The 576,716-nt window shown below is 45.8% G+C and overlaps 1 protein-coding gene across 1 annotated transcript; it reads right to left on the bottom strand.

Annotated features, from left to right (window-relative positions):
• Window positions 1–123,058: 123,058 nt before the first annotated feature.
• Window positions 123,059–451,134, bottom strand: DIPK2B (divergent protein kinase domain 2B). Its single transcript, XM_086934102.1, has 6 exons — window positions 450,790–451,134; window positions 367,003–367,267; window positions 241,249–241,422; window positions 194,009–194,297; window positions 130,502–133,738; window positions 123,059–124,799 (listed from the first exon to the last, which is right to left on the bottom strand). Exons 1-5 carry the CDS (start codon window positions 451,092–451,094, stop codon window positions 133,398–133,400), a joined length of 1,374 nt encoding a protein of 457 aa, XP_086790228.1. The 5' UTR covers window positions 451,095–451,134; the 3' UTR covers window positions 123,059–124,799; window positions 130,502–133,397.
• Between the last annotated feature and the right edge of the window lie 125,582 nt (window positions 451,135–576,716).

Raw genomic sequence — 576,716 nt, 5'->3', positions numbered from 1 at the left:
GTTGGTATTGCTGGGGTATCTATTCTAAGGTAAGGAATCTAACACTAACCTGTTTCTTTCAGATGCACAAGTTACTTACCTTCGGTAATGATGAACAGTAAGTAAGAAACAGTAGTTGGTGTTAGATACCTTACCGCCCCACCCATCCTCCCCGTTCTGCGAACCGATATCTAGGGTTAAGGTTCTTCCCTTTGAGGGCCCTAGTTTCATGGCACCAGTGTCTGTTTTTAACATGGCTCTGCGTTTCTGGCGCGGAAAAGCTGTGTATAAGAACTGACGTCAGTGCGGGGGGCGGCATCTAAGTACTCCGACGTCATCCCGGCGCCAACGACGACTGACGCAGAGCTGCAGACGGCGCCTACCGATGCGCAGGGGTACTGCTACGCAAAACTTTCCGGATCCAGTCTGACGCCTAGGGTTATTCTAAGGTAAGGAATCGAACACTAACTACTGTTTCTTACAGATATATCGTTACCGAAGGTAAGTAACTTGTGCTTCAGGTAGTTTTTCTCGGCACATCTAGATACCCACTTCAAAAGATAGTCTTCCGTTCACAAAGAAACTAATACAGCCAACACGTTTTTCGTCATGCAGCGTAATGCACTAATGACTTCTTCAGGGCTGCAAACCCAAAAGGAACTTAATTACTCATTACATCCTATACAAAGACATATCATCCAAGACTAAAGTCCAAATGTTTAAGTAAAGCCCAAGGTTATAAAAAAAAACGCGAAAGTTATCAAGGCACACTACCACCAAAATAATAGAATAATCCTTTAAAAGAAATGTTGAATCATAGAGATTAGTATTTCATCATAGGTCACGAAAAATGTGTTGCACCCAAGAGCAAAGGAAACAAAGGATAACTGAAATTTCAAATCACCTGATTGAAACAATGTAAAGTCAGTGCCGCAAAATGGAAGATCTGATAGTAGACTCCCTTAAAGACAAGCAAGAGGTAGTACCTGCATGGTTAAAAAGAACACTCAACATAAGCATCATTATGGACCTAGTAAAAATCCAAATAATTCGACCTACAACAAAGAATCCTATTCACCTCACTAATTCCATTTCTCTATTATTCGTTCTTTGTCATGTGATCAATTGATAAATCATGTAGATATTAACTAACTTCAATAGAGCAAAAGGACAAAGTGTTCATAACCCTGGACTTTACTTAAACAATTGGACTTTATTCTTGGATGATATGTCTTTGTATAGGATGTAATGAGTAATTATGTTCCTTTTGGGTTTGCAGCCCTGAAGAAGTCATAAGTGCATTCTGCTGCGCAGCGAAACACGGGTTGGCTGTATTTTGTCTTTGTGAACGGAAGAATGTATCTTTTGATGTGGATATATAGCTGTGCCTAGAAAAACTACCTGAATTCTAAATTTTATTTGAAAAGACTGAATAAATTCATGGACATTGAATATGAAACTATTGGGCTTTTTCAATAATTCAAGAACTGTTTATATAACATAAGCTGTTGATACTACCTACAGTGTGCTCGGGTCGACTTGAAAAAAATAGACTAATTTCTGTGCTAAAACAGGCACCAATAGGAGCAGAAAGGGTTGGTTAATGAACTAAACCATAAACACTATTCACACTCCGTTATGCATGAACCACCTGCAGAGGGTAATCCCACTGTTATCTGGTCACCCAGACCACAGATCAGATTGTAAGCAACAGTCACAGTGCCTGGCAAACGGAAAAGCCTTTAAGAATGTTCATCACCGATGTTCTGGCAGGGAGACCACAGATCTACCATGACTGTTCATCGTACAAAGAACGGTCCGATCAGCAAAGGAGGCAGAAAAGGGAAAAGGCCAGCTGAGACACAAAAGGGACCAAGAACCGCAGACCTATTACTGTCCTAGATGAAATGAGAAGTGGTCTTGACAAGGACACATCCTGCAGAGATCAGAATCAAATGCAGTGTCCCAACGTATCAAGTTATGGTGACCAGTAGGGCATCAGCTAGAAAAACAACAAGGTGGATATGCCACCGAAAGCCGCCATCGCCAAAAGAGTAAAAGGGCACAACAGCCATGCACTTGAAAGCAGAAATGGTAACGGCTTGCAGGATTAGAAAGATGCCCAAGAAAAAGGACTGCCAGCCATCCTTCCAATATCAAGGGTGTAACGAAACCTGGTGTACCACTGGAAAACATCTGGTTAACAACAAAACAAGACACGCAGATGACATGAACCATCACCAGAGCAACAGGGTAGAAAATCCCCATATGGAACTGAAATTAGATGTGTCAACAGCATGTAACTAGAAATACCAAGAGTGGCTGCCAGGCAATGGGAGGAAGGAGATTAACCACACAAACAACCCTGTCAACTAAAGGGTGCAGGAAGACAAACTAAATATGCACCACATTTCACGACCTGTACACCTTGGCACACAGTGACTGAAGACAAAAGAGAGTAGAAATAATAAGGTGGGAGGGGAAGATCTGAACTAGAGAATCTGTACCACACACAGGTTCCCCCTGTAGGCCCTAACCTTGGAAAAATTATCAGAAAACCTGGAATGCCCTTAGATTCATTACAGGGAAAGCTTGCTCCCTCAGAATGTCAGACAGCACCTTCTGAAAAGAACATCTCCAGTGATGAAGCAGCCCTTGAACCAAAGAGGTGAGAACCATTGAAGGGTGAGTCCAGAAGGGAAGTGAGAATCTCCCTAACAATCTTAAGTGTCACAAATAGGTAAACGAAGCATGGACACAGCTGAACCCCTTGACCTGATGACAGTCTGCCAGGCCAAGACCTGATCCAAGAAACTATTTTGCCAGCCAAACCCATCCACGCTCCTCCACTAGAAGGGGCTGTTTATATAATCTGGAAGTAGTAGACCAAAAATCTCCTAAAGAGTCTCTGAATAAAGAGGCCACGAAACACATGGGGTTAGAACGGAGTGTGAGGCCCTCCAGCATACACCTTCCTCCATACACTGCCACTGCTCAGGCAGAGAAGGGAAGTAAGGTGGAAAGAAAGTGCTGCAAGACGTGGGAACCAAAGAGAGATGCCACACTAAGTCATCTATTGGGGCTGCAGAAGACAAAATTGCCGAAGGTAGGCTTACCCCAGACTGCCCAAATAGTGACCCGGAGTACCTCCAGGAACGGGCAACAAGGTTTCAGATGAAAAAGAACCAGACTAGGATTTCTGACAACAAGTTAGTCTCTACCATAAGTAGAGGGAGGTAGAACTGAAGAATAGGATGTCCTCAGAAGAGAGATTTGAAGACCAGTGTAAGTTGAACTCCGACTCTGAGACCAAATCACTTTCACACCAGCACCTTGGACAGGGGAGCAGGAAGTGAAGTTGAGGACATCATCCCTGGCTTAGAAGCTAAAAAGAATAAAAAAGTGACCCAGCCTAAGGCAGCTGAACCACATCAACAAGTTCAACCCACTGTTAAGACTATTGACGCCAACTGACACCAGGGTAAGAATCACTAGTGAAAAAAGGGCCGAAACTCCTTTAGGCACCTTGGTCTTCAGAGTGCACCACAGAAGGGTTAAGAAGGGTGGAACATGTTCAGTAAAGTACGGATAAATACTGCCACCTGAGTGGTGTCAGAGCAGGGAAAGCTGGAAGAGCATGCAGCAGTAGTGGGTACAGTGCCAGAACTGAGCTGAGTATTTTAAGTGCCAGATCTAAGAAAGACTGTGGGGGTGTTGGAAGCGCAGTACCTCACATCCTAGCACAGCTCGCCCCTTTTCATTATTGCGAATGCAGTACACAATTAGCACATAATTCAAATTTAACTAGTTTTTCACCCAAGTTGGTGCATATAGTGCTGTAGTGAGGTACATCTCTAGACGCAAGTGTTTGTGGATTTTGTCCATCAGTAGAGAGCTGTAAGAAAGTGGCTCTGTATATACTGCACCAATGTAAGGTACATTGTGCAGTCCAGCAGTCCCAAGAGGTTTGGCAGAGGTTAAAGTTAGATAGAACCTTACTCTCTAAAGTGGTAGCTTGGTCGAGCAGTAAGGCAGTATCAGAGGACAGTGTAAAGCATTTGATGTACACACTCAGTCAGCAAATTGTCTCACACACCCAAGAACTGAACTCTAGGCCAATTGTTTTGTATAAAAAATATACTTATTTATTTTAGAACCACAGGTTGGTATAAAAATACTTTCTCAGAATGAGATACCACAGTTGAATACTTTCAATGAGCAGTAGACTTTTAGATGCTATAGATACAGTTGCTGCAATATGAAACCCAAACTTAACTCAATAACAACATTGAGCTCAGTGGGAATTTTAAGCAAACTGTAATATTTACTTTACGTACGTTTTTCTTACTCAGGGCTGGATCCAGGGCTCAGCCCTGGTGCATCTCCTGTTAAACAGGTGATTTTTAAGGAATATTTGTATGTTTCAAAAATACACTTAAAAGAATTTCTGGTAAAAACCAGCCAATGTCATCCTATGGAGGAAAATCAGGTTATGGGAAAATCAGTTATCACTTTTTATTGTCCGTGCCGGGTGCTAAGATCCGGCACTGGGATCTCTCCTGGTAACAGGTGAGTAATTGAGTTTTTTTTGTTTGGACGATTTTTAGTGAATATTCCAAAGTTTCAAAACTTGATACTTCGAAGAATTTCCAAGTGAAAACCAGTCCAAGTTACCCTATGGAGAAAATGTAAGTTATCGCCTTTCAGGTAAGTACTCGACTGGCAGAGTTGAGGTTCTGGGGTTAGACTCGGAGGTCTCCCAGGTTCAGGTAGGTACTGTAGTTACACCCTCAGCGGCACAGGGGCAGCCGGGTGCAGAGTGTAGGCCCAATGTTAGCCTATGGCGGGTAGGGGGCCTTCGTTGGTGGCTGCTAGCAGGCAGGCCACACTGCTGTGGGAGCAGAGCTCCTGGTCACTTGCTCAGGGCAAGTGGGGAAGTCGAACAGAACAGATGGTGCACTCCCAGCGACACTGGGTCGGCTGGGTGCAGCGTGTTTTTGGGCTGTTGGGCGCCCAATGGATTTCAATTGTATTGTAATTGCATTTATCACCTTAGCTGCTTTGGAACGTCCAGCTCCAGTGCTGAACGTTCCATTGCGCAGGTGCAGCTGGAACGTCCAACGGCCGACGGCAGCACTCCCGAGGTAGTGGTGCCGTTGGTATAGGCGCAGCACTTAAGAGGTTAAATAGCGATTACTACCCCTGACGAGGCGTCAAAGCGTTTTTTCGGCGAGTAGCACTCTACTCAGGTACCCATAGAGGATTAGTGTTGAATTAGTATAGTGAAACATGCAAGTACATTTTAAGTGGTGTATAGGTTAGTCCGTTAATTGGATTTGGAATGATAGCAGAAGAATAGAGGACAACAACGGTTTGTATTTATATAGCCCTTGTTGACATACGCTATTCAGGAATCCTACAAAGGATTAGTGGTGAATTAATATGGTGAAATATGAAGTAATTTCAGTGGTGAATTTTAGTCAGTTACTTGGAGTGAGAAGGATAGCGGAGGGATAAAAGGGGAAGAAAAATTTGCATTCATATAGCACTTGTTACCCCTGATGGGTGTTGAAGCTCTTTTCTGGCGAGTAGCACGCCACTTCGAAACCATAAAGGATTACTGTTTAATATTAGTATAGTAAAAAAAATGAAGTAATTTGAGTAGTGGATATGTTATTCAGTTATTTGGGTAGTATATTAGTATAGTTTAATATGGAATTTGAGAAGTGAACATGTTAGTCTGTTAATTTCGATTGAAAAGGATAGTGGAGGGATAAAAGAGTGAAGGATTGTTTTTTTTTTTTTAGGTCTTAGCAGTAGGAGGAGGCTTTTAGATGAGTAAAAGAGTTTTGGTGGGGAGGACTCGGAGGGAAGAGTTTAGAAAGGTTTGTTTTAGGGGATCGGTATAGTAAAAGAGGTGTCATGATGCAAGGAGGGGTAGAGTAGGAGAGAGTCTAGAAAGGGTTATTTTGGCAATCATAGGAGTGGTATGGGGTTTGGGATAAATGAAAGAGTGGATGTAGAGGATATATTGATAGATGTATAGGATGAGATATCGGGTAGTGCATTGGAAGGAATAGTAGAGGAAGTTTGAGATGAGTCAGAAGGTTGGGCTAGAAGATATATTGAGCGAAGTATAGGCTGAGAAATAGGGTAGTGCATTGAAAATGCTAAATTAGAAGAAAATCATAAATATATAGATCATTAATTACATTGAAAGTATATAGATACATCAAGGAGGTAAGTATATGTAGATTAAAGATATTGATAGAGGCACAGGATGAGAAATAGGGTAGTGCATTGGATATGCTTTTTCAGGAGAAAAGTAACAGACACACATATCCAAGTACATGGAAGGTACATAGATGCACAATGGAAAAAGCATTGGATATGCTTTTTCAGGAGAAAAGTAACAGACACACATATCCAAGTACATGGAAGGTACATAGATGCACCAAAGATGATTTTTATTTATTATTTTTTTTCTCAACAACATAATTATTTTACATGTTTATACAAAGTAATACACAAAGATAGGTACATATCCATAGTGAGAAAACAAATGCTTGTATACAGAGAGATATGCTGTACATTTCTGTTTGTGTATGGTGCTTATGTTGGGAAGAGCCAAATCTTGAGTAGTTTTCTGAAGATAAGGTGGTTGTCGGTGGACCTTATGTTGGGGGGTAAAGAGTTCCATAGTTTGGCTGCTTGAACAGAGAAGGATGTCCCACCCATGTTGTTTTTCTTGTATGGTGGGATTTTGAGGTGAGATGCTCCTTTAGAGCAGGGGTTCCTTTGTTGAATGTGTTTGGTGATTTTATTCCTGATGAAGAGTGGTCCCATTCCATCTATTGCTTTGTGGGTGATACAAAGCAGCTTGAACGTGAATCTTCTGGCAACCGGTAACCAATGCAGAGCTTTCAAGGCAGGGGAGATGTGGTCTTGCGGTTTGATATGCAAGAGTAGTCTGGCAGCCGAGTTCTGAATCCGTTGTAGTCTTTTCATGGTCGTTAAAGGTGATCTGTGGTAGAGGCTATTGGTGTAATGGAGGTTGAACAGATCAAGGGAGATGGCAGCTTGGACCTTGTGTGGAAATCCCAAATGAGGGGAAATTTGTCGCAGCATTTTTATAGTAGCAAAGCTTGATCTTGCTAGTTTATCCACTTGGGCATTCATCGACCGCTTGGAGTCCATGGTCATTCCAAGATTTCTTACTTCCTTCGATACTTTAGGCAGTGATCCCAGTACATCAGGCCATGCGGCAAGCGGGTTGTAATGTTTCCAATCGCCACACGTGAGTATTTCAGTTTTTGAAGCATTCAATTTGAGATGGCTCCAGGTCATCCACTGATCCGAGACAGCTGAAAATTGGTGATTTTCCGATGTCTTTGGGACATTCCAGTTGAAGGAGTGTTTGCGTGTCATTTGCATAGTTATAGCACGTAAGGTGAAATTTATTAATCAGTACTGGTAAGGTCTTCATGTAGATGTTGAAAAGCATGGGCGAAATGATAGAACCTTGAGGTACCCCTGCTTTTGTGGAGTACGGTTTGGACGAGAAAGGTGGGGTATGGATGACATTAGTTCTGTTTCGAAGGTAGGACGCAATCCAGTCCAGAGCAGTTCCCTCTATGCTGGCTTCATAGAGATTTTGTTTCAGAGTGTCATGATCAACTGTGTCAAAGGCAGCTGAGAGGTCCAAGAGGAGTAGCGCAGCAACCCCGTTGCAGTCAACTGTATTCTTTATGTCGTCCCAGATGGCAAGGAGGGCAGATTCAGTGCCTTTTCCCGGACGGAATCCTGTTTGGAAGTCTGAAAGTATGTAATTTTCTTCAATGAATTGTGACATCTGGGCGAGCACTGCTCTTTCTATCAGTTTGCCCAGGAACGGTCCATTTGCTTTCTATCAGTTTACCCAGGAACGGTCCATTTGTAATGGGTCTGTAGTTGTCAGGGTTCAGCGGGTCCAAGTTTGGTTTCTTCGGTAAAGGGCATATGTATGACTTTTTGAGTTCTTCTGGAAATATTCCAGTAGTTAAGGAATCATTGATGATTCTTCTTACTTACTGGAGTGGCAGCAGAGGTTTTTAAAAGAATTGTCTTGAAAGTTTGTGGCGGACATGGGTCAGAAGGGCTGCTGGCAGGCCTGCTTGCTTTGACTAGGTCCATAAATTCATCGTGTTCGATGTGTTGGAAGGAACGGAGAGGCTTGATTAAGCATTCTTGGATTGTTGTTTTGTCCAAGGGTTAGTGCTGGTGCTTTGTTTCTGTTTTAAATAAGATTCCAACGTGTCTGCTTTGTCCGTGTAATGATTTGCCACTTTCTCTGTGAAATCTTGAGTAACAAGATGAGTTCCTTCAAGGCAATTTGGTTTGCGAAATTCATTGAGTATTTTATAGAATTATTTATTTGCACATTTAGCGTTTTGAATTCTGTCTGAATAGTACCTTTTCTTAGCTTTTTTGATAGCAGACTTGTATAATCTGTTAATTTTCTGTAGGTGACGTTTGTCTTGTTTGGCGTTTGTTTTGAGCCAGGTACGTTGCAGCTTTCTAATTTGTTGTTTTATGACTTTTATTTCTATGTTTCTCCAAGGCGCTTTTTTTCTTTTGTTCTGTTGTGTGGCTTTGAGTGGTATCAGGATGTCAAAAACTTCCTGTAGCCACTCATAGATTTTGAACAGAATTTATGGTTTCCAGATTTGTAGTGGATGTTGTGTTTCCAAGTGTTCCAAATTGAGTTTGTTCCACGGCCGATAGGTGGATGGATGTAAGGTAGTTTTAGGTGAGTCGCTTAGCGTTGTTTTATGTTGGAAGGCAAGCAAATGGTGGTCTGACCATGTGACTGTAGTTATAGTTTGAAAGGTAACTAGTTAAGTATCAGCAAAAATGACATCTAGGATATGTCCAGCGGTGTGTGTCCGATTGTGGACAATCTGATGCCGGATCAATGCATCTAGGCTGGTGATTATAGTTTTTGGATGGTTCATATTGGGTTTATCAAACCAAATGTTAAGGTCACCCAGAACGCTTAGGTTGGAGTGTATTGTTATCAGGTTTGAAACTGTCTAGAAGTGCGTCTGAGAATGTTGCCTTGCTAGGTGGAGGTGTGTAAAGGCGCAGGAAGTTACAGATGGAAGACGGTGTAGGATTGCATCTTGTTAGAAGAGCCTCACAATTCTTTATGGAGATGTTGGCAATTTTAGTGATGTGTTGTTTGCCTGAATACAACAGCTAGACCACCTCCTTTTTCGGCTATACGATTTTGGGTGATTATTTGATAGCCTAGAGGAATGGCTTCATGCGGGACTGGAGCCATATCTTCTCAAAACCATGATTCGGTTATGAATAGTACGTCTGGTTTTTCATCGGGGAGAAGGTCGTAGATGTGATGCTTGTTTTTAGAGAAGGATCAAGCATTTATTAGTAGACAGTTTAGTGAGTGGCCTTTGGTGATAGTGGGACTTTGTTTGGTAGAAGTGATCAGTATTGTGTGGGTTTGTAGCAGGTGTGTTGTTAGTGCTGGTATTAGCATTATTAGGATAGCAATCGTGTAGCTGTTCTGTATCGTGTTCCTCATCCAGCATGCTAAGAAGGCATTTTGATGGGTCTTCATGTGTATGTGTTGGAGATGGTGTTTGAGAGTGAGTTGGGGTACTGTGTTGCTTTTGTGGTGTAACATTCTTGTGAAGTAGACATGGGGAAGCAAGGTTATGACGTGTGGCATGTTGCTTATATTTTTTGCATGTGTTTAAGGCGGAAGGTGTATGAGTCAGGGGAGGTGGTGCAGCATGTGGGTCATGTAGTAATGGTCTAAATTGTCCAATGGATGAGAGGCGGTTAGAAGAGAGGTGGTGTTTTGCTGTATCTGTGTTAGGTGTGGTGTGAGAGTGAAAGCTTGGCATTGGAGTTTGTTCCTTTGTGTGGTTTGAAAGGTGGGTATATGTTTGTATTTTGTGATGGTAAGTATTATGAGGTGTTGCGCTTTGAAGATCTTGTTGTGCTGGTGTGTGAGAAATGTTTTGCTTTTGAGGAGTAGTGAAAAAGGGTGCTGATGTATATGTTTCATGCAATGGATTTGGTTGAGAAGTATTGTTTGTGAAAGGAGGTTGTGACATAGAAGGGTGGTGATGGGTTTGAGTAGAGTGTATGTTATGTGTTGGAGGGAATGAAGTAGAGGTGAGAGTGTTTATCTTAGACTGGTTTGTTGCAAGAGTTACAAAGTGTGGTGGTGTGCAGTGTGTGTGTGTTGTGAGTTAGTGTTATTATGGTAGAAGGGAGAGAAGGGTGTTTGTTGGACAACTGATGGAAGGATGATTATATGCTGGTTAGTGATAAAAGGTGGTCTGTTAGGTGTAATTATAGCAGGGAGAGTGTGTCTGAATGGGATGTAGTTATGTATGGTGTTGATTGGAGTTGTGTTACTGATGAGTGTATTGGTTAGTGGTATAGGATAGAGTTCAGTACTTTTTGTAGGTGATGGTGGATATGTGTGGTAGTTGGGATAGTAGGGTGTGTAGATGTGGTTTGGTTGGGTTTGTAGTGCATGCTGGTACATTAATCTGTGCATAGTGTTGTTTGTGGTGTACATTTGGTGTGAGTGTGTTGCTCTGTTTGTTGATGTGGATGGTGTGGGCTGGGTATTGCTAAATGAGAAAAACGGCAGCATTTCTGGCACTAGTCCCGACCAGTCTCGAACAGGCTCAAACAGGCAGCCAGTCTTAGCCCTAGTCCAAGCACTCAATCAGTTCAAAAACCCTGATCTCGAAGTCCAATAATGGCACTAGCCTTACCAGTAGTCCCGAAACAAGTCCAGGCAACCAATGGCACAGGTAGCCCTAGTCCCTGCTTCCGATAGAAAGCCTAACCCTACTCTAAGTCCCACACCTAGTCCAGCAACCAATCACACCAGAAGCCCTAATCGCTACTTCCAACTAAAGGTCTAACCCTAGCCCCACCCTACTCCTAACAGCCAATAACATAGGAAGCCCTAGTCCCTACTTCCAATAGAAATCCTAACCCTAGTCCCAACCCTACAATGATTGAATCACAGACCCAGAAACCAATAAGAACCCTCAAATACCCAACCAATGAGGACATTAACCCTAATCCAATAGAAACATCAGATACAACCACTAATCAGTGTAGACATGTACCAACCACTAGCAGACCATATAAGGTCCCAGCGACCTTAGACAAGGTTTCCTGGCCAGGGAGTTGGAAGCTGCTTCAACTGTTCAGAACCTCCTAGGAGACACAGGCTCGATCCACACTTTGGACTTCAGCAGGCAAGGGCCTCACTAACTTGAAATTTAACAATACTGTTTGAATACAACTTTACTACCTCTGCTGGCCAAAAAACAAAGTGAACAGGCCCTAGTAAACCCAGTTTAAACAGCTCACAGAAGCACCCTCTGATGTAGAAAATCCCTGATGCTTGGCGGGGGGGGGGGGGGGGGGTGCAGGGGGGCTGGTCTCACTGGCTTGTGAACACAAAATGGTGTCTGGGAGTGCACTGTTTTAACATACAGGTCTTAGCACAGAGCAAAGGAGAAATTTGGAGGGAAAACAGAATTGTCACCAAGGAATGAGAGGGACAAACTACAGAGGTTGGACTGCAAATCTCGCAATTCAACACGCTAATTGGAGGCAATCATGAGCAGGGAAAACCACAAGTTTAAAACACAACACAGATGATCAAATATGCAATTACAGGCAGGCTACAACTACAAAGACAGTAAAAATAAAGTGAAAATCGTTTTTTAAACAACTTTCTGTCTTGGGAAGAGACAGCACTAGTCTGTCATCTTACCACTTCCTGGACTCTGCTCACTGCAATCTGGGGCACAGGTAGACTGCAACTCACAAGATGGAGGAGAATGATTTGGGGTGCACCCAGCAAGGCTTTAAGGGGCCTGGGCAGGTATGAGAGGAGGGCTCAGACTTGCCTGGTAGCTGAATAGCCAATGGTCTGCTGGCCTGGGGGTGAGGGCTGGGCAGCTGCTTCTCCTGCTCAGAATCTCCTAGGAGACAGACAGGCTCAATCCACACTTTAGACTTCAGCAGGTAAGGGCCTCACTAACTTGAAATCTAACAATACTGTTTGAATAAAACTTCACTCCTGCTGGCCAAAAAACGAAGTGCACAGGCCCTAGTAAACACAGTTTAAACAGCTCACAGAAGCACCCTCTGATGCAGAAAATCCCTGTGTCTTTGGGGGGGGGGGGGGTTATGGGGCTGGTCTCACTGGCTTGTGAACACAAAATGGTGGCTGGGGGGGGGGACGTCCTTGTGGTCTTTGTTCACTTTGGCACAGGCTGAGCTCAGCGGGTGCAGAGTGTGCTGGATTTGCGGTTCCTGGCTGGTACCAGGAGTAGTAGAAGTTTGAGCTGAACCACTGCTCGTAGGAGTCAGAGTCTTTGGTTGAGCAATGTAGTCCGGTCCTCCGGGGTTTTTGAGGTTGCTGACCACAGGAGACGCCGGGGTTTAGCACGAGCAGGTTCAATGGTCGACGGTTGGTGTTGTCCTCTTGTTGGCAGCTGCATGGCAGGTCTTCTTTCTTCTTGTAGTTTGGGAATCGGGATCTGAGGAAGGAAGGTTCAGGGTGCCAATAAATATATAATTAAGGGGTTTTACAGGTAGGTAAGGGCAGGGACCAATGGGTCCCTTCCCTGGGGTGGGTACACCCCCTATTCTGCCACTCTCCAGTGGAAGGGGGCAGGAGCCTGTCCCTTGTTGGCTGGGTTCACCCCCTTCTCAAGATGGTGGGGACTCGAGGTTGTTCTTCACCTCGCCACCCCACCCTAAGGGAGTTGGCAGAGGCACCTCTCTTCCTCACTTTCTTTTTCCCACCGGGTCTCTCGCCCAAAGTGGGGGGTAGAACCAGTGGGGACCAGTTGCTGAGTACAGCAAGTGGTCTGAAGAGGTTCACAAAAGCCGGTATGCCTTTGAAGGTTCTCCTTCGTGAACCCTGCCCATCCTGGGGGAGGAGGGTTGGCACCTCGTCCCAGGATGTGCATTGTTTCAGGACCCCAAGAGCGGCAATTTCTCGACCCAGGGGTCCAGAAACATGTCTGGGGGTGGCAGCCTCGGCAGCCACTCAGTCAGGTCACTGGGAGTTGGTTGAGGTTCAGGGGGCATCTCTAAGATGCCCTCTGTCATGCATTTTACATTAAATCCCACACTGGCATCAGTGTGGGTTTAATGTGCTGAGAAGTTTGATACCAATGTTCTTAGTCTTCAGTGTAGCCAATATAGTGCTCTGGAGTTCGTAATGACAACCTCCCAGCACCATATACTCTTAATGGCAGCACTGCACTTACAGTGCCCAGGAATGGACCCTGGGTACTGTAGGGCTGCAGGGCACATGCACCCTCACCACTGGCATAGGTCACCCAGCTATAGGGGTGACTGATGTATGCCAGGGCAGTGTGGTGTGGGCATGGCACAAATGTCGACTCTTTGATTAGTTTTGCACCAAGACACGCAGCCTGCCAAGGTAGTGTGTGTGTGTGGGTGTGTGTGTGTCAGGGCACAGGGCATCTAAGGCTGGCACAGTAAGTCCTGCAGCCCTTTGGGCCTTCTCTGGTCACAGTGCCCTGCGTACCTAGGGTACCATTTACCAGGGGCTGACATGTGGCCAGAGATGCCAATTGGGTTTAGGCTTCAATGCAGTTGTTAGGGAAGGAACACAGGCCCTGGGTACCTGATTGGCAGGAGACCAGGGCACACTCAGTCAAAGCACATCAGCAATTCAGCAAAAAGTGGGGACATACCATGCAAGAAAGAGGGCACTTTCTCACAAGAGCAGCAAAACTTTGGTGAAAAACTACAGCAACTTTGAAGTAAAGGTACTGATTTTACCAGAATGCAATGGGGTGAAATGTGCTGGGATGAGAGGCAGTGTACTTCCTCCCACTTTGTGTTTAAAAGGCTCTCTTGAGCCAACAAGTTGACTAGCTCACCTGGGATAAACCTGTCTGTCTATGGAGTGGTACTGTGACCTGTGACGACTTGGGCAGCATTTCAGCAACCCCGGATGATATCCCGGATGATTTTATCTGCTCTTTACTTCTTCAGCTCTCTACTGATAAAGGGCTAGACCCAGAAACCCATGCCTAGAGATAACAGCACTACCTGCACCAACTTTGGTGAAAAACTATACCAATTCTGAATGAAGCATACTGCATTTACCAGAATTTAATGGGGTGAACTGTGCTGGGATGAGAGGAAGTGTGCTCCCTCCCTCCTGGTGTCTAAGAAAGACACATTCAACATCTGAGAATGCAAGGACCGACTAGCCCTTTGAGCAGGCACCATGCCAGATAAAGAGGATAATAAAGCGATTTATAAAGCACATGACTGCTTCAGCAGAAGCTTCCCAGCACTTACAAAGTCGAAGCTACCAGAGTGAACAGGGCTAACTGAGGCAGAACTTCCTAAAAAAAACAAATTTAAAGATTTTTGCTAAAGGAGAGCTCTGTCTTAGACTGTCGAAGATCCAAAGGGAGGGAGTTCCATAGCTTGGCGGCAGGAACTGCCCCCATTGCAGGCCTTCTTGAAAACGGGTACCTCTGCCAAGGAGGATGCTGCAGATCTCAGACACCTAGATGAAAGATAAGCTTTCTTTAAGGCCCTGTAGAAATAAAACAGGTCCCTGCCGGATACACGCATCTCCACAGAAGCCAAAGCAATTTGTGCAGGGCTACGGTCATCGAGGCTTATCTAGGGAGACTCAACTACAGACGAGGCACAGAGTTTTAAACACGTTGGTGTCTCCTCAGTTGTGTCTGGGAGACTTCTAGGTACTTCTGCACCTACAATGTATGGACTGGTACTAGGAACTGGGTGAATCCAGTGTTCTGATGGATACATCTGCCAGTCAATTCCTCACCTTGTGAATATTCCCCTGCATCAGCAACATTTGCAAATTATTTTGTAGCTCTTCACGCCGATGTGGACGACGTCACAGAACGCACGGCTTCGCGCACGCGGCTCGGCATACGTCACTGACTCCATAATAGGACTCTGTCGGCGTGATGACATCAGTTCCCTTTTTTCCGCGTCGTCAACGCCAACGGTTTTCAAGGGATCCTTTGTAGCTATTGAGTAACTCTGTTACTGTTTTTTACTTTCAGTGTTTTCTTGTTTCTTTGTCTCCTGTTGAGATGTCCTCGAAGAAGACGGGATTCAAGCCATGCCGAGAATGTGGGAGAATGATGTCGATCACAGACCCGCATGAAGATTGCGTATGGTGCCTGTCCTCAGACCATGATGTCCAAGGGTGTCCATGCTGCAAGCAGATGAACCCCAAGGCCCTTTGTGAAAGAGAGGTGAAGCTTCTGGTTGCCAAGATGAAGGGTAAAAAGGACAGGAAGAGCTCGAAGTCACGGTCGAGGTCCAGTTTGAGGTCGCCTTCGAGGTCTTCATCGGGGCATGCTTCCAGGTCGACAAAAAAAGCATAAGAAGAGGAATCACAGATCTCGACACCATTCTGGGAAGGATTCGGATTCGAGGCCAAAGTCGCCAGTTAGAAGACATCGTAAGGATGATGTATCTCCTTCTCCGGTTGTTCTGGATCCGGAAGGTGAGGCTTCGCCCATGGAGTCGCCGGAGCAATCACCGGCTCCGGAGTCGAATCCCTCTCTGGCGCCGTCTCGAACTCCAACTCGAGAGGAGGAAGAGGCTCCCTTGCCTGAGGTTTCGACGACTCCGGCTCACCAACCCGAGGAACAAGTCGGCACGAATCCGGTGCCTCCTCTGGAGCAGCCTGTGGGTTCATACCCTCCATTTCTGGGCCCGGGACAAGACCCTACACAGTATTTAAATGCTATGTATGGTGTCTTCACGAGAGCAATGTACCCCTCTGGAGCATTGGTTGGTCCCATGGGTCCGATGGCCTTTAATCTGGGAGTTCCCCAGACGTATGCTCCAGCGCCGTTCATGCCATTTTTCTGCCGGCTCCAGCACCGCCTTGGCATCTCGGTGCCGCTGAGGTCTTCGCCGATTCCTTCATCACCGGCGCCGGTTTCTGTTCGACCTCAGCGGCCTGGTCCTTCGGCTCCGAGCTCGACGCCGGCTCCGGCTCCATCGAAGTCGATTGCGGATCCTCCGGCACCGTTCCCGAAGGAGAGGTCTAGACGCGAGGCTCAGCGACTTCTAGAGGATCAGAGATACAGAGAAGTGGAGATGGAAGAAGGTGAGCTGCAGGATCTGAAGATTTCTTTGATGACCTAAGGGAGTGGATTGGCCTGTCTCCGGATTGGGAGCTATCCTCTGTCCCAGATGCCCCTTCAAAAGATTTAAATCTGCCTACTGCGGAGTACAAGTCAAATATATTAACAGAAGTCCTCCACTCTCCCTCTTCAGTGGTAGAGCCTATGCTTCCTTTTAATGAAGCATTGACAGAGCCAATCTTGGAGGTGTGGTGTAGGCCTCTTACGGCTTCAGCAGTTTCGAAAGCTGTCGCAAGAAGATATAGGGTGGCTCCTGGAGACCCAGACTTTTTATCTTCTCATCCTTTGCCAGAGAGCTTGATGGTACAGGCAGCCTGCTTTCCCTCAGGTGCCTGGGGACAAAGAATCTAAAAAACTAGACCAAGAAGAAAGTTTTTTCTTCAGCGGGCATGGCTCTCAAAGCAACGAACGCCACATGCCTCTTAGGGCGTTACATCCATGCTCTGATGGATTCTGTTAAACAGTTGGCCCCTAACATTCCATAGGAGGACAGGCAGAACTTTAATGAGGTGCTTGTTGATACACAAGCTGCTGCTCGACAAGTCATCCAGAGTGGTTTGGACACAGCTGACTCTGTGGCGAGAGTTATGGGGTCTTCTATTGCCACCAGAAGACTTCCCAATTCTCTGCTGATGTCCAGGTGCCTTAGTGGATCTGCCTTTTGATGGCTTGGCCTTTTTGGGAAAAAGGCTGATGCTGCGTTGGAAAGATTCAAAGGTAGCAGAGAAACAGCCAGGTCTTTGGGTCTACAGTCCAGAGGAACTGTGAGTAAAAGGTATAGGGGATTTGGAAGGTCCTCCTTTCGAGCCTACAAGCAGCCGCAACAGCAGCAGCATCAGCATCAGCACCAGCAAAATCCGCTGTACAAATCGTACAGGGGCAGACAAAGAGCTCGTCCTCAAGGACGTCAAGCTTCCTTCTCCTTCTCCTCCTCCTCCTCCTCCTCCTCCTCCTCCTCCTCCTCCTCCTCCTCCTCCTCTTCCTCTTCCTCTTCCCACCCCCCTCCAACCTCAGCAAAGCAGCCCTAGATCGGCCATTCTGGATCATGCGGGTCCTGTGGGGGGTCGGCTTACCTATTTTCTCAGGAGATTGGGAATCGGTCACATCGGACCTTTGGGTTCTCAATCTTGTAAAGAATGGGTTTTGCTCTTCCCTTTCGGGAATTTCCTCCGAATTACCCTCCTTGCCAAGGGTTTTACTCAGAGGACCACCTGCTACTTCTGCAGGAGGAAGTCCTGGCATTACTAAGAAAAGGTGCGATAGAGGTGGTCCCGGAGCAGGAAAGGGGTGAGGGATGCTACTCCAATCCTGGACCTCGGGATCTTGAACCTCTCTCTGAAGCAGGAGAAGTTCAAGATGCTCACCTGTGCGCAGGTTCTTCAAGCGCTGCTGGAAGAAGACTGGGTGGTGTTGCCCGACTTGCAGGATGCATATTTTCATAGCCCCATCCTGAAGTCACAACGGAAGTATCTCCGTTTCACGGTGGGTTTGCAGCATTAACAGTTTGCGGTCCTTCTGTTTGGTCTTACTACTGCACTACGAGTCTTCACCAAGGTGATGGCTGTGGTGGCAGCACATCTCAGAAGGTCAGGGATACCAGTATTCCCTTATCTGGACGATTGGCTGATCAAAGAAGAATCGCCAGAGAAAGTGCTCCATCATCTGCAAGTCACAACTCAGTTGTTGTACAGATTGGGCTTTTCGATAAATGTACCCAAATCTCACCTGGTGCCCTCCCAGCGCAACCTGTTCATAGGTGCTGTACTGGATACAACTATGTGTCTGGCATTCCCTCTTCCTCAAAGGATTCGCGACATACAGGAAATGATTCCTTTATTTTACAATGGAGGGGTCGTTCCAGTCCTGAAGGTTCTTAGTCTGCTCGGTCTGATGGCTTCCTGCATTCTGCTGGTCAACCATGCACGCTGGCACATGAGGGCACTCTAGTGGTGCCTCCGCAGGCAGTGGTATCAACACAACGGAGATCTCAAGAGAAGCTGCAACGGATCTGACTTGGTGGGGCGTGGAAGGCAATCTGTGTCAAGGGAAGCCTTTTCAACTGCCTCCGTTGGTGGCCACAGTGATAACTGATGCATCCACACTAGGGTGAAGTGGTCATCTGGGGGATCTGGAGATCAAGGGTCTCTGTTCGCCAGAGGAAAGGTTACTCCACATCAACCTTCTGGAATTGTGGGCGATTCGTTTGGCGCTCAAGGCCTTCCTCCCTTCCCTTCGCGGTCAGTCGGTTCAGGTCCTGACGGACAACACGACCGCAATGTGGTATGTCAACAAGCAGGGAGGAGTGGGATCGCAGTGTCTCTGCAGAGAGGTTCTGCGTCTTTGGTCCTGGGTTCAGGATCATCAGATTTGTCTGATGGCAAATCATCTGGCCGGAGTTCTGAACGTACGTGCAGACAGTCTCGGCCGATAATGAGTGGAGGCTTCATCCGGTGGTGGTTCGTCATGTGTTTCGGACGTGGGGAACTCTTTGGGTGGACCTGTTTGCCACTCACGAGGATGCTCACTGCCCGTCATTCTGCAGTCTCCAGTATCCGATGCAGGGAGCTTTGGGGGACGCGTTTCAGTTGAGTTGGGACTCAAGACTCGTTTACGCGTTTCCTCCCATACCCTTGATTCCTCAGGTTCTGAGGAAGATATGTCAAGACCGGGCCCAAGTCATATCGATCGCCCCGCATTGGCCAAGAAGAGTGTGGTACAGAGATCTTCTCCACCTCTCCTCGTGCCGGCCGCTCCGTCTCCCTCTCAGGGCAGATCTCCTCTCTCAGATGGAGGGGCAGGTTCTACACCCCCACCTCCAGACCTTACACCTTCATGCCTGGAGTTTGAACGGGGCAACCTGAATTCTTTTTCTCTCTCACATGACGTGGTGGATGTCATTTTATCGGCCAGGCATCATTCCACCAAGTCTATCTACTCTTCTAGATGGTCTAAGTTTGTCTCTTGGTGTGGGGAGAAGTCCATTGACCCTTTAAAGGCTCGATTGTCTTTCGCTCAGCAAGGGTTTGCTGTAGCTAAGGTCAAAGGTTATCTTTCGGCCTTGTCTGCATTTCTCGGTCTGCCGGATCAGCCGTCCTTATTTAAATCTCCTATTGTTTTAAGGTTTTTAAAGGGCCTTACAAATAAATTTTTTCCTACTCCCTTTATTGTGCCTCAATGGGACTTGAATCTTGTGCTCACTTTCTTGATAGGTTCACCTTTTGAACCTTTGCACAAGTGTCCTTTGAGACTGTTCTTTTTTAAAACGGTCTTCCTGATTGCAATTACCTCGGCAAGGAGGGTAAGTGAGCTTCAAGCTCTTAGTTCAAAGCCCCCATTCTTGACCATTCATGCTGAACGAATGGTACTCAGGACCAGGGCTGCTTTTCTGCCTAAGGTGGTAACTCCCTTCCATCTAGGGCAGTCCGTTACCCTTCCTACCTTCTATCCTCCCCCTCCCCCTTCCAAGGAGGAGAAGAGACTTCACCGCTTGGATCCCAAGAGGGCGGTGAGCTTCTACCTGGACAGAACCAGAGAGTTCAGAGTGGATGATCAGCTCTTTGTGGGTTTTGTTGGAGCCAGAAGAGGCAAGGCTTTGTTAAGGGCACGTTGTCAAAATGGATTGTCTTGTGCATCAGTGAGGAGGGACGGCCACTTTGAGCGTTCTGTCCTCCAGGATTTTCTGGTATAGGAGAGTGGACACCCTCCTCCAGGAGTGGGGACTGCTGTGGGACTCTATTCACAAGGTGAGGAATCCACTGGCAGATATATCCATCAGAAGAACAAGTTACTTACCTTCGGTAACGCTTTTTCTGGTGGATACAGTATCTGCCTGTGAATTCCTCACTGGCCCACCCGCCTCCTCGTTGTCTACTCTTCTATACCTGTATTAGTGTCATTGTTTTTATGTAAATACTAGCTTACCCGTCGCGCGTTGCTGCGATCTCAGAAGAAAGGAAATTTAAGGAAACTTGTTATTATAACATTCAATTTACATTGTGTCATTTTTATTGAAACGTATTCATTTTAATATGGAAAACATTTTAAAGTGTTTTAATTCTGTTTATTTATTTGAGTGCTTGTGGATACACAGTATTTTTTGTTTTTCTGTCTGGTGCGTACACGAATAAATCAGAAGGTTTTCGGACGCGTGAGCTGGCCACATACAGTTGTCCATGTGAGAAGCACGGATTCTCCAGATGTAGTCTACACTTCCAGCGATTGTCCTTGTGCTTTGTTGATGGTCATTGCAAAAGCGAGTCGCACCGTAAACTGTAAATGTTCAGTATTGGAAAGATTATGAGGGCCCTGGGGCTGATTTTTAACTTTGTTTTCTTGCCTGAAACCTTCGCAGGAGTGTACTCAACAACTTCCCAAAGTTTCATGGTGATTGGATGAATGGTGTAGTAATGCATAAAGGACAAACAAACATACTTTCGTTTTTATATAAATAGATTTTTTTTTTTGATAATCAATTTTTATTAAAGTTTTGAACACAAAGAAATACATTTGTAACAATTCACATATTCCATTAAAACACCCCTGGTTCCGTCTCATGACATCACAAAGCATAGATAGAATAAGTCGTTGGTACCCATCGAGCACATGGAAGGAGCAAAGTCATCACGGTGGTAGCACACCAAACCATTTGCCCCATATTTTATGAAAGAGCTCCGGGCAGCCCCGGGCCTCAAACGGATTCTTCTTGTGTCCCACACCAATCAACCCCCCTCCTCCATTTCGACAAGGTTGGTGCCACCCTCTGAGAACATTTGGCTGCAATGTTTCATTTCGCCACGGCCAACGCCGTTCCCAAGAGGCGCTTATCGGCTCGAGAGCCATCTAGACCATCAAACACTCCAAGAAGCAAATGTCTCGGGTCATGAAGAACCACCCAACCCAACACATCAGTCAGCTCTCTCCCCACCCCCCTCCAGAAAGACTCCAAGTCCAGGCACTACCACACCATATGGAAGAAGTCAGCCGGAGTACCGGCGCATCGGGCACAAGCCGGGGAGGGTGGTGCACCCGCTCGGAAGAGACGGACCGGAGTCAAATAGGCTGTGTGGAGGAAATAGAGCTGGACTAGGCGTAATTTGGAGGATGTGGTTAGGGTTCTGGGTGCCATAAGGGCGTTACGCCAGTCAACATCGTCCAAGGGGCCCACCCATTGCTCCCTAAGGCGGTCCAAGGATGCAGGGGAATTATTAACCCCTTCGCTGCGGATGACAAAGCCAGCTCGTCATGGGCGTTACCTGCGCTGCGCGGATGACGAGCTGGCTTTGTCACGAACCGCGCGATTTTCAAAAGTCAGCGCACAGCGGGAAAACCCGTAGCGCGCATGCGGTTAATTAGGGCACGGTATATCCGGGAAACCCCTCCCCAGATCCCCCATCATGACCTGGGCCTCCAGGGGACTAAACTCTGGAAGGGAAGTGGGTATGGGGAGGTGAATGTGGAGGGCGTGGCGGAGTTGTAGGTATTTGGAAAACTGGGAGTGTAGGAGTGAGTGTCGCTGCTGTAGGTCAGAGAAGGAGCGTATGTGGTCCCCCACCCACACGTCCCCAAGCAGGGTTATCCCCACCAGATCCCACCGACGGAACCCTTCCAGGGCCACGGTCTCGCCCAACCAGGTGCCGCACCAAAGGGGCGTTTGCCTTGTCAGTTTCCGGTCCCAGCGCACCAGGCGAAGTGCGGCACGCCAAGTCATAAGGACCGACCTGGTGATGGAGGGTATGTCTCGGGGCACAGGGGAGCCGTACAGGAAACCTTGCAAGTGTGTGAACTCAAGAACAGTGAGTTCTACCCGGTAGGTGGGGGTCATACCACCCACCTGCAAACCAGTCATGGATCATGATGAGTTTGGAGGCCAGGTAGTAGGCGTAGAGGTTGGTAACTCCCATACCACCATCAAAGGGGGGAATGCGGGAGTGGGAGAGGGACAAGCGGGAACGTCCCCTTCCCCATAAGAATCGAATCAGCACGCTATCCAATTCCCGGAACCAGCTGCGTGTGAGGGGGATCGAGGTGTTTTGTAGGATATAGAGGAAGCGTGGGAGGATCATAATTTTAAAAAGGGCGCTTCGTCCCAGTGGGTTAAGGGGAAGGAACTGCCAATTTCGGAGGTCAGTTTTCATCCGGGTGACTGGGGGGGCGATGTTGAGGGTCCACTCCAGCTCAGGCAGGAGGGTAATCCACACACCCAGGTACTTGAATGACAGTTTCCGAAGGGGGATCACCGCCTGCCAGTCAAAGCAGGCCTGTGAGGAGTGGAGGGGGACCAAGGTGGACTTTGTCGGATTGAGGCGGAGTCCAGAGACTCGCTCAAAGGCTGTAAGGGCTCTCAGGGACCTGGGGCCGGAGCGTTCCGGGTCAGCCAAGTAGAGCAGCACGTTGTCCGCATATAAAGCGATTTTGTCCACCTGGGTCTGGTCCCATTGCCATCCCCAAATCAGGGGGTCTTGTCGTATGAGCGTCGCCAGGGGCTCCATCGCTAACGCGAATAGGAGTGGGGAAAGAGGAAATCCCTGGCGGGTGCGCCTTCGGATTGGGAACGGGTCGGAGAGCCTGCTGTTAACAAGCAACCGGGCTCTGGGGCCACTGTAGAAGACCTGGATCAGGTGGCGGAAGGGAAGGCCAAAGCCCAGCCTCTCCAAAACATCTCCCAGGTACCCCCAGTCCACCGTGTCAAATGCCTTCTCGAAATCAAGAATAAGATGGGCCAGATAGGGGGAGAGCCGACGGCGATGGGCCAGGGCAAGGTGAAGACGGTGGATGCAGTGTTGGGTACCCCTGGCCGGCATAAAGCCGCACTGATCAGGGTGGACCAGGTCAGGCAGGAGAGGGCGGAGCCTCTGGGCGATGGCGGTGGCGAATATCTTAATTTCTGTATTAATCAAGGAAATGGGCCTAAAGGCGGAGCAGTCCAGGGAGGGTGGGTGAGTCTTTGGGATGACCACGATAGTCGCCACGTCATATTTGGCTGGAAAGGACCCGTCCTCCACCACCTGTCAAAAGAGCGCCGTCAGGTGGGGCACCAGATCATCCCGGAACGTAGAATAGTATTCCTGGGGGAATCCATCCGGCCCAGGCGTTTTGCCGGAGTGTAGCAGGGTGATGGCCCCGTGGATTTCTTCCGAGGTAAGCGGGCCGTCAAGGGTATCCGCCACCTCCTTAGGAAGACAGGGCAAAGACATTCCGGATTCTGCCATCAGGTCTGTGAGGGAGGCACTGGGGGGTGCGAGGCATAAAGGGCCTCGTAGTAATGCGCAAAGGTTTGCGCAATGGCCTGAGACGCCACATGGCAAGTCCCGTCAGCCACGCGGATCTCAAGGATAATACGGTGGGCGCTGGGATAAGAGATCAAATTATGGAGCAGTTTCCCGTTTTGTCACCCCACCCATATATGCGGTCAACCGAGGATCGCCAGAGCATTTGGGCAGACTCCAACGAGACCCTCCCAATCTCGTCTCGAACCAGGCCAGTTGTTTGGAAGAATCTGTGGCGTCAGCCTCCAGCTGGTCTCGCTCCAGGCGGACGGCCTTGGACTCCAGCTGTGCCAGGTGGGCGGACTGAGCTGCGCGTTTGGCATGTACGAGTCCTCTAGCGACTCCTCGGAGCACTGCTTACCCGCGTCACCTGTGAAGGGACTGACCCTACATTGGCAGAGAAGTAGTGTCGGAGCTCTTGGCCGAGGGAGTCTACTAGGTCGGGGTCCTGCAGGTACCACGCATTGAGGCACCAAGTAGTCCTAGGGCAGGTAGACGGGGACCCGATGCGAATGGCGACAGGGGAGTGATCAGAGATCCCGCGAGCGAGGATCTCCGCTCCAGACACCAGTTGACAGTCAGTAGCGGGCATCAGAATCAGGTCTATCCGCAAGTGGTTATGATGGGCAGCAGACGTATGGGTATAGCGTTATTTTTGAGGTTACACACCCTCCATACATCACAAAGTCCCAGCGCCGAGGCCCAGCCCACAAGACACTTCGCAGATGTGCGCCATTGTGCCGAGGGAGGGCCCGACACATCTCTGGAGGGCTGGAGGACCGCATTAAAGTCGCCTCCGACAACTGTGAGGCCCTGGGGGAGGGAAGAGACCACCCGTGCGAGGTGTTGAATGGTGGAGGACAGGAGTGCCGGGGGCACGTAGACGGAGAGGAGGTTCAGGGGGCTGCCCTCAACCAAGCCCGATACCGCCACATATGTATCTTGAGTATCGGTGACGACATGGGATACGGTAAATGGAAGCCCTCGCCTTAGAAGAACAGCCACCCCCCTTGAGCCCCTGGCGAAGCCGGAATGCCAAACTCTGTCGAACCCGTAACGCGCCAGAAATTGGCACTGGGAGCCCAGGAGATGGGTCTCCTGGAGGAGCACGGCATCAGGCATGTGGCGCGCAGCACCGCAGTTCGTTTGATACGGTCAAGAAGGCCGTTCACATTCCAGGAGAGGATGTGAAGTGACATATCAGAGATGAGCTAGATATCCTATTTATTACAGAGACCTGGGGTGATGCTTCCTCAGGCCCTGATTTCTGTTCAACCACACCGGAGGGCTGTCGGGTGATTAGACAAGATAGACCCACAGGAAGGGGCGGGGGGCTTGTTGTCATCCACAGAGCCCTATATGGTATAAAAATTGAACCACTCCAACCCCCAGACTGCGAGGCCTTCAGCTACTCTCTCTCACTCAACAACAATCAAGTGTTCAGAGGGACTCTCCTCTATCGTCCCCCTGGTTCACTGAATCGTTTTCTTGCAGCTCTAGAAGACTTGTTGAACCTCTTGTTGAAACCTCGCATTACACTATACTGGGAGATTTTAACTTCTATCTTGAATCTCCCAGCGTCACAGATACCATCAAAATTATATCGGACCTTCAAGCCATAGGTCTTCACCAGATAGTGTCCGCCCCTACCCATCAAGCAGGCCACACGCTAGACGGGGTATTCACTAACGACCCAGACATCACACTATTAGCGGTTCTCCCAGTAACTTGGTCCGATCACGCAATAGTAATATTCTCTATTAAGGCCCATAAGCCTAATCCACCACAGTCCAAGGCCCTTATCCCCAAGATTACTCGATCATGGAATAACGCGGATATACCGCTACTCTCTCAGACCCTCTAAAAATTCCCGCTTCAACGCCACCCCGAACCCAGACATTGCATCTAACCTATACCAGGACTGGATCCTAGATGCCTGTAATCCAGTAGTACTGACCAAAAAAACGTTCCCCATCCGAGCCATCCCCTCTGCACCCTGGTTTACTGAGGAACTTAGACTCCATAGACAGTATTGTAGAAACCTAGAAAGACACTGGCGGAAGCAATACAAGCCTCATGACAAGCAAAATTACAAGGATGCTCTGTCCATATGTAAGCGGGCAATTATCAAACAAAAAAGGATCTTCTACTCCGTCCAAATCGATTCTGCCCAGAACTCAGCAAAAAAACGATTTCAGGTTGTTAATACCCACTCCATCCCAAAAACATGTGAACCTACAGAGGTAAATCAAGATCTGTGCAACTCATTAGCGGATTTCTTTGCCACCAAGGTCACGAAGATCTACTCAGCATTTCCCACACATCCCCATCCTACCGATCTCACTTCCTCCCCCTCCTTAATACCCCCTTCTTTCTCGTTTCCTAATTTTGACCTGGTCACTGCGGACCAGATTAGCAATCTCATTACATCTACCAGATCAGGGTCTCCACTAGACTCTTGTCCACCGTCCATACTCAAACAGATGCCAGAGGTGATTACCACCCCTCTTCTGGATATCTGTAATTCAACATTCCTTACAGGGATATTTTCCCCTGCCTGGAAAAAAGCAGTGATTAAACCTTTCCTAAAGAAACCGTCCTTAGACCCCACTGCTTCAGTCAACTACCGTCCTATAGCGTGTCTCCCGTTCCCTGCCAAGATTCTGGAAAAACTCATGAATAAGCAGCTGTCTGATTACATCGATCGTAATCATCTACTAGACGACACCCAGTTCGGCTTTAGGCAAGGTCATGGGACAGAAACTGCCTTAATAAAAGCAACGGACGAAATCAGGGCAATCATGGACCAAGGTGGAGCAGCCGTGCTCATACTATTGGACCTGTCCGCAGCCTTTGACACGGTCGATCACTCCATCTTGATCGACCGTGTCGCAACCTTAGGCATTAACCACCTGGCAAAGGACCTCCTGGCCTCATTTCTATCGGATCGCATTCAAACCGTAAAGATGGGTACATTCTACTCTCCCACCTTTGCTCTTCCATGCGGGTTGCCGCAGGGATCCTCGCTAAGTCCCACGTTATTTAACATCTACGTCTCGGACTTGGCGAGGATAATTAAATCTAACGGCTTGAGTTTAACCACTTATGCTGACGACACCCAGCTGGTTCTAGCGGTACACAGAGATGGGGCAGCAGTCACTTCCATATTTCAGGAGGGTATGCTAGCCACTAGCTCCTGGATGACCAAAAATTGTTTAAAATTAAACTCGGACAAGACAGAGGTCATGATCTTTGGCAACCCATCCCCCGGCTGGTCTTCCATCTGGTGGCCCAAAGAAATGGGCACCCCACCACAACATGTTACCAAGGTCAGAAACCTAGGAGTAATGGTTGATGATAAACTGATTTTCAACCACCACGTAAACGATGTGGTATCCTCATCCTTCTACCTCCTAAGGATAATCAAGAAGCTTATGCCCTATCTTCCGGCTTCGGCGGGAAAGACCCTTGTTACCACCCTGATCTTCTCTAAGATCGACTACTGTAATGCCCTCCTCCTTAATGCCCAAGAGAAGGTCCTGAACAAGCTTCAGTCTGTTCAGAATGCTGTAGCTAGGGTCTTACTCGGCATTCCTAAATTTAAATCCATCACCAATGCCATCCGGCATCTTCATTGGCTTCGGGTCAGAAATTGGATTAAGTTCAATGCCCTTTGCATCGCCTATAAGGCCATCCACAACATAGGGCCTCAGTTCCTTAAGAAGGCATTTCATATATACGCCCCCTCAAGAACGCTCCGTTCCTCCACGGCCCTTTGTTTTCCAGTTCCTCAAACAAAAACCTCCTCTTGGGGAGATAGACGCTTTCTTGTTGCCACCGTCAGTCTCTGGAATACCCTTCCCCTCTCCATTAAAAGCAGCCCCACTCTCATAATCTTTAGGAAACATTTAAAGACCTGGCTATTCAATCAGTGAGTCTCACTAGCACTTCTTGTCTGGATTACAGTCCTCATGCGCCGAGACACCCCAGGGTATTTGTGCGCAATACACATTTCCTAAACATAAACATGTAGGGCATGTGGAGGGGTGTGTTCTGCCGTGAAACAGATGGGATTCAGGGGTCTCCCTTCAGCCGGGGGAGAGGTCCAGAGATGTCCGGGATTCTGGTGCCCAGGTAGGGGCATACGTAACCAAAGCTGGGGACATTGGAACTCGTGACCACACACATAGGTATAACAAGACTCTGGAGTCAGCCAGCAAGAACCAAACCGTGAGAGCCAGGCTCCCCCCGTGAGCAGGGGGCGGGTCGGGCCCAGCTCGGGGCACCAGGGTGTGCCATGTGGAGGCAGGGGTGCATGCAGTTGCCAGGGAAGACAAAAGAGTATGTGACTATCATTGGGAAACACCAAAGGCGGCCCGTAGGCGGCCAAAAACAACAACTCTTGAGGGACCACGATCCCTCACCCCTCCCCGTCCCCCCAACTCCCCCACCTCATACTTTGAAACGGGAAGCATCTGTCTCCCTTAACTAGCTACAACCTTGTAGGACAAGTGCTAATCGGAAACGGTTAGCTAGGGGTAGGGATTATGGCTAGGATACCAATAGGGAGGACCCCCCTCCATGACGTAGGATATAAACCAGCAGTGCCAAACGAAAAACATCACAATTCAGGTCCAGTAGTAAGATGGATGACCACCTGTGAACAGGCCACCGCCTCCGTGGCTGTGCAGGAAGGACCCCATGCCCCCGGATGCCAGGCTCTGGGAGCCCCAGTATATCTGAGCCACGGGCTCAGTCGCATCCCACCCCGGCCCCTCGGATTCGGGCACGGGTTTCGGGCTCCGGGCAAAACAGTTCAAGACCGAGTTACTTTCAATCAGGAGTCAGTCACCTTCGGAGCCACGAAGCATCGGGCTTCCGGAGAGGTCAGTGTCGGAGAATGCGCGTTGCGGGGTGTCATCGGGTCCAGGGGCCGTGCGCAGGTCAACCAGGGGTGGGGTCAGTGAAGTTGGGTCGGGGTCGCGCTGTTGCGCTTCAGGGGAAGTCTGCTGGGCTCCAGAGCCCGGCGAGCGGAAACTCCTCACCCCGCGCGCCCCCCTCCTGCGGGACCCGGTCCTGCTTCGCCTGGGCTTGGGTGCAGTACTGCCCTGGCGGTCTGGAGCTACACGAGGCGGGGAACGGGTCACCTGCAGTTGGAGGGGTCTCTCCTCCGTGACCCAGGTCCACGCCGCCTGTGGGGAGTCAAAGAAGAAAGTCCAACCCTGGAAGAATACCTTGAGCCGGGCTGGGAAGAGGAGCCCATATCGGAGGTTCATCGCTCTAAGCTTCCGCTTCACCTCCTCGTAGGAACGGCGTTGGGACTGGACCTCTCTTGAGTTGCCTGGAAAAATCATTATTTTGGAGTCCCGGTGGTGTATCTGCCCCAACTCCCGAGCAGCTCTCAGGGTGGCATCACGGTCTCGGAAGTTGAGCACACGGAGGATGAAAGGTCGAGCAGGGGCTCCCGGTGGTGGTTTGGGGGCCAAAGAGCGATGGGCGCGTTCAATTGCGAACCATGGGGAGAGCTTCTCCTTTGGCATCCAGGTGCGGATCCATTCTTCTAGGAAGGTAGCCGCGTCTGCCCATTCGACTCCCTCCGGGAACCCTAGGAGGCGTAGGTTGTTCCGGCGTGCTCTGTTTTCAGCCTCCTCAGCCCGGCGGTGAAGCTCAGCGCTCTGCGACTGGAGGCAAGCCATTTGGGTCTTGATGGTGGAGACATCATCCTCCACCGTGGAGATCTGGGATTCAGCCTCCGTAAGGCACTCCGTGGCCTTATGGAGGTCCTGGCAGATGAGAGATACGTCTATTTTCACCTCTCCTATTTTGGCCTCGACCAACGTCTGTGAGGTCGAAATTGCATGAAGGATGGTGTCTAAGTCTCCTCCAGCTGGGCCAGAGCCAAGCAATTTGTCCACGCCAGTCCCGCGGTTTACCTTGGCAAATTTGTCCAGGGTTGTCTGACTAAGGTACGGACAGTGCGGGCGCCCGAGGTTTCCCCATGGTGCGGCGAGTCGCCGATCTCGGGGCCAGCAAGCTGATACGGAGACAAACGCCTCGTTCACCCTGTATTGTAGGTGGGAAACCCGCAGGTCACCGCCACACACAGTCCGTCACGCCGCAGACGCGGGATAATAGAGCAGAAGACAGCCGCAGTCTCCGATGGGCGAAGTCCGGCACAGCGGCGTCCCCCAGGTCGGTCCAGTTCCTAGAGGTCGTCCGCACGGGTTAGATAGCAAGGCCGGCAGTGCTCCTCAGATCCCGGCCAAATTGGGCACCGCTCCTATCACACTGCACCGCCACTCGACTAGGCGGCCGGGCTCCCCGTCGGAACGCAGCCCTCCCGGCCTCAAACGCCGCCACACCAGGCCCTCTTCAATGGGGAAGTCTCAAAGGTGGTGTCCCACCAACCCTCAGCCAGGAGTCGGGCTGAGCAGAGTTCGTGGCAGGGGCACCGCGCGGCGCAACTCCCGCACCCCCAGGAAGCAGCAGATGCAGGCAGGACTCCCCGTGGATGGGAGCCGGTCGGGAGGGTCACTCCTCAAAGACGGTGTGGCAAAGGCGGAGCGGAGAGCGTCCGGGCGCCCCAGCACCCACTGTCAAACTGGCAGCAGGCCGGTGCAGCGGCTGGACGGGGTCCAGGTGCAGCGTCTATCGGGGCCCACTCAGGATCGCAGTCACATGGGGAAGCAGGGCAGCGTCACTCACCAGGGGGAGGCCCACGGTCAGCAGAGCAGGCAAGACGCGGCCTCCAGGGCAGTTATCTCTCCTTCCCGGGACCTCCCGCGGTTGAGGGCCAGCCAGCCACAGAGAGGACTTAGTCCTCTTCGGATGTTGGCCTCAGCACGGCGGCGCCTCTCACCCTCTCCAGGCTAGATCACTCCTGTGGGCATCAAGTCAGGCAACGGCCGGTCCCAACCCAGAGCCGGGCCAGGGGGCTACCACTACAGCACCGCTCCCGGCAGCAGAGCAGGCAGGGTCTCAAGGTCTCCCGTCGGTGTCACCGCTTCAGGTGTGCGCTGAGGGAGGCAGGCGGCAGGGCAGCGCGCCTGTCAGGCCGGGGTACACCAGGGGGCTGCCATCTTGGTGCAGTACTAAGGCAGGACACTCCCGCGGCGGGGGCATCAAGGGCAGCGCCGGCCCGGCACTCCTCTCCGCCTCCACCCTCTCGGTCTCCAGCCGGCACCTCCTCTATGGTGTGGAGTCGGGGAAGTCGTCACAGGGCTCCCGTGAAGGGGGCACCGTCTACTCGTGGGCAACACAGGGGGCCGCCATCTTGCCCCCATGCCGATCCTCCGGGCCGGTGGGATCCCTGCAAGCCTCGAGGACGATCAGCAGCACCCAGCGATAAAAGCAGCAGACAGTTCTGGGGAAGGTGGACACAGGCGGCCCGGTTAGAGGGAAGGATGGGCACTGCATCAGGTAGGATTAAGGCGGATGACGGATGGGGGGTCCGGAGCACTCTTAAAGTGCGACCGCCATCTTGACGCCTTGGCCACGCCCCCCCATATAGAGATTTTATTGTCAAAGAAAATGTGTTATTATAATTGCTTTCCTGCATTGACTACACACTGTGTGTTATTTTGATTATTTGGTACTGTGTACATTGTGTGTATATCTACTGTTGTCGGTCCATCTGTGTGCCTCGAAGGCACGGAAAAAAGGGCGGAACTGATGTCATCACGTCGACGGAGTCCTATTATGGAGTCGGTGACGTCAGCGGAGCCGCGCGCACGAAGCTATGCGTTCTGTGACGTCGTCCACATCAACGTGAAGAGCTACAAAAAAATTCCGAATGTTGCTGACGCAGGGGGATATTCACAAGGTGAGGAATCCACAGGAAGACACTGTATCCACCATAAAAAGTGTTACCAAAGGTAAGTAACTTGTTCGTTTGGACACCTCTTCGGACTCCGGCATGCTGTCTCCACCTACACTGACTATGGAGGAGGGACCTCATTTGCTATGGTGGTGCATATGGCTGCTGAGGTCATGCACCTGCAGCTCTCTACTGTGGAAGTCAAGACTAACGTCTTGACAAATGTCCTACAGCCAGGGGTCTCCAGCTCGGAATCCTTACTGCCTTTTAATGAGACCTTAACAGACGTACTTCTGCGCACCTGGGCACCTGGTCCAAACCCAGCACAGGGGCTCCTGTAAATAGGACGATTGCCCGCAGCCATTGCCCTGCACTGAGCGACCAGTTTCCCTCACTTCTCACCCCACAAAGCTTGGTAGTCCAGGCTTCCACTTACCATGGCGTGTTCCCTTCCGCACCTCATGACATTGAATCTTAGGGACTGGAGAGTTTTGGAAAGAAAAGATTTTCTTCCGCCAGTCTGGCATTGCGTTCGGTGAACACTGCATGCCTTTTCGGCCTTTATTCCCATTCGATATGGGACAGGTTGCGCAGGTGCTGCCCAGAGTCTCGGAGGAGGAATGGATGCTACTCGCACAAGCTATTTCAGATGGGAGAGATTCAGCAAAGTTTGCTATCAGATGTGGTTTGGAAAGACAGACTCACTGGGCAGAGCGATTTGCACAATGGTGGCTGTACGTCACCATGCCTAACTGAGAACACCTGGTTTTTCGGGGATGTGCAAGGTGACCTCATGGATATGCCCTATGATGGCTCCTGTGTCTTTGGAGACAAGGCAGATGCTGCCCTTGAGCTTTTCAAGGACTCGTGGAACACGTCCAAGTCTTTGGGCCTCACTACGGCCCCCGGGGCTTCATACACCTTTCGCTCCTCTGCGGGGCCGTGGACGCAGCTCACCCTGGACTTGTGGGTCAGGGACCCAGAAGCCAAGCCACCATTCCCTCCTCCGCCTCAAAACCTTCCTAGTCCAATCATCCAGGATCACTCTTGGCCAGTTGGTGGCACAATATGCCTTCACCTCCACCACTGGCAAAACATCACATCAGACAGGCGGGTGCTGCAAATAGTCCGAAGAGGCTAATCCCTCCCCTTTGAGGCTACCCCTCCTTCTATGCCTCCAGCATACGATCGGCTGACGGAGGATCACCTTGCCTTGCTCCTTGAGGACGTCCATGCTCTCTTGGCCAAGGGAGCTATTGAGAGGGTTCCCCGGCCCAAAGTAGGCAGTGGTTGTTAATCCCGCTACTTCCTGGTCCCCAAGAAGGACAGAGGCTTTCGTCATATCCTAGACCTCAGAACCCTCAATTTCTTCCTTAAAAAGAAAAACTTCATGATCCTCACCCTCGCTTAGGTCCTGTCTGCCTTGGACCCAGGAGACTGGATGGTAGCGCTGGACTTGCAGGCTCCCTACTTCCATATCCCCATCCTGCCTGCCTTTGTCTCTACGGTGGGCTTCAAGCACTTTCAGTTTAAGGTGCTCCCCAGTGCCCCTCGGGTATTCACGAAGATGATGACGGTGGTCGCAGCTCATCTGTGGAGATCTGGGGTCTCAGTTTTCCCCTATCTCGAAGACTGGTTGTTGAAGGCAGGCTCATCCCAAACAGCTGTCTTCCACCTCCAAACGACGGTGAACCTCTTGCATTCGCTCGGGTTCACTATCAACGTGCCAAAGTTGCACCGGACTCCCTATCATTCTCATCCTTTCATTGGGGCGGTTCTGGACACGGTGCAGTTTCTGGCCTATCCTCCCAAATGATGAGTATAGGATATTCAGGCTATGATACTGATGTTTCAGCCTCTATCCTGGATTTCGGTGAGACTGACTCTGAGACTGTTGGTCCTCAAGGCCTCCTGCTAGTGGATCATGCACGGTGTTACAAGCGGGATCTGCAGTGGACACAGCATTGAGGAAATTTCACCGACCTGTTTCAGATTTCAGAGTGAACGTCGAAAGATCTGCAGTGGTGGCTGATGGACTGCGAGTGGTTCACAGCAGACACCTCTCCCTTCCCCACCCAGATCTCACAGTAGTGATGGACACGTCCCTTCTGGGCTAGGTTTGCCTTCTGAGAGAGGTGGAGATCAGATGATTCTGGTCTCCGGCAGAAGCCAAGCTCCATATCAACCTCCTGGAGCTTCAGGAAATCCGACTGGCACTAAAAGTCTTTTTGTGGTCAATAAAGGGAGGGCTTGTTCAAGTGTTCACAGACAACACTACCGCCATGTGGTACTGCAACAAACAGGAAGGAGTAGGGTTGTGGACTCTTTGTCAAGAGGCCCTGCATCTCTGGACATGGCTAGAACATCAGGGCATAGCTCTGGTGGTTCAACACTTAGCAGGTTCCCTGAACGTCAGGGCAGACGAACTCAGCTGCAAGTGCATGATGGATCACGAATGGCGTCTTCACTCGGAAATGGTGCAAGGTCTCTTTCGGCAGTGGGGAAAGCCTTGGTTATATCTGTTCGCCACCGAGGAGAACGCGCAATGTCAGCAATTCTGTGCTTTGGAGATACCAAGGCAGCACTCGCTCAATGGCGCTTTTTGTCGCAAGTGGAATTGCAGCCGCCTGTACCACTTCTGCCCAGAGAACTGAATAAGATCAAGCACAACCGTGCCCAAGTTATTCTTGAGGCTCCGGACTGGGCACAAAGAGTCTGGTACCCCGAGCTCTTGGGAACGGCCACCGTTCTTCCGATCAGATTTCCTCTTCGGGAGTATCTTCTATCGCAGCAGCAGGGGAGGGTCCTCCATCCGTACCTGTCCAGCCTCCACCTCCTTGCGTGGAGATTGAGCGGCGACATTTGATAGCTTTCGACCTTCCTCCCAAAGTCTGTAATGTCATCTTGGCAGCCAGGCGTCCCTCCACTAAAACGGTATACCCCTATAGATGAAACACATTTGTGGCATAGTGCACAGCAAAGGCAGTGGATTCCCTTATTGTCCCTCTTTGAGGTTCTCCTCGTCATTCTAACTTTGGCCCAGCAGGGCTCTGTTCTGAGCACTCTTAAGGGCTACCTTCCTGATCAGCCTTCTCTTTTCAAGTCTCCGATTCCAAATAAATTTTTAAAGGGCATTACTCATCTCTTTCTCCCACATTTTGTAATGTCCCAGAGGGACTTGAATCTCGTTCTTACTTACCTTACGTGTGCTCCTTTCAGCCACTACATAATTTTCCTCTTTGTCTTCTTACCATGAAAACTGCTTTCCTGCTTGCCATCACATCTGCTCGCGGGGTGAGTGAGCTTCAGTCTCTTTCCTCTAAGCCTCCTTTTCTTGCAGGTCATCCGGACAAAGTGGTCCTTCGCACTAGGCACTCTTTTCTGCCCAAAGTGGTTACCTCTTTCCACATAGATCAGACCATCATATTGCCCACCTTCTTCATGCCTCTGCACCCTTCCAAAGAGGATGAGAGACTCCAACGTCTGGACCCAAAACTTGTGCTGTCCTTCTACCTTGACCGTAGTAAAGACTTCCGGGTGGATGATCAACGCTTCGTGGGTTATGTGGGTGCTAAGAAAGGTCTGGCCATGCACAAACATACCATCTCTCGATGCGTTGTCCTATGCATTAAAATCTACTATTTTGTGGTGAAAAGGAAACCTCCAGTAGGACTGCGCACCCATTCTCTGAGGGTGACAGCAGCCACTACTGCCTTGGGACGTAGAGTCACGCTCATTATCATCTGCCAGGCAGCCATGTGGGCATCCTTGCACACATTCCCCAAACATTATTGACTGGATAGCCAAGTCCAGAGAGATGGCTATTTTGGCTGTTCTATTCTCCAGGACTTTCTGGTGTGGACTTGGTTCACAGACCCATCTCCGAGGTTGGCATTGCTAGGGTATCTATTCTAAGGTAAGGAGTCTATAATTAATTGTCTCTTTCAGAGGAACAAGTTGCCTATCTTGGCTAACGATATATCTGTTAGAAACATTTATTAGTTGATTCCTTACGCCCCACCCATCCTCCTCGCTCTGCGAACTGACTTCTAGTGTAAGGGACTCCCTTTCAGGGCCCAAGTTTTGTGCACCAGTGATCATTGTCTTGCATGGCTCTGCGCGTCTGTCATGGAAAGTCGTGTCAGAACTGACGTCAGCGCGCAGGGGTGGCATCTAAGTAGACACCACAACGACATCCCGGCGACCACAATGCCAACGCCAGAGATGGAGTCGACCAACGCGCAGAGGTACGGCTAGAGAAAAAATTCTCAGATCCAGTCTGACACCTGGGGTTAATTCTAAGGTAAGGAATCTATAACTAATATATGTCTCTTACAGATATATTGTTACCGAAGTTAAGTTACTTGTTCTTTGAAGCGTGGAGCATAAGGGTGTTCTCAATTAGTACAGAGTGCTCTCCTATCTGTGTAAGTACACTTCACAGTTGAGTGGGTTAGACGGTTCAGTTGCTGGGTGAGAGCTGGCATTATGATGTGGGAGTTCACAGTGGCTGGTAGAGACACGTATGAATGGTACCTTTTCAGAGATTAATGCGTAGAACAGAGAGGATTTGGAGTATAGGTAACAGCTGGGGAAGAGGGGTGCAAGTGCTTTTGTTTGTCACAACACAGCTGAACACTTATACTGGAATGTGGTGTAAGAATATTTTTCTTCCAGGAGATCCTCATCAATAGTCCTAGGCACTGAAAGTCCCACCGACGCGCAGAGACCCTGGAGCTCTTCTTAAATATTATATGTATGTAGCAACAACGTACTTTACATATACATATATGCAGCCTATAGAGAGGGTAGAAATGGCCAGTTTAAGTTTACTTTTCATTTTAAAAGTAACACATACGAGCAATTCATGTCATTATTAAAGAATGACTATAGAAATGTTTTTAACAAACCTTTATTTTAAAGAAAATGTTAAGGGAGTTTGAGACCTTATTAACCAATAGGCTGCAATTCAATGCATAACAGAAAATTGGAACTGTGCCTTTAAGAACCTCAGAGCACTCCCTGTATCCCATCATGCTTCATAGGCGACTGTTCGGTCATTTTTACGCCTCCTACTGTTAGGATCCTGGAGAACTGAGCACTGTCTTCGTTTTACAAGAATTGTCAGAAAAATCTTTATTTAAAATAAAAAAAATCTCTTTATACTACTCAGTACCAGCGCGCTGACAACCTTTTTTCTGACCGAAAGGTTTATATTTTCTGTCAAAATATGCATTCTCTCTTTGTGAAGTGTCCTTCCTGAGTTAAAAATAAGGCTCAGACTGATCCTTCGTCTGTATTTTCTGCCTGCCAGAGTTCCTTCATCTTGACACCTGTCCTCATTGACAAAAGTTATCCAGGTGCACCCCCAAGGACAGAGGGAAGATCAGACTTCATGGATTTCAATAGAGGAAAGAAATATCCTCCAGAGGCCTTGGAGAACACCAGTCTTCCTCCAAAGAGCCCTCCTCTCCGCCCAAAGATCCCCACAAGGGACGATCGCATCAGAGACCTTAAAATACGTGTTCCTGATCGACTTCGAGAGCTACGGTGTTGAGAAAAATACCAGTATGTTCGACATCTGAACACACCTGATGTTCATTAAGAGTCTCATTGTTGACAAGGAGGCACAATTTTTTGACGTTGAGACACACGACACTGAGACAACCATTGGCGTTGATGGCCAAGAGACTTTCATTGCCATCGAAGTCTCATTGAATGCCATCAAAGCCGCAGTCGTCTGCCATGAGACATCCATTGAAGTCGCAATTGACGTAGAGACCTGCGCAGAAAGTTTGCATGATGTCTGGGCCGTATCCCACCGAAGTCAAGAGAGACAAAAACACTTTCTCACGCTGCAGAAAGGCTGTAATCAAGAACAACAGAGGTCCAGTATGAATCAGCAGATTTGGATGAATCTAGACCTCTTTCCTGCTAGATCCAAGTCACTGTGTTCGGAAAAGGCCTCTACCTCATCCTTCTGACTCAGAGTATGCACAAACATACTCTCCTTCAATAGTTAAACCACATACGCCGTCCCCTAAACAGAAACCTTCTCACCAAAAAAAGTTCAGGCACACCATTGGTACCTCCTACGATCACTTCGCAAGCCACACCACATGGGAGTCCACATATGGCCAAGAAGTTCTATACGTCATTGGTGTAGATCTAAGACAACATCTAGAACTAGATCAAGATCCAGAAGATCTGCATCATCTAGGCATAGGAGAAGATCATCTTCCTGGTACAACTTCTCGCTCCTCAGTGCAAGATTATTTGCCTACAGTATCCGATACACCTCCAACATGAATGTCACCAGTGGAATATCTCTTGACTTTCAATGGTATACTGATTAGAGGTGGGACCAAATTAAACCTCAACATTCCTACCACTGCAACCATTTCATCTGTGATCTTTGAGAATGCATCATAAAACAGTCTCGAAACCTCTTCTTCCACGTGTGGGTGAGCTGGCATTATGATGTGGGAGTTCACAGTGGCTGGTAGAGACACGTATGAATGGTACCTTTTCAGAGATTGTTAATGCGTAGAACAGAGAGGATTTGGAGAATAGTTAACAGTTGAGGAAGAGGGGTGCAAGTGCTTTTGTTTGTCGCAACACGTGGAAGAAGAGGTTTCGAGACTGTTTTATAATGCATTCTCAAAGATCTCAGATGAAATGGTTGCAGTGGTAGGAATGTTGAGAGAAAGAGGGTCACAACAACAACCTGCTGCCACAGGAAAACCTCCTGTTAAACAAAGAATCCCCACTTCCCCCTTCTCTGTTACCCTCTCCAGTGAGAGAAAGTATCATCAATCACTTGTATGAGTGGCAATCAATAACAAAAGACGGATGGGTCTTTTGAATATTGTTCAGAAAGGCTGCTCTCTTTACTTCAAATCCATTCATCCTACAGTCCATCCAGTGAAAACATCACGGTACTAGCTAGACTTCTTACAGTTGGAGGTAAATTTTCTAATTCAGAAAGAGGCCATAGAGGAGGTTGAATGTCATCAAAGGGAATTGAGAATCTATTCCAGTTACTTTCTAGTTTGAAAGAAGGGAACAACACCTGTTCAGACCTATATAAATTCTGAGAGTACTAAACCAATAAATATGCAGAGAAAGTTTCAGAATGCTGGCCCTTTACAAAATCTATCAACAACTACATCAAGGAGGCTGTATGTGCACGATAAGCCTTCAAGATGCATATTTCACATTCCAATTTCCATAAAACTTTGTACATTTCTCATCTTCAAAGTGGGATCTCGACACTATCAGTACAAAGTTCTACCATTCTGCCTAAAATCACCCCACAAGCCTTTTCAAAATTCAAATTCAAGCCTGTGGTCGCAACATAAAATCTTTGTTTATCCTTACCTGAACGATTGCCTGGTAAAGAGTTCCTCACCATCGCAGACAGAGGAGCATTTTCAAATTTGTGTTGAGACACTCACCAATCTGGGCCTTCCGATCAACCTCAAAATGTCTACAACATGCCCAGTACAAAGATTGCACAGCCTAAAAGCCACACTGGACACACAGTCTGCAAAAGTGTGTTCTTCGTAAGAGAGACTATCAGTTGCTGAAATGTCGTAATTGTCCACAGACTCACCATCCATCTGCAAAGCCGATTATGTCTCTACTTGGGTGGATGGCCTCATTCATCTTCATAGTTCCTCATGCAAGGTTACACACGAGACGTCTGCAGCAAAATATGGAAGACCAGTGGAATCAACTTTCAAACTGCTGAGAAGACAAGCTGAACCAGTCACGGGCTGCAAGTCAGTCTCTCTCATAGTCTCAGTGAAAGAACCTGATGGTGGTGGTGCCATTCCATCAGGACCCACCAACTCGGACTCTAATCACAAACGCTTTTCTTCAAGGATGGGGTGCTTACATGGGCTCCCTTCAGATTCGGGAGTTTGGTCGCACAAGGAAATGACTTACCACATCAATATGCTGAAACTAAGAGCAGTTCACTTTGCTCTAATAGCAACAAACTCCTTGTTCAAACCAACAGTACGGCAACTATGCATTACTTGAACAAGCAGGGATGGGCTCATTCTCATCCTCTGTCTCTCGATGCTCGAGCCAATTGGAAATGGTTAATAGCCAGGAACTTAACGATAACAGTCATTCATCTCCCAGGTGTTCAGAATATGCAAGCAAATTCTCAGTCGACACTTCCAAGAAAAGCACAATTGGATTCTAAATTACCAGGTTTTGCAAGGCCTTTTTAACAAATAGGGGTATCGTCAAATAAACCTGTTCGCATAGACAAACAGAGAATGCCTTGACTAGCCATCCAGGTTCGGCCAACCAGGGTCGAAGGGAAATACCTTTATGATCGGTTTGTCAGGGGAATTTCTCTATGCATTTCCACCAACTCCACTCATTACAACAGTGCTTGCCAAACTATGCAAATCCAAGACTAGAGTGATAATAATAGCACAAGAATGGCCTCACCAGTGGTTGTTCACAGACCTTCTACATCTGTCAGAGAGCCCTCACAAGAGGCTGCCATGCAGACAGAATCTTCTGTTCAAGTTCAAAGGTCAGATACTACATCCCAACCTTCCATCACTGAACTTGACTGCATGCCTCATGAAGTCCTCCAATATGGACATTTGGGCCTGTGTGGACATTCTAATAGAGCTAAAAGACCTTCCACCAGAAGATCTTACGCTTTCAAATAGTAAAGGTTTGATTTATGGTGTACACAAAATGATCACAATCCAATCGTCTGCTAATAAGATGTAGTCATTCCGAATCCTCTCCATTTGGCTAAATCAGGGATACAATTTTCTCCTGAGGTACACTTTGTATCTCCTTCACATACATCTTTCTTGAGAATTCCAGTGGTGAAAGATTTTTTTAAGTACTTAGAAAGGTGTTCACTCCAGTTAGGACGTTCTCTCCTCCATGGGAATCTAAGAGTGTCCTTTCCAAATTGGTGGACCCTCCCATTTGAACCTATACTTAAATCTATTTGCAACATCTCACATGGAAAGCGGCTTTTGTCCTTGTTGCCATCACTTCAGCCCATAGGATAAGTGAAATTCAAGTTCTATGTTCTGAAGAAACTTATACTGTTTTTCATTCCAAAAGAGTGGTGATGAGAACTCATCCAAATGTTATTCCAAAAGTAGTTTCAGACTTCCCCGTTAATCAGAATATTTCACTACATACCCTTTTTTCAATCCTTCCAATCCAACCAAAAGGTTGTTTCACTTACTTGATATTTAGAGTGCTTAAGTTCTACTTGGATAAAATCAAAATGATAAGGAAATCGGATCACCTTTTTGTTAATTAGGTTTTGGTTAAGAACAGGTTTCACATCCTCTAAACAAACTCTTTCTAGATTGATAGTTTTGTGTATGCTCCTTTCTTACCAGCCAGCTGGAAAACCTCTTGCCGGCTAGACCTAGGGTACACTCCACTAGAGGAAAAGCTGTGACTGCAGCTCTATTAAGGAATCTACCTGTTTCTGAAATTTGTAAAGCTGCTGCATGAATGTCTGCTCATACCTTTACAAGGCATTATTGTCTGGATTCAGACGCTAAAGCAGATATACAGTTAGAACAAGTTTCTTTAAGGAATCTTTTTTTTTTATTGTTAGAGCTGCTCTTGTTTTCGTGTCCGCGCTTTATGCGATGGCCTTGATATTCTACAATACATATATATATACAATAAATATTCATACAGACATAAAGGATTCCCTGAGCACAAAAATACACATATCTGTGAGTATTACAGATAATATCTATTCAAAAAATAATTGTCCATATCTGCGCATCCAAAGTCCTTATTTTTATTTTCTTAGTCCATAGATGTTCATGAAGACTTGTGGATACACGCCGTATTGGAAATAGGATCGGACACACGGTTTGCTCGGAGAACCCGAGGTACTAATGATGGTTCCATAGAGCGAAGGCTGATATTGCCTGGTGTTACTTACCAAGAAAATTATATTAAGGAAGACAGTGACTATTGGGATAGTTGAAATACCAATTAAAGGAGAATTATATAACAAAGGTCCTTGATATGAGACTGATTGTATGACACTAAGAGTGAGAACAGTTTAGGCCCTGAAGAAGTCATTGGGTAATGTCCCTTGACGAAACACGTGTTGGCGTTTGGCTGTTGTGTACTGTATCAAGACTGTACTGCTGTATCCACAAGTCTTTATGAACATCTATGCACTAAGAAAATAAAAATAAGGACTTTTCATACTTTGGATGCGCAGATATGGACAATTATTTTTTGAATAGATATTATCTGTAATACTCACAGATACTTGTATTTTTGTGCTCCGGGAATCCTTTGTCTGTTCTATTGTGAGAACAATTACTTTGCAATTGCTGTCTTTTGACAGCGATGGGTGGTAGCTGTCTTTGGTTCCCTTGATGCCACTTTAAAATAACTCTTCTTATACTTTATGCTGCATGGGCTATGCGCTGGTAACCTCACCACATGCAATAAATATTCATACATAACACAAACAACCATAAAAAAATATCTATACAACATGGATAATTACTCCTAAAACAGAGTCTGTGCCAGTTGTGTTGTTGTTAGCATGTCTATTATGACGAATTAACCATGTTGTGTGTATATATTTTTTACGGTTGTTTGTGTTAAGTATGAGTATTTATATGTATATATATGTATTGTTTACAGCCCTGATAAAGTTCAAGTTATTTATTTGAAAAAACGCGTTGGCTGTATGTTTTTTATATGGAATTAAAAGATCAGAAAATAAAAAGGAACACCTATTACTTCGACTGTTTGAACTATTCTGAATAAGATTATTACTGGTGCACCATCACAAATCAAGTACAATGTTCTATTCGGCAAAGCAGTTGTACTAAACGTTGGCAGGTACAGAAATTGTGCATGGACGAGTTGATTACGGGGAAACAGAGAGTGAAGTGCTGCATTTATAGTCCGCTGTTGTGTTTGCTTTATTTTTTTATTTTTAAACAAGACTTCCTGTAGTAGTTTTAATTAATTACATATATTTCTTGTTTGTGTAACTTTTAAAATGAAAAGTAAATGTAATCTGGCCATTTTTACCCTCTCTATAGGCTGTTTATATGTGTGTGTGTGTGTGTGTGTGTGTATATATAAATATATATATATATATATATATATATATATATATATATATATATATATATATTGTACTACGTACAAGGTTGCTACATATATAATATTTAAGAAGTGCTCCGGGGTCCCTGCGTGTGGATGTGATTATTCAGTGCTTATGACATTGATGAGGATTCCCCTGGAAGAGAACTAGGATTGTAGGTCAGCAATGTATCCATATTTGTTGGTAATTCATGATATAATAGGTGTAGAACCTTTATGCTCCGAGTAGTAGTGTTACCTGGCAACTTTTTCGAAAACATTGATGTGAAGTTGCATACACAGAATGGTTTTATGAGCACAGTACTAACATGTCTACACAGAAGAAATAGGTGATGTCCATTTTAGAAAGATTAAGTGATTTTGCTGTGTAGTGAAATCTGGATAAGCAGCCAAACACAAATGTAATGATTTCATAGTCCGCTAACCAACACATGGATTGATGTCTAGGTTTTATACTAATTAAGGTAAAAGAAAATCACAACGTGGACATTAATGAACCAATTAATATCTCATTCTCATAGAATGTTCCCCTGAAGAAACGCAAGAACATGAAATGCATTGGGACAGTCTAGCAGATGACACGTTGTAGGAGGAATGATAAACGCATAGTTGAAACGAGTGGAATGTTGAATACATTGAAAAGAAAAGTGTTAAATTCTTCATATTAGAAGCTGAATTTTTGCAAATAGAAGGATTGTAATTACACTAACAACACTAAGTCTTCCTGCATGAGAGAGCAGTAGAGTTCTCTAGGCTTTAATCTACCTCATATCTCAGAATATGATTTAGTGCCATGTACCAGAGGCGATACCTCTTTGCACCCAGAAGAGTAACTAAAACAGCAATTCAAAGTATTAGTTATTGATAGAACAAAAGGAATAACTATGAGGGACCTCTGGTGCACGTACATAATTAAGAGAAGTCTTGTAATTTAAAAGAGATATCTGAGCTACTGGATTTGCCAGTGCTTATTTCCATTGGCAAGAAAAAGAAATCCAAAATGGTCGCTAGTGCATCACACCACATGGACATGCGTGTGGTAATCTTCCAATGTTTTTCTTTCTTGAGAAAAATGTATTCCATGATAGATAGTCCCTGGTGCTTTATGGCACATACCTGGATGTGCATCTTGGAATATTTAATAAAGAAAAAGCAGTTGGCCATTGTTGTGCATATACTTTTTCAAAAGGGTCATCAGCCATTGTTAATATGTGTGTGACTCGTAAAGAATAAAGTGAGCAGATCGATAGCAGTGTGCAGCTGCTGGAATCTCACGAAAGTAATTTAATTAAAACAAGTAAAGTTTATTGAATGGGTTGCAGCGGACAAGCGGAATGTGGGATTCCTTAAGTGAGGGGTAGGGATATGTGAGAAAGCAATAGCAGAGAGCAAGGAAAAACAGGTGCTCCCATGGAGTGATAAAAAACAAAATAATGAACAAATCTCTTTCATGTTAGCGGTGAAAGGGTTCAACTTACCTAATCAAACTGGTGATAAAGTTTTCAATTCTTTAGCAGTTAGACAAAGACAAGCAGTTGAATCTTCCACAGTAACTGAGCTGAACATTCATGAGTGAGGGACTGGCCAAAAGCCCATCAAAGTATTGTATTGTTCAGAATAGGTCTTTGGCAGCAGAAAGCTAAAGCGGTCTGTAAGCAAGACCTGAAAAGATGCGTCATGGACTCATGATTTTGGTTTAATTTCTGTGTGCAGCTGATGCTAAAATCTGAGGGGTGTCCCCCTTGTGCGCTGGTAGTTGGGGTCATCAGGCGCAGATGTGACTTGCAAAGTGCCTATATTGGTGTGACCCCCAGCACTCTGTTCCTCCTTTTCCACGTCATCAACTTGGATCCAGATCGAGCTCCCCTCAGTCATTTGTTGACTGGATTATCTGATAGATACTACTAGCAGCAGATTCCTTAACTTAGAATTATCTCCAGGTATGACACTGGGTCCGGAAAACTTTTTGCCACAGCGTCCCTGCGCGCCTGGGGGACGGCATCATGTGATTCCGACCTGACGTCGTCCGCGACGTCAGTGAGGATACATAAGTCCCACCGCAGAAGGCTACGTCTGTTTTTTCTCTTTCTGCGTGCAATGCGGATCTGGATTGTATCCTGGCCTGTTTTCAGGCCTTTCATTCCTTTTCATGCTTCGGCTTAGGGGAACAGTGTGCAATTGCCTTCGGGCTTCCAAGACGTGTACCTCATGTGCACATCCCATGTCTGCGACGGACCCTCACCCGATCTGTGTGTGGTGCCTGGGCGAGCACCACGACTCGACGGATTGCGACGCCAGTCAGCACCTTAAGCCTAAATCATGGCGGGATCGCCGTATGAAATTGCTGTAGGCGCGCTTGTCTAGGTCGGTGTCATCCCAGCGTCCGTCTCCTACCTCGGAAGCAAGGAGCCGCCGGTTGCGCCTGCGACATCGTCCTTCGCTACGGCCCCAGGGGTGGGGTTCACCGGCTGGTAGGTCCTTCAGCTTGTCTCTGAGGCCCTGTCCTCCTTCTGCGGTGGGCGCTGGCTCCCCTCTGGACATGCGCCCCATCCTGTCCCCTTGTTACCCACCGTTTCCCGGCGTCGGGGTGAGTAGGACCCAAAGGACAGCCTACACTGCGGCTCTGCAGGCTTCTTTGGCACCTCCTGAGATGTCCGCAGATTCCTTGCCTCGTGCAGAGACTTTCGCGGAATCACTGGTAGCTCAGGCCCCTGCGCCGATGGTTTCGGCTTCAGGTCATAAGAGGGTGGTGTCGTTGAGGAGTGGTCCTTCGGGCCCCCTTCTTCGGCACTTGGCATCCCTGCCGTGCCACAAATCCCTACGAGGCTCCCTGTGGCATCGCTGGCGATCACCTGGACTCCAGGCTTGCCCCCCCGAGTCAACTCGATCCTCTATGTGGGCGCCTGCCTCACCACAGACCGAGCCAGCGCCGTCTCGGCACCGGGAGCCTTCCTCCCCGGCTCTGGTGGAGTCGCGGATGAAGGCTGAGCCCTGGGGTGCTTTCCAGAGTCCCTCTCGGTCCTCGACGCGGGCGACTGTCCCGTCTGTGGCAGAGCCGGCGCCTTTTTGGCGCCGCTCCTTTACCGTACCAGCGTTGTCCCCGCCCGTCTCCTGGGGAGCATGTGGTGGCAGAGGTTGACACGGTGCCACAATTGCCTACTCCGGCGCCGACTGACGTCGGTCAGGTGTTGTGGCGGACTCCGGAGGTATGTCATCTGTTGATGTATTCCTCCCCGGAGACGGGGCACCGTATTGTTGCTTTTTCACCGGCATCTTCCAGGTAGGGCTCTTCGCCGTCCCCACGGCCTAAATCCTCGAACCCTTCTTTCCGTGGCTCACGGCTGGCCTTTCGACCGGCCTCTCCACCTTCCCCTGGTGCCCCTCAGGTTCCCCACTCTTCTATGGATCCCTCACTATTCCGGCGCTGGACGCTTCCTCCTGCAGCTGGAATTGGGGACGGACGGCTCAGTCTGCAGCCGTCGCCCACGGAGGAATTGCTTTCTCCTCCGCAGAGCCCAACTGAGGCCAGTGTGGCCTTTGTTCGGGTTATTTCCACAGCTGCTGGTATTCTGAGGATGGGTGAACCTGTCACTCCATTTCCTACAGACATCCTCTTGGAAGTTCTCCACCAGGGCTCTGGTGGACGGGAGTTGTTTCTTCCTTTTGAAGTGTCACTCCATAATTCTCTTATGGGGGCGCCTTGCGACAGGCGATCAGGTGCCTCAGGCACTCCTGCATCGCCACCGTCCTGCTCCGCATAACCTGGTCTGTCTTTTCTTCCATCCTTCTACTCAAGGCGCTCTTCTACTGAATGCCTTTCCGTTCTCGCCTGTTGTGTTGTTTCCTCCTTCTCGGGAGGCCAGGTGGTTAGATTCATGGGGGTGTGATGTCTTCGCTTCTTCCAGTGCCGCCTTAGGGGCGCTTAACACTTTGTGTGTGTTGACCAGGGCTACTTCCAGCCTGTGGGACTCTGTGGAGTCTCTTCTTTTTCATGTTTCTCATGAGGGTGCCCGTGCTGATCTGCGGGGCCATGTATTGGATGGTAGGGAGCTGGCTGCGTTTATTCTTCATGCGGCCTTAGATTTTGCTGATTCTCTCGGCCGTGCTATCGCCTCTGCTGTGGCTCTCCATCGCCATGCTTTGCTACGTGATGCTGTTTTTCTGAAAATATTAGGGAATGTCTGGTTGACCTGCCCTTTGACGAGGTCCTTCTGTTTAACACTCATGAGGACTCCGCCATTCAGCCTCTCCCTCAATAGGCTGGTTTGTTGATTCTCCCGGACTTGGTGGGAGATGTTATTCCTTTGCTCCTGGAATCTGGTGTTTGGAGTGAGCGTTACACTTTCTGTGTGGTTTGCTGTGCCCTGTGGGTCCCTTGGTTGGACCCTCTCTTCAGCTGGCTGCTGGTTCAGCCCCCTTTTTTTGGCTGATTACTAAGCCTTCTGTGGTCTCTGCCGCAGGTTTTATGGTTTTGTTCTCTGATGCGGGATTTTCTTCCCTAAGAGTGGTTCCCATAATTTTCTTTGGGACGTGTCATACCCTAAGTGGGGTACTTGTAGCTATTGTATAGCTCTGTCTTTTGCTGGGAGGATGTGGACTCCCCTTTGCGGGTTCCTCGCCCTTCCTGGTGGTGCTGTATACCTTGTTGTGGCGTGGAAAAGTTCTCAGAAGAAAAGTGACGTAGGCGCACCGGGGTGGGACTTATGTATCCTCGCTGACTTCATAGACGCAGACGACGTCAGGGCGGAGTCACGTGGTGCAGTTTCCCCGGCGTGCAGGCATGCTGTGGCAAAAAGTTTTCTGGATCCAGTCTCACGCCTGGGGATAATTCTATGTTAAGGAATCTGCGGCTAAAATCGTCTCAACCAGATACATCGTTACCGAAGGTAAGTAACTCGTACTTTGCTGCTTTTTGTTGAAAGTTACACAACTGTATTAATTTATTCTTCATCCGCTTGGACTATGTCTCCTAAAAACATCTAGTTTTAAGCCTTGTGGTGCATTTCACAGGCAGATGTCTGTGAGAGACCCCACTTGGTGTGCCTTTGGTGCTGCAATCAGTTTTCCATAGGTACAGTAGGGGCGGTCAGCCGTGTCTTTTTAACTCTAGCCACCATGGCCAGCAGGCGCCTCAGTCCTTTTATAGTCACCGATGCAACTCTCAGAAACCTTATTGGAAGCATGGTCCAAGGTCTACCCAATGCGCGCTACTACAAATTTTGTAGGAACAAAAGCTGGAGGATTACCCAGTATGCTACCGCCTAATACTCCCCCCCCCCCCCCCCCCCCCCACGGCAGCTACAGCCTTAAAGTCCTTTTAATATGCCCTTACAATATCATGGACAACAGGTTGGGGGCAGGATAAGGCACCAGCTTCCTCAATGGTGAACGATAATGTCAGACAAATGGTTGCTTCAGATTTTTCAGCTGGGTTATGCCCTTCCTTTCCAACACACCCTGCCACCTATTTCACCATCCTCCAATTGGCTGAGAGAAGACCACCTCTTGCTCGTGCATCAGGCAGTATAGGCTGTTTTGGCCAAAGGAGTTATCGAAAGGGTGCCTCAATCAGAAGTATGTCATAGTTGCTATTCCCGCAGTTTTTTGGTGCTGATAAGGATGGAGGCCTCCGGCCTATTCTAGACCTCAGCCTCTCAACTACTTCCTGAACAAGTAAAATTTTAAACCCTCACATGCTGATCTCAGTTCGTTCTTTTCCACGCCATCAAAACGGATACGGATTGAGCTCCCATCGGAAATTTTTAATTGGATCAGTGTGCCTTTTTTCTTATCCTTTTGGACTATGTCACCTAAAAAAAAGATTTTAAGCCTTTACTCCATTTCCCAGGGCATCCTCTGGGCACATAGACTCCCTTTTCCCTATACATACTCCAGTCTAGATTTTCCTCCCATTTCCTTAGGTGGGGCGGTTGTAGCGCCCCCCACAACTGCGCAATATTCCTTTTCATGATCATGTATGCCAGGGTTACCCATTGCGTGGCATTGGTATTCAGATCTGTGGATTCCCAAACATTGAGAATACACCTTTGCGCCTCTGGGTGCAAGTGTACCCCCAACACTTACCCGCAGGGTGTCATGTATGTGCTTCCAATATGTTTGTATGTAATGACATTCCCAAAGTATATAGAGGAACGTCTCTGGTTCTCCACACCCTCTTTTACACTCTGCACTCCCCGTCTTCCTCATCTGGACCAGTCGGGGACCTGTCACATATGTTCTGTGGAGTATTTTAAGCTGTATTAACCGCAATCTGCTGGAATTGCGACCTCCCGTGGGGATGATAGCGCCACCTGCCAGTCCTCCTCATCAAGTTCCAACCCATCACTATTCCATTTTCCATTGAGGGCCTCTAACGGATCCGCCATATTATTAATTTGTTTCTTGTAGATGAGGTAGATGGTCTTTTCGGGAAGGTGTCCATCCAATATTCTATCCTCCAGAGGGGAAACTTCTGAGAGCGTGACATTCCTCGTTATCTGGGAAAGTAAAGCATGCCGGACCTGAGATATCTGTAATGCTCGGTATCAGCCAAACCATACTGTTTTTTTAGTGAGGCAAAGGAAAGGACTGTACCCTCCCTCCAGACGTCTTTTATCCGAGCTATCCCAATGGTGTCCCACTTATCAAACCCCTTAGTACGCCAAAGGCTCCCAAGTTTCTCCGATCTCAACAGTGGTGTAGCCAGAGAGAGTTTATTTTCTTATTGCATGTTCCTATTAACTGCATGCCATACATGGGTGGAATGAGCCGTGGGTCCAGTCAGGGGAAATCTACGAGACCTGGCATACAAAACCCTATTATAGTCACCTCCAGGGAGCAGCCACCTGTCCATAGCATATCCTGGATCATCTGGACGGCCATATATCCCATGATTGATAGCCGCAAGCTGGGATGCCCAATTATATTTCCTACGGTCTGGAAGGCTGATCCCCCGTCGTACCAATTGAGAGTTAGTTTAGAAAGCGCTATACGAGGTCTACCTTCGCAAAGGAGTTGCCTTTGGAGGCTCTCCACGTTCCTGAAGTAAGACGCTGGGACCAGGTCCATCGCATTTTGGAGCACATATAGGAAGCGAGGCAAGGCCATCATTTTAAACAGGACCGCTCTTCCTAACAAAGAGAGGGGAAGGGATCTCAAGTGCGCTACATCTCTTTTAAGGCACTGCCCCATGTTCATATATCCTACTTTTGACCTCTCTGCTCTGCGCCCTAGCCCTATCTCTGGCAATGCTGTTAAACTCATCTCGTCTTTCAGGGGTTACTGTGTTGGCTATCTCTTCTTCCAACTTCACCACCTTCTCCTTTGCCTTCTCAAGATCTGCCTGTCTGTCCTTTCCCCGCAACCAGGGAGAGAGTTTCTCCCCGGATGACTATTTTGAAGGCCTCCCACAGGGTTTGAGCAGAATTCACTGTGCCCACATTGTCCCGAAAGTAATTGTCTGCGGCCTTGACTACGTTCACACGAGTGGGCGGGTCCTTAAAGTACCAGGGGTTGAGAGGAGTCACCCTACTAATGCTCATCTGCTCTAACCCAATTCTTAGCCACACTGGAGAGTGGTCTGATATGCCCCGACCTAGGTGCCTTACTTCCCGGATAGTCTGCGCCTGCATCGCCGGGACGAGGACATAGTCTATGCAAGAAAGACTATTGTGCATGCTTGACACATGGCTATATTGCACCTAACTGGGTTGTGTGTCCTCCACGCATCTACTAGCTCCATTGTCTCTGTGAAGTTTTTTAACCAACTCAGAGCGGACCTAAGTGCACGCGGTGGGTGGCGATCAAGCTTTCCTGACATTAGTGCATTGAAATCCCCCCCTAGCATCAGAAGACCCATTGGGAGTGAGAGGAAAGTTGTACTTATGTCTTTGAAAGTGTCTGTCTGCAAGCCTAGTGGGACGTAGACCAACATAAATGTGGCCGTCTTCCCTTCCCATTGGCCCGACACCCCAATATATGTGCCTCTCTTATCTGCCCACGTTGCCTGGATAGTGAAGGGGAATACATTTTTAACCAGTATGCCAACACCCCGCGACCCTGAGGTGAATTCCGCGTGCGCTAATAACTTATACCCTCCTCTATGTAAAGCCATACATTTATTCCCAACTAGGTTTGTTTCCTGTAAAAGGACTACATCTGGAGTGTGCCATCTAATAAATCGGCTAACCATGCCCCGCTTAATCTTGTCCCCCAGGCCATTCACGTTCCAAGTAAGCACTCTGATCCCTAATTCTTGTTTAGTGCACATCAGTGTATCTGTTGCGAAGTCGCAACCAAGCGACCCAACGCCTCTGTAAATGAGAGTCTAGCCTTGCACTGCTGTTCATTAGTGTCGAAAAAACCCAAGAGTCAAACATGACTAACATCAACACAAAAAGCAATACAACCCCTACCCTCCACCAGCCCTCCCTGCACCCCTGCACATCCCCAACTAGCAGAGTGCCTGTCGCCCTACACACAAAAACTACTAAGCTACTAAAGGTAGTAAAGAGGGAGGGTGCCGGCAACCCGTTCCCACCCCACACTCAAGAAACACAATTGCCAATCTGAGCTTGCATGTCTGGAAACAGTTCCAAGCTCCCCGGGAGGGTCTTACCAGGCCAGCGATCGTGCACCCATCCAATACCTGACAGAGTACAGACAGTCCATACAATCATATTCAGACTTAATCCTGTTCTTCTCTGGCTTCCTCCCCATCACGGGCTTGAGACTCAGGGCCATCGGGGGGGACGGCTGTCAACCCTGTCTGATATCATGTCTGGATTATCAAAAAACCATGCCCTGCCCCCGGCCTCCACCCTTAGACATGCTGGGAAAATCATGGCGTATTTGTACCCCCTCTTCCACAGTTTTTTCTTGACTGCCAGAAAGTTCCGGCGCTGCTTCTGTACTAGTTGAGTAAAGTCCGAAAAGAAGGAGAGTGTGGCATTCTCGTACCGTAGGGGTCCTCCCAAATGGGCAGCCTGCAGGATAGGGTCTCTGTCTCTTAAATTCAGGACCCTGGCGATCATGGGACGCGGGGTCGCTCCGGGCCTCGGTCTTCCCCCTGGAACCCTATGCGCCCACTCGATTGTAAAGAATTTTCCAATCCGTTTGGGCTTGAGATGCAGAAGAAACAATTCTTCCACAAACAGGTCGGGCCTTTGTATTTTTCGGGCACTCCTAGGATGTGGATATTATTGTGCCGAGTCCTCCCTTCATATTCATCCAGCTTACGCTCCGCCTGGTCGTGAGACAGTTTAAGATCACGCACTTCCTGCTGCCACTGCGCCACGTCCTTCACCAAACTAGCGGTTTTGATGTCCAGAGATTTGACCTTTTCATTTACTTTGGTACAGTCTGCATGTATTAGGTTTACCTCTATCGATACCGTGTCCAGCTTAGTGTCCAGCGCTTGCATCTGTTGCCCCAGGGAAGACTTAGTCCCCTCTATTGCCCCCATGACATCAAGCAGCGTCCATTCCGCCACCGGGCCCGATGAATCTCCTCTGCCCGCTGCGCTGTGTCTCGAGTCAGATGGGGAACCCTTAGGCATAGTGTAGCGGTCCAACTAATTAATCTGCACCTGCTTAAACCCTTTCGATACCCTGGATGAGTGCCTCTCGCTATCCAGTTTAGTCGCCATAACTTGATCTGCTCGCACCGCTCACGAGCCTCGGTCCGAGGATTGGTTGCAGGATATATCTTTTCAATTCCACCCAGGGCTTGTGCAAATGTCCACCAGCCCTCTTAGGATCAATAGCGTGAGACTCGCCGGCGGTGCCAGGTGCAGACAACCAAAGCGATATGGGACTCCCGTCCCCCCAAATCCCCACTAGGATGGCTCTGTATGTAAATCACCTCCCCACTCCTAGCACTGGCACTGCCAATCGCACCACTTCCTCCACCATCAGAGGGGGGCCCAATCCCTAGGGTCTCTTCACACTGGCCTATGTGCAGGCAGGAGGCACTTCACATCATCTAAAGGCCCATTCACGGAACCCCCTCACACAGAGAGCAAGACCTGATTAATGGCCTCTTCACCCTCTCCACTTCGGCAACGGGGGGGAAGAGGGGCCAAAGGACATGAGCCCAGCTCACCCCCAGTCCCCTCTCAGGGTGCAGCCTGCCGCCACTCCAGTCTCTCCTCAGCCTCCCCCACTTTCGCAGTGACTCCAAAGGGCTCCACTTTATGCCCGGTTGCCTTCAGATGGCAGCGCGAGGGGGGGGGGCTTTCTCTCCGGCACCGCTCACCCCCTGCGCTCACCCCTGCCACGACCCGCAGTTGCTGCTTCCCACGGGTGGACCTGACCGGCGACTTCCGGTCCGGCCCCCACTGTTTTCACTCTTCGCGGCTGCCGCTCCTCCAAACCAGGCCCCTGCCTCATTCCGGAGCAGGCCCACAACCGTGCCGACTATATCTCAGGCTTCCATCGTACCCGGGGATGCAAAAAATGTTCTTTTTTTCTTCAGTCCTCATTGTGCAACATTTATAGTAAGGAGATCTCAGGGTCCCTTTTTTTCCCCGTATACGATCTGTACCGTCCCTGCCGTCAAGGATGGAGTATGGGCAGGAACCATCAGGGAAAACAAGGGACCCCTTACTTCCAATTACTATTATAGAAGGTTACTCTTCGAAGTGGGATGAGCTAGCCACATTGGCTACTCTTATTTGGCCTTCATCTTTTATGTGTTGCTCGCACTTAATCATAGGACGTGGCAGCAAAGAAAAAAAAGAAATCAAGAATACAAGTGGATAAATTAATAGACATCCAATCTTTCTAAAAACCCATATGATGATTTTCCCATAACTCCCAGAAGCTGTATTTTTTAGAAAATGGCTTCTTTTTTTATATAAGTTGTAAGTTTTAAGCACTGAAGATAGCCACTCACTATGAAGTGGGGGTATTGGGGTGATCCATTTTACGCATATCTCTCTTCTAGCCAAAAGTATCAAAAGAAACACCAAATTTTCCTCCTGTTTTGTTAACTTCTCTACTGTAGATGAAACCTTCACCCCGAAAATAACTAAGTCAATAGTCACGGTTAGCTGTTTTCCCACTACCTCTTCTAAGGACTTACCCACTTCCTTCCAGAAACCATTGAGATAGGGGCACTGCCAGAACATATGCAAGTCGTTGGCCCTCGGTAATTCGCATTTCGTGCAGGACTTCACTGTGGACCCGCTAAATTTTGTTAACTTTTCCGGTGTCCAGTAGGCTCTATGAGTGGTATATAAATGGTTTCTTTTTAATGCAGCCGAGGTTAAAATGGACCACCATTTGCTCATTGATACTTGCCATAAGTTATTTGTATCCATCGTTGGCAGTTCTTTCCCCATATTCTCTCCGGTAAACGAAATGTTTCCTCCCCTGATGCAATAAGGGCCCAATACCAGAATGATATCTCTTTTTTGAAGGGTTTTTCCAGCATCTTTCCTTCTAGAGGTACGTTGCCTTTTCTAGTTTCCTTAAGTGTCTTTGCCCAGCTCAGAAGTTGATAATATTTAAACTTGGATAATGACGAGTTTGTGATTTCATTTAGAATCTCCCATTCCATAATTTTGTTCTGGCACAGCAATTGTCCCCATGCTACTATTCCTGCTGTTTTTAAGGGAATTGCAAGACAGTCTTTAAGACACTCTGGTGTGCACGGTGAGTCCCAAATTGGGGCTTTATCACTGTAGAGGGGGATATTCAATGTAGATATTATGCAGTACCACAATTTAGAGGCTGCCTTTAGAGTCTTCAGCTTAACTTTTTTTTTTAATTTCGGATGACCGAATTTGAAAAGGAAGTGGCTGGTGTTATTTGTCATTTTCTGTATATACATCGGGTAGTCTTCATATGGGCCTAGTATTATTCTACTGGTTTTAAATTGGAACGCTCTACAGTATTCTAAAATATCTGGGGTGGCTAGCCCTCCCTGGTTTTTTCTTCTCCTTAGCTTGCTCCAAGCAATTCTAGGTTTTTTCGAGGACCAAATAAAGCTTGATATCTTTCCCTGGATTTTTTTTATGATCTCCCTATTAAACTCCAACGGGATGGCACCGAAAATAAAAGTGAATTTCGGCAGGACTGACATTTTGAGAATGTTTGATTTGCCCAAAATCGATAGGGGTAGGCCACTCCAGACTTTCAGCAATTTCTTAATTTCCACCTGTACTCTGTCGATGTTAATCTGGACCACTTTATCTAGCTCTTTAATCAGGTCAATACCCAAATATCTTATTTTTTCTTTATTATAGGGGCTCAAAAAGTCCTCATTCCAAGTCATGGTTTCTGTCTTAGACTTATTTATTTGGTAGCCAGAGATTTTTCCAAATTTAATTAGCGTCTCTTCAGTTGCCTTGAGGGCCTCCTCTTGATCACCGGTAAAGATCATGAGATCGTCAGCTTAGAGGGCCACTTTTTTGTGCCAGCCTTGGTACGAGAAAGGAATTATAGAAAGGTGGTTTCTAAGACATTCAGCTGCTGGTTCAATTTAAAGGTTGAATAATAGTGGGGATAGGGGGCACCCCTGACGTGTTCCTCTCTTTATCAGAATGTGTTCAGTTAGGTCTCCGTTGATTAGTATTTTTGCTTTAGGAGGATGCAAACTTGGCTCTAGGTGCACCGCTCACCTTCCGACGATGGCCACCACGCTCAGGTGACAGGATAATGCTCAGGATGATGAGGCTGGGGGACGGTCCCAGAGGAGCCGAGAGCTCACGCAGCCATCTTAGTCAGGCGCGTAGCTCCTCCCCCTGTAAAACCATTTTTAAGAGTAGGCAGTGGTCCCACAGACCATTGCCTGGTCTTAAAAATTAAAAGAAATCTTTTCATTTTACTTTTTGTAAAGCATCTAGTTTTCCTTTAAGGAAAACGGGCAGCTTTAAAAAAAAAGATTGCTTTTTTTAAAAGCAATCAGGGACATGGTGGTCTGCTGACCTCAGCAGGCTACCATCCCTGTGATGGCGTAGATTCCTAATGGCTCGCAAATTGAGACCTACCTCATTACTATGCATGAGGTAGGTCAATTTGCAACCCATTAAGAATCGCTAATAAAACTGAAAGAGTTTCAATCATTAGGATTAGTGATTACCTAATTACAATTCGGAGAAAATCGCAATTAGGTCATCGCTACTTGTAATAATACTTGTGGCTTAAAGTCCCTTGCAAAGGGAACCTTTCCCAATACTTCCTTGACTGTCCTTGTTGTAACGTATCTAGGGCTCTAGTGTAATTTTCCCGATTCATGCCCTTATATAAGTATAACTTATCATATCCTTATATAGGCATACGAATCATTACCATATTTAGACACAGCCAATGCAGTCCAAATACGACATGGCTACTTCCACTAAGCTAATAATCAGTTATCTCCGTGCACACATGTTGAAGTGTAGTTAAGATCAATTAGTTGTGGCGCTGTCCTTGTCGCACTGTGTCTCTCAGTGCCTTCATGAACTATTGAATGGTGTGATAATGTTATCACTAAAGGGCGCCCTCCTTTAACTTGAAACAAAATGTTTCTTAAATTTACTTAAAAATTTATTTATAAATTCCACTCAAACTGTTGATGGCGTTCTTTCTTTATTCAAATATTTGATATTCATCAAATTCATTAGTTTTCAAATATTATTTCAACAATCCGTTTTAGTCATGAATTATATATTTGCGTTTCATTTTGCCCAATGCATTTCGGGTTATAGAGCTAACCCTTCATCAGGGGTTCGTAAAAAAGCACACATACAGACCTTAGTACTCTGCATATAACATAACAACTCACAAGTATTTTAATTCAAAACCTATACGTTCCCTATGTTTACTGTATTTCATTAATTTAGTCATTTGATGCAACATGATACCCACATGTAGTCTTAAGCAAAAATATAAAGTATTATACAATGCAAGCTCAGGATGTCTTGCAAGTAAGCTGTGTGTTCGTTCTTAAAGTAAAATTTAATTTGTGTGTGCATATGGAGCAAAGTAAATGGAACAATCTGAGTATTTGTGAAGAGGTCGTGAAAAAATCGAAATCACGGAAAATCAAAAATCGCTATATACAGTCAAGTAACTATTGGGTTTGCGTAGTACGGTTAATCCATGTGGGTATAAACCGCTGAATTCGAGGTTTGTTTGGTTAGTTCGATTATCGCAACAAGAACCATACTATCGTGCTCAAAATCAAAGGGAAACTCCTAGGATAAATATAGACGAGTTTTACAGTCAGGAGGTGTTTAAAAATGCAAAATAATGGCTTGAGGGGCCGCTGAAACGCAGAGAAACTTACCTTGAGAAACGCGTAGTGGTTTCAGAATCAGTATCGGCTGGTTCCACCAGAAGTCAATCACTGGGCTTCTTTAAGAATGGTATAGCGTGTCACGTGTTGTCAGGCTTAGTGTGTCGATACATTAGAATTCATAGTGAGTTAAAAATAAGTATATGTAAACTAATTTCACTACGCGTTTCTCAAAGTAAGTTTCTCCGCGTTTCAGCGGCCCCTCAAGCCATTATTTTGCATTTTTAAACACCTACTGACTGTTAAACTCGTCTTGATTTATCCTAGGAGTTTCCCTTTGATTTTGAGCACGATAGTATGGTTCTCGTTGCGATAATCGAACTAACCAAACAAACCTCGAATTCAGAGGTTTATACCCACATGGATTAACCGTACTACGCAAACCCAATAGTTACTTGACTGTATATAGCGATTTTTGATTTTCCGTGATTTCGATTTTTTCACGACCTCTTCACAAATACTCAGATTGTTCCATTTACTTTGCTCCATATGCACACACAAATTATTTTTTACTTTAAGAACAAACACACAGCTTACTTGCTAGACATCCTGAGCTTGCATTGTATATACTTTATCTTTTTGCTTAAGACTACATGTGGGTATCATGTTGCATCAAATGACTAAATTAATGAAATACAGTAAACATAGGGAAAGTATAGGTTTTGAATGAAAATACTTGTGAGTTGTTATGTTATATGCTGAGTACTAAGGTCCTGTATGTATGCTTTTTTACAGACCCCTGATGATGGGTTAGCTCTATAACCCGAAATGCATTGGGCAAAATGAATCGCAAATATATAATTCATGACTAAAATGGATTGTTGAAATAATATTTGAAAACTTATGAATTTGATGAATATCAAATATTTGAATAAAGAATGAACGCCATCAACATCAACAGTTTGAGTGGAATTTATAAATAAATTTTTAAGTAAATTTAAGAAACATTTTGTTTCACGTTAAAGGAGCGCGCCCTTTAGTGATAACACCATTCAATACTTCCACTAAGCTCCCAGAGTACAACAAGTTCTTGAAGACAACCAGCCTTCAGCAGCCCGGGAAATCCCCCTGCTTCAGTATTGATTTGTCCCAGAACTCCTGGAGTGTGTAAAGAACTTCGAGTTCTTAGTGACGTTATTATGTCCACCCTTACGTCAAACGCGGCACCTTCCAGGTATAAATATGCCCACATCTGCCCTAACAAACACACAGTGGTTTTGGAGCAGATCGACTAACTACTTGCCCGACGCCCTGCTGTATGCGAGTGCCGAAGCAAGCTGACCCTCCCTGCTGACGCACTGAGAGAGACGCTGTCTTTTCTCCTGCCGAGAAATCCAGCTCCAGTGTTTCCCTGCTACCCTTGCGGGTTACTGGGAGATCGAGTCCTGAGAGAGAGATACAAGACCTCCTTCATTCTATAACTAAGGTACGGAGCTGATTAGACCCTTAGAGAATTCTTGGATAGTTTCTTGGCAAAAACTATTTAACTTAAGCTACATCTCACTTACTTCTTCCCTCGTACTAGACTTAGGTTAGGTACACCGGGGTAGGCGTATTTTAGATGCACCAGTTAAGTACTTTTAGTCATTATTTATCATTGTATGTATTTTATCTTTTTTATGTATCTTATGGCTTAGAAACCATATTATGCTTTTACAGTATTATTTCATAATACTCATTTTACTGTACGCACTTTACTTCATAGCAAGTATCACGATTGTAGCAATTCACTTCTCTTGCATGAGAAAGAAGACTGCTCAATAAATAACCTTTTCATTGAAAACGCCTGTCTCTCTATTTCTCTGCACTTCTGGTGAAACGAAGCATGCACGATTGACTGAGTGAAATAGCTATCTATTGTTTCTGCGACTCTGATGATATATTTCTTATTCTTGGAGAACAAAGTTGTCATGTTATATGGTTGTCAGAAACTAATCCCTTCTTGTGTATTCGAGAAAGTTTCTAGTGACCTCTGAGCTAGCTGGCACACACAATTAGGTCTAACATATTCAATAGAGACCTAGTCGACTTCAGTCCTACGTCTAAACTATCGTTTATGTTATTCCAATGCGCAGAGCCCATTGGGAATATAGGAACTACACTACATGGCGCCCAACGTTTGGTAAGGTGATAATTTAACGCTAGATGCTAGAGTAACTCAGTCGTGCTTCTTTTGCCGTAAAAACTCCAATAGACGTCTGGAGTGGGTAACAGGTTAGTATCCGCCAGAACTAAATAGGACGAGAATCCTATGTATTAGTTTTTGGTCTGTTCAACGTTGAAGGATACAGTGTTCCAAAATATTGTGCACCTAATCTTTGTTTCCTTGAAACTTGCTCTGCAAACTTTCATTAAACAATGTCAACTAACGGCGACATCAACGCAACCGGTGGAGCTGCAGTAGATGCGAATCAACCAGGTTTTGACGTTACATGGTTTAATGAAAATGACCTGGATGCGATAATCATCCCGGTAAATGTAAGAAAGAGTGTAACTTACAAACTAATAAATAATGGTGTATCATCGAGAGGTGGTACAGTCATATTTGTGGTAGAGGCACATGAATATCCGCAGACAGAGGTATACTATTCATGGATAACGTTTCCATCAGCAAATGCTGCGACACTCTAGTTCCACTACTACAAAGCGGGGGAAACTCCAGCGGAATACGTTCCTTTCGAGGACGTTAAAATTCCACTAACATACCAGGAGCATCAGCTCTGGTTTAATGGCGCCCTAAAACATTACATTACCAGGCTCGGTCCACTAGGTAGACCAGGAGCCACATGGCCAGTTCTAGCCAGCTATACACCACATCCTGACATTGAAGAAATGTCAGACTGAGAACTTTTATTTCAACTAAAACAATTAACAAAAGCATATAGGCAATTAGTTCAATTGATAATTGACGGAACAACCTGCCACCAGAAATTAAAAGAAACAGAAATAGCAGACCAACCTTTTGAACTTGCCAGAATAATTGAAAAATCCTATGAAGAATTAGGTAGAGACAGTTTGGGTGGGAAACCACTAAAACCTCAACTAACAGAAAATCCTGAAAAGACTTTCATTAAAAATAATTTAATAACTCAAAAGAAGAAGTGGGAAGGTAATAAACCGACCTCTCCCAGAGAAAAACAGTTTCAGACCAGAGGAAGGTCTCCCCAACGGAGAGATAGATCTCCAGAACGGGGGGTAGGTCTCCCCAACGGGAGTCCTCTGAGAAAAGATATAACCTTAGAAATAGGGAAATTTTGAAAAAAACTGATAGATATCAAGATATTGATACACGTCCCTCCCGATCTTTTCAGACTTCCTCGCAGAAATCGGAAAGAAGAGGACGGTCAGAAAGTAAAAAGAGCGCGTCAAGTCCAAAGACAAGGAACCCGCTCACCAAAGTAAATAATCTCAATTTCCCAAAAAGAAGGTAGCAAGCATAAAGATAAAACTTGCCGAGGATCCTGAGGACACAACTCAAGAACGGGGAGTGGGCCCAAACAGTGCTAGACAGCGCAGCAGAAGTAACCATAGCTCGCAAGATCCTGATGAATCTTCTGGAGACAGTGGACACAAATGAGTACATTCAAGTGGAAACTGCAGACACCAGAGTTAGTGTACCCCATAAATGATATGAAATAACATTGCGTATAGAAGGGGACATAACTAGGAAAATAAGAACTCTATTTTGGGAGAAGCTATCTAAAGGCTATGATATTCTTCTATCTGAGAAAGACTGGCCACCAGAATTTGTTAGGGAGTGCCCACATGGCGAAGAAATTATTATGCCTGCCTTCTCAAATCATATTCCAATTCATAAAAAATACACATATGCAAGAAAATGGACAGTGGCCCAAGCCCCTGCCTCTAGCCCTGGCTCTTCCCCCAGGCTACCTTATATGTGTTCAGAATAGACCCACTGGTAGGGGAGGCGGAATAGCGGTGATCTACAAGTCCAAATACACCTGCACCCTTAAGGCCACAAGCATAGTTAGCAGTGAATGCGCACTATTCAAGATAAGGGTTTCTGACACCTTCACTCTCACAGGGCTTCTCGTATACCATCCCCCAGGGCCAGCGAGTGCATTCCAAGAGTCGCTGGTATCAACTATTTCGTTATTAGTGCTTCAATCAGCTAATTTCAGTGTTCTCGGTGACCTCAACCTCCACCTTGAGCGTCAAGATTCTCCCACTATATCGAAGTTTATTGGCGACTTGGGAGGCGTGCCAGCTCCATCAGCTGATCGTGGGGCCCTCTCATCAGGCAGGCCACCTCCTGGACCTGGTTTTTACAAATATAGAGGAAGTCACAGCTAAACCCCCTAGTCCTCTCAGCTGGACTGATCACTTCCTGGTCTCTGTTTCAGTCAAGATTCCAGCTAGTGGCAGGGAGAATCCCCCCCCCCCCTTTCTATGGCGGCGCCCCTGGAATAATTTAGACAATGCCCTGTTTGAAGCCAGGCTTAACCACTCTCGCCCTGTTTGGTCGAACAACATGGAGGAGGCGGATTCTGCCTATAGGGAGTGGATAAATAATTCATTGGATCACTTTTATCCCCATGGAACGCTCGAGGCCTAAGCGAGATCAGTCCCACCCTTGGTACTCGGAGACTCTCACTGACACTAAAAAACAATGCAAGCTGTTAGAGCGTATCTGGAGACGATCGTATGACCCCCTGGCCAAAGCTAAGTTTAGATTGGCCACTAAAGCGTACCACAAACTTATAAAAAAAAATAAAGCCACCTACTACACAGACCGGATTACCTCAAGCACCAACCGTTCTAAAACGATCTTCTCCTTGGTGAAAGATATGACCAAGGCTCCGGAAGGCACAGCAACCCGATAGTGTCAGATGCACAGTGTGAAGAACTATCCTGTTTCTTTATTATTGAAGTCAAAGGGATATATGACCTATTACAACCGGATGGCCCCTTGGGGTTCCCCAATCCTGCTAGAGACAAATCTGATCCTCCCTACTCTCTCTTAACTCTTCCACCTATAGAGCAGACAGGGATGGAACACCTGGCTCTAAGAATAAAGTCAGGATCCCCGGATGATCCCATCAAACCGGAATTGTTCAGATCACTTCGTGACTCTGTCCTGCAGGAAGGCCGAGAGCTGATTAATCGATCTTTACAGCAAGCCTCCATTCCTAAATCTTGGAAACATGCCAAAGTAGTGCCCCTCTTGAAGAAACCATCACTGGATCCCTCTAGGCCAGATAGTTTCCGACCTATTTCGCTGCTTCCTTATCTCGCGAAAGTGGCGGAAGCACATGTCAATTCCACTCTGACTGCCTACTTGGAGTCCAATGGGATTCTAGATGAGTCCCAGAATGGCTTCCGTGCTAACCATAGTATGGAGTCTGCTCTGCTAACAGTCACAGAACATCTAAGGGCTTCTTTGACCATGGGCGCAACCTCTATTTTGATTCTGCTGGATTTGAGTGCGGCTTTTGACACGGTCTCCCACAAGATACTACTTGAGAGACTGTGGGAGATCGGAGTCAGGGAAACAGCCCTGGATTGGTTTGTGTCATTTCTATCTGACCGTTCCTTCCAGGTGCACGCCCCGCCGTACTCATCCAGCAGGCTCCCTCTTGAATGTGGGGTGCCTCAGGGGTCTGCGCTCAGTCCCACATTGTTTAATGTGTACGTCCGCCCGCTGGCCTTGATGGCCCGGGAACGTAAGATCCAGCTAATATCATATGTGGACTACACGCAACTTATTTTCAACTTTTCAAACAACAATGCGGTGGACCAAATTAAATTCCAAGAAGATATCCTGGCTATATCAAGGTGGCTATCTAACAATTGTCTTCAGTTAAACTTCTCTAAAACAGAGGTACTTCTGATCGGCAATGGCACGCAGATATGGGACGAGCACTGGTGGCCTCCTGCGCTGGGACCAGCTCCCATACCCAAGGAGTCAGTAAAAAATCTGGGGGTGATGCTTGACAACTCACTCAACCTGGAGTCCCATGCCAAAAAAGTGGCAGGCACTTGCTACGGGCGTTTTCGCTCTCTTAAACCCATCTTGGGTTTCTTTGAGCCTCCTACCCGCCAGATTATAGCCCAGGCATTAGTTTTATCCCACCTGGATTATTGCAATGCCCTCATGTTGGGCTCCAACATGACTGTGATAAATAGGATGCAAAGAGCACAGAACGCTGCTGCTCGGGTTCTGTTTGCCCTTCCCAAAACTTGTCACATGTCCTTTCTCCGACAACTACATTGGTTGCCGATACAGCAACGCATTCAATTCAAGACCCTCTGCCTCACCCACAAAATCTTGTATAGCGCTGGCCCCCAAACTCTGCAGAGACTTTGTTCCTTTTATACTCCCACGCGCGCACTCCGCTCAGCGGACCTTTTTGTAGCTCGTACTGTCAGGATTCGGAGGAGTAGAGCCGGTGGCCGCTCCTTCAGGTATCTGGCCCCTAAACTTTAGAATTCTATCCCCCCAAAAGCTCGGGCCACTTCAAATCACCTGCAATTCCGAAAACTTATAAAAACTTGGCTGTTTGCGTCCATCTAGCACATTCTCTGTCGTACTAGCTTCGGGTATGTCCGCAAGCGCTGGGACGCCCCGTTGCTGGGGTAGCCATGCGCTATACAAGATTCTATAACATAACATAACATTATATAAAAATCATGTAGGATGGGATGAGGAATCAAGTCACCATAAAATCCAGTTACCAAATATACCTACTGCACAAAGGCAGTATCCTGTTAAGCAAGAAGCTAAAAAACAAGTCAGGGAGATCTTAGATCAACTTGAGTACCAGGGGGTGATTAAAACATGCACCTCACAAATGAACAATCCTTTGTTTTCTGTCTCCAACCCAGACAATTCATATCGTCTAGTATTGGACTACAGACACTTAAACTCTTGTTGCAAAACATTTGCAGTACAAAATTCACACAGTGCAGCACTGATGAATAACATCGTGCACAAAAAATATAAAACAACATTAGATATTTCAAATGGTTTCTTCTGTCAAAACATTGCACCAGAAAGCAGGTATTTGACCGCTTTCTCAAGTATGGGGGCCCAGAGGCAATTTTGCTGTCTCCCCCAGGGATTCAAGAATAGCCCAGGATTATTTTCAGCCAGAGTAACAGAGTTACTACAAATGTATGATGATGAGGCATTATCTTATCTCGATGACATCTATCTAACAGATGATGATTTGGACAGGCACTTGAAAAGAGAGAACACCAATATACTTGGGTTCGCATCTGAAGGGTACAAATTCAACTTCAAAAAATCACTGATTGCCCACCTCACTGTCCTATTTCTAGGATATGAGTTATCAAGTGAAGGGAAAAGCCTCGAGCCAATTTCTTAGAGAAATGTGTGCTGCTCCAAGCACCAAAAACGCTGAAAAACTTACAATCAATTCTAGGTTTCCTGATACTGAGGTTGCCTGTAGAGGTCAGCGGAGAGCAGTGACGAGCAGCAGTGGAGCAGCGGAGCAAACGGTCCGAGAAACAGAGATCGCCAGACCGCCAGACCGCGCCGAGAGGAATCTTGGTGTGCTCCCTCCTGCGCTCTCCTCTTGCGAAATACGAGCGAGAGCAGAGTGTGAGTAGAGGTGTGAGCAGCGGTGCACTGAGAGCAGGGGCGAGGAGCGGGGGTGAGGAGAGAAGGGCGGCCGCTGATCATCACTGTACGGCTGACTCACGCTCCCGCTCCTGCGCGCTGCCTGACCGCCTGACTGCCCGACTGCTCCAAGGGCAGAGTGGAGAGCAGAGCGGAGCAGGGCTGCAGGGCCGGGCTGGGCTGGGCGGCAGCGCGGACACCTCAGCCACTAATGGAGTTAGAAGGGGCAAACCGGTAAAATCAGCAACTGGCAACCAGCAAACAAATGGAGCAAATGGACAAACGAGCAATGTAACTTACCCGAAGTGACAATTGAAAAGACCCGCAACTGTTTTTTCCAGCGACAGTTCAGCGCGGGGCGCGGGGGCACGGAGCAGCTATCATCACATTCATGGCTGGGCTGAACTGAGAACGCGGCGAGGTGTGGTGATTTTAGCCAACAAAAAAATGTATCAAAGAAAGCTATCAGCGACAGCCTCAGCCACAGCCACAGTACACCATAGCCACAGTACAGCACAGACTGCGTGGTAGGGGATAGCCAGCTAAGCAGAGGAGAGCAAGGACATCGGACAATCGGTTAACTAACCTTCCTCCTGTAACTCTAAAACTCGCACGAACGAGCCCGTGAAGCCCCTGATTGTGCCAGTAGAACTTGACCATCCCGGGTGCTGGATACATATCAGGACAAAAACCGGTGAGTGGCGGGCTTGGTGTGCTGCGTGCTAGTGCGGGGGTGCAGGGTGGGTGCTAAAGGACAAAAAGGACTAGTGTTTTTTTTTGCCACTGGGACAGCAATATCAATATCACGGTCAGTGAGCATCCTAAGCTTCCCTAAGCTTCCCCTAGCTTTTCCCAGCCCTCCAACTTCCACCCTCCACTGTCTGTTGGTGGGCTGCATCTAAATACCAATAGATTAACATGAGATTTGGCAAGATTCGGGGGAGCCAAACGAACAAAGGAGGGCAAAACAAGCGAAAACAAAGGTCTAAGCTATCTAAGGGGAAGATGGAGGCTCAGATGGACGTTTCCACACCTATAGCTAGGGAGAAGAGCCCCCTACCAGAAACAATTGACCTAACGGTAGCAAGTGAGATAACGGAACAAATACAGGCCCAAATTGCCACGACCAAACAAACAAGAAAAACAACGAAAAAAGAAGGGGGAAATAAAATGAACATAACTCTGGTTCAGCCTAAAATTTATACAAAATTTTGTTTTCTAAAGAGTCCAGGGGGCGTTTTATTTTCAAAGATTAACAAAGCATCAGGCCTTCAATCGCCTTTTGAACCATTCCAATCAGCCTCTAACCATCACCCCAGAGATAAGCGGCCCCGATTGGACGATAGCTACAGCAATAGCATCAGTAATATCAGAGGAGACAAAAGTATAACATCTATAACACCACCCCAAAAAACTTCGACACCTCAGCGCAATAACATCAAAACGGGGGAAAAGTTTGGGCAAAAGTTCGAGATGACAGGTATCCCGGTAGGACAGAAATTGATCATAGATGCTAATCTAATACAAATACATCGGCCAAAGGAAACGATGGATTTGCTGCCATCAATAATGGAGAAGAAGAATTCAAACATCAACGGTAATACCGAGAATGTCAGCATGACTAATGAATTAGGCCATGTGGGCAACGCGGGCATAACTAACAATGAGCAGGGCACTAGAAAAGAGAAAACTGCAACTCCACCAGCACGGTTAACAAAGATGAAACCCTCATTAGTAGTCCTCGATATAACAAATAACGAATCCATACAAGTATCCAAGGCATCAGAAGGGATGCGAAATAAAGATATAAGTCAGAAGAATTGCACACCAGAGGTGATCGAAATCTCTTCTTATTTAAGGAAAGAGGAGTGGGAGGAACTCATGGCAGGCAAGAAAGCGCATGGCCCAGTCTTCTTGACACAGTACAATTCCTGGTGGACCCAGCACACTACCAATCGGAGAAAATGGACACCCAACTAACATTGTTAGACACGTTGGCAGTATTTGTAGTTGCAATAGATGGGAAGCTGGGCACATTAAACTCGCTTCTTTAGAGCAAATTAAATCAACTTGAGGATACCAAAAGGAGAAACGGCATTGAGTGTGAATGTGGCCCAATCATTGATAAACTGGCCACCCTGCCAACACTAATGTCAGACTTATGTGGACACCTCAAAAGATCTGCCGGACATAGTCAGAGGATCGACAGTGGGACACTGGGTTGCCCAAAATTAAATGGTCCCGGCAAAGTGCCTACAGCACAAACAAAGGAGGCTGAGACTGACGCCACCTGTAGCAAGGATACCGATGCCAAACGGCACGATCACCCAAGGACGGTAGAGAAAACTCAGGATACAGGGGAGAACAGGACGGAGCCATCAATGCCTCTATTGGCAAGTGTCGAAGACGACACAGACACAAACTATAAATGAAATGCCAAACAGAGGAGAGCGAAAAAACGTAAAGGAAGAAAACAAAAGCTCTGCTCTAAACGTGAAGGCTTTAGGCAACTTTTTGGGCAAACAAAGATTGCAGAACAAAGTATGAGCAACTTGGTGGAAGAATTATCACTAGATCGTGAACACGACGAAAGAGGTGGCCCTTCTGAAGACATTCCACAACCAACAAATAAAAGCTCAGAGGAAATAGCAGCTGTTCCATCAAGCAATCAAGCTGTAGTGCCCCAACTTTCTGGGTCCATCACTTCACTGGCCAACCCTGGTTTATGGAGCGGGCTAACGCACAATATGAAGCCTCGCACAAAACCCATGGGAAGCCCGAAAGCTTTAACAAGCCCAAGGGGAGAAAAAAAAGGAAGACAAGATCTAGGACCCCCTGAAAACCAAATATCAGCCATCACGAAAGAAACTGTGCCAACTTATCAACAAGCGGACCAGCCAAAGTCAAAAATTGCACATGTAGCCCTGACCTTAAACAAGCAGCTTCCATGTCGTGAAACCTCTGATCCAACTGAATGTGCAAGTGATCAAATCTCAGCATGGGAGCACCATCGAGAGCGCTCTGGGGCATCAGCAAACATAAGTAATATGAAGCTGATAGCAAGACTAAACACGGACAATGTGGTTGGAGGTGCTATCAACCAAGGGGAAGCTTCGGATGCCATATGGTTTACCCCCGACTATACCTCCAAAGGGAGACACGATACCCTTATCAGAGGCAACATCTTGCGATTATTGGCCCATATCCCTTCACTAACAACTGTGGCAAATTCTGACCTGAAGTCCATTGAATTCATAGCTGTGGAAGGCACAGGGAAAGAAGCGACGAAGACGATTTGGGCTTCGGCAGATCTGGCACAAAAGATCCTTATGGAATCTGAGACTTTTAAAAACTGGGGCATCATGTTGAGGCCCTTTTCAAAGCCTCGATACCCAGATGTACTGTGCTCTGAGAGAAGCCTGAACCTGAGGGAGCACGCAGAAGGAAGAATAATCTCGGTTCTCAGGGGTGCTGTCGGGCCTAGTTGTACAGATAGAAATGGGTTCCTTGAACTCACTCTAGGGGAGCGGTATGGAAGACAAGCCCCTAACGGGTGCCAGGAACAAAGACGGTTCGTGAGAACCATAACAAACAGCAATTGACAAATGCAGCGGACAACAATGGAGCACCTACAGGATCAATTGTGTCTATGTTCGTGGAATATAAATGGCCAAGCATCCAAAATGCTTGACTTGGACTTCATAGCTTATATACGATCTTTTGACTTAATCGCGCTACAAGAAACTTGGCTTGCTGAGCCTCCGCACCTTCAGGGATAACTACGTTTTTTCTCCGGTGCAAAGAGTTTAGCCAAGTATGGTCATTTAAGAGGAGGCTTTGTAACATATGTAGCTACAACTAGCTTTGTGATGGCCAAAGAAATCGGGCCCTCGGCGACAGCTGCACTTGCAATTAACCTGACTCTGACTACAGGACAAGGCAAAACAATTAACACCTGCACCCTGGTCAATGCTTATATACACCCCAAAGAAAAGAATAAAGCAGCGGAGGAGTTATATGCATACATAGAAGAGTGTATCACGGGTGAAAAAACAGCGAATCTAGTACTCACTGGGGACTTTAACCTCAATCTCATGGGAAAAACACAAGAGGAGGGTATCATGGCACAAAATACATTTTGGGCCCTACCACAACAAGGAAAGCCACAAAGAGCCGATCAATCAAAACTGGGAAAGAAGGTACTTGAGGCATTAGAAAACTTTAACATCAGGGCACTCAACGGCAGGTTTCCAGGGGATAACCCGCCAGCCTCAACTTTTCACTCAGGAACAGCGAATAGCACGCTAGATTATACCTTCGTGTCACTCCCACTCTTTCAATTTATAACATCTTATCGGATTGGGAATCAAACAGACAGTGATCATTGTCCTCAGGAAATTACTATGGATCTTGCCAAACCAAATTACGAGCGTTCAACGGCTCCTAAGGAGTCCATCTACACCGTAAACTTCAAAAAGATCAAGTATTCGGTCGCAATGGGCGAACTTTTGATTGGACAGGCAAAAAAACACTATATGGAGCGCACAGGCATCAATGAAGTAGCGAAATGGGTGCAGTTTACTACTATCCTGGGGCAATATGCAACAAAGCCAAAAGCGCGCACAAGGACGAATAACCTGGGCACCCTTCCCCAAGCATATAGAGGGAAAGTAAAAGAAATGAAATATTCAATCTCAAAGTTAATGAGAGCAGTACAACAGGATCAGAACAACAAAGGGATGCTGCATCAACTCTCTAAATTAAAAGCTTCACTAAAAAAACTAAAATGGGAAGCAAATAGAACTAAAGAGGAACAACTTTGGGCAACACTCCATGAGGACATAAAAAAGAATGACGGTGCAAATTTTTGGAAGAAAATAAATTCATTAACGCACCCTGCAAAAATGGAGGTTACATCTAACATTGCAGAGGAAACTTGGGCAGCATATCTTGAAAACCACTTTAACCGAGATCTATCGGCCAATCAGATTATGAGAAAATCTCTCCTTGTACGAGGCCATGATGTCGGCGATAGGCTACAAATGTGCCCAATCAATCAGGACATGGCAGGAGACGCAGATTAGCGTGTATTTAACAAGGACCCCCTGAAAGTACGGATACAGTAGTTCCTAGGTCAGGGAAAATGAAGCTTATGACAAAAAACAACCTAGGCAACTAATATTTCACAGTGTAATATACATAAGGACAATTGGCTACAAAATATTAGAAAAATATATGTTTTATTGTCGATTTTTTGAGCATTTAAAAAGACATATGGCATAAAACAAGAAATTAAGGACAATGAACACACATAGAATCATATGTCATACAATATCAATAAAAAGTTCATACATTTATAGCATTAAATGTTAACACATATTAGATAAGTTAAAAAATTGAGAGTGGCAAATTGGGACCCAATTTGCCACTCTCAATTTTTTAACTTATCTAATATGTGTTAACATTTAATGCTATAAATGTATGAACTTTTTATTGATATTGTATGACATATGATTCTATGTGTGTTCATTGTCCTTAATTTCTTGTTTTATGCCATATGTCTTTTTAAATGCTCAAAAAATCGACAATAAAACATATATTTTTCTAATATTTTGTAGCCAATTGTCCTTATGTATATTACACTGTGAAATATTAGTTGCCTAGGTTGTCTTTTGTCATAAGGAGACGCAGATTATACATCTTTGGAACCCATAATAAAGCGGCAAATAAAGAAAGGAAGAAGGGAAGGTGCGCCGGGTCCAAACGGGATTCTGCCCGTCCTTTTTAAAAAAGACATGGACTATTGGGCAGCGGCACTGGAACCCCTCTTTCGGGCGATCAGGTATACTAACATCCTACCAGACACTTGGAAGGGCTCCGTTATTGCCCCCATATACAAAGCAGGGGATAGAGGTATTCCTCAAAATTATCGGTTAGTTGCTCTAATCGATAATGATGCGAAGTATTTTGCAGGTCTAATACTGGAAGATCTAAAGGCATGGGCCACGAGGAAGTCTCTAATACCTGTCAATCAAACAGGTTTCGTTAAAGCCGTGGGGACAACAACAAACATACTGTCTATGAGCATGCTTACAGACAAGGCAGAGATGAAAAAAATGCCCCTGCACCTCTGCTTTATAGACTACAAGGCGGCATTTGACAACATCAACAGCAATTTATTATGGACAAAACTCAAGGATTGGGGCATCCCAAAAGGTTTGCTGGAGCCGTTAATCAACCTACATACAGACACTTGGATTCAGATTAAGGTGGGGGACGGCTCAATGCTGTGAAGGCGGATACAAACTAACAACGGCCTTAAGCAGGGTTGCGTGTTGGTACCCACACTGTTCAATCTGTTCCTTGCGGATCTGGTGCCCCTATTAAATAACTGCAACTCACACTCGCCAAAATTAAGAGGCCGAAATCTACCATGCCTCCTATATGCAGACGACCTGGTGTTAATAAGCCATACCAAAGTAGGGCTTCAAAATCTCTTAAATACAACCCAGAGATATTCTGAGCTAAATGATTTAACAGCGAACCTCGAGAAGACGCAAACAATGACAATCAGTAAGAACAAACATAAGAAAAGCTTCTTGTGGTTCTGGAATAACATCCACATCAAAGACACCTCGTCGTATAAATATCTAGGTGTGAAGATTGACAGGGTTGGCCAATTCAGTGAACAAAGGGCCAGCATAAGAGGTAAAGGCCTCGCTCTGGCAATCGCCTTAAAAACACTAAATAACAACCTCTCTGGCCCTTCTCTGACCCCTTTACTACATGTCATACGTGCAAAACTATTACCAACACTAACTTATGGGAGTGAGGCCCACTGAGGCAGAGATGCCGTAACACTTGACAGTACAATCGTGTCGGCATACAGAATCATCTTCGGCCTTCCAAAGCGATCCTCCCCAGCACAGATCAGATTGGAGTTTGGTATTCGGTCACAGCTTTTTGCACGACAAGGGGCATATATCTGCTCATGGGACAAAGTAAGAAAAACGACTGAAGGAACGTTGAACGCATACTTATGGAAAGAACTAGAGCAGACCCAAAATTCACCAGCAGCAAAATATTTGGCAAAGAGTATAGTGAACACCGGGCTGGCAGAACTCTGGGCGTCCCCGGCAGATCACAAATCATTCAACAAACTGGTGAAGAAATCGATCAAGCTTCAGTCATGGGTCCTGGACAAAGCCACTCTATCAAAAAGATCTCACGCATTGATGGTATTAAATACATACCTGATACAAGCCTCCCAGCCTTATCTTGGTCTAGGTTATACAAAAAAAAGCAAATTGTCCTTTTTAAGATATAGACTGGGCCTGCTACCATGTATCCTATACCTCCCTCACTGGCTGAGATCGAAAGCAGGAACATTATGCAGGCTATGTGGCATTGGGGCTGAAGACATGATGCACCTGCTATGCACGTGTGAAGAATTGCAAGAAGAAAGAAAGCTCCTGCTGAAACGCCATTTTATTTTACAGGGGGTACGCACACGAAGGAGTGCAGTGCTAACCTGCTTCTCAGCACAGGATCCTCAGCTCAGCTGTAGTTTCGTGAAATTTTTAAAAGTAGTGGAAAAAAAACTACCAAAAACTGACCCATGAATTATCTACAAACAGGACATATGATTTAATTTACGAATTGCCTGAAAACTTTAATGAAATTTGTGGAAAAACATGAATAGACTAACAGGCTACAAAGTGGATGAGAAGTACAGAAGGCCTAACGTGGGCGGCCAGGAAACAAAATCATTTTGTATGCTGAACTGTTTATGTTTTCTGCAATATAGAATCGAATCGATCTTAAACGCATGTTTTTATGAGTATTTTAATTTTGCTATTGTGTACTGTATCGCATTGGTTTTAATGAACTGTGCAATAAACTTCTAAACTTCAAACTTCAAACTTCAATTCTAGGTTTCCTGAATTTTGGAAGAACTTACGTTCTGAATTACGCAGAGAGGGTTAAACCTCTCTACGAATTAATAAAACCTGATTTCAAACAAACTAATTGGACTCAGAAACACACAGAAATTTTACGTTCAATACAAACAGACATGTTAGCTAAAACAAAGCTGCAAACGTACGCAACCTTGCAATCCGAGTCATTCCAGGAAGATGCGGATTCACGTACCTGACCTATAATGAAGGTGAAACGGTACCAATAGCTTACAAATCACACTTGTACACACAAGCTGAAATAAAATTCACTTCAACTGAGAAAATTCTGACAGCGTTTCAAACTGCTATCGCAAAAGAAAGAGCCCTTGCACAGGGAAAACGCATATCGATCGTTACACCTGTACCTGCCTTAGAGGCAGTGACAAGAGCGAGCATTCCAAATGCTAAAGCTTTACATCCAAGATGGATACAATGGGTTAATTCTCTTGCTGCAACAGACGTTGAACATGCTTTTGATCTCAATATGAAAAAACTAGAATATGAACACGAATTTCCTCTGACGACCGAAATTCTGCCTCTCTAACAGTACGTCTGCGTAATTTACACAGACGGACTTGCGCAACATTGGATTGTAGAAATGCGGCATGTGTGATTGTAAAAGGTTGTTGGCGCATAGGTAAATTCAGACCTATTGTCACAAAAACTCAATCACTCGGAGACTGTAGAGCTCAGCGAGCTGAACTACAGGCTTTCAAGATGGCGCTTGAGAATAGCGATCACGAATTCCCCACACTAATAGTGTGCGATTCGTATTACTGCGTCCAGTCTTACAATGAATACTTACAAAACTGGGTTCAAAACGGTTTCAAAGATGCAAAAGGTGGCTCAATAAAGCATAAAATGCTTTGGGAATAAGTAGTTCTTTTACAGAAAGAACTACAAAAGACTCACGTGATTCATACACTGAGTCATCAACGTGATGGCGTTCACGTTGCAGGGAATTCATTGGTTGACGAAGCCGCAAAGGCAGCCGTACACACGGCTTCCGTAGCTGCAATCACTCGTTCAAAAACGAAAATAGACAGCGACATAATGCAAGCTGTCACTGCTTCAGTAAAAACAGTGGTAAAACACTCCCAAAAGGCTTTCCAGTAAAGTACTCATATAAAACTGATGCAAACAATGTTCCTTTTGCTCAAATCTTCTGAGTGGGGGATAGTGCAATTTCAAACATGGAACATAGGTTGGGACTAATCTTAGCAGCGCACGAAGGGCTCGCCTCTGCACATGCAGGTGTTTCCACCACAGTATCTTTATTAAAACAGAGATATTGGTGGCAGCGCATGAGGAAACAGGCTAGAAACTATGTTCTAGACTGTGAAATATGCCAAAAAATGAAAGTATCAACAGTGAAACGTCCTGCACAGACGCCCCGTCTGATCTCAGATAAACCATTAGCGTGTGTTTACCTGGACCACTGCGGTCCCTTACAAAGGGACGGTAACTATAAATATATCATGGTCGCAGTAGATTCCTGCATAAGATTCATTTGGATGTGGCCCCAGCGCTCGGCTGCTGCCAGAACTGTTATAAAAGATTGGCGAGTCTTTATCGGCACATACGCAATTGGCACTCTACAGTCTGACCAGGGTTCGGCGTTTAGCTCTCTGGCTTACAAGGAGGCCATGGCCAGCTTGGGCGTTGCATTGCGGTACTCTAGTTCCTTCCATCCTGAGGGAAATGCGGTAGTGGAAAGAAAAAACCGTGACATAAAGCAATCTATAACAGCGAGGGTATTAGGTTCGGGTGATGGGTGGGTCAAACATCTAATAAGTGTCCAACGTAGTCTAAATAATCTGCCAATAAATTCTCTGGGTGGAATCACTCCGTATGAACTTTTGTTTTGTACTAGAATGATAATCGAAGACCTTGATAGTCAGACTTCAGTGGTGGAACAAAAAACCTTTGATATCAAAGATCGTTTGGCTGTTTTACAGGAATTAAATGAAACAAGAAGAAGTCTGAGTAACATAAAGCAAAAGCCAACAGCCACTGAAGAAAAACCACCTGTCCCAGCAAGACCTGTCTGGATTCCAAAGATTGGGGATCTGGTCAGAGAGAAGATTGCGGTGAAAAAGGATTTTTTTGCCTTCTTACAGAAAAGCAGTACCTGTCTTAGCAATCAACGGAACAAGATCAGAGAACAGAGTTGTATCAATCGACCTGGTAAAACCACAATCTTGTGGCCAATAATAAATAGTAGGCCCAGTGGACTCCCAAGATGTAGCAGAAGACCAAACCTTGCTACAATTCAAGAGGTTCAAACTGAGAGACTAATCACATTTGATAAACCTGCAGTAAATAAAGAAGGACTATGCAACAAAGCCATAGAACTTGTGCCTCTTGAAACCCAAATTGCAACAGTTCGTCAAGAAATACCTGTCTACAATGATGTAGCCTCGGACTATACTAATATGAAAAAGGAAGACGCAACTACAAAGATTAATAACAATCCTGATGCAATTCCAATAATTGACAGAACTGCCTCTGGCTATTTCATCAATTTCGATGACTTTTCTGAAGATCCTAGTGAACATGAAGAAAAGCCAGCAAACAATCTTTCATCAGCTTGGAGAAATATATCTGATTTCACCATGGATTGAATTGTGGATTGTGTTAGGTGTACTTTTCCTCCTGCTTTGGCTCGTGTTAGTTTTAAGCTTGGGAAGAATGATTGATGGAAAATACAGTACAATGGACACAGCAAGTCAGAACATCAACTTGGTTCTGAAACCTCACAAGTCATCTCATGTTGAAAAAAAAGAGACCTGTCATCAGTAAACATCACAGCCATTCCTATACCTGGTGGTGTAGCGTGGGACGCTACTGATTACGACATGTATGGCCCGGTTGAACTCTTGAAGTATCTACATCAGTTCAAGGTTTCATTAAGTGACTTTGTCTCACCGAGCAGTTTCTCTGATGATTGGGACTTTGAGACTATTAATACTATGATGTCTGAACTAGAAATGTCAGCAAAATTTACAGATCATGATTATTTAGAAGGTTCATCTGATTATGAAGAAATGTATTCCTTTAATCATTTTGGGCACCACTATTTGCATAAATCTGCAAAACCTATAAATGTTTTAAATTATAATCAATGGGAACATTGTCCAACACCGCCAAAAGGCAGCTCGAAAACATTTTATGAGAAATTTCCATACTTCTCAGGGTTCAATGTCACAGATCCAGAAACGTTTTATTTAAAAAATGTGAATAAGACAGGAATGAAAAATATGTTAACCAATACAAACTGATTTATTCTGCTAAATTTTATGAACAATTGTCTATATTTGGTTTTGAATTCTGGAAAGATAACATTGAAACAAAAACAATCTGGGGTTCAAAAGATTGGCAAGTACAGGGATTAGAATCATTATTCAGAGCCTGCATGATCCCAGAACAAATAATGTTCCTGAATGACACCATTCAACAAACAACCTGTCTTTGGCTAGCTAAGATAAAAGATTTAAACAACCCGTCTATACCAAAGCCTATGCCTGATAGAAATAACACTACAGATGAGGGGTTAGATGTGTCCCATATTTTACAACAAAACAGAACTAATCCTGATTAGAAAAAATGGTTGATCTGGCCCACAGACACTAATAACTGTCAAGATAGATTCCTGGACAAAACACAGGGGTTCAAACAGAACAGGCCAGACCCAAGATATTCCCAGAGACAACATCCAGGGATAATAACAACAGACAGTGTAGGAATACTATGCCTCGAATGGCTATAGAACGCCACACTACCGGAAATTAAGCAACACTTGACTAGGATTTCTTATTGGGACCTCGCAAACAGCGCCAAAAACGTTTCATATACGCCGGTATATATGCTGCTTACAACGAAGCTTGAAAAGTGACGCATATTGAAACGGCTGAAAAAATACAAGAAATTGATCGTATTAATTTGGAAAAATCACTGTCTGTAGTGGACAATGGGTTACCGACTCTGTTCTCGAGAATTTATTCTTTGGACAGCATTGTATCATCTGCTATTGATATAATAGAACAGAATATGCTAATGTTACAACATGGCCAGTCCCAATTATGTTCTATTGTACAGTTAGGCTGGACGTTGCAAAACCTGCATTCAGGCTATGTGCCATGGCGTTTAATCAACACAACGTCATTGTTCTCTATCTTTAACCTTACTGATAAAACAAATCAGTTTGGCACAGAAAGGAGCAGACTATACGATTCTGAGCATTGAAAAACTAGAAAGATTACCATTAACAGTTTCCGAGAAACCTGTCATTGAATGGATAATACATGGTACCATAACAATACCAATAACGAGATTCCAGTTTCAATACTGCCTACAGCATATACCAGCGGGCCTGTATGAAAGGTTGGGTAAAGGATACATCAAGTCGACCTGGAATTTACCTCACACACATAGATGTTGGAGGGGGGGTAACAAAGAGGTATTTCTTAGTGGAAAAAATTGTGAAAAATCATTAAGTGGTACACTTCTGTGTCAAGAAATTAATTTACATGGAGCCTGTGAGGGTTCATCTAATGATCTTTCTTGCCACTTGCACGGCACTCCAGCAACACAAATAGGCCCTGTTTTCAGGCAGCTTTCCAATGATAGCTACGTTATATTAAGTGACCACAGCTGTTGTGGCATGTTGCCAAGAACGCCCTATCTCGTCAGAGTTACATCCAGGGTCACTTGTTGTATGCAAGTATTGTATCTAAACAGCAAGCCAGACAAGGAGGCAACAATTTGGCCTTCTTTGAATATCTCTTCTATTCGAATTGATACATTAAGCAGAATGAAAGCCATTATTTTCCAAAAAACTGTGCCTTTTGAACTCGTCTAGAGAAACGTATGATCTGCAAGTTGCAAGGACCTTGGCAGAGATACATACATTTTTATCAACAAATTGTCCGATACTTTTCGTAGAAATGTTAGGTCAAATTTTAAACATGTCAGATACCAGTGGCATCGCACATGTATTTAAGACACTTTTTTCAGGACTGTTAGTACCCTTTGAAGCAGTTTTGAGCATCTTCCCGAATTTCGTGCACTCTGTGTTCGTCGGCCTGCCTCTCATTTTGGGACTCGTAGCAGGAATTCTATTTTTGTTCCTTCGATATGGCAAGTGCAGTCACCAGGGATACCCAGGTTACCATTGAACAAGCGATCTAGGCACTGCGGTACCGAAATAGGATAACACAGGTTCTCGGCTTGGCTCGTCTAAGAGATCTGAATACCACATGGTTCAATCAATCATGCCACTTGTATAGCGAGCTACTCACCCGGAGGGGTCTCAAGGCGCTTGGGGGAGGGGGTCCGCTATTGCTCGAACAGTCAGGTCTTGAGTTTTCTCCTGAAGGCGAGATGGTCCTGGGTCAGCCGAAGGTGGATGGGGAGGGAGTTCCATGTCTTGGCCGCCAGGTAGGAGAAGGATCTGCCTCCGGCCGTTGCTCTTCGGACGCGTGGTACGGCGGCGAGGGCGAGGCTAGTAGACCGTAGCTGGCGGGTGGGCGTGTAGAAGGTCAGGCGGTCGTTGAGGTATTTCAGGCCCAGGTCGGGGAGAGACTTGTGTGCGTGGGTGAGGAGCCTGAACGTGATCCTCTTGTTGACGGGGAGCCAGTGCAGGTCCCTCAGGTGGCCGGAGATGTGGCTCCGTCGGGGGATGTCCAGGATGAGTCGGGCGGAGGCTTTCTGGATTTGTTGGAGTCTTTTCTGTAGCTTGGCTGTGGTTCAGGCGTAGAGGGTGTTTCCGTAGTCCAATCGCTGGTGACGAGGGCCTGCGTGACCGTCTTCCTGGTTTCGGTTGGGATCCATCGGAAGATCTTGCGAAGCATGCGTAGGGTGTGAAAGCATGATGAGGAGACGGCGTTGACTTGTCTGGTCATTGAGAGGGAGGAGTCCAGGATGAAGCCCAGGTTGCGTGCGTGGTCTGTTGGCTTGGGAGCGGTGCCCAGGGCTGGGGGCCACCAGGAGTCGTCCCAGGCGGAGGGCGATGGTCCCAGGATGAGGACTTCCGTCTTGTCTGAGTTCAGTTTCAGGCGGCTGTTCTTCATCCACTCGGTGACGTCTTTCATCCCTTCGTGTAGGCTGGTTCTGGCGATGTCGGGGTCTCTGGTGAGGGAGAGGATCAGCTGGGTGTCGTCGGAGTAGGAGATGATGTTGAGGTTGTGTTGGCGGGCGATGGCGGCAAGAGGTCTCATGTAGACGTTGAAGAGGGTGGGGCTGAGTGATGATCCTTGCGGAACGCCGCAGATGACTTCGGTGGCCTCGGAGCGAAACGGGGGGAGGCGGACTCTCTGGGTTCTTCCGGCGAGGAACGAGACGATCCACTCCAATGCCTTCTCTTGGATGCCGATGTTGCTGAGGCACTGTATTAGGGTGCGGTGGCAGACAGTGTCGAGCGCTGCGGAGAGGTCCAGATGGTTTCTATCATTCAGACCAATCTGGCAAGATTGCATCTTACCTGTTCTACGATGCCTGCTCTGTGGAGAAGAATGTGTGTTAGACATCTGTCTCTCACTTCCATCAGCAGTACCTATGGATGTCGAGACTTTGCTTGGTTCTGTAACGGCTCATGCAACGTGTTGTCCCCAGTGGCTACCAATTCTGATGACAGCATTCGTTGAGACCTCACCATTACGACTAGGTGGCGGTGAGGTACGAGATGAAAGCGGCACACAGGTACAACCTTCTGTGAACATCGCTGATCCAGATAACGCTGACGGTAATGCCTCTCACATATGCACTATTTCTACTTTTTTGGAAATGGCCCAACTTTCACCTACTGTGGTAGACGAATTCTTTGCCAGCCTATCTGAGTTAATGTTTTCCCCTAACAACGAAAATAACTCTTGAGAAACAAGCACACAGCGTTCCCTGAACTTTGATTTCGGCCTTCAGTTTTGATAAACAGAACTTCTAAAATTTGGAACTATTTTTTACTACAACGAAATTATTTTTCTCAATACCAAAATATTTATCTTTTTTGGCACAGAGTAATCTGCTTATTGTAGAACCATTCTTAGAGAGCAAGATTTCTATTTTCTGATACCTAGAGACAATATTTAAACTCAGCCTCTAGCACATGTACAGTATTATCTAAAAAATGTGATGAAATGGTCTCGACCTTCTCTTCTGTATTAAGAGCCATTTCATAAATGTAAATTTCGTGAATCATTCAGCCAGCATTTCACATGTAAAGACTATATGCATTATTTGAATGATACCACTGCTTTGAAAACATACAGTACAATACTCATTTTTCGTGTACAAACCATTTCAAATGCATTTTATGTATTTTTGGGGTGGGATTGTAAACACATGCTTAGAAATGTTATAACTGCTTAGTATTTAGTAAAGATGGACATTCTAAGTCGAGTGGGTGTTGTAACGTATCTAGGGCTCTAGTGTAATTTTCCCGATTCATGCCCTTATATAAGTATAACTTATCATATCTTTATATAGGCATACAAATCATAACCAGATTTAGACATAACCAATGCAGTCCAAATACGACATGGCTACTTCCACTAAGCTCCCAGAGTACAACGAGTTCTTGAAGACAACCAGCCTTCAGCAACCCGGGAAATCCCCCGGCTTCAGTATTGATTTGTCCCAGAACTCCTGGAGTGTGTAAAGAACTTCGAGTTCTTAGTGACGTTATTATGTCCACCCTTACGTCAAATGTGGCACCTTCCAGGTATAAATATGCCCACATCTGCCCTAACAAACACACGGTGGTTTTGGAGCAGATCGACTAACTACTTGCCCGACGCCCTGCTGTATGCGAGTGCCGAAGGAAGCCGACCCTCCCTGCTGACGCAATGAAAGAGACGCTGTCTTTTCTCCTGCCAAGAAATCCAGCTCCAGTGTTTCCCTGCTACCCTTGCGGGTTACTGGGAGATCGAGTCCTGAGAGAGAGAGAGAGATGCAAGACCTCCTTCATTCTATAACCAAGGTACGGAGCTGATTAGACCCTTAGAGAATTCTTGGATAGATTCTTGGCAGAAACTATTTAACTTAAGCTACACCTCACTTACTTCTTCCCTCGTACTAGACTTAGATTAGGTACACTGGGGTAGGCGTATTTTAGATGCACCAGTTGAGTACTTTTAGTCATTATTTATCATTGTATGTATTATATCTATTTTATGTATCTTATAGCTTAGAAACCATATTATGCTTTTACAGTATTATTTCATAATACTCATTGTACTGTACGCACTTTACTTCATAGCAAGTATTACGATTGTAGCAATTCACTTCTCTTGCATGAGAAAGAAGACTGCTCAATAAATAACCTTTTTATTGAAAACGCCCGTCTCTCTATTTCTCTGCACTTCTGGTGAAACGAAGCATGCACGATTGACTGAGTGAAATAGCCATCTATTGTTTCCGCGACTCTGATGATATATTTCTTATTCTTGGGGAACAAAGTTGTCAAATTCAAATTCAAAAACTTTATTCGATCATTAGTTGATAATAATCATAAAAGTACATACATACAGCATAAAATACACAAAAATACAGCTTATTTAGGACATATTCATGGGTCAAAGGACATATTATTTCTCAGGTGTACCGATTTTAAAATATATACAGCAGTAAAAAAGCAGATATCATGCGAATCAAGACCAAATAAAAGCCTCATGGCAGATTCAATAGTGGATACATTATATTTTTTTAAAAGTGGTTTCAAATAGGTTTTACGCAGATGAAGATAAAAGGGGCATAACAATAAAAAGTGCTCCGAGCTTTGCTTTGTGATCCCATCACATGGACAGGGGGCAATAGTGTGAGTCTTAATATATGGATACGCAACAAGCAAATGAACGGTCCCCATCCGCAATCTTGTCAATACATATTGATGAGAACGAATGGTAACCAATTTAAGGTATCCTGCGAATCCCGGACCTACCATATTATATCTATCATAAAAAACATGTGTAGAATACTGGGAAGTAGCAGCCTTACGCTTCACAGCACTGGCCCTTAAAAATACATATTTAAGCTCTTTCTTGGGGATGTCTATAACACAGGATGGGTTTTCACGCACACTTAAGTTAAAAACATCTTTAAATACATGAATGATATAATTGAGCCAGGGGATACGGGAACATTTGTCCAAGTGGAGACAGTCTAAAATGATCTTTTTTGTGAACCCCGTCTGCTCCTTGATCCAGATAGATCTCCACACTAGAAGAGGTCTTAGACTGATTAGGTCGGAAAGATGGTCCAGACCAACCTCCCGATGGATCAGATTTGTTGATGCAGAGGATGGTAGACACAAAAGCTTTTTAAGAAATTTATTTTCCTCCACCTGGAGCACATTATGATTACAATGGCCCCAAACACCTGAACCATAAAGGGCCAGGGCAACACATTTATGGCGATATAGATACAACATATCGGGTATCCGCCTGGAGCCTAACTTTGATGCAAACTTGAATATACCAAAAGAACACTTGCCCATTTTAGCTCTTACATTGATCATTTCAGAGGCCCACATCCCTCCGCTATTAAAAGTGATACCTAAGTAGCAAAATTTTTCAACCACTTGTATTGTATGATCCGTAACTGTAAAAGGTCTTAGATTTTTAACTTTCTTGCCGCAGGCCAAAATAAAAGTTTTTGAATTATTAATTTTTAATTTCCTCCCTTTGATAAAATCCACAAATTTGTCCATGAGTTTCTGCAGCCCAAGGGGGGTTCTCGAAAGTAGGACCGCGTCATCCGCGTAAAGCAGTATTGGAATGGGCATACCATCTGCGGTTGGTGCGTCGGCATTGACTGCACGTAATTCAGACTCAATGGCGTTAATAAAAAGGGAGAAAAGGAGGGGGGCAAGGACACATCCCTGCCTAATACCGCAGCCTAATGGGATATTCGGGGAACACTCACCTAATTGCCCATAGCGTATCTTTGCCGATAGGTTCCTATACAATTCGGCCAGGAAGTAAATGATTTCCCGTGGGGCTCCCATATCCAGTAAAGTTGACCACAACAGACCATGGTTTACCAGGTCAAAGGCACTGGAAAGGTCGGCAAAGCAAAGAAACAGTGAGCCTTGCTTGGCACGAGTATATTTGCCTATGATAAGGTCCAAATTTATACACTGTTCTATCGTGCCTAACCCCTTACGGAATCCGAACTGGGAGTCCGCAAGGACACCTTTTTCTTCGGCCCAGTCCTCCAGGCGACTCAATAGAACCCTGCTCATAATTTTTAGGGAGGCGGTAAGTAATGAGATCGGGCGATAATTTTTTGCCTCTTCTCTCGCACCTTTTTCGTAAATAGGGATAATAATAGACTCCCCCCAGACCTGTGGAGCCATAGTCATTGCTGCTGCATTAAAAACCTTGGTTAACAGTGGGCTCCAAAGGGCTACCTCTGCTTTATAAAGATCGACGGGTACCCCATCGGACCAGGTGCCTTCCCCCCCTTGCTACACTGGATAGCAGTATCCACCTCGGTCACTGTAATGTTAAGGGGTAGGGGGGTGACCACAGCCTCCTTATCAGCCTCCGCCTCTAAACCATCAGGGTTAAAAATGCTAGAAAAATGGGCAACCCACTGTTCTTCGCTCACCTGAGCGGACAATACCGGGGCTTCATCCTTTTGTAGGAAAGGGCTATTGACCGTTGACCAAAATAACTTAGTATCCTTAAGGTCAACGGCCAAAGTCAGATTGTTCCATGCTTCTTCCCTCAATTCCTGTTTTCTCGCCTTTAGATGAGTTGTATATTCCCTCCTCAGGGCCCTTACGGCTTCCCTGTCCCTCGGTTTGTAGTTAAGAGCTGCTTTCAATTTACGTAGGGATTTGGTGCATTCCTTATTGAACCATCCACTGGTGGTCCTAGTGCCTCTAGGTTTTGTACCGGTTAGAATTTTAGCAATGTTTTTATTGATGGTGTCAAAACTGGCTAATATATCGGCACTTCCTTGGTCGGGTTCAAGACAACATTCTACCTCAGCTAAACAGGCAGACACTATGGTGTTTAATAGGCGTTCCTCATTATGCCTGCCCCATTTAATTCTCGGGCCATTTGGTCTGTGTGGGACTACGTCTGTCACTATACCATGTGACACCTTAGGCGTAACCCCCCACAAAGAGAGATACATGGTTAGGCAATTATGATCACTGAGGGATAAGTCTACAATTACAGGGGTGGTACACAAAGCCAGAATACTGGAGGAGACAATGAGGTAATCAATAACTGTCGCGTGGTTCCTGCCTATAAAGGTAGGTATCGGGTTACCCTCACTGTCTACACCAGTTGACATGTTATATGGTTTTCAGAAGCTAATCCCTTCTTGTGTATTCAAGAAAGTTTCTAGTGACCTCTGAATAGCTGGCACACACAATTAAGTCTAACATATTCAATAGAGACCTAGTCGACTTCAGTCCTACGTCTAAACTATCGTTTATGTTATTCCAATGCGCAGAGCCTATTGGGAATATAGGAACTACACTACATCCTTTCCCACAAAGAGGCCGTGTGTCAAATAAGATATGACACCAGTGTCACATTCTGACTCCTCGCCATCAGGAGCTGTGGGAAAGAGTGCCCCCCCCCCTCGTTTTGGAAGAGTGATTTATTACAGATACACCCCTCATTCTGCAAGAGTGATTTATTACAGCTACCTCCCTCTGCAAGCCAATGCGTAGTGTGCTGAATCTGGGAGGCCAAGTAATATAGCTTCAGATTGGGAACTGCTAGTCCCCCCTCCTCCAAGAGTTGGAACAAGACATCCCTCTCCACTCTGCTAATACCCCTAACCCATATCATTATGTTATGTTAAAAATATTTGTCAAGCGCACGTTCACCGGATGGTTTCTTGGCGCTGGAGTGGAAGTTAGGCAGCAGCAGAGGAAAGAGCCTAGTTGTCATACGCCTGGGAAAACAACCAGGTCTTCAGCTGTTTTCTGAATAGTGCACAGGAGGTGACCGACCTCAGCTCCACCGGAAGCGAGTTCCAGAACCGAGGGCCTAAGATTGCAAATCGAGAGCCACCATGTTTCTTGCGTATAAAAGTGGGAGTGACTAACAGATTCATATAGGAAGATCGTAGGTTACGAGTGGGAACATAGCGTAGAATCTTGGAAGAGATGAAGGCTAAACTGTTAAAGTGAAGAGCTTTGAAAATAGTACATCCCAACTTACTTACACAACGCATAGCCCCTGGGAGCCAATGGAGGCTTTTCATCAGTGGTCTGACGTGATGACAATTAGGTATAGAAATAATCAGTCTAGCAACCTGATTCTGTACTAGCTGGAGTTGTCTGCGTTGGTAAGCCGGGTTGATCCCTACATAGTGTGAGTTGGCATAGTCCAGTCGGGAGATGACCTCGACTAAGCTCAGGCTTCCCAAGACAGAAATCTGCTGATCTACTTAATTCTGCGCAGTTGAAAACATCCAGCAGAGACCACCGAGCTGATCTGAGCCTTCAAAGACAGGTCATTGCTGATCACTATACCCAAACTTTTGGCAGAGCTAACTGGAAGGGGAGGGTTGCTCAGGATAGCAGGCCAAAAGTTAGAGTTCCATGGATTAGCAAGCCCGTCAGTGAGGATCAGCTCAGTTTTATCAGGGTTGAGTTTTAATTGATTTTCGTTCATCCATTCACTTATGAAAATTATAGTGTCTTGAAAATGAGACACAGAGGATGGAGAGAGATTGATGTCGAAGTCTAGTTGAAGATCATCAGCATAATTATATGTCCCAACTTTTCTTTCTCGCAAGGAGGAGATTAAAGGAAGGAGGTACAAATTAAAAAGAAGCGGGGAAAGAGAGGAGCCCTGGGGAACCTTGCAAGTCAATTCCATTTTCTTAGAGGAGAAGTTGGCAAGACGTACCGATTGAAACCGGTCACTGAGGAAGGAGGAGAGCCACTTCAGAGCCAGACCCTGGATCCTGGCATTGCTGACACGGTCAATCAGGATGTTATGATCGAACGTGTCAAACGCTGCTGACAAATCTAGGAGAACCAGGGCCTGGGTAAGGCCTCTATCCGCCCCACCCCTCTAAGATCATCCATAACTGTCAAGATGACTGACTCTGTAGAGTGGGCGGGTCGAAACCCAGCCTGGTGAGAGTCCAAAACATGGGACTGTTCGACAAAAGAACAGAGTTGAGTCAAAACGTATGCCTCTAGGACCTCACCAAGGTAAGGTAATAGAGAGATCGGATGGTAGTTACTAAGAATAGAAGGATCAGCACCTGGCTACTTTAAAAAGGGAATAATTTCCGCACTTTTAAAAAGATCAGGAACAATGACAGACTTGAGTGAATTGTTAAGAAGAGAAAGTGGGGATCCGGGCATTTAGTAAAAACTTCCTGAAGTTCGTGAGGAGGACAGCAGTCAGTTGGGGAACCAGAGCCAACTTTTTTAAGTAAAACTAGAAAGGTCTCCTGAGCGATGGAGGGAATCAAGATCAACTGAGACGAAGATCTACGAATATTGGGAACGTCTGTGAAGGAGGCGGAGGTCGGAATGCTAGCCTTAATGGCAGAGATTTTCTCCATAAAAACTGAGTTGAGGGGGTCAGTTTCAAGGTAGTTCTGTCTGGTTTAGAGAGCTCATTTACCATAGAAAAAATATCTTTAGACTTGTTAGCTGAGTTTAGAACCTTCTTAGAGAAATAGTCTTCCTTGGTTTGGAGAATGGAATTTTTTTATTCTTTCATCGTTAGTATAAGTGGTCCTATCTTCTACAAGATAATGAAGTCTCCATCTGCATTCTGCTTGTCTCATCACCAACTTCTTAGTCTTTAGATCGTCAGAGAACCACCGCTGTGCGTCGTGGGGTCTCAGAATCTTAGTTAGCTTAAGAGGGGCGACATAGTCACATGTGGACTCAAGCCATAACTTGAGGTTCGCTGCCTGTGTTTGAACCGATTCCGGTCCGGACGGGGCCTTAGTGGTTAAAAGTGAGCAGAGGTAATCAGTATTAGCACTTCTCCAATTTCTAGACGTGCAGTTCTTTATCAGTTGGGTTTTAGTGGGCCGAACATCAAAAAGAGTAAAAGAAATAAAATGATGATCTGACCAAGTACAAGGGAAAATCCGGAGGGTTCGAGATCGTCAGGTTAGCTCTCCAGACTTGGTCCAGCGGGTGCCCCTTTATGTGAGTAGCTTCGCGCACATGTTGGGTGCAATACATTCCGGACAAAAGATCTGTCGGCTATATTGAGCTGGCACTCTCCTGGTCGTCATGGGGCCAATAATTAAAGTCCCCAATATTGAGAAGTCGGGCGTGGTTGATGGCTAAATGAGAAATCATTTCCCCCAGTGCTTGGGGAAAAGTAGGCATATAATAAGGAGGTCTGTAAAAAAGAGCGCAAGTGAAAGATGACTGGGGGGATTCAAATTTAAGAACTAAATTGTCAACAGAGGGAAAACCGGTAACCCCTAATGACTTCAACTGGTGATCCTTATGGATGATAGCTGCAACCCTACCCCCCATTTTCCCTGGGGGACGATTACTTTGCAGGATGTAGTAATTATCTGGTACTGCCACTAAGATGTCAGGGGCAGACTCTTCAGTAAGCCATGTTTCAGTGAGAAGAAGTATATCTGGCTTTTCAGACTGTAGAAGTTGATAAATTTCGAGTTGGTGTTTCACCATAGACCGTGTATTCAGATACATGACTAAAAAACCCATTATTTCTTTGCTCTGGGAAGTATCGAGGGCCTGCAATATTAAGGGGGAGGGGGAAGCAGAACTGTGCCAGATTTCAGGGTGAGTGAGTCTCTGCTTGAAAATACCCGACTCATTTAAACTGAGGCGGATATTATCAGCTAATGCATACTTTCCATACATCTCTTTCAGCTCCGTGGCCAAGTAACTCACAAAATGGGCATAGTGGCTGTCCCCTAGACCGGTATGGGAGCAGACGGGCTTGCCTTTGGCGCGCCTTCAGCACTCCAGCGGCAAGCCCGCTGCGCGCATCCACTGCACGGCCGAGCCATCATCTGCCTAAATACACGTCTGAGCCGGCAGGCAGGAAGTGAGGGAATACAGCGGAGGAGTCGTGTCCCCTCCATTCAACCGGCACTAATGAGCCATGATGGACTGGGGGATAGTGAACATAAGGTGCCAAGAGTAAGTAAATAGCAGCAAATCACAATTTTAAAAACGATAAGGAGTAGAAAACAGTTAAAAAATGGCAATTATGTTCAGCCTCACGCACCAGCTTCTCACAACTGCACGGCCGAGCCCCTATCTGCCCTAAATACACGTCTGAGCCGGCAGGCAGAAAGTGAGGGAATACAGGGGAGGAGTCACGTCCCCTCCGTTCAACTGGCACTATTGAGCCATGACGGACTGGGGGATAGCTAACCAAAAAGGGTTTCCCAGCGCAAACCTAGAAAGAGACTCTGAAAAGGTAAAAATCATTGATTAAAAAGCATTGATTGAACAGCCAGGTTTTTAGTTATTTACGAAAATTAGAATACAATGTTTCTTCGTGCATCAAAGAGGGGAGAGAGTTTCACAAAATTTGACCAAGGTAGGAGAAGGAGCGACCACCCATTCTCACAAGTTTGATCCTAGGAATCGTACATTTTTCTTCAGTAGAAGAACGTAGCAAACGAGAAGGTTGGTAGGGGCGAACCAAGTTTTGCAGGTATTTAGGTGCAATGCCATTCTGGTTTTTAAACATATAGCTCAGGGCTTTGTATTTTGTTCGATTTTCCACCCTGAGCCAATCCAAATCTCCCAAGGCATTAGAGGCAGAAGACATTCTTGGAATTCTACAAAGCAATCTTGCTGCAGAATTCTGCTCCACCTGGAGCTTACACAGCACATCCCTGTTAGCACCCAAAAAGAGGATGTTTCCATAATCCAGGCGAGATGTTACAAGTCCCTGGACTACAGTCTTTTGGGTAGTAGCAGGGAGCATCCAAATGATTTTCTTTAACCATTTGAGAATGGTAAAACAGGTGGCTGCAGTTTTTACTGCATGTTGTTTCGTTGACAATTTATTATCAAGGATAAAACCCAGATTGCGGACCTGAGTAGAGGGCAAAGGTAAAGGCCCCATTTCATTGGGCCAATGTTGTGGGTCCCAAAGATCTGTATTTTTCCCAAGAATGAGAACTTCAGTTTTTCCCCCATTGAGCTTGAGCAAGTTAGATTGCATCCAAGATGCAATATTACGCAAGCCCAATTGCAGGGTAGAAGGACCAGATATCTTGTCCGCCGATAAAATGATCTGAGTATCATCGGCATAAGAACGGAGCGACAGCCCCGCTTCTTCTGCAATCACTGCCAAAGGTTGTACATAGATGTTGAAGAGAAGAGGACTTAAAATTGATCTTTGTGGCACCCCATACTGAAAGGAATAGACCTTTGAGGAGTCCCTAGAAGAAAAAACCTGGAATGTCCACTTAGATAAAAAAGAGGACAACCAACCAAGTGCCGATCCAGAAATGCCCAGAGAACGGAAAGACTTAATTAATACGGTATGAGAAACCGTGTCAAATGCAGCACTTAGGTCTAGCAATATACGGGCCACTGTGTTGCCTGCATCCAAGCGCCGGCGTAAAATTTCGGTAATGCCAAGCAGGGTTATCTCAGTTGAAAACCCTGCTCTAAAGCCCAAATGAGAAGAATGCAAAAAATTAGAGGATTCAACAAGCATAAACAATTGTAAGTTTACATGTTTTTCCAAAACTTTAGAAAACACAGAAGTAAAGAAATAGGCCTAAAATTTGTTGGCTGGGTAGGATCTGCATTTGCCTTTTTTAGCAAAGGCAGTACCACCATAGCATGTTTCCAAACAGGCGGCATCAGCGCTTCGCTAAGCGAGGCATTAAATAGTTCCATAACAACTCTCAAAGATGGCTGTTCAAATTGCAGGAGCACAAAAGCCGGAAGAGGGTCACAAGGAGAGCCTGATTTAATACGAGCTAGAATTGTTTTCAAAGAGCTAATATTAAGAGGCACCCACTTCTCTAGATTTGTAGGAGGTTCAATAACCACAGTGTGTTTTAAAAAGGGGATGCACTGAGTAGGGGTCACTGCACTGGTTCCCTCTAATGTCAGATATATTTGCTTTACCTTGTTTATAAAGAAGTTAGCAAGAGTATTGCATTGCAATTCGTCTAAAACAGGAGAGCTAGGCTGCGTGCCCGAACATGCTAACTTCTTAACCATAGAGAACAGAGTACGAGAGCAATTCTGGGCCCCCAAAATAGTAGAAGAAACATACTCAGCTCGAGCTATTTTACATAAGGCTTGATATTTTTTTAGCGCAGTTTTATATATGCATTTGGATTCAGAGGAGTAATTCTTTCTCCAACATCTTTCCATGACCTTACACTTACTTTTCTCAATTTTTAGTTGCTCTGTAAACCAGGGAGCAGGGCGACGATGAGTATTACATTTCTTTGCAGAGTGGAAGACCATCATTAGTTGCAGCAGAAATCCAATTGTAAATAATATCCAAAGATGAAAGAGATATAGGGTCAAAACTGGGGGCAATGCTTAACAATGTTTGGTTAAATTTTTCTATGTCCAATTTTCCCCAGTTCCTAGACTGAGCATGTATACCAGGTAACGGTAGGACCGGGTAAAATGAAATTGTGTATTGAAACTTGACAGCGAAATGATCTGACCAGCATAAAGGGACTGCAGGTGGACAGTTGATATGAGGCACATTAGAGAAGATCGGGTCCAATAAGTGACCAGCTATATGCGTTGGGCCACTATTGCAGAGAAGTAAATTCATTGCAGAGAAGTAAATTCATTGCAGAGAAATCTGCAATCAGTGCCCTGCTTGCAGTACATTCATTATTTTCTAAATGAAGATTAAAATCACCCAAAATTGTAAAATTAGCTATTTTAAGTAGACAAGGAGCTATCAAATCTGGGATTAAAGATACCCAAGAACCAGCCGGTCTTGGGGGTCAGTAGATCAGTATCTCAGATAGGGTAAACTGAGGAGTAAGGGTGAGTTTAAAAAGAGCAGCCTCATAGTCTACAAAATGAAAATCCTCAAATGTACATGAATAACCTCTTTTAAAAATTATCGCAATTCCTCCTCCTTTCCTAGAGATTCTATCTTTTCTATGGTATAATTATCAGGTAGGGCAGTCGCCACATCCGGTCCTGAACTAGCATTTAGCCATGTTTCAGTTAAAAAAATAGCAACAGGTTCTTCGCTGTTCAACAAATTAAAAATATCCTCCTTATGTTTAGGGAGGGAACGACAATTAATATTCCGAAAATTATACATTTTATTTTTACTTGAGGGGTATCCAAGATTTCGCTGATCACTAGAACCATCAATAATGGAACTATTACACATATTCGAAATATGAGTGCTAAAACGACAATTGCAACATATGTAGGAGGTGTTAACCTCTAAGGGGTAGAGTAAATTACAATCAATGCCAGTCTTACCGCGCAAACTTAGCAGTTGTTCTGAAGAGTATTGTATTACATGCGTGAGGGGGGTAGCAGTTTGGGCATAATTTATGGCCCCTGGTCCCGGTCGGTGGGGCGCCCGCTGCGCGTGTCCGCTGCACGTTCGTACCATGGCTTTTAAATGCAGGTAGTGAATGGGCGGCGTGCAACGAGTGGAGCACTGACCTCCGTCAGCGCGTGGAAAGTTCAAAATGGCCACCAGGAACGGATTGCATCCCGACCAAAAGTTATGATAAAGTGAGTTGACACCCCCCAAACACAGTAAAAACTAAAATTAGCAGCAAGAAAATCTCCCCCATATGATTAAAAGGTATTGATTTAAAAAAAAATCCAAACACAATTCAAGATAAAAAATTCTCCTAAAACAAATATGACAGCGGAGTGGATGAGATTCCCCCAAATAATTCAATATTTTCCCAGTTTCCCTTCAATTAGAAGCAGTTTTACACACATAAATCAGAGCCTCTTACTTTATCTAATCAGTGTTGCACAGAATACAGACAACAATGTTAGAAACTGCCACTCCGCCCATGAGGGACAATGGAAGGGAGTTCCAGAGTTGGACAGAGGATGGAGGCCCTCAGTGACCCTCCCAATATTATACGGCATGTGTTTCTGGGGCGTGTGTGCCATCATGACCCCTAGGTTTTGGAACTGATCCATCTCTCAACGTGGTGGCATATCAGGCAATGTATTTGGCACACAGTAAAACAGTGCTACTAAAGGAAACACCAATGATTTCCTATGAATAATCCTAAGTCTGGATAGCTCCCCAAAGGCACCAAGTTAGCGTAATAGGATTGGAAGGAACCTCTGAGGGGACAAAAGATAGAAAAGGATGTCATCTACATATAGGGACACCAAATGATTTACTGCCCCCACTCTGATCCCCATCCAGCCATGACCTGTTGGATTTGGATGGTCAACGGCTCCAATGCTAAAGCAAAACAGGAGAGGCAACAACAGACATTTCTGCTGAGTGCCTATACCAACCATCCATGGATCTGATCATCACCTACCGACTTGAACCCTAACCGTGGGACCGGTATAGAAAAGGCACCCCAAGCAAGAAAATGCACACCAAACCCCATCTCCTCCCGCACTCTCATAAGGTAACATCTGTCAAGCACGCCAAATCTTTGGCAATATCAATGAAGGCAACTACCAGTTCTTCATCTCTACCTTTAACCTCATGGATCACATGAATTAGCCTCCGTACATTCATAGTGGTAGTACTCCAGGGTATGAATCCACATTGGTCATCATGAATTAATGGTGAAATCACTGGGCGCAACCTGAGGGCCAGTACTTCACAAAGCACCTTTGTATCCATGTTGATTATTCAAGGTGGTTGATAGGACAGATATGACACATCAGAGCCAGGTTTTAAGATTATAGAGATGCAGCCTTCCCACATAGTATTCCTCTCACAGTCTCCGTCTAAGCATGGGTGCAAAAGCCAGATAAAATCCGGAGGGGAAACTATCACTGCCTGGGGCCTTCCCTCTGGACAGGTGGGAAAGATCCATTCAGAATTCTTCTAAAGTGAAATCTATATCTTGGAGCTGAAGCCTCCCCCAGGTGGGGAAGGGGAACGGCGGTCAAGAAAGCAGCAATGCACTCTGTGTCGGGGGGGGGGTTGTGGACTATGGCATACCTGTTCCAGATGAGACCTCCACTATGCCCTTTATCCAGTAAACTTCTTGGCACTGAGACGACCCAAGGTGAAGAATGGAGAGGCGTGATATCTCCCGCTGAAGCATCCAGGCCAACAGCTAACCAGAGTTGTCCCCCCTCCCTATGAAGAAGTTGATGATAAGATTTCAGGGTGTATTTCTCCAGCCTATTCAGCACAGCCATAACATGCCGCTGAGCAGGTACTTCCCTTTGCCGCCCCTCCACGTCATCCAGGGGAAGCCGCTGAATATGTACCAGTTCCTCCTAACGCTGTATGAGCTCAGCCTGCAAAGATCACTGCACCCTGCAAGAGAGACCAATACACTGCCCCTGAATCACACTCTTCATTGTCTCCCATTCAGTCGACCGACTATGCATAGAGGACCAGCAATCTACAAAAATTCGTCCAGGGCACCCACTAATGTCTCTCCCCCCATAGGATCCTGCAACACCTTAGCAAAGAATATCCAAGTTAATGGCGACCGAGCACCACCACCCAACTCAATCTCACAGCAGACAGGAGCATGAACAGATAAATAGCGGGACAAATGCCTTCCCACAAGGACTTTGGAGCCTAGGGGGGCAGAAAACAATATGTGATCAAGTCTCCTGATGGTACGGTGAGTCGGGGAATAACATGTATTCTCCATCGAGGCTGGGTGGGAAGCTCTCCAAATATCGCAAAGGCCCAATTGAGCCATACCTTTCTGCAGTGAAGAGGTCATCCTTGGCTTAGTGTTATGATGTGAGGGGGTAGTGATCAAAAACACCATCCAGTATGCAGTTAAAGTACTCCACCCACAGCATCCGGGAGTCCAATACAGGTAGGAGGACATCCCACACCTTCAAATAAAAGATCTTATCATCAATGTTGGGCCCATAGGTGTTGATAAAGGCTAACCTTAGCCTCATCAAGGTTGCCCTGCAGCAACAGATAATGCCCCTCCATATACGCCTCTATGAAGACTGGCCAAAGGGAAACCAAGGAGCGAACGATATAAGTACACCACGTGAGAAGGTCGAATAATTGGCTGAATAAACTTGACCCTTCCATTTCCTGGCCAGTTTCGCAGCCTCCACATCCAAGAGATGGATTTACTGAAACACACAACATCCACACTGCTGCTTAAGGTGGGAGATCACCCTGTAATGTTTTTTATAAGCACCCAACCCCCACACATTTCAAGAGAGAGGTTTACATGATACGGGTAGGCTCATTACTTTTATATGTGTAGGTAGACCAGCGCTCACACCCCCTTGTGATATGATGGCAACAATCCTGCAAGGCAACAAAACAAGCAAGGAAATAAAACCCAGCTAAATCTCCTCCCCACCATGGACAAGTAAGACTAAACCACAGCATCATACATGCCCAAAGAGATCGGTGTGTCATGAATTACACCATTGCTACTCAACCTCCCAGGAATAACTCAACTTGGAGGAGAACCACCCCTCCCTGCCACTTGCAACAGGCACAGAACTGTCTATATATACACCAAACTAAATATCATCTCTGATGATGGACTGGTGACACAAGCAATCAGTCACACCCATAGAGCACTCACCTTTGCGAGGAAAGGCTGACAGTGTTCATACATACAATCATCCGCTACATTAACATCCTGAAAACTGCTTCTAGTCCCCTTCACTAATACTGGAAGGTTACTCCCCCCCTCCCCCCCGCAGTTGCCCCATCAAGAAAAGCGAGACATGGACCCAGTCCAGTACAAGGACAACCAGGCAACGTGGAGTGCCCCCAGAAATCAGACACACAATGCAACATGTATCAAAGTGGCACAGTATCTGTCACAACATCACTGTTCCCAGAAAGAGAATCTGAGTCCTCGCCTTCCTGAAAGGGCCCACTCAGCATTGTCAATGGCACACGCAGAGGTGTATCCACTGCGATGTTCATGGTGCCATCGCCCCGGATCACAAAGCGGCCGCTGCCCCTGCAGCAGTCATGCTGTCACCCATGGGGTGAGGCCACCTGCACCCACTCCGCCCAATGTGGGTATGGAAGGGCTCTGCCTCACTCAGATGGAGCACCGAGTAATCAGCCAACATGTTGAACCAGGATCACATACCGTAAGGGCGTACTAAGAAATGGGATTTTCCCGCTGTAATGACAAGGAGTTTAGCTGAGTATATATATTTGACGTCCATAGCTCACAACCTCTTTCTGACCACTAGGAATGATTTGCGCATCTCCTGCACCCTCTGTGTTTAGTCAGATTAAATTGCAATGTTTAGCTTCTCGAATTGAGGAACAGGAGCCTCTCTGGCAATTCTCAGAATCTTGTCTCTATCTCTGTAATTCGGTATTACAGCAATGAGGACCCGGGTAAGGAACCGGCGCCAATGCCCTGTGTGTCCTCTACACAACAGAAAAGTCTAGAAAGCCCCTCGGTCGAAGAGTGTGCCGCACCCAGTGTTCCAGGAAGCGCTCAGAGGACTGGCCCACCACTCTTTCCGTGTAGCCCAGTAGGCGCACCTTGTACCTACGAGAATGACCTCAGCATCCTCAATGCTACCCTCCAGGGTACTGGTGACCTCCGCCAATCAGGAGACCTGTTTTTTTTTAGCTGCAATATCTCCATCTGCAGGGAAGCAATGTTGGAATCTCCACCTTGTCCGCCACTTTGCAGAGGTCCACTCTAAGATTCATTTAAATGGACACTTCCGTAATTTGACCTTCAAGAGCTGTTCTGGAGTCCTGTATTGCCTCTAAGAGGGCAGCCCGCAAGGGCTCAGACTGGCACTCTGCTGATTGCTCCAGAGCACCCGGGCACTGCTGCTGTCTGATTCTGTGAGTGTTCTGAAGAGGAGTGGTATATTCGGTAATTGCCCTCCCCTGCTGCTGTCTCGGAGGCCTGTCCGTCACCATACTGCATTTGTGGCAGTGCTAATAGTAAGCATCAAGCACCCAACCCAGTCCAGGATGCAAGGTATCTAGTCCTAGTGCCCACCTGGCCAGTCAGCGGTAACCACCAGGAAGAGGGCAATCACAGGCACTCAAATATACCACAACTTCTCCAATGAGCCCAGTCAAAGCAGCATGTGGGCAAAAACTAAGCACAAGTCTATAGCAGGCAAGATGCAGTGACCCCGAGGGTCAGGCGAGGGATCCTGCGAGTTCTCACGCTCCAGTTCAAGGAGTTCAGTTTCCACTTTAGTCAGGAGTTCTTGTTTTTTGGCGATGTAGCCCGTCTTTAACAACCGGGCTAAGCCCTTGATTACCACTTTGAAGGCCTCCGAGACTGTTTGCGTGGAGTCAACAGAACCCACGTTTTCCGTAAAATAGTTCCCCATTTGTGTACGGAGTTCATCTCTAATGTCTGGGACGTGTAGGAGCCATGGGTTAATCACTATCGTGGCAGGTGGTTGACGTTCCCACTGCACATATTCCGTCCAAACCGGGGAGTGATCCGAGATCCCTCTAGGCAGGACTCTATATTGGGCAAAGTTACCCACTGAGGACAGATGTGTAAGGAAGCAGTCAAAACGTGTCAGACTACGGTGGGCGTTGGAGAAAAAGGTAAACAGTTTGTCGGTGGGATGAAGTACTTGACCTATGTCTGCGAGACCCAGTGACTGTACGAAGCTGGGCAATAGGTTGTTCGCCTTTTCATGCGGCTTAGGAGGGTGGCGGTAAACAGTGTCATCTAAAGTCATATTATAGTCTCCTCCCATGATCAGCACACCCTCCCGAAGTCCCATCAATTTGTTGCCTAGGTCCTCCAACACCGCCCTCTCTAGAGCAGGCGGCAGGTAGATTGAGAGTAGATAGATATCCTTGCCATCTCACTGGGCCTCCACCCCCGCAAAGCGGCCTGCCGTGTCTGTCCATGTCTTGTGTAGAATAAGGGGCGTGGACTTTTCCACTAATACAGCTGTACCCCTGGAGCCCGTAGTATAGTCTGCATGTGCGAAAAGTTTGTACCCCCACCTAGTGAGGGCCTTGGATTTCTGACCCACCAGATGGGTTTCTTGCAGCAAGACCACATCCGGTGTATGCCTCTTAAGGTATTGTTGCACTATGCCCCTCTTAATCTTGACTCCCATCCCATTCACGTTCCAGGGCAGTACAGCCAAAGATCTTTACTATCCTGCCCCATGTCTGCGTATCACCCCTCGTTTCCGCCTTCGGATCATGACTCTGTAGGAGAATACATAAATCTGTACATTTAGAAATTGTCGTCCAACAGTCAATACAGCCCTTTTACACTTTGAATGCGTGAAAACTAGTAGCAGAATAATCAGTTCCTCTTCCTCTAATTCACTCAAACTTCCCAGCAAGTCATCAATAAATCTAGCAACCTTGAAACAACCCCCCCTCCCCCTCCTCAACCTCTTCCTCCCTCTCTGCCCCCTGCCCGTGGATTCAAAACTACCCATGCCCAAACTTGGCAGAGTGCTTCTCTCCCTCCCTAGGATGCTAAAGATACACGGGGTAAAGCAGCCCCCCTTCCTGTTGAGTCAGATAATAGGAACTGGAAGTATAGCCATCCACTTTTTGACCAATGGAGTCCCTCTCAAAACACATCTAGACGATAAATCGGTATGTATCATAACTTTGGGAACCCCTTGTTAACAAATCACACAATAATGAGTATTACCCCCATCCCCCCGGCCCCACTACTTGCGCTTTCTTATTCATCCCAGCGTGGGCTGACCATTTCCTATCGCCCATGACCAATAGTCCTATTTTCAAGTTGGCTAGAATTTTCAACTGGGCCACTGCCGTCCGCCTCTACTTGGACTTCTCTGCGTTGGCCTGGTTTTCCCTGCCGATCTCTCCTCTGGTTCCCCACCGTGGTCCAGCTGTTCATCCACTCCCATAGTGCCTCCAGGGAGTCAAAAAAACAGGACTTGCCATCAGATTCAACTCTCAGACGTGTAGGAAATAGCATCGCGTATTTTATCTCCCTGTCTCTCAGTTCCTTATTCACCGCTTGGTAGCTGCGCCTTTGAGCTTGAACCTTGGCCGTGAAATCGGGATAAAGGGATACCTCATAGTTCACCATTTTCAAAGGGGGGTTCGAGCATGCCGTCTGCAGGATGATGTCTTTATCGCGGTAGTTAAACACCCGTGCAATAATGGGTCTTGGGGGCGCTCCGGGTCTTGGTCTACCCCCCGGTACCCTATAGGCACTCTTGATCGAAAAGTAGCTGGATAGAGTCTTGGGCTTGAGGTGCTTTGTAATGAGGTCCTCCATGTACAGGTCCGTTGCCGGCCCCTCTGCTCTCTCTGGAACTCCTAATATGCGAATGTTATTGCAGCGGGCGCGGCCTTCGTAGTCATCGAGTTGTTGCGACATTCATTCTTGCCTCTTCTGTAGTTCAAGCATCTGTGCTTGTAGTTCTGAGGTGTCTGTCTGCAGGGCACTGGTGACTATTTTAGGTTCTTTGACCTTCTCATCCATCTTGCGGATGTCGGAACGGAGGAGCGAGACCTCCACAGTAAACGAGTCCACTAACGTTCGCACTCCACTTATAGCTGCCATGACATCATGGAGGGTGGGCTCTAGGGCCTGCGTAGAGGCTGCTGCGTCACCTTATTCCTCCGATCTCGGGGAGTCGACTTTGTCTCTGGATTTTGACCACGCAAATTTTGCTAGTTGTTTTTGGGGGTTTCCCCTAAGGCCTCTTCCTCCCGTTGCCATGTCAGTACGTCACCAGCAATTTCATCCGGAGGGGCAAGTATGGCTGTCATGGGCGGTCAAGGTTGAGTATGGTTGTCATGGCGTGGTCTCCTCAGTGCCCCTCAGGCTGCAGGATGGGCGCGATTCCATTTGTCCGACACAGATATCAGGATTATGGTCAGTTTGTCTGGCCACTTCAAGCAGCCCCAGCTCTAGGACCCCTTCTTAGACACAACCGCAGTCACATACGAGAGCTGTGTGTTCAGTGTCAACCCCAGCCAACACCCAGGGGAGCACACTGGTTTTCCTCTCGTCGTCAACTCCTTCCCCGTCACTTGCATTCCCCACTCATCACCTCAATTTTCAACAGGAGGGTCTTCGTTTACAGTCGTAGCCACCGCACCGTGGGTCAGATAGCGTCTTTCGTAACTTGTGGCCGTAGGTACTTCAAGCCGGGCTAGGGATAGCGATATTTTCAAGGGCCCGGGGGGGGGGGGGGGGCGCTATCACCTGTACACAGGACCGTGGAACCGCCGCAGCAATGAGTTATCCTCACCCTTAATAATCGTCAAAAAGAAGGGAGAATGATCAATTGATCCATCGGACACTATTTACCACTCAGAAGGGTGGAAGGTCCAGTATCAGCCTGTGCCCGCGTCAAGCATAGGTAAACCAAGTGGGTTGCTGAACTGTTCCTTAGGAAAAGAGGAACTAAGTGTATCTGGCGTGACCGGAGGTGTAGATGCAACACCTTTGGGCATCCATTTTGTTGGATGTATTTGCCTCACACACCCATAAGGGTGTCATGCTTCATCATAGGCGTTGCTCCTCGTCGGGGAGGCGGTGCAATCCCCGACGGGCTCACCTCTGAGAGGGGCTCTTTGGCGGAGATCTTTTATATCCAACTGCCTTATGGTGAAGTGCGGGTGTGTGGGTGGAGTAGCAAGTTGCCTAGGGGAGTGATTTAAAATGTAGCACGGGGTGCCGGAAACCACTTTATTCTGGGGGTCCCCCTACTGCAATTAAAAACGTGAATCTAGCTCGCTAGGTGCCAAACGGTTAGGTATAGTGGCCCTAGATGAGACTAGAGGAGGAATTGGTCGACATGTTTCTCGCGTGTGGCAGTTTGCCCGCGATTCATCAGGACCTATACGTGATAAGAACTACATTCAAGCAACAACATGCTGGTGTCATGTGTGTAGTGTGGGTGTAGTTTACCTCTGTGGATTTATCCTATGCCTAAACGGGGAAAAAAAATACAGAATTAATAGCATTTCGTTTCCACCAGAAAGCATACATGGTCAGGGCCAGGGCAAAAACACAGTGTATCATGCTAGTGGTGGTGAATTACAAATAGCATCAGAATGGCGTGACTGTGTTGTTGCAGCGTGCAGTGTAATAATCACACACACACTGTGTAAGTGAAAAGGGTGCTTGATATTAAAGCCACCACCCAAGGGCCTTACGCTCCAACTAACCATTCGGACAGTTTCTCCGTATCCGGCGAAATTGCAGCAATCTTGCCGACTACAAGAAAGAATCAGTAATCCTATCCAGGAATCTACTGGATAGGGGTTACCCGAAGAGAGAGGTCTCAAGAGCACAAAAACGAGCTAGAAACAACCATCGAGAAGCTTTACTAGAACAACGGGAGGGAACACCGGTCGAGAATCAGCCTATTACCTGTGTTACAACCTTCACCCCTGTGTCAAATAAAATCAAAAATACAATCAAACGTCACTGGGGCATCTTAAATACAGGAAACCTGAGTCTAGAACAACCGAGGTTTGCGTTCAAAAGATCGCAGAATGTAAAAGATATCTTGATCAATACCAGACCAAAAATAACTAAGAAAGGTACTCAACAAACTTTGTGGCATCTGCCGCCCATCAGGGGCCATTATCCATGTGGTTCCTGTGGGGTGTGCAGATACACAACGATACACAAAACGATACACCTCTCTGACACTTTCAACTGGGAACTCAGGGGCCACACTAACTGTAACACCTCCCACTGTATTTACATGTTGACATGCCCCTGCGGATTGCAGTATATTGGGATGACGACACGCCCAATCAAAACCCGCATTATCGAACACCGCAGCAATTTCCGCTGTAAAAAAACTCATACTAAAATGTGTAAACACTATGTGGAGTCCAACCACAATGCAGACTCATTGAAATGGGTTGTGTTAGAGTCCAGCCCGAACTGCCCCAAACAAGCCTTGTTTCGGAAAGAACAAAGGTGGGTCCACCGCCTATCTTCCGACAGTCCAGGTCTCAATGAGGATATTCCTTGGCACTCTCTTTAGACCAGCCACCTCTTGCCTTACATATTCCACAGTGGAATTCTAGATTAGTAACTGAATCCTGCTCTCTGTTGTTGCCAACTTTTCCCTGTTCTGCTTACTCCACACAATACAATAAATGTACCTTCTACTGGCCAACTGTTAGTTTCTGTTTTTTTTAGTACTGTAGATCAGTATCTAATACCTAGCATCCGAAATGTCCACACGTGAGGCTTAATGAACCCATTCTACAATGGCCGCCCCGTTTACCAGGCGTACCACCTGACCTAATACAGTGGGCGGGGACGGGCGCAGTTCCCTGACGCTCCAAACTATAAATAGTGAGCGCCACCAAGCCCCATCATCTATCCGAGCTCGGCGGTGATGGGTAGGTGAACCCGCGAGGACACTGGAAGTTTGAGGTAAGGTGCATCCCTGTAACAGAATGCTGGGGGTCCTAAATAACTCCGTCCAACCATAGCTGATCCCGGTCTTCTTGAGGGCTCTGATTACTTCAATTGTAGCCTCGTTTGTGACATTCTATACGTCTCCCCTCTAGCCAAATCCAAAGATTCAACCCCGATGTACCAACCCGCCGAACGTTCATGTGGCATTTAATCCCTGACCATTAGGTGAGTCAGGCGCTAGTCTGTAATGTCAATATACACACCAAATAAGCACATTGGTTTGGCCACACACTAAGAAATGTATGGTGTCTCCTGCGAGACTGCCGCTGTTTTTAAACCATTGTTTTTAATATCAAGCACCCTTTTCACTTACACAGTGTGTGTGTGATTATTACACTGCACGCTGCAACAACACAGTCACGCCATTCTGATGCTAGTTGTAATTCACCACCACTAGCATGATACACTGTGTTTTTGCCCTGGCCCTGACCATGTATGCTTTCTGGTGGAAACGAAATGCTATTAATTCTGTATTTTTTTCCCCGTTTAGGCATAGGATAAATCCACAGAGGTAAACTACACCCACACTACACACATGACACCAGCATGTTGTTGATTGAATGTAGTTCTTATCACGTATAGGTCCTGATGAATCGCGGGCAAACTGCCACACGCGAGAAACATGTCGACCAATTCCTCCTCTAGTCTCATCTAGGGCCACTATACCTAACCGTTTGGCACCTAGCGAGCTAGATTCACGTTTTTAATTGCAGTAGGGGGACCCCCAGAATAAAGTGGTTTCCGGCACCCCCTGCTACATTTTAAATCACTCCCCTAGGCAACTTGCTACTCCACCCACACACCCGCACTTCACCATAAGGCAGTCGGATATAAAAGATCTCCGCCAAAGAGCCCCTCTCAGAGGTGAGCCCGTCGGGGATTGCACCGCCTCCCCGACGAGGAGCAAAGCCTATGATGAAGCATGACACCCTTATGGGTGTGTGAGGCAAATACATCCAACAAAATGGATGCCCAAAGGTGTTGCATCTACACCTCCGGCCACGCCAGATACACTTAATTCCTCTTTTCCTAAGGAACAGTTCAGCAACCCACTTGGTTATCCTCACCCTTCTCATGGACAGCGCGCACCAATGCAGTGGTAGTACAGTTGCCAGTCGCCCCCGGTGCAGGCCTCCAGCAAGGGTCTCTTCATTCACAGTTGATTAATGCACATTTTACAAGGTATTTCAATGTTGCAGCCGTTGGTATACTACTTAGATTGTTGGCTATGGAGGAGAGTAGTTAGTGACCCTTTGTTGAATTGACAGTAGGAGTGTATTTTAATCAGGGGTAGTCTGAACTCGCATATATTCTGTGTGACAAACCATGAAAATAAGAAAAAGGAGTACGAGATGTTAAAGTATCCTCATGAGTAATGCAAATGACATGCGTACCTTAGAAATGTAATTGATGAAACAGTGCATTTTAGTAGTGTGAATAACAATTAAACCTGTTTTGCTAATTTTGTTTAATATTACACTAATTAAACCAATATTTTACAGTTTGCCATTCATAACTGTTGAAGTATATACTGAAAGTATGGCATATTTGCTTGTAGAAAGGTGCACATAATGTAACCTCTGCATAGGTCTAAAAGACATTTCTAATGTATTTTCCAGCTCAACGTTTGAATTCGCATTTCGGCTATTCCTGTGGAATGTTATATGTATCTTGTGTTCCCACCGCAGGTGGATAAGGCTACATTAGTTGAGAGTAAGAGTTACTGTTCCTAGTAGATAGAAATGTGATGACGGATGAGGGCGAGTTCTCGTGGGAGAAGGAGATGGTACCAAGGATGTATAAAATATTTTAACGTGTGAACATGAGGAAAGAGAGAGGATGCTGGAATAATGGAAAAATACTAGTACAATTGTGTGAGGTGCCTTAATTCAGTGATTGCTTATGTTGTAGAATAGTCAGGGACTGCTGATACTTTGCTTTAGTACGCCTTGAGTTACAGACCTCATCTTTACTTTCTGTGGCTTTATGCTACATGACCCAGTTGGAGTTACTTCTTTCGAAGGCTTTGACGGCTGAAACCTTTTCTGTTCCATCTTTACTGAACTTTCCTTAGGTTAGGGTTTCCGCTTTAGGGTAGTGTAGGGATAGTTAGGGACTTGTAGGGGTCTCTAAATGGAATTTTGATGTAATACAACATGCATTTTCTTTTTTTTACATAGGGTGAATCAGATCCGGAGATTTGGCTTCCTCCAATTTACTTTGTATTTCTATACTATAATGCCTAGATTGGTGTACATTAAACTGTTTCAGAGTTTTCAATAAACAAACTACCTGAATTTAGTGGTTGATCTGTGTTTTTACATAGCAGCTTGGATACTTTGAATTTTAGATATTGTGAAAGGAGTTTTCTCTTTACCTCTCATGCTGCACAACAAAAACCATTGACAAGGTTTTAAGGAGGACGGGTCCCAGCGTTCTCAGCTAATATGTGTATTTTACTATTTAAGAGATATTTATAACATATAAACCTTATTTTGCTTTGTTCATACACGGGAATGAGACTTTGACTGTATTATCATTATAGGGTTAGGTTGAATCATGCAATATTGTTGATGTTAGTTGTGAGTAGTGTTTGTTAAAAATGGACTGGATTTTATGGCCTAGTTAGATCATTTTTTACGTAGACTAGCAGCATCCCATACAGTGCATTTTTAAGCAACATATTTGAAGGTGAAATAACTGTAGTTTAATGTCCCTGTGTGATTCTTTATTTTATTTTCATTTATTCATACAAGATCATTCCAGTCAGAAACAATCAGTATAGGTGCAAGCGCCATTTTTCCTGGGTATTGCCAAGGCATACTTTAGTAAAGTGAAATTGATGCATTCATCGAGAACAGCTGAAAAGAATGAAGAGAGAGGGGTTTAGTCGGGGAATCCTGGCTCTGTATACTTATTTTTAAAAACAGGTAGTGGCCCTGATGCAGATGGATAGTGTCAAAAGCGGCCAATAAAACAGTTCTTCTCTAGCCATGGGGAGATCTCCTTTTGACGTGTTTGTCCATGTGTGACCAGCATTGTTGTTGTAAAGTTGGTCTATTTTTTTATAGGTGAATGGGATCTAGTCTCCTTGGAGGTAGGAGGGCCAGTTTGTCAACATCTCGAAGATAATGATTAGGATCTTTAGGCAAATTCTCCCCTGAAAAACAACCCAGCCAAGACTATGAGGAACAAGTGGTTGCAGTCCATTCCCGGGAACCTGTGTGGGTTCTCCTGTAGCCAACTCATGAGTTCCTTTTTATGAAACTCTGCTATAGGGAGCCGATGCAGTCCGGTTGTGTGGGCAAAGATCGTGGTTTAATATTCTTTGAATGACAAGAGATTTTGCCTATACGTGTTCACCTTGCTGTCAAACAACTGATCTTTTAGGCTATGGAAAAGGAAAGGAGGAGTTAGGACAGTGATCCATCTCATTGACTTGTTTGGCAAAAATGAGGGCATCCAGCGTAGAGTATAGCAGCTCAGTATTTCATCTTTTTGGCAGTGAAGAATGCAATTATTGTTGCTATTTTGCTGGTGATTGTTTTCTGGTTACACCTCACAAATTAAGTTGGGCAAGTCTATTTGTCCAACCGACTTAACTGTCCTAGTTAGAATCGGCTTTATAGAGCCACGCTAATAGAAGTTACCTTGAGGGTTAAAATTAGAGTTTTAAACTCACTTCAGAAAGGGGTACTCCGTGCAAAACACCTGGGAGCATTTGTCACTGTCTACAGCAGCTTACCTAATAGTGACTATATGTACCAAATTTTACAGCAATTCCATTACGTCTTTTTAGACATACCCGAATCATTGCAATGTGTAAGTTACATGAATGCATGTCTCATGATCCATTAGAACTCCATGTAGCGCATACTGGCCATAAAACTGGGTAGTGTGATTACCTTTCATAGTAATTTCTCAGAAGTTCTCTATCCCACTTGTGTTTGTGATGTCAGGATGAGTATGTGGTTTACGCCCGCAGTTAAGTGGGTAGTCCCATAGCGAAGTTTACTCATGAACAACCTTTTGTAAATAAATATTTTTGTATATATGGTTCAAGTAACACACATGTCCCTATGACCCTCACCCTAGAAAATTATTTATTGTCTCACCCACAGGTCCAATTTTGACCTTCTTCTAAGAGTAGACATTAGTCACTCTTTACACAGAACTCACCTGGTCCTGAAGAAAGCCCTACCGACCTTTACAGGCGACCCGTGGCTGAAACATGTCGACCATTGTTTAAACACCAGAGGATGGAATATGTATGAGTCCTAATTACTTCTATAAACATATTCTGCCATACCCTCAACCTACAATCCAATCCCGGACAATAAAGTGCATTTTTCCTGGCATGATTGGATTATTTTTATAGATTCACTCACACGTCACCCACTATCACTAATCACTACTGTTTTTAACCTAGGGTGTTTTCCTCCAGGTGGAGGGTGCATACCAACTGACCCCATGATTCTGCACAAACGTGTAAATGAAGGCGGAGAACCAACATATACCGCCCATACCACCATTACTACACGTGTATGAGGGTCTTTTACCAAGGGTCATCCCAGTTATTAGAACTGTACCCAGGTTATACAGGACAAGTGATCCTCCCTCCCCCCTCTTGATTAGAAATATTTGAAGCCAAGGAACTTGGTGGGATCACAAGCTTTCCTTCTCCCCAATCTTGATTGATATACAAGTCTATTTGTTGGCATAGACTGGCACGTTGATACTTCCCTGTTAAACAGCATATTTGTGGAATCAGTACGTCTAGAACAGAATATGTTATCAAGGAAGATTTTGAATACTGCTAAGGTTGGTATTTAACTCTAAACTGTGTAACAGACAAAGCAAATCCAGTGTGTAGTCTTGAATTATGTGACTGTAGTTTTCTGTCACCTTTAAAAGGAGGATTAATGAACCAAACCTTTGCTGAAGTCAGATGTTTTGGTCTAGGTTTGTAAATTTGACCAGAAATGCTGTGCTTTCATCGCTTCACCATCCCTAGCAGTACATTTCTCATAAAAGGTTATGGATGAAGCCCAACTGTAGAGTGTCAAGTGGGTGTGTAAACCTCTGTTTGTTATGTTATGTGAATTTGTAGAGTGCCCTGTTTGTATGCTAGGATTTGATGACATCTGTATGTGATTTTCAGTGTCTATCTTGAGTTTGGAAAGGTTTTAGATAACTGGGGAAACTACATATGTCAAGGTGTTGGATATCATAATTTGAGGATAAATGCATTCACAGTCCAGCAGGTCCACTTTGAGACACGTTGGGGTCTTGGTGGCGTCAATAACAAAAGGCATTTTTCCTTTCTCATAGAGCTGTAACATAAAGGGAAAGAGTGGCAGTGGGAAGGAGATAGGGAACATATGACTGGTTTAGGTGGGCCTATCCATGAATCCCTAACAGGATTGCCATGCCCAATCTGATTGATTTCCATGGTCCTGGAAGATGAGTGAGTTCATCTCAGATGAATGCAGTAGTGTTACTGTAGAATATTTCTTTACCCTGTTAGGTGACGCAATAGTTACAACAATAATTTATCCAAATCAGGGAAATATATGAGAATAATTTTTCAGTTCTGTGAATACTCCTTCTGTAAACAAAATTTCTTATAAGTGAAACATTTATTTTTGAAGATTAAACCTAGCCCCGGGCTAGATAGTTCTGTTTTTATAATCAAGAAACTAAGCACAGGCATTCTCCAGATTTTCTAGTGCATGAATGCTTTGCAAAATAAATGAAAAGACACAAATTAGTGAGTTTTTGAGTATTCCTAAACATTTGCAAGGTACCTTACAACTCTGAATATTATCTGAGATTTACTCCGGTCAAGAGCAGGAATAAATCCGTATACATACTGGGGACGCGAGAGGGAAAACCCCAAAATTGCTAGGACAGTAGAAGTTTGTCAATGTAAGTTATTAAGTTTATATGTTCTTGGGCAGGGATAAACGCAAGAGCAAGTATACAGTTGTATAGCTGGTCATACGAAAACGGAGTTCAGAAAAGAATTCCAGGAGAAGCCTGGAAAAATTGCAACAGTTGCAGCTCCCAGGAGTACTTTGGTAAACTTTCTGAATTCTGATATAATCAAAATAGACACTTGATGTAGGAGCACACTAACTGAAGAAAAAATATGACAGATTTTTCTGAATGGGGCCCTTTTAAAGAAAAGGGCCCAGTTCACAAACTGCACTTTGAAGTACTTAAAGTAGTCCTATGTTAGTACTACTTTCTACAAAATGGAATTCACAAACCCGCAAGTGAAAATCCCAACATCTTCTTTCATTTGTAAAGGGAGATATCCACACATGTAAGTTTACTATTTAGGGCTTGATTACGATGTTGGTCGGAGTTGTCTACGACTGACACCGCCGCGGTCTCAGGATCTACCGACCTCCGGTCGGTGGTCCCGACACCACGATCACAATGAGACCGCACCATACTCCCATTACTCAATGGAAGCTTGTGCTGCAGTCATAAACCAGCAGTAGCACAAGCTCCTATTGAGAAATGGGAGATTCTGTTAGTCCCTGCACCACATGGCAGGCACCTCAAGGCGCCTGCCACACGGTGCAGGTATTAAAAGGGGGCACGATAGGTGCCCACTCGACCCCCAGCCGGAGGCCGCAGGGAGAAGGGGCACTGCTAGGGGCCCTCAAACTCGCTTTCCATGTCAGAAAGCCCGGCATGGAAAGCCAGTCGGAAACCCAGCATCCTAATCTCAACGGAAACGCCATCCACTGGCATTACGTGCCCGTCGGAAGCCAGCCAGAATGACCGGCTTGTTTCAGTTTCGACCAGACACATTGTGGTGAACAAACATCGAATAACACTAAATTCAAGGGATCATGGGGTAAAAACCTTGATTTCTACAAATAACAATCCTAAGTCTATCAGATGCATCTTACTTAACACCAGATCCATGGTGAAACACAAATTCTATCTAGAATGTCTTATTCAAGTTGAGGATCCGGATATTGTTTTCTTAACTGAAACTTGGACAAATGAAAATAGCGATCCTGATTGGCACTTAGTAATACCTAATGGATTTGTAGTTGCCAATGTGGATAGAACAGGGGCAAAGGGTGGAGGAATTGCGATAATCTATCGATCGCCATATACGCTTATGAGCTCTCCAGAACTTATAGCCGGCGCAGAAGCTATGTCGTTTGTGTTTAAACTCAATAATAGAGAAATGTTTTCAGGCCTACTAATATACAGACCCCCTGGCCCCAGATCCCCTTTCTCTGTCTCCCTTCAGACATATTTGCAGTCCTGCTTAGACTCTGAATTTTTCACCATATTGGGAGACTTTAAATTTTATCTGGAAGACAATAACAATCCTGACACTTCCTGTTTACTAGACAAACTTGCTAGTTTTGATTTAAATCAAATCATTTGTGAACCTACGCATATAGCAGGACACACACTTTATGGTATTTGCACTAATAATCCAGGGATAGAGGTTACAAAAGTCTGTCCTCTTCCCTTGTCAGACCACTCGGCGGTTCATTTTATAGTTGCTGCAGCAACGGCAGCCAATGGACGGAGAATTAGACTCTCACTGGCAAACATCGTGCGTGGAAGTCAGTAAACAAAAATGAGCTTGTGTCTGCACTTAAAGACAGGCCTGTGATTCCAATTGATGCAAATCAAGCTGCGTTGGAATTTAATAACTGGGTGAACAGAGACGCTAATATGGTAGCACCAGAAAGAATTTTACAATCACGACAGAAAAGGGAGTCGTCCCCATGGTATTCGACTGATCTTAAACTAGCAAAAATTAAATGCAGACAAAAAGAGCGTGCCTGGAGATTACAATATGATGTTGTACAAAAGAAAGTTTACTGTGCGGTGCCTGAAGACTATAAGAACGCAATTATTCAGGCTAAAACGGCCTATTTGACTAGCAAAATCCAAGAGGCCAGGAACTCTCCACAAGAGTTGTTACAAACAGTCTCTGCATTACTCAAGTGCCCACGAGATGCAACCCTTATACCTGATCAAAAGTTCACAGATAAATTGGCTAGCTTCTTTCAAAGTAAGGTGCAGTCGTGTATAACAACCTTTCTAGAGCAGCAAAGGAGACAGGGGAAAATGCCTTAGCGCAGTCTGATCTCAGGGTTACGCACTGCAGATTATCGCAATTTTCACTACTGCCAGAGGATAAAGTGGCAGATTTGCTGTTAAAAATTCAATCGGGATCTCCCATGGACCCTTGTCCGCCGCATGTACTACATCTGGCTCCAGAGGAAATAAGCTTTTCCTTATTTCCGGTCTTAAATCAAGCTTTGACTTCAGGAGTCTATCCTAGATTGTGGAAAAAAGTTTGTATCCGTCCCCTTCTAAAAAAAACCTAAGCTGGATCCGCAAGACGAGAAAAACTATCGCCCTATTTCCTGTTTACCTCTGCCTGCCAAAGTCCTGGAGAAGGCCATGAACTCTGAATTAACATCTTACTTGGAGATCAATGACATTCTCAACAATACACAACATGGCCTCTGTTCAAAGCACTCTACGGAGACAGCACTGATTATGGCAGCAGAGGAAGTACGTAGGGTAATGGATGAGGGAGGAAGGGCTATACTAGTCCTGCTTGATCTAACAGCAGCCTTTGATACCGTTAACCATGCAGTACTAATACAAAGGCTACAGGACATGGGTATTAGTGGCACAGCACTTGCCCTCCTCACCTCATTCCTTTCGTCTAGGAAACAAGTCATTTTCTGGGACAGATATCAATCGGAGGAATTTTTGCTCCCTGGTGGAGTCCCTCAGGGCTCCGCCCTCTCCCCTACACTATTCAATATTTATTCAAATAATTTTTTTTAATTGTTTTTATTATTTCAATTTCTATATCCAACAATGACACAGCACTTCGTCCCAAATGTAGTCCAGTATAACAGTTTGGATGCAATACACACAATTATCAGGTTTAAACATCCTTTTAGCCAACAACCCTACTTGGGCAGGCGGCAACTTTCAGCTAATCAGGGGAATAGGGGCCAGGGAACTACTCATATGAGCAGGCAATCAGCCGAACCCAGTGCCGCGCGGGGAGTGGAAACCTTTAAGCTTAGCTTGCAGGACTTCCTGTCAGCCCCAAGACCTTAGCTATCACCTTCCCCTCACACTCCAGAGTCAGAACCACCCACCCCCATGGATCTCACAGACTACCAACACCCACCCATCACTGCTGTTGGACCTGGCCTCGTGGCGTGGCCCCACTCCTCCCGCATGGCGGGTCCCGGACTACCTCGACCCCTGTTCCCCGGCCCAGAGCGGCACCTTCCACCTTCCACGAGTGCCGCCCCTCCGGGCCGCCCCCAGCTCTCCCCCGACGGAACTCGACCTCATCTCCTCAACCCACTCGGCTGGCCCGGACCCTTTCCCGGCCCCTCATCCCCGGCCCAGCCGCCATCTTGGACCCTCCACGACCAGGCCTCGTGGCCTCGGGTCGACCTCAGCCTCAGGCCCAGCCAAGCCCCGACATCAAGGCACCACCATCCACCCAGCGGATAAAGAGACCACTTGGCGAGTCAATGGGAGAAGGAGTTTCGATGGTCCCCCATCCGCCTGGTTTCGATCGCCCCCGGCCTCCCTGGGCGCTGTCTCCACCCCCCTGCTGGGTGTCTGGACTCACTCATCCAGGACCCCACGACCTCCAAGTACGAGGGTCCGGACTTCAAAGGGCACCAGACCTATAACTGGGGCAGCTCCAGAGCAGGAAGGCAGTTGTATCCTGGAGTCGAGAGACCCCGAGACGAACTCATCCGTGGAGTCCTGCTGGCGCTGCCGTGGCTCATCTTCGTGAACCATCCTTGGAGTCCTGCTGGCGTTGCCGCGGCTCATCGTCGTGAACCATCCTTGGAGTCCTGCTGGCGCTGCCGCAGTTCACCTTCGTGAACCATCCTTGGAGTCCTGCTGGCGCTGCAGCGGCTCATCTTCGTGAACCATCCTTGGAGTCCTGCTGGCGCTGCCGCGGCTCATCTTCTTGAAACATCCTTGGGGTCCTGCTGGCACTGCCGCGGCCCACCTTCATGAACCATCCTTGAAGGCCTGCTGGCGCTGCCGCGGCCCATCTTCGTGAACCATCCTTGGAGTCCTGCTGGCGCTGCCGCGGCTCATCTTCTTGAACTATCCTTGAAGGCCTGCTGGCGCTGCTGCGGCTCCTACCAGAGAACCCTCCAGCTCGAGGATTGAGAGCTGTGCGTCAGGCATCCCTGTACCAGACCGGTACCAAGACTGTCCCGCTACCCCCTTCCCCCAGAGACTAGAATTGAAGGGATCCCAGTATCCTGTTCCTTCTGTATCGTGAAGATAATCTGCCTAAAGAATACCGATAAAAGTGTTGCGAACCTATCTTTGTGTGGTGTCCATCTGTGGGGGGGTGGTTGCCCGTCCGTACGACCTGAGGAGAGGACCCTCGCCAGGAGGCCTCTCCCCCTTGCTCGGCCGTCCCTCAGGTTTCCCGTCTAACAACTGCACTATCACCCCCCCTAACATCACCCAACAAAATCATCAAGGCCTCAGCCATTCCCCGCTGGCTCATGCACATTCTCCGGCCTTTCACCGGTAAAGCCTTCCATCTCGACATCTGCATTCCGTTCCTCTCGCTGCATGTAATTAACATACAGACCCCAAAAGTTTCTGGGTCTGCTTCTGGGGTGCAAAAGCTCACTATATACCTCCGACTGTGTGGAGCATTAAATCATATCACGGGACCATTGCCGCAGCATCGGGGGAGGCCCCCGCATCCAACACAACGCCACACGCCGTTTGGCCACCAGGAGCCCCATATCCACCAATCGGCGCACCGTCTTGGGCAGCGCCTTGGTGCATCCCAAGAGTGCCATCAATGGATTCAGTGTTCGACCACTCTACTCAATTCCTCAAACACAATTCCCAGTATGCACTCCCGGGCACTTCCATGCCAAGTGCATAAAATCTGCTACTGGTGCATCACACCTCTGACACCTGGCATTATCACGCAAGCCATATCTGCACAACCGTTCAGGCGTATAGTATATTCTGTTCAAAAACTTAAAATGCACTAATCTATGCCGTCCATGTAGTGACACTTTCCTGGTGTTAGTGCAGCAGTAAAACCACTTGTCGTCTTCCAATTGTACGTCCAAGTCACGTTGCCTTGCAAGTCTAGCTGCAGTGTTTTTGTGTGATCTATGTGAAATCGCTATTTTATAGATAGACGTAATAAGCTTGCGGGGTAAAAAGTTTTTAATAACATGCGTCAGCTCGAGAACCTCCGCTGGCTCTTCCATGCTGTCACCCAATTGTGCTCTAAGCGCCCCACGGACTCTATGGAATTGTAATCTAGTCAACAGTGAGGGTTCTTCCATGTTGCCCCCCACCTGTTCCAACATGCAGGCTACTCCATCACGGAACAGATCTCCAGCCACCCCAATTTGGAGGTCACGTAGTGCGTGTATGACCCCCGTTCAGTGCAGGGTCCTATCCATCTCATCCACTCTAACGGCACGACCAGTGAATATAGCAATGCCCCCTCCTGATTCTGTACAAGGCAATTCCACATGTGCTGGGTAGCATTCAATGTGTCTAAAATGCCCGTTCTTCGATCCGCAGGCTCCATAATAGTAGCCGGAAGCGGGATCGGGTCAGCAAAGAGCCTCTCTAGCCTCAAACGCGGGACATCCGCATCGCCGTGAATCCAACTATGCAGCTGCGCTCCGTGGGCAGCTCTGTAATATAATTCAAAATCGGGCACACCCAGACCACCTAGGTTATATGGCAGCACCAGCACCTCCCACTTCACCCTAGCCTGCCTGCCTCCGCATGCCAACTTCAACATCAATTGCCTTAGTTTGTGGAAGAATACACGCGGTAATACCAGTGGGATATTCGTGAAGAAAAACAAGAGGCGGGCAGCACCACCATCTTCATAATGGAGATACGCCCCATCAGAGACAAAGGCAGACGGCACCACAAATCAACCTCGTCTTTTAGCCAAGAAATGGCTGTGCCATAATTTTCTCTAAATACTATATCCGCATCTGTGTGCAGTCTCACGCCTAATATCTCACAGAGTCCGTAGTCCACAATAATGGGTATTCCATGTCAAATTTTGTAGTGGTAGATGTCAATGGGAATACCAGAGACTTCCCCCAGTTCACCCGAATGTCCAGACAGCGCACCAAATCTGACTACCTCCCTAATGATCGGAGCTAAGTTATTTTCCATGTCTCTCACGTACAACAGCGTATGTGGATACTACTATTCTGTACGTCTGGAATCCGATTCCTTCATTACCATGATATTCCCTAAACGCGCAAGCCAATGGTTGCGCCACTAGAGCGTACAGTAGCGGCAACAGCGGACAGCCCTGTCTGGCACCTCTGGCGATATTAAAAGGGGCGTGACCAAATCTGCAATCCGCATCCTGGCAGTTGGCTTGTGGTAGAGTGTCCCCAGCATTTGTAAAAAGGACCGCCCCAGCCCCATTCTTTGCAACACTTGCGTCAAAAAGGACCATTCCACAGAGTCGAATGATTTTCCATATCCAGGAAAACTGCTACCGCCTTCATTTCCTGTCGGGTGTGCTGCATTACTCCAAAGATTGTACGGAGATTATATGTTAAATTCCTAGATGGGATAAATCCCGCCTGTTCGGGAGCAACCAAAAGATGCACCATCAGGGCAAGCCTAGTAGCCATGATCTTGGCGAATATTTTAACATCTACGTTAAGTAGAGACAGCGGACGGAATGAACCGCACTCGTCCAGCGGTTTACCCGGCTTCGGAATAGCCACCAGCACAGCACATAGTCGGCTGCAGTGTGCCATTTTTGCACATATCATCAAATAGGGCTGCTAGGTGTGGGAGCAATTGTTCCAGAAATGCCTTATAAAAGGCAACTATTAAACCATCCGACCCCGGGGCACTACCCGCCTTCATACTGCCCACTGCTTCAATTATCTTGTCCCTTTCTATTGGGTGCATTAAAAGCTCCCTGTGCACATTTGGAAGAAAAGGAAGCTGGATATGCTCCAGATACTTCATAATTTACTCATCGGTGTCCGTCAATTGTGAACTATACAACTCCGAGTAATATTGACGAAAACGTTCTGCTACCTCCGCTTCGTCTGTCAAAAGCACCCCACTATCCGACCTAATCTCAGTGACTAGTGTTTTGCCTCTTCTCGCCTTCATCAATGGGGCCAAGATAGTTCCCGGGTGCTCCCCTGATGTCTAGTAACCCGATTCAATATTGTCACTTTATGCCCCTATACGGCTATAATCAATAATATCCCTACAATGGCATAATAATCAGATCCATATTTCAGTAAATCGCCCTTGCAGTCCAAGGCATGGCAAAAGCTACTTCCTTGGATTCCTAGAGAGCACACCGAGTTCTTTCGACACACCAAACCTCCAGCAACCTGGGAAAGCCCCGCTTGCTTTGTTTTGATTTGTAATAGAACTCCTGCGAGCACTGTAAGAACGGCCAGTTCTTAGTGAAATCTTTATTGACGTCTTATGTCCAAACCTTACGTCAAACTTGGCACCTTTCAGGTATAAATATACCAACGTTGCCTTAAGCAAACACACAGTGGTGGTTCTGGAGCAGAGCAGCTAATCTACTTTCCGAGAGCCCAGCAGAAGCGAGAAGCCCACGGACGCTGCCCCTCCTCTTTGACGCGCTGAGAAAGACACTGTCTTTTCTCCTGCCGAGAAAATCCAGCTCCGGCGTTTCCAGCCTACCCTTGCGGGTGACTGGGATATAGAGTCCTGAGAGAGAGATACCAGACCTCCTACATTCTATTCCCAAGGTACAGTGCTGACTAAACCCTTAGAGAGAATTCTTGAACAGATCCTTGGCAACAAACCTACTTAACTTAAACTGCTACTTACTTACTCCTTCCCACGTATTAGGCTTAGGTCAGGTACACCGGGGTAGGCTTAGTTTAGAAGCACCAGTTGAGCACGTTAGCCTTTGTATATATGTATATATATTTTATCCATTTTAAAGTGTCTTATGGCTAAGAAACCATATCAATGCTTTTACAGTATTATTTCATAATACTCCTTTTACTGTACGTACTTTACTTTACATTAAGTATTGCAATTGTGGCAATTCATTTCTCTTGCATTAGAAGGAAGACTGCTCAATAAATAATACCTTTTATTGAAAACGCCTGTCTCTCTATTCTCTGCACACTGGTGAAATAAAATATGCACCTCTGAGTGAAATAGCTGTCTATTGTTTCACACGACTCTAGAGATTGACTCTTATTCTGAGGGAGCAAAGTTGTCATGTTTATGCGGTTGTCGGAAGCTGAATCCCTTCTTTACTGAGCCAGGGAAGCTGATCACTTCCTATTCATTCAAGAAAGTTTGCAGTGACCTCTGAGCTAGGTGGCGCAAACCTAAATTAAGTCTAACATAGTCAGTAGAGACCTAGAAGACCTCAGTCCTATGTCTAAACTGCTGTTTATGTTATTCCAATGTGCAGAGCCTATTGGGAAAATAGGAACTACACTACACCCCTTCTCCGTACACACGCACAGTAGCGTACTTGCCTAGATGTTTCACCTCGCTATCCGCTGCCTCATGGTATTGCGTTAGCACCACTTTAACTTCCTCATCAAGTAGCTCACCGCCCCCTACCACTCGTCGCTGCTCTAGATCAGCTAGTTTCGCCTCTAAACTCGACAGCGTCTTACGTAATGCTTGGAGGACCCCCAAATGTTTAGCCATGGCAACCCCTCTGATGTAAACTTTAAATGTCTCCCATAGTGTATGGAAATCGTCTACAGAACCAGTGTTCATGTCAAAGAAAGTGTCAATGACTTCAGCCATCTCTTCCCTGAACACCGGGTCTAGTAGGGAGTAAGGTGGAAACCTCCTCGTAAATGGCGGCGGTCGCCTACCCGGAATCTCTAACACCAACAATAACTGGGAATGATCCGAGAGCGTACGCGGCAGCACCGTACAGTGCCGCACCTTATGTAGCAGTGCAGTGGTAACCATCCAATAGTCTATTCGAGTATGTATGTTATGGTATGCCGAGTAATGCGTGTAAACCCCTTCTCTGCATTCCTTTCACACCATACGTCGCACACATCCGAACGTACCAATACCTCATCAAGCTTTTTAGCAGCAGCCAACTGGTTCCTAGGAGGTCCGGCAGATCTGTCCCTGTCCGGGTCTCTGACCAAGTTAAAGTCTCCTCCCCAAAGGATCTTAGCATCTCCCCACTGGGCAACCATCGCAGCTATATCCCTAAAGAATTCAGGGCAGTCATAGTTCAGGCCATAAACATTAACTATGAGCAAGTTCAACCCCCTGCCCGCACACCTGGAGACAACGTATCTACCTTCCGGGTCCCCTTTAAGTTGCGTGAGTGTGAGCGAAGATCTGGGGTTAACCCAGTTCAGGACGCCCCTAGCATGTGTGGTAAAACAGGCCGAGTTGACATTACCCACCAGCCCCCTATAGTTTAACATAGAACTAGATTGAGGAAGATGAGTCTCCTGCAGCAGTGCTAAGTCTACATCATGCCTATTAAGGTAGCTCAAAACTTTCCTGAGTTTCCGGTGGTCATTGAGTCCCCTAACGTTCCAGGACAAGGACCTTATTTCCCCGCCCCGTCCCCGAGTGTCACGTTGTGTATCTGCCATTTGTAGTGTTTTGTGTGTAAAAAGCAAATCTTGGACTATAGGGCACAGACATACCGTGCTGCATTGAACCACCCCACAACGAACATCCACGCCATACCCTCCCCGGTGGCACAACCTACCCCCCTAACCACACCCACAGCAGACCGCCCCCACCATGGCCGCATGCATTATGGTTCTCCATCCCCCCACTCCCAAACCCCCCCTGGCACTACCCATGAACCCTACGGTAAAAAACGAAAACAACAACAGTGCAAGGCATGCGTGGGCGGAGGTAGCTCCCCGCTTCCAACTGAAATAGGTAATAACAATCAGCATAATTTGTCCCCAGCTCCTCCCTGCCACAAAATAACTTCTACAGCTGAGGCTACAAAGCTTCCCGCCCCCATGAACAAGCCAACTGGCGTCCCCAACTTATCTCAGTCTTCGAGTCCTGATCCGCTCTTCTAGGATCTCCTCCGAGCAGTCCGATCACCTGACGTCTCATGCGACCAATCAGTATGCAGTAGGCCCTCCTGCTACCTTGCTATGTAGTCGTAATGACCAGTTCAAGACAACTTCACCTTCAGAGGGACCCTCCCCCCCTGTTTTCAGTGGGCCTATATTAGTACAGGAAACTACTTATCCAGATATACTGAGCATCTCACTTGGTGTTCACTTGAACATATTAACATTGTAAATTCCGCCAACATGCAATTCAGTCTTGTTCATCCAGCCTGGCTCCCTCCAGTCCATCGCGCTGTGAATGCGTTGGGCTGGTCCTCCGGTCCTTGGTCCAAGTTTTGATAGCCTGCTGCAAAACCTTGGGGTCAGTGAATATGTGTGACTTCCCCTGTCTGTTAACTCGAAGCCTTGAGGGGTACAGCATAGCGTAATTCACACCCAGTTCGCGTAGTTGCTTCTTGAGGGGCACAAAATGTCTGCGGGCCTCCTGTACCCGAGCTGTAAAGTCAGGGAATAAAGAGAGTTCTGAGCCCTCGTATTTCAAGGTCTTCTTTTCCCTAGCCACCCACAGAACAGCCTCTCTATCCCAATAATTGAGTAGTTTCGCAATAATTGGACGCGGAGGAGCGCCCTGCGGAGGACGAGGTCCCAGGGCCCTGTGCGCCCTCTCCACAACAAACAAGACCCCCTCTCCCAGTAAAGAAACAAGTAATTTCTCCATGAATAGTTCCATATTGCCTGTAGCAGTCGTTTCCAGAAGGTCTACCAGACGGAGGTTACAGCGCCGGGAACGCGCTTCTATGTCGTCTGTCTTATCCTGCAGAACACGTATTACTTTCCCCAGTTGTTTGTGATCCACGTCTAGCGTGGTGTGGGCCTCCTCCACCTCTGTGAGGCGCCGCTTGGAAATGTCTAGACGTCCGGCGTGCTTGTCCAGGCGCTCCACCATTCTATCCATCCTATACGACATAGCGTCCATTTTAGCGCCTAACGCAGTGATGCCGCTCTGCAGGGTTTGTTCCATCGATTTTAGAATAACGCGAATGTCTTCCTCTGTATCCTCTTGCACTGGCGCCATCACTTCCGCGCCCCTGCCGGGCCCAGGGTCCTGTGACTTGGACCGTCGTTGTTCAAAGGTCAATTTAGATTGGGTCTTATCACCCTTACCCATTCTTGATGGGGGCGTACACTCCAGGCAATCCAAACCGTTACCCATGCAATACTAAGTGTGACTACAGGTAGGACAGGAATCCCCTGGCTGGGCCAGGACTGCACACCATATCAACCTCCTGCGTTACTTAGTCACCATTGGCCCACGTGGCCCCCACACATTCCAGGCACCCCGCTGCAGTCTTTACTCTTGAGCTCGGCGTGGCTGACCCCCTTCAAGCCCAGTTGTCCAACTAGGTAGGTGATCCGACCTGCTTGTCGGCGTTTCAGGAGTGAGGGTCACAACCCCAGGCCAAGCTTGGCTCACCCCGCCTGCACTCAGTATTCCCCCCCTGTCCAATGATGCCAATTTCTCAGTGTGTTTATGATGTTCCCCAGGTGTAGTACTAGCCCACTCTCAGCTCTGGTCTTCTGGGGTAGCCGTGGGTGCAATGGTCAGGACCGAGGTCACAGCACTTTTATGTGCCCAAGGGGTCTCCCGCAGTGTCCCATCCGCAATCTGCCACATTCGCGCCTGCAGGCACCGGATCCCTACCAGCCAGACACCTCTGATGCCGCGCTCCTTCCTTGCGCCCACTTCAAGGACGTCCAGGGCGTCACTGCAGACTGGGTCCAGGTCAACACTGGGCAGCAGTCGCCGCCCTCACCTACATAAAACTCCCGGAACACTCGACACAGCCTCTGGGCTCCATCCCCTCGTGCAGGTCACTTGGTTCTTTCTCCGCTGTGTCTGCTCTCATTAGCAGATGCCACCCTGAGGCCCGTTCCCCACCGAGGCGGGTACAGCACTTCCAACCTCAGTTTTCCACCGCTCGGAGACACCGGCTCCTGTCTCCCCCTCTTGGCCGCACATCGCGTGACGTAGCTCGGCCACACGAGCTGCTGTGGGCCGGGGGTTTGTGGCCCAGCCGCGATGAAGCTCCTCAATGCCTTATGCCTCCGAGGGGGCACCGCGATCAAAAGACCGGCACAACTCGGCGTCTCCGGGTCCCTTCCGGCACCTCAGGAGCAGTATTGCAGCAACAAAGTAGCCTCCGCTGCAGGATATTTTAACGGATTGTGTGGTGGCTTAAAGGAGCTCCGGGTCTAAGCGTCCATCGCGCTCCTGAGCTTGCTCCACCCCCCACTATTCAATATTGATGTTTCCCCTTTGGCTAAATTAATAAAAGATCATGGTTTTTCGCTGGTGTCATATGCTGATGACACTCAGCTTATAGTGTCTGTAATTCGTCCGGTAGAGGTTATGGCAGCGGAATTCTCCAAGTGCACATCTGCCCTGATGACTTGGATGAACTCTAACTTTTTAAAGTTAAACACCAACAAAAATGAAGTCTTGGAGTTTGGCCAGAAAGCTTCGATCTGGAATCAGCTTTGGTGGCCAACCACAGCCGGTGTTTGTCCCGTGCCAGTGAACAAAGTTAGGAACCTCGGCTTCATGTTTGATAAAGATCTGACCTGGGCTGCTCATATTAACCAAGTGTCATCTGCCTGTTTTTTTATATTAAAAGGCCTGAGAAAGATCCTTCCGTTCATTCCCTTTTCCCGTAGGAAAACAGTCATAATTGCTACGATTCTATCTAGAATTGATTACTGGAATGCTCTCTATCTAGGAGCTGGTGCTACCCAATTCTCTACACTCCAATCAATTCAGAACGTGGCTGCTAGAGTGCTGCTCACCACCCCACATCAATCAGTATTAAACAACTTCTTTGCCTTCCTCTCCGCCAACGCGTCGATTTTAAGATACTTTGTCTGGTACATTTATTTATTATTATTAGGGAGTTTTATAAAGCGCCTGGTTTACGCCCAATAGGCGTTTCCCCGCGCTATGGTAAGTAGGGTAACAGTCTAAACAGCCATCACAGTTACCTAGCATCTGAAGAGATGAGTCTTAAGTTTCCGCCTAAACAAGGATTCTGAATGCCCCAAACGTAGTTCTGGCGGCAGGTCATTCCACCGCTTCGCGGCCAGATATCTGAATGATCTGCCCCCCATACGCGCTTTCTTTATTTTGGGGATTTTCAGAAGTCCTGTGCAGGAGGAGCGCAAACTCCTTTTAGGCTTGTACCAAGTAACCAGACTCTGTAAGGGGCAGGGGCTTTGCCTCTCAGAATGCGGTGACTTGTGGCAAGAGCCTTGAATTCCACCCTGCTCCTAACCGGAAGCCAGTGCAAAGCCTGGAGCGCTGCCCTGGAGGAAGATCTTCTAAACAAGGCGAGCGGCAGCATTTTGCAGCACCTGGAGGCAGTTGAGAACCTTTCCCGTGGCCCCCAGATACAACAAATTGCTGTAATCCAGGCGCGAGGTGACCAGAGCATGCACCAGCGTCCGGCGAGCTGTAATAGGCAAGAGATCCAAGACCTTTCTCAGAGTTTTTAAAACTCCGAAGCATGTCCCCACCACTCGGCTGACCTGGGAGCCAAAGGCGAGATCAACATCCAGCCATACCCCCAGGTTCCTTACCTCCTGGCAGGGAACAGGTACCTCTCCTAGGCAGGATGGCCACCACGCCGACGACCAAGCAGATGGGCTTCCCCCCACCACGAGCACCTCGGTCTTATTGCCATTAAGTTTCAGGCAATTGACGGACATCCAGGCTGCCAGTTCTTGCATGCAGACTCTGAACTTGTCCGCCACTAGACCAGGTGCACGCGAGAGGGATATTACCAGCTGCGTGTCGTCGGCATAGGACACAAGACGTAATCCATAGCTTTCAACAATGGCCGCCAACGGGGAGACATATAGGTTGAACATGGTCGGACTCAGGGACTCAGCCTTGTTTGGTGGTGGGGCGAAGGATGTACAATCTAGGTTCTCCCACTACATGCCAACGCGCTCCCTAAGGTCAGCTACTCTGGGTTTGGTCAAACTCCCCAAGATAAAAAGAGCAAGGTGTGGAGGAAAACGTTTTTCCTTCCTGGCATCTAAGCTTTGGAACTCAATTCCCGTACGTTTGAGAATGATATCTAATCGACTGGTTTTCAGGAAGGAAATCAAAACATGGCTCTTTTCTCAGCATTAATTAGTTAGTGTCATGTTCAGTTACTTCACTTAGCGCCAAGACGCCTCGGCAGTAGCGTGCTCTACAAATACCCTCAGTCAGTCAGTCAGTCAGTCGGTCAGAACTGAAACCGTGATGAGGCTCGGAAAGCATCTGAGCCTCATCGTAATAATGCTCTTCGAAAATTTGGAAGGGGCCAAAGGCGAGGATTGAAAATGGATAATATTTACTACAAAATAGAATATGTTTAGAGAGGGGTAAGTAGGTTTTTAGAGAGAGGCATGCTAATGCAGGCACTCACACATAAAAGAGTAATATTGTGGTTCAAAAAGAACAGTTCTTAAGTTAGAACAGCCCAGAAGGCTACAATACAGTCATAAAAGTACTCCAGCCAGCCTTGCAGTAAATCTAGCACAACAAACGGCCCTCACAGGTACTGCAACTAATCCCCATAGAAGTTAATGGGGGTAGGGACTCAAAACTTTAAAATCCCATGGGAAATATTAAATTATTTCAACTTGTAAAATCAATAGATATATACATAGTACATTACTTTTCAGTATATTACATTTACATTTAAATATTTTATACGTTTAAAAACTGATAGTTAATTATTTAAAAATACTTTTAAAAAATGTACAATTATTTTAAATTAATTAAAAACATAACTTTTACTTAAATTTACTAAATAGTCATTGTATATTAAAATGCTAATCAGGGCAAGGACCGTTAACAACTATTATAGGGCCTATTGCTATGTACCAAACACAAATTGCAATTCTGTAACATGTTACTGAATTGCAATTCGAGTTTACAACTAGATACTGAATCCATATGATATTTGGTGGGGTATTGTTCAGGGCATCCCTTCCAAATAGCAATTTCGAATGAGATGCATTACTGTTTTGTGTCAGGAACCGGTCACTAAACATTAATATTTTAACAACTACACAAAAGTAGTGGTGACCCACTTTGAAATATGGAGGGGTCCACAAAGAATCCCTGCCCCTTTCTAAATAATGGCTAAAAGAATTTTAAGAATTAATTCAACTCATTCTGTTTTACTTTAAGGAAAACGGGCTGCATTTTTTTAAAAAGACTGCTTTATTTAAAAGCAATTGCAGACATGGTGGTCTGCAACCCAGCAGGCCACCACCACTTTGATGACAGCTAATCAAAGTGGGTCACAATCTGCAACATGCATAGTTAATATTCATGAGATAGGTCGAATTGCGACCCACCATGATTCGAAATTTTGTGCATGGACCTATAAGTAGATAGGACTGTTTGTAGAACACCAAACTGGTTGCAAAGATATTGTTTGCAGATTGCGACAAGTATTTTGCATCTAGTGTTTAGCACATCTGACTCAATATTTCTTAAATAAATTAGTATATTTTAATTAAACAATTTAATGAACATTTAATTTGATGAATAAATGTGCTGTAACAGTTTATTGTAATAGTTCAAGATTAATAATTATTTTAATTTAATTTACATTATAATTTTATGTTAAATTATAAGTATGTTTTACACAAAACGTTTTTTATTTTGTTCCCTGTACTTTACCCCCGGGAGATATCTGCTATGGAGGTTGAGATCTCTACCTATAAGCCTAAAGTTACTTATAATAACTTTGCACTTGTAAATTCAGTTTCAGACATCTCTACCCACTTGTTTCAGTGGGTAAAGACATTAAAGTCGGTACTTATATGTAAATCTTAAAACAAATTACGAGTAAAGCCCGCAGATATATTTTCTCCCTGCCCAATTCTACTCCAGCGGTACAACTCTGTTTAGAATTTATCCTCTCCAAAATGGCTAACAAGATTAATGCCCAAATTTATCAATACAGCCACAGATAAAGGAAAGCAAAAGCATATAATTTGAAATCTATTAACAGGGAAGAGATCAATGCCACCCATTCTGATAAGAAAACAACATAGTTACAAAATCTGGAAAACATTTTACAAACAACTTAACAACTTAAACAATACAGATTTTAAAGCGAAAATGAAATAGCAGGTCAAACGAACATAATTTTTTAATATTCTGAAAACATTTTAAATTACTATTATTGCTTCATGTAGACTCATGGAGCCTCAATAATATCTCTGTGCTCAGGAAACAGGTGCATGCACAAGATATCTAACATTTAGCTTTCCATAGCTATCAATGTTGAAAATAAGGAAAGCCTGGCATTCCAACACCAGCATTGTTATTAAACATTGCAGACAATGTAGCTATAAATATAAATTGTTAAGTAACTCAATCTGTAGTTACACTAATTTAAATTGTGAAAACGATATCGAGTCTTTATCTTGTCACATTGACAGTCTTGCAAACGATCAAGCAAATTACAACTTGTTTTCAAGGTGTAGGTGACTTTTTGATTTTTCACATGATAAAAGTCTTAGAAATGGCTTAGAAATGGCTATCCAGCAGCTGTGATATTTATGAATGTATTTTGGACTTGGTAGATTTTATTCAGATGAATAATTATTTGATTTTGCCAGCTTTTTAGATAAACTATTCTTTTGACATGCCTGTTGTGATATCTTTTATGCTGAGACAATCTTAACTGATTTACAATAAATTAATATTACAATCGGAAATGGTTAATAGCAAAAAAGTATAGATGTACATTTAGTGCAAGCGTATAGTTACACATCAATAAATTTACACATGTAAATTTACCTTTGTGAAGTGGGCCTAATGTGTTCAACTAAGGTCTAATGATGCAGGTATGTGGGCTCTTTCATGAGGAACTCCTCTGGTGCAGTGCAGAGCCAAGCGCCTGTTTTATGTGCCAGCAGGGAGTAAAGTGAATTTATTGAATCCGTTATTTCTCCCAGACATCACAGTTTAGAAACCGAAAAGGGCAACCTTAAAAACTGTTTTCAAGCTGTACTATCTGAAAATAAAGCACTAACTTATAACCTATGCTAAACTCTATATATGAAACTTTGATAAGAGGCAGTGGAGCTGCTTGAAGTTTAAATAGGTGATTCATAATTATAATGGTAAAGATGAATCAAATCCTAAAGGTTTGGAAATCAAGATTTCTAATGATTGAAGATTATTTAGTAGACTTGTTCCTATAATATAATTTAATGTAAAGCCAGAGTAGGAAGCAATCAGCAATATATATATTTTTTAAACGTGTTTATTGAGATCAAAGCGATAAACAATGCATAGTAGTAAAGTACAATTAAAGTCTGCGTAGTAGCAGAGCAAAGCAGAGCCACCGGGGGGTTGCATATAAACCCCAATGGAAACCAGGATAGTGGGGGAAGGACGACTCCACACCACAACACATTCCACCGCTCAACATCTGGCAGAACATCTGGCAGTTGCTGTAACTATAGAGTATCGGACCCACATGCCAGCCACAGGGGGTGCCAGAATACTCTTCCACCATGGGGGACACCAGACCCTGGCTCTGAGGCAATCAGCAATATATGATGACATATTGTCTATTTCTATTAATTTTGAATGATTACATTGAATTTCATATCTCTCCTGTCCACCCTATTGTGTCTGTGTAGCCATAATGTGATTTGTGTGACATGATTTGAAAAAAATAATGTTTTCATATTTTAATAACGTGCTTTAAAAACAAAATAAAAAAACCTGCACTTTCATTGCACAGAATAGATTTTGGTACTAGTCTTGCACATCTCAAACCTCTTATTTCTCATCAGTTTGGGAAAGGATCACTTGTCCTGCGAAACCAAGGTCTGCAGGTTGGTAACTGGGTGTCTCCCAAATAAAATGACCCTCATACACGTGTTTTGTAGTTATTTCTTTCTTTCGCTAGCGGTATATGATGTGTCCCCGCTTCTTTTAACACGTGCGTGCGTAATCCTTGGGTCAATTCTTTTGTGTGCACCCTCCACCAGGAGGTTTTACCTTTAGTTTAAGGCAATAGTGATCGTGGAAAAGTGGTCAAAATGTGGTAAGTGGTTTAAAAATAGTCCGGACAGCCAGTGAATGAAATTTTATTAAATCTGGATTCGGGCTATTCTAAAATAGTAATTCGTGCTGCTGTGGAATCAGTTATGGATTCTAGCGCACTTTAATGGTCTAATAAAATGGTCGACATGTTTCAGCTCTGGTTGACAACTTGTCCGGCAGCTTTCTTTAGGACCAGGGGGTGAAATAGTGAACAGTCCCCCCGACCGGGACCCGGGCCCACCCCCCCTGGCCATTCTCTGAGGTATTCCCCTTCCGATCTACTGTCATTGCAACCAAGCTTCCCCTCTGGAACTGCCCTCCCTACACTACCCTTGCACACCTGCTCACGTATTCAAAGTCTGGGGCTTTCTCGCCTTCCCCTACCGGCCGACGACATTCAGTCTACTCCATCATTGACTGAACCTCGACCGGCTTCTTCATCAATACATAACCTGCAATGCTACTACCTCAACACTAGGTCCCTAATAAAGAACCAAGTCAACATCTTTCTTTTCCTGACGGAGGAAAAACCAGATCTTCTGCTGTTGACCGAAACTTGGACCAATCTCCATTCCCTGCCGGACATTCTTGCATCACTTCCCTCAGACTATTATATTCTGACTGCCAATCGTGCACATGGGAAGGCCGGAGGGGGGGTAGCAGCAATCATTTTGAAATCTCTTCATTTCCGGGAATTACCTTCTCTCACTCTCCCCAACACCGAAAACTTGGTAATCACATTAGACTCAGTGAGTGGGGCTCTCACTCTAATTCTGCTATACCGCCCTCCTCAATACATGGCCAATTATCCAGTACTCTTGGCAGAACAACTGGCCTCTCACGTAATAAAGTACTCTAAAACTGTCCTAGTAGGGGACTTAAATTACTGGTTCGACAGAATAGACACAGACACTCAAGCTGGAGAACTGAAGGATCTGCTTACAGATCTAAACTTGGTCCAACACATCCACTCACCCACTCACCAGAAGGGCCACAGCCTGGACCAAATTTGGACACATAATCTACCTCCATTCTCTCCCATTATAAGTCCTTGTATTTGGTCAGACCATTATTTCATCCAGTTCCCGCTAGTAATTCAAGGACAGGTTAAGGCCAAACCTTCTTTGGGAAAAGATTTCCGTAAATGGAAATCCATGGACCGTTCTGGGTTCATGGACATGTTGAACAATACCCTTCCCCTATTAGGCGAAGACTTGGAGGTTGACGAGAGGGCACTGTCCTCCTGGCTCCTCCATGCAGCAGATCTGTTCGCCCCCTCCGTACACTTGTCTAACATTAGAGGTAATGATGCCCACAAATGGTTCACCCAGGAACTTAGAGCACTTAAACTAGGGGTTCGACAGAAAGAAAGACAGTGGAGAGCCACTTATTCCCCACAGGATAGGGAAATTTTCTGCGCTACTAGGAAAAAATATCAAAAAATTTTAAGCCAACACAAACTTAACTACTTTTCTACAAAAATTTTATCTTCATCTAACAAGTCCAAAGACATTTTTAATATAGTCAATGAACTCTGTGACAACGACAGGACAGCCCCCTCAATAGCGCCCACGCAGAAGCTATGTGACTCCCTGAATAATTTTTTCAGAGAAAAAATTGTCATCATTAAGTCGAGCATTGCTAGCTCCCCAACGTTACTTCCTTTGGATGACGTCTTTTATAATCCCTTTGTACTAGATGCCTTCCCGGCCATCGATGGTAAAACTTTTTCTTCACTGTTGGCGAGGGTTAAGTCTGGATCCCCAAATGACATCTGCCCCCCCCACATCTTCTCTGAAATCGGTCAGACTATTCCTCAGGGTATCCTACCTCTATTAAATAAATCATTGGCCCAGGGCAGGGTACCTACTGGTTTCAAACACGCCCTGTTAATCCCTTTGATAAAAAAACCGGGTCTGGACCCACGGGACTCATCAAATTACCGTCCCATTTCCCTGTTGCCGTTTTTATCTAAGATATTGGAGGCTCACGTCTCCAACTGTCTTTCCAACTTTGTGGAAACCACTGGGTTTCTGGAGCCCAATCAAGCTGGGTTCCGTCCAGGCCATTCGACCGAGACGGTAACCCTGGCAGTCCAGAACACACTTCGGTGTAATGCAGACAGGAATGTCCACCAGGCACTGGTACTCCTTGACCTGTCTGCTGCATTCGACACGGTCGACCACACCATTTTGGTCGGCCGTGTCGGACAGGCAGGCCTCAGAGGTGCTGCCCTGAGCTGGGTGGAATCATTTTTGTCTGACCGGACTCAAGCAGTGAGACTGGGCACCTTCACAGCCCCTAGAATTAAGAACGACTGCGGTGTCCCTCAGGGCTCTTCCCTGTCCCCCCTTCTATTTAATATATACCTGCGTCCCCTCTTGTACTCCTTGAGGAAATTCAAAGTGTGGATCTTTAACTATGCAGATGATCTGCAATTGATTTTCCCCTTAGGCTCGCCTGACGCTGTTACTGAGTTTAGGGAGGTCATGGCTCACATCCAGAGGTGGATGGGCCTTAACCACCTAAAACTCAACCCAGGCAAGACTGAACTGATCTTGCCTGGGAAGAGTGAACTCAGTTGGGGACCTCAATTTTGGCCTCCGGAGATGGGGAATCCCCCTTCCAAATCCCGTACGGTCAAGAGCCTTGGAGTCACCTTTAGTGAAGACCTCTCCTTGAAAAGTCAGGTAGGGACAGTTGTCTCCGCCTGCTTTTTTCAGCTGCGCAAGATTAGAAAGATTGCCCATCTCCTAACCCACTCTGCCCTGATACAGGTGACCATCGCCCTTGTGCTGTCTAGGCTGGACTACTCAAATAGTTTATATTTGGGTCTTCCAGCCGGGCAGCTCAAGAGGCTGCAGCTAGTTCAAAACCAGGCGGCCAGGCTGGTCTGCGGGCTTCCTAAATGGCAGTCCATCAGGCCAGGCCTGGCAGATCTGCATTGGCTGCCGATAGCCCAGAGGGCGGCCTTTAAAACCGGCTGCATTATCTTCAGGGCACTACAAGGAAAGGGCCCCAAATTTATCATCAACTTGCTTGCTAGATATGTCCCCTCTCGCAACCTTCGGTCCAGTCATAAAAGCCTGCTCACGGTGCCTGTTGTTAGGAAACAACGTCAGGGCGGCAGCTCCTTTCACTTTCTTGCTGCCTCCCTCTGGAATTCCCTGCCAGCTTCTTTAAGGTCACACGAGGATATTCTGGCCTTCAGACAAGCCTTTAAGACCTGGCTCTTTAGAGAAGCCTATCCTTAGATGTCTCAGGCTGTCCTTCTGTTGTTGTGTTGTGTTTCTGGAAAACTTCCTACAGCGCCATGAAGCCTACGGGCGTACGCGCGCTTTACAAATCAAATTTAACATAACATAACATAACATAACAAAAGTGAAAGAATAGGTGAATTGTAACCTGATTCTTCAAGTGTTGAGAGGTCGCAATGTACCTGTATAGGAAAAAGCACACAACAACAGGTAAGGAGATGGCGGGAGGGAAAAATGGGGAAATCAAACTTAATAATGTACGAATATGTACACTTTCAAAATCATTTGATTTTGAAGAAAGAAACTGTAAAATGGCAATACTTAGCGCAGAATCACGTTCATTTCAGGCGTCAACCCATCCATTCTCATGCTACAGTAGCGTAGGGTGATTGTGCTATACTGTAGTATTGTGCTCTTAGTTGTAAATGATAATAGTGGTCTTCACATTCCTCTTACATGTTGTTGTGACATGCTTGTTTTACAAAGAATGTGAGCTTGGTGTGCTCATTGTGTGATTTTGTGATAAAAGGTGGTATTCTCATTATTACACAAAGTCTCGTTTTTTAGCCATATTCGTCAGAATGACGAGAATTCGTTTTAACGCACATTATCCCATCATGTTTCAAAAAAGGACCTCTTTTATTCCCTCCGAAATGGTGTTTCGAAAAAGGTGGTTTTGGTACTAAGAAAACTGGACCCGTGTCGGGTTTGTAATGTTATGCGTGAACCCGTGTCGGGTTTTTAAAATTGTGCCTACCTCTTTATTTGTAGCTTATAGCTTCATCGGGGAAGAGGGGTTTTGAAGAGGGAGGTAACACTGAGGAAGGTAAGGTATAGTAATGGTTAGTTTGGGCGGATTGTACTTGCGCTTTTTGTTGATCGAATACGCGGCGCCTCCGTCTTGTACCTTCAGCCTTCGCCTCCTCGTCTGCAGCATGTGCTGTCTCTGCCTCCGTTCACCCGGAAATGGTGACGGCAGCTAGACCGGATGTTTTTAAACTACTGCATCGTAGAGATAGAAGAAATCTTTGCGTGTTAACTAGTATTCAGAAGAAATACTTTTCTTTATATTTATGATATTCAAGCAAGATTGCGGGAATTGAATATAATGAAACCTTGTGGTTTTTGAGAAGATTTTGTGTATTTTTATGTAATGCCAAATGTTTATTGGAAAATGACAAAGGGTCATAAGGCCCTAGAAAACGGGGATATTCTTTGTGTCACAAGTTTGAGCAAAATTGTTTGAGGGCTATTATGATTTTATCTGTAGTTTCGAAAGATGGTTTTCAGACTGGGGAGTTTAGTGTCAAATTTGTCAAGTTGTTTTAGTACCTCAATTGATCTTGTTAAGTTCAATTATCTATTGAGGGAAAGCCAAGGGATAGAGTCATTGAGGCCAATAGTGTCTGTTTTAAGTCTATGCACCCAACGCTGTTCTTTCTCAAACAGGATTTTAGCAGCATTTCTGTCTATGGTTTCTAGGGTCTCCAGAATGACCCACTGCAGGTCATTGGCCGTGTGTCCCAATTCCTTGAAATGTGTGGACATCTTAGTTGTTGTTCTTTTACAGTTAACATTTCTGCGGTGTTCATACAGTCGTTGTTTTGCCTTGCGGCAAGTCATGCCGATATATCTCATCTGACATGGACAGGTTATCATATACACAACATGGCTGGTGTTGCAGTTGGTATGTCTCTTTAATTTCCAAGTCAGATCAGGGACTCTTTAGTGGGTTTTGTAGTTCCACATGCTGAGCAAGTTCCGCAAGGGTAGTGTCCTGTTACTGGGACAGTGTTCCATATTCCTGGTTGTTCTTTTTTCTTCTTTGGTGGCGGTCTGGTGTGTACTAGCAGATCTTTTAAGTTCCTTCTTCTTTTGTTTGCAAAACGAGGTTTTGGCCAATCCAGGTTATTTGATGTAATTATTTTCCAGTTTTTATTGATTATTTTCTTGACCTTATTTGTGACTGGACTGTAAGTAGTGACGCAACGACTGTATGAACACCGCAGCAATGTTAACTGTAAAAGAACAACAACTAAGATGTCCACACATTTCAAGGAATTGGGACACACGGCCAATGACTGATGAGAAATAATTCAACAGGAGACTGAAAGGATCTAATCTCTTTCTCCCCCCCCCCCCGCCCCCCCCCAATTGATTATCCACATCTCAAACCTCAACATAAGTCAGATTTCATGCTTTGTAAAAGGAAGGAGAATCTAGGATAGTAGAAATGAAGGGCCTTCTTGAACACTATTTTGTGCTGAATGAATTCACTCTTACCACGCTGAGGCACCATAAGAGCTTTCAAAGGGACATTGAAATAAAAAAGAAAAATAAGCGGCTCAATTCACAATATTAGTTTTCACACATTAGTACAAATGATGTGCATAGAAAATGGCAACAACAAGCATAATCCTCATGAGCAAGTAAGATTTGGACTCACATAATGAGGTTACTGCCACAGAATGTCTACACAGTGTAGAAGATTTTCTGAAGTTGTAAGTTGGACTAGGGGTGTTCCCAGAGATGAGGACAAGAAGTAACCATTGGGAAGCCAGTAAACAACCTCTAACCGTCTTTATTTACCCACATGTAATCCTACACAGCAGATGGAATTCTTGGCTCGGACCCACAAGTTCAAATAGTAATTTCTTTATGTGAGAAACCAATAGCTAGATGGGTCTAGATTCCTGAAGGCAGCCATTTTAAATCCTATCATTTTCTCTTGACCCTGCTCAAGGTTGCTTATATCTCGCTCTGTAGTTCGGGACATAACATCAACACTAACTTTTACTAAGCCAGAATGAAGCCTGTGTGGTAATCACTAGAGTGCACTGTATTTCTTCCATAAAGAAATTATATTAGTGTGCACCCTGATTTTTTCACTTGTAGGTCAAGAAGTGTATTTGTATATAATTTCAATTGGATTTGTGACTGCATAAATATCTGTTTGAATGGCAATTGCAATTATGAATCACAAAGTGGTGAAGAGGTATGGTGCAGCGGCCTGGGTGCCTGACTCTGGACCACAGGGTTCACGGTTCGATCCCCAGCTCCGGTGGCCGGTTAGCCCAGCACCATAGGACTCTAGTCTAGGCAATAGCTTGCTTAATCTTCCCGATGGCCCCCAGCGCCCGGACACCTCTCTGGAGGTAGCTGTGCGCTTTACAAATGCTGGCATTTGGCAAAGCACACATTGCATCGACTCGCAAATAGAGTCACAGTCCTTATGATTCACAAAGCCATTCACAAGTGCTCATTGACTAGGTTTGCACTTGCAAAACATGAAATAGCTAAAACCAGTTGAGTGTAGGCATTAAGCTTTCAAAAAGTGTAAGTTGCCCCAAGTTGATGGCTCACACTTTGCTTGAGCACTCCGGGGACATCAAGAGGTGCAGACTGCGGTCATACAGACAGCGCATGCCATTCCCGATGTTTAGATAGAGGATGGTGTAGCTGTTTGTTGACACATTATGATTTTGAATGCTGGGTTAGACGTCTGCTCTGCTCACCCATTGACCTCATCCCAGCATTGGCAATATGTTTCTAGGAGCTGCAAGCCAATTCCCGTCCATTAATATCAATGAGATATGTGATTTACACATTTGCGACCTGTCCCTTTGTAGCACAAAGGATTTGAGCGTCCTTTACAACATAAATAGAGAGACTAGTTGCAACAAAACGCAAAAATTGTGATATAATGGATTCTTTCTCCATTTCAAAGATACAGTTGATCTGCTCCTCCAGCATTCTTTATATATAACCCTTTATAACTGGTAAAAAATAGATTACTAGTCATCAAGCCATTTGTTCATGCAGTAGTTATTTGCATGTTGCCTAAATCATAATGGATTTAAAGTATAAAATGTAAGTAAATGAATTCAGAAATGCCCGCCCATTGGATTACTCCTCCTAATAGAACAAATATTTTGATATTTGTGGAATTCTCAAACAATTGCAGAAGAACTCTTGGAAAACTATAACAGCCCTAGCTTTCCACCAGTAGTCACTCACCTGTGTAGAATGTAACCATTGGTAACATAGGAGTTTGATGAAATTGTTTTTTTTTAATGTGTTCCTTCAAAATCCACCCTGAAAATTCAATGAGTCCTCTCCTTGACAAGAATAAATGTTTGTGCATTTTCTGAATGGGAAACTGCCTGTTAATTTGTGATAAATACCTTACAACTTTTACGGTTGGGCCTATATGAATGCTGAAAACCTGCCTCTAATGCTGCATTTAAAAATTCTGCAGAATTCCATTAGAGTGGTGGAATTTCTGTATTTGCAAATACACTATGAACTTGAAGAATTACACAAGTTTTAAATAGATAAATTAGAATTGAGAATTTCCGTGTATGAAGTAAACACTGAATATTATATGTGCTACCCATTTGTGAATTCACCACATGATGATAATGGAGGGCAAGAGGACCAATTGTGGGAATTCCTGATCCAAAGATCTGTAATATACCCGTTTCTCCTAACGAAAATCTACCCAACATGCTTCCTTATCAACTTACCATGGACTTTCTACTTCATATTATAGTATCACTCAATTGTCAACAGACTGAACATCAACAACTACATTTTTGTAAATCAATAGACTTGATTGGTTGCTGAGCAAGCGCAACACTAGAACCAAGCATGTATGGTTTGCGCTACTGAAGTTATCTCACCTACTCCATACTAAACTACTCTTACAGATCTGCATTCCTTCAGTGTATGGTACACATTCAAACACATTCTAGTCCTGAAAACGATTGCGGCTAATCCGCAAAGCTTCAAAGCACAACGCAAGTAATCAATAGTATAATCAAAGGTAAAAAATAAATATTGGTGAGAAAATGCGGACGACCCTGATAAAATTGCAACTGGCCCTTGACAGGGACCCAAATCCCTGAGACAAAAGTCCAAACCCTGAGGGTTTCTAGGAAAGTTTATAATGTTTCAGTCTTGGTTGCATTGCCCTTAGAGGGAGATTTGTTTTGAAGGGTAGCTCTTAAACAGGTCTTCAGACATGGGTGTAACAATGCAGCGGCTCTCTTTGAATTTTCTGAGAGAGACTCTAGTACTGGTCGTTGTATTTGCAATCGGGAAAACGATACGCAAATTGAGGCTCACACGTTCTGAGTGGCTGTAGCAGATCCATAAGTGCTTCTCCTGCACTCATGGTCTCATGATCAGGGAGTGCATCGTCCACGCACAGTTTAAGTACTTGGCTTATCTTCTGTTGAGTGGATTTGGAGAATTTGTCCCTTAAGAGCTCAGGTAATACATCCTTACACACCATGATGAGGTTTTGCTTCTCATTCACTGAATCACAAGATGGAAATTTTGTATCGCCATTTGCAGCCAAACAGCTGAATATATCCCTGTGCTCTACTTCTGGGGTGTTCTTTGTGTAACCTGTTGAGACAACAAATATTGACATTCGTTAGTGTTTGCAATTTTTCACTAAGATCAGGATCATTATTCATATTGCCACTTGTGGATTGGACACGTGAATGATTTATTTCCACAGACCTTTTAAACCCACATTTTGGACCAATTTGCCATTGTTTCTAAACAGTGGTTAAAAAAATCATACCTGATCGCTGTCAGAAGGTATATTGAAAATTCCTGTCACAAAAGCCAAGCAACCGACTGAGATAAAAAAAACCCTATTTCGTTTTCAGTCCATAAAACAGTCTGTTTAGCAAAATTTTAGTCTGTCGCACATTGGTTAAATGTTTTTCTTTGTTGAATTTTGTGGTTCTATGGGACTCAGTGTAACAGGTATCCTAAGATTCTGAGGGGGGCATTTTCAGTTTGGAGGTGCTCCCTTGCCACCAGGCTTGTGCTTCTGTGGCCCCATTAGAGGTAGGGGAACTACTGGGTCTCGGCAGGAGGAGGCTTAGACAGTGGATACTTTTTTTTTTTATTGGCATTTCAAAACTTTATAACGACATCCTGTGTCAAACATACAGTACATAACACTTTACATATCCACTGCATTACAACACTCCTCCTCCAATAGCGCCCGTTTTTGCACAGTAATAAAAGACATATAGCGCTGAATACATTTTTTTTTTTTTTTTAATTTTTGAAAACCTTTATTTGAGAAAATGGGTGCATACAAATACGGGCCTACAACCCGGGGGCCGGCCACGGAACAAAACTGGAAAGCACCATCGTCAGTTAAAGGCACAGAGTGGTGAAACGGTATTACCCAGCGCTGCAAGTCAGTATTATCAGCTAACTAGAGCCACTCGACACAGGATTAGAGGAGGTTAATTTTATATATTTAAAGAATAAAGGATCGGTCGTATAGATAGCAACCTGGAGTACATGGCGGGGAATAATCCAACTGTTTCGTTGCAGTACGACAGAGGAGCAGTAGTCAGAAAGGTCCATAGCATGCAAAACATAGGTCCGTTTATAATTCCTCAATGGTAGTGTCCACGCCCAACCACATGTACCCAGAGACTAACTGAACAGCAATTCTGCAGTAATAAAACCCATCAGAGAAACAGATAGGCTGCAGTCACTGTACATCCCAACCCCAGAAATAAGAAAGCGAGAAATCCGAAGAAGAAAAGAGGTAGGGGGACTCCACGTTATTGTACCCGCCCCTCAATGATAATGGCGAGCAATAATACAAATAGCGAACGTGCTTGGGGGCGGAGCGACAAATCAGGAGAAACAGTGCCATGAGTATCATGTGTCGTAAAATACATATTCCTCCCCTTACTGTAACTCACCCCACGGGGTTACAAACAGTCGTGGAGACCCAAGAAAAGGATACAAAAGAGCCATAGAAACAAAGAACTACCTAATAGACCCTACTCCACCCACCCCACCCTGCACCCCTGCAGAAGGCTACGGCCTACCCCCCCCCAGCAGCGTGCCTGTCGCCCTAATAATGAACCCGAAATATAGAAAAAGAGAATATAGGGAAACGGAAAAGGAAAGGGAGAAAGAAAAAAGAGCCTGGGGAGAGGAACCAGTAACAAATGGTACGGCCCCCGCCCCCCGCCCACTGACGCTGTGAATAATACCCAAAACGAAACTAGCAAGTGGTCAGCCACACGCGAATACAAAGGAATCAACAAAGTATCACAATGTAAGGCAGTCCATAATTCCATATACCAATCAGCAGTCCTCCGAAATGAACCGGGTTCATCCTAGTCCCTTCTTGGCCATCGTCGCTATGTACGTAGATCCAGCGGGCACAGGACATGACGATGAAGAAAGGCCATGGAAAAATTGCTGGAGTATCAACGGAAACAGCCAATAGGACCCCCTCTCACACGGGAAATGCAGAAACTGTCCACAGCAGCCGTACATATCAATGTCAATGGACTCCAGCGGTTCCACCCGTTCATGAGTAGGACCATCGCCACCCCAGCCAGGAAGCGGGGAGCAATCAACGACCGCACCGGGCCCATCCACGTCCTCAAGAGCCGGCCCAGGAGGAATGGCGGCCATTACCTCCCCCTGCACGCAGGAATCCCGGACCATGGTCGACCTCCAGGACCTCAAAGCTTGCAAGACGTCGCCCACCGTGGGTTCGAGCTCACCAGTACAGGCCCAGGAGGAGTGCAAGGGCAAGAAATCGGCGTCCCGGGACCCCACACGGAAGATGGCAGCAGCCGCCATGTTGCGACAATTACGCCGTCTCTCCGGATTCGTCTCCAAGGGTGAGCTCAACAGCAGAACCCCGGCGGGACCCCCCTCAAGCTCTCGAGCAGCACCCACAGCGCTGAAATTGTGGTTACAAGGGAGGGGGACCCGCCGGCGACACCGCTCCACCAAAGTCTTTCTTCGCCACCAAGTGAAGGAGCCCGGTACGGCCAGACGGCAACAAAGGGGGGAGCCACCAGACACGGCGTCCCCACCCCACGACTCGCCGCACACCACCTCTGGAGCACCGGACGAGTGTCCCAGGCGCGTTCATGTGCCTCCGGGCCCTTCGCACATCGGCATCTTCCGGCCGGCCCCAGACCTCCACCCGAGGCCGTCGCCGACACCGTCTCGCCGGCAACTCGCTAAGGGTGAGGCCCCGGTCTCAGCCCCGGGAAGGCCGCACTTTCCGGGAGGGCACCGCTGTGGATCCACCGAACACCGGACCCACCGGGATGGATGGTAAGTTACAGCAAAGCTCTGCATATACGTTGTTGTCCGTTTTGGGCAGAATAATCGGCAGGATATTAGAGTTCAGGCAGGTAGGGCAGCGGAGCCGAGCTAACGTGCGGCCATCTCGTTGTCGAGCTTGGCTCCTCCCCCGCTGAATACATTTTTATTCCTCCTATGATACAGCTTGTTCGGTTCACGGTTGTACATCGGGTACCTTGAGATAGGAAATGAGGTATGTCCAGTACTCCCTGGGGCGTGATCCTAAGGGTAGTTCTTCCTTGTACGTCTTCAGAGTGTCCCTGCAATAGACTAGGTCTTGTATCCAGTGTTTGTATTGAGGTGCATTTTTACTGTCCCATGTGATTGATACTCTGTGTTTAGCCACGAGTAGAGCTACCGCGCAGAACTTACGTTTTAATGCTCGAACCCCTGGAATCAATCCCAACAAACACGTCTTAATATTGCATTCTATCAACATTTCCACCATTTCTCCCAGTGCTCGCACCACCTTCACCCAGTATTCTGTGACGCTCGGACAGTACCAGGCAAGGTGTATAAAATCTGCCGCCTCAGCACCGCATCGTTGACACTTGGAGTCAGTCCGAAGGCCAAATTTATGTAATATTACCGGGGTGTGGTAAGTCTGATGCAAGTATTTAAGGTGTATCATGCGTAGATTACCATTTGGTGTCAATAACTCTGTAAGCGTGCCCGTAGTCGCCCATTCATCCTCAGTCAGCGGAGTATCTAGACAACTATTCCATTTCCGCAATGCCTTGTGAGCCGTGTCCCCTATTTCTGATTGCAGCTCCACATACAATCTGGACACTAAGTGTGTAGGAGTGTGAGATGTGAGCAGTAGTTGGAGTGTTTTCGACTGTTGTGGTTCTGCTGGGTACGTAGGGTATAGGACCTTCACTGCCCTCTGCAGGCGATAATATGTGAATTTGAAAAGCATCGTTTGATTCTGCACATAGGACAGATCTTCTAGCTTTCTAAATACCCCATCTTGAAATAGGTCACCCTTCAAGTCTATTCCCACCTGTTTGAGTATCTCCATCCCCACTTTCTCCTGCGTTACTGATATATTTGGGTGGTAGTAAAGCGGCAATTGTGGGGCATACAACAGAAGGCTGTTCGTTTTTTGTCCTATGAGTCTCCAAGCCTCACTCGTTGCGTACACAGTGTTAATGTCCAATTTGTGTAATGGGGCCTCTTGTGTGTCAATATGCCATCCAGCGGAACCGGGGAGGCATCCCCTTCTTCAATTGCGTGAGAAAAGGTATTTTATGGTACCAATAATGGGCATATTGAGCTGGGCACATAAGTAATACAAAAGGGAGTCAGGAGCCTTAAACCCGCCTCGTGAGAATGGTAATGTCAACGAGTGTAAATCAATTTGAGCCGCCTTCCCAGCCCAGATCAGCCTGAGTGTCATTGAAGTCAGCCTACGAAATACCGTCATTGGGGGTTTGATGGGGATGTTATTGAATAAATATAATAGTTTAGGGAGGAGCACCATTTTCACTATCCCCAACCGGTCCGCCAGTGAAAGAGGCAGCTGGATCCATCTCTCTATTTTCTCCTCAATGGCTGTGATCACCCTCCCATAGTTCGTGCGAATTACCACTTCGGGGTCCCTGTGGAACCACACCCCCAAGTAGCATACTGGGTCAGTTTGCCATTCTAATGGGTAGTCTGTATTAAAGCGTTGTGTGGTACCAGTCAGTGGTATGATGGTCGATTTGGCCCAGTTTATTCTAAGTCCTGACTGTCTCCCAAATTTAACGTATTCCCGTAACAAGGGGTTCAGATTAGTCGCCGGGTCTCGCACGTACAGTAGCATGTCGTCAGGGTACAATGATATGTGAAGCGGCCTCTGTGGGAATTGTAACGCTGAATAATGGTGTCTCTGACGTAATTTACACGCTAAAGGTTCCAGTGTGATGGCAAACCGTAGTGGGGATAGAGGGCATCCCTGTCTAGTGCCTCTTTCTATAGGTATTGCATCAGAAATGTATTTGTTGATCCATATACGAGCAGTGGGTGCAGTGTATAGCAGTTTTACCCATTGGAGGAATATTTTAGGAAACCCCATCCTTTGTAGGATCGTGTGCAAGTAGGTCCACGCTATGGTGTTGAATGCTTTAGCCGCATCTAACAGAATCGCAGCTGCCTTAGTAGTGGGAATGAGGTAATGCGCTAAAGCAAACAGCGTTCTAGTGTTGTGGGATGTGGAACGTGTGGGGATAAAACCGGATTGTTCCGGGAGCACTAGTCTTGTCATTAGGTGCTGTAGTCTGTTGGCTAGTAATTTGGATAGTATTTTAGTGTCCACATTCATGAGGGACAGGGGCCGATATGAGTCACAGTATTTGGGATCTTTGTCTGGCTTAAGTAGGGCTAAAACCACTGCTTCTCTTAGTGTTTGCAGCAGTATCATCTTCTCATGGACATCTCCCAGCATTGCTACTATATGAGGAGCTAGTTGGTCTACGTAGCCTTACAGAACTCCCCCGTGAACCCGTCCGGGCCGGGCGCTTTTCCGTTGGGCAGCGATCGGATTACCTCTGTGATCTCCTCCACCGTGACGGGCATGGAGAGGTATGAGCGATGTGCATCGGAGAGCCAAGCAAGTGCTATATCGTCACAGTACTGTGCAATTTCCGCACTTGTCGCCGTGTTTTCCCTGGTATAAAGTTTCCCATAAGTATGCATGAACGCCCTCAGTATTCCCTGCGTGTCGTGTATCAGTGTCCCCTCCACGTCTCTAACTGCCTGTACTACAGGAGGGGGTTTCTTGGCGCATATTTTGTCTGCCAAGATTGCTCCTGGTCTGCCCCCCTCACCATAACGTCTGGCCACACGGCGTTTGGATATGTATCGTAGCTCCTCTTCCGCACTTGCCTGATACTCCGATATTGCCGTTCTTATGTCCCCCAATAGGGCAGAATTCTGCGTTTGATTATATTCTACTTCTAAGGCTTTTACCCGAACTTCCCGCTGAACCAGCTGCTGACGCAGATCTTTTAAAATTCCCGCAGTTGTGCTGATGCAAATTCCCCTAATAGAGGCTTTGAAAGCCTCCCACATTATCCCAGGATCGTCTGTGAATGGCGCATTCAGTTCAAAGTATTCATTGATTGCTTTCCTAATCGTTTCGGTGTATAAGGGGTCTAGGAGTGCTTTCCCATTAAATCTCCAGCTGAACGGTGGTGGTAGATAGTGTGGGATTTTTAGGGTGAGCACCACCGGGTTGTGGTCGGACAATGTGCGGGGCAGATGAGAGACATCCTCCGCCTATAATGATATATCTAGTGAGCCCAACCAGTAATCTATCCTAGACCAACTGTTATGTCCTGCCGTTGTGTGCGTGGCCTCTAATTCGGTCGGATGTTTCATTCTCCACAGGTCTGTTAGGTGGTTATTCAACATGATATCTCGCAATTTTTGTAAGGCGCGTTGGTGTGTTTCTGCCGAGGTGGGTGATCTGTCTACAACGTCATTTAAGGCGAGGTTGAAATCCCCCCCCCCCACCACAACAATGGGACCTCTGGAAGTTCATGAATTTTTTGCCATAGCGTGAGGTAAAAGTCAGGATCGTCTATGTTTGGCGCATAGATGTTGAGGAGGGTGACCCTTTGCCCTCTAAGTATGCCCGTCACCACAATGTACCTCCTGTTGCTATCTGGGTGAACCTGTTTAACTTTAAAATTCACCCCTTTACGAATTAAAATAAGGACCCCTCTTGAGTACGAGGAATATGCCGCCCTGTGCACTGATTCTGCCCATTTCTGGCCTATGCGAGTGGAAGTGTTTGGATCTATGTGCGTTTCCTGGAGGAAAGCAATATCAATATGTAATCTCGTGAAGTACGCCAATATCTGTTGTATCTTTTTCGGATTTTTGAGACCCCGCACATTCCAGGTGATAAGCCGTAATTTGTCCGACACGAGTGTCTCACTCATCTCCTAGCCCATTCACAATCCTAGTCACATATATGTGTACTGTACCCTCTACCTGTGTCCAGAACGACTTCCCTATAGGAACAAGGACGTGCTTGCATGCACTTTTGATTATGGCAGTGTTTCTCAAATGCAGTAGAACAAAACAAATACCCGCAATCCCCCATTCCCGCCCCCCACCCACTTTAGCATCCCAATTATGCCAAAGACGTTCCCCAGTGCAAACAGTAAACTTGCCAAAACAGTGGTAGGGGAACACCCACTTGGGGGGTCCACCAGGGTCACAAGACTGCATCCAACATGGTGGATGTGGCCAGGTTCACAATCATAACGCAAGTAACAGTTATTTTCCCCGCTCTTCCCGCTATCGAGCAGTTGTGACAGTTAAGGGCTGAAACGCCCGGCTTTATGGCCTACACCTTGCTATCGTCCCATTGGTGCTACCCTCCTCTCCCCATTTCCGTGAGCTACAATCCACATATAGTTCTCCAGAGGAAAGGCAGAGAATGTTCGGCATCGCTGGAAGGCTATACAAGTTCCCTGAATCAGTCAGCGGGCAAAGGCCTACTTATATCCTAGCAGCTGTCTGATGTAAAGTACGTACCCACTTCCATAGCACCACCTCTGAACAGATCATTCCCAGCACGCCCATTACTCACTCAGCGGTCAGGTACTCTCCGTCCGAGGTAGTCCACCGACCCCCCTACCAACTCCTCGGGAGGGCCACACCCGCGGGATTCAACAGTTCAGTGCGGAGCCCGGTGCGATAATGGGTCATCTGTTGTAGCTTATCAGAGCCTAGCGACTGAGGGTCTGGAGGCAGCTCGTGTGCTTACATCAGGGTCCGATAGGGTGATCTAGTGGTACTTCCATTGCGACTCTTAATCAGTCCGAATCTTGGTGTTGTTCGGTTCTTCGTAGGTCTCAATGCTTTCTCGCGTGTTTCTTGATGTATTCCTGTGCTTCTTTCGGCATCTGGCATATCACGTTCCCGCTTTTGCTTCAGGCAATTGTCTCCCTGAGCGCGCTCTCAAGCGTGTCACTCATGTACGGTAGATAGGCAGCCGTGGTACGTAACCAGCTTCTAGCCTCGATCTGCTGTCCAGAGTCACGCTGCAGGCGGGGGCGCCACCACATCAGTCGCCTTTCGCATCCACACACCACTCGTCTCATCGGGCGGCAGACACAAGAACCTCCATTGTCAGCTCTACTTCTCACTTCAGCAGTCCACATTGTATTCCATGGGCGCCGCCATCTTGTGACCCGTTTTCGCACCATTTCAGTTTTGCGCCATCATTCAAAGTGTGCGGTTCTGTGGCATGTAATCTGCAAAGCATGTTGGTATCGGGCTTACGTTCTGGTCAGGAGTCCGTTCATTAATCCCATCAGCACAGGAGTCATCTCCGCCGGCTGCTTTAATTCCCCCTCCGTTATGCGATCAGGGCGCCGCCATCTTAAAGTGCATCAGTGCTCAGACCTGCAGTATAATCTTACAGTTTGTTGTAGCGGCTGCGTCCTTCACCCAGTCCATCCGTTGCGCCCCTCAGGTGCGTGAGATGTTCCAACAGCGGGTGCTAACTTTTGTTTCTGGTTAGGCACTTGCTTTCCGCTCCATTTTGGCGTTTACACAACCTGGCCTGCGGAGCTGTCTTACAAGGCAGCCATTCCGCTGAGTGCCCTCTAGCGCCCCCCCCCCCCCTAGACAGTGGATACTTTTGACCTGATAGCGCATCCACCCTGGGCATAAGATGACAGTGATTGTTGTCTCACCCTACTTAGAGCGGGATGGCAGTCACGGTTTTTCTCATTTCTGGACCGCCAACAGGTCCCTGGAAGGAAAAGTCTCAAATGCCCCTGACATACAAAGAATGTTCATTTGTATTTTTATTTGCAGCAACAAATTCCCTGTTTTGGGATTTGTTGCTGCAGATGAAAATACTGAATATGCTGCTTCAACAGGATGACTCACTTTGCATTCTTCAGTAATGCAAGTGTATTAACCCTACTGGCGGATGGGACCCCAAAACAGAGATCCCAGCCAGGCAGAGGGAGATCTCTAAATCTGGTCTGCGGTTTTCCATCAGCAAAAAAAATCCACTGAACAGCCAGTTCACTATTCAGGGTCTAAATGATGCTCTAAGTCCCATGTCTGCCCCTTTATTGCAGTAAACGGTGAGAGGTGCAGGAGTCATGAGGGAGTGGGTTTTGAGGGCCACTGTGTTCAGAGTTCTTAGCTACTAAGCTTACCTGTTTATGTCTCCCAGAAGTAGCCATGTTTTTATGCTTCCCAAAAAATCAAATGGAAGGCATAATCCTTACACTCAAATATTAGGGGGCAAGATACTTACAAATTCTAACACCAGTGTTGGAATACTTGCCATAGTTTCAGCGTTATTATGGATATATCTTCCAACATATTCCTCACCTTTTGAAGGATCCTTCTGGCTTCAGCCTGGTCTGGAAAAGATTTTGCTCATCAGTATCTCTCCAATGCTGCCAGGTTTGTGAAATGCAGCTACAACTGAGACCTGGCATCTGGACATAATGCTCCTGGAGTTTGCACCAAGCTACACAATGATGCAGTGACGGCCGACACCATTAAGAAGTGGTAGGCGGGTGTAGGGGGTGTGGAGGAATGCGTGGGGGGGGGGGGGGGGGGTAATAATTAAAAAAGAAAAAAAAACACCTACCTTAACCTGCCGACCGCCTCCCGCATCGGGCTGCGGCCTTAGTGAACTTCCTTGTCCCAGCAGGCACTGGGGCAGCGTCACAGACTCCCATCCAAACCCTCGCGCTGCTCTCATGCTTGACAACAATGCATAGATTGGCCTGAGTGGGCTGAAAAGGTGCTCCGCTCAGGTCAGGGAGTGTGTGGGGTTTCTTCCCCGAAGCTGCTCAATGCAGCTGGGTGGAGAAACCGAAGTGCGTATGTGTGTTTGGCTGGCCTGACACGGCCGGCCAAACACACATGTGCACTTAGAAGTGCACATAGTGCTCCTTCTCTCTCCACCCATACCCAGCCCCACCCCTCCCTGCACAAGCTGGCTCAGAGCCTGCAAGTGAAAAAGTAAACAATAGTAAAATATTGTTTTCTTTTTCACTTGCTGGCTCTGAGTCAGTGGGGCGACGCTCCTCCGCCATTGCGGAAGAGTCAACTCTGAAATGATGTTAGGTCCTGTTTCTCGTCACCTCATCGACTGGAGTTTGGAACTTTCTCCTGGTGTCCCACCTGCAAACTTCCTCAGTAAATAAATAATGACTGGTTCAAAAGTCTCATCCAAAATGTTCAGGTTTCAGTCTTGTTAAAGATGACGCAAGATGTTTCCCTATTTGATCCACATTCTGGTATTCTTGTTAATCCATGCACCGGAAAGCCATCAGGGAATGGGACGTTGCTTCTGGCAAAGGCTTTTAGTGAGTCATCAAAGCAATCTCCTTCACCCCATCGGGTAAGTTACCTTACCTGTAAGGGAACGATCACCCCAAAAATATTTCCATAAAAACACAAAAAGCATCACAGGAAAGAGAAGTTCTCTTCTTTCATGAGGAAATCATTCAACTTCTGGGAAAGTTTAGAATCTTAAAAAAACAAAAAACTTTTTATTAAACCAGCTCAATGGATACAGCAAGACTGAGAGCGTTTACATGTACTTTCCAGTTATGTGCCAAAAGATTTTATATTTCATCACAATAGAATAGACCCACAGTCACCATGATTTATATAAGGCCGTTTCTTTCATAATTCGACATTGCGTATCTAGTCTGACTTCTCTCACTCTTTGAGAGGGTGGAAGTGCGCATCGGACGACTCTCAGCCCCTCTCACGTGCCTCTATATTCCCGCCACGGAGACCATTTCTTTTCCCACCGACTGTATCTTGCCCCATTTGTGTAGCAGTGTATGGGGGTAATATGAGAGGTGCAGGACCCTGAGTTGTACCAGCCTGAATCTTGCCCTGATCGATATGTCTCTAGGGCTCTGCAGTGCCTCTATCCAATCTTCATCTTCAATACTGCCCAGGTCGTCTGTCCAGGCACTTCTAAGGGGCTAATGGTTCTGGTGCATTGTTCATTATTTTCCTATATACTATGGACGTCTCTTTTTCAAGAATGGGGTCTACTAATAGTATGTCTTCCAGAGGTAAATGGTCTGGAATGATCGTTCCTTGTTGTATGTATATTTTTAGGGCATGCATGAGTCTTGTGTAGGGGAAGCTCTGGGAGAGTGCCAGGTCTTATTCTTGTTTTAAGTCTTTGATAGAGAGGGGCGTCCGTCTCTCCACACATCTTACAGGTGCTTAATACCTATAGTCCGCCATCTCGAGAAGCCCTCTAAATTAGCCGCCTCCCTCAGTTGGTGCCCTGTCCATAGTGGTGTCATGCCTGTCAACTGATCATGCCATCCCAGATATCTATTGGCCTCTTTCCAACATTTGACCACTGCTGCAGTATGTGCTGGCCTGTCTTGGTGTGGCTTATGAGCGTATAGGAGAAGTTAGCAGTTCCTGCTTGGCATCGCTTCTCTATCCAATCTATAGGCCAGTTTATTTCTATCTGTGTAGACCCAATCGTTTATTACTATTGTGAAGCCCAGTAGTAAAATCTAATATCTGGGACTGCCAAGCCGGCTTCATAAACCCTCATCTGCAGTTTATTGAAGTCAATACAGAGCACACCCCTTGCCATAGCAGAGTGTGGAGTTCCTGGGCTATCTGTTTGAAGAATGTTATTGGGAATGAGTAGGGAGTGTTTTGTAGAACATGCAGGAGGTGCAGCAGGGTCATCATTTTATATAAGGCTGCTCTGCCCATTAAGGACAGTGGCAGGGTGCGCCAATGTAGTAAATCGGTGCGGAATTTGTGCCATTGGGGGAAGAGATTATTCTGCAGGAATATCTGGTGGCTGCGCGTTACATGGATGCCCAAGTATTTAAAGACTTCCTCCACGATCGGAGCCGCACATTTTGCTGGTAGTCTCTGGGGAGGGCCCAACAAGGGGAACACAACCGATTTGATCCAATTTATGGTAAAGCTGGAGTAGCTCCCAAAGAGCTCGAAAATGTGACGGACATTTGCTAAAGAGTTGTAGGGCCTTGATAGATATACAAGTATATCATCAGCAAATAAGGAGATGCGTTCCTCCCATTCGATCAGCGCTTGGATACCCCAAATCATCGGGTCAATTCTAATCCAATGTGACCAGAGCTCCAGTGCCAGGGCAAATAGCAACAATGACAGGGGGCAAATCTGTTTTGTTCCCCTGCCCAGCGCAAAGCGTCTCAACACTGCCCCGTTGACTCTCACTTTTGAAAGTGGGCCCTGCTACAGCAATTTTCCCCAGCTGCAGAAATTCAGGCCAAAGCCCAGTCCGGTCAATATGGTGAATACATAGGGTGGACTGTTTGGAATCTTGACACTTTCGCAAACTCGTCCTCGCTAAAATGCTGATGTTGAATAAGATGAGACAAGAGTTTTCGAGTCCATCGTCTGACTCCGTACAGGTAGATACCTTTCAATGTGCTATACTGGATCTTTTCAGGCTTGCTCCTGACCCTCTAGGAGAGCATGTTCTTGTGGTCTTGGTGACTTGATGCCTCCCAACACATCGTCTCCACAGGATCTGGCCCTGGTGTCTAAGGAAAAATAAAAGCCTCCTAAAGGATTGTTGCCTGTCCCTCCTTTGGCATGGACACATACCAGAGAACTGACTGTGGCACTGCTCTTGGTGCGGTTAATACCAGAGGAAACTGTTTATGTTAGGAAGGAGAAAGTTAAGGTGAAGATTAACAATGTTCCTTTGGCAGAGCACCTCCCTGGGGTTCAGATTTTTGCCCACATCGGGGGAACATGTTTGGCTTTTCTCCTGAGCCCTCCAATTTCCGACAAGGTCCACAACCAAGGATTGATTCAGAGCCTGATAATCCCTTTCCCTGTTATAATATTAATGCAGGATTATTTGAATTTACAAAGTGCAAGTGGGCTGGAAGTACTGCTAGAAATGGACACAACTATCCCTTTGGGCCCTGCTATTTTTTAGGTTTTGCCTTAGCCATGCGTACGAAGTACGCATGCGCTAGCAAAGCCTCTTGATTTCTATCTGGGGTGATGACCCGCCTCTGCCTATCATTGGCTAGCTCCATAAATGGAGGCTAACCATTGGGAGGCAGAGGCTGTCAATCGCGCTTTCTCTCGAAAACGCGATTCGGGGGCGTTTCTGGTGCTTTTTTTAAGCCCCGCCCCTTTGTCCCGGGCCGCGCTGCCATTGGCTGCCGGCCCGGGACACCCCCGTGACGTCATTCCCGGGCCGCGCTGTGATTGGCTGCCGGCCCGGGACACCCCGTGACGTCAGCCAATCACAGCGCGGCCCGGGACCTGACTTGTTTAGTCTGCCCGAGAGGCTTTCCCGCCTCTGCCCACAGCGGATTGTCGGGTCTCGTGTGCCCACGCCAGTCATTAGCAGTGATATCACTTTCTTGGCACACTTAATCTCGATCCCCGGTGGTCCTGTACACCTCTCCCTGCCCACCGGTGCCTAGCAGCTGTGTACTGCTGCGATCAAGCAGAGCGATGTACAGAACGCCCGGCTCTCTGCATTTTCCGCTTGAAGCACTTCTGGCAGAGAGGCAGCCAGCCCCACCCCTCACCTTTATCCAAGCAACCTGTCCAGTTTGTTCTACTGGTTTGACTCGTTTTCCACCTTCCCTCCCCAAATACCGGGCACTTGGTCTCCTCCTCTGAGTAATTTTACTCACCCCCAGCTCTTCCTAAGAGCTAAGACTCCAGAGGGTGGAGCAGCTGAGCAGCTCATCCTTGGCATGCTGAGCTGGGAGCCTCGACCCTATCAACAGATTAAACTTCTCGTGGTGATAACTGGCGCGCCGGGCCCCTGAACTCCTATGGGTGGTGCGTGTGGTGTTAGCAGTGTTTTCAGTGAGAGTGAAACGTGCACATCACCCAGCGATACTGGAGTTGAAATGTTACATGTTCCTGTTTCCGCTGCACATCAGGTTGGGCAGCATGGACGTTTAAGGAACGCACGACAGCTGTCAATTGAGTCACGTCACGGGGACTGCTTTCTGTGGATTTTGTTTTATTACGGCAGCTGTAAGCTTCCTGTGGACTTGTACCCACTACCTGGAAACAATAAACTACAAGTCCCAACATGCTTCTTCTTGTCGGCTAAAACTGGAAGCCAACAAAAGACACGGGACCATTTAACAGTTAGGTGAAATCTGCAGCTGACTATTCGACAGCTCTCAATAAGGACTCAAGTACCCAATCGCGCATGCCTTTAATGCTCCTGTTAAAACGCGACAGGCACATTCATTGTGGGTTGTTAGATGAAGCGCTGAGAAGGTGGCGGAAGAGGCTGCCCGTGACGCCGGTGTGTGCCCCGCAGTACGTCGAACACGAGCTGAGCGGAGGCAGACGGCTCCGCCTCACGAGTACCACACCTCGCGCCAGGGCTCGCAGCCCTTCCCGAACACCTGTTGCTGTGAGCCCAGCAGCGCCACACGTGAGGTAAAACCATCCAGGCGCGCGCACAACATCCATCAGTCGCAGCTGCTTTTGCGCGCGCACTGCCCTCGGTGGGCAGCGGACGGCTGCTAAGAGATCTAGTGAAAGCGTAACTTTTGTATCTTGGATGCAAGCTGTTTTTTGTATTAAACACAAAGCGACTCACCTTCTTTGCGGCACCGGGGACGGACAGGGATCCGGGCGAACTCTAAGCTCGGGTAGGTGTCTGCAGCAGGAGCACTCCCCGGCTCCACCTGCTTCGCACACAGGCAATTAGCCGACGTGTCACCTGTTTGCACTGTGCTGTGTGACTGAGAGCAGATAAAGGTGTGCCTGTCTGGTGTGAGAGCAGAGGAGGGGTGGTGGGGCCGGCGGCAGAGGAGCGCTGCGACTCGGACATCTCCCGAACGTGGCCCCTTCCAGGGACAATCGGAGCCGCAGGCCATCGCAGTTATCACTCCAGACCCTGTTATTTTACTCTCTGCAGCTGGCACGGGCACAAGGAAAGCATCATGGAACAAACGACTCCCTTCCAGGCATCAAGTTCTGCCAAACAAGGCATTAATGCCCAAACCTGCGACGCATTAAAAGGCCACGTGAAACAACATGTGTACAAATGTGGTGGATGCTAGTTTATTTCCATCTAGCTAAAAGCAGCGTTAATTTTATTTACGTATATACCGAGCATTTATTTTTTACATCTACTTGGAAGCACCACTTGCTCGGTCAGTCTGTAAGACATAATATCACCAGTTCTTTAAAATTTACATTGAGTGGGCTTCGGACCCAGCTAGAAGAGTCAACTCTCGCGCCTATTGCTATTGGCTGTTTGGTGTATCATTCTGCCTCCACGGAGTGCTTGCATTGCAGTGTGTAAGGAACTATTCTACATCTCAGAAGTACACAAACAGGACACAACACATTCTTTATCTCATAAGTGTCCGTTATGCAGAAAGTTATGCCTTTGCTTTTCTGTTTTTATTGCAACAGGCATACATGTATTAGTCCGGACTCAAAATATAAACCTGTCCTGTTGGCGTTGCCAATAACTGTTTTAAGAATGGATAGAAGGCCGCTTGGTTTTTAGTTCTGGCTAGAAAGAGCCTTCATTTATTTTGTTACGTTATACATTGAAATCAAAAATACAAACACACATACATAGAGTCAGTCCTTTTCACCCACAGGCCTGTCCACAATGGCATGCAGTCTCAGGCAGTGGGCCAGCCTACTTAAGCCACAGGGTTGCCTGCATTCCAGGGCACTTTCAGTCATCACGTGCACATCCATTTAATGGATAAAAACATACACTTCAGCCCCTTGCTGGTAACCAATTCTTTATTTTCCCGAGGCCCCTTCTTTCCAATTGTTAACCTTTTTTTAATCTTTCCGGAGTATTTATGTAGGTCTTGAGGTTACATTAATTTAAAGCTAATAGTACATCTTCATTGTGCAAATAAGGATGCTGTTTTCCTCTGCGCACCATTCCATGGTCTTTGGGCCAACATTCTACGAATTACATCTACAATTATGTGAAGACGCATTGACCGAGATGCAATGGTTGCTGTCTTGGGTTATGTTAAAAGGCTTTCCAACAGCTTTAAAAGATTTGCTGCAATTGCACTGCCCTTGCCCAGGAGCAGAGTTGCAACCCACTGCTGCAGGGTCCCTGTGCCAGCTGAGGAAGACAGGGCTAAAGATAGGATTACAAGCAATGATGCAGCCACAGCATTGTTACAGCCGTGGGCTTCGCGGCTCACAAAGACACAGGGCCCAGTGAGGGCGTATCTGTTCAATATAATGATGCTGAGATGCCTGGGCAAGATGGTACATCAACAGATCATAGCAAGACATCTCCAAAAGCGAACCAGCAGACTGTCCGCTCTCCCTACATGAGGAGAGACAGGGCAGATGTAAATTCATGGTCTATACAGACGGAAAAGTGGATAGAAATGCAAATATTGGAGGAGCTGTGTGTTTTGGCAGGAACTTAAGCGGAAATATGAGTTTGATACGACTGAATACTAGTTAATTCATACCTTGTTCCCATATATCACCATCCCCGGCCATGGTGGATTGGACAGACTGCCAGTATATTGCGGACATGATCCCTGATGGCTTGCCATAACTGTATATGTACCTATTGGAAATTGTGTATTGCCAGTAACACTTGTACTCGCCTTTTTTTAGGTTTCGCCTGGGCCGGAGCTCCTAGCTCCGCCCAGGAGAAATCTCATGTTCTTACAGTGTGGGGCTTAGTCCCGCCTTGTCTTTCATTGGCTAGCTCCATAAATGGAGGCTAGCCATTGGAAGGATTGGCCGTCAATCACGTTTTCCAGAGAAAACGCGATTCGGGGGCGTTTCTGGGTCTTTTTTTAAGCCCCGTCCCTTGTTGACGTGTGTCCCGGGCCGCGCTGTGATTGGCTGCAGGCCCGGGACACCCCAGTGACGTCATTTCCCGGGCCGCGCTGTGATTGGCTGCCGGCCCGGGACACCCCGTGACGTCAGCCAATCACAGCACGGCCCGGGACCTGACTTGTTTAGTCTGCCCGAGAGGCTTTCCCGCCTCTGCCCACAGCGGATTGTCGGGTCTCGTGTGTCCGTGTGCCCACGCCAGTCATTAGCAGTGATATCACTTTCTTGGCACACTTAATCTCGTTCTGACTTCCCATAGTGTTCACAAACGCTGATTTATATGGTTGACTTCCACAAACGTATAATGTAAAAAAAATCTGTTTAAGATCGCGCACTTTCGCCCACCACTTAAGTGCAAATCAATATGGTAATTAAATTCCGTCATTTTTATCAAAATCTGTTCAGATTTTGACAGTTGCGAAAATAGTATTTCATCACACGAAAAATATAAAGCAGTGTTTTAAATCCTTAAAGTTTATTTTAACATGCATGGCCTCGCGTTTTCCCATCTCTTTATACCTACGCCAAAGATCTTTCAAGATATGGCACCCTGCAATCTTTTCACTCCAATGTGAGATTCTCAGCATGTAAAGGGTTCTCTAAAACGGCAGTTTAAACAAATGCCTGCAGCTCTACCCCTTTTCTCTTCTGACCGAGACCTGTTTGCTAGTGGAACGAGTTATCACGCGCTGCAGGCTGCGTGAAAACACCAGAGTGGGAATGGTCTTTTGGCCCTTAGGTTCGTCTCTGTTAATGGGAACCATGCTGGCCTTTTTAGAAGGTTAAGTGAACGTTTAGGCTAGGTTTATTTGCAGATTGACAATTTGGTCTGACAGCCGGGTGTAGGAGAGTGGGGCGGTAGTATTACTTTTGTAGCTATGCTCAACCGGCTACTTTGCATTCTTCGGCATTTTACTAGTTTGGAGGCCTGTCGTCTTTCGTCATGGCGTGTCTGAAATATGACAGTTACTGCAGAGCTCGTGGAGCAGTGGGCGCAGTTGTATGGATTTCACGTTAAAAACGGATGTATTACGAGCCTGCTTTAATTGGGGATTGCAATTCAACAACTGGTGCAGCTGCCTGGTTCCATAGGCTGGTCCATATTTCTGACAAAATCAAATACTTGTTCTAGACGCACAGTTTTACTCGCGGAGTTACTTTAAGCTCCTTTATAGGTGCATGCGAGTGTCGTGGAATCAAAGGAGATGGATAAAAAAAATCCTTTTCTAAACCTCAGTAGGCCTTGGTTACCGTTGGTCACTGGAACATGTTTCACGTATGGGTTGTTTAGACTTTAAAACATTTGCCTTCTGAGCTGCAGTCAAGCCGAGGAGAAGATGCCTTTCTTGCCTATGTTATCAGAGAATGGAAGGCAAGTGTTTTGAAACGCTGATGGCGCTAAAGCTAAACTGCTGTTCCTCGGTGTCGGTGCTGAAAGTAGTGACCCATCGGCAACGCTAAACCACGTTTAGTTCAGTGGGCCACCCCCATTCTTTAAACAAGCATTTACAATGCAACGGTTTCGCCTTTGGAAAAGTTTGAGCTATTGGCATTGTAAATGACAACATTTGTATTTGTGTTGGTTTTGAAAACAGATAAATAAATGGCATTGTCATTTACATTGCAAATAGCTTTAACATTTCCAAAGGCGAAACCGTTGCATTGTAAATGCTTGTTTAAATAGTGTTTATCGGGTTGTTCTCTGAATCAGTGAGCTTTGGGTCTCATTCATCAGGTGAGTAAAATGCAGAAAGATGTTTTCATCAAATGAAAAAGTTACAGGCCTTTGTTAGTGGCCTTTTTGGTGCAGACATAATCTTTCTGCAGATTCCTCACCACCCTCCATCGTCCCCTACTGAGTTCGTGAAATAACTAATAAGATCCCAAGGAATGCAAACATGCTATTTGCTGTGTTTGCCACTGTTGATGGTCTCTCAGTTCCTCTCTTTCTTGCTTCGATGCATAAAGCTTATCATGAACTGACTTCAGTGTGGAGATACAGATGAATTTACATGGTGCCACCTGTGGCTCTGGGGAAATATTGCAAGAGAAAATCTTTTCCAGGCAAGTCTAATGCTGTCTGAAAAGATAATCACAAGGTGAGGAATCTGCTGGGAGATTTAAAAAAATGAGTAACTTCAAGAGACATAACAGTGCAGGCTCGTAAAGACTCGGTCGAAAGAAGGCTGCTTCTGATGGCTAGTTAGAGATTAGCATTTATATGCTCTGTAAGCTTCCTCTGAGGTTCTGGGTGGGAAGGATTTTCTAGTTCTTGATCGCAGTCAGCTTTTTATGGGCTGGTGGAGCCACATTCCAACCACCAGACAGAAGAGGAGGCTTGGGCCTGCAGTAAGGGCAATACAAGATGCCTTGGCCATAGGAACCCAATAGTGAATCCCTGAAATAGGTCAAGGTTAAAAGCCTGAGACATGTGACAATGGGTTGGAAGACTAGAGATGATTGGTAATCCACTGGAACACAGAAGGATCATTTGGAAAGGTTGTAATGAGGGAAGGCTCTAACAGGTGGAAGCAGGCCAATCGGTAAAGGAGGCATCACATGGAAAAGCAGTGGGGCTCACAGGGTCCAAAGATAGAGACATTCCTGAGGACCATCACTGGGGCAAGTTGGGTGAGGGGCATCCCCTGGACCCCAGAGAGGCTACGGAGGAAACAGAGGGCAAGAAAGCTATTAGGCAAGAATAACAGGAGCAGACAGTTGGTGGTCCACTGGGAATGCCCTCCTACCAATGGAGGAAGAGCAAAAGGCACAGGGAATGCATCATATACATTGAAAGGTGCCCTAAGGAAGATTACACAGTACAGGCCAAGTACTGGATGAGGAAGGTCAGGGGAGGCACTAGGGCACACTTAATTCACAACAATGGAAGAACATTATCATAACACCCATTAGACACCTTCCATCCCTACGCTACATTGTACCTTGTGCTCCCTCTCTTCTGTTCAGCCCTCCACTGCTTGAAGTGGTAGGGTTGGAGGCATTAGCGGGATTATTAAATATTCTATTTATCAAAAGAGGGGGACTCTAGGAGCTATTCAAAAGGCCCAGTGATTTGTTCTCCCATAGTTAAACTCATACCAAAAGGGAGTCACCGTTCCTAAGTAGGGAAAGAAAAAGAAGGGAAGTAAGTGGTATTCTTGTTGTGTGCTCCTGTAATTGTAGGGGGCAGTGTGTCCTCATCTTGATGCCCTCACACACCCCGAAGGATGTCATGCTTCATACTTGGGCTTTCGCTCCTCGTCGGGCCGGCGCTGCAATGCCCTACGGGTCCCCCGTAGGGTCTCTTTTTCAGAGATCTTTTGATGAAGCTGTGTGGGTATAAATGGCAGTGAAGCTCTAGAAGGTGTATTAAAAAATGGCTGGAGGGAGAATGATTAATTTTTTATTAAGTTGATACCTTTGTCATGTTTCTTTAGTGTAGCCCCAAACACCAGTACATCATCACTGTAATTAAAAGCATGTGTGACAGACTGAATTACTCGACGATTAACATCTTGAAAAATTTCGGCAGCTGATGAAACCCCAAAACTAAGGGGCCAATTACGATGGTGGGAATTCTGCCACCGCTGGACTGGCGGTGAGGACCGCCGGCCCGGCGGTGGGGGAATTCCCACCATCACTCTCAGAATTCCCACCACCAAATTAGGATGGGGTGGGAAGGGGAAAGGTACCTCGGCGGACGGAAAGACTGTCCGCCATGGTCCTGCAAGGCGGGCCTTTACCGCCCGCCTTGCAGGACCAGATACAATGGGTCTATGGAGATGGTGCTGTGCAGGCACCGCCGTGGGCATTATGATGCCTGTCTTGTGCAGCGGAGTTCCTGCCTCAAAAAGACAGATGGAAAATGCCTTTGGGGGCCTGTTGCGGGCCCCCAGGGGGTTGGGGTAGTGGGGTGCTGCACATGGGGGTACCTATGGTACACCAAAGTGTATGGTGATGCTTTAAGGGGTATTATGTCCCTTGGTAGCAAGGTAACTATATGTCCCTAATAGGCATTTGTTCTGGTCAACATGTTTCGCGCTTTAATGGTCTCTCGGGGAGAGCCAGGGCACTTCGTCAGGACCGAGTGAGAAAGTTGTATCTACAGTGACCCGAAAATGTCAGTGCCCCCGAATAAATGAATGGAGTAGAACTTCTGAAACGACAAGAGTCAAGAAACAAAGATACAGTTTACTACTAGGATATCTATTCCAATGGAAGTTTTGCTAAGGTCTGGGTTCTCCATTGGAGGGCCAGGTGCTTGATCTTAATTGAAAGGTGCCCTAAGGAAGATTGCACAGTACAGGCCAAGTACTGGGTGGGGAAGGTCAGGGTAGGCACCAGGGAACATTTAATGCACAACAATGGCAGAACATTATCTTCACACCCATTAGACACCTTCCATCCCTACGCTACATTGTACCTTGTGCTCCCTCTCTTCTGCTCAGACCTCCACTGCTTGGAGAGGTAGGGTTGGAGGCCTTGGCAGGATTATTACATAGACAAAAAAGAAGGGGACTGGGGCTTGAGACCGGTCCAGCATACGTGCCCCTTGGTCAGACTGGTAGAAACAAGAATATGCAGTTCCTAAAAGGGGGGATTCCAGATGAAAGAAGGGAGTCCAAGTGTCCACAGAAGAGAAGTGAGGGTCTGGTTCTTTAGGAGCAAGGGCCCTCACACAGCCCAGGAAGTGTCATGCTTCATCATTGGGCAGCTCCCTGTTGGGCCGGCGCTGCAATGTCCAAAGGGCCCGCCAGGGGGCTGTTTGCTGGAGGTCATTGCTTTTAGCCGATGTGACTTGAATGGGGTGGGGGTGTGGGTGTTTGAAGAAGGTATGAGTAGTGGGTGAAAAGTGCGTGAGAAAATAAAAATATCTAGAGGGATCTCAAAGGATTCTTTAATGGCTGAGTACCTAAGTTATGGTCAAAAGACTGGAAAGTCAAGGCAAGAGTAGGTGATAATGGACTTCTCCAGTTTTAATTAGTGTTGTGAAAATAACGGGTCAACATGTATCATGCCTTTTGTAGCCCGGAGGATCTTGGCATTTCATCAGGACCATGAATTCCTTGTCTACTCATTAGGGCTGGTGAAGATGTGTGTTTACATGATTCCATGTCCAAAGATACTGGGTTTAAAGTGTTGTACAACTTTATACTGACATGCAGTATACCTTCTGGATGGACATAATGGGTGGAGCTACTGGCCCTGGTCATGATGGCTCAGACGGTTGCACACTGGCAAACCTGGGAGTAATAGGTGCAGCTCTTGTTGCTGGGTGTCCTGCCTTCACAGAAAGTCATTATTACATGGCACAATAACAGCATGGGAAGGTGAAGAGGTTAGACAAACTAAATAATTTGGAAAAGGGAAAGACGGATGGAGAAAGGAGAAGAGGGTGGGGTGAAGGATTTGAGGATCAGGAGAAGCCAGGGACCATCAAGCATGCCTGGGAGAAAGAACTATGCATTGGAGACAGAACTTTCCTGGCGGCCTTAGAGGGGGAGAGGAAATTAAGATTGTTTCTGATTCAGACCCATTGAGTGGTAGAGATGAGAGGGAACGGGGGAAAGGCAAGAATGGGAGTGGTACAGATGAAGGATACAGGTACAGCGAAGCAAAAGGCCAAGACTGAGGTATTCTGAACTAAAGAAAGAGGCTACAGTAATAGAAAGCTGTGGGTTGGAGGCCTTGGCAGGATTATTACATAGACAAAAAAGAAGGGGACTGGGGCTTGAGACCGGTCCAGCATACGTGCCCCTTGGTCAGACTGGTAGAAACAAGAATATGCAGTTCCTAAAAGGGGGGATTCCAGATGAAAGAAGGGAGTCCAAGTGTCCACAGAAGAGAAGTGAGGGTCTGGTTCTTTAGGAGCAAGGGCCCTCACACAGCCCAGGAAGTGTCATGCTTCATCATTGGGCAGCTCCCTGTTGGGCCGGCGCTGCAATGTCCAAAGGGCCCGCCAGGGGGCTGTTTGCTGGAGGTCATTGCTTTTAGCCGATGTGACTTGAATGGGGTGGGGGTGTGGGTGTTTGAAGAAGGTATGAGTAGTGGGTGAAAAGTGCGTGAGAAAATAAAGATATCTAGAGGGATCTCAAAGGATTCTTTAATGGCTGAGTACCTAAGTTATGGTCAAAAGACTGGAAAGTCAAGGCAAGAGTAGGTGATAATGGACTTCTCCAGTTTTAATTAGTGTTGTGAAAATAACGGGTCAACATGTATCATGCCTTTTGTAGCCCGGAGGATCTTGGCATTTCATCAGGACCATGAATTCCTTGTCTACTCATTAGGGCTGGTGAAGATGTGTGTTTACATGATTCCATGTCCAAAGATACTGGGTTTAAAGTGTTGTACAACTTTATACTGACATGCAGTATACCTTCTGGATGGACATAATGGGTGGAGCTACTGGCCCTGGTCATGATGGCTCAGACGGTTGCACACTGGCAAACCTGGGAGTAATAGGTGCAGCTCTTGTTGCTGGGTGTCCTGCCTTCACAGAAAGTCATTATTACATGGCACAATAACAGCATGGGAAGGTGAAGAGGTTAGACAAACTAAATAATTTGGAAAAGGGAAAGACGGATGGAGAAAGGAGAAGAGGGTGGGGTGAAGGATTTGAGGATCAGGAGAAGCCAGGGACCATCAAGCATGCCTGGGAGAAAGAACTATGCATTGGAGACAGAACTTTCCTGGCGGCCTTTGACAGGGAAGAGGAAATTAAGATTGTTTCTGATTCAGACCCATTGAGTGGTAGAGATGAGAGGGAACGGGGGAAAGGCAAGAATGGGAGTGGTACAGATGAAGGATACAGGTACAGCGAAGCAAAAGGCCAAGACTGAGGTATTCTGAACTAAAGAAAGAGGCTACAGTAATAGAAAGCTGTGGGTTGGAGGCCTTGGCAGGATTATTACATAGACAAAAAAGAAGGGGACTGGGGCTTGAGACCGGTCCAGCATACGTGCCCCTTGGTCAGACTGGTAGAAACAAGAATATGCAGTTCCTAAAAGGGGGGATTCCAGATGAAAGAAGGGAGTCCAAGTGTCCACAGAAGAGAAGTGAGGGTCTGGTTCTTTAGGAGCAAGGGCCCTCACACAGCCCAGGAAGTGTCATGCTTCATCATTGGGCAGCTCCCTGTTGGGCCGGCGCTGCAATGTTCAAAGGGCCCGCCAGGGGGCTGTTTGCTGGAGGTCATTGCTTTTAGCCGATGTGACTTGAATGGGGTGGGGGTGTGGGTGTTTGAAGAAGGTATGAGTAGTGGGTGAAAAGTGCGTGAGAAAATAAAGATATCTAGAGGGATCTCAAAGGATTCTTTAATGGCTGAGTACCTAAGTTATGGTCAAAAGACTGGAAAGTCAAGGCAAGAGTAGGTGATAATGGACTTCTCCAGTTTTAATTAGTGTTGTGAAAATAACGGGTCAACATGTATCATGCCTTTTGTAGCCCGGAGGATCTTGGCATTTCATCAGGACCATGAATTCCTTGTCTACTCATTAGGGCTGGTGAAGATGTGTGTTTACATGATTCCATGTCCAAAGATACTGGGTTTAAAGTGTTGTACAACTTTATACTGACATGCAGTATACCTTCTGGATGGACATAATGGGTGGAGCTACTGGCCCTGGTCATGATGGCTCAGACGGTTGCACACTGGCAAACCTGGGAGTAATAGGTGCAGCTCTTGTTGCTGGGTGTCCTGCCTTCACAGAAAGTCATTATTACATGGCACAATAACAGCATGGGAAGGTGAAGAGGTTAGACAAACTAAATAATTTGGAAAAGGGAAAGACGGATGGAGAAAGGAGAAGAGGGTGGGGTGAAGGATTTGAGGATCAGGAGAAGCCAGGGACCATCAAGCATGCCTGGGAGAAAGAACTATGCATTGGAGACAGAACTTTCCTGGCGGCCTTTGACAGGGAAGAGGAAATTAAGATTGTTTCTGATTCAGACCCATTGAGTGGTAGAGATGAGAGGGAACGGGGGAAAGGCAAGAATGGGAGTGGTACAGATGAAGGATACAGGTACAGCGAAGCAAAAGGCCAAGACTGAGGTATTCTGAACTAAAGAAAGAGGCTACAGTAATAGAAAGCTGTGGGTTGGAGGCCTTGGCAGGATTATTACATAGACAAAAAAGAAGGGGACTGGGGCTTGAGACCGGTCCAGCATACGTGCCCCTTGGTCAGACTGGTAGAAACAAGAATATGCAGTTCCTAAAAGGGGGGATTCCAGATGAAAGAAGGGAGTCCAAGTGTCCACAGAAGAGAAGTGAGGGTCTGGTTCTTTAGGAGCAAGGGCCCTCACACAGCCCAGGAAGTGTCATGCTTCATCATTGGGCAGCTCCCTGTTGGGCCGGCGCTGCAATGTCCAAAGGGCCCGCCAGGGGGCTGTTTGCTGGAGGTCATTGCTTTTAGCCGATGTGACTTGAATGGGGTGGGGGTGTGGGTTTTTGAAGAAGGTATGAGTAGTGGGTGAAAAGTGCGTGAGAAAATAAAGATATCTAGAGGGATCTCAAAGGATTCTTTAATGGCTGAGTACCTAAGTTATGGTCAAAAGACTGGAAAGTCAAGGCAAGAGTAGGTGATAATGGACTTCTCCAGTTTTAATTAGTGTTGTGAAAATAACGGGTCGACATGTATCATGCCTTTTGTAGCCCGGAGGATCTTGGCATTTCATCAGGACCATGAATTCCTTGTCTACTCATTAGGGCTGGTGAAGATGTGTGTTTACATGATTCCATGTCCAAAGATACTGGGTTTAAAGTGTTGTACAACTTTATACTGACATGCAGTATACCTTCTGGATGGACATAATGGGTGGAGCTACTGGCCCTGGTCATGATGGCTCAGACGGTTGCACACTGGCAAACCTGGGAGTAATAGGTGCAGCTCTTGTTGCTGGGTGTCCTGCCTTCACAGAAAGTCATTATTACATGGCACAATAACAGCATGGGAAGGTGAAGAGGTTAGACAAACTAAATAATTTGGAAAAAGGAAAGACGGATGGGGAAAGGAGAAGAGGGTGGGGTGAAGGATTTGAGGATCAGGAGAAGCCAGGGACCATCAAGCATGCCTGGGAGAAAGAACTATGAATTGGAGACAGAACTTTCCTGGCGGCCTTTGACAGGGAAGAGGAAATTGAGATTGTTTCTGATTCAGACCCATTGAGTGGTAGAGATGAGAGGGAACGGGGGAAAGGCAAGAATGGGAGTGGTACAGATGAAGGATACAGGTACAGCGAAGCAAAAGGCCAAGACTGAGGTATTCTGAACTAAAGAAAGAGGCTACAGTAATAGAAAGCTGTGAGGAAAATATTGACAGCTAAAAGCTTGGATTGGAGCCCAGCAGGGACTCAGGAAAACGTTTTTCTCTGGCACTCTGGGACCTGTCAAAAGCCTTGAAAGGAGGGAGGAAGGAGGTTAGTTTCCAGCCCAGAGGAGGGGAATAGAAATGTGTCAGTACACATGGAGATTCTCTAGGATTCTATATGTAATTCTGAGACATAGAATTAGGTTGAATTCAAAAGAAGGGTCAATAAAATCTTGTTGATGATGCATATGAAGAGAAGGGAAAAGAGCAACAAGGGTAGGCAAGAGGAAAGGTATAGGGGCGCAAGAGTAATGGAACGGGGGCAGGAATAGATGTGGAAAGATGAAGAGAGAAAAGCATCAGAGAGAGAAGGATGAGGGGCAGGAGAGGAGTCGAAGTGGTGGCATGAGAGTGGAGGAGGAGGCTCTGAGGAAAACACCTTTGAAGCTTTGATGAAAGATAGACAGATGAGAGGATGGAAAGATGACCATCCACTGGCTGGAGCACGGTTAATGAGGAAGCATCAGTGAAGCGCAAAGTCCCAAGACCAGGGAAGTTAAATGTCCATGCAGTATGGGATTTTCGATTGTCAGCAAGCGAATGATAAAGACCACCTGAGTGGTCCAGGACTGGTTACAAGGGGAAGGACTGTGCACTCAAGTATTTACTAGACCTTTTCAGGTATTGTTACTTTGAATACTATTACTGGATGGATATCCTCAGTCTCATGACTTGGAAGCCTCTCCACCAGTCGACCACATTTAACTCAGCAGTCTTTGCCTGGCCTTTGACCCCTGCCTGTTATAAGAAGATGCCAGTGGTAAATGCACTCGGGCCTTTATGAGTGGGCCATGTTTTGTTCCAGCATTCTACAGTTCCCCCCAAAACTACCATTGTGGCATTGGCAATTTCGGGAAGGGTGGAATTAATTCAACGTAAGGGTAAATCCAGATTAATATGCAGGAATTGGTATTTCTGTGCCAATTCCTGAATACTTTTCCGCATTTCAATGTGGATTTTCACTGGGACATTCTGCCTGTCAGCAGACTAAATGGCCGGGTGGTTAAATCAGGGACGTGAGGTGTTCCTGGGTTACTTATAAACCTGATGGGACCAGTAGCTCCCAAAACCTGCCTGAACACGATGAGACGGGAACTCATAGTGAGGTTACATGTGTCTTTCTGTATTCTTCCTTCTTCGAACTATATTCTACACCAAACTCTGGCATGGTCCTGAGGGAACCCATACCTTTGTTTGTTCAGGGCTCTTTAAAACGGGAATGAGACAATCATGAGAGTCAAGAGGTCATGCCATTTCAACTATAAGTACTTTCTCAACTTGCTTCCTGAACTCTTCAGGTGTGTGTTGCCTCATTCTCAAAGCTGCTGTAACTTACAACTCTTCTCAGAGATAGTGTATGTCTAAGTCACCAACCCATTCTAGCCCACAGTAATCTTTTCAATAGAGCACTGCTGTTCTGTTACCTGGTATATTAATGCACTGAATATGCACAGTACAAATACTGCTCTGGTGTTGTTAACGAGATTTCTGGCATCTTCTGACTGGGTACTTATCTATTAGGTTTGATTTTGCTTCTATTAAAAAAGCAACATAAAATATAACACTTGCAGGTGAGACCAGGCAACTGAACCAGGACCCGCCGCCAACCTTCCTAGATAATGTAGCTTCACTTAAACTCTCTGCTCCATCTTAGGCTTCTGCTACTTGCTAATAACTTGTTTTCTTCTCATCGGACATCAGAGCTGGATCAAAATAATCCCAACAACCCAAGGGGCTCTGGAAGATGGAGGGCTTACCTGCACAAGAAGACCTTTCTCTCCTAGACAAAGCTTGTTGGTGATTCCATACCTCTCGGCTTGAGGTTGGGAGAATTCATAATGTAGAATTGAGGGCACATTTTGGGGAATGCTTTAGAGGGTATGTCCTTGTGAGACCTAGTTCTAGTGCATTCAAGGATTGACTGTGACAATTTGATTCATACACGTACTTATTCCATGTTTTCATGGTGCACCCTTTTCATCCCCACTCATGGGCCAATTTTTAAACCTAGTCCATTCTCGGCCATATGCCTTTGAGGTTCTCCTGTCTTTTGTTCAATTGGTCACCTATTGCCTTCTGTTTCTAGCATTCTGTTTGGGACTCATGTATTGACCACAGCTAATAATAAGTTCAAGTTCAAGTTTGGAGAATTGTATAGCGCACTACTCAACCAGAGGGTCTCAAGGCGCTTGGGGGAAGGGGTGTGTTTTATTTATCAAATATCCAAGTTTTAAGTTGCTTTCTGAAGGCGAGGTGGTTCTGTACAAGGTATACTGGGTTTCTGTTTCTTAGCTCTATAACAGATTGTAAGAAATCGGCTATTTGTTGAGTCCCATTCACTTGGCCACTGGATTCAAGATAGCCTGGCTGATGAGGATTATGAATCCGAAACCGGTCCTAGGATGCTTGTTTCCGGTCCAGGGAAGACATGGCTTGGCAGTTCGGGCTGGACTGTTCCCATGAGGCACAGGGTCAGACTGATTTGCATATGGCCATGTCTGAACTGGGGTGGCTGAGTGAGCTAAAGAATGATGATGGATTAAACCCAGATCAGTTGACTGGGGGTGAGTGTTTGATTTGCTCAAACGCTCCGTTCATCATCCCCTTTTGTATCGCTGAGTCCCACTCAGGCCAGATCCACAATTGTTGTCAGAGTGAATAACAAAAGGCACTAAATTAACCTGTGCTTAACCCTTTGGTAGCTTGTCATATATAGTCAGGCTTATCTTAAAGGCACTATCATATCAGATAATCTTAAAATATAGCACCAGCGCAAGATCGGAGATGGTGTTAAACTCAAGGACATATGAGGTAATGTGTTCCTAAAGATAACAGATTAACAGTAAGTAACTAAACATAGTCAAATAAACAAGCCTTAAGTCAAGAAGGCTCAAGTCCAGTAAAGTTTTGAACACATTAAGGTGTATTACATTATTAAAGTGCAATACAGAAGGCAAAAATATAGAAGATAGTTAAAATGCATGATAAATCAATATAGGAGCAATCAGTCAAATGCAGCAAGAGTATGACCTGAAATCTAAGCAAGAGACAGACTGATAAGGGTCAGCTCTCTAAAGTAGAGGCACACCAGACTTGTCTCATCTTCCAATTGAAGACCTTTTATGACAAAATACACAGAGAAAATCACATTGTCAGCATAAGCAGATTGTGTTGCTGACAGACTGACAAATCAGAATACAAAATATAATGCAGAATCATCTAGGTCCATCCCAACACAATTCCACGAATGAATAATAATATAACCCCTTTTGCCCTAATGTGATTGGATGTGTCAGTGAAAGCCTAGTTACACTCAAAACAATGAAAGTCTCATATTATGAATAGGCCTACCCTGGCACAGACAGGAGGAGCCTTGAAAGCAGCAAAAGGCTTCCAATGGAGTTGTTTGAGAACAGCATGTCAACACAAAAGCGCACATTTTACTATGTGCAATGAGCGAAGAAATGTAAACACACATCATGGCTGCATTTGGATTCAAGAAGGAGTTTCGGCCAAGTTTTGCTAAGTGCAGTGTTTTCTTTTTAGCCCAAAAAATGTTCATCACGTTAGGCACACAATTCTAAAAAATCAAAACCAACCCTCTGACCAATCAACACAATGATGCATGCTGTGAACCTTCTTATCTGGCAGTCAAAACGATGTCTCAGGTATCTGTCCGTATCATATGATTGCAAATAAGAGAGGGGCATATTACCAAGCAATAGCGATAATTATCGCTATTGCTTGGTTAGAGACAAAAATGTACCGCAGCGCTGCGGCGATTTTTACCGCAAATAAACCTTGGTATTACCAAGGTTTAACGCAAATGCGGTAAAAATCGCCGCAAAGCATGAATATCGCTGAAAAGTCAGCGATATTCATGCATTAGCGAGCTAATGCTCTTAGCCATGTTATCCACCTCCCATTGGATAACATGGCTAAGAACTGCTCAGGGCAGGTGTTAGCTTTTGGAGATATTCCCACTTAGCGCGAATATCTCCAAAAGTTGGTAATAGGAGATAGCGATGTTAGCGCCTGTTTTCAGTCTCTAACATCTTGGCACGCCCACTTTGCATCTCATTAGTGATAAATATCACTGACATGCAAAGTGGGGCCCAAGATGGTCGCTATCGCCTACTAGCTGTCGCTAACTGGTGTTAGCGACAGCTAGGTAATAGGGAGATAATTTTATCTCCGCTTTCTTGGCTTTTAAAGCCAAAAAAGCGGAGATAAACCCCCTTGATAATATGCCCCAGAGTTCCTTTGTTGGTATCTATGTGTGATAAGCAATCAAAGCCAGTATCATTGTGGGACCTATAACAACTCAACACGTGTTACCCATGTTCTGCTAATGTAAGCCTATGTGATGTGTACACATATTGAGTTATAAGTTAAACTTTCAGAAATGCTAAAGCAGTCAAGCGTCCACTTGCCAAATGGCACCAAAAGAAAGCTTGAACAAGAATTGATAAGCCTTGTTTCCTGTGCTGGGATCTAGATGTTTTTGTCTTGCAGCAATAATATGCATCAAACTCAGTATCCAGCCAGCCTGTTCCACCCACTGTAGGAAAGACACTGTAAGGGTGACTTGGTGGATGTTAGTGATCTAATGAACATTATACATTTCATTGATGGAAATAATCATACGCCGAAAAATCACATTTGACAGCTGGTGTTTTCACTGTAACACTTAAAGTTAAATCACTACTCTAAGGATTTTCACCGATCATGGGGTCAACATTTTCTGCTTAATTCTCTTCCCCTGCCTTGTCCCTCCTCTCCTCGTTTTATGTGAATACTTCTTTGGCTGCACAGGGAATGTGGTATGAGGTAGGAGAAGAACGCTGAGGTAAGGAGAATGTTGCAGCGAAAATGGTGACGAGAAGGTAGAATGGGGACAGAGATAAGGTAAAGGAAAATGTGACATATGGGAGAGGTAAAGCAAAGAAGGAAAGATGGGGTAGCCAGTAAACATATAGTGGGAGCTGGAAAGAGGAAGCGATAGGTAGGGAAAAAAGGTAAAGCAATAGGTAAGGTTTGCTTGGAAGAGATAGTGAGAAGGGAATATAGAGAGAGGGGTCAGGTACACAGAAGAGAGACAGTTAAGGCGGAAGGAATGGTCGAGGCACAGAAACGTAGCATTACACAAGTAGAGAGGCGAAGTAGTGAGGGAAGTGTAGAGACATGTGTGAGAAGAAAAGAGTGGTGAGGTAGAGAAAGGCGTGAAATGAGGAGTGAGATTTGGAAGGACATGTCAGACAGGGGCGGTTAATGCATAAGGGCACTGGGATCCCTCTCCAGCCATTTGTGGCCTTGGCTACTCAAAGACAGTTAAACATAACACAGAATAATTCATGACTTATGCCTGACTGTCTCACAAGGTGAAGACCATGCACTTTAAGAATAGTCACTGCGCCTGTGTAAGCGTGTGACTGATGCTGCACTGCGGCATTTAAAAGGCTTACCATTGCTCAGTGTCTGTATTTAAAAAGTGATGTCCCTACCCTGTCTCCCCTTCCTTCTAGAGAGTTGATAGTAAACAGGCCCAGGCAGTTCATTTTTTTAGCCCAGGTTGTAGAAATCTGCATGTCACTCCCTAATTAACCCCACCTTTTTCCAACTTTTTACAGATTGTGGTGAGATTGGCAAATTTACATTAATCACATCTCACTGTTTGAAGAGATGTAGAAGGGTTGAATTAAAGAGAACAGGTCCCAAAGTCATAATGATTTCTCATAATTCCTCAATGGCATTTCACGGTTCATTTAGTGTTAGTGACCTGATATACCTCCAAGTCTCTGGCCTCAGGAGGCAGAAGAGTACACCATTCAGAGCTGGGAATGAAGCAGGTTTCCGAGATCACTTTTGATTAAGGTTGTCCATCACAGCTTCAGAGATCTTTTTTTGTTGGCTTCTGCTCCCCAAGTAGTGGCTAGTATTGTGGAAGAGAAGCAGGGAGGGAACAAAATCAACTATTTTAAAAATTAAAACGTACTTGCAGCTGCCTGCGTCGAGCTCTTCTGCTACTCTTCTCGCAGGCACAGGCTCCCAGACTCCACTGCAGCCAATCCTGATGCTGCACTCATGTCATGAGAGCAGCAGCAGGATTGGCCTGAGTGCTTTGAATTTGCACTCCCAGGAAGACTGGGAGCCTGCTCTCTCGCCTGAGACGGCCGGCCAAACCATCATGCGCACTGATCACAGTGCTCTACCACTCCTCCTGTAATCCCACATGGCCCCACCCCCGAAGACTCGGCAAGAAAGAAAAAAATAAACGATAATAAAACATGTTATTTTTGTTTTATTTTTCCTTTCCTGACATTTTGAGGCATCTGGCAGGGGGAGGGGAGTGACGCTCCTCTGCCCTAGCTGTGCTCTCTTAGTGATATGGTGGGACATCTGCCAAACTTCAGACCACACCCATGGTCATGTGGGTTGCTCATTTGTGAACAGTTTGCTACACTAAGAATGGACAGGAATATACATTTAAATGTTTTACTTTATTTTTTCAACATCAAAAGTATTTTTCCAGTGTACATTTCCATAATATTTCGAGGTATTCCTTCCCACCTTTGTAACACAGCCACAGCAACGTTTTTTGGGAGCAACTCTACAACTGCTTCCATGCTGGGTTTGCCATACGAAATGTAATTAGCCATAAACCATGTAAGTATAAGCGTGTTCCATGCATTTTTCATGGCTACCTACCCTGCCACTTCCCATTATCCACCCAACTCTAGACTATCAATGTTGTCAAACCCACCACTCTGGCAGATTTTTCACCATTGTTTGCCTCAATTATGAACTTAATTTCCAATTTTCTTGATTGTGTGACTGAAAATGTGGAATCTAGAACTGTGATTGCTCTTGTGAGCACACTTGATTTACAAGGAGATGTGCACAAAAGGATCACGAATCGCACACCGTCACCCGGTATAGTCCATAAGCATGCTTATGGAGCTTGCCAAAGCAGGGCGAGAACAATTTGACAATATATGCAGTGAGAAGGAAGAGAGTCAATGATGACTCCTCCCCAATTCTAGTGAGGGTTGACATGAGGCGGCACTGCTGGAGTTTTTTCAGCCTTCTTCTTGTTTGAGATAAATACTTGAGGTCCGGTTGTTGCACGAATTTGTGGCTTTGATATCTTATGCAAGGTAACACTATGCATACGACTATTTACTGGTGGTAGAGGCAATCTGGCGCGCCTGCTGGGAAGTTGCCTATCTCAGGCCTGCATCTGCCACTGCCTGCACTCTGTGATGCCGCGGTTTTCTGTAATTCGTACAACAAGGTTGGTAACTTTTGCTGTTCTAGCAACTTACAAAACATGCTTTCCTGCCCACAGGGCTGAGAGCAACGTTCTTAAACTTTTTAGAACACGCACCACGTATTTCTAATTTATGTGCCTTATCAGACTATCGACATTACATTTCCTGCAAACACTCCAAGCTTTTCCTGGAACGGAATTGTAAGTCAGCAGAATAACTGCGCTGCATTTTAAGCTCTGTCGGAAACAAGCCTCGAAATCTGATAACTAATTCACACCACATTGACATTCGTTGTTAAAATATGTTTAACAAATTCTATTCCAGCGCTGTCTTCGATTCAACGTGGTCGCGCAAGCATACTTCTCTTTTGAAGTATGAATTTATTGACGTATTAAATTGATGTTTATAAAATGTATTCCACTGAGCAGCAGACAGTAAATGTGTTGAAGTGTTTAAATTAACTGCATAAAGACAAGGCGCAACAATTAAGCTTCATATCACGGCACAGAGGCTTGAAAAACAACAGGCTCCGAATTGAAAGAGATAGATGTTCATTTCTTAGTGAAACAGGGACAACGAGAATAAGCATTGGCATAGCCAATAGGTCTTGCCTTTGGGACCTTATAAGTGTTTAGCCATGCAACAGTTGATGTTGTTGCACCAAGGATATTGTGCTGGATAACTAAACACTTATAAGATCCCAAAGGCGAGGCCTATTTGCTATGCCTATGCTTGTTTAAATCTTGCACTAGTCTGCTCTAAAATGTTGGAGTGTATGTTTCTGGTTATATAGTTTCACCATATGAAATTCAGCCACTGGATTGCACAGAGATGTGTGTCTCTTTTGTTTTACATCAAAGGTCACTGTTTTGTCTTTTATTCTTGGTGCACTTCAAGAAAAATCAACACGGACATGGCAGGCCAGACCAACCTACCACCAAGCGATGAATCCATTTATTTTGCGGGTGCCACTGTCACACCCCAAATACCTCCTCCCTTACCACCCCGTCCCCCTCGCCCCTAACCCTAAAGCTACGCCTCTGTAGCCCTTTAAATGACAGAATCTGGGCCGGTGTTCACTGGCAGGCAGCCACCGATCCTCTTTTTTGCTGCAATTAAGAAAGGAACAAAATGTATCTTCCTGCCCAGATACATGACCAGAACAGTCCCAGTTTCAATTATTTGTAATTTTGTTTTAGGAAAAACGTACTAGACGACAATGCCAAGTCTCTCTAAGCCATCCAAGACCAAGAGAATGTCACACAGTCTTTCTAATGAGAGTTGGAACCCAGCAGACTCCCCACTGACTTGTGACATCAGCACTGCATTGTCTACGCGTTTCTGAACGGGGTCCTGCAGCGGAGAGCAGGAAACCACCTAAGGTAAGGCGCAGATTTCAGAGGGTCCTTGGCAGCTCTCACTCATGAGTTTTGCTTTATGCCAGGTTTCAATTCCCGACGCGGTAGGGTCCTGAGCCCAATGTCCACGGACTCGATAATTCTCGCCTCGGTGCCTATTCTAATCATGGGGTCCCACGCTGCAACTCTGGGCAATAGCTTGCTTAATCTCCACTACGGTGGCCCACCCACTGCGGGATGCCTGGCTTTCACCTTGGGGATGCCCAGTAGGGGTTATCTCACAGGGAAAAGCCAGGACGGGTTCCCAAGGCAAGCGCCTTGATGCCTTCGGGTGATACGTGCGCTATATAAGTCGCAATACATTTACATTTACACGTTTACAGTCATCATCGGTCATAGGTACCACACAGAATGACCCTCCTCGCTGCCCTTATATGTAGGCAGCCCCTGTTGCTACAGTCACTGTTTTTGACTAAAATACAGGCAGTCTATTTACCATGCACAGCTGAAGAAATCAGGGTGGGGAGGGGCGACCAGATATAATGTACAATCATAGATATCCCTGGGGGAGGAAAACCCATTCCCCGACATCAGGCGCAGCAACGGATATCACAGAGGTCGTGGATTCCTGCCCTGACCTAATGTACAGCCTGCTTCAAGTTTCCTCAACCTGACTACTGTGGACTATTGCTAATGCTGTTGCACTGTACAGTTCTAACATAAATGTACTTTTTTTTTTAAACAGATTTTATTGATTGCATAGTAAGCATATATCTTGCAATGCTCTGTCACCCAGAGACAATCACCATCATCAACGTACAAATCACAAATGCAATCATTTCTTATAGGAAGATAGACTGTACAAACAAAGGGTGTAGCTAACTAGTCCCCCCCACCACCCACAACTCCCACCCCCCCCCCACGCGCTGCTGCCTGCTCCACCTGTATAATACACATCCAGTATGTAGTGCGCAACATGCACCAGTATGTCAACAGTTTTGCCATGACTGTCCGGCTATAAGGGAGGCTGGTCTGTATTGTCATCAGGTGGCGGATCCAGCTCCAGTCCACGACAGTCCGCCCACCTCTTCCAGATCTTAAAGTGTTTCCGCGGGCAGCCCCTAGCCACAAAGATAGGTTGCTCCAGCCCCATATTTAAGTCCATCCCGTTTTTCCATGCTGTGAGTGATGCAACCTGGGGCGCCTTTCATGAGCGTGTGATATCTCTCTTTGCTAATGTTAAACCCAGTAGGAGTAAGTGGCGCTTGTACCTGTTGCCCCCTACTCCGGCCATGATGTGTAGCAGTGTCAGCTTAGGGTCCTTCTGTAGTACCCAGGCTAGGACCTCATCCAGGCACTGGAGCACCCCGTCCAGAATCTCTGCAACGCCCTGCATTCCCACACTGTATGCATCAATGTTCCAACCTCCGAGCCACACCTTAGACAATCTGGGGACGCAATCAAACCCGCCCTCCACAAGCAGCACTGTCTAGTTTAATATGTTTGGTGTAGATATCTAAATTGAACGAGTCGCAGGCGCGTGGAAATTGCAGCTCCCCTAGGGCCCTCCAGTGCCTCCACCTAATCCTCCTCATCCAATTCCCCAACATCCTGCTCCCATGTGGTTTTAAGGCGTTGCAGATTAGTGGAGCAGTGTCGTACACGGTTTGGTAGATTCGGGACAATTTCTTGTCGGGTAGCTCCCCCATAAAACCTTTTGCTTCTAGCGGACTAAACTCAGGAGGTCTTCCAGCCCAGCTATATATGGTGTCAGGGCATGGCGGAACTGGAGATATTTATAGAATTGGGTTTTCGGCATCTCAAATTCATCCCGCAGATCATCGAAGGACTTAAACACACACCCAGACATAATGTCCCCTAATGTAGAAATGCCGATCGCGTCCCATCCCCGGAAGCCTATTAGTGTGTCCATCTGAGGTAATCAGCCATTGCGCCACAACGGGGTTTCTTGGGTAAGCACATTCCACCAGCCCCTCCTACGCAGTGCCTGTCTCCATATTTGAAAGACCACCTGCGTAATAGATGGTAGAGACTTCCTGAGAGACGCTGAGTATAGCAGTGTGTGGACGGACGCAGTGCCCATCAAGGCTCTCTCCACTGCATATGCGGGGTCGCTCCTATCTGCATACCACCAGTCATTTAATACCGAGAGGTGGGATGCCTGGTAATATGACACCACGTGATCGGCAGGGCGGACTCGGACGGATAGACTCACACAGGACGCCGTTGCAGGAGGTGGTAGGTGAGTACTCTAACACTAAAACAACAGTTACTTTTGGGTAGGACGGCAGTCCACTAGATTCAAACTCATCATGAGTTTCTCTTAAACATACAGATTGCGGCTGGGCGACCTTGTTGAGCTGCGCGTTTACTTGTCTCCACGTTGGCGGTAAGACTTGTTTTCAGTTAGACCCTAGCTGGTATTTTTTGCACCTCACTTCGTAACTGTAAGTGGTTCTTATCATCTTGTCATTTAGGTTTTGGCAAAAAAAGGGTTTTCACGTTGGATAAGTTACTGGATGAACGTGAGGAAGTTCGGAGGATGGTATTTACTCTTTTACATTGTAGTGGAGTTTTTCTGTTCTAGGGCAGACATTAGAATACAAGAAGTTAACCGGTGAACTTGTCACTAGCATGAGTTTTTGATGTCACCTTTTGGGTTCCGTTTTACTCTTTCGATAGTGAAGCATGTCTGATTTTATTTTTATTTTTTCTTATGAACAAGTCGGCACGCTATTTTTGTACCTCACACTTTTTAATTGCCTTTGAATTGCTTTGTAAGACACGGGTGTCAACTCTTGGTGGCGCGTACTTTGGCCTTTTTCCCTCAGTGTTCACTCCAGAATCCTCTTTTTGAAATATAATTGTACATATGAAATAACTCAATAAAGTTTGGTATGCTGTTGTCTTTTAGATCCTGTTGAATTTGCACTATGAGAGACCACTCATTGAAAGAAGATTGAACTTTTGATCGCATATAATTTATCCCCTGAAGAAGGGTTCTGCTTGTAACCCGAAATGCATTGGGATGTTGGCTATTATTATTTTAAGAATATGAAGCATTGATGAACTGTTTACATTTTTTTAGATGTATTGAAAATATGTCTTGTTAATATTTTCAGATGTTCATTGTTTGACATTGATTATGAATGCTCTTTGAAACCTATGTATACGTTTTTTCTATGACCAATGTTTACGAGTAAGATATTTTCAAGAATTAAAAGATAAATTTTGAAATTCGAATAAATGTGCTAAAACTCCATTTAATTTAAAGAGGCTGAATGCCCAGTAGCTGTGCTTCTAGCAGCCCGGGGTTTCCCTGGGCTAATATTTGAATGTTTGTTATTTAGGAGGGAGTCAGGCACACAACCCTCACACTAGTTAGCACGCTAAGATTTCTTAAAAATCCACACAATCCATCTTCATAATTGATTACAGGTGTGCAGATCCACCCCACAAAAGAGATTTTTTACCCACAGTGCCAACCTGTGGATCAGCACCCAAGAGCAATCATGTCCTGGCAGGACATTTCAAATCTGACCACGAATCAGGCAGAAACAAAAGTTTACTCATCAGAAGAAGCGGAAACTATTTACGCCTTAGTGAAGGAAGTGAGGGAATTTGGAACATCAACAGGAACTACGACGCAGCAACTAAAACAACTTGAATACTTAATGAGAAAAGAAGTGAACCAAAGATTACACGCAACCACGTTGATAGAATATCATAAAGTCAAGCGTATACCTCGAGGCTTAAGGGTCGCCCTACGCCCAATGCTCTTCAAATATAACAAATCTTTTATGGCCCGCTGGAATGCAATTCTGAACAAATGTTCGCTCGATTTGATTCTGCTCATAATAGAAGAGATATCATCACTATTAGGAGAATTACTGTTTGACATCAACAAATTAAAAAATGAAATAAGTAACAGGATGGAGAAAGAGAACTGGAATCAAGTACTTGAGAAGATAAACAAGAACCTTGATACGCATGCAAAGGAAGTACATGAAAGGAAGATACGCAAGTTCCGCAGGGACACTATCGATTATAAACTGGACGAAGTTTATACCTGGGCCGAGAAATATGCACAGAAGAGGGCCTTTAAAAAACCAGATGCAGCATCGTCTGAAGAGAGCATAGTACAAGATGAGGACTTAACGATGCAGAGGCCTCCCGCGATTGTGACACATCTCACAGCACCAAGTTTGGAAACAACAGCTACCACCTCAATTAGTAGTGGACCTTTTTTAGGGGAGGGCCCCTTGACCAAAATTCCACCAGACAAAACGTTGACACCACAAGACGAAACACAAGGCGCGGAAAAACCAAAGGTGCAAAAAGAGCAAGGAAGGCCACAGAGAACAGTGAAGAAATGAATTCCTTGGTGATCAACATCTCATCAAGACAGTTAACTACGGAAGAGATCAAGGTACTCAATAAAGGAACCTCTTTTGTTCCATCCTACACGTCCAACGCATTAGAGACGGAGGTAGCCCTTTTCAAATTCATGCGTAAACTCAGATTAAGGTGGTTCTTCTCCATCAACCCTAGTCAACACGAACTTACGATGGAACAGAAAAAATTCAGACCTAAAAGTAAATTTTTATCACCAATTTCACACAAGACTCTTGACACCTTTGAGTCTTTGGTCAAAAAGGATTTGGAAACAATCAAATATGGCTCAACACAACATCAAAATTTGAATCCCAAAGAACGACGCATTCTTAATAAGTTGAGACAAGATTCCTCAGTAACATTTCATCCAGCAGATAAAGGAGGAGCTTTAGTGGTGCTTGACACCGATTTCTACAATCAGAGTGTAATGGAACACATTCAAGATAGAGACACCTACCTTCCTTTGGAACAAGATCCAACTAACGAACTGCTGAGACTATTGGAGGATTTCCTGTCTAGAGCTCTAGACTCTGGTATCATAGATGAGAACACTAAGAAATTTCTTTTTAACTCCGCACCTAAGATTCCGACCTTATATATGCTACCAAAGGTGCACAAACACAAAACCAAACCACCTTTTCGGCCTATAGTAGCAGGGTGCGGCTCGATCCACGAGTCTCTAGGATACTATCTTGACTTTTATCTACAACCGTTGGTCCAATCCTGGAAGACATACGTTAAAGACACCACCGACTGTTTACTGAAACTGGAATCACAAAAACATCTCTTTTTGAACGACATCTGGCTTTGTACAATTGATGTAGTCGCACTATATACCTCAATAGCACACAAAGAAGGACTGGAGGCAATAGAATGGCGACTGTTACAGTCAGAAATTGATCACAACAAAGCAGTTTTTCTTCTAGAACTACTACATTTTGCTCTTTACAACAATTACTTTGTGTGGAAGGACAATTTTTTTATACAGCGTACAGGGACAGCTATGGGTTTTCCCGGAGCACCATCATACGCTAATACCTACATGGCTCGTTTTGAGGACCAACACATACTGTCAGATATGATGTGGAAAAGACATGCAGCAGTCTTCTTGAGGTACATTGATGACATTCTAGTCATCTGGACTGGCACCAGAGATGAACTGGAAGAGAGTATTTGTAAACTGAATGAACAGAACCCTCGCATCCAGTTTACACACAGTATTGAAAAACAGAAGATTCATTTCCTAGACATTGAAATAAGTAACACAGCAACAGGGTTATCCACATCGGTGTATAGGAAGCCTACAGATGTTAACAATGCGTTGCTGTTCACAAGTGCGCATCCGTACAGTTTGAAAAAGCATCTTCCGATCTCGCAGATGATGCGAATCAAGAGGATAACATCAGATGATGTGCGAAGCAAAGAAGAGATTACCAAACAGATGCAACAATACAAAGAGCGAGGTTATCCAGACCGAATACTCAGTGAAGCTGCTCTTATCACGTCGAAAAAAACTCGTGATGAACTTTTGACACCGAAAGAGAAAATACCCACGCACCGTGAGGTATTTGTTCTCAAGAACTCTACGCAAGCCACACAGATCAAGACGATAATCAGGAAGCGTTGGGAACTTATTGAAAGTGAACCTGATTTTACAGCAGTATTTCAAGGCAGTCCCCTTTTCGCACATACTAGAACCAAGAATTTAAGGGAATTTTTGAAACCTCAAAAACGAACAGCTAGACAAAGAGAGAGGGGCATGATGAAATGCTATAACTGCGGACAATGTGGCAATGTTATCACAGGTGATCAATTTACTCACCCACACTCAGGAGTGAGCATTAAACTAAGACATAATGCAGACTGCAACACGGAAGGAGTTGTATACGCGATTAAGTGTCCCTGTGGACTAGTCTACGTGGGACGTACAAGTCGAAAAATAAAGACTCGAATAGTAGAGCACAAAAGTCGAATTAGGAATCACACTACAACCTCACCATTGGCCAGACACTGGGTAGAAGCCAATCACACAATTCCCCAACTCAGGTACACAGTCTTAGAACGCATAGAACGCTCCCCAGGATTGGATTTGCACACACTTCTAGCGAGAAGGGAAACACACTGGATAAAATTCTTAGGAACCATTAATCCAAATGGTTTAAATGATCACTATGAACTTTTGTGCTTTCTCTAAACCTCACATGTTGACGTATTTCAGATTGTAAGGGGGAACACTGAGTCGTGACATTCAATTTCTTTTTTCTTTTCTCAGCTGACCCTGTATTTTAACCTTCTTATATATGATCTTATTGTGTTATTTATTTATTAGTTTGCGTTCTTTTTCACCTCAGATAGCTTTTCTTCCAGTGTAGGAACACAGTTTGAGTCCACGACATCATGACTAGGTGACCTTTGAGACTATCTCATAATATATACATGCATAATATCACATACGAGCGTACTTCACCTCTATTCCGTCTATTTTATATTGGGATACTAAACTAAGCACCAGAGATTAAAAGCAGAACTACCCGTTCTTTTGCTTACTCTACACAAACTTATTCGTAATAACGTGAAGGGTGCCGGCGCACTATAACCGCCATGATTAGTGAGGACTAACAAAGTCGAGTGACTACAGTCTCTCCTTTGTGTCGACTAAGGTAGTAACCACCGGACGAGTTCCGCACCACGTGATCGGCAGGGCGGACTCGGACGGATAGACTCACACAGGACGCCGTTGCAGGAGGTGGTAGGTGAGTACTCTAACACTAAAACAACAGTTACTTTTGGGTAGGACGGCAGTCCACTAGATTCAAACTCATCATGAGTTTCTCTTAAACATACAGATTGCGGCTGGGCGACCTTGTTGAGCTGCGCGTTTACTTGTCTCCACGTTGGCGGTAAGACTTGTTTTCAGTTAGACCCTAGCTGGTATTTTTTGCACCTCACTTCGTAACTGTAAGTGGTTCTTATCATCTTGTCATTTAGGTTTTGGCAAAAAAAGGGTTTTCACGTTGGATAAGTTACTGGATGAACGTGAGGAAGTTCGGAGGATGGTATTTACTCTTTTACATTGTAGTGGAGTTTTTCTGTTCTAGGGCAGACATTAGAATACAAGAAGTTAACCGGTGAACTTGTCACTAGCATGAGTTTTTGATGTCACCTTTTGGGTTCCGTTTTACTCTTTCGATAGTGAAGCATGTCTGATTTTATTTTTATTTTTTCTTATGAACAAGTCGGCACGCTATTTTTGTACCTCACACTTTTTAATTGCCTTTGAATTGCTTTGTAAGACACGGGTGTCAACTCTTGGTGGCGCGTACTTTGGCCTTTTTCCCTCAGTGTTCACTCCAGAATCCTCTTTTTGAAATATAATTGTACATAAGAAATAACTCAATAAAGTTTGGTATGCTGTTGTCTTTTAGATCCTGTTGAATTTGCACTATGAGAGACCACTCATTGAAAGAAGATTGAACTTTTGATCGCATATAATTTATCCCCTGAAGAAGGGTTCTGCTTGTAACCCGAAATGCATTGGGATGTTGGCTATTATTATTTTTTGAATATGAAGCATTGATGAACTGTTTACATTTTTTTAGATGTATTGAAAATATGTCTTGTTAATATTTTCAGATGTTCATTGTTTGACATTGATTATGAATGCTCTTTGAAACCTATGTATACGTTTTTTCTATGACCAATGTTTACGAGTAAGATATTTTCAAGAATTAAAAGATAAATTTTGAAATTCGAATAAATGTGCTAAAACTCCATTTAATTTAAAGAGGCTGAATGCCCAGTAGCTGTGCTTCTAGCAGCCCGGGGTTTCCCTGGGCTAATATTTGAATGGTAATATGACAGGACATCCGATGTGGCCAAGCCCCCGGTATATGTTGATCGAAAGCAAGTCCGCAGGGCAACCCGTGCAGCGCCCCCCTCCCACAGGAACCGGCTTAGCGCCGAGTTAAGGCGCCGAAACCAGCCCAGCATAACCAGGACTGGGTGGTTTTGAAGTTGGTATATCAGGCGCGGGAGGGCCACCATCTTAAAGATGGGCGATCTACCATGTATGGAGAGCGGCATCTTAGACCGCACCTTAAGGTCTTCCCGAGTGCGCTCCCAGACCGGGGCAATGTTACGCTCCATAGCAGCGGTCGTGTCCTCGGATAAGAACACTCCCAGGTACTTTACTCCGTCCGTGGCCAACTGGAGCTCACTCGCCCAGTCCTCCACTGGCTGCGGGCCTCCCAAAATCCAGAGTGTAGATTTCTCGGGATTCATGTATAATCCAGAGGTTTCGCCAAAGATTTGTAGGATTCGCAGGAGACGGGGCCCGATCGCCCAGGTCAGTGAGGAAAAACAACACGTCGTCGGCGTATAATGCTATTCTATCGGTTAAGTCAGCTGTCCACTGAAATCCCCTGAGCTGAGCGTCTATTCGTACCCAAGCTGCAAGGGGCTCCATAGCTAGTGCAAAAAGATATGGAGAAAGGGGGCAGCCCTGCCTCGTCCCGCGCCCGATCCGAATGGAGCAGGATACCTCTCCCCCCACTCGCACCGCGGCTGTGAGATCCGTGTACAGGAGCCGTACATATGTCAAAAACCGAGGGTCCAGGTTCAGGCGCCCCAGCAAAGCGAACAAGTATGTCCAGCTCAGGGAGTCAAATGCCCTATCCATGTCCGCTAAAAACAGCGCCGCCTGTTCCCCCAATCTTCGCCACGCCGACACAGCGACCTGAGCACGTCTGATATTATGGCGAGTGGCCCGCTGTGGCATAAAGATGGCCTGATCCGGATGTTCCAGGTCTGTAATGTAAGGTTTAAGTCTATTGGCAAGGGCCTTAGCCATTATCTTGGCCTCAGTATTTAGCAAGGAGATTGGGCGGTAGGACGCGTGGCTCTCCGGGGGTCGCCCTGGCTTCAAGAAAACCACCACCTCCGCATGTCGCCAATTCAGTGGCAGCGTACCACTCTCCCGCGCTTCTTCTATGACCGGGCGAAAATGTGGGCTCAGTTGCGTCGCAGAGCTCCGAAAAAATTAGCTAGGGAACCCATTCGGTCCGGGCGCTTTCCCCGGATTTAATTCGCCCAGTGCCGTGGCCAGCTCAGCATCTGTCAGGGGGCGGTCCAATATCTCGCAAGCCTCGTCTGAGACGGCCCTCGGTGGGAGGTCATCAATAAATCGTTGTACGACCCCTGCTTCCAGGCACTTCTGGGGCGCGTATAGAGACACATAATATGTAGCAAAGCTTCCGGCCAGCGCCGCCGGCTCCAAGATAGGCTCCCCATCTAGGCCCACTATCGGGGGTAGGGGTTGGGCATGCATGATGCCCTGACACAGGCGATGCAACATCTTGCAGGACTTATCGCCCCATTGGTATATACGACTGCGCGTAGCCAGCCAAGCCTGTCTGGCTTCGTCTAGCAGCACCGCAGCATATTGTTGTTGCGCCAAGGCCAGCTGCCGCCTAGCCGCCCCCCCATCTTTCTCTCGGCCCCTACGCTCGAGAGCCTCTAGGTCAGCCTCGCGCCGCACTAGGTCTCTATGCCTCTCCTTACGTGCTGCAGCGCACCATGAGATATCAACGCCTTGCAGCGTGGGCTTCATCGCCTCCCAGAGCGTCGCCGGGGAGTCCACCGTGCCTACGTTAGCGGATAGGAAATGATCAAGTTCACAGGTCATGTGGGCACGGTAGGCATCTTGCATCAGCTGCCATGGTGACATACGCCACCGAAACGGCTGCCGAGCGCGACCAGTATCTAGTATAACGTAGACCGGCGAATGGTCAGACAGCGCCCGTGGCAGGATCTCCGCGGACAAAACTCTATTCGCCATCCCTCTCGGAACAAATATGTAGTCGAGTCTAGAGAAGGAGTCCCGCGCTGTGGAAAAATATGTGTGGTCTCTACGCGAACCATGCTTGTATCTCCATGTGTCCACCCAATCAAGACCTGTGACCAGGGCCCGCAACCTAGCTGCCGGACCTTCCCTCCCCGCCGCATCCTGAACGCCGGCAGCTCTGCGCCATCTATCACATGTGACATCCACAACATCATTCCAATCCCCTGCCACTATGGACATAGCAGTGGGCATGTCCACCCAAAGGGATAGCAGCCTCTCAACCAGGGGCCACTGCAACGATGGCGGGGCATATACACTACCAATGAGTACTGGGTCTCCTCCAATCTCTCCCTGCACAAATACAAATCTGCCCTGCGCATCAGTCCACGTGCGTTTATGAGAAAAGGGAACCCTATGATGTATAAGGACTGCCACCCCTCGTGATCCTCTTGTGAACCCCGAATGGTATGTGTGTGTGAACCCATTTCTCTGAAGGCACAGCGCTTTGGTACCAAGTAGGTGTGTTTCTTGCAACAGGAGTATGTCTGTTCCCCTCCTCTTAGCCCACGTAAACACCGCCCCCCTCTTCACCTTATCCAGCATCCCCCGCACATTCCAGCTCATGATCCGTGTCCCACCCAGGCCTAGCCGCACTCCCTCACCATCAAGAGACATTTGTGCTGTATAACGTGTCGCGGCCCAGCCCTACGCAGGCAGCCTTGGCAATTCTTGAAACAGTCAGCAAGCAGCAATTTCAGCACAGACCCTCCCCCCCTCCCCCGAAACCAACCCCCAACTTCTCCCCAACCTCCCCCCACCCCGCACCTCCCAAACATGGAAGCACCTGTCGTGGTCAGAGCATGGTCCTGGCCCCAACAGGGAGCCAAGCACCACCCCCTCCAATGAAACCCCTCACAGCAGCCCATATAGAACTAGGCTGTTGCTCCCTCCCCAAACCTAATCGAGTGCGGCCACCAGCCTCGGAAGCATTGTACCTGGTCATCTAATTCAGGCATATAAGCGAATCATGAGTCAGTACCCTCATTAGTCAAGGCACATCCTCCTGGACCTCCAGCACCTCCTCATCTCGGCGGGTGGTCGACCCAGATTGCGAGCCACGGCTCGAGCGCGATCTGCCCCGGCGCTTACGCCGACCCTCCGGGCCCCTCCTGGCCGAATTACTCACGGAGGAGTCAGACTCCCCGCCCTTCGCCGTGTTGGTTCGATTCTTAACCGTTTCATCTGTCCACTGAAAGACCTCTTCTGGAGTGTCAAAGAAGAAGGTGCGGGACTGGAAGATGACCCGCAGCCTCGCAGGGTAGAGCAATGCGTATTGCAGCTGCAGGCCCCCGAAGACGAGCTTTGGCTGCAGTGAAGGATTGGCGTTGTTGTTGCACCTGTTTAGTGTAGTCCGTAAAAATCTGAATATTTGCATTTTTGTACGTGAGCTTGCCCTTCAATCTTGCCTGTTTCAGAACCGTGTCTCTATCAGCATAGTTCAGGAGTTTGGCGATCATGGGGCGTGGGCGCGCGCCAGCTGGGGGCTTCTGCGTCAGCACCCGGTGAGCCCTCTCGATCACAAAACAGCAGGAGAGGACGTCCGGTGGAATCCAGCTCTCTAGCCATTGTGTCAAGAAACGCTCTGCATTGTCCTTTTCGCAATCCTCTGGAAAACCTATAAAACGTAGATTACTACGCCGTGCACGTCCCTCCACCTCCTCCGCTCTCAGGGCAAGGTCCTTCTGAGTTCTTTCCAAGGCCAAGACTCTCTTCTTCAGGGTGGAGACGTCATCCTCCACCTCCGATATGCGTGTCTCTGTACTTGTAATTCGTTCCACCGCGTTCCGCAGATCCTGTCGAAGAAGCATGACATCAGAGCCCACTGCTCCAATCTTGGCGTCCAGCGCATCCCTGGACTGCGTGATCGCCGCCAAGAGTGCCGCGTTGTCCGGCACCTGTGCCTGTGCTCCCTTTGCACTGGCCACCTCCTTAAATTTGTCGATCGTCCCTTGTTTGCCCTGGCCTCCGCCACCTCTCATCATGCTGCTCTCGATGTGTGGCCCACTCCCGCCCGGGCCAAGAATTCAAATATGGCCGCCAACTGCCGGTCTCCCGTCCAGGAAAAGCAGGGGGGGGCAAAAGGGTTGTCTCCAATGGTGTTAAGTGGTCCGCTATGGCGCCGACCTCCTCCGGCCGCCGCGCGGCCCCCGGCCAGTGCGCACCACTCTGTAGCTCAGGCCCCGGCGTCCACCCAGGCTCAGTGTTCAGGAGGGCCTCCTCGGCGCGGCCAGCGCCACCGACATAATTACGCCGGGGCCCGATGCAACCCCCGAGTTCCGGCCCCCCAGCCGCAGTACCCCCACACCCTGTGGCCAGGCCATCCGCTGGACTGCTCACCGGGCACCCAAGTCTCTGCACTGACCTGGCAGAGTGGCAGCGCCGCTCGTCTGTCCAGGCGCGCCCCTCTGCAAGTCAGCGCTGTTACCACGATCCCACAGGATGGCCCCTCTCTCCGGGCGTCTCCGGTGGTCTCTGGCCCGGACTCTCACTGGGCTCGCCTCTTCCCCACTCCTCTCGCTGCCGTCTCGCAGGAGACACTGTCCGCGGGCCTCCCGGCCTCCAGGAAGCGATGGACCCACGCCGCCTCTGCTCCCGGCGCGGCCGTTTCAACTTATCGGGCTGCGCCAAAATTGAGGCCCCGGCTTTGTAGGCCGCACCGGACTGCTCCAACCGTGGGATATTCTCGGGCCGCGGGAGCCGATCCCCGCGCCTCCTCTTGCCGTCTGGGGATGCCCACTGGACCGGGCACCGAGCGGGATCGTCAGGAACTGTTTATAATGACCAGGGCCAGGATATTCGAGCAGGATATTCGCAGGCTGGTCAGAGCTTACGCTCTACAAGACCGCCATGCTCGCCGGCTAAGCCACGCCTCCATAAATTTACTTTTTTGAACAGTTTATTTCCTAAATGATCCACAAACAACAAAAATGTTCCAAAATAATGGTTATGAATGCTCACAAACCATTCAAGTTTCGAAATTCACATTTCTAATGTACAAAAACAATAAACATTTATTTTTACAATTCCATTGAATTCTTTGTTGCCCAATGCATTTCGGGCTGGTGGCCCTTCTTCAGTGGCTTCAATCTGAAACTTGCCAAAAAAATAAATAATCTGTCATTACAACACACTTTAAATACAAGGAAGTTGTTTATCATCTTGGTGTTCAGAAGGAACAATCATAAACAGATTGCTAAGGATTCAGATATAATTAAAAGTTTTTCCCATACTGAAACTCCTCCGTACAAAAAATACCCAAATTCTCTCTTTTGGCATGTTTCAGATTGAATCCCCTGTAGAAGTGCCACCGGCCCAAAATGCATTGGCCAACAAAGAATTCAATGGAATTGTAAAAATGAATGTTTCTTGTTTTGTATATTTGCAAAGAAAATTTCGAAAATTAAATGGTTTGTGACCATTCACAACCATTATTTTGGAACATTTTTGTTGATTGTGGATCAGTTAGGAAATAAACTGTTCAAAAAAGTACATTTATGTTATAACTGTACAGTGCAACAGCATTAGCAATAGTGCACAGTGGTCAGGTATACATATATACATATAAACAAAACAAAAAAGGCTTTTCCTATGGAAATGCTGACTTAACTCTAACTACCCAATGGCGACTGGGTTTTTTATATATCTGGAGATTTATGAACAAAAGATCAAACAACAAAAACAACAGAAGTTCGACCACGACACGAGAGACTACGAACAATGCAGGATCTTCACGTTTGCCAGGAAGTACGACGCACCGAGACGAGACCTGAGGAACAAGAGAAATTATAAGGGGGTGGAGCAAATAGACTCATCAGAGTCAGAGGTGATGGATGCCGGGCAATCTGAGGAGGAATTAAGTGGTGAAGGAGCTAGTGGCCCAGCACCCCACCATTTTCAGGAAGAATTCAGCCTCATCTGCCAAACGTGGCTTCGTGGAGGCAAAGGAAGACCATCGGAACAACAAACTGCAGATCTTTGAGAAGGGGAGGGTGGCAACCGAGGAAGCGTCAACACAGGCAGGACCACCCACACCAAACGGAACACAAAATTCAGGCAATGAGCGTCGCAGTCAAGAAGGAAAACCTTAATATCATCAATCTGACACCCAAAGAGCTGAAGCCAGTGGAGGAAACAGTCCTGAAACTAGGACTTTCGTTCTGCCCTACCAGCACTTTTGAATATGCACAAACAAGGTTTGACGTTTTCAAATTTGTTAGGAAGATCAAATTATTCAAATTCTTCAAACTGAAAGGTTTAGACTCTAGATCTGGGACCGCGGAAGCACTACCAACAGAATCAGATATCCTGAGTAGGAACGATTTAGATATGTTAGCTGTCTTGGAGGAACTTGGCAACAGTGGGTCCCAGCCTGATGATACACGTCTGGATGACATGGATCGCGTTGTCCATTTAGGGATCACACAATCTAGAACATCAAGTCTTTTTCTACCAACTTCTAAATTTGATCCCCAATCCCCAGTTGATCCAATTGATATTTTTTCGGATAGAGTCAATCAGAATCCTCTGAAGCTGCGGGAGGACATAGACAAATCTAAAAATTCATTGGAATATCACATATGTGCAAAGAAGGGCATTGAAGAATCTAGAGGCAGATGAAGCAATTGTGATCAAGCCCTCAGATAAGGGCGGTAATGTGGTGTTGCAGACCCGAGAGAACTACTGTAAGGAGGCATTCAACTAACGTAATAACCCAGAGAACTACTCACCGATTATGACTACCGAATACATGAACAGCATAAGAGATTATGAACAGTTGATCTCGAAATGGCAAATAAGAGGGATGCTCTCAGCAGAGGAATTCACTTTCCTATTGATGCCGCATCCTCGCCTACCGACATTTTATCACCTACCAAAGGTTCATAAAAATAAGTTGAACCCTTCGGGACGACCGATAATATCTTCAATTGGTGGCATGCTGGAGAAAATGTCCAGATTTATTGACTATTTTTTATTTTCATTTGTGTCTGAATTATCTTCGTATACAAGGAACAGAAAAGTCTTCTTGAAACACAGTGAGGGAATTGTGTGGGAACCTGATTTCCTAATGATAATGCTAGATGTAGCTAGCCTTTATACGAGTATAGCACACAAGGATGGAATTAAGGCCATTAGATATTTTCTTAAGAATCGTCCATTGAAACATTTGGAACACAGACTTTTTGCATTTTGACTTACATAATAATATATCTATCTTTCAGGATCAGGTATACAAGCAGTTGAAAGGGACGTCCATGGGAGCCTGCTTCGACCCCAGCTATATAAACCTGTTCGTAGGCTGGTGGGAGAAGTAGGTGGCATGGTCTGACACCTGAGACAGATGTGTAGAGAGGACAATCAGTTGGAGATGCTACATCGATGATCTCTTTCTGATCTGGCATGGCGCAAAAGAGCCAGCCAGACAATACATCAACTCCTTTAACTCCAATTAACTTAACCTCAAATTCATGAGTGAGATAAGCTCGACTGAGGTTACTTTTATGGACCTAAGGGAATTTGTAGCAGAGGATAAAATTCAGACAGCACTGTTTAGAAAATCCACGGGAGGGAACTCGGTGTTGCATGCCAGAAGCAGTCATCCTCTTAATTAAAAAAAATAGCATCCTGTACGGGGAACTATTATGAATTAAAAGGAATAGTACAAGGGATGATGATTTCAAGAGAGATGCATCTGAGAGCATTGGACGATTTGAAGTGAGAGGGTACCGTAAGGGCATCCTGAAAGAAGCTATCAAGAGAGTTACAGGCGAGAACAGGACTGATTTTTTTAAGGAGGAACCCAATAAGGTGAAATCTGATGTGAATAACAGTTTCAGGCTGATAACGAACTTCTCCCATGCGCCAGCAGCATGAGGAGAATAATGCAGGCCAACTGACGTATATTGAAGTCTGATATAGTAATAGGGCAGGACTTACCAACTGACCCCTCACTTACATTCAGAAGAACATGCTCCATTAGAGACCAGCTGGTAGAGAGCCACCTGCCACCACCCAGAGTGCAGAGAGGCAAACAAGGCATAACAGACTTTTTCCCTCGTGGCAGGTGCAAGGCCTTTGCCAACAGCAATAAGATAACCATATACACAGTTGTAGGTCTTAAAGTTGTGGTCCGTATTACAAAATGTATGAATTGTAATACATCCTTCGTGGTATATTGCCTAACTTGCCCGTGCGGCCTTAAGTATGTAGGCCGCACAATCCACCCAGCAAAAGTCTGCTTTCTAGAGCACCATCGGGTGATCCAGAACAGGAATCCTAGTTTCCCTTCGCAAGGCACTTTCAGGCACACCACAACAGTAACAGGCATCTAATGAAATATTTTTGCATTGATCATGTATTGCGTGACATACGAGGGGGTGATAGAGAGAAGTGATTGCGAAGACTGGAATTGCGGTACATTTTAGATATGGTGACTATGTCACCGACAGGCCTGAATATGGGAGAAGAACGTGGGGTACACTTGTAAATATGGTATTTGGAAGCAGGCAGAGTTTTGAGCCGTTGTATGTGTTCCTGTAATAGATAAGGATTGATTCTAAACAGCACGTACGGGCTATTACAGAATATACCTTACAATTTCTCATAACATACACATTTCTTTACTGCCTCTTAATCTCCTCTAACTTCCTCTGGAATGCAGAACATTAATCACTCAGAAATGATCCCTTCAAAAACACACCACCATCTTGTCGACACTACAACCAGGGTTGGACTGGCCTATAGGGCAATCAGGCAGTGCCTGTTAGGCTGGTCTGATAGATCAGTTTGTGGGCCGATTTTGTATCTGTATGTGGGCCTGCTTTGTAGCAAGGTGGCAGTTTTTTATGGTTGATTTGCCTGATATTACCACAAACATTGCCTGCAGCAAACACAAATTCATACAGCCTCACACACTTTGCAAAATACTAATACAGCATAGCTTTAAAAATAAGCCTGGCGTAGTTTGTGAAGTAGCGCTACGCGTAGGTACGCGAAGTGCACTTCGCGAGATACGCGAATTGCGTAGTGCACTGTGCAAAATGCTGTTCGCACTGATTGCACAGTGCCGTATGCTTGCCGCACTGTGCAATCAGTGCAAACTGCATCTTGCACAGTGCAAGCGGTAGTTTTCTGCCGCTCGAGTAGATTTCTACTCGAGCTGCAGCTTTCTCAATGCGGACTGGTAGTTTCTCATTGCGAGCGGTCGCGAGCATACGTGACCACTCGCAATGAGAAAACTGACCTCCCCGCGTTGAGATTCTCGCTGGGAGTTTTATTTTCCACGCTCGCGATCGGCAACTTGATGTTTCTGATCGCGAACGACTAAAAAGTCTCGCCAGGATGTCATTATGCTTGCTTGTGGGCGCAAACTTGACGTTGAGGACCGCGAGCAAGCAAAAAATGACCGCTGCACTACACTACGCGTGTTTGCACTGTGCTACGTGCAATTCGCTTAGTGCGAAGTAGCGCAAACTATGCGAGCGTAGCGTAGTGCTTTGCCCAGGGTAATTTAAAAGTTATAAATTGGCCTGATGTGCAAATATGGACCACTTTATCAGCTATCTGGTTAGCCAATGAGAGACACTTTTATTTACTGCCTTTTTTGGTCCCGGTTTGACCATGACTACACCCCACTGAACCTGCCTCAGAAAATCTATGCACCCCACCCACCTCACCCCGCACTAAATTAAAAACAGCATGCATGTAAGATGTACCACATACTCCACCACTCTCCATACCCACCTGAACAGGTTGCTATGTGCCCCCTCTCAGCATCTGCTCAACCTAAACACTGACATTCTCTGACATTGAACGTACAGCACTTCTCAACAAGCTGTGTTTAATAAATACCCACGTAAACCGAAATAAAACTAACCGGCTGGGTGGTGGGATAATATACAAATTGAAGAAAGCGACCAGAGCAAGGTACTGAGGAGGAACTCAATCACAAGAAATAATAACAAGCAGGAGCAGTCGTGGCCCTGCCTTTTAACCATCGAAAATCATTCTTTAAAATCTATTTTAAGCAAAGGAAGTGCTTTCAGTTTAAAAAAGAAGCTTTTAATGGAGGGCATAAACTAAGGACAATAAATTACTTCTTGACTCAATTTCCTGCATGTCAGCTTTTGACTGTAAATAAATGTCTAATCATTTGGGTACAAATATAAACAGATGACCAGCAGGAGCAACGTTTTTTTGCTACTATAACAGAATCGCACCTCCATCCACCCCTTTGAAGAACAAAGGTAAAGTAGCTTTCGGTATTTCTCTGGCTAACAGATTAAAATCTTTTGCAGACAAGCCGCCTAGGGTTAATTAAAATGGCAGATGGCGTCTGGGTATAATGGAGTTAGGGACAATTAAAAGGTGACTATCATGTACTGCTGGAGTTGTTGCTTGCTGTTACTGAAAGACATATTTATAAAAACGTTTATTTGTATGTAGCATTAGGCTCCGTGTGTGAATGGAAGAAGTGTATTTTGAGATAGGAATTTCTAAAGCAATGTGGTACTGTCTGTTTATGACAAGCTCTACATTAAAGTAACAGTTTACTATATCGCCTGATTCACAGTTTGTGTTATGTACTGTAAATTGTATTTATATAGCGTTTACTGGCGTTGAAGCTTTGTGGCGTATTGTAGGCTACGAACCCAAGTTTAGAGTAAATAGATAGTAGATTCATTACATGTGCTTCCTTTTTTCTTTGTGCATTATGAGGTAGGTTTGCCGCATTTGTGCTCTTGAGGTCTCATGCATTTAGCAGTGTTTTGGGTAGGGATAGAATAAAGGAAGTGGATTACAAAAGGGAAGTTATGAATTGTTATTGGGAGTATTGGGCATGTATGTATCGATATGTATGTTACACTTGTCAGTGTGTTAAATTGTTGTTTCTGTTCTAGTTGTTATTACTCGTAGCAGATGGTAGGCGCCCATCACTTCTACTTAAGAAAAAAACATGTATTGCTATGACACTGTTACTGTCAACATCTATGCTTGGCATCCCTGGCTGACCTTTCTTTGGGGGCCAGTGATCCCCAGGCAGGATGCGATCTGTGACTGCACCTCTCAGTAGGGGCTGGCTGTCGCTGAAGAGTCTGTAGGGCCCTCTGTGCTCCGTGCTAAGGGGCCACTGTGTGTGTGCACGGTAAATTCATGGAGTGGCATCATATAAAATGATGAGGTGCCCTTGCAAAATGTGATGAGGGGCCCCTGAGTCTCTCATATCTCACTGATATTCATTGGCCTGGGACAGAATGGGTCCCCCGAAGGAATGAAGGGCCCCTGAAGGGTTGGGTGTCTCCTCTACGCCTCAGGGGCTGCAGGGGTCTGTGTTATGCCCCTGAATTCATGCTATGAGACCTTTTCTTGGGGCCCTAAATCAGAGGTTAATGGGCCTCATTTGCAATGCATGTTGCCGTTTACCACTGGTGTCCTGGAGCCACAATACTGCTGTACTCCAATTGATTGACCAAGTTACATCCCTTTAGTACTCAACTTTCTCAATGTAATGAGGCTGAGCAATCCAAAGCTTACTCATGGAAGATCGTGTAGGTTTAGACACTCAGAACACCGTTAAAACATTAATACCAAACAATATGAATACCAATCTAAAAAAGTTGCCACTCCAGTCAGTTCTTTGCTATTGAAAAGGCAAAAAACGTCAATACACATAAGCATATAATAATACACACAAGATTAGTATAAGCAGTCAAAAACAGAAGTCTCTACCATCTTCATAGCCAAATATAGGACCTCAAGTACTGTTACATTGACTACATGCTAAGCAATAGAATTTCTGTTAATAAGTGGACTAGGGACAAAGTTATCCAATTGAAGGTGTTTGCGAAAACTTCTGAGATACTTTTTGATACAATGGAGTTGAAACGTAGGCCCTTTGCAAAGGGATTGTATGAAGTGCACATTACTGCTTTAAGGTAACTAACTGCTGCAACCATGTTTTCATGCTCTTAAAATTACCTACAGGAAGGAACCATCTCAGATGTTTTGAGCCTCTCTTTCACATCTTGACGCAAGAGACAAGAAAGTGTTCATTAGGTTTCTCAGCCGAAAATGTTAACATTCTTGTTACATCTGAAGATCATATTCTTCCTTTCTCATGTTCGAAGACCCAGGCACCTGCTAACTCCATTTATTTTCAAAGCAACGCAATCCTCAGGAAGGCTGTCTGAAAGTTGCTACATATTTATTCCATGCCTTTGCTTACTACATTTGCTACAATAACATTTGCTGGGCGTTTTGGTAATAAAGCCTTTTAGACTTCAATTGGTCTTCATACAGATTTTCTTTGACAACATAAAGTGTCTGAAATCACAGTTCTGCGAAGATAGACTTTAAATAGTAGAAGTGGACAATTCTACACTTCAAAGGAAAGTAACAATGTTGCTTCAGGTTTTGAAGTGATTTACTTTCAGGTACTGGTGGAAGAATGCTGATAGGGTTTCAAAGCACCTTCCCCAAATCTTGTCCAGATCCTCCAGACTAGCCATGGGTCTACTGACCAAAGAACAAAGTGCCCTCACCCCTAAGCTTAACCAACTTTGGTGCTATTCTTTGAAATGGATGTTGTCCAATATCTGAAGCACCCACTCAGAGAATCATGCGCCCACTCACAGACCCACTCAGACACTCACACACCGACTCACAGACCCACTCTGACACTCACGAAACAACTCTCAGACCCACTCATAGACTCATGCATCCATTGACAGACCCACTCAGACACTCACACACCCACTCACAGACCCACTCTGACACTCACGAAACAACTCTCAGACCCACTCATAGACTCATGCATCCATTGACAGACCCATTCAGAAACTCATGTGCCCACTCACAGACCCAATCAGAGGCTCATGCACCCACTCACAAACCCACTCAGAGACTCACACACCACTCACAGACCCACCCACTTAAAGACCAAGTCAGACACTAACACACCCACACTCACAGACCCACTCAGACACTGTCACACCCACTCAGACACTCATGCACCCACTCACAGACCCATACAGACACTAATGCACCCACTCACAGACCCACTCAAGGCCTCTTGTACTCACTCACACCCTCACTCATGAAACCACTAACATACCCAATCACACTCACATACCCACCCACAGACCCACTCAGACGTTCTCATACCCACTCACAGACCCATTCAGAAACTCATATGCCCACTCACACACCCAATCAGAGGCTCATGCACCCACTCACAAACCCACTCAGAGACTCACACACCACTCACAGACCCACCCACTTAAAGACCTAGTCAGACACTAACACACCCACACTCACAGGCCCACTCAGACACTGTCACACCCACTCAGACACTCATGCACCCACTCTGAGACCCACACAGACACTAATGCACCCACTCACAGATCCACTCAAGGCCTCATGTACTCACTCACACCCTCACTCATGAAACCACTAACATACCCAATCACACTCACATACCCACCCACAGACCCACTCAGACGTTCACATACCCACTCACAGACCCATTTAGACACACATGCACTCACTCTCAGGCCCACTCAGAGACTCATGCATCCACTCAGATACCCACTCAGACGCTTACACAACTATTCAAAGACCCACTCAGACATTAATGCACCCACTCACGCGCCCTTTCAAAGACATATGCACCCATTCACAGACCCACTCAGACACTCACGCATCCACTGACAGATTCACTCAGACACCCACTCACAGACCCACTCAGACACTCATGCACCCACTCACAGACCCACTCAAAGACCCACACACCCACTCACAGACCCACTGAGAGACTCATACACCCACTCACAAACCCACACAGACACTTACATATCCACTGACAGATCCACTCAGATACTCATGCACCCACTAACAGACCCACTCAGACACTCATTACCCACTCACAGATCCACTCAGACACTTGCACACCAATTCACAGAGCCACTCAGACACTCTTACACCCACTCACAGACCCATTCACATACTAACACATCCAGTCAGATGCACAGAGCCACTTATATAACCGTGAATTTTAAATGTGCTGGTGTCTATTGAATGTCTACTTTTGTTTCGCGTATTGGCAACATATTCGCACATTTGAAAATAATTGTGTTTATTGTGTGTAGATGATGAATATACATAAAAGAGGATGCTGTGTTTCAAATTGTTGAGGAACATTCTGTTGCCTTTCTCTGTGAAGTGAACCCCATATCTTCTATATATACCCTCAATGTCAAAGCACAAGTTGTTGTTGTAGATAGAGCCCATGTTATGGTCTCTGAGGAATGCAGAGATAGTTTTATTAACATGTTTCCTGGCTTTGTCTATCTGTGGACAGAACTAATTTGACCTCTTCAATTTCTTCATTTGGGATATGCTGGAGAATACTAAGGCAGTCTGAGGGAAAAGTACCATTAATTGAGCAAAGGTATCCTTCATTAGGATTTCCAGTCCTACCCCAGTAAGTGTGCCTAGGTCGTTGCCACCACAGTGCACTATCAGGAGGTCAGGGTGTTGGCAATCCGCAATGCTTTTAACCGAAGGCAGCAATTGATGATACTTTAATCCTCTCTGGCCAATCCAAGTAATGTCCACATCAGGCAAACACAAATACCTGTCAATGGCAGTCTTTCTATCATACTCTTTAGCCCAAAACAAGAATGAATTATATACTCACAGTGCAATCTGTGACTGGTTGAGGCCTATTAGTACTAAAGATATATAAGCTACTATTTTCCACTGCTCCATCCAGGATTCAATTATGTGCCTCTCTTATAAATACAAACCTCTGGGGTGCATTCACAAATACAGTGACGTTATAGTTAGCATATAGAATTTAAAAAACCTCACAGAAATTCACTTAAAAAACTAAGGTTTCAGGAACGTTATAGTTAGGAAATAAACAATTTAAAACGTAGAAATACACTGACAAAAACCAAAAGTTAAAGGGATGTTACAGTTAGGAAATAATGTTATAAAAACGCAGAAATTTACTGAAAAAAACAAAGGTTACAGCGAGGTTATAGTTAGGAAATAGAATTTAAAAAACCTTAGAAATTCACTGAAAAAAACAACGATTACAGGGAAGTTATAGTTAGGCTCAGGTTCCACTCAGACAAAACTAATGAAATTCAGCAGTTATAGTTACCTGGGCTCACTGTAACATACGCCCTCACACTGGTTATGACCTCAAGCACTACATCACTCATGACATGGTCAGTGATATCACTGATGACATCTCAAATGATATCACTGATTAAATCACTGACACCATCATCCAGAAACCACTGATGTACCCACTCACACCCCCATACAGCCTCTCATACACCCACACAACCACTCACATACCCATACAAGTAATCACACACCCACTGACTCATCTATAGAGTCACTCACACACCCACTGACTCGCTCATACAGCCTAGTGTTCTTCAATATGGTTTTTATTCACTCTTTTATTATTGCCATATGATCATTCTATGGGCCATTAACAAATAGACTGTCAAATGACCAGCAGGGAAGAATCATAAAATGAACAAGGCAGGCTAATGTCTAGAGTTTGGAACAGCAAACAGAAGGACATAGGCAAATTACTACCTGCAGTGAAAGCACATGGAGAAGACAAGCCTTCTGGGGTGAGCGAACAGTTTGATCTCTTTGGCAAAGAAAAGGAACCCATAGCGCAGCAAAATGCAGCTGGGGACATTTTCACCAAAGTCTGTGGGGACATGACAGCACAGGGTTACTTGAGTTAGGAATGGATACCAGGCAGCAGATACTTTCAACAAAAGAGTAGAGTTGATGGTTCCAATGATCTCTAATTAATGGACCCTAATTACAAGTGGCCTTTTAATGGGTTAGATATTACCAGCCCCCGTAGAGACCAGTATGTGCCAGAATGATGTCTTTGGAAGTCAGAAAAACTGGCTCATTTGAGGTAGACTCTGAGGGTTCACTTAGAAATGGGGCATAACTGGGAAGACTCTGATTTACTGTAGCCCTTTTTATGTGTTATTCCTCCTTCTTGAACGGTTTTTAAAACTCTGGTGGTTTGCTGGGTTTCTGAGTTACTCGGGTGACCCAAGGACCAAAGAAGTGTTCGTCTCCAGGTCACCCACCCTGTCCACCAGCAACAGCCATCTTTCTCCTTTATTGATTTTGCCTCAGCCCGCTCTTGGAGCCTTTTTTTGCAGGATACCCCCCAACTTGCTTTTGATGAGGCTTCAACCCTTGCTTTGAGGAGTAGAGGGTAATGCAAGTCAAGTACTTCTCATCTGCCTTGAGTGGTATTAATGGTGACCGCCAGTTAGGGTGAAGGAGCAACAGAATTTCAAATCACACAACATTTTTGAAAAAAAGGAACGATTGAAAAAACAGATTTGATGGCCAGGCCAGGAGAAATGAAACATCAGACATAGGACGTTGCATAGGTATGTGGGAGAAACCAGAGTACATGTCTGGGTAAAGAGAGAGATCCACAAAAGAGGGCATTGAAAATGGAAATATCGGAGTAGAAGAAAGGTCAAAACGAGTCCACAAAGAAGAAAAAATCAGAAGTCAAAGAGAGTGACCAGTGAAAAGGGACATACACTAGAGGCTTGATAGTAAAGTACAGGGAAAGACAGAGGCTCAGACTGGAATACCAGTGAAGGATATACATCATAGCTAGGACCTGCAAAAGAATTTCCTAACGACCGGGCGGAGAAAAGAGGAGATCGTTTCCTGCGTTAAGGATCATGACCTGAGAAAGACCAGAATGGAGGACATTAGTTAGAAAATTATTTTATACCCTTAAAGACAGCTGGTTTTGTGGAGTCAAACAAGTTGGGGACCCAGAGTGACATTGTTACAGGTACACCAGACCCAAAAGTACTGTCATTGTTCTATTGATACCTAATGTAGGGGGATATTTATGAAGATTGTGTAGCAGGGCAGCGCAACAAGTTACCTTGCTACGCTGCCCTGCATCACAGGAACAGGGCAAGAGTGTGCTGTATTTAAGGCATATGGAGCATTGTTGCCCTTCCCCCCCTGCACTGGCACCCTTTTGGGAGCCCAGTGTGAATGCAGGCACCATTGCACCATGGTGCAAGGGCACCTACATTACATGCAGGATTGTCTTTGAGCTGGATGGGTCACCTTCCTGCACAAAAACAATTCACGGAGGCATATTGCTCTAGCTATCTGTGCCGTAGAATGCATAGTTTCTAAAAAGACCCGTGTTTATAATGCATGTTATTTTACCACAATAACAGCTATGCAATAGGAATCAAGGGCAAATAAAGACTTTAGAAATACATGTACCACATTGTAGGTTGCCGGAGATTAAAGTTGTCACATACCATCCTGCTTGTCAATAATTCCCACTGTGCTAGAGTCCTTAATAAACAGACGGCCATCGCTGAATACACCAAAGGTGTCTTTCTCAATGCGGGTGAAGTAGAAGAGATAGTTCATGTCATTGCTCCTCATGGACTTGATAATGCGAAGGAGCTGGTACCCCAGATCAGCTGCAACCTCGGTAGTGGTGTTGTAGAACTCTTTTAGTGGACTGGTACTTGCACTTACAACTAGACGGCCACAAGCGCCTAGGTACTTTGGAAACGGCCAGCCTTCTGATCCTGGGAATATCTGCCAGAGAGAGAAAGTACACAAATGACGTCTTGCTACCTAAATCTTTACTTTGAAAAGCCTTAGTGTGTATATAGCTATTTGTTGATATACATAAAATGTTGTCACTTATGCCCCAGTGATTAGCAACCACACAACACATCAGTTCACATCAAATTAACCTTTGATTAACCATCAAACGTTTTTTAAATAAGACCACTTACTTGAATATTTTAGAGTTTCTATAGGCGCCCTCTGATGTCTGCTCTGATAGACAAGCACTTTGTCATATCACGATAGTCAACTGCAATAACAACGCTTGTGTTCATCTCATACCCTAGCAATTGCTTGGGGACGAATCCCACACTATGTCACTGGAACCAAGCATTACATCCATCACTTTTTTGTATACTTTGATTTTTCGCCCTAAGTGGACAGGTAGGCCCAGATTGGGTTGTGTGCACACTGTGTCACTGGAACCAAGCGGTATCTGGCAAAAGAGTGCATAACTAGGGCGAAACTGTTCCTGGGTTGCTTGTGTTCCATTTCAGGGAGGACCTGGCTGGACAGTTCAGGCTTGATTGTTCCTACTGGAGTAGGGTCAAGACTGATTTTCATATAGCTGCTTCCAAACTGAGGTGGCATGGTGTGCAAAATAATTTTGGATTGGGATGCGGCCCGAGTTATTACCAGTGGCTGAGATTAATTCAAGCATTCCATCCATCACTGTTTTGTATACTTCTTGTGTCCCCTAAGTGGGATGGGTATGCCCAGACGTGGGTCTCGTGCACACTGTGTTACTGGAACCAAGCTGTACCCGGCTGATGAGCTCTCGGCTAGAGAGAAACCAGTCCTGGGTTGCTTGTGTTCCAGTTCAGGGAGGATATGGCTTGGCAGTTCGGGTGGACTGTTCCTATTAGAGCATGGTAAAGAGTGATTTGTCTATAGCTGGGTCCAAACTGAGGTGGCAGGGTGTTCAAAATAAGAATGGATTGTGATTGCGACATTAAGTGATTACAAGTGACTGAAGTTAATTCAAGCTTTCCGTCCATCACTGCTTTGTATGCTTCTTATACACCACTGTAGTGAGCAGCAAGTATGTGCCATAATTATTGACGGAAAATAAAGATTATGAAATGTGGGATGTTGAGGTGTTCCTTTTGGTGTCTGACACTGAGGGACTTAGTTAGAAATTGGCATACAGGATACTCCATCAAAACGAGATGCATATCCTGTCTGCTGTATTACAAGTGCCATAGGCTATAATGCACTTGTATTATGCTGGACAGGACATCCACCATGTTTATAACAGAGGACCCCATCCTTCAAACTCTAAATAAGGCCCTAGGTAAATGTAATGAGTATGAATTGTAATCACTACCCATACAACGTTGCTTCATAACAAGTCAGATGAAGACAAAAATGCATCATTTTTGTACATCAACTGGAAGCACTCCATACTGAAAACTCTTTTAATACCATACTAAGGGAATCTAAATTGAGCTTCTTGTTTCACACAGCCGGCAGCCAAGCATGGAAGAAAACTATTGGAAAATGGCTCTCTCTGAAGGGTTACCCCCAAACGTTTTGACTTCTTCCTCCTCTTTTTCTGACCTTCTTTTTGTTGGCTTTAAGAGTCTGTGCACTTTACCTCTACTGACCAGTGCTAAAGTGCATGTGCTCTTTCCTCTAAACATAGTATAATTGGTTTCCAACTGTTTGGCATATTTGATTTACTTGTAAGTCCCTTGTAAAGAAGTATACCATTTACCCAGCACTAGTGGGCCTGCAGCACTGATTGTGCCACCCTCAGAGGTTGCCTTTCAAACCTGTCTCAGGCCTGCCACTATAGGGCCTGTGTGTGCAGTGTACTGCCACTATGACTTGGCATTGAAAACTACTTGCAAAGCTTGAAACTACCCTTTTATTATACATATGTCACCCCTAAGGTAGGCCCTAGGTAGCCCGTAGGGCCGGGTGGTGTGTAAGTGACAGGTAGCGTATATTGGGTTGGAAGGGTAGGCACAGGCGCACAGCGGAAGGTTAACAGGGAGGTTGGAGAAGATTTGATGAGCGGATTAAGGTAGGTTGAAGGTGCTCTAACAGGCGACGCAACTGTCCAGGTGCGTTGAACTACTATCTTAAGGTGAGTGCGCTACGTGGGTACGTGGGCGCATCCCTGTATACTAGGCACACTTGTTGAGGTTCAGGTAAACTGACTCAAATGAAGGTTCAGTCGAGAATAGTTGAAATAAATGAGTTCAATGGTAAAGTTTCATCATTAGTTGTATTTGGTGATTTCACAAAAATGTATAATAAAGCGTTACATCACGCTATATTCAATATAATTCAACGATGGTTCAACGAATGCTCCAATGCATTTCGGACTGGAGTAGTCCTTTATCAAGGAGCGCTGCGGAGGGATACAAAAAATGCAACTTAGATCAACGGTAACTAATGTGATAACGTGAAGTAAAGATATGCTGAATGGCGTGTAGTCATGCGGGTAGAGGGTGGTGGGGGTTTTAAAGTGCACTACGAAGTATAAGTATTGTATGTAGCAGAACCATCGCATTGACCTGGTTGCCGTAGTAAAATTGGAGCTTCGCCTCAGAACCAGAACTTTGTCTCCAGAGACCAATTAACCAGACAGCGTTTCACTGCTGCTGCAATATGGTGGTATCCACGCACACCATCAATTGCATGGCAGAATCCGGCGCATCACTCTACGTCTCTTGACTCTGGCACCTGTCTTCGGAACTAACGCATCGCCTTCACTGTGTGGAGAAGATCGACGTATGATGCACCTGTGGAACTCGACATTGACGCATCTCATTGTTTGCGACCAGGAAAGGTACTTTGTTCACATGGGCCTGCGTGGGTCATGTCACCATCTAGCGCTTAATCGCAGTTTGCCTTAACTTTGACTTTGCCCGGTCGAGCGCGACCTAAAGTAACCTTTTTTTGTGCTACTTGCTTCTAAGAGCTTAACCGCATTTATTCCTTCAAAATTCAGTATCTCAACTTCTATACCTTTTTGTCGTTGTGGGCTTGCTTTGTTTATAAAATAATAATCTATTTTTATAAGCCTGTGTGGAGTCTTTTTGAGGTGTATTCATTGTGTGATTGTGTGTTGCACATAATACTTTACACATTGCCTTTTTAGATAAACCTTACTGCTCTGTGCCAAGCTACCAGAGGGTGAACACAGGTTATCTTTTAGTGTGTATCTGGCTTACCCTGACTAGAGTGGTGGTTCCTGCCTGGCCTGGGTGTATACCTCAGCCAACCAGGAATCCCATTTCTAATAAAATCCTATCAGGATTTCCGGTCAGTCGAGCTCAATAAATTCTTCAGATGCGAAAGAGTTTTGGTGTTGTTGCCAGGTGTTTTCTAGGTACTGGGGTAGTCAGTGGTAACTAAGCAGTTCTCTAGTAAGTAACTTTTTAATACTGGTGTCGCTGGGTTTTGGTTTCCTCTGCTCATGGAATTCCAAGCATTCATGTCGCTCATGACTGTTTGAAGGGTTGTATGGTCCATCTTCAAGGCTTCATCTAGAGAGCATAATGAAGGTTGTAACTCTGAAAATGTATAACTCAATACTCAGGAAATGTTGCTGTCTACTCAGAGCTATATCTTTAAAAGATTATAGGTATTTATTTACAACAGACTAAAGCTAGAACAGTCAAAATGTGAATAGGCTAAAAATACAAGTTCTTAAGAATGTTCTGGGGCTGTGATATAACCAACTGCAGTTAAGTGCATGGGACAATGTAACATCTAAGGGGCTTATTTACAAGCCCCTTGCACTGCCAGTACGTCAATTTTTCCTATTTTAAAAGTGATGCACCGTAGGCGCAAGAGGCTTGAAAATAAGCCCCTAAGTTTGGTATAATTATAATTCTCATCATGTAATAAATAATATTCAGAAGTTCTTCTATTTTAATACCTTTTCTCTCTATAGTGCTTAGACTCTCTTTCGTATGGGCTCTGCGCAAAGGTCACTTACAATAAATATATAATTAATTCATATTACACTATGTGGAAATATTTTGAGGTCTCAACTGATTTTTCTAGGACTTGATTCTCTCTGTAGTTTTTTTAAAACAGTTAGCTAGGTAGTTCCACAGCTTGGATCGCTAGGGGCGCTATGGAGGCAGCTCCCAGGAGGAAATGCATCTATGGTGGTGCCCCCACATCTCACTGGTCCACCTCTGAACGCTGGTGAGCATGGCTCAAGAAACTAACGGAGAGGGCTGTGAAATAGGCGGCGATGTACGCTTAAATTCTTCATCCAATCCCCTTTATTGCAACACTCCGACAAGAATGATGCTGCTGGCTTTAGCAGATAGCATTAACAGCACATAAAATGGCCTTTCATAATGCTGTATGCAATTATTTGTTACTAATACCAGTGCTTTAAATGGGCTGGTACTGTCCCGTACTGAGTACCTGCACTTTTTTATTTTGATCGGGAGAATACCGGCTCTTCTCAAGAAAAACGTAGGGGCATATTACCAAGCAATAGCAATAATTATCGCTATTGCTTGGTTAGAGACAAAAATTTACCACTGAGCTGCGGCAGTTTTTATCGCAGATAAACCTTGGTATTACCAAGGTTTATCGCAAATTCGATAAAAATCGCTGCGATGCATGAATATCGCTGAAAAGTCAGCGATATTCATGCATTACCGAGCTAATGCTCTTAGCCATGTTATCCACCTCCCATTGGATAACATGGCTAAGAACTGCTCAGGGCAGGTGTTAGCTTTTGGAGATATTCGCGCTTAGCGCGAATATCTCCAAAAGTTAGTAATAGGAGATAGCGATGTTAGCGACTGTTTCCAGTCGCTAACATCTTGGCATGCCCACTTTGCATGTCATTAGTGATAAATATCACTGACATGCAAAGTGGGGCCCAAGATGGTCGCTATCTCCCACTAGCTGCCGCTAACTGGTGTTAGCGACAGCTAGGTAAAAGGGAGATAATTTTATCTCCGCTTTCTTGGCTTTTAAAGCCAAAAAAGCGGAGATAAACCCCCTTGATAATATGCCCCGTAATCCTTTTAATTGGAGGGTACCAGCACTTCTCAGCACCAAGCAGGTACTCTGTTTCAGAGTACCTGCACTTCTATTTTGCATTATTTCAAGCACTGACTAATACCTACTGAATGCTACAATTTTTTAATCAGGTCAGGATGAAACACTGAGTAAACCCTGTCAAGAATCCGCACTCCATCCTTCTGGTTACTCAGCCAGATCTTAACTCACTGAGCCATTTCGGCGGTTTAGAGCGTGTTGGCTACATTTTCTCTCCCATCAGCCAGCAATTACGGGTACATTTTGACGATAATCAATATTTTAGTTGTACACACGTTTCCTGTGAATAGTTTTCGTGTTCTTAGCCAAATGACAATTTTCGCAGTGATATGCAGCTAGTGAGAGAAGCCATTTCAATTCCAGAAGCACGTTTCCTTTAATATTCAGCTGTGTGACAAGCTGTGAACATGAAATAAGAAAGCTGTAAAACGTTCTCACTTCAAACAAAATAGAGTTAAGCCACAAGCCGAAATAAACGCTGAGATCCTGCAGCACAGCACTGCGGTGCATATTATCAAGGGATTTATCTCCGCTTTTTTGGCTTTAAAAGCCAAGAAAGCGGAGATAAAATGATCTCCCTATCAGCAACAGGGTGCTAACACGCAGATTCGCATGTTAGCACCCTTTTTCGCTACGCTTCCCCTTGCATCTCTAATGAGATGCAAAGGGGGCGTTCCAGAGAAAAATAATAGGAGAAATGTTCTTAAGAGACATTTCTCCTATTATCAAGGATTTGGAAATATTCGCGCTAAGCGCGAATATCTCCAAAAGCTAACACCTGCCCTGAGCTGTTCTTAGCCATGTTATCCAATGGTAGGTGGATAACATGGCTAAGAGCATTAGCTCGGTAATGCATGAATATCGCAGATTTTTCAGCGATATTCATGCATTGCGGGCGATTTTTATCGCTTTTGCGATAAACCTTGATAATAGCAAGGTTTATCTGCGATAATTTCTGGCGATGCTTAGCGTTAAAAAATTCGTTGCTAAGCATCGTTAGCGACAAATATCGCTTAGCGTTGGTAATATGCCCCTTCGTTCCTCAAAAGTTCTATTTACTGACGACAAACAATAAATTCGCTTCAAAATATTTGGCCGTATGTAACGGGAAAGGTGTTACAGCGTGATTAGGAGATCGTGTTTTTTTTTTTATAAGATGTTGCCGACAAACCTTGACACTCGCTGCCAGCGTAACGGAATTCAGCAGAAGGGATGCGGTGCTAATTCATATGCAAATTGATGCACGAGTTAATTGCTTTTGGGTTGTCACTGGTGTTTTATGTTTGACTTGTAAAGATCACGCCTGGCATATCTATTATGTTGGGCTGAGTGAACTCTAGTTCTTGCTAGCGGCGTGATGCAAGGGAGGCGATGGGTTCATTCTTATGCAAAGAGCAGAACAGAAAGCTATTCTGAAGTTTGGAGTCGTGGGCCAGAGATGTCCAGTCTGAGCCCAGCGCACTGTGGTCTTGAAACATTTCACATTGGACGAGGCCAGTTTATGTCTTAGGCAAAAACATGTTAATAATAATCCACATTTGTAAAGCGCACAATCACCTGTAAGGGTCTCTAGGCGCTGGGGGCCGTCGAGAAGATTAAGCAAGCTATTGCCCAGAGTCACATGGTGCTGGGCTAATCTGCCGATGGTGCTGGGTATCGAAAATAATAATCCACATACACGTAATGTCCCTGTATACAAACAGGGACATTACACACTCACCTCCTCCCATTCCATGTGGATTCAATATGCAGATAAATAGAACCAAGAATGACCAATTTCACAAAACTGCAACATGCCCCCATAACAGTATTGTAAAAACAGCTAGCTATATATAGTTGATATGCATAACAGAGCAAGTCAAAATATCTGTAACACAACAAATTAAAACAATAAACGTAGTCACCGTCGTCCAATCATTGGGGTGACTATTCATTTAAGATGATGACCTTTCCTTATGTGAGTGATCTTTCACCCGAAGAAAGTTGATCTGGCTAGAGCTTGGTTATGCCAGAAAGTTAGATACTCCCACTCGTTTTGAGATTGAAGATGATGAGAAGATAAAATCATTTCCACTTCGATAGGGCCTGAAAAACAGTTCCTCTTGTATCGCCGCTGTTAATGAATGTCACAAACAATTCTATTACGGGACCGGAGGCTTCAGATTATGCTTCTCAATCTTTACTGCAAACATCACAGCAGCCAATGAAAATGCGTATTTTCATTAAATAACAATAAACAAATTACATTTCCCATGATGACATGTACATTGGCACGCCCCCATAGTCCATAAGAACCCCTTGCGTGCCGCCATCTTCCTCTTTCTTTGCTGCTCACAGCAAGAGATAAGTGCACTTTGTTCCTTCCTCTGCTGTATTGCATTGGTTCTATATTACAATTGATGGTTATTACTGTTGCTTATTTCAGTATTCACATGGATTAGATGTTCTTTGAACTTGTCTTAATGTAGATTGATTGCATGTATTCTGTGGTTTGAGGAATTGGTGCACCAGCGGGTGAGCGCGGTGTTAGGAGCGCTTTGTCACCCGCCTTTTTCTTTTCATTCCTCTGTGGCTCATCGTATAGTTTGCGCCGTTCGGCGTGTGGATTTCACGGTCGTTGACCGGGGGCAGACCGACACCTACTCCGTGTTATTGAGCCTCGTTTGTTCCCCGGAGCATTTTTCCCCTTCAGTAGTTACGCGCGCCTCTCGCGCATGCGCAAGGGCTCCCCTAATTACCCGATGACGCTGTAGAGACCGGGTGGCTCTCGGCCGCGACGCGCTCTCCAACGTGCTGAAATTGGGCTTTCCTCTAGTAGGATTTCAGTCGCGTTTGGGCCGCGCGTTTGCGGCGCGAATTTTCCATTCATTTCACACGCTGATTTAGACGCTTTGCAATACGGTGATCGCTCTGCTATCAAAATCGCCTGGTAAAGGTTTTAAAAGACTGGCCTGTCGACAGAGTGGGCACACGCTCTTGGAATACATTTATTGGCCTGGGTCTCTGACCCTTTTTGGTTACAGAATTGCTGAGGGGGTCTATACTGAATCCATTGGTGTGCTAAGTGGGCTGACCCCCCCCCCCCCACTACCCTCCTTGTGGCTTGAGAAGGTCAACCATAAAATATTGAGCTCTAGAATGTCCTTACAGTGGAAATAGAAAAGCCACCACTGACAATGGCTGAGTGGGAGCATTACCAGGAAGGGTGTGCTGAGGAGGAGGCTTATGACGGGCAGCAGGAGGCTGTCTTGGAGGACAACCTAGTAAATGCTTTGAACGCTTCGGTCCAGTCCTCAGTGAACAGGGCTATGGAGACCACAATCCCACAAACTGTACAGCAGGCTCTGGCTGCAGCTTTACGCCCTATCAGGAAACAACTCGAGGGCTTCGCAAAGAGACACGGCTATGATAAAAAGCCGCAAAAGAAGAAGGGAGAAGCTTCTACAACGGATCAGGGCTCTTCCAGCCCTGCACTGTGGCCACATGCGCAGGCGCTATCTGCGTTGCCCGCCAGTGGGGCGGAGGAGCATTCCTACTCGAGTGGCAAGGCTAAGGCTAAGCTCAGGGCCCACCCAGATACGGACACTGACACTGATACTACGCACACAGACACCAACACTGATACCTCGGAGGAGCCTCCTCCGCCGAAGAAGCAAAAGCATCTCAGTCTTCTGCGGTGGTTCCTACAAATACCCCTTTCACCTTTGATCCTTCGGATATCATGCACCCTAGGTCCTCGGACTGGGTGCCTCACCCTGCAGTTTCCTCCTATCTGCACGATAACCTTAGGAAGAGTTTCCCATGAGAGGTGCGTAATCGCCTAAAGTCAGTGTCCACGTCCTGACCTCCCGGACAAGGTGGCGGAGACTCCAGAAATCGATGCTAGCCTCCTGACCTTCCTGCGTAAGTTTTCAAAAGACCCCAAACGTGGCCTGGATCGTGCCTGGAGAGGCTGCCAGGACAAAATGCTGGACGTGGTAGGCCCCTTGGCCAAGATTCTAGAAATGGCTCTAGCAGCGAAAGAATCCTCTACGCCGGTAGATCCGGATATATTGGCAGGATGGACCCAGCGGGCCATATGCCTTATCGGCAACGCCAACTGCGCTATATCATCCGAGAGGCACAAATCTCTCTTGATCAAGATGGATAGCAACCTGACTGAATTGGCAGATGCGGAACCGGGACCCCTAGCAGCGGGTCAGCTTTTCAGCGACAAGTTCGTAAAAGACGTATCTAAGTACGTCGGGACCTTCACGGCTTTGGATAAAGCACAGCCAGGGATCAAGAGAGCACTTAGCCAGGGTGTTTTTAACCAGGCCGGACGAGGCGGGGGTCGCTCGTCAGGCCGTGGAGGTCCCCAAGGTTCCAAGAGAGGTGATTTTGGTCATGGAAGAAACAACTACGACTCCACCAGAGGCCGGACCTTCTATCCATCCCGCAGGCGGTTCAACAGGGGATGCTTCCAGTCGAACAACAACAGAGCGAACTTCAAGGCTCAGCAAAACACAAGTGAGCGTTTCAGGCCTTTCTCTTCTTCCTTTAGGGGGTCGTACTCAGCACTCCCTTCGGCAGTGGCAGGACCTTACAAAAGATGCCTGGGTGTTGCAGACAGTGCAGGGCTTTCACTTAGAGTTTTATTCTCGTCCTGTTCAGTCAGGTACTCCTGCAGATCTCCATTTTTCCCAACAAGATCACAGTTTTATAGAGGAGGAGATTGTTGGGTTGCTGCAAAAGCGCGCGATAGCACCAGTCATCCACGGGCCTCTCGGCATCTGCAGCAACATATTTATTGTACAGAAGAAGGGAGATGGAAACAGATTAGTTCTGAATCTCAAGGATTTCAATCAGTTTCTAACGTACAATCACTTCAAGATGGAAGGCATCCATCTCCTAACGGATTTGCTACACGAAGGGGACTGGATGGTCAGGTTGGACCTCAAAGATGCTTACCTCTCCGTCCCAATTTTCCCTCCGCATTGCAGGTATCTCCAGTTCAGGTGGAACGGCCAATGGTACGAATATTTGGCTCTGCCTTTCGGGCTCTCCTCCGCTCCTTGGTGTTTCACCAAGATAATGAAGCCAGTTGTGACTCATCTAAGGGAGATGGGGATACGTCTCATAATTTACTTGGACGACATCCTGATAATGGCACAGAGTCAGCAGGTTCTTCTGCAGCACCTCGCCCTTACAACAACGTTGCTTCAAAGCTTAGGTTTTGTGATTAATCCAAAGAATTCGGTGATAGTTCCCTCTCAAGTAATAGACTTCCTGGGATTCACAATAGACTCGTTGGCAGCCCAGTTGTGCCTCCCAAAGGTGAAACTGAAGGATCTAAAAAAGGAGATCCGGAAGCTGTTGAGCAATCAGACAGTCACCCTCAGGGCGATCGCCAGAGTGGTAGGGATACTGGCCTTGTCAGTCCAAGCGATCTTCCCGGGCCCTCTTCATTACAGGGCCCTGCAACAACTAAAGATCAGACATCTCCAGAGGGGACTGTCCTATTCGGACATCATCCCTCTGTCACAGGAAGTACGGACAGAGTTACAATGGTGGCTAGGCCATGTAGACGCCTAGAATGGCAGAGCGATATTCGGCTCCCAACCGGAAGTCATAATCGAGTCCGACGCCAGCTGTTGGGGCTGGGGGGCGCGCTGCAGGGACATTTCCACAGGCGGCAGATGGTTTCCACAGGAGCTTTCCTTGCATATAAATTGCTTAGAACTGTTCGCAGGGTCGTTCGCTGTTCGGACGTTATCCCAGAGGCAGACCTCTTGTTGTATCCTCCTTCACATGGACAATGAGTCAGCGGTGAGGTACATCAACAAGTTGGCCGGCACGAGGTCGTCGCTTCTTGTGCAGATAGCCAAGGATTTTTGGCATTATTGCCTGACGAATCAAATATCGGTAATGGCGGAATACCTCAGGTGGCAGATTGGAATTTGAGATACCTCAGGGATTATAGCGACTGGAAGTTGATTCCAGAGGTCTTTCAGTGGATACAGAGTATTTGGGGTCCATTCCAGACGGACCTCTTTGCCTCCAGACTAACATACCAACTCCCGCAATTCTTCAGTTGGAGGCCGGATCCACTAGCGAAGGCGACCAATGCCTTTCTCCAGGATTGGTCGAGGGCTTTCCAATATGCCTTTCCCCCCTTCATGTTGATCCCCAGAGTAATGTCACAGGTGATCAGACAACGGGCGGAGATAGTCATGGTGACGCTGTGGTGGACGTCCTAGTCGTGGTTTCCCAAGTTGTTGCAGTGGAGTTGCGATCTCCCCAGACTCCTTCCGGAGTCGGAATTTTCTATTGCTGGGTCCTCATCAGGAGCGACACCCATTGATTGTGGAAGGCAGGCTCCTACTGATGGCTTGGAGGCTTTCAGGGAACAGTGGCAACTGCCAGGCGTTTCGAGCAGGACCTCCGACTTTATCAGGCAGGCATGGGCACCATCCACACGAAAGCGGTATTCCTTAGCCTGGAAGAACTGGGTGGATTGGTGCGTGGAACGACACTTGGATCCCGTGGAGGCAGAGTTACCCAACGTGTTAAATTTTTTGTCGGATAAGGCAGCAGACGGATTGGCTTATAGATCAGTAAACAATTTCCGGTCAGCCATTTCAGCGGGGCATGCCCAGATAGACGGGTAACCGATAGGCATGCACCTAGTGGTGTGCAAGTTGCTTAAGGGTATTAGGGTTGCTAACCCACCTAAACCCAAGTATACAGGTTTGTGGGATGTTTCTTCTCGCGTTGTTTAACAGATGGCCTGTAAATGCGCTCTTATTCAGGAAACAGTTATCGGCCAAGTTGGCCATGTTACTTTGCCTTTCAGCATGCAGACGTTCATCGGACGTGCGGGCTCTCGACGTTACAGGTAGAGTATTTACTCCGGAAGGAGTTTCCTTTACCATTACAAGACGCACCAAAACATTGTCACGTCATATTAGTTATAATGCATTTCATGATGAGAAATTATGTGTGGTACAATGTTTGAAGATGTACGAGGAATGCACAAAGGCCATCAGGCCTCAGGGCTGTTCACAATTGTTAATTGCATTGCAAAAACCCTTTAAAGCTGTGGCTGCCGCCACCATTGCCATATGGCTTCGTTTTATTATGCAAGAAGCTGGCATTGACATCACCATATTCGGTGCTCACTCTGTAAGAGGCCCGATGGAGTCAAAATCAGTCATGTTGGGTTCCAGCATCCAGGACATTATGCGTAGCTCAGATTGGTCCTCAGAGTCCACTTTTAAGACATATTATTATAAGCCGGTGGGGGATATTACCTCTGTTGTTTTCAATGAGCGTTAAACTAGCATAATCTGAAGCCTCCGGTCCTGTAATAGAATAAAAAATTTGCTAGCATTCGCGCCAAGAATTTTCAATTCTATTAAGGACACAGAGGCGAGGATTATCCCACCCGGCTTGGTTATGTGTAACAGCTTGCCCACCCAGATGTTTTCGGTGGTTACGGTTTCATCTCCTTTGTTTCAGGATCAGACAAGAAATCTGACTAAACGCAGATGACTGCCAGGATATTCAACCTGAGGAGCATGTTCTTTCTTCCATGTTGGAGGAGTTATGATGTTATTCAAGTTATTTTGCGCTTGTTCGCTACAAAGAAAGAGGAAGATGGCGGCACGCAAGGGGTTCTTATGGACTATGGGGGCGTGCCAATGTACATGTCATCATGGGAAATGCAGTTTGTTTATTGGTATTTAATGAAAATACGCATTTTCATTGGCTGCTGTGATGTTTGCAGTAAAGATTGAGAAGCATAATCCTCGCCTCCGTGTCCTTAATAGAATTGAAAATTCTTGGCGCGAATGCTAGCAAATTTTTGATTCCTCCCCACGTTGAGCTTGAAGGGGCGTGGTTGGCAAAACCAAGTAATCCTGAAATGTCAAACCAAAAATGGCTGCACGTACCGACGACGCAGCGCCCGGATGTCTCCCAGCCGCACAGTGCACCAAAACGTCCTCAACAGCCAATATTCTTGAGGACAGACGTCATAGAGAACGGAAAGGAAGCTTCGCGCAATAGCTGAATAATGGTAAGTTTGCGCAAGCTATAAGTGTGCTCGTGGCACCTTTTGAATGCGTGTGAGCAGTTGTGTGCTCGTGGCACCATTTGAATGCTTGTGAGTAGTTCACCTGTCAAAAGGGGAACTACGGATAAAGTACATGTAAATTCCCAAAATAAAGATGTCCTGACTCGCAGGACAAGACACGGCCAGTACCTTCAAAATGCCGCTCCGTAAACAACAAGCTTCCCCGTCGGCTCCTCTAGTGACAGACAGGGCTGCCCACAGACAAAACCAGTCATCCTTTCAAGCTTGTGTAGGTTCAAACTCCTTGGTATACACCGAGACCTCCACAAAACTGCACACAAAAGAACGATCCTGACGTTCCTCGGCGGAGAAATGGCACCGGTTCCCTATAAAAAAAAATGACGCTGCCAACTTTCTCTTGTTAATATTGTGATTAGAAATCATGCCGCCCGTTTTCTCCTCTAAATGCGACGAAAACCGGGATACCTTAATAAATGACAGTCATTTAATTATGCTTCATTTTGTGTCGCTCTGGGTACTAACAAACAACCACGAATTCAATGGCCTGTACTGCGCTGCTCTCTCGCCATGTCATCAAACAACACAGCAGGCACCGATCTCCTAACAGGCAAAACAAAAACTGCTCTCCTTTCACATGCCAAAGTGCGACACAGCGGGGTGATCAGGCCAGCAGTGTCTCAGTGAAGCTTGTGGTTCGAAGATGAAATAACCAGATGAGATGAGATAAAACCACAACAAAACAGTGCAGGCAGAGCAGACACTTTAGTTCACAGGTCACAGGAAAATCAAAAGAAAGTCAAACGCTCTGGCCTGCAGGCTGTCCTGTTGGTAAAGGACACTGGTGGGGCTTACCAGAGCGTAATTGTTGTAATCCTTTTACATGGGAATTCTTTCCTTGGGTTCCATATCATAAGTTTCATTCCCTATGTTAGTCAAGTCCTTAGTTCCAAGTTAGTCAAGTCCTTAGTTTCAGTAGCAGGGTATTCCTTCAGCAACACGCAGGTTCTTTTAAATCAATGCCAGTGTTGTAAATAAAGAATCTTCTGTAGCCAAGTGATGTATAAGTAGGGCTCCTGGTTTTATGGTATTTATTTTTTTAACATTTCCGTCTGTATTTATCCACATTTATTTTTGTAGCAAGAAATAAAAGATACTACAGCTAGTATTTTCCCTCATTAATTTAAATTGACGTGCACACATGCACTAGGTTGTTTAGCTATTGTTTTCAATTGGAGCCTATGCTAAGCGCACTTTACATATTGGGAGCGACCCTGCCTTCCTTTGAGAGTTCAGGCCAGTTTTTTCCTACCCTGAGAAGGCATGTAGATCGTTCCACCCCTATGCCCCTACTGAGGGAAAGATAGAATGTTCTCCTGCCTGGTGGCTGATCGGCGAGGGGAGTCCTTCCTCATCACTACCCAGAGAAGTGAAACCTCTATAGCGCCTAGGGCCTATGGAGACAAGAGCAAGTGGTAGTATGAGGCCGAACAAGATCCGGAGATCATATGCAACAACCTACTATTACCACAAAGAAGCATGGAAAACATTTCCCTGCTGTGTATTACATGTATGGAACACGTTTCCGGGTTAATAAGGATGCGTTACTGATCATTGGTTTTAGGAAGCCCGTATAGGATATGTCATTTTAGGAGTTCTTTCCCTGAACTCTGATGCCATAGTTTTTGTCTTAAATATTATGTAAGGTCCACGATTGGGGCTGGTAATAGTGCTATCTCTTTTCTCCAGGCTGCAGTGTCTCCTTGCACTGTTGCACTCCAGGAAAGAGGGCTATGTGATGTGAAGGCCAGGGCACTGCTTCGGTCCTCAATGGGATAATATCAGCATGCAGCCAGAGTGCGTCAGTCAAGGCTGTGTACACATCTCCGAGCTGCAACCAAGCAGCTCACACACCACCACCCCCATTACCACACGGCGTAAGCACCAATCTCTCCACACTCTTGTGCCTCCGCCTGAAAACCCCATCCCAACTACATAAAAAAAAGACTACTGTTAATTTTAACTATATTTTTGCACCCGATGTGGATCTAGCTCTTGGCACAGAAAGTTAGCCCTCTGTTCTGAACGCCGCAGTTCACTCACTGTCAATAGTGACAACATGTTCCCAATTCGGCTGTTGGGTCCACTCCTCCCCCTTCCCCCGAGCCCTGCCACATCAACCACCTTCTCCCTCCCAAAACAAAACAAAAGGTTGCTGGGCCTGCAGCCAATGTCCTGGGGTGTTTTCACACCTCTTAATGGACATCACTGCTTGCACTGCACGAACAATTTAAACCTTGAGTGACAACCGCTGTGAGGGGTGCTGGAGGGTCTCTGCAGACACGGCGCTCTCAGCTGCACTTATTAAGCAGTTTCCAATCTCTTTTGGCAGCGCCTGTGCACCTCTGCATCAGATTTCATAGTGGCGCACAGAGGCGGCAGAATTTTTTTGTAAGTATTTTCCCGTTTCTATATATAAATACAGACAAAAACCAAAAAGGTTTCCGTCTGTATTTTTATGCAAAAATCCGTTTAAACGGAAAACCTGGAGCCTTATGTATAAGTATGTTGTAGATTTATTCATAAGATAACAGCTTCTGATAAGTACTGGAAGATGTAAAGTCCAGATGATGCCCCACCAGGAGCAGCCTCTCTCCTGCTTAGCCTGCACACTCCAACTGACACTCACAACCTCACCAGGCACCCATGCATTCCATAACATCATCAATCCTCCAACATTCCAGACATCTCCAAGCATACCAACACTCATTCCGGCTGAGCAGTAGGGAAGAGATACATAGGCAAAGGGAAAGGCAACAGTAGATCATAACAAAGTCCTCAACCTCTGAGCGTGGCAGCGCCTCTGCATTGGTTTGTATACCTGGAGGGACCCTGGGGCTTTGGATGCTATGTACTGCCTAGTTTGGAGTGTAAGAAGGGCATCATAAATGAGTATGAAATTCCCTCACAAGGCCCCTTCAGTCCCTTTGTTTGCTTATTTGTTCGCCTTGGCCCCCACCACCTTCTTGCTCCCTCTCCACCTACTTGTTTTGATGATGCAGAGTGCTCGGTTCCTTAAGGCTTCCCCCATACATTCAGCAGTCACCACACAAGGCAAGAAGGCTTCCTGCACATGCATAGGATAGATGTAGCAGGCAAAACTGCAAGTTTCCCTAACTGTCACAGGACAGGTACATCACTTGCAACACCATGGGAGGAGTTCTACACATACACTTGAGGTATTTATTTATGCGTTTTTATATAGCGCAGACTTTACCCGAAGGTGTCCGAGCGCTTTACAAAAGAACCAGTTACATTACATAAGGACTTCAGAGTACATGAATAAGAAAATATACAAACCGATAACCTCTAAATTCACATAAGAATGTTAGTAAGTACATACGTCTACTACAGATACTAGTGGTTAGAGTTACATATATACAACACGCAAATTCAGGCAAAATTACATTTTAAGAAGCGATTAGGGTTGGACAATTCTATATTACATATTTACAGAGCATGATCTTCTTGCGTTGTTCATCCAGGTCTTCAGGGTGCTGTTGCACTCACGGGCGGTGGTCTTGGGACTGGGGGGATCCCCAAGGTGGTGATGGCCGTAGGGGTAGAAGGCCGGGTGGTGGTGGGTGGAGGCAGAATGCTGGATCCCTGGGATGATCTTGAGCTTGTGCTGGGTTCCATGGGGTCGGCTACTTGCTGAGCGGCTTCGGTGCCTGTGGCCTGAATTTAAAGTTATCCTGTTTTTCCCCCAACATGGTCTTGGTCGGGGTCCGGAGGATTAAGGGTTGGAGGGTCTGTACACTAAACCGCTCATCAGCGGTCCAGGGTAGGTCCATAGCTCCGATGAGATACTGACCTATGGTGACCAAGATGGCGCATTACCAAGGCAAGCAAAAATCCAGCGCTATCCTCAATAATACACAACACCAATTGTAGCAATACACTGCCTTGTCTGCCACAAAGCACTGTACGTTTTGGTGAGGCCTGCAGATGTGCAGCCCTATAACATTGTCGAGGCTCAGATGGGTAAGATAGAGAAAAGGCTGCTGAGTGGAGGTGAAAATTTTAAATACACACTAAGAATCGCTGATCCGAGAGAGAGCACCGGGGTTTGTGGGGTGGGGGTGGGTTAGTTGGGGAGCGAGAGGGAGGGTTTAGGAATGCATCCTGATCGAAACAGAGACATTTCCTGATGTAAGCCAACCCGGATGGGACCGAACCGGGGGACGGGGCTCCGCCGCCCCTATCTGTAACGTGGGAGAAAAATGAAAAGCGTGATGTATTACATATCTGATGTGAAATCTGTACACCATTGTGTTGAGTATACATTCACAAATAAAGTTCTTTAAAAAAAAAAAAGAATCACTGATCCGACAATGCCGTTGTGATTGATGAGTGATGGTGCATTTGTGAACATGCAATAAGGTTTAGAGAGTGGGTCGCATTTGAATATGCATAATAGTAATGGTCCAGCGCCAATCAGGGATCGATAATCGATATCAACACGACAGGCCCATAAGTCACTTACCCAATACAAACATCCGCTAGGTGAGTTTAAAACCAATGAACACTCAATTCAGTTGTTCATTTTAAAGACTCGTATTTTATACTCTAAATACAAAACCGACTCTGCATATCAACTTCTTTCCTCTGGTCGATGGACCTAAAGTTGAGAAGTTGATGGTAATAATGATAACTATCTATCTATCTATCTTATCGATAAATATCACCAAATAATGCAGTAAATATGAGCTCAACATGTACAGTTTCATAAAGCAAACAATGCATTAATCACAGAGAGAAAGAAACAACAAACATCAAATGCAAACAGTGTCAAACTCATATTTAATGAAAAGAATGCATTTGAAGGAGTGGATAGGCGTAGAGATAAAAGTTTCAGAGATAAAATACATTTGCAAATAGTTATGCAAAGTTCAGAATCATTAGCTAATACTAACCTAAGGAAATAGTGAAATACCACCCCCTGGCCACGGGATAGTGGGAGGTCCCTGAGATAGATTTAGGGAACAAAGATTAACAGGATACTAATAGTAGAACAGGAACATGAAACATGCAGGCCTCAGCAAACCGACGGACAGCGATGATCTCCTCTAAGCTCTCGCTCAACGCTTCCTAACCACACCCCCTAAGGCACCTCAAATGTACCCTAAAACCTACACATCCAACCCACAATAGTTGAAACGATGACTTAACGTTTCCTCTAGTACGCTACATGTTGCTAAACACTACACCTTCTTTGTTCTCCACTGTCGTTTCTTGCAGAAGAAGTTTGGATATTTCTCCTGCTTCTCATGACCATCCTTCCGTGACTTGGCAGACAGACAAAAGCATTGCGAAGGTTATTAGCTTCAGTCACCGCCACTTCTCTCTCAGAGCTCGATTTTCATTTATTTAATGGATTTCTCTCTATTACCCGTTACAGACATGCAGAAATGTAGGCCCATGCGTTTCTCTATAATTATTGGAACACAGACATTATTGATTTCACGAAATTTATTTTCTCACTGTTTACCACCCACCATTACACTATCCCACGTTAAGTCCCTAGCAAAAGCATTAATGTGCAAAAGCAGCATTATTCTCATTTTATTTTGAAAGCAGAACGCAAACGCGGCCTAGTCTAGCATGCATTAGTCTAATTTTTGCACGCATGCACAAAGCAATTTCCAGTGTATTTGTGCTTGTGCATGTTAGTTTTCACATCACATTATTGATAAAGGTTACTGAGGAATCAATCCGAGCAGGTTTTATATTCTCAAAACCCTGCTCCATCAGTAATAATTATTGACATATTTTGTAGGCATTTTTAGCAGAGTGGTGCCCACTCACACATAATGATTGCGCTGGCAGTATTATGATAATTCCTCACATTCTAGGCATTGCTGGCACAATGTTGCGCACTCCAGGAGTAATGCTTGCACAGACACAATCAAGGTAAATATTTAAATGCTATGGACATTTTTGGCAGGACAGTGCCCACCCCAAGGTAATATCTTAACTGGCATAATGGTGGCAATTCTTGGTATTTTTATAACATTATCACTGCTGATGTCTGAGGCATCAGTCTTTCGAACTGGTGTAACCTGTCTACATCCATGCAGGCACTCACCGATTCATCCATTCAAGCAGTCACTCATCCATCCATGCACTCTTTGATCCATCCATTCGTTGATGTTTTCTCCCATCCATTGGTTCACTCATCCATTCACACAGTCTTGTAATCAATGAAGAATCAATTTCACTTATATAACAGCCATATTCAATGGTTTTTCAATGCTTATTCCTAAAGCTTTAGGGTACTTACTAATTCCCATTAACTCACTGTGATAAATAATCTTAGGGGCTTATTTAGAAGCCCATTGAGCCGTCAGTGCGTCACTTTTTTTGATTCACCAGCGGCGGAATGGACTTGCCCATATTTACAAGGCCACGTAAAGTCAGCCTTGTAAATATGGCCCCCTTTCACGCGTTACTCTACTTAATAAGGGGAGCCATATGGAAATTTCTGTGGTTGTTCCCATGCAACATCCATGGAACTTGAGGCATTCCAAGATTTACAACATATTGTAAAACTGGGAATGCGTCAGAATCCAGCTCCTCCCCAGGGGCGGGGGGGCGCGTCAGAATGACGCAACGAGAAATACTTTTATTTCTTCTCATTGTTTCCTCTTTCTATGTGTGCTGCATTATGCAGAATGTATGAAAAGAGTAAAATGCCATTAATGATTGTTTTTGTGCAGGAAGGTTTCCCTTCCTGCATAAAAACAATCATCCCTGCAGTAGAGGCAGCTTTGCAAAATGACGCAAGGGTGTCTGCGCTGGCGCATGGCAGCCAATTGTGCACCAGCGCAGGGGAAGGCACCGGGATGTGTTATATTGATGTTAATACGACACATCCCTGTCCTTTAAAAATTACGCAACTCAGCACAGCTAAATGGCATGCGGCACCGCGCTGCATAATTTTCTGGTAGATAAGGCCCTTAGTGTGGGTTTTTAGTTTATTGTTTCTGTTAGACATTAGAAAAAATTGTTAATACTTGTGGCCGAGACATATATTCCCACTACCAATTTAACTCTGCCACTCACTAACCACCTGATGAGAAATGTAACATCTTAAATATCTTTTTCAGGCACTTAGTAAGACAGCACAAACTACAGAACACCTTAAACGATGCAACAGTGTTATTATTTCAATGCAAACACACAGACCACCTTTAATCCCTTCACTGCGGCTGCTATTCCGCCGCAGTGCTAAAGGGGCGGGGCGGAAGAGCGGCGGGCGCATGCTGGTGACGGAACCGCTCCGTCACCAGCGTCGGTTGCGCTGTGCTTATGACGGAGCGGTTGCGTCATGGTCCGCCCGCTCAATAGAACGCCCAGCGCAGGTGCGGAATTCGCGCCGCGCAGGCGCGTCGGGCGGGCCATGACGGAACCGCTCCGTCATCAGCACAGCGCCACCGCGGCTGATGACGGAGCGGTTCCATCATCAGCAGGGGAGGAGTTAAAACAAGCATTAGGGAAGCCAATATGTCAGGCCGTCTCAGAGCGCTGAGCATGTTTCAGTGAAGTATTTTTCATTTTTTGCAAAATGGAGATACTTTGTGTTTTTTTTTTTAAAGTTGTTTATTTTGGAAAGCACAATATATATGTATATAGTTTAGTTGTAATACATTTCAGTGAGAAATTGAGTTATTGGTTGGGGAGGGGGAGGGGGCAGAGCCCTTTTCAATCAACCACCAACATCTCTTTCTGGGTGAAACATAAACAGTCACTGAATTAACCTGTGCTTAACTCTCTGGTAGCTTGGCTCAAAGCAGTCAGGCTTAACTTAGACGCAATGTGTAGAGTATTTATGCTGCACTTAAACAGTGGTAAAGTGGAAAGACAACACAAGAAAAATTCCACTCCAATTTAGAAAAATAGTGTAAAATGTACTATATAATCCGACTCAAAAATCCAATATGGAGAATTGGATATGTGTAATTTTAGAGATTGAGAGAAAAAGAATGCCTAGAAGCACAAAGCGCCAACTGTGGTTATCTTGTCAAGCTGGACCGGAACAAAGTCACAAGTTCAGGCGGACCACATGGAGTGAGAGCCCGATACAGGAATCAGGTTATGCCCTCTCTACTTAATGTCCTGGATGCTGGGCAGTGCTCCATGCAGCGGCGGTTCCGAGGAGTGATGTGGGGTCCTGTGTCATATCGTCGTATCATGCTGCCTTAGTTGAACTGAGGAGCTGTATGGGCTGCAAGGCGAGGTCCACCTCGAGTTGCGTCGCACTGCATTGGTTCCCCTGGGGAGCTGCGAGGGCTGCAATGCGAGATCCTGTGCAGGGGCGTAACACAGGCCCCCGCATCCCCCGCGGTGCGGGGGGGCGAACTGCAGGGGGCCAACTCAGCACAGCACTCAGGCCTGAGACCCTCGGATTAAATCCAGAGCAGAGGCCCCTCAGTGTACATTGCAGGGGGGGCCTTAAACTTTCTTTACGCCACTGATCCTGTGTCCAGTTTCATCATTCTGCGTTGTTTACGATGACGATGAGGAGCTGCATCGGTTCAGCTGGGGACCACAGCTGGGCTGGTAGAGCACTTTCATCCCCATTTGCAAGGGTCCAGGACTGGGGAGGTACCACAAGGGGACTCAAGCAGGCAGAGTCCAGGTGCAGGGTTCAAGGGTGTTGAAGCCCTTGGATTCACACTGGTGGTCCTGGGTTCAAAGTGCAGATCTAATACTTGTTCCTCAGGCAGCTGGGCAGAAGAGTAGTCCTTCTTGTAGGCAGAGCAACAGGGCAGCAGAGCAGCAGAACATCTATGCAGTACTTCTTGCAGTAGAACAGTAGGGCAGCAGAGCAGCAGGCAGTCCTTGCAGCAGAGCAGCCAGGCAGCAGAACAGCCCTTTATCTGAGTCTTCCTCAGATCCAGAAGTGATCTAAAGAGTGAGTCTGAGGGTTCAATATTTATAGCTGTGGCCCACTTTGAAGTAGGAGAGGCTTCTGGAGTATCCCACTACAGAGGTGCATGGAATTTCCATACTCCCTGCCCTGGCCCCAGTCTGTCTGGGGGCATAATAGGCTAATGTGAAGTCCTTTGTGTGTGTGCTGAGCCAAATCCTTTGAAGTGCAAGTGTTATAAGCGAGAGCTCCACCCCATAGCAAGTCAAAGATGGCCCATCGTGCCAACACCCAGACCCTCTATCGTCATGCTGTCTGGGAGGAATACACAAAGGCCAACTGCCAACTACACCTAGTCATTTAACCGAGGAACATGGTACAGGCACCAAATGTTTAGGAGAAGAAAATTCCAACTTTCTAAAAGTGACATTTTCATAATTGTGACTTAAAATCTGACTTTACCGCTATGGAGGATTCAAAATTACAATTCTTCAAACACCAAACCTGACTTTTCTACCTCCTTCCTATTAAAAGTTAACACTTATTAAATGTAATAAGGTAAGCCAATGTTGTCCTATGGGAGTGGTAGTCCTCACAGTAGTGAAAACCAACTTTGTAAATTGTTCACTACCAAGACATGTAAAGTGTAAAAGTACATGTCCAACTTTTTAATTTGAATGCGATCTGCCTTATGGGCTGTCTAGGGCCTATCTTATGACTTATATGTAATAAAAAAGAAGCCTTAGGGTTGTTATAGGGTTATTTTGCCAAGTCAAATCAACAGCTTAAAACTGCTGGCACACTGCAATGGCAGGCCTGAGACCTGTTTTAAAGGGCTAATTAAATTGGGTGACACAATAAATACTGCAGGCCCACTAGTAGTATTTCATTTACAGGCCCTGGGTATATGATATACCACTAAACTAGGGACTTATAAGCAAATTAAATGTGACAATTAGGTGTAAGCCAGTTTCACCATGTTCTAGGGAATGAGCACAAGCACATTAGTACTGGTCAGCAGTGGTAAAGTGCACAGAGTCCTAACGCCAACAAAACTGAATTCAGTAAAATAGGAAGGATGAAGGCAAAAGGTTTGGGGAAGACCCTGCAGAGAGGTCCTGGTCCAACATGACCCCCCCTTCAGCCAAAAGCCAGGAGAGACCAATCAATACCTTGATGAGATTTCCTGCTTAGGAGAAAGAACATGGACAATTGCCCTCCACTGTAGAGGTCCTTGCCAGCTCTATGCCCTTCTGAACTTAGTTGGATCGTTCTATAAACACTATCCTGAGCCACTGGACTGAGCCATGGGGACCCCTTATCCTTATCTGTGGACCCCATCTGTGCAGCTCCTAACCATAACTTATTCACAGATGCATGCCAGTAGGCAGACAGAACCACCATGTCCAATAAAGTGATGTGGCCCATTCCGTCCCTTGGATTCCTAACCCAAGGAAAACTCTGCCCATAAGAAAAGCAACCAACAGAGGCCACTGAAAGCTGTCCCAGGCCATCCAGGTTTCTCTGACTGCTGAGGTTTGTCAGAGTGGGGGCCAACAGCCCCGGGTGTTAGGTACCCTCTTCCACTTTACTTCCCACTGGTCCAGAAGTCTTAGCCTGGCACTGGTTCTCCAGCACAAGGTATGTATCCTGAGGCTAAACAGGAGTCAGGGGTGAGCCTTTCCTCCCCTGCCCCTCCATCTGAAGCCCTGTACCCTCCACCTGGGAGTGATACCCCCTGAAAACTGAGATTTCAGGGTACTCTGGCGGCCGCCCCTACCAGCTCTACTGATACCAGAGTCAACTCATTTCCTAGAATGCTGTCAGTGGGCATCTGGGGGCTAACTATGCCCCTTCTCTGGGATACCTCCACATCCCACTCCATGGTTAGTAGAGCCATGAGGCAAGTAAAGTCCTGCCCATGCACTGCTTTGGGGAATTCAGACTTTCCACTACCGGCTGAAATGCCAGAAACCGGTCCCCGGAAGCTTGTTTCCTTCCCAGTATAAGAATTGGCTTGGTAGTTTGGTCTGCCCTGTTCCCATGATGCACTGGGCCAGTGTCAGACTAATTTGCATATAGCCAAGTTCTGAGCTGGGATGGTGCAGTGAGCTAAAAAACGGTGATGGATCAAGCCCTGATCTTTGGACTGGGTAAGAGTGGTCTGCCTAATTCAGACACTCTGTTCATCACCACCCCCTTTTCTGAATCATTTTTGTCCACCATAAGCGTGGAAGGGTATACTCAGATGTGAGTCTCTTGCTCATTGCACCATCAGGATTCAAGCAAGCCGGGCCGAAGACGGCTGAAATGCCAGAAACCGGTCCCCGGAAGCTTGTTTCCTTCCCAGTATAAGAATTGGCTTGGTAGTTTGGTCTGCCCTGTTCCCATGATGCACTGGGCCAGGGTCAGACTAATTTGCATATAGCCAAGTTCTGAGCTGGGATGGTGCAGTGAGCTAAAAAACGGTGATGGATCAAGCCCTGATCTTTGGACTGGGTAAGATTGGTCTGCTTAATTCAGACACTCTGTTCATCACCACCCCCTTTTCTGAATCCTTTTTGTCCACCATAAGCGTGGAAGGGTATACTCAGATGTGAGTCCCTTGCTCATTGCACCATCAGGATTCAAGCGAGCCGGGCCGAAGACGGCTGAAATGCCAGAAACCGGTCCCCGGAAGCTTGTTTCCTTCCCAGTATAAGCTTGTTTCCTTCCCAGTATAAGAATTGGCTTGGTAGTTTGGTCTGCCCTGTTCCCATGATGCACTGGGCCAGGGTCAGACTAATTTGCATATAGCCAAGTTCTGAGCTGGGATGGTGCAGTGAGCTAAAAAAAGGTGATGGATCAAGCCCTGATCTTTGGACTGGGTAAGAGTGGTCTGCTTAATTCAGACACTCTGTTCATCACCACCCTCTTTTCTGAATCATTTCCACTACCATGGTCTGGCTGGCCCCAGTGTCCCTTAGAGCAGTGACAGGGATCCCATTCACTTCAACCTGGTGGAAGTGACAACTGCCACCCCCAGAGGTTACCAACTCACCCTCTGAACCAACCTTCCTTGCCCATGGGGACTACTTAGCCCTAATGCCATATTGGCAAATTGAAATGGGTGGCACAATAAGTGTTCCATGCCCAGTGGTAGCATTTACTTTATAGGACCTGGGTATATGGTGTACCACACTACAAGGGACTCATACAAATATGCCAATAAGGTTCAAGCCAATTGTATTTTAGGAAGTGAGCACAAGTACTTTAGTACTGGTCAGCAGTGGTAAAGTGCACAGCATCCTGAGGCCAATAAAAGCAGATTCAGAAAAATTGGAGGGGTGAAAGCAAAAAATGTGGGTGTGACCTTTCAGAAAGGACCAAATCCAACAGTTTCTAATATTTGTCAAAGCAAACAGATGTGTAAATGAATAAGTGAGCTAAAATGTATATTGTGCAAAAAGCTCAAATGTGTGTGTCTGTTATTCTAATTTTATGTGTAAACATTTTGGGCCCGATTCACAGAATGAACTTAAGACTCAATCCTAAACTTACTACTATTTTGGTATTCAGAGAATGCACTTACTCATTTCAGTATTCACAGAAGGCACTTACTCATTTCAGTATTCACAGAAGTTAGTAGTCCTAACTTTAGGACTCCTAAATGCCTTCTGTGAATACCGAAAGTCTTAAAATTAGGATTTTTCTCAGTTTAGAAGTAGTAAAGTTAGGACTCCTAACTTTAGAAATCATAAATGCCTTCTGTGAATACCGAAAGTCTTAAAATTAGGATTTTTCTCAATTTAGTAGTAGTAAAGTTAAGACTCCTAACTTTAGGACTCCTAAATGCCTTCTGTGAATACCGAAAGTCTTAAAATTAGGATTTTTCTCAATTTAGTAGTAGTAAAGATTGGACTCCTAACTTTAGGACTCCTAAGCTGAGAAAAATCCTAATTTTAAGACTTTCGGTATTCACAGAAGGCATTTAGGAGTCCTAAAGTTAGGACTACTAACTTCTGTGAATACCGAAATGAGTAAGTGCCTTCTGTGAATACCGAAATGAGTAAGTGCATTCTGTGAATACCAAAATAGTAGTAAGTTTAGGATTGAGTCTTAAATTCATTCTGTGAACCGGGCCCATAATCTTGTTAGTAAGTGAAAGGTTACAGTCGATATATATGAAAGGTGTTTTTGTCTCATAGTCAGCTATTGTTTTCTAAGTGTCTTTCTTTACTTCTCTGCCAGAGCTACTGCAGATTAACCCCTTCGCCGCGGGGCTAATTACCCCACGGTGCGGGGGGGGGGGGGCGGGGGGAGAGGTCGCGCACAGCGCCGCAGTGCTCGTGACGAGCTGTGCTCGTCACATTGCACGGTGACGCTGTGCTCATGACGAGCTGAGTTCTTCATGACCATGCCCATTTTCTTAGAAAGCTCAGCACAGCAGGGGAATTATCCCCGCGTGGGAGGGATGTATGACGGTACAACGCGTACCGTTACAAAGCGTCCCTTTACGACGCAGTTTTAACAACGCAAGTCATTACAACGACTTGCATTGGGGGGGCGCTGATAGTGAATAGTTTAATTTACTATTCCAACACCAGTCCCCGTGGATAGTAGGGAAGGTGTTGAATAGTAAATTAAATTATCCCCTATCCTAGAGCGCCCTCCAGCGAAAGTCGTTGTAACGAATTTCGTTGTTAAAGCTGCGTCATAACGGTACCGCGTTGTACCAGTTACGTTGTAGAGGATGTTTCCCGCGTGGGAGAGATGCGGCGGTCATTACGAGCTCAGCTTGTCATGAGCACAGCGCCACTGTGCCTCATGATAAGCTGAGCTCGTCATGAGCACCAAAGGGGCTAAGCGATGTCAAAACAATGACATGGTTGGTTTAAAAACAGGCAGAGGTCAATCAGATGCATTGCAAGGGCCTGCAGAAGGTGGAAAGGAGAACATACACATCTAAAAACAGCAACACAAACCCAGCAAAAAAAAATACTTATTAACATAGGGTTAAAGTAGTAACTTTACAAATGCAGCGTATGGACACTGCACACACAGTGTAAAAATAAATACTGTAAGGGAAACTATTATGTACTCGTCTACCTTCTTGTCACAGTCCTCACTGAGTGTGCCTAATTCCCATACAACTCAATATAACTACCACATTCCTTCTGACATAAAATCCAACATACTCAACAACATAGACGGTACACAGCCTACATTAATTTGTTTGGCTCAGTCTACCCTTTTATGGCTTAAATGATCCCTCCAAGCACAAGACCTGCAATTCATTGGATCGCATTTCAGAAGGGAGGTATGCCAAGTACTACTACAGTAGACATGGATCTGCGCCTTTCATCGCTCATGGACAGATCATGCACTCAGTGGAAGTGTCAGCACATCCAAGGTTTGTCTCCAGGGCCATGGACAGCAAAAACAGCTCTGATACAATAAGTGGGTGTTTATCTGAGATCTCTAATGAAACATTTGATGGTCCATTGGTCTCCAAAGAGTGAAGACTTTGGATGTCTGATTCCTGTATTAAATAAGAACTATGGGCCATATTATCAAGAACGGCGTTAAATTATTGCCGCTTTAGCGGCAGGAAACTGCAGCTAAAGCGGCGATAATGGGCTTGATAATATGCCCTTGTAAATTCCCATAGAAGCCCAGGTTCTGGTGTGAACCTGGGCTTCTATATGAATTCACAAGGGCTTATTATCAAGCTCATTATCGCCGCTTTAGCAGAAGTTTTCTGCCGCTAAAGCGGCGATAATTTTGTTTCAAATCTTTTTTTATTTTCATCAAAGGAAAAAAAAAAGCCACACCCCACAGGGGTATCAGGTACACAGCGATAAGCCTACAACCCTATTCAGGGCCGGCCGCGTTGTAGGAAGGAATATTAGGTGACAATGAATTCCAGGGGGAAGATAAATCATACACAGCGTTGCGCCTACAACCCCAGAGGGGCCGGACGCGATCAAGTTGCAGGGTACCGCATCAGCTAGGCCTGTGAAGTGGCAAGACCCAGAGGGCCTGTCTATGCGATAGACGGGCAACAGGCCCGCATGTAACAATCAATCCAACGGGGCACCAGGGCCCGAAAAGAAGACCGTGATAGCAGGATGGCGAGCAGACAAAGGGAACTAAGTAAAAAAAGGAGGAAGGATAGGAGAGCAAGAACAGAAACAGCGCGTACGGGAAAGGAAGGCCGAGATTCTAGTCTATTGGTAGCAGCATTGGGGCGCAGCGTAGGGGGGCAGTCATGAAAGCAATCTGCTCGGGTCAGGGGGGACAATAGCGTCCTCAAACAATCTCAGCGTCCTAAGTTTGGTGGACATGTAGCGTGCCCGTTCAACTGCACAAAGGTATTTGACTAGGGGCTGCCATACAGCTCTGAAGCGGGTATCGCGTGCCTGAAGCCGGGCTGTGAAAAGCTCCATTGTAAGGACATGCCAGAGGCACACGAACCAGGCCGCGATTGGAGGAGCTTCTGGTTTTTTACAGTACAAGGCTATAAGCTGTCTGGCAGCCCCCAGCATTTGTGGCGTCAGGATCCAATCACTCCTGGTCAGGGCCTTTAGAGTAGCAGGCTTGACACCCAGCAGGATGGTGCTTGTGAGTTCAGGCAGAGGGAATCCCAGTACCCCCCTGATATGGCTAAGGACCTCCTTCCAGAATAAAGTCAGCGCCGGGCACGCCCACCAGATATGAATGAGATCTCCCGTTGCAGATCGGCACAGCCAGCACAGGGGCGAGGAGTTAGGAAACATCAAAGGCGCTGGGGAGTGAAATACCATTGGGTCATTAATCTATAGGCATTTTCCCGATGCGGGATGCTACGGTATACTTTGGGGATGTCCAGCCAAAGCCTATGCAATTGCGCAGGAGTGATGTCTGCGTCCGACAGTGCCTGCCATCTGTCCTGGTAAGGGTGGGAAGCCGGCATTTGCAGGTGTTGGAGGAGCTCGTCGATTCGAGAAACCAGCCCTTTTGATTCCATGGGGTGACGGGCCAGCCGCTCGAAGGGGGTGAAGGCTCGCGTGGCCGCCTGGTACATTGCACATGCGGTCACCCAGTGTCGTAGCTGGGTATACTGTAGCTGCGCCGTTGATGGGACACGGAACTCGTCTCCACACTGAGTGAAGGACTTAAGTTTGCCCTCCTCGAATAAATCTGTAACCACCCTGCAGTCCCCCTGCGTCCACTTGGCAAAGGCTCGTGACTGGTGCGCCGGTGGAAAAGACGGGTTCCCCTCTATTGGGGTGTGCAGCGAGGGAAAGGTCGTGAGGCCTCTGCGCACAGCTACCTTGTCCCAGATGTCAAGCACCGTCCTCGTAGGGACCACCAGGTAGGCACTCTTGGAGCGTGCCGCCCGCTGATGCCAGACCAGGTCCCAAATGGTTCGCCCCGTCACGACCCGGTCCATGTGGAGCCATCCCTTTTCACTCTCCGTCACTCCCCACTCCACCACAAAGCGGAGATGCGAGGCGCAGTAGTAGTCCAATAAATCGGGACATGCTAGTCCTCCCCTGTCCCGCGGTGTCATTAACAGTTTCTGGGAGAATCGGGGTCTCTTTCCACCCCAGATAAAGGTTGTGAGGGCACACTGGAGGTCGCAAATGTAACGGAGTGGGACGGGCGTGGGAAGACACTGAAATTGGTACAGGTTTTTAGGGAGGATTGACATTTTGACAGTGTTGAGCCTGCCCAACCATGTCAGCACTAGGGGCCTCCACTGCAGCAGATCCTCCAGGATCGACCGCCGACATTCCCGCCAGTTGACTTGCGTCCACGTGTCCAGGGAAGGGGTTATCTGCAATCCGAGTGTAGGAGAGTAGGGTCTGCTATCCTATGGTCACCCCAATTTTTGCTTTTTGCTTCACTGGTTTTCGACTTACTGAGGCTGTGGGCCTGCTAATCAGACCCCCAGCCTGCTGTTCTCTCTCTAAATTTATAATACATGTGCTATAGGTACATACCACAATTGGAAATGGACTCCTTGTCAGCCCCTGTACCATGCACTATAGGTGCTCAGGGCATATGTGCCACCAAGGCCTACCAGGGGCTGAAGCATAGCTTTTGCCACCCCTGGCTGGTTCTTAAATTGACACAACTGGCTGATCACTCAGCTGGGGCAAGTGGGTGTAATCACCCCTTGCTTAGATATAGTATACCTATATCTAAACCTATATCTGGACACATATATAGCCTGTAAGCCACTCCTATGGAAGGCCTCATCAATCCTGGAGGCAGAGTGCGTGGTTTTATGTGAGATGGAGCTCTGGCATGAGCTGAGCCTGTCTGCAGCTGTCGGGAACAACTCCCTGAGCTGATCCGGGATAATGCCATACCATATACTCTTAAGCGCCTTATAATCCTCGCGGTTATATAGCAACTTTCGTTTGGCTGTATCAAAACATGTCGTGTAAGGTGTCATACGAATTGGAATACTACCCCCTCGCTAGTTCTGGCGACGGGGGTAGCATTCCACCCTTCTAGAGGGAGAAGACATGTTACTTTACTGAAACGCGGTTGATTTAAAATGAGCCTCAGATCCACAAAATGGATGCCCCTGCCACAGACACGGGTCTGGCCTCCTGCTGCTGACCGAAACTCGGCAGAGGAGGCCTGGACAAAGAGTTTCCTGTCACAGGGCGGTGTCAAACCACCCCAGACAGGAGATAGTGGATTGGAGTAGGGAGGTTTCAAAGAAACCAGACACTGCCTCGGGAGCACAAGGCTGCCCCTTGCATAATCCGGCCAAACCGGTTCTGGGGCCTCCCAGCCCCTGTCCCAGCGCGGCCAGGATCAAAGGAGAGGGGTGTAACCACCCCCTTCCTGGGTCCCACCCATAGGAGGGGACCTAGCAGGATGTCCAACCCCCCAGATTCGAATAAGAGGGGGAGCAGTGCCAATGCAACTCAGATCATCCTGAAGAAACATAAGAAACGAATTCTGGACCCTTCGACTTTCTACACGACGTTAGAAGACTGAAGAATCTCCCTTGTGGTCAAGGAGTGACCACCCTGTGCAAACAGGTACCATCCAGCCCTCGACCCTTGCTTTGTTGCAGTTCCCGCCGGAACTCGAGCAACAGAGATCGACGAGATCAAGCTTGCCTGCCTTCTACCTGCCCGATCCACAGTCCCTGCAGAGCTGAGACCAGTGGAGGCGACCGGAAGCGTGGGGCACGCCATCTTGAAAAGGCCACGAGACGCTGACCGTGCAGCCCACGAGTGATCCTCGAAGCTGTGCACCGGGGTTTGAGAAGCCCCAGCCCCGAGCTCCACTTGCACCAAAGCTCACCCCTCCACACTCGACGAGTGCTGCGTGGGGCCCTTCTGCTTGTGTGGGCTCGATGCGTTGGGCCGGTCACTTGCCAGCAGGCTTGTGGCCCCTGTGCCGACGAAACTTGAAATACGACTCGCTTTTCTGGTTGCTCCAGATCTGCACCAGCTCCTGTGAAAAGGAGCCCCCACTCTGACCCTCCTGGTCCGAGTGATAAGCGATCTCCCGGTTCCGCGTGGATTGCTTTTGCCAAGTGCTGTTTGCTGCAATCTTGAAGCCGACAGTGCTGACGGCGAGAGCCTACGTGGGACAGATCGTGACCCGCTCCTGGACGTCGCAGATGCCCCAGAGCCCACGTGACAGCGGAGAGAAGCCTATCGACAACCACCTGATTGCGCCCGACATTGCCTGGTTCCGTCCTGGTTCCACCCTGGTCACTGCTGAGTGACCCAGACTCTGTCCCCTCTGCTTTCAGGTACTTTCCTACTTCGATCCACCCTTGGATCGCACCGGACACTTCTGCTTCACATCGCCTGCAGCTGCAACAGCTTCAAGCACCAAGAACCTGCGTGTCAGAACCCGACGCCACTTCGACCCTGTGCACCCACGGCCTGTGGGTGAGGTAACATTGCAACGCCGGTGTTCCCACACTGGTACACACCTCTAGGGTCTGTGTCTAAAGTTTTGTGTTTCTAGGTTCAGCGGAAGTATCTTTTAATTCACTTTAACTAACTTTTACGCACCATTGACAGTGCATTGGTGCGCGCCGCACTTTCCGTGCTGCACCCGTCTCCTGTGGGCTACTCCCGACTTCATCATTGCTAGTCCTGACTGCTCCCAGCGAATCTCTAGGCCCTAGGCCGAACCATTGTTCGAGAAGTGTTACTTATACCACTTTTTTAGTATATGGTCTGAGTGGCCACCCGCCCTCATCCATAATTGTGCAACTTTATATGTTTTACTGTGCTTTTGATTTAACGCTTGTGCCCCTTTCCTCATAAAGAGTACTGGGGAGTAATTTAGAAATAAATACATATATTTTTATAATATATACTTGTGTGGTGTCCTTTCATTTGATTACAGGATTGTATGTGGTAAAACAGCTCGCTTAACACGACCTCTTAAGTTAAGCCTTTAAGGCTGCTTAGTCCATGCTACCACTAGGATAGCTTGTCTAACAAGGTTGACTTACAACCTGACATCTTTGGGGTTTGTTTGGACTGATACCCAGTGGTTCCAGAATTGGAAACACTACATATCAGGCCAACTTCTCACATTGGTGTGCAGCGGTGCGGATTTGAGCTTGCTGTTTGTTTTACCATTGCAATCTTTATCAAATTGAAAGATCACATCAAGTACCTCTAGGTACATATAAATCAAAAGCTTAGCATATTAAGTTCTACTGAACTTAGTAGTTGTAGATTAAAGGGATTAGCACACCCTGACTACAACTCACTAGCAAGGTACAGTAGGAAACCACTTAGTGTAGGTAAGTGCATCACTTACACCTCACTAGCAGTCATGTCTGATACAGGTAGAGCCTCAGGCTCTGCTCCTGTAATAGTTGATCCTATAGGGACAACATCCAGATATGACAACCTTAGCCACAAAGACCTGAGTGCCTTGTGCACAGCCAGGGGGCTAAAAAGGGGCAGAGGCCCTACCATTCCTTCCCTAATAGCTATCCTAGAAAAGGATGACTTAGATAAGGTGAGTCAGGCTCCCTTAGATTCAGGTGAAGGGATACACTCCCCTGAGAATGAGAATCTTCCAGAAGAAGAAGAGGAGGAGCAAGAGGAAGAGGAAGGCTCTGATGTAGAAGAGCCTGAAGATCAGGATCAGAGGGGAAACCAGGTACAGGTTGCCAGGCTTAACCAGGCCAACCTGGAACTACATGAGAATGGAGAGGGCCAGCACCACTCTAGATCTCATAACCAAATTCTCCCAGGCAACAGGAGGGTGAGATCTCCATCAGGGGACTCTCATCTTTCTAGTGCCTCAAGAGAATCTCAAAGAGGGATGACTTCCTCCCAGAGAAAAGAGCATAGGGCCAGGATGAGGGCTGTCCAACTCCAAATAGAAAGGGAAGAGGTAGCCTTGGCTCAAGCTAAACTTGCTTTAGCAAGAGAAAGAAAATTGTGTGGCTTAGATGCCACTGGTGGCAGCAAAGTTCCTAAAGAAAAAGACAGGGCCTATGACAATAGAAACCTGACAAAAATTGTGCCCCCCTACAAGGAAGGGGATGATATCCACAAATGGATGACTGCTCTTGAGAGGGCCTGCATGGTACAGCAGGTCCCTGAGGATCAGTGGGCAGCAATTTTATGGTACTCCTTTTCTGAGAAAGGGAGGGACAGGCTCCTCACTGTTAGACCTGAGGATGCCAAAAACTACTCTGTTCTGAAGAGTGCTCTTATTGAAGGGTTTGGCTTAACCACTGAGCAATACAGGTTGTTGTTCAGAGACACCCAAAAAGCACAGACTCAGGACTGGACTGATTTTGTAGATTGTGCCACTAAGGCTCTGGAGGGTTGGCTGCAGGGAAGTAAAGTTTCAGACTATACAGGATTGTACAATCTTATGATGAGAGAGCAGATCCTTAATAACTGTCAGAACCAGCTGTTGCATCAATACCTTGTTGACTCTGATTTGACCTCTCCCCAAGAATTGGGAAAGAAGGCAGACAAATGGGTCAGAACAAGGATTAAGCAGAAAAACCAGAACCAAGGTGACCAGAAGAAAACAGACCAGAAGGGTGGGAATCAGAAAGATAAAGAAAAGGACCAGAAGTCTTCAGGCCCCCAAACTAGCAATAAGGAGGGGGGTTCCCAAAATGGAAACAAGAAAAAGAAGAATGATGGCCCAAAGAAACCTTGGTGTAATACCTGCAAATCAGTTTCACACTGGGGCAGTGAATGCACTAAGAAAAATCCAGTCCCCACCACTGCAGCTCCTAAAGCACCTGCACCCCCTAGTACAGTTAACAGTGGTGGTACACAGCCAAAGGGTTTAGTAGGGTTGACCCTGGGTACTGAGGTGGAATCTGGCCTAGTCAGAATCCCCACACAGGCAGTTCTCCTATATGATGTGGACTTATCTTTGCCCACTGCAGTAAGCCCCAGTAATCTGGGCAAATATAGGCAGACTCCCTTAATCAATGAGAAACTGGCTCAGGCCTACAGGGACACTTGTGCCAGTGTCACAATGGTGACACCTGACTTTGTGGACCCTGGACAGATTGTACTAGGTGAAAGTTACCTAGTGACCAATGCAAGCAACTCCACTACTTCACATAGTGTGGCTGTTGTGAACTTCTCCTGGGGAGGGGTAGATGGCCTAAAGAAAGTTGTTGTGAGTGCAGACCTCCCAGTAGACTGTCTGTTAGGCAATGATCTTGAAAGCTCAGTTTGGTCAGAAGTGGAGTACAGGACTCATGCAGAAATGCTAGGGATTTCAGCTCATGTCCTTGCAGTGACAAGGTCTCAGGCTAAGAAGTGCCTTCCTGAACCAGTGGTGGATCTTGAAACAATAGACCAACCACAACCCAAGAGAAGGAGCAAGAGGGTTAAGGCTGTGCCTTCCCACTTGCCCCAGGTTGAGGATCAAGTTTCACAGGAAACTGATTCTGCAGTTCAAGAGGAGACTGTCTCAGAGGAGCTTGAACCTGATCAGGTTGAGTTTCTGGGGACAGGGGGACCCTCAAGGGCAGACCTGGGGCAGGCCCAATTAGATTGCCCTTCACTTGAACCCCTCAGACAGCAAGCTGCTGCTGAGGCTGCAGGGAATGCTCAAGATACCCATAAAGTGTATTGGGATGAAGGACTCCTTTATTCAGAGGCTAGAGACCCCAAGCCTGGCACAACCAGGAGGTTGGTTATACCTTTGAAGTTTAGGGGCTTCCTTCTTACCTTGGCCCATGATATTCCCCTTGCAGGACACTTAGGCCAGAATAAGACTTGGGACAGGCTTGTTCCACACTTTCACTGGCCTCACATGTCAGAAAATGTCAAGGAGTTTTGTCGCTCCTGTGTCACTTGCCAAGCCAGTGGTAAGTCAGGTGGCACAACAAAGGCCCCCCTGATACCACTACCTGTGGTGGGGGTACCCTTTGAAAGAGTTGGAATAGACATTGTGGGTCCCATGGATCCTCCAACAGCATCTGGGCACAGATTTATACTGGTGGTAGTGGATCATGCCACCAGGTATCCAGAGGCAATTCCCCTGAGGACCACCACAGCTCCTGTGGTGGCAAAAGCCCTCATTGCAGTTTTCTCAAGAGTGGGCTTTCCAAAGGAGGTTCTTTCAGACAGAGGTACTAACTTTATGTCTGGATACTTGAAAGCAATGTGGAAAGAGTGTGGAGTAAACTATAAGTTTACCACACCCTACCATCCACAGTGCAATGGGCTTGTTGAAAGGTTCAACAAGACCCTAAAGGGAATGATAAAAGGTTTACCAGAGAAGCTTAGGCGGAAATGGGACATCCTTTTACCCTGCTTGCTCTTTGCTTACAGAGAGGTCCCACAGAAGGGGGTTGGCTACAGCCCTTTTGAACTTTTGTTTGGCCACCCTTTAAGGGGTCCATTGAGTTTGGTGAAGGAAGGATGGGAGTTACCTCTCAAAAAGCCTAAACTAGACATTGTGGACTATGTACTTGGTCTCCGCTCCAGGATGGCTGAATACATGGAGAGAGCATCCAAAAACCTTGAGGCAAGTCAAGAATTACAGAAAGCTTGGCATGACCAAAAGGCTGTTCTGGTTGAGTACCAGCCAGGACAGAAGGTGTGGGTGTTGGACCCAGTGGGGCCAGCAGCTCTCCATGACCAATGGACTGGACCCTACCCTATCATTGAAAAGAAGGGAGAAGTCACCTACTTGGTTGACTTTGGTACCCCTAGGAGCCCCCACAGGGTGCTCCATGTAAATCGTTTGAAAGCATTTGTTGACAGGGAGGACATGAGTCTCCTCATGGCCACAGATGGGGAACAGGAGGAAGAGAGTGACCCTCTCCCAGACCTGCTTTCCCAGAACCCTGATGATGGTTCAGTTGATGGAGTAGCCTTGGCAGGCAGCCTCACTGAGCAGCAACAGGTGGACTGCAGACAGGTGTTGCAGGCCCACAGACATTTGTTTTCACTCACACCCAGTCAGACTAACTGGTGCACCCATGAGGTGGACACTGGTGACAATCTGCCTGTGAAGAATAAGATCTACAGGCAACCTGACCATGTCAGGGATTGTATAAAGGCTGAGGTGCAAAAGATGTTGGAGCTTGGAGTGATTGAGCCATCAGAGAGCCCATGGGCTAGCCCAGTGGTCCTTGTGCCAAAACCTCATACCAAGATGGGAAGAGAGAAATGAGGTTTTGTGTGGACTACAGAGGTCTCAATGCTGTCACTAGGACAGATGCTCATCCCATTCCAAGAGCAGATGAGCTCATTGATAAATTGGCTTCTGCCAAGTTTCTGAGCACATTTGATTTGACAGCTGGCTACTGGCAAATCAGACTAGCTGAAGAGTCAAAAGCCAAAACAGCATTCTCTACCCCTAGTGGGCATTATCAGTTTGTGGTAATGCCCTTTGGTTTGAAGAATGCACCTGCCACCTTCCAAAGGTTGGTGAATCAAGTCCTTGCTGGGTTGGATGACTTTTGTGCAGCATATCTAGATGATATTGCTGTCTTTAGCTCCACCTGGGAGGATCACCTGATCCACCTGAAGAAGGTTCTGAAGGCCCTGCAAAAGGCAGGCCTGACTATCAAGGCTACTAAGTGCCAGATAAGGCAGAGCAAGGTTGTGTACTTGGGCCACCTAGTAGGTGGGGGTCAAGTTCAACCACTGGAGAGCAAGATCCAGACCATACAGGACTGGGCTCCTCCAACTACCCAGACACAAGTCAGAGCCTTCTTGGGCCTGACCGGGTATTAAAGAAAATTTGTAAAGAACTATGGGTCCATTGTGACACCATTGAATGACTTGACATCCAAGAAGATGCCCAAAAAGGTTCAGTGGACAGTTAGCTGTCAAAAGGCATTTGATGACCTGAAGAAGGCCATGTGCTCTGCATCTATCCTGAAGAGTCCTGACTACTCCAAACAGTTCATTGTACAGACAGATGCTTCTGAGTTGGGGGTGGGAGCTGTGCTTTCACAACTTAATCAAGATGGTCAAGACCAGCCCATTGCTTTTATTAGCAGAAGGCTGACCCCCAGGGAGAAACGTTGGTCAGCTATTGAGAGGGAGGCCTTTGCTGTGGTTTGGGCCCTGAAGAAGTTGAGGCCATACTTGTTTGGTACTCACTTCCTAATTCAGACAGACCATAAGCCCCTCTTGTGGCTAAATCAGATGAAGGGTGAAAATCCCAAACTGCTCAGGAGGTCCATTTCCCTACAGGGGATGGACTTTACAGTGGAGCACCGCCCAGGGACTGACCATGGTAATGCAGATGGTCTCTCCAGGTACTTCCACTTAGAACATGAAGACTTATCTGGTCAAGGTTAAGTTTAATGTCCCTGCGTTTGGGGGGGGGTTGTGTAGGAGAGTAGGGTCTGCTATCCTATGGTCACCCCAATTTTTGCTTTTTGCTTCACTGGTTTTCGACTTACTGAGGCTGTGGGCCTGCTAATCAGACCCCCAGCCTGCTGTTCTCTCTCTAAATTTATAATACATGTGCTATAGGTACATACCACAATTGGAAATGGACTCCTTGTCAGCCCCTGTACCATGCACTATAGGTGCTCAGGGCATAGGTGCCACCAAGGCCTACCAGGGGCTGAAGCATAGCTTTTGCCACCCCTGGCTGGTTCTTAAATTGACACAACTGGCTGATCACTCAGCTGGGGCAAGTGGGTGTAATCACCCCTTGCTTAGATATAGTATACCTATATCTAAACCTATATCTGGACACATATATAGCCTGTAAGCCACTCCTATGGAAGGCCTCATCAATCCTGGAGGCAGAGTGCGTGGTTTTATGTGAGATGGAGCTCTGGCATGAGCTGAGCCTGTCTGCAGCTGTCGGGAACAACTCCCTGAGCTGATCCGGGATAATGCCATACCATATACTCTTAAGCGCCTTATAATCCTCGCGGTTATATAGCAACTTTGGTTTGGCTTTATCAAAACATGTCGTGTAAGGTGTCTTACGAATTGGAATACTACCCCCTCGCCAGTTCTGGCGACGGGGGTAGCATTCCACCCTTCTAGAGGGAGAAGACATGTTACTTTACTGAAACGCGGTTGATTTAAAATGAGCCTCAGATCCACAAAATGGATGCCCCTGCCACAGACACGGGTCTGGCCTCCTGCTGCTGACCGAAACTCGGCAGAGGAGGCCTGGACAAAGAGTTTCCTGTCACAGGGCGGTGTCAAACCACCCCAGACAGGAGATAGTGGATTGGAGTAGGGAGGTTTCAAAGAAACCAGACACTGCCTGGGGAGCACAAGGCTGACCCTTGCATAATCCGGCCAAACCGGTTCTGGGGCCTCCCAGCCCCTGTCCCAGAGCGGCCAGGATCAAAGGAGAGGGGTGTAACCACCCCCTTCCTGGGTCCCACCCATAGGAGGGGACCTAGCAGGATGTCCAACCCCCCAGATTCGAATAAGAGGGGGAGCAGTGCCAATGCAACTCAGATCATCCTGAAGAAACATAAGAAACGAATTCTGGACCCTTCGACTTTCTACACGACGTTAGAAGACTGAAGAATCTCCCTTGTGGTCAAGGAGTGACCACCCTGTGCAAACAGGTACCATCCAGCCCTCGACCCTTGCTTTGTTGCAGTTCCCGCCGGAACTCGAGCGACAGAGATCGACGAGATTAAGCTTGCCTGCCTTCTACCTGCCCGATCCACAGTCCCTGCAGAGCTGAGACCAGTGGAGGCGACCGGAAGCGTGGGGCACGCCATCTTGAAAAGGCCACGAGACGCTGACCGTGCAGCCCACGAGTGATCCTCGAAGCTGTGCACCGGGGTTTGAGAAGCCCCAGCCCCGAGCTCCACTTGCACCAAAGCTCACCCCTCCACACTCGACGAGTGCTGCGTGGGGCCCTTCTGCTTGTGTGGGCTCGACGCGTTGGCCCGGTCACTTGCCAGCTGGCTTGTGGCCCCTGTGCCGACGAAACTTGAAATACGACTCGCTTTTCTGGTTGCTCCAGATCTGCACCAGCTCCTGTGAAAAGGAGCCCCCACTCTGACCCTCCTGGTCCGAGTGATAAGCGATCTCCCGGTTCCGCGTGGATTGCTTTTGCCAAGTGCTGTTTGCTGCAATCTTGAAGCCGACGGTGCTGACGGCGAGAGCCTACGTGGGACAGATCGTGACCCGCTCCTGGACGTCGCAGATGCCCCAGAGCCCACGTGACAGCGGAGAGAAGCCTATCAACAACCACCTGATTGCGCCCGACATTGCCTGGTTCCGTCCTGGTTCCACCCTGGTCACTGCTGAGTGACCCAGACTCTGTCCCCTCTGCTTTCAGGTACTTTCCTACTTCGATCCACCCTTGGATCGCACCGGACACTTCTGCTTCACATCGCCTGCAGCTGCAACAGCTTCAAGCACCAAGAACCTGCGTGTCAGAACCCGACGCCACTTCGACCCTGTGCACCCACGGCCTGTGGGTGAGGTAACATTGCAACGCCGGTGTTCCCACACTGGTACACACCTCTAGGGTCTGTGTCTAAAGTTTTGTGTTTCTAGGTTCAGCGGAAGTATCTTTTAATTCACTTTAACTAACTTTTACGCACCATTGACAGTGCATTGGTGCGCGCCGCACTTTCCGTGCTGCACCCGTCTCCTGTGGGCTACTCCTGACTTCATCATTGCTAGTCCTGACTGCTCCCAGCGAATCTCTAGGCCCTAGGCCTAACCATTGTTCGAGAAGTGTTACTTATACCACTTTTTTAGTATATAGTCTGAGTGGCCACCCGCCCTCATCCATAATTGTGCAACTTTATATGTTTTACTGTGCTTTTGATTTAACGCTTGTGCCCCTTTCCTCATAAAGAGTACTGGGGAGTAATTTAGAAATAAATACATATATTTTTATAATATATACTTGTGTGGTGTCCTTTCATTTGATTACAGGATTGTATGTGGTAAAACAGCTCGCTTAACACGACCTCTTAAGTTAAGCCTTTAAGGCTGCTTAGTCCATGCTACCACTAGGATAGCTTGTCTAACAAGGTTGACTTACAACCTGACATCTTTGGGGTTTGTTTGGACTGATACCCAGTGGTTCCAGAATTGGAAACACTACATATCAGGCCAACTTCTCACACCGAGGTAACGGATGCCATGGGTGGCCCACTGGTATGGCACCAACTGCTTAAGGTGGGGGAGTTCTGCTTCCGGAATGGTAAGGTTGAGGGCCCAAGATTTGCTGTGATTAATCTTAAGGCCGGAGGCCCGCTCGAAAAGGGTCAGCGCAGAGTGGAGTACCGGCAGAGACTCACCGGGACGGGTAAGGGTGAGGAGAAGATCATCAGCGAACAGCGCAACCTTGTTCTCGCGACCCCCCATGCAGATACCATGTACGTCGGGTGCCCGACGGATCATTGCAGCCAGCGGTTCCACCACCAGGGCGAAGAGCAAGGGCGATAAGGGGCACCTCTGCCGGGTGTCCCTGCGGATGGGGAATGGCACAGAGAGCTGCCCATTGACCCGAATCTGGGCCTGCGGGCGAGATATGGTGCCATGATCCTAGTAATCATGCCCGGGCCCAGTCCAAGCTTACCAAGGACCGCCCGCAAGAAGGTCCAGCCCACCCGGTCAAATGCCTTCTCCGCGTCCAGCGAGAGAGGGCAAGCCGGAATATTCCAATGACGCGCCTTCCCCACCAGGTGAGCTATTTTGCGCACGTTGTCCGCTCCCTGCCGATTACGGATGAAGTCGACTTGATCCGGGTCCACAAGACCCGGCATGTGGGGATCCAGACGCTTCGCCAGGATCTTGGTGTAGATCTTAAAATCGGTGTTCAGCAAAGCAATGGGGCGATACGAGGCTCACTTCGCAGGGTCCTTCCCCGGTTTCAGAATCAGCGCTATCTCTGCCATTTCCATGCCACGAGACGGTCCCTCTGAATCGGTAAACGAGTTGAACAGCCGCAAGAGATGGGGTCCGAGCTGCGACTGGAACATAAGGTAAAAAGATAGAGGTAGACCATCCGGCCCTGGGGATTTCCCGAGGGGGAGATACAGTATGGAGGCCGCTATCTCCTCCTGGGCGATTGGCCTGTCCAAGGCCGTCGCATGGCATTGGTGTAGTGGTGTCCCCGTGTAGGCATTCAGGACGTCCGCCACGGCACCTGGGTCTGGCCGTTCCTCCTGATAAAGTGCGGTGTAGTAGGCTCGGAACACCTCGCATTTATCCGGCTCGGAGAAGGCTCTCGTCCCATAAGGGAGCTGGACATTGGCTATATGGGCCTTGGCAGCCCGCGCCCTCGGCGCCTCCCCAATAAGCTGCCCACCTTGTCTCCACCTCTTTCTACTTCACGGCCAATAGGGAGGACTCCGCCTTGTTGGTACGCAAGAGCCAGAGCTGCCCTCTGAGATTGGCGAGCCGCTGTCTAGACGCAGCAGAGGTGCTATTATGATTCTGCTGTTCCTCCCGTTTTATGTCCTGCTCAAGACTATCCTCTAGGGCTCTGGCCGCGCGCGTCCGTGCAATCGAGAGGGTGGTGATATGTCCCCGGATTGTCGCCTTGAAGGCGTACCATACGACAGGGAAGGGTGTCTCCGGCAGGTCATTACTAGCAAAGTAGGAGTCTATGGCCTCTTTGATGCTATCGACGTCGGCCGCATCCCGAAGGATGCCCGGCGGCAGACGCCACTGCGCCTCTCGAGCGGGGTAGACGCGGCCGGGTCCTGTAATAGCAATTCAACGTGCGCATGGTCCGATAGCGAGATGGCAGATATGGAAGCTCCCAACATGTCCCTCAGCAGAGCATGGGTAATAAAGAAATAGTCGATGCGGGAGTACGAGCGGTGGGCATGGGAATAGAACGAGTAGTCCGCAAGTCCCGGGGAGCGGTAGCGCCATACATCAAAGAGCCCCAGTTCCGTGATCTGTGCACGCAGATGACATGGCCCCAGAACCGCAGGCCGAGGTATCGCTACGATCTACATCCGGATCCAAAACTAAGTTAAATTCCCCCCCCAGGATCAAGGAAGGGTCTCCCCGCGGGACATGCGTTTTTAAAAGCGTGTGCAGGTACCGATCCTGCATCTGATTGGGGGCCTACACATTACATAAAGTGAAGGTGCGCCGGCCAATGTTCACACTCACCCTGAGGAAGCGCTCATCCTCACTCCTGAAGGGCTTGGGGTCCCCCCGCCTGATGCCAGTTCTGCACAGTATTGCCACACCTGCTGTCTTAGTGCTTGCCGCAGCCCAAAATTGAAGCGGGTATCTGGGGTGCGCCATGCACCCAGCATCTGCCTGCAGAAGATGGGTCTCTTGGAGAAATATGATGTCAGGGTTCTGCTGCAGGAGGTATCGCCAGGTTTGTCGCCTCTTATTGGGGGAGTTCAGGCCTTTGACGTTAAGCGTCAGGACCTTTAGTGGACTAGGTAGGGGAGCAGTCATAGTGGAGTCCTAGCGGTAGCCGCCTGCGCTCCTCCACCCCCGCCTCGCAGCCGCTTACCATCACAAACACTGTTCGCCAGCGCACCCCGGGCCAAGCGCCACCGCTGCACAGCCCCCCACCCCACACAGGTGAAGAAGAGAGGATAGAAAAGGAAGGGAAACAATGAGAGGCAGAAAGGAGAGAGAGACAAGAGGAAAGATTTATGATCCAACAGTGGCCAACAGGGCCAAGTCCAGCTGATCCCGCCATCGGGCTTCCTACACCCGAGGGTTTGGATATGCCCAGGGATGTCACTCCCATAGGGATCACTAGGGGTAGGGGCGTAGTCGGCCTCAAGGTCATCATGGGGAGGAGCCCCAGCGTCGCCCACCCGAAAGAAAGGAGCCGGGGTGCAAAACCGGGTAGGGCAGTCAACCGCAGTTACACCTTGAGGCCAAGTGGGGAGAGCGCCTGCTCCATGGATATGTGGGCCATGAGTTATCATGAACGCCCTACTGCAAGGTCATGGGGTTGGCGGGCGGAATGTAGCCTCCTCTCGGTCCCCCTCTAGGGACTTGATGTGAGCAATATTGTCCTGCTTAGACTGGGAGGCAGACTGCTCATCTATACGAGGCGAGCGGCGATGCCGGTGGACCGTGGTCCAGGTTGGTTTGGCTGGGATACGCTCCTGCCTCCATGGGCGGACCGGACTCGCCAGCGGCGATGTCGGTAGTTGCAGGAGCTGCGCCGCCTCAGCGAATTTCGTCACGACTTTCCGCTTGGCCTCCCACTGGAAGATAAGGGCAAAGGGGTGGCCCCATTGGTAGGCGATGCCCATTTCCGGCAACTTTTCTGTCACCGGCTTGAAGGCTCGCCGCCGCTGGAGGGTGTTGGGTGCCAGGTCTTGGAAAATTTGAATTTTATGGACCCTATAAGTAAGGTCCGGCATGCTCCGTGCTGCCCGCAAGATGGCCTCCTTCTCCGTAAAAAAATGGACCCTCATCAGGATATCCGGAAGGAGTCCCGGGCGCCCCGGCGGCCCGGAGACCCGATGGGCGTGATCCAGGGCCGGCGGTGAGGCATCGTCGTCTCCCCAGACTTCATGGAGGAGCTGCGCAACGTAGGTCAGGATATCCTACTCTTCTTCTCCGAGAAGCACTCCGCGGATGCAGAGGTTGTTCCGGCGGTTTCTATTCTCTAGATCTTCCTGCTTGACCTGCAGCTCTATGTTTTGCTCCTCCAGAGCCACAAGGCGTTGCCACAGGTGCGCTTGGTCCTCCGTGCGGGCATCAACTGTCTTCTCCAGGCCGTCCTCATGGTCTGCCAAGTCAGTGACCTCCCGGCGCAGCTCCCGCACACATGTGTGGACCTCAGAACATAGGGAGCCAATCTCCATTTTAAGCTCCGACATAAAGGATGTCATAAATGCCTGCGTCACCGGGGCCGCATCCCCAGAGGTCTGCGGCGTCTTCGCCACCGGTACCACTGCCCCCGCTTTGCCCCACATTGCCACCAAAGAGTTGTCCCTGGGGGGAGCTGTTGCTTCAGTCTTGCCCCCTTTGGAGCACGTCATGGCCAGGGTCGACGTGACCCGCCTGGCCTACCAGCGCCTCGAGGGCCGGAGTCGGGGCTGCTGACGCCGATATCCAAGTCGTGGTAAAGAGTTCTCTCGACCCCCTCCCTAGAGCGCCGTGTTCCAGGACTCCTGTCAACCCAATCACGAGTCGCCAGGGGGTCCCGCAGCGAAATCGCAGTAGCAGGTTCCTCCCGAGGGTGCATACAAGATGGGGGCCCCACCGCAGGTAGATCGTTCCCGGTACTGCAGAGACGGGCTTCAAGATCCCCAGGCTATAGGGGAACGGGGCACATGTCTCCCAGTCCCGTTGCAGGGAGGAGGGGGGTGCGAGGCACACAAGAGTCAAAGGTGGTAGGTCCCCGGGCAGGAGTGGACTGAGTGCGCGGGGGAAGCGGTCACTGCGTCGCCACCCACCTGGGCCTCTCTGTCATGGGCACCTCTATTCGTTCCCCTGGGGTGGTGCAGCGCCGCCGTCCCTCCGGCAGTACCAGGGGCCCCCGGACCACCATTCACAGGCGCCAATGTAGGCCCTCACCTCCACCAACGCAGCTCGCCTAAGGGACTCTCAGGCAGGGCAGAGGGGGGTCGTCCGCCTCTCACAGGGCCGTTCCAGAGGCCAGGGGGGCCCGCCAACACCAGAGGTCCCGCCCAGGGCCAAGCAGCAGCAGGCCCGTTACCGCCGCCGGGCCCGTCGAACGCCGCCAGGAGGGGGGCCCACACCGCAGGAATCTGCCACTCACCGAAAGTCAGCAGGCAGCGACTGTACAAAATAGCGGCTTGCAGGTTCGTAAGCGCCGGAGGTCACCTAGTGCAGGCACCAGCGTGGGTTCCCACCTCCACCTGCTCTCCTCACCTCGGATTCCCCCAGGCAGGGCGGGGGGGCCGCCTGTCCCTCACCGGGCCATCAGGCGTGGGGCAGGTCCATCGGCCAGGGGGGCCTCGCCAGCACCAGGGGTCACACCAGGGCCCCAGCAGCAGTAGTCCCGCCACCGCCGTCACCTCGGGGTCACTCCAGTCTCCAGGCTCACCGCTATCGCCAACGGGGGGAGCCCACGCCGCAGGAATCAGGAACCCCCAGAAGGCCAGCAGTAAGCGGGCAGCAGGACGAGCCCCCACGTGGGGCACGCAAGATGGCGGCTCACAGGCTCTTCAGCTTCGAGGGTCGCAGGGGTCCGATGACCAGGAGCAGAAAGCCCACCGGTCGGTCTCGCCACAGGAACACCCCAGCCCGTACACCGCGAGCGGGGGAGCGCGCCTCCGGAGTCAGCTACCCCTCCGGGGACAGCGGGCAGCCGGACGGGTCTCCGGGCAGGCTCTGTAAGATGGTGGCTCCCGCCTGAGGGCCTTCGTCGTCCCCGCGCCGCCGGTCCCTGCCTTCGCTACAGACCGTGAATAAAAATCACCCAAGGCTCCCCGGGACGCACAGGTCTGTGGCTACCATTGGGAAGGTAGCGATCGCCCCAGGCTCCGCTGGAAATAGCTTAAAGTGGTGGTGGACGCCGGGAGCTCACAGGAGACACATCCTACCACATTGCGGGTTAGACCACGCCCCCAGAGCGGCGATATTTTAAGGCCGTTCTTGATAATATGCCCCTGAGTTGGTGGATCGACAGAAAACATTTAGGCCCAGATTTACTACGTTTTTGTGTCGGATTTGCTTCACTTTTATGGCATAGCCCTGAAACAAAATCCTTTTTGGCATTTTCTGTGTCACGCTAAGTCACTTTGCGGTGCCTTTGATTACTTTGCACTGGGGATGCTTTCCATGGGTGGAACATGGGCATTCCCATAGATCCATCCATGCATTTTGATGCATTGCCCCGATTTACAAAGGTTTGTAAACTTTGGGTTGTGCCAAAAAGCTAAGCCTCCGTGAAACAGATGTAACGAGCAGAAATATCCTTATTTCTCCACCTTGTGTCTTCGTTCTATGTGTAGGAAAGAGCCCCCTTTTGCATTGTTACCCACCACTTTTTGCCTGACATCTGATGCAACCTGATTTGATGTGCCCTGGGTCCCTGACAATTAGGTTCCTATGGCCCATCAATTCTCATATCAGCCCATCAATTCTCCTTAAAATTGAGTGACTATCATAAGATAACAATGCAATGATACATTGTAGTATCTTCTTAGATTTAGAGTGGGTAATGACATTGCAAGACAACGCCTAAGGGCTCAGATGTGATACATGTCTATTTGTCACAGTCTTCCGTATATATTATATTATATTATATTATATTATATTATATTATATTATATTATATTATATTATATTAAATTATGATACAATAATGTATTAATCATGCACATTGCCTTTTCAGAGTAGAGACATCATGTTGAAAGAAACAAAGTAATTTATTTCAGATCATTATTGAGATCACACATAGCCCAAACTCAATGTTGTCAGCTATCCACCACAGTAGTTTTAAGTGACTGTTTCCTATGACTGAAAAAGTACCTGTAAGACAATAGGATGTGCATTGATAGACAAAGTGTACAGCAGGCGCATTTTGTCCCGGTCTGTGAAGTGATCCATGAAAACACTACCGGCGTCGCGCACTTCTGCATAGCGTCGGACAATGCGGTCCAGGAGCCTCTGCGAGGGACAGCGTAGTACCGGACTGGCCAACCCCTACAAACACAGGAAAAGAGAGGTTTTTGAAGAATTTCATGCAGTTTCAATACAATATGCAGAAGAGCACATAAAAGCCATTCCATTATTGGAAGATTGGTTACTAAACGAATAACTGACAATATACAGCTCCTGAAACTGCATCTAGATGTATGCATGCACTATGTTTTTTATTGTTGATTGATTAAAATCACACAATACACAATAGCATATCAAATTACAAAAATAATTAAAACAAACAGTAGAGGTAAAATGTAGGGCCCAATCCACAAAGGCAAATCTATGTGCGTAGATCTTTGCTCACATAGGAGCCCATTAGGATGGCGGGTGGATCGCCCCCGCCAGGCTGGCGATCCGCCCGCCATATTAACATGGCTGGGGGGTCCGCGGCAGATGGAAAGACTGTCCGCCGCTTTTCCGCCCTGGTCACAAAAGGGTTCTATATGGTGGCGGTGTCTATCAGACACGGCTAGCCATATTACAATGGGCATTTTCCATGGGCAATGCCGCCACGGAAAGGCATGTAGAATCTACCTGCGGGGGCCCGTTTCAGGCCCCTAGGGACTCCAAGTGGGTGGGAGGTGCAGATGGTACCCCCCTGCATTTCAAAGAACAATATGGCAGGCACCGCGTGGTGCACAACATGTATTTTTACCACTGCGGCAGGCGGTGCTTTCAGCACCGCCCGCCGCAATGTTAAAAAAAACGGATGCGCCCGCCACTGTGGCGGTCGCATCCTAATTTCCCCCACGGGACCTCCGCACTTATGGCGGACGGTCCCTTGTACCCTAAAGATGGCGGGCGGGCAAAATCCACCCGCCATCCTAATGGGGGCCATAGTGTTTCTCCTAGGACTGGATGGAGATCTCTGTCCGGATGGCATACACTAATTTTAGCTGGAAACAGAGATCCAATAGTGGGTTTTATAAGTCTCCACCACCCTACTCATGAGGAAGGACGTTCTTAAGACAGATAGTATGACCAAGCAAACCTACTAGTAATTTTACAATCAAAGTTTTTTGATTTGTGATTCTGAGGGAAATTTGGGCATCGGAGCGGTGGAAACAAAGGCAGCATTCATCTGACCTTTTTTCACACAAACATATGACTCACAAAAATCCAGCCAGTACACCAATTACCACACCCTAAGCTCTGTCTCCTTCCCCTTCCAATGCTTGAATTTCAGAATGCCATATTACAGCTCCAACCTCAGATTGCTGCCAGCCCCACTCGAGAGGCAGACAAACTAGTTCAAGTTCGAGCATTTATATAGCGCGCTACTCACCCAGAGGGTCTCAAGGCGTTTGGGGAGGGGGTTCATTATTTGTCGAATAGCCAGGTTTTGAGTTCTTTTCTGAAGGAGATGTGGTTTTGTGTAAGGCGGAGGTGAGTGGGGAGTGAGTTCCAGGTCTTGGCAGCAAGGAAGGAGAAGGATCTGCCACCCGTGGTGGATTTTCGGATGCGCGGGACTGTGGCGAGGGCTTGATTGGACGATCTTAGTTGGCGGGTGGGTTTGTAGAAGGACAGTCGAGTGTTGAGGCATTCGGGTCCTAGATTGTAGAGGGCCTTGTGTGCGTGGGTGAGAAGGCGGAATGTAATTCTTTTGTTGACGGGAAGCCAGTGGAGGTCTTTTAGGTGTCTGGTGATGTGATCTTGGCGAGGGATGTCTAACATGAGTCTCGCTGATGCGTTTTGGATGCGTTGGAGTTTTTTCTGTAATTTTGCTGTGATTCCAGCGTAAAGCGTGTTACCATAATCCAGTCGACTCGTGACCAGTGCGTGGGTGACAGTCTTTCTTGTCTCGAGGGGGATGCAGCGGAAGATCTTTTTGAGAATGCGAAGTACATTGAAGCAGGAGGATGGGACTGCGTTGACTTGTCTGGACATCGAGAGAGAGGAGTCTAGGATGAAGCCAAGGTTACGAGCATGGTCTGTGGGTGTGGGTGCTGTGCCCAGAGCGGAAGGCCACCAAGAGTCGTCCCAAGCAGAGGGGGAAGATTCTAGGATGAGCACCTCCGTTTTGTCTGAGTTGAGTTTTAGACGGCTATGTTTCATCCATTCGGCTACTTCTTTCATGCCTTTGTGAAGGTTGGTTTTGGTGGTGTTAGGGTCTTTGGTGAGGGAAAGGATTAACTGGGTGTCGTCGGCGTAAGAGATGATGTTAAGGTTGTGTTGACGCGCGATGGAGGCGAGTGGACTCATGTAAACATTGAAGAGGGTGGGACTGAGTGAAGATCCTTGTGGTACGCCACAGATGACTTCAGTGGCCTCTGAGTTGAATGGGGGAAGTCGGACTCTTTGAGTTCTCCCAGCGAGGAATGAGGTGATCCAGTCCAAGGCTTTTCCATGTAAGGAGGAGACAGACCTTGTCTTCACATCTTTTATTGATCATTAAAGGGAGCTGCACGGTCTGCATCCATGCACCCTCAGTGGAGCGGAGAAGTCTTGCATTCGGCAGGAAGTGACAGACTCTGTCAGTGCGTTAAGGGTGAAAGTACGAATTGCGGATATTTGATGAAGAGATGACAAGATGAGAGGAATTTTGTGATAGAGAAGTTTGACAGTATACAGGTGGTAAAAGCTATTCTTGGAGGCAGGCCCGTCCCTGTATACAGGAAGAACCTTTGCTACCTGTATCGTGGAAAATGGCTCCTTTCCCTATATCCCATCTTCCTCTCACCGTCCTTGAAAAATGCACCTTCTCCACCCTGGACCCTGATCTGCTACATTGTCTGTTTGAGGGAATCCCAATATAAGACCACTGAAGAAACTGAACTTCTCTATTTTACCACTTCATTTCAATTCCACACGCATGCCATACTTCCTCCCCTACAGATAGGCCCACATCACACATCCCCACTCCCTTTTTAAGGTTTATAATGATCAAAGCCAGGCTCTAGGCAGGGAAAGGAGTATGCACTGTCACAGTAAGGTACAGAAGAAGAACATGCACCTGAGAATCCTCTGACTTTTTTAGCTTTGAAGAAAACATCCATGGTCACAAAGAAACAGATATTTCAGCAGGTAAACCAGGAATAAGAGTGCCTAAGTCATGAACAATGATTGTTAGAGAATAGCCAAATCTGAAAGAAAAGTCATTAACTTTTATTTCATGGAGAAAGCCTTTTTTCCTGGCGATCAACTACAAACCCAGAGTATCAGTTTGTGCCATGACATCCTTTGGGTAGTTCATCCTGGAACAAAAAAGATGCAAGACATAGTTTCATGGAAGTTTTTGTGACCTACTCTGAAAAACACTTGGGAGGCTTATGTAAAACAATGTATAATCTGTGCACTAAATAAAGTAGCCTCAAGACAAGCTATCAGGGGTCGCCAACCAGTAGCTCATGAGCTACTGTAGCTCTCCAGCTACCTCTGAGTAGCTCACCTGTGTGCAGCTCAGCTTAATAAATTAGAAGGTTTTGCTTGGTTGAATTAACATACATATAAACAATTGAGATTATACAACACTAATAATATTAGTAGCTCTAATTGAGTTTCATTGAATTGAACATAAGTAGCTCTCAGTAAAGAAAAGGTTGGAGACCCCTTCTATTTCAAGTGCTGCCCAAACCTCAGAAACCTTAGTCTTTGTGGTAGAAATTCCTACATCTCAAGAGTATATAGTACTTTGGGTAGTGGCTGAATATTTACTGAAATTTGCACATTAAACCATACTGTACAAATTATCCAAAGCAGTTGATTTGGCAAGACATTGTTTTAGGGAACTAGTTAGGCTCAATGCTTACCTGTGGTGATTAGAACAGACAGGAAACCCAGTTTATGTCTCTCTGTTGGAACACTTTAATACAACAGTTTAATACAATTAACTTTAAATAAGCTAGGTATCATCCTCAAAGTGATGGATAGACCGAGAGACTCAGACCAAAGAGCATGTGTTGCATTGTTTTATAGCAGACCATCAGGAAAATTGGGTCTTTTGGATACCTCTAGTGGAAAATCGAGTCCAACAACTTTCGTGCCTATGGTTATAACTATCAAATGTGGCTGCCTGCCTTTTCCTCCCTTAATCTCTTTCAGTACAGTTGCTGGTACAATTCCTCTATACAGTAAGGCAATCAGTTATCCACTATCTATTAAAGGCCAAAGCATCATATAAAAGATTTGCAGATCAAAAACTAATTCTAGTACAAAACTCTTGGTAAGGGCAGCAGAATATGTAGTGATTCCAAGGTCACAACAAAATGTTTCTCTCGCTTTGTGGGTTACTTTCCATCCCTGGAGCAGGTGGATCCTGCTGCAGTCCAACTTAACCTGCCATAAAGTTGGAAGACTTACCACGTGGTTCATGTTTCTAGGGTTCAATCAGCCAATGGCAATCAACAAATCAGACCTCCTTCACAACAAGCCAAAAGTCCCACTTTGTGTCATCTGGTCGCATTTGACCGGGACAAAGTCAACGTTTCATGCTGGCTGTGATGGAGCGCGGGTCGGATATAGTGAGAGGTAGGGCCCGGTCAAGTTTTTACCTTCTGACTTAGTCGCACTTTTTGAGCTTCTTCCTCTCAATGTCGATCGAGTCTCCTCATCAGGCCAGCTTTGGGTTTGATGATAGTGGCTTGGTCCAGCGGGAGGCCTCGATGAACTGCTGGTAGTTAGGTCAGTTACGAAAAGCTCCAGAGCTGCAGCGGGATGAACCTGGATTTCAGGCCAGTTGGCGGTTCGCTATCGCCATCTTGACTCTTGATGACAGGTCGGTCAACTTATGGAGCTTTTTGGTCAAAATGCTCGAAACGTTCTCAAACTTCTCTAAAGGGCAGTTGAAGGTGGTCAGCTGGTTTCATCTTGCTGGAGATAATGCAGGTGGAGCTCTTTTACCCTGTTGCTTTCAGGGAGTCCCCCTTTAAATTTCCAGAGTAAGGCAAAGCCCTCATCAGCTGTGGTTCCAAAGTTTGTAGCAGGTGCAGCCATTCAGAGTACAGTCCTCTTAACCCCTTCTGTGCTGATGACGAGCCCAGGCTCGTCATGCAGCACGGTGCTCGTGTGCTGGTGACGAGCCTGGGCTCGTCATGAGCCGTGGAACGCTCACACGCGGGGCTAATTTCCCCGCTGTGCTGAGCGTTCCATTGCGCGGGCGTGGTCATGACGAGCCTAGGCTCGTCACCAGCACACGAGCACCGTGCTGCATGACGAGCCTGGGCTCGTCATGAGCACAGCGGCGCCGTGCGCGGCCCCCCTCCCCCCCGCGCTGTGGGGAAATTAGCCCCGCAGCGAAGGGGTTAATGCAGCCCATGATTCCAGCAGGGCAGTTTTTCTTCTTCTTGTCTCTTCAGGCAGGGTTCTGGTTTACTCAGGTGCAGTCATTCAGAGTGCAGTCCTCTTGGTCCTCCTGTATAAAAAACATCCTCCAAAGTGTTGCCTAGTATTGTCCCAGAAAGCACTGTTCTTTAATATCCAAAATTGAGAAAATCTCTCCTGGAGCTTAAGGTCTGGCTAACTCAACCTACTGGCGTGGCTAACTTTCCCTAACACTACGCTTCCAGCCAGTCTGCTAATTCAATTACTGGGGCTCACATCTGGCTGGAGGTGCAGGAAGTGGGGGTGGGTCTGTCTGCTGTCTTAAGTCTGTCTCCCTCTTTGAAGACGAGTTTGGCTACCCAGCCCCCTTCCTTGCTTTTGTTCTGCCACTGCAGATCTCCTCCTACCAGATTTCTCTTAGTTTCCTTTTTTGGCCACCTCACACCTCATCAGAGCAGCTTGGCTCAGCCGTTTAAAGGCTGGCCAATGAGGAGAGGCTACTCCAGAGCTGGATTTATGCATATCAGAAAAGCATTTTCTTTTCTGTCATAGTTAAAATAAATCAAACCATGGCAAGCTATTGGATATCTTGAGAAAGTTGCCACTGTGTTGCACAAGTTTTAGAGTGGCCATTTACATTTGCTGGTCTCGAGCCAGTCTTCTTCCCTCCTCAGTAGAATTGTGAATGACTCCCAGGACAAGACACACTAGCGGACTACCATTAGAAGATTGTTACCTCTTCCTGTCTGGAAGCCAAAGAGGGTGTGAGCCTAAAAGGCGAGCTTCAAACGGGAAGCCAACTTTCAAGGGCAAAGGTTGGACACACATGGGACGGGTTGCTCTTTGTATCTGATAAACAGGTTGACGTTGGGGACAGTTGCCAAACCAGTTTTCTGGTGGGCATGTAGCCCTCTGGCAGCCCCAACTCTAGGGTGGACTGCCAAGCTCCACACACACAGAGACGGGTTCTGCCTTCTTGGGAGTGGGCAGAATATTGCCCTCTGGTAAAGCCAGATGCCACACTTTGCAGGAAGTCGTCATCAGCCAGGAGAGAACCTGGTAGCCCATTTGTCACAGCATCCCTAGAGGACAAGTTGTGGGCATAAAAGTGGCATCCCTTCATCCAGACCTCAGAACATGTCTGCACTGGAAAGAAGACCAAAAAGGACTTCCCTGCTGTTCCCTGGACCTGGCAAATACAGTCTGCACAAAAGACTGGACTGCACCTGCTGATCCCTGGGCTAGTAAAGAGAGTACTATGCCTGTGGTGCCCTGCTCAATAAAAGTTGTCCCAGAGCCCCAGACAGAAGAGATGACATCCAAGAGTCAGTTGGCTGACTAGTTCTAGGGCCCCAAAAGCTGAAGAAGCCTGCCTTTGCGAGTTGGTAGCTGCAGTTACTTAATTGCTAGTGACTGCTAAAGTGAAGCCTGGGAGATCGCGTCTTGATGCTCAAAAGTTACACCTGAGTTTGCTGGACCCTGTAGAGTTGTCAGAATGTAGTTTGGTCATCCATGATGAGCACTAGCTTCAGTTAAAGGGAACCACTGCTTTCACTGTTATCGGGGACCAGTAGAACATTGGCGACTGGTTTTTGCCTGGACTTCACCTGGACATCATAGGACAAAGACTTCTGCAGCCAAATTTGCCCCACAGTGTTCGTGGACCGAGTAGTGACCACATGAAGACCACTGTCAACCAGATCAGTATCCACAGCATCCTCCAGCATCTCCAGCATCCTGTATCCCACTCCATTTATGTTTATGGCAGGTTGCCCATTGAGCCGGGAACTGGACTGGAGACTGCATTGACTGAAAGGTAACTGTTCTGGCAAGTCCGAACACACCTTTACAAATGTTTTTCAAAGTTTTCAAAGTAACTGCTGACTGGTGTAGTTGCCAATGCTTGTTTGTAATTTTAGTGAAAAGCAGTGATTTATTAATTACTTAACAATGTATATCTCTGGAACCCTTTGGTGTATTTTGCCCACTTTCGAATTTTATAAATTTGTGTTGATTTCATTTGTGTTGTGTTTCTTTCTTATTCAATTGTTTTGGTACTTCTAAATGCTTTGCACTAGTTCCTTTGTTAAAGCTTGACTGCTTAAAGCCACAGCTACCTAGGGTTGAGCTATCCTTTTACAAATAAGCCTGACTGTACCTAAGACAGATTTGCGACTTTATGACCTGGTGAATTTGCCAACCACGTCGTATAATAAGCTTCTTTTCTCACAATATTATGTACCATCTAGAAAGAATTAAGTTATAATTTTGGGAAGAAATGGGTCAGTCTCAAAGTTTAGTTTCATTGATGTAACTTTATAGAGCTCTGATTGTTCTATTGTGAATTTCTGTTGAAGGTGGTGAAAGAGTATGGATGAATCCTGGAGCGTAAGTCATTTAGTTGTAATAGTCCCGTAAGAAATTGGGTTATTAGTTGAGAGGCATGAAAGCCCATTCAAATAATAAGCATAATACTTGTCTGTTTGAACCACAAAAAGTAACTAAAAGTAATCTAGCCATTTTAAGCCACATCAAGGGTCCAGGACCTCGAGGGCACCACTTGTGAGCTAGGCCTCACTCCAGCAGGGACCAGCAGGAACATGTGGGTAAGTTCAAGGGTCTGTGGAGCTTGTTGTGTCCCTGTAGCTCACACAGGAGGCAATTCCAGCTAGCTGTTGGATTTGCTCTGGTGGTCCTGGGTTCAAGAAGGAGGCCCAGTCTTCCTTCCTCAGGTGCAGCAGGACAGCAGACTGCAGTGCAGTCCTTCCAGCACAAGGGCAGCAGGGCAGTCCTTCCAGCAGAAGGTTAGCAGAACAGTCTTTCTTCTGAGCCTTCAACAAGTATATAAGTGGTCTGAAGAGTACTGGGAGTCCAATATGTATCCCTTAGGGGTGACTAATAGGAATTTAAATGGAAAGTTTAGGCCTGGCAAACGGTTGATTTTGCCAGGTCGAAATGGTAAGTTAAAATAGCACTATAGGATGCAGTGGCAGGCCTGAGAAATGTTTTAAAGCGCTACTTTAGTGAGTGGCAAAATGAGTACTGCATGCTAACTAGTAGCATTTAATTTACAGGCCACTGAAAGCCCATCCATTCTGGGAATCTCCTGAACAACAAAAAAATCTTGCATAAGGCCTGAAATTCCAAGACAACTACTAGTGGCCACATTTGGAGAAGGCAAGAACCCACTTGACACTTGGGCTTTCATTTTTGTGATCTGTATTAGCTGCTCTGCTTTTCTATTGTAAATTGAGAGAAGATTTTTTAACAGACAAACTTCTCGAGCCACACATTTGTCTTTATGATATGTGATAAATATAGGGGCATATTTACTAGTAAAGTGGCGAAGCGTGTCGTTAAGTCAAGAAGGCTAATGACACACTTCGTCACTTTAGAAACGCAGGTATGCACCATATTCATAAGTATATGGTGTAGCACCATATTTACAAGGATATGGGGCAGCCCTGTGTTTCCCCCTCCACTGGCGCTAAATTTAGCTGCCTAGATCCAACGCAGGCACCCTTGCACCATAGTGCAAGGGTGTCTCTGTTGCAGGGGAAGATTATTTAAGTGCAGGAAGGTGTCCCTTCCTGCATATAAACAATCTTTAAATGGCTTTTTGCAACTTCTATGTGTGATGCTCAATGCAAAGTTGTGAATGTCATGTTTTTAAAATGATTGTTTATGTGCAGAAGGGGGACCTTCCTGCACATAAACAATCATTGGCGTTTTTCTCTCTCCATGTCTGCTGCACAATGCTGCACACATGGAAACAGCAAAAATGAGGAGTTATTAAACATTTCTCCTCATTTCACCAGGGTAAGACCAGGTTTTCCTTGGCCTTAAATTTAATACTGCCCCATATTTATGTCAACCTTGTAAATATGGGGTAGTGTCCAAATCAATGAGTGTTGCAGTGGAATACCCAGAGCAACACCCATTGCTCTCCCCTTTCACGCTAAGTATAGTGTGAAAGGGGGCCTTTTAAACAAGGCAGCATTAAGCCATGTTAAGTGGCTTAAAGCTGCCCTGTAAATAAGGTGAAGCCCCTATCACCACCACAATGTCAGAAAAAGTGATGTTATGGTGGAGATAGGGGCTTGTAAATATGCCCCAGAGTGTTACAAATTGTCAGAGCCCAAGCAACCTACCCTGCCCTTAAAGTAATCCTAACTGATCAACAATGCTACCACTGGAAGGTCAAGATAAATAGGCTTTAGGTATCTACACTACCATTGAAAGCAACATAATCCAGGGCCAGAGGAAAACCAATCCGAAACACTGAAGCTACCATGTACACCTGGACCATGAGCTGGAGAAGAGACCTGCATCCTGGGGCTGTATTACGAAAATGGGGGACTTTCCTTGTTTGTGCCACGGCGCACCTTTGAAAAGGTGCACCCTGCACAAACAAGGAAAGTGTGCCATTTTAGAATGAATGTGTCGCTCCCAGGGCAGCCACAAACGTATGTTGCCTTTCAAGTGAAATACGGAGCGGCTTTGAAGAAGCCTCTCCGTGTTTAGGTGTGTAGGTGGCAAGCCACCTGCACTTTCAAGATGTGAGAGAGATCTCCTTGCAGGCGGCTGCAGTGAGTGACTGCAACCTCCTTCCAGGGGAGGTCTGGCTGGTCCAGAGGGCTGCCATCGGGGGCGCACTGAGAGTGCACCATCTTTTTGTGGCGCTCTGTCATTACGCCTCCTGACAGATTCTGTGCCTTTGCACTAGTGTCTATAATACGACGGGCGCAGAGGTAAAGAGATTCCCTCATTTGCATAGAGCCATGCCCCCATGCAGATGTGGGAACACCCTCTTGAGATAGCGCAGGTGCTACATGTGTGCTAGCACTATCTGTTTTACAGAAGGGTCTGCACAAGCGTCTGTGGCCACTTCTGTACTACCCAAGTGCCCCGGGGGTGCACAAAGCTGTCCCATATGGCGGTTGTGCCCCCAGGGCAATTCTGTAACACGGCCCATGGTGTCCTATAGATATATCGGGCTCCCTCTGGATATCACTGGGATGCTTCAGTCTCACTGCCTAAAGATGCATACGGACGAATGGCACAGTTACCGGCAGGATGTACAGCAGCTACTCTGTGCTATGGATTGCAATGCTCTATGCAGGCTAGGTGGGGTGTCTTCCTCCTGGCTGGTGACTTCTTCAAGTGCTATTGTCTCTGCCCTCAGACTCTAAGGAGTATTTCTCTTTTGTTATGACATCACTATCTCTTTTTCCTGTGGGTCTCACAGACACATTTGTGTACATAAAAGTAATTCCTCAGTTCAGAAAAGATAAATCATTATGGCAGCAGAAGAACACAAATATGCAGAATAAAGTGGCTACAAAATTGCTAAATGCCCAACAGCTAGGGCCATATTCTGCCCTGCTTCCTTGAACACATAACATTTTAATTTGTTTTGGATTCTTTTTGCATCTTTATGTTGTTGTTTAAAACACTAATGATTTAGTGACTTGTAATTTTCCCAAGTAATTTGAAGAAGCAATGCTGTTGTTGATACCATCAATTTACTGGGATGCTCTTGTATAACTTTAATATATATTCCTCCAGAGAAATTCACAATGTAAAACATGTTTTCAATGCTAATTACTGAGTCATTTCACTGCTTAGCAAATTGAACCTGAACGGCTAATTGTTCCTTTTTTCTGTTTTTCGAAGTTATGCTAATTAAATGCTGCATGTATGATTGCTAGTTAGCACAATAATTAACAACATATAAATGTAAATGTAAATATAAAGAGCAATCACAATATTTGCATACACTAATTTGACCAAATTGCACAAAAAGCGAGGATGGAAAATAATATGCAAATGCCATAAAGCACCAGGAGAAACAGCTTGCTGTATAAAACGAGCCCCGAAGAAAACAGGGAACGGAAAACAGATGGCTGTACATGTGCCAACCATAGCTCAGATTTATGCAGAGGCCGTGTAAAGAGAAATTCATGTCAGCTTCACTCAGCAACTATTCCTTCTGATAGGTCTGCAAATAAACACTTCCAATACATATCCAAGTGTGTAGTTCTCCCTCCCCCCTTCTTTGGGGTAAGTGTGGGCCAATTGAGCAAGCACAATTCTAATTTATTCAGTTTCATAGAAGCAAATGTGCAACCTAGCCTTGTTTATCATAGATATATGTCTATCTCCTACACACCGTACACAGATGCACTCTTCAGCAAAGTGAAAGGTTGCATTGCCAAGGTTGATGTATGGGTGTGGTACTAGGTCATCCCAATCCACATCACTATGCCTCGCCATCACAATTTATGAACCGCTCATAGCACTTTTGTCGGCTCAGCTTGGCATACTCTGTGTAATGTGCATAATACACTGCAGCGTACATGCGGAACGGATGCATAATGAGACGCAAACATACTGGTCCTGATTTACAAAGATTTTGCTGTGACTTACTCTTGTGTAGTTCTCTTTAATTTCAGAAATAGGTAAGGAGTAAACCAGGAATACTCATGGTTTACTCCTGAAATTCAGAAGTAAGCCAGGAGTACTACAAAAGTAAGTCTCACCTACTCATACACTAGCCTTTCTGAATCGGGCCCACGGTTATGACTTTTCTCTATGTCAGGAATTGAACCTACTAGCAGGCCGACAGAGCCTTCCTTTGAATCAATTATGTGATAAATGATATCATTATAGACACTGTCCATGCAATCAGTGCCACATACCAGCAACACTACATTTACCGCAATTTTCAATATTGGCCATGATATTTTGTGCTCTGATTAAAAGGGCCAGGCAATTCCCAATCTTGGATGTAGCAGGCATACAACCGAAATATTTTCTTCAGATGTAAAGTGTGTGAGGTAGTGTGTGTGTGTGTATGTGTGTGGGTGTGCATGTGTGTGTGCGTGTGTGTGTGTTCTTTATCAATTATAGAAGATGTAATCTGTGTAATATAGGCTGGAACTGCCAAACACAAGAGCTGGCAATTTGTGCTTTTTGTGTAAGACACTTCTGACCAGCTTGTGTAAAAGTTCTTGTAAAGTGTAGAGAAGCATTGTCACACTCTATTTCAAGGTAAAGCTTCCCAAGTAATTTTTTGATTTGTTGTATCTTTCATTGTAATGTTATCAATGCACATTGATAGTTCTAATTTCACTTTGCACGTCTGAATTTAGGTGAGCTTCTTCGAAGTATTTCTGAGTATTTAGACTAGTGCTACACGTTTTGTTATGTGCGGCGGATTCCACAGTCCCTGTCAAATTGATGTTACATTCGGTGGATGGGTGATTAAACCTCTGCAGCTAATATCCCTGTCAGATCTTAGCTCATGTAACAGAACTTGTGAAGCTAGCTTGTGACGCCAGATGTAATGACTTCACATCCTTTATAAATTCCACTGCTGTGGCTACCGACTGATGTATCATCATATAGTTGTTTTGCATAAGCTTTCGAAGAGTAAGCAACTGTACCAATACTGTTGCTATTTGCTCTCTCATAAGTTGCACACATTTACCCAGACCCAACCAGTATGAAATTGATCCCTAGCTAACTCAATCTGAATGAGAATTTTAGACTTTTAGGGCCTGATTCACAAAGGTAGACTTACACTTTGGTGTGAGTTACCTCTTTTTCATTATTCAAAAAGATTTAATAGTAACTTTACGACTGCGGAGAGTCTGCAGTGGAGGCGTAGAACTCTGCACATAAAAAGATAGGACAGGCCTATATTTTGGTGTAATACAAAAGTGTAAGTTTACCTTTGTGAATCAGGCCCCTTAATTATTGGTTCAGAAAAGGGGGTGGTGATGAACAGAGTGTCTGAATTAAGCAGATCACTCTTACCCAGTCCAAAGATCAGGGCTTGATCCATCACCGTTATTTATCTCACTGCACCATCCCAGCTCAGAACCGGACTATATGCAAATCAGTCTGTCCCTGGCCCAGTGCATCATAGGAACAGGGCAGACTAAACTACCAAGCCAATTCTTCACCAGAAAGGAGACAAACTACCGGGGACCGGTTTGTGGCATTTCGGCCGTGTTCGGCCCGGCTTGCTTGAATCCTGATGGTGCAGTGAGAAAGGGACTCATCTCTGAGTATACCCTGCCACACCTATAGTGGCCAAAAACGATTCAGAAAAGGTGGTGGTGATGAACAGAGTGTCTGAATTAAGCAGACCACTCTTACCCAGTCCAAAGATCAGGGCTTGATCCATCACCGTTATTTATCTCACTGCACCATCCCAGCTCAGAACCTGGCTATATGCAAATCAGTCTGTCCCTGGCCCAGTGCATCATGGGAACAGGGCAGACTAAACTACCAATCCAATTCTTCACCAGAAAGGAGACAAGCTACCTGGGACCGATTTCTGGCATTTCAGCTGTCTTCGGCCCGGCTTGCTTGAATCCTGATGGTGCAGTGAGAAAGGGACTCATGTCTGAGTATACCCTGCCACACCTATAGTGGCCAAAAACGATTCAGAAAAGGGGGTGGTGATGAACAGAGTGTCTGAATTAAGCAGACCACTCTTACCCAGTCCAAAGATCAGGGCTTTATCCATCACCGTTATTTATCTCACTGCACCATCCCAGCTCAGAACCTGGCTATATGCAAATCAGTCTGTCCCTGGCCCAGTGCATCATGGGAACAGGGCAGACTAAACTACCAAGCCAATTCTTCACCAGCAAGGAGACAAGCTACTGGGGACCGGTTTCTGGCATTTCAGCCGTCTTCGGCCCAGCTTGCTTGAATCCGGATGGTGCAGTGAGAAAGGGACTCATGTCTGAGTATACCCTGCCACACCTATAGTGGCCAAAAACGATTCAGAAAAGGAGGTGGTGATGAACAGAGTGTCTGAATTAAGCAGACCACTCTTACCCAGTCCAAAGATCAGGGCTTGATCCATCACCGTTATTTATCTCACTGCACCATCCCAGCTCAGAACCTGGCTATATGCAAATCAGTCTGTCCCTGGCCCAGTGCATCATGGGAACAGGGCAGACTAAACTACCAAGCCAATTCTTCACCAGCAAGGAGACAAGCTACATGGGACCGGTTTCTGGCATTTCAGCCGTCTTCGGCCCGGCTTGCTTGAATCCGGATGGTGCAGTGAGAAAGGGACTCATGTCTGAGTATACCCTGCCACACCTATAGTGGCCAAAAACGATTCAGAAAAGGGGGTGGTGATGAACAGAGTGTCTGAATTAAGCAGACCACTCTTACCCAGTCCAAAGTTCAGGGCTTGATCCATCACCGTTATTTATCTCACTGCACCATCCCAGCTCAGAACCTGGCTATATGCAAATCAGTCTGTCCCTGGCCCAGTGCATCATGGGAACAGGGCAGACTAAACTACCAAGCCAATTCTTCACCAGAAAGGAGACAAGCTACCGGGGACCGGTTTCTGGCATTCCAGCCGTCTTCGGCCCGGCTTGCTTGAATCCTGATGGTGCAGTGAGAAAGGGACTCATGTCTGAGTATACCCTGCCACACCTATAGTGGCCAAAAACGATTCAGAAAAGGGGGTGGTGATGAACAGAGGGTCTGAATTAAGGAGACCACTCTTACCCAGTCCAAAGATCAGGGCTTGATCCAGCACCGTTATTTATCTCACTGCACCATCCCAGCTCAGAACCTGGCTATATGCAAATCAGTCTGTCCCTGGCCCAGTGCATCATGGGAACAGGGCAGACTAAACTACCAAGCCAATTCTTCACCAGAAAGGAGACAAGCTACCGGGGACCGGTTTCTGGCATTTCAGCCGTCTTCGGCCCGGCTTGCTTGAATCCTGATGGTGCAGTGAGAAAGGGACTCATGTCTGAGTATACCCTGCCACACCTATAGTGGCCAAAAACGATTCAGAAAAGGGGTTGGTGATGAACAGAGTGTCTGAATTAAACAGTAGCTTGTTTCCTTCCCAGTATAAGAATTGGCTTGGTAGTTTGGTCTGCCCTGTTCCCATGATGCACTGGGCCAGGGTCAGACTAATTTGCATATAGCCAAGTTCTGAGCTGGGATGGTGCAGTGAGCTGAAAAACGGTGATGGATCAAGCCCTGATCTTTGGACTGGGTAAGAGTGATCTGCTTAATTCAGACACTCTGTTCATCACCACCCCCTTTTCTGAATCACCCTTAATTATTGGCCAGTTTCTGAAACCTTGCATGCTGTTATGATCTGCCTCATTCAAAAATAGATGGCACATCCGACATGTGAGCCAGGACAATCGATCACAGGGATATACAAGTTGAAAATAATATATGGCGTTTGGATCTAGAGCATTTCAGTGGTTCACTGCACAAAGTAAACATTTATTAACTTGGTCATGAGTGAAAAATATACAACATAAATCATATTAGGATTCTTACATGATTCAGAATGGATTCCTTTTGTTGGTTTCTGACAGAAGGACTGGGAGACCTCCAGGTTGAGCATTAGGAAAATACTGTGCTACGATTATTATAGGACTGTTTTTACGATGTGTATATGACTTTCTATCAGAAAGTGAAATGACATACGCGGAATGATGGAAATCACTTGGTAAACATTAAATGAACCTGTCATTTACATTGGTACGTTGGTTTGAATTGGCATATAAATATCATATAAGAATGATTTTGCTTTGATATTGGGAACCTACAGGATAATTTCTAATAAGATTGTTTCCAATCACGTTCTCACATAACACTGAACTGCCAATCTGGTTGGAAATGCAAATGCTACTTACCAGTATGCATCTGTTCTTGGCATGTAGGGCTGCTGACATTCATATCTGTGCATAGATCGCCACCTAGTGTTGGGTCCGGATGATTGCACATTGTTGTCCTGGAAGAGTCTTCGAAGTATCACGAGATAGGTGGCTCCTCCCCTGGACTACAGTGCGCATGGGCATCGCCTCCATCCCCAGATTGTTTTTAGCCATTGGCAGAGATGGAGTGAAGAATGTGAGTGATGACCATGCTATGAGCATATGTATATATATGAATGAATACTGCAGCTGCTACAGGCGCCGGGGAGGAGGGTGGGCGATATGAATGTCAGCAGCCCTACATGCCAAGAACAGATGCATACTGGTAAGTAGCATTTGCAGTTCGAGGCATGTGGGCTGCTGAATTCATATCTGTGCATAGAATACATAGCAGTCCCTCCATTAGTGGCGGCCGCCCGTGCCAGCTGCAGCAGTCTGAAAAAGTGTTTTTAGAACAGCCTGACCAACAGCTGCCTGCTGTTTGGAATGCACGTCTACACAGTAGTGCTTAGTGAAAGTATGTGTGGTAGACCATGTGGCTGCTCTACAGATATCTTCTAAGGGAATGTTACCTAGGAAAGCCATAGAGGCCCCCAACTTCCTGGTGGAGTGGGCCCTCGGTGGGATAGTGAGGGTGCGCTTAGCTTTAGCGTAACAGATCTGAATGCACTTTACTATCCACCTAGCAATCCCTGCTTTGGAGATAGCGTTTCCCTTGTGGTGTGTGGCAAAAGCAACAAAAAGCTGCTTGGTTTTGCGAAAATCTTTTGTCCTGTCTACATAATACATCAAGGCCCTCTTAACATCAAGGGTGTGGAGCATGCGCTCCGCCAGCGTCTCTGGGTTTTGGAAAAACACCGGCAATTCAATTGTCTGGTTTAAGTGGAATTGGGATACCACTTTGGGTAGGAATTTAGGGTTAGTGCGGAGCACCACCCTGTTAGCATGTACCTGGAAGAAAGGTTCTTGGATGGTGAGCGCCTGCAGCTCGCTAACCCTCCGTAGCGATGTAATTGCTACTAAGAACGCAACCTTCCAAGTCAGAAACTGAAGCTCACAAGAGTGCAGTGGCTCAAAGGGAGGACCCATCAGCCTCGTAAGAACCACATTGAGGTTCCATTCTGGAGCTGGTGGGGTCCTTGGTGGAATGACCCTTTTGAGTCCTTCCAGAAAGGCCTTGATAGCAGGGACCTTAAAGAGTGACAGGTGTTGCCTATTCTGGAGGTATGCTGCCATAGCAGACAGGTGAATGCGGATGGAAGAGTATGCCAGATTGCATTGATACAGGTGGAAAAGATAGCAAATGATGTTTTGAATGGAAGCATCTAGCGGGTCAATATTGTGGTTAGCACAGTAGATGACAAACCTCTTCCATTTAGCCGCATAACAAGCTCTGGTAGTGGGCTTCCTTGCCTCCCGAATGATGTTCATGCAATCAGGAGGAAGATTGAGGTAGCCAAACTCTAGGACTTCAGGAGCCAGATCGCCAGGTTGAGCTGTTGCGGATCTGGGTGCTGAATGTCGCCATGGCTCTGCGTCAGAAGGCTGGGAGTGAGATGAAGCCTTTGATGCGGCACCACGGACAGTTCTAGAAACGTGGTGTACCATGGTTGGCGAGCCCACGTTGGAGCAACCAGGATGAGAGTCATCGAGTGCTGCCTGAGCTTGCGTGCCACCAGCGGTATCAGAGGTGCTGGGGGAAAAGCGTACGCAAATCTGCCTGACCAGTTCATCCACATCGCATTGCCCTGTGATTGGGGGTGTGGGAATCTGGCGGCGAAGCTTTGGCATTTTGCGTTCTCCTTTGTGGCGAACAGGTCTATCTCTGGATGACCCCACCTTTGGAAGTACGGTTGGAGTACTGATGGATGTATCTCCCACTCGTGCATCTGATGGCTGTGCCTGCTGAGCAGATCCGCCATTTGATTGTCCTTGCCCGGGAGATGCTCTGCCATGAGGAAGATGTTCCTCTGAATGGCCCACTTCCACATGCTCTGAGCCAGATGAGACAGCTGTGGAGAGTGTGTGCCTCCCTGTTTCTGAATGTAGTACATGGCCGTCATGTTGTCCGTCCGGATCAACACGACTTTGTTGCACAGATGTACTTTGAACGCCTTCAAGGCCATGAAGATTGCCATCAGTTCCAACACATTGATGTGCATCTTCCTTTGCTGTAGTGTCCATAGTCCCTGCACAGTGTAATGGAGTACATGCGCTCCCCATCCCTGGAGAGAGGCGTCCGTCGTCAGGATAATCTGTGGGACAGGCTCTTGGAATGGTCGGCCCTTGCAAAGGTTGTGTGGATTCCACCAATGCAGAGAGTTGTATGCCCGACCGCTCACCAACACTAGGTCTGTCAGTTGCCCATGAGCCTGAGTCCACTGACGTGCAAGGCACTCCTGAAGCGGACGCATATGTAGTCTCGCGTGCGGGACAATGGAGATGCAGGAGGCCATCATGCCTATCAACTGCATGAACACCTTCGCTGGAAGCGAGTGTTGGGGTCTGAATCGTTGGATCAGCGCCTGGATACTGGCGATTCTCACTGAATTTGGCTGCGCGGTGGCTGCCAGAGTGTTGATTGTCGCGCCCAGGTACTGTCGCACGTGGGCGGGCTGGAGACGGGACTTTGGGTAGTTCAGAGAGAATCCCAGATCGTGCAGGAGATGAATGGTGCGTGACACATGGTCGACGCACTGTCGTTCTGTCCTTGCCTGAATGAGCCAGTCGTCCAGGTAGGGAAAGACGTGGACGTGTTGGCGACGGAGATGCGCCGCCACAGTCGCTAGGCACTTTGTAAATACCCTTGGTGCCGTGGTGACCCCGAACGGCAGAACCCTGAACTGGTAATGCTGGTCTAAAATCGTGAATCTGAGATACTTCCTGTGGGAAGGATGCAGGGGGATATGAAAATAGGCATCTTTCAGATCCAGCGTAGCCAGGAAGTCCCCCTGCTGAAGCAGGGGAAGCACCTGCTGCAACGTGAGCATATGGAAGTGCTCCGAGAGGATGTACCAGTTTAGGGGCCTGAGGTCCAGGATTGGCCTGAGGGATCCGTCCTTCTTGGGAATCAGGAAATACAGGGAGTAAACCCCTGTTTCCCGCTCTTGCAATGGAACGAGCTCTATCGCCCCTTTTTGCAGCATGACTAGAACTTCTTGCTGCAACAAGGTCAAGTGCTCGCCTGACATAGGACGGCTCCTTGGGGGTATGTCCGGTGGAATGGAAGTAAGCTCTAGACAGTACCCGTACTGGATAAGAGACCTCACCCACCTGTCCGTGGTGATGGACTTCCACGCCGGCAGGAACTGCTGGAGTCTCCCCCCGACCGGTGTTGCGTGGTCGGGGGGCAGTGACAAGACGTCACTGTTTGTTGGTGGTGGTGGACCTGGAGCTATTGTTTCCACGTCCCCTGCCCTTGACGTTATTGCCTCTGTAACCACCTCTACCCTTGTTGTTGTACGAGGTTTGGGTGTTAGTCTTGTAATATTGTGTGGACTGGGATGCCTGTCCCCTTGAGGTGCCTCTGGAATTTGAGCGGCGAAAGGAACCACTCGGAAACTGCTGACTTTGTAAAGCCCCCATAGACTTTGCAGTTTCCGTATCTTTTTTCATTTTCTCCAGGGTGGCATCCACCTCAGGGCCAAACAGATGGTCAGGATTCACTGTTTGATTCAGTATTGTAGTTTGGATGTCAGGTTTGAACCCTGAAATTCTAAGCCAGGCATGGCGTCTAAGCAACACACTGGTATTGATAGCCCTGGAGGCTGTTTCTGCCACATCCAGTGCGCATTTGATGGATGCATTCGTAATGAGTTTTCCTTCCTGAATCAGCATCTCTCCTGCCTCCTTGTATTGGTCAGGCAAGTGTTGCAGTATGGCCTCTAAAGTGTCATAATGGGCCCTATCATAACGTGCAAGCAGGGCTTGTGTGTTTGATATTCTCCAGATATTAGCTGCCTGTGCAGCAATCCGTTTGCCTGAGGCCTCAAAGATCTTGGACTCTTTGTCTGGGGGAGGAGCGTCACCAGTAGTTTGAGAGTTCGCCCTCTTCCGAGCGTTGGAAACAACCAAGGAGTCCAAAGGCAAGTGTCCCTTGATATATGTAGGATCCGTGGGCGCTGCCTTATATTTCCTGTCGATGCGAGGGTTGACCACACGCGCCCGGGTGGGCTCCTTGAACACTTCCGTTGCATGTTTAAGCACCCCTTTAAGCATCGGCAGCGTCTTGACTGACTTTTCAGCTACAGAGAAAGTGTCGAAAAGGAAGTCCACATCCACGGGGTCCGAGTGTAGCTCGACGTCATGGTTAGCCGCAGCTCTCTCGATCAGAGCGTTAAAGGCCGCTGAGTCCTCAGTCGGGGACGTTTTCGCCGCAAAAAGTTGCGCGTCCTGGCCCGACTGCGGGTCCTCTGGGTCGCCTCCGGCTGACCAAGGTTCGTGCTCCTCCTCCGGATCCGAGTACGCCGGATAGTTGTACTCGGCGTCTTCCTCGTCCGCATCGGCGGCGGCGGAATGCGTTGGCGAGTGTCCTAGGGTTTGTGGGGACACCGGTTCCACCAGCGCCGAAGAGTCCGCAGAGTCTCTTTTGTTTTTGAGAGGGATCTTAAAATGTTCCAACGCCGGCTCCGTCGTGAACTTCCTCTTGAGGAGCGACAGTTTCCCGGTGTTGGCGTCGATGATTACCTCACGACGTTCCTCTTCAGCAAGCGGTTGGAGTCGAAGCTTCGACACCACCAAGGCAGCTTTCGGTGCCAATACCTCCTTCGAGGGTCCACCCTGTTTCGGCGCGAAGGCCTTCGGCGCCGACTTGGGAGGAAAGGTGAAACGGATAGGCGTTTGCTCCTTCGCAGGCTTAGGCGTGAGCTTTGGCGCCACAGTGCCCGAAGCGGGAACCACACTGTCCTTACGAATCCGCTGCAGGGATTCCGCCACCTTCTTCGTCAAGGCCGGAGAGGGCTTGACCGGCTCGAGCGACTTCTCAGCATCGAGAGCCTGATCACCCGCGGGCGCCTTCTTCGGGGCCGACGCCCCATGGCTATGCGCGTCGTCGCCCTGACGCTTCTTCGGAGCCGTCTTTGGGTCCACAACCCCTTTCGGAGCCGATGCAGCCGCGTCGGACGATCTCGCCTTCGGCACCAACCCCGAGGGCTTCGGGTCGGCCATCTTGGCGTGGCCCTTCGAGTCGGCCATTTTGGTTTTCTTGGAAGTTGACGCCTCCAGAACCGTCTTCACCAGCGCCACTTTCACTTTCGGTTTCGCATCCGAGGGTGCGTGACCAGTTGGCTTCACTTTCGTTTTCTTCAACGTAAGTGGTGTCTCATAAATGTCCGTGACCGGGCCCGGAGGCGGGGACGTAGGACTCATAGTTAGATCTTGGGTAAGGCCCGAAGGCGATCCCTCGACCTGGGCCGTATGAAGGGTAATAACCCCTGAGTCTGGTTGGGGATGCTCCTCCTCCGAGCTATCTCCCATAGTGGCAAATGCCTGATCGTCGTCCCCTACCTCGTCGGTGACTTCGTCAAAGTTCTCCTCACCCGCGTCGTAGGTCTCCCCCTCGGACGCGGGACTAGAGCCCGAACCTTGCCCGTCGTCTTCTACCTCGACAGATTCCTGGAATATGTCGTCTGGTGGGGGCGCCGCAGTCGATAACTTAGCCTGGAGCCTATGGGCCCGACGAATCTTCAAAGTCTTCTTGCACCGGAATTTCGAACACGCCATGCAGCTGTCCTCATGGTGATCCGGTGACAAGCATGTATTGCACACAGGGTGCACGTCGAGGTGTGAATATTTGGAGTTACACACCGGGCACTTCTTAAACGGAGTTCGCTCCATAGCAAAAAGTGTAGTGTAGGCCCGTCCGCGCCGAAAGCACGTGGAAGGGCAGCAAGAGATCGGAGCTGAGAGTCAGAAAAGAAACTTGTACGCAACTATACCGACGCCCAGCCTAGAGACCTTTTGGTCTCGATTAGAAGTTGAACAACTATCGGTTCCGACAGAGGGAACCGAAACACATCCGAACCCAATGGCGGAAAAAAACAATCTGGGGATGGAGGCGATGCCCATGCGCACTGTAGTCCAGGGGAGGAGCCACCTATCTCGTGATACTTCGAAGACTCTTCCAGGACAACAATGTGCAATCATCCGGACCCAACACTAGGTGGCGATCTATGCACAGATATGAATTCAGCAGCCCACATGCCTCGAACTGGCTTTTTTGTATTGCAAATTCAATGTAATTGATGTTCGCATAAATAGCAAATTCTCTCTCCCTTTCTTTGAATTCCTGAGCACATCCGCTGGCCTGCCTATCAAGCAGCATATGTACTTTTCTCTTTCAATTGATCATTTTTCCAAACATATTTCTCTATGGGCTTCCATCTGTCTGAGACTGAATGGTTTCTGTCTCAAATGCAATTTATTCACTGTCCAGAAAAAAATGCCTATTTCTGGAGTCATGTGCTCCCACACAAGACTGCCCTGTGTATTTGGAGGCAGGTCAAATGCACCAATATTGTGACGCCAACCTATCTAAGGAGGAACATAATTTATTCCAAAGTATTCCTCAGTCAGAAATTAAATATTTAAGCACTGCACTCAGTTATTTAACTTCCAGCATTCATATGCTACAGGAAGAGGTGAACCAAATAATACATGTGCCCTTTTGTGTAGCACCTGCTACTATAAACAGTTGCTGTTTTTTAGCTCTGAAAATAACACGTGGTTCTAAAATTCCATTTTTATGAACTCCGTTTTTATAGACAATTAATTATGATAACTCAGAAGAAATAAGGACCGAGTTGGTGCTTTCAGTATTCAAAACATTGATCCGTGGATGGAACATATATGGCAAAGGGGAGTGCTTTTCTCACTTATCAGTCTTTCAAAACATATAGACCTTACAGAAAACTAAGCATTACTCCTTATGAGTAAAAAGGTGTTAGTTATCTAAAGGTTGCATAGCTACCCTCCAGCAAGCTACTTGTGTTCTGGTTCAGGGAGTATCTGGCCTGCCAGTTCAGGCTGAACTGTTTCTATTGGAAGAGGGTCAAGACTGATTTACGTATGTCCAAACTGATGCGGCATAGTGTGTAAAATAATGATGGACTGGGATGTCGCTCGAATAATTTTACCAGTGGCTGAGATTAATTCAAGCATTCCTTCTATATCTTTTTTGTATAGTTCAGCAAGGTTCTGCAAAAGCAACAGCACTGAATTATCAGGAAAATACCATAATCACCAATAATGCTTGCAAATATTTGCTCATAATTATGTTATTGCAGCCACATAATAATCATTAAGTACTAATATGAAGTTTTTATTCACAACTATATCAATTACAATATTAATCTATTTTGGGTAATTGTAATATTCATTGCTATAATGCAAAGGTAAGATGATGTGGCCTAATGGCTAGGGCGGTTGACCTCAAATCTTTAGAACCGGGTTTGAGTATCGGCAAAGACGTGATTCTGGGTAAAATCACTTAATCTCCCCATGCCTACCAAAAATGAATGTGTCCTTGTGTAACGCAACTTGTGCTCATGTAAAGCATTCTGATACCAGATACCTTCGGGTCAAGTTGACGCTATATAAAACTCTGAGAGAAGTGACTTAGGGCCTGATTACGAGATAAGGCATTGCTTATCACTGCAGTTAAATAAAAATACCACAGGTAAGTTATTTATCACATGCAATAAATAACACCTATTACGAGTTCATTGGAAATAACATGCACACCAAAATCTGCATGATACAGTAAATGTTGTATATTTTCCCTATTAAATTTCAGCAAGTTTAATCTGCCAAAATGTAACAAATTTTGTTATTTAATGCATCCAATAATCATCGAATGAATTAAATACCTTAATACTCGTAATTTGATCCATGCGTAAACAGGAGTTTATGCATGTGTCGGAATATTACGTGCAACTTGTAATTGGGCCCTACATGTTTACTTCCTTTAAAGATCATCTTTCTCATTTGGACTAAACTCAGCACATTCTCTGGCCGGCCCAGACCTATGGCAATAGCCTAGATTTAAAGATGTCTTTTTTTTTGGACTTGTATCTATTTCCGTGTCCATTCTATTGGATTGGTCCACATATCCATTTCAATCCGTTTAAGAGATCTTTTAAGACTAACGCCTGGGAACCTCTTTTAAACATAACTGGCAGTCCTCCTGTGTCTCCTTTAACGTACTTTAAATACAATATGTTTTCCTTTTCAGTATAACGAAGATGCTTACCCTATTACCAACAGTTTAGCCCTACTCTGCCAAATTCCAGAGCAAGTCAGGCTTTTCTACAAGGATCCCCAATGGAAAACATGGCAGAAAAGAATTTATATAAAACATTAAGGTTTATTGCATTTCTGGATTAGTTCTGCCCAGACATCCATAAAAACAGTTTTGCAAAAACTCCTTAATATCAGAGCCAAGACTCTGAACTGACCTCCCTTTTCACCTTAGACTTGCTCCTTCTGTGGTGCAATTCAAGAAAGGTCTGAAACTCTACCTCTTCACAATCTTCCTATTATTGCAGACTGTATTCTTTCCTTCCGCCATGTCTCATTCCATCGTGGTACTATGCTTGAAATGACCCTTTTCAGTTGATTCACTTAACAATTGCAAATCAATATTGTCTGAAATAACTACTAAGGGATTAAAATATTTTATAAAAATATAACTTTACTGGGTGTAGATATTGTAGTATTAACCAATTCGGTGATATGTTGAAAACCAATATTTTGAATGAGATATTTTTGTCAGACAATACTTATCGATATTCTAGTACCAGGTCTCCCTGAACATACCTGAATATCAATATATCCTCACAAGGGTTTAATTTCACGCTTTGTACAATATATGGCCCAACAGCAGATGACCCAGAAATGCTTAACCATGTAAATATGCAATTAGCTAATTGGCCTCTTCCTATCATTATGTGTGGGGATTTTAATATCAATGGGTTAAATGGGTTATGGAGAGGGGATCCAACCAAATTTGTATGCCGGAAAAAGAAAAGCCATAGTGCTTTAGTTCAAATGATGGACAATAATGGGCTTATTGATGTCTGGGACCAACAAAATTCCCCGGCCGCATAGGGCCATAGCACTGTTAGATTATTTTTTTATTTCTCCATCTCTTCTCTCTATTTGTTAAATCAGAACGCCCCCATGCGTGGTATCTGATCCTAACCCCCTGGTGCTAGAGGTCCTAAACCCAGTTGGGAAATCTCAGGTAACAAGTTGGTCATTTGAACGGGCTTTACTGCAGGATGTAAATTATGTTGCACACATGGAGAAATGGCTCAAAGATTTTCTTGAGGTTAACAGGGGGAGCGCTCAGTTTGGAATAGTATGGGATGCCCTGAAGGCCGGTATTAGGGGAGAAACCATGAGCTACTCCATGAGACGGAACTAGCTGGAAAAAAATTGAGATGGAGATAAGACAAAGATTAATTATAGATCTAGAGGAAGAACTGGTTTGAGCAATTGGCTCCAATCTTAATATAGATGAGATTGCCCAGAGACTTACATTAGACAAAGCTGCGGCCGGAGATATCATGGCAGCCAAAACAGCGGGTAAATTCTTGGCCTGGAAACAAATTCATCATGAGTTCAGTGAACAGGTGGTTCGTAGTCTAGCTGTAAGGACCAGACAGGCAGCAACTAGGGGGGATATCTCTGAGATTGTACCAGAAGCTGGGGTAGTTGCTACCACTACAAAAGATATCTGCAAGATTTTTCAAGACTTTTATCAAAACTTGTACAGCGAGGATATTGTGGTGAACAGCAAAGACATTGAGGACTATTTAGAGCTGGTTCTAGTTGAGAGATTCTCTTTAGATGACTCCACAGCCATGGAGGGTAGCTTCTTGGATGATGAGATTCAGGGGGCAATTAATGATCTGCCTGCCGGTAAGGCAGTCGGGCCAGACCTAATTCCCTTAGAATTTTAAGAAATTTTTCCCACTCTTGAGAGAAGATATGTGCTATGTAATGCACCAAGTTCAGAGCGGACAAATTCCCCTACAGTCTTGGGAAGAAGCCACTATGGTCATTTTTTTAAAGAAAGGGAAACCACCTAAAGACCCAGGCTCATATAGGCCAAATTAGCCTTATGAACAGTGACACGAAGATTTATTTCAAGATCCCAACTAACCGCCTTGGCTCCATTATAGGGAAGGTGATCTCGCCCAGACAACATTGGCTCATCCCAGGCAGGGGTACGGCGGAACATATTAGGAGAGTTTGTACCTTGTTTGATGGTACCGCAGCCACACAGGACCCTATGGCGCTTATACTGCTTGACGCGGAGAAAGCGTTTGATAGAATCTCGTGGGGCTTTCGTTGGTTTGTGTTGGAGAATTTTAATATTGGCAAAGGGTGCATAAGGCAATACAGGTGCTGTATAGGAACCCGAAGATCCGACTTCGAGCAATGGGAGTACAAAGTGATCCAATTAATATCAGGTTTGGAACTAGGCTCGGGTGCCCCTGTTCTCCACTTCTTTTTGCATTTTATATTGACCCTTTTATTAGGAGAATCGAATTGAATAGAGGTATCTTACCAATACAATTGAATGGCTTAGAGACAAAGATCTTAGGATATGCAGACGATCTGGCAATCACGTCCGCATATCCTTCTATAGCTTTAGATGAAATAGAACGAGAGGCAGAATGTTTCAGGGCAGTGTCCGGCTATAGGTTGAATTGTGGGAAGACACAAATTGTGGTTAATGATAATATTGGTCTGGCAGACCCAAGAGTGACAGAATCAGACTTGTATTTAGGGGTTACCATTATGACAGACCTTACTAAAATAGTTGAAAAGAACTTAGCTCCTGTAATTCAAAAGTCGAAGAGAGATCTTGACAGGATGAATAACCTACATTTGACAATTGTTGACAATTGTTGGGCGCTGTAACATTATAAAAATGTTATTCCTCCCAAAAGTTTTATATTTATTCAGGACTATCCCCTTGAAGTTTGGTAATAATTGGTTTAAGGAAATGGAGAGTGTTGTTTACCGATTCATCTGGGCTCATGGCAAGACGAGAAGGGCACTGAAATTTATGTCCCTCCCTAAGGACAGAGGGGGTTGGGCAGTACCAGCTTTAAGGGTATATTATTGAGCCTCAGTTCTGCAATATATTCGTGGACATTTGGGTGGCACGATCACGGACCGGTGTAGGGGGTATAATGGTATACCAGATGTATATGAGTTATTGTTAAACAGCAAGGCCAATAATTGGCTTCTAAGTTTAGCGAGGCAAGTTACTATAAAAAAGTCAAATTCAAGACTCTGGGAGCTGAAATTACGGTCTGGACTTCTATCCAGAAGAAACTGGGATTGGGTAGAATAAATTACTACACCCCTTTATTTAGGAATCCATCTCTACTGGATGTTTTCCATTATGGTGTAATGACACGATGGAACGAGTTGGGAGTAAAAACAATTGGGGATATTATGGATCCTGATGGCATAATTACTTTTAAAAGAGCACAAAATCTGTATAATTTGGAGTATAGAGAATTTTTTAATTCTTGCAGATCAGGTCGGTCTTCGTAAGGAAACAAGGGGGGGAATAGAGCATTCGGTAGGGATACTGTTATGGAACGATTGCAAGATCCGTAGGGGTGCTCAATCACGCAGATCTATGGCAAACTTAATCAATCAATCACAAAATGATGATCTGGAAAAAACTTCAGAAAAGTGGCGGGGGAAGTTGAACATTGAAGGGAATGAGTTTAAAGCTCCACTTAAGCTGGGGTGAATGGTTCTAAAGGTGGCCAACCTTCAAGCCCAACATTTTAAAACTATTTTTAAACTATATTTCACTCCAGCAAGAATAGCTCAATGGGGTGGGACTAGTGGTATTTCTTGCCCACGCTGTCATAGTATAGAAGCTGACACGATCCATATGTTCACCTCATGACCTATGTTGGCCTGCCTGAAAACAGCGATAGAGCTTTTTATTAGCGCAGACTCTGGGCATCCAGATTAAGTTAACTAACGAACTAGTGGTTTTGGGGGTCACCAAAGACTATGCCCAAGTAGCTCATCATGAATTTGTATTTCTTGCAATATCTATTGTTAGGATCTGTGTGGCATCTGCATGGAAAGATCCTAACCCCCCCATGTTTCAACATTTGGGGGTCGATTCCGATTCTAGGAAAACCGCTCTGAATAGCCGTTCGGAGTGTTTTTCCCGTACGAATCGTACCCTGCAACGTCCCCCGTACGTACGATGAAGTACGATTCGTACCAGGAGCCGTACTCCGTACGAGTCGTACAAGACACCGTACGACTCTAATCTCCGTACGATTCTCCCTCGGAACCCGCTGTAGGCGACATCAGTATGGTTCGCGGCTGGTTTTTACGACCCAGAAAGTACGATACGTCTCGGGTACGCACCGTACGACCCTTTTTCTACGGGAGCTGAAAACAGCCGTGAAAGCCGAGTTCGCGCCGAAACAGGTACGGAACGGCCCCCCGGGTACGGTGCGTACCCCCCATGATCGCAGGGATACGCATCGTACCCCTGCGATCATGGGGTGTACGAGCTGTACCCCCATTGTACGATAGGTGTACGAGCCGTACGCCATGTACGATCGGTGTACAAACCATACCCCATGTACGATCGTTGTATGAGCCGTACCCCATGTACGATCGGTGTACGAGCCGTACCCCATGTACGATGGGGGTACGGCTCGTACACCCCATGATCGCAGGGGTACGGTGCGTACCCCTGCGATCATGGGGTGTACGGACCGTACGGTGTGTATGTGTTTGTGTGCTTTTCCGTACGACTCGCCCTTACCTGACGTGGACCGTACGAATCGCGTCCTCATACCCCGGTCCGGTTCGTACTTGTCAGGTCGTACGGCATGTGTACGAGTCGTACGGTATGTGTACGAGTCGTACGGTATGTGTACGAGTCGTACGGTTCACGTTTTCAGCCTTGCAATACGTACGGATCACGACGATTTGGACAGATTCACGGAATACGGATCGTACTTTGCGACTCGGACGGACGGGTACGATTCGTACGGAGAGGGCTCCGGATACAAATCGTACGGACGTTTTTTTTCCCGAATCGGAATCGACCCCTTGGTGTCACAGCTTCTAGCCATATACAGCTTGGAAAAAGGGCCATATGAAAAAAAAGGCTAGAAAGCAAGACAGTTAGGGTTACGGATCTGGGCTCCTGTAATAGATTGGAAAATCAGATTGGAGGGACCCTAGTTATAATCATCGGTCTTGAGGCTAGTAGCCGTTTTAAACTGTTGCAGTATATATGCTATTCTTATTATTTTGAAGGGTGAGAACAGGGTACAACTTAATATAATTGCAGTGGATTGTTGTTTATTGTTTTATCCTTTTCTCTCCAATCAATGTTTGAAATGAATTTAGTATCTATTATCAGTTATATATGATTAAGGAACATTTGTACGGAACTGTATTTTATTTCTTTCTTGTTTTTTCTCCTATTATATTCATTTTTTTTCTGTGTGTAACAGCAAATTAATTAACTGATGGTGATTAATAATTTTTTTTTTTTAAAAAGAATATCAATATATTCTCATATGTTGGCTGACTATTATGTTTCCATTGCCTGCCCTCCACTGGGGCTAGGTTTGGCCGCCATAGATACCCCCTATGAAATAAAATAAAATAAATGATAAGGACCTACAATGTTCCCCATAACCAACAAAAAGAACTTTTGAGTGGGCAAAATAGTTTAGATTTGTCTTCTCCGCTCATTCCTATTTATGTACAATTGTCAGTTGTTTCAATTGAAATTGCTGGAAGATAAGTCACAGAGTCAAGTAGCTTTATTCGGCCAGTACAAATTGCCATAAAAGCACATTAAATAGTACAAACAAATTAACAAGACAATAAGCATTCCATGCAGGTAAAAATACATTGCAACACTACATATAAAAATATCTGTAAATTACCATACAATCCAGGGGCAGTCAGACATGTAAAAAGAAATAACAGAGAGTGAGCATGGTATCAAAACATCATTCTTTTTTCAGCGGCATAGGGCTGTTTTTATAAAACTAAGGTGCGGCAAACTGTTACAGTCGAGAGTGGCTGCAAAAAGTAAAGAACTGGCATACATTGATTACAACCTTGCTGCTTCAAAGTTGACCTTAATTATTGCTTGACAAACTGCCCACAGAAGAAAACAAAGTGCATCAAAGTCTCATCGCATATACAAGCTAAAATAGAAGTGGAGTCATATTGACCCAAAGGGAAAGAGAAAAGCAACTGAATGTGACTGGTCCGAAACCTCTTCAATAAAGTTCTCTCCGATTCTTTATTAACCCAGTGGAGGTACGATATATATGAGGGGTGAGAGGAAATCATGACAAAATCCCAAACCAAAGGTTTCTGTAATTTGGTATGTTCCGTATCACTCTTCCTCTTCTACCAATGGTTTTCCTTCATCCAATTTTTATCCCTGTAGGAGCTCTTTCCTGGTGTAAGGAACAAAACTGACTTCCCGAACTTATCAGTCAGTTTTTTAACATAATTTGGCCAGGGGATTTAATGGCCCAGAGAACTCAAACAATCTTCTATGATATCCCTGTTGAGGCTAGATTCATCATTGGTGCAGACCGATAGCCAGCGACCTTAATGGGGCTTGCCTAATTTCATCCATGACATAGTAATGCCCCAACTCTTTGTGTATAATAAAATGAGAACTACAAGGCAGTAGTCCAAAGAGTTTCTTACAGAACCTAGGGGCATATTACCAAGCATGAGCGAAAAATATCGCTCAGCTTCGTTAGCGGCCGAAATTATATCGCCGAGCATCGCCGATTTTTATCACTTAGGAGCCTTGATATTATCAAGGTTTATCTCCTAAGCGATAAAAATCGGCCGAAATGCATGAATATCGCTGTAAAGTCAGCGACATTCATGCATTATTGAGCAAATGCTCTTAGCCATGTTATACACCAACCATTGGATAACATGGCTAAGAACTGCTCAGGGGCAGGTGTTAGCTTTTGGAGATATTCGCGCTTAGCGCGAATATCTCCAAAAGTTGGTAATAGGAGATAGCAATGTTAGCGACTGTTTTCAGTCACTAACATCTTGGCACACCCACTTTGCATGTCATTAGTGATAAATATCACTGACATGCAAAGTGGGGCCCAAGATGATCGCTATCTCCTACTAGCTGTCGCTAACTGGTGTTAGCGACAGCTAGGTAATAAGGAGATAAAATTATCTCCGCTTTCTTGGCTTTTAAGCCAAAAAGCGGAGATAAACCCCCTTGATAATATGCCCCTTAATGTCTTTAACCTGTAGGCAATCAATTGATCAGTAGCCCAAGATGGGTTACCCATAAGTCAAAAAATGGAAATATTTGCATTCATGTTTCCAAAATCGCTGGAATAGACTTGATGCCTATGCTATTAGAAAATCAGAAGAGAGCCCCCACTGCTTGTGAGAATCTATTGATCCTGTTTGTCAAGCAAGGTCCCTGATTGCATTGAGAGTCAAATGTAATGCCCAAATAAGGGAAGCAATAGAACCTTTCCCACTGTCTACTCTTAACAACAATTGGTCTAATCCTGGATGGCCGCTTTTCCACTGTCATCTATTGTGTTTTGGTAAAGCTGGTTTCCAACTCAAGGCTGTTCATAAAAATCAAAAAAGTTTTAATCTGTTTTTTAACACCATCGGTGCGGCGCATTTTCCCGCTGTGCGCTAAAGATTCAAAAATCCCGCGGTTCATGACGAGCTCAGCTCGTCATGATATTACGAGAGGTGTACTTCATGACGAGCTGAGCTCGTCATCAGCGTCGAAGGGGTTAAGACCAGCAGTGGTCAGTGCAATAAGGACAGTGTCTTATTCATATAAATGCCGCCAAAGGGAAATTCTTAATTTTTGGGACATCACAACCATGAATGAAAAAATAATCAGGCAACTGATTAATATATAGAAGAAATAAATTTGGTGAGAACACACGATCCTGCCTCACACCTCGGCCCAGTCGGAAGAAATCAGTACACTCTCCCCCAGGACCATAACGGACAGAGGTAGTAAGGTTTTGATGGAGAGCTCCAAGAAACTCAATTAGTTCAGGATCCAAGCTTGGGGCCCAGATTCTCAAAGGTCTAGGGTTACTTTTTAACACAAACCAAAGCTAAACCTATTTTAGGAGTAACAAACCATAACAAATTGGTACTTGCGTTGTTTTGTAAGGAAAAGTAACACAAATCAGCACGAAATACTGCTTTGCATTACTTTGTGTTACTGGAAAGATACATGTCTGGGACGTGGGCGTATCCATGCAACCAGTCATGTTTTTTGATGCTACAGCCTATCTTCTAACATTGGCAGACAGGGTTTAGTGCCAACAATTAATGCTGCTGGAAATCAGGCGTTAAAAGTATAAACGTAATTTCTCCTTTTCCACTTTGAATTCGTGCTGCACTGAGCAGCACAAATACAAAGTAGGAAAAGCCTTGAAGTGTGTCTATTGCAAACAAAACAGGTGATGGACCGAATGTGGATCAATGTCACACATTCAACCCAGTCAAAAGATCTGGGCCATAATCCATCGTTTTTTTGCACTCCACACCACCCTGGGTTAGACAATGGCGATATGCAATCAGCTCTGACCCTGTGCCCCATGGGAACAGTCCAGTCCGAACTACAAAAGCCATGTCCTTCCCAGAACGGAATCAAGCATCCGAGGACCGGACCGGTTTCGAGGTAACACCTCTCATCAGCCCAGCTAGCTTGACTCCAGTGGTGTGGAGTGCCTGGGACCCACGTCTGAGCATCCCCAGCACACTTATGGCGCCAATTGCAAACAAAACAGGTGATGAACCGAATGTGGATCAATGTCACACATTCAACCCAGTCAAAAGATCTGGGCCATAATCCATCATTTTTTTGCACTCCACACCACCCTGGGTTAGACAATGGCGATATGCAAATCAGCTCTGACCCTGTGCCCCATGGGAATAGTCCAGTCCGAACTACAACAACCCAGTCAAAAGATCTGGGCCATAATCCATCATTTTTTTGCACTCCACACCACCCTGGGTTAGACAATGGCGATATGCAAATCAGCTCTTACCCTGTGCCCCATGGGAATAGTCCAGTCCGAACTACAAAAGCCATGTCCTTCCCAGAACGGAATCAAGCATCCGAGGACCGGACCGGTTTCGAGGTAACACCTCTCATCAGCCCGGCTAGCTTGACTCCAGTGGTGTGGAGTGCCTGGGACCCACCTCTGAGCATCCCCAGCACACTTATGGCGGCTATTGCAAACAAAACAGGTGATGGACCGAATGTGGATCAATGTCACACATTCAACCCAGTCAAAAGATCTGGGCCATAATCCATCGTTTTTTTGCACTCCACACCACCCTGGGTTAGACAATGGCGATATGCAAATCAGCTCTGACCCTGTGCCCCATGGGAACAGTCCAGTCCGAACTACAAAAGCCATGTCCTTCCCAGAACGGAATCAAGCATCCGAGGACCGGACCGGTTTTGAGGTAACACCTCTCATCAGCCCGGCTAGCTTGACTCCAGTGGTGTGGAGTGCCTTGGACCCACGTCTGAGCATCCCCAGCACACTTATGGCGGCAATTGCAAACAAAACAGGTGATGGACCGAATGTGGATCAATGTCACACATTCAACCCAGTCAAAAGATCTGGGCCATAATCCATCGTTTTTTTGCACTCCACACCACCCTGGGTTAGACAATGGCGATATGCAAATCAGCTCTGACCCTGTGCCCCATGGGAACAGTCCAGTCCGAACTACAAAAGCCATGTCCTTCCCAGAACGGAATCAAGCATCCGAGGACCGGACCGGTTTCGAGGTAACACCTCTCATCAGCCCGGCTAGCTTGACTCCAGTGGTGTGGAGTGCCTGGGACCCACGTCTGAGCATCCCCAGCACACTTATGGCGGCAATTGCAAACAAAACAGGTGATGGACCGAATGTGGATCAATGTCACACATTCAACCCAGTCAAAAGATCTGGGCCATAATCCATCGTTTTTTTGCACTCCACACCACCCTGGGTTAGACAATGGCGATATGCAAATCAGCTATGACCCTGTGCCCCATGGGAACAGTCCAGTCCGAACTACAAAAGCCATGTCCTTCCCAGAACGGAATCAAGCATCCGAGGACCGGACCGGTTTCGAGGTAACACCTCTCATCAGCCCGGCTAGCTTGACTCCAGTGGTGTGGAGTGCCTGGGACCCACGTCTGAGCATCCCCAGCACACTTATGGCGGCAATTCCAAACAAAACAGGTGATGGACCGAATGTGGATCAATGTCACACATTCAACCCAGTCAAAAGATCTGGGCCATAATCCATCGTTTTTTTTGCACTCCACACCACCCTGGGTTAGACAATGGCGATATGCAAATCAGCTCTGACCCTGTGCCCCATGGGAACAGTCCAGTCCGAACTACAAAAGCCATGTCCTTCCCAGAACGGAATCAAGCATCCGAGGACCGGACCGGTTTCGAGGTAACACCTCTCATCAGCCCGGCTAGCTTGACTCCAGTGGTGTGGAGTGCCTGGGACCCACGCCTGAGCATCCCCAGCACACTTATGGCGGCAATTGCAAACAAAAGAGGTGATGGACTGAATGTGGATCAATGTCACACATTCAACCCAGTCAAAAGATCTGGGCCATAATCCATCGTTTTTTTGCACTCCACACCACCCTGGGTTAGACAATGGCGATATGCAAATCAGCTCTGACCCTGTGCCCCATGGGAACAGTCCAGTCCGAACTACAAAAGCCATGTCCTTCCCAGAACGGAATCAAGCATCCGAGGACCGGACCGGTTTCGAGGTAACACCTTTCATCAGCCCGGCTAGCTTGACTCCAGTGGTGTGGAGTGCCTGGGACCCACGTCTGAGCATCCCCAGCACACTTATGGCGGCAATTGCAAACAAAACAGGTGATGGACCGAATGTGGATCAATGTCACACATTCAACCCAGTCAAAAGATCTGGCCATAATCCATCGTTTTTTTGCACTCCACATCACCCTGGAATAGACAATGGCGATATGCAAATCAGCTCTGACCCTGTGCCCCATGGGAACAGTCCAGTCCGAACTACAAAAGCCATGTCCTTCCCAGAACGGAATCAAGCATCCGAGGACCGGACCGGTTTCGAGGTAACACCTCTCATCAGCCCGGCTAGCTTGACTCCAGTGGTGTGGAGTGCCTGGGACCCACATCTGAGCATCCCCAGCACACTTGTGGCGGCAATTGCAAACACAACAGGTGATGGACTGAATGTGGATCAATGTCACACATTCAACCCAGTCAAAAGATCTGGGCCATAATCCATCATTTTTTTGCACTCCACACCACCCTGGGTTAGACAATGGCGATATGCAAATCAGCTCTGACCCTGTGCCCCATGGGAACATTCCAGTCCGAACTACAAAAGCCATGTCCTTCCCAGAACGGAATCAAGCATCCAAGGACCGGACCGGTTTCGAGGTTTCACCTCTCATCAGCCCGGCTAGCTTGACTCCAGTGGTGTGGAGTGCCTGGGACCCACGTCTGAGCATCCCCAGCACACTTATGGCGGCAATTGCAAACAAAACAGGTGATGGACCGAATGTGGATCAATGTCACACATTCAACCCAGTCAAAAGACCTGGGCCATAATCCATCGTTTTTTTGCACTCCACACCACCCTGGGTTAGACAATGGCGATATGCAAATCAGCTCTGACCCTGTGCCCCATGGGAACAGTCCAGTCCGAACTACAAAAGCCATGTCCTTCCCAGAACGGAATCAAGCATCCGAGGACCGGACCGGTTTCGAGGTAACACCTCTCATCAGCCCGGCTAGCTTGACTCCAGTGGTGTGTAGTTCGGACTGGACTGTTCCCATGGGGCACAGGGGGCACAGGGTCAGCGCTGATTTGCATATCGCCATTGTCTAACCCAGGGTGGTGTGGAGTGCAAAAAAAACGATGGATTTGGACCCAGATCTTTTGACTGGGTTGAATGTGTGACATTGATCCACATTCGGTCCATCACCTGTTTTGTTTGCAATTGCCGCCATAAGTGCGCTGGGGATGCTCAAACGTGGGTCCCAGGCACTCCACACCACTGGAGTCAAGCTAGCCGGGCTGATGAGAGGTGTTACCTCGAAACCGGTCCGGTCCTCGGATGCTTGATTCCGTTCTGGGAAGGACATGGCTTTTATAGTTCGGACTGGACTGTTCCCATGGGGCACAGGGTCAGAGCTGATTTGCATATCGCCATTGTCTAACCCAGGGTGGTGTGGAGTGCAAAAAAAAACGATGGATTTGGACCCAGATCTTTTGACTGGGTTGAATGTGTGACATTGATCCACATTCGGTCCATCACCTGTTTTGTTTGCAAATGCCGCCATAAGTGTGCTGGGGATGCTCAGACGTGGGTCCCAGGCACTCCACACCACTGGAGTCAAGCTAGCCGGGCTGATGAGAGGTGTTACCTCGAAACCGGTCCGGTCCTCAGATGCTTGATTCCGTTCTGGGAAGGACATGGCTTTTGTAGTTCGGACTGGACTGTTCCCATGGGGCACAGGGTCAGAGCTGATTTGCATATCGCCATTGTCTAACCCAGGGTGGTGTGGAGTGCAAAAAAAACGATGGATTTGGACCCAGATCTTTTGACTGGGTTGAATGTGTGACATTGATCCACATTCGGTCCATCACCTGTTTTGTTTGCAATTGCCGCCATAAGTGCGCTGGGGATGCTCAGACGTGGGTCCCAGGCACTCCACACCACTGGAGTCAAGCTAGCCGGGCTGATGAGAGGTGTTACCTCGAAACCGGTCCGGTCCTCGGATGCTTGATTCCGTTCTGGGAAGGACATGGCTTTTGTAGTTCGGACTGGACTGTTCCCATGGGGCACAGGGTCAGAGCTGATTTGCATATCGCCATTGTCTAACCCAGGGTGGTGTGGAGTGCAAAAAAAACGATGGATTTGGACCCAGATCTTTTGACTGGGTTGAATGTGTGACATTGATCCACATTCGGTCCATCACCTGTTTTGTTTGCAATTGCCGCCATAAGTGCGCTGGGGATGCTCAGAGGTGGGTCCCAGGCACTCCACACCACTGGAGTCAAGCTAGCCGGGCTGATGAGAGGTGTTACCTCGAAACCGGTCCGGTCCTCGGATGCTTGATTCCGTTCTGGGAAGGACATGGCTTTTGTAGTTCGGACTGGACTGTTCCCATGGGGCACAGGGTCAGAGCTAATTTGCATATCGCCATTGTCTAACCCAGGGTGGTGTGGAGTGCAAACAAAACGATGGATTTGGACCCAGATCTTTTGACTGGGTTGAATGTGTGACATTGATCCACATTCGGTCCATCACCTGTTTTGTTTGCAATTGCCGCCATAAGTGCGCTGGGGATGCTCAGACGTGGGTCCAAGGGCACTCCACACCACTGGAGTCAAGCTAGCCGGGCTGATGAGAGGTGTTACCTCGAAACCGGTCCGGTCCTCGGATGCTTGATTCCGTTCTGGGAAGGACATGGCTTTTGTAGTTCGGACTGGACTGTTCCCATGGGGCACAGGGTCAGAGCTGATTTGCATATCGCCATTGTCTAACCCAGGGTGGTGTGGAGAGCAAAAAAAACGATGGATTTGGACCCAGATCTTTTGACTGGGTTGAATGTGTGACATTGATCCACATTCGGTCCATCACCTGTTTTGTTTGCAATCGCCGCCATAAGTGCGCTGGGGATGCTCAGACGTGGGTCCCAGGCACTCCACACCATTGGAGTCAAGCTAGCCGGGCTGATGAGAGGTGTTACCTCGAAACCGGTCCGGTCCTCGGATGCTTGATTCCGTTCTGGGAAGGACATGGCTTTTGTAGTTCGGACTGGACTGTTCCCATGGGGCACAGGGTCAGAGCTGATTTGCATATCGCCATTGTCTAACCCAGGGTGGTGTGGAGTGCAAAAAAACCGATGGATTTGGACCCAGATCTTTTGACTGGGTTGAATGTGTGACATTGATCCACATTCGGTCCATCACCTGTTTTGTTTGCAATTGAAATGTGTCTAAGCATAGTATTTTGTACTGGAAGGATATTCTTTCAGTACAAACACTATAGTAGACTCAGGAATGCACCCCAGCACTTTGGCGCGAAGGTGTATGCCTGGCGCACAGCAGCTGAAATCCGCACTGGTGCTATGGAGAGTGGAGGACAGTGCCATATCTCTGTGGTTCTTCTGCTCTCTCTCTGTCACGCAACGGAGCACAGCCTCTTTGGGTGCTATGCAGCTTTGTCTGACAGCGACGAAAATCATGGGCCTAAGTATCTTAAAATAGCTAATAGCAATGATCGATTAATCCGATCAAAAGCTGAGCTAAGGTCCATAAATGCCAAATATAGAACCCCATCCTTGTTTCGGAATTCATAACTTAAGGTTCATGCTTTACTCGATGGTGCCTAAGCCTTCTCTCAACTCATACTGGATGGGTGTGATAATATCATGGGACTCAGACCAGCTCATAATTCTCTTCAAGACTAAACGACCCACTATTTTTCCGGTAAAGTCCAACAAAGAAATGGGTCGAAGCACAGGTTTGCATACTGCCCTTCTTGAAAACTGGTACAATAATAGCAGAGTGCCAAGAGACAGATAGCTTAGAGTGAACAGCACAATTAAGGGCATTTGTTCTAATCCGAGCTCAAAATTCTAATTGCACTTTATAAACATTTATCGGGACTCCATCTGGGCCCGGAGCCTTATTGCCAGGACTTGAAAGAATAGCTAAATTGACGTCTTCTAAAGTAAACAAAATGGCTACTAAATTGCTATTTCAAACAACCATCAGTGGTCAAGGATTTACGTGAAGAATGCCCATAGATAGATTTAAATGCGACACCCACCAGCAGGGATAATTGTACCTAGATCCTCCATCTGTCTAGTGAGAGGGTCATCCGAGTTGACAGTCTTCCAGAAACCCCCAGTATCTTTTATTGAACCAGCAGTAATAAGTCTATCCCAAGTATCTCCTTTAATCTCCTGCTTCTTTTCCTTCAGTGCAAATTTGTATGTGGCCCACAATAAGGAAACAGCGACGCTGTCACTGGGAGTTTTGTTGAGAGCAACCCTTGGGTGCTTATTTACACATCAACAGTTGCTGTTGAACCAACTTGGTTTGGATTTGAAGCTAGTGACATCAGGTATCAACAAAAGTTTATTGATAATTGCTCCCAGCTTTATAAGTGCATCAGCAAAATCCTCGTGTACCACTAGTTCAATCAATAATACATTCAGAGACAACTTAAAATGGGTACTGATCAGTCTTACAAACAAAATGGTAAATTTAGCAGCACACCATTTAAGACGGAGTCCCTTATCTGGTGACGTAACACCTGTAGGGCCTATGAATTTAGGAGAAAAATTAGGTACCTTATACGTCAAAGTGATAGGGTTGTGGTCGCTAAAGCAATTCTCCATCGTACCCCCTCTCACAATACTAGGAATCTTGGCGGAATAGATAAAAAATAAAGTCAATCGTACTTCCCCTACCCCTTCCAAAAAACATAGAAATGGCACCTGTGTGATTAACTGACTCATGGTTAAGTAACATCCTCTAGATAATATTCCCCTTGGCATCCATAGTCCACTGATACTTATACTCATCCTTAAGAATTATAGGGTTATGCCAAGTAAGACACCCACCAATTTTAGAATTAAAATCACCACCTAAAATGATTCTAAAACAGTTATTTACAATGGAACATCTGTGGCTGAGAATGTCAGTAACTTTAAACAGATTGACAACACCACTAGTCTTCTCCACTTGATTAACAGCATTGTTGAAAATAATTAAACAGTTAAAGGGGTCATGATGTACAGCAGGAGTGCAATAGAAGGGTCTGTCCTCCCTTAGGTCTTCCAGATTAGGAGGGATCCACTGTCATACAAGAAAGCCCTCACACACAGTTTCAATCAGAGCCCAGCTTTCTTGGAGCATTATATCGTCAAACTGGTCAATATAGTCTATCAATTTCCTGTTAGGGGCTTTATTGATAATACAGTAATATTCTAGCATACTCAAGTCTATGGTATCTAGCTCTAGGGCCATTCCCTGCGTGAATTCTTGTTTAGTTTTGACAGGTCTTGGGGCCTCCTTATGCAAAACCACTGATGGAAAAGAATTGGGTAGTTAGTCCATTTCAGACAGACCTGATAGTGGTGCGAAGCGATTACTTACCCTTATACAGGTTCCAAAGACGGTCTCCCTCTATGTTAGGAGCCTGTAACTGATGACTATGGTCAATAAGCGGGGTGGTAAAAAAAGCCTAACCGTAGAATACCAATTTCCGACCACTGATTCAGGCTCAGCCTGCCTTTGCATACGATGCTGTGCACCAGGTTTGGATATATGCAGTTAATAATCACACATTCCCCAGGGAAACTCTTCTTAACCGGACCAATCCATCCCACTCTCCTTACCAACTTGATGTTTCCCCAATACCTTATATCGCAATCAGTGTGCTTTGCAAGCCAATGGCACACTTTGTTTTTTAACTAGGTAGCTGTCTCCGATGTGTCAGGGCTGAAAGGTGGAACATTGATAAGTATTGCTACATAGGGGTAGGCATTGGGCTGCAAATCAGTGGTGACACCTGACTTCCTAATTATGGGAGGAACCTCAGATGCTTTTGCTCCCAAAACTCCCTTTGGTGCATTTTCTTGCTGACTACTAGGGTAGTTGCCAAGTTGGTTCCCACCATATCTGGGAAGTTGGTGCCATAGCATTTTTCCGACAGGTATGCAACACAGTGATGACAGTATCATCAGTGCACCTACAATAGGCGTCACATAATGGGTTGGGCAACAAGGATTGGCGAGACTACTCTCTACACATCTATGGCCTCCTCCCACAGTAGTTATTTTGGCCACCTCTTTTTCTAATGTATCTCTGCCTTTTATTAGTAGGCTGATACATGACTCAATCATTGATCTCAAAGTTGTAAGTAGCATACCCCAGCTCAGATACCTAGTAAGTTTGTCTATGGAACTGAAGGCAGAACTTGTCAGTAACTGATATGGCTTCCAAGCGTTCAGGGACTGGAAGCTGGAAGGCTGAAAATGGGACTGGGATTCCTCATGTCTCATTTTCCTCTTCCTCTTGGCCGGTGGCTTGCTGTCGAGCCTATAGTCTGTGGTTAAAATTCTGTCTCCAAAATTACATGCTACTTATAAAGCACCATATGAACAAGAATTCACAACAGATACAATGGGATGATTGCCAATTTGATCCAGGACATCACTTGAGCAAGTAGGGAGGAACTTGGTTATGGGTGAATCTACTAAGTCCAGAGACAGATGTCTCTTGGCCAGGTCAATCAATATCTTTTGTAATTCCTCCTAGAGCTCGAGCAAGAAAAGTGTCCAGCGTGTTATAATGGTAGTCTGAAAGTTTGGTGAACTGTTTGGTGCAGGCGACTGTCTTTTTGCCCATATTAAAGTAAAATAGCCTCCGATTCCCCTATATAAGCAGCTGGTCATAAAAAGATAAAAAGTCTATGAATCCTGGGTTTGGAAGCCAAATATTCAGCCGGTGTCCATGCAGGTAACAGCGGTGGGGTGGTGGGGTCAGGTAAGGGGTAATTTCGAGGGACGATGCAGAGGGAAAATCAAATAAATATTTAATTTTCCCTCAGCACCGTCCCTCAAAACCCCCGCTTACCTGGCCCCACTGCCCCCGCTGTTACCTGCACGGAACGCAGCAGCAAATATTGGGATCAGCATGAATCAAGTCCGGAACACGGCTGCAAATATTGGGATCACCATGAAGCAAGTCCGGAACAACAAGTGGGTTAAAAAGATGGCGCCCTGAGCAGAGCCACACATTTCGCCCTACAGTTTAGCTGGCAGTTGATAAGATAGCCAATCCAGTTACCACACAAGTTAAAAGTCAAATACCTGGAGGGGTGACCCAGTCCAGCCTCATCCAGTCACGGATGGGTGCATATGGGCACACTCTTGGCCCGGTCTTCACCCAGGCATCCGCCCAGATGTGTCCCATGCACTTCCCATGTGGTGGGTATCCTCCGTGCTTCAAAAGAGCACTGTAATGTTGGAGCCCCTCCTCTTGTGCTCTGTGGTCTTTCCTGGGGAATGGAGTCCACCCTTCACAGCAGCGATAAGTGTGTCGCGCGCTGTAGGTCTCCTCTGCACTTCAAAAGAGTGCTGCAGTGTTGGAACCCTTCCCCCGGGCTCTGTGGTGGTTGTTGGGTAATTGAGTCCCCTCTCTCAGCAGCAGTGGTAAGCAGTGTCAATTTCCCTTCATACTTCGGCAAAATCTCCACATTGTCCTCCTTTTTTGTTTTATCTATGTTTGGAAAGTTTTTTGACAGAGTTTTCCTCTCTCATTCTCCTATATTTCCAGGAAGTTATGCCGTTATGAAGTAACACGTAAAACTCTGAAAATCATATTTTTGCAACACTGCTGAATGTATTACCTAATTTTAGCTTGCGATAGATTACTTGTAGACTAGCCATGTGATGGCTAGGCGTTTTCACCCAAATTGCCTAAAAGAGAGTTCACTATTATCTGGCTGAGGAGAGGGCGCTCTCCTAAATAACTACCTACCTGAGCTCTTGGGTATGATTGGTAAGAGGTGTCAGTGTGAGTGATCTGTGCTAATTCCTTTCATCTATCACATACTGATTTCTCTGTAGTCATATCACTCAACGTGCCCGCTTTCATTTGTAGGTTAATGTAGAAATCATTATACAAACAGAAATTACCTGTAAATTAAATACCAGTAAATTAACATACAATCTGCTCTCATTCAAATATTAGAGGAGAAGGGGTTAGTTGATTTGCTCTCAATCCGCCTGTTGAAATCGGGGTGTATGATGCGGCCAGCATTACAACTCAAATACCCTCACTTCCAAAAACTTTTAGATCAATCTGGGCCTTACAATTATTGCAGCTCAGAGGTGATGACTCCACACATGGTAAATGATGCTCAGTGATTCCTTTTTTGTTTGTATTTCATGATCTCTTAGCAGTGGCATAACAAAACGTGACTCAATCAGGCAGTGGCAGCTGGTGGACTTAGAAAGTGGCGGTTGGTGGACTTAGAAAGTGGTGAGGCCTAAACAACGTTTTTGATTTTGACTATGCGACACAGCAAAGCGAATGAGATAAATTACTAGGCCTTATATAGGGTGGGCATTACAACAGACTTCCCTTTAAGTTCGCTAATCGCATTGACGTCTGATAGGGAGGGTGAATGTTGAAGGCAATGTTACCTAGTGGGTATAGCAGCTATTCATGGACTCTTGGTGACATTTAATTCTACTAACCACATGACTTTAATTTTAATCGTAGCCACATTTCCTAGAACTTTTCCCTCTTTCATATCAAGGTGGATTGAGCTTGCTCTGTGTCTCTAGGTTTGACCCACTGCTCACATTTTGTTGATATGTTGAGGGTCTAGTAAGTTGCTCATATGATGCAGCACAAATAGGAACTGGAAAATCCATCAAGAAATAGCATATTTAACTGACTAATATTAATATGGCAAGTGTTATAAATGACAGAGATTCAGTCAGAAGAACTACTTGTGTGCCTGATACACGCATTACTCTGGGTATATTGAGCCTTGCTTATGAAATGATCAGAAAAATAAGAACGACTAGAACAATCACAAGTGTATGTAAAAACAAAAATTAAAGTTTATTAGCAGGAAGATAGGAAGCAAAACTTTAGCAACAAAAACACATAACCATATCAGAAAGCACAGACAGGGAAGGAATATCAAAGGCAATGGGACTTGAAGATGGGGACAAGGGAGCATAGACAGGGAGACACACCGAGGGATACATGGATATGTAGACAAAGACATCAGGGCATCAAAGAGTAGTATGGAAGAGAGGAAAGGGGGTCAGAGAGGCTGGGTGAGGAATATGCACCTGCAGTCGGGAAGACTTGGAGGTGGTTCATGGTGGCACTGAAGTTGCCAGTAGAGCACAAGGACACAGACACTTGGAAATACAAATACACACGTGAGGAGGACTCTTTGGGAAAGACACACTGGCGGAGAGTGAACCCTGGATTATGGACCCTATATGTCTGGGGGTCCAAACATTTTAATAGAGGAATTTGATAGTTACCTCTATCTTAATAATGTTGGATTTTCTTTATTATATTACAACCGCTCAGAATAGAGACAAACACTATGATATGGGAGTGTGAGTATAGCAGGCTTCCATGCACTGGGACTTGAATGGTACCACAGCTCTGTTTTTAGATATGCCACGCACTGGACATCACAGAGGAGCGCATACTAGCTGCCCGGCCAATGTTGTGTGGCAGTTTGAAGAAGGCATTCAATGTCCTTTCTGCACTCATGGTGCCAGTGAATGAACCAGGGTGTAGCAGAAATTGACCTTTTCATCTGTGAATCCTAGGCTAATGGGCACTGCTGTCTCATTGCCAGGTTTTATATGAAGATGTGCATTCTTACACACACACTACACAACATCAGAGAGAGTACTATTAAGACATGTAAAGATATTGACATGCACAGATAAAACCGATGGCATAAAAAGACATCCCTCATTGCTGCATACTAACACGGCTTGGTGGAAAGCAGCAAGACCAGACCACCCGTGGAGATATGTGTTGAGGTAACCCATTACCAGAAGATAACAGCCAAGGAACAAAGAGTACAGGTTGAAGGAGAACATGAATAAATGTCCTCCTATGAAGACACAAATAGGGGTAGGGGAAAGACACACCTGGCTTACAGGGAAAAAAGCTCTCAGGATCAGACAGAACTTTTAACTTTTGCCTATGAAAACACATACATAGTATGATGTTAAAGTTCAGAAGCCTTTATTCTCAGACAGAAGCCCCTACAGCTGAGGCAGAATAACAGAAGGCACAAGACACCGTGCAGCAATAAGGGACTACTCCTTATCAGACATTACACTGTATGAGGACAGCATTGCATAACTGAAATTATCATAATTTTGGACAATGAGGGTTGATGGGGTGGGTGCAGCATGCCTACTAAACTAATGATGACAGCACTATCTCCCATCCTTCAGATCTCATCGACTTTACAGCAGGGGCCGCCCTGTTACACGTTTTACAACACATACAGGGGGCTTCTGCAAGATCTGTTACCATGCCTGGTCATTCTCACCCAACATTATTTCAGCAACTCACAACAGAACCTGAGGATATAGTCACTGGCAGCTCGGGGACGATCACTGTCTATCATCTCCTGATCATGAATTCAGTCCTTTCAAAACAGAGTTTGAGTTTGAGTTTGAGTTTCAATCATTTCTAAAGCGCGCGTACACCTGACGGTTTCATGGCGCTGTAGTTCACTAAACCTCAGTTAGCGGAGGAGACCGGGGGGCATAAGGAGGAATTATTGAGGAAAATCCTGTAGGAAAAGAAAGGTTTTTAATGCCTTTCGGAAAAGAGGGTATTGGGTGGAGGATCTGAGGTGGAGCGGGAGAGAATTCCAGAAGGTGGGGGCGAGTGTGGAGAATTTAGAGCCTCCCCATTTTTTTCGCCGAAAACGGGGAACAGTCAGCAGGTGTTGAGAAGATGATCAAAGTTCCCTTGCAGGGGCATAGACTTTAATCTCGGATGAGATAAAGGCAGGGGCGGATCCCGACTGAGCCTGAAAAGTGATGCAGCCCATTTTGAACTGGGAGCGTTCGCGAATTGGGAGCCAGTGCAAGGATTTCAGAAGCGGGGTGACATGGTGGGATTAGGCCAAGTTGTAGACTAGGCGAGCGGCCTGGTTCTGAACCAGCTGTAGCCGTCGAACATTATATGCGGGCATACCGCAGTATAGAGCGTTGCCGTAGTCTAATCGAGAAATGACCATAGCCAGTATGATAAGTTTTAGGGCAGAGAAAGAGAAGAAACGGGAGACCTTGCGAATAGTGCGGAGTGAGAGGAAGGAAGAGGACACCACTGAGCTCACCTGGGAGTGCAGAGTGAGTTGATCATTAATCTTAAAACCAAGCGTTTTGACGGAGGGAGCGGGGGATGGCGGGGGTCCAAGGGAGGGGGGCCAAAAGAGGGGAGACCAGGGACTGGCACAACCACCTGTCAAAACCAGTTCGGTTTTGTCTGGGTTTAATTTCAGGTGGTTGTGGTTCATCCAGTCCCGGATGAAGATCATAGTGGTTTGAAAGTTAGACATAGAGTCAGGGGATGAAGATAAGGAAAATATGAGATGGAGGTCATCCGCATAGTTATATACGGAGACCTCCATTTGTTGAAGAGCAGAGATGAGGGGGGCTATGTACAGATTAAAGAGTAGTGGGGAAAGGGAGGAACCCTGGGGGACCCCGCATGGAACCTTACATGGTTCAGCCGAGAAGTCGCCCAAACGCACCGCTTGGGTGCGGTCCCTTAGGAAGGGGGACAACCAGACCAGGGCCGCACCGCCGACCCCGGCCGCCCCGACACGGGAGAGTAAGGTGGAGTGGTCCACCGTGTCGAAGGCGGCGGAGAGGTCAAGGAGGACCAGGGCCTGGGGAAGGTTGGTGTCCATGCTTTCTCTAAGGTTGTCGAGGACAGATAACGCCACAGACTTGGTGGAGTGAGCGGGGCGAAATCCGGCCTGACGGGGGGCTAATACTTGGTTTTCTTCCAAGTAGGCGGTGAGGGCTCTGGTCACATGTCGTTCCAGTACTTTCCCTAAAAAGGGTAGTAAAGAGATGGGACGATAGTTGACAGGAGCTGAGGGGTCAGCACCAGGTTTTTTGAGAATGGGAAGAATTATGGCTGTTTTTAGAGTTGGAGGAACAATGCCCTGAGATAGGGAGCCGTTGAGAAAAGAGAGTGGGGGTAGCACACAGGTCGTGAAGATGTGCCTGAGGATGTGAGCGGGGCACGGGTCTAGAGAGGAACCTGATTTGACCAAGGGTAGAAGGGAAAGAAAGGATTCTTCCATTAAGGGGGGGAACGAGTCAAAACGAGCCTTTGCAGGGGGACAAGGGGGATTGCAAAAGGAGGAAGAAGGGGGAGGGATATTGGCTTTGATTTTTGCGATCTTGTCCAAGAAATAAGTGTTCAGGGAGTCGCATAAAGACTGTGACGGAGGGGGTTTGAGGGTGGTTCTGTCAGAATAAGCAAGGTTGTGGACTATAGAGAAGATTTCTCTGGGCTGGTTCTCGGCGGCTAAGATTTTCGTAGAGAAGTAGTCCGTTTTGGTGGTTAAGATCGTTTTTTTGTATTGCGACAGGAGGGAGGCGTACTGGGCTTTGAGAATGGGGCAATAATGTCATCTCCAGGCTCGTTCAGCGTGGCGGACTGAAAGTTTTAGGGCCTTCAGTTCCTTGTTGAACCAGCGGTTGGAGTCATTAGGCCGTTTGGAGGAAACTCGTCTGAGAGGGGCGACCGAGTCGCAGCCTGACAGAAGTCAAGAGTTGATGGAGTCTGCTTGTGCTGAAAGAGGTAAACCAAGTAAATCTGGGCAGAAAAGAGAGAGTGTGGAGGCCAATAGGGACGCATCCACCCGGCTCCAAGAACGTGCCCAGATATTTTTGGAAAGTAGGGGCTTGGTGGCTAAATCAAGATGTAAGGAAAAAGAAATCAGAAAGTGGTCGGACCAAGGACAGGGGGAGGTAGAGAGGGACGTTATAGGGCAGTTGAGGGACCAGATCTGGTCAAGGATGTGGCCCTGAGTGTGAGTGGGGGTGTGAACATAAGAGTTAAAGTTGAGGGAACGAAGGGTATCTGAAAATTCTTTGGAGATGGAACATTCTGCTGGGTCAGAGGGCCAAAAGTTAAAGTCACCTAGCACCATGATGGAGGAGTTGTTGACCGCTAGGGTGGCCACCAGCTCTTGAAACCCAGGAAGGAAGGCTTGAGAGGGTTGGGGGGACGCTACATGAGTAGGCAGGTAAGAGGGACTTTGAGGGAGAGAGAACGGACAACTAGGAAATCAGAGGTACCGATAGGGGGGAAAGTAAGAGGCTGAAAGAGGAGTTATTTGCGGACGATCAAGGCAACACCCCCGCCCGCTTTGCCAGAGGGTCGGTCGGTGCGAAGCGCGTAGTAGGTGGCAGGGAGAGCTGCAAATAAAGAAGGGAGGGAGGTATCACGAAACCAGGTCTCTGTGAGGAATAAGAGATTTGGTTTATGCAGGTCAAGTAGAACAGAGAGTTCATGATATTGCTTGACAGCAGAGCGCGTGTTGAGATAGCAAATGGAGAGGAAAGTGGGTTTGGGTGCAGCAGGGTGGTCGGAGCAGGAAGCAAGGGGGAGAGAGGGGGTGAGACGGGGAGGGGAAAGAAGGAGGGGGACTAGAGGCTGTAAGTCCCAAACTGTCGATGTAGTTGGTTACAGAATCATCGATCGGCCACGGGCCTTGAAGTCCGTATAGTTGAGCAGATGAGTATTGTCTCGTTAGGGCATGGTGGGGTGGCCCTAGGCCCGGTCGGTCGCGGACGGGCGCAGACGGGCTTGCCTTAGGCGCGCCTTCGGCACGCAAACATCGCTCCCGCTGCGCTCGTCCGCTGCGCTTCCGGTAGGGACACATACTTTATAGTAGTGGGGAGGGTGTTGGAAGGGGGCGTGGCCAGCGCAAGTGGGCGTGTCTTGCAGCTCGCGGAAATGGCGGCAAGAAGGTCAAAACAACTCACCCGCGGCAGCGATAAATCCGCTGTTACGGGGGTGTCTGTGCCTGAAGAGATTAGGTGCCCAGAGGATCGGTAAGTAAGTTTTTTTTAAATCACGGTATAACACAGTAAAATAAATCACAAGAAGTCACTACTCCCGGCTGCGCCTCAGGAGGTTTCAATTTACAGAGCGGCACTTGTACTCAGCGCTTGTTATATACCTGGTGGAGGGGGCGTGGCCAGCGCAAGTGGGCGTGTCTTGCAGCTCGCGGAAATGGCGGCAAGAAGGTAAAAAACAACTCACCCGCGGCAGCGATAAATCCGCTGTTACGGGGGTGTCTGTGCCTGAAGAGATTTGGTGCCCAGAGGATCGGTAAGTACGTTTTTTTAAAATCACGGTATAACACAGTAAAATAAATCACAAGAAGTCACTACTCCCGGCTGCGCCTCAGGAGGTTTCAATTTACAGAGCGGCGCTTGTACTCAGCGCTTGTTATATACCTGGTGGAGGGGGCGTGGCCAGTGCAAGTGGGCGTGCCTTGCAGCTCGCGGAAATGGCGGCAAGAAGGTCAAAACAACTCACCCGCGGCAGCGATAAATCCGCTGTTACGGGGTTGTCTGTGCCTGAAGAGATTAGGTGCCCAGAGGATCGGTAAGTACGTTTTGTTTAAATCACAGTATAACACAGTAAAATAAATCACAAGAAGTCACTACTCCCGGCTGCGCCTCAGGAGGTTTCAATTTACAGAGCGGCGCTTGTACTCAGCGCTTGTTATATACCTGGTGGAGGGGGCGTGGCCAGCGCAAGTAGGCGTGTCTTGCAGCTCGCGGAAATGGCGGCAAGAAGGTCAAAACAACTCACCCGCGGCAGCGATAAATCCTCTGTTACGGGGGTGTCTGTGCCTGAAGAGATTAGGTGCCCAGAGGATCGGTAAGTACGTTTTTTTTAAATCACGGTATAACCCAGTAAAATAAATCACAAGAAGTCACTACTCCGGGCTGCGCCTCAGGAGGTTTCAATTTACAGAGCGGCGCTTGTACTCAGCGCTTGTTATATACCTGGTGGAGGGGGCGTGGCCAGCGCAAGTGGGCGTGTCTTGCAGCTCGCGGAAATGGGGCAAGAAGGTCAAAACAACTTACCCGCGGCAGCTATAAATCCGCTGTTACGGGGGTGTCTGTGCCTGAAGAGATTAGGTGCCCAGAGGCTCGGTAAGTAAGTTTTTTTTAAATCGCGGTATAACTCAGTAAAATAAATCACAAGAAGTCACTACTCCTGGCTGCACCTCAGGAAGTTTCAATTTACAGAGCTCCTTGCATCACTTTTTGGTAGACATATTAAGTTTTCCTGACAGTGATGTGCCCAGAACTTAGTCCTGAACTTGATGAGTCTATGGACTCAGATTGCACCTCACTCATGGGGCCCTATATGGCTTAACCCCGGCTGCGGTTCCATGTGTTCCCGTGTGAACAGGGCATGATCCAGGGGATCCTAGGGGCTTTGAATGTGTGTGGACTAAGACTGATTTGCTTATGGTTGGTAATCTTTTGTAATGATATGAACAACCTAAAAAAAGATGATATGCAATGCCACCCAGAGTAATTCTCAGTGGTTATCAATTAAGTTAACATTTCCATCCATCATCTATTTATTGTCTCAGTGGGCCTTCCTATGCAGATTGGGTATTCTCTGTCATGGTTCCTGGGCTCAATAGGCCCAGGACTATCCTTCAACTCTCTGATGATGCCAGCAGGTGCCTGGGCGTCCTGCCTGATATTTTAAGGTAAGACAATTCACAACTTTTATTCTTTCATTCATCCCCACCTGTAGCGGATTTTTAACATAATATTCACCAGAAAATTAAGGAGATGTCCCTCACTATTATGATTATGTATTGAGAATTTCTGTATTTCTAATGTTTTCTTTGCATGATGTTGGAACCCCTAAAGATCGATGTTAGTGCTCCTACTTCTTCTTATTTTGTGGTTAATATTTACGATGTTGTGGGTACAGCACAGAGCTGTGGTGTTAGGTCTTGATGCTGGCAAAACAATCACATTTAAGGGTCCGATTAACATACTGTATTTTGTAGTGCATAAAGTCATGCCATAGTAGTACTACTTGCTTACTACAAAATGCAATTCACAAACCTATAACTGTAAATCTCTACTTCCACTTCTCCTCTCTTTTATATGGGGAAAGTTTACTACTTAGGGTCTGAGTACAATCTCGCTAGGAAGCCTCCAGACAGGTTCGAGAATGAGCAAATCTGTTTCAGAGCATATGTTTCTGACCGAATCGTCCCCCGTTTCCGAACGACCAAGTACGATGTGAAGATCTTGTCTGCCTAAACTGAATCATTTCTGAACCCGATCCTTTCAGACGGTTTCCGAACAAGTGAGTACGATGCATGATTCGGACAGCTGTATCAACTCGGTCTCAGCGAGATAAAACGGCTGTGGAAATCGGACTTCGGGGGGCTGTAGCGGGCCCCCCTTCACCAGGGGCCATCCAAATCTGTCCCTTTGGGGTACCCATGGGTCCCCCCTTCCCATGTATGTACCGTGTGGCAGGCACCATGGGGTGCCCGCCACAGGGTGTACGCCTTTCCCCACCCACCCCCTTTTTGCTATGGGAGCCTTTGTATGCGTTCAGTATACAGGCTCCCATAGAGCTCAATGGAGTCCGAGCGAACCGAGTCCGTCACCATACGGGTACATCATACTTGGACTCGCAAGGCAGCCCTCCGGATCTGAGTCGTACGGAGGGCTTTCCTAGCGGGATCGTCCTCAGGCCCATAGTAGTAAATATAGGAGGGAGCAGGAGAGTGGCTGGAAAGGGAGAATACTTACTACTAAATGGGAGGGGTTTAGGGAGGAGTAAAGAGGTGTTCAGGGAAGGGGCAAGAAGAGGTTCGTAAAGGACATACACCCACTAACAATAGATTAAACTGATTGCTATTCACAATCTGCACTTCTAAAGTTACTGTCAGAAAAAAGGACTCACAAGGGTAGTGTTAGAGATGGGTGTCTCTAGTTGCCAGAGGTAGGTACCTTTGTCCAAGTAGGTACCCTTCTTCCTAGTCAGGATTAGGGAGTTAGACTCCTAAAAAAAACCTGTTCACCCCCTTGGTAGCTTGGCACGAGCAGTCAGGCTTGTCTCAGAGGCAGTGTGCAAAGCATTTGCACATAACCAACAGTAAAACAGTGAAAACACTACAAAAGGACACCACACCAGTTTAGAAAAATATCCAATATTTTTATATTTCCAATACAAGACCAAAACAATAAGAATCCAACATACAGTACTTAAAAATATATACTTTGCAAGATTTCCTTAAAATTGCAGAAATCTCTCAAAAACACAGGAGAATATATACAAACAAGTGGCGGAGTGAGGAGTTAGCAGTCATGGCTTAACGCCTCACTTCGCCACTTCAGAAACACAAGACTGCACCATATTTAGAAGGATATGGTGCAGCCTTGTGTTTCCCCCTGCGCTATATTTAGCAGTATGGTGCCAACGCAGGCACCCTTGCACCACAGTGTAAGGGTGTCTGCGTGCAGGGGAGGATTGTTTATGTGTAGGAAAGTGTCCCTTCCTGCACATAAACAATCCTGAAATGCCATTTTGTCACTTCTGTGTGTGCTGCTTAAAGCATCAAACATGGAAGTTACAATATGTCTTTTTTTATGGATTTATGTGCAGGAAGGGTCACCCTCCTACACATAAACAATCCAAGGCATTTTGCTTTTCCCATGTGTGCTGTGCAAGTGAGCACACATGGAAAAAGCAAAAACGAGGAGAAATAAAAATCAAATTGTGTTTTGGTGGAACGTCCACCGCAACAGCAACTGCCCACCCCTTTCACGCTAAGCATAGCATTAAAGGGGGCGTGATTTACAAGGCAGCAGGCCACGTTAAGTTGGAAAGTGTGCTTGGGGGCCCCTAGCAGAGCCCCCTTTCCCTTGCGTCTCACGGTTGCACGCCGAGGGGGCCCTTATGGTGCACCCCTGTTAATCCCTGCACCCCTGACAGGCACCTAGAGTTGCCTACCACAGGGTGCAGGGATTAACACCACCTCCCATTTCCGTATGGAGGCTTGTGTTATGGCTGGTTTACGGCAGTAACACATGCTCCCATAGGGGAATGTGGGAGTACGACGGCAACATGTGCGGTAGCACCATAATTACAGTCAGGACTGCCGACCAGAGGTCGGTCGGTCCCATTTCCGCCACAGTGTTGGTCAGAGGACACTCCGACCTACATTGTAATAGGCCACTTAAGCATAATCAAAATAAAGATGTAATATTTGACTAGTATTATATAGAATGACATTGATACAGGCGTGCCAGGTGTGACTGACACCATCTCAACGCAGTGATTAAATGGACCTGATATGAACACATAATAGATGCAGACTGCTGTGCCAGACCCACAAATAGCAACATTTCCTGTTAAGTGTGGCAGAGGTGGCACTTCCAACACAGTCGTGGGTGCAGCAGCCAGCAACTATTTTTTAAATGAAGCTGCAACTGTTTTATGTAAGTATTCTTTTCTACTTTTTGTTTTACGTGCTGTTTACGTGCTGGTGTACTGCTTTGCCAGGTTTACATAAAGCTTTGTAAGTCGTTTTCAAGTTTCATGCCTTTCTTGGGACTGTTGTTCTATTTGGGGCATTTCTGTAAAGGTTTTTGTGGCAGAATTCTGAGTGGTAACCAGTTCAGTATTTAATAGTTAGATGCTGCAGTCTCCTTTTCCTAGGTGCAGAATTTTCCCCTCCCTTTTGTCCTTTGGGAGTCATGATTATTTTCTGTAGTGTGATGTTTATGTTTTCCAATGCCACATTGCTGTAGCCATTATTTTCAGCAGTGAAAGGTGGCATTAATGAGTTATAGGTCTATTTGTGACAGCAAGGGTTTTTATTGTTTTGTACCAAAAGTAATATTCCGAACTGAATGTTTTTACATTGTTGATGTGGAGCTCCATTGTGGGCTGTTTCCTATTCTATTCACCTAATCTTTTTTGCTTTTGTTTGGAATTTGATTTTGATGCACAGTGCTTTTGGTGTCAGCTTCCATACATTCTCAGCATGAGGATGCAAATGTGAAATCCATTGATGTAATTTAATTGAAAGAGATTCTGAATTTTTTCTCAGGTGTTTTTGATTTCGTATTTAGCTAGATTCCAGTGGCAGCTCCTCTGCTAAGGCGGAGGAGCATTGCTCCACTGTTATTTGTTCCTGCTGCGGCGTCTCGGTGGGGTGGGCGGATCTGCTCTGCTATCAGAGCAGGGCAAGGAGTGGTTGGCACTATGTAAGTGTGCATGAATCTTTTACCGGCATTTTCGGGCCAGCCAACCATTCATGTGTACTTTGTATGTTCTCCATGCAGGCTGCATTACAGCCTGTGTGGAGAACATGCCCAGGCTCCCGTTCCCAGGCTGAGCGCCGAACCACGGCAATCAGACCAATCACAACGCTGCATTGCAGCATTGTGATTGGCTATGGGGAGCACGGGAGACCGGTGCTTCCTGTTTCAACAGAAGAAGCCAGGAACAGGACGGAAGAGAAGTGGCGGCAGCCGGCAGGTAACTGATTTAAAAAATAAAATGTAACCCTCCTCCCCCTCTTCCCTCCTACCTGTCCCCCTGCTGCTTCTCATGGAGGCGTAAGCCTCTCAATCATATCTATGAGGCCATGGCCTCATAGATACAGAGTAAGACACAGCAGCAATTGTCACTGTGTTGCCCTACTCTGAGCCAAGGAGGCGTTCCATGGGCGTTGCAGTGGATTTTCCCATGCAACACCCATAGATTTTGATGCTGCACCAGATTTACTTTATCACATAAACCTGGAGCAGCACCAAAACCTTACGTCTCCACACAGAAGGCATGATGTGGAGGAATATATGTATTTCTCTTTGATTTTTCCTATTTTCATGTGCATAGAAAGAGTAAAACACCTTTCAGGATTGTTTGTGTGCAGAAAAGTACCCCTGCATGCAATGCAGACACCCTTGCTCTATGGTGCAAGGGTACCTGTGTTTGTGCTAAGCAGTAAACTGTGCACCTGAGCAGAGGGAAAGGACATTCCTGCCTTTTTGACATAGGCGCTGAGCAGTGCAGCTTAAGTCTTGCGGTGCTGCCCAATGCCAATCAGTGGCGGCTGGCATCTACGGGGGCGGGGCACGCACAGATAGTATTATAAAAAATAAAAAATAAATAAAACTTACCTGATGCAACGTCCTCACCCTGGACCTCTTCTCAGACTGGAACCGGATGCTGGAAGTCCCTTGCCCATTTCTGGTGCTGCTCACATGCAGTATGTGAGCAGAGCCACGATTGGTGGGAGCAGCCTCATTCAGCGCTCTACAGCGCCCTGGAGGCCTGCACTTACTTTCAACCCAGGTGTGTGGATGGCCGTTACAAGACTGCCGGCCAAAAAGACATGCACACTTTAAACAGTGCATTAGTCAGCCCACCCTCCTCCCTGCTGAGTGACAAGCTGCTGTCACTCAGCAGCAGCCCCACCCCCGTCCTGACTCTATGTTCTGGACCGGCATGAAAAATAAAATGGTAATAAGTTACCTTTTCATTTTTCATCTCTGGGGCTCTGGGGTGGGGGAGGGAGTTTTAAGTGAGGCGATGCTCCAAAACAGGAGCCGCCCCTGCGCAATTCTCTGTAAATAAGAGCCCAAGTATCCTAACTTATCTGAGTTGCAAATGGAAAATAAAAACAAAAAACACAGGCTGCCTTGTTGTGCCCCACAAAATATGCTTACTTATGTGTGCCCAGAGGCTGCGTAAACTAGGCCCAAACACCATTATTCTTTACCATAGGAGAGAGACTTCAACCCAGCCCTTTAAACCGATTGTATTACTACCTATTTAGGATGTGTGCTTGTATTAATGTGTATACATCTTTTGTGTGTGCGTGTGTGTGTGTGTGTGTGTTTATTTTTACTTTTACATTTAACATTACTAAAACCTCGATAAAGTTTTGAAATAAAATATTATATTGTGATGGACATTATTGTCGGGGGAGCGATACCTCACATCTTAAGTTTTACTCTGGCAGGCTTTTTAAAAAAAATATGTATTGATCCACGAAAAATCATTTGAACGTCTGGTATTTAAAACCTAAATTAGAGGTGACACGGTGCGCCGTTTGCTAGACGCTACAAGCATCCTCTTTACGTGTGACGTGCTTGGACACAGGTCTCAGTGAGGAGGCCTGATCTGCTGCAACGAGACGTAGAATGAAACGCAACGGCCGCCGTCCGCCGTCATGACGCGCGATTTAATCGTTGTGGCATGCCAATCACTGGTGGTCTGCTCCAGGGGGCAGAATGCGTGAAGTGAAAGAAAGCATTTCATGCCTGTCATTCTGATTACATTTTGTTAAACTCTACAATAATAGTTCTATGTAATATACAAGTCCTTGTCTCCGTGTCTTTACTGCACTGTGCATGCTTTGTACTATATTCAGAATTTGGCGGTCGCTTTTATTATTTATATATCTTTCCTGGTGTCTTGCCCTCAGTCTGTACATAGCTCCCCTTATTTAACTCCATGTCGGTAATACATCCCTTGTATGTAACCACTCTTCACTCTCTTTGACCTGCCCTAGGCCTTCCTTGTCCCTCGAAATACACTGGTTTTCTCTACCCACTTTTCTCCCTATCTTGCTCTCAGGCCGTTGTTCATTTTCAGTCGTTTCTGCCCAATTCCCACTTTTATTTCCTTCTATCATTCCCCTTTTTCCGTGGCTATCTTTTCCTATTTCCAGGCATTCCTTCAATCTTTTACCCCTTTTCTCTTTCTGACATTCTGTTCATGGCCCTGTCTCTCCTACTCTATTTTTTTCCTTCATGTCTCAGGTCAGTTTGCAAGGTCTGGTTTGACTCGAGGACAGTTAGGTAATCCTTGTGACAGGTACTGCCAGCGTCCTGGGGAAAGTCTTTCTGCAGGTTCTATTGCGAGCTTGCTGTAACTCCTCCTTAGGCTTTGACTTTCAGGTGGTAGCAAGTTTGGACACTCAAGGCGTAATCTTAGGTGAATGCAGATGCGTCTGCCGATTTTGCTGGGCCCAAGTAAAAAAACAAATACCATCCTTAATAGACAGTTATTGTGTCAAACTGTCTCACACTCATTTTAATCTTGACACCATGATTGTCCCTAATAAAGTTTTCCTTAAATCATGGTAGCCAATTTTACATCTCACTTTTTGATTCTTTTTGATTCTTTTTGCACACTTTTTTCTCACTGCAATTTAACATCCCACACCATTCCAAACTGATTTGAATTTTGGTACGATCCATCACTGGTGGTTCCTTGGGTTTGGAGAAGCACATAATTCCAACAGGAGTGTGGCTCCTTAACCGGACCATCTTTGGTTCTATCCCAGATGATGAAGCTCTGCCATATGGGTGGGCTGATGGGATTCATTTCCTTTTTGTTGTACACACTTTATAGGTAGACACAGAGTCCGTCACATTTTTCTTTGCCCCCATTTATTGTACAGACTTTGACAGTCCTTTTGTATTGTTATACTGTGAATAAGGGGTTTGTCTGTCCTTTGGTCTTTAAATAATTTTCCCCTTAGACCCTCCACCAACCTTGTTTTTTGACCCAAGTAAAAAACGTCATCGAGAGCCCTACTCCCCATTCTAAGAAAAAAGGTTCCCCCCCCCCCCCCCCCCCCAAAAAAAGTTGCCTTTACAGGGCAGTTTCAGCATCAGACACCACTCAGACCTGTGGCTGCCGTTAGCTCTCTCATTAAAACGTACCCACTGGTCCTGCTTTTTCTTTAGATACATACCTTTTGTGTGATGAGGGCAAGGCCCTGAATAGTATGGGCTTCAGGGAAAAATGACCCCAAAAGTCAATTTTTGTGATTGATTTGGTGGTGTGGGGTTAGAGCTCTAATTCAGCTACTACATACAGCACTCATAATAAAAGCAGTACCATTCTTTTGAGAAAAAATATAGGAATTTATTTTAAGATTAAATATTATTTTAAGATGTTGTATGGCATTAGCAACTCTTCTCAAATTCAAATTATATCTAGTTATCCTGTAACTTCTGTGGTCTTTACGGGAAGGTGCACGTAATCTACAACGGATACCGTTGCATTTAGTATGAGGCTAGGGCCAAGATCAGAGTCTGTTTTCAGTGTTGCCAATGTGCCACATTCGATATCAGTTCTCTGGCACTAACAGTTTCTCTTCGGGCCTCGTGCAGTGAATATGCTGCTTGACAGTGCCTACTGGTCAACAGACACAACATTTTTCGGACCACCATTTCTAGGGGCAAGAACGGCAGTCACATTTCGGGGATCAGTAGTTTGGTAGCAGAGGTGAGGTACACTGGGCCCCTCATGTTGACAGACACTTCCAAGGAGGTTCACATCTTCAGTGCCAGTGGAGACTCACTTTTACCTCAAATGGACTTCAAAGCCAGTGAAGAAAATGTTTGCTCACCATGCAGGGATGCAGACACGCGGGCCTCAAATGGACAGTAGTGTAGCATCGATAGGGTTTGTAACGCAGGGGAGCGTAGCATGCACATGGGGGTCACACTGATGTAACAGCAGACAGGGAGCGAGGCAATTCAAGAGTGCAGGCACACAGGACAAACATGGGCATAGCAATGCTTGAAGTGCTGGCCAAAGTGACATCAGATTTCATAGTGGCAGTGATGGGGCCGAGGAACACATCCTTTTGCTTTCTCATTGGGCGGCTTGAAATTGAGTATCTTGGATCGGGCTGGCCCGGGGATGCATAAACCTCACTTCAGGAAAGCTCTGCATAGCCTGGCTTAGAAATTTGACGAACCAGTCAGGAGGTCTACTCGCAGACAGTCTCCTCTTCTCCATCTGATGTGGCAGCAGCAACGTATTTTGCTCAGTAGCTAAAAAGTCTTTTGCTCAGTAGTTCTTGCCCCTGAAATGGAGACAAGCAAAGGTTCTGCCTTAGGTCTTAGCCTTCTTGTACACAAGCAGGCAGAGCTCCTGAAGAGAAAGGTAAACAGAGAACAAACTAAGGGGCATACTTACATGAAAGTGGCGAAGCGTGTCGTTAAGCCAAGAAGGCTAACAACACGCTTCGTCACTTTAGAAATACAGGGCTGCACCATATTTACAACACTATGGTGCAGCACTGCATTTCCCCCTGAGCTGCCGCTAAATTTAGCTGCCTATCGCCAATGTGCAAGGGTGTCTGCGTTGAGGGGCAGATTGTTTCTGTGCAGGAAGGCCCACCTTCCTGCACAGACACAATCTTTCCTGCACAGACACTATCTTTTAATGCTGTTTTGTAACATCTATGTGTGCTGCTTAACGCAGTACACATAGAAGTTACAAAATGGCATGTATTTAAAATGATTGTCTATGTGCAGGAAGGGGGACCTCCCTGCACATAAGCAATCATTGGCGTTTTGCTGTTTCTATGTGTGCTGCCCAAGGCAGCATACATGGAAACAGTAAAAACGAGGAGAAATAAAGCATTTCCCATCGTTTCGCCTGTTTAAGACCAGGTTTTCCCTGGTGTATAGTCAAAATCAATGGGTGTTGCGGTGGAACGCCCACCAAAACACCCATTTCCCACCCATTTCACGCTAAGTGTAGCGTGAAAGAGTGCCTTATTTACAAGGCAGAGTTAAGCCATGTTAAGAGGCTTTACGCTGCCCTGAAAATAAGGTCAAGCTCCTATCACCATCATGTCACTAAAAGTGACGTTGTGGTGGCAATAGGGGCTTGTAAATATGCCCCATAAAGGCTTATTTATGAGCCGGTTGGCATCGTTCTGGCATCATGCAAAATTCCCCAAGAAGGCGTTCCATGTGGTTGCGTGGGTGTTCCCATGCAACTACAAAAACAACAATTGATGGACAGAATGCAGAACAATGTCATACATTCACCCCAGTATAGAGATCTGGGCCTAAATCCATCGTTTTTTTGCACTCAACACCACCCCAGTTCAGACATGGCCATATGCAAATCAGCCTTGACCCTGTGCCTCATGGGAACAGTCCAGCTCGAACTGTTCCCATGCAACCCATATGGTTTTTTATGCATTTCCAGATTTACTAGGACTGGTGCATCTGGGAATGCACCAAACAGATATGCCTTCCCAGGAGAGGCATAACCAGGAGAAATATCTTTATTTCTCTTTGTTACTTCCTCTTTCTGTGTGCGCTGCATACCAGCACCCTCTAAGATAATGTTCTCCAGAAATACTAGAACAAAACTAGATACATGAACGAGAAAGTGTTATATGAATGAATAGCCTCAGTGAACAAATGGAAGGACCTTTGGAAATGTTTTGAATTGTGACTGAAAGTTCATGGAGAGCAGAATAATAATAACAGTGGAAATAAACCAATATATCTCAGCTTGACTGTGTGCTGCAGAGTTTGAGATGGGAGAAGTGGAGAAACATGAGTGTCAGAGGTAACTTCTATCTTGGACAAGATGATGTTTATGTCAAATCTGTTGGCTAGTTAGCATATAGCACAAAAACACACTTTTACACATTCATTTTAAAAGCAACAGTACCATATCAGTGTACACATATTAAACCAAGTTTGGAAATGCACAAAAATCTTCCACACAACTGAACTGCATCCTAGTGATATTTGTCATGAACTGACATGGCACAAAATGGGCACAGGGCAGAGGAGCATGCAATGCCTTCTCTGTGTGGGGATATTGGTAGGAGAAAAAGAGAAACATAATGACGTGGACAGCCGGGAGGCCGCCGGGAGCATCATCAAGTAGGCAGGTGAGAAAAATCACTTTTCTTAGACTTGCCAAATGGAAATCTCAACATCCTCCCTGGTATAGGAGGCATTGGGAGTGGGTGGGGTGTTGTGATGGCGGTTACATTAAGAGAAATGTTTGTCATTTTGAGGGAAATCAGTTAAAGGGGACACAAGCTGAAGAAATGGTAAAGGGGTGAGAAGGAGAAAAGACAAATGGTAGGAGGGGAAGGAAGAAAGAAGAATTTAAGGAGGTGGGGCCTGGTCCAAGGGCTGGGAGGCAAAGATGATTAAAAAAGGCTCTGTTAGGAAACAGAACATGTGAAGTTAAGTGAGGATTAAAGTTAACATTTGAATTGTGATGTTGAGTAGATTGGGGGAGGGGAACATTTTGAGGTGGGTTAGATTAGGGGTGGGGGATGTGTCAGTACTAAATTGTTAGGAAAGTTGAGTAGGATGTTATTTTGTGCAGCTGTGCTGAAAGAGATAGTAGTAAGCTTGATCCAAACAAAAAGCATTTTGCACATGAGTAGGATGGAGTGATGTATTTCCCTCCCAAAAGGTTTTAAGAGGGGCAGATGTAATAAAATAATAGACTGGTGGCATACAGTCGATAAAAAACTCAATAAATACCAGCATACTGCATACTTGCGAATTAGCAGATAATGCTATATAAATGGATGCCCTTGATATGTAAAATAATGTATACATGTGTATTTATAACACAACCCTTGCTAAGAAACATGAACGCTGGATGGTAAGGCTAAGTCGTGGTTCCTGTTATGCAACACACAGAGAGACTGAAATGAGATGGGTACATGACAGTGTGCTGCCCCTTGAGTGATGCAAAGGTCTGCACTAGAATCTGAGTGATACATACCCTTTTCTAGAAATGTAATGGCAGAAGGCGTCATCCTTTGGTCATACCTTAGGCAAAGAGATGGCTACTTGTCTATTCCCAAGATGCTCTGTCCTGTTTGGCTGAAAAGAGAAGACCTGAGCAATAGCACCAGGTAAGATTAGGGAGAAATCACCTATACTTTTACCTTTCAAGTGGTGGACCTGAGGAAAATGTACTTGTCACGATTAGTTCCCACTGAAAGCTTGGGCCTCACTTTGGATCTGATGGCGAGTTGTTGGAGGCCATCTATCCCTATACTGGACTTAAACTAACTAATTTAGGGGCCCATTTAGGAACTTGTCATGCAGTGAAGCCCAGCAAGACACCTGCTGCTCTGCACTGCAGGACAGGGAAAGGGAAGTAATGCACCATATTTAAGGTAATATGGCACACTCCTGCCTTTTCCCCTGCGCTGGCACCCTTTTGGCAGTCTAGCGCCTGTGCAGGCCCCCTTCATCATGGTGCAAGGATGCATGTGTTGCATGCAGGATTGTTTTTGTGCCGGAAGGGACACATTCCTGCACAACAGAATCGGGAGAGCCCTATTCCTCTTTTTATGTGTACTGCAGAATGCACAGTAATAGAACTTTGAAATCAAATGTTTTCTTTAGCAGCAGCCCATGGATGGTTTTCAGAGGTGGCTTACATTTTCCATTGTAACAAAGGTCCAGTGTAACAAAGTCTGAGTCGCAGTTTTTCTTCTTTAGGTCTATATAAGGGGACAGTACTGCTCATAGACAATTAACGACCATGCTGTGGTCTTTCAGTGGTACCGTTGCCTCCCACCTACAATTCGTTACAGTCAACAGTTAATCTTTAAAGAACAGCGACATTTATATTTGAACCTTAGCCGGAGCATATCCTTGTGACATACAATTAAAGATTTGGAATCATCAGCTGATGTAGCATGGGTCAAATTACACAGTGTGTGACATTGGGAAAATAACTGTTGTTCTTTGTTCGTCAGTAAAGCAAATGAATCCCACGCTATATATTAAATCAACTTTTTAAATTAATGAAAAGTTAACCCAACCCCACCAACAAATTTCGTTTGGTTTTTAGGTTTAGCTTGTGGCACGTTTCATTTATTTAATTGAAAATGTATATAGCACATTTTAAATAGCTCAAACTAGACCCAAAAGGGGTTCAGACAAACTCATGAGGTTTAGCATTTTCGTGTACTGCTATTTTTCTGCAAAATTACCTAGAGTGTACGATCCCCACATCTTTGTCTTTTTTTTAACCCTGCCCGGCGGATGTATGATGTTACAATGCATACTTTTACAACGCATTTTTTACAACGCAACATCCATTACAACGCATTCCATTACAACACATTTTTAAAAACGACCTTTACAATGCATTCCATTACAATGCATACTACCTTTGCAACACATACCATTACAACGCATACCATTACCATTACCATTACATTGCATGTATGGTAAGTATTGGATAGTGTAGGGGTAAAAATTACTATTCTAACTCCAGGGGGTGCAACAGTAGGGTAAGTGTTCGATAGTGTAGGGGTAAAAATTAATATTCTAACTCCAGGGGGTGCAACAGTAGGGTAAGTTTTGGATAGTGTAAGGGTACTATGCGTTGTGATGGTATGCGTTGTAATGGTATGCTTTGTAATGGTATGCGTTGTAATGGCATGCGTTGTAATGGATCTTGCGTTGTAAAAGTTTTGTTGTAATGGTAGTGCGTTGTAAAAGTTGTGTTGTAAAGGTTGTTTCCCCTGCCTGGATATTGGCTCACTGGCAGAACTTCACAACATACAGTGTGTGCTGCCGATATAACATTGTTGAGGCAAGAAAGCAGCCTCTTTTTCCATGCTGACTCTTTATCAGAATGTTTTGCTGCCTATTTTCTGAGGACATTCTCCTTTCACTGTGCAGGTGCTTCGCTTGGCCGGGCTGACAGGTCTTCCCCAGCCTCTACCTTCTCCAGTTAAGTGGGAAGTGTGCACAGACCATCTTCTTCCTTATCCATGCACTATTCCTCGGTGACAAGTCTGGATAAGCCGCAAAGATGAAATAAGTGTTGTCTTTTTTTATCAGGTCACCATGGGGCATATTATCAAGGGGGTTTATCTCTGCTTTTTTGGCTTTAAAAGCCAAGAAAGCGGAGATAAAATTATCTCCCTATTACCTAGCTGTCGCTAACACCAGTTAGCGACAGCTAGTAGGAGATAGTGACCATCTTGGGCCCCGCTTTGCATGTCAGTGATATTTATCACTAATGACATGCAAAATGCGCGTGCCAAGATGTTAGCGACTGGAAACAGTCGCTAACATCGCTATCTCCTATTACCAACTTTTGGAGATATTCGCGCTTAGCAGTTCTTATCCATGTTATCCAATGGTAGGTGGATAACATGGCTAAGAGCATTAGCTTGGTAATGCATGAATTTCGCTGACTTTTTAGCGATATTCATGCATTTCGACCGATTTTTATCGCTTAGGAGATAAACCTTGATAATAGCAAGGTTCCTAAGCGATAAAAATCGTCGCAGCTCGGCGATAAAAATATCCCGCTAAACCAACATAGCGATAATTATCGCTAGTTGTTGGTAATATGCCCCCATATTATTTGTACAGATGTTGAACATTCTTCCTGATAGGTGTTTGGGATACAAGCCTCAGACAAAACTCAAAGGGCCAGATGTATCAACATTGTATTTTGAGAGTCCTTAATAGTGAATTTACTGATTTGCTATTATGGTCTTGCAGAATGCAATGTATGTAGGTTTCTCAAATAAAATAGCGATTCCTATGCATTCCTTAATTGCGCCTCGCAAATTGGCTCATAGAAATGAATGGGAATTGCATGCGCAATTTGCGAGTACCCAATAGGTACTCGCAAATTGCACATGCAATTTTAAGAGTGCAAGGGTGCCAAAAGGATACCCTGTTGCACCCCTGAAATATGCATGTGTGCACATGTGGCGCACATATATGCCCTAAGGGCATGTTTGTGTGCCACATGGCTGTAGAAAATGCAAAAAAACGTGCATTTTTCTAAGGATTTGCAATTTACCACCAACTTAAAGTTGGTGGTAAAATGCGATTCCTTAAAGCAGTGTCGCAAATTTAAAAAGTGCATCCTGCATTGCATTTAGGGAATCGCAAATTGCGATTCTCTAAATGCATTCGCAAAATAGGTAACCGCAAAAATTGTGATTCCCTATTTTGCGATTGCCTTTTGGGATTATACATCTCAAAAGGCTTTTTTCCCATTCGCAAACGGGCCGATTCTGTGAATTGGCCTGTTTGCGAATGTGAAAACGCTTGATACATCTGGCCCAAAGATCGTAGAACACTGTAGGCTTTTTTGTTGCAACAATCCCACAAGCAACATAGTTCACTGGAGGAAAAAAGTGGGGCCAGACAGCACTGCTTTTCCTAACAATAAATGACTTTTGGTTGATATTTATTAAAGTGTTGTGCCACTGTTGCACCACGTAATGGGAGAAAAGGATGATGTAATCAGGGGAGGGGTGTCTGGGGGTGTGTGCTGGCAAGAAGCACCGCTCCTGCTTTTGTTACAGGGGGTAATATTGCAGCTTTTATGCAAAACCGGCCCCCACGGCCAGAAAACCAGCCCCACCCCTCCGGCTCACCGGGGAAACACCTGGTGCCTGTAGTGTCCTGGGGCGCCGGGTAGCGGTTCAGTCTACCCGCACCGCCCGGGGCACATCAGCGCTGGCGTATGATGTCACGCGCAGTAACTATAAATAAAGGAGGCGTGGCTGACAACGGCAGTCAGAAGCACGCGGAATAGCAGAGAAGTGTCCCGTGTGTTATTTATGTGGCGCCGAGTTAAATAGAGCGAGCGCAATTAGGCCGATTACACTGGCGACGAGGGCAACAAAGAGCCCATGCTGTGCATTGAAGGTCTCCCTCGACTGCTGACACGCTCCCAGTGTCCCGACCCTCGCTAGGCCCACGCTGCCACCACATGCTTGGCCTCTGCACAGGAGAATATCCCCAGATCCACAAGGCTGGACAGAGGTACCTCCCCAAAACCCCTTCAAGAGAGGTGAAAGGGTGAAATCAAGCTCAAGCTCCCTGCTACACAGAGCAGTGCCTCCACGTACTGAGGCCCCGTGGACCTGCGCCACCAACTGGTCGGAGAGGCCGGACCGACCTCCTGCAAGGAGGAGGGTGAGTGAGCCCACGCCCAGGTGCCACGTGGCTCTGCAACTGAGCACAAATCTGTGCAGCCAGATAAGCAAACGGGGAGGAAAAAGGGGAAGAAAGCCAGCCAGAGGGGAGCCCCCATGTCATTCTGACGCCTGAAACAGCATACAATAGCACATCAGAGAGGCAGCAGCGCACGCGCTGCTATAAAGAGTTTTCCGCACACCCCAAAATGGTGTCAATTCCCGCCATTGAGCCATTTATAGTAGACGGGTCCCCGTCATCGCTAGCCCCACGATGGAAAGACTTGACAGATCGTCTCCAAATCTACTTCGAAGGGGCGGGCACCGCCAGAGAAAGACGCAGGGCCCTGCTTCTCCGCCTGGGAGGTAAAGATATCCACAGAATCTACAAAACCCTAGTGGAAGCCACGCCAAAAACGTATGTCACACTCCTCAATGCTCTGAATGCGCACTTTGAGCCTATGGCGAGCAAAGACTATGAGAGATTCATATTCTGCCAAGCTAAGCAGGATGCGGAGGAGTCACTAGATGCATTCCACAGGAGGTTGAAAGAGCTAGCCAGCACGTGTGGATTCGCGACGAACAAGAAGAAATCAGAGGCCAAATCATTCAAGGGTGCTACTCTTCCAAATTCAGGGGCGTCATACTCCAAGAAGACGGCAAGCCACTGGCAGACATCCTCAAGCTTGGGCGCTCAAAAGAACTGTCGCAAGCCAGAGCCTCCCACATGGAAGCAGCCCTTAACCAGCCCATCAAGACGGAACAGGTCAACGTGGCAGAAAAGGCGAACGTCGTAAGGCCAAAAACGCGCCAATACGCAAACAAGAAACTGCAGGACAAGCGAAAAGAGTGCGGGTACTGCGGAGGCCAGCCACACCGCATGCAAGACTGCCCAGCGAAAGGAAAAAAGTGCAGCGCATGTGGGTAGATGAACCATTTCGCGGCGGTCTGCAGGTCCACGAAGATCAAGAGGGAAGCGGCACATGTGGTGCAGGTAGACCGAGACAGCGAAGATATGGATGACGACACGGGTGATTACCCGGTTCATTACTTGTTCTCAATCGACCAACCACAAAGAAAGAAGCAACGTCTCCCGAAGTGCCGCATCAAGATCCATCAACAAGAAGTGAGAGCCACTATAGACACAGGCGCATCCATTGAGTTGATGGCCGCCAATGTATACAACCAGCTAAGTATCCGGCCTCCCCTACGTGAAGCCCGCATCAGAGTGTTCACGTACGGACAGAAAACACCTATCCCCCTCACCTATCCCCCTAATAGGTTGTTTCAAGACAGAACTACAACACCAAGATCTGAAAGTGCCCACCATAGTATATGTCACCAAGGAGGGCAGTGGTATGCTAATCAGCGGGCAATCTGCAGAGGAGCTGAGGCTGATATCATTTGCCATGGCCGTGCTAGAAGAGGAATTGGACTCAATAATGGAAGAATTGGGGGAAGTCTTCAAAGGCATCGGATGCCTGAAAGGGAAAGAAGTCTCCCTCCACATCAGCCCATCGGTCCAACCAGTGGCACTGAGACACAGGCGCATAGCATTCCATCTACGTAAAAAAGTCGAAGAAGAGTTGGAGGCATTGGAGAGACAAGGCATCATTGAAAAGGTCAGAGGGCCCACCCCATGGGTGTCTCCAATCGTGGTAGCTCGCAAGCCTAAGCAGCCTGGGCAAGTCCGCATCTGTGTGGATATGCGCCTCCCGTATGCAGCGGTGAAGAGAGAACGACATCGAACTCCCACCATAGATGACATCCTGGGGGAGCTGAACGGGGCCCGATGGTTCTCGAAGGTAGACCTCCGCTCCGGATATCATCAACTACCGCTCCACCCGGATTCCCGCTACATAACCACTTTCTCCACGTACGTAGCCCTCCGGCGATACCGACGCCTAAACTTCAGAATCTCGAGTGCCGTGGAGGTATTCCAAAATACCATTCGAGAGGTGCTCAGCGGACTACCAGGAGTCCTAAATGTGAGCGATGATCTGTTAATTTATTCATCTTCAGTAGAAGAACACCACCAGAGACTGAGGGGAGTCCTTCATACACTCAAGGACTTGGGTCTGACCCTACACCGCAAAAAGTGCCAGTTCTTGCAAAACAAGATCAGCTTCTTTGGATACACCTTCTCTGACCAAGGAATAGCACCAGATCCCAATAAGGTGAAGGACGTCCAAGAAGCCCCAGCCCCCTCTAACATCTCGGAGGTGAGAAGCTTCCTGGGCATGGTGAACTTTTGTGGCCGTTTCATACCCGATTTATCTAACATTACCAAGCCCCTTAGAGAACTGACAAAATCCACCACCAAGTGGCAAAGGGGCCAGGAGCAGGAGCAGGCGTTCAAAGCCACGAAAGCCGCCCTGTCAGCAGACACAACACTGTCATATTTTGACCCCAGCAAGCCCACTAACGTCGCTGTGGATGCTAGCCCCTACGGGCTGGGTGCCGTACTTACCCAACTTCAAGGAAACTGAGAATTTGTACCCATCGCCTATGCAGGCCGCTCCCTAACGGACACAGAGCAGGGGTATTCTCAAATAGAGCGGGAGGCAATCGCAATTCACTGGGATTGCCGGCACTTTCATGTCTATGTGTACGGCCATGCCTTCATGGTATCTACAGACCAGGATCAGTATCAAAACCGCCACCTAGGATTGAGAAGTGGATCCTTCAACTGCAAGGGTATGACTACAGGGTGGAGAACAAATCTGGATCGACGAATCCAGCAGACTACCTTTCAAGGCACCCCCGAGCGGCAACCAGGGCAGAGAAAGAAGATGCGGAGGATACCGAGGAATATGTTCGGATGGTACTGGAAAGGTTGAGACCCTTACCGATAAGTCTGAAGACGATCATAGAAGCCACCCACAATGACGAGTGCATCCAGCTGGCGGCCGACGCCGTCAGATCGAACAACTGGCGCCCCATTCAAGTCACTTTGGGCAGGAGGACGCAACAAGCCAGACTAACACTCGAGTACCTCATGAGAGTGAAAGAGGAACTGTCCGTGGACAGCCAAGGATGCCTACTACGGGGACCAAGACTAGTCATGCCAGCCAGCCTAACACAACGGGCAGTGGAACTGGCTCACAGAGGACACCAGGGGATGGTGAAGACCAAGAGCCGGTTAAGAGCCAAGGTATGGTTTCCTGGAATGGACACAATGGTAGAGCAGACAGTCAGGACGTGCTGCTGGTGCCAAGCTGCAGGACCGCCAGATTGGCCTCACCTGGTCATTACGGAAGACAACCCTCAGAGGCTGTGGGAGTGCGTGAGCGCAGACTTTGGGCACCTTCCTGATGGAAGCTACGCGTTGGTGAAAATAGATGACTTCACGAAATATCCTGGAGTAGAGATCGTTGAAATCAGACGGCTATGGAGGTGATCACCAAATTTGAGAAGACAATAGCCACACATTGTATCTTTGAGGTCGTCACGACGGATAATGGCCCCCCTTTTCAAGGATAGGAATTTGCAGACTACATGAAGAGCTGGGGGATCCATCACCGAAAGGTGACCCCGCGCTGGCCCCAAGCCAATGGGGAAGTAGAGAGATTTATGCGCATGCTAAACAAAGCAATACGCATTGCACATGCGGACGGATCGCCGCTTGAGAAGGCCATTTATGGTTTTCTGCGAGAATACTGGTTGACCCCGCACCTCACTACGGAAGCAGCGCCAGGACCGGCGACAATGGGCCGAGTGATCAGCGACACCATCCCGAGTCACCCCACCTGAACCCCAGCCCTAATCGATGCCGAGAAGACACTGGCCAATCAGACTCACTCCAATGACCAACCCAGTCGCAAGCGGGGAGCCAAAGAATCTGAAATACAAGCAAGAGACCAAGTCTATGTTAAGGATCGACATCCCGGGAGTATGTTCCGGCTTCCATTCGAACACAAGTCGTGGACTGTCCTCCGCTGAACCGGCACTTTGGTGACAGCTCAAAGAGGCACCAAAACTGTCACTCGCAATATCTCCTTCTTCAAAAAGGTACACCCAGGGACGCCACCTCCCCAAGGATCTGACCCCATCGGAGCAACCGACAGTCCCCACAGGAGTGACGATAGACTGGAGTCACCCGAACCGTACATCCACGAAGAAGAGGACCTGATGTACCAAAACCATCCATTGCCACCCTTGACTCCAGAGAGGAGCCTCCCAGGCTCTCCGGCCGTGGGCCGGGAGAGTGGTCCATTTCAGGGGGCCACTCCGCCAATGCCTCTGTTCCGCAGGGAGCAGTCCAGGTACAGTTTGCAGAAAAATCCTGCCCCATCCTCCCAGCTGGCGGACTTCCTGGTATGATGATCCAGGGGCACTGAATGAGAGACTGGTAATAGATCCACAGTTTTCCATTATGTTTAAATGAAGTTTTGTTTAATAAAGGTTAGAAGAAATGTAGTGTCCTGGGGTGCCGGGTAGCTGTTCAGTCTACCCGCGCCGCCCGGGGCACGTCAGCGCTGGCGTATGACGTCACGCGCAGTAACTATAAATAAAGGAGGCGTGGCTGACAACGGCAGTCAGAAGCACGCGGAATAGCAGAGAAGTGTCCCGTGTGTTATTTATGCGGCGGCGCCACGTTAATTAGCGCAAGCGCAATTAGGCCCATTACAGTGCCCACTACGGCCAGTCCGGCCCTGATAGCAAGTATCAGGGTCTTTTGAGAAGGTTTGAGACAGCAGCATGCCAGGAAAATGTCTTTTAGTCTGAGTAAGACATTCAGCTGTCATCAGAGGGTGCAAATAATGAAAATACTTATAGATTGCATTCACTAAATTGTCTGCAAAATGCCACTATAATTGCAATTGTACGCTACAAAATTTCTTTTTTGATTTTGAGGCTGCAAAACTTATTTTGATGCAGCAAAATATCAATTTAAAGCAACAAAATATCAATTTTGATACCACAGTATCCTGGGTTTCTGATCAAAGCATTTTGCATTAGAGCAATTACTGATGCATAGAAGTATTTTGCAAAAGAACAGGTCTATAGTTAAAATAAATGCGTAACATATTAATTTTCTCGAGTCCCTTTTTCTCATTTCACTATTCCTGATTTCCAGCCCGCCCTCAATCCAGGCGTCTTGACTCCACAAGCACAGGGGTTCAAGCAATGCCCCCTGCAGTAACCAGAAACCCAATTTCCAACCAGGACACACAGGAAGTTGGGCTCCAGCGTTCATCTCCAACACATGCTCAAACCGGTACCTGCCCCCCCGAGTGTTATTTATTAAATAAGTTCTCTTTAAATTTGTCACTGGCCATTGATACCTGTGGGGAGAGGGAATGTTCACTCATCTCTCCTACTCAGCACCACATGGTACCTATGTGGAAGGTTCTGATGCAGAGCTTAATTTGTAAAAGAAAGAGTGGTGGTACTCAGAAGCCAATAGCCGGTGCAATTCGGTGTTGGTGCTCCGAATACCGATGTCAGTAGTTTTTAATCCATTACCAGACACTTCCTGACCTTTGCAGGTTCCTGCTTTCAGTTTGTGATGGTTTTTCCGTCTTTTTGGTCCTCTGTCTTTCCGATCTGTGTTTTTTCCCTATTTTGTACTCAGCAAATATCTAATACAGGTAAAATAAGTGCTGGTTCCCAAAAATAAGTGTCTGCTCCCCCACCAGCAACCACCGGCTCAAATTATGCAGTGTCCTGATAGTCCCTCTCTGTGGTTCTGGTTCCCACACTCTGAAGCCATCTCTCCGTTGTTGGTCCACTTCCACAATACTCGACATAGCGGTCCAAAACCTGGTGACTAGAGGCTCTCTCCTCTTCCGACTATATGACTCCTGCTGCACGATTCTGGCAGACCTTCCCCATAACCATGACTGGAACCTTTCTCACTCGTAGACCTCCTCAGTGAGGAAGGAGATGTGGCCCAACAGCCAGACCTGCCAACTTTGGAACAGGCGAATAGTTCTGAGTCCTGGCATCGGCTGTACATCCTGTGATTCTGGGAAAATCACATAATGATAACTACGGAAAAAAAAATCTGATCATGTGTAATGTAATCTCGTGCTCATGTAAAGTGCTCAAATGCCCTTGAGGAAGTTTGCTCTGCAAAAATAATTTTTTAAAAAGACAATAATTGAGAATTCTTGGTGCCATCACCTCTCTGCGTCCCAGCACAGAGTCTTTGACCTGCAGTCACACTGTTTCTCGCTATCACAACTCTAAATACCATTGGACGGCTGGTCAGAATTTTCATTGATCACTGCTGCTTTTATATCAGAACCAAACATCCAGTACACACGTATTCCTACTCCTCAAGAAAGAGTGAAACATTCACATACTTGCTTTCTTGTGGCAAGCAAAAGCTGACAAGCTTTCCATTGTGTAGCAGAAAACAAAATTCTATTTTTATTTATTTCTTTATATGAGAGTTTTATTAAGCGCGTACATGACCTGGGGGTATCAGAGCGCTGTGAAAAATCAAGCAAACTGGCCATCCATCCAACGGATTACAGAGAGTGTGGAGTTACATTAGATTGCATTATGTATAAGGGAGAAAACATTGTTCTATGGCCGAAAAGAGAGTACATCAAAGAAGCTAGGAAACAGCTAGAGAATGTTGAATGCTATAAGAGATCCAATGGGACTGAATACAAGAAAGCAAAGGAAAATTTAAAAAAACAACAGTTTAAATGCAAGACAGAAGGTTTAATATCATCTACAGAATTCACCTTCCTACACTCAGAAAACCCAGTTATTCCAATCCTGTATTTAATCCCGAAAGTCCACAAGATGATCTCTACAACACCTGGCAGACCAATCATTTCGGCGATCAACAGCGTGAGTGAACATATCTCCCAATACATTGATTATTATCTGCAAGATTTTGTTGAGAATCTTCCCAGTTATATAAAAGATACTGGTGATTTTTTGAACAAATTGAATTCTGTGAGGTGGCAGGAGGGCCTGTGTTTGATAACATTGGACATTGAGTCACTGTACACCAGCATCAACCATGGGACAGGAATGAGAGCCATCCAGTCTTTTTTAGGAAAGAGATCTTGTGAATATTACAGCCATAACAGAATGTTATGTGAATTGGTTAGTTGGTGTTTTGAAATAACAACTTCTTCATGTTCGGTAAAGAAATTTGGAGACAAATGAGGGGTGTAGCTCTGGGATCCTGGTTCTCCCCCAGCTATGCATGCTTGTATGTTTGCTGGTGGGAGGAACAGGTCCTGAAGGCCATTCCGAATTTTAATCATGTACGTCATTGGTTAAGCTTTATTGATGATGTTTTTTGTGTGTGGGAAGGGGATGAGACTAGTGCACATGAATTTGTTGTGGGCACTAAACACCAACCGTTGCAACCTCTCTTTTACATAAGTAATGTGAAAATAAAAATAGAATTTTTGGATGTACAATTCTCAGTGATAAACCACACATTGGAAACATCTCTGTTCAGAAAAGCCACTGCTGGCAACAGTATTTTACACGCCAGCATTCGGCACCCAAGACACCTCATTGAAAGTATCCCGTACCGGGAGCTTTTGAGATTAAAACAAATATGCAGTTCACCTAAAGAATTAGAAAAATGCGCCAAAGAGATGGTAGGGCGACTTAAAGAAAGAGGCTATAGCAAATCAATTCTTTCCAGGTCACTCACTAAAGCACAAGAAAGACCCAGAGAGTCTTTACTAATGGCCAGAAACCCAGTTGAGATAGATGAGGAAGGCACCCCCGCCTCATCACAACATTCAGTAAACAGGAAAGAAAGATGAAGTCAATCATTAAGAAGAATTGGACAATTGTGCTTACTGATGGGGTATTGGGCAACAAACTGCCTGAAATGCCCACTATTACATATAGGAAAGCCAGATCCATGCGAAGCCAACTAGTGAAAGCTAGTCCAGAAATAGGCATAAGCAGTACATGGCTCAAACCAAAAGAGGGTTTTTACAAATGCTCATCTTGCAGAGAGTGCAGGTTTGGCACAAACACAACCCATTACAGCATTCCATTTTCTGACAGTCAAGTAGTCATTAAGGGCAACTATGGCAGCAGAACTGAGTTTGCTGTATATGTTCTGGCGTGCACCTGAGGCTTGCGTTACGTGGGTAGCACTAAGTTGCAGGTGCACGTCAAAATTTTGCAGCATCTCAGGGCGATCGTCAACAACGATAATACATATCCGGTCCCCAGGCATTTCAGAACTACACATGGCAATGAACTTGGATGCCTTTCATATTTTGTGATTGATGCGGTGGCACCCCTTAGAAGGGGTGGCAACAGAAAAAAACTTTTAAGAAAATTGGAGACCCGCTTTATTTTAGAACTTGACAGTAAGATCCCCAATGGGTTGAATACAACAGAAGATTTACATAATTTCTTTTAAATATTAAACTATGAAAGGAGTCCCTCGAATAGTAAAGGTCTACCATAAATTAGAAACTGATTACTATTCTACTGGTCTCTTTCTCTCCTCCTGTTGATGTCTTTTCTTTTTCCAGTGGGCAAATGTATCTGATTAAATTAGGTGATTTTATTTATATTAGCTGCTTTCTTTTGATCGACCTAAATAGATTATTAACCCGTTGGCTGCGCCGCCGATTTTGCGGAAGTGCGGCACTTCCGCAAAACGGGCTGGGCCGCGTCGGCCATTGGCCGACGGCAGCACCAGCGAGGTAGGGCTTCCGTCGACCAATGGCCGACGGCAGCATTGAAGGGGTTAACATTAGTTTCCCGTTTGTACATATTTTTTTAAAACAATTTTTACATTTTGTGCACGGCTTGGGTTTTAGAAAAGTTTAGGCTTTAGGGTTTTTTATATTGTCTGTATATAGGTTTTACAACAGTTTGTGATATATTTCGCACTGTTAAGCACTTAAAGCACTTTCTTTATACTGATCGCATTGTTTGTACATAGAGGCTTCATGCAGAAAGAGCAGATACTCATGGACTAAGGTTGGAAATAACAGCAAATGGATATTTGCCAGTTTTGCATTTATGCAGCTCAAAAAAAAAGATTGTTCAGGAGATATTTTAACTGATGTGGCAACCAAGACATGTTCTTAGGTGGATGGATAAAATATTTCGATGACCCTTATTTGCAGAAATTTGCACATGTAGCTAAAATTTGCACATATGACAGTATTTTGCACAATTTATCTGTTTACATAATTTATTCAAAAAAGTATTTATTTATGTAGTAGGGCTTATTATGTTATCCACAAAACACATTGGATACTTGAGTCACGAAATGTTTTATACATTTTATAAAAGTATGCATATTGTATTTATATTTAATCATTTATTTATCCAATAATAATTTATTGCATTAGCCACTTTTTCCAACTTGAAGCATTTATGCTGTATAACAATATGAACAATGCTGTTGGAATCATCTCTTCAATTTTATAAAGGCCGAGACAAAATGCAATGCCCTTAAAGAGTATTTTCTCTATGTCTATGAATGTGATCAGGTGACTCACAGGGGGGTTGTACACCAAGCAAATTTAAAAACAATGGCAGACGCGGTACTCGTTGTGTGAGCAAGCGCACTTGGTGCTTGAAACCCATCAACAAGATGAAAAGTCCAAGAAAATAAAAACATCTACCTGCCTGAGCCGCTGGGTCCACTTTCTCATTTCGCCTGCGTGGAAGTGGTGAGAATTTGCTTGTCTGATATATACATATAATGGTAATGGCGGCGGCTGGCTGGCTGAAAATAAAGCACTTTAATTAAGCACTGAATCCTGGATCTGCTCTTTGTCATTTCTAAAGGCAGGAGCCTCTTTCTGGTGACGATTTACATATATATATATATATATATATATATATATATATATATATATATATATATATATACATAATATGCAAAAAGGACCCGTCATTTCTAAAGGTATGTTGGCTCATCTACTATGCCTGAATATGACACTTTACAACGTGTTACAAAGCGTGTCATTACAACACATTTTTTACATCGCAAAATCCATTACACTGCATGTCGTTACAACGCATGTTGTTACAACGCATGATCCATTAAAACGCAATTACTATTCTAACTCCACCGGGGGGTTACTTTGGGGGATGCGTTGTAATGGATAATGCGATGTAATGACATGTTTTAATGGTTTTCACGTTGTAAAACATTTTCTGTAATGACACGCGTTGTAACGCGTGCGTTGTAAACAATGTTTCCCATTAGGCCTCTACCTTTTCTACAGTGCTCAGTGTTGGATTGTGACAGTATGGGCCAGAGTTATTGAAGAAGTTACATCGTCCTTACATCACACAAGGTGACGCAGGGCAGCACAATGACTTAATTCTGATTTATAAAACCATGCAAGGAGTGATTTGTACCTCCTTGCGTGGCTTTGTAACGAGATATAGCCCAACGCAGCAGCGTGTGCTGCCTTACGATACATTTTGAGCTGGTAGGCGTTTCATGGGTGAAACATGGACATTCCCATGCATCCACCAATGGATCTGACAGAATTCCATAGTTACAAAGGCTTGTAAACCTAGGTTTGTGTCTAATCGGTACGCCTCCCGAAGGATGGCGTAACAAGGAGAAAACCCTATTTTTTTCCTCGTTCTATCCTCTTGCTATGTGTAAAGCATTCTTTTTTTTTATCTATTTCTTTTTTTTTAGGTCCCCCTTCCCCCTCCCACTCCGGCGTCCCCAACTTGCCAAGCATATGTGCCCTCCCCCCAACAAGATGCAAATTCAATATGCTACCAACCCTCACTAGAGGAAAATAAGAGGCTCGCCCTCGTGTGAGAATCACTGGGGGCCCACAACATGCCCACTCTCCTCCTCTATTTCACCCATCCGCTGCCTTACCCAAGCGGGCAGACAGCTTTAGTGAGACGGAGACAAGTGTCCGGGCGGAACTGATTACACAACCATTATCAATTATAATACGTCACCAACTTGGAGTAGTTCACAGTTAGTAGACCGGTCATATCAGTCAATTGAACAGCCACTAGGTTCAGTCTGTTCACTCTGGGTTTGACATCGGAGATTGGGATCTGGAGCGTCTTCGTGTTTTTGCTTCAATGGACGCCGCTCGGCGGGACTGGCGGAGATAGTCTTCTGCCTGTTTTGGATTTGTGAAAAATTGTTGTTTCCCGTGATGGGTTATCCTCAATTTGTCAGGATACATCATGGCATACGTTATGTCCTGTGTCTGGAGCTTTTTCTTCACAGCTGCGAATTTGCGTCGTGCCACCTGAACGGCCTGTGTAAAATCGGTGAAGAACACCAGGGTAGTATTCTCATAACGTATTTGTTTCTTCTCCCGGGCCAGGCGCAGTACTTTGTCCCTATCATGGTAGTTCAAGAAGCGCATTATTACTGGTTGCGGCGGTGCTCCTGGTGGTGGATGTGTAGCTAGCGATCTGTGGGCCTGTTCCACCGTCAAATGCACCGAAAAGGAGTCCCTCCCAAATAGTTCTATAACCAGCTTCTCCATAAAGTCCTCCATACGGCCTGTGTTGAGGATTCCGCTAGGCCAAGAACACAGATGTTATTCCTTCTGGAGCGGGCCTCCAAATCCACGTTCTTATCCGTAATTATTTTAAGCAATTTGTCCCTATTTGCCACCGCTCCATCTTCCAGCTCCGATACCATAGTTTCCTCCTCATTGATCCTCTGATCATGCTGTTCCAATTTATTTACCACAAGTCCATCCTGGCATTCATGGTATGCATTTTCGCATCAATGGAAGTTAGGCTCGGTTTCATGACCAGTACCAGCGCTTTTCAGTCCTCCTCTTGGCAGACTGTTACGGTCAAGTCTGTTTGCTCCGCTGAATGGGAACGGGGTGGCCTGCGGGAGTCAAATGATAATTTCCCTTGCTTTGCATCGGTGCCCCCCATTCTGACTGATCTTTATTGCCTTTGGGCAGGATGCAGGGTTATATGCGGCCTCAGGCCACTATCATGTAGCTGCCCACCTCTAGCCTTTTTCAGTGCCCGTCAAGTATGGGCCCTGTACCTGATGAGGAGTTCCAATCGGGTGTGCTATTGTGGTGTGCAGGCTTGAGCTCTGTGGTGATGCAAATTGGGTCTCTAGTAGCACGCTCATTGCAGCTGGCAGTATCAGTCTTCAGTCTAATGGTTTCCTTGAGTTCTACTGGGCGCGTCTTTGTAGTTCAGACTCCAATGCAGAGTATTCCTTGCCAAAGTATTCTCCCTCTCGTAGACCTACAGGTGCCGCTTTATGTATGGGGGTCAATGATCCGGGGCACTACTGTCGCCGTGGGCACAGATGATTTGCAGGCCACTTAGCTGTCTCCCTCCTAGGCCTTGTGCACCGCTGTCTAGTCCGGGTGGCCCGCTCTATCAAAATGGCTGCCCAATGCCGAAGGTGATGGCGATTCCGCCACCTGTCTAGTGCTGCTTTTCCCCCGTCAGGTTTCTCAGGGGCAGTATCCACAGCCAGGCCCACCTGGCCTGGAACTCAAAATCAGGAATATTCCGCAGCAGGGGGGGCGTCTCAGCAGTGATCCTCCACGCCCCTGCAGCTACGCATTGTGGCTATAATGGCGGCCCTTCTTGTTCATCTCAAGGGCAGTGACGGGACTTGCAGCAGTGACCACGCTTATAGGTGCTCACGTTTCTCTCCCTGTCAGTTTTCCCTAATGATTCTTCCTGCTCCCCCCTGCAGTCTTCCGTGTGCACTCCTTACCGGCGCTTCACCTCTCGTCTGCGCAGCGAGTGCGGGGAGCTACGCATCTCGGACAGCGGGCCTCGGCTCCTCTCCCCCTCCTGCCAGGTGCCATGGACTGGTGCTTTGACTCAGTCTCCTTGGCTTCCCGCCGTTACCTCCTCGGCCTGCTGTATTAGTCCAGACTTCTCTCCGGCAGCCACTTCGCTCTCCTCCTCTCTTCTCCGCCAGCTTATGTGAGGCCCAATCGTCACCGGTCTTTCCTATCTCTAGCAGCCAACCCTTCTCTCCAGACCTCCGTCACCGCTCCCCGCTCCGGAGTGCACCAGCCTTCTTCTCCGGTACCGCTTGGTCTCACAGCAGGATATTGGGGTCTCTGGTGTCAGCCTTCGTTCCGCTCCTCGTTGGGACGTGTGTAGGGCTAGTAAATCAATGCAGAATGAGGGTTAAGGATTTTTTTTCGCCCGGTCTGGCAGGAGCCTTACTGGTGCACGGCCATCTTGATTGTGCGCCACCTAGCGCCCCATGTGTGATGCATTCTTGCATTATGGTGTGAGGGGACCTGCGTTGCCGCCAAGGAACACACAGTGCACCAGCACAAGGAAAGAGCAGAAACATGCTCTATGTCTTTGCAAATATGAAGCGCTTCTGCTCTTTTCCTTTCATGCAAAGCAGCTGCGCTGCGTGAAATAATAGATTAGCTGAACATGGAGTAACGTTGCACAAGGACAAATGCAAATTTTTCCAAAAGTCAATAGAATTCCTTGGATATGTGTTCAATGCAGACGGAGTTCAAGTAGACCCCAGAAAGTACCAGGCAATCAAACATGCCCCTGCCCCGACAACAGCATCGGAGGTGAGAAGCTTCCTGGGTATGGCCCAGTACTGTGCCAGGTTCATCCCCAATCTGCCCACCATCGCAGAACCCCTAAGGAACCTGACAAAACAGGAAAGCCCTTGGAAATGGGCGGACGCTGAAGAGGAAGCTTTCACCAAAGTCAAGACAGCCCTACTAGATGGAACCACCATGGCCTATTTTGATACTTCGCGACACACTGAAATATTAGTAGATGTCAGCCCTGTCGGACTGGGAGTCCTACTCACACAGGAAACCGAACCGGGTGTGTGGGCCCCACTGGCTTTGGCCGTAAAATGGGCCTGTAATCACTTTCACCTCTATATAACTGGACACCCATTTCGCATGGTAACAGACCTCCAGCCACTAATACCTTTGTTCAAAGGCACTGCACCCCATCCGCCGCCGAGAATCGAAAGATGGGCCATTCAAATACAGCAATACCAAATGGACCTTGTATACCGGCCCGGCTCAAAAAACCCCGCGGATTTCCTATCTCGGCACCCAGCAGTGGACCCAGCACTTGAAAACGATCAGGACAGGCAGACGGAAGAGTTTGTGAACATTGTATCACTATGGGCTTGTCCACAAGCTATGTCAGCAGAAACCATCGTGGCCCAATACGATGGTGACGTAGTTCTGAGAAGAGTCAGAGATGCACTACAGACAGGATCCTGGGAATGCTTCCTAAGAAACGTCCAAGGGTGGAGTGAAGATGACCGACTGCGTCTGGGTCAACTCTGGAAAGTACACAACGAACTGAGCCTTGCAGAGAATGGGCTCCTTCTGAGAGGGCATCGAGTGGTAATTCCCCTTGCACTACAGGTCCAAGCAACAATGCTAGCCCATGAAGGACATCAAGGCACAAGAAGGATGAAAGCCAGAATGCGGGAAAAAGTATGGTTTCCCAACCTTGAAAGCAGCATCGACACAGTTGTACAGAACTGCCGAGTGTGCCAACAAACCAGCACGGTGGAAGCTCCAGCTCCCGTCATCACTGAAGACCCTGCCCCATCGCCATGGTCATGGGTCAGCCTGGACTTTGGCAGTTTCCCGGATGGGAGAGTGACCGTTGTTTTAATGGACAGTTACACAAAATATCCCTTAGTAGAGCTGGTGCAATCTACCAGTTTCACCAACGTCCAACCAATTTTGAGCAAAGCTTTTGCCATGTTCGGGATTCCACAAAGACTCAAAACAGATAATGGTCCTCCTTTCAAGGAAGCGAATTTAAAGTATTTCTGCAAAAGTTAGGAGTAAACAAAATAGGTTGTCTGGGAGCTACCCTTTCTATCAGGAAAAGGATTGGGTCAACAATAGCAAAAATTCAGAGTTCCTTCTCCTGGATTCACTATTTATCAAATCTTTAATTAGTCATGGGGTCTTCCCTAGAGAAGCAAGGGGGTTTGTAGTGTTACAGTAGTTACCAAATTTACACTTCAATGAAAATGGTGCCCACGGGTATCAGCAAAAACATGAAACAATAGTGTTGTTGTATAAAAATATTGATCAATTATTTATTTAAAAACATAATGCAAACAATTTATAATAAGTCACAACATGTACAAAATTACAAATTTATTCTAGGTTTTTACAAACGCAAAAAACATTCAGCATTTTAAAAAGATTATTATTAAAACATCATACTGTCAATTATACAATGGTTTTTGTTAAAAATTACTGGTACATAGGAACGAAAAAGTGTCGACGCAGCGTTTCGGTGCCTCTTTATTTTGCACCTTCTTCAAGGACTTGTTCACGATTCAGTTATTCTACTCTGAAAACATACAGTGATACATAATGTTAGGCCCATATTTTCGTACATTTGCACATAGATATTTAATAACATTTCTAGACTTAGCTAGTATTTGGTAACTATGAACATCAATACAAGCGCCCTGCGGTTTCTTAGCATTCATTTTGTTAACAGAATGCCAAGGATGGAATACATCCCTTGTGTTATGGGGGGTCTAATTGTTGTTATTTAGACACCTAGTGTTCTACTCCTTACAGGTTCTCACTTTCAGGGTAGATATATCGCCTTGGTGGGTTCTTTGATTTTTTTAAAATTTCAAACTGAACCCTTTAACTTACCCAGGTGCGAACATCCTGGTGATCTTTCTTGTATTTCAGATTGAACACGTTTCTTCTTGTGCTCACTGTCTTTCCTTATCACTTATTTCTAAGGAAAATTGTATCGTAAGTCATGATCGATAACTGTGCTTGTTTTTTACTTTAACTGTTGTTTTTGCACTATAATGAACTTATTCCAAAAATTTTTTACCTTGTGCAAGTGTCTTTGGTTGAGCGTCACTTGTTTTGGTAAAGATTGGGGACACGCTTCAGTCCTGTTAAGAGGATGTGTTCTAGTTATACCACTGGTTATCTAGTGTATTTGCTCCAACATTCAACATATTTTTGCCACTAAAACAGCATGTTACTGGCTGTCTAGAGGCTCTATTTAGTCTAAATTTAACGTGACATTTCTTACCGGTCCGCTTTACTCTTGGTCTTTTGAGAGTGATGGAGGACGCCTCTGGGAGCTACCTTCTGATAATTTCATCCACCATTAACTCTGTGAAATACATTTTGTTATATTTATTACTCTAATGCCCTAACTTTTGTCACTCAATTCTACTTTACAGGGGAAATTTATTACCTGTATGGTTAGAATGAATACATCTTAAGTATATTTCTTTCTCCTTATAGCTTCTTCTTTGTGGGGCTTTTTTATCACATTAGCGGTCCACTCTATCAGGGAGAATCAGAAAATACTCACATTTAGTCAAGCATTGCCTTGCTATACTCTACTCTTAAGTTAACTTTAACTGTTATAAATTATTTTAGCTTAGTTTAACTCTTAGGGAGTACCTAAGTATAGCCATTTTGTTAGTAGTCAGAGGGGTCCTTTCTCACTTGCTCACCTGTCAAGGATAGCTGAACTGCACGGCGTCCTCCACCTTCCTGGGCTCGTTTGGAATGAATGATTGCTGTTCTAAACCCTCATTTTTATACTACATCTTATTGGGTAATTACTTGCACCTGTGGTTAATCATTCCATCTGTTGCGTTCGATGGATGTTTTTGGTTGGGCATACCGTTCGCCATCTTGTAGTGCCTTTTTTTAATTAATATACTTGTTACTGTTCCTTGTGATTGTGGGTCTCTCTATTTTTTTAAGTATCTATGAATGGGTTTCTTCTTGTCTTATATCAATTCCGTGTATTTACGGCATTAGACCATTTAAAACGGAGCGTTCTTGCGGACTTTTTTGAATTGTCTCTATTCGGTGTTAATTTTTATAATACTCGCGTATTTTTGCTTTTTATAGTACCAGCGTATTTTTGTTTTTTTGTTGTACCAGTTCTCACTTTTTTACTCAAACCACCTCTAATGCGCTCACGTTTTTCGCCGGTGCCAGGATGTACAACCGGGCTCGGTTTCTTTGTATGGTGATCTCGGTCACATAACGTGGCCGCCATCTTGTAATGTGCAATGTATTACCCTTATCATATCTCTTATTCCCTATGCTTTGAAGGAAAAAGTTGTTCTGGGTGTTTTTATTTTAGTCTTTTTGTTGGCATACTATTATCCCAGCTTCTCATTGTTTAACCCTTGCGTGACCCTGTGCTTTTGGCATTTATTTAAAACTAATTTAGTTGGTGTGTTTTGCATGGAGTTTAAAAGGGCGAGCAAAAATAGATGCAACCGCTAAATAACATCGTGAAAATCCCTTAGACACAGGGCTCAGAAATAAACTCCATGCAAAACACACCAACTAAATTAGTTTTAAATAAATGCATAGGGAATAAGAGATATGATAAGGGTAATACATTGCACATTACAAGATGGCGGCCACGTTATGTGACCGAGATCACCATACAAAGAAACCGAGCCCGGTTGTACATCCTGGCACCAGCGAAAAACGTGAGCGCATTAGAGTTGGTTTGAGTAAAAAAGTGAGCACTGGTACAACAAAAAAACAAAAATACGCTGGTACTATAAAAAGCAAAAATACGCGAGTATTATAAAAATTAACACCGAATAGAGACAATTCAAAAAAGTCCGCAAGAACGCTCTGTTTTAAATGGTCTAATGCCGTAAATACACGGAATTGATATAAGACAAGAAGAAACCCATTCATAGATACTTAAAAAAATAGAGAGACCCACAATCACAAGGAACAGTAACAAGTATATTAATTAAAAAAGGCACTACAAGATGGCGACCGGTATGCCCAACCAAAAACATCCATCGAACGCAACAGATGGAATGATTAACCACAGGTGCAAGTAATTACCCAATAAGATGTAGTATAAAAATGAGGGTTTAGAACAGCAATCATTCATTCCAAACGAGCCCAGGAAGGTGGAGGACGCCGTGCAGTTCAGCTATCCTTGACAGGTGAGCAAGTGAGAAAGGACCCCTCTGACTACTAACAACATGGCTATACTTAGGTACTCCCTAAGAGTTAAACTAAGCTAAAATAATTTATAACAGTTAAAGTTAACTTAAGAGTAGAGTATAGCAAGGCAATGCTTGACTAAATGTGAGTATTTTCTGATTCTCCCTGATAGAGTGGACCGCTAATGTGATAAAAAAGCCCCACAAAGAAGAAGCTATAAGGAGAAAGAAATATACTTAAGATGTATTCATTCTAACCATACAGGTAATAAATTTCCCCTGTAAAGTAGAATTGAGTGACAAAAGTTAGGGCATTAGAGTAATAAATATAACAAAATGTATTTCACAGAGTTAATGGTGGATGAAATTATCAGAAGGTAGCTCCCAGAGGCGTCCTCCATCACTCTCAAAAGACCAAGAGTAAAGCGGACCGGTAAGAAATGTCACGTTAAATTTAGACTAAATAGAGCCTCTAGACAGCCAGTAACATGCTGTTTTAGTGGCAAAAATATGTTGAATGTTGGAGCAAATACACTAGATAACCAGTGGTATAACTAGAACACATCCTCTTAACAGGACTGAAGCGTGTCCCCAATCTTTACCAAAACAAGTGACGCTCAACCAAAGACACTTGCACAAGGTAAAAAAATTTTGGAATAAGTTCATTATAGTGCAAAAACAACAGTTAAAGTAAAAAACAAGCACAGTTATCGATCATGACTTACGATACAATTTTCCTTAGAAATAAGTGATAAGGAAAGACAGTGAGCACAAGAAGAAACGTGTTCAATCTGAAATACAAGAAAGATCACCAGGATGTTCGCACCTGGGTAAGTTAAAGGGTTCAGTTTGAAATTTAAAAAAAATCAAAGAACCCACCAAGGCGATATATCTACCCTGAAAGTGAGAACCTGTAAGGAGTAGAACACTAGGTGTCTAAATAACAACAATTAGACCCCCCATAACACAAGGGATGTATTCCATCCTTGGCATTCTGTTAACAAAATGAATGCTAAGAAACCGCAGGGCGCTTGTATTGATGTTCATAGTTACCAAATACTAGCTAAGTCTAGAAATGTTATTAAATATCTATGTGCAAATGTACGAAAATATGGGCCTAACATTATGTATCACTGTATGTTTTCAGAGTAGAATAACTGAATCGTGAACGAGTCCTTGAAGAAGGTGCAAAATAAAGAGGCACCGAAACGCCGCGTCGACACTTTTTCGTTCCTATGTCCCAGTAATTTTTAACAAAAACCATTGTATAATTGACAGTATGATGTTTTAATAATAATCTTTTTAAAATGATGAATGTTTTTTGCGTTTGTAAACACCTAGAATAAATTTGTAATTTTGTACATGTTGTGACTTATTATAAATTGTTTGCATTATGTTTTTAAATAAATAATTGATCAATATTTTTATACAACAACACTATTGTTTCATGTTTTTGCTGATACCCATGGGCACCATTTTCATTGAAGTGTAAATTTGGTAACTACTGTAACACTACAAACCCCCTTGCTTCTCTAGGGAAGACCCCATGACTAATTAAAGATTTGATAAATAGTGAATCCAGGAGAAGGAACTCTGAATTTTTGCTAAAGTTAGGAGTAATACATGATCGCATCACACCGCAATGGCCTTAGGCTAACGGAGAAGTAGAGCGGTTCATGAGAACTATCAACAAAATCTTGAGGATAGCTACAGTGGAAGGCGCAAACCCTGAAGAGGCACTCCAACATTTCCTCTGTGAGTACAGAAGCACACCCCACAGTACGACCCAGAGGTCCCCCTAGCCGCTCATGCTGTCGGGCCTAAGGCGTGATCTGCTCCCTATGGCGGAAAGCTGGGTACCGCATCCGTATATCCCTGAAGGCACTCAAGCCCGACGGACAAAGACTAACAACAGGGCGAGCAGGAAGAGGAGAGCTCACCAAAGAACGCTAGCTCCAGGAGATTCAGTACTCATCTGAGAAAGAAGGCCAGGTTGAAAGTTCAGAACCCCATATGAGCCCATACCGTGGACCATTCGAACAACCAAGGGTACCGCCATAACAGTGCAGCGAGGTGGAGAAGAAGTGACAAGGAACGTCTCGTGGTTCAAACGTATACCATCAACGCCCATCAGTGCAGAACAGTCGAGTGAGCTACCGGCGGAGAGCGGTACTGCCGGTGATCTCTCAGAACTCCATCACTTGGAGTCACCCACAACTTCTCCAGCCGCAGCACCCGAGTCACCAAGAACACCACGGCGACCCAACACAGAGTGCGCACCGATGAGGGGACAGAGACATTACAACCTCAGACCTAATCCCAGGCCCAGTCAAAAACTGGCAGACTTTGCATGTTGAACACATTGCTTTGATTTGTTTAAAAGTCCAACTTGGGAAGGAATGTAGCGCTCTAGTGTTTTATGCCCACGCCCTGGCGGCAGCCGGAAACACGTTTACAATTGTATCACGCTATAAATAAATGGACCGGAGTCGCTCGTGACGTCCGGTCCGACTAGCCTACCAGTGTGTGTAGTGCATTATACCCCCAAAAGCATATGTACAAATATTACTTGCCCTGAGCGCTTGGTCCCTTACACCAGTGACACGGACAGGAACAGCTGATTCATCTTACCAATAGGGTTATGTTCTGGAAGCAACAGAGCTTTGACTCTTCTCTCGAAGGCAGCTGTGGAAGGCTTTGTGAATTTCTGGTGAAAGGGAGTTCCAGATTCTGTGAGCATTTCCGGCGAAGGAAACTGAATTTTAATTGAATTTATACAAATACAGAATCAGTGCCAGGGAATGTTAGAAAAAAAACAAACGAATCGACCCACAAATGGGAGTATTTAAATGTATGACGGCAGCAATGCCGCTGTGGTAAGCGTCCCCATACAGATACTCCATGATTTAAAATGATTAACAAATATAAACAAGATGCTCTGACGAGAAATGTTTTCTGTGCAGAAGTAGGAGAAAAATAACCCAAGACTGCCATCTAGTGGTGACAAATTGCGATTTTCAAGGTATCTGAAGCCATACGTGCTTATTTTAATTGTATTCGTTCCCTAGTATCGTAGGAATATTGAGGTTTTTTCTTGTGCCCTCTTGATTCAGAACACACACACATATATATATATATATATTCTTCAGTTTAAATCTCCTTGTTAAAAAAATGAAAATAACAAAGGAGTCGACAAGAAATGGCTAAATGATAACAGTACGGAGAACGAACGTGTGATGAGATTTTTTTATAGCTTACTAGCATTAATCTTTGCGGAAGTAAATCGACTGAATATACATACCCTTGTCATAATCAATTTAAATAAAATTGAAGTATGGAAAATGAGATGATGAGCATTGGACGCTGCTGTGCGCTTATCATTCAAGGGAAATACTGACGAAGCAGTTTGTGATGCAAAATCAAAAACAAAGGTGTGTAGTACTGTCTCAATTAATCTCCTCACACCCCACCAGCATGTTAGCTCTGCAATTTGCTTTTAACTAGACACCGTTCAGCAATGCAGCTCTAAGAACAGCAGCATCTCAGGTTGGGGAGTTGCGGCTGCTGAAAAGGTAGTTTCCCCTGGGTATGCTGTTGTAGGGGAAGGATACAACGTTCACCAAGAGGTTATACAACAGATAAAGAGTATTTATTGATAAGCCACAGAGATAAGCTGGTGTCCCTCTCCAGCTAGCAGGCAACTGCCCCACCAAGCAAAGAGAAAGAACACATCTACAATGAAGAATCTAAAAGGAATGCACAAGTTAAAGAGACAGTGCAATGAATATAAAATGAATAAAAAAACAAGATACAACATATGCCTGCCACCTTTAAAAATACAATTAAATGTATAAATAATTCGAAAAATCAATGGCCCAAATCTACCGTTTTACACCGTTCATTTTTTTTAATTCTCTCCAAGTAATCAAATGTTCCCCACTTACTGCTGTAAAAGTAGCAACTGAAAAGGGGTGTACTGTATTCATAGCCTCGATGGAAGTGTGATACATTGTGAACCCCTAATAACTACTCCATTCGTTTCTTGCTCTCAGTGCCATTCAAGAAGGCCCTTTATCGTATGCAAATCATCCATGGTTCCTCCCTTAAAGGGACAGTGCAGCCCGAACTGCTGGGCCACGTGTCCTCTAAATGGGAACATGTTTTATCATGTTATTGTACTGCGCTGACCAGCTACAGAATATAGTATTGATGATGAGTGGCCTCAATCGGTTTTAGAGAAGTTCTAAACTTCTCAACAAAAGCCACATTTAGTTTTTTATATTTGTTTGTGAATTAAATAAAATAGTTCATCATTTTAGTTTTTAGTTTGTATTTGATGAATGCTTGTTTCTGTTTTTTTGTGTGAATTGTTTTGTGGTTCAAATCATTGAAAATGTTTAGCCAGGATCTCCACCTTCCAATAATGATTCTGTCGGGGGCCCTAGATTCAAACATGATTCAGTGGGGGTCCATGGGTTCCAATAATTATTTAGTGGTGGTCCACAGATGTCAAAAGGTTAAGAGCCGCTGCTCCAGAGGATCCTTTACACAATGCGTTCTGGTTCTGGAACAGGTAAACAAAGATACTCGTATGGACTAACCATGTTCTGTTAGGTTCATAAGTGGTGATTTTACTAACAGACAGGCGGGGGAGACATTTTGTGATCTTCTGGTGGGATTGAAAATTCCTGATTTCATTTTTGACAACTCTAGGATTAATGTTAATTGCATGGTTTTGTGTCATTTACTAGTCCATTCCTTGTTAAAGGTGTTAAACTGGATCTTAATATGGGATGTGGGTGGATTGGGTTACTGGTTGAGGGGGCAGCAACCACAATCCTTGTCAGGTGTAGTCACAAGCAAACCCCTTATTAACCTGTGCTCAGCCCTCTGGAAGCTTTGCACAGAGTAGTCATGATTAATTTAGAGGCAATCTGTAAAGTATGTATGCAGTATTTTAAGAAGTAATGTTGTAAAAAAAAAATGACAATTCCATACCAGAGTAGAAAATGAAGCCAATTTTAATAAATAACTCTAGACCAAAATGCCAAAATTCAATCAGTAAAACTGGAGATATGCACTTTTAAAGATTTCAGTGAATATAGTGCCAAGAAGAAAAAAGCTCAAGCTGTTGTTATCTGGTCCATTAGACCAGGAAAAAGTCACAAGTTCAGGCAGACTACGATGGAGTGATGCCCAGATACGGGGGCCCAGTTTGGCCCGCTGAACAAAAGTACCTTAAATCCTGGTTGTGGGGCATTGCAAGGTCCCGCGATACACAGCCCTCAAGGAGATGTGAGGCTGCGATAATGGTCCTGCATCATCGTTGAGGAGGCCATCGATGAGGGTGTTTGCGATGCAACTTCCTGCTTTGAGGATGAGCCGCGCAGCACTGGTTCCGAAGAAGTTGCGGGGATTGCGATGTGGAGTCCTTCATCATCGTTGAGGCTGCCATTGACAAGTTACTTACAATGTGAGAACCTGCATGGAGGATGCTTTGAGCAGCTGAGGTTCCGATGAGGCTGAGAGGGTGATGCAAAGTACTTGCAATGGGAAAGTCCATACAGCAGAGGCAATGTGTCGGTTCTGCTTGGATTGCGCCATGCAGCAGATGAGATGCACCAGTTCTGCTGGATCCACAGATGGGCTGGCAGAGCACCTTCAGGCCGACTTTCAAATGTCCAGGGCTGGGGTGGCACCACTTGGCAATGTAGGACTCACATCTGCATAGTCCAGGTGTTGGCTACAAGAGACTAGTCCTTGGTGTCACTCTGGTGGTGCTGGGTACAGGTTGCAGGTCTAGTCCTTGCCATTCAGGCAAGAGGGCAACTGGCCAGCACAACAGGGCAACAGTCTTTCAGGCAGAAGTCCAGCAAAGTAACAGTCCTTTCAACAGCACCGCAGTCTTTCTTCCTGGCAGAGTGTTTCACAGGTCTAGAAGTGTGCTGACGAGTTGGTGCCTGAGGTCCAATATTTATACTTGGTGCCTTCTTTGAAGTGGGAGAAGTTTCTAGAGCATTCCCTTTGAAGTGCTCAGGTTTCCTGCCTCTCGTGTCTTGTTTCCAGACTAGCTATAGGAGTTATGTAATCCTTTGTGTGAAGATAGGGCACAGCCTATTTATGTGTAAGTGGGGCTGTGCCCAGCCCCGCCCTCCCTTCCTGCCAGTGATGGCCCATCCAGGCACACCTAAGTTCTCTATTGCATGAGGCTGTCTAGGAGGAGTACACAAAGACCAACTACACCTAGTCATATGACCCAGAGACAGACTGCAAGCACTAAATGGTTAAGGCAGGAAAACGCCAACTTTCTTAAAGAATCATTTTCAAAATTGTAATTTAAAATCCGACTTTACCATTAAGGAGGATTTTTCATTATGATTCATAAGACAGCAAACCTAAACTGTTTACCTGTTCTCATTTGGAAAATATCCTTATTAAATGTAATAATGTAACTCCAAAGATATCCTATGGGAGAGGTAGGCCTTTTAATAGTGAAACCAGAACATAGGAGTTTTTCACTATCAGGACTTGTAAAACCTAAAAGTACATGTCCGATTTTTAAATGCATTGCACCCTGTCCCATGGAATGTTTGGGACCTGCCCTAAGGGGTCACTAATATGATTTAAACGGAAGGGTTGTGTGGAAAGGTCACGGTCCCTACCTTAACGGGGAAGCATCCTCGCGCGGGGGCGGGCTCGTCTAACCCAGATTGCACCTTGTTCCCTCTCCCTAGGAGTTCTTCTCTCTCTCATCCTCTGCAGGTACGCCAGGGTCAGAACGCGGAAGACGGAATACCGGAAGCAGTTCTCCATGACCCCGGAAGTCCCGCCCCCAACTACGGCCCGGAAGGTAGAAAAGCCAACGAACCACAAGGAAGGGGGTTCCAACCCGCGGATTCGTGGCAGGAGGCAGCAAGGAAGGAACCGGAGCTGAGAGCGAGGAGTAAGGAGTCGGAGAGTCGAGCTGAAGAAGCAGAGGAGGACGCCGACGGCGACGTGTGGTCTGAGGACTGGTGGAGTCCTCAGGAGGTGGCTGGAGAGCGGCCGCAACTCACCAGGGAGTTGCGGCGGGCCACGTGAGTAACCATCATCCGTCTCCGTGTGCCAATTGTAGATAGTTGTAAATAGTGTAAAGCTGCACCACTCTGAGCACGAAAGCACTGTAGATATATACATAGGTCCCTCCTACACAGTGAGCACCCTATCACCCCTTTTTCCCCTCCTTTTGTCGGTTTCTCCCACCTCCCCGTTTACCCTTCCCTCACCCTCATTTCTTCCGTATTCTCACACCCCGGTGTCGGTGGCAGTTACGTTACTTGCGAAGAGCGAACAACTAACGGCTCTGTCTTTTCTCTCGCCCCAACCCTCCGAGGCCCACCGGTGGAAGCCCAAGACCCGGAGAAGCAGACGAGAGCGAAGGCACACCCTAGCCCTGACGACATCAGCCCAGCAGCAGGACATCTTCCACAACCCTTCCCGATCCGACGCCTTGTCTCCTCCTGTTATCACCAAGGACCCCAGCAACTCCTTCCCAGAGACTTCATACCACCCCCTGACTGTGTCAACAATAAAACCCGTCAATCATAGCTCACTATATCTGGCCTCCCCGCTTGTTATTCCGGCCCGCCGAATCCCACACCCCACAAGTGGTGTCAGAAGTGGGATCTCCCGGAGGCATGGAGGCCGCAGTCAAGAAACTGGCTGAAAGCCAAGAACAGCTCGGACAAATGATGGAAAGGTTTCTGAAAACCGCTGAGGATGACCGTGGCCAACTACACGATGTCCTGAAGGGTCAGGGCACTGCGCAGGATCAGGCACTCGGGAAACTCACGGAGGCAATGGGACAACAGAGGCCCTTGGCACCCTTACCTTCTGTGGTACTACAAAAGTATGTAGCGGGAGAAGACCCCGACTTCTTCTTCACGAACTTTGAGAGACTGGCACAGGCGGTGAATTGGCCTGAAAATCGCTGGGGGCATTATTTGGGGCCGTTGTTGACTGGAGAGTTGCAGTCTGCCTACCAACAGGCCAACCTGCAAGGGCAGACCCCGTATGCCGACATCAAGACCTGCATCCTCAAACGCTTGGGGATAGACGAAGATTCCTATAGAATGCGCCTGAGACAAGTCCGAGAGGGGCCCCAAGAAACACCGCGGGCCCTCTCCTATCGTATCCAGGACCTAACAACCCGGTGGTTGAAACCCGCTACGTCCACTAAAGAAGAGATAGTGGCTAAGATCAATCTAGAACAATTCCTTGCTTCTCTTCACCCGGCCACCCAAAAATGGGTGCGACAGCATGCACACCTGACCCTCGACAGGGCGGTTGAGATAGCCAGTGCCTACAGCAAAGCCCAAGAAGTACAGAAAATCAAAGAAGAACACCTCCCTCGCGGTCCACATAGTAGTCATATCCGCCCGCCTCGACCACCTATCCCCAGAAAACCGGACCCTGTCCCTTTCGTGCCCTATCCAGTGATGCCTCGTACAACCCCACCCGGACCTCAATGCTATCACTGTGGTGGTTTCGGACACATCGCTCGTCATTGTCCGCAGAAGGAGGAACCCATGGAAGTAGGGGTGTCCCGGAATTATGTCTGCCTCACGGCAGGAGCCTCCCCTCCCCCGTTTAGGTGCCCAGTGAAGATCAACGACCACCCCCTGATGGCACTAGCCGACACCGGGTGCCGTCACAGTGTGTTACGACCTCAGGATATGCCGAATCCAGATGGTCCTGTCACCGGGTCCGTGGCCATCAAATGTGTACATGGAGACACCAAGTGCTACCCCACAGCACGAGTTACTGTTCAGACCAGCACCGACCATGGAAGAACCCTGAATGTAGGACTGATACCGAACCTACCGGAACAAGCCATCTTAGGAAGAGATTATAGCGGTCTCCCTCATCTCCTCAGAGACACTACCTGTTCCCTTGAGAAGTGGTGGAAGGAAGCCCCGTTTGCACAAAATCAAACACCGATACACACTTCAGTGAAACCAAACAAAACCAAGAGTCAAAAGAAAAAAGAAAAAAGAGGGTACGTTGGAGTGTATCCGGTACAAGAGGCGCTGCATCCCTGGGAGACAGACCGGGAATTCCGAGCAGCCCAGCAGGAAGATCCTGTACTACAGAATGCATGGGGACAGGCCCAAGACAACGAGGACCCACTACATGTAGGTCCCTACTTCTTCCGGTCTAAAGGCTTGCTATACCGGAAAGCGGGACCACAGCAACAACCTCAATTGGTTATCCCTGGTCCGTTCTGGGACAAGGTATTGTTCCTCGCCCATAGCCATCTCCTGGGCGGACATTTCGGGGAAGAAAAGACAGGACAAGCAATCCTCGAAAAATTCTACTGGCCCGGAGTGTATGGCCAAATCAAACAATACTGTAGGGAATGTGCCATATGTCAAAAAAACAGCCGCTACCGACCCCCTAAGGCCCCCCTCCGTCCTCTACCTCTCATAGATATACCCTTCAGTCGGATCGGGATGGACCTTATAGGCCCGATGTTGCCTTCTAGGAGCGGCTGTAGATATGCATTGGTGGTGGTGGACTATGCTACGCGCTTCCCGGAAGCCGTCGCCCTGAAACAACCCACTACCCAAAATATAGCAAAAGCGCTTGTGTCTATCTTTGCCCGGGTTGGGTTTCCACGAGAGATCTTAACTGATCAAGGGACCCCATTTGTATCTGCCTTAATGCGCCAGGTATGCTCACAGTTAGGCATTAAGCAATTAAGAACTTCGGCATACCACCCCCCAGACCGATGGATTAGTGGAACGCTACAATGCCACCTTAAAGGCTACTCTTAAAAAACTGTTGGGTTTGGAAAGCAAGAGGTGGGAAGAGATGCTACCTCTGGCTCTGTTCGCCATCCGGTGCAAAACCCAATGTAGCACCGGGTATTCCCCATACGAGCTGTTGTATGGGAGGCCTCCCAGAACACTGTTAGATATGGCTCGAGAGGCCTGGGAAGCGGAACCCGACCGTACCCGACCCTTGCCCGAGTATGTTGACAACCTGAAAACTCACCTAACCCAAATCCGAGACATTGTAAGGCAGAACCTCGAAAATGCACAAGCAACCCAAAAACAGCAGTATGACAAGGGAGCGAAGAAGAGGTCTTTTGCTAACGGTGATCTGGTGTTATTACTCCTACCATCCTCCGACCACAAGCTTTTGGGGCAATGGCAGGGTCCGTTCTCCGTTATCAGACAAGTAACCCCCGTTACATATGAGATAGAGACCGAACCTACTCGAGGGGTCCGCCAAATATATCATATCAACCTCCTGAAGAAATGGGAGGGCCCCCGCCCCGTCATGTCCGGTGAACCGACGGATGCCCCTAGGCCCTTTGAAGGATGCATAGACCCGGATCTACCCCCTTCGTTGAAAGAAGAACTAAGACATATGTTGTCCCCGGTACAGAGCGTCTTCTCCTCTCTACCTGGACGCGCAAAACATGTAGAACACGCTATCCAGACTGACCCCGGGGTGACTGTGAGGCAACGGCCATATCGCGTCCCGGAAGCCCGCCGAAACATAATAAGGAAAGAGACGGAACAAATGTTGCAGATGGGCATCATCGAGCCGTCGGTTAGTAGTTGGAATTCCCCGATAGTCCTGGTCCCCAAACCCGACAGCTCGGTGCGGTTCTGTATAGACTTTCGAGAAGTAAATAAAGTCTCACGATTTGATTCTTATCCCCTTCCTCGGGTAGATGAGATGGTGGAAAGGATAGGCACAGCAAAGTACATCAGCACCCTCGATTTATGCAAGGGGTACTGGCAGATACCCCTGAAGGAAGACGATAAGAGGAAGACCGCCTTCTCAACCCCTGACGGTCTGTTTCAGTTCCGAGTGATGCCTTTTGGGTTACACGGAGCCCCTGCCACCTTTCAAAGGGCCATGAATAGGGTCCTACAGCCACACTCCAACTATGCGGGGGCCTATCTGGACGATATAGTGATACACAGCAACACTTGGGAACAACATCTGGGACATTTCCGAGCGGTGGTGTCCGCTCTGGGCAACAGTGGGTTTACCATAAACCCGGCCAAAACGACATTAGCCGCTCAAAGTGTCAAATACCTAGGCTATCTTTTGGGCGAAGGCCTCATCCGTCCCCAAGACAACAAAATAGAAGCCATTCGATCTATACCATTCCCAAAGACCAAGAAAGAACTTAGGGCCTTCCTGGGACTACTGGGCTATTATAGTCGCTTTATACCGAACTTTTCACAAACCGCTGTTCCCCTGACGGATTTATTAAAGAAAAGTAACAAAACAGAAGAGGCCCTAAGACATCCCACCGTTCCTTTGCTACATGCTTTTGAGACACTAAAACAGGCCCTGTTGTCAAGACCCGTCCTTGTTAGCCCAGACTATAGCCAACCGTTCATCCTACAAACGGATGCATCAGATCAAGGGTTGGGGGCCGTCTTATCCCAGAGAGACCCCTGTGGGAATGAAAGACCCATATTGTATATAAGCAGAAAACTCTACCCCAGGGAAATGAACTATGCCTGTGTTGAGAAAGAGGCTTTAGCAATAAAATGGGCAGTGGACAGTCTACGCTACTACCGCGAGGGACGGGAATTTGGGGTGTATACAGACCATGCCCCCTTGGCATGGATGGCGCGTAACCGAGGCCACAATGACCGTGTCCTCAGGTGGTTCCTTTCCCTCCAGCCCTATAGGTTTACAACCGAACATAGGAAAGGGGCCGAACAGGGTAATGCGGATTACCTCTTACGATTTCCTTGTTCTCCCACCCCCACAAGAAAGACAGCTAGGGAAAGGGGATGTGGAAAGGTCACGGTCCCTACCTTAACGGGGAAGCATCCTCGCGCGGGGGCGGGCTCGTCTAACCCAGATTGCACCTTGTTCCCTCTCCCTAGGAGTTCTTCTCTCTCTCATCCTCTGCAGGTACGCCAGGGTCAGAACGCGGAAGACGGAATACCGGAAGCAGTTCTCCATGACCCCGGAAGTCCCGCCCCCAACTACGGCCCGGAAGGTAGAAAAGCCAACGAACCACAAGGAAGGGGGTTCCAACCCGCGGACTCGTGGCAGGAGGCAGCAAGGAAGGAACCGGAGCTGAGAGCGAGGAGTAAGAAGTCGGAGAGTCGAGCTGAAGAAGCAGAGGAGGACGCCGACGGCGACGTGTGGTCTGAGGACTGGTGGAGTCCTCAGGAGGTGGCTGGAGAGCGGCCGCAACTCACCAGGGAGTTGCGGCGGGCCACGTGAGTAACCATCATCCGTCTCCGTGTGCCAATTGTAGATAGTTGTAAATAGTGTAAAGCTGCACCACTCTGAGCACGAAAGCACTGTAGATATATACATAGGTCCCTCCTACACAGTGAGCACCCTATCACCCCTTTTTCCCCTCCTTTTGTCGGTTTCTCCCACCTCCCCGTTTAGCCTTCCCTCACCCTCATTTCTTCCGTATTCTCACATCCCGGTGTCGGTGGCAGTTACGTTACTTGCGAAGAGCGAACAACTAACGGCTCTGTCTTTTCTCTCGCCCCAACCCTCCGAGGCCCACCGGTGGAAGCCCAAGACCCGGAGAAGCAGACGAGAGCGAAGGCACACCCTAGCCCTGACGACATCAGCCCAGCAGCAGGACATCTTCCACAACCCTTCCCGATCCGACGCCTTGTCTCCTCCTGTTATCACCAAGGACCCCAGCAACTCCTTCCCAGAGACTTCATACCACCCCTGACTGTGTCAACAATAAAACCCGTCAATCATAGCTCACTATATCTGGCCTCCCCGCTTGTTATTCCGGCCCGCCGAATCCCACACCCCACAGGTTGTGATTTGCAAAAGGTTTATTTTGCCAAGTCGAAATGATAGCTTACAACTGCACACAGAGGCTCTGCATTGGCAGGCCTGAGCTACGTTTAAAGGGCTACTTCGGTGGATGTCACAATTAGTGCTGCAGGCCAACTAGAAGTATATCATGTAAAGGCCCTGGGTATATGTAGTACCACTTTAATAGGAACTTATTAGTAAATTAATGGTGCCAATTGGGGAAAAGCCAATGTTATCATGTTTTAAGGAATGAGCACATGCACTTTAGCACTTGCTAGCCGTTGCAAAGTGCACAGAGTCCTAAGGCCAACAACAGTGAGCTCTGACAAATATGGAGCAGTTATGCAAAATGTTTGAGGGTAGACCACCCTAAGGCTGACAGGTCTAATGACAAGTTACTCTGTTATTGATTATACATTCATAAAGGTGAAGATTGTGTTTTCTTTACTCTTTTGTGATCCAGAAGCCCCTGCAGGGCAGCCACATTCCTCAACTTAGAAAAAAGATAAATAGGTGGATTTCGTAATTTCCAATATTTTTGGTGTAGAGCCCTGCAAAATTAAATGTTGAAGTAGTTGGGCCCATTCGTCAATTATTAACATTCATTGAATTGCGATTTACGTTTATCGATTCTGTTACTCCTGAGGCACTGATATGAAAGCCCTTTTGTGGTTGATTCTGGAGGGTTCCTCTCAGGGAGACAGGAAGGAATTTGGTATTCATACAGTAGAACATAAATGGGATGAACATCTCCCAAGCATATTAAACAGAAGCTCAAGCCCATGCTGTAATTAGAAACTTTTGTGGCGTATCCTCTATGTTGTTCGATGAGCTGAGGGAAATGATGGCTGTGACAGGGAATATAGACGCCAGAATATCGACGGGTCACAATATCGTGGCCAGAATATCGGGGTACAAAAATATAGAAGAGGTAAGTGCACAAAGGGAGGTATGGATTTACTATTCTTAACTCCACTCCTGCATACCTTTTGGATATATACCACCAAGGTATGTATATATGGAGTTAAGTATAGAAAATCAATACAAACTTACCTTTCGATATTTTGTCCATCGATATTCTGGTCAGGATATTGTGACCGATCAATATTCCAGCTTCGATATACCTTTCCCACACTATTAAGGTGATGGGTCTTAATCCTTTGTCCTGTTTAAAACTCAGCACTCTCTAAAGCAGAGTTTCCTTAAGCCTTCTAAGTTTCTCTTTTAATCCCTTCATTTAAAAAATCATCGCTAAAGCCTGTAGATCTGGCTTTGTGAAGCTTGTGGGATGGTCACGTTTTTATTGCAAGCATACGCCACAAAAATTAAAAGATTAAAAAAAAGAAAACATGTTACTGCCTAAATGTGATGGCCATCTGCTTTCAATAAAACCTTTAAATGTAAAAAATAACAATAACATACAAACTAATAGAACAGTACAGGTGTTTTCTAGCAGGCAGGTATTCTTAGAACAGGTATAGAAACCCATTTTCTGCTTTTAATTTTAATACAAATCACAGAAAAATATGATTCTTACTGGCACAAAGGGAAATTACTAATAGCTTTGAATAACTGTAACCTGAAGACATGACGGCATATTAGCAAGAACCTTGTTAAAATTATCGCTGTTTTAGCGCTAAAACGGCGATAACGGGCTTGCTAATATGTGTTATAGAATTCCAATAAAAGCCCAGGTTAGATGTGCAAGACATCTAACCTGGGCTTCTATTGGAATTCTATAACGCATATTAGCAAGCCCATTATCACAGTTTTAGCAGTAGTTTCCTGTCGCTAAAACGGCGATAATTTTAACGAGGTTCTTGCTAATATGCCCCATAGTTTAAACACACAAGGGTGACTAAAACTATTAAAAGGTATGGAATGGAAAGAAAAGAAAACATTGCAAAGTAAAGTATTGGCTCATTAGTGCTCAGTGTGAGTCATGCTGGGGTCTAGCAAATGGAATAAAATTGTAGAGTGGTGTTTCCTTTACTTTCAGTACCTTGATCACTAGATTAAAATAGAGGGGGTTATTAGAACCGTATCTAAATTCTACCCTGCTCTGACTCTGAAAACAAAATACCCCTCACTACTGAAAAGCTCAAAGTGAGCCCACCTGCAAAACATAATCAACTGGCGAAGGAGCAGCCAGATGATAAAGTGTGCCCCCAAAGGCGGCTGAGGAATCCACCTCCTTTTTCCTTGTAAAGTTGACACAAGTGCGATACAAGAGACACGAAAGGAAGACAATATCCAAATGGATGAGGATTCTGTATTGCTTGCTGTACAGCATGCTCCTTGTGTGGTGGTTGGGGGGGTTGGGGGTTGCTGTGCTCTTCTTTATGCAGTGTTTCAAGGCATTTACAAGTGCATAAACACTAAATAATCCATAAAGTGCTTGCTTTGGCTGCTACTTACCACCTACTTTTCCGCTCCCATAAAGTGCACATGTTACCCTGCACACCAGTTATCTCACCAATGAAGGTATATTATGCTGCCTAATGAAGCAGACAACAAAAATCAAACTCACTTCTAAAAGAAGCAATCTCGCTTGCCCTGTTGGCTTTGCCAATATTTGTAGAATAGCAACACAACAAAGATGGCTGCCCAATGCCCATCACCTACCGCTATCCACATGAAACAGGCATCACCACTGAAAATAAGCTGTGATTATAGGCGTGTAGGCGAACTCTTCGGGCTGGTGGTAAAAAGGTCACCCACTACAAGAACCTACACCAAAGAAATTCTACGAAATTATCAACACCGCGGCACGAGCCTCTTTTAACATGACCTCGTTCTTAGAAATAAGATTTATAAAACCCCACACTGATCGTAAACAGTGTGACTTACAAAAAATTACATAATACCCGGACTTGAGTTTTTCATACTCCACCCAATGATCCATTTTTATCTTATGCTACAGTAAAGATGTACTCACAGATTTGTTTATGGGCAGTTCATATGGCTGAGAAGGCAAATAACTGTAATTGCACTCATATAGCACTTACTAGCCCTAGCGAGGCGCTGAAGTGTTAAAAAAATAGCCACTTGACTTACCATGCCTAGCCAAGAGGAAGGAGGGCTTTTTTTATTTTAGCAGTACAGTGTCTTGAGGAAGTGTCTGCTCAGCAAACCACCTTCCTTTCCCACAAGAGAACATTTTTTGTTAAAAAAAGCTCCTGGACATCAGTGAACCTTATAATAAATGATTTGATTAATAACAAATTGATGGTTGAAAATGCAACACTTAATGTTATTATGTTGATCTGGTGTTTAGAGGATTTTGATAAAATGAAACTGCGAAATGTGTCTTTGTCTTGGGTATCATGAGCTTGGCAGGTGTTTACTGTCTAATGCTAAAATATTTCCCAGGTTGATAACACCAGCATTCATGGTATTGGACAGGAAAATCTGTTAAGATGATTTATAGTACAAAGGAAGCTTTGAGTCGTGTGTTTGGTTTATTTAAGATATTGATTTCTTTCCTTCTTCCTTTCTCTGGTGATGTTCTTTTTAGCCGTAGCCTTCCGCGATTGAGCCTGTTTTGGGAATAGCACCAGGATGCTCTGTCTGAGTAGTAGTGAGCTTTACAAATAACCTCATTCACTAATTCCTTTGATGGAAGCATGCTTTATGTTCTGTTATCATTTGTAACCATGAATAAATAGCAATTGTATTTTTTAGAAATGGGGGTCTCTAGTTGGCAATGGTTTGCACCTTTGTCTAAATAGGGGCCTTTGCTTCTAGTCAGGGTAAGGGGCTACACTCTTAGATAACCCTCACTCACCCTCTTGTTAGCTTGGCAGAAGCAGACAGACTTATCTCAGAGGCAGCGTGTAAAGCATTTGTGAACACATACAGTAATACAGTGAAAACACTAAAAATGGACATCACACCAGTTCAGAAAAATAAGTGATCTTTACTAGACTTATCACACGACCAAACGACAAAACTCCACAATACTGTATCAAGAATATGACTTTAAAATAGTAGAAATAGCTTAGTTCAATGTAGATGGTAAATGCAACACTTTACTCTCAAAGTACCTTGGATGCGTCATGCAAAACAAACAAAAGGGTCGCAGGGAAGGTGATGCGTTGGTTCCTTACTGCAGCGCAGGGGAGGTGATGTGTCAGTTCTTTACCGGAGAGAAGGTAATGCGTCAGTTTCTTACTGCGTTCCGGTAATGATGCGACAATATGGTGCCTCTGGCGTCTTTGATGCGATGCAACAATGTGGATGCGATGTGTGCATAACCGGCGGCCATGCGGCTAAATCGATGAAATTTGGAGCAGCGACAGGCCCTGCGAAGCATTTCTCCGGTGATGCGACGGCGACGTCTGCGGCTGCCGCACGCTTCTTCGTTGATGCGACACGCTTTGCTGCGATGCGACGGCGAACAACTGTGGCGGCGGCATGCTTCTTCGGCATGCTTCTTCGGCGATGTGACAGCAACTGCTGCGTCAGCGACACGCTTCTCCTTGTTGCGTCGTGCTTCCAGCTCCCAGCAACACGCAGTCTCTCAGAGGGCCCAAACAACAGCAGGCACCTCACTGCAGGTAGAATTCCCATCAAGGGAATTTGGGAGTAGCTGGTGGTGAAGTCTTTGAGTCCCTGAGACTTTAGAACCGGAGGCAAGCTCAGTCACACGCCCTTGGAGATCTTCCTCAAGATGATAAAGTAAACACAACAAAGTCGTTTTCTTCTTTCCTTGGCAATAAAGTAACCACTGCAGGCCAACCCCAACAGCAGAGGGGCAGTAATCTTCCTTCAACTTCTCCGGTTCTTCTCCTTGGCAAAGGTTTGTCTTGATTCCCAGAAGTAATCTAAAATTCTGGGGTCTGGGCCCCAATATATATACCTCAAAATCCTTTGTTTTCCGAAGGCAGAGAGTGTCTGTACCTAGTCAAAATCAGTTCTGTCCTCCTGGGTGCAGCTTCCTGGCAGAAGGTGGAGACAGCATTGTTTGAGGGCTGTGAGAAGTTGGCCTGATATGTAGTGTTTCCAATTCTGGAACCACTTGGTATCAGTCCAAACAAACCCCAAAGATGTCTGGTTGTAAGTCAACCTTGTTAGACAAGCTATCCTAGTGGTAGCATGGACTAAGCAGCCTTAAAGGCTTAACTTAAGAGGTCGTGTTAAGCGAGCTGTTTTACCACATACAATCCTGTAATCAAATGAAAGGACACCACACAAGTATATATTATAAAAATATATGTATTTATTACTAAATTACTCCCCAGTACTCTTTATGAGGAAAGGGGCACAAGCGTTAAATCAAAAGCACAGTAAAACATATAAAGTTGCACAATTTTGGATAAGGGCCGGTGGCCACTTAAACCATATACTAAAAAAGTGGTATAAGAGATACCAATCGAACAGTGGTTAGGCCTAGGGCCTAGAGATTCGCTGGGAGCAGTCAGGACTAGCAATGCTGAAGTCGGGAGTAGCCCACAGGAGACAGGTGCAGCACGGAAAGTGCGGCTCGCCCCAATGCAATGTCAATGGTGCGTAAAAGTTACATAAAGTGAGTTAAAAGATACTTCCGCTGAACCTAGAGGAACAAAACTTTAGACACAGACCCTAGAGGTGTGTACCAGCGTGGGAACACCGGCGTTGCAATGTTACCTCACCCACAGGCCGTGGGTGCACAGGGTCGAAGTGGCGTCGGGTTTTGACACGCAGGCTCTTGGTGCTTGAAGCTGTTGCAGCTGCAGGCGATGTGAAGCAGAAGTGTCCGGTGCGATCCAAGGGTGGATCGGAGTAGAAAAGTACCTGAAAGCAGAGGGGACAGAGTCTGGGTCACTCAGCAGTGACCAGGGTGGAACCAGGACGGAACCAGGCAATGTCGGGCGCAATCAGGTGGCTGTTGATAGGCTTCTCTCCGCTGTCACGTGGGCTCTGGGGCATCTGCGACGTCCAGGAGCGGGTCACGATCTGTCCCACGTAGGCTCTCGCCGTCAGCACCGTCGGCTTCAAGATTGCAGCAAACAGCACTTGGCAAAAGCAATCCACGCGGAACCGGGAGATTGCTTATCACTCGAACCAGGAGGTTCAGAGTGGGCGCTCCTTTTCACAGGAGCTGGTGCAGATCTGGAGCAACCAGAAAAGCAAGTCGTATTTCGGTTTTCGTTGGCACAGGGGCCACAAGCCAGCTGGCAAGTGACCGGGCCAACGCGTCGAGCCGCCACAAGCAGAAGAGCCCCACGCAGCACTCGTCAAGTGTGGAGGGGGTAGCTTTGGTGCAAGTGTAGCTCGGGGTGGGGGCTTCTCAAACCCCGGTGTACAGCTTCGAGGGTCACTCGTGGGCTGCACGGTCAGCGTCTCGTGGCCTTTTCAAGATGGCGTGCCCCACGCTTCCGGTCGCCTCCACTGGTCTCAGCTCTGCAGGGACTGTGGATCGGGCTGGGAGAAGGCAGGCAAGCTTGATCTCGTCGATCTCTGTCGCTCGAGTTCCGGCGGGAACTGCAACAAAGCAAGGGTCGAGGGCTGGATGGTGCCTGTTTGCACAGGGTGGTCACTCCTTGACCACAAGGGAGATTCTTCAGTCTTCTGTGTTGAGTAGAAAGTCGAAGGGTCCAGAAGTCGTTTCTTATGTTTCTTCAGGATGATCTGAGTTGCATTGGCACTGCTCCCACTCTTATTCGAATCTGGTGGGCTGGACATCCTGCTAGGTCCCCTCCTATGGGTGGGACCCAGGAAGGGGGTGGTTACACCCCTTTCCTTTGATCCAGGCCGTGCTGGGACAGGGGCTGGGAGGCCCCAGAACCGGTTTGGCCGGATTATGCAAGGGGCAGCCTTGTGCTCCCCAGGCAGTGTCTGGTTTCTTTGAAACCTCCCTACTACAATCCACTATCTCCTGTCTGGGGTGGTTTAACACCGCCCTGCGACAGGAAACCCTTTGTCCAGGCCACCATTTGCTGAGTTTCGGTCAGCAGCAGGAGGCCAGACCCGTGTCTGTGGCAGGGGCATCCATTTTGTGGATCTGAGGCTCATTTTAAATCAACCGCGTTTCAGTAAAGTAACATGTCTTTTCCCTCTAGAAGGGTGGAATGCTACCCCCGTCGCCAGAACTGGCGAGGGGGTAGTATTCCAATTCGTATGACACCTTACACGACATGTTTTGATAAAGCTAAACCAAAGTTGCTATATAACCGCGAGGATTATAAGGCGCTTAAGAGTATATGGTATGGCCTTATCCCGGATCAGCTTAGGGAGTTGTTCCCGACAGCTGCAGACAGGCTCACCTCATGCCAGAGCTCCATCTCACATAAAACCACGCACTCTGCCTCCAGGATTGATGAGGCCTTCCATAGGAGTGGCTTACAGGCTATATATGTGTCCAGATATAGGTTTAGATATAGGTATACTATATCTAAGCAAGGGGTGATTACACCCACTTGCCCCAGCTGAGTGATCAGCCAGTTGTGTCACTTTAAGAACCAGCCAGGGGTGGCAAAAGCTATGCTTCAGCCCCTGGTAGGCCTTGGTGGCACCTATGCCCTGAGCACCTATAGTGCATAGTACAGGGGCTGACAAGGAGTCCATTTCCAATTGTGGTATGTACCTATAGCACATGTATTATAAATTTAGAGAGAGAACAGCAGGCTGGGGGTCTGATTAGCAGGCCCACAGCCTCAGTAAGTCGAAAACCAGTGAAGCAAAAAGCAAAAATTGGGGTGACCATAGGATAGCAGACCCTACTCTCCTACACAACCCCCCCCCCCCCCAAACGCAGGGACATTAAACTTAACCTTGACCAGATAAGTCTTCATGTTCTAAGTGGAAGTACCTGGAGAGACCATCTGCATTACCATGGTCAGTCCCTGGGCGGTGCTCCACTGTAAAGTCCATCCCCTGTAGGGAAATGGACCACCTGAGCAGTTTGGGATTTTCACCCTTCATCTGATTTAGCCACAAGAGGGGCTTATGGTCTGTCTGAATTAGGAAGTGAGTACCAAACAAGTATGGCCTCAGCTTCTTGAGGGCCCAAACCACAGCAAAGGCCTCCCTCTCAATAGCTGACCAACGTTTCTCCCTGGGGGTCAGCCTTCTGCTAATAAAAGCAATGGGCTGGTCTTGACCATCTTGATTAAGTTGTGAAAGCACAGCTCCCACCCCCAACTCAGAAGCATCTGTCTGTACAATGAACTGTTTGGAGTAGTCAGGACTCTTCAGGATAGGTGCAGAGCACATGGCCTTCTTCAGGTCATCAAATGCCTTTTGACAGCTAACTGTCCACTGAACCTTTTTGGGCATCTTCTTGGATGTCAAGTCATTCAATGGTGTCACAATGGACCCATAGTTCTTTACACATTTTCTGTAATACCCAGTCAGGCCCAAGAAGGCTCTGACTTGTGTCTGGGTAGTTGGAGGAGCCCAGTCCTGTATGGTCTGGATCTTGCTCTCCAGTGGTTGAACTTGACCCCCACCTACTAGGTGGCCCAAGTACACAACCTTGCTCTGCCCTATCTGGCACTTAGTAGCCTTGCTAGTCAGGCCTGCCTTTTGCAGGGCCTCCAGAACCTTCTTCAGGTGGATCAGGTGATCCTCCCAGGTGGAGCTAAAGACAGCAATATCATCTAGATATGCTGCACAAAAGTCATCCAACCCAGCAAGGACTTGATTCACCAACCTTTGGAAGGTGGCAGGTGCATTCTTCAAACCAAAGGGCATTACTAGGGGTGGGCGGCCAGCTACGCTCCGTCTGCGGAGTGTGCGTAGTGCCGCCTACTCCGCATTTTGCGGAGCCGGCGGAGCCAGGCGGCACTACGCACGCTCCGCAGACGGAGCGTAGCTGGCCGCCACCCGCCTCCCTCCCGCCCTCCCTAAATACATTAAATTAAAGGAATAAATTAATTTAAAACACACTTACCTTGCCGGCCGCTGCCCGCCGCGTCCCCGGGGCTCGCTATCTTCCGTCTTCCGTCTTCTTTCGTAATGCGCATGCGCGGGCGGCCGCGCATGCGCATTTTCTCGTGAGAAATGCGCATGCGCGGCCGCCCGCGCATGCGCATTACGAAAGAAGACGGAAGATAGCGAGCCTTGGGGACGCGGATGCAGCGGCCGGCAAGGTAAGTGCGTTTTAAATTAATTTATTCCCTTAATTTAAAGTATTTAGGGAGGGCGGGAGGGAGGCGGGAGGCGGGTGGCGGGGCTGGCGGCCGGGTGGTGTTTGCGGAGTGGGGCTACGCGGAGTGCGGAGGTGGGCGTAGTTTCTCGCCCACTTCGCGTAGCTCCGCGAAGCCCCACTCCGCCAACTCCGCCCAGGGTTAGGCATTACCACAAATTGATAATGTCCACTAGGGGTAGAGAATGCTGTTTTGGCTTTTGACTCTTCAGCTAGTCTGATTTGCCAGTAGCCAGCTGTCAAATCAAATGTGCTCAGAAACTTGGCAGAAGCCAATTTATCAATGAGCTCATCTGCTCTTGGAATGGGATGAGCATCTGTCCTAGTGACAGCATTGAGACCTCTGTAGTCCACACAAAACCTCATTTCTCTCTTCCGAACTTTGGTATGAGGTTTTGGCACAAGGACCACTGGGCTAGCCCATGGGCTCTCTGATGGCTCAATCACTCCAAGCTCCAACATCTTTTGTACCTCAGCCTTTATACAATCCCTGACATGGTCAGGTTGCCTGTAGATCTTATTCTTCACAGGCAGACTGTCACCAGTGTCCACCTCATGGGTGCACCAGTTAGTCTGGCTGGGTGTGAGTGAAAACATATGTCTGTGGGCCTGCAACACCTGTCTGCAGTCCACCTGTTGCTGCTCAGTGAGGCTGCCTGCCAAGGCTACTCCATCAACTGAACCATCATCAGGGTTCTGGGAAAGCAGGTCTGGGAGAGGGTCACTCTCTTCCTCCTGTTCCCCATCTGTGGCCATGAGGAGACTCATGTCCTCCCTGTCAACAAATGCTTTCAAACGGTTTACATGGAGCACCCTGTGGGGGCTCCTAGGGGTACCAAAGTCAACCACATAGGTGACTTCTCCCTTTCTCTCAATGATAGGGTGGGGTCCAGTCCATTGGTCCTGGAGAGCTGCTGGGCCCACTGGGTCCAACACCCACACCTTCTGCCCTGGCTGGAACTCAACCAGAACAGCCTTTTGGTCATGCCAAGCTTTCTGTAATTCTTGACTGGCCTCAAGGTTTTTGGATGCTCTCTCCATGTATTCAGCCATCCTGGAGCGGAGACCAAGTACATAGTCCACAATGTCTAGTTTAGGCTTTTTGAGAGGTAACTCCCATCCTTCCTTCACCAAACTCAATGGACCCCTCACAGGGTGGCCAAACAAAAGTTCAAAAGGGCTGTAGCCAACCCCCTTCTGTGGGACCTCTCTGTAAGCAAAGAGCAAGCAGGGTAAAAGGATGTCCCATTTCCGCCTGAGCTTCTCTGGTAAACCTTTTATCATTCCCTTCAGGGTCTTGTTGAACCTTTCAACAAGCCCATTGCACTGTGGATGGTAGGGTGTGGTAAACTTATAGTTTACTCCACACTCTTTCCACATTGCTTTTAAGTATCCAGACATAAAGTTGGTACCTCTGTCTGAAAGAACCTCCTTTGGAAAGCCCACTCTTGAGAAAACTGCAATGAGGGCTTTTGCCACCACAGGAGCTGTGGTGGTCCTCAGGGGAATTGCCTCTGGGTACCTGGTGGCATGATCCACTACCACCAGTATAAATCTGTGCCCAGATGCTGTTGGAGGATCCATGGGACCCACAATGTCTATTCCAACTCTTTCAAAGGGTACCCCCACCACAGGTAGTGGTATCAGGGGGGCCTTTGTTGTGCCACCTGACTTACCACTGGCTTGGCAAGTGACACAGGAGCGACAAAACTCCTTGACATTTTCTGACATGTGAGGCCAGTGAAAGTGTGGAACAAGCCTGTCCCAAGTCTTATTCTGGCCTAGGTGTCCTGCAAGGGGAATATCATGGGCCAAGGTAAGAAGGAAACCCCTAAACTTCAAAGGTATTACCAACCTCCTGGTTGTGCCAGGCTTGGGGTCTCTAGCCTCTGAATAAAGGAGTCCTTCATCCCAATACACTCTATGGGTACCTTGAGCATTCCCTGCAGCCTCAGCAGCAGCTTGCTGTCTGAGGGGTTCAAGTGAAGGGCAATCTAATTGGGCCTGCCCCAGGTCTGCCCTTGAGGGGCCCCCTGTCCCCAGAAACTCAACCTGGTCAGGTTCAAGCTCCTCTGAGACAGTCTCCTCTTGGACTGCAGAATCAGTTTCCTGTGAAACTTGATCCTCAACCTGGGGCAAGTGGGAAGGCACAGCCTTAACCCTCTTGCTCCTTCTCTTGGGTTGTGGTTGGTCTATTGTTTCAAGATCCACCACTGGTTCAGGAAGGCACTTCTTAGCCTGAGACCTTGTCACTGCAAGGACATGAGCTGAAATCCCTAGCATTTCTGCATGAGTCCTGTACTCCACTTCTGACCAAACTGAGCTTTCAAGATCATTGCCTAACAGACAGTCTACTGGGAGGTCTGCACTCACAACAACTTTCTTTAGGCCATCTACCCCTCCCCAGGAGAAGTTCACAACAGCCACACTATGGGAAGTAGTGGAGTTGCTTGCATTGGTCACTAGGTAACTTTCACCTAGTACAATCTGACCAGGGTCCACAAAGTCAGGTGTCACCATAGTGACACTGGCACAAGTGTCCCTGTAGGCCTGAGCCAGTTTCTCATTGATTAAGGGAGTATGCCTATATTTGCCCAGGTTACTGGGGCTTACTGCAGTGGTCAAAGATAAGTCCACATCATATAGGAGAACTGCCTGTGTGGGGATTCTGACTAGGCCAGATTCCACCTCAGTACCCAGGGTCAACCCTACTAAACCCTTTGGCTGTGTACCACCACTGCTAACTGTACTAGGGGGTGCAGGTGCTTTAGGAGCTGCAGTGGTGGGGACTGGATTTTTCTTAGTGCATTCACTGCCCCAGTGTGAAACTGATTTGCAGGTATTACACCAAGGTTTCTTTGGGCCATCATTCTTCTTTTTCTTGTTTCCATTTTGGGAACCCCCCTCCTTATTGCTAGTTTGGGGGCCTGAAGACTTCTGGTCCTTTTCTTTATCGTTCTGATTCCCACCCTTCTGGTCTGTTTTCTTCTGGTCACCTTGGTTCTGGTTTTTCGGCTTAATCCTTGTTCTGACCCATTTGTCTGCCTTCTTTCCCAATTCTTGGGGAGAGGTCAAATCAGAGTCTACAAGGTATTGATGCAACAGCTGGTTCTGACAGTTATTAAGGATCTGCTCTCTCATCATAAGATTGTACAATCCTGTATAGTCTGAAACTTTACTTCCCTGCAGCCAACCCTCCAGAGCCTTAGTGGCACAATCAACAAAATCAGTCCAGTCCTGAGTCTGTGCTTTTTGGGTGTCTCTGAACAACAACCTGTATTGCTCAGTGGTTAGGCCAAACCCTTCAATAAGAGCACTCTTCAGGACAGAGTAGTTTTTGGCATCCTCAGGTCTAACAGTGAGGAGCCTGTCCCTCCCTTTCTCAGAAAAGGAGTACCATAAAATTGCTGCCCACTGATCCTTAGGGACCTGCTGTACCATGCAGGCCCTCTCAAGAGCAGTCATCCATTTGTGGATGTCATCCCCTTCCTTGTAGGGGGGCACAATTTTTGTCAGGTTTCTATTGTCATAGGCCCTGTCTTTTTCTTTAGGAACTTTGCTGCCACCAGTGGCATCTAAGCCACACAATTTTCTTTCTCTTGCTAAAGCAAGTTTAGCTTGAGCCAAGGCTACCTCTTCCCTTTCTATTTGGAGTTGGACAGCCCTCATCCTGGCCCTATGCTCTTTTCTCTGGGAGGGAGTCATCCCTCTTTGAGATTCTCTTGAGGCACTAGAAAGATGAGAGTCCCCTAATTGAGATCTCACCCTCCTGTTATCTGGGAGAATTTGGTTATGAGATCTAGAGTGGTGCTGGCCCTCTCCATTCCCATGTAGGTCCAGGTTGGCCTGGTTAAGCCTGGCAACCTGTACCTGGTTTCCCCTCTGATCCTGATCTTCAGGCTCTTCTAAATCTGAGCCTTCCTCTTCCTCTTCCTCTTCCTCTTCCTCTTCCTCTTCCTCCTCCTCTTCTTCGTCTAGAAGATTCTCATTCTCAGGGGAGTGTATCCCTTCACCTGATTCTAAGGGAGCCTGACTCACCTTATCTAAGTCATCCTTTTCTAGGAGAGCTACCAGGGAAGGAATGGTAGGGCCTCTGCCCTTTTTTTAGCCCCCTGGCTGTGCACAAGGCACTCAGGTCTTTGTGGCTAAGGTTGTCATATCTGGATGTTGTCCCTATAGGATCAACTATTACAGGAGCAGAGCCTGAGGCTCTACCTGTATCAGACATGACTGCTAGTGAGGTGTAAGTGATGCACTTACCTACACTGAGTGTTTTCCTACTGTACCTTGCTAGTGAGTTGTAGTCAGGGTGTGCTAATCCCTTTAATCTACAACTACTAAGTTCAGTAGAACTTAATATGCTAAGCTTTTGATTTATATGTACCTAAGGTACTTGATGTGATCTTTCAATTTGATGTAAAGATTGCAATGGTAAAACAAACAGCAAGCTCAAATCCGCACCGCTGCACACCAATGTGAGAAGTTGGCCTGATATGTAGTGTTTCCAATTCTGGAACCACTTGGTATCAGTCCAAACAAACCCCAAAGATGTCTGGTTGTAAGTCAACCTTGTTAGACAAGCTATCCTAGTGGTACCATGGACTAAGCAGCCTTAAAGGCTTAACTTAAGAGGTCGTGTTAAGCGAGCTGTTTTACCACATACAATCCTGTAATCAAATGAAAGGACACCACACAAGTATATATTATAAAAATATATGTATTTATTACTAAATTACTCCCCAGTACTCTTTATGAGGAAAGGGGCACAAGCGTTAAATCAAAAGCACAGTAAAACATATAAAGTTGCACAATTTTGGATAAGGGCCGGTGGCCACTTAAACCATAGACTAAAAAAGTGGTATAAGAGATACCAATCGAACAGTGGTTAGGCCTAGGGCCTAGAGATTCGCTGGGAGCAGTCAGGACTAGCAATGCTGAAGTCGGGAGTAGCCCACAGGAGACGGGTGCAGCACGGAAAGTGCGGCTCACCCCAATGCAATGTCAATGGTGCGTAAAAGTTACATAAAGTGAGTTAAAAGATACTTCCGCTGAACCTAGAGGAACAAAACTTTAGACACAGACCCTAGAGGTGTGTACCAGCGTGGGAACACCGGCGTTGCAATGTTACCTCACCCACAGGCCGTGGGTGCACAGGGTCGAAGTGGCGTCGGGTTTTGACATGCAGGCTCTTGGTGCTTGAAGCTGTTGCAGCTGCAGGCGATGTGAAGCAGAAGTGTCCGGTGCGATCCAAGGGTGGATCGGAGTAGAAAAGTACCTGAAAGCAGAGGGGACAGAGTCTGGGTCACTCAGCAGTGACCAGGGTGGAACCAGGACGGAACCAGGCAATGTCGGGCGCAATCAGGTGGCTGTCGATAGGCTTCTCTCCGCTGTCACGTGGGCCCTGGGGCATCTGCGACGTCCAGGAGCGGGCCACGATCTGTCCCACGTAGGCTCTCGCCGTCAGCACCGTCGGCTTCAAGATTGCAGCAAACAGCACTTGGCAAAAGCAATCCACGCGGAACCGGGAGATTGCTTATCACTCAAACCAGGAGGGTCAGGGTGGGGGCTCCTTTTCACAGGAGCTGGTGCAGATCTGGAGCAACCAGAAAAGCAAGTCGTATTTCGGTTTTCGTCGGCACAGGGGCCACAAGCCAGCTGGCAAGTGACCGGGCCAACGCGTCGAGCCGCCACAAGCAGAAGGGCCCCACGCAGCACTCGTCGAGTGTGGAGGGGGTAGCTTTAGTGCAAGTGTAGCTCGGGGTAAAGGCTTCTCAAACCCCGGTGTACAGCTTCGAGGGTCACTCGTGGGCTGCACGGTCAGCATCTCGTGGCCTTTTCAAGATGGCGTGCCCCACGCTTCCGGTCGCCTCCACCGGTCTCAGCTCTGCAGGGACTGTGGATCGGGCTGGGAAAAGGCAGGCAAGCTTGATCTCGTCGATCTCTGTCGCTCGAGTTCCGGCGGGAACTGCAACAAAGCAAGGGTCGAGGGCTGGATGGTGCCTGTTTGCACAGGGTGGTCACTCCTTGACCACAAGGGAGATTCTTCAGTCTTCTGCGTTGAGTAGAAAGTCGAAGGGTCCAGAATTCGTTTCTTATGTTTCTTCAGGATGATCTGAGTTGCATTGGCACTGCTCCCACTCTTATTCGAATCTGGTGGGCTGGACATCCTGCTAGGTCCCCTCCTATGGGTGGAACCCAGGAAGGGGGTGGTTACACCCCTTTCTTTTGATCCAGGCCGCGCTGGGACAGGGGCTGGGAGGCCCCAGAACCGGTTTGGCCGGATTATGCAAGGGGCAGCCTTGTGCTCCCCAGGCAGTGTCTGGTTTCTTTGAAACCTCCCTACAACAATCCACTATCTCCTGTCTGGGGTGGTTTAACACCGCCCTGCGACAGGAAACCCTTTGTCCAGGCCACCATTTGCTGAGTTTCGGTCAGCAGCAGGAGGCCAGACCCGTGTCTGTGGCAGGGGCATCCATTTTGTGGATCTGAGGCTCATTTTAAATCAACCGCGTTTCAGTAAAGTAACATGTCTTTTCCCTCTAGAAGGGTGGAATGCTACCCCCGTCGCCAGAACTGGCGAGGGGGTAGTATTCGAATTCGTATGACACCTTACACGACATGTTTTGATAAAGCCAAACCAAAGTTGCTATATAACCGCGAGGATTATAAGGCGCTTAAGAGTATATGGTATGGCCTTATCCCGGATCAGCTTAGGGAGTTGTTCCCGACAGCTGCAGACAGGCTCAGCTCATGCCAGAGCTCCATCTCACATAAAACCACGCACTCTGCCTCCAGGATTGATGAGGCCTTCCATAGGAGTGGCTTACAGGCTATATATGTGTCCAGATATAGGTTTAGATATAGGTATACTATATCTAAGCAAGGGGTGATTACACCCACTTGCCCAAGCTGAGTGATCAGCCAGTTGTGTCACTTTAAGAACCAGCCAGGGGTGGCAAAAGCTATGCTTTAGCCCCTGGTAGGCCTTGGTGGCACCTATGCCCTGAGCACCTATAGTGCATAGTACAGGGGCTGACAAGGAGTCCATTTCCAATTGTGGTATGTACCTATAGCACATGTATTATAAATTTAGAGAGAGAACAGCAGGCTGGGGGTCTGATTAGCAGGCCCACAGCCTCAGTAAGTCAAAAACCAGTGAAGCAAAAAGCAAAAATTGGGGTGACCATAGGATAGCAGACCCTACTCTCCTACAAGGGCAGTCCTGGCTCAGGTAGCTGATAGGAAATTTCCTCCCCCTACTCTCTATTCTATGAGGGCTCAGGTCAGTGAAAAGAAATCTCCGCCACCTACTCTCTATTCTATGAGGGCTCAGGGCAGTGAAAGGAAATCTCCCCCCCTACTCTCTATTCAGTGCAGGTCCCATTCAGCCCAGCCCTGACCCATCAGACCGATGGAGCCAAGGCCCTCTCAAGCCCCCTGTCACTCACAAACCAGACATGGATTACACAAACCTAGCAGAGACAACTAGATGGTTAGGCAAGAAAATGTTAATAACAACAAAAAGGGGGGGTCCAAGGGAATATTTAACGACCAACCTATGCTGCAACCCTTATGACTATGTAACTACCAACTAACTAGTAGCAAGGGGTCGAACAAAAAGAAGGATGTGTGTCTGTGGGCAAAACAAAATGACTGTGACAGTTTAGGTAGCGAAATCAGTCACTGGGTACTCTCTTGATGCCTAGAGATATCCCCATCCGAATCCCGACCTGTACCGCCCTACATCATTTGGGAACCAGTAACATAGAAAATGGGAGAACATACCCAATGGAGGATTTGGCCAGATTAGCCGAATCTACTATCTAAGTCCCAATGTATGTATGATATTGAATCGGTATCAGGTGGTAACTGAGTAGCAGTGCTAAATAGTGAAAATCAAAAAGTGTTGAAAGTGATAAGGTATAAAATTGGGTAAGCAGGAGGAAAATTATTTTAATAGGCACCTCCCTTTCCCTAACAATAAAAACAGTGCAAAAGGTAGTGTTAACAAATAACTACCCAGATGTAAGTAATGGTCGACATGTTTCTGCAGTTTACCCTGGGCCCATAGGTCACCTACTGCTTCATCTGGACCTAATATGCTACTACTAAGTGTTGTGAAAAAACATAAAGGTGAAATAACAAAATAGTTGTCACCTGAAATTCTCCTGTTTGCAAATTCCCGCAGTGTAACAAATTGACAGACACACAAACATAGACAAAGAGAAAAGATATATACATATCATTAGTGATGTCTTTATATCATCATGTGCCTGCTGGTTTAGTTTGAAGAGTCAGGAATGTAAAATGCAAGTTATCATGTTACCTACAATAGGTATATCATGAGAGCGATGTCTCTGAGGTATAAGGAAAGTCAAACTTTTCACTCACCCAATTTGTAGGAGAATGTAGCCCCACCTCACCTGGCCACAGCGCAGGTAAAACGGAGCACCGCTCTATATAGGCAAAACAAAGGGAAAAAGAAGTCAGAGGAGGTACTAGGAGGCTGAGATTAAGATCACTATTAGCCTATACTAGGCTGATATTTTGCAAAAATGGTTTAACCTTTGCGGGGTAATCAGGCTATACTCGCTACTCCCGCCATTCAATCTACCCATAATCTGAGGAAAGGATTCCTATGGTGCATTGATAATGTCTATCATGCCACATTGACTTAGCCAACACCCTCGCGGCTAGAGGAGGCTCCAGTTATGGCACCTCCAGCTCTGATGGCGGTTCCAGTGACTCCGACTCATCTAACCAGGGGAGCATCCAGACGAAGTTCAGGGGTAGAGGAAACAACAGGAGAAATTGGAGTGGCTATGGACAACAATTTTCTCAACCGCAAGGACCCCCTTGGTGGCAACCTTCACCGTGGGGGCCTCCACCGTACCCTCCCATGATGGGACCTTATGGCCCACAGCAACCTTTTCAAAACTACGATCAACAGCCTTTTTTAGGGTCTGGCCAGAGAACACGAGGCTGCCAACGAAAACCACAACAAGGCCCGGTTTGCTGGAACCTACCCCCCAGACCATGGATCTGAGGAGCGGGAAGAAAATCGTACAGGACCAAGCTGGGACATTGACAGGGCCAAAACTATAATTAATCTCAGCTCTCACCAGCTCACAGATATGGAAGAACGGGTTCTTAAGAAGGGCTTGGGATTCGTCTCTACTAATAGAGGCAACCCTTTTATTGCCCAGATAGAAATGGGCAAGTTTTTTAGAAAAATCAGACTCCATTACCTATTTGCTAACAAGAACCAATCCCCGGGGGAGAGCCAAAGCAGAGATGAGAACACAGGTCTGAAACACCCTTCAACCTTTAACCCCACCACAGTGGGCCTGCCGGCAAAAGTGCTCACCTTTGAGGAAGCTGTGGACCATGATCTGAGAGAACTGTTCCGCCATGAGCAAAGACCTTTCAACAATTTATCGCGAAAGGAACAAGAAGCAGTCAGAGATTTGGCCAGCAACCAATCCGTTATTATGAAACCTGAGGATAAAGGCGGCGCAATAGTGTTACTTGATTCAGACACCTATCGGGATGAATGCCTCCGTCAATTAAATGACACCAGGGCGTATCGCAAATTAACTGTAGACCCTACAGAAAGACTCACCAGAGAAATTAGCCAGATTGTGGAGGAAGCCCTTAGTGAGGTTTGGATTACATCTAAGGAAGGACAATACTTGTGCATTGCGAACCCCAGGACACCTTATTTTTACCAGCTCCCCAAGGTACATAAGACACAACGCCCGCCCCCTGGTCGCCCTATCATCTCGGGGATAGGTTCCTTATTGGAAGTAACATGATTGTAGGTAACATGATAACTTGCATTATACATTCCTGACTCTTCAAACTAAACCAGCAGGCACATGATGTCACAGTCATTTTGTTTTGCCCACAGACACACATCCTTCTTTTTGTTCGACCCCTTGCTACTAGGCAAGAAAATACCTACTTTCTAAACGTGGTATTTTCAAAAACAGAATGTAAAAATCACTCTCACTAAAATGTGTATTTTAACATTCTGATTTCAGGCATACTAAACTAGAATTTCTACCTTGTTCCCTGGGTCAGTTAGGATTATAAGATGTTATAATCAAACTGCCCATTCTGGTCTATGGGAATAAGTAGCCTTGCAATAGTGAAAAACTAAATTGGCTGTAATTCACTATCAGGACATGCCACACACGTCAGGGCATCTCCTACCTTTTACATACAATGCACCCTGCCCATGGGGGTACCTTGGCCTACCTTAGGGGTGACTAATATGTAGAAACAGGAAGGTTTAGGGACTGGCAAGTGTGTGCATTTGCCACGTCAACATGGCAGTCCCAGACTGCACACAGGCTCTGCAATGGCAAGCCTGGGCCATATTTTACAAGCTGCTTCTGAGGGTGGCACAACCAGTGCTGCAAACCCACCAGCAACATTTGATTTACAGGCCCTGGGCACACATGGTGCACTGTACTAGGACAGCGACGGCTCGTGGAGGGAGTTACGGTGGGGCAGGAGGGTGGGGAGGGGGAGGGGCATGGTGGAGGTTGCTAAAAATCGGCATATGGATAATTGCAGGTAAGTAAACAATGTAATTAATAAAACGAATTTCGTAGTGCGCCTTGCATCGCAAAATGCAATGCAGTTCGAGCTACGAAATTCGTTTTATTAATTTAATTGTTTACTTACCTGCAATTATCCATATGCCGGTTTTTAGCAACCTCCACCCTGCCCCTCCCCCTCCCCACCCTCCTGCCCCACCGTAACTCCCTCCACGAACCGTCGCTGTACTAGGATCTGCCAAGTAAATCAAATAGTCAATCATGGACTCACTAATCCATTACAACAATTTACAAAAGAGAGCATATGCACTTTAGCACTGATCAGCAGTGGTAAAGTGCCCAGAGTCATAAAACCAACAAAAACAGGTCAGAAAAAATACAGGAGGAAGGCAAAAAGTTCAAGGATGACCCTGCAAAAAGGGCCAAGTCCAACAGTTTTGAAGTGTATTTTCATTTATTTAGTGCTTATTGCCCCAGAGAAGGCATTGAAGAACTTTATATTGAGTGGCATGCGACTATGGAATCCAAGGTTAGTTGTTAACTCCTTCGCCGCAGGGGTAATTCCCCCAAGGCGCGGGGGCATGGCGCAGCGGTGCTCGTGACAAGCTCAGCTTGTCATGAGTCACAGTAGAGCTGTGCTCATGACGAGCTAGGCTCGTAACAGCCCCGCCCACTGATTATTTCTCCTGCACAGTAGGGGAATCAATCGCGTGTGGGCGCGCCGCGACAGTTATGACGAGTCCAGCTTGTCATGAGCACAGCCCCATTGTGCCTCATGACGAGCTGGGCTCGTCATGATCATGGAAGGGGTTAATATTGTGGTTTTTGGCTGGTGGGTATAGCCTTGTATTCTCAGGAGATACCCATCGTTTTTTACCACTGTGTATTTGTGGTGGTATCGGAAGGAATTAGATTTGATTGTTTTCAGGAGTATTTTAGGTCATACAAATGATTTTTGGGCCGAATACCAAGAGTAGACAAGGATCAGGGTATTGATAAATTGCAGGCCCCAGTATTTCCAGTTTGTGTGGTCTGTGAGAAGGGATGTGGGCAGCTCACCCAAGTACACATGGAAAAGTAGATCAGAGGCATGCAGTTCTATGTACATGCTGAAGAAGGACGTGCAGTTTTGAAGAGGAGTCGTATAAAGAGAGAAGGTCATGGAGAGGATGGTAGATATGTCATAGCTATCATCAAAATCAGTGTTATTTTCTGCTGTGTTTATGCTATTCATTGGATGTTGTGTATGGAGTTTCACGCAGTCTTGAGCCAGTGGTGGTGAGAAACGACCATTGTTGAGTGTTCAATTGTAGTGTTACTTACACATATGATTGTACAGATTCTAGGTGAGAAGAAGCTCTGTCGGCAGATAAGACGGATTGTGATCTTGCATGTATATTGATACGTTTTCCAGAGCTTTTCCCATAGTTTTGACAAAGGTTTTGGTTGCAGCAGGCAAAATGATTCTGCTGTTTACTTGTTTAGTCTATGAGTTTTCTGTGTGCATAATTTAAGTGAGACGTTCTTTACTTGATGGCAGCATGATGCCCGTTCATGCTTCGTACATGGTGTAAAAAATGATCTAGGACCCTTTAATTTGAGTCTTGATGGGAAGCGCCATGCGGAGCAGAGTGAATGACTTTCAGCCTAACAAATGCTGACCCCAAAGAAATTCCCTGAATGGACAGCTCATGGAGCTGAGCGTTGACTGATTAGACAAAGCAGTAATCGAGGGGCATATTTACAAGGAGAGTACTGAAGCGCGCGTTAAGCCAAGATTGCTAACCCTGTGCTCCGACAGTTTCAAAACGCAGGGATGTGTTGTATTTACAAAAATGCAGTGCACCCTGTGTTTTCTTTAGAGATGGCACTAAATTTAGCTCCCTAGCGCCAGTACCGGCACCCTTAGTGTAAGGGTGCCTACGTTGCAGGGAATGATTATTCATGTTCAGGAAGGAGTCCCTTTTGTACATAAACAATTAATAATGGTGATTGGTAGCTTTCCTTTCTGCACATAAACAATTAATAATGGCGATTTGTAGCTTCTATGTGTGCTGCAGAATGCAGCACATATAGAAGCTTGCAAACGTCATTTTTTTTAATGATTGTTTATGTGCAGGAAGGGACACCTTCCTGCACATGAACAATCACTAATTGCGATTTGCTGTTTCTATGTGTGCTGCAGAATGCAGCACTGATAAAAACAGCAAAAAACGAGGAGAAATTATTAACTTCTCCTTGTTGTGCCTGTTTATTTGGCGCTGCCCCATATTTACGCCACCCTTGTAAATAGGGAGCAGTCAAAAAGCAATGGGTGCTGCGGTGGAAAGCCCACAGCAACTCCCATTGCTCTCCCCTTTGTCACAGCGGACTGCTGCAGTATGGGACATATTTGCATGGTGGCATTAAGCCACGTTAAGTGGTTTAACGTCACCTCGTCAATATGGAGCAGGGCACTGAGCCACAGGAACGTCGTTAAAAGTGACGCTCGTGTGGTGCAATACCCTTGTAAATATGCCCCTGAGTTTTAATCCCTTTCCATCCTCCTGAGTAGGTAAATTGAGTACCATAATTAGGTAATAATTAAATCTGTTAATTGCAGCACTTAGAAAGGACAGAAGTGCAGTGTGAAGCACTATATAAAGCGTGTTAGTATTTTTATGTTAAACGATAGTGATTGGCTGATGTTTAGTTTGCAGAAGAGGGTAATAGTGCTGCAGCTTCTCTTTTTGCACTCCTCCATGTAGCAATATAGATATACTTTTATCAGACAATCCAACAACACTGTTAATGGTATTAGGAATTAATTAGTCGTCTCAGCCAGTGGACATATGTTTAACAAACAAAGTTGCTCCCGACCTGGCTGGATTACTGAGAAAGTCATCGAGAAGTTCAACGTCTTTAATACGGAGAATGTTTTTTCTAAATTAAAGAGGCAATGGATAGTTACACTATTGGGTATAATTAGTTTTACTCATCTCAGCATCATTTATATGAAGAATTCTTGGAGAAATGGTATTAAAATGGGCCTTTTTTCGTGCCCCTGGCAAGAGAAGATGGCGCTGCGTGATGTAGTGCTTAACTTGTAAAAGAAAGAGTGTTTGACCCAGGGCTCTGCACAGAAGCCTGTGGTTGGTGAATTGAAAGCCGACGCGCCAAACTCCAAGGCCAGTAGTCACACATCCACCCAGGCCTCTTTAATCCACTACCAGAAACTCCTTGTTAGTTTATCTCACTTTTGCAGGTTCCTGCTTTCTGCCTTCATGAGGGTTTTTGCGTCCTTCTTTTACTATGTCTTTCCGATTGAAATATTTTTCCCTCTCTTCTGCTTGGCGAACGGTTCAATGAGGAAAAGTGGCGGTCCCCAAAAATGAGTGGGAACCACCGGCTACCACTGGCTCAAATTAAGCACTGGATGATGTCACGCTGACCTCATTGTTTATTTATTCTGAGTTCCTTCTTATGACTTGGGACACCAGGGGTGAGAGACTGGTGCAGCGGAGGTGGCAGCAGCACATGACACCGGCAGTAAAAGAAACTGACATTTAGGAAAGAGCTGAGGGATGCGATGTACTGACAAGGGTTTGGACACAACAAGGGAAGGCAAATGGAGGAGACCCGTGCTACCACCTAGTGAAACAGCATAGAAACATGGAAAAGGAAAATAGGTCTAGATGTAGAAGGTTTTTTTTTTCATTTGCAAATGACCCGATTACATTTGAAAACGAAAAAAGGCATTTTTCGATTTACAAATGCCCAATTTGCGATTCGGTATTAGGAAGGGGCATGCTTAGGGAGTCTCTTCCCAATACCGAATCACAGTGGTATCTGTGAATGTTTTAGACCCCAGTGTTGAATTTAAAAAACACAAACAGTGCTTTATTGGAAAGCAATCACAGCCATGGGGGTCTTCTGAACCCAGCAGGCCACCATCCCTGTAATGTTTGTGATTCCCAATGGATCGCCAACCGAGACCTACCTCATGAATATTATTATGGTAGGTTAATTTGCGACCCACTGGGAATCGCAAAAGGTGTCAAAGACACATTTGCAATGACCAAATATCGAATCGCAAAAATGTACCATTTGATAATCGCAAACCTTTACCAGCGTACATCTCATACCCATAGTGCCCTAACGTCAGCTAATTAAAGGATACACTCATCCATTCAATGGAAAGGGTGAAACCTACATTTTCCAACAGTGGGTCACACACAATAATACGAAGGAAAGCCATTAAAACAGGAGCAGGAAAATGGAACTGTCAAGACAGCGATCCTGTCATGTGCATGGCGCAGGCCCGAAGCATATTAAAGAATATTGTAGCACTGGTTATCATGCTGTCGGAAGTGGGACCATGACCACTTCTGTGTTTAAAGTGACAGCATCAGTCTAAGCTCTTTTGACCCAAACAATGCAGAAAATGCAATGCAGACTCTAATGAATTCAATTAACAGTATATTTTATACTTAAATTGTGGCATCATGATTCAGATGTCCAGGTACATGCACAGCAGCAGCTAATAGCAGCACTGCCAGACAAGCAACATCGTTTCCTGCACGTTCAATGATCCACTGGAGGGTATCTACTGCTGGCACACTTTATGGCACATACAGTCACCCCCTTTCTCCCAGGTGCCATACCTGGTCGCTATAATGAATGATATGAGAGAGGGAAGAGACATACCCAACACGAGCCTATCTCACAGTACCAAATAGGAGATTGCTGTAGGGAGGGGGGTTTAGGTGGAGGCAGGGGTTGGGTACTCACAACTCTCATCACACCCTCACTTTCTCACCATCCTCATCTTTGCTGCCAAGGAGCAATGGATTCAAAAATGGATGGGAAAGACAGAAGTTATGGATATCTTTTTGAATCCTGTGAATGCTCTGATCCTGTTGTGTGGCTTCATTGGTGGAGCCAGCCACCATTTTATGGGGGATTGGTCGTAAAGGGACAACATGGTGAGGGTGTAAAGTGATTAACAATTCCCCAATAGTCTTTCTTCATACAAACTAAAGTTAAAATATGAATATGTAAACACAATCTAATCCAGTATTTATTTTAAACATAGGGCCCTATTCAGAAACTGCATTTTGTAGTATGTAAGTAGTACTACTCACATACTACATAATACTATTCACTAACTGACTGTTGGAGAACTCTGTCTCCACCTCTCCTGCCTTTTTTGTGTAGAGATCTTAGCCACAGGGGCAGAGTTTTCTTCACTCGTAAGTTTACGGTATAGTCGCAAATGTGTGTGGGACAATGAGGAGAGGCTGGAAAATGTGAAATGCTTATGACAAAATAGGAGGGGTTGAGGGAAAAAGTGAGGTGGGGTTTAGAGAGTGATTACTATAAGTACCCATGCACAAAAGAGTAGGCCCATTGGAATTCACAAATTACACTTCTAAAGTTACTACAGCTCTAAGACAACACAGTAGTAAATGTTCTCCAACCCTGCCTTCGACTACGTCAAGCACCATACATTGCGACTCACAAGTATTGCAACACACTTCCTTAGGAAATAATGGAGGGACAGACCCAAAATAATACTCCATCAGAAATATTGTTAAGTAAAATATGTATAGTAAATAAACACATCAGCAAAAAACATTAAACAAACAAGGTGATAGCACATACAATTTAAGAGTACAAGATTTGTAATTTTTACTAAAACTTGAACAAAGGGAGGATCAAGGACTTTTTGATGCAGATGGGATGATGTCCATGCAAGTTATTCATCTGTTCATTCTGAAAAAGCATTTTCTTCTCAAGATCCACAAAATATAAGCAAACCTCCAGAAAGACCAATCATATTATCAAAATGCTCTTCATTTGAAAACACCTCAAAATACATTCATCATTTTCTGTCATCATTGGTCAAAGATATTCCATCATATTTTTAAGATGTCAGTGACTCGCTCAAACACTTGCAAAATCTTCAGTGAAATGCAAATTATAGTTTAATCACAATGTACTTGACAACCCTGTACACCAGCCTAAATCACCAAGATGATTTACATGCTAAAAATTATTTCCTTCACAACCGTTACATACAATTTCATGAGCATAATTAAATACGATTAGAAAATTATTGGTTTGTTCCTTACAGACAACATATTTCTCTTCTAGGAAGAGTTTTACAGACAGAAATGCGGGACTCTGTGGTATTTTCCTTCTCCCCTAGTTATGTGAATTTATTGAGACAGTGGTGGGAGAAGGCGATAGCCAGGAGTGATGAACATTCAAAATTTGTAGACACAATCATGCGGCTGGAATTCTAAGATGATTATTTCATCAAATGGTACAACACCCAAAAGGAGTTTATAGAATGTATAAACAAACTCACTGAACATGTCCTTGACATATTGAGAAAAGTACAAGGGTAATCTTTCTTGATGCAGAAATCTTCAAAGAATAGATGATTGAAACCACTTTATACAGAAAGCTGATAATGGCAAACAATATACTTGAAGTGTCCATCTGCCTCATTTGAAGTACAGTATTGCCTATGGGGAATTTCTGAGAAACAGAAATAATTGTTGCACTGAGAAAGAATGTGAAAGACAAAGAAAAGAAATCATAATCAAGTTTAAATCCACAGGATGCTATCAAGAGAGTCTGTACAAAAGCGATGCTGTAGAACAGAACATAACTTTTCAATGAATGTGGAAGTAGTGAGTCCCAAAGAAACACAGAAAAAACAGAATCAATTAGAATGATAACTACCTATTCATGTGAATTATGTCAAATCAGAAATATACTCTAAAAATTCTGGCCAATCCAAAATAGTGCTGGACACAAACGTGAGACAATTGGACAAACAGCTACAATAACATTTGGGAGAGTAGGAAGTCCCAAACATCAAAGACAGCCTGGTACACAGCCATCACAACGTAGGGAACATCACACTCATGGTTGCAACAACTGGGTTTCAGGAATGTAACATGTCTAAGGCATGCTAAATTGGACAGAACATGAAAGAATTCAAAATCGCACCATGACAAACCAGACAAACCACGTCCAGATAGACTTGCATAAGCAAATTTGTAATATAGGTTATCAAATGCCCTTTTGGAACAATGTACATTGGCAGTACCTCTTGTAAATTAATAAAATGATACTAGAACACATCTAAGCACGACAGAAGAAGTAGTTTCTGTTGTGACCAATCATGACAGAAGCTACTTCCTGGCTAACCATATGCAAAGTGTACATAACGGAAATTGGAAATCCATGACATATTATTTGATCAATCACATCAAGAAAAACATATTTAGGAAATATCAAAAGTTACATTAGCTAGAGTCAAAATACATTATCTTGATGAACAGTAAGAGTCCAATTGGGTTCAATAACAATGAAGAGCTGTACATACATTTGGATGAAAAACTTAAATCTCCAACCACAACAAATATCACTGTACATCACTTAGTTACAGATTAGAAGATCACAGATTATGAAATACAATGATTAGAAGAAAGAATCAGATAATTCTAATAATTATTTATTCAACACCCACTGGAGGATTTCAACACATGTACAAAAACTCAACTAACTTGATTATACAAATAAATATCAACGAAGACCATTGTTTATTATAAGGAGACACAATAGGCTCCGCAATCAACTAGAAAACAGTCATGAGTCTTGAAAATCATACAAGTATTTTGATGTATCAATATAGCAACAGAGCCTGGCTCGCTGAAATGTACCAACCTGTATTACCTCTTTCCTTGATTAAAATTGATGCATGTAACTAAATATGAAAGATGGCAATCAGAAAAAGATAACTTGGATATTCAACAATAATAAGCAATGCATTCTTATGTTTAATAGACACTACAGATCCTATCAAGCAATAAAAAAGTTGAATTAAAATGATAAATCGCATTTAACATTTTATGAACTAAAGGAAGAAACTTTATATACAGGCGAGGGCACTAATTCACAAACTTATCAGCAGTGGTTGTCTGGGAATATATATATAACCAGAACACAATAATGGAGAAGAGACTCTTATTAACACAAGAGATATGTTCACAGACATTGTGTCGAAACACATGGGGGGCATATTATCAAGAAACAGCGTTAAAATTATCGCCGCTTTAGCGACAGGAAACTGCGGATTTGAGAAAACCAATCACCCACGGAGTGTGGACAGCGTTCTTTTAAGGCTTTTTTCACAAGCAACCCCAGACTAGTTTCTCCCTACATGGGGCTCATTAGTAGAGTGTAGCTTGAGTCCTGTGGCACAACGAGCATGGGACCCATGTCTGTGCAAACCTGTCACACATAGAGCATCAGCTACAACAGCGCAAAGGTGATGGATGGTTTGCTTGAATCCATCTCAGCCACTGGGAATCACTCTCTGTGCCAAAGGACGTAAGCTACACCTTAATTACGAGCCTCAAATAGAGAGAAGACATTCAGGGGTTGCTTTTGGTCCCATTCTTGAGGGGGCCCCGCCTGGCAGTTCGGGATGGACTGTCCCCATGAATAGCAGAGCTGCTACTGATTTGCATAATGCATGCCTTTGTCTAGAGAGGCATGGCGGCCAAAACCAATAGACTAGAATGCAACCTGAGGGATTGCCAGTGGCTGAGATTCATTCAAGCCTTAATTAATCTGTTGCAGCTGAATCTTATTCTGGCAGTTCAAACCAAATTTGAAGATGAGACCAGTCCACTTCAGCTCAATGGCATGTTATGTTCAAGTTGTTGGGCTAACATTTCTGTGCTACATTCCTTGTTAGCAACTTTAGCTGTGACAAGTTGAGCATTGTGTACATAGAGTTAGATAGCCTTTTTGAGAGAAGCATGAGTGGTCAATTTTAAAAAAGAGACAAAGGTAAAATAATAGGGACATGTTACAATGTGACTAATACTGAAAATGTAAACATACTATTTTTCATCCGGTAGGCACAGCAAACCAGTTGGAATCACATATTCACATAATCTGTGCCTTAATGAGTTAGGCATTCAATTTAAATTAGCATTGCTTTTTTTTTTAAAGAGTTTTATATAGCGTAAACTAGACCCGAATCGGGTATGAGAGCGCTTTACATAGCACCAGTTACGTTACATGAGGACACACATTCATTTTTGTTAGGCACGGGGAGATTAGCTAGCTCATTTCTCACCAATATGGTGTGCTTCTTGGCTTTGATTGATGAAGCCTGGATGAAAGGTGTGCTTGAAATAACACCTAGAACCTCTTATTCATTTTTTTATGTTTGGTGATGATAGTACTCACTTTATCCATTTGTATTGCCTATTGTAGATAAAAACACATCCCACAATTCCTTAGGAGTTAGAGCTTATTAAGGGTCTTGGAACCAATTGGGTGAAATTCTCGCCTAACTAGCATTAGAATACATCAATCAATAGGTGAAAGTTTACTAGTTGACTCCTTCAAACTTTAAGGAAATACATAAAATTGATACACATCATTGTTAATACCTTTTAATCTAGTTGAGCATGAAGCTCAATCTGACAATTATGCAACCGATGAAGACTATATGAAATATTTATAATAATTAAAACACATATGTCCTTGGAATGGCATGACTCTACCCCAGCTATGTTACATGATTTTATACCTCATGACAATTGTCTCACATTTATAGGGGAACGTGAAATAAAGCATGCAAAATGGAATGTAATATTATGTGTTATCAAAGAGCACTAACCTGAACTAAGTCTGGCGAGAGACGCTTTGCTAGGGACCACTTCTGGAACCGCTCCGTCTTCATTAGGACTTGCTCGATGCTGCAGGATTTCACTTTTGAAATTGAAGCACATATTCTCTTGTCTGACAGATCATGCTGGTGTTTGGTCATGAGCCTGGAGATCTCCACCTGCCTCCAGCTCTCTGAATCATCAGTGTAGTTGCCAGTGTAACTTTGAAGGTAGTCAGAAGGAAGCTTTAAACGAGGGGATAGCCAATTTTCAAACCTACAAAGTGAATGATAATATAGGTCACACTTGATTTCACCCAATGATATCTACCAGACCATCCAGACTTTATAAGGGACGATTTGAACATACTAGAAAGCTTTTAATGTATCAGTAAAATAACTAAGGCATGTAAGAAATTGGGCTGTTGGTTGACTGGGGTGTAAACACTGATCAAGCAGCAACCACAATCCTTGTAAGAATAAGAAACAAGCAAATCCCAAAAATTAATCTGTGCTCACCCTCTTGGTAAGTTGGCACTGAGCAGTCAGTTTTAACTTACAGGCAATGTCTAAAATATTTGTCCAACACTGCAGCAAAACAGTGAAACCCCACCAGAAATGGAGCCCACACAGATTTAGAAAAGTGGAGTCAATTTAGTAAATAAAACAAGACCAAAAATGAAAAAAATCCAATTAGTAGATCTGGAGATATCGAATTTTATTTATATTGAAATATAGTGTCAAAAGCACACTATTAGGGATAGCTGGTTGCACTGTACCCGCACAAAGTCACAAGTTCAGGCCGATCGTGATGGAGCACAGGCCAGGTACAGCTACCGATTTAAATCCGGTCAACAGAGTTTCTTAAATCCTAGTTGTAGAGCATAGCGTAGATCCGGGGCAAAGGTGTGCCACACAGCCGAAGCAATGCGCCAGTCTCGTGATGCAGGGAGGCTGAGGTGCAAGGTCCTGTTGCCTCATTGTTGAGGATCCCATTGATGGTGATTGCAATGCTAAGTCTGGTGTCGGGGATGCTGAGTGCAGCCTGGGATGCGTCAGTTCCAAGGAACTGCGAGGCTGCGATGTGGAGTCCGGTGTCGTCAATGTGCCTGGCGTCAGTGAGAGATGCACAAACCTGGACTGTGGGTGCCCTGCACGGTCAGGTGATGCGTCAGTTCTGTAGTGGGCAGTGGGGATGTTTGTGATGGGCCCAATCAGTGGCGTCACTAGGGTTGGTGTCACCCAGTGCGGGTAACTCATGGTGTCACCCCCTCACGACTTAACCCATGAATCCATCATTGACCTCCTCCGAGTCCGCCAGTGCCAAATAAGGGGCCCATACAGAATGGTTTCAGTGCTAACTCCCACATTGCCCCATCCCTTGTCACCCCCAGTCCCCACCTCTCATTTGCCCCTATTCCCTCAAGGTCCGGGACCTGACAGTGGATTTTTATAAGACATTGGAATTTTAACTGATTATAGGCTCAGCTCTTACAGTCTAGGATCTTGTAAGCTTTGGCCATAAACATCAAACTTATCCCCTCAGGTTATTTATACATGCCTTAAAGTCTCAGGGAATAGACAGCAGAGCTACCCTTTAGCTTATTCACACCTTAAAGGCACGGGGGTGGGGGGGGGGGGAGAAGAGGAACTCTATCCCTCATGTTACACAGCTTTTAGTCTTACAGGCTAAACCCTTAAATAGCAGGGCTGCCACTTAGGCTATGCTATTTTACAGCTAGAGCACACAGACAGCAGAGCTATCCCTCATCTTCATAGAGCCTTTACAGGCTCAGAATACTTACTTGTAACAGGTAGAGCCAAAGATAGGAGTATAACTTCCACAGAATACACAGATACCACTTGCTAAGACCGTAAACAGAAGCGTCATGCCTCAGGCGCTACAGACCACGCAAACTCAGGACTGATACCTTACAGGTATCGCATGTCATCATCAGGCGCTACAAACCATACAGGCTCGGGACAGATACCAACCACTATCACACAGGTATTGCACGTCATCACTCAGGCGATACAGACTATACATGCCCAGGACTCGGACCATACAGTCATTGCACAGGTCATACAGGCCAAAGCTACAGGCAGAAGAGGTACGATTCCCGTGGCACGGTCCAGCGGCGTAATGAAAATTGTGTGCCCCCACCAAAGTAAGTAGAGGTAGGAGCCGCGCCCTGGACCCAGTCAGGAGCTCTTAGCCTCTTAGACCTGATGCCCGCCACCGGTACTCAGTGCCAGGGGGCCCCCTGGAGCTCGCCCCCCCCCCCCCCCCAAACCCCACTGCTAGGGCTGCCAGGGTTATTGTTACACCCCGGCACAGTCCTCACTAATGTTTGAAAGACATGCAGCGTCAATCTTGATTTTTCTCATTATCTCAATTCGCACACTGTTTTCACATTCGTGCTTCAAAGGCTGATAACTGCGTCAGAGCAAAATATATATATAACAAACACACTCTTTCGACTTGTGGTCTGTTCATCAAGAGGACTGTCTGGAACTAAACACCTGTTAGACCTTGGTCTTGGCGCTCGCACACAGACACGTCCAAGTGGAATCTACAGGTTCATTCAGAGCACACACATACACAGCTCTGCCGGTGCACCTCAATCCCTGACCGTAGCACATTCATTTGCTCCAATAACGCAACATGCGCGCAGCTCTGATAGTACAGTTCTATCAAGCTCCGCAGAGCATATTGCTCTCATTAGTGAACGGTGCACAGTGAGAGCTGGGCGGGTAGGGCCAGGGTGCAGAGGTGAGTAAGAGTGATTGGGTGAGAGGGCCTGAGAGCTGGGAGGGCCAGGGTGCAAAGGTGGGTGAGAGGGATCGGCGGAGAGGGCCTGAGAGCTGGGAGGGACAGGGTGCAAAGGTGGGTGAGAGTGATCGGGGCGAGGGCGAGGAATGCGGGATGTCAGAGCCGAGCTGCCTGGGGAAGGATGATGGATTGGAGGGTGATGCCCAGCCTGGGTAGGGAGTGGAGATACTATACTCCCCAGTGCCTCACCTGCTGCCGGTGCTGAGTTTTCATCCAGCAGTGCGTGCATGCTGAGACTTCAAACCGAAACTAAAAGTCCCAGAATAGAAAGAGCTGTTTGGTTTAAAAGCCAAGACGGACGGATGGCGCCAGAGGACACACAGACCCGCCTGGAAGCTCTGACTCCCGCCCTGCAGGCTCCTCCACGCAGCCGGTGCATGGCCCACTGAACGCACCTCTAGGCGCGGGGCCAGAGGCCCGGGGAGGCTGCAGGTTCGAAGGAGGCTCTGGTAGGTTGTGTGCGGGCTGCCCGGAGGCAGCAGGTGAAGGCGTTCTCTCTTGCACATAGCTCTCCCAGTGCACCTCAACCAATATCCGCAGTGCCTACAGCCCTTTTACCGCTCGTGAGTCCCACCCGCAGTGCCTACAGCTCTTTTACCGCTAGTGAGTCCCACCCATTGTAGTGGACGTAATCAGAGGCACTCACAGTAGATAAGTGAAAGGGAAGTTAAGTTTATTATGATAAATGGAAGGAAAAGGCTCACAGGGAAAGAAGGCAGGGCAATATGGTTTTCTCAGTGACAGAGGCCGGCAAGTGTACATCTCCGTCCTCCGTGACCCTAGTCTCTGAGCAGTGGCTGTCTGCTACAGCCACAGAGGAGTCGCGCTCCGCCCTGCCCCCACCCCACCCCACCCCACTTCCTTACCTGCTGGCGCTGGTGATGATGGGCGAAGAAACATGGCAGTGCTTACATTTTACGCACGTGTAGTGGTGGGCGTGGGCAATGAAAACAGTGGGTCCGGGAGCAGCCACGTCACGTGAGTGACGTTTCCAACGTCGCTGACGTGCGGACACTGACATCGTATTCTAGCTAAAATGTAATTGGACAATAGCACTGCAGAGAGACGTAGAATCGATGGTGTCACCCCATGTGAATGGTGTCACCCGGTGCGGTCCGCACCCCCCCGCACCCCCCTAGTGACGCCACTGGGCCCAATCCAACCAGCAGCAGCAATGTAGCGGTTCTGCTTGGAGACGTGCCGCTCAGCTGAGAAGATGCATCAGTTTTGATTGAGGATAGGCCGCTCAGCAAAGAAGATGTGTCAGTTCCTCTGGCTAGCAGAATAGGCCCACTTCAAAGGGTCAGGGACTGGGGTGGTACCACATGGCAGGGCAGGCTCACAGATGGCAGAGTCCAGATGCAGGTGCAAGATGGTTAAAAGCCTGTTATGTATCTGAGGTTTCCAATCAGAATGCCAGTCAACTAGCCCTTGGAGTCACTCTGGGTTTAGGATATTCAGATCCAGTTCTTCTCACCCAGACAAGAGGACAGCAGGCAGCAGGTCAGCACAGCAAAGGAGGAGTCCATCTGAGCTTGTGGTTTTCAGTCTTGCTTAAAGAGTTGACATTTGAATAACAAATGAGAAAATGTTTACTAGCCTGTCTTTCTCTAGATTTTCTGATCTGTGATATTCATGTTTAAATATTGTTTGAAGGCGTCAGCACCTTTAAGACAAACTTGGTAATCTGAAGATATTAACAGGCATAAGATATCGTGCTTATACACAAGTCAGTTAAAAAATATTTTTGATTTGTAGAAGTAAACACAAACAAGCATCTTTCTCGTAGTGTCTTTGAACCCAGGTACAGATTAGTGGAAGCAGCCAAAGCACCAAGATAGAAAGTTGACCTGCATTATCATTAAGTTATATAAGAGCATATCGTACAAGTGGTAGGCATGATGGTTTTGCCTACAATTGATTCATAAAAGTGTTTAGGATGCTTTACCTGTCGCCTGTGGATTTGGGAAACATTCCTTAACCAAGGCAATGCAGGCAGACAAGCAGTATAAATTGCCTGCAGCTGGTTGCTTCAGAATATGCGCTGTTATTAGGAGTTCTAAAATAGATGATGGCCACAGGACACAGTGCACTGCTTATACCATGTATACCAAACATGGATTATGATGGTAGATAGCTGTGCATTATTGTGGTCTTTCCCACTAAAATAAGACAGGAACTCCAACGCAGGCTTCACACTTGAGCAACCTTTAATTGCACCTCATCCATCACAAAGTGCTGGTCCAACTGCCAACACTTGAATCTCAAACCCCTCTTAGTCACTGTAAGGGAATGCTCTGCTCACCAAGGAATTTCTTCAGAAAACCCTTATGTTAAACCATACTTCTCCTTCTCTAACAAAAACTTATAATCTATAAAATTAACTATAAAATCATGACATGACTCCAAAAACATATTAGTTGATCAAAGTTACAAGTCACCTGCATAATCTTTTATGAACATTGGTGCCGTACACATTCTTACACTCCTTCCTCTTGCAGGAAAATGGGGCATATTATCAACGGGTAGCGGTAAATATCACAAATCGCGCTTAGAGCAAATTTGATTATCGCCGTCTATCGCTATTTTATATCACCGTGTTAACAGCGTATTAACAACGCTCTGCTAACAGGCGATGTACAAACCAGCAATAGACGCGATAATCCTCATTAGCATGTGAAATCCAGCGATGATTTCACGCGCTAATGAAAAGCTTGATAATAGGGGAGTGTGGACATAACCAGACGATCCACCACCCATACAAAACATGGCTTAGTCAACTTTCAAGCAGGCATAAAAATACGGCGATGACCACAGTTTGTGCTGCCTTTTTAATCGCTTCGCGGTTCCTGGGCTGCATCGTAAATACTGCGATGTTGTGTTAGCGACATCTTTCATGTTGTTTCTTGGCAGGAATGCTTACTTTGCATCTAATTAGCGATGTATATCGCTAGGATGCAAAGCGTCACCGAAACGGCAGCTAACATGCGCTAATGCATGTTAGCTCCGCCTTGATGATAGTGCGATAAAAAAATTGCCGCTTTTTCAGCGCTTTGTGCTGAAAAAGCATTGTTATGTCCCTTGATAATATGCCTCTTAGTTGTAAATCCCCATGAACACACGCAGTCCCATCATTTGAAGTGTGTCCATCTACAGAACCACCACCACTTTGGCAGTCCGTAACAACATGTTGTTGACGAAGCATCGCAACATAACTCTTGTTCCAAATCCTTCCATCATCTGGCTTAATGGCATTTTGAACCTCTTCAACATTCTCCTCTCCCTGGAGAATTTGGACCATGGTTGACACCTACCACATTCCCCAGGGACACATTTTTATATGCTACACATTTCCTTTTATCAAAATACTCTTTTGATGTTTTAATTATACAAGCCTCCACTAGTCAAATTCTATTAAACTTCAAAAATTTTCCTCATCCCATCCATTTTGAATTGAACTTTGAGTTTGCAGTTCTTTCTTTGAAAAGCTCAAATGATGTTTTCCCAATAGTGGCATGAGGGACATGCAATACACTGCAATTCTGTCCCACAAAACCATTCTCCAATCCAGATTGTTGGCACTAGCACAATGTATGCTCTCTTTTAAAGTGTTACTCATATTCTTGACAGCACCACTGGCTTCTGGATGATACACCAAACTTCTTTTATGCACGGTTTTACAGTCTTTAAAATAACACTCCATTTTTACGGAACAAAAAGGAGGACCATTGTCTGATAAAATGGAGTTGGGAGAGCTTTCCCTCTTGAATATTTCTTCCAAAAATGTTATCATGCTGGTAGTGGAAATAGCACAAACCCATGCAACTTCAATTCAAGCTAAATATAGATCCATTATTACGATGATATATGGGGTATGTTGCTCACCATGTAATGGTCCCATGATATTGATGGCAATCTCAACCCAGGGGAAAAACTACAGCCCAATCTTTCTGCTTCCATTCCCAGCAAAGGTACTAGAAAAAATCATCAGCAATCTACTCATGTCACACCTGGAGCTGACACAACTATTCAACGTCTCCCAATCAGTTTCCGCAGCAATCACAACACCAAAACCTCCCTGATCGCAGCCACCGACGACATCAGAACACTCCTCAACCAGGAGAAACAGCACCTTTGATCATCCTTGACCTCTTGGCAGTCTTCTACACCGTATCCCACCACACATTGATCGAAAGGATCCACCACATTGGCATCTAAGGGGACTAAGGGGACGCACTCAGATGGATCATCTACTTCCTCACTGGAAGAACCCAGAGGAGCCGCCTTCCAAATTTCACCTCTGAACCTAAGGAAAACACCAACAGTGTACCCCAGGGCTCATCCCTCAGCCCCACGCTCTTCAACCCATATATAACCCCCTTGCTAACGTCATCAGATCCCACGGTCTCAACATAATATCCTACGCAGATGACCCCAACCCATCTCACTCACTGACGTCCCCACCACCACCAGAACCATCTTCCACAGATGCAGGACAAACATCGCCGAATGGATGAAGAACAACTGCCTGCAGTTGAACACAGACAAGACGGAAGTATTGATCGCTGGCAACAGCAGCAACACATGGAGCAACTCCTGGTGGCCATCAGGCCTAGGACCCACACCCACTCCGTCCAACCACTCCAGAAACCTTGGAATCATCATTGACAACAAGCTCACCATGAAATCACAGATCAACATCTTCTCCTCCGCCTGCTTCCTCACTCTGCACATGCTACATAAAGTCTTCAAGTGGCTATCCTTACACACAAGACTCACCGTGACACAAGCCCTCATCAACAGGTAACTGGACTATGGCAATGCCCTCTACATAGGAATCACTGCAACCTTCTACAGAGACTTCAGATCATACAGAATGTCAGAGCCAGACTCATTCTCAACCTTTACTGACATACCCACATCACACCCAACCACAGGAAACTCCACTGGCTCCCTGTGTAGAAGAGATGCCAATTCAAGCTGCTGACCCACGCACACAAGGCTCTACAAAACCAAGGACCCGCCTACATGAACCACCACCTGAACTTCCACCAACCATCCAGAAGTCTACGCTCTGCCTCCCTTTCATTTGCCAATACTCCCCGCATCTACGGAAGCAGAAGTGGAGTACACTCCTTCTCCCACATTGCAGCAAAGACCTGGAACAGCCTCCCCACGCACCTCCAGACCATCACCTCACTTCCGGAATTCCTAATGGCCCTCAAGACCCGGCTGTTCAAATAAGCTTCTGGACCCTGCAAGCGCCTGGATACCATATCGGGTGATTAGCCATGCTTTATAAATCCTGATTGATTGATTGATTGATGGGAATTTTGGAAGCTCTCGACACTCCATCAGAATCTGCTTATTTCTCAAAACTTAATCACTCACTCTACATAGAATACAATCCCTCACAACTCATTTCAGTTCCGTGTCCATACCATCTGTGAATTGATGCTGATATCTCTTGTACGGCTCACAAATGTTAAGTGGGAGAGTGAGAGAAATCGCTTGCTAGACCACTTTCGCGGCAGGTCGCTACTTGTTGCGTTGACAAAGCTGCTGTCGGGTGGCAGAAAGAAGCAGTGCCCTCTGGCGTTCTGCAGGATGCCATTCGTGCGGATTTTACAGCATGAGAGAAACTTCTGCGCTAACAATCAGCACAAACAGCATGACATACCAGACTCTGCTGCTGCACGCAGAACTCCCCATAGCGTGGCAGAGTTTTTTTGGTACTTCGTAGATCTCCACGTAGCGCAATTCCACGAACTCCACCCAGGCCTATTATCAACCCCAGGAATGTATTCAACAGAGAAATTGCATTCTTGAAGAGAAATGACTCATCTTATTCTAGAAGAGATGGCACCCAGAACTTTTTCGAAACACTCCTTTCAAAGGTTTGTGATGGGACATTACCTTAAAGTTCATGCCCCATATCAGATTCCTTAATTTACCAAAATCCCAAAAGGTTGCCAGTGCCTGTTTTTTAATAACCGAGTAATTTAACTCAACACTTTTTGAGACAATGATGAGCACAAGAAATCAAATGTTCAACCCCACCTCTTTATTGAACTAGCACTGGCATCGGTTATTATAACTGTTACGTACCCGTATCTGTGTACCTTGCCTAATTAAAGGCTAAGGCATGAAATCTTAAGAGTACGAGTTGGTATTAATCCTTGGCTGATGGAAGAAAAAATCAAAGCAGAAATGATACAGACAGATGGAATCTGTAAATGTGTGTTAGGAATAAAAATGATATTTTGCACATATTGCTTGATTGTATCTCGGTTTTAGCCTTACGGAAATTGTTCTTATGCCCCATATTTTTCAAATATGAGATAAGACTACGTGCCCAAGCATTACTCCTACTTACAGAAATACCATATCTTGATATTGCTATTGCTCTGGGAAAATATATGAAGGAGGGGTAGAGATTTTAATTTGTTTTAGTCTGCCTTTTCCCTTTAATATAAAAGTTTTAGGTGAAATTATAATAATTTTAAATGTTTGCATTGAATTATGACTGTATATTTGTGTTATTTTTTCCAAGTGTATTATTGGTAACTTATTTGCTAAATAATTTATATTGTCACCATTATTTTGGGTTTCCATTGTGTTTAAAGACTATGGTCTAAATAAACAGAGTTTCTCTCTCTCTCTCTCAGTGGACCCACTTGAAAAGCACCTTCCATCAACAGTCATGCAACTCACGACACTGCCAATGGGCACGCAGCACAACTACATCCAACATGACACACAACATGCCAATCGACCAGACACGACAACATGACTCCATTCAGAATCCGGCCTTGCCATGCCCACAACCAAGCCACGGCATGGCACCACAGACACACAATAGCAGGATGTGAGGAGAGGCATAGAGCAGGCATGTGCGAGAGCGGCAAGTGACTAAGGAATGTGAACCTACCCAATGCCAGGTGTGGCGTGAAGGTGCTGGAGAGACCATATAGTGCAAACCACTGAAATGGCCATGTGGAGAGCAACTGCTGGTGCATGGAGTGTAGTGGCCAGTGGACGCTACCATGTCCCCACAAGCTATGGGGCAGAACGCAGAAATGTTGCACACTATGTCCGCCCCTGCATGCACGTGCGTAGGGGGTTGGACCTGCGTGCGCTCGGCCTGCACTAGGGGTGTGAACAAAAAGCCTGTCTCAATGGTCTTCGTTCTCATCCAGAATGGACCATGGGTCAGCCAGGGTGGAGCCTCTCAGCCCGCCACGAGTCCTGTGCCAAGCATGGCGGGCCTGCATCCCTGAGCGCCTGCTGCACCCGGGCCGTTGGTCCCCAGACCTGTCATGCCTGCCCCAGCGAGGCTCCGCTCATCTGTCTACACCGGCGTGTGTCAAAGAGGGCCCACCAATTGCCGGTGCAAGCTTCAAACACCAGTCCGCGACCTCTGCTTCGGCCCAGTAGGTCCCACATGTGGAACTGCGTCCTGAGTCCTGAATGTTAGTGACCCCAAGTCCGTGGCAGCGGCCACAGCACCAGACTCACTTTGATCAGTGAGGCATAATTCCATCTGGCAGGCCTACAACACGTGGTGCAGCTAACTCTGTTCAACGCCAGCCGGCCGCACAAGGTGCCACTAACCCTGTTCAATTCCACCCGGCCACATGATGTGCCACTAACCCTGTTCAACGCCAGCCAGCCATACGTGGTGCCACTAACCCTGTTCAAAGCCAGCCGGCCACACGTGGTGCCACTAACCATATTGAACACTAGCCGGCCACACATGATTGAGGTCTCAGGCCTACCCTGCAGACCGACCAGTAGGTCCCACATCCAGCACTTAGTCGTGAATCATGAATAGCAGAGCCCACACCAGTGAATACACGGAGAGGAGTAAGAGGAAGATGCGGCATAGCCGGAGGAAAGCCGGATCAGAGTCCTGGAGGTGATTGAACACTATCAACGACTGACCTGGTGCCATCAACCCTGTTCACTGCAAGTCCGCGTTCCATGGTGCCACTGAACCTGAACTACGCAGGCCAGTGGGGCAATCCAACCTAAGCCGTCGACACTCTGTGAATGGCCCGTGCTGCCGGCTGCCGCAGGCCTATCCTGCAGTCCAGTATGTCACACATGGGAATCTGTGTCTTGGGTAAGATGTGGAGGAGTTTGCACCATTGGACATGCCTCATCGAAGGCGGTATCCCCTAACAGCACTGGTGCCACTAACTCTGTACGCAATGAGTCATGGGGCAATCTGGTTGGACCTTGGTGGCGTCTGAGTCCCTGGCCTGGTGGTTTCCTGCATCTTCATCTGGCTGGACCGGACTTGGTGTCCGACATGTGTGTGTCCCATTCATCTCCACCATAGGGACTGTTTCAGTGTGGTCCTGCCCTCTGCATCATGGCCTGGGGGTACACGTTCCACTGTCCACCGAGACACTCCGCGACATTCTCCATTTACATCTACGGATACCTAGTCTGCACTCTTGACCCTTCCCCAGTGCCCCGCAAGTCAGCGTCCCATGGCAGTAGGCCTGTGCAGGCGTCTGTGCATCCGAGGCCACTAACTCTGTGCAGCACAAGTCATGGGGCCTTTATGGTTGAATGGTTGTGTCCTTTGTGATGTACACTGTTGTCGATTTCTGACTGCCCCGGACAGCCCTTGCCGGCTGGTGTGCACACACCCCACACACATCCAATACAGGTGTCACTCAGTATGTGTGCCTGCTAATAAATGTGGCTGTGGGCACGTGCCCCTAGCCATTCACACCATCTGAGAAAGTGTGTCCGTGTGGTCATTGTGTCAGCATGATGGGCACGAGCCTTGCAACATCACAATGTACTGTCTTCAGCGGACGTTACCATGTCACTCAGTGTTGGCAGTGACCCTGGACATGTTTCTTCGCACGCACCCCCCTGCATGCACAAGCAGCGTGTGCTGGTCCGTCGTATGTCAGGTCAGCACAAGGGTATGCTGATTCGGCAGGGGGAGCTTCTGATTTCCACATACATTCAGACAAAAGAGATCCAGACAAGGTATAAACTTCATGAACATTAGCAACCACATTCACGTCTTCATCATCACAACTGTCACTTTCACATGGCAATTGAAATAAAAAGTCTGCAGTATATTTTTTTGCTTCCAAAACAGTATTCGCACAATTTGAAACACAGATTTGCAATGATTGTCATCATTTTTGTGTCTCACCTTCTGAAAAAGAATGCACAGTGGCAACTGGGGAACGTGCAAATCAACTCAGCGGCCTCATACAATTACCTAGGGGTCTGGCTGACGGAACATGCTAAGGCAAACGTACACCTAAAACAGCAGAGCTCCAAGGCCAGCAAGGTTATACATCTATTAAAACAACTAAGCCAGCATCTGATCAGCCCGTCCGCCAGCCCAATTCTTACAGTCTTAAGAGTGAAGCTCCTTCCAGCAATTAATTACGGTCACCTTGCCTTCCCGGGAAATTGGACGCCCTCTTCAACACAGCCCAAGCCAAGGAGCATAAAGCAGTGCTTCTGATACCGAGGACAGACAGACAAATAAGGCTAATACTGGAGTTAGGTTTGGCATGGCCAGATCTGATGTGTCAGGGGGAGATTATCAAGACATACCTAAGGATATTAAGGGCACCGTCAAACGCCTTAAAAAATCATTTGAGACCAATCTTTGAGACGCCTCGCTAGGTCTGGCACTCTAGCCTAGGAAAAGCATTAAAAATCGAGGAAGGAAGTATCATGTGGCTGGACATCCCCCTGAATGCCTGGAAGAGAGCAGTCAACAAACAAGTCGCAAAATCTCCTTTAAACAAGACTTTAAATCTCTCCACCGAAGCTCTCATTTAGATCCGTTGAATGATTCCTACACAGCAGGTAAAGCACAACCTTACCTAAGCGAGTCCATCACCACACAAGTCCGAAGCAAAATCTTATTCATGAGGCAGACCATGCTAGGGATTGCGGAATTCAACCCTGCCTGGGCCCGAAGAGGGTAATCCATAAACTGTAGACTGTGCCCCTACAATAGGGAATCCTGGCTGCATCTCTTGTGCGGCTGCCCCAACTTTAATAACGAACGTCGGCGACTTCTGCGCCCGATCTGTCTCAATAAAAGCATAAAGTCATGTAGCGAAGCACCAGCCCTGTGTTTTTCAACCACCAACACCATGGCACTAGCGAGACTGGCAAAACTCATCCATCAAATTAGGATTGCCCTGAAAGTCCCCAACGAAAGCAGCGAAACTCTGGGTGAGAACATGTGGAGGAAAGTTGATGGGTTTTCTTAACGATGCCCCAAAGATCCTCCGACAGGACCCATCTCGCAAGCATCGCCCCTTGAGAGAGACCTAGTGAGCCATAGAGGGCAGTTCAAGAGCTCTACAAAGCAGTTCATCTGCAGGGCACAAACAGGGGCTCCAAGAACAAGCCCCTAAATACCAGGGAAAGACTAAGTAGGTCTCGGGAAGGAGTGTCAAATTTTATTTAGCACTGAGGTTTGAAACCACTGTTTTTAGCTTTTTTATACTGATTGTTTCTACTGTAAAGATTTTAGTTAATTATACATTTAATACATTTTATATTTCAAATACAATTAAGCCTAACTGATTATTGCCAAGCTACCAGAGGGTTGAGCACAGGTTAATTTAGTGACTAATGTGGTTCACGCTGACCGGGATTATGGGTGTTGCCTGAGTGCAGCTTCTATCCCCCTCAACCAATAACCCAATTTCTTCTATTATACAATGGGGAAGTGCATGTAATTGAGAGGGGGCTTCATATTTGCTACTTTAAGTTCCTTCCTGGAAACAATGGGCAAAGTGAACATATTTGCGGGAGTCACATTTATTATCGTTACTCAAGTCCCACAAACATTGACGGAAGTGCATATAATTGTGGATTTAATTTTTACTATTCTAACTCCAGTCCTAGAAACATTAGAGAAATGCATATTTTGGTCTTTCTTTCTTTCTTTCTTTCTTTCTTTCTTTCATCGTTTGTTACTCTCAACCTTTTTTCCTTCCAGCTTTATTCTTTTCTTTCTTTAAATTCCCATTTCCTTCCGTCTTTCATGCTGTCTCTTATGTATTGTTTTCTTTGCATTGCTTATAGTTTTTCTCCCTCTTAACATATGTGTTTACTTTGCCAACCATGGGCCCAACTCACAGCACTGTCATGGTAATCTTCTTTCCTTCAAACTGGGGTGAGGTCAAATTTACTATTCTATCTCCAAACCTATAAACATTGGGTTAAGTGCATATAATTGGGGGTGCATATTAAGGGGCCCATTAGGATCGCAGACGGACTTGCGTCCGTCCGCGACCCCTGAGTAGGAGGTAACCTCTGCATGGCCTGCGGAGTTCCCTCCTGTGAACAGTGGTGATGGAAAGCCACAAGGTTTAAATTGTTATTCTAAAATACTACACTCACTATTACTCCAAAAACAAACAAATTCCCTGAAAAAATAGCAAACTAAGGAATATGTTAATTGAACACATTTTAAATGATTATTTAACATAATTAATTAGAACTTCAATAACACAAAATAATACATTTTGTATAATACAGTCCCCACCCAATACCCTAATAAAACACAGAACCCCAAAACAATTGTACAATATTTTATATCTATATTCACAAAATAAATGTAACAAAAAATTTCTACCCAATATCATGCAAGAAACAATATTAAATACTTAAATATTTTAATAACATATATTTTAAGCTTAGATATTATTGTGAAAAAATGATATATTTACTTTTGATATTGCCTTCTTTAATATTTTGACCTTGATATCATGGTTAAACGATATTCTGGAATCGACGTTCATAATATACACTTCAATCTGATATTTGAAAAGATTACTCATTTTATAGGATCACTTGCATTTATTAGCTCAAACTGAATTCTGGTTGGCCCAGGACTGATGCTTGAGCTATTACTTTCTTTGAATTCAAACAGGAGTATTGAAATCCTATCCTTTACCCGTTGAGCTGATTCATCTGTATATTAAGTAAATCACAGTCCTCATCTCATTCCAGGACCATGCCTGTGCTGTGTTTCTCCACACTAGGATGCAGCTCACCCAAGCAAGATCTTCAGATATTCACCATGGAACCATAAACCAGGACTATTCATTTTGGGTAACTTAATCCCTGAAGACATATACACAATACACATGATTCCTGCATGATTTCCATACGTCATTCAGCAGCTCTATAGTTCTCGCCAAGACCACATTTTACCCCTGTAAATATATCTTCTTGAACTGCAGCTATCTCTCAGTCACTTAATACCACCACTGCATATCTCCTTCACATTGAACGTCCTACATATTGCAGATCTTTCTCACAGGAAAGTTCACACCTGTGGCACAACTTTCCTTTTGCACTCCACACTTTTGCATAGCTCTCCTCCACGGCACAACTCAATTCCCACAGATGATTCTTCCCTGGTACATCATCCTTAGGATAATTTCACTGCTGTACAAACCTTTGACACACATCATACCTGAAATTTTATTCCAAGACAAATCTAAACCTTTGTATATCTCTGTCACAGTACATGTCCCACATTTCTTAATCACGGGGTGCATATTATGCCAGCAGATTCTTCTTCTGTCTCACATTGCTCATCACCCAGCAGACCTCAATCCATGGACACATTTTTAGGTCTCGGGCCTAGCGTCACACTGCGAAAGCAGTGTGGGCGGAGCCCGAGATTTATTGACTTCAATAGTGTGCTTTATTCCGCCTCTCTCTTCCATTGGCTAGCTTCGTAAATGGAGGCTAGCCATTGGAAGAGAGGTGTGTCAATTACTATTTTCGCCGCCTAGATGCGATCCGTGGGCGTTTCTGTCTCTTTTTTTAAGTCCCGCCCCTTTTCTCTCCGTCATTCGGAGGTGGGCGTTTACTTTTTTTTTTTTGCCGGCGCTTTGGGTTTCCATTTCCTCCGACCGCCGCCAAAAGAAGAAGTTGCTGCACAGCAGGTCCGCAACAGTAATGGCCGCTGTGAGGGCATCCCTGGATCACTCGTAATCACACATTTAATCTATCTAATTTCGAAAGAATGCCCTCCCGCCCGCCTTGTTTCACTCTTGTAGCAGGAGGAAGTGCTGCACAGATCCGTCGGAGCAGGGCAGAAGCGCAGCCCTCAGCCGCAGCCTCGCCCTCCCTCTGCCTCTCCCGGAGACTGCTCCTGCTGCTGCGGCGAGATTAGAAGAGGTTCGAGAGAGCGGAGGTCGGAGGACAGCTGCTGCGGCCACATCATTTCGCTTTTTCAGACAGCTGATCGACATTAAACAGTCTCGAGATAGGCAGACGGAGCACAGCTACCTGTCAGGAATACTAATGAGCAACCCCTGGTCCCCTGCGCCGAGTTGCACAACTTGCTTGCGCTGCGGGTCAGAGGGCGGCGAGCCTCTCAAGTGATGCCTCATTTTCACGGATGACGGCCGCCATTAATATCCCGAGGGCATCGGCCCCTCCGACTCGAGTGGGAAGACGACTGTCCTATTTCTTGACAAAAAAAGGTTTTAATGAAGGAACATCAACCCCTTTTTGATTTACGCACCTCTGACCCATTCTTTGCCCTCATTCATTCGCTCTTTCTGCTGACCTTCAGGGTCACGTGAGGGCCGGCCACAGTCTCTTGACGTCTGCTCCTTACACTGCTGACGGTATGTGACTATTATCACAGAATTGCTTCTAATAGTTTTATCGACGAAAACATCTAAGCGTTGTTTTTCTTTGGAGCTTTCACCAGATCAGTCAGTATTACACGTGCTCCCCAAGGAGAAGGACAAATCACAAACAATGCCGCATCTCTCCTCGGATGCTATGGGACAAATCTAATGCAGGGTCCGAGCATAAACCAAGCCAGTGAGGAACAATGTCCGGCAACTGGTTTGTTAGAATGACACATCTTTCTGAGTGCCGCCCAATTAATTTCAAAACGTAACAAGCTACATCCTCTGTCCCGCATCCTGGCAGTCTAATCAAAGCCTAATTTGTTCCAAATTAAGATGACAAATCTGTCTTTCTCTTGTATGTGTCAGCGTGGAAAATCTGATTCATTTTTTAGGTTCTGAAATGTTATTTGGGCCAACTTTGCCCGTTTTTTCGGTTTCCTTGATAAATATGATTTTCTTTGATTTTTCAATGTGCACACAAATAGCTTCGTCAATCAAAAAAGCCTGTTTTCGGCATGCAAAGGTTCAGAAGTCCTTTCATAATACGAATTTCCCTGAGAATGAAGTGCCTTCTTTTCAGAACAAGTATTCACATAGCACCACCCTTCTCCTTCGAGGAATGAGCATTCACACATAAGAGAATAACGTGGGACATTGACAGGGAGGACCCAAGAGGGAGTAACCCCCCAACTAAATAGAGATTTTGCATACACGCCTCATCAGGGGAATATTTTAGTCCTAAAGATTTGTGGGGGTGGAAGTCTCAGATTTGCAGATAAACACAACAGAGTACCGAGCAGAATTATGGCGCACCACAGGGGCTTGGATTATCTAGGTGGGCAGATGTACCTAACGCACACAGCCAATGATGTCCGCGTGGCATGATGTTGAGTTTGCAAACACGTGCTCTTCGTGTGGTTGAGGTGCGGTAGCTGTAGAAATAGGGTCACAACAGCTGTTCCACTAAATGCCAGTACTGAATTTCCTGTTCTTCTTGGATTCCCCTAACGTGCGCCCATTGTGCTGCGTGTTGTTCTGTGACACTGAGGGGATTGCGTATACAGTCATGCCGGCGGTGCCACATGGCAGGATGTGCGTGGGAGCGTCGGGGGCTGCCCACCCTCCCAGCTGTCTAGAATGGTCCTTCCTGTTCGTCCGTCCCCGCCCCCTTCATGTATGTAGGATAATGTCAGCACATCTGGGGAATGTGTGCGCATGGGCAGGGAGGGGGTGGCAGCACGACAGACGCCTGTCCAGGGTCAGGAGGGCGGCAGAATGCCCTCCCTGAGCAGACGCGCTTCTACTGGTTGTACAGGCACAGAATTAGGCATGGGCGGAAAATCCGTTCCGCTCGCGGATTTTGCGGATTTTCGGGAAATCCGCAATCCGCGAGATTTGCGAATTTCCTGCAAAATCCGCAAATCCGCGAGCAGCGGATTTTGCTCGCACTGCTCGCACTGTTCGCGTGAGTTCGCGCCCCGCGAATAAGTGCGAAATTGCAGAAATATGATCTAAGCAAAACTGAAAGTAACTACTTACCAGGTTCAAAAGTTCAGGCACATCATTAGTAGCCATTTCCTGTAGTGCTTCCTGAGGGGCCCCTCCAGAGTTCAGTTGCCAGTTGAAACTATTATGTGACCCTGCTCTGAACCTCAGAATAGTTACACATATGCCACAAAGGTCATGAATTACAGCTAAGGGAGACAAGCAGGAGCCAGGCTGGAAGTTAAAATCCATTAATCAGCCCCTAATTCATTATTGTCAGTTGGGGCAGGGCAGGTGTTGTAACTAATTTTGCAACAATGAAAGCACTTAGCAAGTGCAAAAGATCACTAATCAGGGTGCACTAAGGAAGCAGGTGCCAGCTAAAAAAATATTCTGTGACACATTAATCAGCCCCAAATTAATTCAGGTCACTTGAGGCAGGGAAGGTGTGCTTTGCTTTGCCGAAAATAATGTACACTGGACAACCAGAGGGTGTGGTGATGAAACAGAGGGTGGCATGGGTGGGCCAGAGGGTGGCATGAGTAGTCAGAGAGTGGCAGTGGTGACAGAGAGTGGCAGTGATGAAGAAGGGTGTCCCAAACAGGTTGGACACGTAGAAACAACAAGTTCGCAAAACTTGCGACCCGACAGGTAAGTTCGCAAATTGCGAAATTGTAAAAACCCTCGCGAACTGGCAGAAACACGGGCGAACACAAAAAAAAAAAAAAATCCGCAAATTCGCGGGAATTCGCGGATTTTGCGGATTGCGAGTTCGCAAATCCGCAAATTCGCGGATTGCCAATCCGCAAAATCCGCTCATGCCTACACAGAATATGTAGATCATTTGCTCTTCTCAATTAATTTGTATTCAGAAGTCACTTGATTTTCATTCCTGACTTGCATCCTACGCCACGTGCTGCTAGCTGACAGTGTGTGCGTCATCGTTCGGTGTGTAACCGTTTTTTGTGATTAGTTAGAATTCTAGTTTATTTGTTTTAAGTGACCAAATAGTGTAGTATTGTTAGATTCATTTGTGAGCTATTTGAGGTATTTGATTAATTCGGGAAGGTTTTCGGAGTCTGGGAGTGCAGTTCATTGAGACCTGAGACCATGTTTTAAAACACATGCGGTCTTCCTTCTGAAGCCTGTCAGGTGCGAGGCGCTTCTGCTGTGTACAGTGGGAGCCCGCCAAAGCTTTCCATCTTCTGCGCGGAGATTGACACAGGGCCCAGTGTGCTGCGTGCACTGTTTGTTTATTAAATCTCACAGAGGAATGTCTGAATTACAAGGAATTCACGAGCTGCCTATTGTTTCTGTCGTTAGTGATGAGAGCTGGACTCTGATACGGATAATTGTAACCCTGAAAGGATGACTGGTGCATACATAGAGGCATGTATTTCATAGTAAGATGCCCTAGCTTTATGCAGTGTGCTTTCACACAAGCTGACTTTCACATAGACGGATACATTCTATGTGGTGCGCGTGTTACATCCTCTATGAAGGCCATTGTCATCTGTATGATTGGTACCAAAAATAGGTTTCAGCACCCAAAAAATGTTTTTGGAGAACTGTGTGGTAAGTAAAGTAGTTTACATTTAAAAGGCCAGTAATTTTAGTCAAGATTGGAAACAGCGTTATTCACTGCAGCTCACCCATAGGCCACCTGGTGTTCACCTATGGATCTCCCTTGTCCTTGCTCACCCTCAGATATCTGAGCCCCCTTCTTCTCATTAGGTCCTAAAGCTACTGCTCGTTCATGGAGATTTGTATTGTCTACTGACCATCAGGTCTCCAGAAGAACATGTTTACCCTTAGGTCTGACCTCTGTTCACCGTGAGATTCCAGGAGGCTTCTGTTTACTTCCGCTGCCCTGGTGCTCTGTACACACTAAGGCCCTGAGATTTCCAAATCTGTGGCTAAACCCCTGAATGACATAAAGTCTTGGATGACACTCCATCAGCTCTAGCATCGTCCCCAGAAAATTGAATTCTTTCTACTCTATTCAATCAGATCTTTCAAGCCAGGATTAGGGTGACTCGCTGGTATCCTGAAAGATTACCTGCATTAATGTAGCTGCATGCCTGGTTTGAGACTCCTGGTGCTCTGATTGGACTCCACATCCTGATTGGTCAACATTGCTTCCCTGTTGATGCTAGAAGCATATTGAAGCTGGCATGTATTCTTCCTCAAATTCTACACCATGAAAAGCTAAATGACTTGCCTCACAAACTGATCATATCAGGAAGCTCTCGTTGTCCAGAAAGCCTGGACTCCCTTAGACTCAAAATCCCTCTCTTCAAGAAAACAAGACAGTCGTTCTCTGGGAGTACTCCCAAAACCTGCAGCTCCCTCCCTCCCACTATCAGGGACAATCCAACCTAGGCCCTTTTGAATCAAGAACTGAAACACAATGTGATTGTTTCACTGTAGAATGGATCACACAAACAAAACAACTTCACCCCTGCGAGTGACTTACTTCGATATGTGATGCCCATTATCCATAATCCATGTGAATGGAACAAGGGTTGTGTACCAATCCTTCTCCTTCCATTCGCACCATAGAGCAGAGTGTAGTCCCCTCTCTTCCAAGAAAGCAAGAAAGGACCCATGTGCCAAAACCTGCAGTGTATAGAGCTTTCGGCTTCCCATGCCCAGGAAGGGTACAAAAAACATGTTGTGCTTCAAGGATGTTGTTTTCCAAAGAACATGTGCCAACTTGTACCACCACATGGTGTAGTCAGAATATATGCAACAAAAACATGCTACAAAAATATTGTAACCAGAATGTCAACAATCAAATATATTCTGTAGGTAGGTATATGAGAAGCTAGGAATAATAAATCTATACTTATCCATAAATTCTTACCTTGCTAGTATTATTCTAATTGATATAGGGGCAATTTCTTAATTTCCACGTCTTGTAATGCCAGTACCATACTTTTTAGGTTGAGGCTACCGTGGCACTGCGAAGTAGTGGGCGGTGCCGAAGATCTTATGACTTCTACAGTGGGGCTTTAACCCGCCTCTGTCTTCCATTGGCTAGCTCCGTAAATGGAGGCTAGCTATTGGAAGAGATGTGTCAATTACTCTTTTCCCAGGCTTGATGCGATCCGTGGGCGTTTATGTCTCTTTTTTTAAGTCCCGCGAATACATTCATATGTAGCAAGCAAGGGGGGGAGTAAGTGATTTTCCCAGAATCACAGGATGTTCAGCCTACACCCAAGGTCCAGAGCCGGAAAATCTGTCCGTTAAGCCACATCCTATCTTGGTTCTGTAATGCCAGGCAGAGCAGAGACCACGGCCGCGTCAATTATCAGAAATAGTTTAATGTGATCAAAGTGTTTACCTATGAGCACGGGCACTTATTTAATTTTGCTTCCGCTGTGTCTTACACTTCAAAAGAACTGAAAGTGCGTTATTTTGCATAAACTTCCTGCTGCCGCGACATTTTTCAGCAACATTTTTTTCATGGCATTCATTTGTAGCAAGCAAGGGTGAGAAAGTGATTTGCCCTGAATCACAGGATGTTCAGCCTAAGCCCAAGGTCCGGAGCCGGCAAATCTGGCCGTTAAGCCACATCCTATCTTAGTTCTGTAATGCCAGGCAGAGCAGAGAGCGAGAGAGGGGGCTTGTACCTGGCTTAGATGCTTGCTATGTTGGGCCGGTCAGTGTTTTAGGGTATAACTTACGGAGACACGTCCTTTGCCGTGAGCTGCATGCAGGATGCTGCTAAGCTACCAGTTCCTGTTTAACAGGCGCGCACCACGCACTAGACCGCTGTTGGTGGTCGGAGGCAGTGTACTAGCTGAAATTAGGATTTTTTGCTTAAACATGTGTGGGTCTCTGTGTGTGTTTTGGGTCTGTGTGTGTGTCTCTGTGTGTGTGTGTCTGTGTGTGTGTGTGTGGGTCTGTGTGTTTGTGGCTCTGTGTGTGTGGCTCTGTGTGGATAGCTTTTTTTGTAGGTGGCTCTGTGTGAGGGTGGCTCTGTGTAGGTGGCTCTGTGTGTGTGGGTGACTCTCTATGTGTGTGGCTCTGTGTGGGTGTAAATGCAATAGGTCATGCATATGCGAGTGATTAAGCTATTGACATTGTAAATGACAATGCCATTTATTTAACAATTAAGTTATTGGCAATGTAAATGACAATGCTATTTATTTATGATTTAAAAAAAAAATGTCATGAGCAATGCCAATAGCTCTACCTTTAATAATGCCGAGACCATTGCATTGTAAATGCTTGTTTACCTAGGGACTTCAGTCTCAGGTTACATAATCTCCATTTGAATCGATCCAGAATACTTTTCAAGCTATGCCGATCTCTTTTCCATGGTACATGTGAACATTTGTGGATGTCTACATCAGACACATTTCCCCCTTGTAGATCTTGCTCACGCATCAGAAGATCAGAAGGATAGTGTTCTTAAACTGGAAAAACAATTTATTATTTAAGGGTGGCCTTTCAATTTTTTTTATCAAGTTGATAAGTAATGGCTGACCTTGTTTCCTCCGTGGGGACAAGTGTATCTATTCTGAGGGTGTGCCAATGCAAATTTTAGGAGTCCGTCATTGTGGCTGTATATGAACGTCTGCATTGAAAAACCTTGTGAAAATGTAATTTTGGTGGCCTGGCATGGATTCAGATATAGAACATTATATCAGGTACTGTGAGGATTGTGCTTATAGTCATACATTCTGTAAAATGTTGTATTACTCCCATGAAACCTGCATCATAGCCACAACATGATTGGCAAAAACTAGAACTATGTATGGTAGGGTAGTTCATGAAACCTATTCCAGATTTGAGATTTATCATCCTGCTTAGAGATTGTCATTTCAAATGGCCCAAAGTCAAGTTTGTTGAGAGCATTACTACCTTTATAGTTATTGATTATTTGATGTAACTGTTCAGTAAGGATGTTCAGAAAATGCAGTCATGGATAATGGGTTCAACTGAAGTTATGAAAGATGACTGAGTAGTTGGCAGCACATGGAATCTAACACACAATAGCTGCTCTTTATGATCCCCAGTGTAATGGTCAGGTTGAACAGTTCAAGGATAGCATGCATCTCATCTTGCATCTCGTCTTGCTAACTCACAAGCCTGTAGTTTTGACTGTCAGGGAGATTGTGGTCTCATGAGATTTCACACACCTCTGTGACAGGTGAGAGGCCATTCCTTTTATTCAAGGGTAGACATCCTCTTTCTGATCTTTTCACATGGTGACTCAAGAATAAGTTTCCTAGTAAAAAAAAGTAGTAATTTTTTGACATCTAAAAGATTGAGAGATGGGTGAAGTCCCATCAAACGTCGATAGGATGTTGTGCATCAAAACTTGACTTATGAACTTTAGGGTGGAAAAGCTTGTTAATATCAGAATTCCTGGATATTTTGAGAACGACTGTTCCAAATTCACTAAATCGATCTAAATTGTCGAAATCAATAAGAGTCGAGTTATTTTGCAGGATGTGAAGTTCCAGAGCTTTAAAGGTTTGGCTAAATGTGTGTGTAATGACAGTGTGTCTAGGAACAGAGAATGTATTTAGAATGAAGGTGGGAATGACCTCATATTTGAATGTTGGAAATACCCTATATTGGATTATATTGCTCTTTTTCTCCAATCTTTTTCTCCTGTTTAATCCCCGCTCCCTTTTGGTTTGCTCTGTAGAACGCTGTTTTCCCCAAGGTTCGAGTCTGACAGTTAGAACCACAACTGAATGAGGCTATCTTATGGTTGCATATTTCTGATGCTCGCAATAAAAACCTGTTTAACACTTACCTGAATACGTCTTTGTTTAATACAGCATATTCCCTAGGAAAGCGATCTGGAGGGAAGATGCGTGACTTGACACAGAGAGCTACTGGAGGTGAGAAGAGAAATGTGCCAGTAGAGTGAGACCTGCTGGTGCAAACTGCAGACATTGCCTGTATTCCTGCGATAACTGCCCCAAAATGTATCTCCACGGTGGACGCCACCAACTGACCCTAATGAGATGCAGAGTAGGCGTTCCTGTGCAAAAACACACGAAACAACCACAACACCACATTCACAACGACTGCCAGATTTGTGATGTGAAACAAAAACAGGCTGTAAGCCGCTGTAGCAGCAGGGAATTAACACCTGCCTATTGCTGGTGTTAAGCAGGACGACTACCTGCAGCATAAAAGGGAGTCCAGCCAAGAGCCACACCTGAAGACCCACAGATGGCATGGAGACAATGACCATGCACTGCGGGTACCCATGAGGGCCACAACACCCACCGCAAACACCCCCAGGACCCGTCCTGACCCCTCCCCACATGAAACACCCTAGAGGCAGCAGACACGAAGAGTAGTCTCCCCTGGAAGAACCTCTGTTATGCGCATTGCGGGTAACTCATGCTGCCGTGGTCCCGAGTAAATGCCCTGTGCACTGACGCAAGGACGCTGAATCTGAGGAGATGTGAGATGCGACGGCTGCAGGAGAACCGACTGGGATTTTGTTCACAGCAAACGGAAACGCGGAAACGCCGGAGACGCTGTAAAACAGGCTGCAACGCGACTCAACTCATTTGGGAATGGTCGTAGCTATGTACGCATTTTAAAAGTTGCCTATTTGGAGCACAAATAGTAAAGAGTTCTGTAAAAAAAAGATACAGCAAAGGCAGCTACAGCCACCAGTGAGGAAGGCGAGCACGAGTAGCCTGTCTCTGTTGAAGAGAATTTCCAGTGCACAAAGGGAAAGGGCACGGGCACGAGTACTCGACTTAAAGAACAACAGAGGTAAGTGAAAACACTTTAAATTGTTGTCCGTTCCTGTTTTTAAGGTCTGAGTTTGTAAGAGAGGGGGCAACTGAAGTTTGACTCGGAGAAGTTTCTGCATTGCTGAAAGGAATTAATTATGGTCCCCCAGGAAGAACGAAAGTACCCTAGAACAAATACAGATGCAAAAAGATCTCTCAGTGAATCAGAGAGGCTGGGGAGAAAGCATGGAGTGTCCAGGGACAAGAGTAAAGAAAAATTGGATTGAAGAAAAAAGGGAAAGTAAATAAGGAGGCAACGCAAAGTGGAAGAAAGGGTGGCACAGCCTCAAATTCACTGAAAGACTTTGTGGGGAAACATTTTAAAAAGGTATTCTCACCTGCAAAGCCTCCAGATACAGACATAGAGGATGTAGAGGCTGAACTGCAGGAAGGGAATACCTCATTAATCTTTGATGAGCATACAATGGAATCTGTAATTTTGGCAAACCAATCTTTTCAATCTTTATTATACCAAAAGGGATTAATAATGACTCCACGATTATCCTCATCTCCAAGGGGGTTGTTTTCACAGGGCGTGGCCCTGGACTCCCTGGAATCTAACAGTGAGGATTTAAGGTCAGAAGAGGAGAATAATGTACCAGGCACAGAAATAAGGCACAAAGGAAATGAAAGCCAAGTACAGAATGGTAACCAGAGCTCAGTGATAAAAGAAAACGATGGACATAATCAAACCTCTGAATTCAACCTAGAAATCTTTGCAATGCCTGCCTCATCAATGTTGGAACTGATGTTAATGTTACAAAAATCTCTCCAAGGGCTCTTAGAAGTCACGATGTTAAACAATGATATTTTAAAGACACAAAAAATGTACCTATCTAAGATTGAGGGGGAGTTACAAGGTATCAGGGGACAAATGCCATCGATGTTAAGATCCGTCCCAGACCTCCAGTCCCCAGTACCGGATGAGGTGGAGGTTGCGAATGTAGAACCACCTAAAGTCAATCACAAGGTTTATATCTCGAGATGGCCGATGATGGTAAAAAGAAGGGGCGACTCTTCTAGATATGGGTTATTTAACAGTGGGAGACAAGCAGGAAGAAGGGTACAAAAAAGGGTAAAGGCAGGCTAGCGAAAAGAAGTAGGAGCATTGAGGCAAGCTTAAGAATAGCCAAACAAGAGCTAATGCCAAAGCCCACTAAGCCTTTAAGAGAAGTAATGAGGAAAGAACTAAAAGAAGCAAGTAAAAAAGGTGCAACCCAGTAGAAATCCAACTTTGCAGGAGAAGCAAGCAAAGTATATAGGGCCAGATTTACAGAACTAACTTAAGACAAAATCCTAAACTTACTACCATTTTCGTATTCACAGAAGGCACTTACTCATTTTGTTATTCACAGAAGACACTTACTCATTTCGGTATTCACAGAAGTTAGGAGTCCTAGGCATTATGGCCACTATCATGCCTTGGTACAACCCTGAATTCTTTCAGCCTATCCCAATGTTTTGCCTCCATCATGATGTAATCAATGATGGAGGTTTGGTTTGCCCTATTATAGGGGACTACCCCTGGACAGTCGGGATCCAATCTCCCATTGCACACCGCATAGACGTTTGGCAGGGAGAAAGATTTTATCTGGAGCACCAACGGTGTCCATGCCCTAACTGGAGTGATCTTGGGGTCTGGGATACGCCAGAGTAAGTCTACCTCTTCTTGTTCACGAAACTCGATACTACCCAGAGGCTCAAACTGGCAGTTAAAATCACCACCCAAAATTATCGCAATAGAGGGGTCCAAACCTTGGATGAAGTGAGTGTTTTGATTGTGTTTGATTCCTGCCCCTTTTTAACTGGCCTTGAGTAGATGTTTATTATAGCTACTTGTGAGTTACTTTGAGGTGTTAATAGGACACACTGGACGTCTAGGGAGTTAGTTTGCATTTGTTTTGCCTGGATGCCCAAGTAAGTGCCTATCCATATTGAGAGTCCGCCCGAAGGGCGGCCTCTACCTGTAGATACTGCAAGAATATCATAAGTTGCAAAGGCCAGGCTTTTGCTCTCCTCCATTGCCCAGGTCTCCTGCATCAGGCAGATATCGTGAGCAGCCATAAAAGAATGCCACTCTGGTGTGGGCAGTTTGTTTTTTAGCCCGGCTATGTTCCAGGAAATTATTTTTAGACAACCTTCCACTGCTTTATCAGATCCTTGTGCTTTCCCCCTCCATTTACAAGGGGGATATCCAGGTTCCCCTTTTCTCTGGTCCCCTCCCTCCTCAAAGAATAAAATGTTGAGTCATCCCCAATGGAGGTAAATGTAACCTTTTACTCCACAGCCCATCTCCCAATGGGCTCTTCATTGGTAATTTGTGGTGGGGAGTTCCCCCTCGATTTGAGTCAATCTACCTCCTCCAACACACTAAACCTATTCCAATGGGGTTGAAGGAGGTGTGTAGGATTATGTGGAAACAAGTCCTCGCCAAATGTCGGCCTGTATTGCATTCAGCTTGATGGTGGATGAATTCCCCTATTGCAGTGAGTCCCGTTGGTGTGGGTTAATCTCAAATTGGGGGTAGGGTAAAAGAATAAAAGTGTGATGGGCATATTTGGGAATTTGATGTATGAAAGGGAGCATTACAGATGTAGTCCACAGCGGAGGTGTCCCTAAAATGTATTATTACAACATTTCCTGACACTGTTTTAGGTCCCCTCCCTATCCAGTCTATTCTTCTAACTGCCAGTATTTCCCCTGAGACATTTGGAGGTAGGGGTCTGTTTGTGCTTAAACATTGGATGCACTTATTTTTCAGGTCAATCTCCTTTTCTCTTTTCCCATCACTTAAGACTGGAACTCCTGTAAAGAATATCGAGATATGCCGCATAGACCCATGCTAAAGGCATATGAAGCAATAATCCCCCCGCAAATATTGTATAGGGCAGAAGTTCTTTACCTAAGTGGTAAATGTGGGTGGGACAGAGAAGAAGGGAAGATTTAAAAATGTTTATTGTCATTATTACCAAGCTCCACAATGATTCAGGCTATTAGAATGGAGTTCTGTACAATAGCATGGAGCATTCAGATTCAAATGTCCTTGCTAAGATTTTGGAAACGCTGGAATCCAGGGGGTGTGCAAAAGGTGTCACAATGGTTCAGAGAGGAGATTCAATTTAGTAGCCTAAAACGGGCTAAGGAAGTAAGAAGGAAACTCCAGATACTAGGCGCGAGATTTAAGGTGAGACTATCACAGCAGTCCATAGAAGTAGATTTCACTAAGAGCATTCTCAGGTACCAAGGTCAGGAATATTCAAGAATGATGGACCTGGAATACCTGGGTGTGAAAAAATCAGTTCAATGTATATGAAATTCATGGGTAAACAAAGCCTGGTACCCGTATCTGTATACCTTGCCTAATTAAAGGCTAAGGCATGAAATCTTAAGAGTACGAGTTGGTATTAATCCTTGGCTGATGGAAGAAAAAATCAAAGCAGAAATGATACAGACAGATGGAATCTGTAAATGTGTGTTAGGAATAAAAATGATATTTTGCACATATTGCTTGATTGTATCTCGGTTTTAGCCTTACGGAAATTGTTCTTATGCCCCATATTTTTCAAATATGAGATAAGACTACATGCCCAAGCATTACTCCTACTTACAGAAATACCATATCTTGATATTGCTATTGCTCTGGGAAAATATATGAAGGAGGGGTAGCGATTTTAATTTGTTTTAGTCTGCCTTTTCCCTTTAATATAAAAGTTTTAGGTGAAATTATAATAATTTTAAATGTTTGCATTGAATTATGACTGTATATTTGTGTTATTTTTTCCAAGTGTATTATTGGTAACTTATTTGCTAAATAATTTATATTGTCACCATTATTTTGGGTTTCCATTGTGTTTAAAGACTATGGTCTAAATAAACAGAGTTTCTCTCTCTCTCTCTCAGTGGACCCACTTGAAAAGCACCTTCCATCAACAGTCATGCAACTCACGACACTGCCAATGGGCACGCAGCACAACTACATCCAACATGACACAAAACATGCCAATCGACCAGACACGACAACATGACTCCATTCAGAATCCGGCCTTGCCATGCCCACAACCAAGCCACGGCATGGCACCACAGACACACAATAGCAGGATGTGAGGAGAGGCATAGAGCAGGTCAATGGTCTTCGTTCTCATCCAGAATGGACCATGGGTCAGCCAGGGTGGAGCCTCTCAGCCCGCCACGAGTCCTGTGCCAAGCATGGTGGACCTGCATCCCTGAGCGCCTGCTGCACCCGGGCCGTTGGTCCCCAGACCTGTCATGCCTGCCCCAGCGAGGCTCCGCTCATCTGTCTACACCGGCGTGTGTCAAAGAGGGCCCACCAATTGCCGGTGCAAGCTTCAAACACCAGTCCCGCGACCTCTGCTTCGGCCCAGTAGGTCCCACATGTGGAACTGTGTCCTGAGTCCTGAATGTTAGTGACCCCAATTCCGTGGCAGCGGCCACAGCACCAGACTCACTTCGATCAGTGAGGCATAATTCCATTTGGCAGGCCTGCGACACGTGGTGCAGCTAACTCTGTTCAACGCCAGCCGGCCGCACAAGGTGCCACTAACCCTGTTCAATTAGACCCGGCCACATGATGTGCCACTAACCCTGTTCAACGCCAGCCAGCCATACGTGGTGCCACTAACCCTGAAAGCCAGCCGGCCACACGTGGTGCCACTAACCATATTGAACACTAGCCGGCCACACATGATTGAGGTCTCAGGCCTACCCTGCAGACCGACCAGTAGGTCCCACATCCAGCACTTAGTCGTGAATCATGAATAGCAGAGCCCACACCAGTGAATGCACGGAGAGGAGTAAGAGGAAGATGCGGCATAGCCGGAGGAAAGCCGGATCAGAGTCCTGGAGGTGATTGAACACTATCAACGACTGACCTGGTGCCATCAACCCTGTTCACTGCAAGTCCACGTTCCATGGTGCCACTGAACCTGAACTACGCAGGCCAGTGGGGCAATCCAACCTAAGTCGTCGACACTCTGTGAATGGCCTGTGCTGCCCGCTGCCGCAGGCCTATCCTGCAGTCCAGTATGTCACACATGGGAATCTGTGTCTTGGGTAAGATGTGGAGGAGTTTGCACCATTGGACATGCCTCATCGAAGGCGGCATCCCCTAACAGCACTGGAGCCACTAACTCTGTACGCAATGAGTCATGGGGCAATCTGGTTGGACCTTGGTGGTGTCTGAGTCCCTGGCCTGGTGGTTTCCTGCATCTTCATCTGGCTGGACCGGACTTGGTGTCCGACATGTGTCTGTCCCATTCATCTCCACCATAGGGACTGTTTCAGTGTGGTCCTGGCCTCTGCATCATGGCCTGGGGGTACACGTTCCACTGTCCACCGAGACACTCCGCGACATTCTCCATTTACATCTACGGATACCTAGTCTGCACTCTTGACCCTTCCCCAGTGCCCCGCAAGTCAGCGTCCCATGGCAGTAGGCCTGTGCAGGCTTCTGTGCATCCGAGGCCACTGACTCTGTGCAGCACAAGTCATGGGGCCTTTATGGTTGAATGGTTGTGTCCTTTGTGATGTACACTGTTGTCGATTTCTGACTGCCCCGTACAGCCCTTGCCGGCTGGTGTGCACACACCCCACACACATCCAATACAGGTGTCACTCAGTATGTGTGCCTGCTAATAAATGTGGCTGTGGGCACGTGCCCCTAGCCATTCACACCATCTGAGAAAGTGTGTCCGTGTGGTCATTGTGTCAGCATGATGGGCACGAGCCTTGCAACATCACAATGTACTGTCTTTAGCGGACGTTACCATGTCACCTCAGCGTTGGCAGTGACCCTGCACATGTTGCTTCGCACGCACCCCCCTGCATGCACAAGCAGCGTGTGCTGGTCCGTCGTATGTCAGGTCTGTACAAGGGTATGCTGATTCGGCAGGGGGAGCAGGGCTTGGCTTGGACCTGGCCTTGGGCAGGAAGTGCAATAAGTGTGTTTCTGTATTGGGGTGTAGTCGAAACCAGGGCCACAGAAGTCGATGTTGCAATGTAGCATGCACGTACGGAGACATGTAGGAGCGCAAAACTGCTCTGGGTCTTGGCTCTTGGCACATGCATGCCAAGTGTTATGTGTATCAGCCCTGCGGATGCATGAGTCAGTTGCCTGGCCTCATTTGCAGCGCGATCACAGCCAGCCATAGGCTGTACACCTATGTCCACCCTGTCCGGTCCATTGGCCTACACTGACGCGGTCACACATCTTCAAAGGCCAGCGTCTCAGGGTTCCTAGGGTCACAGACATCCCACCACACCCACACCAGGCCATGTGAATCTCCTGTATGCATGCTGATGGTGAAGTTACTGTAGGAATGAAAGGGCCTTTGTGTGAACTATCAGGCAGTAGCACATCTGCAGCTCCAAGCAAGAATCGTCATAAGGCCAGCACCCCCTGACAGATACAATAGCATTTGCTTGCGACTCCCACACTACGCACTGCCCTAAGTGAAACCAACATGTAAACATCCCACACTAAGTAGTCCTTGGTCGTAGTTGGCGTGCATGAAATGGCCTTCACACGTACTCCCACCCCACCCCAGGCCTGCAACCGTTGCACACAGACATTGCTCATTGCACCGAGCTGTGCCATTTCATCCACAGGACTGGAGCAGGGCAAGCCAGTGCAGCTTTTAGCAGAGCCACTGACGCAATTTCAGACATCCCGGACACATGCTCGGAACCAGTCAGGTGGACCTGTACTGGGCACGTCTGCTGCATGCATTGGGGGCACTGCCGTTGGCCATCTTGTGGATCAGTTACCGGCTGAGCTTGCACCTTGCGGACGATACCTGCATTCAGCCTGTGTTGCATTGTCGCTCGTGCATATTCAAGTGGTCCATGGATGTCTGCCTCTTCAACGTAACAGTAACTGACCTGGATTACGACGTGTGTGCGCCCCCCTGTTGGCCCATGACAGTAGTGTCACCGTGATGCCCGTTTATGGCATGCATGGATGGTTGGCATGCAGACTGGACACTGGACCTGGAAGATTGCACGAGTCCTCGTGTGCTGCGAGCACATTGAGCCACTACCTGACTGGGCTTTGGTGCACATTTGATGCCAGTGGTTGGAGTCATCACATCTGTCCTGGTCAGCTGATGGATTACGTCGACAACATGTCAGATGTGGTGGACGATGATCGATCATTGGAGATGTTGGCCTCGCGTTCATGGACGAGTGACAAGGTCCCTGCAGCCACAACTGAATGTGACTTATTGCACATGTCCCGACGCCTGGTTGCATGTTGTGGATCTGGTCACATGTTCCAAGTCGACATGGCTGCATTGGCCTGGAATCATGATCCATGCGTGGACAACCGATGCGGGTTGTCAGTGACTTGTGTTGGTGATGGACTCCCCCGGGGTGGCAATGGGCACTTTCCTACGTTCCACATTCAGACATGCTGCTGATTTGGTCTGCATATCATGGCACTTCTCTTGGCCGTACTGACACACACTTGTTGATAAAGTTTCCGCTCTTTCACTTGTCTTCAACTGTGTTGTGTCTTGATTTGTATGCCAATGTGTGTGTCACAGACTCTCTGGCTCACTGCCATACGTGCATTTCTACCCCAGCTGAAATGTGGGTTTGTACTTGTGCATTGTCATGTCCCTGTTTCGTGCTTAGCCAGATATGTATGGCCGTTTACCCGCACCAGGCGGGTGCACTTGTGTCCTGTGTTTGGTTGTGCAAATGTTGGTGTTTGTGCCACATTGTGTTCGAGGTTGGGGTGTTGTGCTTCCTATGTGCTGCATTGTGTGTGAGATGTCCCTTCAGCTCTGATTTGGCTCACCCTTCTCCCTTTCAGGCAATGTCGTTTTCACGTCTGTGCTTGTTCAGGGGTGTGATGTTGCTGGGTTGTGTGACTTGTGCTCTTGGTTGGTGTTGTTACTCTTGGGCATGGTTTGTCTGCAGTTGTGCTGTGCTTAATTGTGCATGTGTGCCATTGTGCCCATCTCCCCTGTCCCCCCGGTCCCTGCTGGTTCCTCTCCCTGTTGCGTCTTTTGTTTTGGGCAGTTTCTGGTCCCCGAGTCCTGCCACCGTAACCAGACTGATGTGGTGGATACCATTTCCACCATGTCATCCAGCTCCTGGTGTGGGACTGGCCTCCCACCTCTGGTGTGCATTGCTGCCTCCTTGTTGTCGGCATGTTTCTGATTGTTTGTGTGTTTCGCATCATTTCTGGATTTTCTAGTTTTCTTCCCATGTCCACCTCCGCTCTCAGGCTGCATTCACCTTGTCCAAGGTGGACTGCCATTTACAATGTTTTGTTGTCAATGGGGCGTGTGGGGTTGTATGCTGGCTCGGGTTGCCTCCATTGTTTTGTGTTTGGATTGTCTCTTTTGTTCAGGATTTTTATTGTGCTTTTTCCCACCTGCAGTGTGTGTTGCAGGCCTGGCGGTACTTATCCCTGCTTTCCTCATCGTGAATGGGCTCTTCGCACGTTTTTTTGCGTTGTTGTTTTTGTTTTTATCTCCGTCGAGGTGGTTGTATGGTGGACATTGGCCGCGGTTTAGGCAGACTATCGCACGCTACTGCCTTGTTGTGAATTCCACGTTAACACTGGGTTATTTTCCCGCGATCAGCTGCGATGTGTAAAGGTGCATTGGCATTTTTTGGTGATGTTTAGCACACGCTCTTGTGAATATACCCCTAAGAGAGATGTGCTAGGTGCCTTCTACTCTAGGGTTGGCTTACACGTGAAATGTAGGAAAGTGAAGTATTATGTGGTGTTGACGTTTGACCTCACCATGTAATATTATCACAATCCTCCGAGGATGCTCTTTGAAGTCACACTAATAAATTCTTAGTTCAGTTCTAGTAGTGTGATAAAGTGCAGTCAGGCTTTACTAGATGAACATGCGTAAAGCAGTTCAGAGTACCAACATGTGCGATAAGTAATTGTCATGACTCGAGAGAAAACTGACATCAATTTATAAATGTAGAGTGCATTTTTGTCTTAATTTAGACACTAAAATGAACGGAATAGCCTACATATATCCCGCGGTATACATTTTTGAAGAAATATTAAATCAGTGCAAAATAATGCAATGAAAGTATAACATTGCCGTCAATAGGAAAAACTACTAGTGACAATCGGTCACTTGCATGTCGAATTACGTGAAACCCTTGCAAGGTTAAGGTCAGGCAGGCCCCTGGACCATGCCACAACAATCAGATCAATTTTACTAAGGTAGTGGAGCCCAGGTGCAGAGTTGTCCTGGCTGTCCATGGTTCTGAACGGGTGCTAAGAGAATGCTGGTTTCACTGCTTACACGGCTACAAGAAACAGAATGCAAAAAACACAACAGATATACAACTGCTGATGTCGGATTAAGGCTGCGCAGAGTTCCTTGTAGATGCTGCTTTGAGTGTGGGGGTTAGTTGCTGGATTGGCGACCAACAACCCTTAGCAGCGGTAAGCACAGCAAAAAGGTTCTGGCACTTTACTGAATTCTGGGGAGTGAGGTAGCGGCCTGAAAGATAGTGGCAGAAAAGACTACAACTTCTACAAGATACTGGATCGCCTGGATTTGGGCAATCCCACGGAGGGATGCTGAAGATCCGGTGAGTGTTTTTATCACCTGCAGTTTGCAGGTGACTATTGTCACTAGTCCAGGGGAGTCTGAGGGTTCTCCTGGCTTCCACATGAGTCCCTTTCTTAGGGATTGGCAGGTTCTAGCCAAGGATGTAGCTCGTTCACTCATTCCCAAGTCTGTACTACAGGGACAAAGTTCCCTCCTTTGCTTTGGTGCTGTGGGTAAAGTCCTGTTTTCAACAACACAGGTCTTCCCTTGGTCCTTCATTGTTGCAAGATGTTTAGATTTGAGGTTCTGGTGTAGGTGTCCCTTAAATCCTGGATTTAGGGGAATTAGGGGTGTGGGAGCTAATAGCCAATGGGCAGCTAGATGACCACACCTAGGGGTGTAGTTCACCTTTTCTACCCAGAACCCTGTATCCTGCCATTCTTAAATATGGCAGAAATCAAATTGTGATGTACAGACCAGGCTGCTCACCCTGGAGGAGTGGCTAGCCATCTGGGTGTGTACACCTACTTGCATAGCTAATTTTCCACTTAATAAAGGTGAAAATCTGACTGGGGCAGGGGAAGGCTGTTTCCTCCATTCGTAGTCAGCCCTGATGTATATCAGAGGTGGTGCAGCCTTTGAAGCTCCCCGCCTTCATGTGCAACTTCACTAGCCTGCTTGTGAGGAGGGAAGTGTAACCTACTTCCTGCCCATGCCTGGCAGGAGGTCAGAATCCTTTCTTGGTGGCAGCAGGCATGGGAAAGCCAACTGGGTGCAAGCCACGCCACCCAGGGCAGGAGATTTGTGTCAGGGGTGAGAAGTCATGTTGTTTGATACCAATCATGACTTATTTTGGCGGTACCATAATAGAGCTGTTAGCCTCTCGAGAATGCCCGGGAGGCAGCCTATGTTATCCTATGGACCACTCTCTCTTTTGGTAGTTTCCAATGGGGAATGCCATTATATGAACATATAGGCTTGCACTCATATGTCCTCACCATTAACATACTGTACTCTGCCTTCTGGGCTGAGTAGGCCTACCTTAGGGGTGCCTGACATATATTAAAGATAGTGCATTTGACTGAAACATTCATGGTCCGGGTGCAGTCGAGTTCAAGAAGTTTGCACTGCTTCTGCAGTCTGCAATGGCAGGCCTGCCATCATTAGTTTGCTTTGGTTACTCAGGAGGGTACACAACTGTGCTGGAGGCCTGGGAAGCCCTATACCACCTATGCCCTGGGTAACCCTGATTCCATATACTAGGCACTTATAAGAGGGTAAAGCTTATGCCAATTTGGGATTACCAGTCTGACATAATGGGTTTCTGAGAGAGCACAGGAACTGGGGTCTAGGCAGCTAACTTCAGTGTACTATCAGAGTCATACCCATCCGCATTTGGAGCAAAAAGTGGGGGTGGGGGCATATAAAAAAGGGAACTTTTCTACAGTAGGATTTTGGGAACTGGCAATTAATTCACAGAAAGTGATATTCTCTGGTTGGGAGATCTGTATAGAGATTGACATGACACCAAGATACCAAAAGAGAGTTTTGTGTGAAAGGAGTGATGTGGCTATGGTGAGTATTCTGCTGGGAAAATGTACCCTACTGAAGTTTGCATCGTGGTAAGAGAGCTGCTGGATGTTATGTCTTAGAGAACAGGTATGATGGTGTTGGTGTTTACTAGGCCACATTTGCAAGGGAGGATGACTCTGGGAGAGAGGAAGATATGACATGCCCAGGGATTGAGGTCTACAGAGGCTTCCATTAGACGAGAAATCTTTTCTGGGAACTTTTCCATGGAAAAGATATCTGCAGCAGGCATAGATATGCCCTGGGAGAGAGCTACACTGACCTGGGAGAGAGATCTGTTGGTAGTGAGTTAAATACCAACAAAAAGAATTGTAGTAGGGTGATGCGCTTGAGGGAGCTTGTCTTGAGAGTGAGATTTGCATGGGTTGATTTGTACCCTAGAAGAAAAACCTAGAGAGGAATGATATGTGCCAAGTTGGAGAGATATGCATATATATTATAGGATGCAACTTGTGACACAGATGTGTAGCACTGTGCCTTTGGAGAGAGATCTGCATGGGATGAGATGTACCCTTAGAGAAAGATATGCAAAGTGTAAGATGCATCTTCAAAATAATATATGTAAAAGGTAAGATATGCCAAGACTGACACATTTTTCTGGTAGATATATGTGAGAGATGAATTGTTCGATGGGCCATGGGAGAGAGAATCTCAAGAGCATGTCAAATGCCCTTCCAAAGACATGTGTAGGGTGTGCCATTGTAAAAGTATCTGTAGGGAACAATAAGTTACTAGGGAGATATGTGCAGGTAAGATGTGCTGTCTTGGTAAAGTGATCTGCAGGGGTGAGAATTTATCTGTAATATAGGTATGCAGAGATTAGGTCTGATACAGAGATTTGAACAGGCTGATGTGCTACCACAGAGGGGTCTGTGGCTGGTGAGCCAAAAGGTAAAGAATCAGTGGGGGCTGAGATATGCTTTTGAACAGAGATATGCCTGAATGAGATGAACCATGGAACCTTTAGAACAAGAGAGGCTTTGAAGAGAACAATAGGGGTGAGATCTGTATATGCAAAAAAGGTATGCATGTTTTGTGTGTTGCGTGAGCAAGATCTACAAGGGGGAAATGTGTCTGATGTAGACATCCACAAATGTTCACATGTACCATGGAAAAGAGATCGGCATAGCTTGAAAAGTATTCTGGATCGATTCAAATGGAGATTATGTAACCTGAGACTGAAGTCCCTAGGTAAAAAATGTGTCCATGGATAGAGGTCTGCTGGGTGATGAGCAATGTGAGACAGAAGCAGAATCTGCTGGCATAATATGCACCCCGTGATTAAGAAATGTGGGACATGTACTGTGACAGAGATATACAAAGGTTTAGATTTGTCTTGAAATAAAATTTCAGGTATGATGTGTGTCAAAGGTTTGTACAGCAGTGAAATTATCCTAAGGATGATGTACCAGGGAAGAATCATCTGTGGTAATTGAGTTGTGCCGTGGAGGAGAGCTATGCAAAAGTGTGGAGTGCAAAAGGAAAGTTGTGCCACAGGTGTGAACTTTCCTGTGAGAAAGATCTGCAATATGTAGGACGTTCAATGTGAAGGAGATATGCAGTGGTGGTATTAAGTGACTGAGAGATAGCTGCAGTTCAAGAAGATATATTTACAGGGGTAAAATGTGGTCTTGGCGAGAACTATAGAGCTGCTGAATGACGTATGGAAATCATGCAGGAATCATGTGTATTGTGTATATGTCTTCTGGGATTAAGTTACCGAAAATGAATAGTCCTGGTTTATGGTTCCATGGTGAATATCTGAAGATCTTGCTTGGGTGAGCTGCATCCTAGTGTGGAGAAACACAGCACAGGCATGGTCCTGGAATGAGATGAGGACTTTGATTTACTTATTATACAGATGAATCAGCTCAACGGGTAAAGGATAAGATTTCAATACTCCTGTTGGAATTCAAAGAAAGTAATAGCTCAAGCATCAGTCCTGGGCCAACCAGAATTCAGTTTGAGCTAATAAATGCAAGTGATCCTATAAAATGAGTAATCTTTTCAAATATCAGATTGAAGTGTATATTATGAACGTCGATTCCAGAATATCGTTTAACCATGATATCAAGGTCAAAATATTAAAGAAGGCAATATCAAAAGTAAATATATCATTTTTTTCACAATAATATCTAAGCTTAAAATATATGTTATTAAAATATTTAGGTATTTAATATTGTTTCTTGCATGGTATTGGGTAGAAATTTTTAGTTACATTTATTTTGTGAATATAGATATAAAATATTGTACAATTGTTTTGGGGTTCTGTGTTTTATTAGGGTATTGGGTGGGGACTGTATTATACAAAATGTATTATTTTGTGTTATTGAAGTTCTAATTAATTATGTTAAATAATCATTTAAAATGTGTTCAATTAACATATTCCTTAGTTTGCTATTTTTTCAGGGAATTTGTTTGTTTTTGGAGTAATAGTGAGTGTAGTATTTTAGAATAACAATTTAAACCTTGTGGCTTTCCATCACCACTGTTCACAGGAGGGAACTCCGCAGGCCATGCAGAGGTTACCTCCTACTCAGGGGTCGCGGACGGACGCAAGTCCGTCCGCGATCCTAATGGGCCCCTTAATATGCACCCCCAATTATATGCACTTAACCCAATGTTTATAGGTTTGGAGATAGAATAGTAAATTTGACCTCACCCCAGTTTGCAGGAAAGAAGATTACCATGACAGTGCTGTGAGTTGGGCCCATGGTTGGCAAAGTAAACACATATGTTAAGAGGAAGAAAAACTATAAACAATGCAAAGAAAACAATACATAAGAGACAGCATGAAAGACGGAAGGAAATGGGAATTTAAAGAAAGAAAAGAATAAAGCTGGAAGGAAAAAAGGTTGAGAGTAACAAGCGATGAAAGAAAGAAAGAAAGAGAGAAAGAAAGAAAGACCAAAATATGCATTTCTCTAATGTTTCTAGGACTGGAGTTAGAATAGTAAAAATTAAATCCACAATTATATGCACTTCCGTCAATGTTTGTGGGACTTGAGTAACGATAATAAATGTGACTCCCGCAAATATGTTCACTTTGCCCATTGTTTCCAGGAAGGAACTTAAAGTACCAAATATGAACCCCCCTCTCAATTATAGGCACTTCCCCATTGTATAATAGAAGAAATTGGGTTATTGGTTGAGGGGGATAGAAGCTGCACTCAGGCAACACCCATAATCCCGGTCAGCGTGAACCACATTAGTCACTAAATTAACCTGTGCTCAACCCTCTGGTAGCTTGGCAATAATCAGTTAGGCTTAATTGTATTTGAAATATAAAATGTATTAAATGTATAATTAACTAAAATCTTTACAGTAGAAACAATCAGTATAAAAAAGCTAAAAACAGTGGTTTCAAACCTCAGTGCTAAATAAAATTTGACACCCCTTCCCGAGACCTACTTAGTATTTCCCTGGTATTTAGGGGCTTGTTCTTGGAGCCCCTGTTTGTGCCCTGCAGATGAACTGCTTTGTAGAGCTCTTGAACTGCCCTCTATGGCTCACTAGGTCTCTCTCAAGGGGCGATGCTTGCGAGATGGGTCCTGTCGGAGGATCTTTGGGGCATCGTTAAGAAAACCCATCAACTTTCCTCCACATGTTCTCACCCAGAGGTTTGCTGCTTTCGTTGGGGACTTTCAGGGCAATCCTAATTTGGTGGATGAGTTTTGCCAGTCTCGCTAGTGCCATGGTGTTGGTGGTTGAAAAACACAGGGCTGGTGCTTCGCTACATGACTTTATGCTTTTATTGAGACAGATCGGGCGCAGAAGTCGCCGACGTTCGTTATTAAGGTTGGGGCAGCCTCACAAGAGATGCAGCCAGGATTCCCTATTGTAGGGGCACAGTCTACAGGTTATGGATTCCCCTCTTCGGGCCCATGCAGGGTTGAATTCCGCAATCCCTAGCATGGTCCGCCTCATGAATAAGATTTTGTTACATTTATTTTGTGAATATAGATATAAAATATTGTACAATTGTTTTGGGGTTCTGTGTTTTATTAGGGTATTGGGTGGGGACTGTATTATACAAAATGTATTATTTTGTGTTATTGAAGTTCTAATTAATTATGTTAAATAATCATTTAAAATGTGTTCAATTAACATATTCCTTAGTTTGCTATTTTTTCAGGGAATTTGTTTGTTTTTGGAGTAATAGTGAGTGTAGTATTTTAGAATAACAATTTAAACCTTGTGGCTTTCCATCACCACTGTTCACAGGAGGGAACTCCGCAGGCCATGCAGAGGTTACCTCCTACTCAGGGGTCGCGGACGGACGCAAGTCCGTCCGCGATCCTAATGGGCCCCTTAATATGCACCCCCAATTATATGCACTTAACCCAATGTTTATAGGTTTGGAGATAGAATAGTAAATTTGACCTCACCCCAGTTTGCAGGAAAGAAGATTACCATGACAGTGCTGTGAGTTGGGCCCATGGTTGGCAAAGTAAACACATATGTTAAGAGGAAGAAAAACTATAAACAATGCAAAGAAAACAATACATAAGAGACAGCATGAAAGACGGAAGGAAATGGGAATTTAAAGAAAGAAAAGAATAAAGCTGGAAGGAAAAAAGGTTGAGAGTAACAAACGATGAAAGAAAGAAAGAAAGAGAGAAAGAAAGAAAGACCAAAATATGCATTTCTCTAATGTTTCTAGGACTGGAGTTAGAATAGTAAAAATTAAATCCACAATTATATGCACTTCCGTCAATGTTTGTGGGACTTGAGTAACGATAATAAATGTGACTCCCGCAAATATGTTCACTTTGCCCATTGTTTCCAGGAAGGAACTTAAAGTACCAAATATGAACCCCCCTCTCAATTATAGGCACTTCCCCATTGTATAATAGAAGAAATTGGGTTATTGGTTGAGGGGGATAGAAGCTGCACTCAGGCAACACCCATAATCCCGGTCAGCGTGAACCACATTAGTCACTAAATTAACCTGTGCTCAACCCTCTGGTAGCTTGGCAATAATCAGTTAGGCTTAATTGTATTTGAAATATAAAATGTATTAAATGTATAATTAACTAAAATCTTTACAGTAGAAACAATCAGTATAAAAAAGCTAAAAACAGTGGTTTCAAACCTCAGTGCTAAATAAAATTTGACACCCCTTCCCGAGACCTACTTAGTATTTCCCTGGTATTTAGGGGCTTGTTCTTGGAGCCCCTGTTTGTGCCCTGCAGATGAACTGCTTTGTAGAGCTCTTGAACTGCCCTCTATGGCTCACTAGGTCTCTCTCAAGGGGCGATGCTTGCGAGATGGGTCCTGTCGGAGGATCTTTGGGGCATCGTTAAGAAAACCCATCAACTTTCCTCCACATGTTCTCACCCAGAGTTTTGCTGCTTTCGTTGGGGACTTTCAGGGCAATCCTAATTTGGTGGATGAGTTTTGCCAGTCTCGCTAGTGCCATGGTGTTGGTGGTTGAAAAACACAGGGCTGGTGCTTCGCTACATGACTTTATGCTTTTATTGAGACAGATCGGGCGCAGAAGTCGCCGACGTTCGTTATTAAGGTTGGGGCAGCCTCACAAGAGATGCAGCCAGGATTCCCTATTGTAGGGGCACAGTCTACAATTTATGGATTCCCCTCTTCGGGCCCATGCAGGGTTGAATTCCGCAATCCCTAGCATGGTCCGCCTCATGATTAAGATTTTGCTTCGGACTTGTGTGGTGATGGACTCGCTTAGGTAAGGTTGTGCTTTACCTGCTGTGTAGGAATCATTCAACGGATCTAAATGAGAGCTTCGGTGGAGAGATTTAAAGTCTTGTTTAAAGGAGATTTCGCGACTTGTTTGTTGACTGCTCTCTTCCAGGCATTCAGGGGGATGTCCAGCCACATGATACTTCCTTCCTCGATTTTTAATGCTTTTCCTAGGCTAGAGTGCCAGACCGAGCGAGGCGTCTCAAAGATTGGTCTCAAATGATTTTTTAAGGCGTTTGACGGTGCCCTTAATATCCTTAGGTATGTCTTGATAATCTCCCCCTGACACATCAGATCTGGCCATGCCAGACCTAACTCCAGTATTAGCCTTATTTGTCTGTCTGTCCTCGGTATCAGAAGCACTGCTTTATGCTCCTTGGCTTGGGCTGTGTTGAAGAGGGCGTCCAATTTCCCGGGAAGGCAATGTGACCGTAATTAATTGCTGGAAGGAGCTTCACTCTTAAGACTGTAAGAATTGGGCTGGCGGACGGGCTGATCAGATGCTGGCTTAGTTGTTTTAATAGATGTATAACCTTGCTGGCCTTGGAGCTCTGCTGTTTTAGGTGTATGTTTGCCTTAGCATGTTCCGTCAGCCAGACCCCTAGGTAATTGTATGAGGCCGCTGAGTTGATTTGCATGTTCCCCAGTTGCCACTGTGCATTCTTTTTCAGAAGGTGAGACCCAAAAATGATGACCTTGGTTTTTCCTTGGTTGACTGTCAAGTTATTAGTGATGTTGAAGTTATTTAATGCGTTTAGGGCTCTTTGCAGGCCCAGCTTTGTGTGGTCCATTATGACTGTATCGTCAGCATACTGTAACACTGGCAGCCTCACACTTCCTAGTCTTGGGACTAATAAACTGGCTCCTTTTAGGGCCTCCCCAAATCCGCTGTGTATAGGTTGAAGAGGATGGGGGCCAGCATGCATCCTTGCTTCAGCCCATTCTATGTGCTTATTTTGGAGGATACTGTGCTGGCACTTGTTTTAATCCGCACCCAGGAGTCCTCATATAATGATCTTATTGCCCTCAGGAGATGTGATGCAATGTCCCAGTTTTCTAACTTCCACCATAGTCTTTTTCTGTCTACTTTGTCGAAAGCTGTGCTATAATCCACGAAGCAGCAGAAGAATGGGGGATGATTCTTCAGGGTTGCCTGGGCTGAAAGATACGCTATCAGCAGGACATTGTCCATGGTTGATGCCTGCGGCCTAAAGCCAGTCTGATGCAATGGTATTATGTTTCTCTCTTCAAACCACTTCTCCAAGTCTGTCAGTAGTAGACGGGCATATGCCTTAGATTCCAAATCGAGCAGGGTGATGAGCCTATAATTAGACGGCTTTAGGCGGTCTCCTTTTTTGAAAATTGGGACCAATATGGAGCCCCTCCAGGACTCCGGAGTTAAGGCGGTCGAGTAGGTGTAATTCTAGAGCGGGGTTAGGAGTGACGCCCAGAGTACTGGTGCCAGTTTGAAAGCCGGTGCTGGGATCCTGTTAGGCCCCGGGGCCCCATCATTTTTCATACTCTTGATGATATTGATGACCTGTTGAGCATTTATCTGGTCTGTTAAGGGGCCCTGGGCATTGGCTGGGGATCTATTGCGCATGGAGACCTTGCCTGGGCTTGAGATCATGACTCCTGGCTTTATATTGACTGGCTCGGCTTGCCCGACTGAGTCCACCCTACCACTTGTTGGATCTCTGTTGGAAGGTGCTGTTACATATAGCTGTTTCACATGTAGCAACCATTCTTTTTCAGACACTCCATTTTCTCTTGAGGGTCCTCGATTACTCCGCCGGTTTATGTATCTCCAGAGTTGTGCTGGTTTCCTTTGTTTGAGCAAAGAAAAGACTTTGAGCCATTTGCTTTTCATGTTGGCGTTTTTGTGTTCCCATAATTTCTTCCTAAAAGATGACCTCAGCGCTGCGATTGATGGTCCCGCTGTTCGACTAACCCCTGCATAAGCCTTTTGCATTCTCGTATATCGTTGTTCGGGCAGATGCTAACTGGTCTCAGTTGCCCTTTCAGTCATGGATTTTGGATCTTGATAGTCCTGCACTTGATTTGTAGGTCCTCAATAATGTTCTCCTATCCTTTTATGGGTGAAGGCTTGGCGAGCAGGCTCCCTTCCAGTTTCTGAGCCAACCAAGCTTGAAGTCTATTCCTGGTCTTGTCTGACCACTTCATCCTCCTCAAGACACTATGTATTTCCTCCCCACTGGTCACCCCATACACAATGTGTATAGTATGTATGCTGGACACAAACAGTAATTAATTGGAAGCACAACACAAGAAGCCTCACAATCCAATTTAGGAAAATAGAGTACATTTTAATAAATAAAATGATACCAGAACAACAAAAATCCAATCAGTAGAACTAGAGACATGCAATATTCAGGTAGGAATTGTGCTATATCTAGGGCTAGAAGCACAAAGTGCTACTTGTGTCATTTGGTCGTGCTAGACCGGGGTAGGTCACAAGTTCAGGTCGATCGCAATGGAGTGCGGACCAGATACAGAGACCAGGTTAGTTCCACTGAAGAATTTCCCTTCTCAAAGTATGACGAGAAGAGTTCTGTTTGCAATGTAGGAGGCAGCGTGGATCAGGGAGAGCATCGTGGATGGACATTGCTGTAGTGCAAAGAGCAGGACGGAGGACTTTGGCTGTCATTGCTGTTTGCTCTGCAGATCTTACGTTGATAGTTGTCATTGGCAGTTGCTGTAGAGCAGAGTCAGGTTTGCTGGAGCTTTGTTTTGGTGGTAATCACGGGCAGCAGAGTCTCAGCACAAACGGGCTCATTCACAGTCATGAAGAGTGCAAAACATCAATATTTCACTTTTCTTCACAGGAGGAGCTCAACTGATGCCAGACGAGGGTCCATGACCTAGGGTGGCACAATTTGGGAAACAGGAACTCACTCCAGCAGAGGCTAGCAGGGCTCAGCCATATCTAGTTGCAAGGCCAGGCAGGTCCAGAGAAGGCATGTCTGGTTACAAGGCCTGCCAGACAGAGTGCTGTATAGCAACAATACACAAACCCCAACAGGAGAGCCATTCATGGTCATTTGGCCCAGGACACTGGCAGCAGGCATCAAGTGGTTAGGGTAAGAGCATTTTAAAAGTGGCATTTTCAGAATTGTGACTTAAAATTTGATTTTACTATTAGAGAGGCCAATAAATTTCATTTCATTTGCCCCTTAAAATAACCTTTCTAACTGCTTCCAATCAAAAGTTTTAAATACCGTGCACCTTGCCCTATTGGTCTTTAGGGACTAACATAAGGGTGATTTATATGTATTAAAAAGGGAGGTTTGGTCCTGGTAAAAGGTTTATTTTGCCAGTTGGAATTGGCAGTTTAAAGCTGCACTACAGGCTGCAAAGGCAGACCTGAGACATGTATGAAAGTGCTACTTTAGTGGGTAGCACAGTGGGTAGCACAGTGAGTGCTGCAGACCCAATACTAGCATTTAATTTACAGTTCCTGGGTATATACAGTACCACTTTACTAGAGACGTACAAGTAAATTAAATGTGCCAATTTTACCGTTTTTAAGGGCGTAAACACTTTAGCACTGGTTAACTGTGGTAAATTGCACAGGGGCCTAACGCCAACAAAAGCGAATTCAGAAAACAGGAAGGGTGAAAGCAAAACGTTTGGGAAAAAAAACACCAAGGATATCAGGTCTAACAAATAGTACATATGCCCTCCTCAAACATACACAGTAAAAGATCAATGAAATACAAAACACTGTAAGCTCTTGCTAAAATATAAATTATATATAAAATATAAATTATTTATATATAAATAACTCCTGTTATTTATTAAATAATTGTTTTAACATTTGAGATTTATTAGTTTTATTTCAATATGTACACTGGTTGAATGAATATTGAGTATGTATTTTGCAAGATATGCATTTTGTTATAAAATATATACACTAAAAATTAATTTTGCTGACTTCTTAATAATATAGTAATTGTCAAAAATATATTTTTGAATATATCTAATATTATTTTTATGCTTAGATGAATGAACTTGTGAACATGTAAACGTAGTTATGTGTAATGGATTTTTTAAAATTTAGTTTTAAAAAAATATAGCATTTCTATTTTTTCATTTGCCCTAAAAAATACAACTATATCAATTTCTTTCATGTTTGAGTAGAAGAACCTATGGTTTTTTCAGTGAATTTCTAAGGTTTTTTAAATGCTAATTCCTAACTATAACGAGGCTAAAACCTATGTTTTTTTCAGTGAATTTGCAAACTTTTTAAATACTAATTCCTAACTATAAGATACCTAAAACCTAAGTTATTTTCAGTAAATATACACACATATATATATATATATATATATATATATATATATATACATATATATATATATATATATATATTACCTACTGGCGGTCGCCAGTAGGTATATATAGTTAGGATTTTTTCCCTATGGGATTTCTGAAAATTCTATGCCTAATAACTTTGGCGTTTGTGGACGGAATTGGCTGAAATTTTCAGGAAAATGGCACATTTTGTTTCTGAGCAGCCCTTGAAAATTTGGGGGGGTTTTGTGGAGGGGGGGCCGAGAAAAAAGGGGGGTCCCAAAACGCGTTTTTTCCATGTTAATTTCCATAGGGCGGTTGGACTCACTTTTAGCCCGAACGGCTGAATGGATTTGCACGAAACTTGGCAAAATTGTAGGGACTGTTAGCCCGATGTGCCTTTGCTAGGTCTCAATATATGTGCTTCAGTGGATTTTGAGAAATTAACGTTTAAATCAAGATATATATCTGTAACAGCGCTCCGGGCAGCGATCCGGTTAGCGAACCTTTCGCATATCGGAACTTTGCGATGCGAAGCTGATTGGCCCTCCGGTGTCTGTCAACATTCTAAACAGTCTGGAGCGGCCGCCATCTTGTCTCTCGGTAGGATTGAGAGACAAGAGGAGGCCAAAACAAAGGGGGAAATTACCATAAGGGGGCATAGTAGATCCTCGTTGACCCCCTAGGTTTTATGTGGAGGTTTTAAAAGGGCCTAGGAGGGTCCAAAAAAAAAATTTTTTTTTGCGTGGTAAGCGCCAAGTTCGCGAACCGGAAAGCGTTCTGGGCAGCGAACTTTAAGGATAAAAGAATGATAGACTTTTCTAATACTGTATGTTAATTATTTGTTGTTTTTGTTCGTTTTTTTATTTATTTATTTATTTTGATTTAAAAAAAAATTATTTATTATTTTCATAGTTCATTAAAACTTCCAGCATTATATCATCTGGTATCTTGTCAAACATGGATGTTTCTGTCTCTTGTAAGGTTTGAATAAATTGTTCGTCAAAAGATTGATCCATAAAATCTTCATCCACATTTTCTTCAGTTACAATGTCTTCGGATGTAATCTCGAAGGAAACATTAGTTTTTTCTTGCTCCCCTTCCATTTTTTTGCTGTAAATTGCATAAAAAAAATAATTAAATTAGAAGAGTTAGGGCACTGTTGGGTTTAAGTTCAGACAGGTAGTTCTGTTTTTTTAACAGTGAACTTAAAGTAAGTAAATTCATAATTTTAGCAGAGAAGTGTAAGTCAATCAATAAATATAACAGAGGAGTCTATCTGTATCTATAACTATAGCAGGGGGACAGTAAATAATTATCAAAAACGTTTTTACAAATTAATTTAAAGTGCCACTTACAAATTATCAATTTAATTTTCAGGGAGGTGAAAAGGCTCTTGAAATGTAGTTCAGGAAGTAGTAGTCAAAATGGCTGTGTTTCCTTCTCTTCCTTTATATATATTCAGGTACATAACCAATCAAATGTCAGGAAAAAAAAATTGAAAATGAAAGTAACATTTTCATTGGTTGTCAATTCCAACACCTCAGATATGTTTTGTGAAGTAATTTACCTCACGGTACTTAGAGAGGTCTACAGGCTTAATGGCTAAATGGAATTTCAATCAAATTTGTGAAAATGAAAGGGATTGTTATGTAGTATGAGCTAATCTATATTTGGTGAGAGTGTCTCTAGTCGTTTTTCTGTAAATTACTTTCCCACCTTTTTTTAGGACCGCTTTCCGGAAAGCGGCCCGGTTAGCGAACCTTAAGCGTCACGGGAGTCCACCATTTTGTGTTTCGGTCGCATTAAGATACAAGATGGAGGGCAAATAATGTTTAGAATGGGTAGAAGGGGTCATGGTAGACTTATCTTGACCCCCTAGGTTTTCTGAGGGTGGCTGAGGAGGCTTATATGTGCGGAAAAAAAACATTTTTTAAAAAAATCCGCGAGGTTAGCTTTCGGTTAGCGAACCGGGTAGCGCTCCGGGGAGCGTATTTTGTGGAAAATTAGTGAAAAAAGTTAGAGAAAAATAATAATTGTGAGTGATCAGATGTAGGGTAGCTCTGAGAAGAGCTTTTGGGTTTATGGTACATTTAGGTACTTATAAGTAGGTATCAATGCACAGTCTTAAATTCAGAATGAAAATTCTGTTGCCCTCATCTGAGAAGTGAACTCCATCTCCTCTGTAGATATCTTGCATGTAGTAACGCAAGTTATTGTTGTACAGAGAGCCCATTCCATGGTCTCTCATGTAAGCTGAAACAGATTTGTTTACATGCTTCCTCGCTTTCTCAATTTGTGGACAAAATTGGTTGGACCACCTCCATTTCTGTCTTTGGCATATATTGGAATATACCAAGGCAGTTTGAGGTAAAAGTGCCATTAATTGCTCAAAGGTGTCCTTTAAAAGCATTTCCAGACCTACCCCAGTCAAAGTGCCCAAATCATTACCTCCACAGTGCACAATTAACAGGTCAGGTTTTGGCAAATGCATAAAGGTTTTCACCAATGGTATCAATTGGTGACATTTTAATCCTCTTTGGCCCAACCACTTAATTTCCACATCTTGTAAATTGAGGTTAGGTAAATTTCTGTTCTCAGCATACCTTTGAGCCCAGTGGATGTAACTATGTCCAACAATCCAGACCTTAAACATGGTGGGAGAAGGTTGTGCTGCAGTCAGATGAAGTGTGGTAATGAAAGGGCAGTTGGTATTTTGTACCTACATCGGGCCCTTTATGATGGTTGTGCGCCTCTTTTGTGCTGTTGGTGCGTCACTTTTGTAATGCAGGAGGGATTTACAAGAAGCACCATGTTCCAAAATAGGCCTCAGTTCATCAACATCAAGATACAGTTTGTTTAAAATATATATGTTTAGGATTGTGTAGGGGACGTAGAGAAGCAGAGGCTTCTGTAAATGTCAAAGTTGTTGAAAAACTGTTTGTTCTCGAACCTTTTCCCTTGTCTTTTCTAATTTTTAAATACATGTTTTAATATTTTTGGAAATGTTTGTTCTCTCTTTTACAGATTGAAAGTATGAAAAAATATTTTAAAAAGGTAACAAGAATTATAAGGTAAATGTTTTCTACTCTTTTTACCCGCAATGCACTGCTGATGATGGCACTGACACTATCTCTGATTTACTCTCTATAGCTGTCTTTCTTTTTACATTATTCTCTGTTTACTTCCCTTATACTAACTCTTCTTTTTTTAAAAAAAATATTTTTTTGGTTCGCTTCAAGTTCGCGAACCGGTCAGCGAACTTGAAGCGAACCAAAAGAAATAGAGCTTGCCAGAGTGATAAACATTCTAGCAATTTTATTTGAAAGGGGAGGTAGTTCTGAAAAGAACTTTTTGTTTTTGTTTTTGTTGTTTTATTTATTTTTTTTTTTCTGAACATTTTTTGATTTTTTTGTATTTTTAGAACAGTTTTATGGTTTTTTTGTGTTTTTTATGGAGGGGAAACAACAAAAAAACAGGCATTGAAAAGGGCTCAACAGGAGCAAAAAAAAAATTACAGCTTGGGTGCGTTAGGGCACTTATGGTTTTCGAACACCATATTGATCAAGTTCACGCTCATGTTCCCATACGAGAGCATAGCACCACAATATATACAGGTAAACTTCATATGTTTAAAGTTTGGCTGAATGTTTGGCACAGTTTCCTGTGCCTCTCTTCCTGTCAAAGATATTGTTGACGTAGATCTGGCCACAGGAGTTGTCGGGGGATTATCTTGTAGGTCCCTTAACTCTGCCCGGCTGTAGTTTAAGGGATGCCACCTGGCCATATGGCGATGCATAGTATAGTTGCCCATACTATATTTTTTCTCTGTGCCTCTAGACAATCTGTATTTACAGATGAGGCAGGTGGCATATTTAGCATTGACCTTCTTGTCCCCTGGAGGGATGGAAAAAAACTGCCATATGAAACTTGTTTTCCTTTTAGAAACACGGGGCAACTCCGGGATAAATTCTGGTTGATCTCTATCCTCTTCTTCTTCTTCCTCCTCTTCCTCCTCTCTGTTGGAGATAAATTGACTTGGTGGTCCTCTCTTCTTATGAGGAGGTGGAGGTGGTGGTGGGGGTGCACCAGCTGCAGCAAGTATAGAAGCCATTGCTGAACTCCAGGAAAATGGTCTTTCTCTCACCAAGATGAAAGTCAGAGTGAGGAAAGAAGGAGGGGTTTACATGATTTGGGAAAAGCAAAAGTTCTGAACCAATGAAAAGTGTTATTTTTAGGTCACATGACCTAGTCATACATCATTTGGAAACCAAAAGTGAAATGAACCAATGAAAACTTTGATAAACAAGTCACATGACCTGTTCCGCTTACGTTACGCGGTGCGCGCCGCGTCTCGGATCGCTTCCGGTTCGCGGTCCGGAGCACTTCCGGGAGCGCTAACGCGGCGCGTCATTAGACGCATTACGCGACAACGTGATACGTCGCGCTTCCGCGACGCGTCACAGTTCCGCTAACGTAACGTTTACCGGTTCGCGGACTAGGTCGCGGCATCAAGATGAGCTAACGGAAAGCTTCCCGGTTCGCGAACTGGAAGCGAAGAAAAAAAATATTAAAAAAAAAATTATTAATAACCATCTAAAATATATTTTAAGATTTAAAGAAGAATACATTTTACAGTTACAGATGTTAGCTTTTAAAAAACCAATGAAATTCACAGAAAAAACCATAGGTTATAGACCATATATAGTTAGGAATTTGCATTTACAAAACCTTGAAAATTCAATGAAAAAACCATTGGTTTTAGGCCATATATAGTTAGGGATTTGCATTTACAAAACCTTATTTTACTCGCATAAAACCATTGAAATTCCATATATAGTTATAAGCGCTAACTATATATCGCGCACCCGCAATCCACTGCTGATGATGTCACATATTACATCATTCATGACATGGTCAGTGACATCACTGATGACATCACTGATGACAACTCAAATGACATCACTGATGACATCTCATTTGACATCACTGATCACATCACTGATGACATCACTCATGTGATAATACAATGAACCTCTTCAGACTCTAATATAACCTTACATACACTCAGTATAAACAGACACTCACAGACTGTCACTCATCCATGGAGTTACTCACACACCTAGTCAGTCATGCAAAGAATCAATCACACCTCCATTTCCTCAACTATACAGTTATACACACCTTACTTATTCAAACATATTCTAACACATATTTACTCTCTTATACAATCCCTGATACAAGCTCACAGTGATCCATACAGCCACTCACACATTCTCTGGCTCTTATCCACAGTTATGAAAGTGTGCATCAATATGTCTGTTGTTGTGCAAGCTGCTGCATGTGTTGATCAGTAGCTATATGAGTGGCTATATAGCTTATTGATTGGTTGCCCAAGTATTTGTATGGAAGACTGAGTGTGTGTGTAACTGGCTGGGAGGCAAGTGACTCTGTGCAGATCAATGTGTACTTGTATCAGTAATTGTATAAGAGAGTAAGTATGTGTTAGTATATGTTTGAAAAAGTAAGGTGTTCTGTGTTTAACTGTATAGATGAGGAAATCGAAGTGTGATTGATTCTTTACAGGACTGACTAGGTGTGTGAGTAACTCCATGGATGAGTGGCAGTGTGTAAGTGTCTGCATAGGTGTATGAGTGCATATGACAGTGTTGTAATAATGAGTGACTGTATGTACGAGTGATTGTATGGGTGAATGAGTGAATGTGTGCGTAGACGTAGGAATCAGTGAGTGCGCATGTAGTAACTTGTATTGGTGTGTCATGATGTCATCAGTGATGTCATTTGAGATGTCATCAGTTATGTCATCAGTGATGTCATTTGAGATGTCATCAGTGATGTCATCAGTGATGTCACTGACCATGTCATGAATGATGTAATATGTGACATCATCAGCAGTGGATTGCGGGTGCGCGATATATAGTTATTGCAACTAACTATATATGGAATTTCATTGGGTTTTATGTCAATAAAATGTCCAGCTAACTATATAGGAGGAATTTCAATGGTTTTTTATATGGTAATTCCTAACTATATAAGGCCTAAAACCTATGTTTTTTTTAGTGAATTTCATTGTTTTTTTAAAGGCTAATTCCTAACTATATATAGTGTATAACCTATGTTTTTTTCAGTGAATTTCATTGGTTTTTTAAATGCTAATATATAGATATGTAAGGGCAGAAACCTATGGTTTTTTCAGTGAATTTGCAAGGTTTTGAAAATGCTAATTCTATTAGCGGATAACGTTTAAATATGTTACTATCCTTGTGGGACCACCTGAGCAGCCCTAGGGATCCGATTTTTGATGCATGAACGATGGTTGGATGCATGCTGGATGAATGATTGTTGGGTGGATGCATGGATGGATACATGCATGATAGATGGGTGAATGGATGCATGAATGATGGATGGATGCAGGATGGATGGATGGGTGGGTGGATGGATGTGGTGCATGAATGGTGGGTGGGAGGGTGGGTGGGTGTTGGATGGATGCATGCAAGAGCTCATAAACATGAGACTCGCCTGCAACATCATTCACACTACAAAAGTTGTGGAGATGCAGCAATATCAACACAAAAATAAGATGCATCAGCCAACATGCATGGAGTATCAAACGACAACATACACCACTCATTGCCAAATCATAGCACAAATCATCTACAACGGGTCAGAATGGTACTAAAATGTGTCATCATATGAATTTAAAATTTGCAATGCAGATGTGGGGGTCGGGCCTGCAAGAAACACCCTGGTTGCTAAAATGACGCTGACCCTGTCTATGCCGGTTTGCACACAGTGCACTAACAGTGAGGTTTGGCACACGCCCTGTGGACGTACCAAGTTGCTAGCCTTACTCAGATAGGTTTTATAGAGCCCGAGGCCTTGTGAAACATGTTCACACTTCTTCCTCAGAGTCCTTGCCGGTATTGAACTTGTGGCTCAGGGACACTTTTTAACACTGTGAGACATGGCGTGAGCAGAGTTAACAGGCTCTCGGCACATGACATATTGCTCATTTGCTCATTCTTAAAATTAAATATAATTAGGAATTACGTTACCTCTGTGTAGACTCAGGCCCCAAGAGTGAGTGTCACGGTACAGCAGACAAGATTTAAGAGGCGGCAGGCCTCAAACTTGACTCCGGCAGTTACGGTCCGAACTCATTAAGCACGGCTGCAAACACCTATTAATTTCTCTCCGGACTGAGAGGCAACAGGTCCAGGACGGCAGCAGGCCCCCAACCCCGGTCCAGACTCCGCAGCACCTTGAAGAGAGGCTGCAGCACGCACCAGCACCATATAAGCCGGCAGTGCAAACACTCAGCGCCGCGCTCCACTCCAACATTCATCTTAAGAAACTGACAACTGGCGCTCGTTGGGTCGGGTGAGTCCTGTTACTCCGGTAGCAGCCACTGGGACACATTTTTGAAAATATTTCCTGTGTGTGAGGCGCCGAGGCGCGCTTATTGCGCCTCACACAACTAATTTCAGGCACAGAGAGAGCGCGGCACTGCAGACACTGCAGCCAGTGCGCATTTAGAATTGGGAGTGAATGGTTTGAATGAGCTTGCTCCCAAGTATTCTTCCGCCTCAAAGCTATGCTAGTGTTCCGTACTAACATCCATGCAATCTATACTGGAGTTTGCAACATGCACTCAAAATATAAGAACGTTTTGTCCGATGCTACATTCGCCAGACCAATGCCGGACTAAAGTTGCCCATTGTCTTGTAACAGTGTGTTTGATCACTTTAAAACGTTGTGACCACTTTATGGAGTCTTAAACGATACAGTAAACTACTTTCATAGGTTGCCTGATGCCCAGCTAACTTTTCTACTACTATGCCTACTATTATGCAGAACAGTGCATCTTCAAATTTGCTCTGTAGCAGTTGCCTAAACATTACTATTCTTCGACTGTTCACTCATCAGGCCTATGTGTCTTACATCTTCATCCGTTATCTGTTCGTGTACCATCAGCAGGCCCCCAGTGGTGACCCATAACGATCACAATTTACATACGCTGCAAAATAAAAATTGCCTTCCCATTTCCTAGTCCCACGATGGGCCAATCCCAGCGCGGCCCTGAGGCGAGCCCCATGATGACGTCAGAGGCACAGAGAGAGCGCGGCACTGCAGACACTGCAGCCAGTGCGCATTTAGAATTGGGAGTGAATGGTTTGAGTGAGCTTGCTCCCAAGTATTCTTCCGCCACAAAGCTATGCTAGTGTTCCGTACTAACATCCATGCAATCTATACTGGAGTTTGCAACATGCACTCAAAATATAAGAACGTTTTGTCCGATGCTACATTCGCCAGACCAATGCCGGACTAAAGTTGCCCATTGTCTTGTAACAGTGTGTTTGATCACTTTAAAACGTTGTGACCACTTTATGGAGTCTTAAACGATACAGTAAACTCCTTTCATAGGTTGCCTGATGCCCAGCTAACTTTTCCACTACTATGCCTACTATTATGCAGAACAGTGCATCTTCAAATTTGCTCTGTAGCAGTTGCCTAAACATTACTATTCTTCGACTGTTCACTCATCAGGCCTATGTGTCTTAAATCTTCATCCGTTAGCTGTTCGTGTACCATCAGCAGGCCCCCAGTGGTGACCCATAACGATCACAATTTACATACGCTGCAAAATAAAACCTGCCTTCCCATTTCCTAGTCGAACGATGGGCCAATCCCAGGGCGGCCCTGAGGCGAGCCCCCTGATGACGTCAGAGCTCCTTGACCAATCGGAGCGCGGCTCCTTCGCCGGCCCCGCCCGCAACCAGGCGGCGGCCATCTTAAGGCAGCTAGGGCGGCGGCGGTGATCTCGGGGGCCAAAACGAGGGGTGGGCACCCTCGAAATTAAAATAAAAACATTAAAATGAAAGAGACAAACCCCCCAAGCCCCCCCCCCCAAAAAAAAATCGCGAAAAATCGCGGGGTGCGCGCACGCGTTTGCGCTTATAGATATATAATTGATTTCTCTTCTAATTTTCTCAGGAACCACTGGAGGGATTTACACAATTTTACCAAAAGCGTGATCTGCATACCAGACACTACCATTTTGACAAGTTTGGTGTAATTCCCTTCAGCGGTTCAAGCTGTAGCTGAGTCTAAAGGTCCTATGGAAATTAACATGGGGAAAACACGTTTTGGGACCCCCCTTTTTTCTCAGCCCCCACTTGACGAATCCCCCCCCCAGAGCGAGCCATCTTCTTTGAGAAATTTGCGAAGATTCATCAACCAGGGCCAAAGTTATTCCCAACAGAATGTTGGGGATTTCCTATGGGAAACCGTCCTAACTATATATACCTACCGGCTACCGCCAGTAGGTAATATATATATATATATATATATATATATATATATATATATATATATATATATATATATATATATATATATATATGCACTGGAAAACTAAACACCTACTTCCCTTACAAAGAAATGGAAAGTTTGCATCCCTGCAGCCTCTCTTATTTTCCACCTTATTCATTTTCTGCTCAATCAACACATCATCCACAAATACACACACCTACTTACTGCCTTTCTTGGCTGGGCTTATCAATCATTCTTCTTTAATTCACATTCAAAGTCAAGGCCCTTTTTTCAGCCTTCTTCGTAACTACTACCCATAAATAGCAGTGGGTAATTTCCACATTTCCGTCCTTTCTTCCATCCTTACTACCGCACACTATGTGTACTTTATGCACTAGCTTGCTTCCTTAGATGTGCTACTCGTTTCTCTTGCTTCCACTGCAGAACTCAACACCCTATCTGTGTAATGAGCTGGAAATCCAAAGATTCTCTTCACTGACAAGGTAGTGGGTAGTTTGCGTGTCTTCAACCTTTCTTATTTTTCACCTTTTTCATCTTCCACTCAATCAACATATCATCCACACATACACACAACTACTTGCTGCATACATTAGCTGTGATTATCAACTATTCTTCTATTTCATATACATATTCAAAGTGCAGGCCTTTATCAAACATTTTTATTGTAACAAGTACCCCAGCCGAAGACATTGTAAATTTGCACACTTGTTCCCTTTCTTGCTGAGGTTATCAATTATTCTTCAATTTCATATTCTGATTCAAACTCAAGACCCTTTATCAAGCCTTTTTGTTGTATCTACTGTTGCAGGAATTCTGCTCCTACACAGAACTGTGCATAAAGACTTAGGACCTCAATGAATTACGGTGTACCAAAACCCACCTTAGTACCCAAACTCCCTACCAGATTAGCAATCAGTGACTCATTGGTTCTTTTTCCAATAGCAAAAACACCAATGACTAGTCAACCCAGAACATTGGACTTGAAGTACCTCAAGTAAGGTAGATAAAAAGAGCACTCTTTCGTTATAGTCTTACCCCAGTCCAAAACAAGGAGTAAATAAAGACAGGTGCAAGTTTGAAATGTTTATTTCTAACGCCGTAATCTCATGCACAGTACCTTAGATAATACAACCAAACATATTATCAGAAACAAGGTTTTCAGCATTGTTACTATTCCATAAAATAAAAAGTGAGAAAACATCTTTTATTGCTAACGGGAAACAGGTTTAAAATATACCTACATTTCACCCTCCCTACCTACCAGGTTAGTTTATAACTACAGAAGGTCTCATAGGATTACATGGGCGGACCCATACCTCGGGTACTCAGCAGTAGTGGATCACATTGAGTTCTGCACAAACTGTCAGGATACCAATGTTCTCCAAATGTGTCTAATTATGCCTCTACAATGCATTATTAAACGCGCCAGTATCAGACGTGGCCACACCTGCATATGTGTTATAGGTCAAACGTGCAAGGATCATTCCAAATAACAGACATAGTAGCCAAGATAACCTTGATGTTCCATGCTCTCACTATACACACTAAATTAGCTAGGCAGTCTAGAAATGTAGCATAACAAATTATTCTCATGTAAAACAAAATACTTAGCCTTCTCTAAACAATATCAAAATTGTGTGTCGTGTGCAAAGCAGAGCAGGAAAGCAAAAATGGCGTTTAAGCTTGTAATGAACCCATGCTAACTTAACATGGTGTGAGTGCAAGGCTCAGCCCACGACACCCTCCCTCGATAGAACCATGTGATATAAACGTGGGCGAACTAGGAACGCAGAGTCCAAGCCTGAAAAGCAGAGTCAAGTTCAAATTTGCATAAAAAATGATTCGCTGTTTGATAGAAAAGGGTAACTAAACAATAAAAAATAGGTAGAAAAATCAAATAGTCTTAATCCAACAGCATATAAGCACAGTATGTAGCAACAGCCTCCAAGACGAAGTCATTGTTCTCATCTGAAAACATTTCAGCCACTGAATTCAATAGTGAGAATAAACATACATGTTCCTCAAAGACCGGAGCCTCTATCACCATCGGAGGAAAACTCGGGTCATCTTCAATGTAACTGTGTGCCAAGAAGTCATGTGCCGCTGCAAAAACATTCCAACGTCCCATTATTCCATGTACCGTTGCTAAGGCCATAATCCCGCCGCCAGAACAGAGCAAGTCATGAACCACTAAGGGGCTCATCAGCTGGTCATAATCCGCATTGGGAGACACCGTACTGCAGAGACACAAATCCAGGGCGCAGTCGAAATCGCAGCTCAGGCAATGGAAGACAGGTTGAACGCATGTGAAAAAGGAGAATCGAAATGATAATCCATAAACTACACTCAATGTAGCCAGAGGCAGCGCTCCGTAATAACTACGCATTCGGTTGCGGAGCAGCAACAGCCGAGAAATATTGTTGTGTGCTGGAGGATGTGAATCCATATATAAGTAAACAAATGAATAGAAGCACACCAGCAACTAATGCGACTATTAAGGGGAATCCACCAAAGATGCTGGAAAAAAACGAATGAAAAAATGCCGAAAAGACACCAAATATAGTTTGAAAATAAGTCACAAGACCACTGCTTCGAACTTTAAAATAGTAAGGTAACTCTGTAGTCAAGGACGCATTAAAGATACTCTCAATTAACTCCCCAAAATACAAAGGCATGTCTGTATTTAATAAATCATACACTTCTGTGCGGGTGTTTACTACATGAAGGACAAATGTTTCTCTAGCAGATGCAAGAGCGACCTCTTTTTGAGACAATAGCGCTCTAATACGGCTCACTTGGTTGACTCTTCTTTCAAGGTCGGAATCGACGGCCAGATGGAAACATCCAGCTTCCCGTGCAGAGGAGTAAACAAAACTTTTTTTTAACAAACCACACGCTCAGTTACCGTAATCATGTAACCGATGCCTGGTAACATTGCACACCAATCTGCATTATTTCAAATTAAATTACTCACATTTCCAGTAAACTGAACGATGGTATGATAGCAGGTGTCGCAGTGCCTTTCAAAACTCACACCAAATTAGGTGCATCTTGATTACAAGAGCCATGCAATTGTATGTGTCTACAAATTAAGGAGTGATCTTATTGGTGCTATTGTGCAATCCTCACCATTCAGATAGACTTCTGTTCCCTCCCTCAGACACCTACATGTAAATGATAATAACCAAGCTTCATGGAGATAAGCGCTGCCTAATATCTGCCTATAGCATAGTTTTACATGCAAACCTCAAACTTAAACAGGCTAAAAAGTAACGTTATGATACCGTGGATAAACCACACAGCTGAATCGGATTTCCAATGAGTGACCACTTCTAACCATTCTCATAGCGTGCCCTGTGCTTTGATTTGACAGTGAGAGAGTGATCGCACCATAGTTTGTACTGCTAATCATTCTCAGCATACGCTACGAATACGCTTTCACGTTACACGCCGCATGAAAGCTTCCGTGTGACGTCATGTACGGCACCCCGTACGCAAAGACGCAAATGTTTTCAATTGTTTAAAAACATATATTTATGTATTTGTTGAACATACTAACAGAACACATTATCTAGGATAATAATGAAAACATTTTTTTTAAGTTCCAATAATCCTACATTACTTTTAAAAGCAATTACACCAATTGCGGTGAAAAGTCATGCATACTCGCATCCTAAGAACACCGTAATAACAGCGTAACCGTACGCAAAGCCTTGTGACTTTAAAAGAAGACATTTCATTGGTTCATAACACTTCCTATTACAACTGTTGAAACTTCCGTCCCATTTTAAAAATTCTACTTTGACTTTCTAAAAGAAACATCTCTTCTGAGAATCTTGTCAAAAAGAACGAAGTTTACCATATTAACAGCAATTGACTCATCTTCCAGCCATTCTTCAGAAGAATATTTAAATCCTAAAGGAACTCCAAAGAAGAGGAAAGAAGATCTAATTTGGCAGTTTTCAGTTTTTTACTTTTCCAGAAGGAAAAAAAAGGTTAATGCTCCAAAAGTAACCTGTACAATTTTCCAAACTCTTTTAAGGGGTGATCCATCTCAAAAATACTCCTTTAGCACAGCAAATATGGAGCGACACGTAAAGAACTTACACCCCAACAACTTTGCTCGAGCTGCAACACAGAGGTTGAAGGAAAACCCACCTGCTACTGCCCCAAGCACATCAACTGCTGCACCAGCATTTTTAGCAAACAGTCCACGCACACAAATTCATCCTGATTTTGCTCAAGTTAAAATTCTATACATTTATTGCAATAAACTTTTGTGTTATGGGAAACAGTCTATTGACCTGATAAAACGCAGGAAGCAGGAGCATCGCTGTCCTTGACATTACTTTTTTTTCATTCTTTTCTTCGTGTTGGACACTTCCAAGCCGCCATTATAGAAATAAATTGCCCCTGGGATTAGCTCCCCCGGGAGCTAATTAGGAATAAAATTATATTCTTGTTTTTTTTTTCCTTTTCCACCGCGCACCAGTACAATACGCATACAATGCATTTTTTTTATTTAAAGAATTAAAAATACATTTCCACCTAAACATCCATGTGGGACCCCCTGAGCAGGCCTAGAGGGTCAACATGTTTCTACCCTACCCCCTTTCCTTATTTTTCAACTTTGTTTTACTGTTTTCTTGTGACTTGGTGCTACCGAGGCACAAGATGGCTGCCAACACTTCCTGGTTTGGAGTGTTGACAGACAGTTGACATCCAATCAGCATACAGCTCGTGCTTGTAATTGTACAGATTTCCGTACACGGGCTGTACTTCGTCTCTAGATATCGCTATGATTTTACTTTTGATTTTCTCAGGAACTACTGAACGGATTTACACCATTTAACAAAAAGCACAATCTGCGAACCGAACTCTACCTCTCTGCCAAATTTGGTGTATTTCCGTTCAGCCGTTCGGGCTGTAGCCCTGGCTAAAGGTCCCTATGGAAAATTGCATGGGGAAAACACCTTTTGGAACCCCCCTTTTTCTCTGCCCCTGCTTGATGAATCACCCCCAAAGTAGAGGAGCGGAGCAGGGCATTTTCTTGGAGAAATTCGTGAAGATTCGTCCACCGGCGCCAAAGTTATTCCAAATAGAATGTTGTGGATTTCCTATGGAAACTAGGTCCTAACAATAACTACCAACTGGCGACCGTTTGTAGGTAATATATATATATATATATATATATATATATATATATATATATATATATATATATATATATATATATATATATATATATATATATGTATATATATATATATATATATATATATATGTATATATATATATATATATATATATATATATATATCTATATGTAACGTAGGGCTTGGACTACTGCCTGCAGTGGGTTTTTGTGCCTGAGAGCTCGCTGAGGAACGCCGTTCTTAACTTGATATTGATTACCGGCTGCTCCACCAGCTACGAACTACCCCTACTGAAGCCGAGGGATTTCTGGAAGGAGCGTTGTCAATGTAATATATATATGTATATATATATTCCAGGGAAATCCAATGTAGATGCTGCACAGAAATCGAACAGCAAACACGGACACGGACCCAAAAGTAGGTGCAAGGATATTTTATTCCACGGTATTCAAAATCATCTTGACGCGTTTCGCGCTTCCACGAGCGCTTGATCACATGACAGGGTTCTAACAGGACATTGGTTTAAATATTTTAAATCAAAAGGTCACATGTATACGCTTTCAATGGAAACAGAAGAGTTTTCGTAAGTTTAAAGAAAAAAACGTTACAAATACATTGACTAAACGTTTCCACAATACATAAATATAAATATATTGCATTCATTTCAAAGCTAAAAACATGTGCAAAAATAAGTTTGATAAATATTAATAAAAACCAAGTCCTGATAAAAAACGGTGAATAGTGCAAATAGTGTGTAACCATATACCAAATAAAGTGCAAAATTTATAAATTGTAAAGATAGCAGCGCTACAATTTTTGCTGTTATGGGCAGCAAATACCCCTTGTTTATGCCATGGGGCCCCATTGCTCTAGAGACATTTTTTTCACAGATAGCGGTATAAATACAGGGGTATTTGGTATATTTAGAGCTTATGTGCAAAGGCAAGGTAATCTGAAGTGGAAACAATTCCCTTAGAATCAAAATAGCGGTATAAATACCAGAAAGTGACCTGTTTTGTTTTGTGGAGACTCCCCATTGCTTGTGAAAGAGGGAGTATGTTTTTGAAGATCACAGTATAAATACCCAACATTGAGGAACGTAATCAGGGGCAATGGTAGCTCACATCTGATACATTATGGTAACACTTTTTTTCATTTTTTCATTTTTGCATTTCCTCAAAAGTAGATATATATGACAGTCTATATTAGAGTTTCGATTGTTATATTCATGAAGCAACACAGTACAATATCAAATACAATGCATAACAAGCTAAAATTGAGCCAACAGGACCTCATAAAAGTGCCAATTAATAAAAACCATTAAAATAGGTTATATAAAGGCTAAAATAATGAAATCCATTGTTGAAATAAATATGCATAGTATAAATAAAGAATTTAAATAAATATACATTGAATGTTAGTCAATAAATATTTATTTAAAATGTACCGCTAAAAAAAGTATTACATTCAAAGTGTTTTCCCTGTTGGTATTGTTGTTGTACCATTTTCCCATTTTATAGTCAGTTGCAGTACAATGAAATTGTTAAGGGAGGTGACCCATCATAAGCATGTATATAAGTCCTCCGTTATATTTAATCCAGAGGGATGCTTGGTATTAAGATCAAGTATATAACGGGTCTCTAGGCGACGCAGTTTTTCCTCCCTATTACCCCCACGTCGACTTGCCGGGACACAATCTATCACAAAGTATTTCAAATCTTGACTTTTGGAGTTGTGCTTCATTTTAAAATGCCTTGCCACAGGGTAAGAATTATCTTGGTTACAAATTGCTCGTAGGTGATGTAAAATCCTTTTGTGTATGGGGAGTTTTGTACTTCCCACGTAGAGCAAATTGCACGGACAAGACAAAACATAAATGGCAAACTCCGTTTTACACGTGAGTACTTTGTCTATTTTATGTTCTTTTAAGTCGAATGGTGAGGTATAACTGGTCCTATTCACTGCCTGCTGGCAAGCCTTACATACTTTACAATTGAAAAAGCCAGCATGGGTCTGGAACCAGTTAGTAAATTCTATCACTTCAGGACTGGTTTTGACCAATTCATCCTTCATGGATTGGCCTCTACAGAATGTAAACGAAGGCCTTTTGGGAAGACTTTTCCCTATTACAGGGTCACTTAAAACTAGAGGCCAGTTTTTCTGGATAATTGACTCTATCTTTTTGTGCTGGGTGTTGTACTGCATAATAATCCTAAATTCTTCTTTAGTATCTGGGCTATTGCTTGTGGGTGGTATATATATATATGTACATATATATATATACATATATATATTGACAATTCATCAATCATTGCATTGAGCTGGTGATATGACATATTGGATTAGTATTGCACTTTTGATGATATTGAGTTATGTTTTAGAATTTAATTTTTAGAAATGAATACTGACTAATTTGTAAATATATTACACTTGTTTTTGTGGAAACGTTCTTCATGAACTACAAATAATGTGTTCCAACCATACATGTATGCACATGAGCACTATGCTCGGATTACTTCTAGGTGTGTCTTTTTTACCTTATTTTCACTAAGCACATTTTGTTTACAATGATGATCTATTCATTGTATGGACTTGAGCACTATGCTTTAATTTGGTCTGTTGTACAAGTGTTTTTTACAACACACAAACAGAAAGTGAAATTGAATTAATGAATTGATGTTATGCCTATCGATTTTGTTATGCTTTTAAACCTGTTTCTACGGGTGATAGAGCTCTCTGTGCACTATTTATTGTTACACCTACTTTGGGCGCATCATGTGACCAAGCTCCTCCCACGGAGCGAAACGCGTCGAGGAGAGCACTTGCTCTGCACTTTTGCAATTACATTTTCCACTGCCTTTATCTGATGGTGTTTGATTTTTGAGCCTCATTAATTGAACTGAGAAGAGGTCTGCGCCTGCTGAGTTGCCGCTTCGAAAGCTGTCAGGAGTACTGTTTGATTGATATATATATATATATATCATGTGAACAAGGCTCCGTTGAGCCGAAACGTCTGTGACACTTTCTGCTGAATAAAGAGTTTGCAACACCTCGAGGTCCGTGTCCGGTGTCCTGTTTGCCGACTGAGGAAGCAGCGCGTGCTTGTGCGACACGGAGTTCATGATATATATATATATATATATATATATATGTATGTATATATATATATATATATATATATAAAAGGGTTTGTTACCACAACGGGACAAATATGCACCACCCACTGGAGGGTTTAAAAATCAAGATCGGGCGCTGGTAACACTACGGGTACCACAATGCAGTAATCCAAAGGAAGTGATTCCTAAATGGGCGGAGCTATCAGAGCCAAAAACCATTGAAAACCTTACCTGTGGCAAGCCAACGGGCTGATTTGGGGCAGGCACAACTTTGAAAAAGTTTCCAGACGAAACGAAACATGTCAGTGAAGATGCCTTGTCCTGTTGCCCTGCACGAAATAAATTGTTAAAGGCAAGTTCTTGTGCGACTCATTTATCTCTCGAGGGAGAAGTTTGGTTGAATACATGTCGGCTTGGTTCCGCCGAGGAGAACGCACAGCAAAACGAAGCACCAGGCAGCCCCGCACCTGAACCATCTTGCCAGAAACCGCCACACGGATTAGGGGTTTGCGGTGCTCCCGGGGACTGGACTCCGGTACTTTGCCCTCAGTTAGTCCTAAATGTTGGCTGACATCGAGGGAACCTGCAGCATAACATCGTAGCAGAGGTTTTAAAAGGGTTTGTTACCACAACGGGACAAATATGCACCACCCACTGGAGGGTTTAAAAATCAAGATCGGACGCTGGTAACACCACAGGTACCACAATGCAGTAATCCAAAGGAAGTGATTCCTAAATGGGCGGAGCTATCAGAGCCAAAAAACATTGAAAACCGTACCTGTGTCAAGCCAACGGGCTGATTTGGGGCAGGCACGACTTTGAAAAAGTTTCGAGACGAAACGAAACATGTCAGTGAAGATGCCTTGTCCTGTTGCCCTGAACGAAATAAATTGTTATAGGCAAGTTCTTGTGCTACTCATTTATCTCTCGAGGGAGATGTTTGGTTGAATACATGTCGGCTTGGTTCCGCCGAGGAGAACGCACAGCAAAACGAAGCGCCAGGCAGCCCCGCACCTGAACCATCTTGCCAGAAACCGTCGCACGGATTAGGGGTTTGCGGTGCTCCCGGGGACTGGACTCCGGTACTTTGCCCTCAGCTAGTCCTAAAAGTTGGCTGACATCGAGGGAACCTGCAGCATAACATCGTAGCAGAGGTTTTAAAAGGGTTTGTTACCACAACGGGACAAATATGCACCACCCACTGGAGGGTTTAAAAATCAAGATCGGACGCTGGTAACACCACAGGTACCACAATGCAGTAATCCAAAGGAAGTGATTCCTAAATGGGCGGAGCTATCAGAGCCAAAAAACATTGAAAACCTTACCTGTGGCAAGCCAACGGGCTGATTTGGGGCAGGCACAACTTTGAAAAAGTTTCCAGACGAAACGAAACATGTCAGTGAAGATGCCTTGTCCTGTTGCCCTGCACGAAATAAATTTCAAGTTCTTGTGCGACTCATTTATCTCTCGAGGGAGATGTTTGGTTGAATATATATATATATATATATGTTCATTTCTATCTATAAAGATATTTCAATTATATTATGAAGATTTTGGTGCACTATAATTTTGTAGTTGGTATTTTGGTTCATTCCAATGTTAATTTTTAAAACTTTGGCAGCAGATATTTTCAAACATTAGATATTTTGTATGTCTTTATTGTGGTAGTAGATATTTTGGTCATTTTAATAATAAGTATAGGATAAGGTAATGTTGGTCAAAATATATATTTATCAATATTGTGAGCTTCACATTTTTGTAGTTTTTTTTGTTGATATTCAAGACTACAGTCCAAAGTGGAGCGTGCTAATTAATAGAATGTATTCTGTTAGAGTCATTGACTTCAATTTTCAGTGGTGATGGATAGTGTTAGCAATGATATTCACCTTTGTCCAAATAGGGACCCTTACTTCTAAGTCAGGATAAGGGGATTACACTCCTTAATTACCCCTGCTCAACCCCTTGGTAGCTTGGCAAGAGCAGACAGGCTCATCTCTGAGGCAGTGTGTTAAGCATTTGTGAATATACACAGTAATACAGTGAAAACACTACAGATGGACACAACACAGGTTTCATAAAAATAAGTATTCTTTATATAGACTTAACACAAGACCACAAATGACAAAAATCCACAATACTACACCGTAGTAAAGTAAACGAAAAGTAAACAAAAGGCTCGCAAATGGGGAGATGCGTCGGTTCCGTGATCCGGGGGAGAGGATGCGTTGTGCCTCAATGCTTGCGCAGAGTAGGAGATGCGTTGTGATCCTTACCGGTGTGGAGGTGATGCGTAGGTTCTCGGCCTGCGGGCCCATTGCGGTGCGCAAGATGGCGCCTTGATGCGATGCGATGATCCGGTTGTGATGCGAGAAGATGGCGCCCTTGATGCTGCGATGCGATGACGAGGACGCCCTGGCAGCCTTGCGACAACTCTGTACTTTGGAGCCGCGACAGGCCCTATGGCACGCTTCTCCGGTGATGCGATGGTGACTCTCACAATGGCGTCACGCTTCTCCGGTGATGCGACAGCTGGCAGCTTCGATGAACACACGCTTCCAGGGAGATGCGGCGAAGGCTCGCTTCTCCGGCGATGCGACGATTTCAGCTGCGGCGGCGACACGCTTCTTCTCGATGCATCGCACTTCCTGCTCCCTGCGGCACGCAAGTGTCTGGAGTCAGAATTCCCAGCAAGGAAATTCAGCGGGGAGCTGGAGGTGTAGTCTTTTGTCCCTGAGACTTCAGAAATAGGCAAGCACAGTTCAAGCCCTTGGAGAATATTCTGTAGATGAAAGTCCTTTCAAAGTTCCTTTTCCTTTCCCTTGGCAATGAAGCAACCACTGCAGGCCAACCCAGCAATCAGCACACTGGCAGAGGGGCAGTACAACCCCTGCAGCTTCCTTGGTTCTTCTCCTTGGCAGAAAGGTTTCTTGTCCAGAAGTGATCTAATTTCTTGGGATCAGGGTCCCAATATTTATACCCCAAAATCCTTTGTTCTCTGAAGGCAGAGAGGCCTCTGCCGAGTCCAAACCAGTTCCTGAGCACTTTGTTTACATGACTCTCTTCTTCCTTTTACTGTGCAGGGCAGAGCCATCAGTCGCCCCACAGGAGGTGGAGCCAGCACAGCGGAGGGAAGAAACAGCTCTGGAGCACTCTGTTGACATGATTCCTCCTCTCCTTTCACAGTGCAGGGCAGAGACATCAGACAAGCCACAAGTGGTGGAGCCAGCATTATAGAGGGAAGGCCCAGCCCTATTCAGTCCCGGTGCAACTCCTCCCTCCCATCTAGATGCAGATCTCTCTATTCACCACTGGGCTTCCCCAGCCTGTCTCCTGGAATCCCCCAGCCCTGTCACTCACAAACCCAGACAAGGAATACACAACCCAGCAGAGGCAGGCCTGGATAGTTAGGCAAGAAAATACCTACTTTCTAAAAGTGGTATTTTCAAACTCAGAATATTAAACCCAACTTTACTAAAAGATGTATTTTATTATCCTGAGTTCAGGCGTACTAAATTCGAATTTCTACCATGTTCCCTGAGTCAGTTAGGATTATGAGAATGTGATAATCTAACTGCCCATTCTGACCTATGAGAACAGGTAGCCTTTAATAGTGAAAAACGAAAATGGCTGTAATTCACTTTTAGAACATGCTACACACATCAGAGCATGTCCTACCTTATACTTACAATGCACCCTGCCCTTGGGCCTACCATAGGGGTGTCTAATATGAAGCAAAAGGAAGGTTTAGGGACTGGCAAGTGGGTGCACTTGGCCAAGTCGACATGGCAGTGCTAGACCACACACGGGCCTTGCAATGGCAGGCCTGAGACACACTTTACAAGCTGCTTCTGTGGGTGGCAGCATTTGATTTACAAGCCATGAGCACACATGGTGCACGGTACTAGGGGCTGACAGATAAATCAAATAACCCAATCATGGAATAACCAGTTAGTACATACATTTAACATAGGGAGCACTTGCACTTGCACTGTGGCCCTAATTAGCAGTGGCACAGTGCCCAAAGCATAAAACCAGCATATAAACATATCAAAACAGAGGAGGCAGTCCTTCAAAACTGGAAGGGAGACTCACGCCAATGATGCCAGGTCTAACAGATAGCAAATGCCACCTCTGGCACTCCTGATACTGCTGTTCTAACCCCTGGTCTCAATAGTTTGCAAAAAGCATCAGGAAATACAAATTATTAGTGCTCCTAGGGCCAGATGTACAAAGCTTTTTTCAGCTTGCAAACAGCCCGATTGCGACCTGCAAAAACCATTTTTATACGTACAAAGCCCAATTTGCGATTTGTTATTGTGTGGCACTATTAGAAAAGGACGTGCCAAGGGCGTGTCCTTCCTCATAACGAGTTGCAGGGGCATGGATGAATGTTTTGCGACCGGAATGCGGTCACAAAACATTCATACTTTACTGACTCCATGAAGGACCTCTTCCCCTTTGTGAATGTGGGTGCCAACATTTTTTAAGAGGAGGCTGTGGTGCCACAAACCACTATCTACTCTTAAAAAATGAAAAGGAAACTTTTCATTTTTCTTATTTAAATCCATCCTGTTTTCCTTTAAGGAAAACTAGCTGCATTTCAAAATAAAAAAACGACTTTATTTAAAAAGCTGTAACAGACGTGGTGGTCTGCTGACTCCAGCAGTCCATCCCTGTGAGTGCTAGCATTTCCCCATGGATCGCAAATTGCTACCTGCTTCATAAATATTAATGAGGCAGGTCCCTCACGACCCATTGGGAATCACAAATCGTGTAAAACACACTGTTGTACATATCTGTTTGCGAATTCCTGATAGCGAATCACAAAAATTTTCTATTTGGAAATCGCAAACAGAAGTCATGTTCACTTTCTATAGTTTCTACACCTTGCCCTTCCCAAACCCTAAACATGAAATAGAGCAATTGGTGGGATAAAAGATCAATCTTTGGATGACATCAAGGCTCACGCTGTGTGTGATATCATTTCTGGTGACCCTGGCATTTGGTGAACTAGCATCTATAATAAGAGTGCATTATATCAGAGCATTGTTATTTGACATTTCTTTTCTCACTTTCTTTTCCTGTGATGGCGTTGTTACCAGTGGCGGCTGGTGACATTTGAAAGTGGTGAGGCGTAAAATCTGAAAGTAGTCAGATGTGATTGTTCCTGATGGTAGGCCACTTATAAGTCAATAGAAATGAAAAATGTAGCATCCAACAATTCTGCTAACTTCGGTAGCTTTGCCAGAGGTTGACAATCAGCAGTTCTATTGCTGTTTAACAGCCTGAGATGCATACATAATCTGATCTCACTGGTCTTCTTAAACACAATCACAATGTTTTATATCCATTCAGAACCATCAACTGGCTTGACAATTTCCTCTTTGCATAATTAATCTAGTGTTCTTTTAAGATCCTCGTGCACACTCATTGGCACATTGCAGAGCTACTGTAACGGTGTCTTTCTTCAAAACAATCTCACATAACTAACATTGCCACAAAACGCTTGTTTACACTCATTTAAAAATGTGACTTACAATTTCTCTGTCACCCTACCATTCTGGATTTAGAGTAACGGGATTCCTAGACCCAGGACTTAATATCACACCTAATCGTCCTCGGTCCTGCCAGCCAAAAGGCAGAATATTAAACTGACCAATTACCAAATGCTTTTGGACAAACATCAGATGTTTGCAAAACCGTCTTTTTTCAAGCTTTTTCGAATGTAAGCTCTGCCAAAACGCCTGACTGGCTAGCTGAAGTTCTTATGTGAATTTTACAGAAAGGTCTTCCCCCTCAGTCCCCCCTTGTGAAAACTTTTCAGTAGGAATAGTCAGAATTACACTTGCTAATTTCATTCATCATTCACTACTTCTTTATCATCTACCATTTAAGTATTAGTCCCTCTTTTACCTTTACAGCATGATAATCTTTCACCTTACAAATGTAAGCAAAGTGTCCCCCCCCCCCCATTTTCCATATTTCATATATTTCTTTTTGATAGCAGGGCACATGTTGAAATGACCTAAATGCACAACAATAACACAACATCATTCTTTGTTTTCATATTTAATCTTGTAACCTTTCTCTACTCTATATGCACAGCACTTTCACCCGTTTCAAAAACTGTCTCAACACACGCTAACCCTTTTGATGAAAGCATAGACATATAGCTTCCTATAATGTGGGCTTCGAAGAACTTAATAATAATACTTTAATTTTCTTACTAAAACCTCCTACCACCAATTCATCTCTAAGTAAGTATCCACTGTTGTCACAAAGTCACAGGAAAATGCCAACATTCTGCAATTTGCTATATGTTGATCAATGGATTCCTCACTGCTCTGTTTCCATGCAAACAATTTTACCTCAGTTTTTCCTTCACTGTTTTGAAACCATCTCTACTGCAGAAGTAACAGAACGTCCTTTACAAGCTGGGCCATAAGAATGGATCTCAAAATACAATGAATATAAATTAAAAAACGTACCTTGGCTTAATGGCTTCGTTCCCGCGCTGACTCCGTCCCGAGACTGCTCCCGCCGTCGTCCTGGATTTTGAATGTGGGCTCTCGTCATTGAAGGCTGCAGGCAGCCTCCCTCCCCTCCATGGCAGCCGGCGCTGATTGGTTCGGCCGGCTGCCCTAAATACGTCATTTCTCACAGTCTCCATCCTCCAGAACGGAGAGTGGGAGGAGGCTTGGGGGAGCGGCTTGCCCACTGTTGCTAATACTGTCTGTTTGGACAGCCTCTCAGGCTGTCCAAACAGTCCGTATTCACAACAGTAGGCAAGCCACTCCCCCAAGCCACTCCCCCCTGCCCTGAGGCTCGAGAAACCAGGAAGTTCGGAATCAGCTGACGGCTGACTGCTTTCTCGCCGTGCGAGAAGGGCAGGCAGAAACAAATGGTAGTTACTAATAAATAACTACCATTTGTTTCTGTCTTCTTCTCGCACGGCGAGAAAACAGGTGGGGCGGCCCCCAAACGCCCCCATGGGAGAACCGCCACTGGTTGTTACTGAGGGCCGGATGTAGGTCGGTCGGTAACGGCCGAAAATCGGTATTTTCGGCCGTTACCGACCGAGATTCACAAAATGGTATGTAGGGCCACATATTTTACAGATTCGGTAAATTTACCGATCGGTAAATTTACCGAATCTGTAAAATACCGAATCGGTATTTTTACCGATTCGGTAACAATGAGATGTAGGTGGGACTCTTCTGAGTCCCACAAGCCTTACAGAATCGGTATTTTACCATGAAATCCAACTTCATGGTAAAATACCGATTCCGGTGTGCATGCACATGTGTGCATGCACACCTGTGCCATATGACAGGCAGACCTGCCCTTAGGGCAGGTATGCCTGCCACATGGCCCCCGAATCTTTTTTGGGGGTGCTAGAGGGTGTCTAAGTGACACCCCCTGCACCCTTGTCAAAATCGGTATTTACCGATTCGGTAAATACCGACCGGTAATGCCCCATTCATTCCTATGGGCTTCAAAGCCCATAGGAATGAATGGGGCATTACCGGTCGGTATTTACCGAATCGGTAAATACAGATATTTACCGATTCGGTAAAAGGAACATCTGGATGTTCCTACATATCCACCCCTTAGATTTACCGATTTTTAATTACCGATTCGGTAGAATTCGGTAATTAAAAATCGGTAAATCTATTTTACCTACATCTGGGCCTAAATGTCTAAGTGTCAGAGTGGCCCCGGTTACATATCACATCAAACGACCACTGATATCGTTCTACACAAAAATAATACCACTGAACACCGCCACATTGGTGCACTGTAGAACTAAGTTAGTACTCTTTCTGATTATTTTTAGGAAGTTAGATGTGTATACAAGAGAGTTACTGTGACTGTAATTATGCCAATTTACCTCTGCTTTTGTCACTCTATTGTAGGCCCTGGAGTTATGTTCTCTGTTGCCTGTTTTATTTTGGTAGAGCAAGGCAGGAGTGTTTTTTATTAATCTGTTTGCAGGATTCCCTCGATAAAATGGTTGCAATAGCTTTCTGTCTGGCAAAGAAGGTCAATATATGCCCGAAAGGATGTTTACCATTCAGACACTCAACAAAGGCTACCAGCTCAGCAGAAGCCAAGTCACTTACTTCTTGGAAAGATGGGACTTCTGTGAAGATATCCCATCAATTCTTCTCTGGACTTCTATGGCCTACTAGCACCTGCTTCCTCTCTTTTAGTTGTCAATATATTTTATTAATTTTATAACTAGTACATCACATCAAAGGCAAACATTTCCAACTTTAAACAAAAAACAACTAGGGCCAACTCCTTGAACTCCCTTTCTTTGATTGGTTCTACATCTCTCACCGTTCTCCATGGGTGTCATCCATCCTTTCCCTCAACTACGCTGGCACCCCGCAGACTCAATGAAGAGCTAATGTTCCCAAAGTAGCTGATGTTGCGTGCCTACCTTCCTCATGCTCTCCTACATGATGTGTTGCATATCATGGCTAGATGATCAATTCCTTCTTTCAAATGTTCAAGACTTTAGGGGGCCTATTCCCAATAAAAGGGAAAACTACTCTGAGCGGCATCTTTATCATACTTTCATGCCACTTTGCTGCTCCGCGCTGCATGAAAGGAAAAGGGCAGCATTGGCCGTATTTAACATCACGCAGTGCATTCCTCTCCTTTCCATGTGCTAGCTCACTTTTGGTTGCCTAGCACCAGCACAGGCACCCATGCACAAAGCTTGAGTTGTAAGCAGGATTGTTTTAGTGCATAAAGGCATACCTTCTAGCACAAATGCAAATCTAGGAGGCATTTTCCCCTTTCTATGCGTGCTTCAGAATGTAGCACACTTGGATTGTGGGAAAAAATGAGCAGAAATAAAGATGTTTCTTCTCCTTAGGCATAGCATTCTGAAGAATTCCAAGGTCTCCCAATAATGGTAAATCTGGGATGCGCCAAAATCCATGGGTGGATGCCTGGGAACACCCACGCTCCACCCATGGAAAGCGTTCCTGGGGCAGAGTAATGCAAGGGAGCAATTTGCGCTGCCTTGCGCTACTCCAGATTTATCAAGCCACGCAAGGTGGCCTTGCGTGGCTTTAGTGTTGCATCGCCCCACCTTGCATGGAACAAGGGTGATGCAACACTATAATACATGTGGGCCTGAGCGTAAATGTCTTACTTTTTGAAAGTCATGAAGTCCTCTAGAAACCCACATGGTGAGCTCTGCCTCGTACAGGTTTGCAATATCCATGTGGATTCCTTGACAGATCACATGATTTCTGTGCTGGGAGTGCATTTCCTTTACAAGGGTTCTCCCTGGTGGAGACTTACAAATAGTGAGAATGGATTCCCCAGTGCAAATGCACATTTATTTTCATTTTCTCCAGAGAGATAATATTTTACCCTGTGGAGAAACCCCTTCACTGACAGTGCCGTAAAATTTGGGCCAGCACTTGGCTGAAGTAGATATGCAACCCTTTCCAGGATTGTAATTGGAATTAAATTAGTTTGTTAATCTCAACAAACCTAATTGTTTGTGGGCGTTTACAAGTTCCAAGGCTAAACACACCTTGAAACACTCAGGAATGCCCAAAATCTCTCCCCGCGAGCGGGGTTTACAGGTGTGGTGATCTCATGGTGTGGGTAAGGTAGCAAAAGGTCCAAGGATTTCAAGGCTTGAACCCGAGAACTGCCATGTCGACGAAGAACTAGGATCTGAGACTGCAGAGGGCAATAGCTTTACAAAAGAATGCTTGTTCCTGAAGAATTGTATTTATCATATTTTGGACATTGAAATAATTTGGAAACCAAAATATTGACGTCGTAAAAGTCAAACTAGCCTTGAGAAAGCCCTGGCGCAAATCGCCAAGAGGGGGCGAAACACGTGTCGGCTGTCCTTGCTCTATGAAAAATAATAAAGACACTTCACTGCAATCAAAAATAGTCCTGTCCTTTATACTACAATTTTGAAAGAACGGATATTAATCCTGAAAAACTCTTGTGCCTTCCTATGGAGTACACACTTACCAATCCTCAACGTGGTGATCTCATGGTGCATATCTCTGCATCTGTAAAAGGTCTTACACTAGCAGAAAGTATCTTTGCGAATTTTGGGTTCACTTTTAACGTCTGACAATGTTAGCTCGGCGAGGCAATCTGTGGGCTTAACAGTATTATTTATTTATTTGTTTTAATGTGACATTTTGTATTAAACCATGCAAACTTCTATGGCAAATTAAGTAACTTTACACGTTTTTGCAAATGCTTTTGCTTTGGCAACTACGTCGTGAAAATTGTAGCTTTCATGACAATTTATGCGGCATAGAGCCTTAGTTAATGTCAGCTAAATGATTTTGCATTAAATAAAATTGACAGAACCCAGGCACTGATAATGTCAGAGAGGGTTAATTCTGATTCCTGCTCAAAACAAGAGTGTGCGCAGGGACCAGTTGAGCAACAGTTATCTTACCTCTATCCATGGATTTTGCCTGGTTAAACCAAGGGAACGAGGAAGTTATAAATGCAAAACATGATGATTTATTTGTTTACGATATTGTGTTATGTTCTCAGTTTACTTCAGATAGGTATGAAATGCTGCTATGTTTCCAGCCAATGGCAGCACATGCCTTTAAAGTTCATGTGACAAGCAACCATTTACCGGTGCCTAAGATGATAAAATGCAAAAAGAGAAAAGAGAGGGCCTGGCAGTTTGGTCTGGGCTGTTCCCATGGGGCACAGGGTAAAGGCTGATTTTCATATGGCTGGGTCCAAACTGGGGTGGCGTAGTGGGCAAAAGAACAATGGATTTACCCAGATCTTCTGACTGGGGGAGAATGTTTGCATTGTCAGCATTCCGTCCATCATGTGTTTGCTGTAATACTTTTCACCCTAAGTGGGATGGGTATGCCCAGACCTGGGTCCCTTGCTCACTGTGCCATTGGATTCAAGCTAGCCTGGCTGAAGAAGGGTCACATACCCTGAAACCGGTCCCAGGATGCTTGTTTCCGGTACAGGGACCTGGCCTGGCAGTTCGATCTGGACTGTTCCCATGGGGCACAGGGTCAAGACTGATTTGCATATGGCTGGGTCCAAACTGGGGTGGCGTAGTGGGCAAAAGAATCATGAATTTAACCCAGATCTTTTGACTGGGGGAGAACGTTTGCATTGTCCGCATTCCGTCCATCATTTGTTTGCTGTAAGATGATAAAATAGCAGACCTGCAGCTCTTCAAATATTTAATGGACCAGTAAGCCCAAAATAATGGCAGAGGCCATGGGCCAGATCATAAATCATTTCTGACTGGTACTATTTCAAGTCCTTGCTGGTAAATTAAGGCAGTGTTCGCTCCAAACACCTTTCACCACCATATCATGAAAAACAGGATGCTTGAGGTGGTAAGGTGTGGCAAGAATGTTTGTGTATATTTGTTGTGTGGCATTTTGCTGTGGGCTGTAGTGGTGATGTGTTGTGCAGTTTTAGTGCATTTGTCTTTGTGTGCTCTGTTATTACAGCGTGATTTTGTTTGTATTATAATTGTTGTTCTGTTCAGACTGTTTTGTTGTGATATTCACTGTTATGTTTTCATTGTGTTGTTACATTGCTTTGTGCATGTTATGGTGTGATTTTTAGTTGTCCACTGTAGGTATTTTAGCAAATGTTGCTATATTTCTAGCCGAAATAGCTCACAACTTGAAAGTCCCTTTCACTAGCAACCATTTATCAGTATACAGTAGTTAAAAAGCACTGTTCCAGCCCTTCAACTACGTAAGAAAACAATCATGTCGAAAATGTGGCAGAAAATGTGCCTTAACTTAACTACCCACGGTAATCTTCCCACTTCTTAAATTACACATTCAGTTCTCACTTTATGTGAAACGGACCAAAGTGCCTAGCCAACTTGGTCAAGCCATCATCTACTGACTACATTCCTATCCAGTCAGCAGATTCGAGGCAGATAAACATATTTTTTTAATAACACCTTTTATTAAATATTATTCAACAACATACAGCAGTACACAGGTCAGGCAAGGGCATTCAATAGACAGTGGAGGGCTTCCCTTCAGCATGCCTCAATGTTTACATAGGATTTAGACCCTGGTGATAATCCCATCATACACCCCAGTCCTTGAGGTATTTTTGAGGGCAGCCTCTGGAGACATATACATACTCCTAGGTTTTTGCACAGGAGTTCATGCCTCATGTCCATTCCTCCCGATTAGGCATGGGCGGAAAATCCGTTCCGCTCGCGGATTTTGCGGATTTTCGGGAAATCCGCAATCCGCGAGATTTGCGAATTTCCTGCAAAATCCGCAAATCCGCGAGCAGCGGATTTTGCTCGCACTGCTCGCACTGTTCGCGTGAGTTCGCGCCCCGCGAATAAGTGCGAAATTGCAGAAATACGATCTAAGCAAAACTGAAAGTAACTACTTACCAGGTTCAAAAGTTCAGGCACATCATTAGTAGCCATTTCCTGTAGTGCTTCCTGAGGGGCCCCTCCAGAGTTCAGTTGCCAGTTGCAACTATTATGTGACCCTGCTCTGAACCTCAGAATAGTTACACATATGCCACAAAGGTCCTGAATTACAGCTAAGGGAGACAAGCAGGAGCCAGGCTGGAAGTTAAAATCCATTAATCAGCCCCTAATTCATTATTGTCAGTTGGGGCAGGGCAGGTGTTGTAACTAATTTTGCAACAATGAAAGCACTTAGCAAGTGCAAAAGATCACTAATCAGGGCGCACTAAGGAAGCAGGTGCCAGCTAAAAAAATATTCTGTGACACATTAATCAGCCCCAAATTAATTCAGGTCACTTGAGGCAGGGAAGGTGTGCTTTGCTTTGCCGAAAATAATGTACACTGGACAACCAGAGGGTGTGGTGATGAAACAGAGGGTGGCATGGGTGGGCCAGAGGGTGGCATGAGTAGTCAGAGAGTGGCAGTGGTGACAGAGAGTGGCAGTGATGAAGAAGAGTGTCCCAAACAGGTTGGACACGTAGAAACAACAAGTTCGCAAAACTTGCGACCCGACAGGTAAGTTCGCAAATTGCGAAATTGTAAAAACCCTCGCGAACTGGCAGAAACACGGGCGAACACAAAAAAAAAAAAAATCCGCAAATTCGCGGGAATTCGCGGATTTTGCGGATTGCGAGTTTGCAAATCCGCAAATTCGCGGATTGCCAATCCGCAAAATCCGCTCATGCCTACTCCCGATAAGGGGTCATCTCTGATCTCCAACAGCAATCGAAGGCCCGTTTAGCAATCAACAAACCAACCACCACAAAGAGTCTAATGCAGCTTGGCCGTCCCCATTCATCCATCCAACACAGTATAGCCATCCTCGGATCTGGAATATTATGTTGACTAATAAACATGGATAATATATTGTATATTTGTAACAAATAAATGTGAATTATTAGGCAAGTCCAAATTATAAGATAAAAGGTCCTCAATTCATCTCTACAGCTTTATCAGTGTGGATCTATCCCCGCTCTCAATTTACTCAGTCTAGTTGGGTGGTAGTAAACTCGGTGCAGATACCCCATCAGAATTAAAGTTACATGGACACAGCCAGGACTTAGGGAGCCACCCACGCTTCACTCCAGTCAGCATCATCTAAGTGGCCCACATCTTGTACACGTCTATCACACAGCTGCTTAAGAGTTTCAGGGGTATTGTTCAGGAGCATTCGATAATGTTTAGATGTTCCTTTCTTCCCACGTACTGATACCATTAAGCAGACCCCCCCAGGATATAGCGGCATGGATTAGCAAATTTAGCGGCACAAATATGGAAATTTAGCGGCATTTATGAGGCATTTTATGTGCATCCATCCATTTGCAGGGGGACCCATTATTTTTCATTATGCCACTGGGTCACGATGATCCAGTGTAGAACTACAATACTGGATAGAAATCACTCCAGTCTTCCTGCAGTGCGAGCACCCGGTGTTGCCCAGCACTGCAACGCAGTGATGTCTGCCATCACAGCACCCATTCATAGCCACCACAACCAACACAGAGCAGCAGAGCTATCTACCAGAGACCTCCAGTTATCCCACTTCAGATACGATTAGTTGATCCTGTTACCTGTTCTTTGTTGTCTCTTTGCATCCTGTTGCTTTATCTGAATTTTGTTATTTGTGTTGGTTGCATTATTGGTCCTTGCAAAACTCGAAGTGCCGGAACACAAAGATAAAAGTCAAGCCTAGATAAACAATTTCTATCTGCCATGGCACACTTTCGGCTCTGTCAAATGTTGGACACACACTCTTCGCAGTGGTGCTTTCACTGCCAAGGGCTTCCAGCTGGAACCTGCCCGGCCGTTTGTGGATTGAAGCCAGACAGCAGATACATAGGCCGCAGCGGGGCGTCCCACTCTAGACATGCCCCGAGGTGGCACTGCTGAGGGCAAAGACCTTGGTAATGGGCCGCATTCTGCCCTTGAAGGAGGGCGGATCGCGCCTTGGCATGACAATGGCTTGGGTTTGCTGTTTTATTATTGAGTGTTTCTGTCATGCATTCGCGTGCCCTCCTATGGACCCCCAGCTCTTTGGGCTGCAAAAAGCGCCACCTTTGATCTGGGGTCGCCCATTCATTAGGAGGACGCTTGTTAACTCGTTAACACATTACACAGACCCCCCAGGATATAGCGGCTTTTGTTAAAATGCCGCGCGATTTCTACAAAAGTGCCGATTTCGCTGGCACTTTTGTAAAAATCGCTGCATTTTTACAAAAGCACCGATTTCGCGGCAACCGCGAAATCGCGAAATCGCGATATCCTGGAGGGTCTGATTAAGTGGGCCACCAAAGAATTATGTTCTGGGAGCACACATATCTCACAGGAGGAAGTGTCCAGTGCGTGACGTAACTGAAAATATCGACAGAAATGGGATGTATGCATGTCACAAATTTAGACCATTTGTGGAAAATACCTTATTTGGCTGCCCTGCTGTACATCTCCAAACCAAGAGATACCTATAGAGTTCCAGTGAGGTGAGCCAAATTGTCCCACTGTATGTCGAAGTGATGTGCCCTCCCATAGTGGAGTTTCATGCCGTTGAGACCCCATCCCACCCAATCCATCGGAGCACATGGTGCCAGCATGGCAGGGTCATGATCGTGTATGTGGAAGAGTTCAACGCTTGTGCCGGCAATAGAGCAAGTCAAGATAAACCATGTCTCTCAATATATTCCAGCTCGTGGATAAATAGGGGACACTGTGACCCACAAACAATATGTCATTTAGGGGTATCAATTGGCAAGAAGATTTAATATCTGCTAGTTCCAGTCCTCCATCAATGGGCGAGAGGACACACTTACGGAAAGGGATACAGGACTGCCCGCCCTCCAGCCCATAAGAAGGATGGTGTGGAGGATTGTTAAGATTGAAATGTGGTGGTCAGAATTACATATAGATAATTCTGATTCATGTTGAGCAGATGGAGAAGAAACATCATTTTAACCCCTTCACTACGGCGGCTATTCTGCTAAAGTACTAACGGGGCGGGGGCCGCGCGGCGTGCCCATGCTGGTGACGGAACCGCTCCGCCACCAGCTGCGGTTGCGCTATGCTCATGACGGAGCGGTTCCGTCACGGCTCCGCCCGCTCAATGGAACACTCAGCGCAGGTGCAGAATACGCGCCACGCAGAAGTGCCGAGCGGACCGTGACGGAACCGCTCCGTCATCAGCACAGCACGACCGCGGCTGATGATGGAGTGGTTCCCTCACCAGCAGTGGAGGGGTTAAAGAGTGCTCCCCTGCCAACAACACTGAGTTGCAAAGACACCCACACCGACATGTCCTATCTGATGCCGGATAATAATGGTTCCACATTGAGCTCCAATGACAGATAAGCACATTTGCACCAAAAGTAACAGTGATTAGCTGGGTCTGGTGGCTCAGTGGACCACTGCAGTAATCTGTGTTTGACCCCCTGTTCACAAATTCAAATCCCACCAAAACCGCTCAGCCTTTGTTTATTGTGAAGTCCACATAATGCGTACCTCTGAGCAGGATAACAATCTGCTAGCTTACAGCAGACCACTTTGTGGTCACTGTGTGCTCTACAAGTATGTCTATTATGTTATTATAAACTCATCACACTTCCATGGTTCAGACTCAGTAAAGCTTTAATCACACCACCAAGTTAACGCAAGTCTAGCATAATCAAACTACTGAACCACAATGTTGACATAAGTATCTTATATAAAGGAAGGTCACGCCAGCTACAACTCTAGTCGGAGTAATATCTTTTACATGGCCATCAATTCAGATTTTAGACAAGTAAGAGAAAAAGAGATCAATTTGATTAAAAGAAAAGGCTGAGGGAGTAATCCTGATAATAAGACCTACATAACGCATGATCAAGAATGTTTGAGACAAAGCAATCCAAGCTGCAACCATCTGGAAACAGAAGACTGCTTTTTGGGATGGTCATCCCAGGCTGTGTACCATTGAAATGGCCCGCATCACTTGGAGACACATGACAGGCTATGTGTGTCCCAGCACCCAATGGGGAGCGACTGCCATTACATCTGATTACAATTAGATGATATAATAGCAAGTTGTTACTTAGTGTGCTTATCAACAGCATGTGTGATATGAACAGGTATATAAACGAGCATTGGCAAATGCAATAGGCCTCGTCTTTTAGCCCTATTGGCTGTGACAATCTGTTTTTAGTGCATTGTATGAGTTGTACTCCTTTCTTTGCTTTGCTTCCTATCCTCGCACACCAAGAGTTGCTCAGCGAGACATTTGAACTGCATTTGCGTCACGAATCACGTGCTGTGTGCTGTTGAGTGCAGTCTGCTGTGTTCTGTTGAGTGCAGAGTGCTGTTGAGTGCAGAGTGCTGTTGAGTGCAGAGTGCAGAATGCTGTTGAGTGCAGAGTGCTGTTGCGTACTGTTGAGGGCAGAGTGCTGTTGAGTGCAGAGTGCTGTTGAATGCAGAGTGCTGTGTGCTGTTGAGTGCAGAGTGCTGAGTGCTTTTTAGTGCAGAGTGATGTGTGCTGTTGAGTGCAGAGTGCTGTGTTCTATTGAGTGCAGAGTGCTGTGTGCTTTTGAGTGCAGAGTGCTGTGTGCTGTTGAGTGCAGAGTGCTGTGTGCTGTTGAGTGCAGAGTGCTGTGTGCTGTTGAGGGCAGAGTGCTGTGTGCTGTTGAGTGCAGTGTGGTGTTGAGTGGAGAGTGCTGTTGAGTCCATAGTGCTGTGCGCTGTTGAGTGCAGAGTACTGTGTGCTGTTGAGTGCAGAGTGTTGTGTGCTGTTGAGTGCGGAGTGCTGTGTGCTGTTGAGTGCAGAGTGATGTGTGCTGTTGAGTGCAGAGTGCTGTATGCTGTTGAGTGCAGAGTGCTGTATGCTGTTGAGTGCAGAGTGCTGTGTGCTGTTGAGTGCAGAGTGCTGTTGAGTGTGTTGTGCTGTTGAGTGCAGAGTGCTGTGTGCTGTTGAGTGCAGTGTGCTGTTTGCTGTTGAGTGCAGAGTGCTGTGTGCTGTTGAGTGCAGAGTGCTGTTTAGTGCAGAGTGCTGTTGAGTGCAGAATGCTGTTGAGTGCAGAGTGCTTTTAAGTGCAGAGTGCTGTTGAGTGCAGAGTGCAGAATGCTGTTGAGTGCTGAGTGCTTTTGAGTGCTGTTGAGGGCAGAGTGCTGTTGAGGGCAGAGTGCTGTTGAGGGCAGAGTGCTGTTGAGTGCAGTGTGCTGTTGAGTGCAGTGTGCTGTTGAGTGCAGTGTGCTGTGTGCTGTTGAGTGCAGAGTGCAGAGTGCTGTTGAGTGCAGAGTGCAGAGTGCTGTTGAGGGCAGAATGCTGTTGAGGGCAGAGTTCTGTTGAGGGCAGAGTGCTGTTGAGGGCAGAGTGCAGAGTGACTGTTCCAGAGAGAGCAGGGTATGCTTGTGCGCTTACACAGTGCACTGACACACAGGAGCTAAAACAAAGAACAGCTGAACATGTGTCTTGGGAGCTTCATAAAGGCAGCCGGCCCTCTGTGAGGGGAGCAGCAAGGAGGGGACTCTTCAACCAATCAAGCACAACTACTCACAACCTACTGTACGATTACAACACAGGCCAAAGGGCTGAGCTAGGTCTTTTCGCATTACGTAGGGTGAGCAGTGTGTGAGTGTGTAGTGTGAGCAGTGTGTGAGCGTTCAGGGTGAGCAGTGTGTGAGTATGCAGGGTTAACAATGTGTGAGCGTGCAGGGTGAACATTGTTGGAGCGTGCAAGGTGAGCAGTGTCTGAGCGTGTAGGATGAGCAGTGTGTGAGTGTGAGCAGTGTGTGAGTGTGTAGGGTGAGCAGTGTGTGAGTGTGTAGGGTGAGCAGAGTGTGAGTGTGCAGGGTGAGCAGTGTGAGAGTGTGTGTGTAGGATGAACAGTGTGTGTGTGCAGGGTGAACAGTGTGTGTGTGCAGGGTGAACAGTGTGTGAGTGTGCAGGGTGAACAATTCCAATCCAAACCACATAATTCCACTACACAACACATGCATACACTCCATAACACATGGCTAAAAGACATTGCCATTTACAATGCCATTAGCTCTAACTCAAATAAATCCGAGACCTATTGCATTTCCAATGGTTGTTTTCACATCAAGGTATCTAATACAATCTTGCTGTTCTGCACCATATTAACATCCGATTTCGGTTCTACAATTTCCAACAAGTGTGCAGTCCTGCAATCTGGATCATCAATCTATGCTGATCTCTTTCTTTCTCCCTTTATCTGCCCCTCCCTATTGCCATTCATGTTCTCGCTCTTAGTCCCTTTCTAGTCATTGGGGCATATTATCAAGATGGGGCGGTACAATTATCGCCGCTTTATCGGAAGGAAACTGCCGCTAAAGTGGCGATTAGGGGCTTGATAATATGCTCTATGGAATTCCAATAGAAACCCAGGTTAAACATCTAACCTGGGTTTCTATGGGAATTCTCAAGGGCATATTATCAAGCCCCTTATCGCCACTTTAGCGGCAGTTTCCTGCCGATAAAGCGGCGATAATTGTATCGCCCCATCTTGATAATATGCCCCATAGTACTCCTCGTGCTCTATTTCCCTTATTCTCATTTCTCCTTTTTATCTCTCCCTCTAGTTTTCTCTTCGACGCTTCCTATCCTCCTACTTCGCTCTCACTTGCTTTTGCTCTTTCTCCCCGCTCTCTCGCTCAGTCACTCTCTCTCCACATCCCTCCCTCTTTGATTCACTCTCTCTGCCTCTTCTCCTCTCTCTATTCGTCACTCTAACGACGTTGTTTTATTCTGTATTAGAATTCATTCGAGTTCCTTCCACGTCTCAGCAAAGACGTATCCATGTTGATGACGGAACCGCTCCGTCATCAGCCGCGGTGGCGCTGTGCTGATGACGGAGCGGTTCTGTCATGGCCCGGCCGCCGCGCCTGCACGGCTCTGATTTCGCGCCTGCGCTGCGCGTTCTATTGAGTGGGCGGGCCATGACGGAACCGCTCTGTCATGAGCACAGCTCAACCGCGGCTGGTGACGGAGCGGTTCCGTCACCAGCATGCACCCGCCGCGTGGCCGCCCCGCCCCCTTAGCACTGCGGTGGAATAGCCGCCGCAGTGAAGGGGTTAAAAGTAACAGCATCAATTGTACAGTCTATGCCACTGGATGATATAGGACGGTCCATTATGGCATAACACGACACAACATAAAGTGACATGGCATAGTACAACATAGCCATTGCATGGTAATAATGGCACAGTATGGCAGGACCTGACACGACATGGCGCAGGACAACATGCTATGCTTGACAGAGCACGACTTGACCTTACACGATATATCATGGAATGGCTTGGCACAACTAGACATGTTATGGATGGCACAGTATGGTATGACGCCTAATATGGCATAACATGGCACATCATAAGTTGCCATTACATGATATGACAAGGTACAACAACATGGGACTGGAAGGACATGCCTTGACTTGGAATAACAAAGAACATTCTATCTCACAATGCTTATCGCTCTAAAGGTTTCATAAACCCAGTTACCCACCCATAGACACCTTAATTTGTCATTTCCAGTTATTTAGAGGAAGTTGCCACCGGAAAGCATAAGGCTTTCTAGTAACAGTTGTAAGTGATGTCAACAAACTTTCCGATCAAGGTTCTACATATTGATTACTTGTGTACTTAAGTTTCGTTTGCATTTTGAGATTTCACTGACGTAGATAAGAAGAAAGTTCTCTGAACTTCTCGCCAGACATCAAACACCGCGTACACTTCAAGAAACCAACAAACCGGGCTTCTGACCTTATCTCGTCCTTAAAGAACTTCTTGCACATGGACGTGCCGATGCAGGCGTTGCACTTGTCCAGCCCCAGGAAACTTTTACCAAAATTGTAGCTGCCTTTGATCCGAGGCACCGGCGAAGGATCCGACGCATCCGAGAAGGGCTTGCAGGCGAGCAGCCATATCTGGAGCGGAATCAGCACACACCACACAACTGTTGTGGAGATACACCACATCTTCAACCACATCCAGGGGAAGCCCAGCTCTCCCTCTGCGAGGACCCAACCCACAGTGAGTGGCTTCAAGGCGCCGGCGGGTGCTTCCATCCCCAGCAGGAGACTGGTGGTGTCTGATTGGTGTGCTCCTCTTTTGTGGGAAGTAGGTTGGTCGGCGAGGAAGCGGCATGGAGGATGCAGATAAGTTGCATTGCTATGGTTACCTTTCCTCTCGTGGCCCGGGTGGCCTCGCGCCTGCTTGTCCCACCCTTCACCAAATTTAGAAACTCTCACACGCGGTGCTCATCTGTGACCGGCAGATAAAAGGAGGAAATCCTGCACTGAGCGCCTAGAGGCGCCGGCCGCACGAGGCTCCGGCTCGACGATGCCACACGACAGCAGCAGTTCAGGTACCAAGGAGCATGCCCAGCAGCATTTTACCAAGGAAGCTCCACCGCGTATGACGTCATTACTTACACTTCGGTCACCAATATGACTACATGGTTTTCCATTAACTTTGTTCCACGCATATTTTTTTGATTCCCCATTTTATTGGTTAGCACTATTCTTGCTCGTGACGCGTACTTCATAAAATATAGTTTTTTCATTGCTTGCTTGTGTTTTTTACTCCCTCGTCTGGCTAATCAGCTTGAGGTCGTCGTGTGTTTTCGAAAATTTTAATAAATAAACTATTCCTGAATCACGCGCTTCCAGAAAATGCATCAAGAAGTCGCGATGCTGTTAAACATGATGCGCCTATTCCATCAAGTCATTCTGTTTTCAATGTAACACTAATAACTATTTTATAAAAATAATTGTGCTGCAAAAGCATACCTATGTACGTATTACAATTTATATAGTGCGAACCTACCTGGAAGGCAGCAAAAGAGCGCTGTACATTACCCGGTGAAATGAGAGCCATCTATAGCAGACCGTGAATATTACTTAAATACAATTCACGCATTACATTTCATTTAGGCACCGGGAACTGTTGAGTCAAACTGCATAACCGGGATTCGAACATGAGTCTCTAGTTCCAAAGACCTCATCTCAAGACTAGGCCACGTCTCCCCCTGTTTAACTGCCAGACAAATCGACAAAAGAATGACAAGTATGCTCTGGATACTGCCTGAATGCAAATCATTTTCCAATTCGAAATACATGCGCACGTGTATGCTTTATTATGTGTATGAAATGAAGTTTGCACGCCCATTTTATGGTTCAATACGTTTATTCAAGTTTTCAAGAAGACTAAAATACAGTGAGTGACAAGTGAAAAGATGATCCAGTAATCTGTCACCTCAGCCCCAGACAATTCACAGCTCAGACCATAGCTATTGGCAGTGCTTTAAATGGAAAAACATAAGTGCAGGTACTCACCAAGTGTGGCTGAGCCCTAGGGGATGTGGCTTGGGGGCGGAGCGAGGGGCAAACATTTAATGGGATCCAGATTTTCTTGCTGTGCATAATAGAGACATTTCAGTTACCTTTAGAGTATTCTTGTTGCTCTTGCATGTACAAAAGGATACCTTTAATATATAACATATGTGCAGATTTCCTCTGCACAAATGGTACAAACAAATGTAGAATTCTGACACTAGAGAAGAGTGGTCACTTTGATTTTTTTACGAATAATTAAGATTGAAAACATTTTAATTCCGAAAATAAGAGACTGCATTAGACAATAGTATGTTCTGGAAGGGGTAGTGGTCTTTGGAATGTCAACCAATCCCATTCTGTCCTTTTTACAGGTAAACACTTGCACCCTTTTTTCCTTCTGAAAACTTCACTGTATCTCTGTCTTCTCAAATGTCCTTACTCAGTCCTTCTTCACGTCTCCTTCACTGAGCACTTCCACACCCACAAACATACTCATACACTCTCTCCTCACCTGTAAACACACTATTTTTCTTTGTCAATATTTCATCAGCTGCCCACCTCCTTTGCACACTGAACTATATGATCATAATTATAATTGGCAAATATGGAACAACTGTTCTGTGCACTTTGCTGAGAGGCCAAGGATTGGATGTGCACCTTTGTGTCCCACTGGCAGGCAAAATGAGAAGTCTAAAGCTTCTAAATCGCACCCCACCATGAACACTAAGGCACACCCTCAACCTGCCCAAATCACAAAGCTTCAATTGTAAGCTGGGATAAATGACACCGCCTACTGATGCAGATGGCCCCTGGGCCAAGAAGCAAATAGAGGCGACTCGGATACATCTGAAAAGACCCAAAAACGGAAGAGGAGGAAACAGGTGGGGACCGTTCCACAAGTAATTCGCAGAAATAGGGGGCCTCATTTACATGAGTCCCGCTCTGCTGGAGCATTACTTTTTTTGACGCTCCGGCGGTGCAGGCCTCTCAATCATATCTATGAGGTGACACAAAGCTACAGTGTGTGGCTTTGCATGGACTCATAGATATGGAGTAAGAAAAATCAGCGCAAGTCGCTGCCATACTCTCCTTCAAGGAGGTGTTCCATGAGTGTTGCAGTGGATGTTCCCATGCAACACCCATGGTTTTGATGCTGCCCCAGATTTACAAAATCATTTCCAATTACAGAGAAGGGTTTTTTGAATAAGGGGAACATTTATGGGTGCTCTGCTTAGTGATAAACGCAAAGAGTATTAGAGAATAAAGAATTATGGTTTGGTGCGAATGGGCGAGGGGATGAGCCCTATAACCCCACAAAAATAGTGTGATGGGTGACCCACACAATGTAACTTGCAATAAGTTACCCACTGCACACAACACAAAAAGTATATCAAATGTGTGTCACTGTAGACACTTGTGAAATGCAATGCAAAGCAAACAGAAAAACACAATGTCTTTATGTAGGATGGAAAATTAAACGTCTTCATTTAATTCCTTCGACAAACCAGCCGACACGTGTTTCGTCGTGATGGAATGTTAATTCTGCGACCCTCAGGGCTGTAGAATAGAACAACTCAACATGTAAGTCGCTCCGCCGGTAATAATTCCAACCCGGCAGGGCCCAAGACTTGACGGTGTTGTTTCTGGAATATTGGGATACAAATCTAAAAGGGAAACCTCCAATGCCAGTTCCCCAAACCTCTGGTAACAGGTGTAGAGGTTTGGACGAGCGGCGGAGCCCAGGTTGGCTCAAACTTAAATCATGCAGAGCGATTCACTCTTTAAGATTGTACCCCGCAGGTTGGTTGAAGGCTGTTGTAAGGACGATTGATCCTCAATTGTACAAGGCTGCTAGAATCGAGCAGCAATGCCGGTGAAGGTCCTGCGGGTCGCCGTGTTCCTGGTAGTGGACCACTACCAGGAACACGGCGACCTGCAGGACCTTCACCGGCATTGCTGCTCGGTTTTAGTAGCCTTGTACAATTGAGGATCACTCGTCCTTACAACAGCCTTCAACCAACCTTCGAGCAGCAATGCCGGTGAAGGTCTTGCGGGTCCCCGTGTTCCTGGTAGTGGTCCACTACCAGGAACACGGCGACCCGCAGGACCTTCACCGGCATTGCCGCTCGATTCTACCAGCCTTGTACAATTGAGGATCACTCGTCCTTACAACAGCCTTCAACCAACATGCGGGGTACAATCATAAAGAGTGAATCGCTCTGCATGATTTAAGTTTGAGCCACCTGGGCTCCGCCGCTCATCCAAACCTCTACACCTGTTACCAGAAGTTTGGGGAACCCGCATCGGAAGTTTCCCTTTTAGATTTGTATCCCAATATTCCAGAAACAACACCGTCAAGTCTTGGGCCCTGCCGGGTCGGAATTATCACTGGCGGAATTACTTACATGTTGAGTTGTTCTATTCTACAGCCCTGAGGAGTCGCGGAATTAACATTCCAATGCGACGAAACACGTGTTGGCTGGTTTGTCGAAGGAATAAATGAAGACCTTTAATTTTCCATCCTACATAAAGACATTGTGTTTTTTTCTGTTTGCTTTGCATTGCATTTCACAAGTGTCTACAGTGACGCACATTTGATATACTTTTTGTGTTGTGTGCAGTGGGTACCTTATTACAAAATCATGTAAACCTGGTCCAACGTCAAAAGCCTATGGGGCATATTAACAAGCGGCCCAGAATATTATCATTGTCGAAAATAGTTATCGCCGGCTATCGCAGAAAATGATCGCCATGCTAGCGCCGTATTAACAATACATAGCGCAATGACGATAATTTCCCAGCTATAGCGATGTTTTCCATGGAACATCGCTGGTTTTCCAGCAATGTTCCATGGAAAACAGCGATAACCTTGCTGATACGACCCTATGGTCTTATCAGCATAATCCACCCCCAATGATAAGTATAGCTAAGTCTGCCTTTTAGCAGGCGTTAGTTTTTGGCGAAAACAGAGGTTTTCTCCAAAAACTAACATCTGCTAAAATGCATGGGCAGCCTTGTAAATATTTCAATGTGCACATCAGTGATATTTACAAGGTTGTACTGCACAGTGACGCCCACTTTGCATCTCATTAGAGATTCAAAGGGAGGCATCGGGTAAAAGGGTGCTAACATGCGCTAATACATGTTACCACCTCTTTTACCCGATGCTATCTTTTAAATAGGGCAATATTTTCATCTCAGCTTTTTTGGCTTTAAAAGCTAAAAAAGCAGAGATATGGCCCTTGTTAATATGCCCCTATGCCTCCCCAAGGAAGCTTAACGATCTCCTTGTTTGTTCCTCTTTCTATGTGTGCTGCATTTTGTAACAAACATAGAAAGAGGAAAACGCCTTCATTGATTGTTTTTGTGCAGGAAGGAGTCCCTTCCTGTGCAAAAACAATTCTGCCAACAATTCAGACACCCTTGCACGATGGTTCCATGGTGCCTGCATTGGCGCTAGGCACCAATTTGTGCGCCAGCAGAAAGGACAGGAATGCTCCATATTTCATTAATGCAGCACATTCCTTTCCTTTCCTTTTTAGGCAGGGTCGGTCAGCAAGATTCCTTGTGATGCTGCCCTGCCCCAAAAAGTTCTAAAGGAGGCCCAGGGTGTTTAAAGCTTAATAATACATGCTTCAAAAATGTGCATGTTACAGAGGGAGTACTTGTGGAAGGCAGAGAGCTCCTCTGGCTACTTTTTATTGTAAGGCCCAGAGGTGCCACAAATGCACACCATACAGGTGGTGCACCAGACATTGCTACGTTGTGGGGTTAAAAGGGTAAATGGGGATGGGCACCTTATCATATGTGCCCCTTTTTGGCATCCCTCGGACACCTTAGGTCTGCTGTTCTTAAGAGCGTGGTGCAAAATAACACCTAAACATCATCCAAAGTTTCCCAACCTCCCCACTGCACCACATGGCATAGTCCTGCACAAGAATCCTGGTATGGATGAAGAAGGGTGCTGCACTCAAGTTTTTCAGTGTTTTCAAATATTCCTACGATACGTGTGCTATGTCAGATCAGTGATGGACTCGTGTGGTGAAGGAGATGGCGAGCACTTCGTTTAACGCGGAACGCTGATCAGCGCAAGCTTCGAGAGCGGACATCTCGGCGAGACCGACATATATCCCATTAGGCTCGCAGGTCTCCGTTATATTCATACAACCCATGTAAGGCACAGATGCGTTTTTCCTTATAACTACAGATTATGAAAATATAGATCAAGTAAACCTGTTTACAAGCTATACATCTGTTTATCTAAAATAGACCCCTGACGAAGGGGCAATACATGCCCCGAAATGCATTGGGTTTTGTTAATTAATTTTTTTGCTTATGGTTTGATGATGCACTGTTGATTTTGGCACTAGCTGACATTACTTTATTGTGGATTTTTACAATGATTCTTGCTTGAAGGAATGTATCAATGTACATCACAGAAATGTGATAGAATTGTTTGATTTAAGATATTGATATAAATAAATTTGAATGGTCAAAAGATAAAGCATTTTGTTTGTAGTGCATGTCAGAGTCCTAGTGATTTTATGCACTAGGCCATATACACTGCACAAGAATCCGCCACCAATCACGTTGCTGAGACTCAAAGTTCTCATTTCAAAGTCCCCAAGTATATCTTATTGCCCACTTATATCTAGCGATTCACCATTTTAGGCAGTCCGGAATCTTCTCAGAAATAAAATAAAACAAATAAAAACACACACAAACGTGGTCCACAGAGCAAGGCTGGCTTTAGGCATGGGCAAATTGGAGCCAAGCCCTGAGCATCTTACTTCAGATGGGTACACTGAGCTTACCTACCAAATTGCTTTTTTAATCATATTGGAGAGTCCCAAGTACTGTGCTACAAATGGTTTCCACAAACACACAGAACATGCTCGCCATTGTGAGAATGCAAATCTGCGATCAGAGTTCCCACTACCTTTTCACTTTTTCTGACTGGTTTCGACCTGAAGGTAGCTCTCTTTTCTATTTCTAATGTATATGTTTTAAGACACACCCAGACAGATGAGGTACTGTTAGAAATGGGGGTCTCTAGTTGGCAAGGATTTGCACTTTTGTCCAAGTAGGGACACTTCTTCCTAATCAGGGTAAGGGAGTTACACTCCTAAAATAACCCCTGCTCACCCACTTGATAGCTTGGCACGAGTAGTCAGGCTTATCTCAGAAGCAGTGTATAAAGCATTTGCACATAACCAACAGTAATACAGTGAAAGCACTACAAAAGAACACCACACCAGTTTAGAAAAATATCCAATATTTTTATATATCCAAAACAAGATCAAAAACGATAAAAAATCCAACATACAGTACTTTAAAGAAATATATACTTGCAAGAAATTCTTAAATTTGCAGAGATGCCTCAAAAAACAGTTTGTACCAGTTGGTAGCTCCGTCCGGGCTACCTCTATGCTGAAAACAACAGAGTCTAATAGTTCCAGCTGACCAGGTTGGTATAGGCCAGTAAAAGCGTGGACAGACTCGGTAACAGTACCTTTCTCGTTGCAGCTGGCAAGTTGGTGCAATCTGGTTTTGGCAACGTAGCGGTTGCATTGCAAAAGGAAAGCAGTGCCGGGTGAGGTGTCCTCTCGATGAGGTGCAGGCAGCGGCCCAGTGACGATTGTCCAGACATCATCGGTGAGACCAAAGCTTACAGTGCAGGGTGAGGCGGTGCTGGCAGGTTGCGGAGTAAGTGACAAAGGTGGTAAGCGGGAGCTGACGTCGTTTGACCCAGACTGCTGTGTGGGACGTGGCGGTGTGTTGTGAAACTTACAAGCGGTGCTCCCAGCCTCGATGCGGTCACGGGTGTCGAAGTCAGCAGCAGCGACAGCGATGGCAAAGTAAAGTGAGGCTGCGCGGAGTGCGAGGCCCTCAGATGAAGGTGTAAGCAGCTGCTCGGAGGCGTCGGTCATCGTCATCGGTGAGACCAGAGTTGTGGTGCAAGATGCAGATGATGCCTTCTGCGGTGCCGTCAGGACACAGATCCAGCGACAGAGTCGGTGACAGAGTTGGTTGTGCGGTACCCAGAGGTTGGTGAAGTTTTTGCAGTCCCTGAGACTTCGGAACAGGTAACCAGCTCTACTTCAAGCCCTTGGAGATACTCAGCACAAGTAAAGAAAGTTCAGTTCAGTCCTTTCACTGCCCAAGGCAGAAGCAGCATCTGCAGGCTATCCCAACAAAGCAACAACACAGCAAAGGGGCAGTACTCTTCCTGGCAGCTCTTCCAGCTCTTCTTCTTGGCAGGTTCCTTGATTCCAGCAAGTTCTAAATTCTGGGGTCTGGGCCCCAATATTTATACTCATAATCCCTTTGTTCTCTCAGGCAGAGAGTGTCTGTGATTAGTCCAGACCAGTTCTGTCCTCTCTGGCCCAGCGTCCTGGCAGGGGGTGGAGACTCCATTGTGGAAGGCAGACCAGGCCCATTCAGATGAAAGGAAATCTCCTCCCCCTACTCTAAATGCAGCTCAGGTCTTTTCAGCCCATCCCTGACACATCCATGCTCTCTGGAGCCACTGCACCCCTCCAGCCCCTGTCATTCCAAAGCCAGACAGTCAATACACATCCTAGCAGCGGCACACTTGATGGCAAAGCAAGAACACACTTTCTAAAAGTGGCATTTTCAAACCCAGAATTTAAAAATCCCCCTCACTAAAGATGTATTTTAACATTCTGAGTTCAGGCATACTAAACTTTATTACCCTATCTTGTCCCAGTGGGAAGTTATGCTTATAAGATGGTATAAGTAAAACTCCCATTCTTTCCTATAGGTTAGATAGCCTTGCAATAGTGAAAAACAAACATGGCAATATGTCACTATCAGGACATGCCACACACATCAGGGCATTTCCCACATATCCCGTACAGTGAGTTACATTTCCAGGGGTACTGATGTGGGTGGCACAATCAGTGCTACAGACCCACTAGTAGCATTTGAATTACAGGCCTTGGCACCCTCAGTGCACTTTACTGGGGGCTTACCAGTAAATCAAATATGCCAATCATGGAAACTCCAATCCATAATAACACTTTACAACAGGAGCACTTGACCTTTGACACTGAACAGCAGTGAGAAAGTGCGCAGAGACAGGGTCAAAACTGGGAGGTCAGAAAGCAAAAAGACAGGCGAAACGCGCCAAAAGATGCCAAGTCTAACAGATACCTTTACATTTCTTTTAGGAACGTGGAGTTCCAGAAAGTATTGCTGGTATTCAGCAGAATCTAGCTATGTGAGTGATGTGCCATGTTAAGCAGATAACTGAGGGATTACACTAAACCTGCGCAGAGCCAACACAATACGCTAAAACAAAAATTTTATTTGATATCGCTTTCACTAAACCCCTTACGTAAAACAGTATACTATAAAATTCTTATCAGTGATTCAAAATTGGTATTTGGTCTCCTGATCTCACCACACCAGGAGGACCGGAGTCATTCCCCTTATGTCACTCTACAAGGACAACAGGAGCTAGCCCTGTGTGCTAGTGCCAAGGTTGCCATCTGGCCGTTTTGTCTGCACTTTTAGATGCAGGCAAGGAAAAATATTTGGAAACCAGACCAACCCGATACTTTTTCCTTGCTGAGACATAAACCTAAACCTCTACTAGATGAAGAAATTAGTTAAACTATCTTTGAGAGATGCCTAAACCATTTCAGAATGATTAACAATTACAAGAATTATTTCTCACCTCCAAGCTGTTGGCTTTTTCAGAATAAGAAAATGTTAAGACAAACATGGCCAGTATTTCTTTCTAACAATGGTGGCAGCTGTAGTCAGCGCCTGTCCCCTTCCTTAAGACTGTTATGTTACCCCTTTTTCCCTTTATACAGCTACACCTCACTTCAAGTTTGGGGCAAAGGCTGGTCCTGCTAGAGACTGGTAGCCACCTGCAGGGGACATGATGGCCTCCTCGACAGTCCTATTCAGTATTCCTTCCTGGGTCCTGACTGGAAGTTTTTGGTCCTCTCTATACTGGGAATGTGGGCACTCACATGTACAGTTGGCAAAGAAGGAAGGAAAAGCCTTTGCCAACAGCTTCCCTTACAGGCATTCCCTTCCTCTCCGCCACAGTGTAGCTTTGAGGGTGATGTCACTCATATTATTTAAAGCAGGTGCTGCTCACTGGGAAATGGTGATGCTAGCATGCTGGTGCATGCTTATGTGACCGTTTTGCCCAAAACTGGACAGGCTCAAGTGAGCACCAGTACTCCCCTCAGGCCTGAAGAAGTTTGAGTACTCACAAGGAAAATCAAAAGTGCTGATACACAGTACCTGTGAGCACAGGCCCGTTTAAAGATCTGGCTATGGGAACAAACAAAGGGTATTAGGTTGATATATGTATGATTTAACATGCTTCTTTCTAGTTGTGTCCCCTCTTAAAGAGACCGGGAGAACTGCAAGGTCCTTAAATATCTTGCACAAATTACTTCTCTACATTCTTTCAAAAAGTACACAATGAGCAGATCACACAATGAAAAGCATCTTTTCTAACCCCTAAAATACACCATCATTTATGATGCTATTCATGTATATGTGGGACTTGCTCCAAATCTCCCATTCAGTGAAGTATATGGTTTGCTGTCAATAGGATAATTGAACCAGGCGGTGGGCCTTCCTGTCTGCCATTGCAGCCTGTGTATACAGTTTTAAACTGCCATTTTGACCTGCAAAGTAAACCTTTTGCCAGGCCTAAACCTTCATTTGTAATACTCATAAGTCACTCCTGGGGTATGCCCTGAATAGACCATAGGGCAGGGTGCCTTGTATTTAAAAAGATGGACATGTACATTTAAGTTTTATGCGTCCTGATAGTCAAATACCTTTATTTCGATTCATGGATAGAATCATAAAAGTGTACACAGATTTAAAAAGAGCAATACATTTTTTTAAAAACATAAAGTTATCTTAGGAACCAGTACATAATCCATATTATGATTACAATACATTTAAAACAGACAGTTCAAATTTATACACATTCCATAAAGTGCATATGTATTTCAGTAACAAATCCACATAGTGGTCTTGTACGGAGGATTACCACTCATAATACTGTTCAGTATCGATTTCTAATAACGAGAGCCACTCTGATGAAACTGAGTACAGCAATACATATCACTGGAGTTGACAAGGACAATAAGTGTTCATAGCCCTCTTTATAAAAACGGGATCCTAGGGTTAACAGAACCGGCTTAATAAACTGATTTCTTGTGTCCTTATACAAAGCACAGAAAAGAATACGGTGCAGAGTACTTTGTGAAACCCTATTATTGCAAGGACAAGGGGGTAGCCTCTCACACCACCCCCCTTGTTTTGGAAAAGCAAACAGAAAAATTTAGTGAGCTAAGACGAAACCTTGTCAGATAAAAACGCCATTGCATGTGCATGATATATAATAGGTAAAACTGCTGCTGCAGCTTACCCCTCTTATATAGTGCCCGTTCACTGTTTCTCAAGATACCTAAACTAGTATAATATGCATTTTTAATTTTCAACTTTGAATCCTTACCACCCATGTCAGGATTTTGAAACATATGACCCAACCCAATCTTATAGAAAGTGACCCTAACATATAACAACCATGGAATCTCCATAGAGTGGTCAAGTGTAAGGCAGTCTTGCAGGATTTCCTTTGTCAATTTCAGTTCTTCAGATTGCCAAACTTTAGACCATAACAACAAAGGAGACACATGAATGATGTCGCTCACATACTCAATACCCACCTCCTCATGACAAAAGCTATTTGAGGTACCAGATGGGACAGATAGGAGACGCTTTATGAATTTATTTTCCATGACTTGCATCTTGTCACAATTTTGGGTCCCCCACACTCCAGCCCCAAATGTTGCAGCAGAAAGGCATTTAGCTTTGTATAGAGTTATCAGTTCTAGAATCGGCCTTTGACCCAATTTGATAGAAAAGCGGAAGAGGGCCTCAATCGATTGTGTAACCTTTTGTACACAGGCTGAGATTCAGGGGTCCCAATTCAGGTTTTTGTTAAATAAATTACCCAGGTAATTAAAATTGTCAACTTTCGCAATAATTGAGTTCACCATGTACCTGCGATATTTTACCCCTTTCGGACCGCAGGCCATGGCAAAAGATTGACCTTGAGGTCTAAACCTTCCATGAAGACTTCAAAGGCATTTAGACAAGTCTGCATGCCATTGGCGGTGAGGGTCATTAAAACCGTGTTGTCTGCATATGACGACATCGGTATCCGTTTACCATTAGCCTGGAGAAAGTCGACACCACTGTCCAACAAAAAGCTTTCCAGACCATTAGTATATACCAGGAATAAAAAAGGGGCCAAGATGCATCCCTGGCGGATACCTTCGGTAGATGGAATAGATTTTGTCTTTTCGCCACCTAGACCGAATCTAACTCTTACTGATGTTGCGGCATGGAGTCTACGAAGCAGGGTGACCAGCGGTTCCTCAAACCCCATGGTCTCCATCATTTACCACAGCTTACCCCTACATACAGTGTCAAAGGCACTAGATAAGTCCATGAAGGCCAAGTGAATACAACTATGCCTGGCCCTCATGTACTTACCCATTATTAATGCCAAGTTAAGACACTGCTCAGTGGTTCCCTTACCTCTCCTAAACCCATACTGGGAATCCACAATAATACCTGCAGATTCCGCCCATGTTTCGAGACGTGCCAATATCACTCTACCCATCAATTTGCAGGACGCATCTATTAAAGATATCGGCCTGCAGCAGCACGGGTCACACTTATCACCTTTTTTAAAAATCGGTACCACTACCGCCTCTTGCCAAGAGGTTGGGATACGCCCCATCACAATTGCTCTAAAAACATTTAGTAAGAGTGGTGCCCACACCTCCACATTATGTGGAAGAAATCTAGAGGAACTGCGTCTGGCCCTGGGGCTTTTAATGGAGTGCCCTTCCTCAAGGCAATCTCTATCTCTGAGAGGGTGATTGAAAGGCTAAGTGTTTTAGCTGACTCCAAATTAAAGTCTCCAGCCTCCTCATCAGAGATTAGCAACACCTCATTTGGATTAACATTTTTACCATAATGTGTTACCCAGGTGTCCCTCAGTATATGTACTATCATGTTGCTCCTTTCTTCACTCTTTGAAAAAGGTCGGTTTATTACCTCCCAAAATAACCTACTATCCTTCAGTTCTGCCGCTATCCCCAGATCTTCCCAGGCCTTGGCCCTTAATTCTGATTTCCGTCTATTAATCGCATCTTTGTACGACTTCCTGGATTTTCTAACAAGTTCTCTGTCCCGTGGTATTTGATGTAAAGCCTTCGTTAAACTTGATTGCGCAGCAGAACATTCTGCGTCAAACCATTTTGGTCGGCTTTCTTTTTTCCCCTTCACAGTTTTTATGAGATGGGAAGCCACGTTTCCCAAGAGTGCCTCAAAATTTTTAATTATTGTATCTGGCTCAATGGTGGGCGTTAAACAGACTTCTATCTCCGCCTTGTTTTTCTTAAAAATAGCCACCTCCAATTTTCTCACATCTACCTTGTCCCACCTCAGTGTAACCCCCTGGTTCTGACTATATTTTATTGGCTGTTCCGGGGTATGGGTTCTTTCAAAGACAGGGTCAAAACTCACAATTAGGGGGTTATGGTCGCTAGCAGGATTCACATCAATCTTAAAAATCCTTAACAAGATGAGCAAACCTGATAGAGACCATGGCGAAGTAAATTGTACTCACCCGGCCCCCTGTACCCTGAAAGTGGGTATACCTATTGGTCTGGAGAAACTAGGCATCTCGAGGACACATAGCTCATTAATCATAACAATATTATTTAGAGCATCCCCCTGTTTTGAGTGAGTAAAGTGAGCCAAAGGCTGGTCAGTTGAATCTATCAGGCCACACACTCTGGACCCACTGAACTTACACAAAGTACAATTAAAATCACCTATCCATATAATAAAAAGTGGGAAAACCATGTTAGTCACCTTGACAATCTCATCCTGTAGTTTTTCAATAACCGTGGTAGCATTGGTATCAAATATGTTATAGTACCAGTTTATTAAAAGCAGGGGTACTGAAAATAAACCCTTGATCATGAGCATTTGATACCCGGGAGATTCCATCAGTAGGGTCATTTTTATTAAGTTATGTTTTACGGAAATAGCTGTTATGAGACCGCCTTTGGCTCTTCCTGCTTGTGAAGGCTCTCCATGAACATTAAACATCTGATAACCATCTAGGCTAAAGTCCATTCTACACCAAGATTCTTGCAAGCAAAGTATGTCGAAGGATTCAATGTATTGTAACCACTCCGGATCCTCCAGCCTCCGAGACAGACCAGCTATGTTCCAAGATATCAGTCGAAAAGAGCTGCCCTCGACCCGACTGTCTCCTTCACCCCGGGAGTTGTTACTTTTGGCTGAATCATGTCACTCCCACCCTGAGTTGCTCCTATGGTATTAATTACCACCTCAATAGATGGTGGAGTGATGTTTTTCGTATTCTCTGAACTACACAGAATTAATCCAGCAATAACATTGTCATCAGCCCGCGGTGTTATTTCTGTTTCCCCCCCCCCCCCACCATGGTCTTCTATATCAACAGTCAGCGGGTTAGTAGATTTACTAATATTACTAACCGATTTACCCCATTGGCCCACTGCTTCATCATAGCTACTCTTCATAGGGCTAATAGTCCAAACCTTGTCCATATCCGTATCCTCTACAGCCCCCCTATTAGGAATACAATCCGGTGACAGTCAGTCTACCATCTCCAGACAACCAAATCTATTGGCAGTCGGGATACCTCTCCAAGTGTCTCTAAAGGCTAAGTCTCTATTGAAAATTTCACCCCAGTCTCCCCAATCACCTCCCCAGTCGCGGCAACCTACTCTTCGACAGTTGCCCTCATAATCATAATCAGGGCCCGGGCGCAGCCTGGGGGGGGGGGGGGGGGGGGGGGGTAGAAAAAAGAGAGGTGTTTAGTATCGATGCCTTCGTTTCCACCTTGCAGGTTCCATGAGTAAATATGGTCAACCGTGTGGGGATCCTCAAAGTTTACCACAATGCAATCACCCTGGGTTGTTGTCCTCTCATTCCCTATCCAATGTACCCTACGCACCATTAGGATCTTGCTCGACCGGTTTAGCAGGAGCGGTCTATTACTATTTAACCAGTGTTGGATCTTGTTTTTCAGTGACCAATTCGGTTCCTCCGTGTGGTCAGCCAACTCCGGGACCCCCATCATGACCACCACATAGGGGGTCGACTCAGGCGTTAAATTCACAATGAGTCTACCTTCTCCTCCTCCCCTACTCCATTCTCTAGTAGAAGGTACAGACAGGGCCCCACATGATTTTTCTCCCTGACTAGGGTTTATACTAGGATTTTTGGATGTATCTTCCGTTTTCCTCTCTGTGTCTACTTGTGCCTTTGATTTTGCAAGGACCGTTGGAGTAGGTATAATTTTAACTGCAGGTCCCGCAGGTTTGTTGTGTTTAGGTTTAGTTGGTTGATTAAGTTTGTTTGCCCTACTTTTAGGCGCCGCATGGGTTGGTAAATTTTTGGTGATAGCATGTAGTTCAGCTAGCTGTTTTTCTATATGGGACAGTCTAACCTCTAAAGGGGAGAAGTAAAATTTAAAAAGCTCACCCATTTTGGTTAGAGATATCCCCTCAACTTCACCTTTATCAGAATCTCCTACAAGAATGGCAGAAGCCTCGGTACTTACTGGGCTGACATTCCCATTGGTCAAATCTAGTTCAGGTTGTCTATGGCCCCGTAATGCTGGTTGGTCAGATTCCTCCCTAAGGTTATTATATTCTTCGTATGTTTCCCCCGCTTTATTTGTATTTTTCTTTTTGTTAATTTTTTTTTCTTGGGTATGGCGCCCTCCCTCCTTTCCCTGGACTGCCTGGTGCAATTATCATCTCCCAATAAGTTAATGGTCAGTTCCGGGGTTTTTTCCAGAGCCAGGCTTAATTGAGAATCAGTTAGAAACTGGGATACTGACAAATCTACCTCATTCGGAACACTATGAACATCAACATGGGCATGTACAAGGCCTGTTTCCCTAGTCTGCTCCGGAGTTCTAGCAGTTGAAATAAGTCCCAGGGACGATCTTTTTGCCATGGCAAGATCTTGGGAAACTCTGCGTTCCACATGAGTAATCCCTTGGTCAATGAATGAATTTGCCCTTATAATAAAACTGTCTAATGGGCCAATTAAATTTGCCCCTCCCGCTGCCGTTTTGCTACGAGAACCTCTAGTAGTCATGATTGAATATGAGGCCCAGAGCGTAAGCACAAACACACAACTAATGAACAATTAAATGAATTAAACTAAACAAAATCTAATGGGTGTCAAAATAAACTTACAAATCGGGCGAACACAGGGCTTAAAGGGGGGGGCCCGGTCCGGTCTCAATCAGTCACCAACGGGCACAAACGGCCCGCCCTTGGCCCGGGCTTCGCCCGGCGCCCACCCGCGCGCGTCCCGACCTAAATGGGAGTTGCTGGGGGGCGGGGCAGGAAGAGGACCCAGGTGCGGCCGGTGTCTTTGGCGCTGTGCTCCCTGGTTCTCGCAGTCCCGCAGCTGGTTTCAACAATGCCCCAAGTACAGAGAAATCCCGGTGTGGCGGTGGCGGCATCCCAGAAGGAAACAGAGTCCAAGGTCAGTCTTTCAGCCTCGAGCGGCTCCCGCGCAGCGGGGGCCGCGAGGTGCTATCAAGTGCTGGGGGGCGGGGCGGGAAGAGGACCCAGGGGCGGCCGGTGTCTTTGGCGCTGTGCTCCCTGGTCCTCGCAGTCCCGCAGCTGGTTTCAACAATGCCCCAAGTACAGAGAAATCCCGGTGTGGCTGGTGGCGCCCCAGAAGGAAACAGAGTCCAAGGTCAGTCTTTCAGCCTCGAGCGGCTCCCGCGCAGCGGGGGCCGCGAGGCGCTATCAAGTGCTGGGGGGCGGGGCGGGAAGAGGACCCAGGGGCGGCCGGTGTCTTTGGCGCTGTGCTCCCTGGTCCTCGCAGTCCCGCAGCTGGTTTCAACAATGCCCCAAGTACAGAGAAATCCCGGTGTGGCTGGCGGCGTCCCAGAAGGAAACAGAGTCCAAGGTCAGTCTTTCAGCCTCGAGCGACAACTCAGTGCCCAGTCCACGGTAACCCACTAACCTCGGGCTACCCCCCAGGCTCGCACCGGCTGCGGCGGTTCCTTCACGTGCCCGGTCTCTCACTTCTGCCAAAAGTCAAAAACTCTCAAATTTATTTTTCGCTACTGTGAAGCCTACATCTCCCATAGGATAACATTGGACTACCTTATTACATTTAATAAGAAACAACATTTGGTTTGAGGCAGATAGGAATGTCGTGGTTGGTGTCTCCCCATTTGTAGTTTGAAACCCTCTTAATAAATACTGTAAATTTCCAAGGCCATTGTTTTTACAAACTATCACAATAAATGGAATTTCTATGAAAATATAAAAGATATACAAACAATACTTCTTAGAACCTTCTCAAACAATTTAGTTATTTGTTCCATATTAACATTTAAGGTAAATAGGATTGCATACCAGAAGTGGAAAAGGTGGCTTTACTTTCTCAAATTTGCCAGACTTTGGAAAACACAGTGTCATTTTAGCTGCACTATTTATACTTTGCATATCCCCACCAAAAAGATACCATGGGATCCCACCAGCAAGCGAAAGTGCACCGGATACCATATTGATGAATATGAAAGAAAAACTATCCCTATTCTCACAATTTCTTCTGCCAAAATTTGATCTACTAAATTAAGTAATGGCCAAGTTAAAGTATCCGTGCTCTGCAGCAATCCTCAATCCAGGTATAATTTTTTACTTCAAATTCTACATTAAAGAACAAAATAAAAAAAATAAAAAACAAAACAGTAATGATCCTGGTTTTGAAAACTTCAATCAACTATGCTTTGTAAAAGAACAAGGTAAAGGATTTAAATAAAATATTAAGGCCTTCTAATACCATGACTGCACTTCGAAGTACATTAGTGTGTTGAAACCCATAGGTGAGTCTTCAATTTTGATTCGCAGCAGTATCATTATTCTACATGACGGATCCAATCCATACAAAGTGAGGATCTTTCATCAGCACTACATGTGAACTTAATTCACGATTCCTGTAGAAATTTATTTTTCTTTTAGATCTCACATCATCTTCCAGGATCTTCCAGGATGACAATAATAATTTAAACATGAGCTCTGCTTTTTTATTTTTAACTCAACAGTCCCTATCCATTGTTCTGTAATCTAAAAATCATCTTAAAATGTCTTTAAGCTATGTTGACTACCAGCATCCTACTAAGGGCAGAATCAAACTCCAGTTCTGCCGAATGGTGGAGTCATGATAGTGTCAACATGCTACATGACGGATCTCATCAGTTCTCTTTGTTCAATTCTTACTCAGCACTTTCTGTTCATTGTTCTCTGGTCATAAAAAATTAATTAAAGCTAAGTTCAATACAAACAACTTGCTAAGATCAGAATCGATTTCTAGTCTTGTCAAATGGTGGGTCTTTGTCAATGTGCTACATAATCGGTTTCACAAAGAAAAAAAAAAGAAAAGAAAAGAAAAGAAAACCAGGCTACAAATAAACCCCCCACTGGAAGTAATACCTTTCCCAATCGTAATCATCTTCCTTTATGTTAGCCATACATACATTCAGAGTTTATTTATTATTATATTTCCAATTCATGATTTCTTCCCCACTATGGGTTATAAAAGAGTATGCAATTCTATATTCAAGACTTTTTATTTTTTTTACAGTTTTCAGCTTATCTATCTAAACAGTTTCTCTGGATATCAATAGATGTTCTAAGTTGCCACCTCTTTTCGTAACTCTGACTTGATCAATTCCTAAAAACTTAATAGGTATCTTAGAAGGTGTAGTATGTTTCTCCTTAAGGTGTGTTATAATAGGATATTGTTAGAACTGGGGGTCTCTAGTTGGCTGACATCGATAGCTTAGTCCAAATAGGGACCCTTGTCAGGGAAAGGAGGGACACACTCTTAAATAACCCCTGCTCACCCCCCCCCCCCGGTAGCTTGGCAGGAGCAGCCCAGCTTATCTCCAAGGCAATGTGTATTTGCAACCACACTCCCAGTAACACAGTGATAACACCACAAATGGACACCACACTGATTTAGGAAAATAGCGGCATCTTTATCAAGAAAAATACAATGAGACCAAACAATAAAAATATCCAGCATATGCGTATTCGTAATATTTCACTGAGCCAGTTATTAGGCCAACAATCACTTGTAGGTTCTTGCGGTATTAATGAGCAGTTCACGATGATCTAATGCAGTCCTAATGCAATGCTATGCAGTTCGTAATGTAGAAATAAGACAGTCCTTTTTTTTTTTTTTTAAACCTTTATTGATGACAGAAAAAAAAAGGTCAGTACACAGCTTCACGCCTAAACCTGGGTGGGCTTATAATCAGAAAGGCTAGACAATAGAAATTAGACACAGCATGCCGCCTACAACCCTGCTGGGCCAGCCGCAATGTAAAGGTGGTATAGCCAGTTGACATGTGCATTATAACTACAAGAAGGAAGCATTGTGTATACAAGCAGAATGCGTTTGAGGTTTCTTTTATCATTTTTTTTTTAAACCAACTGCAAAAACCCAACAGAAACTGATCCCTCCCATGATATACCACCATACACTGTATGTGGATTAAAGGACCTTGAGGTGAGGAGCCATAAGGTGGTGCCAAGTAGAAAGAGGATCAACCTACGACGGGGTTAGTGTTGCTCCGTACCCACTTAATACTTCTAGCTGACATGGGAGGGGAAGGGCAAAGAGGGGGGGGAAGAGAGGGAGGGAGGGGGGATATTCCATAATCAAATCTGTGGGGGCAATAGTGTGCAAAGGCCACAGAAGAAGTGATACGTATAACATGCAAGTTAAGTGAGTAAGCAGTCTGTTATTAAGTATGCATCGCAGATCAGTCTAAAGCTGGGCATCAGAAGCTGACGAGATATATAGTCAGGTCACCGACTGGTTCAGAGGGCAGGTGGATATCTTGTGTGAGTCGCCATAGGGCATAGTGTGCAGGCTAGCCTATATGTAGGATGATACCCGGGGGGGGGGTGAGGGGGAGGGGAGACTAGAGGCAAGGCCGGCAGGGGATCAGGGCAGGGTTTGGGTAAGGGAGAGGGGCGGGTTTAGAGAATTCCAGTGTGATTTCACGTTTCCGAAGAATCCTCGCGCTGCTCACGAAGGAGATATGCAGTGAGGGGGCCCCAGAGATCTATGGGACGTGACTTGTGTGGTAAGAGTTCGGCATAATTGTGAAGGTGATCTTGCCAAGTAGACATAGTGTTGAGCCATATGTTAAATTTAGGCGCACGGCCCCTACCCCATCTACATGCCACATGGCGTTTAGCTAATAGGAGGCCCAGTGCAAAATTTTTTCGATGTGACTTCAGCGCTGGGGCCATGTGACCCAACAGGGCAACCTTGGGACAGGGAGCAATGTCCGCCCCGACCATGTCAGACAACGCTGTAAAAATGGCATGCCAAAATTCCGCGACAGCAGGGCATGTCCACGCCAGGTGGAAGAAGTCGGCACCCCCGCCCTTGCATCTGAGGCATTTGTCGTTGTCTCGGGGGGCAGAGCCGGAATCGTTTGGAAGGAGTATAGTAAATTCGGTGCAAGAATTTGAAATGAATCAGCCGGAGACGAGCATTACCGGTCACTGCATTAGTGTGAGAGCAGCTTTCCTCCCATTGTTCGTCCGACAGCGGGGTGTCTAAGTCGCCGTCCCAGTCGCTGCGGGCTCTGAGCGGAGGGGGCGATGGGGCTGGCTGTGCATGTTTGTATAGCATAGACACAACATGTCTCGGAGTGTCCGTTTGTAAGAGCGTGTGCAGGGGGGCCAGGGTGTCCGGCTCGTCAGGGAAGTTAGGAGTAACCGCTTTAACGTTCTGACGGAGCCGAACGTAAAGGAACGTGTCCATTACGGAGGGGGTGTTCTCACCAAAAAATTGCGCCGATGTGCAATATTGTCCGTGGAGGTATAGATCGCCCCACGTGTGAATCGCCAATTTCGTGAGAAGTTTATGGCCGATCTCTTCACAGGCTACGCGCAATCTTGGATCATGCGCCAGAGGCATACACGGAGAATATAAAAACTCGACCTCCATGTGATCCGCTAGGCACTTCCAAGCTTGAACCGTGCAATCAACTGTGGTTGGGTCCCGGTCTGTGACACGTGGCGTAGTGTAGAGATATCCCGACGGTTGCACGGGCCTCATATATCCGTCCTCCACCGCCAAATGGGCCATGAAGGGAGGGGGGTGAAGCCAGTACGCGACAAAGTTGCCCTGGGCACAATCGTAATAGCGTTGGAAGTTTGGAACATCAAACCCGCCTTGATGATAAGGTAACATGAGTGTCTTTAGGCTAATCCTGGCCTGTTTGCCACCCCATATTAGTCTCGATAATTGGGAATTGAGGGCACGGAAGAAGTGGGATCCCAGACTGTACGGTATGTTAGTGAAGAGGTATAGCAGCTTGGGAAGGACTACCATCTTGATAAGGGAAATGCGCCCCGCCATTGAAAGTGGGAGGTGGATCCACTTGGTGATGGTATCGGTCAATTTGTCAAGTACAGTGCCATAGTTAGCCCTAATGAGGGCCTCTCGGTCTCGGGATACAATGATACCGAGATATTTTATTTCCTCAGTTTGCCATATTAAGGGGTAGTCCAGGGGAAAATGCACGGTCTTATCTGTTAAGGGGAATAGAGCAGACTTCGACCAATTGATTAGTATTCCTGATATGGCACCAAATTTGGTGATTTCGCGCAGAAGGGGGTTGAGGTTATCTTGCGGTTTGTGTACGTATAAAGTCATGTCGTCAGCATACAGTGCAACTAGCAGCTGGCTCTCCGGGTATATTAGAGAGCGGTGGTTATGATGTTGTCAGAGTTTAGCCGCCAACGGCTCAATGGCGATCGCGAAGAGGACAGGGGACAGAGGGCACCCCTGTCTGGTGCCTCTGTGGATTTCAAAGGGAGCCGACCTGGCGCCGTTGAGTAGGACTGAAGCGCACGGATTGCTATATAGCAGTTTTATCCAATCTAGGAAGCTGTATGGGATCCCCATACGTTCGAGAATGGCCAAGAGGTAATCCCACTCAAGGGAATCGAACGCTTTAGTGGCGTCTAGGAACACAGCAGCCGCTTCACAGCGAGGGTTAATGTCCTGTAGTACAGCCTGAAGGGTACGTAAATTATGCGAAGTCGCCCTGTTGGGGACGAAACCCGCTTAGTCAGGCAAGACTAGACGTTCCATCAATAGGTTAAGACGTGACGCAAGTACCTTCGCTAAAATTTTTACGTCAGTATTGAGCAGTGAGAGGGGCCTGTAGGAGTCACAGTGCTCTGGTGGCTTGCCCGGTTTCAAGAGGGATGTTATAAGGGCTTTGCGCATAGAGGACGGCAGAGTTCCCTCTTCAAGGGCCGAATAATAAACTTGTTGTAGTATTGGGGCAAGTATATGGATGTAGGCCTTGTAAAAGTCAATTGGCAACCCGTCAGATTCAGGCGACTTGCCAGATTTCATAGACATGATAGCGTCCTTTATTTCATCTACCTCAAGAATGTGGTGCAGGAATTTTTGCTGGGATGGACCAAGCCACGCAACTGTGGTGTCGTCCAGATATGGATGCGGATTAATAGGTGCTGATCTTTGAGAGGTGTAGAGAGTGGAGTAGTGATTCGTGAGGATGCGGAGCAAGGTAGTGACATAGTTATTATATCTAGGGGACCTGATAGCGGAGGCAAGTGCCCTGCCGGGCCTGTCCCCCTCACCGAAGATGCGCGCAGTATACTGTTTACCGAGGAACTTGCACTCCCTATCTGCCGCCTCCGTGTATTCGTTCAGCTTTTCCCTAAGTAGGGCATTGGAAGCGTGATCTCGGGCGTCGCGAGTCCTACTCTGTTCTAGATCACGAAGCTCGGATTAAAGTTTACGCAGTTCCCCGCGCAGTGATTTGAGGATGCCACCCCCCTTAGCAATACACCATCCCTGCACCGTGACCTTAAAGGCCTCCCAAACCATCTTGAGATTCGACAACGACCCCACATTCCGCTCAAAGAAGTCATGTATGTCCTGTTCAAGTTCGGCCTTGAAGGCAGAGTCCGTGAGGTGGGCAGGGTTGAGGCGCCAGCTCAAGTAAGGGGAGGTCTCAGTGGGAATGCGCAGTGATAATAGGACCGGGGAATGGTCCGAGAAAGTCCTGGCGAGGTGTCGAGCATTGATTAGCCAAGGGGTGAGGCCTGCCGATAGGAACACGTAGTCTAAACGTGCCCATGTGGAATGTACTGCAGAGTGGTGAGTGCCCTGTTTGAGGGACGGATGTAGGTGCCTCCACGCATCAATGTAGTGGTGTTCAGCAACAATAGAGGATAGAACACGTTGAGTGTGGGAGTAATGCGCGGCCTGGGGGTGAGACCTGTCAAGGCCCAGTGCCAAAGCGGTGTTGAAATCCCCACCCAATATGACATGGCCTATGCCCAATGTTTGAATCTTACCCCACATTGTGAGCAGAGGGGAAGTGTCGTCGGTATTGGGGCCATAGTAGCAGGCAAGGAGGACAGTATGCAAGTGTAATTTCCCCCAGACCATGCAGTATCTGCCACATGAATCCACCTCCGTCCCGGCAGGTGTAAACTTCATTCCACGTCTAACCAAGATCGTAACCCCCCTGGCATATTTGGAGTAGGAAGAGAAAACCTTGCAGGAGGCCCACCTGGACGCAAATAGGGGAGAGCTATCTGGCAGTAGATGTGTTTCTTCAAGCATTGCAATTGATACGCCCTGCCTGTCAAGGTATCCCAGAATTTGTCTCTTTTTTCTAGGATTATTCAGCCCTCGTATGTTCCATGATACCAGCTGAAACTGTTGCGACAGTTGCATACCCCCTACGTCACCCATTCAGACATAGAACAAATCATGCAGCATGTAATATCGTAATCAAGGGCCATAGCACAGTTGACGTTATAAACATGACAGTTCCCCCCCAAAATCCCCCCGCAGAACCCCCCCAGAGGCAACATAACAAACATTACAATGTCATCAGTATTAGTGCGGAATTCCTTCCCACCCACACCGGCAGCCCCAACTGGCCAGGAATACAACCCCCACCCATCATCCCAGAAACAAAATGAAACAAAAACCAGAAATGATATGACACATGCCCCTACCCTCAGAAGGGACGGGGTGATTAGGGGCTCGCCCATTGGGGGACAGAAACTAGGGGCACCAGACCTGCCAACCACCTCCCTGCTTACACCCACAGACACCGGGTTCGCACCGGACGTCTAGCGTGGGACGGAGGTGGGCGACCGAGCACTCAGGTACATCATAGACCGGTAAGTCTTGTGCAGTTCAAGTACCTAAAAGAAAATATGTAAGAATCAGGCTACGCTCAGGTAATGGTCAGAGCGCGCTGTATGAAAAGGGTCAATATCGCAATGCATTCTCTCAGTCCTGTTGCGACATTGGTGATTGAGACCTGGATCTACGACGAGCTGCTTCGTCACTGTTCTGTTCTTTCCTATAGTGTTTAAGAAAGTTGTCCACCTGTTGCGGATTTTGAAAGAAATGATACTTGCCAAATTTGATACTTTCAATTTTGCTGGGTATAGCATGGTGTATGGGATCTCCTGCGCCTGGAGTTTTTTTTTTACCACTGCAAATTTGCGCCTGGCCTCTTGGACTGAGGGGGTAAAATCAGGAAAAAAGGAGAGAGTTGTATTGCAATAGTTCACGGTTCCCAGTTCTCTTGAGCGTTTTAACACCGCATCTCGGTCTCTGTAGTTCAGAAAGCGCACGATGATAGGCCGAGGTTGAGCTCCAGGAGGCGGGCGAGCTGCCAGAGATCTATGGGCCCTTTCGATGATGAAGTGTGAGGAGAAGGATTCTTTCCCGAACAGTTCCATGAGAAGATTCTCTACAAAGGTCTCCATTTTACCTGTGTTGGTGGACTCCGCAAGGCCTAAAATTCGGACGTTATTACGGCGGGACCTCGCTTCCAAGTCCTCATTCTTGTCTGCTATAAGTTTGAGCAACCTGTCCATTTGAGTGACCTGTTTACATGTTGAGGTGGCGCCATCTTCCAGAACAGAGATCCTGTCTTCTGTCTCCTTGATGCGGGTGTCATGTTGCTCCAGCTTGGCTGCACCGCTGTCCATACGCGTGTTTATGGTATCTATTTTGGCGTCTATTGTGGATAGGCTTTGCTTCATGCCCAGCAATAGTGTTTTCCAGTCTTCCTCCTGAGGGGCCGAGGCAGCAGGACTGCCCGCCGCCTCCGGTGCCGTTTTGGAAGTTTTTTTGGCTTCAAATGGTATTTTGGACTGTCGTGCATCGCTACGGCCCATGTCTCGTCTGGGCGTCCGAGATGCAGTAGGAGAAGTGGGCGCCAGATTGCAGGAGGGTCGAGGCAGAAGAGGGGGGGGACCGCCTCGGGAAGGGCCTGTGGAGTGGATAATGGTAAAGAGCAGCTGTAGCAGTAGGCTCCGGATGGATGGGGGTGCCAGGCAGATAAGACAGCGTAAGGTGCAGGTCTGGGAAAGCGGCCACACTGCGGACCGACGTCCCACGCAGTGGCCGCCTGCGGTTCAGGCCTCGTGCTGTGCTGCGTCGTCGCCTCCACTCCAGGATAGGTCAACGGGAAGAGGCCAATAAGTCGTGTGGTCCTCCACAGAGGGGGGGGGGAGGGGGGGATTCTATCAGTCCAGCCCACCTCAGGAGGGGCGTCAGGATGTGAAGGCCGCGATATTTTGCAATGCTGGCCGGTGCTGCGGCGTGGTCCTGCTGTTGGGGTGGCCAAGAGGGTGCCACGTGGCCGCAAAGGCCCTGGAGATGCCACAAAGAGGGAGGGCAGGCAGGCGTCCGTGTCCAAGTTGTCGCAGTGTCCCACGCGGCAGCAACTGCAGGAGCGGCCTAGTCGCTGCAGGCAGAAAGGCGCCGAGGTCGCATGAGGCGACTGCCACGAAAATGGGGGTGGGGCTGCCTCCCGTCAATGCAGTGGATGGTGGGCAGCAGCGCCAAAAATACAGGTGGTCACAGCCCCAGAGAAGTTGATGAAGAAGAATAGTGCCGTGGGGCTAGGCACAAGGCGTCTCAGTCACTGGAGAAGTTGGCCAAAGATGGCAGATGGTGGATATGCCAGTGAGGCAGTAAGCACTGCAAGGAGCATTCACAGCGCCGGGGGGGAAATGGCAGCGGAAGGCTGCAGGCTGCAGGAATCCCTCACCTGAGACATCAGCTGGGGTCCCCCGGGCGTGTCGGAGCACTCCAGTCGTCTAGCGGTCAGGCCCCCTCCAGCAGGCAAGGCTCTCCCGGCAGCACCGGGAAGGCCGCAAAGCACCGGCCTCTCCCGACGGGGTGAGCCGGCGCGCGAGAGCACCCTCCACAGCGCCGCAGCCCGCTCAGGTTTCTCCGGCTGCCGACACCGCTCCGGATGGGACTCACAGGGCAAGCGAGGCACCGCCGTGATCCGCACGGTGAAGCGGAGGTAAAGGGGCAATGCTGGAACCAATCTTCCCGGTCAGGATCCCTTCAGTATGGGAAGAAGTACTCGGTCGATCGGGAGCCTCACACCAGTGCGGCCATCTTGGTCCGGCGCCACCTAGCGCCCCAGAAATAAGACAGTCCTTAATGCTAGTACTAATGCGATTCGTACAGCAAGTAATAATGCAGTTCGTAGTGCAAGTGCTATTGCGGCTCATAAAAGCAAGTAATAATGCAGTTCGTAGTGTAAGTACTAATACAGATTTTAAAAGCAAGTAATAATGCAGTTCGTAATGCAAGTACTAATGCAGATCGCAAAAGCAAGTAATAATGCAGTTCGTAATGCAAGTACTAATGGGGATCATAAAAGAAAAGGAATAATGCAGTTCGTAATGCAAGTACTAATGCGGATTGTAAAAGCAAGTCGGCACCGATCGCGGTGCTAGTGAAGGTCTCTTTGCCACTCTTGGCTGACTCCCGGTCAGCGACTGCCAAAATATGCCCCCGATACTGTTATGAAGGAAACAAAGTGCAGCTCTACAATCCAACCCCGGTACTGCCACTCCTCGGCGACTACGGGTCGCGATACTGACTTGAGAGGAGGCTTGCGCTGCAAAGATGGGAAAGGCAGAGAGCGGTCTCTCGTAGCCTGCACTCCGCCCCAGGTGGCGACACACGCATGCTCGCTGAGTGTTACCTGGGGGGGATGCAGTCTCTCTCTCTTCTCCTCGCAACTAGGGCATCACGCTGTGCGGCTTCGGGTTGGCGGCGGCTGCTCCTCGCAGTGAGAGTCGGGCTACCAGGTGATGGCCTCGCAGCTCATTGGCTCCTGGCGTGACCCCATTGATCTTGGGACAAGAACCTCAGACCCACGATGGTGAAGGTTCACAGGTCTCTCCTTGGCAAAGGCAGACTAGGGCCAGCGGCGGATATTTTTCACGGCTCCCCATTGGGATGACAGTCCGGGCCGATGGCGATAACGATCACAGCACTTCTGGTTATGCTGTCGATCGAAGCAAAGCGCAAGACTGCTCCGTGGCACACAGTCACGGGGCAATTCTCACGAAGGTCTCAAGCTGCAAAAAGCACACACACACAGCGTCGCTGAGACACACTTGGAAACTTTGTCCACAACAGGGAGCCAGCTCCTCTCGGGCCCTTGGAGGCAAGTTACTTCAGGACACATCACACAGCAAAGTCCTTTCAAGCAGGGGGACACAGCACACAGCAAAGTCCCTTGTCCTCTCCTTAGTCAAATCAGCAAACTACAGGCCATCCCCAGAGCACACAGCAAGGGCAGTACTTCTCTTCAGTCTGTTCAGCTGTTCTTCTTTGGCAGAGGTTGTAGGAAGGTGGAATCTGACTACATGGTTGCCCCCACTTTTATCTGGTGTTTTGATGGTTTTTGACTTAGTTTGGCTGGGATGCTGCTATTCAGGGCCCCAGCCTATCTGCTTTCCTCTCTAAATTGATTGCATGTACTTTGGGTACACTCCAGATTGGTTACTGGGTTACCCTTGTGAGTCCCTAGTATATGGTACCTTAGGTACTAAGGGCATAGGTACCCCAGAGGCCTACCAGGGGCTGAAGCATGTATTATGCCACCCCTGGGAAGCCTTCCAAAGTGGCACCACAGGTTTGAAATTGCAGCCTGGGTAAGGTGGTGCCTGCACCCCTTACTAAGATATAGGTTACCTATATCTACCTTTAATCACTGACACATATAAACCTATAAGTCACTCCCGTGGCAGGTCTTATCAATCCTGAAGGCAGAGTGCTTGATTTTCTGTGAGAGGGTGCCCATGGATGAGCAGGACCCCTCTGCAGCTTTTGGAATCTATTCTCTGATGCTGTTCTGTGATGCAGCCAGACCATATACTCTTAAGTTCATTATAACTTTCTGGTAAATGCTAACTTTTGAATGGCTGCGTGAAAACATGTCGTGTTTGGTGTCAAACACTTTGGAATCATGCCCCCCGCCAGTCCTGGCGGCGGGGGTAGAATTCCACCCTTCTAGAGGGAGAAGACATGTACACACTAACCTAACCGGTAATAGTTTAAAAGAGCCCCAGAATCACAAAATGGATGCTGCAGCCACAGACACAAGTCTGACCTCCTGTTGCTGGATGAAAATCTGGCAGGGGAGGCCAGGACAATAGGTTTCCTGGCACAGGGAGGTGTAACCACCTCCCAGATAGGCTTTAGTGTATTGGGGCTGGGTGGGTGCATTCATAGAATGCTTTTCAGACAGTGCAGGGGCACACTTGGTGTCCCGGTGCATGCCCCAGTTCAAACCGGTTGCAGGGGCACTCAGTCCCTGCTCTGGTGCGAAACTGGACAAAGGGAATGGGTGTAACGACCCCTCTTCCCTGACCCTCCCATAGGTGGGTCCCGAGAGTGTGTTCAAACCCATAACTTAGTATAAATATGGGAACCCAGTCCTTAGGACTTGGGATTACACCTGGCCAAAACTCTGCAACATATATCCTGGAAGTTCGACATTCTACACAACTAGAAGACGGAAGAATCTCCCTTGGGGTCAAGGAGTGACTCCCCTGTTCAAACAGGCAACAAAGAAGCATCTTGCCGGTTTGCATTTCCAAGGATCCCACTGGATCCAGATAGATTTGTGACTCAGGACATGGACTTCCAGACTTCTCAGAGGTCGACACGAGATCCCAGCAAAGCTGAGACCTGCAGCCCTCACGAGTGATGTGGAACCAGGACTCCTGGACACCATGTACATTTGCAAGTGCATCAGCTTCCTGAGCTTTCCCGAAGTTGTGTGTTGGGCTACTTGTAGTCCAAGCCCCGAGCATCATTTGCACTGAAGATTGTGGGCCTACACTCCACGAGTGTTCCGTGGGCCTGCTTCTAGCATTTCCGCTTGTGGCCCCTTTGTGATTCCTGGTCTGTCGACTGGTGGGTCCCCATGAAGGTAACTCTTCGGTTTCTTGGGCTTTTCTGGTTGTTCCAGACATTCCCTGACTCCCCACCAAGTCGTGAGTCCCTCAGACCTTGCTGGTCTGCACCAAAGCCAATCTCTGCTTTCTGCATGGGTTGCTGTTGCCAAGACTTATTGGGTCCAATCTGGATAACGACACCACAGCACTGGACATCCTTTGTGGGACAGCTAGAATCCAGCTCATGGTTGTCGTCGACATCTCCTGGTCCTCATGGCTGAAAAGTCAAGCTTCACCCTCTTCACCTGAAATCACCGACATCGGTGGGCATCCGCTCATCGCCTTCCTGGTCACTGGCTAGTGACCCAGACTCTGTCCCCTCTGCTTTCAGGTGCTTCAGATCTTCGATCCACCCTTGTATTCACCCGGACACTTTCGACTTGGTCACCAGCAGCACTTTGCAAAAGATCGTCATTGAAAACGACGACGAAACCCGACATCAAAAGACACCTATGCACCGGGCTTCCCTGGGTGATGTAATTCGAGTACTCCGGTGCTCCCGTGGGTATTGACTCTAGAACTGCCTAGTTCTAAAGGGGGTTTCTCCAAGTGCTCTTCTAAGTGTCCTTAATCTTTAAAATTCCTACCGCAACTTTCCCCATAGAAGTTAATGGTGATTCGCTGCTGTGTTTAGACACTGCACGCGTCCCCCGGGGGTCTCCTGTGTCACTACCTTGGGTGATTCCTGGTGGCCCCAGTGGTTCTAAAGGCTCTAGGCCTTGTATCTATGTCAGTCGCGGTCGTGGTTCTTATACCACTTTCTTAATATATGGTTTGGTACGCCCCTAGGGCTCAACGTACATTGTGCTAATTTACTGAAGTGCTAAATATGTTTTTACTGAATATACTTTTGCCTCTGGCATCATAAAGAGACTAGAGGGATGTGTTTAGAATAAATACATATATTTTATATATATACCTGGTGTGGTTCGCCTTTCATTTGGTCAGTCATGAGATTATAGACTGGTAAAACAATCTGCTTTACATTCCTTCAAGACTTAGGCAGAAGCCTGCTCTCCACAGCTACCACTAGAACAGATTTCTATATAGTTTGACTTTAAACCTACCATCAATAAGGGTAGTTTAGACTGGTGCAAGGTGCCCACTATAATAGTGGTCAGCGTATGCCAGGCCAACTTCTCACAGAGGTTACGCTTGTTCATGAATTAGTTTCAATCCTTTTTCAGGTATGAGTTCAATCTTGAGTTCAGGGGGGTTTCAGCTCTCACATTTATACCCCTAAATGCCTTTGAAGTTTTTGTGTTCAGGGGGCTCTGAGCCGGTCCAAACCAGTTCTGGGTGTCTTCCGGTCAGTGCACACCTTCTTGATAGTGAGGTTCTGGGCTTCAGACACTCCGCAGGAGATGGAGCCATTCTTTTGTGGCAGCAGAATAGCCCTCCTCGCATCAAAGGGGCTACTCCTCCCACCACACCAAATGCAGACCAGCCTGTTGCTGTCTCACCTACTCCTCCCTGGTGTCAGGACGCTCCCCAGACCCTGTCACATCCAAAGCCAGACAGTCAATACACAACCAGGCAGAGGCACGCAGGATGGTTAGGACAAGAAACCAGCCACTTCTAAAAGCGTGCTTTCTAAACACACAATTTAAAAACCATCTTCACAAAAAGATGTGTTATTAATTTCTGAGTTCAGGCACACTAAACTCCATCTCTTAATCTGATGCTTATGGGACGATATGCTGGAAACTGTCTTATCTGTCTTATGGGCAAGATGGACTTGCAACAGTGAAAAACGAATTTGGCAGTACTTCACTGTCAGGACATGGTATACTCAGTACATGTCCAACCTTTCACATACACTGCACCCTACCCAGTGGGGTATCTTGGGCCTACTGTACGGGTGTCTGATGTGCATAAAAAGGGAAAGGTAAGGCCTGACAAGTGGGTACACTTGTCAGGACAACAAGGCAGTTAAACTGTGTGCAGGCACTGCAGTGGATGGACGTAGATCTCTTTTTGGGGCTACTTATGTTGGTGGCACAATTAGTGCTGCAGGCCCACTAGTAGCATTTGCGTTACCAGCCCTTGCACGCATAGTGCACTTTACTAGGGACTTTACTAGTAAGACAAACATACTAATTATGGACAACCAATTTCTATAACACTTTATACAGAGAGCATATGCACTTTAGCACTGATCAACAGTAGTAAAGGGCCCACGTCCTAAAACCAACAAAAACTGGTCAGAAACAATACAGGAGGATGGCAAAAAGTTCAGGGATGACCCTGCAAAAAGGGCCAAGTCCAACAGATATTGTTTGTCCCTAATTGTAATGGCTCTCAAGTACTCCCTCCATCTTTCTTTAAGTTTCCTTATTGTAGAACCTGCATACTGTTCCCACAGCTACATGTGATGAGATATAAACAGTATTTCAAATTTCAATTAACAAAACATTAATGTGAAAACTCCTCTTGTTATCAAGAATATGCTCGTCCTACCGTTCACATATTTACAACAGTTATATATATCACATTTATGGCACCAATTTGGTATTTTAGGGAGCCACTGGATACTCTCCTCAGTTCCTTTATTCCGAATCATGTATTTCAAAATCTCGCTATGACATAGAAGTGAATTTAGAGTGGTTGCCCAGGTATAGGTGATACATGGCTTCTCTATTAGGTATTTCTTCAATTCAACATCCAGTTTGTAAAGACCAACATTTGCTTAGACTTCAAAAAACATATTCATTATCCATACTCTCCATAGTTATAAACATGGTTCTTTAACTTTATTGTGTTTTTCTGGTTTTCTCTAACCTTAGGCGGTAAACTCTCTCTACTCGTGGAGTTTGTGGCATTCGGACACTCCGCGCTCCGCGGGGGAAACGCAGAATTCCTGGATTCCACCATTCGGCTGCGAAGTTTCACACACTCAAGTTTTCTTTTGGCGCTCAATCGCGAGTGTCAAGACTCTGAGGCTGCATGTGAGTGTGTGTGAGACTTCTCAAACTGCTGGAGAGCTCTCCCGAGACCTTGTGCTCACCCGCATGACTACTGGCCGCGATGGCACCAATCTAGCATTCTTAGAGCCTATTGTGATATCAAACAGAGCGATTGAGCAGCTTTTCTGCTTGAGAATGCAGCTGAAAGGGACTTGGAGTGGATTTTCTTCTCAAACTGGCTGTTGGAGCTGTTTTTTGTGCGAGAAGCCATTTTTAAAAAACTTTTTTTTTCAAACCATAAGAAAGTGCCCCAGATACTCCAACTTCCTGTTCCTGTCCAGTAGGCTACTCCCAGTGTTTTGTCTCTTTCCTGGTCACTTTTCATTGGGATTTGGAGCTGCAAGGATCACTCTACTTGTCTGCTGCATATATACCAATCAATTTAAGGACTTTGTTTTTGTGATATCACACGTAAGAAGAACAAGCTTTTGCAATGCAATAGGTCTCGCCTTTGGAACCTTATAAGTGTTTAGCTTTGCAGCATATTATCTATTACAATATATTAGCTATTAAAGACATTAAAGTTTGTGGTAAATTATCACGACTGAGAGCACTCACATACCACCCTCTCACAACCCTAAGTCACTGTAATGTTAGTGCATTAACCAATATATTTCACTATAATTTAAGTGATTTTATTCTTAAACACCCAAATGCTTTACCGCTGTGTCATAATGACTTTATTGAAACACTTAAAAAACCATCACGTATTGGGACTCTATACAATCATCTGGTGAATTTACAACAGGATGATATGGGAATGCAGGAATCCAAATGGTGTAATAGATTGGGTACATTGGCTGTGCCCTTTCAAGAGTCAATTAATATAGCTGCTAAAATTATTTTGTCTGCCAATTTATACTCACAGCATTATAAAACTTTATTTAACCTTTATCATACGCCGTTTAAAATGATGAAATGGGGTAACGCTAATAATGGGAAATGCTATAGGTGCCAATCTGATCAGGCAGATATTGTACATATATTTTCAGACTGCTGTGTTAAATCCTTTCTTTATATCTATAGAAAAATTTCTGGCTTTTATTACAAAGTGTGATGTTACAATCTCAAGAGAGATGATTATTTTTGGTTTATCTAATGATAATAATCCGTTTCCAGGGTATCAAAATAACAGATATGTTGTATTTATGGCTATGGCGGTAGCTCGCCTATGTATATCTTCAATGTGGTTGAAGCCAGAAGCACCTATATATGAAATGAGGCGAGCAAAGTTTTACAATGTTTTTTATTTAGAATTTAATCTTTATCGGATTAAATCAGTTAGGAAAATGCAAAAAGGGTATAAAATTTGGCAGGCAATGATAGATCATTTGGATTCATAAAAAATGATTGTTTTCTTTCTTTCTTTTGGTTAATATGATGATATCGCTGCTTATAGAACATGTTTTGATACTGCTTTTATTCTTTGAGTATTTTTGATTGTGTACCTGCTCTAGCAATCTGTCTGTTTTGTGTGGCTTTGAACTGAACCAATAAAAATTTAAAAACAAAAAAATAATAATTTAAGTCATTCAGTGGTGGTTTTGAGCTTGCCTGTCAAGGAAGTTTGCAAGTTATCAGCAGTCTAACCAACTGTTTCTATCATGCTTTTTGATTCTAATATGCATGTATGTTTGAAGAACTTTTGGGGGTTGTTCAAATCCTAGTGTTCCAGAAGCAAAGTAAATTTTGCTTTTTTCACCCAAATTGGGAGTTAATCATTATTTTCACGGAGTAAGACCCTATATGTGTTTCAGCTAATAGGGCGTGCATCACGTGCATGTTTTGCCAAAAGATGGGTCATGGTTGCTGCTTTTGTTTTGAGCCACAATAAAAAAATTACAAGAATTTAATAATAAAAATGTAAAACACAGAAAGGCTGTAAATTTAACATGTAAGTAACAGGGGGCAAAGGAATCTGTGACGATGTGGCACGGCAGCCGGCGTTGGGTCTACGTTGCAAGTTGGAGCAGCGCTCACAGCTTCGATGCAGATGACTGCAACGCTCACCAGCGTCGGTGTTGCAGAATTCCTTCTGTAGCCGCTAGAACAGCTAGTTCCAGATGCAGGTAACCAGAAGGGGTGAAATCTGGTATCCCAGAGACTTCGGTCAGGAGGCAAGTTCAAATCAAGCCCTTGGAGTAATATTCTGCAAGATGATGAAAGTCCTTTGAAAGTTCCTTCTCCTCTCCTTGGCACTGAAGACACCACTGTAGGACTACACAGCGAAACAGCACACTGGCATACAGTACAACTCCTACTGCTTCCTTGGTTCGTTTCCTTGGCAGAGATTTGTCTTGTTGTTCCAGAAGTGATCTAAAGTCTTGGGGTCCATATTATACTAGCAAATCCTGTGTCCTCTGAAGGCAGAGGGGCCTGTACCTAGTCCAAACCAGTTTTGTGCATTCCTGGAGCACTTTGTTTACAGGACTCCTTCTTTCCTTTGACAGTGTGGGCCAGGGACATCAGACGCACAAGAGGAGGTGGAGCCAGCATTGTGGAAGGCAGGCACAGCCCTATTCAGACCCAGGTGCTGCTCCTCCCACCCATCTGCATGGAGAAAGGTCTATTCAGCCTTGTGCTGACTCACCCTGTCTCCGGGAATCCCCCAGCGCCTGTCACTCACAAAACCAGACACACAATACACAGGCTAGCAGAGGCAGGCTGGATGGGTAGGCAAGAGTATACTTATTTTCTAAAAGTGGTCTTTTCAAACACAGAATGTTAAAACCAACTTCACTAAAATATGTATATTATCATTCTGAGTTCAGGCATACTAAATTCGAATTTCTACCATGTTCCCTGGGTCAGTTAAGATATAAGATGTTATAATCAATGTGACCATTCTGGCCTATGGGGACAGGTAGCCTTGCAATAGTGAAAAACGAAATAGGCTGTAATTCACTATCAGGTCATGCCACACACATCAGGGAATGACCTACCTTTTACATACAATGCACCTGCCCTAGGGCCTACTTTAGGGGTGACTAAAATGTAGAAAAGGGAAGGTTTGGGGACTGGCAAGTGGGTGCACTTACCTAGTTGACATGGCAGTACTAGACTGTACACAGGCTCTGCAATGGCAAGCCTGAGACACAATTTACAGTGCTGTAAGCCCACCAGCAGCATTTGATTTACCAGCCCTGGGCACGCATGGTGCACTGTACTAGGGCCTGACAGGTAAATCAAATAACCCAATCATGGAGTCACTAATCAATACATCAATGTAACCTAGGGAGCACTTGCACTATGGCAATGAATAGCAGTGGCACAGTGCCCAAATCATCTAACCAGCAAAACAGATCAAAAACAGAGGAGGCAATCAGTAAAAAATGGGAGGGAGACTCACACCAATGATACCAGGTCTAACACCACAATAACCAACAAAACCCTGAACATAAGCATTCATGTGTATCAGCTAGAGAAGAACAAACACCATAGTTAGCTAATTATCTAGGGAAAATTGTTCAACAGAATCATAGTGGTATTTGTGTGACCTTAAAGGGCAAGATCCCTTCCATTACAGTGGCATGTGTGTGAACAAAATGTCAAAGACAGTAGTTGTGCTTGGTAAAGAGCAGGGCAACTGGAATAAAACTCTGGTTGTGTTTTTTTCCTACAAAATTATTTGTCACATTTGCCATATGTTCTACCATCTACTGCATATTATGTAGATTTTAACACGCTCAAACTGATCAAAAGTTACTAAAAAGCTTCAACATGTGTTTCTGTGCAGTGCAAGGCCCTTATCAAAGTTTGACTGGTCATATTTCTGTTGATTAATGGTAAACGTGGGTTTCAGTCTGCTTTTAATGAGGTGAAAACCTTGCCCAGATAGTGTTGGCATGTGTAAAAATGACAAACTGTTGAGGTGGTATTATCACTAAATGTGCCGCATTACTAGCAAATCCTGTGTCCTCTGAAGGCAGAGGGGCCTGTACCTAGTCCAAACCAGTTTTGTGCTTGTGGCAGTGCTGTGCTCAGGTGGTGCTGAGCTGATGCGGCGTTGAGTAATGCTGAATTAGTGCTGTGCTGAGGTGATGCTGTGTAGATGCTGAAGTGGTGCTGTGCTGGTGCTGAGGTGGGGATTTGCTGGTGATGAGGTGGGGCTGCACTGGTGGTGATACAGTGATACGGAGGGGTGCTGTGCTGATGCTGAGATGGTGCTGTCCTGATGTTGAGGTGGTGGTGTGCTGGTGCTGAGGTGATTCTGTGCTGTGCTGAGGTGATGCTGCCCTAATATGGAGTTGGAGTTGGTGCTGCACTGGTGGTGCTTTGCTGATGCCGAGATGGTGCTGTGCTGATGCTGAGGTGGTGCGGTGGTGGTGCCCAGATGGTGCTGTGCTGATGCTAAGGTGGAGCTAAGTGATGCTGAGGTGGTGCTTACTGAGTGATGCCATGGTACTGCTGATTCAGAAAAGGGGGTGTGATGAACAGAGTGTCTGAATTAAGCAGACCACTCTTACGCAGTCCAAAGATCAGGGCTTGATCCATCACCGTTATTTATCTCACTGCCCCATCCCAGCTCAGAACCTGGCTATATGCAAATCAGTCTGTCCCTGGCCCAGTGCATCATGGGAACAGGGCAGACTAAACTACCAAGCCAATTCTTCACCAGAAAGGAGACAAGCTACCGGGGAACGGTTTCTGGCATTTCAGCCGTCTTCGGCCCGGCTTGCTTGAATCCTGATGGATGCATAATTTTACTTTTGTTTGTTATTACTTAATTTAGTCAACCCTGATAAACAATTTGGCCCTTCCGTGTCGCATAGTTCTGCGGCCCTAATAAAGAGTCTGGCTCATGCAGCTGGATAAACAAATGATCTGAATTGGTTGCAGGATAAGCACTCTTTTTGTGGAAGCAGAGATCTTTTGTCAAATCAAAATCTTTACTCAGTTGAACCAACTTCTAGGTGGAGCCACAGTCTCTGTAGTACTCCTGAAAGATCATTTTTTTTAATCTCATAAGGCATGGTGACAGATGCTCTATCAAGCCAGACCAAAAAGACAGTCTTTTCATGTTCTTTTAAGGCCCTTTGCGCATCCCCAGGACTCCTACATTTACCATAATAATTCAAATGAGAACTTACCTACATCCATTTTAGATGCCATGGAACCAAGGGACATATTATCAAGGCGGCGCAATAAAATTATCGTCGATTTAGCGTCTGTTTTTCGGGTGAAAAGCGGCGATCATTTTATTGCACTATCAGCAAGGACACGCTAATGAGTGTTCCTATGCCTCAGCGCCGCGTTCCCTTACGCCCATCTTTGCATCCCAAATGATATGCAAAGTGGGCGTACCCTGCTAATCTAACGTGGAGAATATCGCTAACAGACATTTCTCCAGTTATCAATCTAATCGCTAACCTGCACAGCGATAAGAAAAGTAGCTCTACCTGCGCTTATCACTACTTTCCTTATGCCTGCTTTTAATCTGACTTAGCCATTATATCCAATGGAAGGTGGATATTGTGGCTAAGTCTGCCCTGCCCTATAATCAAGCTATCGCCTATGGCTGTGCGATTATCGCTGGATTTCCAGCGATAATCGCACATTTAACAGCTATTGCTTGGATTTTTATCGCGATAAAATCCAGCGATAGCCGGTAATATTTATCCTCGCGCTAAGTGCGCTTAGCGATAATTATCGCCAGTTGTTGCTGATATGCCTCCAAATAGGTAACATCATTCTGACTTGGCCACACTGTTTATGGTGAGATATACTGTTAAATGCTTATCTTGATGCGGTTGTCATTCCTGAAGTTTCTTATTTAGAAACGTATACATATAATTATTTTTCAGGCTTATTATGCCACACGTTTTACAGGAAGAGCGGATGACTTAATATTTTGTGAAGTGTTCCCTTTACGGCGACTTCTGCTTTTTTAGTCTCCGATTATTATTTTGATTAATGTTTATTTAAGTATGTTTGTATTCCACTTTTTTTCGACAGGATGCCACAGTTAGAAACTGTTGCCATGGTGAGAAAATGGTACGCATATTATTATTATCCCAGTCTACTTCACTGTAGATGTAACACTAAATACCAGCTGCTTCACCTGATAATATTTTGACCTCAAGATGGCGCTCTTGTGATGTACAATTTCCAGCTTTTGTTATTGTTTATTCTCCCAGTTGTATGTTAGAAGTTTATGACACGGATAAGTGCTGTAAATGTCAAGACTGAAGTGAAAAAGGAAGATTATGTAGTTATTCAACTCCAACGTTTTATAGATTGTCATTTTGTTGCAGATTATTCAAACAGGCGAACTTGTTAGTTACCATTATCTTTGTACAGTGACGTTATTTTACATAAAAAGTTTAAGTTAACATAGTATGAATGTTACATGGTGGTTGGACTTTTTGTAAAATAAGGCGAAACTGTGACCAGTAAGTGTATTCTATGGTATTTGGTGACACAATAAAATGTGCTCACCTCTCCTGTGTTGTATTTTTTTGTGAATTATTGAGGCTTGTCTGAAATTTTTGAGATTCTCGGCTAAAAAGATATTTACGGGCCCCACTGTGTTCTGTTTATTTCTCATGGCACACGCGCTTGCTTCAAGTATAACAAAATGTTCTCCGGAGAAAGATAGCAACTATTCTCAGTATTTTATACATCTGACGCCATCTAGTGGTATTTCTTTTTAAACTGACTCATTAATTAGGAAAAAATACGACAGGGCCATGTTATAAATGTAAAAAAGGATTTTGAAGCAGGGGCGTCAGCATGATCGGGTTGAGACATAAAATAGACCCTGGCACCAAAATAAAAGTGGCCCGCATTAGTGAAGCAAATAGCTAACAAGCATTGGAATAGCCAACGGGTCTCGCTTTTGGGACCTTATCAGTGTTTAGCCAGAGCTATTGGCGTTGTCAATGTCTTTAAGCTATTTTGTAGAGCAATGTGGCTGCTGTGCAGCATGTTGAAAAGTTATAATAAAAAAGTGTTATAAGCATTTTTGTTATCTTAGATATAACCAAGAAGCCATTATGTACAACTGAAAGACCCTAATAAATGTTTTCTAGTTGTTCTGTCCTTGCAATGCTGGCAACTTTTTCCTGCCTGTTCTAATGCTCGTTTGTTATAGTTTTGAATTTTCTTATTGAAGGGGCATGGGGTGGGTCATAAACAACGAGAGGGTGGAGGTTGGGAAATAGTACCTGAATTGCAATACGAGCATCAGACAGAGTGGTGCTGAGGTGGTGGTGTGTCTGTGCGGAGGTAATGCTCAAGTGATGCTGAGTGATACAGAGGTGGTGCTGAGTGATGCTGAGGCAGTGCTGAGTGAGGCTGCGGTGCTGAGTCATGCTGAGATGATGCTGCTGCACTGGTGCTCAGGTGTTGCTGAGCTGCTGTTCAGGAGGCGCTGAGTGATGCTGAGTTGGTGCTGTGCTGAGGTGCTGCTATACTGATGCTGAGTTGGTGCTGTGCTGATACTGAAGTGGGGGTGCGTTGGTGCTTACTACTGCTGAGGTAGGGCAATACTGGTACTGAGGTGGGACTTCAATGGTGGTGGTGCACTGATGCAGAGGGGGTGCTGTACTGAGGCTGAGATGGTGCTGTGCTGATGTTGAGGTGGTACTGCGCTGGTGCTGACGTAGTGCTGAATGATGCTGTGATGGTGCTGGGTGATGCCATGCTGGTGCTGAGTGATGCTGGTGTGGTGCTGAGTCATGCTGAGTCATGCTGAGGCTGTGGTATTGCACTGATGCTCAGATGGCGCGGTGCTGGTGATCATATGGTGCTTAATGATGCTGCACTGATGCTGAGGTGGTGCTGCATTGATGCTGATTTGGTGCTGTGTTGGTGTTGAGGTACAACTGTGCTGGTGCTGAGGCGGGGCTGCAATGGTGGTGATGCACTGATGCAGATATAATGCTGTGATGATGCTGAGATGGTGCTGTGTGTTTGAAATGGGGGTCTCTAGTTGGCAATGGTTTGCACCTTTGTCCAAGTAGGGACCCTTGCTTCTAGTCAGGGTAAGGGACTTACACCCTTAGACAACCCCTGCTTCACCCCCTTGGTACCTGGGCACAAGCAGAAGGGCTTATATCAGAGGCAGTGTGTAAAGCATTTGTGCACACATACAGTAATACAGTGAAAACACTACAAATGGACACCACACCAGTTTAGAAAAATCGGAAATCTTTACCTTAACCAAACAAGACCAAAATCCCAAAAATCCAACATGCAGTTGTCAAGATGTGACTTTTTAAATGATAATAGTTCTGTCCATAGCAAACTATAGATGCAACACTTGTAACACAAAGTACCTTGGATGCATCAAAATCATAAACTAAAACAGCCGCAGGGAAGATAATGCATCAGTTCCTTATGCACAGGGAAGGTTATGCGTCCGTTCCTTGCTCCAGGGGAGGTGATGAATCGGTTCCCTACTGCCATGCAGGGGAGGTGATGGGTCAGTTCCTTACTGAAGAGGAGGTGATGCGTCAGTGTCTTACTGTGCAGGGAGATGATGCGTCAGTTTCTAACTGCAGCCCGGCATTGTTGTAGCTTGGTACCCTGGTGCGATGCGTGGAGATTTGGGGATGCGTCAGTTCTCAATGAGGCGGCAATGGCGCTGAGTTGATCTCTCCAGCCGTGGTCCCACGATGCGTTGGTTCTTGCATTCGAACAACAGGGCCCACGTCTGGAGTCTGTGCGGTGAGCTCGGACTTCGGAGATCGATGTACAAGACATGGCATGCGTTGTTTTCTCCATCCGTGGCAGGCGCTACATTGGTTTCTTCAGTGGCACAGCAGTGTTGCATCGGAAACGGGTGTGGATGCATCACACTTCTTTAGTTGCTTTTCTTTCCCCAGCTCACAGCAGAAGGAAAAACCTCCAGAGGCCACAGGAACAGGCACCTCTTGGCTGGTCAGAACTCCCAGCAAAGAAGTTCAGGGTGGTGGTGAAGTCTCTTTGTCCTTGAAACTTCAGAACAGGAGACAAGGTCCACTTCAAGCCCTTGGAGATCACACAGCAAAGGGGCAGTACCAGCTCCTCTCCTTGGCAGATGTTCCTCTTGAGTCCAGAAGTAATTTAAAGATCTGGAATTTGGCCCCCAATATTTATACTGAGTTTCTCTTTGTTCTCTTGTGGCAGAGAGGCTCTGTGCTCAGTCCAAAACAGTTCTTTCCTCTCTGGCCCAGCTTCCTGGCAGGAGGTGGAGACAGCATTGTGTAAGGCAGACCTGGCCTATTCAGGTGCAGGGAAATCTCCTCCAACTACTCTAAATGCAGCCCAGGTCTATTCACCCCAGCCCTGACTCATTCAGGAAAGGCAGGACACATCTCAACGCCCCCCCAGTGGCTGTCTGAGACAATACATATTCCCAGCCCCTGACATGCCAAAGCCAGTCAATCCACAAACCAGCAGAAGTACACAGGATGGCTAAGCAAGAAAATACCCACTTTCTAACATACAATATAAAACTCACCTTTACTAATCTATACATTTTTATATTCTGAGTTCAGGCATGCTAAACCTCATCTTTCTACTTTATCACAATAGGAAGTTATACTTATAAGACATTATAAATAAACTCCCATTCTATCCTATGGGACAGATGACCTTTCCATATTGAAAAACTAAATACATTGTATTTTACTATCAGGACATGTCACACACACCAGTACATGTCCTGCCTTTCACATACACTGCATCTTGCCCACAGGGATACCGTGTGTCTACCTTAGTGGTGACTCACATATAATAAAAGGGAAGGTTAGGCACTGGTAAGTGGGTGCAATTTCAATGTCTACATGGTAGAAGAGACTATGCACAGACACTGCAGTGGCAGGTCTGAGAACCCTTTGGTTGGATGCTTGTGTGGGTGGCACAATCCGTGCTGCAGGCCCACTAGCAGCATTTGACTTACAGGTGACTTACAGGCCCTGGGCACACAAAATGCACTGTACTAGGGACTTAGTAGTAAGTCAAACATGCCAATCATGGTAACGCCAATCCATAAACACACTTTACAGGGGGATCATATGCACTTTAACACTGATCAGCAGCTGATAAAGTGCCCAGAGTCATAAAATCAACATAAACAGGTCAGAAACAGGTGGCCAAAAAGCAAAATGTCAGAGGATAAAGCCAGCTGAAAAAGCCATGTCTAACACTGTGCTGTTGTGGAGGTGGTGCTGTGCTAAGTGCTGAGGTGGTACTCTGGTGGTGCTGTGCTGATGCTGAGGTGGTGCTGAGTGATGCTGAGGTGATGCTGAGGGATGCTATGGTGCTAAGTCATGCTGAGATGGTGCTGCACATGTGCTCAGATGGTGCTGATCTGGTGCTCAGGTGGTTCTGAGTGATGTTGAGTTGGTGTTGTATTAAGGTGATGTTACGATAATGCTGAGGTGGTACTGCACTGATGCTGAAGTGGTGCTGCATTGGTGCTGAATTGCAGCTGAGGTGGGGCTGTGCTGGGGCTGAGGTGGGGCTTTGCTGATGCTGAGGTGGGGCTGTGATGGTGGTAGTGCACTGATACAGAGGTGGCGCTGTGCTGATGCTGAGATGCTGATTTTGAGGTGGTACTTTGCTGATGCTGAGGTTGTGCTGTGCTGGTAGTGCTGCACTGATGCTGAGTTGGTGCTGCACTCGTGGTGGTACACTGATGTGGAGGTGGTGATGCTGTGATGATGGTGTGCTGAGGCTGCACTGGTGCTGAGTTGGTGCTGCAAAGGTGGTGGTCCATTGATGTGGAGGTGGTACTGTGCTGATGCTGAAGTGGTGGTGTGGTGGTGTTGAGTGATGCTGAGGAGATGCTGCACTGCTGCTGAGTGATGCTGTGGTGGCATTGAGTGATGTTGTGGTGATGCTAAGTGATGCGGTGGTGGTGCTAAATTATGATACTGAGGTGGCAGTGCTGTGCTCAGGTGGTGCTGAGCTGATGCGGCGTTGAGTAATGCTGAATTAGTGCTGTGCTGAGGTGATGCTGTGTAGATGCTGAAGTGGTGCTGTGTTGGTGCTGAGGTGGGGATTTGCTGGTGATGAGGTGGGGCTGCACTGGTGGTGATACAGTGATACGGAGGGGTGCTGTGCTGATGCTGAGATGGTGCTGTCCTGATGTTGAGGTGGTGGTGTGCTGGTGCTGAGGTGATTCTGTGCTGTGCTGAGGTGATGCTGCCCTAATATGGAGTTGGAGTTGGTGCTGCACTGGTGGTGCTGCACTGATGAGGATGTGGTGCTTTGCTGATGCTGAGATGGTGCTGTGCTGTGCTGATGCTGAGGTGGTGCGGTGGTGGTGCCCAGGTGGTGCTGTGCTGATGCTAAGGTGGAGCTAAGTGATGCTGAGGTGGTGCTTACTGAGTGATGCCATGGTACTGCTGAGTCATGCTGAGGTGGTGGTGCTGAGCTGGTGCTGAGTTGGTGCTGAGATGATGCTGCACTGATACTGAGGTGATGCTGCGCTGATGCTAAAGTGGTGCTACTTTGGCGCTGAGTTGCTGCTGAGGTGTTGCTGGGCTGGTGCTGAGGTAGGGCTGCACTGATGCGGAGGTGGTGCTGGGTTGATGCTGAGATAGTGCAGTGCTGATGTTGAGGTGATGCTGCGCTGATGCTCAGATGGTGCGGCACTGAGGTGGTGCTGTGCTGTGTTGAGTTGGTGCTGCACTGGTGGTGATGCACTGATCCGGAGGTGGGTATGTGCTGATGCTGAGGGGTTTCTGCGGTGCTCACGTGGTGCTGTGCTGATGCTAAGGTGGTGCTAGGCTGATGTTAAAGTGGAGCTGTGGTGGTGCTGTGCTGATGCTTAGGCAGTGCTGTGCTGAGGTGGTTCTGAGTGATGCTGTGGTAGTGCTGAGTGATGCGGTGGTGTGCTGAGTCATGCTGAGGTGGTGGTGCTATACTGGGGCTCAGGTGGTGCTGAGCCGGTGCTCAGGTGGTGCTGGGTGATGCTGAGTTGGTACTGTGCTGAGGTGATGCTTCGCTGATGGTAAGGTGGTTCTGCACTGTTGTTGAAGTGGTGCTACATTGGAGCTGAGTGGTTGATGAGGTGGGATTGCACTGGTGCTGAGGTGGGGCTGCACTCGTAGTGGTGCACTGATGTGGAGGTGGTGCTGTGCTAATGCTGAGATTGTGCTGTGATGATGTTGAGGTGCTGCTGCATGATGCTGAAGTGGTGCTGCGCTGGTGTTGAGGTGGTACTGTGCTGGTGTTGGGTTGGCACTGCACTGGTAGTGGTGCACTGATGATGAAGTGGTGCTGTGCTGATGCTATGCTGTGCTGATGTTGTGGTTGTGCTGAGGTTGTGCTCAGGTGGTGCTGTGCTGATGCTGATGTGGAGTGGTGCTTTGCTGATGGAGTGCTTGTGCTGCACTGGTGATGAGGGATACTGAGGTAGTGCTAACGTGGTGGTGCGCTTGTGCAGAGGTGGTGCTGAGTGATACTGAGGTGGTGCCGAGGGATGCATTGGTGGTGCTCAGGTGAAGCTGTGATGGTGCTCTGGTGGTGCTGATTGATGATGAGGTGGTGCTGCACTGGCGCTGAGGTGATGCTGCACTGGTGCTGAGATGGTCCTGTGCTAATATTGAGGTGGTGCTGCATTGGTGCTGAGTTGCTGCTGAAGTGGTGCTGTACTTGTGCTGAGGTGGTGCTGCACTGTTGCTGTGGTGTGGCTGCACTGTTGCTGAGTTGGTACTGGTCTGGTGTTGGTGCGCTGATGCGGAGGGGTGCTGTGCTGAAGCTGAGGTGGTGCTTTGGTGGAGTTGAGTGATGTTGCGCTGGTGCTGAGTGATGCTGTGGTGGTGATGAGTGAAGCTGGGCTAGTGCTGCACTGATGCTGAGGTGTATTACTGCACTGATTCTGAGGTAGTGGTGTGTTGGTAGTGAGGTGCTGCAAAGGTGCAGATGTGGTGCTATGCTAATGCTGAAGTGGTGCTCTGGTGCTGAGGTGGTGCTGCGCTGGTGCTGGGCTGGTGCTGCACTGGTGCTGAGCGATGCTGAGGTGCCGCTGTGCTGGTGTTGTGGTGTTGCTGCAGTGGTGCTGCTGAAGTGGTGCTGAGTGACTCTGACTGGTGCTGAAGGGCTGCTGCGCTGATGCTGAGGTACTGCTGCGGTAGTGCTGAGGTTGTGTTGCACTGTCTACTTGCAGCATATATTATTAAGTAACCTCACACTTCATGCCGCGATTGGAGAGCATGAGGTAGTATCCCTTGATATTGGTTTTATTTCACCAACGATTTAAACCTCAGAGAAAGCATTAAAAGCTGAAAGCAGACAACTTAATGCTGCTTCCATTTTCATAAAACGGAGCAATAACAGCATGTTTTCAAAAGCACAATGTAAATAGGTTGATCCTAATAGGTTGATCCTATTGTCAGCCATCTTCTTAAACTACACCTCTATTAAGTAAGTATATTATTGAAGGTTTGGACATTGGTGCTAATGAAAACCAAACATATTATAGGATGAAAAACAACATAGCTCTGGCTGAAAAAGCACTTGTTGTGGAAAGTCAGCCCAATTTACAACCGATGCCCAGGCTGCTGGCGCAAGACGCCTCTTAGTTCCCATTCTGAATAGTTACCAAATAAAGAGACGGGCGCTGGAAGCAGGATCATAAGAACAGAGTTTTATTACTCATGAGGAGAGCCTGTCATTTCGGACACGAAACACAGTGTCTTTTGGGAGGTGCTCTAACAAGTTCTCTGAGACATCGCCTTTTATACATCACAAACATTCCTTATTACAATAATAACATTGTGAAGCAAGGAAAAGACATCCCCGACCCCTCCCCGCTCTGGCGCAATCCAACACGTGGCTACAGTACAGGTCCTCACACCATACAATGGGAGGGGGCTATTGCTCAGCTGAGTGTTCCGCTGATTTCTTTGGAATGTGTGCGCCTGATCGATTCTCGGAGGGGTGGGGAGGTCATTAATAGTAGTTCTTTTGAAGAGGGACGAGTGCATACAGTGGTGGGCAATGAACTGTATCCTCAGGCGAAGGGGATGACCAGTGGTCCGTGCGGACAATCGGGCTCAGTGGAGGGGTCATCAAGGGAGGGGTATTCATAGGAAGAAGGGAGGTGATGGTCAGGCACGGGGTGTGATTCCCAGGGACAGAGTCGCACAGAGAGAGAGGTCTTATGACCCGTATATGAGAGAGCGGGGGCAGTCAGGTACAGCTGGGGGGGTTATGTCAGCTGAGGCGAAGGATGCTTCTTCAAGAGGAAATGGGGGGGGTGCGTGGGTCAAGCAGGAGGGTTACTTTTCAGAGCAGGGTCGCGCAGAGGGAGAGGGTTTTATGGTCTGTGCATGTGAGAGTGGGGGGGGGTGTTCAAATACGCGCAGGAGGGAAGCCGGGGATTCCAATGAGCGGGCAAAAAGGCCATGGTGCCTAAAATGGCTGTCATGTATATATGGGCACGGGCTTATACTAGCGGGATGGTGCGGTCAACGTTTCACGGTATTCATGGTGCCTACAGGGAGGGGGATGGGAGAAGGCAAATGAACGCCGCTTATGTACATTAATATTGCTAATTTCCACAGTCGCCGCTTTTAACATAAGTAAGTTCATTTCCTAACTAATGGGCGTACATATAATACATGTGTGGACGATGAGATAGCGTTTGTCATATACCAGTGAATTGCATATAACCATGGCACAATCGATGCGGTTGGTGGAATGCAGCACATATGAATTCACAGTTGCTGGGTTACTTATACAAGCCTAGAGTTCAGCATACTACATAGTATAAATGTTCCGACTTTCTTTTCGGTGGCATCAATGTACAGCTTTTAAAAGTGACCGAAAAAGAAAAACATTTTGAAAGCAATACAAAGTGGTTGAGGGCGGAATTCGGTTCGACACAAGTAATTTAGTCAAATTGATGGGTGTCTTCGTCACAGTGTCTTTTTAGCAGTGAGCCATCACTGGTAGGCTCTAGTCCGTTTTCTTTCGTTGGCGCTGTTGAGCACCGGCGGTGGAGCTATAGGTCCAGCTCGGATCTATCCTTAAGCGTTGCAGGGTGCGGTCAGTCCTCTGCTGTTAGACCACAGTCCTGTTCCCTAACCAATTCTTTAAGGGTGCCTTATGCTCGGCACCTGTATTTCCTTTTTCCTTCTGTGGCGAACCCCATTTCCATCTGAATGCTGTTCTTCTTATCTGAGTCAAAAAGTCACGTGAAAAAGAGGGGGTGTTGGATAGTCGAGGGAAGAGAGGGCGGAGTGGGGTCAGGTCTTTTCTTGGACACATCAAGGGACCAAGGGAGCAAAGGAGAACGAGCAGGCAGGCCCATCAATCGGACCCAAAAGGGGGCGAAGACTTCAGGCACACGTGGGTTAGCAGACTGAGGGCTTCAGGGCAGCCCTTCAACTTTTCATTTTCCACGTTTGAGATTGCTGTCTCGTCCCGTATCTTGTTGCTCTGCAGCTCCACCTTTGGTCGAGGTCACATGTGTCTCAAGATCCGCAGCCAGGCTGTACGTCACGTCCGACCCTTCTCCTCCGATGATCGTATATCTTTGAATGGGTACAAAACAAGTTTTAGAGAACTAGCAGGAGAAGACATTTATGCATTTGAATTCCGCCCTCAATCCTACGCACTTGGGCGCTACGTTCATTGGTCACAGTCAGAACCCTACCACCATGAAGTACACATGTCGGCACTCCTACTGTGTTGTGTCAAGTCTATTTATCGTTCATTCCGGCTAACCCTTTCAAAAACAGGGCAGGGGTGCTATCATCGAGAGAGGGGGGGAGAAAAACAGGCTTTCATCGAGGAGCAACAGTTAATCAAGGTCATCAGTTATTCCTTGAGGACAGCTGATATGGAGCAGGGGTCAGGGAGAAGCGGGACGCTTTGAGCATTCGCGCTTGAGTGCAGAGGGGTGGGGCAATCTGGGCATTGGGGATCAATCTGGACATTGGGGCTTGTATCTCTAACAAACTGAAAAAATAGGATGCCATTGACATATAGTCCCCCTATAAAAGGGCCAGATTAGGGGACATCAGCCGTCTTACCTGTCCCTTCCTTCTTAGCCAATTCAAGTTCTTTCATTTTTGCAGAAAAGGAGAGGTAGTAATATGGCAAGTCACAATCGTTTTAGTTTCTGTCAATTTTGCTGAACACTTTTGCGTTCAAAAAAAGGACCCAATAAGACTGGTGCCGACGGGGCACAATTTTACCACGAAAAGGAAGAGGCAATAGGGGGGGGGTTCTTATAGAGAGTGAGAGTCGTCCGTATTCTAAACGAGCCATTCGGTACACGTATGACATGTAGAAAGGTAGAGAGAGAGCGAGGGAGAGAGAGATAGAGAGGGAGAGAGAAAGAGAGAGACGTGTACGGTAATAGGTCATTTAGTGCGCTCACAACACAGAACGGCAGGGGTCCGGTAACACGGAAACGCAAACAGAGGGAAGACATAAACCCATACATTACATACACACAAACTCAGACAAGGGAAGACAGTACGTGTGTTACATACAAAAATTTACGACAAAACATAGAACAGTTATTGGCCAAAAAGATCTCTTTCTGCATGCTGCGCATCTTTAGTATCCTATTTATCTACGTGCTGAGCTCTTTTTACCTTTTCCTCCTTTTCCTCTTGTTTGCTATCTTTGCGAGCGTTCTCGATTGCTAATACTTACACACCTCGGTCAGTTGGTCGGGAATTAACCTGGTCGGGTTACTACTCACGGTGGGATCTTTGAATCATTTTTCCTTTTCTCCCTTTTGGCGAAAAGGTTCTCCAGGCTGAGGCGACAGAGGGCGTTAATCGGGAGAACAGTCGGACAGCTTAGCTATATCTATACGGGTGTGAGAAGGAGGTGGTACACGGTCTTTAAACATTAACAACATTCCTAATCTTCCAGACGGGCGGTGCTTAGGCAAACCTTACCCCGGAACTTTCCTTGTCCTTTCCCTATCTAGTTAAAACGTCATAGTTGCATTATCTGGCGTGCTGGTTCGAGTCATAGTCTGTCATATCGTACTAACCCGTCGAGTATCTACGTCAGTCCATCCTCCCAATCACTAGGTTCTAAGGGAGGAACAGTCATGTCTAAGTAAAGGGGGGGGGGTGCTACATCTTACAAAGCTCGTCATGTATAAGCACTATGCTCAAATTCCCTACTTCCCCTTCCGTTGGTCGTTCGGTCATCACTCCTCCAAACTTCAGCCGACGTTCCGACGTGACCTGCAAATGGGAGGAGAGAGAAGGGGGGTGGGGGCAACATTCAAAACAGGTCAGCGCGCATAAATCCGAAAATGTTTTTACTTACCACATACTCGATCTACCTTCACACGGTGCATTCTCTACCATCTCGGCGTTTAAGCCCAGAGGGACCAGTAGTGTTAGAAACATAATCATTGGTGTTCTGCGTATCCGCATGGATTACTCAAGCGTGGTCTTTTAGATCATGCGCAAGGGTGGTGGTCAGGTGGCGTTTTCTTCCGTATTGTTTAAGGGCACCTAAAACGTTTTTCCTGTTGCCTGTGGCATGTAATGTAATGGCTTAAGTATCGGGCTTTTTAACCTGCAACCTTAATAAAGCTGCTTATCTTTCGCTTATATCGGAGACAGTAGTAACACATTCGAGACTCATTAATGCAATCGCTACAGTTGTACTTGCTTTTTCAAAAACCTTTAATAAAAATGTTGGCGCACAAACACGAGCCTACAACCCAATGGGCCGGCCACAGAGCAGACTGGAGCCGGGCGTGAGGGGAACGAAGTCGGTAGCCATTCATTTCATAATATAAAGTGCGGCAAGTGTAATAACATCGTATCGAAATTCATTGGGAGTAAGCATCATAAATGTCGAAAAGTCAAACTTTCAAATAACCATAGTGCGTTAAAACTTAATATCAATTCATTGTCCGAATGCTCTATCAGTACCTATTTCATATCAATTCACTGTTTTAACACATAATTGGTAGCCACCCTATACCGGTTCATTGTCCCAACACATAATCAATATCTATCTTACATCAAATCCTTTTCTGAACACATTATCGATATCCATCTTATCTACTTTCATTGTCCAAAAACTACATACATATCTCAGAACATCAAAGCTTGAGCAATCAGGGTACAACAAAGAGCTGAAAGTTTCATTTGTATCTGCGCCATTTTGGGCGAGGTCAGGCAGGCCCAAGTATAGTAAAAAAATGTTTCCTCCATCTCGTGGTTGGACCAGAACCTCTTTCGGCAGTTCAAGAGTTTGTTTTCGAAAGGGCAACAGAAGAGACTGGCAATGTGAACCATCAGTCAAAAAGTGGGGAGGGAGGCAACAATTTCTCTACCGGGTCATACTGGCATCCCACCGGAACTGTTCAAGTTGGCGGTCTTGCAGGGTCTTAGTCATTTCAAAACTGAGGTCGGCGCCGGCAGGAGTGCGCCGATGTCGCGGTTCCCAACGGGGGCGGGGGCGCCCATGTGGGGCCCCCCGGCTCTCATAGAATCTTCAAGGTTGAGGAGAGAAAAAGCACAGGACGTGCACCGGTCCTGGGCCAAGCGCCGCTTTTCGATTGGGACCCTGTTGATCGAAGCGTTGGGGTGTCGCTGGAAGCCCCCACCTGGGGGGGTGGGGGAGGCTCGTTCGCGCCGCCTCCCCCTTCCAGCGACCCCACGCCGTTTCTCGGCTCCAGCACTTTGGAATGGCCGTACCAGGCAATGAAGAGAGGGGGGGGGGGGGGGGGGTCGGAGGCAGCAAGACATCCCCCCCGTGCGGCCTGCAGGGCACCATTTTCTCTGGACTTTTCGTAGCGGCCAGACCAGGCGAGACTACCTGCAACTCTCCAGTATTGCCGCAGCATTGCGCTACCGACCTCCGCTCCGGTTTCGTTTTTCTGACGGCCGGAGCAGGCGATAGAGAGGGGGGGGGGTCCGAGGCAGAGGCAAGACATCCCCCCCCGTGGCCCGCAGGGCAGCCAAAAGAAGAGAAAAAGGGGAGACCATTACAACTTTCGGCCCGTCCGCCCCACAGCCTCCCCTTCCGATGGCGGCCAGCCGGGCCCTGCTCTGCACGTGTTGAGGCCTCGCCTTCTGGATGGGCGTAACCGCGGACCTGTTGCACTTCGGGAGCTTCCGGAATGGGGGTAGGTATCTGCTGATTTGTATCTATTTCATGTTACCGTTATTTGGGCGTGGCGGGCGGTGGGACAGACATGCTTTGGATAGCGAGGGGGCGGCGGGCCTAGCTACCTCGTGGCTGTCTTGGCGTCAAGCTTGGCTTCTTTCGCCATTTTATAATTCTTATTACGGACTATTTCTAACGTTTTCTTATTTTTAGTGAAGTCGGAAACTCATCAGTGGGCTACTGACTTAGCTCGACTTCTTTTCCTTCCTTTTCTAGTGTGTGTTTCATGCTAAAGTTTCTGTTAACAGGATTCGGTGATCACTTCATATTTTATTTGTCCTTTTATCAGGGATACCCTCCGGTTGAGCCGGATGATCTACCTCCAATAAATGGTCCGGGTGGAACTAGTTTACCAATCAGTGGGGAGAAGATAGGCATGACGGATTACAACGGGGACAAAAGTCTGCACTACCTATCTTATCACGGCGGGCAAAGACTAGACAGAATATTTCTATTCTTCGTTGTTTGCAGGCTGTGAATACCTCAAAAAGAACCAATATCGAACAATCAGTGTTCGGTCAATCAAACAATCAATGGGGAGAATAAGTAGGTACGACGTGTTAAAGGTTTGCGTTACCTACCCTTTCGCTACCTGCAAAGAGAGAACCTGTTCTTCCCCGTTTGCAGGCAGAGAATCTCCAGAGAACAATCCGCGAACAACAGTTCGGGCCACAATCAATCAATGGGGAGAATAAGTAGGTACGACGTGTTAAAGGTTTGCGTTACCTACCCTTTCGCTACCTGCAAAGAGAGAACGTGTTCTTTCCCTGTTTGCAGACAGCGAATATCCAAGAACAACAGAGCAACCAATCAATGAACAATATCAGTATTTAAATACCGATTCCAATACAAACAATCAATCAATCAATCAGATGGATAAAGCCATCCTACCAATTAGACGTAACAGGCGTCTCCTACTTAACCTTACCCGGACCGGACCATGTGGACAGTTCTTCGTCTTCCCCTTTCCAGCGCCCGATCGTTCTCTTACTCCATGATTTTACCGCAGCAGTCCTGTGGGATCCCAGTCAGGACAGTAGGTCACTCGAGAGAGGTTCGTTCGGAATCGGTGAAGTTCATTCAATCAGCAGCCGGACGAGGGTCCTCTTAAGGCAGGTATACTCCGATCGTTCAGATGTTCACCCCCATCGTCTGGACCTCTCTTACTGGACCTTATGTCGCTGATGGGCCCGCGTTTGGGACGCCAATTGTGGAAAGTCAGCCCAATTTACAACCGATGCCCAGGCTGCTGGTGCAAGACGCCTCTTAGTTCCCATTCTGAATAGTTACCAAATAAAGAGACGGGCGCTGGAAGCAGGATCATAAGAACAGAGTTTTATTACTCATGAGGAGAGCCTGTCATTTCGGACACGAAACACAGTGTCTTTAGGGAGGTGCTCTAACAAGTTCTCTGAGACATCGCCTTTTATACATCACAAACATTCCTTATTACAATAATAACATTGTGAAGCAAGGAAAAGACATCCCCGACCCCTCCCCGCTCTGGCGCAATCCAACACGTGGCTACAGTACAGGTCCTCACACCATACAATGGGAGGGGGCTATTGCTCAGCTGAGTGTTCCGCTGATTTCTTTGGAATGTGTGCGCCTGATCGATTCTCGGAGGGGTGGGGAGGTCATTAATAGTAGCTCTTTTGAAGAGGGACGAGTGCATACAGTGGTGGGCAATGAACTGTATCCTCAGGCGAAGGGGATGACCAGTGGTCCGTGCGGACAATCGGGCTCAGTGGAGGGGTTATCAAGGGAGGGGTATTCATAGGAAGAAGGGAGGTGATGGTCAGGCACGGGTGTGATTCCCAGGGACAGAGTCGCACAGAGAGAGAGGTCTTATGACCCGTATATGAGAGAGCGGGGGCAGTCAGGTACAGCTTGGGGGGTTATGTCAGCTGAGGCGAAGGATGCTTCTTCAAGAGGAAATGGGGGGGTGCGTGGGTCAAGCAGGAGGGTTACTTTTCAGAGCAGGGTCGCGCAGAGGGAGAGGGTTTTATGGTCTGTGCATGTGAGAGTGGGGGGGGGTGTTCAAATACGCGCAGGAGGGAAGCCGGGGATTCCAATGAGCGGGCAAAAAGGCCATGGTGCCTAAAATGGCTGTCATGTATATATGGGCACGGGCTTATACTAGCGGGATGGTGCGGTCAACGTTTCACGGTATTCATGGTGCCTACAGGGAGGGAGATGGGAGAAGGCAAATGAACGCCGCTTATGTACATTAATATTGCTAATTTCCACATGGCTGAAAAAGCACTTGTGAAACCAAAGACAGTGGAAAACAAGTTAAGGACATGATTTTCAGCCCTTAGCTGAATGCGTTCATAAAGCCAAACAAAGCTGAGGCCAATGAAAAAGTAGTGCACCAAAAATAACATATGGCTTATAGTGAAGTGATCCATGTAACAAGGACAGTCTCCAGAGTGTGACCAAAACATCAAAAGGAGTGGCAAATGTAAACTATTCACCAACGAGAACTAAGGAATTTCGAATGGCACATGAAGTAGTGTATGAAAACGGATGGCATACTGAAAGCCCCTACAGTAGATACAGCAGGTCTTGGGCGAGACCTAAAAAAGGGGTAATATCAAGGAAGTCAACAGGAAAACCTGGCCCGCCTGTCCATAAAACCGGCCAACAACTGAAAAAAATAGCCCTTATACTGATCTGTCACACCAGCCCATCAGGCACTGCCTGATTGACATATAGACCGGTCCAACCTTAAGTGTAGGACCCTGCAACAGCGCGGGCCTAAGTAGCATGGCCCCTCCAACCCCTTACCCACACTGGAATTATTTTGTTTTATCGTAAGTTAAATGCCTGCTGGGCACTAGTGTCATATCCACTGCCTGTTGGACACCGTCCAGTGATACTGCCAGCACGTTGCGCACATAATAGCTTGACACACACTCGCAGTCCTGCTATCAGCAGTGGCCCCGAGAGACCACTCTCTCATTTATTTATATTCTCGGGCATGCGCCCAGCCCGCAGAGTTCAGGCAGTAACAAAGTATAGTAGGGACCGGGTGGCACACTTCAACTAGTATTTATATGAGTAAGTGAATAAACCATTACCACTGGATGATTCCCGTTGCCATATTTGCCACATCCATGCTGTAACATGGCAATGGTAATTCCTTAGGCTTTAGCACAGCGATGGTAATTCCTTCTGCACAAAGGCCCAGATTTACAAATGCTTTGCTTCTGGTTTGCATTGCCTTTCTAATGGAAACCTGATGCAAAGTGTTCAAGTGGGATTTACTAAACACGATTTGCGTTGAACAGCAAGCCAATGTTGCAAAGTTGTGCAACACACTGCCTTGTAATACTTTGCGTCAGGGGGGAGTTCCATATGTGGTTCATGACAGCAGTGCGTGAAACAAGCATAGAAACCCTGCTGAGTCGAAACCATAAGTGTTCTAGTTTTTAATATAAACATTCCAAACTCAGCAGGTTGACAAAACCTAGTATATTTAACTACAAAACATTTAACAGTAGACATCATCGTTAATAAACCTTGCACAAACACACTAATGTCTCACTAAAGAGCTCTAGCGCTCTGATTGACCAATAAGAAAATCCGAACTTTATATCTCATCACCAACTGGGGAGACTCCAACATTGAGTCTGAACTTTGGGCTTTGTTCACCTTTTAAGGACAAGTTCGTGTTTCAAAATGGCGCATAAAAGAGGGGCATCAATCTATACAACTGGCATATCGCAGAATTCATAAAGCTCCAACTTGTAATTGAAGGAAAAAGCAACAATCAAAACCTAAATAAATGTTCTTTGATGGACATCCTATTCTCTAAATTGTAACACATACTAGAACCCTGTTTTTTGAGGCTGCATAATTAACGAGCACTGACAAAGACCTACAAACCAGTGTTGCATATGAGGTTTCCTGATACACTGATGAAATCATATAAACAGTTACTTACACCTGAAATTTCAAGAGCTGTGAATGATGTTGCTCACATTCGTGGAAGTGTGCGGCCATTTGACAACATAAAACATAAAGGTTATGCCAAAAGGCTTAACTCCTCACTGCACTATGCTCAAGTTGTCTTTATTCACTAAAGCAATGGAACATATCAAATTTCGACCAATCAGATCGTGTACATAGAAAAATAAATCACCAAAATCGAGGATTCGAAGAGCTCTCGAAAGCAGTTTCAATTGTTTCATCCCTTCTTAATTAAGACACATGAACCCTAAAATACTCCCAAACACGTTTCAAAATTGTGGAGCCCTTCCGAGTTTCTTAGATACATACATGGCAATAGTTTTCTAAATATGTTAGTTTTCGAAGACAACTCCTTAATTCCGTGATGTTCAATCAATCAATCAATCAGAGTACTTTTGAAGCGCGCTACTTACCCGTGAGGGTCTCAAGGCGCTGAGGGGAGGGATGCCGCTATTGCTCGAAAAGCCAGGTCTTGAGGAGTCTTCTGAAGGCGAGTAGGTCTTGGGTCTGCCGTAGGTGGGTAGGGAGGGTGTTCCAGGTCTTGGCGGCGAGGTAGGAGAAGGATCTGCCGCCGGAGGTTGTTCGTTGGATGCGGGGAACAGTGGCGAGGGCGAGGCTGGCGGAGCGGAGCTGGCGGGTGGGGGTGTAGAAGCTGAGCCTGCTGTTCAGGTAAGCTGGTCCGGCATTGTGGAGTGCTTTGTGTGAGTGGGTGAGGAGCTTGAAGGTGATCCTCTTGTCGACGGGGAGCCATTGTAGGTCTCTCAGGTGGAGTGTGATGTGGCTGTGGTGGAGGACGTTGACGATCAGTCGGGGGGAGGCATTTTGGATGCGTTGTAGTCGTCGTAGGTGTTTGGCTCGGATTCCTGCGTAGAGTGCATTGCCGTAGTCCAGTCTGCTGCTGACGAGGGCCTGTGTCACTCTTCTTCTTGTTTCGGTCTGGATCCACTTGTAGATCCTGCGGAGCATGCGGAGGGTGTTGTAGCAGGAGGATGAGATGGCGTCGACCTGTTTAAACATGGAGAGGGAGGAGTCGAGGAAGAATCCTAGGTTGCATGCATGGTCGGTGGGTGTCGGTGCTGTTCCCAGTGTGGTTGGCCACCAGGAGTCATCCCAGGCTGAGGGGGTGGGTCCGAGGATGAGTACCTCCATTTTGCCCGAGTTCAGCTTCAGACGGCTGTTCCTCATCCAGTCGGCGACGGCCTTCATTCCCTCGTGGAGGTTGGTTTTGGCCGTGTGCGGGTCCTTGGTGACGGAGAGGATGAGCAGGGTGTCGTCAGCATAGGATATGATATTGAGGTCGTGTTGGCGGGCCACTTGTGCGAGGGGGGCCATGTAGATGTTGAACAGCGTCGGGCTGAGCCCTGGGGGATGCCGCGGATGATGTCGGTGGCCTCGGATCGGAAGGGCGGGAGGCGGACGCTCTGGGTTCTGCCGGAGAGGAAGGACGTGGTCCAGTCAAGGGCCTTCTCTTGGATTCCGGCTTCTATGAGGCGTGTCTTTAGAGTGCGATGGCAGACCGCGTCGAAGGCGGCTGACAGGTCCAGGAGGATGAGGGCTGATGTTTCGCCGTTGTTTAGTTGACACCTAATGTCGTCTGTGGCGGCGATGAGGGCTGTCTCGGTGCTGTGGTTTCATCTGAACCCGGACTGGGATCGGTCCAAGATGTTGTTGTCTTCCAGGTGGCGGGCCAGTTGCATGTTGACGATTTTCTCGATGACCTTTGCATCGTTCTCATTTTTCCATGATTTATTGACAAGAGTCCGTTCCTACAGCAGGGCCACTCAAAAAAGCCGGTGAAGAGTAGAGAACAGACCAAAATACCATAGTCCCTCTCCAGCATGGCAGCTTTTTGACTTGGAGAAATCTGATTGCCTAAAATGCTGAAAATCTCCTTGTATAGCAGCACACAGAAAACATGCAGTTTAAGACATCTTCACGCACTTGCTCTCAAGAGCCACCCTCCTCACTACATCTTGTACATTCGAAAGTATTAATTATATCGCCTTTTTATGAGTATATTGGAGCAAAGCATTTGCTTGATCACAGATATTAGGACTTCTCATGGTATTTCCAGTTGACCAGTTAGAACATATTTTACTCTTTGTTGTTATTGAGAAGTGGCTTTTCCGACATCTGCAGAACTGCTAAGAAAAAACATTTCAGTTGATTTCAGTTGTCTCATGAGATTGGTTGTATGTTTCCAATGGTGTTCAACTTTAAGTTTCAAAAATTGAGACTGGACACACTCCAGTCTCCATTTTGGTGCAGTGACACAACCTCAATTTGTAACCCGAATTACCGAATCAATCCCAATGGAACACGAAAACTGCCCCCTTTTGGGGTCCATCTGTCATCAAAATGACTTTATGGCTTCCAAGCTGAAACACGTCTTTCCCATAAATGGATACTGAGCTTCTCTCAAAAGGAACTCAAATTATTAAGTGCTGAATCTATTCATTGGTACCTGAAAATATTGACATTTAAAATATGGGGGCATATTATCAAGGGGGTTTATCTTCGCTTTTTTGGCTTTAAAAGCCAAGAAAGAGGAGATAAAAATTATCTCCCTATTACCTAGCTGTCGCTAACACCAGTTAGCGACAGCTAGTAGGAGATAGCGACCATCTTGGGCCCCACTTTGCATGTCAGTGATATTTATCACTAATGACATGCAAAGTGGGCGTGCCAAGATGTTAGCGACTGAAAACAGTCGCTAACATTGCTATCTCCTATTATCAACTTTTGGAGATATTCGCGCTAAGCGCGAATATCTCCAAAAGCTAACACCTGCCCTGAGCAGTTCTTAGCCATGTTATCCAATGGGAGGTGGATAACATGGCTAAGAGCATTAGCTCGCTAATGTATGAATATCGCTGACTTTTCAGTGATATTCATGCATTGCGGCCGATTTTTATCGCATTTGCGATAAACCCTGGTAATGCCAAGGTTTATCTGCGATAAAAATCGCCGCAGATCAGCCTTAATGTTTTCACGCTAACCAAGCAATAGCGATAATTATCGCTATTGCTTGGTAATATGCCCCACGGTTCTTCTACGGTACAACACCCTACATACACCAACCCTCCCTCTGAAATTAAAGAGACTAGAGCTTGTAATAGAATAACCCTTACTGATCTCGTCAATTTGATGTTGTTTGGCTTCCCCTTCGAAATTGTGGACTAGCGTGAGATATTTTGCAAATAGGTATTACATTAAGCACCCTGTCACACATGGATATTATGGGTTTTTCAAAGTGAAGACATTCATGTGTGAATAAAATAATCAATTATCTCTTTTGAAAGATAGCAAAATGTTTCTAAGTGAGATTATGGAATTGGAGACTAGAACCCCACTGAATAATAATAGAATAACTGTTTAAAAAAAACGAATTGGCGATTAAGTCTACTTGAAGGCCAGTTTAAGGTCTGTGCCCTTCACTCCAGCTGAGCAACACCCTTTGCCTGATTGAATACTTTTTTCTGTTCATGCATGTACCATTGTTCCTAGGGATTACGGGGTTTTCCTCATGTTGATAAATTTGTTGATGACTTTGCACAAATGATAATAAAGATTTTGTAGTTACTCTATGCTGCTATGTCTAATTTATTTATTTATTTATGTGATTTATATAGCGCTGGCTACCCATAGGCTTCCCCGCACTGACGATAAGAGCTGTAGTGAGAGACAAAGGCCCCTTAGTGGTTTGATGGAAATAGCCAGGTCTTCAGCTTTTTTCTGAATATTAATTCATTTTGCTGCCCTCTGAGGTCAAACGCAAGAGCATTCCACAGTTTTGGGACCAAGTGGGAGAAAGATTTGCCTCCCCATCTGGATTTTTTAATTCTTGTGGTGCTGAGGAGGTGTGCATGGGAGGAACTTAGAGATCTCGAGGGGGTATAGCACAAGATCAGGGATTTAAGTTTCGGTGGGCCTTTGTTATTTATTGCCCTGTGAGCGATACAGAGGGCTTTAAATGTCATTCTTGACGATTGTGGAAGCCAATGGAGTAGTTTCACAGATTCTCTAACTGGCGCTTGTCTATGGAGTTTAAGCAGGAGCCTGGCCTCCACATTCTGCACTGTCTGGAGCCTCTTGATCACATACTTGTGAGAGCCCGGGTATCAGGAGTTCCCATAGTCCAGATGGGAGACTATCAAAGATTGCGTGACGGTTTTCCTTAATTGCTCCGGGAAGAGTTCTAACATCTTTCTGAGCGTCCTCAGGAGTCCAAAACAAATACCCACCAATTTGTTTGCCTGTTCGCACATTGAGAGTGTGCTGTCGAGCCACATACATACATTTTTTACAACCAGTTTAGGAACTGGAGGCTCCCCCATACAAGGAGGCCAATGATTTAGGGGCCTTGGTATGGCCAAGTTACCCAAGATCATAAATTCGGTCTAGTCACCATTCAATTTTAAGAAGCTATCTGAAATCCAGTTGGCCAGTTTTTCCAGGCAATGGCCCAGTAGAGAGTCTCCCCAATGGTGATCCTGGAGCAGAGCGACAATCAACTGGGTGTCGTCTGCGTACCAGATGCCTAGGATGTCAAATTCCTGTATAATGTTGGCAAGCTGCCTAACATAAATATTGAATAGGGTCTGGCTTAGGGAGGAACCCTGTGGCACTCCAGACTTTAAGGGCAGACTGTCAGAGAGTCAGTCCTGATCCATAACTTGGATCAACCGATCATCTAAAAAAGACCATAGCCACTCCCAGGCTCTGCCCTGACAAATTGGCCAAAACGTTTTCGCAGACAAAAAAAGGTTGAAAGATGTTAAATATGATGCTTGAAATATCAAATACAGGCTGGGAAATCAACCCAAAATGATATTCGGGAATCCTGTCACACACATCCAGAAAAAACTGAAATGGTGCACCAGAGCTAAAACCATGACAAGGCATGCCAGGAGAAAGAAACTGCTTACTCCTTAAAGGCACAGTTTAATTTTCTTCAGACATCCCTGGCTGCTGTCTATCTGGCTGCATTTTTCTCATGTCTATCATATCTTCCTATTAAAAGAGGAGGAATTCACTGTATTCATGCTGCAATGAGGCTGATATTTCATTTTTGATCATAGCTGTTAGTTTAATCTACAAAACGTTAGCAATTTGGCCTAAAATAGATTGAAGTTTTTTATATCTATATTTCAAAAATGCATTTTCAGTTATATTTGTTTATTTATATATGTTTCGAAGGAATGTTCCAAGATCCTGCAGTTGGGTAGGACTATTGTAATGTTTTTTTTGTTCAAAATGGTTTATTGAATTTTAGAATAAATCAAGAGACCATACATAAAAGAGCACCAAAAAAGGTTCCTAAAATTGTACATCAATATATTAACTAAGTTAATAATCATATCAAATACACGTAAATATAAAATCTAGCTAAATAAGTACCTAAACATTCTCAAATAGATAATGATAATAAAAGTAAAAGGAGATTAAAAAGGGAATACAATTAAAAGAGCATTTCTATTAAGACACTATAGAGCTCTTAATTTGAATCAGTCAATCTAAAGCTTTGTTTTAAGTAATTATGATTTACAAATCACTGTTTCAAATGAAAATTCATCTGTGATATGAAATATTTTTAAATAATCTGGGAAACCTCTTCCCAAAATCTGAGAACATTACTACAGTCATAAAGCATGTGATGTAATTAGCCTTCATTCTGATTACAATTCCAACAGTTAGGAAAGTCTGACATTTTTGCATTAAATAATCTTAAGGGTGACCGTAAATAATTCAATTATATAAAGGAATTTGTTTGATATAGAGAGACAGGTAACAATCCTGATATACTATTCATCCAAATTGTCTTCCATGTGTCATGAGACATGAACAAATGTAATTCTTTATTCCAAAACGATGAGAGAATGCTAATATTGTCCCTTTTTTAATTAATCAATTTTTTAGAAAGCAAGGAAACTGCATGTGATGATGAAGGAATTATGTGAAGGACATTTCCAAATCTGAAGTAATCTTGACAGGAAAGCTGTTTGAAAATGAATCAATGATTACATTACACAGGAACTCATATTTATAAATATCTGAAGCTAGCAAAGTATATTTTTGTTGCAATTCATCAAAAGTAAAAAAAAGCATTATTATAATTTTAAATAAAAGATACCAGCCTTAAACCAAGATTGCCAAAATTTAGGATGTTTAGCTAACTTTATAAGGGGGTTATACTATAACGATAGGGAAACAGCCTTTTCTACGCACCCGTTACAATGCATGTCATTACATCGCATGGCATTGCAATGAAAAAGGTGTGCAGTAGTGGGTAGAAGGTGTTGGATTTAACTCCAACACCTTCCCTACTGTTGCACACACTGGAGTTGGAATAGAAAAGTAATCTATTCTAACTTCCAGCGCTCCCCGACTGAAAGTCGATGTAAAAGTTGATGTTGCAATGGCATGCGATGTAATGGCATGCGTTGTAACGTCATATATTCATAACGATAAATTTAAGGTATGTGAAATTAAGGATTGGAAAATCAAATCCAACTCATGTTAAATCAATTTTGTAGATTTTAATATAACATATCTTTTTAGCAGGGTAGATGAATTAGCCATAGTGATTAGACCTGGTAAAGGAAATTGCGAAATCAAACTTTGTTCCACAAGAAGCAATGATGTCAAATGAGAAAGCTGTGTTTACTGGTACCATAAGGTACTTTGCTTTCAAATAAATGCTACAATATGATAATTAAGTAAATCTGGTAAACCAAAGCACTGTTGTTCTTAGTTGTTTTTAATTTAATTTATTATTAATGATACAGAGAGAAAACATTCAGAAAGTTGGATCTATATTTTTATAAAATTGTAGAGGAGGTTAAATAGCTATCATAGTAAGAAGATAACATATTTTTGAAGCAAGGACCATTTTGATTGAAACGACTTTTCCACACCAAGATAAATGTAATGTATACCATTTATGAAATGTGTCTGTGATACGATTGATAATATAATCACAGTTCAAAGTAATCGATTGTTTAATGGTGCAAGAAAATAGAATACCAACATATTTTATTTTTTCCTTTTGCCATACTATTTCTTTTTTTTGCTAGAATATCAGGAACACAAGAGACATTCAAAGGAAAAAAGTATTTTTAATAGTATTTAAAGTATATCCAGAAATCTGAGAATACTTATGAACTAGAGGTGAAATGGAAAATTCTGGATTAGTAATATATGAGTACATCATCAGCATAAACCGATGTTTTAATTGGTATATTATTTATGAGAATACCTTCAATTTCCACAGAATTCCTAATGGCAATAAGTAACGGTTCAATAGCATGAAGAAAAAGTAATGGTGAAAGGGGGCAACCTTTCTTATACCCCTAAAAAGGAAACATTTATTAAAAATGTGACCATTAATGAAAAGTATGGCAGAAGGACCTGAGTAAAGAGCGGAAATCATATTGATACACACACTACCAAAGTTACAAGTAGATAATGTACGGAAAAGATGTTGCCAATGGACTTTATCAAATGCTTTTTCGGCATCTAATGCTAAAATACCAGATGGCATCTGTAAAGATGGTTATACAACAATATGAAGGAGTACCACCAAATTTAAGGCTGAAACAGCCAGTATTGGTGGGATGAGACACTAGTGTAAAAGAAGAAGTCCTCCTTTGTTTTTAAGGAACCCCTCACTCACCGACCTGGTCGGTGACATGCTTCATCATCGGGGCCACCTCGACAGCCGAGTGCCGCCAAGGTGTGCTACAACACCTGAATACAGTGGAGCGGGTATGTGGGTGATGAATGTAAAAAATTGTCAGTGAGTTAAAAATTGTCCTGGTATAACTTTTAAAATATATTTTATTCTGAAGCTACTGGACAATATTAAAAACAGTGATGATACAATAAAGGCTTAAATTAGACCTAGTGTATCATTGGTATGTGCTGGGTCTACATGTTTCAAACCATGTGGGATTACCGGTTTTTCATCAGGACCAAAAATGTAAAGGAATTGGGTGGTCAGGGTACACTAACACCCTGCCATACCTGCAACCCTTTCAAACCCAAAAGTAGCGATTTGCTAAGTGGGTAAAAAATAGTAACCCAGTAGTGGTTACACAAAAAGGGACAAACCTGTAAAAGAAAGAACATTATTACTTATAAAGGTTAATTACGTGCCTGTAACGTAGTGGAGTGACGTAGTCCGTTCTGTCTGTGACTCATTCCACATTCAGTGATGCGAATAAACCTTGGTGCGGTGCATCAGCATATTTTTCTATATTTTTAGCCAAGTTTTACTTGGCAGGACACACCTATCAATAAGGGTGTAAGTGAGCACGCATGCGTAGTTATATTTTAAACCACTTCTGTCACAATATTGATAGTGCGTGCCTCAGTCATAATTCTATCATTTTGTGTCAAGAATTACCGACGTGAAATAATGCCAACTTGATCCAAAACCACGAATAACACATAACAAAACACCACAAAACACACATATTTTTTGAAAAGAAAAACACTTACTCCTCAATGGAGGAAGGTTTGCCTCACGGGGATATGAGGGGAAGTTTACAGGGTTCAAAACGTATTCTGCATAAGAAAGATAAAGGGACATGAGTAGTGATTCAAAAGGGGTCTCCAGTATCGTTATGCCACCTCCTCGTTAGTGAAAAAGGAAGGGGTTTGGAATCCGAGGTATTCCTGTCTAGGTGGATTCTACTTACAGTTTCTCTGTTCCGAAATGGGCCGATAACCTACTTCTCTCCCTCTGTGTACCCGCACTGGAGGAAGAATCGGCGTTCCTAGTTAAAGGGAGCCGCCATTGTGGGGAGGGCGTGGCCGGTGCGATCGCGCGCGATGACGTCACGTGCGTGCGTGATCGTCATACGCGCGTCTCGTTACTATGGCAACCGGGATCGGAGACAAAGGGAGCCTCTGTACTCGGGCAGCGTAATGCTTGAAATTCATGCCGGTGGAGAAAAGGGGAAAGCACAGTTTAAACATCTTCGAGTGCTGCGCAATTCGCTAGTACTCTGTACTTGGGGACAGTCTTTTGGCTGCGTAATGCTTGAAATTCATGCCGGGGAGAAACAAAAAGGAAAAGCACAGTTTAAACATCTTCGAGTGCTGAGCAATTCACTAGGTGGGGTATTAATCTTGCGCGGACTATTAATCTGGCCAAAAAAGATTATTTGAAAAAGGCAGCCAAACGGGATAATGGACATGACGCGCTGTCTAATGAAGTGTGGAAAGGAACTCTACATGGGAGTTCAATAGCCCAGGTATACAGTTTATATTTACAGCTCTATGTTTGGAGTCTGAATACACCCTTGCTCATGATTAAAAGAGAGGGGGGTCACAGGGTTTCAGTTTTGCGGATAGCACAGGATTACAGCAAAGTGGGATATAAGAGGTCAGGTGTCTATGAGAGGACAGAGGCCCAGGGGATATTATCATTAAGGCCATTTTTGTTTGTAGATAGCCTGTAAACCCATCTTTGTTCTTTCTCGTACAAACGTTTTTGTACGTTTGGTCCTGGGGATATCTGCTCGATGACGGTCCAGAACATGTCATTAGTAGTATGACCTTTCTCAAGAAAATGGTCCGTCAATCGAGTCGCATTTTTCTTGCAGCGTATGGTGCTGCGGTGTTCGCAGATTCTCTGCTTTACCTTCCGGGTTGTCATTCCAATGTATCTTTTTTTGCAAATGCACTCAATAAGATAAACTACATTTTCACTGTTGCAGTTGGTATGTGCAACTTGCCTCCAGACTTTTCCAACCTCTAGGTCAAGGGATTTTGTATTCTTGGTTAAGTGGCATACGCTGCAATCTCCGCAGCGATAGTGTCCAGTCACATCCGGAAGGCCCCATGCTCTTGTGATTGAGGGGGTGTTCTGAGCCAATTTTGCTTTGGGTCTGGTGTTGACAAGGGAGTCTTTCAGGCTCATAGACTTTTTGAAGGAAAAAAGTGGTTTTTCCCAATGCAGATTGCCAGTGTTTATAATGTTCCAATGTTTTTTTATGCTTTTGGTTACTTGATTGGATACCGAGTTAAATGTTGTCACACATGTCAGAGGTATTTCTGTGTCAACTCTTGTCTTTTCTTCAAGGAGTACTTCCCTGGGCTGGTTCCTGGCCCTCTTCTGGCACTTGTTTATTATTTTCTTAGGATACCCCCGGTTATCCAGTTTTTCAGAAAGATCATTCGCTTGTTTTTTGTAGTCAGATAGTTGACTGCAGTTCCTGCGGAGTCTTAAAAATTGTCCGTAGGGTAGGTTTTCCCTGAGTGGTCGAGGGTGGAAACTCTCGAACCTCAAAAGATTGTTTTTCGCCGTTGGCTTGTAATGGGTCTTAGTTTCCAGGTGATTGCCTACCTTGTTGATTACTACATCAAGGAAAATAATTTCTGTTTTGTCATAGTTACTCGTGAATTTAAGATTCCTGTCGCAGGTGTTGATCCAAGCGATGAACTGTTCCAAGAGTTCAATTGGTCCTTGCCAAATAGCAAGGACGTCATCAATGTACCGCCTCCAGAAGGTCAGATGTTCGCGGTATGGGTTCACAGCGTTCAGAATAAACTTGCTCTCGAAATCATATACATACATACCAGCTATGCTGGGAGCAAAAACACTGCCCATTGAGGTCCCCCCGGTTTGTAAGAAAAGGGTTCCTTCAAACTTGAAGTAGTTGCGTTTGAGGGCAAGCGTTGCACATTCCAAAATGAAGGCCTTGGGAGTACGAAATGGCCAGTCTGCATTATCCAAGGTAACCCCCAGTACGTGAATAGTATCGTCTTGGGGTATGCTTGTGTATAAGCTTTCGATGTCAAAGCTCAATAACACAGTGTTCTCATCAACTTCCAAGTTACTTAGTAGGTTCAGTAGACTTTTCGTGTCCTGGAGATAGGTGGTAGACTTCTGTACAATTGTTTTAAGAAAAAAATCACAGAATCTAGAGAGAGGCTCTAGTAAGGAGCCAATGCCGGAGACTATTGGGCGTCCTGGCGGGGGAAGTCTGCCCTTATGCATCTTTGGTAAGATGTAGAAATAGGGAGTCTTCCCTTCGGTGGTACACAGGTATTCTGCTTCCTGTTTGGATATTGCGCCATTAGATTCAGCTATCTCAATCAGTTGGCAAATTTCAGCTTTCAGATCGCTTGATGGATCAGTGCTCAGAACTTGATAGTGGTTTCTATCACTCAGAAGTCGGACACATTCTTCACGATAGGTGGTAGTGTCCATGATTACTAGCCCACCGCCTTTGTCGGCAGGTTTTATGATTATAGTTTCACAGGCACGTAGTTCCTTTAGTGCCACTCTTTCTGCGTTGCTGAGGTTCTGAAAATGGGTAGTTGTTTCCATCTTCTCAACGTCATTGTAGACGGCTTGTTCAAAAGTCATTATTTCCACTGGTGTTGTGTGTGGAGGTGGCATAAAAGTTGATTTTAATCTTAACCCACTCTCGTTCTCAACTTCGCACTCTTTAGGTTGACCCTGCTTCTCAAAAAAGGCTTTTAGCCTTAATTTTCTGAAAAAACTGGCCAGCTCACAATGTAGCTGGAACTTGTCAAGTCGTGCCGTTGGGACATAACCAAGTCCTTTGTTTAGAACATTCTCCTCAATGCCTGTTAGTGGTCTTGATGACAGGTTCGTGACTAGGGTTTCGCACTGCTTGTGCCCGCCTTGCTCTTTGTTCGGTTGCTCACTGGGTCGTCTTCCTCCCAGTGTACCTGATTCGGTTGTCTGTTTTTTCCCCTTCCCCTTCTGCCCCTGTGAAAAAAAGGAGGGCGAAACTGGAGAGGGGGAGGCTGGAAATGTGGTTGAAAAGGGGGTTGCCAACCATACATCTGGAAATTTGCCGTTTGATTAAACGGATCCTGAAACATTGGGGGCTGGTACCCGGGCCAGAAGTTTCCTTGGCCTCTTTTCCCTCCTCTGCCCCTTTGCCTATTGGTGCTGGTGTTAGATCCATTGCTGCTACCTGATGAGACACTGGATGTGTCAGAGTCAGATGGGGGTTTTTCAGCTGGTTTGAAGTCGGGATCTGAGTAGGGGTATGTCTTTACAAAGGAGAATCTTTTCAAATCCTTTTGAAATTTTGTTGCTTTTTGCTGGGTCAGGTTGTCTCTGTATTCAGTTATTTCTTTATTGATTTCGTCCAGCCTTCTTTTATATCCAGTTATGGTGGCCTTTATATGTGCTTCTGTCTTTTGGATGTCAATTTGAATTGCTTCTGACAGTCTCAGTGCTGTTTTTAGTATTAAGACAATCCAATCATGCGTGCAGTGCCAGGCTATTAGTGCCCAGTCTTTTCGAAACTCTGCATCATTTAGAAAAATCCGTGGGGCATTAGTAACCAGAAGACCCTTGGGTGCCATGTTGTTGGTGACATATTCTTTTAGAATGGTGCCATGCAATATTGTTCTTATACGTTCCCTTTTCATTTCCGTTAATTTCTCCCAGTCGCCTGTTTGTGATATCGCCTGGGAAATGCTTGCATCCGCAAAACCAGAGATCTCCCCGAAGATAGCATCTATCTCCTCTGTGGAGTACGTGAGCCCTTGGTTTTCTCCCATGGTTGAGGAAAAAGAGGAAAAAAGTGTGAAGTATGTGTAGGTGAGATGTCAAAAGGACGGGTTAAGGATCAAAGGAGGACATATACTCTCGCAGCTGTGCGCTGCCAAGACATATATTTAACAAGGTAAGAGAGTTAAGGGATTATATCCACTGCTGTGGATGGAAGGGTACCCCCAGTCCCCTAGGTAAGTAGCTATACAACAATATGAAGGAGTACCACCAAATTTAAGGCTGAAACAGCCAGTATTGGTGGGATGAGACACTAGTGTAAAAGAAGAAGTCCTCCTTTGTTTTTAAGGAACCCCTCACTCACCGACCTGGTCGGTGACATGCTTCATCATCGGGGCCACCTCGACAGCCGAGTGCCGCCAAGGTGTGCTACAACACCTGAATACAGTGGAGCGGGTATGTGGGTGATGAATGTAAAAAATTGTCAGTGAGTTAAAAATTGTCCTGGTATAACTTTTAAAATATATTTTATTCTGAAGCTACTGGACAATATTAAAAACAGTGATGATACAATAAAGGCTTAAATTAGACCTAGTGTATCATTGGTATGTGCTGGGTCTACATGTTTCAAACCATGTGGGATTACCGGTTTTTCATCAGGACCAAAAATGTAAAGGAATTCACGTACTGGGGGTTACCTTGGATAATGCAGACTGGCCATTTCGTACTCCCAAGGCCTTCATTTTGGAATGTGCAACGCTTGCCCTCAAACGCAACTACTTCAAGTTTGAAGGAACCCTTTTCTTACAAACCGGGGGGACCTCAATGGGCAGTGTTTTTGCTCCCAGCATAGCTGGTATGTATGTATATGATTTCGAGAGCAAGTTTATTCTGAACGCTGTGAACCCATACCGCGAACATCTGACCTTCTGGAGGCGGTACATTGATGACGTCCTTGCTATTTGGCAAGGACCAATTGAACTCTTGGAACAGTTCATCGCTTGGATCAACACCTGCGACAGGAATCTTAAATTCACGAGTAACTATGACAAAACAGAAATTATTTTCCTTGATGTAGTAATCAACAAGGTAGGCAATCACCTGGAAACTAAGACCCATTACAAGCCAACGGCGAAAAACAATCTTTTGAGGTTCGAGAGTTTCCACCCTCGACCACTCAGGGAAAACCTACCCTACGGACAATTTTTAAGACTCCGCAGGAACTGCAGTCAACTATCTGACTACAAAAAACAAGCGAATGATCTTTCTGAAAAACTGGATAACCGGGGGTATCCTAAGAAAATAATAAACAAGTGCCAGAAGAGGGCCAGGAACCAGCCCAGGGAAGTACTCCTTGAAGAAAAGACAAGAGTTGACACAGAAATACCTCTGACATGTGTGACAACATTTAACTCGGTATCCAATCAAGTAACCAAAAGCATAAAAAAACATTGGAACATTATAAACACTGGCAATCTGCATTGGGAAAAACCACTTTTTTCCTTCAAAAAGTCTATGAGCCTGAAAGACTCCCTTGTCAACACCAGACCCAAAGCAAAATTGGCTCAGAACACCCCCTCAATCACAAGAGCATGGGGCCTTCCGGATGTGACTGGACACTATCGCTGCGGAGATTGCAGCGTATGCCACTTAACCAAGAATACAAAATCCCTTGACCTAGAGGTTGGAAAAGTCTGGAGGCAAGTTGCACATACCAACTGCAACAGTGAAAATGTAGTTTATCTTATTGAGTGCATTTGCAAAAAAAGATACATTGGAATGACAACCCGGAAGGTAAAGCAGAGAATCTGCGAACACCGCAGCACCATACGCTGCAAGAAAAATGCGACTCGATTGACGGACCATTTTCTTGAGAAAGGTCATACTACTAATGACATGTTCTGGACCGTCATCGAGCAGATATCCCCAGGACCAAACGTACAAAAACGTTTGTACGAGAAAGAACAAAGATGGGTTTACAGGCTATCTACAAACAAAAATGGCCTTAATGATAATATCCCCTGGGCCTCTGTCCTCTCATAGACACCTGACCTCTTATATCCCACTTTGCTGTAATCCTGTGCTATCCGCAAAACTGAAACCCTGTGACCCCCCTCTCTTTTAATCATGAGCAAGGGTGTATTCAGACTCCAAACATAGAGCTGTAAATATAAACTGTATACCTGGGCTATTGAACTCCCATGTAGAGTTCCTTTCCACACTTCATTAGACAGCGCGTCATGTCCATTATCCCGTTTGGCTGCCTTTTTCAAATAATCTTTTTTGGCCAGATTAATAGTCCGCGCAAGATTAATACCCCACCTAGTGAATTGCTCAGCACTCGAAGATGTTTAAACTGTGCTTTTCCTTTTTGTTTCTCCCCGGCATGAATTTCAAGCATTACGCAGCCAAAAGACTGTCCCCAAGTACAGAGTACTAGCGAATTGCGCAGCACTCGAAGATGTTTAAACTGTGCTTTCCCCTTTTCTCCACCGGCATGAATTTCAAGCATTACGCTGCCCGAGTACAGAGGCTCCCTTTGTCTCCGATCCCGGTTGCCATAGTAACGAGACGCGCGTATGACGATCACGCACGCACGTGACGTCATCGCGCGCGATCGCACCGGCCACGCCCTCCCCACAATGGCGGCTCCCTTTAACTAGGAACGCCGATTCTTCCTCCAGTGCGGGTACACAGAGGGAGAGAAGTAGGTTATCGGCCCATTTCGGAACAGAGAAACTGTAAGTAGAATCCACCTAGACAGGAATACCTCGGATTCCAAACCCCTTCCTTTTTCACTAACGAGGAGGTGGCATAACGATACTGGAGACCCCTTTTGAATCACTACTCATGTCCCTTTATCTTTCTTATGCAGAATACGTTTTGAACCCTGTAAACTTCCCCTCATATCCCCGTGAGGCAAACCTTCCTCCATTGAGGAGTAAGTGTTTTTCTTTTCAAAAAATATGTGTGTTTTGTGGTGTTTTGTTATGTGTTATTCGTGGTTTTGGATCAAGTTGGCATTATTTCACGTCGGTAATTCTTGACACAAAATGATAGAATTATGACTGAGGCACGCACTATCAATATTGTGACAGAAGTGGTTTAAAATATAACTACGCATGCGTGCTCACTTACACCCTTATTGATAGGTGTGTCCTGCCAAGTAAAACTTGGCTAAAAATATAGAAAAATATGCTGATGCACCGCACCAAGGTTTATTCGCATCACTGAATGTGGAATGAGTCACAGACAGAACGGACTACGTCACTCCACTACGTTACAGGCACGTAATTAACCTTTATAAGTAATAATGTTCTTTCTTTTACAGGTTTGTCCCTTTTTGTGTAACCACTACTGGGTTACTATTTTTTACCCACTTAGCAAATCGCTACTTTTGGGTTTGAAAGGGTTGCAGGTATGGCAGGGTGTTAGTGTACCCTGACCACCCAATTCCTTTACATTTTTGGTCCTGATGAAAAACCGGTAATCCCACATGGTTTGAAACATGTAGACCCAGCACATACCAATGATACACTAGGTCTAATTTAAGCCTTTATTGTATCATCACTGTTTTTAATATTGTCCAGTAGCTTCAGAATAAAATATATTTTAAAAGTTATACCAGGACAATTTTTAACTCACTGACAATTTTTTACATTCATCACCCACATACCCGCTCCACTGTATTCAGGTGTTGTAGCACACCTTGGCGGCACTCGGCTGTCGAGGTGGCCCCGATGATGAAGCATGTCACCGACCAGGTCGGTGAGTGAGGGGTTCCTTAAAAACAAAGGAGGACTTCTTCTTTTACACTAGTGTCTCATCCCACCAATACTGGCTGTTTCAGCCTTAAATTTGGTGGTACTCCTTCATATTGTTGTATAGCTACTTACCTAGGGGACTGGGAGTACCCTTCCATCCACAGCAGTGGATATAATCCCTTAACTCTCTTACCTTGTTAAATATATATCTGTAAAGATGGACCAGGTTCAATAGCATAAAACAATAATCTTGCATTATTTACTGAATGTCTATTTTTCATGAAACCAGATTGGTCAATATGAACAATAGTATCAATCACAGAGGCCAATCTAGTTGCCAATACCTTTGCATAACGTTTACAGTCCTGATTAATTAACCTCTTAGCAGCTATGGAACGTCCAGCTCCAGTGCTGAACGTTCCATTGCGCAGGTGAGGTTCGAACGTCCAACGGCCGACGGCAGCACTCCTGAGGTAGTGGTGCCGTCGGCCGTTGGAATAGGCGCAGCACCTAAGAGGTTAAGGAAATAGGCTGATAATTTGAGACAATGGTAGGATCTTTGTTAGGTTTTGAGTGAACTATAAATAGAGCCCCGGTAAAGGACCCAGAGGTTGAACCTGCATTACCGAAATGAGTAAACAATTTGAGTAAACGAGGTGAGAGGTGAGAAATGAGAAGAAAAAATTCTTTATAAAAGTCAGCAAGAATACCATCTGGACCAGGAGATTTAAGTAGCTTAAGGGAATTAATAGCTAATTGCACTTTTTCTAATGCAAACGGTAGATTCAATTTGTTTTTAACTGACTGGGTAATCTTAGGTGAGCAATACATATTAAGAAGGTTATCAATATGTAATATATCAAGTTATTATATAAAGTTGAGTAATAATTCATGAATTCTTGAACTATGTCTTTGTGAGATAAAAGAATGTGACCATTAGAATTATGAAGCACATGAATTTAAAATGTATCTCTCCTAATATGTAGATAATTTGGCAAGTGTTTTCCCAATCAAAATGTAGCTTTGCTATTAGAAATTTTTATGCCAGCTCTAGTGCTGAATGTTCAATTTAATTCATAATGAAGTTTTTGTAAGAGTAATGTATATTTGATGTCATAAGATGTAACAAAGAGACATCCATACATTGCTATCTGTTTATGTAATTCTTTAACTCCGGAATTAATGATTTGTTTTTATGAGCCACAATAAAAATTGTTGCCCCTTTCATATACGCTTTGAATTCATTCCATTGGTTAACAAGAGAAGTAGAACCTTCAGAGTTAAATAAAAAATAATCACTTATGGGTGACAAAAGCTTTGGCTTATTTTTTTCATTGAGAAACAAGATTAGAGTTCTTGCTCCATCTGCTTTGTGAATGTTGGAAAGAGCTAGGTTGTAAAACACATGAAATTAGCAAATTAGTGCATGATAGGAGATATCTATATTATGAATAGCAGGATCAAAAACTGAAGGAATTAATTGACAAGATATTAATATGTAATCTATATGAGAATAAGAATTGTGAGGATTAGAAAAAAAGTTAATTATTTCTCTGTGGGCTGATGTAGGCGTCAACTATCCACTAACTTTGTTGATCTAAACAAGGATTTTAGAGTGAAAAAGCCATGGGAGGACAACACTTGGTTTGAGATGTTCAGTTCAGTAAGGGGTCACCATTAAGATTAAAATGTCCTCAACAATGAGCGGGACATTACCTAATTAAAAAAAAGTCTGACGTAAATACGAGACCAAAAATTATGGTCATCGGACGTCAAACCATACACATTAACTAGATGCAAAAGGGAATTTCTCAATTTTAATTTCAGCATTGATATAACAACCTTTTTAATATGAACATTTGCTTAGAATTTGAAGATGTAATTATTTTGCAAATAAAATAGCAACCCCATTTTCCTTATTAAGTGCAGGAGAAGAAATAACATTACCAACCCATTTCTTGTTCATATAAGATAAAACAGTATTATATATATGTGAACCTTAGTATGTTTCACACGGTGTCTCAAACCTTTAACAGTAAAAGAAACAATTGTAATACCTTTAAAACTATCAATTTCTATGGAAAAATAAGGTCAATATAATGATTAAAACAGAATAGATTGAACGAATAAAGAGTAGCTCCAACGTAACATAAATGGAAAAAAACGGAAATATGCAGATAAACAATAAAAAGACCACATAGACAAACATACACACAACAACAGAAAGACATAAATAGTAGCTCGGATTCGCACACAGGCATATGCAAGAATGACCTGCTTAAATAAAGGCCTCATGGAAGAACTTAAAAAGAAATAGATGAGTTTTCAAGAAATAATTTATAACATAAATGACAATTATTAGACACTTTTGTTTTCATTGATAGCGGCAACTGCTGATCAAGGAAAAGACAAAGATCCTCAGGACTGAAAAGACTTGGAGAAACTATATTTCCATATTCTCATGGTAGATGGATCAAAAAGGCCGTATCTGAAACCTCAGTATTTTAGTCTCGGTCTGAGGTCAATGAATTCCTTACGTATTTAACAATTTCTTTTGCAAAACCATCAAAAAGGGGATCTCTCTTTCTACCTTCCGGATCATTACCAAATGATGATGCGAAACCTTGAAGATCATTTGACGTGGTTTGGTATTGATTGGATTACGATGTGAAGGAATTCTATGTGCTTTATAGATTTCAAATGTTTCTGGAAAAGTGAGGCGTGAAAGACCCGGTAGCAATTTTTCTGGATATTGTCTGCAGTTCTTCCCTTCAACATCCTCTGGCAAGTTAAAAATATGCAGGTTATACTGTCTATTGCGTTTTTCTAAATCAAGCAATAAATTACTCATCAGCAATATTTTTGATGTAACAGGCATCCAACCATCAATTTAAATTTGTTTTCCTGAATTTTAATTGCATTGTCAGGAACCTTCATAGAAAGGCTTGCCATATCTTTGCGTATATTTTTTGTTTCTGAAGCAAAATTTTCTGTATTGGAACAGACTTTTTGTAATTCCTCTAATAAAATGGATTAAAACAGTTCCTCAGACTCTACAACTTTTGACTTGACTGGTGGAGGAGAAGCATTTTCTTTGCGTTTATTAGATGTAACATGCACATTTTTACCTTCCATTGCAATAAAGACATGTCAAAAATAACAAAAGCAGACCAAAATGATGATATGAAGGGAAATCAATGTCAAGTTATACAAAAAAAGACTGTGCCGCAGCTAACACAAACTGTGGGTGGAGCTTAGTCCTCAGCTGCTCTCTTTCCTGTATGTAACTCTGCCCTTCTGAGAGAAAACTTCTTCAGCAGTTCACTTGCCTGACTTGTGAAAGTTTGTTGCAGGAAAACACCAGTAAGGCAGCAGAAAACAATCCAGCATTGCACCAAAGTGGGGCACCTGCCTCATTTAACACATGAAGACCACTGAAACAGATAGGATTTGCAAAAAATGCGATGTTGTAATCGTCGTTAATATGGGCTTTTTAGGGAGCTATCTTGCGGTGGCCATCTTGTTTCACACGTTCATGCGCCCCCTATTGTAATATTTTTAATATTAGTAGGAATCATAAGATGCAAACATAGTACTGTAAAAAGATGTGTGTGGTGTTTGAAGAAGCATGAAGTATGTTTATATTCTTCTGAATATTGTAGTTTGGGATTTGTTTTGGAATTGTTTTACTTGCAACAGCATTGATATTGTGAAACAATTACTTCACGATAGTCAACAACCTGAACGAATCGAAACGCAGCTGTGCCTACGTTGGTTTGATTTATATGAAGATCATATAATGTTTTCTTTGTAATATAGGTTCCTGACTTAAAGATGTTTTCCCTGAGTAGCTCTTTAATGCAATTCAGCAAAAAAAAGTATTAATGCTTTCATGAAATATTTTAGGATTTGGAAGGTTCAGGAATCATTTATTTATAATTTTGAATTATTTAGCAAGCCCAACATGATGAGTCAATTGAACTATTTTGTTATTGTTTATGCTGCAAATGAAATATTAAACATCAAAAAATCACCGATCACACTTTCCTTCTACCACTGTTAGCGCATTCTGAATTTCAATTCAATTTTGCCTAGTGGCTACTTCGCTGTCTGAGCTGGCCAAACAATGCTGCATTCTGACCACAAGATTCACTTTTAGAAATATGATGTTTTGCTGTGTTTCACCATTAACGTCAATAGTAGACTGAGTGTAAAATAGAGAATAAATGCACTGTAATGTAGATGATAAATAAAAAGGTTTTCTGTGAGTTTTCACAGACCAAATTTAAAAAAAAAGTGTAGCCACAAACAGTAGGCATGTTTTAGATACATTTAAATAAAAACAAATCCCATATAAATTGCAGGCCCTTATTACATCAAAACGAATGATCGTCAGTGAAGGCTGCATCTATTAATGTCTGGGCAGTTTACAAGGTCAATTAATCCTTCTTCACCTGGGAAGACAGTAAAATCTGGTCATTGTCATGTTATGTGTTTTCAACTCTGCATTTGTGGAATGAGTTGGACTTAGAGTAGTGGCCTTAAAAAAATATTCTGTGACACATTAATCAGCCCCAAATTAATTCAGGTCACTTGAGGCAGGGAAGGTGTGCTTTGCTTTGCCACAATAATGTACACTGGACAACCAGAGGGTGCTGTGATGAAACAGAGGGTGGCATGGGTGGGCCAGAGGGTGGCATGAGTAGTCAGAGAGTGGCAGTGGTGACAGAGAGTGGCAGTGATGAAGAAGAGTGTCCCAAACAGGCTTGACACGTAGAAACATCAAGTTCGCAAAACTTGCGACCCGACAGGTAAGTTAGCGTTTGCGAAATTGTACAAAACCCTCGCGAACTGGCAGAAACCTGCGCAAACACACAAAAAAAAATCTGCAAATTCGCGAGAATTCGTGGATTTTGCGGATTGCGAGTTCGCAAATCCGCAAAATTTGCGAACGCGAGATTCGCAAAATTCGCCCATGCTTACTCCAGATACACAAACATGCTCAATTCAAACTCCTCACACACATTCAAGGAATGCTACAACTCAGCCCCCACCTACCTAACAGTTGCATCTACTTCCACCAACCATCCAGATATCTACACTCCACAGGACTGCTACTAGCCAACATCTCACGCTTCCACAGAACTGGATCAGGAGGATGAGCATTCTCCTACATCACTCCTAAAGTGTGGAATGGCCTACCCCTCCACAACAGAGCCACCTACTCCCTTCTTGAATTCTGAAAGAAGTTGAAGACCTGACTTTTCAATTAACCAACCTACCATAGGTAGGGCTAGACTCACACAACCTAGTCTACACGAGAATACCCTTGCAGGTGATAGTGCACTTTACAAATACACATAACATAGCATAATATGATAATAGAGAGCATTCAACTCAATTAGTTGTCCAACCAAAGCAATGGGTAACAAGAAGGACTATAACTTACAGGTTATTTACGTGAACCTCAGCCAGAGGCTCAGGTGATGCTGCTTTAAGCAGTGTAGATCTAATAGAAGTACTCATTGAGGAAGTGTGTATGTTTAAACAAGAAACATGAGGTCAGGCAAACTGAAAATTTGCTGGCATGACCATCCCGGAACCGCAAAGATTTTCTTTGTTAAATGGAAACACACATAAAAAACAGTACTATAGTAAATGAGCAAAGGGTAAGAAGAGCACATATGTGCAACGTATAGGTTAACATCCAAAAACACAACAATTTCCAAGTGATTTTCGATCCATGGCACATTTATAAATATGCCAATCCCCTCAGAATACATGGCCGAAACTAACACCCATCAACACAATACCATATTTGCGCAGTGGTGCACAAACCTGACCACTTCTGATCAGAAAAGAAAAGTCTAGAGAGAGCAATAAAAGATAAAATACTACATGTCATTATACCATCACCAGGTAACCTGCAGAAAAAGAGAACAATGTTTGTAAACCCTTTTACCCAAAAGAACAAAAGCCAACAAGCAAACACCAGAATAAATAGCAAACAAGAGGATCACAATGCAAGAAGTGGCATACCGAGCAAACCCATCCATGCAATTACTCTTATGGATCATACCACAATACACTCTAATATCCACAGTCCTCTACCTACGCCTCTCCATAATGGCTCCTGTACTACCAAGCCACTCGCATACATATACAGCCCAACACTTCAACCAGTGGATGCCCCAGTAACACAAACAAAAGGAGCACACAGTGGTAGAGGAAAGGATCTAGATATCACAGTAAACAAGCTCACATTGGCGTGGCGCTCACCCAGTTACTCCCTTTACATTACCCAGGATGGACACATACCATCTTATTAAGAAGATAGAATGCTGCATCAAATGGTGTACACACGTGAATATTTTTCCATTTGTAACTTTGCCAAAGTTCCATGAAACTCTAGACAGCCTTCACCAAGTTTGCAAATATTTTCTCTTCACGAATCCTACTGAAAATCAAGACTTTTCCAACAGTTCATTCTGCAAATATCCAATGTGTAGGCATTAAAAAATGGCTCTACTGAAGGTATACTTCAATGAGCTTTCTTGTTTGAAATACCATTGTGTGGAAAAAAAACCTTCACAATCTTAACGCTATGCAGAATAATTCTGCATGCGTTTCCAGCACTGAATTATGGTGTGAACCTGAAATAGTGCACATCCCCTCCCTTAAGGTAAGTTAGAAGCATTAAAGCCTCTATAAGTGCTAGGTCTACCTACTGGTCTGCCTCTTGAACCTCCTTAGAATACCTTTTCTTCATGTTATGGCTTTTTGTTACACTTCACTTTCGACTTCTAATTTGTGTTTTCTCGCCTCTTTTCTGTTTTTGCACCTCGATTAATTTTCATATGTTTATCATTTATACATTACCCCCTACAAAGCACGAGCTGGTCTGTCTCATTTTGAATAATACAAAATGCCAAGCCTGGGATGCTGGGGGAATGGAGGTGTTTGGAGAGTGACTACATTTCTCAGGAAAGAAAGACGTGTTGCCTGGAGTCCTGCAAGCAAGTCAATCACCTGATTCTCTTGGAACCCTGAAGTATTGTACCCCTGCTGGTGCAGGCGCCAGGTGGTGATGGCTAAGGTTTCTTAAAACTAGTTTTTTGCATGCCACACTTTTGCAACTATGGTAGACCACACGTAGATTGTATTCACTGCCACCAGCCACAGGTAATATTGCCTGCCTGTAGGACATTATTTGCCTTTTACATCCATAAGATTTTGAAGTCGTGAAGTGCGACCTCTCTACCATTCTGGATACAACACATCCTGGCTCATGCCAGCAAATCTAAAACCTCAGAAGGCAGTATTATGCCAGATGTGCCAGGTTATACCTATCAATATTTTCTTTTTGTTGTGTTATAGGAAGCTTGGCACACCACGTAGAAAACAACGTCTGCAAGGACAGTGGCACATTTCCCTATTCAAGTTTATGTTTAGTGCCTTATCGTTTCCCTTCCTCATTTGAAAATGTGTTTATATTTTTGGACTATTACTTTTATTGTTCTGATGTTGTGCTTTTTGCTGTGGTTCTGAACTGCTTATATTTTTGTTTGCCCAAATAAATGTTTGTGCTGTATGTTAAAAACATGGTGTTTTTGCTTGATTAGTTTGGGATCTGTGTGTTTAGCACTCCAAGTTGTTTTTCCATGTGTTATGTGAGAGTGCCACACAGAAGTTAAACTAATAAATGCATAATGCAACCACCGCGCATCCATTTCAAGTTTTGAAAATCACATAGACTCTTTCAGTTGACAATTTTGTAATAATTAATCTAATTTTGATGATGAGTCCACATTTTCTTAAACATGTGAGAAGCATGTGTGCTTGCTCTCTTCTCAAAAAGCAGGAGTAAGAGTTTAAATGTGTATGGTATGTTGTCAGGTAGTTGGGTACCTGTCTCAGCTTCCCATATCTGCTTTAGTTTTACTCAGTTCTATCTGACAGCAGATAACTGACCAAACATACGTTTTGTGTGTGTGTGTGTGTGAAAAAGATACCAGAAAGAATGTTTGTGTGGAATCATCACTGCTTGTTCACACTATTGGCATTTTAGGATTAGTTTGTGTAACAATTCCAATTATTCGTCCAGTCTATCTTATCTTTTCAATTAGACAAGCTTACTAAATCGATAGTGTTGATGTTCTGACTGGGTTAACCCATTAGGGACCTAAAACATTTCTAACACTAAAAACACCCCATATGCTGACCAGCCATTGGTGGGAGGGTGCTAATAAACTTCACCTGTGGTCTGTGGACCAGGGGCTGGGGGGGGGGGGAGGGGCGGGGGGGAGTGGGGGGCGTGATGCCCAATGAAGGGGGACTTCACTGTTGAGAAAGTGAAATAGTATTAGCAGTTTAATAAAGTATATGTACAAAGCATGCAAAGTTGTGTAAATGAAAGGTTTAAAAGGCTCTGTAAGTGCGAAGGAATTTGAAATTGGAAACTAAAAATTAAGTTGGAATCCTCATCTTCACTCGTGATAGCAGTGTAAGTACTGCCAACAGAATCTAGTATGGACAGTGGCGGTTCGCCGAGGGAGTGCTGCGGGGTGGGATGGCAGGGGAGGGGCAGGTTGAGGGGGTAGTGGAGTCGGACATAGGACGGGCAGGAGTAAGGTAAGTAAATAAATATATAAAACTATTTACCTTGCGCTCACTGCATTGTCGGTGATGCAGCGAGCGCAAGGTAAATAGTTTTATTTATTTATTTACTTACTTTACTCCTGCCTGTCGTATGTACGACTCCACTACCCCCCACCCTGCCCCTCCCCAATCCTGCCCCAACGCCCGCAGCACTCCCTCGGCGAGCTGCCACTGAGTATGGTGATTGAGGTCTCACGCAGGCAGACCTGTGCACTGGAAAAAATATAGCATGGAATAGGAGCTAAAAAACGACAAAGTGATATGCTAGAATCTAGGACATCCATTCTTAAACTTTGGTTCACGGCCCCCTAGGCGTCTGTGATAACTGATCAGGGGGCCTGCGACTGACTGGAAAATGAAATGGTATTAGCAGATTAATAGAGTACATAAAAAGCTAAATTGCAAATAAAACGTTTTAAACCACTCTGCAAACGTGAAGGAATTTGAAATTAGATGCTAAAATAAGTTGGTAGCCTCATCTGTACTGCAAACAGAATCTAGTATGGACGCATTATATGCACTTGCAAAAAGATCGTATGGCTTAAGAGAAAAAAAGACAGTGATATGCTAGAATCTCGAATATTGCTCCTTTTTTAGAAATACAATTTAATTTAAAATTAAACTTGATTTTTGCATACTTGTTTGTGAATTGAAGACACTATTTCATAATTTGTGTAGTGTAGACTTGTTTTTGTACATTTTTGTATTGGTTTGCATTGAAATCATAGAAATTATTTAGGCAGGGGTACTCGGCTTCCAGTAGGGATTAAGTGGGGGTCCAATAATGTCAAAAGGTAAAGAATCCCTGGTCTAGGTATTGCTTCCTCTTTCAGAAATAAAACGACGTTTTAAAAGTTACCTTTAAAATTATAATTTAAACATTTGTATATTTGTTTCAGAATTAAATACAATATTTCATAATGATAAATTTGATTGAGGTATGCTTATTTCTGTATTTTTGTGCATTGGTTTGGTGTTCATACTTAGAAATTGCTTTGGTAGGGGTCCCTGGCTTCCAGTAATGATTCAGTGGGGTGTCCATGGTGCTATAGTACAATGGCAACGTATGCACCGCAAGTAACAAGAGGATCTCTATGGCAAAAGGAGAAACCCACTGAGCTATCTACATAAGATACAGTTCCGTGATCTGCAAGGTGCAAGTTCTTTACAGCAGCTATCTTAACTCTCAGCACTATTTAAGTTGAGTGTAAGCTGCCACTAGACAAAACTCCAATTCCTCTCCAGCAAGAACATTGATAACCAGAGTTATCTTGTCATTTTTATTATTGCTTGAAAACTGCTGGATATAAAAGGAACTTCCAATATATTATTTATTATTAATTTATATGTCATGTGATCAGTGCACATGAGCAGTGTTTAACCTGACTTCTGGAGTCGTAGACATGGGACAATATTGTCATGAGGACTGTAGTGTCTGATGGCATGTTGAGCATGTTGAAATCAAGATACAGCGGTTTATTTTCTAAGACTTGTGTGTGCTCTCATGTGGCTCTGCGCTGTTTTACGCTACGGCCTTAAGTTTTTATAATGGTAAATAAATCAAAGCAAGGGTTTGCATTACTGTGCACCATGCAAGCACAAGCACACATGTTTATGCACTCCATGCTCTGCTACAACCAGTCTCCTGAGTGCCAACATGTATGAAAAACATGCAGATGTAACAATGGAACACATTAAACTGCGCACCAAGGGGCATATTACCAAGCTTAAGCGAAAAATATCTCTAAGCTTGGTTAGCGGCCAAAATCATATCGCCGAGCTTCGCCTATTTTTTTTTTTTTTTTTTGGTGTAAAACTTTTATTGACATTCATCATCCAAGTTACAACAGTACAATTACACAGTATCCACGACAGGAGAAAAGAACGGAATGTCACGTACTTTCACACAGCTATTCAGCCGACAACCCTCCGGTCCGGCAGCACAGGATGAGGATGATATGGCAGACCATCAGGATGTAAATACCGGAGTCATGAAGTTTTACTTTTAAAGTGCATTTTTGTTTTGTTCCATTTATAAAAAGTCAAAACCAAACCAAACATAGTGGCTCAATAGTAGTGCATAGACACGAAGCAGTATAGAACAGAAGATGCTAGTAGAACACACCGACCCCCAACCCCAGGCCTACCCCCTCCACCCCCCCGCTTAACGTGAGCAGATATTCCAGCTATAAGAGTACATTTCTAGTCCTACCCCGCAGTAACCCATAGGTCAATCATTCATTCCCTCCTCTTCTTCTGAGTCTTCGTCTTCATCCTCCTGTAGCGGGTCACACAGGTCCCCTCTGTATCTATTCCATGCCTCCCACACCCTGTTCCATTTCTTTGGGTTCGCTCTGAGTTTGTAGACAGTCCGTTCAGTTATCATCAATTTGTCCATGTTTTTACACCATAGCGCCAAAGTAGGTAGCTCCGCCGCCCCCCATCTCTGTGCCACATCACGCTTTGCCACCATTGTTCCAATTGTAACCCATTGCTGTCGTCTGAGGTTAAGATCAGTGCCCTCCCATACATTCAGGAGACAAAGGCGCGGTTCGGGCGTGAGGGAAGTGTCAAGGGCCTGTGAAATCGTGCGCATGACCTGCTGCCAGTACCTGGCAATGAGAGGGCAGCCCCACAACGTGTGCAATAGTGTGCCATCCTCCCCACATCCCCTAAGACAATGAGGGGAGTCAGCCCTGTGCATTTTGTGTAGGGTGGTCCTCGTATAGTACGTTCTGTGTAGTATTTTCAACTGTATGAGCCTGAACCTGGCCGAAACCCCAGCCTCTCTCGGGGACGCCATTGCAGCATTCCAATCCGTCTCATCCATATCACCCAACTCATCCTCCCACTTTTCTCGCAGTTTCTGTAGGGGGTCCGGGAGATTGTTAAGCAATTTACGATACGTGAGCGAGGTGGCTCTTGTTTGCATGAAGTCCGTGAGGAGCCGGTCTTCTAGGGGTGAGGATTCCGGGACTGTAGTTCCCGGTTCCAACACCGCCAGGAGAGCGTGTCTGATTTGGATATACCTATACGTTTCTGTGGGGCCCAGGGCATATTGTTGCTGAAGTTGCTCAAATGGAACCACCCCTGTGGATGTCCAGAGATCCCTCACCGTAGAGATGCCTATATTGTCCCACTGGGTGAACCCCTTACTGGTCCTCAGGCAGCCCAGTTTTTTGGTATCCCAAAGCGGGGTGAGCTTCGTAATGATTCCCTTCCACTGCAGCTTGGTGAGTGCCCTGTACCACAAGGTAACTGTGTGTTTGGTGGGGCCAATCAGGTCTTTAAGGAGACTTGGGTTATAGAGGGGGGCCAGGAGAGTCTGTGTGCCCAGTTGGGCCCTGTCCGCCATGTATGCCGGGTCAGTGTGTGATGCATGGAGCCATTGGTTGAGTACCTTGAGTTGGGACGCCCAGTAGTAAAGCTGTACGTTTGGTAGCGCAATTCCACCATCGTACCAGCCGCGGTTGAGTTTGAGGTGAGCTATTCTCGGGGGACGCTCACCCCAAAGCAGAGTGGTGACAACTGCGGTGACTTTCTGCAAGTAGGAGGGCGAGATCACGACTGGCGTATTTTCAAAGATGTAGAGGAGGCGCGGGAGCGCCATCATCTTAAACAGTGCGGCGCGGCCTAAGAGTGTGAGCGGCAGGGACGACCAGTGTCTCACGTCAGCCTTCAAACGGAGGAGGGGGGGCGCCAGGTTCCGATTGGTAAAGACGGCCGTATCACTGGTGACATGGATACCCAAATATTTGAAGGAGACATCTGTCACCACCAGTGGACAGTGTTCAGGGAGGACTGGTCGAGGGCCCTTCAATACATAAAGGACCGATTTTGTCCAGTTGATTGTGTAACCAGAGGCCGCCCCGTGTTTGTCACAAAGTGCCAACAAAATCGGAACACTCCGTTCGGGTGCCGACACGTACACCAACATATCATCCGCATATAATGATATTCTATCTTCCCAGGTCTCCGTCCAGCTAATGCCCTTCAACAGTGGTGTCGTTCTGAGAACGATCGCAAGGGGTTCAAGGACCAGCGCGAACAGCAACGGGGATAAGGGGCAGCCCTGGCGGGTCCCACGCGCTAAAGAGATCGCTCGGGAGATATGGCCATTAGCCGCTACATGGGCTACTGGACCTGTGTAGAGCAGTCGGATCCATGATAGAAACTTCGGTCCGAAGCCCATCCGGTGCAGAAGTGCGAACAGGTACTGCCACTCTACCATATCGAAGGCCATCCTGGCGTCCAGCGACAAGATGGCCGCCGGTTCCGTCAAGGAGGGCGCACGTGCCAACGCGCCGTGCACTCTACGGAGATTTAATGCCGTACTCCTGTGAGGCATAAAGCCGGATTGGTCTGGGTGGATCAGCTGGGCTAGGTGTGGGGTCAATCTAGTAGCAATCACCTTTGCCAGGATCTTTGCCTCTGCATTGATTAGCGAGATCGGGCGATAGGAAGTACAACATTCTGGAGGCTTGTCAGGTTTTGGGATAGCTACTATCGTTGCCAAGCGTTGGTCTAAGGGTAGCGTTCCGGACTCACGGCAGTTTTCGAACATGGCCAGTAATGGTGGGCCTAATGTGTCAGACATCGTTTGGAACCATTCGATTGGAATCCCATTAGGGCCCAGCGCCCTACCCGTGTGCAGTGCGCCTATCGCCAAACGGAGTTCCTCTACCGTGAGATCCGCTTCTAACTCAGTTTGCGCCTCCGGCGTTAGTACCTCCACTTCTACATCTTGGAGTGCCAGTTCCGCCTGTTCTGTCGTGACCACCACCACTGGGGTGTACACCTCTTGGAAGTGGTCTGCCAGGAGGTCAACGATCTTGGGAGGGTGCGTGTGATGCGTCCCCGTTTGATCCCGTAGCTGCAGAATGTGCCTACCTCCGTCCCGCTTTTTGTCCAACCAAGCCAGCAGCTTATTGGCTTTGTCGCCCACATCATAAACTCTGCATGCTGTCGAATCAATACGCTCTAATACCCTACGGCGGAGAAAGTCGTCGTGCTTTTGCTGGCAGAGAGTCAGCGCGTGGCTGGTGGCCTCCGACGGTGTGGCCATATGAGTCACATTTGCTCGTTCCAACTGCAGTTCCAGTTCTACCAGTTCCAGTTTCTGTTTGCGTTTATGATCGGCTATGGTTGCAATGGCCTGGCCCCTTAGCACCGTCTTGTATGCTTCCCAGAGAATCGTCGGCGAGGACACCGACCCAGAGTTCTCCTGGAAGTAATGTTTAGTGGCAGTCTTAAGGGACTTTCGGATCGGGGGAATTTTGAGATAACCAGGGTAAATGGGATAGAGACGTGTGCGGGCCGTGGCAGAGCAGGATAGTGTAGCGATCAAGGGAGAATGATCTGAAATACCCCGTGGCGCGATCTGTATTTTGTCAAAAGTGAGTTTGCCGCCCCCCAGTGTGAGAAAATAGTCTATGCGTGACAGGCAAGCATGGGTGGAGGAATAGTACGAGTAATGGCGATCAGTAGGGTGAAGTTGTCTCCAAATGTCTACCAGACCCTGCGCCTCCAAGAAGTCCCTGAATTTCGTCGGGCCAGTAGGGAGGGGGCGAGCCGGGAACCTATCCATGTCAGAATCAGCCAATGCATTGAAGTCTCTGCCCACCAACAGGTCCCCTTCCGGGAGTTCCAATAGAAATTTGCCTAAGTCCGGAAGTGCCGATGAATGTAGCGCTGGTGGGACGTACACAGACACCACGTTGATGGGCACGCCCTCCCACTGCCCACACACCGCCGCAAAGCGGCCATGTTCGTCTGCTTTTGTGGAGTGGTGTATGAATCGTGACGCCCTCTTCACCCAGACACCCGTTCCCCGTGAGCCCGAAGTAAAGTCTGAGTGTATTAGCATGCGGTACCCTCTCCTATCCAGGGCTTTGGTGGCAACCCCCACTAAGTGTGTCTCTTGGAGGAGGGCGATATCACAGTTCAGTCTCTTAATACATTGTAGGACCAGCCCTCTCTTCACTTTATCTCCTAACCCCCGAACATTCCAGGATACTACCCGAAGCGGTGGTACCGCCCCCACCCCAGTGTCATGTGTTACTACAGCAGGTCGTGGGGGATCCGCCATATTGTGAACAAGCGTGCAATTGGGTGTCCTAGAGGGTGGGGCGGAACCTTATCGAGTAGGGAATTCCCCAACCCCGTGCAACCAAGCGTGTGTGTGCACCGATTCAGTGTGCGAGGAGCAGAGGCAATATACCCAGCGTCAGGAATACGGTCATACGTTATGTTATGTTACGATTATTTATTGTGCGCACAGATACTCCAGCCAAGGAGCGTCCTGGCGCAGAGACAAGGTAGCACGTAACACAACAACAGGCTAAGAACAGGACTAGGGGACAGCTAAAATAAGAAGGTTTTTATAGCCCTCCGAAAGGTCAGAAGGTCCTCCAGCAAGCGGATTTCAACAGGCAAGGAGTTCCATGCTGACGCAGCCATTACCTTAAACGAGCGGCCTCCCATACGGCTAAGCCTGAATCTGGGAACCACCGCAAGGGCCAGACCCTGAGAACGAAGGCTACGGGCAGGGACATAAAAAGACAGACAGCTCGACAGGATTTCCGGACCTGTACCTCTCAAGATTTTAAAAGCAAGGCACAAAACCTTGAAGAGGATGCGCTTCCTAACCGGAAGCCAGTGTAGGGAGCGGAGGACACCTGTCACTGAGCAGAATCTGGGCAAACCCACAATCGCCCTTGCCGCAGCATTCTGAACCCGTTGTAAGCGGGTTAATTCGGCCTGGTTGGCCCCAGCCAGGAGAGAGCTGGCGTAATCCAGGCGGGAGATGATAGTGGCCTGGATCACCAACTGCCTGGTCGGGGTGTCAAAGAACTTGAGAACAGGTCTCAAGCCCCTCAGGAGACCGAAACAACAGGCCGCGGTTCTTTTAGTATGGCCTACAAAGGAGAGGCCCGCATCCAGCCATACCCCCAGATTTTTCACTTCCGATACCGGGATCGGAGTAGGTCCCAACTCTGAGGGCCACCAGTGGTCACCCCACAGCTCCACTCCCTTCCCGACGACCATCACCTCTGTTTTAGTGGCGTTTAGCTGGAGGCAATTGCCTGTCAGCCAGCTAGCCACCGCCTTCAGTCCGGACTGAAACCTAGGGGCCTCAATCTCCGCATCCCCGCTGAGAGTAACCGCCAGCTGAGTGTCGTCGGCATATGAGACCAAGGTAAGGCCCCACTGCCTAGCGACATCAGCCAGCGGTCTCACGTAAAGATTGAATAACGTGGGACTCAGCGAGGACCCTTGCGGAACCCCCATGGCCAGTGGCTGGTAGTTGGACTTGAAGGGAGGGATGGCAACACAGAAGGAGCGGTCATCTAAAAAGGAGCGGAACCATTGCAGCACCTGACCGCCAATGCCGGTCTCCTCGAGCCGGCGTAGGAGGATGCTGTGATCTACCGTATCAAAGGCGGCGCTAAGATCTAACAAAATAAGCGCCGCCGTTTGACCAGCATCCAACTTTGCCCAGAGATGTTCCACCATCACAAGTAACGCAGTTTCCGTACTGTGCGTGATACGTGATCACTAGCAGTTTCAAAATGAGAAATAGAGCCAAACAGTTCAAACTAATCAAACAACACAACCCTCCCTTACCCAACAGCCCCACCCTCCCTGCTTCCCTGCTACACGGACTCCAAACTGCCCGCCACCCCAATTTAGCAGAGTGCTTAAATCCACCCCAAAGAAAACACACAGTTACTTGCTCGTTGGGGGTGAGGAGCGCTCCGGAATCAGCGACCCCTCATACCCTCCACGGAGGCCCTCGGCCCAGTGTCCTTGGCGGTTCCAGCCGCAGTCCCAAACTGTTATATAGCATGTCCATGTGTTCAGGGGTCCACCTCCAGACTCAAGGCAGCCTCATCTCGTACCGGAGAGCTTCTGCCACTGTTCGTGCCCTCGGCCCCTGCAGCGGTGCAATCAGAGTGAGGCGAGCCGTTCTTAGTCCGTCCAGGGCGGCGAGAGTGAGAAGCAGGACGCCAGCCGTCCAGCCAGTCTCGCGCAGTGCTTGGGTCGTCAAAAAACCATGTCCTGTTCTCCGCCACCACCCGAAGGCTGGCTGGGAAGATCATAGAATATGGGAGTTCACGTTTCCTAAGTTCCTTTTTAACGTCCAAGAATGTTTTTCGCCGCCTGGCCACCTCCGCCGTGTAGTCCGGGAAAAAGGCCACCGTTGAGTTGAGGATTTTCACCGGCGGCGAGACACGTGCCGCCTGTAGGATGATGTCCCGGTCACGGTAGTTAAACAGTCTCGCTAGGATTGGCCGCGGTGCGGCCCCCGGTTTTGGTTGACCTCCCGGGACCCTGTGGGCTCGCTCCACAGAAAAGAAGGCCGACAGGCCTTTAGGTTGAAGATGGGTCTTGATGAGTTCCTCCACGTATAGATCCGTAGCCCTCACACCTTCAGACTCCGGAACGCCAAGAATGCGTACATTGTTCCGCCTGGAGCGGCCCTCCTGGTCGTCGAGCTTGTCCTTAAGGAGCTTGTTTTCCGCCATGATCGCTTCCATGGCCGTCTGCAGTTTCGAGACATCTTCCACCAGCGATTTCGTGACCAGCTCTAGAGAGCCTACCTTTTCCGCCATTTTGTGAAAGTCAGCGCGGATAAGGGTGATTTCTGTCGAGATAGAGCCCACCGTTGCTTGGACCTGTGTGAGAGCCTTCATGACATCATCCAGCGTCGCCTTCTTCGGTCCCCCAGACTCGCCTGGTTTCACGGGGGGAGTCCTCCCCTCCGCCGGAGGGGAAGCGGTCCTGTCGTTGGTGAAGCGGTCGATACGAGTCTGGGTTGTGCCACCTTTCACACCTTTCCCGGCCATCGTTCGATCACGGAGGGAATACAGTTCGTCGGTCCGGTGGGATATCAAGGGAATGTGCAATCACTACGCTGCTCTCAGTTCAGGATGGAGGTGGCCTCCGTTGTTAAAAGCGAGACCGCCGGGCAAAGTTCGGAGTACAGTCTCGATAATCTACGGCCACTCTTCCAATGAGTCTTCGCTGGAGATAGCGAGTCGAATGACGCGGAGCAGGACCGTTACTGGGCGTGGGTCCCCTGCACCGACCATTTCCTGTCTGTGGCAGCCGAGCAGGTTGCACTTCCGGTCGGTCTCAGCTATCACTTGAGGGCCCGGAGGTGGGCCTGAGCTCCGGTCGATTCAACATTCGACGATAACTCCGTCATTCAGTGCGCGATTTTCGTCTGGAAACCTGCCGCCAGTCCCGCCCGGTCCCGGGTGTTCGGTGCTGCCGTTGGAGGTAACAAAGAGTCACAGATTATCGTGCGGATAGATGGAGAGGTCGCTTCCCCGCCGGAGCTAGTCCTCTATGCTGCCGCCATGTTCGGCCGCCAGCCACGCCCCCCAGCTTCGCCTATTTTTATCGCTTAGGAGCCTTGATATTATCAAGGTTTATCTCCTAAGAGATAAAAATCAGCCCAAATGAAAAGTCAGCGATATTCATGCATTACCGAGCAAATGCTCTTAGCCATGTTATACACCTACCATTGGATAACATGGCTAAGAACTGCTCTGGGCAGGCGTTAACTTTTGGAGATAATCGCGCTTAGCGCGATTATTTCCAAAAATTGGTAATAGGGGATAGCGATGTTAGCGACTGTTTCCAGTCGCTAACATCTTGGCACGCCCACTTTGCATGTTATTAGCGATAATTATCGCTGACATGCAAAGTGGGCCCCTAAATGCCAGCTATCGCCTATTAACTGTCGCTAACTGGTGTTAGCGACAGCTAGGTAATAGGGCGATTAAATTATCGCCGCTTTAGCGGGAAAAATTCCCGCTAAAGCGGCGATAAGGCCCTTGGTAATATGCCCCCAAGTTATTTTAAAAAAACATTTTAAAAATGATGTGCTATGTTTGCACTTCATGCAATACAACTTGGCATCATGACAACATGACAAACCCAACTGAGCAACCTATCAATATATATACAGATCCAGTATTTTACCTTATAACCCTTCTACTGCTGGTGATCTTCCAGCTAGCAAAGAGGGTCGCGATAGCTGCTCGGCTGGACTGGCTTCTGGAGTGGGTTCAAGCGGGAAATCCGGCTGTGGGATAGGTAGACCTTCCAAGGATGACCAGGGCTTTGCAGTGAGTCCAGCACTCAAGGGCCTCCCTGCACTTCAGACACTCCCAGCCACTGTAGGTGGTAATTCACACTATATAGTGCAATGCCTGGCAATATCCTCCAAGCTTGTATCTGGCCCCTGTAAAGAAGATATTCTGAAAGAACCCCACCTCGATCACTTCAACTTCCTCCAGAATGGCATTGGGGGCGCTGTTGCCTCAATCCACAGTCATTTAGGTCGTATTGGAAGGTATATGGCTATTTCTTCACTTTTACTATGTTTGTGCAGAACTCCACCAATGCTCCACCAATCAGACACGTTTTAAGGCACAGGCAAAGTGGTCTCTGGCCCAGGGCCCCAGGCGTTCAGCCTCCCCCCCCCCCCCCAGAGGATTTTGCAGAGGATCTTGTCCCAATGACCTTGAATAACACTTAAACAGATTTTTTAAACTATGTCTTTTCTCTAATTTATTTCTAATGAGGGTGATGTGTGAGAGTGCATTAAAGATATTTTGCAAATAAATGTTGTGTTTATGTTTCATGCAACAACCATAATTTTTTTTATTTTAGATGAAAACAGCACTTCACATATGAGAAAATGGGAGGGTGTCACAGATATTATTTACAATAATATTAGTTAGCAGCTGCTGTGATACAATTTTGTAAAACACACATCACCATTCTTGAATACTAGATGTAGACACATTTAGAATTTGGACAAGTGTGTCTGTGCACTGTCAGTGACCTGTCCAAAGAGGGCATTAAAGAGCTGAAAATGGTCAATCAATTCAAAGGTGTCTCCAGGAGGGGCCTCAAAAATACTTTTTTGCCCAGGGCCCCAAAATCTTTGCGATGTCCTGCCACCAATGCCACGCAGATGCACATAGCATATTTACTGGTACCTAGATACATGTGGAAGGGTGTATAGGACAATACTCCTGAGCAATACGTGTCACTCCGATGATGCCACACATCCCTAAAAGGTTTCTTATTTCACTTGGAAAGGGTTTTGAGTTAGAAGTGTAATTCTAAGACATGTAGGTGTATATTTACACTGGTGCAGCTAATAGGGTAGGAAACTGAGTATGAAGAATACAAATATTACTGCTTTGATTATTGTGCATTTCACTGTTGTGATTTTTTAGCATACAGTATTGGTATAAATTACTTGTTATTTTAATGTGTTTTGGATGTGTTGAGTGCCATTGAGTTTGCACAAGTAATGTGCCTTGATATGTGTAGGAGCGTGTGTATGTCTGTGAGTATGTGTGTGTGTGGAGTTTTGAGTGCTGATACAGGTGTTATGCATTTTTATGATTTTTCTTTTTACAGATGTACATATTTCACTAAGAGTGTGCATCTATTTGTGGTAATGCTTTATATTGCTGTCTGTACTTTGTAAAAATATTGTTCCAATTATTTGTTAATGATGATTTATCTTTTTATGTGGTTTGCATGGGTGTCTGATATGTGTGTATTTTTATTGTTTTTATACTTGTAGGTACTTGTGTTGGTTGTATTATTCCATGCCCCCATTGATATCTTTGTGATTTCCTTGCAGTACGTATCAGTGGCAATATGTTGTGTGTGGCTTACTCAGCACTTGACTTAGTATGTTTGGCCATATTTGTGGTGTAGTACTATTGGAGTAGATGTGGGAGTAACGTTAATAAACTGCAGTGACTTACCCTTTTGCATGTGTGCTTTTGTGTTTGCATGTCCATCCCTCTGCCCCTCCATAATGTTCTCTTTGCCCGTCACACTTTTTAGTAGATCGTCCTATTTGTTTAGAAACTCACCATAACAGTCCCAGATTTACTCTTAAAACACATACTTTTGTTAGAGGAGTTGAAATGAAAAGATAATTTATAAAGCGCGATGGCTACCCAGGGGCGTCCCAGCGCTGCAGAGGTTGGGCTAAGGCGGAGTACGCTAGATTTTATATTGGTTTATTAAAAAGCCAGGTTTTAAGGAGCTTTCGGAAGGTAAGTAGTTTAGGCTCTGATCTGATAGTGAGGGGGAGCGTGTTCCAGATCTTGGCTAGGTTGTAGGAGAGCGAACGGCCTCCACACCTCGCTCTCTTGATTCGAGGCACTGTGGTGAGATAGGATGTCCCAGATCTGAGGTGTAGATTGGGATGATAAGCATTTACAAGGGGACGGTTGATAGCGGGGCCTGTTCCCCAATAGGAACGATGGGCAATACACATGGCCTTGAATTCAATCCCCGATTTTACAGGGAGCCAGTGGAGGTCTTTCAGTCGGGCTTTGACTGAGACTCGTCGAGGGATATCGAGAAGAGTCCTGGCGGCACAGTTTTGGACAATTTGGAGTCTGTTAAGCGTGGACTGTGGGGCCCGAGGTATAGGGCATTTCCGCAGTCAGGGCGAGATAGGATCAGCCCTTGGACCATGATCCGTCTTGAGTGGAGAGGGAGAAGGGGGAGGATCTTATGTAGTAGCCTCAGGAGCCCGAAGCATGTGGCGGATAGCTTGGTTGCCTGGTAATTAAAATTAAGTGTTCTGTCCAGCCATATGCTGTGGCTTTTGATTTGTTCTTTGGGTACGGGGGACAGCCTAGGCAAAGGGGCCAGATGGAGTCGATAGATTTGGTGATGGTATTTCCCAGGAGCATAATCTCGGTTTTCTCCACGTTTAGTTTTAAGCAGGAGGACGTCATCCAGGCGGCGACTGCTTCCAAACCTTTGTGTAGGCTGTGGTGGGAATTGAGAGGGGGATCCAGTGCTACCACTAGCTGTGTGTCATCCGCATAGGTGATAATTTTCACTCCAAAGGGGCGGACGACATCAGCCAATGGGCTAAGGTAAACGTTAAAAAGGGTGGGGCTCAGGGAGGAGCCCTGGGGCACCCCACAGTTCAGGGGTTTGCTGGAGGAGGTGAAATCTTTCTCGAATATCTGAAATGATCGATCTGTGAGAAAGGATCTCAGCCAGGTGAGTACCGTTCCCGAGATGCCTATCCTACTGAGACGGTGGAGAAGTATGTTGTGGTTTACAGTGTCGAAGGCGGCACTAAGGTCGAGGAGAACGATGGCCGATGACCCACCGCTATCTAGGATCCTTCTTGCCTCCTCCGTCGCTGCGACCAAGGCTGTTTCTGTTCCGTGGAGGGGCCGAAAGCCCGTCTGTGAGGAATCAAGTATGGCGTTCGATTCCAGAAAGTGTGTCACGACTGAGTTGACATACTTCTCTAGTAGTTTGCTGAGCCAAGGTAGCAGGGAAATAGGCCTATAGTTGGAGGGGTTGTTTTGATCAAGGCTTGGTTTCTTTAATAGGGCCTTGACTATTGCTCGCTTCCATGGAGGCGCGACGATGCCAACGTGGAGAGAGGAGTTAAGCAGGTCCAGATTAGAGGGTGAGATCTGACTGGTGATCGGGACGAGAGCTCGCGGGGGGGCCGGGTCAGTAGGTGATCCTGATTTGACCTGCTGCATGATACTCTCTAAATGACTGAGGTCCAAGGGCGGGATGTATGTGAGGGGGGGCGGGTGATACTGACGCAGGATCTGGGTCTGGGAGGCAACTGGTCGGTGGGGTGTTTTGAGAGAAAGAGGAATTAATGATTTCTATTTTACGATAGAAGAAGTCTGCTAGCTCATCACAGTGAACTTGGGTGTTGCTGTGCTCCTTTGGTGTCTCTGGTAGTTGAAGGAGAGATTTTGCTAATCGATAGATCTCCTTGGGCTTAGAGGCTACCTTGTCAATTTTTTCCTCAAAATACTTTGCCTGCGCTAGTTTAATACTAGTTTTGTAGCTTTTGATAGCTGCCCTGTAAGTTGTTTTGCCTGTTGGTGAGTAATCAAGGCGCCATTTCCTCTCAATTCTTTTACAGTTTCGTTTGGCGTCTCGTAGGTCAGTAGTGTACCACGGGGCGGTCGCGTTCCCCCACTTGCGGTAGGTACATTTGAGTGGGAGTACCAGATCTAGAGATTTGGTGATCCAGATGTTGTAATTCTCGTTGCCCTCTATAGGGTTGGAGGTTTTGGTAGGTTTGGTCGAATCAAGGTTCTCCAGCCATTGCGGCTGGGGAAGCTTGGACCAATTACGTGACTTTTGGACAGTCTTGGGTTTTGGTAATGGGTGGTTGGGAAGGGTCCATGTGAGAGGGATAAGGAAGTGATCAGTCCAGGGGAGGGGAGAGGGGTTTTCAACTTGTAGGTTCGGGCAATTGCTGAATATAGGGTCCAGAAGATGGCCCTTTTGATGAGTGGGCCCGTGGACTAGTTGCTGTAGTTCGAGGGCACCTAGACTAGAGGATAATTCTCTGGCGTTTGAGTCATTAGGGTCATCAAGGTGGGTGTTCAGGTCTCCCAGGAGCGTGAAGTTAGCAGAGCTAAGAGCAAGGTTTGCTAAGCATACCTGAGAACGTATTAGTGGGACTGAATTTTATAGTGAAGGGAAGGCATTCACTGTCTGGGACACGGGCGGGGGTGCTAGGGATTTCATAGCCTATCTTGTGGATCACTGCTAGTCCACCACCGATTCCTGTTTTGCGGTCATGGCGGAATATTTGGTATCCTTGTGGGAGGGTTTGCACCAGATCAGGTTCTGAATGTTAATGCAGCCAAGTCTCTGTGAGGAAGAGGATGTCCGGGTTCGCATCCTCTATCAATAAAGAGATTTCCAAGGTGTGCTTGGGAAGGGATCTACAGTTGAGCAAGAACATGGAGTATTGTGTGGGTTCCACTTTTGCATGAGGTGAAAAATAAAATCCGCACTGACTGCAGGTGGGGTGTTGTACAGATAGATCCCAGGCGTGGTGACATGGTGGGGCAGCATCCTTCCTTAATTGGAGGAGGGAGTGCGGGCTATAATTTCTGACCCAGTAGGGCAACCGGACAGGGGGGGTGGCCCCTTGCCCCGGCCGGCCGCGGACGGGCGCAGACTGGTTTGCCTTTGGCGCGCCTTTGGTGCGCAGGCGGCGCGCCCGTTGCGTGCGTCCGGGGAAGGCACATTGTATTTATATGAGAGGAGGGGGCGTGGCCTCAGGGCCGTGGACGTGGCCTGTGGGCTCAGGAAGAAGAATGGCGGTGAAAATCACAGTGCCGCAACAACACAGTTCACAACACGTGCGGCATAGAACTCTTCATATGAGGCATAAGACTGGCGTAGGAGTAAATCTAAACCTGTACATTTGTGAATTGTATTTTTGAGTATGTGAAGTAGTAATACAGGAGTACTACTTGACATACTTATACATTTTCTGAAAAGACCCTATGATTCGCAACCCTCCAGAACCCATCCACAATGCATACCATAAGACCTTTGAGATACTTTCACCCAGCAATTATTCTTGGTAAACCCCACCAATGTGGAGTCCTCCCCTATGGGGGAGTGTTGTCCAAAAACATCTCCAAACTGTCATATGTGCCCCACAGGGCCCCTATGCCCTTTCTGGAAGACACACCTGGGCATCTGGACCTGAACCATGACCCCTTGTGGAGACCCATATCACCTACAGCAGGGCATGTAGATGACGTACACTGTAGACGACCTAACAAGTTGCAGAAGAGCCCAGCCCAAGCAACCAAGAATCCTCTGTAGCCCACACCTTGGGTTAAAAAAAATAAACAAGTATCAAATCTGACCTGGTCTGCAGTGCTGATACACCATGGCCAAAGTCAAAAAGAAGCCTCATGCCACAGGAGGACCACAGGGGGCTGTCAGCCCCCACAAAAGAAAAACAATGCAGTGGAATGCAAACCAGGTGCCAATGAACTCTATTGACCTAAAGTAGACCATCACACCATTCCTTTGAGCGAACATAACCCTTTTTAAACAATCATGCAGGATCCATTTCAAATGATCAGTCTTTACCAGAATGTATAGGAATCTGTTCATGCACTTAACTCATTTTTTCATCTCTTTTACAGAAACTGTGTGCTCTCATGAAATAATGAGTTCCCACATTAGGGCCATTCCCTGTACTGCACTGTATGTGTCAGTCGAGACATTTCAACCAGACTGAGACTGATGAAGTATATTGCGAAATATCTACCCTTCAAGCTATTGAAGACAGAGGTAATTTCTCTTGTATTGACAAGACTCGACTGCTGTAATAGTCTCTATCTCAATATTCCGATACACTCACTGAAGAAGCTTCAGACTCTGTAAAATACAGTGGTACGTTTCCTCTTGAAAATTCCAAAATTTCGATCAGCAAAAGTTGCCATCAATAAATTGCACTGGCTGCTTGTCAGGCAGCACATTGTCTTTAAGGCTCTGTGTGTGGCCTACAAGATCCTTCACAGGCATGGTGCTGCATGGTTCAAGAACAACTCGAGGTGGTACATGCCCAATAGGAACCTTCGGTCTGGTCTCCCCAAGAATCTGCTGGTACAAGATTTTTGGCAGACCACATGGGGCCGTGTTAGACCCGGTACCATTGGTGTGAGTCTCCCTTCCATTTTTTGCTGGATGTCTCCTCTGTTTTCGATATGTTGTGCTGCTATTCAGTGCCACAGTGCAAGTGCTCCCTGTGAGAAGTTGGCCTGGTATATGATGTTCACTATTCTAGTGAGCACCTTGCACCAGTCCAAACAACCCTTATGGTGATGGTTGTAAAGTCAACATTATAGACCAGCTATCCTAGAGGTAGCGTGGACAGAACAGTCTTAGGCTAAAAGACTCTTGAGGGCGTGTAAAGCCAGCTGTTTTACCATATGTAACCCCTTGAATACCAAATGAAAGGACAGCACACAGGATATATATAAAATATATATGTATTTATTCATTAACACACTCCTCTGAACTCTTTATGGGATCAGAGACAAAAGCACATAACAAGTTATACTTAGAAATACTTTAAATAGCACAATTTACAGTTAGGCCCTAGGGGCGCGTAAAACCATATACTAAGTAAGTGGTATAAGAACCACAACTTGGGAAAGGAAGAAGCCTAGAGCCTAGGGAATCGCTGGGGCTACACTATCTGACCCTTAGGTTAGGAGTAGGAGGCCCACAGGTGGCGCGTGCAGTGTCAGTACACTCACGCGAGAGTCAATAGAAAGTCAATGGGAACTTAAAAGGTAAGTAAAGAAGGATTTAGGACACTTCCGGTATAACTAGGAAGATACAACTAACAAAACTAGACACTAGGATAGTCAATCCTTACAGGAGCACCGAAGTACTCGCGTTGGCTCACCCACGGGCTGCGGGTGCATAGGTGTCAAAGTGTGTCGGGTTTTCTCGTTGATTCCTATGGAGCCTTGGAAGAAGATGCTGCAGGCGACCAGGAGGAAGATGTCCGGGTGGATCCAAGGGTAGATCGGAGTTGAAGAAGACCTGAAAGAAGAGGGGACAGAGTCTAGGTCACTAGCCAGTGACGGGGTGGAACCAGGAAGCAACCAGACGTCGTCGAGGAGCAATCAGGCGCTGTCGTGAAGCTTGTCTTTGCAGCCACGCGGACCAGGAGGCGTCGAGGACGATCAGGTGCTGGGGAGGAGCTGTCCCACGAAGGTTCTCGCAGATGGAGGGGTCGGCTTCAGGATCAGATCCAACAAGCCTAAGCAAAGGCAACCCACGCAGGCTTCTGGTGCAGACCAGGAGGGTCTGAGGTACTTCACCTCTTCAGGGAAGCAAGGGCCAGTCTGGAGCAACCAGACCAGCGATGGATTTGTAAAAGGATCGTCACCACAGGGCTACTAGCCAACTGGCCAGCAACCGGACAACGCGTCGAGCAGAACATAAGCAGAAGGGCCCAACGCAGATCTCGTGGAGTGTGGAGGGCTGATCTTCGGTGCAGGTGGAGCTCGGTGTAGGGGTGTATCAGTCCCCGGTGCACAGCTTCGAGGATGCCCCAGGAGCTGCGCTGTTAGCAAGTTGAAGACTTTCCAAGTTGCCTGGTTCCACAGGTTCTGACGCCTTCCAAGGGGCTCAGCTGTGCTGGAGTCATGCAGTGGGGTCAGAGAGGTCCAGGAGTCGAGGTCTTGTCAGACTCTGTGCTCGGGTTCCGGCGGGAACGGGGACAAAGCAAGCCGTCGAGTTGCTGGATGGTGCCTGGTTGCCCAGGGTGGTCACTCCTTGGCCACAAGGGAGATTCTTCAGTCTTCAGCTCAGGTGAATGTCGAAGGGTCCAGAGTTTTGTTTCAAGTCGATTCCAGGATTGATCTAAAGTCTCCTGGGTCAGCTCCTACCTTTATACAACTAAAGGGGGGTGGTTTGCTCACTAGGTCCCTCCTATGGGTGGGACCAGGAAGGGGGGTGGTTACACCCCCTTTCCTTTGTCCAGTTTCGCGCCTGAGCTGGGGCTGGAGTGCCCCAGCAACCGCTTTGAAGTGGGGTATGCATGAAGCACCTTGTGTGCTCCAGGCAGTGTCTCAATCTATTCAGCCCTCCCTGTCCCAATATAAATCCTCCCGTCTGGGGTAGTGCTCGCACCTCCATAAGCAGGAAACCTATTGTCCAAACCTCCGTGACTGGAAGGACTCCCAGCAGCACGAGGTCAGACTTGTGTCTGTGGCAGCAGCATCCATTTTGTGATGCTGGGGCTCTGGTTAATTTTAACCGGGATAGTCAGAACTAAGATGTCTTCTCCCTCTAGAAGGGTAGAATGCGACCCCTGTCGCCAGAATTGGTGAGGGGGTAGTATTCCAAAGCGTATGACACCTTACACGACATGTTTGGATAAAGCCAAACCAAAGTTAGCATTTAACCATGAGGTTCATAATGCACTTCAGAGTATATGGTATGGCAATATCATAGAACAGTTATAAGGACATGGGTCATAAAGCTGCAGACAGGCTCAGCTCATGCTAGAACATCATCTCACACATAACCAAGCACTCTGCCTCCAGGATTGTTAAGGCCTGCCATAGGAGTGACTTATAGGTTACTATGTGTCTATATAAAGTTAGGTATAGGAATACTATACCTAAGCAAAGGGTGATTACACGACCTTGCCCCAGCTGAGTGATCAGCCAGTTGTGTCAATTTAGGTGGCCAGCCAGGGGTGGCATAATATATGCTGCAGCCCCTGGTAGGCCTTGTGTGCACCTATGCCCTGGGTACCTATGGTACACTATACAGGGACTCACAGGGGTGACCCAACATCCAATTTGGTATGTACCTACAGTACAGGGAGTCCATTTTACAGAGAGAGCAGATAGCCTGGGGTCCTGAATAGCAGGATCCCAGGCCAACTAAGTCAAAAACCAGCTAAACACTAGGCAAAAAGTTGGGGGCTACAATAGTCAGGTATCCACCTTCCTACACTCCCTATTGTAAAGTATTGTAATGGATTAGTGACTCCATTATAGGCTTGTTTGATTTACTTGTCAGACCTTAGTATAGTGCACCATGGGCGCCCAAGGCCTGTAAATCAAATGATGCTGGTGGGTTTGCAGCACTGGTTGTGCCACCCACAGAAGCAGCTTGTAAAGTGTGTCTCAGGCCTGCCATTGCAGAGCCTGTGTGCAGTCTAGTACTGCCCTGTTGACTTGGTAAGTGCACCCACTTGCCAGTCCCTAAACCTTCCCTTTTCTACATATCAGACACCCCTAAGGTAGGTCTACGGGCAGGGTACATTGTAAGTAAGGGATAGGACATGCCCTGATGTGTGTGGTATGTCCTGATAGTGAATTACAGCCAATTTCATTTTTCACTATTGCAAGGCTACCTGTCCCCATAGGCCAGAATGGGCAGTTTGATTATAACATTTTATAATCCTAACTGGCCCAGGGAACATGGTAGAAAAACGAAGTTAGTATGCCTGAATGATAAAATACATATTTTAGTGAAGTTGGGTTTAACATTCTGTGTTTGAAAATACCACTTTTAGAAAGTGGGTATATTCTTGCCTAACCATCCAGCCTGCCTCTGCTAGGTTGTGTATTGCATGTCTGGTTTGTGAGTGACAGAAGGGCTGGGGCTCCAGCAGTCTGATGAGCCAGGGCTGGGCTGAAAAGGACCTTGGCTGAATGGAGAGTGGGGGGACAGAGATTTCCTTTCACTCCCCTGAGCCCGCATAGAAAAGAGGCCAGGGGGAGGAGATTTCCTTTCAGCTACCTGGGCCAGGTCTGCTTTCAACAATGCTGTCTCCACCTCCTGCCAGGAAGCTGCTCAGAACTGGTTTTGGCTAGGTACAGGCACCCTCTACCTTCAGAGGACAAAGGATTTACCGGTATAAATATTGGGGCCCAGACCCCAAGACGTTGGATCACTTCTGGAAATCAAGATGAACTTTTGCCATGGAGAAGAAACTAAAGAAGCTGAAGGATTTGACTGCCCCTGTACCAGGGTGCTATTTTCTGGGGTTGGCCTGCAGTGGTTACTTAATTGCCAAGGAAAGGGGAAAAACTTTTATTGAACTTTCATCATCTTGAAGAAGAATCTCCAAGGGCTTGAATTGTGCTTGCCTTCTGCTGAAGTCTCAGGGATCAAGACTTCACCAGTTCCCCCTGAATTTCCTTGCTGGGAATTCTGTTTGCAGAAGCCTACATAATGTTGGGAGCTGGAAGCGCGAAGCAACAAAAAGAAGCGCGTTGCCGCCGCAGGTGTTGCCGTCGCATCACTGGAGAAGCATGTTGCCGTTGCAGAGGTCACTGTCGCATCACCGGAGAAGCGTGTCTCTGTCGCAACTGTTTATCGTCGCATCACCGGAGAAGCGTGTTGCCACCGCAAGGGTCACAGTCGCATCACTGGAGAAACGTGTTGCAGGGCCTGTTGAGGCTCAGAAGTTCCAGAGTCTCTGCAGGACCATCGGGCGTGCATGCAGCGCCTTCACATCATCGCATCGCATCAAAGACGTCATCTTGTTGCATTGCACCAGATTGTCGCGTCGCATCTAGGCGCCATCTTGTCACATCGTAACCACAACACAACCCGAGATCAACGCATCACCTCCTGTCTGGTAAGGAATAGACGCTTTGCCTACTTTGAGCAAGCACTGAGGAACAGACGCATCGCCTCCCCTGAAGCTAGGAACCGACGCATCGCTCTCCCTGCGAACCTTTTGTTTATCTTGCATTACTCATCCCAAGGTACTTTGTGAGAAACGTGTCGCATTTACAATCAACTTTGAACTAAGCTATTTTTTATATTTTAAAAGTCATTTTCCTAATACTGTATTGTGGACTTTTGTCGTTTGGGTATTGTGTTAAGTCTAGATATAAAATACTTATTTTTATAAAACCTGTGTGGTGTCCATCTGTAGTGTTTTCACTGCATTACTGTATGTGTTCACACATGCTTTACATACTGCCTCTGAGATAAGCCTTCCTGCTCATGCCAAGCTACCACAGGGTTGAACAGGGGTTATTTAGGACTGTACCCCCTTACCCTGACTAGAAGCAAGGGTCCCTATTTGGACAAAGGTGCAAACCATTGCCAACTAGAGACCCCCAGTTCTAACAGGGAGCAAAGGTTATTTCGGTCCCACAGTTCTACTTTGGAATAGCATGCTGCTTGAACAGCTTCCTCGCTTTCTGTTTTTAGAAAGTCCCTGAACACTTGGCTTTCGTACAGAAATAGGGGATCATTGCAGTTTGCTTTTTTGTCTCAGCTAGTGCCAAGACGCCTCTGGGCATTCGTTCACACTCAATACATTTTTTCATTCACCTAACCATCAAAAGGTCTATCAGATGATCAAGGTTTGCCTTGTAATTCCCTATGATGTTGAGCATGGTTAGTCCAGGAGGCATAAACCCAGCCTGTCAGTGTTCAGTACCCTGATGACAAACCACAGCAGCGCCACCCCATCGCTTTCTGTCCAATGCAGAAAAGCCGATCTTTGGGAGCGATGCAATGCCTGCCACACAAATGAATGTATGAGCACCTAAAAGATACTCAGCACTATTATACAGATATCCGTCAGCAATAATGATATAAAAAGAAGAGAGTAAGGTGTCAAACTGCAATAACGTAGTTACAAATGATGCATAGTAAACTTGGGCGCATGAAAATGCCTGTCTCATTCAGATTACCACCTTAAATCCTCTTCCTCTCACTAGGCATCAGCCCAAACCTCACTGATGATGCAGCTACCATGGTCCTAAGAAAGTGAGATCAAACATATTGGGTGTAAATGTCTGCTGCCACTAAAGTTAGGGCAATAGACTGCTTTAAAGAGACTGGAGGGCACAGGTAAAATCTGGGCATCAGTGGGGGACTGCAGGGATAGACAGAGTTCTTGTTGACACTGAAGCTACACCCAAGCATGTGGGGATCAGATGCAAGACTCCATAGGCCAGAATACCCCATAGCAATGAAGCAGCAGCCATTCCAGTGGGGGATGCTAAAGAGGTGTCACGTACTCACGCACTGTGGGACAATCCTTCACAAAGAATGGGGTGCACAGGAGGTTCAGTCATCTGCAGATGGACTTCAGAGGTGATAGCCTTCCATCACTAAAACCCAGCCCATCCCAGCACCATATGGTCATGAGGTGCCATGGATTTCTGTATGTGGGACAGTTCTTTAGAAAGGCTGAGGGGCACAGGAAGAATCTGGTTATGGGCAGGGGAACTCCAGAGTCGAGGGCCCTATGTGGCACTCAGACTTCATCGCCAATAGCAAAAGACAGCCAAGAGGCACCAGGAACTCCTGCAGTATGAGAGGTTCACAGGCAGGCTTTTACAGCCAGAGTGAAGCCATGGTCTGGTTCTTATGTGGCCCATCAAATTTTCGAAGAAGCTGGTCTGAACCTTGAGTCTTGATCCCAAACCTCAATTCATTCCCTGCTAGCCCCTATATTCTTGGGCTGCAGGGGGAGTAACATGTGGAAACGAAAGTACTGCCCCTCAAGCAAAAGATGCTACGGGTATGAAGCATATCCAAACTTCTACAATCTAATTAATTTTCACCAAAGCAACTGGAGTTTTAAATAAAGAGATTGCCCAGACCGAGGAGTGGTTCTGTCTAGTTCAAATGGCCAGAAATGGGGGGGGGGGGGAAGTGTTTTAATTGCTACCCATGCCCAGTCGCATTGTAGGAAAAATGATGATGCAGTTGTCTTTAGTTCTTGCAAAACCCCTTCAATCAATCAATCAATCAATCAATCAATGCATTTCTAAAGCGCGCTACATACCTGTGAGGGTCTCAAGGCGCTAGGGTTGGGGCACTACTGGTCGAAGAGCCAGGTCTTGAGAAGTCGTCTGAAGGCCAGCAGGTCGAGTCTGTCGCAGGCTGGTGGGGAGAGCATTCCAGGTCTTGGTGGCGAAGGTAGGAGAAGGATCTGCCGGCGGCGGTGGTTTTACGGATACGAGGAACTGTGGCGAGGGCGAGGTTGGCTGAGCGGAGGCTTCAGGTGGGGATGTGGAAGCTGAGTCGGTTGTTGAGGTATGTAGGTCCGGCATTGTGTAGTGCTTTGTGTGTGTGGATGAGAAGTTTGAAGGTGATCCTCTTGTTGAAGAGGAGCCAGTGCAGGCCTCTCAGGTGGGGTGTGATGTGGCTGCGTCGGGGGACGTCGAGGATCAGACGTGCCGAGGCGTTCTGGACTCGTTGTAGTCGTCTCAGGAGCTTGGTTGTTGTTCCTGAGTAGAGAGCGTTCCCGTAGTCGAGTCTGCTGGTGACAAGGGCCTGGGTGACGGTTTTTCTCGTGTCGGAAGGGATCCACTTGAAGATCCTGCGGAGCATTCGGAGGGTGTTGAAGCAGGATGCAGAGACTGCGCTGACTTGCCTGGTCATGGAGAGGGTGGAGTCGAGGATGACCCCCAGGTTGCGTGCATGGTCTGTGGGTTCCGGGGCTGTGCCTAGTGATGTGGGCCACCAAGAGTCATCCCAGGCTGATGGGGTGGGTCAGAGAATGAGGACCTTCGTCTTGTCTGAATTCAGCTTTAGTCTGCTGTCCTTCATCCAGTCGGTTACGGCCTTCATTCCTCTGTGGAGGTTGGCTTTGGCGGTGTGGGGGTCTTCTGTGAGGGATATGATCAGCTGGGTGTCGTCGGCGTAGGAGATGATGTTGAGGTTATGTTGACGTGCGACGTGGGCGAGCGGTGCCATGTAGATATTGAACAGCGTCGGGCTAAGGGAGGATCCCTGTGGAACGCCGCAGATGATCTCAGTGGTTTTTGAGCGGAAGGGTGGGAGGCAGACGCTCTGTGTTTTGCCGGAGAGGAAGGATGAGGTCCGGGCCAGGGCCAGGGCCTTCTCTTGAATTCCGGCGTCATGGAGGCGTGCTGATAGGGTTTGGTGGCAGACTGTGTCAAAGGCTGCTGATAGGTCCAGCAGGATGAGGCCGGCTGTTTCTCCTTTGTCCATTAGAATCCTGATGTTGTCAGTGGCGGCGATGAGGGCAGTCTCGGTGCTGTGGTTGCTGCGAAAACCGGATTGGGAAGGGTCCAGGATGTTGTTGTCTTTGAGGTAGCGCGTTAGCTGTTTGTTGACAATCTTCTCTGTCACTTTCGCCGGGAACGCATTAAAAAGGGGCTTCATTATAACACTACAATTAATCAGAAATTGTTCACAGCCTGGCTAAACAGGTTGGCACATGGTTTGGTGAAACAAACTCCATCTTCCGCTCAATGTTTATAGGGATTATCAAACATTTTAGTGGGTAGTGAAGATGGACTGAGAAAAAGACTGATAAAATTGACCCAAAGATCTCAAGCATCATTCTCTGAGAGGGTCAAGGAAGTGCGGTGCAATACTTTAGCTCAGGGTGAAGATGCTGATCAGTTGTCCAAAGTACGGACTAATCAGTCACATGGGAATTGAGCATTCCACAGTCAGAGGGAAATACAATATTAACTCATGTCAGTACTCTTCTTCCCCCTGAGTCAATGCCTCTTTTGATTGATTGTTCTTGTTGATGGCCCCTATCAAAAGATTCAAATCGTGAAGATTTTCACCAACTCAGGAACAAAAAGTCATATACATTTGATCGCACAAATTATTATGAATTGAATATTTCCTTGTCTGAAATTCTCACCTAAAATTGTGAAGGGGGAACTGTGTGGAGATACATTTAAAGAAACCCTACATATCGAAATTACTTTTTGATTTGCTTTAATGGTAACCACCAAATACATCCAGGATTCAGGTTGTGTGTCTTAGTTACTTTTATACGCCGCTGGGGGGCCCTGGGGTTAATGGCTTTGATTAGAAACAAATTTCACTTAACGGCTCAGCAGACAAGAAAATTACCCTGCTCAAACAGGTTTTCCACTCTTGAACTGTTAAATTATGATGACTTCATAGACCCCCAAAAAGCTGAATTTAGCCTTTTCCTGTTTTAAGAATCCACCTGAATCCACCCTTGAGTTAAAATGAATGTGGCTCCTCTGTTCCCGGTTACCGCACGCACAGTCATACCTGCTCTCGCCTGCTCTCTCCCCAGGAAGCCGTATCGGAAGCAACAGATGCCTGACGCCTGACTTATTGCGTCTAGGCATGGGCGGAAAATCCGTTCCGCTCGCGGATTTTGCGGATTTTCGGGAAATCCGCAATCCGCGAGATTTGCGAATTTCCTGCAAAATCCGCAAATCCGCGAGCAGCGGATTTTGCTCGCACTGCTCGCACTGTTCGCGTGAGTTCGCGCCCCGCGAATAAGTGCGAAATTGCAGAAATACGATCTAAGCAAAACTGAAAGTAACTACTTACCAGGTTCAAAAGTTCAGGCACATCATTAGTAGCCATTTCCTGTAGTGCTTCCTGAGGGGCCCCTCCAGAGTTCAGTTGCCAGTTGAAACTATTATGTGACCCTGCTCTGAACCTCAGAATAGTTACACATATGCCACAAAGGTCATGAATTACAGCTAAGGGAGACAAGCAGGAGCCAGGCTGGAAGTTAAAATCCATTAATCAGCCCCTAATTCATTATTGTCAGTTGGGGCAGGGCAGGTGTTGTAACTAATTTTGCAACAATGAAAGCACTTAGCAAGTGCAAAAGATCACTAATCAGGGCGCACTAAGGAAGCAGGTGCCAGCTAAAAAAATATTCTGTGACACATTAATCAGCCCCAAATTAATTCAGGTCACTTGAGGCAGGGAAGGTGTGCTTTGCTTTGCCGAAAATAATGTACACTGGACAACCAGAGGGTGTGGTGATGAAACAGAGGGTGGCATGGGTGGGCCAGAGGGTGGCATGAGTAGTCAGAGAGTGGCAGTGGTGACAGAGAGTGGCAGTGATGAAGAAGAGTGTCCCAAACAGGTTGGACACGTAGAAACAACAAGTTCGCAAAACTTGCGACCCGACAGGTAAGTTCGCAAATTGCGAAATTGTAAAAACCCTCGCGAACTGGCAGAAACACGGGCGAACACAAAAAAAAAAAAAAATCCGCAAATTCGCGGGAATTCGCGGATTTTGCGGATTGCGAGTTCGCAAATCCGCAAATTCGCGGATTGCCAATCCGCAAAATCCGCTCATGCCTAATTGCATCTCACAGGCATGTGCTTGTGCTCGTGCATGCGCGCACCCTTTGATCCTGTGGATCCTGTACCTGCATCTGCTCCTGCTAAAAACCGAGCAGAACGCTGAGTCGTAGAGAGGACACGAGGTACTCTGCTAAAGGCCAAGAATTGCAGCCGCGGTCCATGGGGGGAGGCGAACCAGAGATTAGCAGAGAAGCTTGAGGCGGCGAAATCTGGCACCCGGCACCAGTATAATAATCTTAAAATAAAATGCGGGCCCTAAGGAGTGCTGTTTGGCACCAGCCGAGCTAGAGTTGGTGACAGCACCTGGGTTGACAATTAGCTGACGGTAGCAAGGGGCTGGAAGAGTGCGCAGTGGCAAACCGTGGAATAGAGGTAAGTGAGGAGCAGTTGACCTACTTAAATCTAAAATGTGGAAGGGTTGTAACTGTTTCTTTTAATAATCTAGGACATTAAAACTAACCCAAAAGCGACGGCAGTAGTTACAAGTGTACATGTTATTGAATTGGTATTGGCAAAAGGGGCCTTGTAACCCCAGCGGAGGATTGACTCAGGGAAGTAGTATTTAAAACAGGTCATAGGATTGGGGACCTGAGACCAGAGTGCGAGTAACGAAGAAGGAAATCAAAAAGATGGCGCCAGCCAAAGCAAGAACCCGTAAGACTATAAAAACTGGGAAAAAGAATGAGATGAACATTTCAGTGGCAGGTGAAGGGAGCGGAGTAGGTAAATCAAAGGGGGTGCTGAGTGAGCCAACTGGACGGAAAAAACAAGTAACAAGAAATGTACAATCCTTGACGCTAACACCGCAATCAGCAAAACCAAAAATAGCAAAGGGTGGCTCATCAGTGTCTAACTCGATTAAAGACTTCTTGGGAAGATATTTCAAGGGGAAGGATGTGACGGACAAGGAGTCAAGTGCCGTGGAAATAGAGAAAGGGTTCTGCAGGTACATGCAAATTATCCAAAACGGTTGACAACTAGTATAACAGAGGACTATATTGAGAAGTTAAAGCAAACCCAGCGGGCTATCCCTGTAGAAGAAATTCAACCTAGAAATGGAATTACCTGGTTTGAATCCACCATAGGCAAGCTGGTGGACACCTTAAAGGAAACATTTAAAACAAGAAAGTCAGGGCTTGGTAGCCATAGTGTTAATAAAAATATGAATACCTGGTTTGACGACGAATGCCGGGTAGCTAAGGTACAGATCAGACAGAAGGAGAGAAGATTAAGGGTTAGGTTTAATGTGGAAATATCTCAGTCGCTCCAGTCACTAAGGTTAAAATATAAAACACTAATTCGGAACAAAAAAAGAACCCATAAACATAAGTGCGTGGCAAATATGTTGGAGGTAATTGAAACTAGAGATGTCAAAGGTTTTTGGAAATTAGTCCAAGAAAGTGTGGGTAGAAAAGTAGGTTCCCTAGACTGTATGGTTCCTGAAGATGACTGGGTGGGCTACCTGGGAGAAATCTATGGGAAATGGCCAATACAAAAAGAGACAAGGGTGCAAGTTTGGCCATGGGTGAGGGATGACATAAAATAATATTTTACCTCAAGTTATATAAAGAAAATTATAGCAAGTTTGAATCTTACCCGTGCTGCAGGCCCAGATAACCTTCCGACAGTGATAATAAAAACTGGACCAGAATGGTGGGCTGAGTTTTTTGCAAAGATGTTCCAAGTGAATCGGTCACTAAATATAGATACTTGGGATTATGGTTTGAAAAAAGTATGAAATGGTATACCCACCTAGAGGCATCAGAATTAAGAACCTCAGCATCGATTAGCGGCCTGAAATTGTTTAATAAAGCCTATGGCACAATGTCAGATAGACCAGTGTTAAAAGCTTATTCGGCCATGGTACCCCCCCCAATCTCTCTATTATTATTATTATTATGTTTGAGTTTGTAAAGCGCACTGTTACCCGGAGGTTTCCTGGCGCTGTGTAATGCTGGGGAACCCGTCCTGGCTTTCCCTGTGGGATGGTCCCTGCTGGGAGTCCCCAAGGTGGAGCCAAGCATCCCCGGTGTTGGAGGGACCGTTGTGGAGATTAGGCAAGCTGATGCCCAGAGTTGCCGAGTGGGACCCCTGATTAGAGTAGGCACCGAAGCGAGAATTATCGAGTCCGCTGACCAAAGGCCACGACCCTGCGGCGTCGGGAATTGAACCCTGGTCCCGGCCGACTTCTGCTCCCGGGTCTGCCGCCTCTAACCAGTGAGCCACACCACTCCACTCTTCTCTATGGCTCAGAACTGTTATACTTGAGCGGCAAAGAGTGCGGGTATGTCGAGGAAGGCAAAAACTTAAAAAATGTATTCACACTCCCTTGTCAGCAATGGTCCAAGCCGTAAGACTTGAATTAGGACTGACTTCATGGGGCATTCTAGCCGGTATTGCTCTACTCCGCCTATGGCAACGCCTAGGAGTAGGCGAGAACACCAAAATATCACAATGGTGTAAAAGCGAAATACAGAATGGTGAATTAAAATGGGCAAGAGAGACTAGGGCGGTCATGATGAAGCTGTGTTGTATGATGAAGGTTAATTTGTGCCCCATTACCTATATGATTAGTATTGATAAGAAGGTACTTAGGACTTTGGGGAAGGAAATATCTCATGCACAGGACCAAAATTACCTTGGTAATAAAATCTCAGTGCATTTTATGACTGCTGCATGGAAAAATGACAAATGCTTTACCTACATTGATAGGTTACTGGATTGTCAATTACAAAGAGAGGCTTTTAGGGTAAGAATTGGGGTGAACCCGTGTTATGTAAATAATGTGGTAAAATGCTCAATGATTGATAAGACGGGAAGATGCACTTGCACTTTGGGCACCTCATATGACTTGTTACATGTTTTAATTGATTGCCAGAAGTTTCTTGATATGCAAATTATATTTTTAAACCGATATTTAAAAAATTTGAGATTCAAACTAGGGCCCTTGCTGTAACTTTGGTGACTGAAATGACCCATTTAGACACTTCCGTTGCTATTGGGAAATTTATGCAAAGAGTGAAGGCACTTCTTTTTACCCTTTTTTAATGAGTTTTAGCAAAACAGTTTATCCTAATTTGGGCAATGGAAGGTTTTATAATTGAATGCGTTTTAAGATGTGTTTTAGCGTATTTAATAAAGTGTACTTTTAGATGTATTTTTAACAAATATATGTATTGTTTGAGGACCAATGGTCCAAATAAACGTGAATTATACAGTAAAAAAAGAATGTGCCTCCAGATATTTCTAGCCAGATTGAGTAAATTGTATCTCCTGTAATTTTATTGGTATTGGAAAGCCTATTAAGTAATTTAACCTCATTGTATTGTCACCTAAATGGTAATGTTGTTTTTGCTACTCCTAGTTTTCCCTCTAAAGCAGAATGAGAGAAAGGTTGCTTTTTTATGTTAGGTAGTTGTTTCACATAACTGTGATAAAAAAACAATTCCAACAGGGTCTCTCAACTTTGTAGCTTTAGAGCCAAGGTTAAATAGTAGTGATGAGATTTTAAAGATACATTTACATTGCAACGTCTTTGGGCCATCAGCATCCAGTCATTTTCACTCTCTATCAGGCTTTTTGAAACAATTGTTTGATAGAGGGCGAATCATTTTAACCGAGTATTCTAAGGCCAGATCTTGGTTTCCAAAAACATTACAGGAAGGAATTAATCGTGTTTCTAAAACATTTTCCTGTGGCACAAATAACCAAATAGATACTCAAGGGACTGCTCTGCTGAGTTTTTATTGAGGTGGTGTATACTAACACAAAATATTGAGGTAACAGACCTTCCCAGTTTGACACTGATGTGTTAATAGTGATATTTCCATCTCTGGAAATACATTAAACAGAATTATTGATCATAGCATCATACTAATATGATGTGATGACCAGAACCCAATGACAATTTAGTTGTATTTTAAGCCCCATTTCTAGTGCCATGAAATGAATTAAATATTGATTACGGTTTAAGAGTATGGTACAATAATGTGGATACCAAATATGTAATCAAGGTGGTTGCGGGAGACTCTATGCAATATATCTATAATCGTCTACAAGGTAATGCGGAGGACAAACTTATTAAGATGTCATATACTTTCATTGTAAAAGTGGGTGCTAAAGTAGTTACGGCCCTGGGAATTAATCTGTCTCGATGTAAAGCTGGATTGATAATCATTTAAGGAAGAAACTTATTTAATATCCTCCCTGGTACCAGGCTCATGTTAGACTTTGTAGGAGCACTTGTTACACAGTGGTCAGGGAAGCCAAAAAGAAATCGAGCCTAGGAAGATTTATGCTATTCTATTCTTATCACCTCTAGAGCGCATGGCCACCCAATGGGCTTTCCAGTGTTGAAAGACCCTCAAACGTTAGGTATTGGGTAAAGAGCTAGGTCTTTATCTGTACCTGAAGTTAAGTTCTTCTTTAGTCTTTTTAGGTGTGACTGGTAGAGCGTTCCATAATTTTGGGCAATAGATAGGCAAACAAGCTCCTTCCGTTCCTGGCTTTATTGATCTTCGGTATTGTGAGTAGACCCAGATCCATGGATCGTAGTGAACTTCTTGGACAAAAGGGACATAACAAATGTTGTAAAAGTTGCGGACCCTTCTTGTACACCGCCCTATGCGCTATGCAGAGGGCCTTGAACAGTATCCTCTTGACGCAGTTCGTGTACAGAAACTAAGAAAGATGAGACAGAATGAGATTTCAGTATTCTCAGCAAAATCTGAGCCACTGCATTTTGCATCACTTGAAGTCTTTTGATCACCGATTGAGGGCTCGAATATAGAGAGTTCCCAAAGTCTAGGCGCTATAGCACCAGACCTTGTACTATCACTCTTCGTGTGGAGCATGGTAGCCAGCCCAGCAGTTTCTTGAGATTCCTTAGAAGGCCAAAACAGTTTGAGGTTAGTTTCCTGGCCTGAACCTCTATAGTAAGATTAGAAAGCCCAGACATTTTACCTCTGATTTAGGGGAAGTGTGGTCCCCAAGGGAGTTAGGCCAGCAGCGTTCCTTCCAAATGGATGGGTTGTTACCAACTACTAGCACTGGAATTTTATTTCAAACTGCTGGCGGACATCCATTCTGTACTTGCATTAAACAAGTGTTAAGTTAGCAGGCAATTGATTAGTATCAGGAGTAAATGAGAATATAATCTGCATGTATTCTGTGTATGACACCATTGAGAAGCCATGGACATATATAATCTCTGAGAGTAGTTGGACATAAAGATTAAATAGTGTGTGGCTCAGTGATGCTCAGCGTGGGACCCCCCAACTTTAAAGGATGAGAAACTGAGCAAAAAGACCCATCACAGACTTGAAAACTTCTGATATTCTAGGATTTTTTTCAGTTCTTCAGTAACCACTAACAGTGCTGTTTCCATGCTACTTCTGGGATTAAAACCTATTTGGGTTGGTTGAAATATTCCATAATCCTGTAAAAATGAGGAAAGTTGTTTATTAAGAAATGTCTCTAATATTTGGCTGATGCCTGGGAGTGAGGAAATTGGCCTGTAATTTTCAGCTTGCATGGGATCTAGGGATGGTTTCTTTAGTAAAGTCCTCACAATTGCATGTTTCCAGGCAACTGGAACGCTACCGCTCTCCAGTGAGTGGTTAAAATATCAATCAGAGCTGGAAATACTGCATTTTCTCCTTTCTCCAATATATCAAGGGGTGCCGGATCAAGCAGGGATTCAGATTTTACTGTTTTTGTGAGCCCTTCAATGTCTTCCTTTCTCACTAGCTACTCTTTACAAAGTTCCTCTTGCAGTCATCACCCTAGATTCTTTAGTAGAGGTCTCACAATTGCATGTTTCCAGGCAACTGGAACGCTACAGCTCTCCAATGAGTGGTTAAAAATATCAATCAGAGCTGGAAATACTGCATTTTCTCCTTTCTCCAATATATCAAGGGGTGCCGGATCAAGCAGGGATTCAGATTTTACTGTTTTTGTGAGCCAATCAATGTCTTCCTTTCTCACTAGCTACTCTTTACAAAGTTACTCTTGCAGTCATCAGCCTAGATGCCACAAATCCTTTTGATAGAGTATATTGGGCCTATCTCCAGACAATATTAAGGATGTGCAATTTTGGTGAGAATTTCTGTAGGGCCCTAGCAATGATATATTGAGAACCAAGAGCTAGGGTTCTCTTGAAAGGAAATCTCTCTATGCCCTTCAACATCTCAAGGGGAACTAGACAAGGGTGTCCCTTATCTCCTCTGCTTTTTAATTTGTACATCGAACCACTGGCAACTAAGATAAGAAAAGAAAATGGAATACCACCTTTTATGTAAATTAGTTATAAAAAAAAGGTGGCCCTATATGCGGTCAGTTTAATGGTATGCACTTCAGACCTGCATGTTTCACCTTCCCTTATAAATGAATTGACTTCACAGTTTGGTTGCATTACAGGATACGAAGTAAACGGGCAAAAACAGAGATAATGGACTGGTACCCAGACATAAATCAAGATAATGTCAAAAGAGAGATGAGATATTTAAGCATCAGGATCACACAGAATGTTGAGAAAATGTTGGAAGTAAACTTCCACAGAGTATTTAAGGAAGCTTGTAATCTAATGATAAGTTGGTCACACCTACCACTGATGATTCTTGGAAGAGTGAACCTGGTGAAAATGTCAATCATCCCAAAATTTACTTTTCTTCCAAACTATGCTTTTGAGTTTCAAAGAGGAATGGCTCAAAGAAATACAGGCTAAGATAAGTAGCTTTATCTGGGCCTCAAAGGGCTCTAGAATTGCCTGGAAAAATCTCTGAAGGAAGAAAGAGAAGGGGGGGCTTGTGTTTTTTAACGGACCTGTCCTATTATGTATTCACATTTTTGTTAAGGAATGGGAAGATGCTTCCAAATAAACCTGACGGCTCTGATATTGGAAAAATGTTAAAGGCAATGCTATCAGATATTTTAGGAGCACAGCAAAGTTTCATGTACAAATTTGGAGACCCCAGATATTTTTTTAAAAGTGTGTCTTAAAATCTTGCAAAGTCTAGCAATGACATGGTATAAGATCGGAAAGGAGATCAAACTCACTTATTACTGTGGGCTGGCCCCAATATGGAACACCCCGGGTTCCCCTGAGTGGACTAAGGATAGCCTGCCAGTCACTTTGAGGGAGGCAGGGGTGGTGAGATTGGAGCAGCTGGTGGAGGATGGAAAGCTGCTTCCTTGGGTCAACCGGTCAGAGATAACCAATAATAAGCTATTGAGTTTAAATACCTCCAAATTGAAAGCTGGTTCCAACAAGCCACAGTGGAGATAGGATCTTCAAATTAACTGGAGTCCAAGCTAAAAGCAAAGTGCCAAGAAATAAGGAGGTGGCCAGCTGGTATTGGCTACTTGTGGACTCAACGAATGGCGATTTCAGACTTCCAACTTATCTGTGGGGAAAAAGCTTGCCAGGGATTCAGCTTGAAGAGTTATGGCAAGTATCTTTTAACATTCTGTACTCCACAGTGCATGCTGCAAATTTAAGGAGGAACCATATTCTCTGTCTTTATTAGACTCCCCTTAAGCTATCCAAATTGGGAAAGGGCATAACGCAGAGGTATGCAAAATAAAGTCAAGAAAAGGTGGATGATATCAATGTGTTCCTCGAGTGCCCCGAGATTAAATGTTTTTGGGCTGACGTGAGTAGCTGTATGTCAACTATACTTGGTATGGCACTTCAGGTAAGCACTGCTCTTGTATTCTTTGGAGTTCCAGCACAGTATGAGACAATGTGAAATGATGTAAGAAAGCTGAGTTTTTACTTGATTCTTCTTGCTCAGAGAGAGGTTTGTAAGAACTGGATATGTATTTTATTTATTTATTTATTTTCGTAATTTTTATAGCGCAACAAATACCCTGGGGTGTCTCGGCGCTGTGGAGCTACTGGGGTCAGTGATCCTTTTACTGGTTAAATAACCACGTTTTTAGGACCCTGCGGAAGCTCATCAGGTTAGGGGCAGATTTGATGGACTGTGGCAAAAGATTCCAGAGTTTTGGGGTGGCCACCAAGAAACGTCTATCTCCCCAGGTGGCGGTTCTTGTACGTGGCACAGTGAGGAGGTTGGTATTGGCCGATCTTAATTGCCATCTAGGAATATATGGCTGAAAGGCTTCCGTCAGGAACCTGGGTCCTATGTTGTGTACTGCCTTATATGCAATACAGAGGGCCTTGAATTTGATGCGGCTCTAAACTCTCAGCCAGTGGAGTTGACGAATGCCAAGAGTGGTAGAATTGCGGTAGAATTGTCCAGAGTCCTAAAGCCAACAAAAATGAATTCAACAAAAAGTGGAGGAGGAAGACAAAACGTTTGGGGGTGACCCTGCAGAAGGGCCATTTCCAACAGCACATAAATGATAATGACTAAAAATCTGGTTTATATAAATATTTCTAATTTGGTGCCTCCCAAAGTAAGTGTCTTGGTTGGTTTTGATCCTAATAAAATCCCTGTTTCTAGTACACTTCAGAATTACAAAAAAATGATTTTTGTTTTTGCTTTCCTAACTGCTGGATGCATACAGTTCATTTACAAGTATTTACAATGTTGTTGTGTATTGCAAAATACAGCATCCTATATTGTCACATAATCCACTTTAAAAAACCTCTTACTTTGCAGTCAGAATAACAAAAGTACACACCAATCCTCATGTTAAAAGATTAAAGCAGCCTGACATTTGACCTCTGTCTTTGAATCACTGGCAAGTGTGACTAGTTAAACACAACATTTGAAGACATCTTTATTTTTTGACATTTGTGACTCACCAAAAATCATCTCACTGATGTAGCTTGTAATCAGCCAATTGCTGTTTCTCTGAGCTAGCTTATTGATCTTTCCTGTGGCAGCAATTTGGCATGACATAGTAGACTTTCTTCTGAGAAGGCTTGTTAAGCATGCAGACTGTACACAAACCACAAAGACCAGTGTCAAGAAATCACTCAGTAAAATTGACATCACCAGTTTGTAAAATGGAAACGTACTTTATGATTTAAATAAGACCAAAACAATGCACGTTGGATCAGTCAGTTCAAAGATACAGAAATTCAAAGTAAAAGTTCCACTGTGCAATCCAAACTCAGTTCAGCATGGGCAATCAGTGGAAGTCTCTGCACATCCTCCATGATTGCCTACCAGAAGCTACCTCTCCCTCCTGAAGCACATCATCATTTCTAGCATGTCTGCCTTCGGTCGGGAGGATGGGCTTGATGAGAGTTGTTCACCTCATGCAGGCAGGCATAGTTAACAGCTTTTGAACAACACAAAGTTCCTTTGTGTGTGTCCCTGGTTTGTGTACCCCTATAAGCCCCTGTGCGCCTGACAAAATCAATATATGGAGCTCCCACGTTTCCGGTTCAGTTATTTAGCCATCTTTCCAAGTGCAACTTCAGTTCTTTGACAATTACACCCCTGAGTCATCAGTCTCCACAAGTGAGTTGTTTTCAGAGTACTAGCTCACAGTGAGTGAAACTTGGCATTGTTATTCCCTTTCAAGTTACAATAAAGAACCTTCACAATACCACTGCACCCCAGTTCTGACTAGTTTTTGGTCTATTCCACATAAATAATTCTTATTTATGTTTCTTCTTTCTCCGAGGCAAAACAGGAGGTCAGCTTCCTGTGTGAGCCTGCTACCTGCTGGACCCGTCTCCAACCCTCTTAAACCCCTGCAGCTGTGTGTGCATGTGTCACCTGGATGGCCATCTGTAAGTCTGGCAACTCAGCCAGAGCCCCTGTTACTGCTCACGGCAGCCATCTTTAAGTCAGGCATCTCCATTTCTGGTAGCCTTGATGTACGTCCCGGGACAAATGCAGCCTACCCTACATACAGATACATCAAGACTCCATCCATATGATGTCCTGCTGACCCTGGAAGGATTTTGTCTCCCACACTCTCATGCTCGGCCTTGGCGACACACCCTGGGTGCTCCCAGTTCTGCCATATCATAACGGACCACTCCTCGATCACCTACTGTCAGACCTACAACATCACACCATGTTTCTATCCCAATACACCTCTCAAAACTCACAGCCAGGACCGGTGATGCTAGGAGTTTCCTTCTTATGCCCCCCCGGAACCTCTAGTCCTCACATCCTGCAGCAATATGGGCTTTTGCTGGCAAGGCTGGCTATAAGACCTTGAAGATTTCATTAAGGGATCGCGAGTCACTGACCCTGACCCGCAACTCATTACCCTGCACAACCTGATTGGCAAAGACGTTGTTCAAGTCATAAAAAAACTGCCGCCCGCCATGTCTACTTCATATCAAGAAGTGAGAGATGCACTAAACAGAAAATTCCACCACAAACGCAACCTAGACTATGAACGTTAAACCTTCAATCTGGCCTCATAGGAAAAGAATGAGTCAATGAGCGACTTCATCATACGCCTCAAACTTCTAGCCCGCTACTTTGAATTTTACAACTTCACCACAGAAGATGCTCTTCGTCTCAGAATCATAGAGGGATGCCAGTCAGAATCACTATGCCATCGCTTGCTGAAGAAACACTACTCACTAGACAACATTGAAGAGCTGACAAGAATCTATGACCAGGCTGAAGAACACGCCAGGAAGATGGAAGCAAGCAAACAGAAAACGTGAACAAGCGTTCTGACAACAGTCTCAGACACAACCAAGACGCCAGCCTAATAGAAAAAGAACCTCCAAACCCGCAAGCCAGACCCGAGGCTCAAACAGGAGCAGGCATAAACAGCAACTACAATGCTATTGATGCAGTCAAGAATACCTGCACACAAGCCCCTGACCTGCCATGGGGCAGCAATGTCGCCGCTGTGGGAAAGAAAACCACTGTGAACTGGTGTACAGAGTTCTCCCAAGGAGCTAGCACCAACACAAAAGGATTCTGGACCCCACCACCATGGAAAAGCAGTATGTGACAGGTGAGAACGATCCACCAGCTCATCAAGATCCGTGTCGCCATGTATTGTACCTTAGCACAGCGTTGGGACCATGCAGGGCGAGACGAGAACGGGAAGAGGGAGGCGGGCGGAATGAAGAAGGGAGAAGGGAACGAGGAGGGGGAGGAGACAAGAGAATGAGGAGGGGTACGAGACAGAAACAAAGGGATAAGAAAATAAAGGAATTAAAGAGACAGACTGCGTCTGTCTCTTACATCATCAATGCCACAAGCGGTTCAAACTTTCTTCATGTGTTATGGGTAACACATGCACTGAGAAACCAGCTAGCAATGCTTTGTTGCATCAATGAGTCGAAATACCACCACATCAGTCAAAATAAATAGGCTGGCCAAAAAGGAACATTTTCTTACAGTTGTGACTTGGGTCCTGATTGGAAGTGCCCTGTTAAATTCTGATATGTGGGCTAATTCCTACTTTTCCATATATTGGAATTATAAGTGCGATGGTCATTACTACAACCCTCACTTTTTCCTCAGATAAATGATGAAATATTATTGGGAGAAAAATACCCAGTAAAATCTGATACATGCAGAATTTGTTGCACAAAAGGTCAAATGTAGAAAGAAATTCCCCCTTTTTCTTGGTGAACTTTGGAAAGGATGCATTTGCCTGACCCCGTAAATATCTCACCCAGTGGTGACCATGTTTATCACATCATATGAATACCTTTAACCCTTCTGTGGCACTGTTAATCGCGGCATACGTGGAAGCACCAGCTCAGTGACATTACCTATTTTTTAAACCTACTGCCCTTGTCACCAGTACATCATGAACTGGTTTCATGCGCACGCTGAAAAGCAAAGGGGAGTTGTGGCAAATCTAGAGGTACTCCATAGCAAGCTTCCTCCACATGAGCTGTTACCCCCATCTCTATAGGCCGAGTTGGATCTACTTGGTGAAATGACTTGAACCCCATAAGTTGGGGAGTGGGAGGCCCCTTCCAACTGTTCTAACCAATTGAACAGAGTGTGGTGGTCGTTTGAGGAAGTTTGTGTCATAATTTTTTATTGGAGATAAAAGACAGGCAAATTCATAGGATACAAAACAATTTGGTAAATCATAAATCACTATGTGACAAATGCTATACATCTGTAATATAATACAGAAGGGAAAAAGGAGGAAAAAGAAAAGGAGAAGGAGAAGGGGAAAAAGTTATGTATAGGGAGGGAAAGAGTAGAAAAGAGAATTATAATCTCAGGAATCGTGAAGAAAGGGGGTCCACACCGGCTGGAATATTTGGGGGTGGTTCCACTCATAAAGAGTGCACGTGAGGAGTTTACTTCATTAAAAAGATACTCATGGGGTGAGGAAGTAGTACATGCGAGGTGTAATAATTAAAGGCGAACCTCAAGGAACAGAGCGAAGTGGAATATTTCATTGCTAGTGACATATTTCCTCACAGAAAAATCTATTTTCGATTAGCGCCTTTACAATACAACAATAGCACTGAAAGCAAAAGTTGATTTTATAGAAATATGTGAAGACCTGAGCACAACACCTTTAACAAGTTCTGGCGCTTAACATTCATATAAATGTGTAAACACCCCACGGTTGAATGTAAATATTATAAAATGGTGTACAATGCACAAAAATTCTAAAATCATTAAATGGCCACCTCCGTGATATTGAGGGACTTTCCCTTTAAGCTGGCTCGTGACGCATCTTTGCTGATTAGTCAGAGACTTTGAATGTAATTTATACGGGTCCAGGCCGTTCATGTGGTCGGTTTACACCGGGCTTGTTCGGGCATGTTTCTAATGGATGTGTGATTCCACATCTTGCAGAAGCCAACAGATGTTTTCTGTTCAATGTTTGGACAGGAAAGACGTGCAAAATACAAACAACACGATTTACACAATCGTTTTCATGCCTTTTTAAAAAAAAATATTGTCATCATTTTAATTTGAAATACCGCATTTTTTATGTGTGTACATTGCTGGATGACTGGCGATGACCATACAAGCAGATTTCCTGCCCCTTATTCCCGCTCGCTCCAGCTAGATAGAAGAGATGGCTAGATCAACCACATGTCACAATAGAACAAGAATGTAGTTAAGCAAATGGATGTAACTAGTATTAGAATGAAGTAAAGTTTGTGTGCCTAGTTACTTCTTGTAAAAACCCCCAATGCTAAATCATGTTATGCCCTTAATAACTGTGCTTCCCTTCAGCAACAAAGCGATACCATCATCTTCTTTGGTATCGCTTTGTTTGCCCTCAGTTGGCGGGGTATGCCCAGACATGGGTCCCTTGCTGCCTCTGCCACTGGATTCAAGCTAGCCTGGCTGATGAGGGTTATGAACCCGAAATCGGTCCCAGGATGCTTGTTTCCGGTCCAGGGAAGACATGGCTTGGCAGTTGGGGTCGGACTGTTCCCATGAGGCACAGGGTCAGACTGATTTGCATATGGCCATGTCTGAACTGGGGTGGTGGAGGGAGCTAAAGAATGATGATGGATTAAACCCAGATCAGTTGCCTGGGGGTGAGTGTTTGATTTGCTCAAACGCTCCGTCCATCATCCCCTTTGGTATCGCTTTGTTCGCCCTGAGTTGGCAGGGTATGCCCAGACATGGATCCCTTGCTCCCTCTGCCACTGGATTCAAGCTAGCCTGGCTCATGAGGGTTATGAACCCGAAATCGGTCCCAGGATTCCTGTTTCCGGTCCATTGAAGACATGGCTTGGCAGTTCGGGTTGGACTGTTCCCATGAGGCACAGGGTCAGACTGATTTGCATATGGCCATGTCTGAACTGGGGTGGTGGAGGGAGCTAAAGAATGATGATGGATTAATCCCAGATCAGTTGACTGGGGGTGAGTGTTTGATTTGCTCAAACGCTCCGTCCATCATTCCCTTTGGTATTGCTTTGTTCGCCTTGAGTTGGCGGGGTATGCCCAGGCGTGGGTCCCTTGCTCACTCTGCCACTGGATTCAGGATAGCCTGGCTGATGAGGGTTATGAACCCGAAACCGGTCCCAGGATGCTTGTTTCCGTTCCAGGGATGACATGCTTGGCAGTTTGGGCTGGACTGCTCCGATGAGGCACAGGGTCAGACTGATTTGCATATGGTCATGTCTGAACTGGGGTGGTGGAGTGAGCTAAAGAATGGTGATGGATTAAACCCAGATCAGTTGCCTGGGGGTGAGTGTTTGATTTGCTCAAATGCTCCGTCCATCATCCCCTTTGGTATCGCTTTGTTCGCCCTGAGTTGGCGGGGTATGCCCAGACATGGGTCCCTTGCTCACTCTGCCACTGGATTCAAGATAGCCTGTCTGATGAGGGTTATGAACCCAAACCGGTCCCAGGATGCTTGTTTCCGATCCAGGGAAGACATGGCTTGGCAGTTCGGGATGGACTGTTCCCATGAGGCACAGGGTCAGACTGATTTGCATATGGCCATGTCTGAACTGGGGTGGTGGAGTGATCTAAAGAATGATGGTGGATTAAACCCAGATCAGTTGACTGGCCCACTGGCCTGCAGCTCACTGGGAAAATGCCTCAGTAGCAGAATGGCCACTCCGGCCATGCCCGTCATACGCGGGGCTTGGATGGCGGGCTATCAATGAGGAAACACATACACTCGGCAATTGTTGGAGAGCCTGCCCCTGACATGATGTGCTCTTACTTAATTGAGGATCAGGGGTGCATATACAGCAAGGAAAACAGGCATTCAGGCTACTTTGGACATGACTACCTACCACAATTGGGAGATTCACAATGTTTCATGGAATTTTTTAAAATTTTATTTACACATGGAGAATTACCACCCGGAGGACGTTTCTGAATATTTAATTATAAAACAAATGCACCTAACTTTTTACTTTTTTGTTTCTTCATTGGGAAGATATGTTTTCTTATGGAAAAACCCTTTCACTTACAGGCACACTTAGGGGCTAATTAAGATGTCGAGCAGAAAGCCTCTTCCAGACAGTCGGAATCGGGCGGGTTACATTCCGATCGACCCGACCTATTACGATGTGCGCAGTTGGAATGTAAACCACATGGTCATTCCGAATCGGTTCCGAGCAACTTGCAGAGTATTCTTGTCGGTTCGAACCGCATTGTACACCCATATGGACAGCGTTTTTGCCCTCGGGATTACAATATTGCTTTCCAACAGCCTTTCCGCATTGGCCTGTCCGATACGTAAAGGGTATGCCATCAGAAAGTGAGCTTGGGGGCCCCTGGCAGGGCCCCCTAGGTCCCACCGCCTACAGTGGATGGCCAAGGGGGTACCCAAGGTAGCCCCCTAAAAAACCCTGCACTGTGTGGCAGGCACCAAGCAGTGCCTGAGACTGGGTGCAGTGTTTTCCTCAAACACCCCATTTCCCCAATGGAACCTGTGTTACAGCTGGTTGTCAGGCAGAACATGAACTCCCATAGGAAACAATGGGAATCCATCCGAACAGTGTTCGGTCACATCATAATCCGGTGGTGAGAACCGCTGACCGCATGTTGGCCAGTCCCGAATCCAAGTTGGTGTCGGGCGGAGGCTTTCTGCCCGACATCGTAACAAGCCCATAATTGTATCGTGTTCTATCTCCATTCCATCCAGGGTTAAACGCTCACTTTTGTCTCTGGCTTGTAGTAAATTTGTGAGTCTTTCCTAGGTGGAAAAAACGAAAAAACCCTTAGCCATTCAGGCCCAGATTCACTAATGCTTTGCATCAGTTTTGTGATGCAAACCCAGTGTATTGTTTTGGGGAGGGATTTACAAGCCAGAATTTGTGTTGGGAAGTATCTCTAAGTCTAGGGAAGCTATTTAGAAAAGTCTTTGTAACCGCTCTAGTATCTTGACAGTACCATGACGGCACCTTAATCACTCGAGGTGCAAAATAACGTTCTCTTTCACAAAGGTATACATTGTACAGCACGGTCGCACTACTAGGCTTGTTACAGCCTAGCGAGCATCGAGACAGCAGCTTATTCACTTGAGGAGTAACATCACGTTTTCGTTCACACGGGTGTACATTGTATAGCACAGTCGCACCAATTGATTGACATGAGCTTGTTATAGCCCAGCGAGGCAGAGTAGAGACGCTCTTATTCTTTTTGGATGCACTTGATAGAACTCTATTCAGCTTATGGAACTTTATGCACTTCATATTATCACTAAAACATCACAAGATGGATCTTTAGAAGACAACAACATGTATATGATTACACCATACACATTTTTCGTCCCCTCATAGTATTATATGTTTATTACTGGATTGTTCCCTGACAAAGGGTAATACCCGAAATGCATTGGATACATACCATGATCCAGTCATTATAATACAAGCTTCACTATTTGAACTGAGCATGTGAAAAATAAAGAAGAATCACAAGGATCTCAATAAAGTATGAATTGAACCTTCTTTCATTTGTTGACTCATAACTTGAGGATCCTACTTTTAGGACACGAGTAGCACCGGGGGGACACATCCCTCCACAGGATGTGCTGAAATCAGATTCATATGCACAACGCTTTGAATGGAAGACGTTACCCCAGGAGCACACAAAATAATAATTTTATTGAACCTGGGTGTCGTGCGTACCTGTCCACAGTAAGTATCTAAAAGTAACACAAAGTTGCATTATGCACTATTTTGTGGTAATTTACCTCAAGAGGTATTCCATGGGAGGTATTTGGGAATCCCCATGCAACCACCCATGGGTTTTGATGCAAATGTTTATCTACCAAGGAATGTGCACCCAGACCTATTGCGAGGCAGTTCTCCTTTTTTCCCCCTCTTTGTATGTGTGCTACATTGTAGAGTACACATATATATTGGGAAATATCATAAAGGAAAGTTTACATACTAAAAGGGTACCCTTCAGGAACAAAACATATGCTTTGAGAACACACACACCCTTGCACTATGGAGCCAAGGTATGAGTATAGATGCATGGCAGCTAAAAGTGCGCTAGCAGAGGGGCGGGAGGAGAACAAATGTGTTATAGTAGATATAGTGCGTTTTTCTCTCTCCCTTGAATGCAACACAGCACAGCAACTTTGGTTGCTGCACCATATTTCATTAAATATTGGTAAATCTGGGCCTCAATGTTAATACGTTGTGAGTTGTGTCATACTTGTAATTGCACAAAGCTTTAAAAAACACTTATATTTTTTAATAAATCTTCCCCATCGTTATAAATAGTTATGCAAACATATGAATGCATTTTTTCTGATAAAAATGTCACTGTTTACCAATTTATAAAATTGGAATTATTCTGAGATAAAAGCATTCATGTGATTATGGACAAACCTTTCAAAGACTCAAATCGCACTAGTGTACCCCGGTCCCAGTTCTTTGATTCTGGTTGCAATTTTCCGCCAGCAAAACATTTATTTGCACTTTTCAGTTGACTTTAGTTGCAGATATGTTGGTCTAATTTATTCTTGAGTGTAAAGTCTGTTTTGGAGACCATACATTTGCTTATTAAGAAACCCCCCCAGGATATTGTGGCATGGATTACCAAATTTTGTGGCACAAATATGGACATTTTGCAGCACATAAATGGTAATTTTCCAACATTTTTGCAGCACTTTTTTTTGCAAATCTTTTAAAAAATAATGCCTCCCTGGCCCCGCCCTGTGTTCAGTCGGCCCAAATGAAAAGAAATCAAATACTGCCCCGAGGAGCCCGCTTTTGCTAAGATCGTGCCCTGGAAATTTGGCACTCTTGCTGATGGTATTGAATTAAATGAAGCAGCTGGTGGTCCCTTTTGTGTTCACTGGTCGGAGCCTTGATAACCTTTTTATTTTTATTTATTTAATTTATTTATGGATTAGCCCCTGAGCACAAACATCGATGGGCCTCCGCCATCTCACCTAAAACACTAATAGCTGGGGTGTCTCAAACAGAGGATGGTTTTGTTGATGTGTCCCAGCAGGGGTCAGAGGGTTAAGGGAGGGCAAGTGAAGGCGCGGGACTACCAGCTCAATTATACATACTCACCTGGGCCTATAAACATTCACACATTGAACCGGTAATCCTGCTTCCACTCACTGCCTATCAGAATTTTATTCACTTTAGGACTTATACCTGTACACCATGACTTACCAAATCCTTTTCACCTGTGCTTTTAAGTCCTACGGATCTTAGGGAGATAGCATAATAGGTAGTAATTTATAATTTTACCCTACTGAAGAATTACCACTGACTCAGAAGAAGTTTTAAACACTTTATGCAAATTTTGATGAGTCAGAGGTCACAGTAGAGTGACCAGAAATTTTACAAGTAAGAAAATAATTAATAAAAAATAAAGTTTGCAAGAATTCAAAGTAACACCTTTGGACATTTGGTACCTGGGGAGGGTGAGAAAGAGAAATAGCACAAGGACGTACCACGTGGATTATATTTACCTAGAATGGTGCGAGGACCAATCCTGGCCATGGGCTGGGGCAAGGAAAAAGGCTCATGACTAATCAGGTGCCAAGAGGACAGGACAAATGCAGATCAGGACAGGTAATCTCCGCTAGTGCAACCCCAGCTTTGCACCCTTCTCTACCGCTACTTTCGGACCCCGACTCTTCTCCAGCAAACTCCAGATTCTTCTGTCAGTGTGCTCTGCCAGTACTCTGCTCTCGATTATCCTTCAGCATACGTTGGGTCAGTGACAGGTCTGTGACAAGTCGTACAATTAACTAAGCGTACCTTAGTTATACCATTTCAGTGTGTGTACCACCCCCTAAATGTTGCAGATTCTATGTGTTCCCTGCATTTGATTGGTCAGAAAGACGAGGAGATGTCATCACACCATACTAAGATGAGATCATTTCAATTCAATATAGTTGATCAATGTTCCCGCACATAATTTGCTTTCCCATGGTTTTATTCCACCCAGCAATATTATTTCATTTTAATATACAATGTTTAACAAATTTGCAAGTTGTCTTCCTTTTCCCAGGTCATGGGGTGAGGTTCGCAGGTAAGACACATGCGCAGAGTGAATTCAATATGGTGATTCTTGTCACCCTTCAGGCCCAAATACGAGCTATTAAAGAAGTCAAAGAGAGACGCATTAGAATAACAAAATAAATGAATGCACTGTATACCACTAATCTCTACTCTCACCCCATTACTTTATTTTAACTATAGCATTAATAGTTAAGTAGAACACTCAAGTTTTAGTTCAAGCAGGAGCACGTGGTTTAGTATGTAAAGCATGAAGCGGCCATCTTGGCACTAACGCGCAGCTGAGAGAGATTCCCAACAAAAAGCGAAAGATGCGTCACACCACGTAGATGTGGCAGACAGGGGGCTAAAGAGGGGTTAAAAACATTGCCTGCCATCTGATAATGAAGGATTAAAACCACTTTAAGAAGGCAAATCAGACAGAAACAAACAGGCAGGGAGAAGGACAAGGACAAGGGTGGAGCCAGATAAAAAGGGTGCTGCTGTTGGCATAACCTTAATTTATTTTTTATTTCTTTTAATCATTTGTTAAGCGCGCTGTCACCATGGCAGGCATCCTGGCGCTGACTGAGACTAATGGGGGGGGGGGGGGGGGGAAGGTCAGAGA

This window comes from Lissotriton vulgaris, chromosome 8, assembly GCF_964263255.1.
Source record: "Lissotriton vulgaris chromosome 8, aLisVul1.2, whole genome shotgun sequence".
NCBI lineage: Eukaryota > Metazoa > Chordata > Amphibia > Caudata > Salamandridae > Lissotriton > Lissotriton vulgaris.
Note: the sequence above shows the minus strand (reverse complement) of the source record. Positions and strands in the feature narration are given on the sequence as shown.

What these genes read in the sequence shown, in the direction of transcription:
- DIPK2B (XM_086934102.1), bottom strand. Translation starts at nt 451,094, where the DNA reads ATGGAAGCACCCGCCGGCGCCTTGAAGCCACTCACTGTGGGTTGGGTC. An exon ending in CACATCCTATTGTCTTACAG is followed by an intron (nt 194,298 to 241,248) that starts GTACTTTTTCAG and finishes TCTCTCTGGCAG; the next exon opens with ATATTCCCAGGATCAGAAGG. An exon ending in AATTATTGACAAGCAGGATG is followed by an intron (nt 133,739 to 194,008) that starts GTATGTGACAAC and finishes TTGTCTCAACAG; the next exon opens with GTTACACAAAGAACACCCCA.